Raw genomic sequence first — 534,860 nt, forward strand, 5'->3', positions numbered from 1 at the left:
GTGTCCGGCTGCATAGTCTGTGCCATCCTTGGTACTCACTGTAATTGTGTACAGAGTGTTTTGCCATGCCTTCATAGAGAAATTGTCCCTTTTCCGCACAATGCATGTGTGTAATTCCAGCCAGTACACATATGGTACTTGTTCTGCTGGGTATTTGAACACCTGACTCACAATTGTGGCCATTGTATCTGTGGGAACTTCACCCGATTCCTTCCATGACAGACAACATCTTGGTGGCTAGCCCAGCACCTGAACATTCCTATCAGTCCTGGGATGTGTGTGAAAGTGTGTGTTCTCTTTGGCTCTCTTAGTTTATTAGGCAGTGGCATGACTATACAGTCTTGTAACATGATCTCAGTGTGTGTATTGTGCTGCATCTGCCAAGGGTGGTCATGCATGTGTTATTTGTCCTCACACCCACATGTGGTGTGTCATGCAGTGGGGGAAAGACATAAATCCTCCTGGGAGTGGGACACTGCTGTCAGTGATGTGTTGTTATGGCACTATCATCATTGTCCTAAGTTAGGGATACGTACATTCACCCATGGAGCTGTGGTCATCTGATAATGATGTAGACCCCCCCATGTCTCTGTCCACTGCTGGGAGTCCTCTGCACCCACACCCATGTCTCTGTCCACTGCTGGGAGTCCTTTGCACCCACCCCCATGTCTCTGTCCACTGCTGGGAGTGATGGGCACCCACCCCTCACATGTCCCTGTCCACTGGTGGTATTCCTCTGCACCCACCCCCATGTCTCTGTCCACTGCTGGGAGTCCTCTGCACCCAACCTTCATATGTCTGGGCACTGCTGGGAGTGATAGGCACCCACCCCTCATATGTCTGGGCACTGCTGGGAGTGATAGGCACCCACCTCTCATATGTGTAGGCACTGCTGGGGGTCCTCTGCACTCACCCCTCATATGTCTGGGCACTGCTGGGGGTCCTCTGCACCCACCCCTCATATGTCTGGGCACTGCTGGGGGTCCTCTGCACCCACCCCTCATATGTCTGGGCACTGGTGGGAGTGATAGGCACCCACCCCTCATATGTCTGGGCACTGCTGGGAGTGATAGGCACCCACCCCTCACATGTCACTGTCCACTGGGGGTATTCCTCTGCACCCTTCCCCATGTCTCTGTCCACTGCTGGGAGTCCTCTGCACCCACCCCTCATATGTCTGGGCACTGCTGGGTGTCCTCTGCACCCAACCCTCATATGTCTGGGCACTGCTGGGAGTCATAGGCACCCACCCCTCACATGTCCCTGTCCACTGGTGGTATTCCTCTGCACCCACCCCATGTCTCTGTCCACTGCTGGGAGTCCTCTGCGCCCACCCCTCCTATGTCTGGGCACTGCTGGGAGTCCTCTGCACCCACCCCTTATATGTCTGGGCACTGCTGGGAGTCATAGGCACCCACCCCTCACATGTCCCTGTCCACTGGTGGTATTCCTCTGCACCCACCCCCATGTCTCTGTCCACTGCTGGGAGTCCTCTGCACCCACCCCTCATATGTCTGGGCACTGCTGGGTGTCCTCTGCACCCACCCCTCATATGTCTGGGCACTGCTCGGGGTCCTCTGCACCCACCCCTCATATGTCTGGGCACTGCTGGGGGTCCTCTGCACCCACACCTCATATGTCTGGGCACTGGTGGGAGTTATAGGCACCCACCCCTCATATGTCTGGGCACTGCTGGGAGTGATATGCACCCACCCCTCACATGTCCCTGTCCACTGCTGGTATTCCTCTGCACCCACCCACCCACTTGCACCCTTGCTGTGGTACACTGCTGTCCTGGCCATACACCACCCCCAATTTACAGCTGATGTGCTGCACCAAGCCGTACACCTACATCCGTGGTGTGTGTACGCCTTGTATCCATCATGTAATGGGGCTGTAGGGGTACGCGTGGTACGGCCCGTACCCACGCTCTGGGGCCGTGGGTACGGTCTGTACACGCGTACCCCTACATCACCACTACAATGGTGGTACGGACTGTACCCACGCCCCCAGAGCGTGGGTACGGTCCGTACACGCGTACCCCTACATCACCACTACAATGGTGGTATGGACCGTACCCACGCTCTGGGGGCGTGGGTACGGTCCGTACACGCGTACCCCTACATCACCACTACAATGGTGGTATGGACCGTACACACGCCCCCCAGAGCGTGTGTACGGTCCGTACCACCATTGTAGTGGTGATGTAGGGGTACACATGTACGGCCCGTACCCACGCCCCCAGAGCATGGGTACGGTCCGTACCACCATTGTAGTGGTGATGTAGGGGTACACGTGTACGGCCCGTACCCACGCCCCCAGAGCGTGGGTACGGTCCGTACCACCATTGTAGTGGTGATGTAGGGGTACGCGTGTATGGACCGTACCCACGCTCTGGGGGGCGTGGGTACGTCCCGTACCACCATTGTGGTGGTGACAGGTAAGCGTCCATGTACACTTCCGTTGTGGCGGGACGTGGGATTGGTGGACACGCCCCCCGAAGTGACCAGACCATGGAGGTAAGTAATGTGCAGGTTGTATTAGTATTTTGTGGGGTGTGGGTTATGTTTCCTGCCCCTTGCACCCCTCCCTTTACCCCTGGGGGTTGTTCTGACTTTCTGCGGCGTCTGCGTCGGTTTCTGAACACGAGGTCGTAGGCTATGAGGGCCGGGATGACGCGTAGGTTGGGGTCCATCGCTGTCCGTCGCGTACCGGTGCTCCTTGTTCGCGTCGTCCTCAATTTCCCGGCAGTTTTTGGCTCCCGTAAAAAATGCTACGTGCAGAGTGACGTCGGCACGATTCGTACTTGCTGGTCCGTAAAACGCTGCCTGACTCCGTCCGGACGTCGCGTATGCGCCGTCCAGAATCAGATTTGTATGTATTTTTTTGCCAGTCGGTGTTTTTTACGACCCGTACAGAAATGGTATTTCTGTGCGAATCGTACTTGCGAGTTTGTAAGGTGTTTTTCCCGGGTACGAGTCGGACGGAGAAAACGCTCCTTACGACCATTTGTACCCGGGTTTTACCGGATCGGAATCGGCACCATAATATATAATATATACACTTACTTATTCATATGTTTTAATAATTATTTTAATAACATAAATTATTTTTAAAAAATTATAAATTATAAATACATCTATACTCATAAACCAATATTATAAATAAAAATTAAATACATATATGTAACAAATTTAAAAATATATATTTTTAATCTTTTTAAAATTAATTATATACTACATTAGCTAAAATAATGCAAAAAATATTAGATAGTGGAGGGAATAAAATTACTATTCCAAGTCCAAACAGTGGAACAGTAGGGTAAATGTTGGATAGCGTAGGGTTTAGAAGTACTATTCCCACTCCAATGAGTGCAACAGTCGGGAAAGTGTTGGATAGCGTAGGGGCAAAAATTACTATTCCCACTCCAGAGAGTGCAACAGTAGGTAAAGTGTTGGATAGCATAGGGGTAATAATTACTATTCCCACTCCAGTGAGTGCACCATTCTGGAAAGTGTGGGATAGCGTAGGGGTACAAATTACTATTTCCACTCCAGAGAGTGCAACAGTAGGAGAAGTTGTTGGATAGCGTAGTGGCAAAAATTACTATTCCCACTCCAGAGAGTGCAACAGTAGGTAAAGTGTTGGATAGCGTAGGGGTAATAATTACTATTCCCACTCCAGTGAGTGCACCATTCTGGAAAGTGTGGGATAGCGTAGGGGTACAAATTACTATTTCCACTCCAGAGAGTGCAACAGTAGGAGAAGTGTTGGATTGCGTAGGGGTAAAAATTACTATTGCCACTCCAGTGAGTGCAACAGTAGGGAAAGTGTTGGATAGCGTAGGGGTTAAAAATAACATACTTATAATTAAAATAATTTTTAAAATAAATAATGATTTAATTATTAAATAACAATAAATTAATTATCAATACCAGTAAATAATTAATCAAAAAAATTACCAATTAATAATAAATTAACAATACATTAATGATAAATTCCACTATATAATAATTAATAAAAATTATTTACCAAATAAAAATTAATTAACAAGAAATTAATGTTCAATAGCAAAAAATAATACTTATTAAAAAAGTAATTACTAATCAATAATTAATTACCAATAAATTACTTATAAATACCAATAAATAGTAATTAATAAAAAATAATTACCAATTGATCATTAATGAACAGTAAAATAATTGTCAATACAAAAAATAATAATGATTACAAATAATTACCAATTAATAATATATTAACAATAATTAATTATCAATACCCAACAATAAAATGAATAATTACTTAATTAGAATAAATTACTTCCCACCCTATTCCCCTCTAAACTCACAACCCGCTCCAATAATACTTTGATACACTTAATATGATTACCAATTAATCAATTAATAAAATGAATTACTAATTAATAAAAATTAATTACCAATTAATAATTATTTAACAATACATTAATTATCAATACCAATAAATAAAAATAAACAATTACTTAATTACAAATAAATTACTTCCCACCCTATTCCCCTATAAACCCACAACCCGCTACAGAACTAAAACACATTTAATTAAAAATAATAATTCCTAAAAATTAATAGCTAATGTACTATAATTAAATTACTTCCCACCCTATTCCCCTATAAACCCACAACCTGCTACTGTACTAAAACGCATAATTTACTTAAAAAAACATTACTAACTTCTAAAAATGTTATATATATATTTAAAAATCAGTACAATACTTAACAAAAAATATATAACACATACATATAAAATACATAATAAAACACATAACACTAATATAAATATCGATATTAGTAACATTGATATTTTTGCTATCGATATTACTAACTTAGATATTAACAAAAATGATGTTTCTTACCTTCAGGTCGATATTCTGGTTGTCGATATTCTTGATTTCGATATTCTATCCCTACGATATTTAAAACTCGATCTAACTGTAGGTTGATATTTAAAACTCGATATTTAGACTATGCATCGGACACTATCTATCCTACTACTATAGAGGGGCAAGCCCCATCACAGCTCACCCACGCCGCCAACTCCAGCGAACAATGGTGAGTTCCTGGGGACTTTCGACACAGGGGTCACGATAGAACGTTATGATCTGACGGAGACAGGAACCAGGCCCTCCAAGTGGTGGCTGTACTCATGAATGTGGAGGATAGGGACAAGTCACGCTTTCCCTTGAAGCCCGCCTCGTCCCCGGAGGCCGGACCCTAAGATTCTAATTGCCACAACGAATTTGATATCGGAAGGGGACTGCACCTGGAGAACTGATGCATGAAGACAGCAGATGGCAGCATGCCTTTTACAGCTTAACTCCTTCTTCCAGATCCTTTTGTTAATTGCTCCATGACTTTCTTATTGTTCTCTCTAATGTTCCAATGTTTGCTTAGCATATATTTGATGTATTTCATTGTGATGTGCTCTGTGTGCAACCCCTGCATTCTTCTACCATGGTGTGTACCCACACCATCCTTCCACTTAGGAGAGGTTTGACGAGGTTTGAAGAGGCTCACCACACACAAACGCCCATTCCACTACCCCCTTAACCCCCCTGTGTCTTATCTGACATGTGTATAATCTCTTAAGGGACCTGCATACAAGCGTACCTGAATGCTACCCTTCACTTCCCCTCTGTGCACCCCTCCCAAGGCATTGGCGTCCCAACATCACGCCCTTCCCTGGAGGTGACGGCATCCTGCACCGAATTATCCCGACACCATGTCCTACTGCCGCTATCCCCACACATCCACACATCCATACGCACACCTATGCGCTCCTCAGCATGCCTGGACCCTGAAAGGGGCCCTCCCTGCATGCTCCTGCAAGCCTAAACCCACAGCACAAAGTCTACAGCCCGAGTGCTGTGCTTTTCGCTGCACTTTCTCAACATAACCTACCCACCTACCTCTCCCCTAGTTCCCCCTCTCTATCCTGTGACCCCCCTAGCGTGTTCAGTCCAGACCCAATTACCCTTCCTATCTGAGACGCCTGGCCATGTCTCTCCTGCCTATTCTCGCCCAACTCTCATCTGCCCTCGATCCCCACTTTCCCTCTCTGCACCTCCACCCCACTTTCTTCACTTGGCCACTGCACTACCCCCTCTCCCCTCAATTTGAATCCCCCCTTTGTTGTATACTGTTGGTCTGTAGCCCCCACACCCCCACACCTGTGCCACCCATACAACCCAGTGGGTAACCTTTCTCCCCATTTCCCCATGTCTGACTACTGGCTCCCCACCCTTGTCCCCCCACACCACTGTACTTCCCCCGAGAGACCTTGGCATATCATGCCTGTACCCACACCATACGCCCAGCAGCCCCTGCGTGTCCTTTCTTGGAATTTTCATGGCCTTATGCATCACATTAAAAGGAAAAAGGTGCTAGCATACCTACAGGCCAAAAGAGCGCCTGTGGCCCTCTTACAGAGACACATCTAGACGACCTAGAAGCCAACAAACTGCATCATGCCTGGGTGGGCAAAGTAATATATAGGAGCACATTGCCACCCTCCACGACTGCAAACAGCCCGCAGTGAACATGCGGAGTAGCAATACTCATCCGCAAATCACTGCCCATTACGGTGGCAAAGACTTAGTCTGACCTGGATAGCAGACATGCGTTCGCAAAAGTAAAGGTGGGTCCCTCTAACTGGGTTCTGCATACGTACCTAGAGGGGCTAAACGTGCCTTCTTACTCAAGCTAAACTGTCTGCTAGTGGAGATCCATGCATCTAAATACGTCATCGGCATGGACTGGAACCTTGCCCAAGATGCGGTGCTTGATCGAACAGGCCCCCAAGATAAAGGAAACAATGCAGACAGAGCCCTGTTGGGAGACATCACGTCTGACCATGGACTTGTGGATCACTGGCATCTCTGCCACCCGATGGACAAGGACTATACCTTCCTATCATCGGTACGTGGCACACAATCCAGTCTAGACTTTTTTATCATCTCTCACCTGGTAGTGGCACTTGTTAATGAGTCCTGTATTCCGAAAGCTGCTTTATTTGACCACTCACAAGTCCTACTGACATTGGACGTGGGCTTGGCCTCCCTGGGTCGCAAATTATGGTACCTGAATGTACAAAGATAGTGCTCCCCCCAAGGTAAGGCCCAACTGTGAGCCAATGTCTCTGCATATATGTTGGTTAATAAGTATTCTGTGAACTCTCAAAGGGTGCTCTGGGTGGCCGCAAAGGCAACCCTTCGAGGTCGGCTGATGAGAGATGCCACCGTGGCCAACAAAGAAGCCTCCCTCCATAGCGCGGAGTTATAAATACAGATCACTAACCTCAACCGCCTCTACTTTTCTCACCTCACTATACTCAACCGCCACCAACTGGAATCAATCAATCAATCAAAGCATTTATATAGCGCACTACTCACCCAGAGGGTCTCAAGGCGCTAGGGGAGGGGGGTCCGCTACTGCTCGAACAGCCAGGTCTTGAGTTGCTTCCTGAAGGCGAGGTGGTCCTGGGTCAGGCGGAGGTGGGTCGGGAGGGAGTTCCACGTCCTGGCAGCGAGGAAGGAGAAGGACCGTCCCCCTGTGGTGGCTCTTCGGATGCGGGGGACGGTGGCGAGGGCGTGGCCGGTCGATCGAAGCTGGCGTTTGGAAGCGTAGAAGTTGAGGCGGCTGTTGAGGTATCCTGGGCCTTGGTTGTGTAGGGCTTTGTGTGCGTGGGTGAGGAGACGGAAGGTGATTCTCTTGGTGACCGGGAGCCAGTGCAGGTCTCTCAGGTGTCCGGAGATGTGGCTGCGATGGGGGATGTCCAGGATGAGTCATGCTGAGGCGTTCTGGATCCGCTGAAGTCTTTTCTGGAGTTTGGCGGTGGTTCCGGCGTAGAGGGAGTTGCCTGGTGACGAGGGCCTGGGTGACCGTCTTCCTGGTCTCGGTGGGGATCCACCGGAAGATCTTTCGTAGCATGCGCAGGATGTTGAAGCACGACGAGGAGACGGCGTTGACTTGTCTGGTCATGGAGAGGGTGGAGTCCAGGATGAAGCCCAGGTTGCGTGCGTGGTCTGTTGGTTTGGGTGCGCTGCCTAGGGCGGGGGGCCACCAGGAGCCGTCCCAGGCGGAGGGTGAGGATCCCAGGATGAGGACTTCCGTCTTGTCCGAGTTCAGTTTCAGGCGGCTGTTCTTCATCCATTCGGCTACCTCTTTCATCCCTTCGTGGAGGTTGGCTCTGGCGGTGGCGGGGTCGTTGGTGAGGGAGAGAATCAGCTGGGTGTCGTCGGCGTAGGAGATGATGTTGAGGTTGTGCTGGCGTGCGATGTCTGCGAGGGGGCTCATGTACACGTTGAAGAGGGTTGGACTGAGCGAGGAGCCTTGAGGAACGCCGCAGATGACTTCGGTGGCTTCAGATCTGAACGGGGGGAGGCGGACTCTCTGTGTCCTTCCGGCGAGGAAGGAGATGATCCACTCCAGTGCCTTCTCCTGGATTCCGACGTTGCTGAGTCGCTGCACTAGTGTACGGTGGCAGACAGTGTCGAAGGCCGCGGAGAGGTCTAGGAGGATGAGGGCCACTGTTTCTCCGTTGTCAAGCAGAGCTCGGATGTCATCGGTGGCTGCGATCAGGGCGGTCTCGGTGCTGTGGTTGGCCCGGAAGCCAGACTGCGAGAGGTCGAGGGATCCGTTCGTCTCGAGGAAGGCGGCCAGCTGCTTGTTGACGGTCTTCTCGATGACTTTTGCAGGAAACGGGAGCAGCGAGATGGGGCGGTAGTTCTTGAGGTCGGTGGGGTCGGCTGATGGCTTCTTTAGTAGAGCGCTGAGTTCGGCGTGCTTCCAGCTCTCCGGGAAGGTAGCGGTGTCGAAGGAGGTGTTGATGATGTCCCGCAGGTGGGGTGCGATGACAGCGTCGGCCTTGTTGAAGACGTGGTGAGGGCAGGGGTCGGTAGGAGATCCGGAGTGGATGGAGTTCATCGTGCGGACGGTGTCTTCGGTGCTGATCGGGGTCCAGGCGCGGAGGGTGGTGGTGGGGGGCGGTGGTTCGGTCGTAGCGTGCGTCGGTTGAGTGCTGAAGCTGTTGTGTATGTCCGCGATCTTGTTGTGGAAGTAGGAGGCGAGGGAGTTGCAGAGGTCTTGTGAAGGGGTGATGTCGTTGTTACCGGCGTTGGGGTTGGAGAGCTCTTTGATGATGTTGAAGAGTTCCTTGCTGTTGTGTGCGTTGTTGTCCAGTCGTTCCTTGAATGCGGTTTTCTTGGTGGCGTGGATGAGTTGGTGGTGTTTTTGGGTGGCGAGCTTGAGGGCAGTCATGTTGTCCGGTGTTGGGTCTCTGCGCCAGGTTCTCTCGAGGGCTCGGCAGTTCTTCTTGGAGCTCTTGAGTTCGTCGGTGAACCATGGGGTTTTCTTGCTACCGGGTCTGCTAGTCGGGGTCTTCAGAGGGGCGAGGTCGTCTGCGCAGTCGCTGATCCACTTCGTGAGGTTGGTGGCCGCTTGGCTTTGTTGCGCTGGTGGGTGGGTTCTTGCTCAGAGCGGTCGCGAGCTCGTCGGCTGTGATCTTGTTCCAGCTTCTGCATGCAACCTGTTGCTGGTGGTGGTGGATCGTGGTCCTTCTGAAGCTGAAGTGGACACAGCTGTGGTCCGTCCAGTGGAGTCCGGTGGCGTGGCTGAAGGCGATGTCCTTGCTGGATGAGAAGACGGGGTCGAGTGTGTGTCCGGCGTAGTGGGTGGGGGTGGTGACCAGCTGCTTGAGTCCGAGGTTGGCGAGGTTGTCCAGCAGGGTGGTGGTGTTGCGGTCGTTGTTGTTCTCCAGGTGGAAGTTGAGGTCCCCGAGGAGGATGTAGTCAGCGGAGGGGAGGGCGTGTGGGCTGATGAAGTCGGCGATGTCTTTGCTGAATTGTGTGCGTGGTCCCGGGGGTCTGTAGATGAGGGTGCCTCTGAGGGTGGTCTTGGGGTTGATGTGGACCTAGAAGTGCAGGTGCTCGGCGGGTGCGAGGGTGTCGTCGGTGTTGGTCATGATGCGGATGGTGTTCCTGTGGATGATGGCGATGCCTCCTCCGGTGTGGTTGATGCGGTCCCTTCGGATGATCTTGTAGCCGTCTGGGATGGCGATGGCAATGTCGGGCATTGAGGAGGCGTTCATCCAGGTTTCCGTGAGGAAGGCGACGTCTGGGGCTGTGGTGTCGAGCAGGTTCCAGAGCTCGACGGCGTGTCTGTGGACGGAGCGGGTGTTGAACAGGATGCATTTCAGGTGGCTGCTGCTGTTGCTCGTCTTGGTCTTGGTTGGTGCTGGAGTAGTGCAGGTCCGGATGCAGGTGAACTTGCAGGAGTTGCAGCAGAAGGGTCCGTGGGTGCGTCTCGGGGTGGCTCGGTAGCATCCTGGGCTTCGGCCGGCGTTGAGTGCGTTGAGGGTGGTGGCGTCGTACGTCCGGCGGGTGGGCTGGGGTCTGCGGGGGCCAGGGGTCCTGGTGCTGGGCGCGGTCCAGGCGCGGACGGGCGTAGACGGGCTTACCTTTGGAGCACCTTCGGCGCTCAATCGGTGCTCCCGCTGCGTGCGTCCGCTGCCCGGTCGCTCTGGGGACGTCATAAGAAGGGAGCCGGTCGGGAGGGTCTGCGGGGAGGTGGGAGCGCGAGCCAATCGGCTGGCGGGGGGGCGGGGCCACGGGCTGGGGCGGCGGGAAAGCTGGAGCGGGCTTGGCGGCCCTCAGGTGGCTGGGGCTGCGGGAGGCTGGTGTGGGCTCGGCGGCTCTCGGGTTGCTGGGGCTGCGGGAGCAGGCACAGGAGCGTGGGGGTGACCAGGCCGGAAGGCGCAGTGGTCACTCCTGGATTAAACCTGCATGGCTCTAAACTGCTTCTACACCTCTAAGGCTGAGTATGCCCAACAGCTCATCAAAGGGAGACACTATGAGCCAGGAGAGAAGGCAGGCCGCTTACAAGCAACCCAGCTCAGACAGCGTGAGGCAGCCATTGCCCTACCAGCTATCAGATCAGCGTCCGGAGAGATGCTTGTCGACCCTAGGCTATTGTTAACGAGTTTGCGTTGTTTTATGGAACACTCTATATGCCAGAGGCACCAACTGCATTCCTTGAGAATGTAGACCACCCAACTCTTACAGACAAGGGCAGTGAACTACTAGCAGGGGATATTAGCAAGGAGGAGATAGCTGCAGCCATCTTTCTGCTACCCTACCACAAGACCCTGGGATAGGATGGCTTCCAGGCTGAATTCTACTGATGGGCATGGGAGGAGGTAATCGACTATCTCCATGCAGCCTTCTAGGAAGCAGAGCGTTAGGCCTCCTTGGGATCCCTCTCTAATAAAGCGGTACTCGTGATCCTCCCCAAGCCAGGAAAAGACCTATTGCTGCGTGGCAGCTACTGACCAATTTCTCTCCTAAATAGCGATATTAAAATTCTCACAAGCATACTGGCGTCAATCTTAAAAGCGGTCCTCCCCTCCCTCATCCACAGCTCACAGTTGATTTTGTTCTGGGACGGTCCTCCAGGAACCACTTACGAACCCTGGCACGGACCCTCTGGACCGCCCGAGACCTCCTGGAGGAAGCAGTGGCTCTATCCCTGGATGATGAAAAGGCTTTCGACTGCATTGAGTGGGGGTTCCTTTTTGCTGCCATGAAAAGGTTTGGATTGGGGGATCTGTTCATCGCTAAAGTACGACTGCTATACGATTGTACCACAGCCCAGGTTAACTGTGGAGGGTTTGTCTCTGACCACTTCCAAATTAGGAGGGGGACACACCAAGGCTGCCCACTCTCTCCACTTCTATTCCTATTGATAATGGAGCCTTTGGCCTCTGTTATCCGTCACTCCCCGCTCATAACTGGCATCCCTATCACAGATGGCCTCTCCAAGATATACCTTTATGCTGCTGACATTCTGCTCACCTTACGAGATCTTGGCAGCTCCCTCCCAGCACTGCTGGAAATCATCAATAATTTTGCGACCTTGTCCGACTACAAGGTGCATTGGGATAGGAGTGAAGCCCTCTCACTGTTCCCCTGTACCATGATTGCAGCGCTCCATGGATTCCCGCTCCATTGGAAAGCCTCCCAGCTGAAAAATCTGGGCATCCTGGTTAATAGGGGCCTGGCCGAAGTGGCCACGGACAACTTGACCCCCCTCATCACACAGATGAAGCAGGACAATGGTCCCTATTGGGTTTTTCTATGTGGGGCAGGGGTGCAGGCGGTATGTATGGTTATGCTGCAGAGCTTCACCTACACCTTAGGCATGCTCCCAATCACTGTAACACTGACCACGCTACTTCTCAATGACTCCTGGAAACAAGCCTTCGTGTGGGGGTCTATTGGGCCAGATTAGCCGCAGTCAAACTGATGGCACACCGATCCTGTGGAGATCTGGGTCTACTGTTGGTGGGACACTACTCTCTGACCCTACACCTTTCTCAACTCGGCTATTTAATGCCAGGCATCTCAGACCCCGCACAATGGGTTTGCACTGAACGCTCACTTATCTCTGGCGGCTATGGCCTCGGCCTTCTTTATGGGACCCACGCCCCCAACATTTTCACCCCCACCCAATGCTGCAGGCAATGTCCAGAGCTTGGCTCTATGCCCACCTCCTCTTCATAGTAGATCATATCCAACATAACAGAGTGCCAATATGGAAAAATGACGGCCTCTGCATCGATGGCTGGACCATTTGCTGATCGCAATGGGCTGAAGCGGGTATTCCCACGCTAGACCAGGTATTGCTAGATGGAGACTTGGAACCTTTTAACCACCTGGTGGAGGAATTTGGCCTCCACCCGTGACAGGCCTGGCGCTACCTGCAATTGCAGCACTGTCTGAGGCGTTGCCTGGGGCCTCATCCATGGTCCCTTTCGTCTTCTCCAGTGGTCGACTACTTCCACACGTGGGGCCTACATAGGGGGATGTCAGAGCTATACAATGCACCCACAACCCACCTCTTTTCACAACCCCTCTCTCGTAGCCTCCACACCAAGTGGCAAAAACCGCCTCCAGATCACCATTGAGGAGGAGGACTGGCCTGAAGTCCTGGAACCCCTGAACAGAGGCGCACGGGAAGCCCACTGACATTTTCCTATTCATGAGTGGTACTGGTCACCACAAAAACTGTGGAGGGCGGGTCTCCTGCCTCATTCAAACTGCTGGAGGTTCGCAGCCACCCAATGTGATCTCACCCACATCTTATGTGACTGCCCATAAATCCAATCTTTCATGCTCTATGTGGGGGTACCCTGGCATTTTGTTCTACTGATTTGTGCATTGTCTCAAACTAATTATGGAATTATTGTATTACTGATTTGTCATTTGTTTAATGTGTTGTTTTTCTTTTGTGTTTAATGTATGAAATAGTTTTTCCTGGTTGTCTGATGTATGTTTATTTTTGTGTAATCATGTCATGTGTTGGATCACCAAGTTTAGTGGTCTCTTTTCTGTTTTGAATAATGTGCCATTATTCTACATGTATGTAATTGGTTTTATGTACTTTTGAAAAAAATATTTATAACATTTATTGCATCTATGATTATTTATACATATACATATATGTTTGATAATAATATAATTAAAAAAGTGATAACGTTTATGCTTGTGGAACAGCTTCATATCTGTGTTGGATGAATCACCAACGTTTTGAAACCTTAGGGGGAGAATTTCGTTTTTTCCTTGCGGTACCCTGGGGATGTCCATGCTCTTACAGCTCCCCCTTACTTCCCCGTTATTCTTTTGCATGTTCTCGGAAGCTCACCGGAAGTATCATCGACCACAACGCTGCCTCCTACACACGGCGCTGTCCACAGCCAAGCTCTGCATCCTATGCCAAAGGCACTCACCCCTGCTGCCCTGTCAGGAAGCCTGGATGGTGGCAATGATACAGACGGCATCCTATGATCACATCATCTATGGCCTGAAAGACCAGACCGACATGTTCACCCAGACGTGGGCGCCTTTCCTCCAGGATACTCCATAAAATTGACCCGATTGGCACTGACACTTCCCCTCTTTTTATACACTTCAACTGAACTCAGCGAAAAGCCCCACATCTGGCACAGTGACACTGACCCCCTCCCTGTACCCTATCCCCTGGGCTGGATTTCTGACCTTTGCAACCACTTTCACAGCCCCCCCACCTACCACCCCCTTCTTCCAATCTGACCCCCATTCGTCTTGCCCTATATCTCCCTCTTGTATCTACTCCCCCTTTACCCCATCCTCCCCCAAACCCTCCCTCATGCCTCACCTCCCCTTTTCTCCCCCCACTAGCAACGCAGACTTCTGAACTCCACTCTCACTGATGGAGGCACCAAATGCCACATTTCTTCACATTGGGCACGCCTCTGCCCTGGGGTCACAGAACACACCACTTCCTCTCCACCTCCCAGTCTTCCACCCTGCGTCTCCTTCCCCCCTGGCCCCCTCACTCCCAGCTGCGGCATATTTCCCCATAGCCAGAGACATGTGGCCAACCCCACCTTACCGTAAAGCCGATGATCTTCGCCCCCTCATCTAGGTTTCTACTTTTCACCCCGCACTGGCTCCATGTTCAAACAACAGGAATGTGGCCCCTTTCTCTACCCTTCCCCCTAACCCCTGAAACTATATTTCAAAAGAGCCCCTACACCGATTGTGCTGGTCGATTGTTAAAATCCACCACGCCGCGATCAGCAGCTGAGTTCCAGCACACTGTAACACGGTGAAAGGCCGAATGACCAAAAAAACGGATACCAAATTTTCATCACTGATATGCACCAATCCCCTTGCATCCCAGCCGCTCCCCTTCCATCCCCCATCTGCCCGCCTCTCCCTTCCCCCCTTCCTATGCCTTTCCTTCATACTGTACCAATCAATGTTGTAGTTCACCGCTGTATTACACCTGTATTTGAATTCTTGTTGTATACCTTTATTGCATTAATAAAAAATTACGATAACAAAAAAGAAAACCTAGGTTGGGGCGTGGCCATCTGCCGAACATGGCGGTCACCTATTGAGGGAGCTCCGGACCCGGGCAGTAATCATCCTGCAGAATTGCCGTATCCTGATGTCTCTGCCACTTGCCGAACTCGGGCGCAGCAGAAGCTAGCTGGTGTCGACCCTCATAACGCTCTTTGGCTCCCGGAGAGGTCCGGGACGTGGAGCGAGTGGATTATCTCTATCGGGCGGCTCAGGTGGGCTGGCCTGGAGCACGAGTCCCGGGGCGTGATTATGCTAGCGCCAGGGATTGAGCACGCCCCACACGGGACCACGCAACCGAGGGGGCGAGCCCAAAAAACGGCGGGAGACAACGGGAAGCCGTAGGTGAGTGACACCACAAGAATCCATGGAAGGGGAGAACCCTACGGAGTGCTGCGGGCAGCCCCCCCGAGACAGTACTGCCGCTTTATGCTCACATGGGCACCTGTATCAGTGCACCGAGGTGAACTTGTGGACGGCAGAGAGACTGGCTACTTGGCGCTGTGCACGATTAGTGGAGAGGCCAAAACTAACATTGGTACAGGCCCTGGAGTGCTGCTATGGTGTGGGACACCTGGAGTGCCCCCACCCCCTGACCCCCTGCAGAAGAATCAGAACTGCATGTCTGGATGGCGCAGTGCGGCTGTAGCAGGAGGCTGTCGTTTGGGGCACTGCATACGGAGATGAAGATCGGAGGCCTACAGACCGGTGCTTGGGTGGAGTGCGTGACGGACTGCGCTGCGTGCAGATAGTCGGGATCACGGTGCAGCGGGAGCAGCCAAGCAGTACAGGAGCTCCCCCCATGGAGTTAGGGGGTGCCACGCTGTCACTCCACCTCAACAGCAGGGGGCAGGGCGTCTGCACACTCTGAGATGGGGTGAGTGAAGGGCAAACAACTTGAGGGTGAGGCTGGAACTGACCATGTCCCTGAAACCGCGTTATCGTTGGGCGGCTCCCAGCAGGCCAGCTGCACACCACCCACCAACATAGCGGAGACGGCGGACAAAGCTGGACGTGATTTTACAAGACGTGCGAGACTCTAGGAAAGCCATAGAGGCACAAATAGGCGCTCTAACGTCTGGCCTGTCGTTGCTCCGGGCGGATCACACCAAGCATGCAGATAAGGTAAAAGACCACGCAGTGGAACTAAAGGCCTTGTCCCCTCAGCAAATCCAAAACACCGCTGATATCAAACAACTCCAGTCCTAGGTAGCCACCCTCATGGACCGCGTGGAGGATGCGGAAGGAAGAGCGCGGAGGAACAACATCTGTGTCATAGGTCTGCCGGAGAGAAGCGAGGGGGCTGAAGCAGCCCGATATATGGAGGGTTGGCTCAAGGAGCATGTAACTTCGGTGGGCCTTTCTGACCAATTCTGCATTGAACGGGCGCACAGGATCCCCACGGGCCGTCCGAAACCGTGGGCCCCACCGAGGCCACTCATAATTAAACTGTTAAACTACAGAGACCAGGACACGCTGCTGCAGAAGTCAAGAGAGATACCCCAAATTAATTTTGAGAATACCATGGTCTCGCTGTACCCAGATTACACGCTTCTTGTGCAGAAACAGCACTCTTCCTTTTTGTCGGTCAAGAGGAAGCTACGAGAACTGAACCTGCCATACGCCCTTCTCTTCCCGGCGTGGTTGTGGGTCATTCATGAACGGAAAACATATTTTTTTGAGAGCCCAGGTGACGTGGAGGAATGGTTGGAGGTGATGGAGCTGGAGAGGCAATCGATGGCTAACTCCCAGACCTCAACATCCACTATGCAAAGTGGGTGCGCGGCGGGACGCCGCGTTTCAAAACGATTATGCAAAAGGAACACACATCTCCGGCCGACGACTCAACAGATGCAGTGCGATAAGGTGACGGCGATCCTTGCGGTCTCCTCCGTCCGGACTACGGCGCAGAACGGCGACCAGACTACGTCTGAAGTAGACACCCAGAAATCGGACTCGGATGGGAGTGTGGCCCTGTTTACCTCAGTAACCCCACAGACTGCGGATGGACTGATTCCCTGAACTGGGTGAACAGTGTTACGAACTTGCACCTGGACAATAATGTATATGACTGCGTTATTTTTTACCAGCATATGTGTTAGACAGGCATTGTATTACTTGTAATTATGGCCCAGGGCCGTTTGAATTCCAGGGTAAATCGGAGCAGGAGAAAGCACTGCATGGGTAGGTTTGGCCGCGTACCCCAATATGCGAAAGCTTTGCATAGATGTTACACGAGTTTCTGTGTTTCCTGTTTAGTTGGGAGGTCCGGTATATTCTACGACCGGACCGAGTATTGGGAATTGTTGGGGAGGGTAATGGTCCTGCGAGGTGCACTCTCTTGCGTTGGCATGGCACTACACCAGATTCGCTGCCTTTTCGGTGGCCACATCCAGACACGTGATGCAGATACAGAACATGTTTACCATAATAACGTGGAATGTTAGGGGTCTAGGGTCAGATCAGAAGCGGCATAGAGTGCATGCAGTCATTAAGGCGCAAGGGGCAGATAGCGTACCTGCAAGAGTCCCATTTAATTGAGTTGGAAGTAGGGAAGCTGCGTAAGAAATGGAGAGGGCGTGTGTTCTCAACCACATGTTCGGGGTATGCGCGAGGCGCTATGATCTGGGTCAGGCATGGAGTGCCATTCGTGCTAGCAGAGCAGAGAACAGATCAGCAAGGGCGGTACGTTCTGGCCAGGGGCACCCTGGATGGCCAACCGGTAGTACTGGGCTCAATATATGCGCCAAACTCGGACCAGGACAAGTTCCTATGTAAGTTGTCAACTGCCCTAGTGGGGTGGGAAACCTATCCATGGATCATCGGGGGGGATTGTAATGCTGTGATGAATGTATTGCTGGATAGGTCACACCCTCCTCTGCATGGGACGGGGGTCTGTAAACAAGCAAATGCATTGTGTGAATGGGCGGAGGGCTGGGGGTTATGCTATGTGTGGAGGATGAGGCACCTATCACACAGGGAATATTCCTTCTACTCCCCAGTACACATGTTACACATGCAAATCGATAGGATGTACTTTTCCTATACTATTGCAATGCAGGTTCTGACCACTACATATTTAGCGAAGTCCTTCTCCGACCACAGTCCATTAGAGGTGGTGCTTGGATGGGGCAGGGTGCCCACCCCAGTGCCAACATGGCGGTTGGGGCCTCAAATGCTAGAGGATTCCGTGTTCCACACTACCACGTCGGACACCATCCATCAGTATTTTGCTCACAACAGCAACACAGCGTCCACCAGACTGATCGAGTGGGACGCCTTTAAAACAGTGGTCCGTGGGAAGGCCATGGGGGCAACAGTAGGGACAAGACAAGAAATACATAAGTCTTTGACAGACATAGAGGGGAAGCTCAGTAGATTGGAGCAGGAAGCTGTGCTGGACGAGGACCAATGTGCCCCCTTGCAGGAAGCTAGAATCAGACATACCGTAGTATTGGAGTCCCTCCGAGTCATTGACCATCAAAGATACACTCAATTGACCCACACAGAAGCAGACAAGGCGGGGACATTGTTGGCGAAACAACTGCGGGATGACCCTCCTAATGTTGTGATTAATGAGGTTACGATCATCACGGGAGGTATAGCGGCTACCCAGGGAGAAATTAATGAAGCCTTCAGGCAATATTACGCTAGACTTTACAGTACGCCTGAAGAGGAAGTAGGTACGGCCATAGACAAGTTTTTATCCGCAATTCAATGCCCCCAACTGTCGGCGGATGCTCGGAAAGAATTGCTGGGCCCAATAACTCAGTCGGAAATCAGGGCTGTCATTAAGGGCCTCCCCCGCAACAAAACCCCTGGGTTGGACGGCCTACCAGCTGAATTTTATATCTCTTATGCGGATCTCCTTGTACCCCAATTGGAAATCTTATATAAAGAAGCATTGAAGTAGGGATCTTTGCCCCTCCCCTCAGCGCAGGCGCTAGTGGTATCATTCCCAAAACCGGGCAGGGACCCCACAGATATGGCTAGCTACCGGCCCATATCATTATTGACGACGAAGTACAAAATACTTAGTAAAGTCCTGGCCAACAGTGTTGCAAAGTCACCCACCTGAACTCCGGTTGTTCCTTCTTCGATGTTGCCTGTCCCAGAATCTCCCTGAAGCCGGCCGGCAACGCAAGGAGTTATAATTCTTGCATTTCCTTCTGACCCCGGGAGAAGGGGGGAATGGGAAGAGAGAGAAAAATATAACACTGGAACCTCGGTGGTTGTATCGTTCTGACAATGACAAGGTGAACTTCTGCTTTTTCTAGGGTTCAGGAGCACCTGTCCTAAGAGACATTGAAACACAATTTATAACAAGCTGTGTAATTGTCCTTAGTCTTCTCTATAGAACATTGCTACTCTTTTCAGAACATACTGCAGAAAGAATTTGAACGTAGAAACCACCATCTAGATTGTGTCATCGATTTGTGGATATTCGGTGTTTATCTCTCTAAACAACAACTTAAGTTATGTAATATGCACTGCAGCTTGCTCTAGATATATCTCTTATTGCTCATCTTAAAAATCACAATATACCTGGTAGTCTGTTAGGTATAAACCCTAACCGGGGTTTTTGGAATGGTTCACAAACAAATAAAATAAATAAAAAAGTCTTTCCTCAATATATATATATAAATTCCGTAATACAATATCGTCAACAGTGAAGATCTTTCCTTTTTTTTTAAAGCACCAAAGTTCTTTTGTAAGCACCAGTTTGTCTCTTTCATAAGCACCAAAGTTCCTTCACAACTGTAGTTCGCAAGCTTCTAGATCTTGAAGACTACTATTAAATTGTGTAGTCCTAAAACATTCTTGAATTTACCAATATGCAAAACATCACTACTTGCACTTTTGTTCGTGAAGGGTTAATCGGGTTTCTCTCACGATGAGTCTTTGCGTTGAAATAATACTTGAAACAAGAGCTCTTACCTCCTAAGTTAGTCTGTTTTTTGAGCGTTACCTTCTCTCGAGGGTCGCTAGGCAACTGACTTGTTGATCTTTTTGCAGGAAGTTGCAGGAAGTTCGGTGACGATCTCCAGTAAGCGGAAGACGACACCACTGGAATCCCGAAGGTGAGAATCTCCGGGATGTCAAGGAGTCGGGCGGGTTCCTGGATTCAAGGCGGGAGTCCAAAGCAGACAGGAGACGGAGTCAGGTAAGTGGAGTGCACGGGAAGCGAAACACTGAATCGAGGTGGGTGGGGTTTAAATAGAGCTAAGCGCGCATGGTTCTGGAGAACGGTAAAACGTGCTCTGAGGATGATTTGCATAACTCGTGTACCGACACGGCGGTTTACAAACGTGTTGAAAGAAATTAGCCAAGTGCTTTAGTACAGTCTTATGGAAAGATAGTTTTGGTGATACAAACAAGCATTGGCAAATGTAATACAATATGCTGTTTTCTAGCAACTGTAAAAGAACACAATGACTCCTTGACTTTCATAATCACCGGAACAATATTGTAGAAGACACATTCTTGCATAATGTGACAGATTATAAAGGTAACACATGAAACCCAGTACCAAATATATTTCAGAAGCACTATGATCAGAGCTAGTTCTATGTTTTCGTAACAGTTTCCCCCCCAAAGGTCGTCTTACTGGGCGGGGTTTTCTGGGTGCAAAGCATGGAAGGCCCTTATGAGGCGAGGGGCATGTACATTTTTGTCTGGTTCCCAGGACCGTTCCCACACATCATAACCCTTCCAATCAATCAGATAATACAGCTTACCACAAATTCGCTTTGAATCCATTATGCGGTTAACCTCATATTCGACGTGATCACCAACTATGACTGGTGGTGGTGGGTTATCCTTTCGAGTGGAAGGATCGTGAGGCTTTTATAACGAAACATGGAACACAGGGTGAATACTGAAATCTTTAGGTAGGGTTAGTCTAACTGAAACAGGATTCAGGATTTTCTCGATAGGGTAAGGACCTATAAATCTGGGTTTTAGCTTTCTTGGACCGTCCATTTGAATATTTTTTGTTGACAACCTTACTAGGTCTCCTATTTTATAAGATGGTGTTTGGTTCCTATTTTTGTCAACTGTCAATTTCATTTTTAATTAGTTCTTAGCTAAACTTTGTTTGGCCTTTTCCTGATATTCTTGTAAAATGTGAATTCGATCAGTTACTGCTGGCATGACATCGAAAGTGTCAGGAAGGATGGTTGGTAGGCTTCGTGGATGCATACCGGTAATAAAAAAGAAAGGTGAACAACCTAGTGCAGAGTGATAACTGCTGTTGTAAGAAAATTCTGCCAAAGGCAAAGCTTCGTCCCAACTAGATGTTACTGTAGAAGTCAGACAAGGTAGACTTTGCTCCACATTCTGGTTAACCCTTTCTGTGTGGCCGTCAGTCTGTGGGTGAAAAGCTGAGGAAAGTGCTATTTCAATGCCCAACCTCTTGCACAATTGTCCCCAGAATTTTTAAATGAATTGGGGGCCCCTATCCGAAATAATCTTGCTGGAAAATCCATGTAGTTTTACAATCTGTTGTATAAAAATTTCGCTAAATTCACTTGCAGATGGTAATTTATGTAATGTATTAAAATGTCCCATTTTGGATAGTTGATCTACTACTACTAATTTTATAGTAAAAGTGTGCGAGTCAGGTAAATCAGTAATGAAGTCTAAACTAATCGTGTGCCATGGGGACGGTGGAATAGGTAGTGGTTGCAAAAAACCAGTCGGAGGTTGGTGGGATGCTTTCTGCCTAGCACAGACTGGACATGTTTTAATATATTGTTTTACTTCCTGACTGATGTTATGCCACTAAAAATGTCTCAAACAGAGTTCCAAGGTTTTAATTATTCCAGGGTGTCCTGCAGTACAGGAATCATGATTCCACTTTAGGATTTCTTGTCGTAATTCTCCCTGAGGAATGAACAATTTCTTATTATGGAAAAAATAACCCTCATGTACCGAATTTTGTTTTTGAGAAAGCCACTCCTTTTGCTTTAAGGACTAAGTCTTAGTTTTAACCTGAGTGAGAAAAGTGTCTACTTGTGATGTTGCTATTAGTTTTTCTGGAGATACGATACTGGGTGGTTCAATCTTTTCATTAGGCTTTTTATCACAAACCAACCTTGACAAGGTATCTGACAAAAGTTGTTTTTGTTCAGGACGGTAAGTGATAATGAAGTCAAATTCACTAAAAAATGACAGCCAACGCATTTGTCTGGGAGTTAGCGCTTTGACTGTTGAAAAGAACTGTAAGTTCTTATGATCAGAAAATATAGTCACGGTATGTTTTGCGCCTAATAGATGATGCCTCCATCCAAGAAAAACTGCCTTAATTGCCAACAGTTCTCTTTCAGCAATCGTGTAATTTTGTTCTGCAGGCAAGAGTTTTCGAGAATAGAAAGCAATTGGATGGAGGTGTCCAGTGGTAGTATCTTTTTGCATTAAGACTCCTCCCAAGGCTGTTTGTGAAGCGTCATCTTCAGCAAAGAAAGATCTGCCTGGATCTGGATGGATCAAAATGGGTGCTGAAGTGAAAGCCTTTTTAAATTTGTTAAAGGCCTGTTCTGCATCTGAATTCCATTGGAATTTGATGCCTTTTCGGAGTAGTTGAGTGATCGGCGTTATTATGTCTGAAAAGTTAGATATAAAACGCCGATAGAAATTGGCCAATAACCTACAAATTCAACTTTTTGAGTATTGAAAACGCATTTCTCAAGTTTTACATACAAAGAATTGTCTTTTAATCGTTGTAGGACAGATCGAACATGTTTAGTGTGTTCTTCTTCGGATTTGGAAAAAATCAGAATGTCATATATGTATACTATGGAGCAAACATCTAGTAGATCATGTAAAACTTCATTAATGAAATACTGAAATGCGGCTGGCGCATTGCAGAGTCCAAATGGCATCACAGTATACTCAAACAGACCATACTTAGTACAGAATGTCATCTTCCATTCGTCACCCTCTTTTACGTGGACCAGGTGGTAAGCGCAGTGTAAATCTAGTTTAGTATAAATGCTGGACCCTTTGACTTGATTCAACAAAACTGGAATCAGTGGTAGAGGGTACCGATTTTTTATTGTTGCCTTATTCACTGCGCAATAATCAATACATGCTCTGAAATCGCCCGTTTTTTTAGCTACAAAAAAGTGCGGCGAGGAGACTGGTGAGGTAGAATGTCTTATAAAACCTTTTTCTAGTAATTCTTTCAGGTAACTCTTAAGGTATTGGTTCTCTGGCTCCGTCAGGGCATAAATTCTGCTGCAGGGTAAAACTGCACCAGGGATTATATCTATTCTGCAATCGTAAATCCTGTGGGGCGGTAATTTGGTTGCTTGTACTGGATCAAAGACCTCAGAAAAATCTTGGTATTCTTCAGGAAGTTCGGGAACCGATGAAATCACTGCTGAACAAAACAAAGGGGGTATTGGGTCTTGAATGTTCTGATAACAGTGATTTCTGCAATATGCAGAGTCTAATGTAAACGTTCTTTTAACCAAATCAATTTTGGGGTTGTGCTGTTCAAGCCAGGGAACTCCAAGGATAACTCCAAAAGTTGGAGTATCAATCAGGTCAAAAATTAGTTCCTCAGTGTGTCCATTTTCACTAACAATAATCATTGGTTTGGTGTGAAATGTAATTAATCTTGATGACAAGGCTGATCCGTCTACTGCCCGGACCACTTCTGGTTCTTTTTTTGGGATTCGTGTTACTCCTAGCTTGCTGGCCTGCTCCAGATCAAAAAAAGTGCCTGTAGCCCCAGAATCTATCATAACTGCCAAGCTGTGTCTCTGTTGTATAGTAATAATAAAAGTTAGCCTCACTGTCAAGTGTCTTGGTGTAGGGGTTAAGATGTTTATTGCATAATGAGAGACCTGAGTTGAGAATTTTCCCGAAGAAACGATCTCTTCTTTCTCCGGGAAAACTAGTTTTCCGTTTCCCTAGAACTTGAATCTAAAACTGCAATTCCCTTTTTTTGTTTGGCTTATTTCGACAATCTTTAGCATAGTGTCCTGCTTTACCACAATAAAGGCAAAGATTTCCTTTTCTCCTACGATCCTTTTCTTCTGTTGAAAGAGGGCCTTTCAAAACCCCAATCTGCATTGGTTCAGGGTGAACATTGTTGTCCTCTGCTTCTTTTTTCTCCATTTTAAAATGTAAAGCTCTAAAATCCCCTCTTGGTTTCTCGCTCTTTCGCTCTCCCAATCTATGGTCTAGTTTTACTATTAAATCAAGAAACTCTGTATAGTCATCAGGTAAGTTTACTATGTGTGCTAACAAATCTTTTAAGTCATCTCGGAGGCCTCTGTAAAATAATAAAATTCTTTTATTTTCGGGCCAATGTGTTTCTGACAATAATCTATTAAAATTAGTAATATACGTAATTAGATCTTTTGAGCCTTGACTCAAATTTAAAAGCTCGTTATCTGAAGCATGGATAAATACATGTTTGGCGAATAAACTCGACATGGCTGCCTTGAAATCTGTTAAATTATGTAGTAAGGGGTCATTAGTATCCACTAGGGGCATTGCCCAATTTGCAGCTACTCCTCCAAGGTAAGAAACAATGAAAGCTACCTTAGAAGTATCAGTAGTGAAAATCTGAGGTTTGACAAAAAGTGTAGTTGACACTGGCTCATAAAAATTGAAAACCGACTAGTGTCCCCGGTGAAACGTTCTGGATTGGCCAATGGAATTGGGCTGGGGGAATGTACTGTAACCTGAAGATTTTGTTCTGGGGTTGTACCTGAGGTTGCAGGGGAGTAATTAAAGGAGGGACCAAATTTGGCTGGCGCAATGAGGGGTTTATTTTGTTCAAGACTAGGATCTCTCCAGCTGGTCAATCCGGTTTTGGTTTTCACAAGTTCGTGTCTAAGAGTTTGATTCTCCTGTCTTAACTCCTGCATTTCTTCAGTAAGTTTGCAGACCAATGTAGTTAACTGGGAGGGATCTAACACTTCCTCCTCCAGATCCATGGTGCAGAATTGAAGAAGGAACGTGGGTAGTTTTTTAGGCTTCGCTTTCTGTTGCAAAGTCACCCACCTGAATTCCGGGTGTTCCTTCTTCGATGTTGCCTGTCTCAGAATCTCCCTGAAGCCGGCCGGCAACGCAAGGAGTTATAATTCTTGCGTTTCTGTCTAACCCCCGGGGGAAGGGGGGAATGGGAAGAGAGAGAAAAATATAACACTGGAACCTCGGTGGTTGTATCGTTCTGACAATGACAAGGTGAACTTCTGCTATTTCTGTTTTCTAGGGTTCAGGAGCACCTGTCCTAAGAGACATTGAAACACAATTTATAACAAGCTGTGTAATTGTCCTTAGTCTTCTCTAGAGAACATTGCTACTCTTTTCAGAACATACCGCAGAAAGAATTTGAACGTAGAAACCACCATCTAGATTGTGTCATCGATTTGTGGATATTCGGTGTTTATCTCTCTAAACAAATAAACAACAACTTAAGTTATGTAATATGCACTGCAGCTTGCTCTAGATATATCTCTTATTGGTCATCTTAAAAATCATAATATACCTGGTAGTCTGTTAGGTATAAACTAGGCCTGGGCTAAAATTCTGTTCCGCTCCTGGAAATTGCGATCATTTGACATTTTCGCGTTCCGCGGAGAGCGCGAAAATGTCAAAATTTCCGCAATCCGCATTTTACCGGAAATGTTTTGCTTGCTCGTGCTGTAAAATAATACATTCTCGCGTGCGCGCGATCGCCTTACCTGAATCCCCGCGTTCGCCGACAAGTTTTCCAGATCCGGTCGCGTTCTCCACGAGATGTTGGATTGTTGGTAGCCATTTGCGCTGTCTCGTGACAGTTCGCGCCCGCAGTAACGTCATTCGTCGCGTGATCACGTCTTGATTCTCGCGATCATGCACCGCGAGACAAGTGAAAACCAGATGGACGCGTCCGTGAGCAACCTCCAGGAAGCGGAAGACGACACCACCGGAATCCCGAAGGTGAGAATCTCCGGGATGTCAAGGAGTCGGGGCAGGTTCCTGGATTCAAGGCGGGAGTCCAAAGCCGACAGGAGACGGAGTCAGGTAAGTGGAGCGCACGGGAAGCGAAACACTGAATCGAGGCGGGTGGGGTTTAAATAGGGCTGAGCGCACATGGTTCTGGAGACAGATAAAACGTGCTCTGAGGATGATATGCATAACTCGTGTACCGGCACAGCGGTTTACAAACGTGTTGAAAGCAATTAGCAACGTGCCTTAGTACAGTCTTATGGAAAGATAGTTTTGGTGATTCAAATTCAATACAAACAAGCATTGGCAAATGTAATACAATGCCACATACCACTTATGCTCCCGAACAGTACTTTTAAATTGATGACCACCTTGCTGGTTGGCCTTATTTGGAGGTCGGGCAGGCGGAGGATTAGCCTAAAGAAGTTGCAGCGCAGCACGACTGGAGGGGGTCTAGGGGTACCTGATTTTAGGGCGTATTTTTATGCCTGTCAACTACAGTGGTTATCCTTTTGGATAGCAGGGCGTAACTTGCAGGAGATAGGGATGACTGAGCGAGATATAGGTAAGGGGACGCTACACACCCTTTTATTGCCGCATAGCAAGATACCGCGGGACCTCCCCCCCCACTTCTGCACACGGTGTTGCGATGTTGGAGTGCGGCGCTGCAGTATACAGGGGCCTCCCCGGCCTATGCCGGGAACATCCCTTTGCTTGGTATTCCCTTACAGGGCAGACGACTGTCCGTGCGCAGGCTTACACCCTGGGTGGACGTAGCGGTCACTCCAGTTGCAGACCTCTTCGGTGAGAGGATGTTACTAGACCACGATAATTTTGTTCGGGAAACGGGAGCACCAGATCATCTATACCTCTTACATGCCACACTGCTACAAGATGTCCGAAAGTACTGGGCCCCGCAGAGACAAGAGCCCCCCACTAATGACCTAGTCAAAACATTGTACTACATGAGTAGGGGACGTCATATCATTAGGTGGTTATATGTAGGTCTACGCTCACATGCACAAGTTGATCTGACACCGCTTCGCACCACCTGGGAGGGGGATATGGACAGGGCGCTTGAGGATAAGGAATGGGAGAAAGTGTTGGAACACCCTAAAAGGGTATCACGGAATGCGCGCTCTAAATATATTCAAACTATGATCCTGCACAGGGCGTATCTTACACCACGTAGGCTCGACAGGATGTACCCGACGGCACATCACCACTGCCCTAGATGCCAGTTAGAGGGAGCAGACCTAGCACATATGATATGGTCCTGCCCGCGGATCGGTACATATTGGGCCTTGATCCGGGGACACACGGCAGAAATCACAAAGAGGGAAATAGGTGCTACAGTGGGGAGCTGTATCCTTGGATTACGGAAAGAAACTTCTAAGTATAAAGTGCAATATAGATTTGAAAACCTGGCGCTCCTATTGGCAGTGCGAGCGATCACCATGCGGTGGAAGTCGAAGACGCCACCTACTATCTACGCATGGCACAGCGAACTGACGCGGTGGGGTGTTGCAGAGAGCGCTGCACTGAGGCGGGAGGAGGCCAGGGGATTGCGCAAGACCCCGATTGCGATGGACTGGGACATCATGTTGGAGGCATGTAGATCTTTGGACATACCCTTAGACACTAATCTCAGTAATACCTAAGGTGGCGACTACACCTATAGATTAGAATGGCATGACCCTGGGTATCTGTAGCAGTGAGATGGAAATGCGGAAAATGTTTGAGCCAGTGCCGACGAGCGACTCTGGAGAGAATTTTTATGTACATATGCAGGATCAGAGGGTGGGTGAACTACAGTTGTGGGGTTTTTAAGTATGCTATGTCCAGGTGAGACAGTAATATATGGGTGTACAAAGTTCTGTACTGTTATGGGCGAGTTGGTATACTACCACGATATCCTCAGCTTGGCTTAGTAAAGGTTAAATCATGGAGCAAGTAGAAAGTAACGCTGCCTGTAATGAAAGACGGTGGGCTTTTGTAATGTGTTGCATGAGCACTGTTAGAATATGCTGTTTGGACTATCACATAGTGTACAATACACAGATATGCTATTTTATGTACATATATGCTGCGAAGAAAAATGAAAATTAATAAAATTTTGTTTAAAAAAAAAAATTAAGAAAACCTATAGTACCAAAGATGGAAAGATTGCATGCAATAGATTATACTGGTTTGGATTCTTTTAGAAATGGCTAATTCTTGTATTTGTGTGCGAGTATAGAACTGAATACTATCCCCATGCTCACTTACCCATACCTTTTCCCTGGGCTTTAGATTACATTAGTTAAAATTGATGGTACAATTGAAAATTGTTTTAACGCGTTGGGGTAAAGAAGCATTAGTTCTGCACCACTTATGAGGAAAAGAGGTGGCACACAGTGCACCACCAAAAGTGCCATTTAGAAGAGAATTTCAGAGGCCTCATGACACTCCCAAATATCCCTTCACAGGCAGGAGCATTTATACACAATACCCACCAATGAGGGGATACTTGACCACTCTTTAAAATGTTGTTTGTTCTGTTAGAAATTAAAGATGAAGAAACAGTTTCAGACAGCAGCTAGGTTTTTCTTAGAGATGCTTTCCCCAGCACATATACAATTGGGCACTCATTTCCATGTCTGCTTCAGGTGCACAGAATTGATGGTGAGCCATGGCGCAGATATAAAGAATGTTCTTCCTCCATAATTTTCCGCAAAAGGAGCATGTAAGCAGAAGTGACCTGAGTAAAGATACAATTTGTTTTACTGACTCAGAATGTTTATATTGTAAATGTATTAATTTGCATAAGTTAATTAAAACCATTGCATTACAATAAAATAACATTTACAAAGGAACCATTGTTCGTGAAAGTTAAAAGTTCAGATAAGATGCAATTGTGTAATGACTGACTCAGAATATAACTTGTGAAAGAAAACTGCACAAAGAAGACAAGGGAAGAAATGTTTCGTTGAGGAAGCTTTGGGGTTCTCAAAGACTGATAAGTTGAAAGACCTGTTGATTTCAGCACATTGTAGTTTAGCAATAATTTGTATACATCTTGTGTTGGGGCTGTGAGCTAAGGGTTGAACCCAGGCTCTAAACAAAACGTTATTTACAGTCCAATACCAATAGCACTAGAATAGACTATTTTATAAAGAGAATGTGCCCAAAGAGTACATACATCTGACATAGTCAGTGATCTCTTAATCTCTTATCTCTTGAATCAAGCATTGAATATATAAAAGCAATGTTCTTGCTTTTATATATGCAAAAATACTAATAGCAAGGTCTCCCAGCTGGGGCACAGGAGGAACTTTCACATCAATCAACAGTCATATTAAGGTGTCTGGAGGGGAGAGACAATTGTTTCAAGGTCAGCTTACCTTGTACCCACGTTAGGAAGACAAGATGAAATTTCTCAAGTTAGAGTAATAAAATGAACAAAGCAATGACTTTGTGGACAACAACATTGTTTGAGTATAGCTGGGCACACATCATTGCTTAGATGGACACCAGATTTCATGTTTATAAAGACCCAAGGATGTACTGATAAGTTATGTTACTGGGAATTTACAGATTGTGACACCAATCGACTTGGAGCACCTTGGTGCTCGAATCAACATGCAGGGGCATATGTACAAGGACTGCCGAAAAGTTAGCGACAGTTTTCTTACCGCTGTGTACCGCTGAAAACCATTGCCTTGTTAGCGACGTATGTACAAGACATCGCTACATGACGATAGCATCAGGGATCAGCAGTGAAAACTGCCGCTAACATTAGCGTGATGGCGATAGGAATACCGGCGTTAGCAGGCTAAAACCAACCAAAGGCCCATCAATGGGAAAAAAACGCACGTTAGTCAGCCCAACTTGAGTTTTTTTTGCCTCTAATGGAAAAAATAGCCTATCAGTCGACTTCTATAGAAGATAGGCACAAAAAAATTAAATGCAGAATGGAGCAGCCAGGGCCAAGTGCAGCACACATCAACAACCCCTTCAAGCCACCCAACATCCAGGATGACCAGGATGAGAATCTGGGTGCATCGCTGCACCTGCGTCTGGAGCCTGGATGCCTCGCTGGACCTGCGTCTGGAGCCTGAATGTCTCACTGGACCTTCATCTGGACCCTGGATGCCTTGCTGGACCTGCGTCTGGAGCCTGGAGTGGGATGCGGAGGAGCTGTGAAGTTGATGAGTCGTGGTGGTAGACATTGAGGCACGGCGATCGCCCGTACTTGGTGGTGAAGTCTGGCCGGTCGCATGGAGAAATGTTGCTGACTTGTGTGAGAAGACTGCCTTGCGCCCTTTGGAGCTGTGAATTGTAGAGGCGCTCCTGCGCACCAATGTAGGGAGGTCTGCATCGCATACTACGATCCACCACTACACCGGGGTGCACAGAGAGGATTACCAACGGTGGGCAGCACCTCTCTGCATCACAGGCCGGATGAGGTTGTGCTGGCCGGACGCTGTGGAGGGTGAGGACCCTGAGCTGCGCCAAACTTTTGCTGTGGGAGCACTGCAAGTTCACGCCTAAGGGGGCCCTGCTGCATCAACTGCATCGGGAGGTTCATCAGCGGACTTGGCGGCGACTTCTGTACCCACCTGGCTGAGGCTCCTGCTGGCTGACTCACAGATTTGGAGAGATTTTAGCAGATTGCACCACAATGGCAATGTCCAGGTAAGGAGAAGGTGGGACACGTAGTGGAGGAGGCCCGGGGCTCGAGTTGCCCAGACCTAGCACCAGTAGATGACGCACCCCCAGTGTCGACTCATCCGCTATGGTGGAAGAGCGGTGCCCCCCTGCTTCCAAGCAGTGTAAGAAGAGGAACAATCATCACATGATGATACCTTCCTGATGTTTTCATGCCATGTTTCCTTTGCTAGGGCTGCTCCACTCACGGAGCATGGCAGGGGCGGAGTGGCATGCCCACTCAAGTGCGCAGTGACTGTTTGATCGGCCCGCTCAGGCCGCATAAAGCAGTCATGCGTACTGTCCTGTTTGCAATGCAGGCTGCATTACAGCCTGCATGGAGAACATGGCCCCATTTCCAGCCCCTGGCTGAACACCTCGGCCCGGCGCCAAAGACCAATCCCAACCACGCATTGCAGCATTGTGATTGGCTTAGGGGAGGGAGCCTGGTTGCCTACTTCCTGTCCCTAGAAGCAGACTCAGGAGATCAGGAGCAACAAAGACACAGGACCCAGCCTTGAGGTAAGATTTCTCTCGTTTAAATATTTACAACACCCGTTCACACACAACCCCCCGGGTCCAGGCCCCATCCAGTGTTCTTTCTGGCGTTTCCCACCTCTCAGCTGTCTAGTCCCCCCCGCAGTGCTTCTCAATGGCGGCCGCTGTGTGGACAAGCGCCACGGGCGTACCACTGGTGTGCCAAAGGTATATATGGAGTTGCAATGCATACCATTATATCGCATTCCATTACAATGCTTAATAATACTAGGCATACTGTAGGGAAGGTGTTGGATTACAGAGATGTAAACATTACTATTCCCACTTCAGTGTGTGCAACCCTGAAACTGACCCCTGCATCCCAAAGCAAACCCTGATCCCTAAAATTCATCTTTGAGCCCCCAAAACACACCCTAAAAATCATATTTGACCCAAATGCACACCATGCACACCCTAAAAATAATATTTGACCCAAATGCACACCCCAAATTTCATATTTGACCCACATGCACACCCCAAATTTCTTATTTGACCCAAATGCACACCCTAAATGTTATATTTGGACCAAATGCACACCCCAAATTTCATGACTGACCCCAAAACACACCCCAACTTTCATATTTTACCCCGTAATACACCCCACATTTAATCTCCGACACCCGAAAGCCATACCCTCCCTAAAAATTAAAAATACCTCATTACTGACCTCATAATGCGTTGTAATGGAAGGCGATGTAAAGGCACCTGCATGGTTGGATTTGCGTTCTAAAGGCATTACGATGTAATGCCTGTGTTGTAACGGACGTCTCCCATTCCAACGGCAAGCCATAGGCAATCCCGTCTGCCCCTGGACTGCGCTCAGCACCAAGGACCCTTCCTCTCAGACACTCCACCCCTACAGCGCCAGCACCCTCCTCGCCATCAACCCTGGACGCCACATCGCCTGCCAGGACCAACATCTGCACTGGACCGGACATTGCCATTCCCATCACTGACGGCTACTAAATCACCCACAAGGACCACCCCGACTCTCCAGGAGGAGGCATTGCTATCACCTACAGAAGCACACTCCGACTGACCAGGCACTCTAATGACCCAACAGTGACCATGAAACACCTCACTTCCAGATCCAGACCAACCCCAACCCCTTCCTCTGCGGCACCCTCATCTGCAGGCCCCCCGGACCATGGACACCCATTCTCCGATGCCATTGTAGACCTCATTGCACACCAGGCTCTCCCATCCACAGACGACATCCCACTCTGCGAACTCAAGTTCCACCTGAACAAGCCCAGTTACCAGAACACTACCCCCTCCAGGAGTAGCTCCCCAACATCAGACTCAAGCAGCAAGTCACCACAGCAAGCCACATAGTAGGACACACGGTCGAGCATGTCTCCTCCGCCATCGAGACCTTCAACTACAGCCACACCACCGGACTCTCCTGGACCGACCATCATTGTATACATCACGCCTTCACCATGCTCACCGTACACAATCGCCATCATCGCCCCATTTCCCAGCTGGATCAAGGCCACTGAAGTACGTCTCGTCAACTCCCTCAGCACCACCACTCCGCCAACACTTACAGATGATGACACCGCAGCTCACAACCGCCACCAATGGATCTCCAACTGCGCCAACACCCGGGAACCTTACGTCTGCATGATAGCAGGCATAAGGGTGACGCAGTGCCACAGGGATAGGCTGGCCCCATGCATTGCTGGAATTGCGTCATGGTTGTGACACGACTGCAGCAATGGATGACTTTAGTGCAGACAGGTACATCAGGAATCCAGATGTATCTGTCATTACTTGTGCCATGGAGCGCTGTCCAGTAAATACAGCGCATCCTTGGTGTCTCAAGAAGGTGGTAGTGACAAGTGTTCCAATGCTGTCTTGTCACAGCGCTATTTTCTGATCTTAAAAAACTGCCTCTAACTGCAGTTAGAGGCAGTTTTTTTGGTCCTCCAAACTTAAGGAATCCCCTTGTACATATTGTGAAGTGTGGTTAACGGCTGTTTTTGCACGAGAACGCCTCCCTTGTATGTCATTATTGCTAACAGAAGTGGCGATCTTTAGAATGGACGTTTTTGCCGGAAAACTACCGCTAACAAAGGTTAGTGGCAACTTGTACATATGGCGATAAAAATATCGCCGCAAAACCATCGGAAAAATGCCGCTAATGCGGCGTTAACTCCTTGTACATATGCCCCACAGTGTCTTATTGGCATTGACTCTTGACTACATACATTTAATATATGGTATCTTAATGAAAGGTATTAATAATTTCCTGATATTCAAGTAACATGAAGATATGTCAAGGTTAGTTGGACATTGTACTGAGATGGACACCATAATTGGAGGCTTCACAGCTTCCTTGCCTCACTCTTTTACCTAAGGAACCGGTACCCGAAGATGAACAGTAAATCAGGGATTGAGCCCAGGATGGTACAGTTAGTTGAGAGCGAGCAACACATGACCCAAGTGACTTTAGGAGCAGAGGAATTTGAGGGATACAGTGCGGGTGCATGAAAAACATTATAGTACAGTTGTTCACTTGCTTCCTCTCTATACACATAATAAGAGAGAAATCCAATAAAATGTGTTAGGGGAAGTTCAACTTATAATAATATAGTGATCAGCCTTCATTAAAAAAAGTGGTTAGATGGATTTGGTAGAGTCTGTCATGAAATTCCCACCTTTAAAACCACCTCCACACAGAGATCATTCAAAAAGCTTTGCCTTATTTGGTAGAGCAGCATCGACTTGCTACGGTAAATAAAATGATAAGATTCAACTAATATTATTTAGCTCTATATAAATGTTGTAAATTGTGATTTGATAAAGTGAACTTGCACAGACTACAGGAATACAATTAATGAGTAAATATAAAAAAATTTACACAATTATGTGCCCAGCACATCCCTCTACTATATACACTGTGAAATACCAAAGGAAAAGAGTGGGCGGATAGGTGAAGACACCTGTGGGTAGAGTTTCAGGAATAATGAAGGATTATGCATAACATAGAGAACCATTTGTGATTGACTGCCCTATTTGTAGAGTAAAACATTCACCCACAAATTTCTTGTTAAAATAAATAGCAGATGATGAGTTGACTTTAATAACTCTAAAGACCGCAACCAACACAATCAAGGCAACTTCAAGGTCATAGGTCTTAGGTATAAAACCAGATTTTTCCAAAGCTGCAGAGTGATGACAGAAAAAGGCCTCCCATCAAGACATGCTTGGATAACAGGGGAGCCACAAAACCTAAGCAGTAACCCAAAATGAAGAGACCGTTAGAGCACGTCAAGGGCATCTTGCTGTGATGTACTGCAATGGCAGTACTGTGAAAATAAATGTGGCCCAATAACACGTTATTTAGAGCAACTGTACTAATAAAGCCACTTATGCACATTTATTACTACAGGGTAAATGCCTAAGTTGAGCTTATTACCACAGTACAGCAAAACTCATCTGTGATAATACACTTTTTCCAGCCTCACAGATTGCATGAAATAAGTAATTTAAATAGGAAAAAACTCTTCTAATAGGCATGGAAAGCCCACTGTTGATGCATGCATCAGTAATAAATGTGGTTATTGGTTGGGAGGGGTGGAAGCTCTACTCAGGTAACAACCACAATCCTTGTCAGGGTGAACCACAAAAGTCACTAAATGAACCAGTGCTTAATCCTCGTTTAGCTTGGCACAGAAGCAGGCAGGCTTAACTTAGAGGCAATATGTAACGTATATATGCAGCACACAAAGAGAAATAAAATGAAAACACAACACAAAAAATCACAACCCAATGAATAGAAACAGAGTAAAGTTTAATAAATAAAATGATACCAGAGCGACAAAAATCCAATCAGTAGAACCAGAAATATTAGATGTTAAACCTTTAAGTAAAAATAGCACAAAAAACCACAAAGTGGCACTAGTGGTCATCTGGTTATGCTAGACCAGGGATAAGTCACAAGTCAAATCAATCACAGTGGAGTACAGGTCGGATACAGGGACCATATTGGTACTGCTGAAAGTTACATTCTAAAATCCAGAGCAAAAAGTTCCCTTCTCGTTGAAGGAGGCAGCGAGTAGGAGGCTTTTGGTGCAAAGGGCACGTTGAGTGCCGCGGAAGGTCATTGCTGTAGCGCAAAGATCTGGTTGTCGGTGGAGCTTTGCATTGGCAGTCATCTCAATCTGTCATTGCTGTAGCACAAAATTCAGGTCTTCCATTGCTGGTTGCCGCTGTAAGCGTGAAGAACAGGTTTCACCGGAGAGTCATGCTAGCAGTCACCACTGGCAACAAAGTTTGGACACTAACAGGCCCACTCATGAGGAGCCCAAATTTCAGCATTTTCACCTTTTTTTCTTAGAGGAGCTTCCACTGATGCCGGCCAAGGGTACAGGACCTAAGAGACTCCTCTTAGGGATTAGGACTCACTCCAGCAGAAGCAAGCACAAGGCCTCAGGCAGATCCAGGCAGGTCAAGTTGCAGCTAATCAGCTAGGCTTTTGCAGGGAGGTCTTTGAAGCTTGTTGATTCCCTGTAGTTCACAAAGAAGGTCAGCGGACTGACCCTTGGACTCACTCTGAGTAGCCTGGGATCAAGGGAAAGCACAACCCCTTTGCCAGGAAATTGAGGGACTCCAATTAGAACTAAAATATACACATACAACACACCAACAAGGACACTTATTGGACCCCGTATTTTCAAACTGCCAAGGGCTGACAGTTGAACGTCCAACAGTGGTCCCATGGTCAGACCACTATTCAGTGGCATTCTCCATCCCCCTTACAAGACTGCCATCAGCAAGAGACCCGCCATCTAACAGCAGGCATAGCAAGTGGATGAACTTTAAAGAGAGCAGCTTTACATAGGACCTGCTAGCTAATCCCCCCTCCCAAAATACAGATATCAATAAGGCAGGTCAAGAAGTGAACAACTGGATTACGGAGGCATTGAATGTGATAGCCCCATGGTCTACTAGCACCCCACACAGACGCACCAAGAGTGCGCCATGGTTCAACCAGGATTTAAGGATGGCAAGAATGGCATGCAAATGGTTAGAACGCAAATGGAGGGTGGGCTTCTTTTACTCAAGCAAAGTGGTCTATAAACTGAAGCTAAGACACTACCATGCACTCATAAAGAAAACACGGGCTGCCTACTACACGGAGAGAATTGAGAAAGCAGATAACTCTGCAAGGGAACTTTTTGGTATCTTTCAAGAAATATCCACACTGGAAAGAACAGTTGCACCAGCACCTTGTTCAGAGGAGTTATGCAATCAAATAGCAGACTTCTTCGCAGAAAAAGTATCCAAAATCAATGACACCTTCCCAGATGAGGCACGGAATGGACACATGAGACACAATGAACAAACAAGAGACTGGGGGGAAAACAGTATTTCACAATTTTCTCCTCCTTCTCTAGAAGAGTTGAAAAAGGTGGCATTACGAATAAAATCAGGCTCCCCCGAAGATCCATCAACACCGAAGATGATCTGCACAGGCATAGAGGTGATTCTACCCTATATCCAACAGTTGTTAGAGACCTCCTTGCGGGTAGGGAAGGTCCCTGACATGTGGAAGCGAGCAATTGTTCGCCCACTGAAAAAAAAACCACAGCTGATGGGAATGTAATGGAAAATTTGCGACTGGTCTCATTGCTCCCTTACTTCTTTAAAATTGATGAAAAAGTGGTCTATATGCAGCTGGGGGCACACATAACGAAACATGACCTGTTACATCCCACACAATCAGGTTTCAGAACAACCTACTCAACTGAGACAGCTTTGCTGTATGCTACTGAGGCAGTCCGTAAGAGAGTGGATGAAGACCTGACAACGGCACTGGTCCTTCTGGACCTCAGCGCAGCTTTTGATACGGTGTCACATGAGCTGCTAGTACACCGACTCAGGAGGGGGGGTGTGGACGGGGCTGCCCTGAACTGTCTAGTCCCTTATCTGCTTGGCTGCAGTTTTCAGGTGTCACAGTCTACGTATACTTACAAACACATCAAGTTAGCGCCGGGGGTGCTGGGGGGCTCAATTTTGAGCCCCACTCTGTTTAACCTTTATGTCGCCCCCTTAGCTGAAATTGTAGAAAAACATGGTGTCACAATAGTGTCATACACAGACGACACACAAGTTGTGGTCACCCTAGCCCCGAATTCAACATCAGCTCCTAGTAGATTTGCAGACTGCTTGAAAGATCTAGCCGGGTGGATGACAGATAACTGCTTGAGACCAAATGGCAATAAGACGGAGTTATTGATAGTCGGGAACATGCCATCCATTTGGTCCTCGGCCTGGTGGCCAACAAGTTTAGGACCAGTCCCTACCCTAGGACGGAGGTGAAGAACTTGGGAGTATGGATAGACTCCAAACTTTCCTGCGAAGCTCAGATTAAGAGAGTTGCAGGCAGGTGTTTCGGAATACATAGAATTTTAAGGAAAGCCCTAGACATTTTACCACTAGCGGCGAGAAAAACCCTGACCCATGCACTCATCATAGACAGATTAGACTACGGAATTATGATATACCTAGGTGCAACCAAAAAGGGACTCCAGAAGTTGCAATCCGTTCAGAAAGCAGCAGCCTGCTTGGTTTTAAACCTGCCAAGATGGGTATCCTCAAAGAATGCACTGGATACATTACACTGGCTGCCCAGCCAGAAACAAATTATATTTAAGACATTATGCACCAGTCACCGTATTTTGCAGGGCAGATGTCCTATGTACTTATGTAATATTATAACCCTGTATAATATAGAAAGGCACCTGAGGTCTACGGGGACACATCTGGTGACAGTCCCGAGGATAAGGAAAGCACAAATGGGGGCCCGCTCTTTTGGCTACTTGGCAGCAAAAAGTTGGAACTCCCTACCCTTGTCCCTTCAGGAAGAACCATCAGAGAGACTCTTCCGTAAAAAATTTAAAACGTGGCTCTATACACAATAGGAAATGACTGCTTTAGGTTCCTGAGAGGTACTGATTTCCGGAGTTGCAGGGAGCTATTATAGCGCGGGGACACACCAGTGGGTGTAACCAGGCACTCTACAAATGTAGACATAACATAACATAACATAAGGCTAGCAGGTCTGAAATTATTTCCTCAAACAGCAAGGCAGTCCTTTAAGCAGCAGGGCAGTCTTCTGGCAGCAGGATAGCCCTTCATGTGAATCTTCTAAAGGTCCAGAAGTGTTCTGATGAGAGGCTTTGGAAGTCGAATATTTATAATATAACAAAAGAGAGAGAAAGGGATTTCACAACTAAGTTGTAAGGGGTACTCTCAGTCCCCTAAGGTATACAAAATAAACAAAGAATGGGGTATCCTTAAATGATAGGAGGTAAAAACCTTCTATCTGTTAGAGAGTTCACAGAGAAGTAAAAAGAGAAATTATTTCTTTTTTATGAAACCCCTCACTCACCAACCTAGTTGGTGACGTGCTTCATCATCGGGGTCCACCCGGGCAGCCGAATACCACCCGGGTGTGCTTCAACGCCTGATTACAGCGGAGCAGGTTTGTTATTATGGCAGTACGTGTAAGTGACGTGTGTGAGTGAGTGAAATAAAGTTAAAAGTAATCCTACTGTACTCCCTAATGAATTTAATATGGAGCAGCAGGGTCACAGTTAAAAAAGTGGTGAGGTGTAATACTGATGTAGGTTTGATTTGACCTAAAGTATTATCCAAAAATTGATGGTCTACATGTTTCAACCTTTGAGTGTAGTCACAGGTTTTCGTCAGGACCTATCGACACACTGGGTGGTCTACACACACTAAGGTGCATCCAACCCTGGAGCGTCTGTGTGCCACCTACATATACTTGCGAAGGTGGTAAAAGGGTTCAGGGAGTCCTCTGCGTACAGATGAACCTGAAAAAAGAACATACAGTTCTGGGCAGTGAGAAAATAATCTATTTAAAATTAGAGTGAACAGTGCCCATTTCCGTGTGAACTCTCATTTTTGCGCATATAATCACCACATTCTGAGTTATACGCTCCGGTAATTGCCAGTGATTATTGGAACCGAACATCCGTTCCATATTATGCGAAATTAGCATCAACCCACTAAATCGTTGTGGAAGTCGTGGGTGTCTTACGGCTACACAGCAATGGTGAGCATACTTGATGTGTAATTCTACAGAGCGGCCAGACGCACGTGAAAAAGACTCTATTTGTGACATGCGTACGCTAAGGAAATTATTTAAAAACAGAACACGGTGAAAATAAGGAAAAGACTCAAAACTCACTCGCGATTCTTAATCGAATCGTATCATGGGCTCATAAGGGAGGCAGACGGTGCTGCGTTACTGTTGGACAAAAAGCACAAAACACGGGCGGCACTGGTCAGAACACTCAACTCTAAGTGCCTCACGTGTGTATGGCCACCAGCTCTTCCCTCCACACTCTTACCTCGGCTCACCGACTACCTGCCACAAACCTGCGGTGCTTCCCCCAGGCGCCCGGATGTTACTGAATGGGCAGCAAAGCTTCAACTAAATACTCCTCACTTCCTGGTTAAACGTCACATGACTAGTGGGCGTGGACTGGAGTGAGGAGACAATTCTTAAAGGGACAGGTCGGTTTTACCGGGGAATGGCTAGTCAAAGGTGAGAAGATAAAAAGGAGTCAAGAGTGATTGTTAAAAAATATATTTTTTTTTTACATGGAATAGGACATTCAACACGTAGGAGGAATGCTCCAAAAAGGAAAACAGTAGTTCAACTAAAATTACATGGCACATTGAGGCTACTTGTTCTGCACAGAGTTCCAAGGTGTGCAATCGTTCATACCATGTTTGGTTAGAGATAGTACTGTATGTGGTGACGCAATGAAGAGGCGTGTCCGTCACTTGTTTCAGATTGGGTTCCAACAGTGCCTCACGGTTCTGATTGGCAGCCCGTTTTTTGCAAGTTGCTAATATCTTTTTGGGATATCCTCTGTCTGACAATTTGAGTGACAGGTCATTAGCTTGCGAGCGGAAGTCAGAGCTCTTGCTACAATTTCTCCTAATTCTGAGATATTGTCCGAAGGGGAGGTTTTCCCTGAGGGGCCTGGGGTGGAAGCTATCAAACCTAAGTAGATTGTTTTTCGCAGTCGGTTTGTAGTGTGTGTGAGTTTCATGGGCCCCGTTCTCTATGGTGATCACAACGTCCAGAAAGACTAAGGACTGGGTGTCACTGCAGTGAGTAAATCTGAGATGGTCATCACAGGTATTTATCCATAAGAAAAATTCATTTAGAACATTCTGAGGTCCATTCCATATTAGGAGTACATCATCAATGTACCTGCGCCATAGTGTTATGTTACTAGAGAAGGGGTTGGAAGTGGTCAGGATGAATTTCTTCTCAAAGTCGTAGACATAGAGTCCTGCCACACTTGGGGCAAAGGTACTACCCATAGAAGTTCCGCCCGTTTGTAAATACAGGGTACCCTCGAACTCAAAAAAATTCCGTTTCGGGGCCAGGGTGGCGCAATCGATGATAAACCCCTTGGGGGTTCTATGGGACCATTCTGATTTCTCGAGTGACTGCTCAAGCATGTTTAGAGTCGCATCCTGAGGGATGCTGGTGTAAAGGCTTTCAATATCCAGGCTGACGAGGATGGTGTGCTCGTCAACCTGGATTGTTTTGAGTAATGACAGAAGACTTTTTGTGTCCTGGAGATATGTTTCTGATTGTTGGACCATAGTCTTAAAAAAGAAGTCCCAAAATCGTGATAATGGCTCTAGGAGTGAACCAATCCCAGAAACAATGGGCCTCCCTGGTGGTGGAAACGTATCTTTGTGCATTTTGGGGAGGATGTAAAAGTAAGGAATTTTGCCTTCCGTAGTGGTCAAGTAATCTGCCTCCATTTTGGAGATCTCATTGTTACAGGCTGCTGCATTAACCAATGAACTGATGTCACATTTTAGGTCATAAGATGGATCAGAGGGGAGTGGGAGGTAATTTCTCCTATCAGATAACAGTCTCAGACATTCTGCTTGATACATTGCTTTATCCAGTATAACCACAGGTCGAATATTTATACCTGGTGCCAGCCTTTTGTGTGGGGGGACTCCCTGTCCTAGCCCGATATCAGGTTCTAGAAAGTTCTTTCCCTGTCAGGGCTCCAAACAATCTGGGGGAGCAAAAGGCAGGACAGGCCTGTTGTCAGGTTCCTTTGTGTATGTAGAGATCTCCAGCCAGGAGATGTCATGGACTGTTACCTAGTTACTTGTAGAATGACATGGGGAAGATTCTAAGTGGGGACAGTTGAAGAGAGCCATTGGATGTATGAGAAGTTGCTCTCTGCTGGGATGCTGTACCATTAATAAATCTACAAGAAAACCTTAAAGAAACCTGTGAAGGCTCTTCTTTTCATGGCGACGAGGGTGGGATAGTTTACGAAGAGATACCTGAAATCTCTTTGCAAAAATGTGTCGCACAAAAGGGCTTGTGAGAAACCAGGTTCAAGAGGTGGAGGATATTTGTGAATATGTTGATGATATTCTACTAATGGTCGATGGAGAACAAAGTGTAGTAGAAATAAAAGAAAGCCTTGGGGGACATACGCCCAATATAAAGATGGAAAGTACTGATAAGCTAGAAAAGCCACATTGTAATATTTTGATCAACGAAAAAGAGATAAGAGTGTTGGCTGATTCGGGGAGTTTATATACTCTAATATCAAATAAGTCCTTTGAAAATAATTGGCCTGGGGGCAGTGGTCTTGTCATGCAAAACCCTGATATACGTGCAGTAGGTTATGCGGGGAAAAGGATTGAAATTCTAAGTATGGCTTGGATGACTTTAAAATTTAAGGGTGAGGCAGTTAGGGGCAGAATATATATCACAGATTATGGATCAGATCTTCTAGGATGGCGCCATCAGAAGGATCTAAATATCATCATCAATCCTAATGCCAAAGAACCGGTTATGGTATTGGAAAAATATAATGTCCATAATGTAAATGATTATGTAAAAATTTTTGAAAAATATCCTAATGTTTTTAGTTCTAGGTTAGGATTATTGAAGGGATTTGCACATAAAATTATTTTAAAAGAAAATGCCAAATCTGTTGTCCATAAGGTGAGAAATGTCCCTAACCTCATGCTAGAACCTTTACGTCAGGAAATAGATAATTTGTTGAAGCAAGGCATCATAGAACCAATTGAGGCTTCTGATTGGTTGGCTCCGATTGTGATTGCCCCTAAGGATGGAAACAAAATTCGTCTTTGCATAGACTTACGAGATCTTAACAAAAACATTTGGGTAGACAGAGAACCCTTGCCTAATATATCGGAGATGTTGTCAACAATGGGTGAGGGCAAGATTTTTAGTGTCCTTGATATGTCTGCCGCTTACCATCAGATTAAGCTACATGAATCATCCAGGCATTTGACCTCTTTTGCTACACCTCTTGGTGCGTACAGGTACAAGAGGATGCCTTTTGGTTTGGCGTCGGCTTCAGCCGTCTTTCAGAGGGCAATGAAGAACATTTTTGGTGATATGCAGAAGATTTGGTGTTTCCAAGATGACATCTTGATTGCTGGGAATGATTTATTAGATCATGATAAGTTGTTTGAGGAAGTGATGAAAAGGTTAGAAAAATATAATCTGACTATCAAACGGGAAAAATGTCAATTGAGAAAGGAAAAGGTTGAATATCTGGGGCATGAGGTGAGTTCAGAGGGAATACGACCTAAGAAAAGTATTGTTGATGCTATTACAATGGCTCCTGAACCAACTAATAAGGATGAGCTTAGATCCTTTTTGGGATTAGCGGAGTATTGTTCAAAATACGTAAATAGCTTTACTGAGATTGTTGAACCATTAAGAGAAATTATGAAAAAAAATATTCTCTTTGAATGGTCAAAAAGTTGTAAAGAAAGTTTTGATCTTATAAAAAGGAAAATATCTGAAGCACCTACTTTAGGACGTTTTGATGTGAGTGCTAAAACCTTTTTAACTACAGATGCGAGTGGAGTTGGTGTTGGAGCAGTGTTATCTCAAATTATCGGTGGGGAGGAGCGAATCATTGGTTTTGCTTCAAGGAGATTACAAGGTGCTGAAAAGTCATATTCAGTAATTGAAAGAGAAGCCTTGGCATGTTGTTGGGCGATGTGCCATTTTAAGTTTTACCTATGGGGTCTCCCTTTCAAAGTACGAACTGATCACAAGCCATTGTTGTACATCTTCAAGGGTGGAAGAGGGTTAGAAGGGAGTATAACCCCAAGAATTTCTAGATGGCTATTGTCTGTCTTAGAATTTAATTATGAGATCGAATATGTTAAAGGAGTAAAGAATGTAGTCGCTGATTACTTATCAAGGATGCCTCTTGATGTGAAGTCTGATGAGATTTGTGTGAACACAAATACTGACTTTATTAGTAAGATTGATGTTGTTGCTTTATTGCCTGAAGAATGGAGCAAAGCTATGGAAAATGACCCTGTATTAAGGAAGGTAGGAGGTAAGATCATTAATGGTTGGAATTCTGAAGACTGCAAGGATTTGGAACTTGTGGAATTTTTCAAAATTAGAGAAGAGTTAAGCCTGAGTAACGGAAATGTTATGAGAAGTTGGCAAGTTGTACCTCCTAAAGATGTGAGGAAACATATTCTTAACATAATTCATGAAGGTCATCCTGGGCAAGGAATGTCAAAACGAAGAGTGAGGGAATCTTTTTGGTGGCCTGGTGTAGATTCAGAAGTTGAAGCTTTAGTAAAAAATTGTCAAATTTGTTTAAACAGTGACAAGTCTAAAGTGGTACGTCAACCCCCATTGGAGTGTACGAAATTTCCATCAAGACCGTGGGAGAAGTTAGCCATGGACTTTATAGGGCCAGTGAACAAGTTGGGGTTAAGAGATAAGTTCATTTTAGTCTTAGTAGATTATCACTCTAAATGGTTCACGATAGGGACAATGGGTGAAATCAATACTGGTAACGTAATAAAATTCCTTGAGGGAATCTTTCTGGAGGAAGGTATACCAGGCAGTATAGTGACCGACAATGGTGTGCAATTTGTTTCAAGGGAGATGCAAGAGTATCTTGCAACAATGGGCATTGTTCATGAAAAGGTAGCTCTCTTTAGACCTCAAGCTAACGGTTTGGTGGAAAGGGTTAACCGAATAATAATGGAAAACATTCAGTTATCCCTTGCAAATGGTTTGTCATGGAGGGAGGAGTTGCAAAAAATGATGTGGGCTCATAGGATTACCCCTCATTCTAGTACTGGAATAGCCCCTTTTGTGTCCCTTAAAGGTAGAGAACCAGGGAAAAAGGAATGTCCTGTTTGGTTATATAAGAAGGATAAGATATGGATTGATCGTGAGGAAGTGTTGAAGAAAGTGGAAGTGGGTCAACGGAAGATGAAAGACACTTATAATTTTAGAAAGGGAGTTAAGCATATGACATTGCATGTTGGTGATTGGGTTGTGGTGCGGAAGAATGAATGGGTCCGTAAGGGTGAAAGTAAATATTTGGGACCTTTAAAAATCAAAGGCGTGAAGTCCAATATCGTGATATTGGAAGATGATACGATGTGGAGTTTAGGAAACGTTTGCAAAGTACAAAGACCATAGGATGTTTCCTGGAAACATAAGTTGGGAAATAAGAATATTGATTTATGTTTCCTAATGCCATAAATTGGAAATAGCATTTTTATTTATGTTTGCAATGTACAAAGGTTATAAGATGTTTTCTGGTAATATAATTAGAAAGAAAAAATGTTAATTTTGATTTTGCATTTATATAATGTATTATTAGAGAAACAAATATGTTAAATTTATTGATCCTTCTGTATTTCCATAATAGTGTTTACACTGTATTTGTTGTTGTATAAAAGGGAGATATGTAGAGATCTCCAGCCAGGAGATGTCATGGACTGTTACCTAGTTACTTGTAGAATGACATGGGGAAGATTCTAAGTGGGGACAGTTGAAGAGAGCCATTGGATGTATGAGAAGTTGCTCTCTGCTGGGATGCTGTACCATTAATAAATCTACAAGAAAACCTTAAAGAAACCTGTGAAGGCTCTTCTTTTCAGTGTGCCACTGGCAAAGTCCTTTGAAGTGTAAGTGGGGCAGGGTATAGCTCTGCCTCAGTCATCCCGACAGGAAGGCCCTCTCCTAGCTGCACCCAGATATCTTTGGTCACTGTCTGGGCCCAATATGCATTCTTAATGGGGAGCCATTTGGGGCCCAGGCAGTTGGAAACTCCCAGAAGTCCTCAGAAACCTTTGGTTAGGAAATGACAACTTTCTAAAAATGGCATTTTTCAAATTGTAATCTCAATCCTGAATATACCATTAGAGAGGATTTGAAATTACAATTAATTTGATTGTAAACAATATATCTCTATTTGCTCCCAATCTAAAGTTACCCCATATAATTGAAATTAGGTAATCCAGTATTAAGATATGGTAGAGATATGTCTTACAGTAGTGAAAAAAGAGCTGTTCACAACCAGAACCTAACCCCACATTTACTTTGTAAATAACATGCAGCCTGCCCTATGAGCCTTTAGGAGCTACCCTAGGGTTGACTTACAATTATTCAAAAATAATGTTTTGGCCTGGAAAAAGGTTTATTTTGCCAGGTATAAATGACAGATTAAAACGATACCATAGGCTTCAGTGGCAGACCTGGGATGTTACTTTAGTGTGTAACACAAATTAGTGAGGCAGGGCCTCTACTAGAATTTAATTTCTAGGCCCTTAGTACATCTAATACCATAAAGGAGGGATTTACAGATAAATTAAATGTGCCAACCATGTGTAGGACAAGTTGTACCATGTTTTTAGTAGTGATCGCAAGCTTTTTAGCACTGGTTAGCAGTGGTAAAGGGTGCAAAGTCCTAATTCCAACAAAAACGGGTTCAGAAACAGAAGGCAAACATCTGGGGGTGACTCTACAAAAACAAGGCAGGTCTAACAACATCTACCCCTGAATCCACCCCAGTGTGTGAAAACAAACATTGTAAAATCAGAACCATGTCAGCAAAAATGTAACACTGTCCACGTTGCACTGTATTTCATATATATATATCTCCAACAAAGTCCAAGGTACGTGCGCTCTCAAGGCAAGAGGGATCCGAGACAAAGTAAACTTGCAAAAGCGTTTAATTACACGACGTGTTCCGACTACAGCCGTAGTCTTGGTCACATGTGTCTCAGATCCCTCTTGTCCTGAGAGCGCACGTACCTTGGACTTTGTTGGATATTATTTGCCGGTACACTCTGCCGGCATGTGCGCCACTTCTCGATACCAGAAGGAGCTTGTTTTGAGGAATATATATATATATGTTAACTCTAGGGGCATATTTTTAAGGACATTGTGCCATCGGTACATCACTTTTTTCGATGTTCTGGTGGCGCAATGCCCTGCTACATATTTACAAAGTGGCATTAAGCCACTTTGCACTGCTTAACGCAACTTTGTAAATATCATCACCTTTCAAGCAGGTATCTGCATGAAAAGGGCATGCAATGGGTGGTACTATGGGCCTTCCACCACAACACCCATTGCTTTTTGATAATGACTCAGATTTACAAGAACCTGTAAATCTGAGTCAGTGCCAAAAACTAACAGCACTGAAGCAGGCGTTAGACTGGCGAATCAAGGAGATACTTTTATTTCTCCTTGTTTTTCTCCATGTTAAATAACCCCGCTTATTGAGCCCGCTACTTAGGAAAAGCTTCAAGAGCTTGAGAAATGCCCGAGTGTAAATTTGCTGTCTATACCCTTTGTTAACCCAAGGGCAGGTCCTCCCTGGGCAACCAAAGCCACTTTTTAAGGACTGTAATTAATATCAATTTCAAGAAATCATAAATTTAGTAAGCCCTAACGCACTTTAATCTTTCTCCTGAAATCAGTGAATATAGCATGCACTAGCACTTTATATTACTAGCCAAAAATTATTATTCTGTTCAATGAAATACTCACAATCCCATAATCCATCACCCCCAAATAAAATAGAGCACATATTTGTTAAAGTGGTTGATGCGGAAATCACATGTCGGGATAAATTGTACACATACGTTTGTATGAATTAATTTGCTACTTTTAAAGGTTTTATTTCTTTGTAATGGTTTTAATTAACTGATACAAATAAAGATTCAGAGCTCAAGGATTTGGTTTGGATGTAGCAATGATAAATATTGATCATAGAGTTTTCAAATAAGGCATGTTTAATGTTCTTTAGTCACAGGTTAGAACATTTTCAGGATTGTACCTTCTTCATGAGAGCAAAGTTAATGCTCACTCATTATATGTGATAGAATGAAATTGTATGCGAGGCCTGTATGGTTCTCATCTGACCTTACATAACATTGGTGAGAAACATAGAGGTTATAGGAAGCAAGAAAGTGCTGAAGTTGGATATTTTTTAAAAGTTTCAAAACCAAGTGAATTATCTACAAAGGTTTATAGAAAGATAAATACGAATTAAGTAGAGAATGTAATAGGTTATGCATTTGCCAACGGTAATGTAGTAATCAATGTACTATTCCACCTACAACTGGTGGTTGAAAACATTGAACAAAACAAAGAGAAGCCTTTAAGCCAAACTTTCACAAACCTGCTCAATTAAGTGCAGACTGAAAACATGTGCGGTCTTCAACCAGATTTATATGTTATATTGTTGATCACTGTAATGGTGGTTCAGAGTTCACTTTGAATGTGCAACAGAATGCACAGGACATTTTAATGGTAGTGCTAAATGTGCTAGAAAATGAGGGTATTGCATTTAATAACTTCTTTAGAGCAAGGTATTCATCAAATCATGAATGTGTTAATTGTTCATATGCAGGCAGAACAGCCATTGATTCAGAGTGATTTGTGTACCTTCCATTGCAAGATTGCAAGTCAGTAGCTTTTGAAAAACCATTTGTTAAAGGTTTGCAGAATAACTCTGGTCCAGATTGCAGATCAGAAGTGCTGTTGACATTAGTTGTGACACATAGTTAAAAATACGTTATTCTTATGTTACAGAGGTGTAGAGTAGATGGTAGTAAAATTCACACTGATATCACCAAATTTAAAGCTGCTCAGACATCAATTTACAGGAAAAGATACACTGCTGTTGCCATTATTTTCCTCCATGGACATTCAATCTACTGTGGGCACTATACTGTGTACCTACAAAATTCACCTGACTGGACTGAATGTTCCATGACTTATAGCGAAGCAAACGTTACACTGGAAACTTCCAAACTCTTATCTCATAGTTTTGGAACTAAAGATCTATACAAAATAATATTTACAAAACTCTATGTGCATATAAAAAGACAACAAATGTGTGGAAGTCCATGTTCATTGCCGTTATGTGGCCTACCAAGGATAATGACCATCTAATGCACTAAGTTTTTTTAATAATGATAAAGAAAGTTTCTATAAAAGTACTTAATACTTATGAATGTGCAGCAGACAAATATATTAGGTAGCTTAGCTAGTAGGCTTATTTTAGAACTTAAAGATACAATAATGACTTACAGGCAGTGATGTCCAGTAAGCACTCTTTAGTATTCTATTGTGACATAGATTTAGCATGTGGGTTTTGAAAACAAATCTTAATGATTTATTTTTCCCCATAGCTCAATGATGGTCTGCATTACTAAGATGTGTTCACAGTATACACACTGTTTGCATTCTAATTGAAAAATATTTCAGGATATATTCAAAGCGAATGCAATTTCGGAGAATTAAAAATATATATATATTTTGAAGTTCAGTAATAAATAGAAAATATAGCAGTAACATATACAGAATATACTTAGCGTAACGTTCTTTTTTTCATCACAACAGGATGATCTTAAAGACATATGAGTGCAGAGCAGAGTCACTCACTATTCATCGTTCTGCACAACACTGTGACTCTATTGAGACCCTTTGCCATAAATGTAACTTGCTGCACACTCTCTAGTGTGAATAGCAATCATCCTGAGGAGATATCACTGAAAGTGTATACTTTTGCACACTATATTGAACAAGGTAGTTTCTCCCCACATCTGACTGCATACAACTATTACTGTTTGGTGAATATTCATCAGAGAGTAGTTCTCTATATGCTACAAATAACACTCATCGTCCAAGAGGGAGGTCAGCCTGAAGATCTCAATTCTTCAGTACATTATATTATACGCATCTATCACCCTGAGGAGCGCTATCATTCAAGGGGCGAGTGTGCTCCTATATGCTACTATTTTGAGTTATCAGCCTAGTGCAGAGGTCTTCAAACTTTTTGATGCCGAGACCCCATTTCAAAAACTTTGGTGCGAGGGCCAAATCCTGACAAACAATTTTAGGAACTGGTACTCCTCATCATCGATACCCACAAACACCCCCAATTATAATGAGAAATCATTTTTACAGTGGATAAATAATATTAAACAATGTTAATGTTAATGTTACTGTTATAAGGAACTTATAAAGCGCGCGTACACCAAGAGGTTTCATGGTGCTACTCTGGGACTGGTCAGAACCGGGGGGAAAGTATTAGTCATGTGCTTGCTCAAATAGCCATGTTTTGAGCAACTTTCTAAATCTCAGTAGTTCCGTGCATTACCGGATCTCTAGGGGAAACGAGTTCCACAGTCATGGGGCCAGATATGCGAATCAACAGCCTCCTTGCCATTTCCGTTTGAAAGCAGGAATAGTTAATAACTAGAGATGCTTTGAACTGAGGTTTCGAGAGGGAGTATACTTGGATAACAGGTTGTTAATGAATTTGGGGCTCTGGCTGTGTAACGATTTAAAAACTAGGCAACCTGTCTTGAAGGCAGTCCGTTGAGGAATGGGAAGCCAATGTAATTTTTTTAGAAGAGGTCTAGCAGATTGCCACCTCGGTTGCTGGTGGATCAATCTTGCTGCCTGGTTCTGCGCCATCTGGAGCCGTTTGGTCAAGAAGAGTGGCATCCCCAGGTAGATCGAGTTGGCGTAATCCAGGTGTGATAGTACCATAGCTATCACCACCTGTATCAGTGCTGCATGGGTGAGCAGATGGCTGATCTTTCGGATCTTTCGTAACTGAAAAAAGCAAGTTGATACCACTGCGCCTACCTGGGATTTTAGTGATAAATCGTTATCTGTAATAACCCCAAGGCTTTTTACAGTGTATTACAGTGTATTCTTTAAGTTTATGTCTTACACTGTTAGGTAGCTACACATAATATAACGGGAAACTGAAATGAAAAATAAATGTGAATAGTTGTCACTCAGTGGGAATGGCACAATAGTACATTATGAAACCTCTATTAGTTAATACCCTGAAGAGGTCTGTGTGTAACCAGAGAGCCACATAATTATATCTTGGTTTGTGCAGTGGAAAATAGTGACTTGTATATTTTTAGTGCTACGAGGTCACAGCCTGTGACAGAAAGCACTGTGAATATGTAGGTCATTATTTTATACTTGCATTACACACGGTACAAGCTGGATTGCTACAACATGTGCCAAATGTTTTACGATGAAATGATGCTTCCAAAATATAGTAATACCCAGACTGTACGTAATGCAATTTCTTTTACAAAACTGTCCCTTCATAGTAAACACTATGTAAGTTTCACACTTCACAGCTCAGTTGTTAACTCTTTGAGTACCACTCAAAAATAATAAATCTATTATCACACAACTTCGAGTGATTCGATCAATAAAAGCCAGTTCTGGCTCCCAAGAATCCTCTACTTTTGCAGATTATCCCTTACATTTGCAGATTAATACGTGCAGCACATTTGCATTTCTTTCAGGCAAGCAGGCAACCTGGCAAGAAGGCTTGTTTAGCTGTCTGCCCAGGTTTCACAGCACAGGTCACTCCCTGAAAGGCACTCTTCCTGAAGTATTTAAAGTATCGAAATTAACCATCCTAGAACAGTTGTCTTTTTACTAAAAGTAGAGGAGCATTTTTTCATAAATCAAAAAAAGTCTGGGGAAGCCGTCCCCCTCAAATCCCGACCACTTTGACCTCTGGGTGAAACCCCGAATTATAGGGAAACATGCCTGGGGATGCCCGGTTTCACAGCTCTTGTATTCCACCGCCAAGATGCGGTGCGGTTCAGTCCTCGACATTCATAATAGAAAAATAAACATGACATCAAGCTTGCCCAAACCTCACCACTTGCAAAATGAGTCCACACTTGACATTGCCGAACCCAGAGGATACCAGCCTGACAACACCATCTCGTTGTTTCGACTCACAAGGTACCTTAAGTGTGAAAAAAGCCTCAGGTCACACGTGGCAATATAAGTTCACAAGGGCAAAAATGCCTAACTTACAGACGTGGATGTGCCACCTGTGAGTAGTTTATTCATGTAAACATGAGGGCCAGGGGCAAACGCCCAGGTTCATATACAAGCTCACAGGCACTACACCATGGAATGCACCCTCACGCTTGGTCGGACATCTACACTTCCGTTTCAAGGGCCGGTGAACCTAGTACTCAAGGCATGGGCAGTGTACAGATATTTCACACTGTCACAGGCAGCTTTAGTAAGGAAAGACGTGTAGAAAAATTATTTTTTATGAAGAGATAAAAAGGTCCATTAAAAGAATTTTAGAACTGCTTCCCTGTCCCGTATGCGTGCAGACACAGCAAGATTCAAAGACACTGCTGAAGGTCACAGAGTAGACATACATGGGATGTCCGTGTATGCCGACAATGAAGCTGGGGAATGTGCGCCCTCCCTGGCATGCCTCCAGGGCCCCCCTGGGGGTCGCGCCCCACAGATTGAAGACATCTGTCCTAGTGACAGCTCTCGCTGGACAGACTATTCTCCTCATACAATCTAATACCAACATTTTTTTTTCAGATTATCAATGTTACTTAAGTGGCTAGTCTCTCCCTATACCTTAATATAGGTATTATTCTTGTAAGCAGTCGGAAGAGGAAGGCAAGTATGTTGCCATACCTAACTACATACATCCATAACTCTCAGAAGATATCTTAGGTTAAAGATCATTACCCATACAGATTATACTACACACACTTCTGAGACAAAAGGAAGATCTTAGCAGACAGGTAAATTCCTCTATATAATCTTCTACATAGACTAGTGATTCAAAAGAACAGTGTAAGAAGAGACATGCTACCCTTTCCACACACTTGTACAAACTAGGGGTGGGCGGAATTTGCGTTGTCGCGCTACGCAAAGCTCAGCGAAACCTTACTGTAAAACAGCAGTTCATGTCCATGAAAGATGCTACATATTCATTGTTACACATTGAAAAATTGGAGCCGTTACCTTTCTCTGTGGCGGAATTGAATTCAGCCGTGTGGTTAGTACATGGGTTGATCACGCTCCCTTTCGCGCTTTTTAAGTTTACGTCATGCATGAAACACTATGCTCTGGGTAGATGTGAACAGTTGGGTACCGCGTTCCTACATGAGGTTTGGTCTCTCCCTTTTATGTATAGATGTACAAGAGACGGTACAGAGGTTTACCTGAAAGGTGAGGAGTGTACCTCGACACCTGATCATTCTGTAGTATGTAGGCACATTCAGTTACACGGTGCATGTAATGTTCACGCCCCAAATTTGGCCTGCGTCCTCAAAGGTATCCCAGTGCCAGTGATTACGCCATCTTTCACGCTGCTTGCAAACGGTAGTTATTTAATTTTGAATAATGAAGCTTGCTGCAGGATGTTAGTGGGAATCCCATATATAGTAACTGTATCACAGAGAGTAGTCTGCTGCTATAATGTTATATTTCCACCCCCGCATGGGCGGCTGGATGTTTCCATCTGGCCTTCGATTCCGACCTTGAAAGCAGAGTTCAACAAGATGAGCAGAATAAGAGCTCTATTGTCCCAAAAGGAGGTGCCATTGACTTCCTCCCGAGAAACATTTGTCCTTCACGTGGCAAATACGCGCACTGAGGTACAGGCGCTTTTGAATACTGACCTCCCCCTGCATTTTGGAGCTTTGATCCAAACAATCTTCAATGCCTCGTCAACAACTGGCCTGGCTCATTTTTTTAAACTTATAGGCTCAGGCCTCGTGACCTCCTTCCAAACTATTTTTGGTGTGATTCCGGCATTTTTTCATTCTATTTTTTCGAGCGTCTTTGGCGGTGTCCCGCTGATTCTGGCGCTGGTGGCAGGTGTGCTACTTTTACTTTTCATACTACGAAATGGATGCACTTTCTGTGCCTCACGACAACCGGCCCCGTCTGCATCTTCTTCATGACAGGATGCTTGAATATTATGGTACCCTGCCATTGGCGACTTTGAGCCTAGCATATGGATTATCCTTCCGGTATTCCTACTTTACCTGTGTGCAACCTGTCTTTCACTGCCTAGATTGTCCCTTTGAATGGCCTCTGGATTTGTGCTTAACCAACACGGTGTCTCTGGTCCCGGATTATGATCGACTGATGAGTCCCTTAGTGTCTCACGAGTTTGCCTGTTCTGGTGTTCGGATTATGGCCTGTGGTGCGGCGCATGGAATCCTGGGTAATTGGGACATCGCAAGGGCTGCCTATGACTTCTTGGATATGAGTTTTCTGGAAGAACACGTAGGTTGCCCTCTGATGGTGCTAGAGGCTCCGCTTATTGAAGAACATGTATGTTCCTTTTCTTTAATTAACTGGATGGCTGAAACATTTAGTGGCCGTGCCAACGATTTCCTGTTGGAAGCTGTTGCTACGTATGCTGCATACACGTTCATGGATTGAGGGAACTGTCACCCACTATATTTTTTCTACCATGTCTTAAACATTGCCTGTGACTTTGGATTGCTACCTAAAGCAGCATTTTTTCTTTTTGTTTTGCCTTTTTGAGGTTTTTGCTTTTCTTTTTTCTTTCGAACTTTCTCTGAACCGCTACTTGGTTTCGATTTGAATACGCCTTGTTCTGCTCTGTCGAATTTGAACTCTGCGTTCTCTCATTTCTTCCCTACTGGTTAGTGCTTCGATCAAGGGGGCATGTAGTAAGGAATCCCTTAATACGTACATACATTGTTACGTTAGCATAACCACGTTAGATGTTAGAAAGCCATCTTGCTGCTTTTGCGCACGACACTGCATCTACATGTTATTGTTTAAACAAACTGCTGGCTCGCGCTTTGCCTCACATGAGAGCAATCTGTTGTTACCATCCTGAGCTCTGCGCAGCGACCTTGGTCTGTACATGGTGTAACAAGAACAGTCTGGGTCGTTAGACGATGCATGTTTTCCACTCTAGGTTGATCGACTCACTATTTAGCCATAACATACAGGCAGCTGCGAATACCTGAAAGTTGCTGCTTTTAATATTGCAGACATCATGTTTAATATTCAGACCGAAGACGAGCCTTCCTGCGAGAAGACTTCTGATGCTCCTGTGATGTGATTTCACTAAGCTGATCTTTGAGGTATGGGGTCCCCCATTCAAGCCTAAGAGACCATTCATTAGCATAATAATAATATTTGCTTCTAAGTAAAGGGAACGTGTTAATATCCACTGTCATTTATAACATGATCACTCCCTTTATATTCTATGGTATTGTAACGATGCTGATGGTTTTAATTATAATCATTTGTCTGCTTGTATTAGCCAAAGTACTGCATCTTAGGACACGTGATCTATAAAATAAACTCTTTTTATTTTCACCGTGTCTCCGTTTATTCTTGTTGTGGACTGATATGAGAATAATATACGAACAGGTATTTCCGATTCCCACCATTCCTGAGAGTACACTGAGTCGCTTGTTCTGGGTTGTCTTTTCATTGGGACCGCCGAGCTAAACCTCGGATAACGAATGGGACACTTATGCTAGCCGGATACTGGGTTCTGGGTTCTGAGGTGAGTTTCTGGTACACCACAATTCACTGAGGTCCTGGGGTTCTACGCATAGTTCTGTGTATAAGAAGAATCCCTGCAACACAATCTAATACCAACATTTTTTTTTCAGAGTATCAATGTTACTTAAGTGGCTAGTCTCTCCCTATACCTTAATATAGGTATTATTCTTGTAAGCAGTCGGTAGAGGAAGGCAAGTATGTTGCCATACCTAACTACATACATCCATAACTCTCAGAAGATATCTTAGGTTAAAGATCATTACCCATACAGATTATACTACACACACTTCTGAGACAAAAGAAAGATCTTAGCAGACAGGTAAATTCCTCTATATAATCTTCTACATAGACTAGTGATTCAAAAGAACAGTGTAAGAAGAGACATGCTACCCTTTCCACACACTTGTACAAACTAGGGGTGGGCGGAATTTGCGTTGTCGCGCTACGCAAAGCTCAGCGAAATGGTGAAAATCTCCGCGAGCACGCAGAACTTCCGCGAACAATCGGAATTGCTTGTTCGTGATGCTTTTTTCCTGTTCACGAACGCTCTTTGCATGCTCTGGGGAAATATCTCGCGAACACGCATTTTGAGAACGCGAACAAGCAAGAATTTTGGGCAATTCCGCATTCTCTGCGGAACGCGAAACTACCTAATTTCCGCAAATTCCACGAGCGGAACGGAATTTACCACCCAGGCCTAGTGTAAACATATAGTGTTGAGCACTGGTCTCAGATGAGAGACCACTCTCTGGTCATAGTCTACTACATATTGCTGTGCTCAAAGAGATACCTCTCAATACTGTGGCCAGTTCCTCTTCATACTATTCTACACACAGCTATGATGCAATAAACAATGGTCAGTGAACAGGTTAGTCTCTTTACACTCCCTACTACAAATAGTTGTTACTCTGCAAAGAACTTTTAGTAGAAACCGCACCTTCCCACACCCTGCTTCCCACGGTGATATAACTGGAAAGAGGTGCAAACGAACAGACCAGGCTGTCCCCACACTGTAGTACACAAACCTTTCAGCGTGGGAATAGGTCTCACCAGTGCTTTTACCAGTAGAGAGCTTGTTTTACAGTGGAGAGTACCTTTTCACATTTTATTATATAGATGCTTCATTGAAGACACATATCTAAATGGAGAGAAGAGTGCATCCCCATACTCTACTATTAACATGTATTACCCTGTGTAGAAGTTTCATATGAAAGTCGTAGCATAGATGGCAGTTGATGTCTCCCCCTAATGAACATGTTCATAACTTAATAAAGAGAAGAGCCACCACAGTTATCTGTCTTTCTCCATGATCTGACAAACACACCCATCATACCAGACAAAGTCCTTACTGGTGAGACTTGTGTCTCACTGCAGTCTAGTATTATGTTTGGTCATATAACAAAGACATTTTAGTGGGAAGGTCAGTCCCTTCTCTCACCAAACTATTCACAGATTTCATCATGTGCAGGAATTTCAATAGAAAGTAATTCTCTCCCCATACTCATCTACTATTTACATCCGTGATCCTAGAGGAACTCTCTATAGGTAAGGCATGGTTCAAATTGCTATACTGCAGACATTGTAGTGAAATTGTAACAGAAAATGTCTATTGAAATAATTGAAGAAAAGATTATTATATATTTGCAGCAAGATAATGCTAAATAGCATAATGTGTAATCTGATGACAAAGTTGTGGAACTTGTAAAATACAGAATTGTCATGTTGATTAAGTCTTTCAGCTCCTGCAAGAGTCGCACAGGAGCCATTTTTTTTTTTTTTTAAAAAGGGGAAGTTATAATATAAATGCAGTATACAACGGCATTATAAAATGGCTCTTAAAAGAGGCTTTTTTGTTTCTTTTAGAAAATATTTTGGACTCATTTAGGAATTTTCCAAATATTTTGAAGTTTTTTAGTATGTTTTTTTTATAAGGATAGAAACTGAATTATAAAGGATTTTAAAAATTTGGGAAAATTACACAGAACTTTGCTTTTCTAAAAAGCCAGAAACAATAACTGGGAGAATAATAATACAAACAAAACGAAAGCCTGGGGGGATTCATGTTTCTGTGCAAGCTCATCCTGGGCACTTGTAATAACTTAAAAAATAGTTTTCTTGCACAAGGAGCAAAAGAGAGCCTTGTTTAAATAGGCTTGATTGGTATCAACCTGACTGAACAGTACTTGAAGTGGTACTGTATCCCCAGGTACAATGGATTTAGAAGCTCCAGAGGTGCTGCCATTTCAGCAGAGTGAGCCATCTCAGCATATACAATTTTTGTGCAGATGCATCACTTATAAATGCCGACCCAATTCCAGTGATGCCCATGCTGTACTTCTTCCGTGTCCCTCCACTAAATACTTTTTTGAAAAGTTTGAAAGTAACACACTTGCCAGATGCCTTTTTTCCTCCTGGTGTTGGATCAAACATTTTCCACACAAGAGATTATTTTGCACGTTCTGAGGCTTGAGAAGGTGAAACTGTTGGTGCTTGCTTATCAGGGTTTGAAAAAGCCATTTTGTAATTTCTTCCAAATATTTGGAAGCTGCAAAGATGATGATTTAGGGTAGGACTGCCTTTGCCAAAAGCCAGAACACAAATGAAGCAAAAAAGGTGAATTCCAAATTTTGCAACTAATTACATCAATGTTAACCAATGATAATCTCTTTGATGGGTTTGTCTTTACTCTCCAGTAGTTTGCAGGTGTCTAATTGGATCGAAAAATATTGTAGGTTTTTAATGTTGCCATGTATAGTTATTTTCTGTCTTTTTCCGATAACCTGTAAAATCAGATTACCTTCAGAATTACTATAAGATAGTATTATCAATCAATGAATAAATCATTTCTAAAGCGCAGCACTATCACCCCTAGGTGTATTTGGGCACTGAGGTTGCTGTGCCTGCATCAAAAAGCCAGGCCTTGAGTTGCTTTCTGAAGACTGGCAGGGAGGGTGCCATTTGTAGGTGTAGGGAAGGTCATTCCAGGCTTTGGCAGTGATGTAGGAGAATGCATGGCCCCCACTGTGGGTGTGATGAGTGAGGGGTATGTCTGCATGGGAGAGTGAAGTGGAGCACAAGTGTTTCTTAAGGGAAGATAAAAGTTCAGCCGGTGGTTGATGAAGAAAGGTTCTTGTTTGTGGAAGGCATTTTAAGCATGTGTGAGCGGCTTGAACTGGCATATTTTCAGCACAGTTGACAAGTGGAGATTTCTGAGTTGAGGAGAGATGTGGGCATGCTTCCGGATGTCGAGGGTGAGTCTGGCTGCCATGTTCTGTATCGTCTTGAGTCTTCTAATGAGTTGGGTGGAGATAACAGTGTAGAGCGTGTTGCCATAGTCAAGGTGGCTGGTGATGAGTGCTTGTGCAACAATCTTTCTGGTGTTTGCTGAGATCCATCAGAAAAGTTTGCAGAGCATGTAGAAGCAGGATAAAGTGACTGCAATGACTTGTTGTTTCATAGTCAGTTGGCTGCCCAGAATTATGCTGACATTGAGAGTATAAGACATACAATTGATGGACGGAATGCAGAACAAATGAAAACATTCACCCCTGTGTCTCATGGGAACAGTCCAGCCTGAACTGCCAAGCCAGGTCCTCCCTGGACCGGAAACAAGCATCCTAGGACCGGTTTCAGGGTTTGACCCCTCGTCAGCCAGAATAGCTTGATTCTAGTGGCACAGTGAGCCCAGGACCCACGGCTGGGTATACCTGGCGCACTTAGGGTGAGAAAGCAAAATATACACAATTGATGGACGGAATGCAGAACAAATGAAAACATTCACCCCCAGTCAAGAGACCTGGGTTAAATCCATCATTCTTTTGCTCACTATGCCATCCCAGTTTAGACCTGGCCATATTCAAATCAGTCTTGACCCTGTGCCTCATGGGAACAGTCCAGCCCAAACTGCCGAGCCAGGTCCTCCCTGGACCGGAAACAAGCATCCTAGGACCGGTTTCAGGGTTTCACCCCTCATCAGCCAGGATAGCTTGATTCCAGTGGCACAGTGAGCCCAGGACCCACGTCTTGCCATACCTGAAGCACTTAGGGCAAGAAAGCAAAAGACACACAATTGATGGACAGAATGCAGAACAAATCAAAACATCCACCCCCAGTAAAGAGATCTGGGTTAAATACATCATTCTTTTGCTCACCATGCCACCCCAGTTTCGACCTGGCCATATGTAAATCTGTCTTGACCCTGTGCCTCATGGGAACAGTTCAGCCTGGACTGGAAACAAGCATCCTAGGACCGGTTTCAGGGTTTCAACCCTCATCAGCCAGGATAGCTTGATTCCAGTAGAACAGTGAGCACATGACCCACGTCTGGACATACCTGGCGCACTTAGGGTGAGAAAGCAAAAGCCACACAATTGATGGACAGAATACAGAACAAATCAAAACCTTCACCCCCAGTCAAGAGATCTGGGTTAAATCCATCATTCTTTTGCTCACCATGCCACCCCAGTTAAGACCTGGCCATATCGAGAGCATGGCATTAGTCAGTCAGTATGGATGTGGGTCTGAGTTCTTCTGGTCATCAGCTGTGCTCCCAAGCGGAGGTGTTTTTGCCAAAGATCAGTATCATCAACTCATTGAGCCACAAGAGCATAACATGAAGTCGTGCCCCCTCAGACTGCACACGGGGCTTGTGTTCCTGATTCTCAAAAGCCTCTCATGGGAGACATACATTATAATAAAATAAATATAATATAGACACTTAAATGACACCCTTTCTAAACATATACAACACATGAATGTTGGGTATAGAAGAGCATAAAATGAAATTTGACTGTGCGATCTCACAAACATCTCACGAGACACCCGCATGAGTAGAGACACATCTATAAAAAGAGATTTGATTGGTTATCACTAATGCCATGAATTATTGAAGGGCGTGACCACCCTCACTTTTATAATTTGGAATTGGGTATTTGATGTGCAATCATCTACTGAGCTCAGGAAGTATGTTCTCTGTATTAGTGGACAACTTTGAAGAGATAAAAAGTTGTCTTTATCAAACACGGAGGAAGAGGCACAAGTTCCACTACCCCAACCTGCTAAGCCACCAGAGTAATTTATTGTGTGGCAATTTCTTTTAAATGGCACCTGGTGGGAAGAAAGTCTCAGCAAAGCACAAGAAGTGCAGACTAAACCATAAAGAATTTAGCAGCGGCACCAAAAACAGTTTATTATCTGGGCAACTGGGATGTTGCACCACCTAAGGGCTATGTATCCCCAATGTTTAGCTTGTGCTCAGATGCAGAGGAGTGCAGAGCTAGATTCTTCCGCAGGAGCCTCCAAATCTGTTGATACAGCCTAACCAGCACCATCTGAGGCTGTGGCAAGAATGCCAATAACAACTCAGGCTATTTAAATAAGGCACTATTCGGCTTCCTTTTTAAAACAATAATTTTCTCATCAAAACTAATTGCATCAGTTTCAAGTCTGTCAAGCTGACACAGAAAAATAAACGACCTTCTAGGCATTAGCTTTTTTTGTTATAGTTTTTCTCTCCATTCAGAATTCCAAATTTTTCTGGAATCTCCTTACTTCTGTTTTTCAGTTTAAAAAACAAAAACACCAAAAATTCCACAAAATGGTTACAAAAAAAATGGCTCTTTTGAGAGCCATCTAATTTGGTTGAAAGAAGGACAAACGTTTATGTCATTTGTGTTTTGTGTGACTAGATGTTTCTATTTCCCTTCTTGTCTATACCGTCAAATTACTTTATTCCAATAAAACTTAACTCTAAACTTACTAGTGTTTTTGTAAATTTAGACTTGAATACTATTAGAGCTTTGGAATGTTAGGAGCTCCTTGAGAACAATGAAGTGGTTAATGTCTTATGATAGATATCATAAGCCCTGTACTCCAAAATTCAAATGTTTTTGTTTCTATATGTCTTGTTTGTTTTAGAACATTCTACCCTCCGTTGGTGGAATGTTCTAATAGCCTTAAAGCTGTTCTTCCTCAGGCTATATGATTATTAAAGGCCCTCTGCTTTGTTATAAGTCTTCAGCTGTGGTTCAGGCCTGTAACTCAGGTTCAAGGCTTTAAACATCTGGTATATTCCAAGGTAATGAACTACAAGCTTATGAGAAGACAGATGAGTCTCTTCCTACATCCTACCATGCACACACCCGCCATTCAAGAGAAGGGTCTCTTTGAAGAGGCCAGTCCCTCCTCACACCCTATTATGCACAGCTGTTTTCCTCGAGTGAGCACTGGGTATAGAGACAAGTTCTTTCCTACAGTCTAATATGCACACTCATTTTATAAGACACACATCTCATTAGAGAGGCTGCCCCTTAATCACATTTTACTATGTTTACCTATCATTCTGATGAAGAGAACACGCAGAGAAAGCAGTCCCTCACCACACCCTATTGCGGTCATATATCAGTCAATAGACAGGTTTCTGCAGACAATGTATCCTCCTCCCATACACTACCATGCAAAGACAATTCTCTTGGAAGGGATGTGAGTACACAAGATAGTTCCTCCACACATCCTACCATGTGCACCTTGGAAATAAAATAATATTTAACCTTAAAAAAAAATTACTGAAAAAACAAAGGTTATAGTGACATTATAGTTAGGTGTGATAATTAGTTCTCATTTTGTTTTAAAACAAACCTTAGAAATTGACTGAAAAAAACAAAGGTGAAAGTACTGCTATAGTTAGATGAATATTTCAGTGTCAACACAATGTTTTGAACTAAAAAACTGAAATTCACCAGTTATTACTATAACTGGTGAATTTCAGTTTTTTTAGTTTAAAGCCTCGGCCCCCCTACCTCGGCCAACTTATGTCCTGGGGACCTCATTCTCTGGGCTGAAATGTGTACTAAAGAACAGGGGGCTATTGGACCTGCTCTCCAAATCTTAAAAAGGGACCCCATCCACCTGTGCTGCAACTTAAATTAAAAGGGAGGGGAGTCACCTCCCTGAGCCTTTATTGGCCTGGCCGATAAGGGCCAGCTCACTTACTGTGACCCAGGTAGCCCACCTCCGCGACACAGATGTTTCCCTGCTTGCACTATGGTGGGCATGGAAACATGTGTTTGCTCCCGTCTGGCAAAAGCAAGCACATGGGGAGCAATCATGATGTCTGCTGCCAGCTCGCAGGAGCTTTAAAAATCCTCCAACTGCTAGGAGCAGACTTATGTTCTGTTCTCTGCCAGCACTGATGAGGGCCGGGAAACAGAACCCAGATTACTCCGTTCTCTAGGGAGCATGCAAAAAGCAGTTGTTTCCTCCATGCGGGAGCCACCGCGGCACCCAATGTGTGTTTGGTGGGTGCCCTGGGTGAGTACTGGGACACCCAACTTTTTATCATCCGGGCCACGGTGGATGGGGTCTCCCCTAAAATAGGCTCTGGCCGGATGGGCCCTTCCTCTTCCCCTTTAAAAAAAACACATCCCTGGGTCATGGGTCCCCAGTCCTTAACATGTCTCCGGAGCGGGGCCATGTGGCCCCCATCCTGTTTATAATGTTTTGCAGCCCCAGGAGATTGGGCACCTGGGGCCTAATAAGGCACAGGGACGGAGGCCTCATGCCCCCCTCCCTTTTTTGTTATATGTGGCCTGGGTGATGGGGTTTCTGGGACATATTAAGGCTCGGGGAGGGGACTGCACACCCCCATCCTCTTAGAGTTTGTCCCCAGGGGTGGGGCCCCCAGGACATAAGAAGGCTTAGGGAGAAGGGGTGAGTGGCCGCTTAGGGAAAAGAGGTGAGTGGCCCCTCCTCTTTTTTTTTTGTTGTACCAAGGCTTGGTGAGGGGAACTGCACACCCCTCTCATGTTTAATTATACTTGGCGCTGGGGGATATGATCTCCAGGCCCATTTAAGGTTTGAGGATGGGTGACAACGTGGCCCCCTCCCCATTTTATTGGAACTGGCCATGGAGGATGGAGTCCCAGGGGCCAATTAAGACTCAGAGAGGGGGACTGTACGCCCCCTCTTAATGTGTATGTTTTTGCGCCAGGGGATGTAGTCCCCGGGGACCAAATTTCCATCTTGTGCTGCACACGCCAAATGCTGTGTGTGGCATGGGATTGGCAGCCTGCTGGGGGTTTGTCTACAGGGCATGGTGACAGGCCAGGCCCAGTGGCCAACACCCAGCTGTGCATGGCCGAAGGCTGATGTGCAGCATGGGGTTGACTGCCTTTGGGGTGTTCACCTCAGGGCTTGGCATCAGGCCAGGCCCTGTGGCCAACCTCCAGCGATTCATGGCCAGAAGCCATGCACGGCCAGGGGATTGGCTTTATGTGTGGTAATAAAACATCACTTTATGTGAAAAAAACCCGAAAGTAACCTTATAATTAGGTGTGATAAAAAGATTTGTTTTTGTTTAGTAAAACCCTTAGTAATTCACTGAAAAAAAACGAAGTTTAAAGAGATGTATAGCAAGTCAGTGACAACATTGACATTTTAAATAGGCCTGGGTGGTGAACTCAGCTCCATTCGCTGTGTTGTCTGCACTCTGCTCCCCGCAGATCTCGCGGAGTGCAGAAAACTCCACTCCGCCTAGTGCAGCAGAGTTTATTTCCATGCTCGAGCTCGCGATCAATAAGTTCGCAAGCACAAACTGCAGCTCGGGGACAATTTCTACCCTGTCTTCTATGTCATGTAGAAATTGTCACAGTGAGATGATTCCATCTAATTATTCAAGGCTGCTTACAATACTTAGTGTACAATCTTTCCCCTAGTGGAAACTTTTTCTGCAGCACCAAACAATGCAGTCACTTGCACATAGAGTTACTTTTCAATATAAAGATTTATAACGTATTCATTAGCTCTAAACTCCCCACATCTGCAAAGCAAAACTGGAGGCCACTCCTTTTCCAATATTGCACCCAAGACATGGAATGATCTCCCTTAACACATCAGAGCCTCCTCCTCACACCTTGAGTTCTGTAAGAAGCTGAAGACCTGGCTCTTTTTTTAAGCACCTTGGGACCACACACCTACATACCTTGGCTGGATACTATGTCTGGTTATTAGTGCGCTATAAAAATCAATGAAACATAACATACAAACCTATGATGCATTAGGAGCATGAACATTTTTTAACAATTACACCCATTAGCTGGAAACAGGCAGTACAAAATTAGGTAGAAAAGTAATGTGGTTGTTACCCGCCACCATGTAAACTATAAAATTGTAAACTATAAAACAAACTACCACTTATTGGACGATGTCATCAATGATCTTGGCAATGATGTCATATGAGATGTTATCAGTGATATCATAAATTGTGTCACAGAAAATATCTTGAGTGATTTAATGTGTGAGGTCTTAAGCAGGGCATGGCAGGGGTGCCAATTTTAGGTAGCTCTGCTAACTATAATTGGTAAATGTATGTGTTTTTTTAGTTCAGAATGTTAATGTTGTCCCTGACAGGTTCACCTAACTATAACTTCACTTTAACCATGAGATTTTCAGACCATTTCCCTGAGCCCTAATCTGCCCCAGGGACCTCATCATCCCCCTTCCTGGGCCTTTTCAGGCCCTTGAGACCCAATCCCTGAGGCTATCTGTATTGTATAAAGAGAGGGTGGGCAAGTGGCCCCCTCCCTGAGCCTACTTTGGTCTTGGGGAACCCATTACCTGGGCTGTCCATTTTTAAAAGAGGAGGGGGTGTGGCCAAGATGGCGGCTTGGTGAAACATACTTTTTTGTCTCTCTGCTCTTGCCCGTTTAGGCCTTGGCTAATAGGTGCTGAGAGGGCGTTCCCCAGCTGACCCCCCCTTGAGTGCTGGAGAATTTGGGGGAGCGGTTCCGGCCACCTCAGCGATTGGGCCCAAGAGAGCGGGGCAGGCAGGCTGCCTGAAGCAGCTGTGGTGATGTGGCATCCTGCGGCTGGGAACACTGCAAAGGAGGTGAAGAGAGGCGGCACGCTGAGCGGCTCTCGTGCTGGCTCAAGAGCGCAGGGCGAGGCAGACTGAAGCGGCTGACAGCAAAAGGAGTGGGTGCGGCACTCCAGGGACCTGCCGGCACAGCTGCAGGCGCTGCATGAGGCTGGGGCTTTGGCCGACTGGGAGTGGAGCCGGAGCTGGCAGTCCCAGAGGAGAGAGAGTGCAAGTCAAGGAGCTTGCCTCCACTGCCGCAGACAAAAAACAATGCAGATTTTTCCATGTAGCGGGCCAAGGCTTTGCCCAGAGTGATCTGTGGGGCCTCTGGGGATCTTGTTTCGGTCACAGGTGTTCCCTGTGGAGTCCCCCCTCTTCTGTTGACAGGCAGTGAAGAGTCGGTGAGGTGAGAAGCAGTCGCTGGCGGGGCCCGAGGGTGAATTGCGGGTCCCCAAGGGATCTCGATCCAGCTGCGGGGGTCCCGCCTCCTGTGGAGACCCTACCCAGTTTTTGGCAGGCAACGAGGGGCTAGATAGGTGAGGAGCGCCCGCACTGGGGCACGGGGTGGCTCACAGAGCTGAACTGCACCACCGAGAGGAATCAGCCGTGAAGATTAGAGGGAGACAACTACTCCGCACAACTAGCTGGAGGCTAGGCCGGTCCTCCCGTCCCCCCATCTTCCATAGTGCAATGACCATGGGAGCCAGAGGCGGCGAGCCTCGCTGACCAGCCAGGCTTGGTAAAGCCGAGGGGACCTGGGGCTCCCCCCCACCTAAGACGACTGGGGACCTAATCACTGTGGCATTGGCTAGAGCTTTGGAAGACGGTTTGGAGGTCTGGATCCGGGAATAGGCCAGGGGCCCTGAGGAGAAGACCGGGCTGTTGCAATGCCCCTGGAGCTATAGGGCCAGGGGCCAGAATCGGGCTCCCCCCACATCACATCCCTGAAGGGGAGAGCACACACCAGCCCTGATGTTTGTAGCCGGACCAGAGCCCTATTCGCCATGGGCCAGTCGGGTCTGACCTACCCCTGCTGCTAGAGACCTGGGGTGCAGTGGGGGTGATTCGGGCCCCAGAGGCCTATACTCCCTCTTGGCCCTGTCTCTGGTTGGGCGTTGTGATTTGCGGACAGTACTATCCTCGAAAGGCCACCGGTAAGGGGAGAAAAGACAGGTCGGTGAAAGAGATGCTCCTCAAAATGCTCAACTCGCAGGCCGAGGGCCCCACCTATCAAAAGAAATTGGAAGACTGATCTGAGGGAGGTCCACCAAGACCTGGACTCACTAGGAGAGATGATCAAAACCCTGGAGGACCACGAGTCCAGTAGGGATGAGGAGATAGAGGTCCTCCAACAGGAGGTTATCCGGCTGCGAAAACAAAACCTGGACCTTCAAGCTCACATGGAGGACTTGGACCTGCGCAATAACATACGGATCTGAGGCATTGTTACCGGGACGGGGGCCACAAATATAGAGGCCTTGGTGACCGACCTCTTCCGTGCAATTCTCTGTGAGCCTTTAGACTTCCAAATCAAAGTAGATCGCACACATAGAGTGGGGCCCAGGCGAGCCGCCCCAGCCCCACCGGCTTACATTTTAACATGCGTACATGATTTCCAGCTTAAAGAGCACAAACTCTGTGCCAACCCTGCATTCTAGTTAAAGTGCCAAAAACCTACACTATATCAAGATTGAGCCGCCTCTACGTTGCAGAAACGCAAAGCATTTCGGCTTATTACTATTCAGCTGGCATATCATATTCTTGGGGTCACCCACACCGACTGTTTTTGTCTTTCAATAGGGAGCTCAGACAAATGTGCTCAGTGATTGAGACCTGCAAGCTGCTAGGTATTGAGGCAACTCCTGCAGATGCGGCACAACAAGGCAAGATAAACAGAAACCATTGGAGTGGCCACGGGAGGACAACAATCAAGCCTCTGACGTGGACACCATGGCCAAAGAAAGACAGGCAGTCCTAGCGACATTCACGGAGGACCCCCCTGGAACATTGACACCATGATTAGCAGGGGAGGCTGGCAGACAATCTGATGGTCCCTCTCCTTAATCTCCTTTGACGAATGCATGGGGCCAGGGCAGGAGCAGGGAGATGTTTGTCACTGGTACCTCCCTACCAATTTTTCTAGAAGCGCGCTGCTCCGGACTTCAGTCAATCATAGGATGGTTGCTCATTGGTTCATCGTATTACTTGTAGCTTTTTTTTTATTTACCCCCCTGGGCTTCTCGTATGCTTGGCTCTAGGCTCAGGTATCTGCTCATTATCAGGTACACAGATTTGGTATGCTACGGGCATTTGGTAGTGGGGGTCTCCTGATTTGTAATGGCTCTTTACTAAACTCCCAGTCTAGGTCTTGACCCATATGGTAGCAAACATCAAAAGTCTCATCTGGAATGTGAAGCGATTAAATAGTCTGATTAAAAGGAGGGCCATCCTTTCCTATTTAAAGCAGTCAGGTGCCCAAATTTGTTTGCTACAGGAAACCCACTTTCTTGCAAGGGACACTCACAGACTGCATCCGAGGGCTTTCCCTCACCAATATTACTCCTCACACACAACTAAAACAGCTGAGGTTGCAATGTTCATCTCCCACACCTTTGGAGGGAAAGCAGGCGCAAAACTAGCTGAAATTGAAGGGCGGCTCCTAGCTATATCAGTAACTATTAACACTCGTACCTTTACCCTAGGCTCTATATAAGCGACCAATGAGGGGCTGGAGTCCTTCCTCCGACGAGCAGTAATGGCATTAAAAAACTCTCTGGTTAGGCAAATCCTATTGGGGGGAAGACATAAACATGGCCTTCGACAATCACCTGGACCGCTCAGCCCAACGGCAGGGACAGGCTGGTGCTTTCCCGCGGAGTGGGTGGGAGTGGTGACACGATTTGGGTCTGGTGGATATCTGGCATTCCCTTTACCCCTGTTACAGATTACACCTTTTATTCTCACACACACAAAACTTAAGCTAGAATTGACTACTTCATATGGACCCAATCCTTCCTTCCCTTAGTGCCTACCTCAGATATTGAACCTCGCTCGCTCTCAGATCATGCCTGACACCTCAATTACCACCTTATGGGAAACACTCAAACTGGTCGCGAGAGGGGAGTTTATCGCAACCTCCTTGGCAGATAATAGGCTTCACAGGGACAAGAGAGAGGACCTCACCAAACAAGTACAATAATTGGAGTGTATTCATAAGCAGACGGAGGCACCCAGGGTATGGCGGCAACTAGAGGCCTTGACCTAGATGGAGCAGAACACACCACCCTAAGACTGTGACACTAATTTTACACTGGGGGACAGATGCAGGCGCCTTTTGGCCAATAAATTGTGTGCTCAGCACCAGGCAGCTACTGTCCACACAATACTGGATGTGTCTGGTTCTGAATGCATAAACGATGCAGCCTGTACATTTTGTGACTTCTATGCTGAGCTATACACAGCCCAACACCTCCCGGAGCAGGCATCACTGAATTATTTACAAAAGAGAACCCACTCTAAATTGACCCCGGAAAAGGGATCCAACCTGGACAGCCCGATCCACATTAAGGAAGTGATATACGCCATAGCTCAACTTAAACATCTTAAATCCCCGGGCCAATGGGTTCTCCGCTATTTTTCATAAAACATTTTGCCCAATCCTAGCACCCATTTTAACTAGATTTTTTAATGCGATAGGCAACACCTCCGAAAACCCCCCTACGATGCTTCTGGCCTTGGATGTCGTGCTCACAAAGCCTGGCAAGGACAGCCGACACTGTGCTTCCTACCGACCAATATCACTCCAAATATTGACCTAAAGCTTTTCATTGGGATTCTAGTGGCCAGACTTGGGCCGATGATGCTGGGACTGGTGGATCCAGACCAGTTTGGATTTGTGGCCATTAGACAATGCAGTAACAACACACGGAGGCTACTCCATCTCATTGACAAGGCTCAGCACCAGGAGGTGAAGTGAGTGGTGTTGTTAGTTGATGCTGAAAAAGCTTTTGATCGGGTGCGTTAGACATATTCGGCAGCCACCCTCACAGTTCCAAGTAGGGGACCACTTTTGTAAATGGGTATTCAGCAGCTACAGCCATCCTACAGCCACGGTGCCCACTCACCCTGCTATTCGCTCTCTATTGGAGCCCATGGCTCAGGGAGTGAGGGAGAACCCACTGATCTCAGGGCTTTGGTTAGACAGGGAGCACCATACCATAAGCCTTTATGCGGACGACGTTGTTGCAACATTAGAAGACCCCCAGACCTCCATACCAGCTTTTTTCACTGAGCTCAAGAGCTTCACCGAACCTTCAGGCTTTCAGGTCAATGTTTCTAAATCACAAGCCCTCAGGGCTTCCCTCCAGTCTTCTACTAAGGAGGTCCTTATACAGCAATGCCCGATACAGTGGGCGACAGAATCGATCCCCTACCTCAGCATTAGACTGGCAGTCTCAACTCGGGCTACTGCCTCCTTGAATTACACTCACCTCCTCTCCCAAACCCGATGAGACTTACACTGCTGGTGGCCATTTGGCCTTTCTTGGCTAGGCCGTATGGCAGCGCTCAAAATGAACATGCTACCAAAGAAACTGTACCTCTTTCAGACATTCTTCATGTGGAGCCCCCCGTCAGGTATCCACAAGTCGCTTCAACTGGAATTTCTCTCTTTTGTCTGGGCAGATAAGAGACCTAGGATTAATAAGAAACTAAGCTATAGACCACCTTGGGAGGGTGGTCTTGGAATTCCCAACATAGGCTGTTATTACCAGGCTGCCCAGCTTTGAGTTCTACTGGAATGGTCCTGTAGCGGATCGGAAAAGCATTGGCTTTTCATGTATAGAGCCAATGCTGGCCAGGCTCTGTGGAAGATCTCCTTTCTTCACAGAACTCTGCCACCCACAGGCCTATACAGATCACCGGTCACATGCATAACATTGAAAACCTGGGACTCAACTGCCGTAAGGTGCAGTCTCACTTCCTTCCCATCACCCCTCACACCTACTGTCAACAATCCGGATTTCACACTGGGCTTCAACCTGATGGCTTTTAGACATTGGGACAGAGAGGGGTGTAGATGAATAGGGCATCTCTTTGATGCAGAGGGCCCACTGACCTTCGGGGGCCTTTTTTCTGACCTTGCCCTACCAGAGACTCAACGCTACCATTTTCAGCAGGTGCGCATTGGGTTATGCATCCTTCGATACGCCCGGGGGCCCAGAGAACCCTCACTCTGTATGAAAAATGGCTGCTTACTAAACTGACTAGCACACGCCTCATCACTGAGCTCTACAACCTCCTACACCCTCCTGAACCAGTGGTCAAATCAGCAGGGCAGAGGCGTTGGGAGCCAGAACTGGGGAGTACACTCTCTCAGAAGGAATGGGGTGACATATTCTATCAGGCATGCCATACTGCTTGCAACGATTCTAACATGGAAACGGCGACCAACATCACTACATATTGGTACCTCACACCTCCTAGACTACACAGAGGCAACCCAACCTGCAAATCAGACTGCTGGAGAAACTGCATGCTAGCAAACTGATTATGGGATTGCACCACCCTTACATCATACTGGGGGCTGGTCCTTGACACTATAGACAATCACTTAAACACACAGATACCACGCTTTCCAGCCTACGTCATCCTGGGCCTACCCAATGCGCTCACATTCCCTCTCAAATCACGCAGAGGCAGACAAATGGGTATTGCCTTGGGTGCGGCCTTGCAAAACATGCTATCTCACTGTGGCACAGACTGGACTCCTACTTACCAGGAGTGTGGCATATACTGGGTATGGAGCGTATATCCCTCTCACTTCAGGAAGACTGTTCCTCCTTCTCAGATCTCTGGTGCCCATTCTTCTCCCTACTTAGCACAGAAATGTGGGAACTTGCCTGTCCCAGTTACCTGCACCTCTTTCAACTTACAGCACCCACCATGACAATGCTTAACCTACACTACCAGGTAGAATAACTGGGGAACGTCAACTCTGCTCCATTAGATCCACACCAAGCTTGCCCAGGGGGGAATTGAGTTCAGGACTGGGTTTGGGTGAACCCCGGGGTGGATCCGGGAGGGAGGGGAGGGGGGAAGGGAGTTGTGTTGGGGTTCTTTTGTTGTGTGCCTTGCGGTACATTTATGGTCCATTTGGCTCATCATTGTTTGAAGCATAAACCAAATGATATCAATAAAAAGACTTGAACTTTAAAGAGGAGGGGGTTCCGTAGACCCCATCACTGAGCATTATAAGGCTCTGGAGACCCATCCTCCGGAGCTGCATTACATTATAAAGGTAAGGGGTCCATGTGGCCCCCTATCCCCCAAGCCTAATTAGGCCCAAGGGACCCTATCCCAGAAGGTGGGTAATTAATAAAGTGAGGGGGCATGTGGCCCCCACCCTGAGCCTAATTAGGCCCCATGGACTCCATACCAAGGGTCAACATTTAATTAAAAGCGAGTTGGCTTTGTGGGCTTCCTCCTTGAGCCTTATTAGCCAATGGCAGCACCCATTCCACAGGGCCATATTGTTTTATAAAGGGGAGGGGGCCCACCGGGACACCCACAAACAGCATGTTGCGGGTGCGGAGAACACCCCAGGGCCCAAAGTACTAAGCAACTATTTATGCTGCTTTTTCTGGGCAGGAGCAATCTGTATCAGTGAGGGCAGGGAAACATATCTCAAGTCTGCTCCCACCTGGCAGGAACATTTTTAAAGCTCCTGCCTGCTGGGAGCAGACTTTGTGTTTGCTATCATTTGGCAGGAGATTTGAAAATGCTCCCGCCAGGGGAGTGCAAACACAAGTTTTCCTGCCATTGCCGGCAGGGAATCTACTGTGTCCATGGGGTGGGTTCCCGGGATACAGTATGTGAGCTGGCCCCTAGGGCTAGGGCCCCTGGGGCCATTAAAGGCTCAGGGCGGGGGCTGCACTGTTCACCTCCCTTTCAATTTACTTAGAGACCCTGGGGGATAAGTTCCCCAGGGCCTTTTAAAGAGTTATGTAGGGGATGGTGTGACCACCCTCCCCTTAAAATACATGTGGGACCCCAGGGAATAGGGTCCATGGGACTGAATATGGCTCATTGAGAGGGGGCACACACCCCTGCTTTATATTAATGAATTTGGGTCCTGGGGGATAAGGCTGATAATGGTAGGGAAGAGGAGCTGTCCCCCATTATTATTAAATTGGGGCCTAGTAGAAGGGGTCCAGTGGGACAAAAATTGCTTGGAGAGGGGGGCTGTGCATCGCCCTCCCCATAAGTATTAAATAGAGCCCCGGGGTCGGAGTCCTTGGGGCTGAAAATGACTCATGGAGGGGGTTGTGCACCTATTAATCCGGCCCCAAGGACAATTCCCAATGGACCAAAAATGGTTCAGGGAGGGGGTCCATGCTTCCCTTTCCCTTAATTAAAGAACACCGACCTGGCCACCTTTTTTTTTTTTAACTGCAATCCTGCGAAAGTCCTGTGTGATCGCTCTGAGAACCACAGTTTTATTTATTTTGGCCCATGAGGGGGTCCCCCTCAGTGCCCCCCCCTGGGGTCTAGAGGTGTAGAGTATCCCCTTATATCATTTTTGACTTTCAAGTTCAGGCAAGGGACTAAGGGCCATAAGTATGAATCATTTTTCCCGTCGCAAACGGGCCGATTTGCAGAATCAGCCTCTTTGTTACTGGAAACAAGCTTTTTAGAATGTACAACGCCCAAATTGTGATCGGTATTTTGAAGGGGCATGTTTAAGGTGTCCCTTCCAAATATCAAATAGCATTAGTATGTACGAATGTTTTGCAACCAAAATGTGTTTGCAAAACAGTCGCACTTTACCACTGTCTCAAACTTGGTGGTAATACATTCTCAAATTGGAAGGGGTCCCCATGTCGTGCATTTCAACAGAAAAAGACCTTTATCAAAAGGCAATCACAGACCATTCCTGTGATGGCTGTGATTCCTAATAGGTTGCAAACTGCGACCTACCTCATTAATATTCATGAGGTAGTTCAATTTGTGTCTGACTAGGAATGGCATGTATGAAACAATATGTTTCATACATAGGGAATAGCGATTTCCAAATAGCAATTTGGATGAAATCGCTGCTTGGAAATCACTATTCCTCTTCTTTGTACATATTTCCCTAAGTGCCTGAGACCTGCCATGGTTATCAGCAACATTCTTCTCATGTAGGTGGCAACCAATCAGAGACCACATTCTCACAGCTCCAGCTCCCAGGGCCAATCAGATCACTCCATTTTTTAATTGACACTCCCGCAAGCCTCTTGAAAGCCTCTCACAGTCCCAACTGTCTAGATATTGCAATATTTTGAAACCACAATTTCTCAAAAACTACTTAACAGATTAATACCAGATCACAAAACCACAGTCTGTGAACCAAGATCTAGCTTTCTGTCGAATTTGTTGTAATTCCATTTAGTAGTTTTTGCTGCAGCGCTTCTTAAAAAGTCTATGGAAAATGCATGAGGATTTTGCATTTGGGACCCCCTTTTTTCTTTGTCTCTGCTTGACCGATCACTCCAAAACTTTCCATGCACAAACTACGCAACTAGTTATGTTTTGGAAATGCTGCCACAGTTATTAGTAACACAAAGAACGCATTTCCTATAGTAACGCTGACCTATCTATAACTACCAAATATATATATATATATTCACTGAAAAAAACATAGGTTTCAGGGACGTTATAGTTAGTTGGACATTTCACTCGTACAAAACCAGAGAAATTGAACGTTATAGTTAGTAGACCTAACTATAACTCGCGCCCCCGCAATGCACTGCTGATGACGTCACATATTACATCACTCATGACATGGTCAGTGACATCACTCATGACATCATTGATGACATCTCAAATGACATCACTCATGACAGCACTGATGACATCATCCAGTGAATGTGTGTTTCTGTAAAGTTTAAATATATGTTATATATGTTAATGCCAAGATTTATTGAAGAATGAGTTGGTGTATAAGTGTGTGGGTGGAGGATTTAATAGGTGTGTGACTGACTGTATAAGTTAGTGATTAAATATGTCTTACTGAATGCATGGGTTAGTGACTAAACTGTGTGAATGTCTGTATCAGTCTCTCAGTTGTTGTGTAAGCTGCTGCATGGGTTGATGATTAGGTACATGACTGTCCATATGGGTTACTTATTAGTTGCTTGAGTATCTGTATGGCTGCCTCAGTGTTTGTGGGTGGGTGGGTGGGCGGTGTATGACTTTCTGCCTTCATGTGTGAGTGGATAATTTACTGGGTGTATGGGTTCAATAGTGCATGTGGAAATAGCAGTATAGGTGAGTGAGTGTGTGTATCAGTGTGTTGGTGAGTGAATGTATGTCTCACTGGTATATGTGTGAGTAACTACATATGTGAAAGGCAGTATATGTGAGTGTTGGAGTATATAAATGACTATATGTCAGAGTGAGTAATTGTGAGAGTGGCTGTATAAATGAGTGTGTGCTTGTGTCAGTGATTGTATAAGAGAGTAAGTATATGTTAGTATCTGTATGAATAGGTTAGATGGTAAATGTATAACTATATAGGTGAGTAAATGGCAGTGTTATTGATTATTTACATGACTAGCTAGGTGTGTCAATAACTCTATGGATGAGTGACGGTTAATGAGTGTTTGTATAGGTGTATGAGTACATATAATAGTGCTGTATTGATGAGTGACTGCATGTATGAGTAACTGTATGGGTGAATGAATGAATGTGTATGTATAGCTAGGAATTAGTCAGTGGGTATACAGTAACTGCTATTGATTTGTCTATGGTTTCAAAAATGGTAGTCTGTATTTTAGAGTGGTTGTATCAAAGGTTATATTAGGGTGTGAGGAGGTGCATCAGATTATCACGTGGATGATGTCATCAGTGATGTCATCAGTGATGTCATTTGAGATGTCATCAGTGCTGTCATCAGTGATGTCAATGACCATGTCATTAGTGATGTAATATGTTACGTCATCAGCAGTGCATTGCGGGGGCGCAAGTCATAGTTAGCTCTACTAACTATAACGTTCAAATTTCTCTGGTTTTGTATGAGTGAAAAGTCCAACTAACTATAACGTCCCTGAAACCTATGGTTTTTTCAGTGAATTTCTAAGGTTTTTTAAATGCTAATTTCTAACTATAACGTCCCTAAAACCTATGGTTTTTTCAGTGAATTTCAAAGGTTTTTTAAATGCTAATTTCTAATTGTAATGTTCATTAAACCTAAAGTTTTTTCAGTGATTTTAAATTATCATTCCATTCTCAACCTGGTGAAAACAGCCGATATCGCCAGTTTTCCAGCAATAGCTTCCGCAAAAAGAAATTGCTAGAAATGAGAGCAACAGCTAACCAAAATATTATGCAGAGTAGGCATTCCTTTTGCAAAAATAACACGAAACACCACTTCCCGATATTTTCCAATGAGCAGCCACATCTGCGGTGCGATCCAAAAACTAGCGATAAGCTGCGTTAGCAGTAGGAATGTAACATCTGCCTTTTACTGGTGTAAAGTAGGACGACTACCTACAGTGTGAAAGGGAACCCAGCCCAGAATCACATCTGAAGACCAACACATGTCATAGAGCTACTGATCATGCACCTCCCACACCCAAGAAGGCCACAAAACCCACTTCCACCACCCTCAGGACCTCCCCCATGGACCCTCTCACTACCACCGAGGCAGCGCACAACAGGACAGCAAACCTTCCAAAAACGGCATGGCTCTCAGCCACACAATAGCTGAATGTTGTGAGATGTGGCAGCCAAACATGTGTAAAGGACGCAAGTCACCTACCAATAATAATGCACACAATACCAAGTGTAGCAGTGATGTGTATATATACTGCGGGTGCTTGTAGTGTTGTGGACAGTGGACGCAACCATGTTACCTCAGGCAGTGGGGAAGATCTCGGCCATGTACCTGTGACGTCGTCCCCTGTAAGCAGAAGCGCAGTGGGCTGGTCCAACGTACACCACTCCAGCATAGAAGTGTGAATAAATAGGCCAGGGCTCTGGGTGTGGTTCACTTGTGTGAAGGCCAACGCCTCTGCCAGAGTGGCAGCCCTCACCCTGCCACGTGGCTGTCGCCATGACTGCAGGCCTCCTTGACACAGGCCCCCTGCGAACACACCGGCACAGCACCGCAGACTTATGTCTGTACACACTACTCCCTTCGATCTACACTGTGGAAAACAGGGCTCACAATTCAGATGGAGTCACGATTGCAGATGCCGCAGTCCATTAGGCAAGACACATTGCTCCCTGTGTGACCCGCCCAGACCACGCATCATTGCAGGCTGTGTACATGCTGAGCGCCAGAGGTACCGCTAACTCAGTGCACCACAAGTCAACACCCTGTGGCCTTATGAAGGCAGAATTAATTAGACACAAGACATTGCTACCAGTGCGGCCTGCCCGGACCACACATCATCACAGGGTGCGCACATGCATAGTGATTCAGGTGCCACTACCACAAGTCACTGCCACGTGGCCTTACTGAGGCAGAATTCATTAGACAAAAGACATTGCTACCAGTGCAGCCCACCCAGACCACGCATCATCGCAGGGTGCGCACACACTGGTTGCTTCAGGTGCCACTAACACACTGCACCACAAGTCATCGCCACTTAGCCTTATTAAGGCAGAATTCATTAGACAAAAGACATTGCTACCAGTGCGGCCCGCCTGGACCACGCATCATCGCAGGCTCTGCACACGCTGAATACTTCTGATGCCACTAACTGTGCAGCTCAACTCAACGCCACGTGGCTGTGGGCCCTTGCTGACTGCTGCCTCTGGCCTACACTGCGGTCAGCATGGCTCACAATTAAAATTTAGTCTTGAATAATTAATTACAGAGTCCAATAGGCAACTAACTACAACGACCCTGAAACCTACATAATATCCTTTTAGTATCCTTGCTTCAAGAACTTTTTTGATATCTATTATAGCTTTAGTACAATGACCAAATTCATCTTGCAAGTCCAAAGGAACACTGATAGGCAGTCTACACTACCGCCAGCAGAGCTTACAGTTCAAATTCAGTCTTGATTCATTAATTTCATAGTCCAGTAGGCAACTAACTGTAACGTCCCGGAAACCTACACATTTTGACAATGTATTCCATACATATTTCATCCTTTGTTACCTACACTGCAGTCAGCAGAACTCAAAATTTACATTGAGACATGATTTATTAATTGCAGACAGAATTCTACTTGGATTTTGTCAAGAGGAAGTGACAAAAGCATTCCTCAATGTCTGTACTGACTACTGCCTTCCATCTACATTGCGGACTGCAGGGCTCACAATTCAGATCGAGTTGCGATTGCAGATGAACCAGTCCAGTAGTCAATAGACATTGCTACCAGTACGGCCCTCCCGGACCATGCATCATCGCTAGCTGTGCACACGCGGAATTCTTCTAATGCCCCTACCTCAGTGCACCACAACTCATGGACCATTTATGATAGAATCTTTTGTATATGATTTCGAATCTGCTGCCCCTACCTCAGAGTACCACAAGTCATAAACCCTTTACAATAGAATCTTTTGTGTATTATTTCACATCTGGTGCTCCTAACTTACTATAGCACAAGTCATGGACCCTTTATGATTGAATCTCTGTGTGTGATCCGATGATTACTGTTGTACTTGTTGCCAGCACCAACCATTCCCTGACGGCTGGCTTACACTCACCCCACATGTATCCAGCACAGATGTCACTGGACATGTGAGCCTGTTAATAAAAAGGCGCCGAGCGCACATGCCCCTAACCAGTTCCGCTATCTATCTAACTGTGTCCTTGTGTTCATTATGTATGCATGATGCTGCCCCTGGGCCCTACCACATTACATTCTGCTGTGGACAGCGCTCGCAATCATGTTACCTCTGGCAGTGGGGAAAACTTCGGTTATGTAACTTTGTCTCGGTCATTGTATAAGTACATAGGTAAAGATTGGATCATTAGAGTACTGCAAGGAGAGTGTATAGTGAATTTATAAGTGCTTCGGAATTGGCGGAGTGATTGGATAAGTACATATGTTGGTGGAGCCTAACCCCCGAGCACGAGCTTGGCTCTAATTGGCTGCCCTTCATGTGCCAAAAACGGAAATTTGGGCTTTGCATGGCCCTGTATTGCTACAGCTGCAACACTCCACTGAATGTGTAATAAGCATTCATATCCACATAGATATGTCATGTGCACGATCTTTCATGTGTGGAAATATGGATGAATGTAGGGTCAGTGATTCCCCCTACCTTCCATGTTGGCCATGTTTTAGGACTTAGGTCACAGGGTGACACATTGGCGCTTGCGGCCCGGGTGGTGGCAGCACTACAACAGGAGAAATCAACAAATTGAAATACCACGCACACCTTTTGTGCTGAAATATACCCAATTTGAAAAAGATAATGGCGTGCTGAAGAGGAGGCGTCCTCTAAACCAAGGCGGAAAGATAATGTCAATAGTTGCACTGCCCAGGACTGAGCAGTGTCCCTCTTGTAGCACAGCAATAATGGGCGACGGGGTCGCCAAGGATCCAAAAGATATTTAACCAGGTGATTCTTGAATACTTTATTAAGCGAGAATGTCCATTATTCACTTGTAAATCACAAATCAAATGCTGAACGAATTCCAAAATGTTTTTAGAAGAAACCAAAGGAAAGTCCTCGATGCATTTCGGGTAAATGACCCTTCGTCAGGAGAAATCCTAAACAATAAAGGGTAGGAGTAAATATCACAGCCCCCAATGAACTAAATATGTATAAGTAATGTCTAAATGTATGGCATGCAGTGCTAGCATTGGTGTAAATAAAATAGACAGTGACATTGGAAAACAAAATGTAAGACTTGGTGCACAAGAACGTGAGCAAAACCAAGTGACAAGAAAGAAGGAAGGTGCTCCAATTCGCGACTACCAAATGCAACCACCAATAGTGAAAACTCAGGGTGACGTACTGAGTTACTTTATGCGTGCAGCGGGTAAAAAGGTACAAAGGTACGAAAGCTATCGGCATGATATTGCCGAGTGAACAAGAAAAACAACCACCAGAAACAACCGCCATGGTAGTGAAAACTTGTGGGAATCTTGCAACGTGAAATGGTGTGCAAAGTTATTTAATGCAGGCAACAGATAATAAGCAAGCCGGCGGTCAAGAAGATAGAATCCCAGCCAAGAAGGTGCACAGACAGTCAAAAGACGGAAGCTAACGGTGTGGAATTACCTCGGTTTGATCAAGAGCGAACGTCAGACGAGTGCTCGCGTGGACACAGCAGTGAGCTACTGCCGCATTTGTGCATTATAAACACTAAAGGCGGACACCCAAACGGCAGCCATCTTAAAGAAGGCAATTACGGGATTAACAATGTGTAACGCCGCTATGACATGCGGTAAAATAAACTGCTCATGTCAAGTCCAGTGCAATTGAAATGGTAAAGCAATATGTTGATGTGAATAGTGATAAAAAGAAATAAGGAACAATGATAACGTAAATCTGTACGTTGTCAATAAAGTTAAGAAAAAACATAGAAAAAAGTTGGAAAGAGAATTCAGACAAAAACATATGAGATCGATGAAAACATATAAAGACAATTACGTGTACTCAAGAGTGGAGATCAACATATATAGAAAATGTAAATAAGTGAAGGTGAAATTAGATAAAATACCATAACTGTGTGAAATAAATTGATTAAAAGGAACAGTTAGTGAAGTCATGTAGCAAGGAGGTAGTGAGGTGACAGATATGCTGATGTAATAGGTGGAAAAACAGGAACCAAGAAAAGACAAGTGCAAAGTGCTATGCAATGAAGATATAGGAAAGTTTAAAATGATGAAAACAATGAGACACATATAAAGAGATACTTATACATAGGAACAGGCAACAAAGTACATAGCAAGTTTAAATAAAACAACTAAGTTCAGTCCGAACATTAAGTCCATAAGGTACCAGGTAGTTCATTCTGTAAATCCACGATGTCTCGCGTTGGATCAAGAACTTGCGGTTGTCACGGCCTTCTTTAAATGGAACAATTTCACACACCAAGAAACGTAGCTGGCTAACGTTGTGTTTATGTTCATTGAAATGTGCGGCAACAGTAGATTTTAAATTGTTATTCCGAATGTTACTCTTGTGTTCATTCAAGCGTGTTTTGATTTTTCTTTCAGTTTTACCGATATATGGTAAGCCACACGGACATTTCAACATGTAGACCAGATTTTTTGAATCACAAGTGGCTGATACAAATAATTTGATATTGAAGCCCTTTGTTGGATGCTGGACGACATTACCCTTGATAATACTGTTACAATTGCCACAATTATGGTAGGGCATCGTGCCCTTGGGTATCAGAATGGTCTGAGGTGAATTGACGGGTTTCAATAACTCCATAAGATTTTTGCTCCTTTCATATGCAAATAACAGTTTTTCTGAAAAAATCTGATTAAAGTCGGGCTCAAGTTGTAACAAAGGCCAATGTTTGAGAACAACTTTTTTGATGTTGTAGCTTTCTGTGGAATATTTAGTGACAATGACAGCTCTTGAGGAAGACTTGGTGACTACCCGTTGTTGATCCAGTAGGTGTTTCCTTTGTGTTTTAGAGGATTTCTCAATCGCTTTAATGAGAATGTGTGGAGGATAACCTCTGTCAGAGAAGCGGCGTTCCATAGTGGAAACTTGTTGTTCGAATTGTTCAGGTTCAGAGATGATTCGCTTGATCCTAAGGATTTGAGAAAATGGAAGATGACGTTTAAGGGAAGACTGATGGAAACTAAAAAAATTCCTTCTTGGCTGGGATTCTATCTTCTTGACCGCCGGCTTGCTTATTATCTGTTGCCTGCATTAAATAACTTTGTACGCCATTTCACGTTGCAAGATTCCCACAAGTTTTCACTACCATGGCGGTTGTTTCTGGTGGTTGTTTTTCTTGTTCACTCGGCAATATCATGCCGATAGCTTTCGTACCTTTGTACCTTTTTACCCGCTGCACGCATAAAGTAACTCAGTACGTCACCCTGAGTTTTCACTATTGGTGGTTGCGTTTGGTAGTCGCGAATTGGTGCACCTTCCTTCTTTCTTGTCACTTGGTTTTGCTCACGTTCTTGTGCACCAAGTCTTACATTTTGTTTTCCAATGTCACTGTCTATTTTATTTACACCAATGCTAGCACTGCATGCCATACATTTAGACATTACTTATACATATTTAGTTCATTGGGGGCTGTGATATTTACTCCTACCCTTTATTGTTTAGGATTCCTCCTGACGAAGGGTCATTTACCCGAAATGCATCGGGGACTTTCCTTTGGTTTCTTCTAAAAACATTTTGGAATTCGTTCAGCATTTGATTTGTGATTTACAAGTGAATAATGGACATTCTCGCTTAATAAAGTATTCAAGAATCACCTGGTTAAATATCTTTTGGATCCTTGGCGACCCCGTTGCCCATTATTGCTGTGCTACAAGAGGGACACTGCTCAGTCCTGGGCAGTGCAACTATTGACAGCACTACAACAGGGACACCCGCATCAGTTGATTCCTCATACAGCCCAGGATGGAACCACGCCCAGAGCTCCGGAGTCATTGTTCACAGCCTTACGCAGGACTGGCATACGACAGGCCAGCCCAATCCAGTTATGCATACAGGGAGGGACAACAACGCTACATGGCCCAGATTTTCATTGTAGTGATCTGCTGCTCTCAGGTCTAGTTGTCAGTACACCACAGCCACTCCCTGATGGCTGGTTAACACCCACACCACACCCATCAAGCACAGGCGTCACAGGACACGTGACCCTGCCAATAAAAAGGACCGGGCGCACGTGCTCCACGCCAATTCCATTTCAGACTTGGTGCACCAGATGCACTCCAGCTAGCTCAGGCACACCGCCACAGGACGGTGACTTTCGGTGCACTGAGGTAAGGGCACTGTAAGTGCTGAGCGGGTGTGCAGCCTGTGATGATGTCCCGTCCTGGTGGTCCAGACAGGTCAGGTTTTGTGTGCCCTGCTGGACCGCAGTGTAGGCCTGAGCCATCGACCAGCAGGGGCCTACTGCCACGTGGCATGGCCTCATTGGTCACAGAGTTAGTGGCACCGCAAGGGCTGAGCGGGTGTGCAACCTGCGATGATGGCGGGTCCACTGGTATGTCCTCTGCCATGGTAAAATCAAGACGCAGCACCAAATGTGAGACCTGGTGGCCTGCAGAGCGGGGCTGCATGATGTGGAGGGTGCCCTGTCCGCAGAAAGGTGAGCAGTGAGGTCTGGGTACTCAGGGGCAAGCAGACACCTATGGGCAGAGGGAGTGGAGTCTTCCTCTCACTCTTTCTTTCTTTCTTTCTCTCTCTCTCTCTCTCTCTCTCTCTCTCTCTCTCGCTCTCTCTCGTTTGATGGAAGCATGACGCACAATGTTATCTTGCTTTTTGTCTAGCAGGCCTGCGATGATGTGTTTCCATCCTGGCAATCAACACCCACCCTGAATTGGGAGCTCGGCTTGACCCCGTGTACGCAATGGCTGAGGAGGTTGCTTCGGCACGTGGTGGACCCTCTTACACAAACGCCGGTGGCGGAAGGTAAGCAGAGAGGCTTGTTTCCGCAGCAGTGGGCAGTCACCTCTGGGCGGTGGGAGTGGATAGTGTGCAGCAGCCTGGGTGCACAAGAGCAGGCAGACACCTCCAAGCAGTGGGAGTGGATGAGGTGAAGCAGCCTGGGTGCACAAGAGCGGGCAGCCACCTCTAGGCAGTGTGAGTGGATGGGATGCAGCAGTCTGGGTGTGCAGGAACGGGCAGTCACCTTCGGGCACTGGGAGTGGATGGGGTGCAGCAGCCTGAGTGCGCAGGGTGGACAGACACCTCTGGGTGGAAGGAGTCGATGGGGTGCAGGAGCACAGGTGAGCAGAAGCGAAACAGAGAATTACGCATGTGCATTTGTATGTACTCTGCCATTACTGATTCTATACTGTTTCAGATGACTAAACTTGAGGGCTGCACTATGACCCGGCACGTGGTTGGGGACACACCAGTGGCAGAAAGGTGAGTTGTGAGGATTTTCTCCACAGTGTCAACATTCACTCTCCCTCTCCATTACTTCCTTTCTGTCACTCACACTCTTTCTCTCTTTCACTCTCTATCTCTTCCTTTCTCTCTCACACACTATTTCTCTATTTCTCTGTCTCTTCCTCTCTCTCTCATTCGTTCTTTCTTTTTCTCTTCATCTGTCTCACTCTTTCTCTCTCTCTCTTCCTCTCTATCACCCTGTTTCTCTTTCTCTCTTTCTTCCTTGTATCTCACTCTTTCTCTCTCTCTTCCTCTCTCTCTCTCACACTCGTTCTCTCTTTCTCTGTCTTCCTCTCATTCTTTCTTTCTTTCTCTCTCTCTCTCACTCTTTCTCTTTTTCTCTCTCTCTCCTTTGATGGACGCATGGCGCACAATTTTATCTTTCTTTTTGTCTTGCAGGCTGGATAGCCTCTTTCCAGAAATCTTGTGGTCATTATTTTCTCTTCCTCTTTGAAACGCTCAATTGTGCTGCAGTTCCGTTTTGCCCTTAGTAGTTCTCCTACTGGTTGATAAGTGTGCTTGGATGACAACTTCCAGCATGTAGGAGACTGTTTCCTGCAGTGATTTTTCTAAATAACAAACTTTTTAAATAGTCTCCATCAATTGTGAGTTTAAGATCTAAAAACTCCAATGAATCTCTTGACCAATTACTTGTGAATTGTGAATTGTAACTGTTGTTGTTCAAAATGCTAAGAAAATCATTAGCTTTGCTCTCTGTGCCTTCCCACACACAAAGAAATTTCATCAATATACCGGACCCAAAGAGCTACCTTATCTTTCAAAATACTCGATTCTCTGACTACTTTCTCCTCCCAGTACCCCAGATATATATATATATATATATATATATATATATAGTTATAGTTATAGTTATATATATATATATATATAGTTTTATTATCTACTGGCGGTCGCCAGTAGATAGTTATAGTTAGGACTTAGTTTCCATGGGAAAAGCGTTTTTTCTTTTCCCAATAACTTTAGCGCCGGTTGACGAATCTTCGTAAACTTTTCAAAACTTGTGACCCGCTCCGGTCAGCTGCAATCCTGAAAGTTTCGGGGTGATTCGCCAAGTGGGGGCTGAGAAAAAAGGGGGGTCCTAAAACGTGTTTTCTCCAATTTATTGCCCATAGGAAACTTTAGACACGACTACAGCCCAAACTGCTGAATGGAATTACACCAAATTTGTCAAAAAGGTAGCCTTGGTTCAGAAAGAGACCTTTTTTTTTAAATGGTGTAAATCGGTTCAGTAGTTCCTGAGAAATTCAAAAAATAGGGGTCGAAAAATCAATTTCCCATAGGAAAGTTTAGACACAGTTACAGCTGAAACTGCTGAATGGAATTACACCAAATTTGGCAAAAAGATAGTACTTGGTTAATAAAGCGAACTTTTTTTTAAATGGTGTAAATCCGTTCAGTAGTTTTTGAGATATTAAAGGAAAAAAATCTTTATATATCTGGGCAGGACCTAACTACACAAGCATGAGCTTGGCTCTAATTGGCTCCAGGAAGTGTTGGCAGCCATATTGGTGCTATGTTTTTTAGGTCTCACCTAGCGACGCAGCGTATGCGCTGCTCACTAAACAAACACCACTTCACTGCCCTAAACCCTAAAACACTACCCCAGCATGACCCCTACACTGCAAGAACACCACTGCACTGCCCCCTACACTGCCCAAAAACCACTGCACTGCCCTAAACCCTAAAACCCTATCCCAGCACAACCCCCTACACTGCCCGAAGACCACTGCACTGCCCTAAACCCTGAAACCCCACCCCCCAGCACGACCCCTCCACTGCCCAAACACCACTGCACTGCCCTAAGCCCTGAAACATCACCACCTACACTGCCCGAACACCACTGCACTGCCCTAAACCCTGAAACACCACCCCCGCACAACCCCCTACACTGCCCGAACACCACTGCACTGCCCTAAACCCTGAAACACCACCCCCAGCAAGACCCCCTACACTGCCCGAACACCACCTCACTGCCCTCAACCCTAAAACACCAGCCCTGGCATGACCCCTACACTGCCCAAACACCACTGCACTGCCCTAAACCCTAAACACCACCCCAGCACGAACCCCTACTCTGCCCGAACACCAGTGCTCTGCCCTAAACCCTAAAATGCCACCCCAGCACAACCCCTACACTGCCCGAACACCACTGCTCTGCCCTAAACCCTAAATCACTACCCCCAGCATGACCCCTGCACTACCCAAAGACTATTACACTACCCTAAACCCTAAAACCCGACCCCCTACACTACACAAACACTGCTGCACTTCCATAAACCCTAAAACACTACCCCCAGCACGACCCCCTACACTACACAAACACCGCTGCACTACCCTAAACCCTAAAACACTACCCCCAGCACGACCCCCTACACTACACAAACACCACTGCACTACCCTAAACCCTAACACACTACCCTGTACACTACACAAGCACCACTGCACTACCCTAAACCCTAAAACACTACCCCCAACATGACCCCCTACACCACCCAAACACCACTGCACTACCCTAAACCCTAAAACACTACCACCAGCAGTACCCCCTACACTGCCCAAACACCACTGCACTACCCTAAACCCTAAAACACTACCCCCAGCATGACTCCTTACACTACCCAAACACCACTGCACTACCCTAAACCCTAAATCTACCCCAGCACGACCTCCTACACTACCCAAACACCACTGCACTACCCTAAACCCTAAATCTACCCCCAGCACGACCCCCTACACTACCCAAACACCACTGCACTACCCTAAACCCTAAATCTACCCTCAGCACGACCCCCTACACTACCCAAACACCACTGCCCTACCCTAAAACCTACAACACTACCACCAGCATGACCCCTACACTACACAAACACCACTGCACTATCCTAAACCCTGAAGCGCCAGCCCCAGCACGACTTCCTACACTGCCCGAACACCACTGCACTGCCCTAAACCCTGAAACACCACCCCCAGCAAGACCCCCTAAAGTGCCGAAACACCACTGCACTGCCCTAAACCCTGAAACATCACCCCCAGCACGACCCCCTACGCTGCCCGAACACTACTGCACTGCCCTAAACCCTGAAACACCACCCCCTGCACAACCCCTACACTGCCCGAACACCGCTGCTCTGCCCTAAACCCTGAAATACTACACCCAGCATGTCCCCCTACACTGCTCGAACACCACTGCACTACCCTAAACCCATGAAACACTACCCCCAGCGTGACCCCCTACACTACCCAAACACCACTGCACTACCCTAAACCCTACAACACTACCACCAGCACAACCCCCTACACTACACGAACACCACTGCACTGCCCTAAACCCTGAAACACCACCCCCTGCAAAACCCCTGCACTGCCCGAACACCGCTGCTCTGCCCTAAACCCTGAAACACTACCCCAGCACGTCCCCCTACACTGCCCGAACATGACTGCACTGCCCTAAACCCTGAAACACTAGCCCCAGCATGTCCCCCTACACTGCCCGAACACCCCTTATTTCTCAGCCCCCACTTGGCGAATCACCCCGAAACTTTCAGGATAGGAGCTGACCGGAGCGGGCTACAAGTTTTTAAAATTTCTTGAAGATTCGTCAACTGGCGCCATAGTTATTGGGAAAAGAAAAAATGCTTTTCCAATGGAAACTAGGTCCATATATATGTTATCTACTTTCGGTCGCCTGTAGATAGTTCTAGTTAAGAAAAAATGCTTTTCCAATGGAAACTAGGTCCATATATATATTATCTACTTTCGGTCGCCAGTAGATAGCTATAGTTAGGACCTAGTTTCCATAGGAAAAGCGTTTTTTCTTTTCCCAATAACTTTGGCGCCGAATGACGAATCTTCGCAAATTTTCAAAACTTGTGGCCCGCTCCAGTCAGCTCCTATCCTGAGAGTTTCAGGGTGATTCGCCAAGTGGGGGCTGAGAAAAAAGGGGCGTCCCAAAGCATTTTTTCTCCATGTTATTTCCCATAGGAAACTTTAGACATGACTACAGCCCAAACTGCTGAACGGAATTACACCAAATTTGGCAAAAAGGTAGCCTTTGGTTCAGAAAGAGACCTTTCTTTTAAATGGTGTAAATCTGTTCAGCAGTTCCTGAGAATTAAAAAAATAGAGGTCAAAAAATCCATTTCCCATAGGAAACTTTAGACACGGTTACAGCAGAAACTGCTGAACGGAATTACACCAAATTTGGCAAAAAGGTAGTGCATGGTTAATAAAGCGACCTTTTTTTCAAATGGTGTAAATCAGTTCAGTAGTTGATATTAAAGGAAAAAAATCTTTATATATCTGGACGGGACCTAACTACACAAGTATGAGCTTGGCTCTAATTGGCTGCCAACACTTCAATCCAGGAAGTGTTGGCAGCCATCTTGGTGCAATGCTTTTTAGGTCCCACCTAGCGACACAGCGCATGCGCTGCACACTACACAAACACCACTGCACTGCCCTAAACCTTAAAACACTACCCCAGCACGACCCCTACACTGCCCAAACACCACTGCACTGCCCTAAACCCTGAAACACCACCCCCAGCACGACCCCCTACACTGCCCGAACACAACTGCACTGCCCTAAACCCTGAAACACTACCCCCAGCAAGACCCCCTACACTGCCCGAACACCACTGCACTGCCCTAAACCCTGAAAGATCACCTACAGCAAGACCCCCTACACTACCCAAACACCACTGCACTACCCTAAACCTGAAAAAACTACCCCCAGCACCACCCCCCTACACTACACCAACACCACTGCACTACCCTAAACCCTAAAAGACTACCCCAGCACGACCCCCTACACTACACAAACACCACTGCACTACCCTAAACCCTAAAACACTACCCCCAACACGACCCCCTACACTACCCAGACACCACTGTGCTGCCCTAAACCCTAAAACACTACCCCAGCACGACCCCCTACACTACACAAACACCATTGCACTGCCCTAAACCCTAAAACACTACCCCCAGTATGACCCCCTACACTACACAAACACCACTGCAATACCATAAACCCTAAATCTACCCCAAGCATGACCCCATACACTACACAAACATCACTGCATTACCCTAAACCCTAAAACACTACCCCCAGCACGACTCCCTACACTACACCAACACCACTGCACTACCCTAAACCCTAAAACACTACCCCCAGCAGGACCCCCTACACTACCCAAACACCACTGCACTACCCTAAACCCTAAAACACTACCCCAGCACGACCCCCTACACTACACAAAACACCACTGCAGTACCCTAAAACCTAAATCTACCCCAATCACAACACCCTACTCTACACAAACATCACTGCACTACCCTAAACCCTAAACACTACCCCCAGCACGACCCCCTACACTGCCCAAACACCACTGCCCTACCCTAAACCCTAAACCCTAAAACACTACCCCCAGCACGACCCCCTACACTACACAAACACCACTGCACTATCCTAAACCCTAAAACACTACCCTCAGCACGACCCCCTACACTACCCAAACAACACTGCACTACCCTAAACCCTAGAAAAGTAACCACCACCCCATGCCCAATCCCCCTTACCTCTCATTCCTCGTGGTTCCCCTTTCCTCGTGGTTCCTGCTTCATGTCGTCTCTGAGGGGCGGTGCACATCGTTGTGAGGAAACAGAACAGCCTCTGTTTCCTTACAACGACGTGGATTGTCTAAATTTTTAAGAACTCATGGTTATTTACCATACATACCTTTATATCAACATTCGTTGTAAAGGCATGCTTGGTAAATGACCATGCGTTCTAAAAAAATGCGTAGTAATGACTTTGTGATGTACAACGCATGCGTGGTAATGCATGCGTTGTAATGGTATCGCGAAGTAAAAAAAGTCGTTGTAACAGCTGTTTACCGATCGAAGCTGGCCCCTGTTCTTCAGTGAGTCGTTTATTTGATAAATTAGGAGGAAGGAATGTGTTTTTTTTTACAGAAAGTATTGTTGTATTGTGAAAGTTGTATTGTTGTATTGTGAAAGTGTTCGCGTGGCCTGGTTTCACTTCCGGTGAGAGAGTGGAAGAGTCTGTTTGGATCTAATGGGGTACTACTGTTGGACAGGGTCGGCGCAACACGTCATCAGAAAACACACCTAATGGAAAGCGTTGACCCGAAGTGTGGAGCAGTGCCATGAGAGGTCAACGAGTGTGCTGTCATTTGAGATGTCAGCAGTGATGTCAGCAGTGATGTCACTGACTATGTCATGAATGATGTAATATGTGACGTCATCAGCAGTGCATTTGGGGGGGCGCAAGTTATAGTTAGCTGAACTAACTATAACGCCGGAATTTCTATGGTTTTGTACGACTGAAATGTCCAACTAACTATAATGTTCCTGAAACCTATGGTTTTTTCAGTTTATATATATATATAATTACAAAGAACCAAAGGTTAAAATAAAGTTATAGTTAGCTGTTGAAATGAGTTACAAACTAAGGCTTAAAACACTGAAATTCTCCAGTTATCAATTACTTAGCTAATTAGAACTTGCACCCCCACCATGTGCTGCTTATGACCTAATTTATTACATTATTCATGACATGTTAAATGACATCATTGATGACATCACTGAGCAGCTCAAATGCCATCATTGACAACATCCCTAATGACACCATTGATGCCATCACTGTTGACATAATTAATGACATCATACAAGCCACTGCTCCTTAAATTACTCTATAAACTGCTCAATCATTTTAGGAGTAAGTAGCAAATGGCCAACAAACATATACAATGTACATTGACTGTAAGTACATGTGGACATCTATGAAATACAAATAGTGTTGTCCTGAATACAAGTCCAATTAAGTATGGTAACATTTATATGGTGCACCTTTTAACTACTAGTAGAATTTTCAGTGCCCACAGTAGTACATACCTTTGCAAGTTAAAGTCAACACATAATATCACACAGCAAACCAAAAGTACTGTAACAATTGGTTCTAAACTAACACCTACGTAGCTCTCAATCCCAGCTGAGGGTATTCTTAGGCTCTATGTATCATGGGAGCATATGCAGCTATAAAGTGGCACTCTAATGATGATTGGAACCATATTTTAAACCTTTATTTTAAAAACACTGCTGTGCTAGTCTTCCTTCCATGTGATGTTAGATGGATGCTTCCTGAACATATTGTAAACAACACCCACCTTTTCATAAAAATCTCAGAAAGACTTTTTCAGACCATTGTTTTTTCCGCCCCTTCGTCTGAAATGTTTTGTCCTTGTGACTGACTGAAATAGTCACCCTACAAACCTTGAGTGGACTAACTGGGGGATGCTTTTTGTATGAAGAAATACATTTATTTGCTAAAATAATGCTAAATGGAAACATTAAAGGTCTTTTTCACTATTTCTGGACACAGTGTATCCACAGAGTAAGCAGCCCTTTAACATACTGGCTTCATACAAGGACATCCCTTCTGGAAAAAGGGATAGTACTGTATTGGTGAGAAGGGTGCTTTGTTTAGAAGACAATGGCATATTACTATTAGACAGAAACACTTGAATGTACAGCAAATGGAATGTATCCAAGCACAAAGAAAGAGAAACCTTTAGAAAGTAACAATTAGTATTACAGGAACTGAAGCTTTCTGAGAATTCAAGGTTATGCTTTGTATGTTGCTTAGCAGCATATGTTCCCACTTTAGCATTCTGGGGCACTGCATTTTCTGAGACCATGGTAACCGCTGAACTCTCACCGCTACTAATTTATATGGCAACCAAAATATTTCTGAAATTTAACCAGACGATCCCTGATTCCAATGAAGACACAATGGAATTGTTGACACAAAATCTTTGCATGGAAAACCTGAGCTATCCTCACCTTTGTGTAGAAAGTTGTTTTGTGGCTCTGTCCCTTTGCTGACTTTCTTTGCTGTCATTTGATCGAGCAGCAGTTGTGTTAGCATCCAAATGTATTATTTTTGTAGTCGTTTTATAGAGCTCAAACTTGACCCGAAGGTGTCAGAGTGCTTTAGACGAGCACCAGTTGTGTTACACAAGGACACATTCATTTTTGTTAGGCATGGGGAGATTAGATTATTTGCCCAGAATCACAGGATCTTGAGCATCATTGCTGAGATTTGAACCCAGTTTCCTAGATTTGCAATCAACTGCCCTAGCCGTTAGGCTACATCTTCTATTGTTTATACCTGATAGAAACTCTGTTGATGCGGGCCCTGTATCAAATACAGATGTAAATAATTGTGCATGTGTAGCCCCATGGCTCATACAGAAAGAAGGCAAGGGATTTACATTGTGAACACTGGCCCTCAAAATAGCAAACAGTTCAATATTGTGAACTCCATGACAAACACAACAATGGGGGGCTGCGCATTGTTTGAGAATGATAAAAACTCTCCCACAGATCTTCACTTCAGCAGAGGCTGGATAGGTCTTGTTTAGTGTGCACGGACAATTTTATGTTCAGGATGTAATTGTGTGCAAATTAGGGATGTAGATTGCTTTATGAGGCGAAGGAAGAAAACCCTAACTACACAGAATCCCTGCATGTGGAGGGGGCCAACAGACTCCCAATGACCGCCTCGTAGGGGCGAAGGACTACACTTCCCAGGAGCCCCGTGCAGGAGAATGCGACTGAGCATCACCATGCCCCCTTTCAGTGAGCTCAAAAGCGCTGTTGTATCCAAGCGGCTTGGGATGCACAATGTCTCATGTGACCAAGGAAGAAAGCCCTAACTACACAGGAGCCAGACGAGCAACGCCCATTGGACTCAAGGGGCTTCAGCCCCCCCCCCAATCGTGTGTGTCAGCCCGAGCTGAGACAGTTTCCCAGGCACACACACAGCAGCACCCGAGTACTTCACAGGTCTTTAAAAGAACATTTACTTCATAACGAGGCTTTGTTGTTTTTCACCCCTTCTTAGAGCTCCTGCATCTCCACTCTGCGTATTGCTGGAAGAGTCAGCCCCCCCTGAAATTTTTAGTACCCCCCCCGTAATTTGGCTCTATTTGCGCCTCTGACAGGAGGCATTTCAGCGCGCAAAGACATCGGTTTGATTTATTTATTTACATTACTCCAGTCGGCTGTGAGCAGGAGTTTACTACCCCCCAACCCAGCCCCTCCCCCACCACCCCGTACTCCCTCCACGAGCCGCTACTGCATCCCCTGCTGATCCCTTATCAAGTGAAAAAGTAGATTCACCAGTGTCAACCACCACTAAAGGAGCAAACACACTGATTAGGGTGAAAAGGGCGGGTTCCCAACAGAGTCCTCATTGGATAGTCAAAGTGGAAAGATAATAACAGTTACCCAGATCTATAACTCACAGGCGGAATTTTCAGAGGGGCTTACTGCTCCCGTAGAGTGGAGGATACTAACTACACTGATGGTGAACCTCATTCTAGATTAGCAGAATAAATTGAAGAATGCACAAAAGAATACATTATTTGAGTCTCGTGGCAAGTCCCAGTCAAGCAAAGTGAAAATTGTTTAAGAATGATAAGAACTCTCCCACAGAGCTCCACTTCAGCAGAGGCTAGATAGGTCTAGTTTAGTGTGCACGTATAATTTTATGTTCAGAATGTAATTGTGTGCAAATTTAGGATGTAAATTGCTTTTTGGGACCAAGGCAGAAAGCCCTAACTACACAGAAGCCCTGCATGTGGAGGGGGCCAACAGACCCAGCAAAACCGCCTCATAGGGGAGAGGGACTACACTTCCCAGCAGCCCAGTGAGAGAGGAGGCACCTGAGCATCACCATGCCCCATTTCAGTGCGCTCATAAGCGCTGTTTTATCCCAGCGGTGTGGGATGCAAATTGCCTTATGGGGCCAAGGAAGAAAGCCCTAACTACACAGGAGCCCCTCATGAGGAGGGGGCCAACAGACTCATCACCTGCCGCCCTGTGGGGAAGATGGACTTCACTTCCCAGCTGCCCCATGTGAGAGGAGGTGGCTGAGCATTACCACTCCCCCTTAAGTGCGCTGTTGTATCCCCATGGGAAGGGACGCGCGTGAGCAAAGCCCAGGCCAAGGGCATCCCCGTCTACTCCCACTGGAGCCCAAAGGAGGCTGGGCTTGCCCTTCCTCTTGTGTTTGTCAGGGGGATTTCCCCTCTCATATAAATACTCTTGCACTGGGATGATGGACAAAACCAGCTAGCAGACAAGTAAGTCTGTTGTAATAAGGGAGACATATTGGGGCATATTCTCAAGGATCTTTCGCCGAGTTATCAGCACTTTATCTCAGCCAAAGTTGCTATAAATTTATCGCCCCATTCACAAGGTGGTGCAAACAGCCGATATCACCAGTTTGCCTGCGATACCAGCCACAAAAAAGATCGCCACAGATGAGCCTGGCAACTATCGCTAATGAGATACAGAGTAGGCGTTCCCAAGCAAAAAGCCGCAACAACACCACACCGCACAATTCTCGGCGATAAGACCACAAAACAGGCGATATGGCGCATTAGCAGCAGGTAATCAACACCTGCTCTGACCTGGTGCAAAGTCGGATGACAACCTGCACCAGAAAACGGAGCCCAGCCCACAGCCACACCTGAAGAACAACAGATGACATGGTGCTACTCATCATGCAGATGGGTGCCCCAATAGGGCCACAGCACCCACTGCAACAACCCCCAGGCCCGCCAACCCCCCAGATACCCCCCCGCCCCCACCCACAGACCACCACAGAGGCAGCGCAGACAAAGACAGCGGACCTTCAGGAAACGCACCAGCCTCACAGACTTAACAGCAGAGAATGTCATTGTCCACTAAAGACTCAAAAGGACAACCATCCTCCGCATCCTGAACATCACCGCCCACAGGCTGACGGTACCAACACAGCGGACAACCAACATCCCACCTCAGACAAAGCTGCTGGCTATGCTGCACCTGTTGCCTCTGGGAAATTCCAACCAACAACTTCCAGAATTGGAGGAGTCTCAAAGCCAGCTTTATCCAAGTTCCTCCAACCTGTCCTGGATGCCATCATCAGCTTGGTACCCCAGTACCTATACTTCCCTCACACTGAGTAGGAACAGATGGAGACCATGCAAGGCTTCTACGCCATAGCTGGATTCCCACACATGATAGGAGCAATTGACTGCATACATGTCCTACTTGTGACCCCTGCCGACACTGCACACAATTACCGCAACAAAAAGCACATGCATTCCATCAATGTGCAGGCAATAGTGGACCACCGGGGACTCTTCACCAATGTCGTCGGCAACTACCCAGGCAGTGTGCATGATTTATACATCTTCCGACAGTCCATCATCAACCGGCGCTTCCAGGATGGCACCTACGGTAATGCACTGCTCGTTGGTAAGTACCAAATGAACACACCACACACCTCAACTCCACAATCATGCAACTCACAACTCTGGGAATGCACGTTACAAACTCACATACAACATGCCCACCCTCCATACACGACAGCACAACATACTGCGGTAACCTGGGCTAGCCATGTACATGAACCATCAACGGCATGGCACCTCAGTCACACAATAGCAGAATGTGGGGAGAGGTGGGAACCAGGCATGTGTGAAGGAGGCAAGTGACCCATGAATGAGAATGCACACAATGCCAAGTGTGGCGTGTAAGTGCTGGACAGACTGCAGTATGCAGATTTCAGACATATCCATGTCGACATATACTGCTGGTGGTGGTAGTGTTGTGGACAGTGGACACAACCATGTCACCCCAGCTAGTAGGGAAGATCTCGGAAATGTAGCTTGTTACTTCCCTCCTGTAAGCGCGTGTGGAGTGGGCTTGCCCAGCGTGGCGTATGCCAGGCTAGCGTAGGGGTGTGAATAGAAAGCACGTAGCCCTGGGCGTGGTTCTCCTCCGCAGCACAGGCCGCTGGTCTCTGAACCAGTCTTATCTGCCCCTGCGCATCCAGGCCTCACTGCTCACCTGCCGACACCGGCGTGTCTCCAAGAGGGCTCACCAATGGTCTGGATCTCCTATTTTGAGAGAGTGTAATTATATGTGAGTGCCGCTGCACCTCCGTCAGTAGTAGGAATTTCTAACTTAGCTTTCCTTTTGGATGAGGTACTTGTAACTATCTCTCGGCTCTCAAGAAATAAGGTGCCTAGCCCTGACGATGTTCCTGCTGATTTGTATATGGGTTTTCCTGATGTTTGGACCCCATTGTTGACCCTTGTGTTAAATATTGCTGAGAGAGAGTGCATCCCCTTGCTTTGTGGCTCTTCTATTATCTCTTATCTCTTCTATTATCTTACCAATTTTTAAGAAGGGGAACAGGGCTGCCCCACACTGCTACAAGCCAATCTCGTTGATCAACTCGATAGTTAAGGAGTTGGGTGGAGTTCTACTCAATAGACTCATGACCTGGATCGGGGCGGGGGTAGGGTGTCGCTTAATGCTTAAACCTTTATCTCCAGATTAGTAAATATACAGTAGCCTGTTGTGGGTCTCTCCATCAGGTGTTCGTGAAACTCACCTTCACCTTCAAACAGGTAAATAGAGATAAATGATGGCCTTTGCTATTAACTATGGGGTAAACTCAGACATTATGTTCTTCCTGAGGTACCTGCACACAAATATAAGTGCGGTGGTGCGATATCTCCCAAGTGGTTCTTGCACCCACTGGTTCGAGGGGGAGGGGGGGTGCCAGGGATGTATCCTGGCAACCTTCCATTTCGCCTTTTATATTAACAACCTACAACAGACTCTCCTGAAATGTGTAGCTGATTCACCCAGGGTGGGCTCTTGAGTTGTCCCAGCATTATCATATGCTAATGATACTGTGCTGTTGACCAGGACTATGCTGGATCTGCAGAAGTTTGTGGACTCATTTGTCGCCTTCATGGAGGATTTGGCTTATCTTCCAACTATGCAAAATTGACAGGCCACAAGCATGTTAGATCTTGGCAGTTCTGGGCTAATGGTCATCTGCTTGCAAGGGTGAATTATTTTACCTACTTTGCAGTAGTATTTGACACTGGGGGCCTCTGGAAGCCGCTGTTGGAGGGAAAATTTAACACACAGGCTAGACTTAGCTCTGCAATCATTGGCTTTGCCTTGAGACTGGGAAAGCAGCTTGTGGAAACTATGGTCAAGCTTTATGAATCAAAATGCATATCTTCAGCAAGTTCTGGGAGAGAGGTATGGGGGTATCTGGACATATCTGCACTTGAGAGGATTAATAATAAGTTTTGAAGGAAATTGATTGGTGTCTGCCAGAGTGTCCCCACATGTGTGAAGGAGGCAAGTGACCCATGAATGAGAATGCACACAATGCCAAGTGTGGCGTGTAAGTGCTGGACAGACTGCAGTATGCAGATTTCAGACATATCCATGTCGACATATACTGCTGGTGGTGGTAGTGTTGTGGACAGTGGACACAACCATGTCACCCCAGCTAGTAGGGAAGATCTCGGAAATGTAGCTTGTTACTTCCCTCCTGTAAGCGCGTGTGGAGTGGGCTTGCCCAGCGTGGCGTATGCCAGGCTAGCGTAGGGGTGTGAATAGAAAGCACGTAGCCCTGGGCGTGGTTCTCCTCCGGAATGGCCAACATGTTTGCCAGGGCGGCGCCTCTCAACCCGCCATGAGGCCGACGCTGTGTGCAGCGGTGACTGCGATCCTGTGCACCTGCCGCAGCACAGGCCGCTGGTCTCTGAACCAGTCTTATCTGCCCCTGCGCATCCAGGCCTCACTGCTCACCTGCCGACACCGGCGTGTCTCCAAGAGGGCTCACCACGTGCCGGTGCAAGCTCCAAGCCTGAGGCCCGCAACCTTGGCAGCCTCCTCAGACCATCACGGCCTCCACGAGCAAGGCCTGCAGTGCTCCTTTCTCGTTGACATACTCCACTGGCATACACAGCAGACAAGTAGGTCACATATTTGGAACTGAGTCTTGATTTCTTCATGGCAGAGGTCATATCATTATACATGCCTCATCGCAGACTGCATCCCCTTCCAGTTCTGGTGCCACTGACTCTGTGTCACGGGAGTCATGGACACTCTCTGGTTGAACTTTGGTGGCGTCTGAGTCTATGGCCTGGGGGTTGGCTTCTTCCTTATGTAGCTGATACTGACATTTTGGTAAGAAGGAGACTGTAGCACTCAACTCCGCCATATTGTCTGTTTCTGCTCTTGCTTCTGCCCTCTGCATCAGGTCCTGGATGGACACCTTCCACTGTCCCCCTCTGGTATTGACATTTTGGGCATGAATTGTAATAACACAATCTCACAACAGCCCACAAATGTATATATTTTGACCTTAGAATTATTCTTCAGGAGTCTTGAAGTGTTTGACGGTCAATGTCATTTTATATGCGGATCTCAGTATCCACCTATGTAGAGAGGTTTGTCATGTATTTGATCTAGACCTTACAGGGGATGGAAGTAAGGGTTGTGATTTGGAGCACTCCTCTTTTGGTAATAATTTTAATCCACTTCTTTGTAAATATATTTAATTTGTGCCTACAATGCATTGCTATTTGACACTTGAAGTCCTCTGCTTTATACGTTCACAGTTTTTGGTTATTTATGACTGTTGGCTATATTTTTATTTGTCTGGTTTTCTTTTCACTTTTTTAAATCAATGTGGGTGCACTGTGTGGATAATAGTGACCACAATCTCATTTCATTAACCTTGGTTTGGAATTTTAGTAAAGTGGTGGAACCAAGGCATACCGGGCTGAGCAAGGTACTTTGCCTGGGCCAAGGGAGAAGGTTGAAATGGGCTTCAGAGGTGCCAGAGTTACTTTTTAAAGAACTGTTTGCTAGCTGTGCATCATAGCTGGACATTTGCCTGGTGAAATCTGGGAAGAACGCAAAAGTTTTGGAAGCCTGTATGCAAATTACTAGCACAGTGCACACATTACTATCCCAACCCCCAATTTCTAATAGGGAAGGGTCTGAGGGGTAATTCGACGGGGCGTGCTCATTAGCAAACAGAAATATGAGAAATTCTCCTAAAGTGGTACAGAAAGACAGAGTGCTGATATCATCTTGCATAAAGGCCTATGAATCTGGAGGCATGAGAGGACCTTCTTAAGGCAGACTGCTCTCAAAACTATGCCTTGTTTTGGAAGACAATAAATTCTCCTACACTGAACCATCAGAAGGTTGGCGGGTCAAGGCTTATTAACAGCCAATGGTCTGGATCTCCTATTTTGAGAGAGTGTAATTATATGTGAGTGCCGCTGCACCTCCGTCAGTAGTAGGAATTTCTAACTTAGCTTTCCTTTTGGATGAGGTACTTGTAACTATCTCTCGGCTCTCAAGAAATAAGGTGCCTAGCCCTGACGATGTTCCTGCTGATTTGTATATGGGTTTTCCTGATGTTTGGACCCCATTGTTGACCCTTGTGTTAAATATTGCTGAGAGAGAGTGCATCCCCTTGCTTTGTGGCTCTTCTATTATCTCTTATCTCTTCTATTATCTTACCAATTTTTAAGAAGGGGAACAGGGCTGCCCCACACTGCTACAAGCCAATCTCGTTGATCAACTCGATAGTTAAGGAGTTGGGTGGAGTTCTACTCAATAGACTCATGACCTGGATCGGGGCGGGGGTAGGGTGTCGCTTAATGCTTAAACCTTTATCTCCAGATTAGTAAATATACAGTAGCCTGTTGTGGGTCTCTCCATCAGGTGTTCGTGAAACTCACCTTCACCTTCAAACAGGTAAATAGAGATAAATGATGGCCTTTGCTATTAACTATGGGGTAAACTCAGACATTATGTTCTTCCTGAGGTACCTGCACACAAATATAAGTGCGGTGGTGCGATATCTCCCAAGTGGTTCTTGCACCCACTGGTTCGAGGGGGAGGGGGGGTGCCAGGGATGTATCCTGGCAACCTTCCATTTCGCCTTTTATATTAACAACCTACAACAGACTCTCCTGAAATGTGTAGCTGATTCACCCAGGGTGGGCTCTTGAGTTGTCCCAGCATTATCATATGCTAATGATACTGTGCTGTTGACCAGGACTATGCTGGATCTGCAGAAGTTTGTGGACTCATTTGTCGCCTTCATGGAGGATTTGGCTTATCTTCCAACTATGCAAAATTGACAGGCCACAAGCATGTTAGATCTTGGCAGTTCTGGGCTAATGGTCATCTGCTTGCAAGGGTGAATTATTTTACCTACTTTGCAGTAGTATTTGACACTGGGGGCCTCTGGAAGCCGCTGTTGGAGGGAAAATTTAACACACAGGCTAGACTTAGCTCTGCAATCATTGGCTTTGCCTTGAGACTGGGAAAGCAGCTTGTGGAAACTATGGTCAAGCTTTATGAATCAAAATGCATATCTTCAGCAAGTTCTGGGAGAGAGGTATGGGGGTATCTGGACATATCTGCACTTGAGAGGATTAATAATAAGTTTTGAAGGAAATTGATTGGTGTCTGCCAGAGTGTCCCCACATACATTGTTCATGAAGAATTGGGGATCAGGTTTCTCTTGGATGTTATAGGCATATGGCCCCTCTTGAGGCGGCTCAACATTTGGCTGAGGCCCAGCTGTCTCCTCAATAGAGTAATTCTGAGCGATTAACTGGCTTTGGAAAGGTGGTGTAAAATTGAATGGTTAAAATATGTTCAGGACTGCTTCAACCAGATGGGTAGGGTTGAACTGTTTGATTCCCCCAAGTTAGTGGTCAAGACCAATGTTTAATGGACCTGCAAAAACTACTGTCTGTGTAGGAGTAAAAGGCAGGAGAAAGCACTCCTGATACCTACGGTTAGAAATTATATTACACTGAAAACCACTCAAGGTGTGGAGCGCTATTCAACAACAGTCATAAGGGATTCTCATCATCGATTGCTTATCCGTTTTACGTTGAATTTATTAAGTAATAATTTGGCTGTTGGTAATGTATATAGTTTCTTAGGTCCCTGCGACGGAAAGACTCCTCATGATGACTTACATTTGGTAATGTTTCACAGTTTTTTTAAAGTTCCCTCGAAAGCCTTTTATTCTACCCTTGCTCAGGGAGAAATGTTTTAACCAGGTTTGACCAGCTGTACGATTATTAAAAATGCTTCATGAGGATTTTAATATGTACCAAATTGCTTGTTTCTTGTCTTCTGCACAGAGAATTTGTAGGGCAAGGTTGAATATTGCACATACCTGAAGAATTTTATTACCAGAGTAACTTGGGAGGGGAGGCTTTTGCATAAAGGGAATTTTATCCAGTGTTACTTGCTACACTGACTGTATCCAGGGTGTCATCACTGATGGAATCTGGCATAGACACTGTTTTACTTTGCACGTGGCACATTAGATGCATCTGAACAATAATTGCCCTTATTTAATTAGGAAGGTTGTTAGAATCCGGGTTCTCTGGTTGGCACAGGTAGGTACTTGTGTCAAGCAGGGAACCTTTCCTCTAGGCAGGGTAAGGGGTTACACTCCAACAATAACCCCTGCTCACCCTCTAGGTGGCTTGGCGCGAGCAGACAAGGCGTTATCTCAGGGCGTTTAGGTTAAGCATTTGTGAACACACACACAGTAACTCAGTGACAACCCCACAAATGGACTCCACACTGGAATATATAAAAAAATAGCACTTTATATATATAGATTAGGCTTAGCACAAGACCAGATAACGTTTAAACGGCCCACAATACGAATTACAAAAAGAGTTCTTTACTTTAGCGTAGTGTTAATGTTCTGTGCGCTTCGTTCCTTTCAGTATGCTTCGTACGTGTCAAAAATAGGCTTGGGGAACGGGTCTTACACGCACTGTAGGCGCTTCGGGATGAAGCGTACAGCCTACGGTGCGAACAGGCACATTACCTTTGTCTTTGGTGAGTTCGTCACGAAGGCTGCGCGGGCATCAAGCACGATGTACGGTGCGTTGTCCTCCTGGTGCGGTGCGTACTACGGTATGTTGGACCTTGGGTGTGCAGAGCTTCAGGGAACGGTGCGTAGGTACGGTGCTTTCAGTGTTTGTCGCGGCGTTCGCGCCGTACCATGAGATCGGCAATCTTGAGTGGAAGTGCTGGACACAAGCGAACAGTACGCTCCGCACAGGGGAGACGTACGCGACTAATGTACGCACCATAGCCTTTCCAAAGCAGGGGAAAGGAGCGTACGCTGGGCAGTATGGTTTGTAGAGGATGGAAGCAAGTACGGATCGTAGTCCTTCCGTTACGGTGCGAGCTACGGCTCATAGGGGCCTGTTAGTCGCGTTGCTCAGGCCGGACGATACCTTCCTTTGCGGTGCGAGCTACGGCTCGTAGAGGGACCTTAGTCACTTTGTTCGGGCCGGACAGCTTGGTGCAGGCTTCCAGGGGGGTACGCTTCGATCGTCGAGGCAAACACAGCAGTTCGCTTCAAGATTATGGGGGAAACGGTCCATTTTCCGGTGCGCTCTCACGGCGGTGAAGTCCACTGGTCCTGGGACTTCGTTCAGGCGGCAAGCTCACTCACAAGCCCTTGGAGATCTTCAGCACAAGTCAAATAAAAGTTTCTTGGGTCTTTTCTTCCTCTTCTTCAGCAGCAGGGCAACCACTGCAGGCCAATCCCCCAGGTCAGGGACAGTACTCCTCCATGCAGCTTTCTCAGTTCCTTCTCGACGGACAGAGTTTTCTTCTTGACAGGACAGGATCTAGTTTCTTAGGAGCAGGGTTCCTACATTTATACCACACATCTTTTGTTCTCTCAGCCCAGGGGGGCCCTTGCCTAGTTCAGTCCAGTTCTGGAGCACTTTGTTGATGCGATGCAGGGTTCTTCTTTCAGGGTGCAGAGCAGAGTCATCAGACACTCCACAGGGGGTGGAACCAGCATTGTGGTGGCAGAGCACAGCCCTATTCAGAGTCCAGGTGTACTCCTTCCACCCATCTATATGTCAATCTCTCTATTCACCACCAGGCTACCTAGCCCTGCCCCTCTGGGATTCCCCAGCCCTGTCACTCACACAAACCAGACAGCAGATACACATCAGCGCAGAGGCGGGCTGAAATGGTTAGGTAAGCAAAAGCCATCTTTCTAAAAGTGGCGTTTGCAAACACAGAACATTAAAATAAACCTTGCTAACAGATGTATTTTATTATTCTGAGTTTAGGCATACTAAACTCAATTTTCTACCATGTTCCCTGGGTCTGTTAGGATCATAGGATGTAACAATTCCAACAGCCCATTCTGGCCTATGAGAACAGGGTAGCCTTACAATAGTGAAAAACGAAAATGGCTGTAATTCACTATTAGGACATGCGGTGAGCAGTCTAAATATCGATAATTTAATTTCGACCTGCCATAATATCGAGTCTAGAATATCGTAGGGACAGAATATCGATGTCAAGAATATCGATGGACAGAATATCGACCCTAAGGTAAATAATGTCGATTTTTGTTATATCGATGATAGTAATATCGAAGTTAGTAATATCGATATGAAATATGTCGATGTTACTAATATCCATGTTACTAATATCGATATTTATAATATTGTTATGTATTTTATTATGTATTTAATATGTATGTGTTAATTATTTTTTGTTAAGTGTTCTACTGTTTTTAAAATATATGTATACAATTTATATATGTTAATAATGGGTTTTTTTAAGTTAATTTTGTGTTTTAGTACCGTAGCGGGTTGTGGGTTTATAGGGGAATAGGGTGGGAAGTAATTTAATTATATGAATTTAATTATAAATTTTTGGGAATTATAAATTCATTTTAAATAATGTTTGCGTTTAAATTCTGTAGCGGGTTGTGGGTTTATAGGGGATTAGGGTGAGAAGTAATTTAATAATATGAAATTAATTATAAATTTTTAGGAATTATACATTTTTTTAAAATAATTTTTGCGTTTAAATTCTGTAGCGGGTTGTGGGTTTATAGGGGAAGAGGGTGGGAAGTAATTTAATTGTAATTAAGTAATATTTATATTTATTTATTGGTATTGATAATTATATTATTGTTAATTAAGTATTAATTGGTAATTAATTTTTATTAATTGGTAATTAGTTTTGAATAATTGATTAATTGTTAATTATATTATTGTTAATTAAGTATTAATTGGTAATTAAGTTTTTATTAATTGGTAATTAGTTTTGAATAATTGATTAATTGATAATTATGTTAACTGTATTATTTTATTATTTGAGTGTTTCGTGCGTTTATAGGGGAAGAGTGTTGGAAGTAATTGAAATCTAATTAAGTAATTATTAAATTTGTAGTTGGGTATTGATAATTAATTAATTGTAGATTAATTATTAATTGGTAAATATTTAAAATAATACTTTTTTGGTTATGAAAAATAATTTATTGTTGATTAATAATCAATTGGTAATTAAATATGTTTAAATATTATTTAGTGATATTTCTAATTAATATATTATTAATAAATTATTAATTGGTAATTAATGTATAATAATTATTATTTTGTGTTAAAAAAAGATGTAATTGTTTAAGATTTTTTAATTGGTAATTAATGTTTGATAATTAATTTTTGGTATACAAAATTTAATTGTTAAATAATGTTTAAATTGGTAATTAATATTCCTTAATTATTATTTATTGGTATTTATTAATAATTTTTTGCTAATGAATTATTTATTGGTAGTTATGTTTTTAATAAATATGTATTGGTATTTGTAAGTAATTTTGAGTTATTTAATAATTAAATTATTAATTATTTTAAATAATTATTTTATTTAAAAGTATGTTATTTTTAACTTCTAAGCTATCCAACACTTTCTCTACTGTTGCACTCTCTGGAGTTAGAATAGTAATTTTTACCCCTACGCTATCCAACACTTTCCCTACTGTTGCACTCTCTGGAGTTGGAATAGTCATTGTTAGTCCTACGCTATCCAACACTTTCCCTACTGTTGCACTCTTTGGAGTTGGAGTACTAATTTTTACCCCTACGCTATCCAACACTTTCCCTACTGTTGCACTCTCTGGAGTTGGAATAGTAATTTGTACCCCTACGCTATCCAACACTTTTCCTACTGTTGCACTCTCTGGAGTTGGATTAGTAATTTTTAACCCTACGCTATCCAACACTTTCCCTACTGTTGCATTCTCTGGAGTTGGAATAGTAATTTTTATCCCTATGCTATCCAACACTTTCCCTACTGTTGCACTCTCTGGAGTTAGAATAGTAATGTTTACCCCTACGCTATCCAACACTTTCCCTACTGTTGCACTCTCTGGAGTTGGAGTACTAATTTGTACCCCTACGCTATCCAACACTTTCCCTACAGTTGCACTCTCTGGAGTTGGAATAGTATTTGTTACCCCTACGCTATCCAACACTTTCCCTACTGTTGCACTCTCTGGAGTTGGAATAGTCATTGTTAGTCCTACGCTATCCAACACTTTCCCTACTGTTGCACTCTTTAGAGTTGGAGTACTAATTTTTACCCCTACGCTATCCAACACTTTCCCTACTGTTGCACTCTCTGGAGTTGGAATAGTAATTTGTACCCCTACGCTATCCAACACTTTTCCTACTGTTGCACTCTCTGGAGTTGGATTAGTAATTTTTAACCCTAAGCTATCCAACACTTTCCCTACTGTTGCATTCTCTGGAGTTGGAATAGTAATTTTTATCCCTACGCTATCCAACACTTTCCCTACTGTTGCACTCTCTGGAGTTGGAATAGTAATTTTTACCCCTACGCTATCCAACACTTTCCCTACTGTTGCACTATCTGGAGTTGGAATAGTGATTTTTACCCCTACGCTATCCAACACTTTCCATACTGTTGCACTCTCTGGAGTTGGAATAGTAATTGTTACCCCTACGCTATCCAACACTTTCCCTACTGTTGCACTCTCTGGAGTTGGAATAGTAATTTTTACCCCTACGCTATCCAACACTTTTCCTACTGTTGCACTCTGTGGAGTTGGAATAGTAATTTTTAGCCCTACGCTATCCAACACTTTCCCTACTGTTGCACTCTTTGGAGTTGGAATAGTAATTGTTACCCCTACGCTATCCAACACTTTCCGTACTGTTGCAGTCTCTGGAGTTGGAATATTAATTTTTACCCCTACGCTATCCAACACTTTCCCTACTGTTGCACTGTCTGGAGTGGGAATTTTAATTTTTACCCCTACGCTATCCAACACTTTCCCTACTGTTGCACTCTCTGGAGTTGGAATAGTAATTTTTACACCTACGCTATCCAACACTTTCCCTACTGTTGCACTCTCTGGAGTTGGAATAGTGATTTTTACCCCTACGCTATCCAACACTTTCCCTACTGTTGCACTCTGTGGAGTTGGAATAGTAATTGTTACCCCTACGCTATCCAACAATTTCCCTACTGTTGCACTCTTTGGAGTTGGAATAGTAATTGTTACCCCTACGCTATCCAACACTTTCCCTACTGTTGCACTCTCTGGAGTTGGAATAGTGATTTTTACCCCTACGCTATCCAACACTTTCCCTACTGTTGCACTCTGTGGAGTTGGAATAGTAATTGTTACCCCTACGCTATCCAACAATTTCCCTACTGTTGCACTCTTTGGAGTTGGAATAGTAATTGTTACCCCTACGCTATCCAACACTTTCCCTACTGTTGCACTCTCTGGATTTGGAATAGTAATTTTTACCCCTACGCTATCCAACACTTTCCTTACTGTTGCACTCTCTGGAGTTGGAATAGTAATTGTTACCCCTACGCTATCCAACCATTTCCCTACTGTTGCACTCTCTGGATTTGGAATAGTAATTTTTACCCCTACGCTATCCAGCACTTTCCCTACTGTTGCACTGTCTGGAGTGGTAATCTTAATTTTTACCCCTACGCTATCCAACACTTTCCCTACTGTTGCACTCTCTGGAGTTGGAGTACTAATTTTTACCCCTACGCTATCCAACACTTTCCCTACTGTTGCACTCTCTGGATTTGGAATAGTAATTTTTACCCCTATGCTATCCAACACTTTCCCTACTGTTGCATTCTCTGGAGTTGGAATAGTAATTTTTATCCCTACGCTATCCAACGCTTTCCCTACTGTTGCACTCTCTGGAGTTGGAATAGTAATTTTTAACCCTACGCTATCCAACACTTTCCCTACTGTTGCACTCTCTGGAGTTGGAATAGTAATTTTTACCCCTACGCTATCCAACACTTTCTCTACTGTTGCACTGTCTGGAGTGGGAATCTTAATTTTTACCCGTACGCTATCCAACACTTTCCCTACTGTTGCAGTCTTTGGAGTTGGAGTACTAATTTTTACCCTTACGCTATCCAACACTTTCCCTACTGTTGCACTCTCTGGAGTTGGAATAGTAATTTTTAACCCTACGCTATCCAACACTTTCCCTACTGTTGCATTCTCTGGAGTTGGAATAGTAATTTTTATCCCTACGCTATCCAACACTTTTCCTACTGTTGCACTCTCTGGATTTGGAATAGTTATTTGTACCCCTTCGCTATCCAACACTTTCCTTACTGTTGCACTCCCTGGAGTCGGAATAGTAATTTATACCTCTACGTTATCCAACACTTTCCCTACTGTTACACTATCTGGAGTGGATATAGTCATTTTTTAGCCCTGCGCTATCCAAAATTTTCCTTTATGTTGTTTTTTTGGGAGCTGGAGTAGTAGTTTTATTGTCTCTGCTATTTAATATTTATTTTTATTATTTTAGCTAATGTAGTATATAATTAATTTTAACCATCTTTAAATTAAATGTAATTTTGTAAATTTGTTATACATAATTATTTAATTTGTATTTATGTTTTTATTTATTTTTATTATGTGTGTAATGTGTTTGCAATTTTTAATATTTTTAAATAATTTATAATTTATTACAATAATTATAAAAACATTATTAAGTAAGTATATATATTATATATTATATGTATATGTTTAATTCATTTTTTATTAAATTATATTGATTAATTATTAATTTTTAACATTATTAAATATATTTAATTATGTTTATTTTATTTATAAGTATTATTATGTTTATTTAACATATTTATTGTAAAAAAAAAAAACGATATTTTTAAAAACGATATTTTTGACATCTATATTTTTTTTTCGATATTTTTGCACTTACCATGTTGTAGATAGGATGTCGATATTCTTGACATCGATATTTGTGTTGCGATATTTTTGTAGGTCGATTTCCTGACCTTCGAAATTTTGTCAGATATCCAGGACATGCCACTCACATCAGGGTTTGTCCTACCTTATGCTTACAATGCACCCTGCCTTTGGGCCTACCATAGGTGTGACTAACATGAAGTGGGTGCACTTGCCAATCAGCATGACAGTACCAGACTGCACGCAGGTTCTGTAATGGCAGACCTTAGACATATTTTACCAGGCCGCATCTGTGGGTGGCACAACCAGTGCTGCAATCCCACCAGCAGCATTTGTATTTACAAGCCCTGGGCACTCCTGGTGCACTTTACTGGGGTCTGACAGTAAACCAAATAAGCCAATCATGGAATCCAACCAACATAAATATTTTAAATAGGGAGCACTTGCACTGTGGCACTGGTTTGCAGTGGCACGGTGCTCTGAGCAACCAACACCAGCAAAACACATGAGGCACAGCGACAAAAAGTGGACGAGAGACTCACGCCAAGGTGCCAGGTCTAACAAAGGTTGCTCTCTGCACTCCTCAATTTGTAGTTTTACAATCTAATTGTAGGTTGAATAAAGTTTTTATTAATTGATTGATTGATAGTGCGCTTTTTCTTTTTTTAAATTTAAAAACTGACTGAACAGTTATTTGTTAATTGCCAATGAGTATGTTGCCAGGTTCTTAGGGCCTGATTACAATGACTGCGGTCTTGGGACCGCTGTCATGTTTTTGGCAGTTCCACCACCGCCTCCTCAGCACTTTGACCTCCCATTGGTGCGGAGAGAATGCCACAAGAACGCCACCACCACTGACATTTCAGCTACCACAGTAGAAGAGGCGGCCTATTGAGGTAGTCCCATGCAGCTCACTGGCGACCTGCCTTTCTGTCGACCTGTCCATGACAGGGAAACTACCATGTGAAAGTCAGTAGAAAGGCACGTAATGAGCCAAAGTAATGGCTTGAGGGTGAATGTGCCCATGTGTAATTTAGCTGGTGCTCATTTAGTGCCCTCCAATGCCTCCATGTTGGGTGCGTACAATGTTTCACTTGCATAACAGAATGCAAGGAAACAATGCGTCCAGCTGGCTGGAGGCACTGCAGTATGGCCAGCATTGGATTCCAGATCATTTCCAGAGCTGAATCGTGCCACCGCCATGACTCCGCCACCCACACAAAACAAGCCCTGTGGTAAACTCATAATATGGTGGGTGGAAGACCAACGGCTCAGCAGTCTTCTTGGGTCCACAGCCACGCCTGTATGGGGGAGAGCCCACCAAACACATAATCGGTCCCCTACGTTTCTAACCCACATTATGTCTCTTAGTAAACCTCAGACTGTCTACACTGCCATCCTGAAGATCAAGTAAGGTGACCTCAAACACCAGAGCTGAAATACAACAATTGTTGAAATTAGAGCCCAGTAACCCAGTTGCCGTGAGACCCCATGAACCATATTTGACTTTCTGACATGTACTGCAAAAGAGTTATTGTCTCTGCCCACTGGTCCCAGAAGAAACAAGCCCCATTAATGTCTATCTCTCCCAGAAACCTCTGCTGCGGCATCATAAGCATGAACAATGGCAGTGCTGGTTGATGCCGAAAAAACAGTAATAGTGCAGCATACAGTATGAGTCAGCTACAGCAGGGCAAGTACAAGGCAGCATGATGGGTCATGGATTCTATGCTCCATCCATATGCAATGGTGCAGCACAATAAGGAGGGGTGGCTGGTGCATGTTGTAGTAAACAACTGCATAAGACATGTGTGCTTCCTGCTCCTCCCTCAGCAGTTGATCACACTATCTTTTATTTTGATCACTGCTGAATTTACCCCAGAGTTGCTGCCCCTATATCCCAGTGGAGGGTCACAGTATCTCATCAAATTCATTCTTTAATGGTAGGGGTGGGCGGAATTTGCGAAATTCACTTTCGCAAACTAACGCGAAAATGTTACAAATCTCCGCAAACACACGGAAATATCGCGAAGACGCAGAACTTTTTTTCCCGCCCGTTCACGTTATTTTCTGCGAGATCGCGGCTCGCCAACTTACCCATTCGGTTGCTCAAGGGCGCGAGAACTCAATCATCTCATACTCTCGCGGTACATGATCGCAAGAAGAAAGACGTGATTGCGCGATGAATGACGTGATTTCGTGACAAATTACATTAATGCGGGTGCGAACTGTCGCAAGACAGCGCAAATGGCTACCAACAATCCAACATCTTGTGGAGAACGCGACCGGATTGGGAAAACTTGTCGGCGAACGCAGGCACTCAGGTAAGACGATCGCACGCACGCGAGAATGTATTTTTTTACAGCGCGAGCAAGAAAAATATTTCCGGTAAGATGCGGATTGCGGAAATTTTGACATTTTCGCGCTCTCCGCGGAACGCGAAAATGTCAAATTATCGCAATTTCCGCGAGCGGAACGGAATTTTAGCCCAGGCCTATTTAATGGGCACTTACTCTCTGGGACAAGATAGTATAATGTTGTTAGTATAATGATGCTGCACAGTGGAGAGTCATTTGCTTCCCATCACACTCACTGCACCACACATGCATTCTGCAAATGAAGAGTACTTTGCTGCTTGTGTGCACTATATGCATGTGTATGCAGGGGAGCTGGGGCGGCTTTGCAGGTGCTGCACTGAGGCCGGTGCTAGTAGAGTAGAGCGGGTGCTAGGAACTGCTGTGGTGCTGTTGAAGTTTTAAAGAACGGAATTTGAAAACATTTATGGTCTTGAAAAAGAAGGCATGATTTGACTAGTCCTTCGAAACGCGTCGACGCTCTCAAACAGCCACAAATTTGTTTGTATATGCATGAAGGGTAGACAAAGATGATTTATTCTGACACATAATAAAGGGGGTCTAACCTTCAATTTTGATTGTGGCAAGTAATGACAATTCTATTGTCTATTATTAGTCTATTTTTATGAAAAACTTTTGTTCATAGATCAGTGAAAGGGGTTTGATATATTGTTTTTAATCCTGAGTTGTGATATAAATGTTTTTAATGTGATCTTTTTGGAGGAAAGGGTCTTTTATTGAATTATATTTGATGAAATATACTGTATAAAGGTAAACCTTTTTCGATAATAAACCGATGTCAGTAATTGACTTATGATTAGTTCTTGTGCCAACACACAAACGAGTAAGAGTGGTCCTAGAGTGAGTGGTGGCAATATGATGAATGAAAGTTGAAGTAATATTTGTAAATCTCCCCAGAGGACAATTTCTCATATAGTTCTGTGTATGAGCTGTTGATGTGAGGCCATAGGTAGAGGCCCAAGAAGAGGGTAAGTGTCTCGGCACATTAGGAGGACTGGGTGGAGAGGGTATAGACCCTCTTCACTGCTGTAACTGGTGTTTGGTGACACAAGTAAACAAGTCCAGTTGGACACATAGCAAAGGCGTCAGTGAAACCTAGGGGTGGCTAGTGGGTGGGTGCAGACTTTAAGTGGTCACTGGGGAAGGGTCCTCAAAATTAAATAAATGACAGCCTGGCTCATTAACATTTTCTCCCAATGCTCGAGCAGCCTGGTCACAGAAGGTAGATCATAAAGTATCATAAGCGAAGGCTTTAGCCTTGTTTCAAGAGTAAATACATGTACAATCTTCAGCCATGGCCTTCATGAAAACATGAAGGAAACTGTTGAAGACCTTATGATGAGAAAGTAAAGCATCCTGAATACGAACATCTGTCTTACACCCTTCATTGAGTAGCAGTCAGACATTTCCTGGAAGCACTCTCAAACACCTAACATACTAGCAACAGCAATCCCACACCCATAAAATTAGAAGACAGAGACTACCATACGTTGTGCTACTCCAGGACTAGGAAATGGTTTAGTCTGATGCTCACAGACTACAAAATGTAGTAACTGTGCTTTAATGTCTTTTTTAAGGAAGATGAATAATAAGATACTTGGGTAATACATGGGAAGGTAAACAAGTGATGTGTTTTGAAAAATAACATCCAAAAAGATAAGATTAACTCTGTAAGTAAATGTGTGCTAGTCTTTAAAAAATGAAATTGGACTTTAATAGATGGCATAAAGTTCAACTGGTTATTTGGGCTAGATTAATATTATAAACATTTAGATTTTAGCCAATATCTTATAGAATTTACAAGATAAATAGGTCAAGGGACATTATCTAACAAATGCACAGCTAGTTGTCTCAATGTATCTGGTTTTCATAAAGCGCTACTCTATTTTTTTGGTTAGATAGGTGGATTAAAAATGTTTTCAGAAATGGAATTAGGCTTCCACAATCTGAATGTGTAAAAACAGTACTTCTGAAAAAACAATGTCGGGGGGATATTGAAAAACAAGTTATCAAGGATCTTCCTTTTATTGTATTCTTTTTACCAAATGTCACAGGAAACAGTTTATGTATGTGGAAAGTATGAACTCTGCTACATAATATTTAAATCACTAATAGGAAGCAGGAAAACAACTATCTAATATTGCCAGATGGCTCTGATATGTGACAATCCACTTATAATTTTAAAAGATGATCCACTTTTCTGGGCTAAGTGGATAACTTATGTGACATAAAGTGATGAGAAATATGTTTCCACTATCAGACCTGAGGATTAAATGCAGTGTTCCTAAGGAGGAATTGTGGAGTTATATCTCACTTAAAAAGCGTCTCAAATATTTTCAGCATACCATACCTAGTGAAAACACAAGAAATAGTATCATTTTAAAAGTGATAGGTTTAGAACGATATTGCTTTAAATACTACCTGCTTCAATCCTGTCATCTAGAAACTCCAGGCCCAATTAATCAAAATGTGTAATATAGCCTTAAAGGGAGAGAGCCTTTAACAGCCAGTATAGCCTGAGGCAGAAGGGCTATAAGACTTTTAGAACATTTAATCCACAAAGGGTAGAATGTTCTAAATTAAAAAGAGAGAAACATGAAGACAAACATTGAAATGTTTGAGATGCTGGCTTGTACCAGTCATCATAAGCCTGGAGCTACTCAATTGTCTTTAATGGAGCTCCCAAGATTCCAATGTTCTAATTTAATTTGTTTCCATTAATAAAGTTTTAATTCAAAATTAATTTAATGATGATGTAGTATGAATTTATTTTCCTCTAACTGTAAAGTAAATATATACAATGAATTTACATAAAAAAATTGTGTATTTATTTTTTAATAAAATTTCAAAATAAAAAAATAAATCTGTATACTTTACCATGCGTAGATCAGATTTCTTTTATGCATCAATCATATCTGTGCATGGTAAAGCATAGGGAAAAACTAAAAAATATTTGTGAGCCAAAAATAAATACATAAAAATATTTTTCTTTTAAATTGGAATTGTGTGGAATTTATCATACCCGATAAATTCTGTCGCAGCACAGTCAGATTTTTCAGAAGAAATAAATATCACAGCGATTACTAGGCCACTTCTAATAAAAGCGATAGAGTTTCTCTTCAATTACATCACAAAATGTGATCATTTAGACTATGACAAAAACCCTGCCTTCTATGAGGAATAACAGTGACCAAATGTCATTCTCAGGAACTGGATATGACCATTCAAACTATGTATTGAAATGTGGCTTATGAATATGTCAAACTTAGCACAAGTGAAAAAGATAACTTTTAGGTTGAGGAGTAAAGAGTACATTTTGTTGTTATCTGGAACTATCTAGATTGTTGCAAAATGTCTACGATTGTATTTTTCTGATCAGTGTTTTGATCATTATGATTTTTGCCTTATTTTCTACATATGCATTTTAAAGTTTTTTAGTAATCTCTTATTTAGTAGCATTGATGACTGTTTTAGGATTCTCCTATATGCTAATTTTCTCACAATTTTCTAAATACACTGATTTACTCTCATTGTGTAGCAATCTAGTTATTGCTGAGAAAGGATTTCTGTGATTACTAGATATGTTTCCCATACCTCTGTTGGCCTACATAAACCTCCCAGAAGTAGAAATCATGCAACCACAGATTAGAGCTAACAACCACGAAAATATTTCTAAGGGGACTACCCAGAATTAGTGATGACACAGCTCAAGGGTAACCTTAGAAGTGGTTCGAAGAGGTCCACCTTGAACAGATAATTGTGCAACTCAAGGATTATCACTGATGCTAAAATAGTGAGTCCAGTGGTCTACCCAGAAGAGGTGATCGTGCACCTAAACAGCATTGTAGTGGGTATATATTGAATCCACCCTTTAGAGATAAAATGGGAGTGAGCCTAAGAGCTACACCAAAGAGCAGATATAGCGTGTCCCAAATATAAACTCAGGATATTGATATGATCTTATAAAGCACTTGATTGCCTAAGGCATCTTGGTGCGAACATCTACTTGTTGATACCAAGAAGACAAAGAGGTCAAAGAATTTGATAAAGAGGATGTCAACTAAAGGGGCAGAAAATATTAAAAAATACAGGGTTTGCACTATTTTCTGAATTGCAGTAGAGTGGTTTGGACTTTGATTCACAAAGACAGCTTGTTCCGCAGTTTAGAAGTGGCAACGATAAGACTTCTGCCACCCCAGGAAGCGTTCCTGATTTTGGGTAGTACCACTGACTTGGTGGAAGAAGAGTGAAGAGTTCTTCTGAGGACATACTAAAGGAATTTTTTTCTCAGATAAATTGGACCGTGTTTGTGAAGTGCTTTATCTGCCAGGCAGAGCACCTTAAAGTCTACTCTTTTCTGACTGGTAGCCAGTGTAGCTCCTCACTTATTTGAGAAACAATGTATATTTTGGGATCTTCATGAGAAGGCAGGCCATTGCATTTGAAGTACCGGCAATTTATTAATCTATCTTTGTTCAACGCCCATATATAAGGCATTTGAGTAGTCAATCGTAGAAAGAAGTAGAGTGGTGATTACTGTTTATTGAAGATTAAACAGGATGCAAGAGAGGATCCTTTACAGTGTTCTTAGTGAGAAAAAGCTAAAGGATGTAACTAGATTAATCTGATCTAAGAAAGTGAGATTTCTATAAAACATTACTCGCAGATTGCTGACTTTAGTGGCTTGGGATGGAAGCTGGGAAAGCTCTTGAGGCCACCACGTTAGATTCCAAAAAGAGGTGTCGAATCCAAAAAGAAAAAACTCTGCTTTCTCTGAGTTTAATATGAGGCAATTTTCTCCTAATCATCCTACTACCTCCTGAATGCAACTGCTGAAGCATTCGGCAACCTCACTAGAATCACACAAGATCACGACTACAATGTGTGTGTCATCAGCGTATGCTATTTAAATATAGTAGTAGTAGCCATGTAGAGGGGGCAGGATACCTGTAATTTTTATTTATGGAAAGTATGACCTCCTCATTACTTCTTTTTCTAAGTTAGGAAGAAGCATCCAAACTGCACCTGTTCCATTAGGCATCATGCCACCATCTGTTATTTATCAGGAGTGCTCGGTGGCCCTCCTCAGAGAATTCTCCTCCCTCTCATATCACTGGAGGCCCACCGAACATCTGAGGGCATCATGGCATCCAGGGATTGAGAAAAGGTCCTAACACTGCTTCAATCAATGAGAGGGTTCTTGTAAAGCATGATACCCTGGGTATCTCCAGGCTCTAAGTCCTAGCGTCCTTGATCGAAGAGCCATTTCTTGAGCTTTTTTCTGAATTCCATAAGTGAAGGGCAGGTGCGCAGTTGGAGGTGAGGTTGTGCCAGGACTTGGGGGCAATGTAGGAGAAGGAACGACCTCCGCAACGGTTCCAGTGGATGTGAAGGGTGTGGGCCAGGGCAAGGGGGAGGAGGGGAGCTCCTTTGCGGGACGATGGAAGCATCTTTTCTAGCTAGCGTAGGATTCTGAGGTGGGGTGAGGTTCTGGTTCTACTGCTGGTTGAGTCTTGCTGCAGTGTTCTGGATTACACTTTTGCCGCATTTATTTCGCTATTATGCACAAATCTACTGGCCAATATGAATATACGTGATTATGACTGTGCTTATCAGGCTAAATACTCTACTCTGTATGTCTGTCTGTGCTGTACGTTTTATGTACAGTTATGCTTGGAGAGGGAATCCCCCTACCACATGTATGGCACCTTTAGCACGTGCAACACATTATTGATCAAACACTCACTTTTAGTGTAGATCTCACACTCACATACTTAAAGTACTGAGGAAAGCCAGTTACTAATGAAAGGCCTGGCTGAAACATGTAGACCACCCACCGGATGCTGGAGTCCCTAACTGTTACTCCACTAACATCCACCGCCTTGTATTTATTGCTTCCAGAGGCTCAGATATTAAAGGAAACCCCCTTGGGTACTGGATAGCTTTTAAATTTCACTTTCACTCCACTTTTCACTGCACACTCAGCAAAATACCAGCTCCGCTGTAATACAGGCATTGAAGCACACCCAGGACACATTCGGTGTCACTGGGTGGGCCCGATGATGAAGCATGCCACCAACTAGGTTGGTGGGTGAGGGCTTCTTAAGGAAACGTATAATTTTCCCTGTTCTTCTCCATACAGTCCTAATTCCTGTATCACGCACTAAATAGGCTAGTCCTTTCTTGATTACATATAAATACCCTGGGGATACGGACTAGCTACCTCGTCCTCTCTCTCTCTTTGATATTTGAATATTATAAGCAGTGCAAAGCTTTGAGAGCTTTCTCACACTTTCACAATAGACATGGGAGAAAATCCGGGCTTAACCTACACTGAAGATGACATCAGTGAAATCCTATCAGACCCCTCCTTCCTGGCATATTTTAACATTTCCAACACCATAGCCCAAACCACAGACTGGGACACTCTGACAGAAAAGAAGCACAACCGAATCAGCACCATCCTACATGGACTTATACTAACAGAATATTTACGGACTAACACCGCCCCAAGAGGTCTCCTGCTCACTAATGCCCCCAGGATCTTCCTGGAGGATGCCACCTTCAAGAAAGACTGGGCACCGATCGCCTGGCATAGCACCAGGGACTGGTTTGTGCTCATAATAAAAACGGCCAAACGCCTGTCTGACGCAATGACAATAGATATCCAAGCCACAGAGAGTCATTTCAAAACTACTATCACTTCATACAAGAAAAAACTGGATGAACGGAACAAGGAAATGGCCGCCTACAAGGAGTACCTGACCCAAGCGAAGATAACAAAGTTCCAAAAAGATCTGAAAAAGTTTTGCTTTGTGAAAACATACCCTTACACAGACGACAGTTATGTAGTCCCTAACAAATCAGATAAATCAAGTGATGTGTCGGGAGACAGCAGCTCAATATCCAGCGAATCCAGCACGGGCTCAGCGAAACAACGAAGGAGAGGACGCCAACAATGCTGGCAACAACCATGGAATGGACCACAACAAGGACCCAATTACGGACCAACTCCTTTCGCTCCCCCACAGAACCCCTACTTTGGCTGGCCGAACATAAACCAATTTGGCCCACCCCCATTCTTCCAAAACAATCCAAGACCGCCTTTTTTAAGGCAGGGCCGCAAATTACGCGGCATAAGAAGAAACAGCCAACAGGTACACTGGGCAGAGGAGGAAGAACCAGTGAGTGCGAACACTCGGAACAGAATACGGGAACAACAACCCGGACCAAGCGGGTACCAGAAACCATGAACAAAGAACCACGTACAACACTGATCTTCAACCTTTCCAGCATCCCATTAACACCCAAGGAAGAAATGGTTCTTAACAAAGGCTTATCATTCGTCCCGACCACCAGACTGGACAAATTCCAACTACACGTGGAGCTCGCTGAATTTTTCAGGAAACTCAAACTGAAGGCCTTCTTTGAGAAACTGAGGAGGAACGGTGATGACACCAATGACAACATCAATGAGACGGGTCTGAAATTAAAATCCTCCTTCATACCCCCACCCGCCAATGTCCCACCAGAAATTGCCGCTTTCGAACAAGCTGTCTATCATGACATAGAAGGATTAAACACGATCGGAGCTTACAACAACTTCTCCAAAGAAGACAGACCATCAAAAATCTACAAGACAACCCTGCACTGATCATCAAGCCAGCCAACAAAGGCGGCGGCATAGTGCTACAAGATAAAACGGACTACGACAAGGAATGCCGTAGATTACTTGGGGACCAACGAAATTACAAACGTCTCAGAACTGACCCCACTGTACCTTTACAGATCGCCATTAAAACTCTGGTAGATGAAACAAGTGAGGCACATCACATATCAAAACAAGAAGCAGATTACCTGTGTACCAAGAACATCAAGGTACCATATTTTTATACAGTCCCAAAAGTGAACAAAGGAACAATGCCACCATCAGGATGCCTAAACCCCCTGGTCCAACAAACACCGACCTACATAAAAGATACTAAACACCTGCTCAATATCATCAAAGACCTGAGCTTCGACCCGACCACTCAACTAATGGTGGGACTCGATATGGAAAGCCTCTATACGAGTCTCCCACAGGACGCCACATTACAAGTCCTCCATGATATACTCATGAATACACCATGGGAATACCATACGCCCAGGGACTTCATCCTCAAATGTGCTGAACTGGCTCTCAAAGAAAATTACTTTGAATATGCAGGAGATTTCTACCTGCAGACCAATGGTACATCCATGGGGAGCATTTTTGCCCCAAGCGTAGTAGGTCTTTACGTCCATCATTTTGAACAAAAACATGTATCATACGCGGGAATTGTAGGCAACTCACTGACTACAAACAACAGTCAGCTGCCCTGGCAGCTAAATTACAAGAACGTGGCTATCCTCAAAAAATCATTGAGAGAACCAACAAAAGAGCCTGCAACCAAAACCGGGAGGCCCTACTAGATACCGTCATAAAGGAAACTCCAAACCACCCATGACATGCATCACCACATATAACGTGGCTTCAAATAAAGTCTCCAGGATCATTCGGAAAAATTGGCGCATTATTAACTCCGGCACAAGACAATGGGAGGAACCTCTTTTTGCATATAAACGTGCAAGCAACTTAAAGGACCGACTAGCGTCCACAAGACCTAGAACACCCCAAAGACCAACCACCAATACGGTCCTGAACACATGGGGTCTTCCCAAGGTAATTGGACATTACCCGTGCAACAAATGCAGTGTATGCTACCTAACCCATCAATCCAAAACACTTGACTTGGAAGCTGGCAAGACATGGAAACAACTACAACATACGAACTGTAATTCCACCAATGTTGTTTACCTGATCACATGTCCATGTGGCCTTCGGTAGGTGGGCATGACGACACACAAGGTCCGAACCAGAATAGTAGAGCACCGCAGCACAATTAGATGCAAAAAAAAAACATCTGTCGCCTCACAGACCACTACCTACAACTGAGCCACACACCCAATGACATGACGTGGACAGTCATTGAACAATTCGAACCCAACCAACGGAACAATGAAAAAATCCTTATAACTAAAGAACAGCGCTGGATATACCGCCTGTCAAACCAACACCAGGGACTGAACTACTCCATCCAATGGCTCAGCTTGAGAGTCTGAACGCCCTCACGTATTATGAGCTGACCAACAAGAACCGCTCTACTCAAATGACAATACCGTTTCGCTCCCGTACAATCATAGTGACCTTTGCGCATTTCTGTCTAGTGCGATTTACCCATCCGGGCTCATAAGTTACATGACTCCTGGTACCCTCTAACAATATCAGAGCTCTCCATTACCACGACTCCAACCACAATCCTTAACACCTCAAACACCGTGGGGTTTACATTCATTTATTATTAATGCGCATTTCCCCTACAGAATAGCCTTCACATTGGTAGACAACATAACTCTGTTCACCTTAACTAGTCAGCTGACACACATGAGCCTATCAAGTCTATATATGCCACCATGACACTGGCAGTTAATATGACCCCACCCCCAGCACTGTGGGTTACAGTTACCTTGATAAACAATAGAATACCATCATACGAGCTGACTGACAATGTGGCTTTTTAACCCAATTTAGTGAATTGAGTGAATTGATACCTCCGAGCCTCTCAAGTCTAGATGCACAACCATGACATTGGCAGACATCACGACTTTTACAGATCGGCCAGCGGCTTGGTTTCATGAGTGCACATGGAGACCGGCCGGCACCCGTAGACCATTGCCATGACAGCAGGCGTAAACACGCCCGACCGTCACCGCGCGTAAAGTCTTTTTTCCATTTTTTCTCCTCCATAGACGCTACTCACAGAACCGGAGCAGTGAGGAACACGTGAACGTGCACACATGTATATAACCCACGTAGAAACCCTGGCTCATTACGAATGGAGATCCGCCACATTGCAACAGGTTTCAAGAGGGTTGTGACCAACGGAGTCGTGAGTACACTGCTAAGAGTCACTAACCCAACCGCCGGGTTAGAATTTTTCTTTCGGCTTTTAAAGGGCCAACGGGCCCCTGTTTCTCTTTCAACAGAAGCAGAACCTCTGCCGGAATCTCCAGGGGCAAATTGCAAGCGTAAGGATAATCTAGAGCTTTTCTTCGTTTTGTGTGTGTGATCTTCCCGACATATTCACCACTCTTATAAGCGTATATACCGGTAACTTACCACCGTACCACCAGTGCGATTACACTTTTGCTGCATTTATTCCGCTATTATGCACAAATCTACCGGCCAATATGAATTGACGTGATTATGACTATGCCTATCAGGCTAAATACTCTACCCTGTATGTCTGTCTGTCCTGTATGTTTTATGTATAGTTATGCTTGGAGAGGGAATCCCCCTCCCACATGTCTGGCACATTAGCGCGTGCAACACATTATTGATCAAACACTCACTTTTAGTGTAGATCTCACACTCACATACTTAAGGACCTGAGGAAAGCCAGTTATTAATGAAATGCCCGGCTGAAACATGTAGACCACCCACCGGATGCTGGAGTCCCTAATTGTTACTCCACTAACATCCACCGGCTTGTTTTTATCGCTACCAGAGGCTCAGATATTAAAGGAAACCCCATTGGGTACTGGGACCACGGGATAGCTTTTAAATTTCACTTTCACTCCACTTTTCACTGCACACTCAGCAAACTACCAGCTCTGCTGTAATACAGGCTTTGAAGTACACCCGGGACACATTTGGTGTCACTGGGTGGGCCCGATGATGAAGCATGCCACCATCTAGGTTGGTGGGTGAGGGCTTCTTAAGGAAACCTATCAGTTTCCCTGTTCTTCTCCATACAGTCCTGAGTCCTGTATGACGCACTAAATAGGCTAGTCCTTTCTTGATTACAAACAAAAATCAACATACATCCTAAAGCTACACATCACAATAATCACATAACAGACATCAGAAAACACAAGAGAATAAACATCAAAGGAGATGAAAAAATATTGCTCATTTTGCTAACTTTTCTTATGTAATGAGTATTGTCAGAAATGCGCCAAAACGCGTTTCGGAAGTTAACAATAAATGAGATCAGCCTTCATCAGGGCGCTGACTGTGCGGATTAGTTCTATGGCAGACGCCATCTAATTCAAGGTTAAAATAATGGAGCTGTGCACTAGGTTAGGGGCTCATAGTCTTTGTAACAACTGGTTGTCTGAAAAGGTTCTTCCTTGTTTAATTCATGTAACACTAAGCCCAGAATTTGTAGAAAGTGAGGCACTTCTGCTATTGGTATCACAGGATGGAGGTGGAGAAAAGCACGGTCTAAGTACATCTCACAGTGGAAAAGTATAATTCAGGACGCTCAATGGAGTGAGAGTAAGCAGCATAACTCCAGGGGCTGGCATGGGCAACCCTCCAGATTATAGCCCAAGAATAACAATGGATAGCAGAGGCTAAGCCAATCTTGTGGAGACAAACCAGGGTGGTAGCGTTCCTCCTCCTGGCCTCAATACAGCCAAAATGTATTGTTAACTTCTGAAACGCGTGTCGGCGCATTTCTAACAATACTCATTACATAAGAAAAGTTAGCAAAATTAGCAATATTGTTTCATCTCAACCTCCTCAGGGCCAATTTCTGGAAGATGCTGGACAAGGTGACAGCAGCTGAGATGAGCCTTCAGTCCAAAATGAAGCAACTGGAGGAACAAATATCAAATCTGACCAAAAAGCAGACAGATATCTCAGCCAGACTGGAGGACAAGGAAGGCAGAGCACGCCGCAATAACATTCAAGTGGTGGGTGTGCCTGAGGGAATGGAGGGGCCGTCAGTGGACCTCTTCCTACAAAACCTAATCCTAAACAATCTCAATCCTAAACGCCTATCCACTTTTTTCTCAGTGGAAAGATCATACTGCACACTGGGGCATAGGCCAAGCCCGAGGGCCCCTCCCCGCATGATAATAGCTCATGTACTCAACTATAGGGATAGAGATGTGATCCTGCAGGCTGCACGTCAAAACAGCGACCTACAGTAGGAGAACACCACTATCTGATTCTTCCTCAGCTTCACGCTCCAAGTACAGCAGCAAAGATGTACTTTTGACGCAGTGAAAGGGCCCTTCGAGACCAGAACATCAAGTAAATTATGCTATTTCTAGAGAAGCTAAAGATACTCGCAGAGGGTAAATCCTACTTCTTCAACTCGCCTGACGAGGCAAGTGACTGGCTTGAGGGCTGGAGAACGGTTGGGCAGAAAGGGGGCAAGGCCCAACCACATACCACAAAAGAGCGGGACACAGAGTGGTGAGACGAGGACCACGAGTGCGAGAGCCTTGCCTAGCGTCAAAGACCAGATAAGTGAACAGTCAGAGGTGCTGTAACTACCAGAGACGCATCCTTACAAATGTCTGGTTGGGGGGGGATTCAGGAGTAGAAATGGGACCGAACTGGTACCAAGTGACATTCCAATTTTAATAGACAATAGCAGTGGTTCCAAAGTTGGAAGCCTTGAAATACTTTCAGTTGGGGGCTGCGGGTGCTCTCAGAGGGAAAAAGGGGCATTTGACATTCAATAGCCACATGTCATCATTTCATGCTGGAGGCTGGCTCATGCCCCTCACTAATGGTTACCATTACACAGTTAGGGCGACAGGCACTCTGCAAATTGGGCAGGTGGGAGGCATTCTACTCCCCTAGCAGGGCTGCAGGGAGGGGGGGGAGTTGGGTCAATTGTTGTTTGCTATTGTATTTCTGCTCAAGACAGGCAGAGTCATTCCACAATTCATGTGAAAGCTGGGTTAATTTGGGAGGGGGGCATGCTGTGGCCTCCAATGAACATAGAAAACAACTAGAAAAAGGTACTCAGTCCGACAACATAGAACAAAAGGCCACTCAGAAGCTATAAACAAAATGGGGACCTCATCGAATAGTTAATACAACACTGTGTCAAAAGTTAAGAGTCCATCAGCCCACCCTCATTGGCGGAGCTTCGTCATCTGAGACTCTAAGGGGTTATGGTTTGGGCCCATACTATCGAACCAGCCGGCTCTGCTGAGTGCCCAACCTGTTTATCCCCGCATATAGAGACTCCTGACACAGTGTGTAATTCAACTCATTCAGACTCAAAATTAAAGCTGAAATGTGTGTGCAGTGCTATGTGGTGAAAGTGTAATAAAAATGACTACGTGGGCAAAAAGTATGTTTATTAGAGATTGACCAGGTGTCATGTCTAAAAAAAACAAATAGTCTTAAAAGGATAGACTATTTCCTGATTGGTTTCATAAGGTCGACATGTTTCAGCCGAAACGGTCAACTGACCCGGCTTTCTTCAGGACCTAAGTGGATGGAAAATAGGGCTACTGCAGGACTAACAAATCTAGTGAATAATTAAGTGACAAATGAAAAAATTCATAAAATCTTATGTGGCAACAGCCACCCTACCAGGCAAGCAACCTTTTTGCTTGGTTATAAGAACTTGATCTTCTTTCCTAAAAGATAGGGAAAATCCAACCATAAAAGAGGTATAACATCAAATCGCGTACAGCCTTGGTAACCATTGTTCTACAGTGACTTTTAGACACTGCGTTATTCATCAGAAAAAAAACCAAAACGTGGTAACCATTAAAGGGAAGGCATGTATAATTATAAGTTCAACTCACCCAGCTTTCTGTGGGAGGACAGCCTCACCTCACCCGGCTGACTACTCGGAGAAGGACGCACCGCTCTGTTAACAAGTAAGGAAAACAAGGACAAGTTGTGCATGGATACTTGGCTCTCTATACCCCTTACTCTGCATTTAACAACACCACACCACTAAAAAACCATGACTCTAAGAAAACCGCTCTAAAAGCGAAACTGGCCGCATACACGGGAGAATCACTGTGTTCTAATTCTAGACCAACCAGACAATCTCATCCCGGTATGCCAATGAACGGAGGAATGCATCACTGTGAAGACTATAAACAGTGCAGTCAAACATAGGATCATCCTTCATCGGGTTCTCAAATCACAACCTTTCTCTGCATACTTGCTGCTATCAGTTCAACAGAGGGTTACTACACCTCTGTTAGTTCTTTAATATCAGGTGGTTCCGTTGTACTCACAACTACCCCTGATACATACATCAAAATACAGACATGCACCCAATGCCTATTTTTACTCTTTACACAGTTTCAGATTCCTCCACCCTTACCTGTCCGTCGATACCTCGATCTGGACTCCGCGCAGTCTGGGAGGTGACAGCAGGAGGGGGAGGGTTCTTTAAATACCCGCTCTGATTGGAGCGATCATTAGCTCAAGACGCAGGTGCGGGTAATCGTAGTCTAAGTGGGGCCGCCTATCTGTAACGTACATGTGCCGGTCTCGAAACACATGTCTCTAACGCATGCGCAGTCCTAGGTATAGCGCAAGAGAGAATACAGCGTCTCTTTGCTGCTCATCGTTCCACAAATCTCTAGCACATGCGCAGTCCTTTATCTGGCGCGAGAATGTACACAGCGTATATCTGCTGCTCATGGCTGTGCACTTAAATAGGGAAACCAACAGTCACCAAATAGGAACGTCAGCCGATGTCAGGACACCAGTCTCTCTCGGATACTGCAAAACGATCAATCACAGTCCACACAAACAGATTCAGGTCTGTGAACATAAACACATGAATTGCTCAATTCATGTTAGAGCCAACTGACCAAACAAACTGTGAATACTGTCACGATGTCAGCTCAGAGTCATTTTATGAACAAAACCCTGTTTATCGATGGAGAAGGTTGCATAAGTGCCCCGTGGAAAAAAATCCCATGCACAACTCGTGAGCAGGCTACAACAATCAAACGTCCTTATTAATGGTGTAACTCGCTCTATCAAAAGAGCGTTCATGGGAATGGTGGACACTGAATATATGTTGGGGAAGGGTACCCGGGACCACTAACCCTGTCTATTCACTAACCAGAGAACAAACACTATAGGGGTCTCCAGTCAGAATGGGTTGGAACATGAGAGCGTTCATGGGAATGGTGGACACTGAATATATGTTGGGGAAGGGTACCCGGGACCACTAACCCTGTCTATTCACTAACCAGAGAACAAACACCATAGGGGTCTCCAGTCAGAATGGGTTGGAACATGAGATACCTGTGTTATCTTATCCATATCTCGAGAGAAACAAATGTAGCATGCTCTTACAGTTGAATCTTTTTAAAGATGTAACTTCATGGGGATAAATACTAGTTAGCAAAGCGAAAAAACCTAGAGCTGTCGAAGACCTTGGAGAGTAACTCATGACAGAGTCCTTAACTGCTATATGAATAACAAGGAGTATCACTGAGCAGTTAGAGATGCTAAGGACCGACAAGTTAGATGGAAGTCCATGGAATGTTGTCATTAAGACCATGCATGTCTGTTTTCATTTTGAAAATCCAACGTTGCTCTCGCAGAAACAGAAAACGAGTGATGTCTGTTACATGTTGAGGAATCAAAGGTCGTTCCAAAACGACCCACCTCAAATCATCGGCTCTGTGTTGTTTAGCCAGAAAGTGGTCTGTGAGGCAAGTGGACTGTTTCCTGCATCGAATCGTGCTCTTATGCTCACTGATACGGAGCTTGACTTTGCGTGTAGTATGCCCAATATAGTGTAAGGAGCACGGGCATGTGATCATATATATAACACACTCGGAATTGCAGTTTGTGTGGCTGTTAAGTATCCAAGGACGACTGGTGCCTATGTCGACCGATGTAACCTTAGTTGTCTGAGGACAAGCACTGCACGAGCCACAAGGGTAGTGACCTCGTACAGGGGGTAATGACCACAGAGTATTGTCAGTGCGTACAGGTCGTGTGCGTGGTCGTGTGTGTACCAGGCTATTGCGCAGACTTGGACCCTTTTTAAACGCAAACAAAGGAGATGGAATATTGTCTGAGGCTACATTCAGAATGTGCCAGTGTTTGCGTACGGTTTTCTGTAACCTATTGGATAAAGTTGAAAAAGTGGTTACCAAAGTCATCCTGTCATTGGAGGTCCTAGAGACGCTGTTATCCAACAGCGCATCTCGATTGTTGTTAGAAGCCCTCTTCCACGCCTGACGCACTAGTCGCTTGGGATACCGGCGTGATTGAAGTTGAGATGCCAATTCTTTGGCATGTTTGTCAAAGAGATCCCTAGTGGAACAGTTCCTCCTGATCCGTAGGAACTGGCCCACAGGGAGATTCTCTCTGAGGGCCCTGGGATGGTAACTGTCAAATGAAAGTAACGCATTTCTTGACATAGGTTTCTTAAAGAGTTCACAATGTAAGGTGTTTCCAACAGGAAAGATGGAGATGTCAAGAAAAGATAATCTCTGTTTGCTATGCTCAATAGTGAACTTTAAGAAGGCGTTTTGTTCATTGAGCCAGATGTGAAAAGCCTGGATCTCTTGGATAGTGCCCCGCCAAACCACCAGTACATCGTCGATGTACCTCTTCCACAACACCAGATGTTTAAAAAAAGGGTTGTTGTGGTTCAGTACATGATGTTGTTCGAACAGATGAACATAGAGGTTGGCGAGGCTCGGCGCAAAAACGCTCCCCATGGATGTGCCAGAGATTTGTAAGAAGATCTGATCTTCGAATCTGAAAAAATTCTCAGTCATGGCTATCCTAGCACACTCCATGATGAAAACTACGGGGGTCATACTATTCAAGTTACGTGCTTCTAGAAGTCCTTTGATGGAATCCAGAGTTTCAAATTGCGGAATGCAAGTGTAGAGTGACTCTACATCAAAACTTACCAAAATATCGGTACTGGTGTCAAACTCGATATCTGGTAGCATCCGCAGGACATCAGCAGTATCCTTGAGGTAGGTTGGCATTTCTGAGACCATTGGTCGTAAGAAGACATCTACAAACTTAGATAAGGGCTCCAGCAGTGAACCTATCCCAGAGATGATGGGGCGTCCTGGAGGAGGTCGTTGGCTTTTATGAATCTTAGGGAGGCAGTAAAAATAGGGCATCACCGGGCTATTGGTCACCAGGAAACGGGCTTCCTGCGACGTTATCCACCCTTCTGCCTCCCCTTCTTCCACCAGATGTTTTATCTCCAAAGTTAGGCTTGGAGTAGGATCTGCTTCTAAGATCCGATAGGATTTGGTGTCCATAAGTTGCCGAAGGCATTCAGTTCGATACACGGCAGTGTCTTGTAAGACCGTGGCACCCCCCTTATCCGCTGGCTTGATAATAACAGACGTGTCTTTGGTTAAATTTTGGAGGGCCAGTTTGTCTTTTCTAGAAAAGTTACAAAAATTCATAGGTCGTGTATCGCATAGTGCCATCACATCAGAAATCACCGCCTTTTCAAAAGTGCACACCTGAGAGGGAACCTGATGCGCCAAAGGGGTGAAATTACTTTTAGGGCGTAATCCCGTATTGACAAGGTTAGGATCTTGGGTAGATACGGTGTCATCATTCGGCTCCCTATTCTTGAAGAAAAAATGGAGTCGGACTTTCCGGAAGAATTTTTCCAACTCACATCGCAGAGTGAATGGATCACCCAGATGAGTGGGCACAAAACCCAGCCCTCTATTAAGGACAATGAGTTCATCATCCGTGAGAGTCCTGGAGCTTAGGTTCACTACAAGATCATTCATTCGGTTGCATTGGGGGTTTGTTGAAGGTTGCCCCTCCTGCTCCGGGTGTTCGGGAATGTCGGATCTGGTTGCCAGTGAACAGATGGAGTGCCTCTCCGTTTTCCCCTCGTGCGGCCTTGGCCCTGTTCTAAAAAAGACTGATTGGGATAAAATTGTTGCGATGGTGGCGGAAAAGATGGCAAATGTGGTGGAAAAGGAGAAGGAGGATAACCCCAGGGGGCCGGTGGCCACCATTGTCCTTGGCTGGGGTAAAAGCCTTGTGTTCCACGTCGTTTATTGTATCTCCGGGACTGACCTCTCCCACGTCCTTGAGTTGTTTTCAGTGTTGCCTGGGGAATAAAGGTACTTTAGTCGTTAAACTAGTTCCCTTTGGACCCTTGTATATTGCGTTTTCTTCTTCTTCTCCAATGAACATAGCCACGACCATGGGTGAACCAGCATGAATCCATGCCTGGACCTGGAATGTGAATGGCCTGGGGAATAAGATTAAACATACACTTCTCCTTCAGTACATCAAGAGACACACCTCAGGGGGAGCAAATACAAGGCCTTAGACCGATTTGGATATAGATTAGTGGTGCATTTGGGATATACCACATACGCCAGAGGGGTGGTAATCCTGGTACGGAACACATTGCCATTCACCATCGAGAGTACCTGGTCTGACGAAGCTGGCTGCTCTGTGGCAGTGGCAGGCAGGTGGGCTTGATAATACTATGCTCGTTCTATATGCCTCTGAGGCTCCAGACAATTAAAAGATTAGCGAGATCCTGACACCCTCTTGGTGTGGGAGATGCCAATACATTGGATCCAGAGCTAGACCACTCTAATCCAAAAGCGGGACAGGGGGGAGAAAAACCTCTTGTGTTTCCTGACAGCCATGGGATTGAGGGACATATGGCAGACGCACAACCCTCAGCAACAGCAATTCACATAATATTCGGCGTGACATGATTCACTCTCAAGAATTGACTATTTACTTACACAAAGTGATAAGGTGGGAGAATTCTCAGCACCAACACATATGGCCCGGGCATCTCTGATCATTACCCGGTGGGGGGACTGTCCAAGGCCCATACATCAATAGAGATTCATTCCCGAAGATTGACCCCTGGCGGCTGAGAGACCTATTACTGTGGGACAAACTGAGGGTGGGAACAGACCTCTACTTTCAACAAAACACACTATCGGTGGACTCCCACAAAACTATCTGGGAGGCTTACAAAACCATACTAAGTGGTCAGGATCAGGAGTTTATAGGGGGCAAAAAGAAAGAAGAGGCATTACAAATAAGGTCAGTAGAACAAGAAATACTCCATGAGAGTGAGGTGTCAGCACGGGGAGACGCCGACCTACGGCATGCATTGGGTGTGCGCCAGCAGGAGTTGCGAGCTGTGGCTGAGGGTGGAGCGTGAGAATACACCCTGGCAACGCAACATTGACTGTATGACGTGGGCCACACTGCTGGCCTGGCTGGAGAAATTGGATAGAGAACGATCGTGGGTGGTCAGAATTAGAGACAAAGACGAGACACTCCAAACGTCCAGTATGGGAATTGCAGAGGCATTTGCTTCCTACTATGAAGAGCTGAACTCGCCAGTGAGCACACGATCTGAGAGGGACTGTGATGAGCTGCTGAAGGACTTCTCATTGCCAATATTGTCAGTTGTGACACAAGAGGTCTTAGATGCCGATATAACAGAGGAGGAGCTGTCCGGTGAATTGAGGTACTTAAAACCAGGAAAAACAGTGGGCCCAAATGGCCTCCCAGTTGAGTTATATAAAAGCTAGGCCACCAGAATAACATCACCACTAAGGAGCATGCTGGTGGAGGCTTGGGAAGAGGGCCGATTGCCCGTTGCCCAGCAGGCAGCCATAATTGTGGTCATACAAAAGGCGGGCAGGCCTCCGAACCAGTGTAGCTCATACCGGCCAATTTACCTAGTCAAGGTAACGGTATTGGCCAAGGTCTTGGCCAATAGACTGGCATTCGTCATTACTAGGGTAATCCACAAGGATCAATCGGCGTTCATGCCCAACAGAAGTACTCACCATAACCTATGGAGAATGTATCGTGTGCTCCACATGACAAAAGACTCCCTCCTGTCAGCAAACGGCATTGATGGCGATGGACGCCTTAATGGCCTTTGACAGCATAGAATTGCCCTACCTGTTTGCAGTGCTCACTAGGTTGGGCTTTGGCCCCAACTTTTGTAACTGGGTAAAGCTGCTCTATCAGGGCCTTATGGCCCAAATACTGGTCAATGGAGCAGTGTTGAGACTATTCCATTTGAGTAGGGGCACAAGGCAATGTTGTCCCTTGTCGCCATTACTGTTTGCCTTAGCACTAGAACCACTGGCACAGTGGATCAGGAAAGACCTAATGATCTGGGGTAGAGAAGCGCCGGGGGCTGAGAGGAGCGGATCTTGTTGTATGCGGACGATATATTCCTGTATCTCGCAAGGCCGTACCACTCCATCGCAGGGGTTCTCCATATATCCGAATAGTTTGGGGGCTACTCGGGATGCTCTATAAATTGGACTAAATCAGTGGTATTCCCATTGCCTGGCCCACCACTGAGATTGCCGGTGAGGGGAGATGCGCCCATAGTTACGTGAGGCTGCAAATACCCTGGCATGCATATCGTCCGAGACCACCAGGTATTCCTGGAGAGGAATCTCACCCCTCAGTTAGATAGGCTCCACACAGACATTCTGCATTGGCGCACCTTGCCGTTGTCTCTCAGAGGCAGAGCGGCCCCATTCAAAATGATGGTGCTGCCGCACCTTCTGTATATCCTGCAGAACACCACCTACCCTGTCCCACCAACAGTCTTTAAGAAGGTGGCTCCAGTGACCCGGAAATTGCTGTGGCAGGGTGGTTCACCTAGGATAGCACTGCATAAGTTGCAAAAAGAGGCTGCCTAGCTGTCCCTGACATTAGGCTATATTATTGGTCCTCGCGGTTACTAGTTGTGAATGACGGGGAGAAACAGCGTACAGAGTGGACTGGGATGCCATGCTGGGAGGCAGCTGTGAACCACTACTATACTCCCGAAAGGCAGACCCTAAATGGCCTGTGCATACTGTGGCAGTGGTGGCATGTTGGAGGGAGGCAAATAGATTTCTGGGGTGGCAGGGTAAACTGACTAGCAGGACACCCCTTTGGGCTGGAGACAGACTGAGGGAGGTGGCCACGCTAGGAGGCTTTGGAGGTTGGCAGACTATGGGCATTGAGGGCCCGACTCACAGAACTAACTGAAGACAAAATCCTAAACCTACTACCATTTCGGTATTCACAGAAGGCACTTACTCATTTTGGTATTCACAGAAGGCACTTACTCATTTCGGTATTCACAGAAGTTAGGAGTCCTTACTTTAGGACTCCTAAATGCCTTCTGTGAATACCGAAAGTCTTAAAATTGTGGTTTTTCTCAGTTTAGGAGTAGTAAAGTTAGGACTCCTAACTTTAGGACTCCTAAACTGAGAAAAATCCTAACTTTAAGACTTTCGGTATTCGCAGAAGGCGTTTAGGAGTCCTAAAGTTAGGAGTCCTAACTTTACTACTCCTAAACTGAGAAAAATCCTAACTTTAAGACTTTCGGTATTCACAGAAGGCATTTAGGAGTCCTAAAGTTAGGACTCCTAACTTCTGTGAATACCGAAATAAGTAAGTGCCTTCTGTGAGTACCAAAATGAGTAAGTGCCTTCTGTTAATACCAAAATAGTAGTAAATTTAGGATTTTGTCTAAAGTTAGTTCTGTGAATCGGGCCCACTATGTCTGGGGGACGTGTGGAGGAGCAGTGCTCCCCTCCCCTTTGAGCGCCTACAACAAGAATTTAGCGATACCAAAGGGGATGATGGACGGAGCATTTGAGCAAATCAAACACTCACCCCCAGTCAACTGATCTGGGTTTAATCCATCATCATTCTTTAGCTCACTCCACCACCCCAGTTCAGACATGGCCATATGCAAATCGATCTGACCCTGTGCCTCATGGGAACAGTCCAGCCCAAACTGCCAAGTATCGCTTTGTTCGCCCTAAGTTGGCAGGGTATGCCCAGACGTGGGTCCCTTGCTCACTTTGCCACTGGATTCAAGATAGCCTGGCTGATGAGGGTTATGAACCTGAAACCGGTACCAGGATGCTTGTTACTGGTCCAGGGAAGACATGGCTTGGCAGTTCAGGCTGGACTGTTCCCATGAGGCACAGGGTCAGACTGTTTTGCATATGGCCATGTCTAAACTGGGGTGGTGGAGTGAGCTAAAGAATGATGATGGATTAAACCCAGATCAGTTGACTGGGGGTGAGTGTTTGATTTGCTCAAGCGCTCCGTCCATCATCCCCTTTGGTATCGCTTTACAACAAGAATTTGGCCTAACCCCGGCCCAGAGGTTTCACTATTTGAGAATTACACATACCTTGCAGACACATATACACCAGGGCATGCCCATTCCTGACCATTCCCCCTTGGAGGATAGGCTACTCGTAGATCCCATTCCGGAAATAGCGACCTCAACGATATATCGCAAACTCATAAAAAATACACCTGACCCCCTGGTGGCCCTACGTGCTTCCTGGATCGATGACCTAGGTAGTATAGATGTAGAAGAGTGGGTAGAGGCACTTCAGGGCCTCAGGGAAATCACAATCCATGCAAGATTCCAGCTGGTCTAGCTCAGGATACTACACCGCTCCTATTACCCCTCCACACTCTCACACAAGTTGGGAAGGGCACCAACGGCGCTTTGCATCAGGGGCTGTCAGCGGAAGGGCTCCTTTTTTCATATTATATGGAATGCCCCAAGGTCGCACAATACTGGCAAAAAGTTACACCAATAATGGCCTGCTAGTCTGAAACAGAAGTCTCAATGGACGCTAAGTGGCTTCTGCTCATGATCAGGGGTGGGACGGTTTGGCCACAGTATGTTAGCCTCTGGCTGGCGCTGGTAGCGGGGATTGCAAAATGTAATATTGCCTGGAGCTGGGCTGCCCCATACCCCTCGTCTGTGGTGGGGTGGGAAAGAGACCTAGATTGGTGTCAGCGAGCAGAAGAGACAGTGCACAAAAGTAGATGTGTCAAGAAGTGGGAAAAGGTATGGGCGCCTAGGAGCAAATACAGGGGACTATAAGAAAACCAAGACCGGCTCCTTGGCTTTATTGGGTACGCAATGCATGATAAACCTTCACTGTATGTTCTCCCCCAGTTACAAATGATATTGGCAATTGAGCTAGTGCTCCTCGCATGTTATCGCCCTCCTTCTGTGAGGTATAATTGACACGATGTGACCCAGTGATGTACATGCTTATTTGTCCATGATTGAACGGTCTAATGAGCCTGTATAATAAAAAAGAGTTTAAAAAAAATGAATAATGGACACAGACACAGTGAGTGTAGTGCTGGAACTTGCCCAGGTACGTGCGCCGGCCCCTTTTATTAGCAGGGTCACCAGACCAGTAACTCGTGTGATAGGTGGGTATACAGTGTGGGTGCAACACATGGCTGAACACTAGAACGTGTCCAGTAGGACACTACATGCCCCTGTGATTTTCCCATAGTTATAGATTTGCCGCTTTTGCCACATAATCCATCATCTGCTGCATAATCTGCAGATTCTAACAAAAATATTTTTTGTTTCTAGCCCAAAGTGTTAAAAATGACAAAAAATGCAGCAGCATGTATTACCGTGCCGTGGTAGGTCTTTTGCGAAGGTTGACCGGTAACCTTTCTGATGCTTATTGCTATATTTGGGTACGAAACTGACACTAATGAACTGCACCCAATGCCCAGACAGAGTTAACGAGTATAAAAAGTACAAAATAATAACGTAATACTATCAAAAATATGCCACATCATGCCAAATAATTTGCTTTTTGTCACATAATTTACTCAGCATAATTTGGCCCACTCCCACCACATAATTCCAGTGGCCCAGTGTTAAATGGTAGCGGCAGTTTCAGTCGATAACCTTTCAAGTATTTGCCCGGCGGTAATCGCCTCTCATACCACTCGATAATTTACCAATGAAAGAGGCAGGCGCCGGAGACTGGAAGGCAGGAAACAAAGTTTTATTCCGTCGGAGCAGAACACATCAGATCAGACAGCAAGGTATCGTCACGAGGTGCTCTAACCGCATCTCTGAGACCTGGTCTCTTATACACCGGTTTATTGCTTTATTACACATAGTACATTCTTGAGATTCTCTTGATGCATGAAAGAACATCCCCTGAAGCCCCGGCTCAGATCCGATCCCACACATAGTTATAGTAGAGGTTCCCACCCTACCCGCAGTGGGAGATGGCTATCGCGCAGCAGGGAATTCCGCCAATTCCCGGGGGTGTGTGCGACCGGCCGGGTCTCAGGGGGTAGGGGCTTTGATCCACTGTAATCCCTTTGATGTGGGGTGTTTCCCTTACAGTAGGGGCAATAAACTGCATCCGCAGGGCTAGGTGATGGCCTGGGACCAGTTCGGACAATGGGGCGCAGAGGAAGGGGGTTATCAAAGGTGCGGCATGACCATGTATGGGATGTCGGTCGGATGTGGTTCCGTAGCAGGGTCGCGCTGAAGGAGAGGGTTTATGGCCCGTGTATGAGAGAGCGTGGGTGGCCGGCGCGCGGGGGGATGTTCGCAGCGCCAGGGGGAAGCGCTGGTGATCGAGAATGAGCGGGAAGAGAGTGGGGCGCCTAAAATGGCGGCCGTGCATTCGCTGTGCGTGGCGCTGGGGAGAGGCAAGATGGCGCAGATAATGTTCAGTTTGCAAGCTAAATTTCCACAGTCCTCCCTTTTAACATATCTCGCCAGCTTGCCTGGCCGTCATTTATCTTCGTTAACCTTCAGCTATAATATCGTTAATGTCTTTCGTACATTCCTTAAAGATACAGAGTTTTTAGGGCATGCAGGAGTAATCTGACACATTTGCTTATAGTTACTTACAGGTGATAAAGTAGGCGAGGAGGTAGTACATACAGAGTTACAGTATAGTCGTGTACATGGCTGGTGTTGTATGGATGTTACTATACAAAGTTACATTTTCTTAACTTCTCAGTGTACAGTCGGAAGTGATTGATGCAACATCATGAAAATTTGATAAGAAGATAGTTAGTATAAAAAGGTGGTTGGGAGAGGATTTTCGACTTTGACATGGGTTCTTCTTTCCAGTGTCCTTTTTATAAAGAGCTATCACTGGTAAGCTCTCATTGTTGTTCTTCTTTCGTTGGCACTGTTGAGCACCGGCGGTGGAGCTAATGTCCAGCTCAAATCCAATTTCTCACGGTGCAGGGTGTGATCATTCATTGTTCTCCGATCACAGCCCTGTTCCTTAACACAGTTCACCATAGGTACTTTGAGACAGGGTACCTGCTTTTTGTTCTTCTGTGGGTAGGTCAGATTCATAATCCATATAAAAGATGGTGAGAGAGAGAAGGGTGTGACGTGCTTCGGGACGCCGAGGGAAGAGGGGGTGGAGTGGGATCAGATAAAAAAAATGTGGACCAAGGGGAGCAGAATCTTCCAGCACTGGGCCCATCAATCGGGCCCGACGGGTTGAGACTTCAGGCACGCTGGTCGGTGAGCAGGGGGCCTCGATGTAGCCCTTCGCGCTTATCATCCTGAAAATGGTGTCTCGTCTCACGCCCTTTTTGCTTCGTAGCCTCCCCCTTGGTCGATGTCATAGATGTTCCATGGTCTGCAGCCAGGCTGTGCGTCACGTCCGACCCCTCCCTTCCGATGGCAGCACGTTATCTTTAAATGGGTACAAGAAACAAAAGTCTTAGAGAGTTGGCAGGGAAGACATTTACATACTTCATCCTCTCTCCCAACCACCGAGTAGTTGCGGACATGTTTTTATCGGTTGCTGCATGATTGGTGTCTTTTAACTCTGATGTTAGTGTGTGCGTTACTAATCTATTAATTATTGTTGTTGTGCAAGTTTCTGTGGGTGTCCCTGTCCATCGTCTGGCCCCCTAGGTGCCGATTCCTGTGCCCGATACTGGTTGCAGGAAGCCTGACATCTGTCAACCTTCTAGTCTATTAAAAATTCGAACCGGCTTCTCCGGCAGAGGCTCGTTCATCTCAACACAAGTTTTGTTATTACATATTTCCTTCCGAGGACTGCTAAGTCTATAAAAAGAAAGTGCGAGGTGCTACTGTCACGTGTTCACGAGTATCCATTTCGGGGAGGAACATAAGCTAAGCATTATTTTTGCGGGCGACAATAGATAACCCTTTATCAGTTTAGGCGATGCATTATTAGTGAATGAGGTCATCTGCTGTTTCGTTCGAAATACTCTGAGGCGGCTAGTATAGGGCTGGGGTTATCTTGGGAGAACGGGGTGTTTTAGACATTCTATTCCGGGATAATTGGGCGGGGGTAATGGTGTTGTTAAAGCTCTGAAAGACGGAAACCACTGACATATAGTCCCCGTGATGAGGGCCAAATTGGGAGACATCAGTCGTCTTACCTGTCCTTCCTTTTCTCAGCCAATTAAGCTCAATATTTGTAGAAAGGAGAGGTAGTAACGTGGCAAAGTACGGTCGTTTTGTTTCAGTCAGTTTGTTCGAACACCACCGTGCTCCAAGCCAATTATACACTTACCGAGGAGGTATGTGTCGTTAATTTATTCAAACAGAAAAGAGGGTAAGAAGGCTTTTTAGTGAGGGAGGGAGTGAGAGAGAGAGAGAGAGAGAGAGAGAGAGAGAGAGAGAGAGAGAGAGAGATAGGTGTGCATCAAGTAGGCTATTTGGCATACATATGAAGATAATAGGCCACTTGGTGCACACACAACATGGAGTAGTATGGGTCTGTTCCATGCAAGAAAACACAAGCGGGGAAAAGACATAAATTCGGTGATCACGTACACACAAATGCTAGATTGGGTGTGACAGTACATGCATCAAGCGCAGAAACTTAAGATGGAGACTCAGGGCTACGTTGAGCATCTGGACCTCTCCTTTCCTGTCCTCCTTTCCTATGCATGCTGCGTACTTTCAGTATTTTGTAGTTTGTCCTAGGGGGTGTCGGACCCTTTTATTCTCCTCCCTTTGATCGACGGGCGAGCACTTCAATCATACAGTGACGCCTTCTTCAAGTGACCTAAGCATGAGATGCACACATATTCATACCGTGTAATCATAGCACACACGCACAATCATGCCATACAGTTTCTCATGTTCTCAATGGTGGTCTGCCCTTCACGCACTATCTCACAACGTTTGTCTACATTTTCCCTGATATTGAACTCGGTACGGTCCATGTCCGCTTCATTCTTCAGTCGGATCTTTGCCGTGACCTATAGAGGGGAAAAAGAGGGGAGGGGATGTGCAGCATTAAAAGTACCCCAACGCGCGCAGACACGAAAAAGTTCTACTTACCACGTACCAGGCTAGTCGCAGGAATGGGTGATACCACAGACCTATTATTTTTTTTTATTATATATTTTTTTTTTCGAGACAAAGATGCTCTAATTTATTTCATTTCCTAAATTCGCGTTCCCTTGTCATACATGCATTTCTCAATCAGTCGTGTATTAAGGTGCAAGATACCATACCTTGCGTTCGGCATATACCCTGAGCTATGGTTGACCATTGTTTAACAACTCTTGGAAAAGTTAGATGTGGTGGGTACAAATTCCGTTAATCAAAAAGATTCAGGCAAGTGGGGACTGCATTATCTGTTTTCTATTGCTTGGGAGTAACAATCGTTTATTCAAATGAAGAAATCTTTATCAACCTATGTGATTAGTCATGGCACTGATTCCGTAATTCTTTCAAGAGACCCTTTATTTAAAACAATGTCAGCATACAAGATACGGGCCTACAACCGTTCAGGCCGGCCACGTGGTGGGAGGCGTCGAGTGTCATGAGCAACGCTACTACGGCATAAATTCGGTTCCCTTCCTGCCCCTCCCCGACCATCATGTGTGGAAGCATCGCATATATATATATATCTTTTTAACACAAATGTCACGTGACTGGGACGCCACAAGGGTGTGTAGGCCTCTCCTACATCGGCGCCATCTTGGGGCGAGGTCGGGCCAGAGTACAGTCTAAGTCTTTCCATGAATTAGCTGTTGGACCAGAATCCCTTTCAGTAGTTCGAGAACTTTCGTTAGCGTCAATTTTGCGTCAGCATGGCGTCACTGCGACCCCGTAGAAATGCCATGGTTCATTCTTGGGGCGGGGCAGGAGGCGGGTTCTTCCGCCGACGCTTCGAACCAGTCTTTCTCACTGCACCAAGCGGAGGCAAGGTGGCTGCCGTCCGGGGCAAAGAGCAATGGCGGCGGTTTTGTCCTTACCGGAAGTCCGCGGGAGTCGAGTGTCAAATGACTCCAGCCGATTCTGCAAGGCTGAGGGGAGCATTTTGTCAAGGGTGGGGCCCACGCCCAAGCAGACAAGCTTTCGAGTCCAGAATTGTCTCACGGTGGGCTTTAGGCCTGGATCCGGAGGAGTCGACCGCCGGAGTTCAAGGGCAGCAGTAGCAGCAGCTCTTCGGTACAGTCACCGGAGAGGAGCCAGCAGCAGTAACAGCAGCAGTTCGGATGGTACTGCCACCGGGGTGATTCCAGTAGCAGTGACGACAGCAGTTTGGATGGTATCACCACCGGGGTGGGTCCCCGATTTCTTGGCTGCGGGGGCCCACTCCTCGCGTCGGGAGCTGGTGGCGATCCTGGTGAACCCGTGCTTGGGCGGTTGTCCGGTGGTCGCGTGCAGCGGCAGGGTGCAGCTCAGCTGGCCGGTGAGTCAAAGACGGTTGGGGTGCCCTCATCTGCTGGCGAGCCTCCACCTGGGGAGGTGGGGGAGGCCCGTCCGCGTCGCTTCCCCCCGCCAGGGCACCCTCCGTTATTGAAGGAAGAAGAGAATGGGAAGATCCGCACAGCGTGCCAGGGTGAGATTCAGCAGGCCGATGAAAAAGATGGCTGGGGTGCCCTCATCTGCTGGTGAGCCTCCACTTGGGGAGGTGGGGGAGGCCCGTCCGCGTCGCCTCCCCCCGCCAGGGCATCAGCCCTTATTGAAGAAAGAAGAAAGAAAGCGGGAAGATCCGCACAGCGTGGCGGACTCCGCCTTGGTGTTGCCAGAACTTCGGCGCTTCGTATAGCCTCCGGCCTATTCGCACAGTCGTCCGCCACTGATGTCAATGGATTTTTGCATGGCTTTTATAGCCCAAAGCCGACTAAAAGAACCGCCCAAAACAGGCCAATGTTGCAATTTCGAGGAAGGAGAGGCGAGGACGGTGTCACGTGGACGTTAAGGCTTTGGGATGGAGGTTGCAGCAGACTGTCATGTAAATAGTTGTTTTAAAACGTGTTTTAACCTGGTTACCCTGTTGGTGTGTTCGTTATATCTTATAAGTTATTAAAATGTTATAACTATACTACTTCGTTGGAGTGTTTGTACCTATTTGCAATTTGATGACGAGCACAAGGAGGTTACTGTGCAATCGGAAAAATAACATAGACCAATTGCGCGCGATCTAGCCCTAGTTTGGTGACGTCGATGGTGGGGTGCCAGCAGGCTTCCATTTGTGCAGGATTTTGTCATACTTATTGGGCGGGGTGGGCAGTAGGGCAGACATGTTTAGGTAGGCGAGAGTAATGGAGTCGGGCTACCTCGTGGCCGTTTCGACCGTGAGCTTGGCTCCTTCCCTTGGTTTCATATGTCCCACAAAGGGCTAACTCCTAGCGTTACTTTAGTTTTTGTAAGGTCAAAAAGGATCCTACCAGTGCCTTTACTATCTTGTCGATTCCTGTTCGTTCATCCTTCGCTAGCCGATTCATTCTGGTGGACTCTTTCTTTCTCATCTCTGGGTCGTCTAACGTTATAGCCGACGTTGTGTTCAGCACAGGAGGCTCGGCCGGCGCGGAGGCCGTGAGGACCGAGGCCCCTGTACTGCTTTCGCTCGTGTTCGGGGGTTGTGGGTGTTGCACTACCGACTGGGAGGGTGCATATGGAGGGGGCATGTAAATGATCAGGGGACCTAACAGTAATTCGTCATTCGTTCGCTGCTTGGGGACAACTCAGGGTAGAGCAAAGAAGGGGTCCTAACAGCGTACTGGCCTGATGTTTCGGGCTCCTGTCTTAGTTTAGTTTCCCTTCTCTCCTTTATTTCTTCTTCTAACTTTCTAGCGGCAAGGTGAGCTGCCTTTCGTAATTCCTTTTCTGCTTTTACTTCTTCCCTCTTTTTCCGTTGCGTTGCTTCTTTGCGCCACATGCCAATACTGTCAAGCATAGTAGGCGTGGTCTTATTGCTACGCAGGGCTATTTCTAGCACTTCTATCTTATGGTCGTCGAAGGATCCCATCAGTGGCCACTGACTCTCGGGGTCCTTCTTTGTATATTTATGCCATAGCTTGGTATAAGCTACGGCGACTAGTCCATATTTAGTGAACATGTCCTTATTAGGGGTGCCCTCCAGTGGAGCCGGATGGTTCACCTCTAATAAGCGGTCCGGGCAGAACCAACTACCAATAAGTGGGGAGAAGATAGGCATGACGGGTTTCAACGGGGACAAAAGTCAGCACTACCTATCTTTTCACTGCTTGCAAAGACTAGACAGAATATCTCTATTCTTCGTTATTTGTAAGCAGAGAATACCTCCAAAGAACCAATATCGAACAACTAGTGTTCGGACAATCAATCAATCAATCAATCAATGGGAGATAAAGATAGGCATGACGGGTTTCAACGGGGACAAAAGTCAGCATTACCTACCCTTCACTATTTGCAAAGACTAGACAGAATATTTCTATTCTACGTTATTTGCAAACAGAGAATATCTCAAAGAGCACTATTCTTCAAAACAATCAATGTTCGGACAATCAATCAGTGGGGAGATAAAGATAGGCACGACGGGTTTCAACGGGGACAAAAGTCTGCGTTACCTACCCTTCACTATCTGCAAAGGGAGAGAGAGAGAGTATTTCTACTCCTCCCCATTTGTAGACAGCGAATATCTCAAAGAGAACAATCAATGAGCACAATCAATGAGCAATACTAGTATTCAAAAAGCTTCGGACAATCAATCAATTATTTCGCAATTTGTCGTGTATCACGACCTTACCCGGACCGCGTGGACAGTTTCTCGTCTTCCGCCTCCAGCGCCCGATCGTCCTCTACTCTCCGTATTTGCCGCGGCACTCCTGATGGTTCCCAGTCAGGACCGTAGATCACTCGAGAGAGGTCTGCTCGGAACCAGTGAAGTTCGGATGATCGGCTGCCAGACGAGGGTCTATTGGGCAGGAGCTCTCCCGATCGTTGCAGTCGTTCACTCTGTCGTCGGGACCTCTCCCACTGGATCCACGTGTCGCTGATGGGCCCCACGTTTGGGACGCCAATTGTTAAATGGTAGCGGCAGTTTCAGTCGATAACCTTTCAAGTATTTGCCCGGCGGTAATCGCCTCTCATACCACTCGATAATTTACCAATGAAAGAGGCAGGCGCCGGAGACTGGAAGGCAGGAAACAAAGTTTTATTCCGTCGGAGCAGAACACATCAGATCAGACAGCAAGGTATCGTCACGAGGTGCTCTAACCGCATCTCTGAGACCTGGTCTCTTATACACCGGTTTATTGCTTTATTACACATAGTACATTCTTGAGATTCTCTTGATGCATGAAAGAACATCCCCTGAAGCCCCGGCTCAGATCCGATCCCACACATAGTTATAGTAGAGGTTCCCACCCTACCCGCAGTGGGAGATGGCTATCGCGCAGCAGGGAATTCCGCCAATTCCCGGGGGTGTGTGCGACCGGCCGGGTCTCAGGGGGTAGGGGCTTTGATCCACTGTAATCCCTTTGATGTGGGGTGTTTCCCTTACAGTAGGGGCAATAAACTGCATCCGCAGGGCTAGGTGATGGCCTGGGACCAGTTCGGACAATGGGGCGCAGAGGAAGGGGGTTATCAAAGGTGCGGCATGACCATGTATGGGATGTCGGTCGGATGTGGTTCCGTAGCAGGGTCGCGCTGAAGGAGAGGGTTTATGGCCCGTGTATGAGAGAGCGGGGGTGGCCGGCGCGCGGGGGGATGTTCGCAGCGCCAGGGGGAAGCGCTGGTGATCGAGAATGAGCGGGGAGAGAGTGGGGCACCTAAAATGGCGGCCGTGCATTCGCTGTGCGTGGCGCTGGGGAGAGGCAAGATGGCGCAGATAATGTTCAGTTTGCAAGCTAAATTTCCACACCAGCGTATAGGTATAATTTATGATGATGTCAAGGGACCAGAGTGGCAAAAGGCATGTCTGGAAATGAAAATGAAAATACAGCTCTCCTTGCCGTTATCAAACCTCGTAAGTGTATTGTCCGAAACCAATAACTACAAATGAATAGAGTGGAAAAATATTACCTTTAGCAGAATGCCAAACAGTCCATAAAACACAATGACATATAAATAATAATGGGGTTTCTTCATTACTTATGATCGGTTCATACTTTATTATCCAGCTCTTATTTTAACAATGGCATAAAACATGCCCAAAGGACCCGAGGAGTCAAAAAATAAGAAGAAACCACTGCCAAACAAGCGATTTGTTATAAAGTGAGAGTGCTCAGTAGTTCCAATTTTCACCCGTCAGTTTTGAAAAATGGCCCCAATTAAAAATGTATTCAATTATGGAAATGACATTGGGCATCACTGTAACATTTCATAGGCATGACGACAAAAAATTAATTATTACCATAAATGAAACTGCTAGAAAAAAATACTACTTAATATTTCAAATTAAGTAGAAGTTATTTACAAGAGAGAGTCATAAGACAGATTTAATGACATCCTGTTGCTAGGTATATAATAAGTAGAGCACCGATTTGTAGCTTTAATCTAGGCAGGGTGGCTGCAAGCCATCCCAGGTTGGCGCTGCAGAAATCTAATTAACTGGGCCCGTAAATGATCATGTAGGAAAGGTGCTAATCTCAAAGGCTGAAGCTCATAAGACACCGTCCATAGAAACAGTCCAGTCCTTCTGAAATAGCTCCCTGTTTTCACCCTATGTCTTCAAAGTGCATTCTTGTGTGTTCAGCCATACATAATGCACAGGGAAAATATCTTTCTTTCTTGGGTGAAATTATCGTAGCCGCAGAACTGCTAGGTTGTGAGAGAATTGGGGGTTGCATGATGCGCAGACAGGCATTTGCCACTTTAAATGACATGTTAGATGTCAGGACCCCCCTCGCCCTGTGACAAAGACTCTCTTCGTCCTTGGGATGGAGGTGGTAACGCCGTGTAATGGATAGCCAGGCGACCCGGGGGGAGAGTGGATTAGTCGAGATCCCCAATTAAGCGTTGTCAGTGGCAGGCCAGAGAGTGTAAGGAGTGGGCAAAAGGCGTAGCTCGGAGAGGGACCTACGGATGATAAAAACACACTTGGCCATGACTCAATAAGTTGACATAGCTGCCAGGTATTCATGTGTCTTATGTGTGACATTTCTATGGGTTTCAGCTGGTGTATGAGTGGTGTTCTCATTCCAAAATGCGTGACACTTTGAGTGACACTTTCTTGTGAGTAAATCAAAGCAATGACCAGCATTTGAATGTTTTTCTGTGAGTTCACTGTTACTTCATTCAGACGTACCACACAACAACGGACACCTAAAAAAAGACATATTTATTGGCATTGCCAATGCATGTTAGTTACATGGGCTATGCAATGATTTTTCTTTTTTTTTTTTCCCTCATTTGCCATTACCCTTTAAAGGAAACACCCTCCACCTTGTATGTCCCGAACTGAGAAAACAGCACCATCTTTTAAAGTTAACTCTCGTTCCAAGACACAATTTAGAGAATGGCGGAAGATAAGTCCACGAGGAGGGATGCTAGTTAGCAAGGTTACTCCATCAAGGTATCTTTCAACCTGTTGGGCCGAATCGTTGAACAGGGAGACCGGTGTTCAAGGTCCATAGAGTAAAGTAGGCATAATCATAGGACCCGGGGAAAAAAACAAAAAAAACCCGGCATACCTATTTCCACTTCACCAATAAGACCCAGAAAGCCAAACTTTTTTTGCTAGCAGATCTAGCCAGGTCCACCTTAGATGTATCATATAGGGATGTCAGCCAATCTTCGTGTGATGGAGCAGCGGTGTCAACCCAAAACCTGCATATTTGTCTTCTTGCCAGAGGATAGCATAAAAAAGAAAGGATCTTGCCTGGCCAAGAATGTTTTCATCTATACCAAAAATAACTAGTGACAGGGTGATGGACACGGAGGAGTTAAGTATGGAGTCCAAAGTCACCTTTATTTTCTCCCAAAAAATACAGATAGAAGGGCAGTGCTTGAACATGTGTATATCTGATGCTTCAGGGAGATTGCATTTGTTACACTTCTTTCCTGGCAGAAATGTTGATAGTCGTAGAGGAGAGAGGTATGCACGGTGGACAGTAAACAGGTGGTTGTGCCTTAGCCATGCGGGTTTAACTATTTTATGTAGAAGAGTAAATGAAATTACCCATAATTGCTCACAGTGACGGCCCATCTCCCCCCCCCCATAATTGATCAGGGAGATTAAAGTCTCCATCCACCTCCTCCAGGATACTCCAATACCAAAAGGCCACCTCCTTACCACCCGCCTGCCTTACCACAAGCTGATATTCCAGGTTGCTGAATTTTCCCAGCGGGACACCTTTCCTAACAAGAGCCCGGGCCCAACTATCAAGCTGCATATATTTAAACCTCGATAGCCCGGAGCCTACCTTGTCCCGCAGTTCGTCCCATGTCACCATTGAGCCCTTTACCAACAGCTCTCCCCACCTTGCAATTCCAGCATAGTTCAAGGGAATCGCCAACCAGTCCATCAAACACAATGGTAGGCCCGGGGAGTCCCACACAGGGGCATAATTTGAAAAATAGGACAACCCTATTTTCTTTTTAATCTGTGCCCAGAGTCTGGCCATAGATTGGAGAGTCTTTAGTTTAACTTTCTTGAAGAACTTTTGGTCTCCAAACTTAAAAAAAAATCCTTGAGATGGTAGTTCAGCCCCAGCTAACATGGCCTGAAACATTAATCCTATCGAAGAGCTAGTTGGTGATTTCAAAAGCATTCTGGAGTAGGACAATTGAAAGGCCCAAGCATAATACTGCAGGTCGGGTAAAGCCAACCCACCCTTTTCCCTCCTCCTTCTCAGTTTCTTCCATGCCAATCTAGTGGCTTTATATTTCCAAATAAAAGAGTTAATTTCTCGCTGAGCTTTATCTATTTGTTAAGAGTCAAAAGCCAGGGGAATGGTGTTAAAAATAAATGTGAACTTAGGAAGGATAGACATCTTCACTAAATTTACTCTCCCCAATATGGATAATGGGAGGTAGGATCAAGCGTTTAATTTTTTCTGACAGTCTTTGAAGACCCGATCTAGATTATTTTGCGCAATATTCCCAACTTCTTGGGTGATACGAATACCGAGATATCGCATGGAGGAAGTCACTACAAGTTGTGTATTATTAATATTCCACACCATTATCTCAGTTTTACTTGCATTTATCTCGTATCCGGATACCTGCCCAAATTCCTCTGGGCGCTTAATGACGGTAGGGAACCCTAAGACCGGGTCTGATGTAAAGATAAGAATATCGTCCGCATACAGGGCTACCCTCCTTTCCCACCCCTCATATTTAAAGGGAGGGATATTGACCTCCTCTCGTAGTACCTGAGCAAACGGCTCAATGTACAAATCGAAGAGAAGGGGAGAGAGGGGGCAGCCCTGTCTTGTCCCCCTTGTGATTTTAACGGGTTCTGTCAGAGTATTATTTACTAAAAGTCTAGCAGCTGGGGCCTTATACAAAAGAGAGATCACCTGACAAAAGTTGTCTCCAAACTTAGATTTTTTCAAGACCGCAGCCAAATAGGGCCAACTCACCCTATCGAAGGCCTTGGTTGCATCTAAAGTAAGAGTTGCTAAGGGGAGGGAGAAGTTGGAAGCAATGTCAATGGCCCCGACTAGGTCATACGTGAGGTATGCCAACTGACGACCTTTTATAAATCCTTTCTGATCCTGATGTATAATTGATCCAATGACCTTCCCCAACCTAATGGACATAATGGCCGCAAATATTTTGTAGTCATTATTGAGGAGTGAGATCGGACGGTAGGATCCGCACTCAGTCGGGTCCTTCCCTGGTTTAAGAATCAAAACTATAGTGGCTTCACTCCACGATTTTGGAGGGTCATTGCCTCTTAAAAGAATGCTGTTAAAAAGGATCGTCAGGGTTGGTATGATAGCTTCACTCATCGCACGATATAGTTCTGCTGGTAAGCCGTCGGGGCCAGCCGCCTTCCCTTGCTTAAGTTGCCCAATAACTTCACTGACTTTCGCTTCTGAAATTTCAGATTCCAAGCAGCTACTTTGACCAGGGGTGAGAATTGGCAACGATACTTTATTCAACCAAGAATCTCTTACAGAGTGGTCATCTATGATGTCCTCTTTATAGATGGCCTGAAAAAAATCCTGAAAAGCTCTTCCGATATCAGAATTTGAGATTCGGGGAGATTGTTCGCCTTCCAGCTTTATCTCTCTAATATATTTTTTTGTTTGATCTGATTTTATTTTCCAGGCCAAAACCTTCCCCGCTGCTTCCCCGAACTCGAATTGGGAATTTTTACTTGTCTCCCATCTCCTGGCAACCCTTTCTTGTAAGATACTCTCCAGTTGTCTTTTTAAGTCGGCCAATTTTTCTTGCTCTCTTTTAGACCCTATAGAGGTACCGAGTTGTTGTTCGATAGATTTCATATCCAATTCTAGGTTTGTGATCTTCTCCCTATATATCTTCCGTCTCTGAGAGGCTCTGCTGGTAATACTGCCTCTCCAAAATGCCTTCAGAGCATCCCATACTATGGCAATTTCAGTAGATTCTAGATTTACTTCTAAAAAAAACTTAGATTCGGCTAGTAAAAAACTAATTTCGTCTTCTGCATATAGGATAGACCGATCAAATGACCAAGAAGCGTGTCCTATCTGCTGGCCGGATTTCAAGATGAAGCAGATGGCTGAGTGATCGGAGAGATGAGAAGGGAGATATGATATCTCCACTAATAAGTCTTTAAGACAAAAACTGAACAGAGCATAATCAATTCTTGACTTATGCTTGAATTTAAGATTCCGAAATGAGACTCCCAATTTGTCCCCCGCCTTTTCCCTCCATATGTCGGCTAGGCCCAATTGTGCCATTATGGAAACACCAAAGTTTGCCGTGATTTAGAGGCCACACAAGCTCTCGAGTTTGGAGACTTATCAAGCTTAGGGTTCAGCACGATGTTGAAGTTCCCGCACCAAATAATCGGGTCATTGACTATTACCAAGTGATTCCGAATGATGCCTAAGTACGAGGGATCATCTTGGTTTGGGCCATAATAAGCGACAATTGAGTATATCCTCTCACCTAATGAGGCTCTTAACAGAAGCCATCTCCCGCTCTGGTCCTCTTTATGCTCTAAGATTTGCGCATTAGCACGCTTTTTAAAAATGAGGACGATCCCTCTTATATTAACCGATTGATCTGTGGCTACGAATTTATCAATTCATTTCTGTTTTTTTAGTAAATCCGTAATCTCTACTTTGAGAAGGTGTGTCTCCTGTAAGGCAATGACCTGCGCGGGAGAGTCTCTTAGATATTGAAAAATGCGATCTCTTCTATCTTTACCGCGCAGGCCATTGACGTTCCAGGATAAATAATGAAGGGAGTCCATATCAAATCTTCCCCCACACCGTCCCGCCCGACCAGCAAACCGACCTAGAGTCACACATCCCTGCTTCCAAAAGTAACAAGTTCTGACAGTTTAAGGGAGAAAAATCACCCTTGCCCGACCCTAACAAAAACCTAAAGGGGGTTGGCATGTGAGGATTATTTTTAGTTTTTTCCCCTTTCCCCAGTGCACCCAGTTCCTCAACCCCACCCCTCCCCTCCCCTAGAGAACCCCTCCCCTATTACACTGGCTAGATATATGGCCAGTTTGACGCCTTCGAGCAGTCCTCCCCCCCTTGCACACCTAACGCTGCTGAGAGTGCATGTCAGAGAAGAGAAGAGAAAAGAGTAAGGCATTGGGAAGAGTGGTAAGAGAGAAAACATAAGCTACTTCGGTTTAATTGTAACACCTATGTTATGTGTTAAAAATCCCGTTTAAAGTGTATAAAGCCATTATCCACCGCGAATCACTGAAATGCTCGACGTTCGAACTCTCGGACGTAAAAGGGGCAGAAAGTATGGGATTCTGCTTTCAGATCAATGAGGAGAACACTTTCGTTGGAGCCTTAATCTATCGCCCCCCAGGACCTCAAAACGGCTTCTTCGAAAGCTTCGAAGATGCACTTAGCACCTTAACCCTGAAATATGCCAATTTCACAGTCTTAGGCGATCTAAATTTTCACCTAGACAAGCCCAACGACCCTAATACAATATGGCTTAATGACTTAACTGATATACTGGGGCTGGAAATACTGACTAAAATGCCCACACACAAAGCAGGCCATATATTAGACTGTATTTGTACCAACATCAACACCTTAACTGTCGAAACCCCCCTCATCCAAACATGGACGGATCACTGGTTAATCCCTTTCAAACTTACAACCAAAAAGAAAAGTCCGAACACTGCCAACCTAAAAATCGACTTCTCGACACAGAAAGATTGGAAAAAACTTGCAAACTCACCTAATCTGCACCACATCGCAGAGGAATCTAAACCGTCCATTACAGGATGTACTGAATCCGATTATAATAACTTCTGTAAATGGGTCACAGATTTCTGTGGTCCTGCAAATTCAGGAAAATTACGGAAAAAACAAAATAAAAAATCTGCACCCTGGTTCTCCCCCGTTCTAAAAAACAAACGTACTGAGGTCAGATCCCTTGAAAAGAAATGGCGCCATAACTATGATGTTACGGAAGCTCTCGCCTATAAAACCGCTAGGAAACAATATCATTCTATGATAAAAAATGCCAAAAAAGACCATTTCCTAGAAGCCATCAATTTATCCAATAACAAACAGAAGGAAATTTTCAAAATAGTTGACGAGTTCATGAATCCCAGAATCCTCAGGCAGGAGATACCACCGTCATTAACACTTTGTAATTCCATAGCAAACTACTTTGAAATGAAAATATTAAATATCACCAAAGATTTCCCAGATCTTTCAGAACCCCCCGCTTTTGAAAATCTACAATTATCCAACAGTATACCTCAGCTAAATAACTTTGCCCCCATTAGCCTCGATGAAACTCGACAAGCTATCCTCTCATGTAAATCAGGCTCCCCTTTTGATCCATGCCCCCCACTGCTGCTCCACATGTTAGTAGACATGGTAAACCCAATTATAAATTCCATCATAAATTCCTCTCTAGCCACTGCCGTCATTCCATCTGAATGGAAGTGTGCTGCTGTAAAACCGCTACAGAAAAAGCCCCTAGCTGATCCCACCACACTCTCTAACCTTCGCCCAATCTCGCTGCTTCCACTGCTATTCAAACTGACTGAAGCAGCAGTAAACAAACAGCTGACTAAACACCTGGAAGAAAATCACCTCTTACACCCTAACCAGGCAGGTTTTAGGGCAAAACACTCCACAGAGTCAGCCCTTCTACATACTGTAGAGACACTTAAGATGGCACTGGATCAAGGAAAAAAGGCTGTCCTGATCCTGCTCGATCTATCGGCGGCCTTTGATACGGTTTCACACCCCGTATTAATTGGCCGCCTGGCAGAATCAGGACTAACAGGAACCGCTTTCAAATGGCTGAAAAATTTTCTAAGCCATAGAAAACAAATCACCATATTAGGAAGCTATTGCTCAGAGGAAAAAACTTTAACAACAGGGGTACCACAAGGCTCAAGCTTGAGCCCGGTCCTTTTTAACCTTTATATGTCCCCTTTGATTGAACTGATTACATCATTCAACATCAGTACAATATCTTACGCGGATGATACCCAACTCATCCTTGTATTGGACAACAACTCAACTAAAGCAGAAGAAAATCTGAGAGATTGTCTCACCGCAACCTTTGAATGGATGAGAACTCACCACCTTAAATGCAATTCAGGCAAGACTGAGATCCTCCCTTTTGGTCAGAATAACCTCTTTTCCCCTAACAACTGGTGGCCCCAAGACGCCGAAGTTCCACCTAATACCATCACGTCAACCCGCAACCTCGGGATAAGGTTTGATGAAGCCCTATCCTTCAAAAAACAAGCAGGGACTGTGGCAGGGTCCTGTTTCAACATTATTAGAGGCCTCAGAAGGTTCTTTGACCTCCTCCCCCTGACAGCCAGAAAAACGGTAGCAGTAGCCCTCATTACATCGCGGCTAGATTACTGCAACAGCATCTATGCAGGTTCCAACAAAGCTGTCTTACACAAATTGCAGATGGTTCAGAATGCTGCTGCCCGCTTAGTGCTAAGACTACCCAGGAAATCATCTGCATCCATGGCACTCAAAACCCTGCACTGGTTACCCATTCATAAGAGAGTTTTATTTAAAATCCTACTCATCACTTTCAGAGCTTACCACCAGTCGGGCCCCTCATACCTATCCCAAAGGTTTGGAAGATACACTCCCTCCAGGTCACTCAGATCATCCAACTTAAACCTATTAGCTGTCCCCAAATTCAGACTGACCACAAAAGGTGGAATATCCATCGGAGTGCTAGGAGCTAGAGCCTGGAACAAGCTCCCACCCCAGATGCGTCTGATTCATTCAGAGAATCTGTTCCGAAAAGCCCTTAAAACATGGATTTTTAAGGCCACTGACACACTATGTCTAGCGTTAATTTAATTTATTATCACTCACCCTCTCTGTATTAAGTACTTCTCCACTTTCCTTTATGTTTTCGGACAACTCTCCTTCCCTTCTCACCTATGACACGTAATGTTTTTAGCGCCAAGATGCTCCATGGAGTGTAAGTTGCGCTTTATAAAAGCCAATTCATCATCATCATCATCATAATATTTCTTTTTATATATATATATTTTTTTTTGTTTGTCACTTGTATTTCACCTTTTTTTTTTTAAATCCCCTTTTCTCATTTTCTTTTTCTTTATTTTTTTTTTTTTTGGGTTTGAATCTTTATCATTATTTCACCTTCAAGGAGGAGACCGGGACAAGGGATAAAAGCTATTGAGTATTTCCCCGTCTATAATACCGTTCTTATACCATTCTTTTGTCAAGCCTGTAATGCAGACTAACTAGCTCCACCCGAGGAGCCCTTGATAAACTCAAGCAGTTGATCTGCCTCCAAGGGGGATCTAATATTATACATTTTATTGTTAAACATAATCCGCAAAAATGCGTGGAACCTCATTTGCACCGTTGCACCCAATGATCTAAATTTGTCCATCCTTTGGCCAAGTTCCCATTGCCGCTCCAGAGTGGATTTGGAAAGGTCCGACCGAACTTCAAAAGAAAAATCTGGGCCTTTAATGATTTAGCTTTCAATGCTAAATTTAGGATCATCTCTTTCAGTGTATAAGTATGAAAGTTAACCAGAATTTTTCTAGGTTTACTTCTACCAGGATTTAGTCGAAAAGGGTCCCTGTGTATCCGCTGGATATCCTTCAACAGGACATCGGATGTCTCATCTAGTTTTAAAGATTCTTTTCCCTCCATATGTCGGCTAGGCCCAATTGTGCCATGATTGAAACACCAAAGTTTGCCGTGATTTAGAGGCCACACAAGCTCTCGAGTTTGGAGACTTTTATCAAGCTTAGGGTTCAGCACGATGTTGAAGTCCCCGCACCAAATAATCGGGTCATTGACTATTACCAAGTGATTCCGAATGATGTCTAAGTACGAGGGATCATCTTGGTTTGGGCCATAATAGGCGACAATTGAGTATATCCTCTCGCCTAATGAGGCTCTTAACAGAAGCCATCTCCCGCTCTGGTCCTCTTTATGCTCTAAGATTTGCGCATTAGCACGCTTTTTAAAAATGAGGACGATCCCTCTTATATTCACCGATTGATCTGTGGCTACGAATTTATCAATCCATTTCTGTTTTTATAGTAAATCCGTAATCTCTACTTTGAGAAGGTGTGTCTCCTGTAAGGCAATGACCTGCGCGGGAGAGTCTCTTAGATATTGAAAAATGTGATCTCTTCTATCTTTACCGCGCAGGCCATTGACGTTCCAGGATAAATAATGAAGGGAGTCCATATCAAATCTTCCCCCTCACCGTCAAGCCCGACCAGCAAACCGACCTAGAGTCACACATCCCTGCTTCCAAAAGTAACAAGTTCTGACAGTATAAGGGAGAAAAATCACCCTTGCCCGACCCTAACAAAAACCTAAAGGGGGTTGGCATGTGAGGATTATTTTTAGTTTTTTCCCCTTTCCCCAGTGCACCCAGTGTCCCCGTTCCTCTACCCCACCCCTCCCCTAGAGAAACCCTCCCCTATTACACTGGCTAGATGTATGGCCAGTTTGACGCCCTCGACTAGTCCTCCCCCCTTGCACACCTAACGCTGCTGAGAGTGCATGTCAGAGAAGAGAAGAGAAAAGAGTAAGGTATTGGGAAGAGTGGTAAGAGAGAAAACATAAGCTACTTCGGTTTAATTGTAACACCTATGTTATGTGTTAAAAATCCCGTTTAAAGTGTATAATATTTCTTTTTATATATATATATTGTTTTTTTTGTTTGTCACTTGTATTTCACCTTTTTTTTTTAAATCCCCTTTTCTCATTTTCTTTTTCTTTTCTTTTTTTTTTTTTCGGGTTTGAATCTTTATCATTATTTCACCTTCAAGGACGAGACCGGGGCAAGGGATAAAAGCTATTGCGTATTTCCCCGTCTATAATACCGTCCTTATACCATTCATATGTCAAGCCTGTACTGCAGACTAACTAGCTCCACCCGAGGAGCCCTTGATAAACTCCAGCAGTTGATCTGCCTCCAAGGGGGATCTAATATTATACATTTTATTGTTAAACATAATCCGCAAAAATGCGTGGAACCTCATTTGCACCGTTGCACCCAATGATCTAAATTTGTCCATCCTTTGGCCAAGTTCCCATTGCCGCTCCAGAGTGGATTTGGAAAGGTCCGACCGAACTTCAAAAGAAAAATCTGGGCCCTTTAATGATTTAGCTTTCAATACTAAATTTAGGATCATCTCTTTCAGTGTATAAGTATGAAAGTTAACCAGAATTTTTCTAGGTTTACTTCTACCAGGATTTAGTCGAAAAGGGTCCCTGTGTATCCGCTGGGTATCCTTCAACAGGACATCGGATGTCTCATCTAGTTTTAAAGATTCTTTTAACAACGAAACCACAAAAGACTTTAAGTCACTCCCTTCTGTGCCCTCCGGGACCTTCAAGAGACGAAGATTATTACGTCGAGAGTAGTTTTCCAATGATTCGACTCTTTCCCGCAGAGCATCCCCTTCCATGTGGAGAGTTTGGATCTTTACTTCAGCAGTCTCCAAACTAGTCTTGAGAAAGCCCACCGAACCCTCTAGAGATTCTGTTCTTGCATAAAGACCATCTACTTTCCTCTACAGTATTTCGCATGCAACCCTGATCTCATTCTGATTTCCCTAAGAAACCAAAAAAACGCTCCTTATCTCTTCCCTCATAGAAGTAAGAAGAGCCTCAAGCGAAATTCCACCCCCATTCTCTGTCTCCGCCTCTACCACCTCGATCCCATCCGACACCCCCTGAGTAACCGGGGAGGCAGAACTAGGGACCGTAAAGTTCCCAGCACCCGATATATCCTCCTCAGGACCTTCTGAGACACCTGTTTTGGGCCGGGGACAAGCGAGGTCTTCACCCTGCGCGGACACCCCCCTGTATCAATGACCTCTACAGGTGGGACCGATGGAGCCAGAGGGGCTAAAGAGACCGGGGAGGGTTCAGCCATACTAATATTTTGGGTGATAGAGAGGTCTGTGGAGGACAGAGGGTGTATGTCTAACACCTGAGGTAATACATTGAAAAAGGAGCGCAGTGAGGGGTGATGCGAACTGCATTTCTTATAATGTGGTCTTTTTTCACTCCTCTCTGGGCATCCTCTCTCTGGGATCCCCGACAAAAGTTTGAGCCTCTAACTGCTTCCTCCTTCCTGAGTGCTTGCCAACGGTGTCCACCTCGTCCACCAGCTCCTCGTCTGCCGCTGAGTTAAAGCACGCTACTAGGCCGGTGAGCCCCCCCAATCCCTGTTGGTTATTAGAGCCTCTAATGCCCTTCCCCTGCGTTTTACCCCTTGCTGCCTTCCTTACAGCCTGTTTCCTATTTTGACTATTGTAAAGAGTCGAGGGGGGACTCACCGTTTCTGTAGCTGAACCCCCAGCAGCCCTACTCACGCCATCCACGATGGTAATATTGCAGGAGATAGAACAAGCTCTGCAGCCGGTCAGCGCCCGGCGGTTTACACTTCCTTTTTTGGTATCTCGAAGAGGTCCGAGACGCCGGAGGATGGGGGTGCTGAGACGGAGACCTGCAATAATACCATTGTGGGCTATCCAATGATTATGTTGTGAATAATTAGCACGAAAAAAGTTTCAGTTCTGAGATTATTACACTGTTGATTGAATATTAGGAGGTCTGTGGAAGGGGATGAGGCTCTCAGAGTGCCTAAATCACTCCTGTTCTCCACTCACTTCAAATCCCTTCCATCTGCATTCTGTTTCCGAAATCCTCTGACAACATATCTGTCATATGCTTCATCATCATCACTGTTTTCACTCCCTCTTTCTGCATGTACTTCTCTCTCTCTCTCTCTCTCTCTCTCTCTCCCTCTCCCCCCCCCAACCCTCCCGCCATCATTTCCTTTAATTGGGTTTGATGCAGTCAATATTTTGACAGTGGTGTACCTGCTTCACACAAAATATGACTACAGTGCCATCCTGGCTGATTTAAGTGAAAGCTCTGGAGCATAACATCAATACCCATATTAACCAGAATTGTTAATCCTTCCATCATCTCTATACTAGTTATCTGCTAAATTTATTGGTTTCCCATCATCTTTTTCTGGAAACCATCATTCACATGTATGAATGAATGAGAAAATGTTCCTTTTTTGCATAGGCACCCACATTTTTTGCAGAATTTTATTTATGTTTTTTAGACTTTGGGAGTGGAGCAATGCTGTCTAGTGCCCAGTGTATGGAACCTGACCAACTAAACCTGTGGAAATTGGCTAATCCCTGATTGGTGTATTTAACTCTGGTATAAGGCCATAGTATTCAGTGTAGAAACTGAACCTATTGCATGGGAAGTTAAATGACACTTGTGGACTGCATCATTTATTGTGTGATTTACTAGTATGTCAAAGGAAAATATAGTTTCTGGTTTACTCTTGTAGCCTGACTGCTGCAGCATGGACTGTTAAAATAACCCTTTTAACAGGTAAAATCCTCCCTTTTAAATATTAGTGAGTTCCCACTATGTAAGCCTTAAAGCCCACAAGGAAGGGTGCATGGTATTTAAAAGTGGGTCATGTTGAAAATTATTGTTACCATGTCTCTACAGTGACAAGCCCCTAAAAGCTATCTTTCACCGTGGCAGGCTTCGCTGTCTTATGTCGACAATCAGAGTTCAGATTAAAATACCTATACTGTATCTCTGGGATGTGTCCAGCAAGAAAAATAATGAAACAACTATTTTTAATAGTTATTAAAAATCCAATTCATTGATGCCATTATATTTTTGATAAATGTTAAGGAAATGTAACCTTTAGAATTAGCTGTTACCTGCCTAAACTGTCAGTGGGCTAATTAGTATCAGCCAACTCCCATCTTCTGCTCTGGCTTGAATGAAGTGTGAAAATCCTCCCTGTAGCTACACAATAGGTTGGCCTGAACGGTCAGGGATAACTCCTCATAACTATACAGAACATCCATGGTGGGGACAGGGGGCATCCTTTTTGCCACCAGAGTGTCAAAACCTGCCTGACTGGTCTGTCTGAGCCGCATGTACTTAGAGTTGGTCCACTCTAAAAGAATAAAACTGGAACTACTGCAAAGGTAAGTAGTCTGGTGTATGGGAACAATTACTCTAAAGGTAACAGAGGTACTAGGAGTATCTTAGGATGTCCTCCAACCACAAGCTGCTGAACCCCACAAAGCTGGACCCTCAACCAGCCTTCCCCCAAACACTGCTGAACCTGTTACACTTAGCATCTGTGACCTGTGAGAAGGACCTGAGTAGGTCAAAGCCACTCTCACTTGAAATGCAAGGAAAGAAAGATCTTCAAGGACCATAAGGCTGATCCCCCTGGTTGGCTGCAAGAACATGAAAAAGCTGAAGAGGACACTGCTGTGCAAAAATTCAAGATGACCAGTGGCAAATCCCACCTAAGTTCCTGTCTACAAAGACCATTTACTACAACTGGTGCTTTGAGCTTGTTGCTCTATTTTCATTTATATCTTAAAAAATTATATCTTCAGTTCCCCTTTTTTTTGTTTTGTCATTTTGGTGTCCTTTTGCTTATTATATTATATTTTTCTCTATAGTTGTAAATTGAAGTGGGATTTTTATTGTGTTGTGTTTTCAACTTTTTAGCTGTTTTTGTATTTCTAAATGCTTTACACATTTTTGTTAAGTTAAGCCTGTCTGCTCTGTGCCATAGGTAATAGGGGTTGAGCACAGGTTTAACTTAATGGAACTTTTGACTGGACCTAACTGGAGATTGACTTTATTACTTGTGGTCGACATCAATCTACTCCAACTAATAGATAACTTTCTCTCAATGTGCCAAGAAGCTCCTTTTATCTTGATTTTGTTGGTAAGATGAGCAAGGCAGTGCAATCAAGAGATGATTATGTCTGCTGCCTGTGTTAGGGGAACCAATTCTTCTCTCTTGATTCACTACTTTGTTCTCATCTTGTATCAATCTGATCATCATGCAGATGTTAATGTGCCAGGCACTCTCTCTATAGAACCATTCAGATGCTGGGGGCTGCAAGGAGGAGCACACAGAGGCACACACAAACGGACATCGACCTTGAATCTGGGGAGCTGGGTTCCAGTCTCGGCAATGACGCTGAACATCCTGTGATTCTGGGCAAATCACTTAATCTCCCCGTGCCTAACAAAATGAATGTGTGTCCTAATGTAACGTAACTGGTGCTATGTAAAGTGCTCTGATACCCGTTTCGGGTCAAGTTCGCGCTATAAAAAACTCTGGGGAAGAAAAAAAAAACACACACAGGGCCTGAATCACCGAGGTAAACTTACACATTTATGTAAGCTTACTCTTTTTCATTATTCACAAAACTGCAAATAATAGTAACTTAATGACTGCAGAGACTCCACATTAATGGCAGAGAACTTCGTGCATGAGAAGATAGGCCTATCTTTTAAAGTGCGAAGCTTGATGCCCCGACTGCCTAGCCTCCTCAGTCATAAAGTTACTATTGAATCACAGTTTTGTGCATACCAAAAAGGAGTAAACTTACACAAAGTAGTATGTTTACCTTTGGCAAACAGTCAGGAAAGTGCATGTTATTTAGGCTAAGATAGTGTATTACATCTCTTTATACAAATAAATCACATGATTTGGGTTTAAAAGCCTCAGAATATTTTTTGAGAGAGAGCGAGAAAGAGAGACAACCGACAATGTTTCAAAATACTGGTAGGATATTGAACATGCATTTTCTGAAATTAATGATAAGTACGTAAATTGAGTTTTCCTGCAGTTTAAATGTATGACTTATTCATCATATGGGATGGAATTAAAGTAGAATGTTAAGAGCACTTTAGAATTTTAAATTCTAATGATCTAAACTTTACCTATGCTATCAATATATCAAAAGTCACACTCTTTCATACAGAAACAAACAATGGAGAAAATAAAACACATTACATAGGAAGCATGTGGGGCATTCATCATGCAGAGATAATAAGAACAAAAGGAGACTGTTCAAGTAAGAAAGAATATCAAAAAGATTAAGGTGCCGATCAGGATCCGGTAAAAAATTCCCCCGTGCGACTCGTATCGGGTCTTTTTACCGTACGAATCGTACAAGTGCCGTACGAACTGGCAATCACGATTCGCATGGTAAAAAGTCCATACGAACCGCACTGGGAATCATTCCCCACACGTCCCCGGGTCGGAAAATGTGTCCGACACGTCCTCGGACGATTTACCTTACAAACGTGAAAAACCAAGTCCGACCTAGGAATCACGATCCATCCCGTGCGTCCGAGGTTACAACCGTATGGAAAAAACACCGTCCGCACCGAACTCCTACAGCAACCATGGAGACATGTGCCCGCATACGCGCCCAACACTCCCCCCAGCCCCCGTACGTCCGACACGTACCCCCGTATATGTATACCCCCACCCGTCTAGGTACACCCCAGTACGTTCCAGTCGAACCCCCACCCCAGGACGTGTCATAGCCCCGTCTACCCACACCCCAGTACGTTCCAGTCGTACCCCCACCCCAGTACGTGTCGTACCACCGTCAATGTACACCCCCCCACCCCAGTACGTGTCGTACCACCGTCCATGTACACCCCCCCACCCCTGTACGTGTCATACCCCCCGTGTACCTACACCCCAGTACGTGCGAGCCACACCCCCACCCCAGGACGTGTCATAGCCCCGTCTACCCACACCCCAGTACGTTCCAGTCGTACCCCCACCCCAGTACGTGTCGTACCCCCCGTGTACCTACACCCCAGTACGTGCGAGCCACACCCCCACCCCAGGACGTGTCATAGCCCCGTCCACCCACACCCCAGTACGTTCCAGTCGTACCCCCACCCCAGTACGTGTCGTACCACCGTCAATGTACACCCCCCCACCCCAGTACGTGTCGTACCATCGTCCATGGACACCCCCCCACCCCTATACGTGTCGTACCCCCCGTGTACCTACACCCCAGTACGTTCCAGTCGTACCCCCACCCCAGTACGTGTCGTACCACCGTCAATGTACACCCCCCCACCCCAGTACGTGTCGTACCATCGTCCATGGACACCCCCCCACCCCTGTACGTGTCGTACCCCCCGTGTACCTACACCCCAGTACGTGCGAGCCACACCCCCACCCCAGGACGTGTCATAGCCCCGTCTACCCACACCCCAGTACGTTCCAGTCGTACCCACACCCCAGTACGTTCCAGTCGTACCCCCACCCCAGTACGTTCCTGGCGCACCCCCAACACAACCTCCTAAGTACGGAGCGCACCCCATGCCCCAACATCACAACCGCATGTACGAGTCTTACAAAGCCACACACAAGGACAAAATCGTACAACCAAATGGCCCATGTACACACCGTACACACGCTCAAAACGCACGTACACAACAAGGACAAAACAAAACAACTCAACAATACACCATTCGAAAGGCACACAGCCACTAAACATGGCCAACAACCACTAAAATAACACAATCACTGACCTGCAACTGTCAAAAACAAACAGAGGCCCAATACACCACCACTCCTTATAACACACCCACCCAAAATTCAAACACTGCCACACCCACCCATGGACCAATGAAAAGGGCCCACACACACAAACCATGAGCCTTTGCAACAGACCCACTGCTGCCAGACACCACAGAACCAGACTACAAGCGACACCACATCTTACACTTGCACACCTTCACACGACCACCCTCACAAACACCCTCTCATCACATTCACACACACACACAACCATCCACACCCCCCCCAACATCCACACCCCCCCCACACCCACACCATCCCCACCCACACCCCTCACCATGCCCACTACCAAGAATCCACAGTTCAGTCACCGAGAGTTGGAGGTCCTTGTTGATCAAATCCTCAGAGTCGAGCCACAGATCTTTGGAACATTGGTCAGAAGCACCAGCCAGGCAGCCAAAACAGCCATGTGGCAGACCATCGTCGATGCTGTGAATGCTGTTGCGGACACCAGGAGGACCAAGCAGGATTGCCAGAACAGGTGGTACGATCTGCGGAGGAGGGTCAGAGCCAAGAGACAGGAGGAACACGACCAGGCCAACGCCACCGGAGGAGGGCCCTCCCGCAGAGCCGTACAGTACCATCCCTGGGAGGAGAGGGTGATGGCCATACTGCCGGTGGAGGCAGTTGAAGGAGTAGAAGGACTCCGAGACCCGGGTGAGTACACAAACAACGCACCTCACATGGGGGGAACTGCAACCACAACCAAAATTAATAACAGGCACGCAACCACCACAAGCCATCGCATTACTCAACCACACTCCATGAGCAGGCACATGCCACTGCTGCCACCATGCCCCATGCACCCAGCTGGACAATGTCAAGTCACAGGCCACAGAAGACAACAACACATGACACGGTAACCCGGATGGCGGGAGGCTGGGCACCAAGAATCACATAGTGCGACTCCAAAGCAGACAACAATGCCCTCTGCCCATATGGCCTAGGTCACAGCCAGACAAACACTGTGTCCCAACACAGGAATGACTTGCCAGCAAATGGCGGACGCCTTGCATCAACACATGGGGGTGAAGGCACTGTTTTGCACATGCCAGCAGCTAATGAACAGCCAACAGTGTGAAAGAGTGGCAGCACACACCACCACAGCAGCAGCGCACAGACACACAGCAGACAAAATGGGTGCCTGGAGATCAGAAACAAACTCACATCAACAGGCCAAGGGCCACTCAAAGATCTGCTAACAGTGTGTGCCCAGGAAGCTGGGCCAAGGTGACAGAGGGTGACACACGGAGGGAGGGAGAGGGGGACACAGAGGGAGGGAGAGGGGGACTGAGAGGGAGGGAGACGGACAGAGGGAGGAGGCTGACACACAGAGGGAGGGAGAGGGGGACAGAGAGGGAGGGAGAGGGGGACAGAGAGGGAGGGAGACACAGGAAGATGGACAGAGGGAGGAGGCTGACACACAGAGGGAGGGAGAGGGGGACAGAGAGGGAGGGAGAGGGGGACAGAGAGGGAGGGAGACACAGGAAGATGGACACAGGGAGGAGGCTGACACACAGAGGGAGGGAGAGGGGGACAGAGAGGGAGGGAGAGGGGGACAGAGAGGGAGGGAGACACAGGAAGATGGACACAGGGAGGAGGCTGACACACAGAGGGAGGGAGAGGGGGACAGAGAGGGAGGGAGAGGGGGACAGAGAAGGAGGGAGACACAGGGAGAGCAAATCAGTCCTTTGGTGTGTGGGAATGTCTGCTCGTCAGCAGGTGGACTGCGTGCATGTAGACAAGGGTGGCCAGTGCCAGAACCCCCCCTCTTCATCATGGCAAAACGCAGGGCCATGTCACAACCTGTACACGAGCACAAGGACAGCCACCTGCATCATATAAGTGTGTGGATCCACTCCATGTGCACATGTACAGTGCTACAAGGAAGGCGCAAATGCATAGCTCGGCACACATGCACACTCCACTGCTGACTGCAGTCACACTTGACGCAGCAAGTAAGACTGTGCCACACATAGTTAAAGGGGCCAAATTGGTGCCCAAGGGACACACACATGCACAAGTGCACTGTGAGTGGAATGCAAGACAGATCCTAATTCCAAGAGGAAATGTGCCAACTTTGTAACGGATGAAACATGGATGTTGCATGGATCCAAATTAACATTTTCTCTCTCACACACAGGTCAACGTCGTGCTGCACCCCCCAACACTGGGGGGGAACACTCACAGGACCCGGATCTGCAGGAGACCGATCCCACCGGCAGCGACCACTCTCACCACTCTGCGGACGACCCCGACCGACCTGGCCCCTCTGGTGTCCAACCACCTGCAGCACCTGCGTCAGGTACAACCGTGCCAACCACCACCCCCACTCCTGCCACATCCCAGGAGACACCCAGGATCCCTGCCCCAACACCACAATGCAGCCAGGCTCGCCAGGAGGGACACGGTGTCCCGGGCACCCAGGAGGAGGCAGGCGACAACGCCAATGCCACCCCTCAGGGGTCCCGGAGACCCGATGTGCCCACAAGTGCAGGCCAGACGCAAGTGGGCAGGGGTGGTGGGAGTGGAGGACGGCGGAGGCGCGAGCCTGACCAGTTGGCTGGGGATCCGGTATTTTCCCATGTCCGTAACATCCTGGACTGATACCGGCAGGACACCACGGGCATGGCCCAGGTTGTGTCCGTCCTCGAGGGGATCAAGGTCCAGCAGGCCCAGCAACATGCGGAGCTAATAGCCTGTCTACAGCTACACCAACGGAGGATGGAGGACAGACAGGCTGAGCAAGTGACGGCGTCCCAGGGGATTCACGCTGAACTCCGTCGGATGGCCGACACCATGGCCGACCCTCCCTGTGCCAGAAGGCGGAGAACATCACCACCCACAGGGAGGGATCATGAGGAGGAGGAGGAAACATCCGATGGAGCATCCCAGACGCCGTCACGGCCTGCTGCTGAGGTTCCCCGCAGGAAGCCGGGTCGTCCACGGAAAGGACCGTGAGGGTGGCTGCTACATCACCATCTCCCAGGACACCTGGCCTGGCACCTGGCCCACTGGAGCAACAGCATCACAGCATCAAGAGACATTCTCTGCCACATGGCCCTGCTGGTCACTGGCTGACCAATGTTGACAAAGACTGTGGCGTGGACTCTGAGGATTTCCAATGGCAAGGACACCAACTCCCCTACTGAACTTTGGATTCCCTAATCCCGGAAAGCCCCTCACTTTGCCCCCCCCCCCAATAATAAATCACACTATTAAGAGTAGATGCCTGCTGGTAGCATTATTACCTAACATGTGTCTCGTACAGTCTAAACATGCCTGAGTCATCTGTTCACTTCAACCATCCACACCCTGGGGCCTGAGTCTGGCACAGGACACATGGGTCACAGTTTTTTAGGCAAGACAGACATGGAGCACCATACACACCCGTGATGGTCAGAACCAGCTGAGGGGGTGGCCGAACAACCGTGCTGACAGACACATTGAGTACAGCAACAGTCATGCGCAGAGGTCAGGGATCCTGGCCCGTGTCCTGGGGGGCACCCAGGTACGTGTAGACAGGTGGCAGAACCATGTCCTGCAAGCTTGAGTCCGGTGGATGCAGAGAATGGGGTCATGGACAACGTTGGATGCATGGGGATGGCACATGTCACAATACCCACACAGTCATGGACATCATGCCCAATACACAGTCTCAGCACACACACACAGCTTGCATCTTGCCACTCGACACATTGACACATAGCCACAATCAGGGAATACCATGCCAGACATGCAGGATGCACCGTGCCAACACACCAGCATTGACTGAGAAGAGGCACCTTGGAGGCATAGGGACACCTTTAATAGTTATGTTTTTGGGATTGCAGAGGCAACTTGAAGTACACATGAACACATCATGTGGAGTAACATGTGGCTCCAACACTGGCACCCCCCTTCTGCAGCACAAATGCGTGATAGCCATGGAACTGGCACACAAGTGTCGGCTAACAGCTAAATACCCACAGCTGCTCACGGAGAGACTGCCATACACCATACATCCGCTGATGTGGAAGTCCCACGCCATGTCAAGACAATGTTAACCGTATGTGTCCGAGGGCAGTGTCACACACATTGATGCCTTCATCACAATCCACTATCCCATCACTGATGACTGACAACCAGGCAGCCCATCTATTCAGGTGTACCCAGCTGCATGTCGTGTCACATGGGGATGCCACATGTCTGCAGAGGAACCAAACCCCGACCGGGGCAGTGTGCACACATCGTGAACAACTGCCACACCCAATACACCCCAGATGCATCCCTTACCCCATGGAGACTTCCAAACGTGTCCGTGCCTGTAACGCCGAGTCAGCCCACGATGCCATGTCCATGAGTAATAGCAGTGCCACAACAATGCAACCAGAAGACGGCATGCGCAGGTACCTGGGGAAGAGAGACACACAAGAAGTCAGCCACAAAAAGCACAGCCACTTGCATGTGCATTGACTCGACACATGTATGGATGACAACATGCTAGGTCACAATTATGAGTGGGGAAATACTACCATCACTGCCACCATCACTCCAGTGACACACCCACACACACCTCTGACTCACGTGCCATACATGCAGGTGGAGACACGCATCACAACACATGCCACACGGGGACCAAGGCGTGCACACTCAGACACTGGTACTCACCACTAAGCAAAGAAGTCGCGTATGAGCCGAGTCCGGATGTCCTCTTGCGGCTCCACATCCTCCACATCACTAGCCCCATTGCCAAGCCCTTCGTCCTCCACGGGTGGATGGTCCTCGTCATGTTGATTCAGGATGAGTGGCACAGCTCTTTCAACTGCCATGTTGTGCAGCATGCAGCAGACCATGAAGATCTTGCAAACCTTTGCCGGGGCATATGGGAGTGCGCCGCCGGTCTTGTGGAGGCACCGGAATCGGCTCTTCAGCATGCCAAACGTCCTCTCTATCACTCGCCTTGTCCGGCCATGGGCGGTGTTGTAGCGGAGCTGGGCCGGCGTGATGGGGTTGCGGAGAGGTGTCAGCAGCCAAGGCATGTTGGGATAGCCAGCGTCCCCTAAATGGAAAGCACATGGATATCGTTAGAACTGGCGAAGCGGTAGTGCTGCTCGGCCAAACAGAATACAGGACAGACAGACTGTACCCACCAACAACACATGCCCGTTCGTTGCGCAGCTGCATCATCATATCAGGCATCCCGCTACGCCTCATGATGTAGGCATCGTGTGCTGATCCTGGGAAACGAGCACAGACATGTGAAATCACCATGTTGGACAGACACACCACAAGGGCATTGATGGAGTGGTAGTGCTTCCGATTGCGGTACGCCACCTCCCGTGCGTGTGGTGGTACCAAACCTACATGTGTCCCATCTATGGACCCAATGACATGGGGCATCCCTCCCAGGGCATAGAAACCACGCTTGACCTCAGTCATCTGTTCAGGGGTTGGGAACTTGATGAAGTCATCCAGGTGAATCAACATGGCCTCCAAGAAATCATGCAGCACACCGCTGAACATGCTCTGGGACATGCCACCAACATGAGCTATGGTATTTTGGAAGGTACCCGTGGCAAGGAAATGTAGGGCAGCCATTACCTTCAGCTGGGGTGTCAGTGCCGTAGGATACCTGTGCTGCGGTTGCAGGTGTGGTGCCAGTCTCGCCGTCAGCTCCAGAATCAACGGTTGGGTGAAGCGGTAGAGCCGGATCCTGTCATTCTCCTGCATGGTGGCCAAGTCTGGAATTCTTCGGGCAACAGGAGGCGCTCTGCAGTAATTTGGAAGTGACAAGGAAGAGTGAGTGCACTACGAGAACAACTCATGTCTACTGAGCACATGTAAATCTGGCAATACACACATGCCACATAGGGAGTCAGGCATGTGCTACATGCCCAGGACACGTATGGATGCAAGGTGACACTCCTTCCAAAACCCAGCTACACACGGTGATTGAGAACCTCCCCATGCCACGCCATGGAAATAGCTGTGTCCCAGTGCAAGTGCACTGCCCGACGCAAGACAGGAGTGACATACACCCACACATCAGCAGAAGTGTGATGCCGATTGCAGAGACTGGCAGCGGAACACTTGAGCCACAGGTCACATGACATTACACTAGTCCAGCCCACACACCTTGCCATGAAGGTGCACATGTCATGACTCACCACACATTCCTTGTGAGTTTGCTGACATGGCCTTGTCACGCTACTCCGTGTCCCTTGCATACATGTGCACCTCACATCCGATAACACATGTGGCATGGTGTTGGGAACAGTGTGCAATGACAATCTACACACAGCCACATGTTGGTTGCTGCAACGGCTGCAGCTTTTGAGGGTGCTACAACATCAACCTGATGTAAATCCCGGACACATATATGGCATAGTCACATTGTGCACTGTGGGTAGTGATAAGTCATGTGTCATGACCCCTGTACCGGGCATCATGGGACACTTCCGTATGTTGGTGTCCGTGCCATGCCAGTGACGCTCACCCCAAGTGCGCAGTCCCACATGCACATATGTCAAAGGAGTCAAGGGCATGCCTGGCACACATTGCACCCTCACACAGTACACATGTACACATCTCATCATACATCTGGTGCCTTCTCCACTCAGGAGGCATGTTCCACATCACAGCCTGTGACACCTGTGCCCCACACATGTGGTAATGCACAGACGATGCCTTGATGTCCATTCCTGGACAAGTATGTCCATCCATGGACAAGTATGTCCGCCCTATTCCTACATGTGTGTCGCCTATCACCACAGTGATGTGTAAAATCCGCCGTACTGCTGCTGAGAGGGCCTGTGCATGTTCCCAAATCACTGTGGGAGTGCTGCCGTATGTGTACCCATCGTGATGGCGAGCGTAGATGCGAGTGTACGGTCCGTGCCACTACGGGTACGCATACGCGTGCAGACCCATAGTGATGGAGAGCGTAGATGTGAGTGTACGGTCCGTACCACTACGAGTACGCATACGCGTGCAGACCCATAGTGATGGAGAGCGTAGATGTGAGTGTACGGTCCGTACCACTACGAGTACGCATACGCGTGCAGACCCATAGTGATAGAGAGCGTAGATGCGAGTGTACGGCCCTATCACTATGGGTCTGCACGCGTATGCGTACCCGTAGTGGTACGGACCGTACACTCACATCTACGCTCTCTATCACTATGGGTCTGCACGCGTGTGCGTACCCGTAGTGGTACGGACCGTACACTCACATCTACGCTCTCTATCACTATGGGTCTGCACGCGTATGCGTACCCGTAGTGGTACGGACCGTACACTCACATCTACGCTCTCTATCACTATGGGTCTGCACGCGTATGCGTACCCGTAGTGGTACGGACCGTACACTCACATCTACGCTCACTATCACTACGAGTACGCATACGCGTGCAGACCCATAGTGATAGAGAGCGTAGATGTGAGTGTACGGTCCGTACCACTACGGGTACGCATACGCGTGCAGACCCATAGTGATAGTGAGCGTAGATGCGAGTGTACGGTCCGTACCACTACGGGTACGCATACGCGTGCAGACCCATAGTGATAGAGAGCGTAGATGCGAGTGTACGGTCCGTACCACTACGGGTACGCATACGCGTGCAGACCCATAGTGATAGTGAGCGTAGATGCGAGTGTACGGTCCGTACCACTACAGGTACGCATACGCGTGCAGACCCATAGTGATAGAGAGCGTAGATGTGAGTGTACGGTCCGTACCACTACGGGTACGCATACGCGTGCAGACCCATAGTGATAGTGAGCGTAGATGCGAGTGTACGGTCCGTACCACTACGGGTACGCATACGCGTGCAGACCAATAGTGATAGTGAGCGTAGATGTGAGTGTACGGTCCGTACCACTACGAGTACGCATACGCGTGCAGACCCATAGTGATAGTGAGCGTAGATGCGAGTGTACGGTCCGTACCACTACGGGTACGCATACGCGTGCAGACCCATAGTGATGGAGAGCGTAGGCATGCATGTACGGGCCGTTGCCATGCATTTGGGGTGCCCTAGGGCCCCCACACGCACCGTACCTGTGTGTGATGCTCCAAATTACATAGGGGACAAGTATTAAGGCCTACATGCATGCTGGTTGTCATGGAGACCAAGTTCAAAATTCGAAACTGTTCTGGAAGGTGCACAGCAGAAGTCAGTTGGAATTTGTCTACTTTGTTGCAATGTGTTTGTGGGGCTGACATCATGCAGGAGAATGAAACCGATAGAGAACCCACAGACTGCTAGGTTTGAAGGGACACATTCCTTGTGAGTTTGCTGACATGGCCTTGTCACGCTACTCCGTGTCCCTTGCATACATGTGCACCTCACATCCGATAACACATGTGGCATGGTGTTGGGAACAGTGTGCAATGACAATCTACACACAGCCACATGTTGGTTGCTGCAACGGCTGCAGCTTTTGAGGGTGCTACAACATCAACCTGATGTAAATCCCGGACACATATATGGCATAGTCACATTGTGCACTGTGGGTAGTGATAAGTCATGTGTCATGACCCCTGTACCGGGCATCATGGGACACTTCCGTATGTTGGTGTCCGTGCCATGCCAGTGACGCTCACCCCAAGTGCGCAGTCCCACATGCACACATGTCAAAGGAGTCAAGGGCATGCCTGGCACACATTGCACCCTCACACAGTACACATGTACACATCTCATCATACATCTGGTGCCTTCTCCACTCAGGAGGCATGTTCCACATCACAGCCTGTGACACCTGTGCCCCACACATGTGGTAATGCACAGACGATGCCTTGATGTCCATTCCTGGACAAGTATGTCCATCCATGGACAAGTATGTCCGCCCTATTCCTACATGTGTGTCGCCTATCACCACAGTGATGTGTAAAATCCGCCGTACTGCTGCTGAGAGGGCCTGTGCATGTTCCCAAATCACTGTGGGAGTGCTGCCGTATGTGTACCCATCGTGATGGCGAGCGTAGATGCGAGTGTACGGTCCGTGCCACTACGGGTACGCATACGCGTGCAGACCCATAGTGATGGAGAGCGTAGATGTGAGTGTACGGTCCGTACCACTACGAGTACGCATACGCGTGCAGACCCATAGTGATGGAGAGCGTAGATGTGAGTGTACGGTCCGTACCACTACGAGTACGCATACGCGTGCAGACCCATAGTGATAGAGAGCGTAGATGCGAGTGTACGGCCCTATCACTATGGGTCTGCACGCGTATGCGTACCCGTAGTGGTACACTCACATCTACGCTCTCTATCACTATGGGTCTGCACGCGTATGCGTACCCGTAGTGGTACAGACCGTACACTCACATCTACGCTCTCTATCACTATGGGTCTGCACGCGTATGCGTACCCGTAGTGGTACGGACCGTACACTCACATCTACGCTCTCTATCACTATGGGTCTGCACGCGTATGCGTACCCGTAGTGGTACGGACCGTACACTCACATCTACGCTCACTATCACTACGAGTACGCATACGCGTGCAGACCCATAGTGATAGAGAGCGTAGATGTGAGTGTACGGTCCGTACCACTACGGGTACGCATACGCGTGCAGACCCATAGTGATAGTGAGCGTAGATGCGAGTGTACGGTCCGTACCACTACGGGTACGCATACGCGTGCAGACCCATAGTGATAGAGAGCGTAGATGTGAGTGTACGGTCCGTACCACTACGGGTACGCATACGCGTGCAGACCCATAGTGATAGTGAGCGTAGATGCGAGTGTACGGTCCGTACCACTACAGGTACGCATACGCGTGCAGACCCATAGTGATAGAGAGCGTAGATGTGAGTGTACGGTCCGTACCACTACGGGTACGCATACGCGTGCAGACCCATAGTGATAGTGAGCGTAGATGCGAGTGTACGGTCCGTACCACTACGGGTATGCATACGCGTGCAGACCAATAGTGATAGTGAGCGTAGATGTGAGTGTACGGTCCGTACCACTACGAGTACGCATACGCGTGCAGACCCATAGTGATAGTGAGCGTAGATGCGAGTGTACGGTCCGTACCACTACGGGTACGCATACGCGTGCAGACCCATAGTGATGGAGAGCGTAGGCATGCATGTACGGGCCGTTGCCATGCATTTGGGGTGCCCTAGGGCCCCCACACGCACCGTACCTGTGTGTGATGCTCCAAATTACATAGGGGACAAGTATTAAGGCCTACATGCATGCTGGTTGTCATGGAGACCAAGTTCAAAATTCGAAACTGTTCTGGAAGGTGCACAGCAGAAGTCAGTTGGAATTTGTCTACTTTGTTGCAATGTGTTTGTGGGGCTGACATCATGCAGGAGAATGAAACCGATAGAGAACCCACAGACTGCTAGGTTTGAAGGGATTGGTGCAAACATAGGATGCAAATGTGAGTGACCAATCTCTCTGTACTCCTGTGCATGAGACTGGGCAGAAGGGCACATATAAGGCAGCCAGGTCCCATGAGGGAGCACTTGCCTGCACATCTTTGCATTCGTCGACCCAGCTGCTGCTACTGATTCCCTGGAACCATGTCAAGGGCTGTGGAGAGGACACAGCCATTCACCCTGGAGGAGAACATGGCTCTGCTGGATGTGATCCTCCCACAGTACTCCATGCTGTATGGGCGACCAGGGTATCAGGTGAGTGCATAGGCCACTGCCACAGACTGTCCCTATGTGGTGACTGTGACTTCTGCCATTGCGTCCAGGTGTAACACACATGCCATGTACTGTCGGGGGGGTCCCAGGGGGGGGGGTGCCTGATGTCTCCCAGCAGTGCCCTGAGACAGGAGGGGTGGGGGACTATCACTCACAGCAGTGCCCTGAGACAGGAGGGGTGGGGGCCTATAACTCACAGCAGTGCCCTGAGCCAGGAGGGGTGGGGGCCTATCACTCACAGCAGTGCCCTGAGACAGGAGGGGTGGGGGCCTATCACTCACAGCAGTGCCCTGAGACAGGAGGGGTGGGGGCCTATCACTCACAGCAGTGCCCTGAGACAGGAGGGGTGGGGGCCTATCACTCACAGCAGTGCCCTGAGCCAGGAGGGGTGTGTGCAGAGTCCTCCCAGCAGTGCCCTGAGACAGGAGGGGTGGGGGCCTATCACTCACAGCAGTGCCCTGAGACAGGAGGGGTGGGGGCCTATCACTCACAGCAGTGCCCTGAGACAGGAGGGGTGGGGGCCTATCACTCACAGCAGTGCCCTGAGACAGGAGGGGTGGGTGTGATGCACAGTGTGAGCCTTGATCATTGATTGTGACATTGCCATCATTCCACCTGTGTACCCACTGTGGCACGTAGTGCTTTTTCCCTCACCAGGGGATGATGTCCCTATGACAAAGGTGCAATGCATTGGCTGCATGACATGCCTTGTTGTAACCAGCTAATTTGTACCCATATGTCTCTCTGTGACATGTGGCTGGTGTATTGATGTGGTGTCACTTGTTCCTCCTCACAGGTAGGCGCCACTGCCAAGGAGCAGATCTGGCTGACCGCCGTCAGTGCCGTGAGGGGTGTGGATGGTCGGAGGCGGAGCCTGCCCCAGGTGAGGAAACGCTGGCAGGATATCCGGTGCTGGACGCGGAGGATTGCACGGCTCCTGCTGGGGGACTCACCTGAGAGCCACGAGAACCGCGGCCGCCGCCGTCTGAGCCACCTCCACAGGCGTGTGCTGCCGGTGGTCTTTCCAGACCTGGAGAGGCGCTTACAGGCGATGCAGCAGCCGGAAGGGGGTAGGTACATGTGTGTTTGTTGTGTGTCACCGGCATTTGTAAGGGCACAGTAGCATGAATTCACTGGCAGGGTTTAAAGGTGCTGTGCAGATCCTGTTTGCCCCAGTATAGCGCTGTGCCCCTGCCACCCTTCCCCTCCTTGCAATGTGTTCCCTGGTCTGTGTGTAGTCACTCCTTCACAGGGTAATGTAGGCTGGCGCTTTGTCCACGGGAACAATGTCTGTAGCATCATGTGTGGGGGTGGTGTGTAACAGGTTGTGGGACCTTGCCTGTGCACTGTCAAGTTCACTGCATGTGGGTTCCATGTCAGTTGGCACTGATGCTGACTCCAGACATGGGAGTTGGTCTCTCATGTGTCATGCCTTACAGCGCGCATGTCCCATGTAGTGGCCTGTGACATGATGTGCATGAGTGTGCGATACACATAGTGCAGGGATGGTGACGTGTGTTGCAGTCATTACCATTCAGTAGCATGTAGTTGCGTGCCCACTACTGTCCCCTGGGGCACCTTTTCCTCAGTGGTGTATGTGTCATCATAAACGTGGCCACTGTCAGTGTCTACAGCGTAAGTTGTGCTCTGTGCCATTGTCCCCTGTCACCATGTATATAGACGTGCTATTTTGTACAGGTGTCCACTGTGCAGCCTGACCTGATTGTCCTTCTTCATACTCACAGTTGCCAGTGCCTGTGTGTCTTGTTATACTCATCTGAGGATGGGCACTGGTACCTCATTATTTGTACAGGCGCACCTTGGCTGTTTGGCGTCCAATCTTGCTTTTTGCCTGCCCCTGTGTGTATCACCCAGACTATGAGATGTTGGTGCCACCTGTGTCTCAACAATTTGCCTCGTGTAGGGTCTTGTTGGGGCGGGCAATGCCTATGTGTTAAATCCTGATTACCACTTGCTGGGTCTGGGCAGTGTGTGATGTGTCTGGACACACACGCAATGTGCAGTGACCGAGTCATGTTGTGCATGTTTTCAGCATTACCTATGCAGCATGTGTCTCAAGTTCATGGATATGGTCCCTGGTCATCGGTATTTTCGCCAACGCTGTGTGGTGCAGATGCAGTGCTGGTTTGTCCCCAGGGCCTGGGTGCTATGTCAGACTCCTTTTCCTGTGTTTAGCTATTGCCTCATGCTCTCCATGGTATTTCAGTGGCATGGTGGCTCAACCAACTGTGTGTTTCATGCCCTACATCGGTACCCTGTTCAGTAGATGTTAGGGATCTTCCTTTTCAGGCCATGCAATGTTACCTATGTAGATTGGACTCATGTGACAGATGTGTACAGGTGTCTGATTAATTTCTGTCTCTCCACCCTGCCCACAGCATCGTCGGGGGACACAGAGGGAGACATGGACACAGACCAGGCGGAGGGACCGAGCACCAGTGCCAGCCGTGACATCGGGTCTGGCACATCGAGTGGGACAGAGGCGGAGGAGAGTGTGGCCGAGGACCTGTCGACTGGCACATCAGACTACGAAGCTGACAGGTCCGGGGACGATGTCTCCGAGTGGGCGGAGGCTGCACCAGCAGCTGACAGCGGAACAACACCTCGCACCGCCCCCTCAGTTTCCACCAGCCGCCTCCCACTTGCTCGTGTCCCTTCCCAGCGTGCCCGGTCACAGCATGTCTCCTTCCTGCCAGGCACCGCACCCCCTGCCCCTGTCTCCACTGCTGCCGCCAATGCAGAGTCTGTGGACATCCAGCGGCAACTGCAGGTTGGTCAGGCTGCGATCCTTAATGTCCTCCATGCCCACGGCAAAACCCTCACCAACATCGAGGCTTTCTTGGAGGGCATTCATTCATCGCAGGCTGACCAACGCAACTTGCTGAGGTCCATCGACTCCACACTGACTGCAGCAGTGGGTCTCCTGCAGCGCGACCTCCCCCCACCTACCCCTGCCCCATCCACACTTCCCACTCCCATGCCTGTCACACGTACACCCAGACGTCGGCATGCACCCACATCAACGGACACGGGCACCACACCAGCAGGGAAGGTCCACCGCACTCCTCCTGACACGCACACACAGGGTGAGGTAGGCACACCCACTGGGTCGGGGGGCAAACGTGTGACACGCAGCCATAGTGGGAGTCCGCATTCCACCCAGTCCACTCCCTCCAAATCCCCTCCCCTCAGCTCTCCTGGCCACATCTCCCCCAAGGACTCCTTCATGGCCGCTCTGTCCCTGAGCCCCACAGTTACACCACCACGCAAGCGGTCAAGGAGGTCCCCGGTCAGGGTGGTTGAGTCTCCCCCCCTGTCTCCACCCTCCCCCGGTGGCGCTGCGACCCATCCCTCTGACCCCCCCCCCTCCTTGGGGCCTGAGGTCCCTTCGGGTGCAGGGGACTCCCTGGATGACCTTGCAAAGGTGTGTAGTGCCATCCTGGCCTCCGCCTTTGGCACTGACCCACCCCCTGTGGTGGAGTCCTCCATCCCTGCACCCACAACGCCGCCCCTTTGCCCTGATGTCCCTGCGGTGCCTGTTGCTCCCCCCCCCTGATGCCCTCACCAGTGTGGAAGACGATGCCATTTGACTGTGCAGGCAAGGTAGGGGACACGCATCCCACTGTGTCCCCCATCCAGCTGAGAATCATTGACTGCCCTATGGGCTTTGTGAAGATTGAACTGCCTGCGATCCACGGACATTGTGCTCATGCTGAATAAAGCTTAATTTTGTTTTCATTATCACACTACTGCTATGCTGGTATTGGTGTTGGTGGGGCTGCTACATGGTTTTGGGTGGTGTGTAAGGGTTTGGGTGTGTGGGATATGTAGTAGTGTACTGCTCATTGGTGGGACCCTGTGATCTGTGTGCCATCACAAGGTGTTGGCTAACTTTCTTTGTTCATGTAAGCAGTTACTGCATGGTGCACTTGTCCCAGGGTGTATTCCTTCCTCTGTGTACCCAGCTTTCTTCCCTGCAGGGTGTTCCCAATGTTTAGCGCAGAGCTGTGTCTACATGAGCTGTGTGTGTGATGGAGCCCTTCTACTTTGGCCATGCATGCAGGGCCATGTCTCCACCTGCGACAATCGTGGCATCCTTGGTGATCACTGTACTTGTGTGTGGAGTCTGTTGACATGAGTTCATGGGGACATGTTCCCTTGTAGCCAGTATGCATGTGGATAATTCTGGCCTCACACACATGTGTTACACCCCTCCTGTCTCAGGGCACTGCTGGGAGTGATGGGCACCCACCCCTCCTGTCTCAGGGCACTGCTGGGAGGACTCTGCACACACCCCTCCTGTCTCAGGGCACTGCTGGGAGGACTCCACACCCACCCCTCCTGTCTCAGGGCACTGCTGGGAGGACTCTGCACCCACCCCTCCTGTCTCAGGGCACTGCTGGGAGGACTCCACACCCACCCCTCCTGTGTCAGGGCACTGCTGGGAGGACTCCACACCCACCCCTCCTGTCTCAGGGCACTGCTGGGAGGACTCTGCACCCACCCCTCCTGTGTCAGGGCACTGCTGGGAGGACTCCACACCCACCCCTCCTGTCTCAGGGCACTGCTGGGAGTGATAGGCACCCACCCCTCCTGTCTCAGGGCACTGCTGGGAGGACTCTGCACCCACCCCTCCTGTCTCAGGGCACTGCTGGGAGGACTCCACACCCACCCCTCCTGTGTCAGGGCACTGCTGGGAGGACTCCACACCCACCCCTCCTGTCTCAGGGCACTGCTGGGAGGACTCTGCACCCACCCCTCCTGTGTCAGGGCACTGCTGGGAGGACTCCACACCCACCCCTCCTGTCTCAGGGCACTGCTGGGAGTGATAGGCACCCACCCCTCCTGTCTCAGGGCACTGCTGGGAGGACTCCACACCCACCCCTCCTGTCTCAGGGCACTGCTGGGTGGACTCTGCACACACACCTCCGATTTCAGGATATGTGAGCTTGGCACATACACGGTGGGGGTACGCACAATGCATTCGAGGTGAGGGTACGAGTCTACTGACACTGGTGTGGTGGGGGTACGCTCCGTACGTCCGCGGGTGTGGGTACGGGTCGTACTTACACTGTTGGCATGGGGGGTACGTTCCTTGCATTCGCGGGTGGGGGTACGGGTCGTACTTACACTGTTGGGCTGGGGGGTACGCTCCTTGCATTCGCGGGTGGGGGTACAGGTCGTTCTTACACTGTTGGCATGGGGGGTACGCTCCTTGCATACGCGGGTGGGGGTATGGGTCGTACTTGCACTGTTGGGCTGGGGGGTACGCTCCTTGCATTCGCGGGTGGGGGTACGGGTCGTACTTACACTGTTGGGCGGGGGGGTACGCTCCTTGCATTCGCGGGTGGGGGTACGGGTCGTACTTACACTGTTGGGCTGGGGGGTACGCTCCTTGCATTCGCGGGTGGGGGTACGGGTCGTACTTACACTGTTGGGCTGGGGGGTACGCTCCTTGCATTCGCGGGTGGGGGTACGGGTCGTTCTTACACTGTTGGCATGGGGGGTACGCTCCTTGCATACGCGGGTGGGGGTACGGGTCGTACTTGCACTGTTGGGCTGGGGGGTACGCTCCTTGCATTCGCGGGTGGGGGTACGGGTCGTACTTACACTGTTGGGCTGGGGGGTACGCTCCTTGCATTCGCGGGTGGGGGTACGGGTCGTACTTACACTGTTGGGCTGGGGGGTACGCTCCTTGCATTTGCGGGTGGGGGTACGGGTCGTACTTACACTGTTGGGCTGGGGGGTACGCTCCTTGCATTTGCGGGTGGGGGTACGGGTCGTACTTACACTGTTGGGCTGGGGGGTACGCTCCTTGCATTCGCGGGTGGGGGTACGGGTCGTACTTAGACTGTTGGGCTGGGGGGTACGCTCCTTGCATTTGCGGGTGGGGGTACGGGTCGTACTTACACTGTTGGGCTGGGGGGTACGCTCCTTGCATTCGTGGGTGGGGGTTCGAGTCGTACTTACACTGTTGGCATGGGGGGTACGCTCCATGCATACGCGGGTGAGGGTACGGGTCGAACTTACACTGTTGGGGTGGGGGTACGCTCCGTACGTCCGCGGGTGGGGGTACGGGTCGTACTGACACTGTTGGCATGGGGGGTACGCTCCTTGCATACGCGGGTGGGGGTACGGGTCGTACTTACACTGTTGGGCTGGGGGGTACGCTCCTTGCATTCGTGGGTGGGGGTTCGAGTCGTACTTACACTGTTGGCATGGGGGGTACGCTGCATGCATACGCGGGTGAGGGTACGGGTCGAACTTACACTGTTGGGGTGGGGGTACGCTCCATGCATACGCGGGTGGGGGTACTGTGGAAATATGGATTTTTCTGATCAGTTATGTCCCCTATCTTGGACCCCAACGGTTCCATGTATGAATCACAAGTACATGTATGTTCCCTCCAGCTCCAGTTATGAAGACGCAAACACATGTGCGTCCACCGTCAACATGTCCTCTGTCAGATCCGCCATGAATAGGCCGGATATTCCATTCCTAAGTATGAAAGGCCACCGGCTTTATATGGTTCACTTATGCCATTTTACAGTCCAGGCAAGTAGGCCCTGATTCTGTCATCAAACTCTTCTTGCCTTCTGCCTCTGAAAGCTCCAGTCTGAGCCTGCATCTGTGACCATGAACTTTGTTTCATTTCCTGCGCGGCTCACGAAGCCTGACATCAGCCTGCTGCCTGCCAAAAACTGTATTTCACCTTCGAAGTTATCTGCTCCGTTCCCTGCCCGATGCATTCCTGTCTAGTAGTTTAAGTAAACATTCTTCCAGCTACCGAGCAAAGGCCCGGCTTCTCTGTCTTTATGCAAGTAATTCATAGCTCTATTTCTATGGAAGATTTCCACCCACGCATCTAGTGTAGACACTTAGACGCTTGTACACGCACTAACAGACAGTATAGTCAGTATAGAATAAGATTCTACTCTAAGAAGACCTCTCTTTTGGATAACATAGTTCTTTAAACATGGGATGTTAGATATGATTTGGGATTAGGTTGACTTGACCCTCCAGACTTCTGTCGCCACAGTTAGAGCTAAATGTCAAGTCCCCTTCACCCCCTAGTTGCACGTCAATTACACGTCATGCTGCTGCGCGCGCATTTCTGTCAAGTATTTCTGCTGACATTGCGAAATTCTTTCATAAGAACCACCCTATTATGACATCACATCTAATGACGTTCTTTCATCACACCCAGTTACGCCTATTTCTACTACGCACGAATATATTATCCACACTATCAATTGTTACGCCTCTTGTATTTGCTTCACTGTAATGCCTATTGTATAAAAGTAATTGATTGTCAATAACGTATGTACTTCACTTCCTGAACCTTCGTGGTGATGGAACTTGGAGCAACCGATTATAATCGACCATTGGAATAAAGCCCATTCCGAACCTCTAATACCACGGATTCTGCCTCTTATTTACTGAGCTATTTTATTATGTTTCTGTATCAAATTAAGTCCCGGTAATTAAATTATTTACCACATGAATGGCGCCCGAATAGGGACACTTTCTCATCTCACGCGCCGGCGGTGCGTTGCAGGCCCGGTCTCCTGCCACAGCTGGACGGACAACAACGCGTACCAGCAGGATTTCCTGTATCTCCCTCCGGTCAAGCGGGGGCGACTGAGGCTGCGATCAACACCCAGACGAGGCGGTGAGAAGTGCGAAGTATCCCGACCAGAGCCTAGCTGAGAGAGCAAGATCCGAGGTATACAGAGGCCCACCAGTTTCCGAAGCCCCGAGTCGAGTCCAGTTTCCGAAGTGTTCGAGTCGAGTCCAGTCCGGTTCAAGTTCAGTTCAGTTTCCGAGGCCTTCCGTTTCCGAGCTACCCGGTGAGTACCATTACTGGGGAGGCGTTCTGACGTGCACATAGGTTGTGCCGGTCAAGACGGGTTTGGGTACACAAATCCGGTCTGCACTGTTTCAGCAGTGTATCTGTACTGTTTAGCAGTATATCTAGTATATCAAGTATATAAATTCAGAATAATTCAGTTAAAGTCGAGTATTATGTTTAGTGATTAAGTTTTCCTTAGATCGTCATCATCATCGTTGCTCAGTTAAATGTTAAATGTTAAATGTTTTAAATACGTTCTGCATATTGTGGTATGAATGACTGTTCATTATCGTGTTTACTGTATTAAGTTTGTTCAAAATCAAGTATCAGATCAGTTCTCAATATGCCGCTCTTTTCGAAATTAAGACAGATCACAACAAGAAAAGGGGTACTTGAAGAAGCCGTTCCTATCCCTCCTAGGGACACTCCAGGGTACTTCATGTATCATAAACATGGCTTAGACGCTATATTATTTCTTGATTTATGGGTAGACTACACCAAGGAATTACCAGAAAGTCAGAGGTGGCCCGCAGCTGGGACCTGGGATGCAGAGTGCATCATGAAAGTAGAGGAAGAGTTATGGAAAAGGAAAGTCAGACAGTCACAGAAAGACGCCATTGAGTTATGGCGTAAAGAATCTCATAGACGTACAGAAAAAGCACTCCGACAGGAAGAGAAGAATAAAGAGAGTTCAAATAAAGTCCGAGAAAATCTATTAATTGAAGAAGGTACCCGAGTGAAATCAGAACAAGTAGACAGACAAAGAAATGCCCTTATGAATGGTATGTATCCCCTTCTGGCCGAAGGATTACCTAAGGCTACTCCGGAGATACCAAAAGACTTGCCAACCCCATTATTTCCAATAAAGGTACATCCTAAGGGGCATCCTAGAACCGCAGAAGATGTTTTTCTTTCCTCATATTTAGATGACGCAGCTCCCGAGTATGCTAATCCCGCCCCACATAGACCGCCTGCCAGGGAGGTTCAACGCCAAGATCCAGTATCTGTATCTCTACAGCAACAAGTCCTGACACAAGTTCCGGCAAGCACATCCGTTTCTACATCTGTCCCTACAGCTACTTCTATAGCTGTGTCCACACCTATAGTTGCTGTATCGCGTTCAACGAATCCTTTCACGCCCGATACCCCAGATGGGGCTACGGGAGGTGCTACCAATATTTTTTCTACGCCACCCAGAATAAATAAACTTACCTTTCAAGAGTCAGCACATTCACGTACCCCCAAACTCATAAATGCCCGTACGCTTAAGGAACTTCTTATAGATTGTAGATATGACCCTGTGCCCGGCAAAGAGGACGAAATGATCATGGCGTCATTACGTATCAGACGAGCCGCGGTGTATTTAGGGAAATTACCAGGAATGACTGCGCATCTAGATAATATATACCATTTTGTCCAAACAGGGCGAGATTCTGAATGTATTAACAGAGCTATGGAATACCAGAAAGTGGAGATACAGGGGGAACTGTTACGTTTCCTTATAAATTGTGTGATCAGAAATCAAGACCGACCGGGGGTAGACCCGGAAGCAATGCAAATTCTTTCCAGATGGAGCCAGAATATATCAGAAGGGAGACATGATAAGCAAAATTGTATAATAGCCATGTGCCGAAAGATCCGTAAAGAAATAGAACGCCTACACGAAGAAAGATTAGCGGTAGACCAGTTCGAACAAGACGAGGAGGAAGGATCAGGACTGCCCACAGGACAGTCAGACACCATAGCCTATGTAGGTAGAGGAAGATCTTGTAATAGTACTAGATGTCTTATTGACCCGATACGTCCGATATGTCCAGATAATAACAGGAATTTCCAAACACCAATAATAAATATAAGGTCTAACGAGCATTCATTCCAAGCAGCTGACAAATTACTCCGAGAACGAAGGGGTTATCATTTTCTCGATTCTATGGATGAACAAGAATTAGCCAGGTCAGCCGTCCATTGGGTTGCCAGTCCCGGAAAGTATGGTGATGATACAGTAACACACACATTTTTGAATCTCACCCCAGATGAACAGCGTTTAGCTGGGATTTATATGATTCAACAACTCCTTATACTATATCAGAGTCAGCATTCGGATCCTGGTCCCTTACCTGATATATTGACTGAATTACTCATGAATAGATGGAGAGGTTCAGGTACTAAATTAATTAAAGAAATACTAGAATCAAGAAAACAGTACATTCTTTTTGTATGCCCAGAACATGTCTCATTGCCTATCAAGGAAAGAACCACGTATTACATGGACAGACAGAATCCCTTACGAGAAGTGCACCCAATAAAAGGCGAGGACAATGAGTTTAAACGTGTATTTGTATATACGCCCATATCGAAAATAGAATTGTTAGAAATGAAGAAAGTGGTACCCAGTCATGACAAAGACCCAGCGGGTTTTCACAGAGAAATTAAAGACATGTTACTCATGGGAGAGTATACCTATCCCGACATTATGACAATATTAAAGGTATTAATGCCTGCTGGCATTTATGAAAAACTCAGGGAAAAAGAGTGGGAGGTAGGAGACCAAAAGATAGAATGGTCAGCATTAGAAGCAGAAGAAAAGGCCCGAACTGCAGGAGCAGGACTTGGGGATAAAACTAAAGCACTACCAGGTTTACTAGTACAGGTACTGCCACGTTTATTAACTACGAAAAAGGAAGATTGGGGTACAATTTCAGCCTGTAAACAGAAGCAAGATGAAGACACTAGTGATTTCTATGCCAGATTTGAAAAATGTTTTGGTATAAATAGTGGCATAAAAGCAAGTAGCGAATCATACCCACATCTGTTTGTGACAAAATTAGTAGAAAATGCCTTGCCTCAAGTGAAGAACAGAGTATTAAAATTTGAGAGTACCTGGCAAGGTAACACTCCATCACAGATGTTACAAATGCTACAGTACCATCACAATAGAATTAGAGAGGAACAAGAACATGAACAAAGACGCATGAAAGACACGAAAATGAAAATGCTAGTCTCCCAGACAGTTCCAGCTGAGGGACATAAAAAGGGTATGACACATTCGGGTGATTCAACAGGACCTGTAAAAGGGACATGCAACTATTGTAAAAAGCCAGGTCATTACGTACACGATTGTCCAGTTTTGAAACATAATATCGCCATAGGTAATACAAAAGAAAGACCACGGCCACCCAGACAGGATCAGAATGAACAAGGAGCCTCGCAGCATGCACAGTCCATGCCAGCTCCACCACAGTCTATACAGTTTGTGCCGGCTGCACCAGCGCTGCCTGTTGCTGCCACCCAAACCACGACACGACAGCTGTACCAGACCGCACAGTACGACTATCCTGATTATCAACGATACGCATGAACCAGCCTAGAGAGGGAAGTTGACTTACCCCTTATTGAGGTCCCTGTAGATCAAGAAGGACCTTATGTACATAGTGAATTATTAGGCCAAGACAGAAAATTTTTACTCGATACAGGGGCAAGTCGAACAACTATAAAACGTAGTGAAGTTCCAGGGGCACCCCTCTCAGGCTCACAGAATATTTCCCTTGGTTTTTCAGGAAAACCTATTGTTAATGAAGTGTCACAACCTCTTCCACTTACGATAGGACCTTTGACCCAAACTACAGATTTATTGCTTACTAAATCATGTCCAGAAAACTTGTTAGGTATAAAAACACTGAAAGCTCTAGGAGCTATAATATGTTGTTCTCCCGAAGGAGTAAGATTGTTTTTACGTGATTTTAAAGGTCACTATGTGTCCAGAGACATGGATTCCCGATTACAGACTTTACCTACACATCTATGGGCACAAGGCCCTACTGATGTTGGTTGCATGAATATTACACCATATCGAGTCACACTAAAGGCAGGAGTGGTACTACCACGAATGAGACAATACAAGTTACCACCAGATGCTGTAGTGGCCTTACTGCAAATCATTGACGAACTCATTGCCCAAGGAGTGGTTGTGGAAACAGACTCCAATGTATGTAATTCACCGATAATTCCGATCCTTAAACGAACAGATCCGAAGGCCCCGCCAGTATATCGATTGGTTATTGATCTGCGCGAATTAAACAAATGCATTGTGCCACAATTCCCTGTGGTCCCAGATATCTCATCATTACTGACAGCTATTGATTCCAAAGCAACATTCTTTACTGTAATTGATCTCAAGAATGCTTTTTTCAGCGTCCCAATAGATCCGGAAAGCCAATATTTGTTCGGATTTAGTTTAAATGGACGTAGCTTTAAATTCTCACGCGCACCTCAAGGATTTACGGAAAGCCCCAGCATCTATAGTCAAGCACTGAAACGAGAACTCGACAGTATCCACATGCCAGTTAACACTGCCTTGCTTCAATATGTCGATGATCTACTGATCACCGCGAGAAGCGAACCCGAATGTGAGAAAGCATCACTGACAGTTTTACAATTTCTAGCCGAAAAGGGGCACAAGGTGTCCCCTTCTAAGCTGCAATTCTGTGTCCAGCGAGTTGTTTATCTTGGACACTCGCTGTCCAAGGAGGGAAGGCAGCTTACACCTGACCGCATCCAGTTAATAGCTAACATGCTAATACCCAAGACACAAAAGGAGGTACGGGCTTTCATAGGCCTCACTTCATATTGTAGGCAGTGGATCCCTCAGTATGCATTTCTAGCAAAACCACTCATTCAGTTGACAACACAGGAGGCAGCCACATCGACTGTTCTCCCTTGGACTCAGGAACATACACAAGCTTTTGAAAGCTTAAAGAAAGCTTTATGTCAAGCACCTGTTTTAGCAACACCATGTTACAGTAAACAGTTTACACTCTTTGTTACAGAGCGCGAAGGTACTGCCTTGTCAGTACTCACACAGGAACAAGCAGGAGCACACAAACCATGTGCTTATTTTTCTAGTACATTAGATCCCGTAGCTCAGGCTTTGCCTGCGTGTCTGAAATCAGTAGCAGCAACAGCTTTGGCAATCAGACAAAGCGATGCCATAGTGTTAGGACATCCATTGACAGTGCAAGTGCCACATGCAGTAGAGGTTCTTGTGAATAGAACGCAAACACAACACTTGACTATAGCGCGACTTACAGGATACGAATTAACATTGTTTCAGCCACATATAGAAATTAGACGTTGTAACACATTGAATCCTGCCACACTTTTACCTGTGATCGGAACAGACCCACTAGCCCATGACTGTAATGAAGTTATTACAATCACGACGAAACCCAGACAAGACTTAACCGATGTCCCATTGTCAGACTCAGACCTGACGTTGTATGTAGATGGTTCATGTATGAGAACAAGTACAGGAGAGTTAGTGGCCGCTTACGCAGTCACAACAGACACTGAAGTCATTGAAACAAATTGCATAAATACCTTGTCAGCTCAAGCCGCAGAGCTCATCGCTCTGACACAAGCCTGTATTCAAGCCACAAATAAAAAAGTCAACATATACACTGATTCACGTTATGCATTCGGAGTTGTACATGACTTCGGCGTGCTGTGGCGAGAGAGAGGTTATTTAACTTCCCACGGTGCCCACATTCAGCACGGACCCCTCATTCATGACTTATTAAATGCAATACATCTACCCACTGCAATATCAATTATGAAATGTAAAGCTCATACGAAAGTTACTGATATCATTTCTCAAGGCAATGATCTAGCTGACAGAACAGCTAAACAAACTGCTCAAACTCAAACATCCGACATGACAAAGACAATAGTCCCGACGCCAACACATTGTATGACGGTTAAAGATCCTACTCTTGACGTAATTGACATACAGACACATGCTACACCAGACGAAATAAAGAAATGGACTGAATTAGGAGGGATCCAAACGGATCAAGGATGGATGATGAAGGAAAAGTCTGTGTGGTTCCTTCCTGATTCAATGGTCCAGGTTATAATTAACACTGTACATAGTCCCGCACATCTAGGAGAAAAAGCTATGCTAGATAGCATTCAACACATTTGGTTCAATAAACATTTACGAGCAGCAGCCAAACAAAAAGTTCGTACCTGTATGATCTGTTGCCAGTTCAACCCAGGAAAAAGCGTTCCCGTAGAACAGGGTGGATTTCAGCCTCCTGATCACCCTTTTGAAGTCCTCCAGATGGATTATATCCAGATGGAACGATGTCGAGGATTCAAATATGTTCTCGTAGTCGTTTGTGCTCTTTCCCGTTGGACGGAGGCATACCCGGTTTCAGATTACACTGCCCCGACTACTGCCAAACAGTTGGTTCGAGAATTCTTCCCACGATACGGTTTACCACGTGTTGTTCACTCAGATAACGGCCAGCCGTTCTCATCCGAATTAATGAAACACGTTTCACTTTTGTTAGGCTATCAGTGGAAATTCCACTGTGTCCGACACCCCGAGGCAGCAGGTCTCGTAGAAAGACATAATCAGACCCTGAAAATTAGATTGTCCAAAATATGCAGAGAGAAAGGTGTCGACTGGGTAGTAGCATTACCAGTTGCACTCTTTTACACAAGAATGGTAGCACACTCTCGAACAGGGCTATCCCCGTATGAAGTGATCTTCGGCAGACCACCAAATATGTGGGGGACGCCCATTCCACGCAAAATAACTGATATTGACTGTAATATGCTGACAGATTACTTGGCTTCCTTGATGTCTGCACTACAATCTTGTCGTTCACAGGTAGCTGCAGCTTTTCCTGACAACACTGAGGTGAAACCCCATGACGTAGTTCCAGGAGACTTGGTCCTTGTGAGGAACTTTGATCGAAAGACTCAGCTGGATCCTAGGTGGAAGTCGCCTCAGCTGGTTTTGCTCACGACAAGGACAGCCGTGAAGGTCGAGGGCAGAAAAGGCTGGATTCATTCAAGTCATATCAAGAAATTTCATGGACTACAATCAGATGTGAATACCACACCTTGTGCGTCTTCACCCATTGACTCAAAACTTCCTTTTGTTGAAAAGAGTAATTCCGAACATTATAAACTAAAGCTCAGGTCCAATCAGTCAAGCAATTTGATTGTTTAAGTCCTCTCCAAGGTGAAGCGGTTGAATTGTCTCTGACATGTATCCCTTGGACCTGAATAGAAACCATACCCGAAAAATGTTGAAACGACAGGCGTACTGTAAATCACTGCGTAGTCATTGCATAGTGACGTTATTAATTTTGTTTGTCTTAAGTCTTTTAATAATTACTGCAAGTATATTGTTGCACATATATTATCCTATTTCTAGGCATGTTTACAATGTTACTGCTGAACATTCTTTTAGTGAATTACCTCCGCTTGAGTTGTCTTATAGATTTGCGCTGCGCAATAACACGTTTATCAGTATGTTACATCATTCCCATCAGGTTAACAATGCTACAAATTGTTGGATATGTGGCAGACTCCCTCCCTATCAGAATTATAAAGGGATTCTACCTCTCTTTCCATACCCGTTCACACACAACGGCTCCTGTGGAGCATGGTTCAGTTTAATTAATTCTCTAGATTCGAATTCTGCAGTTTATCAAGATAACTGGGTATGGGGAAACTTGAACTTAGTTTTGCTTACAATCTGCTATCCTAACAAGGAGGGACTACCCCAGAGAACAGGAACTGATCTAGAAAATGAAGTGTATGGATTAGGTAATTTTACGCTTAATCTTATGATCCTAAATGTCGAATCCGAAGCTACTCCGATTTTGCCCGCTATGTCAATATTTCCAGTAAAGGGTGAACTATGTGTAAGGAAAAATGGTTCCATACATATGGGCCATAGTAGATGCACCACTGCAGTAGAATTTAGTGATCAAGGTAAGTCTACATTTAGAGCTTCCCGCCATTCTTATTTCATATGTGGTCAGACGGCATATGTACGTTTGCCTCTAGATTGGGATGGTACTTGCTATATTGGATTCCTTTTACCACCTGTTTTCCTAGCTCCTCCTGATTATCACAGAAATACTCATTTAGTATATAATAGAGTAAGGAGAGATCTCCCAATAGTCGATTACACTGAAACAGCATGGGAAAAATACACAGATTTCAATAAAGGTCTCTTTCCCTATATAGGTACCGTTACTAATAGTAAGCTGATACGTAGATTAACTAGAACCCTTGAAGCAGTAGTGAACGAAACTATTTCCGCCTTAGGCAATTTAACAGAAGAGCAGTCTGCCATGCGGATTGTTGTGCTTCAAAATCGTCTTGTCCTTGACGTCATCCTGGCCGATAGGGGCGGAGCTTGTAGGGTCATCGGATCAAGCTGTTGCATTTTCATACCAGAAAATTCGCCATCTGTATATAAAGCCATAACTCGCCTTCATAAGATTGTAAGCCAGATACACCAGAATCCAGGCACCTGGACTTGGTCCGGTTGGTTCTGGAGTGTATTATCTACCTTTGGATGGAAGGTCCTATCTTTCCTAGGTATTGGCCTTCTCATACTATTCAGTTGCTGTCTATGTTTACAATGTGGACCAGCGATCTGTGGTCTGTGTGCCACGTCGTGTATTCCACCACCAGGATTTCATTCATCCCGGAAGAAGAAAGAAGAACAAATGATGTTATATGAACAGATCAACGGATTGATGAAGATTGATATCTCTTAACGGGCAAGTAGGGGACAAGGAGGGAATGTGGAAATATGGATTTTTCTGATCAGTTATGTCCCCTATCTTGGACCCCAACGGTTCCATGTATGAATCACAAGTACATGTATGTTCCCTCCAGCTCCAGTTATGAAGACGCAAACACATGTGCGTCCACCGTCAACATGTCCTCTGTCAGATCCGCCATGAATAGGCCGGATATTCCATTCCTAAGTATGAAAGGCCACCGGCTTTATATGGTTCACTTATGCCATTTTACAGTCCAGGCAAGTAGGCCCTGATTCTGTCATCAAACTCTTCTTGCCTTCTGCCTCTGAAAGCTCCAGTCTGAGCCTGCATCTGTGACCATGAACTTTGTTTCATTTCCTGCGCGGCTCACGAAGCCTGACATCAGCCTGCTGCCTGCCAAAAACTGTATTTCACCTTCGAAGTTATCTGCTCCGTTCCCTGCCCGATGCATTCCTGTCTAGTAGTTTAAGTAAACATTCTTCCAGCTACCGAGCAAAGGCCCGGCTTCTCTGTCTTTATGCAAGTAATTCATAGCTCTATTTCTATGGAAGATTTCCACCCACGCATCTAGTGTAGACACTTAGACGCTTGTACACGCACTAACAGACAGTATAGTCAGTATAGAATAAGATTCTACTCTAAGAAGACCTCTCTTTTGGATAACATAGTTCTTTAAACATGGGATGTTAGATATGATTTGGGATTAGGTTGACTTGACCCTCCAGACTTCTGTCGCCACAGTTAGAGCTAAATGTCAAGTCCCCTTCACCCCCTAGTTGCACGTCAATTACACGTCATGCTGCTGCGCGCGCATTTCTGTCAAGTATTTCTGCTGACATTGCGAAATTCTTTCATAAGAACCACCCTATTATGACATCACATCTAATGACGTTCTTTCATCACACCCAGTTACGCCTATTTCTACTACGCACGAATATATTATCCACACTATCAATTGTTACGCCTCTTGTATTTGCTTCACTGTAATGCCTATTGTATAAAAGTAATTGATTGTCAATAACGTATGTACTTCACTTCCTGAACCTTCGTGGTGATGGAACTTGGAGCAACCGATTATAATCGACCATTGGAATAAAGCCCATTCCGAACCTCTAATACCACGGATTCTGCCTCTTATTTACTGAGCTATTTTATTATGTTTCTGTATCAAATTAAGTCCCGGTAATTAAATTATTTACCACAGGGGGTACGGGTCGTACTTGCACTGTTGGGCTGGGGGGTACGCTCCTTGCATACGGGGTGGGGGTAGGGTCCGTACATATCCGTCCCCACGCTATGTGATGTTTGTGCGGCCCGTACCCAGGCCTTTGCCACGTGGGTGCGATCCGTCCCGCCATTGTTGGGGTGACGTGTGTGGGCGTGGTCCGACTCGTACCCACGCTCTTCAGGCGTGGGTACGGGACGTACCTGTCTGGTTGTGTTGCCGGTTCGCGTGGTGACGGACTTCCGTTGTGGCGGTCGCTGGCTTATCAGGACACGCCCCCACCCCCTCGTGGTGACCAGGGCATGGGAGTCAGGTATGTCCAGGCCATGTGTGGTGTGTGACTTATGTGGTTGTTTTGTGGCCTGCCCTGGTCGTGCCACCCCCACCCCACCCCACTTTCCCCCCTCCCTTAGTTATTCTGACCTTCTGCGGCGTCTGCGTCGTAACCTGTAGAGGAGGTGTACTGCTATGAGGGCAGGGATGACTCGTAGGTTCGGGTCCATGTCTGTCCGTCGCGTACTGGTCCTCCTTGTTCGCGGCGTCGTCTGTCCGTCGCGTACTGGTGGTCCTTGTTCGCGTCGTCCTGATTTCCCGGCAGTTTTTGGCTGCCGCAAAATATTCACCGTGCGGGGTGACGTCGGTGCGAATCGTGATTCCTGGGTCGTGAATGGCTGGCTGCGAGCGTCCCGACGTCAGGTCGGCGCTTTCCCGGATCGCATTGGTAGGTGTTTTTTGTTCGGTCGGGCTTTTTTACGAATCGTACGGTAATGGTGTACCCGTGCGAATCGTAATTCCTTGTTTGTAAAAATTGACGACCGGGTACGCGTCGGGCGGAGATTATGCTCCGTCCGACGGTTCGTACCCGGTTTTTGCCGGATCGTGATAGGCACCTAAATGTATTACATTGAACATTTTATAAAAAGGGGATATCCTTTACTAACAAATGTGAAAGACTGCGCTAATAAAATAGCTTGATCAGAGTTGCTAATTTCAAAGCAAACAAGAAAATTATGATACAAAGATGTTGGAAAATTCATAACAAAAATCAGTGCAGGTTGTAGAGAGCTAAGGAAAACTCAGCACAAAAAATGGAAAGATTCTGAGGAGTAATGACACTTTGCACACAGTTGTGGAGACAAATCCATCAATTACATATAAATGGGCGCCACCCCACTAATTGTCATATCAGCTCTGTGGTATGGGGTCCCTGTGAACTCAAACATCCTTGGGGATTGGGGGCACCTCCCCCTCCCCTAGTAGCATAACCTGACTGAGCCAACCCCTGCATGGGCTCTGGCTCAGGGGGGGGGGGGTTAATGCATAGGAGCCCACACTTAAAAAAAATAGTTTTACTGCAAATTCACAGATCTAACTCAAATTTGCTGAATTGTTTTTTTTTTTGTTTTTTAAACCATTTTGACCCAATGGGCTAGGTGGGCTGGTTATCTTTACCGTTCCCTCTTATATCCTTTTAAATGTGTTCATCAGGACTGGGGACTCAGTCTCTGAGTCCTAATATTGCTGCTGCCACATCTTTGTTGAATCAGATACATAAATAACCAGTGGTCGTCACCACTGGGTAGTTATAGTTGGGACCACATTTTCCATAGGAAAAGTATTTTAGGATTACTAATGATCTTGGCACCATTGGAAAATCTTCATAAAACGTTGCAAAAATTTTTTTAATTTTCCTTACCTCCTGCCTCGGAAGTTTTGAAATGATCGGTCAAGCAGGGCCGAGAAAAAGAGGGAGTCCAAAACTGCATTTTCCCCATACAATAGGAAAATTAGAATCAGGTACAGCAGAATATAATTACACCAAACTTGTCAGAAAGCTAGATTTTGGTCCCGAAGCTGTGCTTTTTATCATTTGGTATGAATCGATTCAGTAGTTTTTGAGAAATGAAAGTAAAAAAATTATGTATATATCACATAGCAGAAGATCCCCGGAAACAACAGATCTAATGCTTAGATCTCATTGGCTGCTATCACATCAACAATGATATGCTGGTAGTCATTGCAGGACTTGGGGACTAAATCCCCTGACCTGAAAAAATAAGTTAAAAAACATATAGGGATACCCTGCTCCCCTAGGGCTTGTGGTCCAAACTTTAAAATGTTGTTTCTCCATACAGCACTTTTCAAACTTTTACCCCTGGGATTATGTTTTTAGCCTTACACAGGCCCCAGGGACGCCATCCCACGGGGTCTGATTGGTTTATTGACAGTAGGGGACATGCTGCCCCCTCCCTAAGCTGCAGTAAAGACCCAGCGGGCCCATCCCCAGGAATGTAAGTTGGCTTCTGGCTCTGGTAGGAACAGTAATCCTCTTGTCAGGCTATAGCAATCATTTGCTTTTTTCCCCTGACTGTAAGCGAGTAATACGGTGGAGGGCTATTCATTACGTTTAACAGATTATTCCATCAACCAAACTCTAAATAAGGCCCTTATTTTCCTGCAATGTTGTCATACACATCAGTTGGGAAAGCCTTTTTTCATAGAACTGACTGATAAGGAGGCTTCCACACATAGCTGAGTAATTGAGTGATTGAGAGGCTTGCAAATTACTCATTACTGAAGTCTTCCACAATAGATGATATTCCCATGTTGGAAATATGTCATTCTGTTAAAGCATATATGTGGCTTCCACAAGTGCTTGTTAGTCAGAATAATCTTTCCGAGAAGTTTTTTCAGGAATACCTCATTTGAAATGACAGTTAGCAAGCTATATATTCTGGATATAAGCAACCTAACACAGTGGTTCTTAACTTTTTGACTTCTGTGGACCACCACATAATCGTTACTGGAACCGACTGACCCCCAACGAATCACTATTGGAATCTGGGGACCTCGAATGAATCATTTCTGGAAACCAGGCACCCTGCCTAAGCATTTACCATTATTTGAATCGCAAAGCATGCACCAACAATACAGAAACAAGCATTCAACAAACAATTAGATAAATGATGAAATATTCACAAACAAATATAAACATTTTAACATTTTAATTTCAATGAGAAGGTTGGAGCTTTTCTAAATTCGATTAAGGCTACTTATCAGTCATGCTACATTCTGTTTAATGTACTTGTGGTGCTCCTACAAATCCATTAGAGGACACAAACTTACGCTTTAGCCTCCAATTTCTAATTCCTTCAAATTTACAGAATGTTTTTACTGTTTCACTTTTATATTTTACTTCTGTATCTATATAACTTTATTAATCTGTCAATATTATTAAATTTTCTAAGCAGTCGCTGACCCTTAAGTAGGCTTCGTGGACCCTTAGAGGTCCCCAAGATATAGTTTAAGAACCACAGATCTAACATACTCATAGGTCAGGGCCAGATATTGTGACAGGCCAGACAGATTTAAAATATGAAAATTTTACTTCGTTTTCAAGTTATACGTTTCTAGTCTGCCTTCCAGACACAGAAATATGAAAACAATGTATGTAAGGAGTTGAATCTCAAATAAAATTTTATAAAAATACATTGTTATAGACAAAACTGATTTGGGGCATCCAAATAACCCCATAAAACAAGGAGTGAATTGATAGATAAATGTAATGTCTATACACAATGAGTGGCTAAAGGCATTGTTGAAGACTGGTCTATTAATTTTTATCGAGTCCTTGTTGTGTTTGCCAGATCTGGTTATTCATTCCCCTGAGTGTATGGATGCGGCTTCCACAAGGGCTTGTTAGTCAGAATAATCTTACCGAGAAGTTTTTTCAGGCATACCTCATTTGAAATGACAGTTAGCAAGCTATATATTCTGGTTATAAGCAACCTAACACAGTGGTTCTTAACTTTTTGACTTCTGTGGACCACCACATAATCGTTACTGGAACCGACTGACCCCCAACGAATCACTATTGGAATCTGGGGACCTCGAATGAATCATTACTGGAAGCCAGGCACCCTGCCTAAGCATTTACTATTATTTGAATCGCAAAGCATGCACTAACAATACAGGAACAAGCATTCAACAAACAATTAGATAAATGATGAAATATTCACAAACAAATATAAAAATGTAAACATTTAAATTTTAATGAGAAGGATGGAGCTTTTCTAAATTCCATTAAGGATACTTATTGGTCATGCTACATTCTGTTTACTGTACCTGTGGTGCTCCTACAAATCCATCTGAGGATACAAACTTACGCTTTAGCCTCCAATTTCTAATTCTTTCAAATTTACAGAATGTTTTTAATGTTTCACTTTTATATTTTGCTTCTGTATCTATATAACTTTATTAATCTGTCAATATTATTTCATTTTCTAAGCAGTCGCTGACCCTTAAGTAGGCTTTGTGGACCCTTAGAGGTCCCCAAGATATAGTTTAAGAACCACAGACCTAACATACTCATAGGTCAGGGCCAGATATTGTGACTGGCCATACAGATTTAAAATATTAAAATGTTACTTAGTTTTCAAGGTATACGTTTCTAGTCTGCCTTCCAGACACAGAAATATGAAACCAATGTATGTAAGGAGTTGATTCTCAAATAAAATGTAATAAAAATACATTGTCATAGACAAAACTGATTTGGGGCATCCAAATAACCCCATACAGCAAGGAGTGAATTGATAGGTAAATGTAATGTCTATACACAATAAGTGGTAGAAGGCATTGTTGAAAACTGGTCCATACATTTTTATCGAGTCCTTTTTGTGTTTGCCAGATTTGGTTATTTATTCCCCTGAGTGTATGAGTGTGAATATATTAGACTTGTGTATTGGATAACCTCTTCAGGTATCACATGTAATAAAGCAGGAGTAAAGAATCTCAAAGCTTTTGTACAAGCTCTTGCAGATCTACTAGAATTGTTAAACCTTTCTTGGCTGAAACAATTATTGCACAGTCTGTAATCACAACTACTGGAAATATCCAATGATGTATTTCTATGATCTCTTAGGCATAGACACCTTATAGTAGTAGGACCACCATGCAATGGAATATCTAAAATAGTACATGATTACAGAGAGGAGCATATGTACAAAGAAATGATGCTGCACAGCGCTGCAAGCAATTCAGCTGCACCCCGCTGCGTCATTTAAAAACTGTAGATATGCACCGTATTTACAAAAATATGGTGCACCCCTGTGTTGTCCTTGTGCAGGTGCTAAAAAAGCTGCCTAGCACTAGTGCAGGCATCTTGCACCATGCTGCAAGGATGCCAGCGTTGCAGAGTTGATTGTTTATGCACTGGAAGGGACACCTAAATGGCGATTTGCTCCTTCTATGTGTGTTGCAGTATGCAGGACTCATAGAAGAAGCAGAAAATGAGAATAAATAAAAGTATTTCTCCTTGTTGCACATTTTAATGCCACCCTTTCAATGGTGTTAGTTTTTGTCGCTGCCTCAGATTTACCATTCCTTGTAAATCTGGGAAGGTGTCAAAAAAGCAATTGGTGTTGCAGGGGTACGCCCACAGCAACACCTATTTCACGCCCCTATGATGCAAAAAATGGCATCAAAACGTACAATATTTACAAGGTGCCATTAAGCCACGCAAAGTAATGTAAATATGAAGAAGGCCTTTGAGAAACCAGGGCGTCGTAAAAAGGGATGCTCCGATGGTGTAATTCCCTTGTAAATATGCCCCAGAGTTTCTCCAGTTGGTTGGTAAAACATGTGGAGCATATGCTAGATATTTTAGAAATAAGTCTCATACAGGTTTCCTCACCTGGAGAAAGAAAACAATCACCGAGGCTGCACTTGAGATATTGCACCCTTTGAGCAAATGCCACTCTTTTCTCTTTGTGGATCAAGGGAACTGTGGTGCTAAAGAAGGGATACCAAGCCTCCTTTTTTAATACCAAATATTAGCCACTGTTCTAGCAGCCAGGCATTTGGAAAGCCACACATTGGAAAGTGGGTGTTCTCTCACTTTCTTCAGCTCAAGCACATGTTCTCATTACCAAAGATTGTGGAGGCATTAGGCACACTAAACAGCCAGTGAGCCTGCCACTTCATGAACGTATGTTGCTCACTCTCACACACAGGAGCACATTGTAGAAATGTGTACCTGTGGGGCTCTGGAGCTTGTGACTTGTATTTGCTGCTGATTTGAGCACATGCACATGGAAGTAGGCCCCATGTTCCATGTAGCACAATCTAACCTCAGGGGTGTTACCACATGATGCCTTTTAGCTCCCCATTGAATTTAAGCAGTTGCGGAGCAAGTCAGCATCTTTAGTACAATAATACCTATGATACCCTCTCATATTATTGAATGCAGGTAGCCGTGGTACTACACTGAAATATTTCCAAGGAAAGTGTTGCTGATTCATTGTATATACATGTACATTTTATGAGGATCACTCAGCAATTTTCACACGATAAACTGTGACTAGCTGAGCAATTTGTATTAACAGTGCTACTTCTGAAAACCTTATGTAACACATTCTAAATTATGTGTTTTGAAATCTATTTAAAGTGTGATGTGCGTCAGAAAAAAATAAAGAAATTATCACTATAACCCAACAAGTACGTTTTTATCTGTTTATTCGTTACTATAAACGATATTTATAAAAGTGCGTCTATGCGCCTGCCTGATGTCTGGTTGTGTAGATTTGGGCCTTTGATGCATGTGCATTTATATTTGCAGATGAACATGGGTGCTTGCATGCAGTTCTGGAAGAAATACAGTGCATGGATTGATTGCATTATATTCTGTGGCCCTCATTACAAGTTATCCCACACCCCGTGTTGTGCTATGTTATGAATATTTGTAGAGCATGTTGCACCTGGGAGGGTATCAAGAAGCTAGATAAGCAGGAGACTGTGCTGCCCGTGTCTGAGGTTAAGGTAAACAGCCATGTCTTCAATTTCTTGTGGAATTCAAGGCCTGAGAAGGTGGCTATATAGGCTGGTCTTTCCAGGTTTAGGACGGCAGTACAACAAAGAGCTGCTACCAGCACTGTGGATGTGGCGAATGTGTGCAATCAGAAGGCCGATCAAGCAGAGGTTTATTATCGGGTGTAGAAATTGATGTGGCTGCTGAGGTAATAGGGACCTAGATTGTGCAAAGCATTGTCTATGTGAGAAGTATGAAGAAAGTGCATTTGCAGAGAGGGTGCCAGTGGTGAGAGGTGATGTGTATACAAGAGATTGGCTGAGTGGGAGACTGGCTTTGGCATTTTGTATGACCTGAAGTCTTCTGGTCAGTAGGATGTTGATGACGACACAGAGGGCATTGCTGTAGTCGAGTTTGCTGGTGATGAGGGCGTCTGTGACAGTTCTAATTGTACTGATTGGGAGCCATTTAAAGATTTTTGTGAGGATATTTAGGTTGTAGAAACAGAAGGAAATGACCAAGTTTCTTGGCTTGATTGGCCGGGCAGAGTGTTGCCCCAAGATCTGCTACCCACCAGATAGAGTTCCATAGGGAAGTGTTCTTGTCAAAGAGTACCACCAGTAAATCAACATCCAATAATAAAAAAATTATGCACCTTAAATCTGGACCTGGAGGATGCTATTGTGCATTTTTGCTCAGACCATGTTATTGAATTTACCGGGTGTGCAACCACACCCAGAAAATCACATGCAATTTTTCCTCACCGGAATGTGTGGGTGCAGTAGGAAATATGTAGATTTACCATGTATGCACAAAGTATTGCAAGCCTGTAATATCACGTGATACACAGGAAATACATCACTGCTGTGAGGCAAACACAGGAAGTTGTCTCATTAGGCATCGGTGAACGGTTATTGAGAGGGCTAAGATTCACCTCTTACAAAGTCCATAAATAACCGGCAGCCATTTTCTCATTGCTTTTCCACTGGAAACGTGAGTATGCAATCCATAGCCACCCTCTTACTAGGAGGTAATCAAAATGTTTGCAGCAACCTCACATCAAGGCTTTGGAATAAAAAAAGTCATGATTTTTTAGAGAGGTTGCTTGGCAGAAAATATGGTCAAAGAGAGGCCATGCCTTCTGTGTAGCCTTCTGGTCAAAACAACGCCAAAAGTAAGGACATTAGCATAGCAGAATTTTACCAACAAGGTGAATGTTGTTGGCATCCAGTAAAGGTAACAGGAGGCTTGCAAGAAGACATTTAATGATTTCAAAAGAAGAGTGGGAGATTTCCTTGCAAAACATGCAAAGGAATTTTTTGCCACAGGAAGAGGGCTACCATTTGAAAATGGAGCCTTGGAAGAGGCAGTAAGTACATTGACAACCTCTGCATTAGTGAGGGCTTTGCTGGAGCCACAATGGTTGGTGGAGCAGAGAAGCAAGGAAAGGCATTGTAGAAGTGAATTATTATTTGGGGTGGATTGAAGTTCAGTATAAGGAACACGGCCACAAACATATTAAGGTAAAACACAGTTCAATATTTGAAACCTAGGCTCAATACCCTTGTAGCTATTGCACATAGCAGATAGGCTTAACTTAGGAAAATGTGTAAATTGCAGTACAACAAAAAATCCATAACCAATTTAGAAAAATAGAGAAAGGATTGAAGGCTGAAAAAGACACCAAACAAGAAAAATCCAGGAGGGGGAACTGGAGATGAAAATTTTTATAGATTTGAAGTAAATAGCTCCAAGAAAAATGTAAGTGTCTATTAGTAGTCACTGTTTACAGCTGATTGGGACCTAGGTGTGATTTAAGGTGAACCATGAATGAGAGTATGTTGATACTCCAAGCAGGTTAGTCTTGGTCTAAGATGTTACCTTCTGACTTAGGGTCTGATTTAGAGTAAGACGGATCGAGTACAAGTAGTCAGGAGGGAGGAGGACTTTATGTTCTACACCCTACTCTACCCACCAAATTTAAGGCCAAATCCACAAAGGTAAACTTAGACATTTGGCCTAAACTTAGACCAAATGTCTAAGTTTATGACTTTGGGAATCCACAAAGGGCATTTACGAGTACTATCTTTATGTATGCACTCAGAGACATGAAGATAGTACTCGTAATTGCAAACTCTGCAGTGAACTCTATAGACTTGCATACTCGATTCACAGTGGTTCATACAAAGCCGTTTAAAAGAATGCTGTTTGTCCGTCATCGTTGATGGAGGCTTACACCAAGGTTTTAAAAGTATTTACTTTTAAATAAAACACCCAAAGTGGGAATTTGTTTTCAGAACTGTGAAAATAAATGACCCCAACTTCATGGAAGTGTTCTCCTATGGAGTGGGCAGGATGTTTTTAATTTTTACTGTCCCTCACCACTAGGTATTTACTTGACGGTAATGTACAGTAAACAAAAGTCACCTGACCACCCACTCTAAATAGGGTGGATTTCGGATAGCTTACCACTAATAGCCCATACTCCCCTAGACCATTGGAGGAAGGTTTACAGGAAGATGGTCCAACTCAAAATTGTGCGGGTGAACTGAGAGGTTGGTCGAAAAGGGTACTTTATTGCGATACAGCAACCTGTTCGCTAAACTTTAAATTGTCCCTCAGTCTCTGAAATACAACTCAAAATCCTACAACAGGGGAAGGTTGCAGGCTGAACCCACTGAGTTCCTCTTGAAGCAGGATACTCTTTGCACCTTTACCAGTGGCGTAACAAAGGACCCCGCAGCCCCAGCACCAGAGGGCCCCCTCAGCAGAGTACTCTGGCCTGAGCGCTCCTGATTGAGTCCACAGGGGGGCCCTCCATGTACTTTGCAGGGGTCCTCTCCAGTTTTGTTACGCCACTGACCTTTACCTATTCAAGATTTCTACATTCGGACTTAGGCCCGGCTTTACAAAAAGTCAAGCAGTGATGTGTTGCAATAAAAAAAAGCTGTGTTACACAACTTTGTTTTTCAGCAGCACAGTATTTACTATGTGGCCTACTACAGAGGAAAGCTTTGGATACTCGCGAGTGTGCACAACAAGATGGCGGCTCGGAATTAGGCTCCGACTCACCCGTCTATCCGACGAGGTTAATTAAGCCTGTTTTGCAGTAATTAAGCATTTACTGCTATTAGCACATCTTTCCTGCTCTAAGGATAGCATTTCTTTTGCGTTTTTCGGTGATTTTGATGACTTCTGGTCACCTCCAGCTGCAGGCTCTTCCCCACCGAGGCTCCCTTCAGCTTGCTCTGAGGTCCCTGTCAGGAAGGGGGAGTTCTACACCAAGAGAGGGCGCAGCTTTTGCCTTGGTTTCCTCCCACATCCAGTTTTAGCTGCTGCACCAGTTTGAATTATTTATCTTTATTTCTACTTCAATTTTGACATCTTTTGCCTGTGTTTCTTTATTTTTTGTAAATGGAAAATAAGGTTACAGCAAATAAGCGTAAACAAACAGTTTCTCCTCCACCTTTGAAGTAGAAAATGGTTGACTCGTCGGAACCTCCTCTTATTACCATTCTGGAGGAATTAAAGGCAGTTAGATCAAACACTGACAGTATTGCCATGTAAATTAAAAATGTACGCAAAGACATGGCCAGTCTTTCAATGAAGGTTGCAGATAAGGAAATTATGCTGCATGACGTTATAGTCAAAACAGATCAGATTTTGCCAGTGGTTACAAAAATCCCCTTGGTATGGGATTGCTTCAATTAAAGAACAGGAATAGGCAATATAACTTAAGTATTTTTAATTTGCCTGAAGATATTGGAGGAAATGTTTGCAAGCAATATTTAGAGAATCTGCTATCTAATTTATTGAATACGAAGTTCTCAGAAAAGTTGAGATAGATAAAGCACATCGTATTCCATCTCACCGTAAACCTGGTCAAACTAAACCCAGGCAAGTCATCTTCGAGGTTCTACGCCATCATTATCTCATCATTATCAGGAAGGCAGCTTGTGAGATTCCTTCTATTCTAGTTAATGGATCTAAGATTTTCATCCATCAGGACTTCTCCAAGGAAATGGTTGCGATGCGAATCGATTTTGCAGCGTTGAGACCACGACTGAGAGACTCTGGATTCAAATATGGACTCTTCGATCCATCCACAATGCGTATTTGGAAAGGCGACATCTCCAAATCCTTTTATTGACCAGAAGACCTTCAGACTTTTCTTGACAACCACTCTACCCTATTAATGAATACACATGTCTCTCCTACTTGAAGTTATTCTATTAGTGCTACTACTTATGATTTATTATTACTGTGATAACTCATAGATATATTTGATATCCAACTAGTAATGCTTCTGTTATTATTATGGTAGTCCTTTAAGTACAAGTGTACCACTCTCCTCCTTTATCTCCTCTTGGATGCACTTGTGTGTCTCTTCTTTCTATATGTATGTTTTCCTACTGTGTATATATATTTGACTTTTTGTTTTTATGTCCTCCATGTCCATTGGCTACTTTTCTGGCCTCTTATACCACTCCTGTTGTATATTGTCATTTTTCCTCTCTTTCTCTATTCTTTTTTTACCTCATAATCTATGAATAGTTCTCCTAAAGTTAAAGTTGTTTCACTGAATGTCAAAGGTTTACGTCATCCAGTTAAAAGATTAAAGATTTTAGACTAATTACGTAGGCAAAAAGCTGATATTTTGTTTCTACAAGAAACTCACAACGATGACACCATTTTAACATACATGCAAAAGAAGTGGGTTGGCCCGATTATCTCCTCCCCTGCGCGAGGTAAAAAAGAATGGAGTGGCTATTCTTTTTTCAAAAGCTCTTCAGCTGCAAGTTCTTGAAAACAACATCTGATTCAGATGATAGATTCAAAGTTAAAATTGGGTTTATGATTTTACATCTAATTAATATCTATGGACCAAAAGCAGATGACCCTAATTTTTTGTACGTATTACTTCTGAGGTTTTTAAACTTAGGAAAGTTTTCTTTATTTTGGGGGGCAATTTTAATTTGATCAGTGACCCCCTTTTAGATAATCTATCTTCCACCAAATATACTCCTCCTAAAGCATTTCATTCCCTCAGAACGTTATTTAAAAACACTAAATTGGTTGACGATTACATTTTCCACCTCTTAAGAATTCACTTTTTTTCCCAATCCACCTTAGTTCTCACTCACGTTTAGATTATTTGTTGGTTTCTAGAGACTTAGTGAAAACTATAACTTTACCTACTATTGGTAGTATTGAAGTCTCAGACAATGCTATAATTTTGCTTCACTTACAAACAGGTAATTTTTCAGTCTCTCATTCTCGATGGCGCATGAATGTTGATGTTGTTCTTCACGATGCTCATAAAGATACCATTTTAAACGCTATTCATGAATATTATTTACATAACCATGATGATGTAACCCCCCCTATTGTAAAAAATGGGATGCTTTTAAAGCTTACTTAAGAGGAATTGTTATTTCTATAATAGCACATGAAAATAAATTGTTTAATACCAAATTGTTACACCTAGAAAAACAGATTACAAAATTTGAACAACTTCACAGAATCTTGATTTTAAAACCAAACTTCAAAAATCTAGATATTAGTATATTCAATGTTGAGTTGAATCAATTTCCAATCAGAAAGCAAAATTTTCTTTTACTGACAACAAATCAGGAAAAGTATTAGCTAATTATCTCCGTATCAAGAAAGATATAAATCAAATTCATGCTATTCACAGGCACAATGGTACCGTTGCTGTATCTTCACCTGACATTATAGATGAATTTCATATATTTTACTCTACATTATATAGTAACCCGAACCTTATAGATTCTCAACATATTGATAATGTTTTAAAATCTGCCAATCGACCTCAACTTTCCCAGCCTGACAAAATCAAATTAGACAATCATATCATGACAGATGAACTTTTATTTGCTATTCAATTGCTTAAACCTCAAAAATCTCCTGGCCCTGATGGTATTCCTGTTGAATTTTATAAAACCTTTGCTTACACTCTCATCCCTCACCTATATCATCTGTTCACTACATTTGCTCAAACTGGTTTGCTTGGTGGATCCTTTACGAAGGCGTTAGTTATAATTTTAACTAAACCAGATAAAGACAATACCAAAGTTTCAAATTATTGTCCTATCTCACTGATCAACCAGGATTGTAAACATTTTACAAAAATTCTTGCAACCAGATTAGCTCGAGTTTTGCTGTCCCCTATTCATATAGCTCAATCTGGATTTATGTCAAACCGTTTCTCTGTCAATAACACAAGACTAATTTTTCATATTATTGACAAGGCCTCTACCCTCACTCCTCCTGCTGGCTTACTAGCTTTAGACGCGGAGAAAGCATTCGATAAGGTTCACTGGCAATTTCTCTCGTTCGATCACTTTTTTCTTTTAATTTTGGTAATAACTTTACAAAAATTATATCAACTTTATATGGCTCCCCTTCTGCCCGTCTCTTTATTAATGGTCAATTTTAAAATCCCTTTTCTCTTTATAGAGGAACCCGGCAAGGCTGCCCATTGTCACCTCTTCTTTTTTTATTGGCAATCAAACCTTTTCTTTCCCAAATTCTTTTGATATTGAAGGAATTATGTTAGTTTATGTCAATCTTAAAGCATCTGCCTATGCAGATGATGTCCTAATATATCTTAGCAATCCAGCCACATCTCTACCGGCTGTTTTTGATGTCATACTCGAATATTCTACTGTTTCTGGTTATACCTTGAATACTCATAAAAGAGAATTATTTCCCCTGAACATGTACGTGCACTGTAAATCCCTCGATACTGGACAATACTGAAATTATTTGGCAAAAAGAGACCATTAACTATTTAGGTATATCCTTTTCACTTCCTTTAAAGCACTCCGTTAACCTGAACTGTGACTCTTTATTTACCAAAATTAGAGAAAACATTCATCAATGGTCCACCTTACACTTATCATGGTGGGGGAAAGTTGAAACTGTTAAAATGGTATTAGCCCCAATTATTTTCTACACCTTGTCCATGATCCCTATTCAATTGCCCCACTCAGTCTACAAAAAATTTGATAAACTTATTTCTAAATTAATATGGAATCGCAAACCTCCTCGTATTGCTTACACTAAACTTAAACTGTCTAAACTGAATGGAGGGTTTGGTGTGCCTGATTTTTTCAAATATCATAAAGCATTTATTTTAAAGCAAGGTTCACTTTGGTTCTTGTGCCTGGACTCTAACTATTCCCCTAAATAGTTAATGATTGAGCGCAATATAGTATCACCATTACCTCTTCCATCACTTTTGTCCATGTCTAATTCAAATACATTTGTTACATTCTCCGCCATTATTGCATCCACTAAACTGATTATTAATGATTTTGTCACATCCTTTTCATCACATATTTCAGGTTCTACTATGATCTTCCTTTGGCATAATCCTGCATTAAAATGTAATCGTACAATAACATTCTGTAAATTATGGATTTCGGCTGGCATTTTCTTTCTCCAGGATATCTATGAAGATACAGCTTTATTATCCTTTTGTGAACAACAGGCCAGATTCATGTTACCCCACACGGAAGCCATTAAAAATGAACTTCTTTGTCATACACTGCTTAACACCTTTCCAAATGTGCTTCCCTAAATCAAGACTCCATACTGTCTCTAAATTTTATAAACAATTTCATTGTACAAATGCTACTAACTTTATCGTTTTATCCACTTTTTGGAATGCAGAACTTTTCCTGAATCTTTCATTAAAAGAGTGTAGACAAATATGGGCCTTCAATATCTCAGGATGGTTTCCTGTATCATTATCCCAAACCAATGCCTTTATTTTGTTCAATTGCCTGTGGACTCCCTATAAATTATTTAAAGATAAACTTATAGACTCACCACTTTGTTTGAACTGCAAATGTTATGATGGTACTTAGAATTAAATTGACAAGGATTGTCAAGGCTGCAATGCAAACTGGGAGGTTCAGATTTCCATGAGAAATTAATGCAAGACGAGGACCAGGTGGCAGCAGTTATAGGACCTGAGGTGGGTATTGAAAGTGAGTGCAGTGATACTGCCAAAATCAAGGACTTAGATAAATTTCAAGGTATGTTCAGACTACACAAATAATGTATACTTATATTCCTTTGTATATTGTTAAAAAAAGTATGTTAATTGTTTATCTCATCATTTAAAAATAAATGTTTATGTTTGATGGAGAGAAAAGTTTTTTTTAAAGACACCAAAAATCAAAAAGATAATAATCTGTCAACAGAATAATTATTAATTGTTTCTAACATAGTGGAAAAAACAAATTGCTTGGCTGCATTTTGTAAACATATATAAAAAAGATTATGAAAAATATATGGAATATTTGCAAACCACGTGGAGCAATGAATGGGAAAAGTCATTTTGCCTTCAGACCTCCTGTTTTACCTGACTTCGTTTTTGCTGGACCTAGGATTCTGTTCAGCTAAATTGCTTGTGCTCTTACCCTAAAATATGGTAACTTTGGCTTACCAACAATTAGCACATTTACTTTATTTATAAGTCCCTAGTAAAGTTCACTTCAGGTATCCAGGGCCTGTAAATTAAATGCTGCTAGTGGGCCTGCAGCACTGATTGTGCCACCCACTTAAAGTAGCTTTTTAAACATGTATCAGGCCGGGCCATTGTGGAATCTGTGTGTGTGGTATCTTGCTCAATTGTGTGTTGTTAATGTAAGTTAATGTAAGTTCTATGGAATGTGGAACTCAGAATGTAGGGCTAGGCTCAACGACCTGATGGATGAGGTGCTTTCATTAAGTCATGGGTGTGGAAAAAGGGGACACTTTCTAAGATTTTGTAGAAATAAACAGAGGAAATTTCAAAACAAGGAAGTGAAAGAGATTGTATATCAGGTCAAAGAGACTGAGAGACAGGATCATCCTGTTGGTACTGTGCAAATTAAAGGTGTTGATTTGGACATGCAATTTGATTCATGCTCTCATCTTACCATTATCTCAAAAGAAACGTACAGCAACTGGTTTCAAGATAAGCAAAAATTCCATAACATGGATGTGCGTCCTGGTGGTATGAAGGTCAACCTATAAGTATGTTAGCTTATTTCGATTCATGTATAGAGTTGGGAAAGAAATTCATGGTTGGTAAGATTTATGTCTCAAAGAAAAATGGTTTGCTTGGGTGGCCACACCAACGTTTATTGGGTGTTACATTGAATCCTAATGCCGAACCACAGGTGCAGATTCAGAAGATTGAAACTAAGCCTAATGATTTTGTATCTGAATTTCCTTCTCTATTCAAAGAAGGCTTAGGATGTTTAAAAGGTTATAAGCATTGTATAAAGCTAAAAAAAAGTGGCAGTACCAGCTGTAGCCAAAGTAAGTAGAATTCCAGTTGCACTGCTGGAAAGAGTGGAACAAGAATTGGACTAACTTTTTAATCTACAAATTATAACACCAGTGAAGGCTACCGAGTGGTTGACACCAGTTCTTGTTGCCAACAAAGCAAATGGTGATATCAAGTTATGTGTAGACCTCAGGACATTAAATTAGGAGGTGGTGGTGGATATATTCCCACTCCTGAATAGAGATAACATTGTGTCATCTCTGGCTGGAGCAAAGTTTTTAATAACTCTTGATCTCACACAGGCTTATCATCAGGTGGAACTTACTGAGAGTTCTCAACACTTGACAGCATTTATAACACCCAGGGGTGTATTTAAGTTCCGAAGAATGCCATTTAGCCTGGTGTCAGCGGCCTCTGTTTTTCAGAGAGTGATGACTTCTATTTTAAAGGAGATGAAAGGTGTCAAATGTTATCAAGATGATTGGTTGATGTTTGGTGTGACTCAAGAAGAACATGACACCAGAGTGAGAGTGGGTCCAGAAAGATAAAAAAATGCTGGTCTTACATTAAAGAATGAGAATTTAAATTTTCTGTTCAAGAGGTTAAATATTAGGGACATCTTATCATGGGTGCAGGTGTTGCACCAAAGAAAGAGCTGGTAGATACTATTGCAAAATTAGCGTCACCAAGTTCTAAGAAGGAACTCGTTTTTAGGAATGGTAGAATATTATGGAAAAGTTTGCCAGTAAATCCTGTAACATGAGGCAACTACCTGGAAAGAACAAGGAGTTTAGGTAGATCCAAGAATGTCAAAAAGACTTTGTGCAATTAAAGGATAATTCGAAGGATGCTCCCAATCTTCAAGCATTTGTTCCAGGATGTGAAACTACTGTGGTAACTGATGTGAGTTCAAAAGGTTTCGGAGCAATTCTAAAAACAAATGAGGGATGGCAAAGAACAACTCATTGCATGTGCATCGGGAAGTTAAAGAGAAGCAGAGCTAAATTACTCTGTAGTAGAAAGTGAGGCCTCAGTTATATATTGGGCCTTAAATAAGTTTCAACATTTTATTTGGGGAAATTATTTTGAGGTGTGTTCAGACCCCAAACCTCTCAAAGACATTTTCCAAAAGAAAGGTGTTGAAATTTATTTCCTCTTGGATGGCGTTGGGTGATTGGTTTACAGGATTTAAATTATTCTGTTACACATTTACCAGGAGTTGATAATGTAACACCATATTGCCTATCTAAGTTGGTATCTGGTGATGAAGAAGACATTTTAGTGGAAGACATACCAGAGGAAGAAGTTAAGGTCTGCAAAGTTACTTTGGGTGTTGTAATGGAAGAAGAATGGAAGGAGGAGATGTTGATGAAGGTTTTAAATAAAATACATGCTGGCTCGTCTGTAGACAAGACTTTGTTCAAGAATTGGCAGCTGATTTAAGATGAGTTTGCTGTAGATAGTGGCATTTTGTTGAGGTGTACAAAATTGGTGCAGGCGGTCAGCTTTCTCATTGCGAGGTGTCGCATAGGCTCGCATTGAGAAACTGTCTGTTCGCATTGCGAAAGCTGCAGCTTGAGTAAAAAATCTACTCGAGCGGCAGAAAGGAAGTAGCGCCTGCTTGCGCTGTGCATGGTGCAGTTAGAGATGATTGCCCAGTGTAGACAAGCACCTGGCCCTGATAATCACTGTGAACAGCATTCATCCAACACACTCCACCACTTGCGGAACTCCGTGTAGTGTGGCAGAGTATTTTTGCACTTCGCGGAGTTCCACGTAGCAGAACTCCTCGAACTCTGCCCAGGCTTACTACAGACCCTTCCCCGACCTCCAGACCATGAAAGAAAGTGATTGCATCTGTAGATAACGCTTAACCAGGCCACTTATTGTTGAGCTGGCTGACCAGTTGGCACGGTGTGGTAAAACAACAAGAGAGGGAGGGTAGAGACCCACTCTTAGTCCCCCTGGGCAATAGATGTTAAACAACGAAAGAGTGTATGGATACAAAGAAAAAACAATAATATATATACATAAAAGTAGATACATGTATATATCTGTGCACATGTGACATATCACCCAGATTTAGTATATTAACCCCTACTCACCAACCTGGTTGGTGACATGCTTCATGCTTCATCATAGGGTTCCACCAAGGATGCCTACTGCACCCCTGGTGTGCTTCTACGCTTAGTTACAGCGGAGCTAGAAGTTAGTCATGTACCAAACAAAAAAGTTTTTGTGATAGGTGCAAAAAAGTGCTGATTTAAAAAGTGCACAGGGTTTACCCAAAACACTTTTAATGGTGGAAAACCTGACACTGTATAAAAACAAGTGTAGATTGGATGTTTGTCACTGGTTTTAATTTACCAGATACATCCTATTCATTGGTCGACATGTTTTAGCTTCTGGACGTGCTTACATGAAGCTTTCTTCCGGACCCACAAAAAAGCACCACGGCGGTATAAGCACGCTAAGGCTTATCCTAACCAGTGGTGCAATAAACCGAATAAACTCACGGTTTTGAAGAGGCCTTCAAGCATTTCCCAGAAGCCATAAATGTCTTCAAAAAAACATATATATGAAAAAACAAGTGATGTATGTATTGCACAACATTATGAAGGTAAACAAAAATAATCTTTTACTTCATCAAAATAATTTTGTCAAAAGGCAGTTGTTCGTATTTCTACTTAAAGCTTATTATTATAGCATACAGAACTAACAATATTAAGTATTTGTCCAATCTTAACAAAATCAGAAGAGAGCCTAAACTCTATAAGCTATCCTCCTGATTATTCATAGAGAACGAATCGATTCACTCGATACCACAGCTTATCTTTTTTTAAACTGTTGGACACGATTCAGTGAACATGACAATGCCAATTCGAAAATACTGGTTTAGCAGGGCAAAAACCAACATAGATAAAAACCATCACAATATCTAAAAGAAGAGAAAACAGGGCTTACGTTCAGTAAAGGTTCATACGGCTCCTTAGGCAGGCGTTGGGTGGCGGGACTCCAAAAAACTGAAATGAAAGGTGAACGGAGGAGACTGACTTAGAAAAAAACCTCCAGACAACCAAACACCCAGCTAGTACCGCTAAAATGACCGATGTCGCTCAAAAACGGTACTTACTCCATGAGAGTCAACTGCCAAATAAAACACCTAGTGAATCCAACGGGCCCAGAGACAAAGGTATCTTCCACGCCTGAGAATATATAGAGAAAGTCAGCATGGCGGGAAATCTCGCTCGCGTTGAACAGAAACCTCCGCTTATCACATGACCCACACTGGTCACGTGAGTATCATTGCGGACGAAAGGAACTGGAAACAGAGGAGAAGAACTAGACTGCCAACCTCTTCACTGAAATGGTGAGAGGAAAACTTTATTGAAAAAGAAAGCAGACACCTTACAATAGCGCGGACACAATTAAGATATCTTTACGCAAAAAGACTCACAAATTGAATTTAAGTGAGAAACTATCACCAATACCGGAATCAAGCTCAATACATAAAGAGTCTGTAAAGAGAGCTGTATTGATGACTCAAGTTACGAACAGTAACAATCATGAAATATGAAAATATTTTTCAACAGGTGTATATTATCCTATAATGAGTATTGTGCTCAATGACATGAAACTATAGTCCTAATTAGTTGGCACCTCATTTGCAGCCTGGACGCCCATATCTCACTGCGCTGACCCCCAAGGTGAAGGGGGGTCAGCGCATTGACCTCCCTTCACCTTGGGGGTCATTTCTTCACCACAGATTAATTTCAGTATACTCTGGTAACATCAGGTGGCATGTCACAGACCATGTTTGGCCATGTTCTTCATGATGTTTTGGAGGCATTGCTACATTTCCTGGAACAATACATAAAGAGCCCAACACCTACACAGTTCACAGACATCAAGGGGGAGTCCTCTGCATTGTGGGGCATGCCACATGTCGTCGGCTCAATTGATGGGACACATGTAGCTTTGATCCCACCATAAGCCAATGAGCTGACCTAAAGGAATAGCAAACATTACCACTCAATCAATGTCCTGACGGTACGTCTGGCTGTCATGGTGATCCCCATGTGTGTGCACATTTCCCTGGATCAGCACATGACGTGCACATCATGAGGAGTAGTGCCATTCCCAAGTTGATGTCTCAGCTGCAACCTGACCATACCTGTCTTGTTGGTAGGTTAAGTTGTATGTTTATATTGTGTGTGGCTTACATGTCAGATTGGGCTCTGTTTTCAGACAACTGAAGTATCTTCTGTATTGAATGTAGGAGACTTGGGATACCCCAATATGCCTTGGTTGCTCCCACCGTACCGGAACCCTGTCAACCCAGCTGAGATTCATTACAATGTGGCACACGGGAGGGCCAGGCGGGTGATTGGGCATACATTTGGGCTACTGAAGACAAGTTTCTGGTGCCTGGATCAGACACTACAATATGGCCTCCTGAAGGTGTGCAAGATTATCCCAGCAGCATGCATTCTCCACAACCTGGCTATCTGGAAGGAAATACCACTTATACTGGATGACGGAGACCAGCAGCCACCAGACTTGGGAAATGATGCCAGTGATGATGAGGATGATGATGGGGATTTGCAACAACAACTTATCCGCAACTTGTTCACGTAAATGTGAGTATTGAATGAGAGGAGTCAGCCCATAAATGTTCATGTGTGTGTTGCAGTTGTCCAATGTGTATGCATGCTGCTGAGTGTCTGTTATTCTTCAGTGGTTTTGGACAGATTTGCCTAATCCATTTTGGAATATGACAAGGACAATGCTACACTCAGTAACAGCTTGTGTTCACACTGACATTGGCATGTTTTAGCTGAGACAGTTTGCGATATCAAGCTAAATCGTTCCTGAGTTCCTGACTGAATTATGTTTTTCTCCTTCCCAGGATCATTCACCATGTCAACTGCTGAGTTGTGACCACACCTGAGCCATGATCCTGTGTCATACTCTAACAGTGAAAAGTGGTGGAACTCCCTGGGCCACAACACCTTTTAAACAGATGGTAATTTGTTTGGACTTGTGAAACTTTGGAACTGTGTGATGTGATTGCAGTTTGTGTCAAGGTGCAGGGTTGTATCATTTAAATAAACCTGTACTCCACACTGAGGTGTGCCTTGTCTGTTTGCACACATCCACAGGTTATCCTGATACAAAACATGTTCCCTGGAGATCAGTTTTGGTAACAATGAATGTTTTAGGGCTTGCAGATGGGGACATGTGTGGTGACAGTAGACTAAGATGACATCATTACCATGTAAGATGGGTTGTGTGATGACCTGGTTGTGTCTGTGTCTCATTCTGTGACTGCCAAGCCAGTAGGTGACATTAGTGAATTGATTGCTTGTCCAAATTTGTGGACACCCCAATCTTTGCTCTTCAGTGTAACATTTCAACGTATACATTTGTGTTTCAAAGTCACAACATGAGCAAGTATTTGGTACAAAATGATTTATTTTAGTGCATAGTTTGTTAATGACAAATGAGTTGATGGGGGAGTGATCAAACAAGACAAGGACAACAAAGTGCAGAAAGGAGTTGGTAGTGTTTGAAGATGAAGTTGTCAGAAGCAAATCCACAGTTCTTTGAGTCCAAAGTCCAACTAGGACCCTCCAGCCAATGTGGGAGAGTTCAGTGAGAGTCAACAAAGTGAACGCTTGGCACACAATGGAGTGTGTCAGGAGCAGCTTTTCACTTCCTAGGAGTGATGCGTAGCCATCGGTCTCTTATTCGGCGGACAACCCTTTTTCTTTTTCTCAGGGGGACCCTCAGTTGCAGGCAGCGGCGACGGTGCAGGGGGTGCTCCACCAGTGTCCGCATTACTCCCAGTGACAGGTGCAGATGTTGATACACCTGATGTTGTGGGTACAGAGGGAGGTGTGGACATGTTGGTAGCAATCTGTCAGAGGCAGGTGAGAATGTCCCTGTGCATCGCAGTCAGATCTTCATTTTTTGACATGTAGTTGTCCACTTTTGCACAATGGGCTGCCTGCTGTTCTTGCATGGTCCTGAGGATCCCAACTACCTAGCCAAAATCCCCAGTGCAACCCTCACATACATTGAGGATTCTGGATAGGTGTGGGTCATCTCTAGCATCAGCACCAGCTGCATGTTGGCGCATTTCACTATGGCCCCTCCCACCACACCTACCCACCTGAGAAGGACCAGTTGGTACTGGCACTGTCACCACAGAGCCTCCTTCCTTATTGATAGTGGTGGCTTTGTAAGTTAACTCCATAGTGCCCCATGTTGCTCTGCTTTCAGTGTTGGCTCAGGCTGGTGTGTCCGAGAGGTTATGGATCAGCTGTGTGTTGGCTGCTGAGGCGGGAGGGGTCGCAGAGGATGCCGGTGTTACCTGATGGGTGTGGTAGTTCATCGTCGACTGAAAGATATGGAGAGACCTCAACGCGGGAGAGCTCAGGGTTGACTTCAGTCTGGGAGTGTCTGTCCTGGTTTGTTGCTGAGGTGTTCCTAGCTTGCCCTGTGGGTACATGAAAGACAAAATGATTATTATCAATGTCCGCAGCCCCTCAGATCATTACCATGATATTGTCTACTGAAGCTAAGGATGACTTGATGTCCAGAGTTTGTCCTCTCGTAGCAAGGTGGCGGAGTGTTGTCAATTGTCACATCTCCCATCATGCCATGTCCTCCAAACACCTTCCCAGCCAGCCCAAACAACACACCTAGGACCATGCTGTCCCAGATGTTGAGTGAAAAAGTACTGTCAAGAGGTCTGAGACTGTGGACTGGTGTGAGGAGCACAAGGCCTTGGTGGGAGTTGTGGCCAATAGCAAACACCAGGTAACAGTGTCAGACATCTTGCCAGTATATTTCGATTCACTTTCAGGGACAGCATAGTCACAGGTGTGCTGTTCTGGCTGGATGGGAGGAGTGTGTGTGGGACAGGACCTGATGGGATCTGTAGCCAGTGCAAAAACTCCTCCTCCTATGTCCCAACAAGGCCACCTTGAACTGTGCTTACCTAACAGTGAGTGGAAAAGTACTGGGAAGATGGTTGACACTGGGGTCTGGTGTGGTGAGCACAAGGCCCCAATGGGAGTTGTATTCAAAACAAACACCAGGCACCACTGTCAGACATCTCAAATGTAAAGTTGTACTCACTGTCAGGCAAGCATGGTTATGGTGGCCTATTTGGTCTGGGTGGGAGAAGGAGTGTTAGCCCTAACTATATGTACCAGCTGGCACTGTCCCACACACACTCCTTTCACCCAGCCCAAACAGCACACATGTGACTATGCGGTCCCTAAGAATAAATGGAAATGTAATGGCAAGATGTCTGACACTGGGACCTGCTGTTTGCTGCTGCCCACAACTCCCAGCAAGGCCTTGTTTTACCCATACCAGTCCCCAGTGTGTGTAGCAGGGAGCAGTGGTTCATTGGCTCTTTTGGTGTCTTCTGGTCAGTTCATTGGTTGCAAAGGATCATGGTAATCTGTTTTTCCCTTTATATAGCTGGATTGGTGGGTGTGGCTAATGATTTTTTTTTTATGACGTGGCCAATGCATGTTTTCCTAAGAGTTGACATTTCTCAGTTGCATTTTCAGTCACAAACCAACACATTTCGAAGACCGCATCATACGCATCGTCATATGTTTGTGGGTTGAACCGTGTCTAATTCATGCCCGCAGTGCTGTGTTTTAGCATTCCTAAACTATTCAGTTGAATTTTCTGCCACAAACCAACACGTTTTAAAGACCGCGCCGTACGCATCGTCATCTGTTCGCGGGTTGAACTATGTCTGATTCATGCCTGCAATGCTGTGTTTGAGCGTGCCTAAGCAATTCGGTTGCATCCTCTGTCACAAGGCGACACGTTTCAAAGACTGCGTTGTATGCATCGTCATCTGTTTGCGAGTTGAACCGTTCTGATTCATGCCTGCAATGCTAGGTTTCAGTGTTCCCAAATGATTCGGTCAGATCGGTCTTGTTTCTGGACAAATTGGTTGCACGAATTGGACTCCGATTGTGTTGGTTGTAGTTTTCATCCATTGCATCGTGCTCCGTCATTCGGACAGCTCGCAGTTGACTCGTTTGGAAAGCATTCCGGAATAGAGTCGGTAGGAATGCTTATGAACAAGATTGGAATTGGGCCCACAGTTGTTATGTACTGCTCTACCTGGCATTTTGTTTTTTTCTAATTTGTTATAACAGTATTTACAAAAAACTTGATCGCTAGTCGACTGAAATTGACCTTCTACCAACAAACACCTAATTGTTGCCACTTATCATTTTTTCCTTTTTACTTTTTAAGCATAAATCAACCTTCCTATTTTGACTTCCATAGTGAGTACGTCAACAACAAATACAAATACAGTTTGGATTTTAAGACAAAACTGTGTTACACTTTGTAATTTCTTCTGCAAATTCATCAATACTAATCTCTTTCTCGTGTTCCTGAACACCTACTCTTATCAAACTCTCAGTTTCTATACTCGTCTTCTGAACCGAAATAACACGAAACTGTATATCATCACAAACTTTTAGTACATCTGATACAGAGCCGTGCAAAAGAGCAATATTCATCTCACTTAAATATAATTCAGGAGTTTTTACATAGTAAAGTCTCCTTACTAACTTCAGCATTTCGGAGTGGTGTACAGCTAACATTCTTAAATGAGGAAAAGACCTTTCTTGAAAGCCAAGCCAGAGAATGACCATGCAACTTAGTATATTTTCTTGTCAGGAGCAGCTTTTCACTGCCTGGGGGTGATGCGTAGCCATTGGTCTCTTATTCGGCAGGCAACACTTTTTCTTTTTCTTGGGGGGACCCTCAGGTGCAGGCAGCAGTGGCAGTGCAGGGGGCACTCCACCAGCATCTACATCACTCCCAGTGGCAGGTGCAGATGTTGATACACCTAATGTTGTGGGCACACAGGGAGGTATGGACATGTTGGTGGCAATCTGGCAGAGGCAAGTGAGAATGTCCCTGTGCATCGCCGTCAGATCTTTTTTTGACATGTAGTTGTCCAATTTTGCATAATGGGCTGCCTGCTGTTCTTGCATTGTCCAGAGGATCCCAATTACCTGGCCAAAATCCCCAGTGCATTGAGGATTCTGGATAGGTGTGGGTCATCTGCAGCATCAGAACCAGCTGCATGTTGGTGCATGGCCCCTCCCACCACCCCTACCTACCTGAACAGGACCAGTTGGTGCTGGCACAGTCACCACAGAGCCTCCTTCCTCGTTGACAGTGGTGGTGTTCTCCGCCAACTCCAGAGTGCCCCGTGTTGCTCTGCTTTTGGTGTTAGCTCGGGCTGGTGTGTCCGTGAGGTTAGGGATCAGCTGTGTGTTGGCTGCTGCGGCGGGAGGGGTTGCAGGGATGCCAGTGTTACTGCTACTGGTGCTGTGGTCTGAGCCAAACCTGATGGGCGAAGTAGTTCATCGTCGTCTGAAAGATATGGAGAGACCTCAACGCCGGAGAGCTCAGGGTTGACCAGAGTCTGGGACTGGCTGTTCTCGTTTGTTGCTGAGGTGTTCCTAACTTGTCCTGTGAGTACATGAAGGACACAATAATTGTCGTCAATGTCCACAGCCCCTCAGATCATTACCATGACATTGTCTACTGAAGCCAAGGATGACTTGATGTCCAGAGTTTGTCCTCTCCCAGCAAGGTGGAGGATTGTTGTCAATGGCCACGTCTCCCATCATGCCCTGTCCTCCCACACAGCCAGCCCAGACAACACACCTGGGACCGTGCTGTCCCAGATGTTGAGTGCAAAACTACTGTCAAGATTTCTGACACTGTGGTCTGGTGTGAGGAACACAAGGCCTTGGTGGGAGTTGTGGTCAATAGCAAACACCAGGTACCAGTTTCAGACATCTTGCCAGTATATTTCTATTCACTTTCAGGGACATGGATGGGACATGGTTGGGAAGAGTGTGTGTGGGACAGGATCTGAGTTGTAACCAGTGCAAAGACTCCTCCTCCCATATGGCCCAACGAATGTAAAGTTGTACTCACTGTCAGGGAAGCATGGTTCATGGTGGCCTACTTGGTCTGGAAGGGAGAAGGAGTGTTAGCCCTAACTATATCTACCAGCAGGCCCTGTCCCACACACACTCCTCCTACCCAGCCCAAACAGCAAACATGTGACTATCAGTCCTTGAGAATGAATGGAAATGTAATGGCAAGAGGGTTGACACTGGGACCTGCTGTTTGCTGCTGCCCATAACTCCCAGCAAGGCCTTGTTTTCCCCATACCAGTCCCCAGTGTGTGTAGCAGGGAGCAGTGGTTAAGTGGCTCTTTTGGTGTCTTTTGATCAGTTCTGTGGTTGCAAAAGATCATGGTAATCTGTTTTGCCCTTTATATAGGTGGATTGAGGGGTGTGGCTAATGATTTTTTTTTACATGGCCAATGCTTGTTTTCCTAAGATTTGACATTTCTCAGTTGTATTTTCGGTCACAAACCAACACATTTTGAAGACCCTGTTGTACGCATCGTAATCTGTTCGCGGGTTGAACCGTGTCTGATTCATGCCCGCAATGCTAGGTTTAACTCCCAGTTTCACTCCACTAGTCTTCTGAACCGAAAAAAACAAAATTGTATATCATCACAAACTTTCAGTACATCTAATACAGAACCGTGCAAAAGAGCAGTATTCATCTCACTTAAATATAATGCAGGAGTTTTTAAATAGTAAAGTCTCCTTACTAACTTCCACATTTCGGAGTGGGGTTTAGCTAACATTCTTAAATGATGAAAAGACCTTTCTTGAAAAACAAGCCAGAGAATGACCTTGCAACTTAGTATATTTTCTTATTTTGCATGGATCTAGTCCTTGTAACATCTTAATCTTCTGTTTAACTCTTTTTTTGGCTTATTCTCGTTAAACAAATCGATATATGTCAATAGATTCCTGTTGAATAATGCAAATATTGCTATAATCCCAGTTACATACAGGAGCTAGTGTACACCTCCCTTGAATTTCTTCAGCTATTATTTCTTCCACATTCCTAGAAACCATTTTTTGTTTTGGAATGGAAGAACCACCTTTGATCTCATAGCATCGACCACTAGTATCAACTGCATGTAATAATGTGTTCTCTTGAAAATAGATTTTTTCATTAAAGAAAGGCTCAGTACTGGAAATATGCTTCCATTTACCATTAAACATTTTACAAATGTTACTTTTATTAACCAGTCTTTTTCTTTTGCTTTTCTCCTTCATAAACACCATTGTTTTATCCAATGTTCTCATTCTCTTCAAAAATAATATAAGTAATTGTAGTTTCAATTCAAAAAGCACTATCTACCACACTTTCAATATTTTGCTATATCTTCCACGCTGATGATTTTTGTAATAAATTATGAATTGCTCTACCTTTAAACATTCTTGTACGTATATCCTTATGTTCTTTTTGCCTTCTTGTATTATGTGTTGTATTCTTATAAACAAATTTTGTTTTACCATGACAATTCTTCTTTTCCTTTTGATTTGTTGTGAACCTTTTCTTTTTCTTTTCATCATTATTGACTTTTTTAAATCTCTCTACAACTGTTTTAGCAAACTGTTTAGTTGTCTTACCAGAAGAGTTTTATCCTGTATAAAGTTTTGCTCACTTTTATTTAAGTAGTGCTGCTTTAGTTGTTCCCTTCTCTTTTCATGTTTTCTTGCAATCTTCAATCTGTGTTCCCCAAAAAATAAATATCTAAAAATCAAAGATCAGTTTCAATAGTTTGTGACATCAATTAAGAATTTTAAATTAATTACTTATTAATATTCATAACAACCAATGAGCAATTACTTACAATTCCATTGCTATTCTCTTCATAACAAATAAAAATGTACGATACCTAAGTATGCACTTTTGCAAAGCTCTAAATGCTTCAATGTCTGAGGAAAAACCTTTATAAATGATTGTACACTTTCATTTTCTAAATTTGAATACAAGAAAAAGTATGCATTACTTTTTCCTATTATATAGGACAGTCAGATTTTTAACGTTAAATTATTGTGGTTCTCTGTTTGCTACCTAGGTAAATGATCTGATTTTAACTACTAAATACTGTAGTATGACTTCTGTGAACACTACACAGGTAACCTGTACAAGTAGATATATGTCATTCAAAAGAGCACACACAACTTTAAACTTGACAGAAAGTACTCACCATGCAGCCGACTTTGTCTGCACCGTTTTAAAAACGTATACAAAGTAGCCTAATTACTAATCCCTCTGCCAACCTGTCTTAAACCTCACTTTTGTCTTGCAGCTTCACTATTCACCGTGTGCTCAGAATGTTGGGCCTAGCCAAATTTAAAACAGCAATCCTTCCCATGTCACTGTTTTAAGTCTTACCGTGTTTCTGAAAGCACAAATGTGTGTATCTGGGCCTTTTGCTAGTGACATGATAGATAAAAAGAAACATACAAATAGTTGGATACCTGTGTTTCACACCAAATGCTAACTAAATCTGTGCACAAGAAGCGTATGCATTCCTTTCTGCTCATAAAACAATGCACATGGGTATTGAATAGTCTATTTCAAAGGCTCTATAACACCTACTTACTTAAGACATGTCTGCCTGTGTAAGCGAATGACAGAGCAGAACTGAAAAGATTTGTTCAGCAGTAGGAAAAGCTACAAGCTTTTCAAGCTAGCATCTTCCGATACATAACACATGTGAGAATACATGTACAAGTAGACACATACCTTAGTCACGAGAGCACACAGACCTTTGAACTTGAGAGACTGCACTTCCCATTTCAAGCAGACACCTACATTTATACAACCTACTTCAAGTGTACCTTTCCACAGAGTCATACGAAGTAGCCTCATCACTAATCCCTCTGTCAACATGTCTAAACCTCACTTTTCTCTTGCAGCTTCACTTTTCACTGACTGATCAGAATTTTCAGCCTGCCAAATATAACAATCAATCCTACCCATGTCACCGCTGTAAGTCTCACCATGTTTCCGAAGGCATGGATGCGTACGTCTGTACCTTTTTCCAAGTGATATGATACATAAAAAGGAACATACAAACAGTTCAATATCTGTGTTTCAGACTGCATGCTCTCTACATTTGTGTACAAGAAGGTGTGTGTATTCCTTTCTGCTCATAATACAGGGCACATGGGTATTGAATAGTCTATTTGAGGAGCTCTATACCACCTACATAGGTAAGACATGTCTGCCTGTGTGAGCAAATGACAGAGCAGAACTGAGAAAATGAGTCTACCTGAAAGAGAAGCTACCAGCTTTTTAATCTAGCATCTTCAGATGGGTAACACATGTGAGAATACATGTACAAGACAACACATACCTCACTCACTAGAGCACACAGACCTTTAAGCTTGACAGACTGCACTTCCCATTTCAAGCAGACACCCACATTTATATGGCCTACTTCAACTGTACATTTCCAAAGACTCATACAAAGTAGCCTAATCACTAATCCTTCTGCTAAGATGTCTTAAACCTCACTTTTGTTTTGCAGCTTCACTATTCACCAACTGCTCAGAATGTTAGGCCAACCAAATTTAAAACAGCAATACTATCCATGTCACTGTTGTAAGTCTCACCATGTTTCCGAAGGCATGCATGCATGCATCTGTTCCTTTAGCTAGTGACATGATACATAAAAATAAACATACAAATAGTTGAATACCTGTATTTCAAACCGCATGCTCTCTAAATTTGTGTACAAGAAGGTGTATGTATTCCTTTCTGCTCGTAATACAGGGCACATGAGTGTTGAATGGTCTATCGGGCGGGCTCTATAACACCTACATAAGTAAGACATTTCTGCCTGTGCAACAAATGACAGAGCAGAACTGAGAAGATTTCTCCACCTATAGGAGAAGCTACCAGCTTTTGAAGCTAGAATCTTTAGATACATAATACATGTGAGAATACATGTACAAGTAGACACATACCTCACTCAAGAGAGCATGCTGACCTGTAAACTTGACAGATGTCACTTCCAATTTGAGTACAGAAAGAGGCAAGAGAAGTTCAGAAAGAGGCAATAGAAGTGCATAAAGAAACAAGAAAGGTGCAGAAAGAGTAAGAAATGTGCAGAAAGAGGCAAGAGAGGTGCAGAAAGAGACAAAAAAGTACAGAAAGAGGCAAGAGAAGTGCAGAAAGAAGCAAGAGAGGTACAGAAAGAAGCAAGAGAGGTGCAGAAAGAGGAAAAAAGGTGCAGAAAGAGGAAGAAAGGTACAGAAAGGCAAGAAAAGTACAGAAAGAGGAAAGAGAAGTGCAGAAAGAGGCAAGCAAGGTACTGAAAAAGGCAACAGAAGTGCAGACAGAAGCAACAGGAGTAGACAAAGAAGCAAGAGAAGTTCAGAAAGAGGAAGAAAGGTGCCTGAGTAGTTAGACGAGTGCGTGGGTAGTGGTTTAGTGATTGTATGAGTGCATGGGTAGTGCTTGGGTGACTGAAAGAGTGCATGGGTATTGCCAGAGAGAATGCATGAGTGCATGGGTAGTACCTCAATGAAAGAATGATACCATGTGTAGTGCCTGAGGGAATGGTTGAGTGCAAGGATAGTCCTTGAATGATTGGATGAATGCATGGGTAGTGCCTGGAGGACTCGATGAGTGCAAGTGTAGTATCTGCATCATTGGATAAGTACATGGATAGTACATGACAGCATGCAGGAGTGTATGCATAGTCCCTGAGTGAAAGGATAAGTGCAAGGATAGTGCCTGGGTGACTGGATAAGTGCATGTATAGTGTCTGAATGATTATATGAGTGTATGGGTTGTGCCTGAGTGATTGAATGATAGCATGGGAAGTACCCGAGTGACTGAATAAGTTCATGGGCAGTACCTGAGAGAATGCAGGAGTGTATGCATTGGGCCTGAGTGAATGTTGAGTGCAAGGATAGTGCTTGAATGATTGCATTAGTGCATGGGTAGTACCTAAGTGAATGATTGAGTGCAAGAGTAGTACCTGAGTGATTGGATGAGTGTAATAGTAGAACCTTTTCTCTGGCAGACTCACTATTCACCAACTGCTCAGAATGTTGGGCCTACCCAAATTTTAAAAAGCAATCCTTCCCATGTCACCGTTGTAAGTCTCACCATGTTCATGAACGGCATGAATGTGTGTGTCTTTGCCTTTCTCCAAGTGACATGAGACATCAAAATAAACACACAAATAGTTGAATACCTGTGTTTCAGACCTCTAAATGTATGTACTAGAAGGTGTATGGATTCCTTTCTGCTCATAAAACAGGGCATATTGGTGTTGAATAGTCTATTTGAGGGGCTCTATAACACCTACATACGTAAGATATGTCTGCCTGTGCAACCGAATGACAAAGCAAAATTGAGATTTGTCCACCTGTAGTAAAAGCTGCCAGAGTTTTAAGCTAGCATCATCAGATGCATAACACATGTCAGAATCCATGTACAAGTAGACACATACCTCAGTCAGGAGAGCACGCAGACCTTTAAACTTGACAGACTGCAGTTCCTGTTTAAAACATTAATTTATTCATTATTAAAAATGTATACAGCCTACTTTCTTGTGCACCTTTCCATAGACTCATACGAAGTACCCTAATTACTAATCCTTCTGCCAACATGTCTTAAACCTCACTTTTCTGTTGCAGCTTCACTTTTCACCGACTGCTCAGAATGTTGAGCCTACCAAATTTAAAACAGCAATCCTTCCCATGTCACTGTTGTAAGTCTCACCATGTTTCTAAAGGCATGCATGCGTGTGTCTGTGCCTTTTGCTAGTGACATGATACATAAATAGAAACATACAGATAGTAGAATACCTGTAATTCAGACTGCATACTATCTACATTTTTGTAGAAGAAAGTGTACCTATTCCATCCTGATCATAATACAGGGCACGTGGGTACTGAGGTATATAGTCTAGGATATAGTTTAATACATCTGCCAACAAGGTTAAAACATAACTTTTCACTACTACTTTCATTAGACACTCAGGAAGCAAGCATATTACTATGGACAACCTATTTCAATCTTCATTTCAGCACACTAAAGCAAACTACAATACACATTTGTACATTTGGTAACATATTTCAAACATCACATTTCTCTAATGCTTTGCAAGCTTTACAAATAATGCATTACAAACGTAAAAATATCACTACAATAACTAATAAATGTGGTGCACCACTCTCATCAAGGTAAAACCAGTAACGGCAAATGTTCCCTCTCTTTTTGCACACAAATGGATGTAAGTAAAAAATCAAAATGCTCCCTTCGGTGTTTCAAATTCTAAAACCCATTTCTATTTGTTACAAATTTTAACCCTTTATTACTCTCTTCCAAAAGTACCCAATATGCTTATGTAATTTATTGGAGTCGTGACTCCACAGCTATGCCCAAGTTCAGCATTGCGATGGAGCCACGAATCCTTACGAGAGATCAAAAACCTATTTCCAATAACACTAGTATTATTTTTTAAGAACACACCACTTCTTAAACATAGTACTGATTTGGGAAATATTACTTTAGTGGCATATCGCTTATATATAACTTAGCATTTCATATTTTAAAACCACAGTTAAATTTCAACTCTTCCCCCATTCTGTTTAATCATAGTTTCCAAAGTAACACTTTCTGCAACATTTAACTGTACCAAAAGGTCACAAGTTCACCATATTTACAAATTCAGCACACTAGCTTACAAATGCAAATAGCACGTGTGGTTGACTTTTGAAAAATATTAGATTATCCTATGTACTGTACCTTCCAAGCATTCTACTGTACCTTCCAAACATTTTTCTATAACCAATCATAAAGATGCTTGTTCAGGAAAGTAACATGCATCCTATTGTTTGCGTACAAAATGTTTTTGCACAACCAATCAGTTATCTGCTTTGCCAAAACAACATCTTCTCCACAATTTTAGGTACCTCTCGTTCTACCAACTGACTTACTCGGCTACAGGCGGCTTTTGATTGCTTCCACACATCCCTTAAAAATGCTTACAGTATGGATTGGAGGGCACAGCTAAGTTTTCTGGGGCAAAAGGTATGCTGAACACAGAGGTATTGACAAAGAACTAGGTTTGCAAAGTGTGAATATTAAATGGTTTTCACAGAGAGTATTAAAGTGGCACCAAATAATGCCTTTGGTTAAAAACTGTTTGCATCTGCAACCCCCTGACCTCATGATTGTACACTGTGGTGGCAATGACCTAGGATCATTGACTGGGGTATGGCTGAAAATCCTAATGAAGGCTACCTTTTCACGGCTGATGTTGCTTTTCCATAAAACTGTCTTTGTATACACTAATTAATGCCAAAGACAGAAATGGAAGTGGTCAAATCAATTCTGCCCACAGTTTGAGAAAGCTATGTCAATAAAGCTGTTTCTGCTTACCTCAGAGCCCATAGGATGGGCTCCATCTACAACAACAATCTATGTTGTAACATGCATGACATTTTACAGAAGTGATGGAGTTCACTTCACACATGAAGGGAACAGGGTGTTTCTCAACACGCTTAAGCTGTGCATCCGCACTTACATGTAGCTGCAACAAAGCCAACAAAGGCATAATAAGCACAACGGCTCTTCTTAGAGCCACCCTATAACCCATCAGTGTAATTTAAATATTTTTAAACATATTTTGTATTGTTAATTTTCTGGGATTCGCCACCCCATCGCGAATAAGCAAAACAAAAGCACAAATTCAATGTACTAACACATATAACCTTTCAACTTTAACTTTGAACTTGCATTTTCAATATTATATCAAACGCTGACAATTTTAATGTGCTTATGAAGTTCAATATCACTACCTCTATAAAAAAAATTCACAATGCAACAATACCTTCTGAATTGTAATCTATTTAATTATTTATTTGAGGCAATATGCAAATCCACCGTGATGTTACACTGGGGGTGCTGTGCTGAGAGCAGCGATAGGATCGCGACTGCAACCACAAGAGAAAAAAAAATTAATGCCCCCCAGTACCATAGGGCCATTTTGGCTCCAGGGACACCAACTGCCGGGGACACACCATTATATTCATCAATTATATTTATAAGAAGGAGGGCCCACCTCCCCAGGCCAATTACAGCCCCGGGGACCCCATCCCCTGGGACCCGACCATTCCTTTTTTTTTTTTTAAGGAAGGGGGCCGAGTGGCCCCCCCTCCTGGCCATTTTCTGACTTGGGGACGCCATCCCCCAGGTCATGGCCTTCTCTTTAGGGACCGCAGTCCCGGCTGGATTCCGCCTCCTGTGGGAGCCGGCATTGCTTTCTAACACCTGGGAGTTGCTGACATGCAGCTCCCTTAAGGTAAAAAGCAAAGTGCTCCACTGTGAACAAGCAGGATACTCTCACTTGTTCACAGTGGAGCACTAGTTTTCTATGGGATGGCGGTACCAGTGCTCCCGCCACCCCATAGCAAACTGCAATGTCCCAAGGTGGGCACTCTGGGACATTGCTGGAGCCGGCCCTGGGGGTTGGTGGTCCCCAAGGACATGGAGGGCTTCAGGAGGAGGGCCACTCAGCCCACCTCTAAAATCTTTAAAGCCCCAGGGAGGTGGTGGTCCTCGGGCTGGGGTTCAGCAACGGACACCCGCATTTAATTAATTTGTGCCCCGGGCAGCTGGTGGTTCCCCGGGCAGTGTTGAACCTATTTTTTTAAAGTTAGCCCTGGGGAGGTTGTGGTCCCCGGGGCTGTGAGGTGGGCGCATGGCCCAGGATTTTCATGAGTATAGCCCCGGGGCGGTGGCAGTCCCTGGGGCTGCGTGGGGGGTAGGACCCCCAACACCATTTTTTAACAAATAAACCCCAGGGGAGGTGGCGGTTCCTGGGGCTGTGGGGGCTGCATGCCCCCTGCATTTAATAAAATTAGCCCTGGGGAGGTGGCAGTCCCCAGGGCTTTGGAGGGACAGGAGCCCCCACCACTTTCTTTTAAATCAATAAAGCCCTGGGGAGGTGGCGGTCTCCGCATCATATTAGGCATTGCCCGTGGGACCTGACCTACCAGGGGGCTTAAAGGAACAAAGCGTGGGAGACCGCCCTTCCTTTTAAAAAAAAAAATTGGCAGGATTTGCAGATCTTACAGGACTCCCAATGCATTTATTTTTTTTAAAAAAAAGCTTTTTTGGCCCACGGGGTCCCAGTGGGACCCCTGAGCAGGCTTCGGGGGTCAGGGTGTTTCTACCTTTCCCTATTTTCTTGTTTTTCAAAGTACTTTTTTTGTGACTCTGCTCAACCGAGTCACACAATGGCTGCTTGCACTTCCTGGTTGGAAGTGTTGCCAACCAATCAAATTGCAGGCACGAGATCAGGAGGGTTTGCGTATCCTTTGCGTCCCTAGACATGCAATTAGAAATTTCTTTAAATTTCTCAGCAACTACTGAATGGATTTACACCGGATGGTAATTAGTTTGGACTTGTGAGACTTTTGTAACTGTGTGATGTTTTTGCAGTTTGTGTCAAGGAACAGGGTTGTATCATTTAAATAAACCTGTGCTCCACATTAAGGTGTGCCTTGCCTGTTTGCACACATCCACAGGTTATCCTGATACAAAACTTGTTCCACGGAGATCAGTTTTGGTAACAATGAATGTTTTAGGGCTTGCAGATGGGGACATTTGTGCTGACAGTAGACTACAATGACATCATTACCATGTAAGATGGGTTGTGTGATGACCTGGTTGTGTCTGTCTCTCATTCTGTGGCTTCCAAGCCAGTAGATGACATTACTGAATTGATTGCTTGTCCAAATTTGTGGACACCTTCATCTTTGATCTCCAGTGTGTCATTTCAATGTATACATTTGTGTTTCAAAGTCACAACATGAGCAAGTATTTGGTACAAAGTGATTTTTTTTTAGTGCATGATTGGTTGATGACAAATGAGTTGATGGGAGAGTGATCAAACAAGACAGGGACAACAAAGTGCAGAAAGGAGTTGGTAGTGTTTGAAGATGAAGTTGTCAGAAGCAAATCCACAGTTCTTTGAGTCCAAAGTCCAACTAGGACCCTCCAGCCAATGTGGGAGAGTTCAGTGAGAGTCAACAAAGTGAACACTTGGCACACAATGGAGGGTGTCAGGAGCAGCTTTTCACTTCCTGGGAGTGATGCGTAGCCATCGGTCTCTTATTCGGCGGACAACCCTTTTCCTTTTTCTCGGGGGGACCCTCAGGTTCAGGCAGTGGTGGTGGTGCAGGGGGTGCTCCACCAGTGTGCACATTACTCCCAGTGACAAGTGCAGATGTTGATACACCTGATGTTGTGGGCACAGAAGGAGGTGTGGACATGTTGGTGGCATTCTGGCACAGGCAGGTGAGAATGTCCCTGTGCCTCGCAGTCAGATCTTCATTTTTTGACATGTAGTTGTCCACTTTTGCACAATGGGCTGCCTGCTGTTCTTGCATGGTCCTGAGGATCCCAACTACCTAGCCAAAATCCCCAGTGCAACCCTGACATACATTGAGGATTCTGGATAGGTGTGGGTCATCTCTAGCATCAGCACCGGCTGCATGTTGGCGCATTTCACTATGGCCCCTCCCACCACACCTACCCACCCGAGCAGGACTAGTTGGTACTGGCACAGTCACCACAGAGACTCCTTCCTTATTGATAGTGGTGGTGTTGTATGTTTATTCCAGAGTGCCCCGTGTTGCTCTGCTTTCGGTGTTGGCTCAGGCTGGTGTGAAAGACACAATGATTATTATCAATGTCCGCAGCCCCTCAGATCATTACCATGATATTGTCTACTGAAGCTAAGGATGACTTGATGTCCAGAGTTTGTCCTCTTCTAGCAAGGTGGCGGAGTGTTGTCAATGGCCACATCTCCCATCATGCCATGTCCTCCAAACACCTTCCCAGCCAGCCCAAACCACACACCTGGGACCATGCTGTCCCAGATGTTGAGTGAAAAAGTACTGTCAAGAGGTCTGAGACTGTGGACTGGTGTGAGGAGCACAAGGCCTTGGTGGGAGTTGTGGCCAATAGCAAACACCAGGTACCAGTGTCAGACATCTTGCCAGTATATTTTGATTCACTTTCAGGGACAGCATAGTCACAGGTGTGCTGTTCTGGCTGGATGGGAGGAGTGTGTGTGGGACAGGACCTGATGGGAGCTGTAGCCAGTGCAAAAACACCTCCTCCTATTTCCCAACAAGGCCACCTTGAACTGTGCTTACCTAACAGTGTGTGGAAAAGTACTGGAAAGATGGCTGACACTGGGGTCTGGTGTGATGAGCACAAGGCCTCAATGGGAGTTGTATTCAAAACAAACACCAGGCACCACTGTCAGACATCTCGAATGTAAAGTTGTACTCACTGTCAGGGAAGCATGGTTATGGTGGCCTATTTGGTCTGGGTGCGAGAAGGAGTGTTAGCCCTAACTATATGTACCAGCTGGCACTGTCCCACACACACTCCTTTCACCCAGCCCAAACAGCACACATGTGACTATGCGGTCCCTGAGAATGAATGGAAATGTAATGGCAAGATAGCTGACACTGGGACCTGCTGTTTGCTGCTGCCCACAACTCCCAGCAATGCCTTGTTTTACCAATACCAGTCCCCAGTGTGTGTAGCAGGGAGCAGTGGTTCAGAGGCTCTTTTGGTGTCTTCTGGTCAGTTCTGTGGTTGCAAAGGATCATGGTAATCTGTTTTGCCCTTTATATAGCTGGATTGGTGGGTGTGGCTAATGATTTTTTTTTGTGACGTGGCCAATGCATGTTTTCCTAAGAGTTGACATTTCTCAGTTGCATTTTCAGTCACAAACCAACACATTTCGAAGACCGCATCATACGCATCGTCATATGTTTGCGAGTTGAACCGTGTCTAATTCATGCCCGCAGTGCTGTGTTTTAGCATTCCTAAACTATTCAGTTGCATTTTCTGTCACAAACCAACACGTTTTAAAGACCGCGCCGTACGCATCGTAATCTGTTCGCGGGTTGAACCACGTCTGAATCATGCCTGCAATGCTGTGTTTGAGTGTGCCTAAGCAATTCGGTTGCATTCGCTGTCACAGGGCGACACGTTTCAAAGACCGCGTTGTATGCATCGTCATCTGTTCGTGAGTTGAACCGTGTCTGATTCATGCCTGCAATGCTAGGTTTCAGTGTTCCCAAATGATTCGGTCAGATCGGTCTTTTTTCTGGACAAATTGGTTGGACGAATTGGACTCCGATCGTGTTGGTTGTAGTTTTCATCCATTGCATCGTGCTCCGTCATTCGGACAGTTTGCAGTTGACTCGTTTGGAAAGCATTCCGGAATGGAGTCGGTAGGAATGCTTATGAACAAGATTGGAATTGGGCCCAAAGTTGTTATGTACTGCTCTACCTGGCATTTTGTTTTTTTCTAATTTGTTGTAACAGTATTTACAAAAAACGTGATCACTAGTCGACTGAAACTGACCTTCTACCAACAAACACCTAATTGTTGCCACTTTTCATTTTTTCCTTTTTACTATTTAAGCATAAATCAACCTTCCTATTTTGACTTCTATAGTGAGTACGTAAACAACAAATACAAATACAGTTTGGATTTTCAGACAAAACTGTGTTACACTTTGTAATTTCTTCTGCAAATTCATCAATACTAATCTCTTTCTCGTGTTCCTGAACACCTACTCTTATCAAACTCTCAGTTTTTCTATAGTCGTCTTCTGAACCGAAAAAACACGAAACTGTATATCATCACAAACTTTCAGTACATCTGATACAGAGCCATGCAAAAGAGCAGTATTCATCTCACTTACATATAATTCAGGTGTTTTTACATAGTAAAGTCTCCTTACTAACTTCAGCATTTCGGAGTGGTGTACAGCTAACATTCTTCAAAGAGTAAAAGACCTTTCTTGAAAGACAAGCCAGAGAATGACCATGCAAATTAGTATATTTTCTTATTTTACATGGATCTAGTCCTTGTAACATCTTAATCTTCTGTTTAAGACTTTTTTGGCATATTCTCGTTAAACAAATCATAATATGTTAATAGATTCCTGTTGAATACTGCAAATACTGCTACAATCCCAGTTACATACAGGAGCTTGGGTACACCTCCCTTGAATTTCTTCAGCTATTACTCTTTAAAATCGTTTTTTTAATTAAAAAAGGCTCAGTACTGGACATATGCTTCCTTTTCCTTTTGATTTGTTGTGAAACTTTTCTTTTTCTTTTCATCATTATTGACTTTTTTAAATCTCTCTACAACTGTTTAACAAACTGGTTAGTTGTCTTACCAGAAGAGTTTTAGCCTGTATAAAGTTTTGCTCTTCTCACTTTTATTTAAGCAGTACTGCTTTCTTTGTTCTCTTCTCTTTTCATGTTTTCTTGCCATCTTCAATTTGTGTTCCAAAACAAATAAATATCTAAAAAACAAAGATCAGTTTCAATAGTTTATTACATCAGTTAAGAATTTAAAATTAATTATATATTAATGTTCATAATAACCAATGAGCAGATACTCACAATTACATTTCTTTTCTCTTCATTACAGATAAAAATGTACAATACCTTAGTATGCACTTTTGCAAAGCTCTAAATGCTTGAAAGTCTGAGGAAAAACATTTATAAATTACTGTACACTTTCATTTTCCAAATTTGAATACAAGAAAAAGTATGCATTACTTTTTCTTATTATATAGGACAGACACATTTTTTACGTTAAATTATAGGGGATTCTGTGTTTGCTACCTAGGTAAATGATCTGACTTTAACTACTAAATAATTTATTGGACTCCACAGCTATGCCTAAATTCAGTATCGCGATGGAGCCACGAATCCTTACGAGAGATCAAAATCCTATTTCCAAGAACACTAGTATTATTTTTTAAGAACACACCACTTCTTAAACATAGTACTGATTTGGGAAATATTACTTTAGTAGCATATCACTTATATATAACTTAGCATTTCATATTTTAAAACCACAGTTAAATTTCAACCCTTCCTTCATTCTGTTTAATCATAGTTTCCAAAGTAACACTTTCTGCAACATTTAACTGCACCAAAAGGTCACAAGTTCACCATATTTACAAATTCAGCACACTAGCTTACAAATGCAAATTTCAGGTGTGGTTGACTTTTGCAAAATATTATATTATCCTATCTACTGTACCTTTCAAACATTTTTCTGTAACCAATCAGAAAGATGCTTGTTCAGGAAAGTAACATGCATCCTATGTTTTGTGTACACAATGTTTTTGTACAACCAATCAGTTATCTGCTTTTCCTAAACAACATCTTCTCCACCATTTTAGAAACCTCTCGTTCTACCAACTGACTAACTCAGCTACAGACGTCTTTGATTCCTTCCCTTGAAAATGCTTACAGTATGCATTGTAGGACACAGCTATGTTTTCTGGGGTAAAAGGCATGCTGAACACAGAGGTATTGACAAAGACCTAGGTTTGCAAAGTGTGAATATTAAATGGTTGGCACAGAGAGGATTGATGCCTTTGGTTAAAACCTTTTTGCATCTCCAACCCCCTGACCTCATGATTGTACACTGTGGTGGCAATGACCTAGGAACATTGACTGGGGTATCGCTGGAAATCCTAATGAAGGATACCTTTGCACAACTGATGTTGCTTTTCCCTCAAACTGTCTTTGTATACTCTAATACATGCCAAAGACAGAAATGGAAGTGGTCAAAGCAATTCTGTCCACAGATTGAGAAGGCTAGGAAGAATGTCAATAAAGCGGTTTCTGCTTACCTCAGAGACCGTAGGATGGGCTCCATCTATAACAACAATATACGTTTTGACATGCATGACATTTTACAGAAGTGATGGAGTTCACTTCACACATGAAGGGAACAGAGTGTTTCTCAACAAACTTAAGCTGCGCATCCACACTTACATGTAGCTGCAACAAATCCAACAAAGGCATAATAAGCACAACGGTTCTTCTTAGAGCCACCCTATAGCCCAACAGTGTAATTGATATATTTTTAAATATATTTAGTATTGTTAATTTTTTTGGATTCGCAAACAGATCGCGAATACGCAAACCAAAAGCCCATATTCAATGTACTAACACATATAACCTTTCAAGTTTAACTTTTAACTTGCATTTTGAATATTATATCAAACTCTGACAATTTTAATGTGCTTATGAAGTTCAATATCAGTTCTTCTATAAAAAAAAGTTCAAAATGCAACAATACCTTCTGAATTGTAATCATTTAAATGATTTATTTTAGGTCAATCTGCAAATCCACCGTGATGTTACACTGGGGGGGGAGGGGCTGCACTGAGAGCAACAATAGGAACGCGACTCCAACCACAAGAGAAAAAAATATGAATGCCCCCCAGTACCATAGAGCCATTTTGGCCCCAAGGACCCCAACCACCAGGGCCACATCATTATATTCATTATTTATATTTATAAGGAGGGGGGTCCCCTCCCGGCCATTTTCTGCCCCGGGGACCCCATCCCCCAGGGCATGGCCTTCTCTTTAGGGAACGCAGTCCCGACTGGCTTCCACCTCCTGTGGAAGCCGGCATTGCTTTCTAACCCTAGGGAGCTACTGAGATGCAGCTCCCTGAAGGTAAAAAGCAAAGTGCTCCAATGTGAACAAGCAAAATGCTCTCACTTGTTCACAGTGGAGCACTAGTTTTCTATGGGATGGCGGTAGCAGTGCTCTCGCCATCCCATAGCAAACTGCAGTGTCCCAAGGTGGGCACTCCAGGACATTACTGGAGCCGGCCCTGGGGGGTGTCGGTCCCCAGGGCAATGGAGGGCTCCACGAGGAGGGCCACTCAGCGCACCTCCAACATATTTAAAGCCCCAGGGAGGTGGTGGTCTTTGGGGCTGGGGGTCAGCAACGTACACCTGCATTTAATTAATCTGTGCCCCGGGCAGGTGGTGGTCCCTGGGGCAGTGTGGGGGCTCGAGCCCTCAAACCTATATATTTAAAGTTAGCCCTGGGAAGGTTGTGGTCCCTGGGGCTGCGGGGTGACTGTGTGGCCCCCACTTATAATGAGTATAGCCACGGGGAGGTGGCGGTCCCTGGGGCTGCGTGGGGGGTAGCACCCAACACCATTTTTTAACAAATAAAGTCTCGGGGAGGTGGCGGTTCCTGGGGCTGGGGAGGCTGCATGCCCCCCGCATTTAATAAAATTAGCCCCGGGGAGGTGGAAGTCTCCGGGGCTTTGAGGGGGTAGGATCCCCCCATGGCTTTTTTAAAATCAATAAAGTCCCAGGAAGGTGGCGGTCCCCGCATCATATTAGGCATTGCCTGTGGGACCTAGCCCACCTGGGGGCTTAAAGTAACAAAGTGTGGGAGACTACCCTTTCTTTTTTTTTACTTTTGGCAGGATTTGCAAACTCTTAATGTATTTAAAAAAAAAAATGTTTTTTAGGCCCTCGGGGTCCCAGTGGGACCCCCTGAGCAGGCCTCGGGGTCAGGGTGTTTCTACCCTGCCCTCTTTTCTTGTTTTTTTTATCACTTTTTTTTGTGACTCGGCTCAACCGTGTCACAAGATGGCTGCCAACACTTCCTGTTTGAAGTGTTGGCAACCAATTAAATTGCAGGCACGAGATCAGGAGGGTTTGCGGATCCTTTGCGCCCCGAGATGTACAATTTGAAATTTCTTTACATTTCTCAGCAACTACTGAACGGATTTATACCATTTAACAAAAAGTGTGCACTGTGGACCAACAGCTACCTTTGTGCCAAATTTGGTGTAATTTGGTTCAGCAGTTCGGACTGTAGCTGCGTCAACAGTTTCCTATGGAAACTAACATGGAGAAAAAGTGTTTTGGGACCCACCTTTTTTCTCAGCCCCCACTTGATGAATCACCCTGAAACTGTCAAGACAGGAGCTGACCTGAGCGCCCCATTAGTTTTGGAGATTTTGTGAAGATTCATCAAACGGCACCAAAGTTGTTGGCAAATCAAAAAATGCTTTTCCTATGGAAACTAGGTCCCAACTATAACAACCTGCTGGCAATCGCCAGCTTTTACAGTGAGAGAGCCTCATAAGCTGGGACTCACCCACAGTGAACTCATGATGAAACAGACTACACGTGGATTTCACTGGTGTCCGCTTTGTGAAAGAAGGCCGCTACACTGCAGCCAGGGTAAGGAACACTGGAGTGGTTACATGTGTAAGTGCTGCGTGGGGGAAATTCCCGTCGTGCACAGCCCAGGAAAAGGTGCAGATAGAATGGTGTAGCAGGAATTATGCAGAGTTGAGTGGTGACATGGAATAGGCTTTATCATGTAGGGAGACACATGTAAGGGAAAGTCAGTGTGCTTTACTGTTTTCACTGTAGGAACACTCCATTACTCTCCCATGAAGACAGGGACTACATGGGGTAGTTTCACTTCCTTAGGGCCTACAAATTCCAGACACACACTGTAAGTTGTGTAAAAAGAAGTATTCTGCTGAGTCCAAAGCCATTTCTGTACTGCTTATGGGTCACCCAGAAATGTAATATTCCTCTGACTAAGCTCATAACCAGAGCCTGGCTGGGTGTGACCCTGCCAGGCTGGATTAATTACCTTCCTCCCCAAGCTATAGCATCAGAGGCCTAGCCCTTCACTGCAAGCATTCCAAGGATGAAGGTCTTCTCTCCAGGAGGGAGAGATGGGGGTTATCCATCAACAGCTGTCACCCAGTGCCAGGCACCAGGCCTGCTCCGGGCCCAGGCCATGATGCCAGAAAGGGGGGAAGGGGGCTTTTCAGAGACCATGTGGCAGGAGACCCCTGGACGATGTAATTTTGAAGTATCCCACATGCCTGGCAGGAAGGAGAGAGCAGGAGGAGAGAGGTGATGTGTCGCTGCAGGATAGGGCAGAAGGGCCTTTCTGCCAGCCTACTCGAAATTCCTTTAAAAGGTTTTGCAGAGGAAGAAGAGCTCTCTCTGGGGTTTGGTCTTGCTGAGGAAGACTAGGGCTGGAGCCTGGAACTATGGGCAATTGGAAGGATGAACCCGCTGACTGTCCCCGGACTCTGGACTGTGCCTTTGAGGCAGCCAAGGAATAGTGAGGAGAAGCCTGTGCCTCTGTGCAAGGAAGAGAGAGGCCCAGAAAGAGAGCCAGGTGAAAGGCTGGCACAGGGAGCCAGCTCCCTGCTGAACCCCCCTCCTGGAGGCCAGGAGGGTGGTAAAGAGTGCTCCAGGTGGCAGGGCTGGCTACCAGGAGCAAGAAGAGGCCATGATTGTCCAAATCGGTTGCATGGGGGCCAAGATATGCCCCCCAGAAGGTAGGTGACCATGACCTTTTGCTGCGACCGACGACGAATTACGTGGGGCTTCACCGCCAGTCTTGGATGTGCCCTCAGGGTGGGTTAGGTCCCGGGGGCTGCCCCCCAGAATAAGGAGAGCCCAGGGAGTGCCGTCGCGCCCCTGGGAAGGTGCTGATGGGGCCCAGGCTTTCCCTGGGCCCCCAGGAGGTAAAGCCAGACAGCACTCCCTTTGAATGTGCCCCAGAGGGGTGCCAGGAGCCTACCCTGTCCCCTGATGAAGAGAAAGCCCGGGAGTGCCGTCGCACTCCCAGTGAAGTAATTCTATGGGCCCAGGACCCCAACTCCAGGTCCCCACCAAAGATGAAGTCGGGGAGCACCATCACGCTTCCTGTGAAGAATCTTGGGGCCTGTGACCCCAAACGCAGGGCACCGGTGCCTGTGGTAGGGAGGGGGGGTGCTGTTGCACTCCCCCACAGCAAGAGGAGATGAAGTCGGGGTGCACCATTGTGATCCTCGTGAAGACCTCCTTGGGGCCCGGGACCCCCAACTCTTTGCCCCAGTGACTTCCAAGAGGAGGGGGAGCACCGCCGCACTCCCCCAAGGCAGGTGAAAAGAGGGGGGAGTTCCGTCACACTCCCCTGAGGCCCTGCCGCACCAGAGGCTGTCTCTGTGTCTGCCTGCCGGAGCCGGCAGGCCAGATTGGAAGTGCCAGGTCCCGCGGCAGCGCGCAAGGGTGCCGGCTAGTTGGGGAGAGGCAGGAGCAGCCGGGGATGGGCTCCCCGAGTTGCTCTCCTGAGGAAAAGGGGTCCAGGTGGGACCTGGCCCCCCAACAAAGTGCAGATGCGACACGAGGCCACCAGCAACAGCATCACGGCTCTCCCCAGAGCAGCGGTAGAGCCGCTGTTCAAATATGCACGAGCTGAGCGGGAAGCACCCCATAATGCCTTGCAAGGCATGGGGAATGCTCCTTGTTTTGGTACGTAGTGGCCCCTGGAGGAGGTGGTGATCCCCTTTTGTTGGAAAAGGTACAGGGGGAGCTGCAGCATGAAAATGGAAAGGCCCCACCTTGTCTCTGGGGGACTTGAAGGAAAGAACCCCTCAAGGGTTATTCATGTTTTCTGAATCCTACCTCATGCTGGAACTTTTGTTCTACAGCCAGGAGCTGACGCTTAGGGCTGCACTGAAGTGTGCAATGTTAAATATAGATTGTCACTGAGGTGATACCCCATAGAGGTGGAAGGGGGTAATTGCACAAGTGGTGCATTTATGAGTAGTGTTCCTTTTGGGGACTGGAAGTCACATGTGATATGTGAACAGATAAGTGAAGTGGGGTTATGTTGCTAGGCATTCCTGCTAGGGTGCCTGGTTGTAAATGCTTAATCCTATGATTAGAACTGTGATGTCTTTTAGGGGTTTTAATTGCATTGCAATATAATTGTTATTATATATGATAAGTACCTGTCATTCTAAGGGATGCTTAGACATGCAGTCTTCATACTTTCTTAGTTAAACAACAACCCAGACTGTCCGCCACTGTGATTCAAGGGTGGATACTGTATGGTCAGTGTGAGATGCTCAGTCAGGGTTATGTGTCACTGTGGCAGGTGTTTCCATTATAAATACGTGGTGATATAATGGGGTGGGCCACCACTGGGATGGTGCTAGTGGGAGAGGTCCTCACTCCAGGGTATGGTCAACCCACTGTATTTGGGGGCAAGATGATGTGCATACATGGGAGTGGTGGTTAGACCCCCCTGTGGGAGGGGTGGAAATGCCATGCAAAATCACGAAGTAATTCCAACAGCTTATGTATATTTGTAAATGTATGCATGGTATTGAGTAGTGTGAGTGTAATAAATATACTCTTCCTTTTTATAACGTAAAGTATAGACTGGACAATCAATTATTGAGTGTTATTTCTGCTTACTTGTAAATGGTGGTTACCTCCCTTGAGGAAGCCTTAGACTGCTCTTCAACGCTACCCTCTGACAGTCAGGCACTACTATAGGGTGTTTGGTTCCAGTGAAGGACAACTGTAGTCATATTGTTTGTGCAGGCCTCAAAAACAATGCCTCGTTTTCCAACATATATATGTGTATATATATATATATATATATATATATATATATATATATATAAAATTCACTGAAAAAACCATAGGTTTCACACACGTTATAGTTAGGAATTAGCATTTAAAAAACCTTGCAAATTCACTTAAAAAACCATAGGTTTCACACATGTTATAGTTAGCTGTACATTTCACTCGTAAAAAACCAATGAAATTCCACGTTATAGTTAGATCAGGTAACTATAACTTGCGCGCCCACAATAAACTGCTGATGACGTCACATATTACATCACTCATGACATGGTCAGTGACATCACTCTTCACATCAATGATGACATCTGAAATGACACATTGTGGATTGCGGTCGCACAAGTTATAGTTACCTGATCTAACTATAACGTGGAATTTCATTGGTTTTTTACGAGTGAAATGTACAGCTAACTATAACATGGTTTTTTAAGTGAATTTGCAAGGTTTTTTAAATGCTAATTCCTAACTATAACGTGTGTGAAACCTATGGTTTTTTCAGTGAATTTGTACGTTTTTTTAAATGCTAAGTTATGTATTTATTTTTTATTTTTTTTTCTGGTTTTTCACCGTGCGCACACCCTGCGCGCACTGTGCGCTTCGTGCGCCATGCGCGCGCTGTGGGCACTCGGTGCGCTTTGCGCACCGAGCGCCCACATTACGCAGTCCATACCGTGCGCGCCTCGCCTTTTTTTTACACAGTAACAATTTTTTTTTCTCCCTTGCGGGTCCTTCAATTTATTTAATAAATGTGATTGTTATTTCTTTTTTTTTTTTCTTTTTTTTTTTTGCCGTGCGCGTACGGTAAGCTTACCGTACGCGCACTCGGCGATTTTTTTTTTAAATTAATAAATGTATTTTTCGTACTTTTGTGTCCTTCTTTGACCCCCTTTCAAATGTTATGGGGTCTATAACTCTCTTCCTTGCCCCCTTTTCACGTTATCTCCCTTTTTTTTTCTGTGTGAAACACACAAAATGGCGGCCGACACTTCCTGATTTCGTCCGATTCGAATGTTTACAGTCATGTGACAACCAATCAGATTTGAGCTTGCGCACGGCACCGTACGCGTACGGTAAGCTTACCGTAAGCGCACGGAGCGCGCTTACAGATATATATATTGCTTTAAATGCTTTTTTCTCAGGAACTACTGAACAAATTTACACCAGACCTACAAAAGGCACTTCCTTGACCTTATGGCTACCTCTCTGCCAAATTTCAAGTAATTCTGTTCAGCCGTTCGGGCTGTAGCTGTGTCTAAAGGTCCTATGGAAAAATGCATGGGGAAAACGCGTTTTGGGACCCCCCTTTTTTCTCTGCCCCCGCTTGACGAATCACCCCGAGACTTTCAGGGTAGGAGCTGAACGGAGCGCCCCATTAGTTTTGAAAATTTCGCGAGGATTCGTCAACCGGCGCCAAAGTTATTCAAAATAGAATTTTGAGATTTCCTATGGAAACACGGTCCTAACTATAACTATCTACTGGCGACCGCCAGTAGATAATATATATATATATATATATATATATATATATATATATATATATATATATTCACTTAAAAAACCATAGGTTTCACGCAGGTTATAGTTAGGTGGACATTTCACTCGTAAAAAACCAATGAAATTCCCCGTTATAGTTAGTTCAGATAACTATAACTCGCACGCCCGCAATCCACTGCTCATGACGTCACACATTACATCACTCATGACATGGTCAATGGCATCACTCATGACATCACTGATGACATCATCCTTATGATAGAGTGGTGGTCGCGCGAGTTATAGTTATCTGAACTAACTATAACGGGGGAATTTCATTGGTTTTTTACGAGTGAAATGTCCACCTAACTATAACCTGTGTGAAACCTATGGTTTTTTAAGTGAATTTGCAGGGTTTTTCAAATGCTAATTCCTAACTATAACGTGTGTGAAACCTATGGTTTTTTACGTGAATTTGTGCGGTTTTTTAAATGCTAAGTTATGTATTTATATATATTTTATTTTTCAAGGTTTTTCACCATGCGCGCACCATGCGCGCACCCCGCGATTTTTTTCAAAAATAATTTTTTCAAAAATTCACCATTGGGGGTCCTTCTGTGACCCCCTGACAAACGCTAGGGGGTCAGGAACTCTCTTCCCTGCCCCCTTTTCACGTTTTCCACCTTTTTTCCACCTTTCCTTTTCAGTGCGACAGACAAAATGGCGGCCGACACATCCTGATTTCGACCGATTCGAATGTTTACTGACATCTATCAACCAATCAGAATTTCGCTCGTGCACGGCACCGTGCGCACACCGTGCGCGCACGGTGCGCGCGTATAGATATTTATATGCTTTTAAATGCTATTTTCTCAGGAAATACTCAACATATTGACACCAGACCTGCAAAAGGCACTTCCCTGACCTGAGGACTACCTCTCTGCCAAATTTCAAGTAATTCTGTTCAGCCGTTCAGGCTGTACCTTCGACTAAAGGTCCTATGGAAAAATGCATGGGGAAAACGCGTTTTGGGACCCCCCTTTTTTCTCGGCCCCCCCTTAACGAATCACCCTGAGACTTTCAGGGTAGGAGCTGAGGGGAGCGCCCCATTAGTTTTGAAAGTTTCGCGAGGATTCGTCAACCGGCGCCAAAGTTATTCAAAATAGAATTTTCAGATTTCCTATGGAAACACGGTCCTAACTATAACTATCTACTGGCGACCACCAGTAGATAATATATATATGTACACACACACACACGTAGACATGTTTAGAGCGCAATATATAATTTGTTCAAAATAATGCTGCAAAGAATTGTACATTCTACTTTACATTTATTACAGAAGTTGTACACAGCTGTGATCAAATTTCCTTCACATGAGCTGGAATTCTGAATGCATTTCCTATTGATTAAAGTTATTAAAAAGAAGTGTTAAAATGTTGACAGGTGAAAACTATAGGACTCATTTGGAGTATTGTGGATGGTCCACCATTCGGCAGGTCAACAAGAGAGAGAGCTCTGCGGACCTCATGGAAAATAGCCAACATACTTAAAGAACTCCACCCAGCGGGGACAGATTTATTTATCTTCAACTGAGCTTCTGCTGCAGAGACAATGCTATAGGCACTGAAGCTTGGGTCAGAGGCTATCAAGCTTTTTGTTAAACATAAAAAAAACTAAGTGGGTATTGATTGTTAGCAAGCAAAATTAAATGTTCCTCACATGCTGGGAGTTTTCTCCCAGTATGTGGGGGGTATTCGTTTGGTTTCTTATTTGGAAATGTTAGCCTTTCCCTTGTGGCTGCAAGCAGGAAAACCTTATAATAGGACTGGATTTTATCCATTTGCCCAGTGGCAGTTGGGCCATTAATCACAGAACTCTATTGGTAGAGCAAACAGAGGCACCCTGTAGGATACATGACATTAAATTGAATGTTGGAAGTTTGGCAAATAACATATATAATGAAAAATGAAGAGAGTTGATGCAGAATAAATAAATATCTATAAACATAGTCATGTAGTGAGAAAAAGCAAGAGATTAAAATGAGACCTAAAAAGAGCGCCCAGAAACAAAAATAACCAGCTTAATAAAAACAAAACATAGAGAAGTCTGGAGAGCATGGGATGCAATACAGTCCCATAAAACAGTTTAAAGAAAAGATCATTCAAGAGGAAACTACTGTTAAAAAGGTTTCAATACAACAGAAGGAAAGGGAAGAAACAGATGGTGGTCAGTGGGGTGAAAATGGAGGGGTATATTTATCTAACTGTCATGCAATGCAGCGCAATAACTCAGTGCACTGAGCTACGCAACAGAGAAAGGGTAGGAATGCTCCCTATTTAACATCATATGGCACATTCCTGTTTTCTCCTTGCACAAGCGTACTAATTGGCATATTTACAAGCCCCTAATGCCACCAGAACATCACATTTTTCCGACATTCTAGTGGTGTTAACTCCTTCGTCTTATTTACAAGGCAGCTTTTTGCCACTTTATCTGGCTTAACCCCGCCATGTAAATAATGCCCCTATTCAGCCACCACTTAGCGTGGAAGGGGCGTGCAATGGGTGTTGCAGTGGGGGTTCCACCGCAACACCCATTGCTTTTTTGATGCTGCCCCATATTTACAAGGTACAGCGCTAAACATAAGATCAGAAAACACTTAGGGGCTGATTACGATGGCGGGCGGATCGCCATCAAAAAGTGATTTACCCACCGCCATATTAGGATGGCAGTGGGAATCACTATTGTTCCACGGCGGTCAAAGACTAAATGCCACGGTTCCGTAAGGCGGTCCTTTTCTGCCCGCCTTGCGGAACCCAGAACCAGGCCATCATTGCAGCGGTGACATGCAGGCACTGCCGTCGTGATTACAATGGGTGTCTACGCCTGTCTTTTTGCGGCGGAGAATAAGGCAGGCGAAGACTGGCTTTGAGGACCTGTTTAGAGCCCCTGGGGGGGTCAGCTGTGTACTGGGGTTGTACCCATAGTACCTCTCCATTTCCCCTGCACAACGTGGCAGGCACCACGCGGTGGAGTCAAGATAGCCTGGCTGATGAGGGTTATGAACCCGAAACCGGTCCCAGGATGCTTGTTTCCGGTCCAGGGAAGACATGGCTTGGCAGTTCGGGCTGGACTGTTCCCATGAGGCACAGGGTCAGACTGATTTGCATATGGCCATGTCTGAACTGGGTGGTGGAGTGAGCTAAAGAATGATGATGGATTAAACCCAGATCAGTTGACTGGGGGTGAGTGTTTGATTTGCTCAAACGCTCCATCCATCATCCCCTTTGGTATCGCTTTGTTCGCCCTAAGTTGGCAGGGTATGCCCAGACGTCGGTCCCTTGCTCACTTTGCCACTGGATTCAAGATAGCCTGGCTGATGAGGGTTATAAACCTGAAACCGATCCCAGGATGCTTGTTTCCGGTCCGGGGAAGACATGGCTTGGCAGTTCTGGCTGGACTGTTCCCATGAGGCACAGGGTCACACTGATCTGCATATGGCCATGTCTGAACTGGGGTGGTGGAGTGAGCTAAAGAATGATGATGGATTGAACCCAGATCAGTTGACTGGGGGTGAGTGTTTGATTTGCTCAAACGCTCCACCCATCATCCCCTTTGGTATTGCTTTGTTCGCCCTAAGTTGGCAGGGTATGTGCAAACCCGAAACCGGTCCTAGGATGCGTGTTTCTGGTCCAGGAAGACATGGCTTGGCAGTTCGGGCTGGACTGTTCCCATGAGGCACAGGGTCAGACTGATTTGCATATGGCCATGTCTGAACTGGGGTGGTGGAGTGAGCTAAAGAATGATGATGGATTAAACCCAGATGAGTTGATATGGAGTGAGTGGTGATTTGCTCAAACGCTCCGTCCATCATCCCCTTTGGTATCGCTTTGTTCGCCCTAAGTTGGCAGGGTATGCCTAGGCGTGGGTCCCTTGCTCACTTTGCCACTGGATTTAAGATAGCCTGGCTGATGAGGGTTATGAACCCGAAACCGGTCCCAGGATGCTTGTTTCCGGTCCAGGGAAGACATGGCTTAGCAGTTCGGGCTGGACTGTTCCCATGAGGCACAGGGTCAGACTGATTTGCCTATGGCCATGTCTGAACTGGGGTGGTGGAGTGAGTTAAAGAATGATGATGGATTAAACCCAGAGCAGTTGACAAGGGGTGAGTGTTTGATTTGCTCAAACGCTCCTTCCATCATCCCCTTTGGTATCGCTTCATTCAAAAATTTTGACAGAAGTCCTCCCGGATAAGAAAACATATGGCTAATTCGTGCCTTATATCAAATCATAAACTCTATACAAAAGCAATTCTAAGCAATTAATCATATTCTCTCGGATAGAGGGCAAACAGTGGTAAGCGCTCATGATTAGGAGAGGCCAAACATCATACATTGCCCCCGTTTTGGACTTAAAGGTTTGATATGAATTCAATCCTAAATGTCTTTTTTTTTGTTTTAGAAGGATATGGCAGATTTGTCTTGCGATTTGAACGAAATTGATATTTTAATATTCTAGGGACTAAAAATCCCAAAGCCAAAAGGAGCGACTTTAATGTCCGTCTGTTTGTAAGCACAGGGATGTAAAAAAAAACACACCAATTATTTGTGAGTTATTTTTGTGCAACCTACCTCTTTCTGTGCCTTATGTATCTCTGTCCTGAGTTATATTCCTCAACATGGCAGCGCCATGCAGCACGTCACACATGACACCAATTTTCCTGAGGCATTTGAGAAAGCCTATGTCGACATGTATTAACGCTTTAAAGTAAGACCTGCTGGATTTGCTAATGGTTGTTTTCCATAATATCAGGCCACTGACATATTGGATACATACGCAAGGGCGGGATGGGTCTGACGCTAATATGCTGCACGTCCTACAATAAGAGGCAGCACCTCCCCTAATAGCAGATCAACATTACTTATTAAGTGTTACTCACAAACACTAGAACACCATTCATCTTTACACTTTTAGGTAACATATTTTTACTTTGACTCGAATTCAATTATTCTCAGAGAATAGCAGTTTTGGAGGCATTCTTTCCAAAGAAGTTCATTTGTGGAAACAAAGGAAGGAGATTTTTAATTCTCCCCGTTCCCCCTATTACTTTCGCACCTTTTTTGCGGTTTATAATTATTCATGAACAGAAGACCTGTAGCCTCATTATTGATGACCTGTTTGATGATGAAAAAACTTGTTCTTTCAGGGAAAACGCTTGGCTGACAGCTCTGACTGTGCCCCGCTGCTTAGCAGAAGCTGTGAAGAGCATGGTTTAATGAAAGAAAGGGGGGAGGTGAGAGACACTAATGAGGGTGTTCCTCTCCATCGAAAGATCACTGCAGAGTAGACGTGATTTCCCCTGCTTAGGGAGAATGCACCGACATCCCAGCGAAGTTGTTTATCCAAGTTTAAAAACGCAATCTTATTTGTTGTGACAGAAAAGCTAAAAGTAAAAAAAATCGGTACGTTTTCTTTAAATAGTTGTCAGATCTTGAAGAGCACTTAGTCCCCCAACAATATAATGTTGTCTTCTATTTATAATAGGCAAGGCACAAGTCCTAAAAAAAGAAGTGGGCGGGGCTAACTTAGGCTGTATGCATGTAACAACATCACAGCTTGTGACATCACGGTGCGTTACATTGCACGTGGCATCACAGGAATTGACATCACAGGAAGTGGCATCATGATGGATTAAACCCAGATCTGTGACTGTGGGTGAATGTTTGACTTGTTTAGCTTTCCGTCCATCAATCTTTCGTATTGTTTTTGTTGCCCTAAGTGGGAAGGGTATGCCCCAGCGTGGGTCCTGTCTGTGGTGGCTTCTCTGCAGACCATAATCCAAGGCAAGATAGAAAAACAGAACGGGAAGAAGGGAGAAAGAGAGATAAGAAAACAGTAATTAAGGCAGAAAAGGAGATGAAAAAAGAACCTGCACGAATAAGCGATTGTAGGGTAGTGAAAGAAAGAGGATATGGTAACCTTAGCACTTAGCAAAAGGACCATAAGAAAAAGTTTGGGGCTCAGCATTTATGTTTTTACAAATTACACACTGACCCCATGAAATATCACTTCCACATTTAGCAACAAACATCTAATGTTCTTATTATTGGCATAAATATATCTAAACCACCCTCATATTCACCAGCGCAACCTGACAACTCACCCTGGAATCAGTTCTAACAGAATGCTCACTCACAGAATGGACCATAAATTTCAAATAAGTATACGCTGCACAGTATCCAATGATGAAAAGGGAATAGTGACAAAGGTAAAACTCACAAGAAAAGGGCACATGCAATTCCAGTCCTAACTAGCACTTTCAAGAAAATATTGGCCTTCTGAAGAAATTATTACTAGTTTCAATGGAAAAACTATCCAAGGGGGAGATGTAGGAACAGAGAGATGCCACAAACTATGGACAGTAATCAGAATCTACACTAGAAAGTGCTCGCTTATAAGACCTTTGCATATCATAGACATGTTACACTGCCAACATGATGTACCAGAGGTGGCCTGCTTGTTTACAGTAACACTGACCTGTGGACTCTCCTGTTCACTGTAGCCTTATCCCGTAGGAGTTTGCTCTTGGTAAGCACACATGAGATTTCATGCATAGCATAACTCTGAATTACACAATTCTCCCAGACCCAAGAGCATCACAACAACAAAGCTATCCTGTGTTATTTTGCAGTAGGTAGGTGTGAGAAGGACAAAAAAACAAAACCACCAGGGCCTGACTGTCTGTAGTGGGCACCAGGTGTTTTTTTCCAGGTGGGCCGGAAGGGTGGGGACAGTTTTGGACCAGTGGGGGCTGTTTTTGTTACTGGGGGCTGGTTTTGAAGCAGTGCTGCAATATTGGCCCCCTGTAATAAAAGCGCAGTAGCAGTGTTTCCCACCAGCCGGGGCCTCTCCGAAGTAATTGCCAGGGCTGGTTTGCATTCCCAGTCCGGCCCTAAAAAACACCCGTACAGGGTGACAACTTTGAAAAGTTTAAAAACAGCCGTATCCAGCGCTCTCAAACTTCCAGAGCTACAAAAAAGCAACTTGTCTTCCTTTCAAGGAAAACAGGTCATTAACGTTTAGAGACTGGAACTGGTAAATAAATCACATAATTTATAATGTTTGGAAATCATTTTGTTTTGTTGTGGTGTGACATATTGATATACTTCTGCAAAAAGTTGAAATATTTGGGTCATGGAGAAGCAAGTAGGATTATGCAGTCCTTATTTAAAGTGAAAAGTGCACAGTTGGGGCATCTGCTTGCCACCCACGCTTCAACCTCATGTGCCAAGAATTAAAGACTAAGCACTAGCCTTTGATGTAAACAGGAGAAATAAAGAGCTGTCCATCTAATGCCTGAAAGGATCAATGAAAGAGCAGAAAACATGGGATAAATCCCAGCTTTCCAACTTGACCAAATTCTTTGATCCTAAGCAAATCTCCCACTCGTGCTTGATTTAATAGGCTGTAATGTTGCACCATGTATAATAAGAATCTAGGATGCAGGTGAAGGAGAAGCCAAAAAGGTTCAAGGCTGGGAAAAATCGTTTGATGAAAGTTTGACTATAAGGTTCACCTGCCTCCTTACCCTCATGGAGCTCTAAATAAGACACTACTAAATAAATGCGAACATAGGGACCATATGTATGGCATTTATGAGTATGGTGAATGACATTTTCACAATTGAGGGGCATATTTATCAATGAGTTGTGTCGCCCTTGCGTCACGCAATAGGCGTGAGGGCAACGCAACTACTAAGTTATATTCATCAAGCCACACACGGTCACATTGTAGTGCCCTGAGTGGCTTGATAAACACAACACAGCGCAAATTGCTGTGTGGCGTTACTCTGCCCCAGGGAAGCATTCCATGGGTAGAGCATGGGTGTTCCCATGTACCCACCCATGGATTTTGGTGCATCCCCAGATTTACCATTACAGGTAGACCTGGGAATGCATCAAAATGCTAAACCTCCCCAGGTGAGGCGTAACAAGGAGAAATATCTATATTTATCCTCGTTTTTTCCTCTTTTTATGTGTGCTGCATTCTGCAGTACCCATAGAAAGAGAAAAATGCCTCAGATTATTGTTTGGTGCAGGGAGGTGTCCCTTACTGCACAAAAACAATCCTGTCTGCAAAGCAGGCACCCTTACACCATGGTGCAAGGGTGCCTGCATTGGTGCGAGGCAGCACATGTTGCACCAGTACAAGGAAAGTACAGGAATGCATAATGTTAAACACAGTGCATTCCTGCCCTTTACATTTCATGCAGCACACCAAAGCAAGGTGGCTTGCTTGATTCTTTTACAGGGAAGCGGAATTCTAGAGCTGATCCAAGGAAAGCTAGTGTGCCTGCCTTTTATAAGACTGTGTATATTATTTGTACACCAAATACATGGGTGAATGTACGGAAACGCCAATGCATCACCCATGTAATGCCTACCTAATGCAAGGTAACACAAAGTAGCACAACGATCCGCCTTGCGTATTATTTTTTATAGCTTTTTTTTTTACAAAGCCACACAAAAACTATCCCAGGAGGCTATTTCCTCCTTTTATATGTGTTGCAAATGCAGCATAAATGCAAAGTGGAATTAAAGAGAAGAAATAAAGATATTTCTCCTTGTTATGCCAGCTTCAGGGAGACTCACCAGTTTGGCGTACACTCATGTTAACAAGGCCTTGTAAATATGGATTTGAGTAAAAAAAAAACAGGTGGATGCACGGGAATGCCCAAGCACCACCCATGCAATGCTTACCTAACATAAGGTAATGAAAGTCAGGGCAATGTACTGCCATGCGTAAGGTTTTTTGTTATGTTTTTTGTTTTACTTATGGGATTTGTGTGGCACTGTAAATCCCAAAATAGATTTTGCATTAGGGTTTTGTCAGAAATTTAACTCACCCAGAAAACTGACAGTAAATCTGTTCTGCTTAATTGGTTACAAAATCTGAATTTTAAAATATGTTATGGGGTTAAGGCACCTACTGAAGAGGTCTGTGTGTTTCTAGTACATCTAAGTTAATAATAACAGTAAGATAACTCTGGAGGTTAATGCACTGGCTGGAAAGGTCTTTATTTTGTCTAGCCCCAGTTTTGATTCAAAGTAGCATAGAGGATTAATGTATCTCTTGCAAAGCACATCATGTAAGATGCAGATTTTATATTATCATCTGGAGAGCTGTGGAGTGGAAGGATGGACACGTGGTCTGTTCCTTCAGGTGTGATTTGCCTGCCCACATTTGATCCGAATATTCCTGGGTGGGAATTTGTACCCTAGCATTCCCTGTGGCGCAAGAGGGGTCAGACACACCTAGGAAGCACTGATAAGGGCTCGTCAGTTTCCATGGTGCAAGATGCCTTCAGCTTCGGGTTGCCTGCCCCCCTTTGCTCAGAGTATTCCTGGGGCTCTGCTGAGGTTGGACTTCATCCCCCAGCATTCCTCTGAGATGCAGGAGCAGCTGGACACACCTGAGAAGCGCTGATAAGTGCTCATCAGTTCCTGAAAGACAAGATGTTGTCATCTGCAGTTTGCCTGGCCACATTTGCTCAAATTATTCCTGAGGCCCTGCTGGGGTGGGACTTCATCCCCCAGCATTCCTCTGTGGTACATGAGGGGCTGGACTCACCTGGGAAGTGCTTATAAGCACTCGTCTGTTCCCACGGTGTGGGATGCCTTCAGCTGTGGTTTGTGTGCCTGCATTTGCTCAGAGTATTCCTGAGGTCCTGCTGGGGTGGGACTTCATCCCCCACCATTCCCCAAAGGTGCAGGAGGGGCTGATAAGCACTGATAAATGCTCGTCAGTTCCCATAGTGTGGGAAGTGCCTGGGCACATGCCCGGACCAAGAGCGGGTATGTCTCCATCCATCAGAGTCGGAAGAGGCTGGGCTAAGCCACCCCCTCATGATTTATCTTTCCTGGATCCTAAAGGTACTGTGTTATTTGATGCTGTAACATCTAAGCCTAAGACTCTTTCTTTTCTGGGACTGCCATTGATTGACAACCACCTAAATCTAAAAGTAGTTGTTAAGCAAGGCAAAACCTTGAGAGAGACATAATAGATTTCCTGTGATTCTATCCATTGGTTTCTATCTGTTTGCTGTATGTTAACCACAGTTGTCATTGCTAACACTGAAAAGGTAGTTGTATTGCAACAAATCATTTAACTGTTTATTGACAGTGAGGAAACGGAAGGCCAGTGAGGTAGTTCAAGGCACCACCAAGCACATGAGGGGCCTTCCAAGTCAGAAAACAGTACCCTCTAAGAAATCGACCTCTTAATAGAAGAGATGGAAACCATCATAGGTTGAGATTCCTCTTCATTCTAAGGAGCCCCTGGTGTCATTTCTAAAAAGAAGAAAGGAGCTCCCCCTATTACTAGTCCTAAAGGGCAGGCAATTAGAAAACACACCAATAAGGTACCTAGCCCCCCAGTTATTAAAGAGCAGACTCAGAGAAGAGAACACAAACCGGCCGTTCACAAATTGGTCAGAAGGGGCAAGTCCCCCGGCCTGTCTCCATCGATCTTTGTCATACCATGTAGTAACCGTTTCTCTCCCTTAGAGGACTTGACTGGGGAGTACAATAACATGGAGAGGACATCCATGCCCATAAGTGCTAAACCCACATTACATGTTTTGCAGAATGATATTGCACACCTCACACAACAAATCTTCCTACAACACCAGAACAACTCTTTTTTGTTTTCCCCCCCTACCCCAAACCACCCCCCACACCCCCCCTACTCCCCAGACCCCCCCTCACCCTCCCCTGCACCCCCCCCCTTGAACGAGGCGCTCAGACCTAGTCTGTGCATGTGATGTAAGCAATGGTCGCAAGTGAGGGACAAATGAGATAACATCCTGAAAACCTAAAAGCCTGGAAGCCGAAAAAGGCAAAAAGGGAAAAAGGAAAAAAGAACAAGAGAAAAGAACAAGGAAAACGGCGCTATATAGCCATATATGGACTTCCTGACACACAAAAGGCCCAAACCGAATCTCTTTTACACAAGGATGCCTAGATTCCCAGAGAATCAAGAAACTCTTTCGCCTTTATCTCAGAAGCAAAATAAAAAGTCTTCCCTTCCTTAATAACTTTTAGCTGAGCAGGGTTTATCAAAAACACTTGTAGTTTCTTTTCCTGGAAGGGTTTGATAAGCTGTCGCAATCTCCATCTCCTTTCTACCGTAGCATGGCAGAAATCTGGGCGAACGAAGAAAGACAACCCTTCACAAGACCTCCTTGCGTCAGGTCTAGCTTTCTCCGCAATTAACTGCCTCAATAAAAAATTGCCAAAAAATATCAAGATTGCCCTTGGCTTATCCCCTTCTCTCGCATTTCTATGGACTTTAAAGGGAGTACGGTGCACCCTCTGAATCTCACAGCACCAATTCCAGCTAGCAAGCTCCGGAAATGCTTGATCAAAAAGTTTAATGATAAACTCTCTAATATCCAACCCTTCGGCCCCTTTCGGGATCCCCAGGACCCTAAGATTGTTCCGTCTCAGTCTGTTTTCCATATCCTCAAGTTTCCATTGGATATCAGACACCTGTGAGCAGTGGGCATCTACTTTATTTACTGCATCTGCAGCCTGGGCCTCCGTTGACACAATCCTCTCCTCCAAATTTGAGACTCTGTCACCCAGTGTCGCGCTGGCCTTTGACAGCCTCCTCACGGCCCCCTGCATTTTCCTCAGAGCAGCTTGTGACTTCCTGCTATCTTGGCGTGCCTCCTCTCGATGAGAAATAATTTCCTGGTGTATAGACTCCAGTAGCGCCACCTGAGAAGCTTCCGCTGAGGAGTTCCCTTGCAGTGGCGTGGCCAGTGGGTGATCCCAGCTGAGTTCATAATTAGTCTGGCCCTTGGAGGCTACCGCTGGCCTAACCGATGTTATAGGAGGTTCTTGCTCTATATCACTATCCGTGCCTTGCATGCTGCCCTCCAAAAAAGAGCTGTGTTCCTCATCCGACCACTCCGCATTCTCAGACACCGAAAAAAAAGCATTCACTAGGGACCTTTTCGACCATGTCCCGCAATAAGCCCCCTGGGGCAGTCTCGACCATGACTGGAGGGCAGCTACCAATCCCCTGAACCTCGTCCTTCCCAGGCTGTGTGCCCCCCTTATCACCTCTGCTGAACTGTTGGCCCGAGTTAGGAATGACTCCAGCCTTAACGACCATAGCTTCACCATCCTCAAATATTCTCCCTGCCGGGGGTACAGTGACCGCAACGGGAATAGCCGCTAGCCCACTCCTACTATCAAGTAGGGGGATTTCCAGAGCCTGCTCCCCAATAGCTTCTATACAATCTTCAATAGTAATAGGCCCATGTACTTCCCCACGGGGCTCCAACGGATAACTTTTTACCCCTTTCTCCTTGCCGCAATTCATAAACATTTCGGCAATTGTGGCAGTGGCAGCGGTAGCAACGGTAGCCTGACGAGTCTTACCAGCGAGGTGCTTCTTCCTAGCAGAAAGAGATTGGGGCTGCTCCGGTAGATTTGTTTCCTCCTGCGCCGCCATTCCTGTTTCCACTCCAGCTTTCTTTCTAAATGCGGCCGTCTTAGAGTTGCTTGATTTTGGGGGCATGACAGCTGAATTCGTCAGGCGGGCTCTTCTTCTTGTCATAGGGGAGCTCAAGATGCCAGAACGCCAGTCCCGATCGCGGTTGCGGTCCCTCGCTCCGTTTTTAATCGACAGCTCCTCACGAAGGACTGCTCTGCTCCGCTGCCTCCGCGACCTCCGCCCACAAATTGCCGATGCACGCCAGCAGCGGAAGACACGAACAGCCGCAGCAACCAATGCACGGATGAAAGAACCGTCTGAGCCCCGACAGGAAACCGAAAGGATCATCGCTTCATTATCGATGTTCTAGACTTGTTCAGGCTGCAGATACAGACATCCTTGCTTCCCACACCGATTTCAGACTTCGTTCTTCACCCTTCTTGCGACCTACTGCTACCGACCGCAACTATGCAGCCGCCATCTTGCCTCCTCTCATGACTTTACATTGTAATGCCTCAATGATCTTAATGAATCCCAGAATTTTTAATGTACTATTTTATTGTATATGTTTTTTATAAATTATTGCATACTTTTAATACAGTGTTGCTGAAATCAAGTTGTTACAGCAACAAGATTTTATTTTATGTAGATCGGTAAGTGAGTTACTGTTTTGAACACAGAGATCCTTATGTTACTTGCAGTTGCATGGTAATCTTGCTAATATAGCACAGTGAGCTATGAAGGATGATATGTGACTTCTACACCTTGTAACACCCACTGTCTTATGTAACATATGCTGTACACTGATTTACAAACATATATGATTTATTGTGTATGTAATGTGTACGTGTGAGGTAAAACGCTCTGACACCATGAATTGGGATGAGTAGTGCTATAAAAGAAAAGATGGTGGAATTTGATTGGTAGTTCAATGCTGCGTCAGGGGTAGTAAGCGCTATATAAATGCAATTTATTTTGTGTAAAACCGGGAAAGACCAGCACATCTGGCATTTTCACAGTGCATACATATTTGGCATACAGGGACTGAACAAAGTCAAAAGCATGCCTCACTTATTTATGTGTGAAGAGCTAACAAGGTGTGTACCTGTGTTTCCCCTCTACTGCATTTGTCTAGGTGTGAGGCTCCAGACAGCTCTCAGCCAAGAGAATCGAACAAAAGGAGGCCTGATGACCCCTTAAATTCGGCCTTTGTTATGGGCCCAGCTGGAGCCAGAAATAAGAAAGTCCTCTCCACGCCTGCATGTTGTTGCGGATTGAAAGCAGACAACGTGCAGGCACTGCTGAATGTGTCTCAGTGTTTGAAAATTACACCAGGACCAGTTCAGTACATTTTTTAGTGGGGCCCAACTTCTTGGCCTGGTAGACGGCTGTCCAGCCGAGTGCACCCCCACGACTTGTGCCCTGATAATAGGATGATATTTGTATTTTTCATTTTCTTTTTGCAGTTCTTCAATAGCGTGGAATAGACTCAGGAATGGAGAGATAAATAAAATGTAACATAGTGTGATCTCATTATATATGCTTGTCCAGTTTTTAGACAGGCGAGTGGTGTCACTAAGCAGAGATATTAAGACTTTATAGAGGTACACCTATTCCATGGAGTGACATAACTTAAAATACTCTCTCTGTATATAATTTCCCTCATTTATTAATTGGTATTAAGAGAGGATGCAATTTTCACTTTGGTTAATAGGGCCTCTCTGGCCAGGGCTGGATTTCTCATCAATTGAGCAAAGAATATTTTCCTCCGTTGAAAATTATTATAGCACTTAAAAGCCTAAGGTGATTATTTAAACCCTGGCAAGCAGTCTGCTGGCCCTCCGCTACCCTTGTGAAGGCCCACCTGCCATATTTAGAGGTCTCCACCAGGATAGAAAGGATCTCTGTGACTTCAAGGAGACAATGATGAGGCTGCTTGGATGCAGTCACTGAATCTTCACTGAGTAGGTGCCATGCTTGATGTTCTCACTCAGCAAAACATTTTTATTTTCAAGACATAAAGCAGGAAATAGTTCTTGAACCAGGAAAAAACAATAACCCTGACACACTGGGAATTTTCTCCCTGGACCTAGGGGATCTATAAAGCATTTTTCCTAGTCGGAACCGTCATGCATGTCACTGCCATTCTGGGTATGTTTGTCTGGCCCTAAATAGGTGAACATCACTTTCACATGATGGCCCTGTAACAGATGGGGTGTCAGGTCAAAGGTTTATGCTGGTGGACCCAGCTGAGGTTTAAACATAGTGCTCCAGGGATTCTAATTATAGTGGCCCTGACTCTAAATCATGGGTAGTCGCACACATTTTCTCAAGGGCCACAAAGTTTGGTCTGAGTTGTGACTGCTGGTATCCTTACTGCTAGAGGCACACAGGGCAGTGTGTTGCTGACCAGAGGGGCAGGGACAGAAGTGAAGGATTTTGGAAAATGCTCTCTGGCAAAGGAATCCACTGTATGAACACAAGTAAGACTGCCTACCCTTGAGCTGTCCGCGTGAATGTTTTATGTACTTCCTCGCTCCCAAGAGTGAAAATGAACCATAAAGTATTAGACTTGCATTTCTGCGTGGAGTTTCAGCCGAAGATTTTGAGAGATTTCAGCAGCCTGACAAATGCATTCTGGGAGGTCTGTGTAAAACCCTACCTGAAATGTTGATGATGTGCACTGTTTCGCAAATCAGTCAGATTGCCTGATTCACCCTGGGGGACTGAACAGGAAGGAAATGAGTTACAGAATAAAAAAATTTCTCCAGGGTAAGGATACTGGACAGATACTTGCAGGGGGAAAAAAGCCAATTGCCATGTTTCACTGCGAGCAAACATTTCATTGAGGAAGAGGAGGGTAGAGAAGCCAGCATGTGAGAGATGAGACAGGAGACAGAGACAATCAGCTCCTAATCATCCATGTGACACAAAATGGGATCAACCCTTTAAATGCTAAAGAGAGGCAGCTCTCTGTAGTGCTGATATTGTGGTAGAGAACCACCTGGAACTCACGGGTCAAGGTTTGAGCCTGGACAGGGATGACTCTGTCTATCATCCTCAGAAAGTAGGCAAATTTTATACCATTCCATTTCGTAAAATGGCTCCTATTGTAAACGTACCAAGTCATAAGTGTTGCTTTATTCGTGTTGATAAAATCAGCATTTTACTAAAGTGGTGGATATCATTTGCTTGTGGTGGTTTGTGTCTGGCTGTGTCTGCATCAGTAGAGTGCATGCTCCTGTGGTCCCTTGTGCAGTGATGGCTTGTGTGTACAGTACATAATATTCCATAAGTGTCACCAGAATAACCTTCATACTTGCAAAACATACTTATCGTATTACTATGCCGCTCGGAGCCTGGCCTGGTCTATGAACTCTGTTACCCTTTACAACTCACCGGAGGCATCTGCTGGGCGGAGAAGTGCGGGAGCGGTGATTTACTTCTACATCAATCCCCGGGACTGCGAGTACCAGCGGCCCTTGCTGATCATTTGCTGCAGCTGCTGGCTCTTCCCGGCCCCTCCCTCCAACTATAAAGCGCCTCGCGGCCCCCGCTTCGCGGGTGCCGCTTGGAGCCTGGCCTGGTCTACGAACTCTGTTACCCTTTACAACTCACCGGAGGCATCTGCTGGGCGGAGAAGTGCGGGAGCGGTGATTCACTTCTACATCAATCCCCGGGACTGCGAGTACCAGCGGCCCTTGCTGATCATTTGCTGCAGCTGCTGGCTCTTCCCGGCCCCTCCCTCCAACTATAAAGCGCCTCGCGGCCCCCGCTTCGCGGGTGCCGCTTGGAGCCTGGCCTGGCCTGGTCTACGAACTCTGTTACCCTTTACAACTCACCGGAGGCATCTGCTGGGCGGAGAAGTGCGGGAGCGGTGATTCACTTCTACATCAATCCCCGGGACTGCGAGTACCAGCGGCCCTTGCTGATCATTTCCTGCAGCTGCTGGCTCTTCCCGGCCCCTCCCTCCAACTATAAAGCACCTCACGGCCCCCGCTTCGCGGGTGCCGCTCGGAGCCTGGCCTGGTCTACGAACTCCGTTACCCTTTACAACTCACCGGAGGCATCTGCTGGGCGGAGAAGTGTGGGAGCGGTGATTCACTTCTACATCAATCCCCGGGACTGCGAGTACCAGCGGCCCTTGCTGATCATTTGCTGCAGCTGCTGGCTCTTCCCGGCCCCTCCCTCCTTGACTACTATAACTGTTTCTCCACTCACGCGTAAGCGGGATGCGTCCGGGGCGGCGTCCCGGGCGAAACCCGGGCCAAGGGCGGGCCTGTTTTTGCCCGTTCGTGCCCGAGCGTGACCGGACCGGGCCCACTCTCTTACTTCGATGAACCTCGTGAGTACCCTTGTTGTTGTTTAACGGCCTGTCGAACAATGGTGAACAAAAGGGGTATGAAATCCACTACTACAGACCATATTGCGGGTTCACTCGATACGTTTATTGTAAGGGCTTCCTCTATACTTGAACACGAAATTGCTATGACTGAGCGACGGCTGTCTATGGAGCCGGTCTCCTCTAAGCGCTCCTCTTTGGGCTCAATTGCGCTTAGTCGCTCTCCCGTCGTCCCTCATTTTACCCCTCAAATAATGAGCCCACACAATGGCCATTCTCCCCCAACAAATTTAACTACAGCCCCCGTCAAAGGCCTTATTGACACTGCTTCTAGTGTTCCAGTCTCCGAACATGACCATCCCATTTTGATAGCACCTCCAGAACGGGAAGTGGGCACTATTCCCAAAAGGAAACGAACTGTGAACTCGCCAAGAGGTAGAAAAAAAAAAAGTCCAGAAATTAAATCCTGAGACGTTGGATTCTTCTCCACCTGCAGTCATAGTTCCTTTCCAGCCAATTTGCACAGATCGTTCCCCCTAGTCCCAGTGCCCCAGTTATTTGATATGGAGCTGCTACTTGGGAAAATGTCTTCAGTTCTAGCTCTAGCCATTCAACCGCTCGAGCTTAGATTAGATGCAATAGAGAAAAGGTTGGCTGCATTGGAGGTTGCAACGGTCAATAATGTTAATTGCGCACAGACCGTCAAACCCTGCTCACATTCATGCCCAAGTAAAGATAAAATATCTGGTGACCCTATTATTTCTCAAACACCATCTGACACCCGACAGATTCAACAACTGGGAGTCTCTTGTAATCCCCACTCCAATCTACGAGAGGGGATACCACTGCCCAACACCACAAATCTGCACGATAGTATATCACCAACCAATAATCACTGCCCAGAGCCTCCTGATGTGCCCCATCTTCACACCGACCTACGTCGTATCGACCTCCCTCCAGAAAGTGCCCCTTATGTGGTCGTTTTGACTGATGTTCCCAAACTGGCTACTAAGAGACTTGAATCATTCCAGGAACTCAAAAACAAAGTAACATTTTGGTTGAATACTAACAGACCATTGCCTAGGAATGTATGTTTATCTATTCTGTTTGTCAGGAGAGTTGCTTGGGTGGGCCACAAACCAAAGGATGTGGGAGGTGATTGCGTTATTGTCAACTTAAAAAACCCTGAGGTAGTTGATCATGTTTGTAATCCTTTCTTTGATAACGCAACCTTCAACATCAAAACATTTAATCTAGGACATTTTTATCCTCCCCCCACTAAACCCTGTTTTTCTCGTCTTAGGCCTCCTGTACCGATTCGTAATAATTACGAACAAGGGCAATCAGTTGATAATATGTGGAGTAGGATGTCTGATAATGTAGTCTTGGGTTTTCCAGTCAACAACAGTTTTAGCTCTTTGGATGAGGTGGAATGACTAAAGTTGTGCGTCAATTATCATCCATCTTTCACCTCTCCTGTTGTTGAGAATGACGACAAAGATGGCTTTGGTACCGTAACGGTGATTCCGCCTATGGCGTTAGTATCTTCAAACGCCATGGCCATTACATACACTGGCCCAAGTAATATGGGGGATATACCTTCTCAATCTGTGGTTCGGGTGGATTCATCTAACAACTTTCCAGCATCTGTTAACACCTTAGTCTCTGAGACCATCTCTATAAACTATTCATCTTCTCCTAACAGAACGCTTAAAATACTTAGCTGGAACATTGCGGGCTTGGCCTCCAACATTGATAACCCAGATTGGTGTTCATTTATCGACCCCTTTGGGATTTGCCTACTACAGGAAACGTGGTCTATAGAACCCTTACACAAACTGGGATATATTACTTTTATGCAACCTGCTTTGAAAGGTCCAAAGGGTAGACCATCCGGGGGTTTGTGTGTCTGGGTGGGTACCCACCTTGGTTTTAAGATCAAAAGGGTAGAAACCAACAGCAGAGACATAATATGTATCCTTATGTCTCACAGGAAGACCCCTAAAATCGCACTTATTAACGTTTACTCGCGCCCAACTTGTCGGGGAGGTATATCATCAACTCTAGAGGCCTTGTCATCTCTTCTAGAATCTCTTCCGGATGACGTGGTTTTGATGGTTGGAGGTGACTTCAACTGTCATTTCGAGCCCTTGTGTGGAGAAACCCCCTTTACTTCCGAGGAAGATGATGCTAGATCTATTCCACCCACTAGTATGTACGCAGTTAAACGTTGGACCCCCTTGGTTCTCCAACTTACCTCCCTTACTTATTCATTCTCTTTGAGAGCGTGTAACGGTCGTTTCAAAGGGGATATGCCGGGGCAGTCAACCTATAGGGGAATGGGACACAAATCTGTGATTGATTATTTTCTGATCAGTCTAGATTTGTGGCACAAAGTGCAGGATTTTAAAATAATTAGGCGTATGGAGAGTGACCATGATCCTCTGTCAGTTGATCTGAACTACCAACTGTTGACCATAGGGCCAGATAAGGATACCCCTTCAGCAGGGATTCTAAGAGTCATCCAAGGGGGGAAGAGGATACGCTGGCGTACCGTAAAACAGTCTGATGCGGTTATTACCAGTATGTATCAAAAGATTCTTCCCCTTCTTGAAACAGCGTTCAAAACAGAAGTCAACAATCCTGTAGCTGGTGAAACTATGGATTTGGCTAAAATTCATAATGACCTAGTTGATATTTTGGGTGGTTTTTTCTATAAAGTAGGTACAGTTAACACAAAGAAATCTGGGAATTTAAACACCTGGTTTACCAAGGGCTGTAGGATAGCCAAACAGGAATTATTAGAGGCTTTAAAGGAAGGTAATCGACCACATATTTTGGAAGCAAGACGGGCTTATAGGAAGATAATCCTTAGTGCTAAAATTGAATGGGAAGAAGGAATATGGCTCGACATTAGATCAGCACTTATGGCAAAAGATTCTAGGACCTTCTGGAACCTTGTTCACTCTGGGAAATCGGAGGGTAAAACCACTATTGACCCTAATGTTTCCGAAGACGCATGGGCCTTACACTACAAAAAACTCTATTCTATTAACCTAACCAGAAGAGTTGATCCCCCTGTCATTCTTATGACTATGGATCCATCCTGGGATGCTCCTCCTTGGACGTTAACAGAAGTGTGCTTGGCATTGGATAATCTCCAACCAAACAAGGCACCTGGGTTAGACAGGATCCCCGGGGACCTTTACAAGGACGAACAGTTAGTCTGGGCGCCCTATCTCCTAATCCTTTTTAATGCTATCTTGCAAGGCTTACCGGTTCCATCTACCTGGATGGGTGCGGAAATTATCCCTATCTTTAAAAAGGGATCCCCCCTTGATCCAGGTAATTATAGGCCTATAAGCCTTATAGATGTGAGCCAAAAAATCTACTCTAGACTTCTCTTGCAACGGTTGCAGAACTGGATTGAGGAGAATAATATTCTTACCCCACTTCAAGCGGGATTCAGGTCCAAAATTTCAACTATGGACCAACTATTTAGGCTCCAGCTTCTTTACTGGAAACACGTCACATTGGATGGGGGCAGTTTATATGTGACCTTCGTGGATTTGAAATCTGCATTTGATATGGTGGACCGTAACCAGCTCTGGAACTTATTGCTTGATATGGGGGTTCCACCTTATCTATGCTATCAATTGAAGATTCTCCATGACGGGACATATGCTAGAGTCCGCTATGGTAAACTTGGCCAGCTAACCGGCCCTTTCCCAGTGGAGAAGGGTGTGCGCCAGGGCTGTGTCCTTGCCCCAACCCTGTTCTCACTTTTCATTAATGGCCTTATTGACGACCTTTTGGAAACTACAGACATTGATGCTCCAAAACTGGCTTCTCAAAGATATTGTGCACTTATGTTTGCAGACGACACACTGCTGTTGTCAAAATCACCGATGAGCATGCAGCGGGTGTTGAACCAGTTTTCTAACTTCTGTAACAAAAAAAATTTGGTGGTCAATATAGATAAAACAAAATATATGGCCTTTAACGTAAAACCTTCTAACTACCCTCATCCTAAGATGGAAGGTATTCCTTTGGATCGGGTGTCTACCTTTGAATACCTAGGTCTGACCCTGAATGACAAAATGGGATGGTCCCCACAAAAGATCAAAGCAAATCTAAAACTTAATCAGGCTATAGGGGGCATCCTTAAAGTCTACAAAAAATGCCGCCTAAAAATCATAAGTGCCCCTCTTGAAATCTATTCTGTGCAATCCAGGTCCTCGACACTCTATGGAGCTGAATTATGGGGCCACACTTCTGTAAATGATTTGGTTAGTACTGAAAATCACTTTCTTAGTAAACTCTTAACTCTCCCAAACAGCACGCCGCTTACACCTCTGAGGCTGGATTTAAACATTCGCCCGTTATCAGAGGTTGTTGCTACTAGGCCTGTGATGTTTTGGAGGAGGATTTGGAGTACAACTGAGTTGGCATGCTACAGAGATGAACTGAAAGTAATCTTGGGTACCCTTGGAGCCGATAAGATTCCTTGGCTCCAGTATGTTCGGCAGACACTCAATCAGATCGGTCTTGCTCACCTCTAGGATAACCCTGAGGACTCAATTTTAGGCATCACCAAGAAATCTCTTGCCATAACATTCAAAGATTACTTTTTATTGAAAACTTATAGCTCGGCTAAACCGTCAAGCCTGACGGACGCTTTCCTTGATGTCAAATGTTTTTATGCCTTTGTGCCTGATCTTGACGTCATACAGCCTATCTTAGCAAAGAAGCTATATTTACAGTTCCGATATGGCACCCTGCCCCTATATTCATTTACTGATCGATGGGTGGGTGGGATACAGCATGTGTGCCCGGGTTGTTTAACCGAATTGGAAACCATGATTCATGTCATGCTTTTTTGCCCTGCGTATGCTGGCATCCGGAAAAAATGGATTATACAGCTATGTCTAAATTTGGGCATTAGGAGCTATCTTGATTTCTTTAGGATTTTGAGAAGCGACACAAACCCACTTATTGTGGTCTCAGTTTCAAAGTTCCTGTTTGCAATGTGGCTAATCTGTAGGAAATTATTATCAAAAATTACCCATTGATATATTGTACCACTTTGGCTAGATTTTTGTTAGACCACCTTGAATACTGATTTACTATTTTATTGCTTCTTTGTATCTTTTTAAATTCCTAATTAATTGGAAATTATATTGTATGAAAACTGTGATTTTATATTGTGCTTTTATGATTTCAACGAATCGCAATAAAGCTTTCTTGATTGATTGATTGATTGATTACTATTTCCTTGTGACGACAAAAAAATATTTTTCATGTGAACTACTTTGCTTCAGTCTTTTCTTTTTTTATTTATGTTTATTTTAATGAGTATACAACCAAGTAGGCTGCAGTCATTATAACATAACAGCCAAGTATTTCCACAGTCAAGTAACAATACCGTTCGCCTCAATCAACATTAAGCTTAATTCGTCCCTACTGTCTCATCATCGAGATGATCCATGAGATTTCTTCCCATGATGGCCCCGTCAGCAGCGGAGCACCCTGCGCGCCAAGAGCATAAGTGTGGACGTTGGCGCTTCGAGATCCCAATCTACCTGGGGGGCCCCTCCCCCCCCCGGGCCGCTGCTTCCCGCGTGCACCGCGCAGACCCGCTGTGCCCCACCCGATAACTGCTGGCCCCCCGCTCACACGCAGGATGATCTCCACTCCCCCCCTCTCCCCCTTGATCCCGCCTGAATTTATGACCCTAACCCCTACTCCCCCTATCGCCGCATATGCGTAGGGAACAGTTTGTTTACTGGTCACGTTCCCTGACCGGATTTCTACCTAATCACAGATAGCAGACGATGGATGCGCCGTCCGGCGCCCCCGAAGCGCTACCCTAATTAGCGTACCCTGTTCACTGGCAGCGGAGCAGCGATGACATGCGTACCCTACCAGGGACGGGTACGTCCAGAACGTGCAGAAAGGCCTTGCCAGGGGCACATTGTGTTGAATACTGGACGTACCCCGACAAACAGCGGCTCTAAGGACGTTGCGCTGGGGAGTCGGATGCGCGCCGAGTAGCCCACACATGGACTCGAATTGCGAAGCTGCAGATTGGATCCGCCGGACTTAAGCGTTAGCTTCTATGTCTCAGTGAGCTATACCAAAACACTGTTGTCGCGCTCCGGCCCGCATTGCGAGAATGACGCTAACGCTGAGCTGACCAGAGGCCCTTCCGCTTGAGGTTAACCGCGATGACCTGCACAACTCTAGATAGGGGCCTGGGTGGCGACCGCGGTGGCCGCGGTGCGGGCTGGTATATAGCGCCATCTTTGTTGCTGACACTACGAATAAGGAACACCACAACAAAACACCAAAAAAAAAACAACATAGACCTGCCGATTACTCAAAATACACACCTAATGACTGTAATAATGCCAACGTGTATAACGCCGCCGGACCCCCGGGTTGCCGGCTGAATGGCTGTGTCATACTGTCTGGATGCATATACCTATTGTCTAATTGACTCGACACTTTGGATGGTGAATGTACGCTATAGGATGATGACACTGTGAACAATAAAGGTTTTTTTTAAAAAAATGATGGCCCCGTCAGGTCGCACAGAGAAGCCAGTGCAGATTCCACCCTTATGAACTTTCCATTTACCTCAGACCTGTTTCCATTTCCTGTGGCAACCCCTACCTTGGTATACCGCCCTCTCGGTGATCGTGCACCAATCCATATCTCTTTCCCAATCCTCAAGGGTTGGTATGTTGGTGTGTCGAGCCATATTTAGTTTAGCTATTTTCATACGTAACGTTACCCATAATTGGTCTTTACGACCCAGATTAGTCGCCTACCATATGTTAAAGAGGCACCGTTTTGGCTCGGGCTGTAGGTCCATCCCACACACTTGCGTTATTATGCGCATAAAGGCTTCCCAGTATAGTCTGATCCTCAGACAGTCCCATAAGATATGGTAGATAGTGGCTTCTTGCCCACTTAGTCGCTAACATGTCGAGGTAAACTTCCTGCCCAGTTTGACCAACGTGTCCCTAGAGAGGTAGGGTCTGTGAAGTATTTTGAGTTGAAACAGTTGTAGTTTCAAGGATATGGCCACTTCTTTGGGGGAACCAAGGGCTTCCTGCCAGTCCTCGTCCTCCAGCTCCCCCACATCCCTATGCCAGTGCTCGTGGTGCCGTAGGAGGGGGTCAGAGAAATTTTGTACTATTTTTGGGAATGTCAAGGAGATCCTCCGGTGATCCATGAGATCAGTGAGGAGTCTGCCCTCCAACTGAAGGCTTCAGGGAGGGAACTCCCTCATGCTACGACTGCAATTTAGGTATGTCTAACCTGTAGATATCTGAAGGTTTTGGTCATGGCGAGATTCTATTCCTGCTGCAGGTCTGCAAATGGGACCACCCCTCCCCTAGCCCACAGGTCTCCGACTTTCGAGATTCCTAAGAGGTTCCACTTGTCGAATCCAGGGCAGTTAGACAACCTGCCCAGTCTTTCAGTCTCCCAAAGTGACTTGTGTTATTTTATTATGCCATCCAGCCTCTATTTTACTATGTACCAGAGTTTGAGTGTTTGCACCGTGGGACCTGTGAGTTTATTGCCCCTAGGGTTAGTGTATAATGCCCATGTGTAGCCCCCTGTGCCCAGGAGGAGTCTGTCCATTCTATAGGCCAGCTCATCGTGTGCCCGGTGCGCCCATTGAATAACGATCACCAGTTGGGCTGCCCAGTAGTATGTCTAACAGTTCAGTAATGCAATTCCCCTATCTTACCACCCCCTCACCAACTTCTGCATAGATATTCACAGGGTTTTCCCATCCCAGAACAGAGTTCGCATTTAAAAATCAATAGCGTGAAAGTAGGTTTGCAGAATCGCATATGATGTGTTCTGTGAAGCATAGAGGAAGTGGGGAAGCTCCATAATTTTGAATAGTGCTGCGAATCCTAGTAGCGATAGCGGTCATGTTCTCCAGTGGTGGTCATCACTGCGGAGGGGCATCAAAGGGGCTTGTAGATTATGGGCACAAACAGGTGTGGGTCTGCCGTAAGCAATATCCCAAAATAGCGGAAGCTCTCCGCCGCCACTGCTGCTTTACACTCCACTGGCAAAGCAGGGGGTAGGCCATATAGTATGAAGAGTGTGGATTTGGACCAATTTATAGAGTAGCCTGAACATTTACCAAAATTTGTGAAGATATTTATAATCCTAGTTATCGAGCTGCATGGTGTGGTGACTTTACAATAAAATATCGTCAGCATCTATGTTTCCTCTTAGGTGCGCGCTTGTGCGCCCGCGAACATGCTGCCTTCCCGCTGTGCACAAAGAGCCTGAAACACCGCATTTAAGTCAAACTGAACAGAAAGCAATTATCACTCTCAAATGGGCCATTAATTCCTCTAAACTACAGAGCTCAAGCACTGGATTCAACATTAGGTGAACAGTTCTCTGCTGGTTTATGACCGTCTCCCACCCCTTATCAGGCCTCATCAAAGATAAACAAATGTTTAAGTTGTGTGCCTTTGTGATGCAGGTACTGACCCTGCTTTGCAAAATTCAACTTTCCTGTAAATGCACCCAAAATCACCCTCTGTCTCAGACAGTAAGGCCTGTACAGTTTCAATTCCACAAATTACTCAAAAAGACATTTTGTCTTCAACAAAATAACTTTCAAGGGCCCTGTACCATTTGTCGTTTCTCTCAGCTCTCTCTATCATTGGGTTTATGAACAAGGTAAAATCAGGTGCTATTTCTAAATGGGGTATTTTACATTTTATAGATTTAAAAAATGTTATGCCATTTCATTAACAGTCTTAACACAAACCCCTAGCAGGAATGCTGATTGACTCAGAAAACAATAAGCAAATTATTTTAAAAAGACAAGAAAACCCAAAAGTCTATTGGTTCTGGCCTTGGTGAGCTTCTGCAATGGTCAATTAAAAAATATATTTATATATTACACGCAAATCCAATTGCATGTGCTACAAAAATAAGCAGAAGAGAAGAGACACCACCCAAGCGTGGCAACCATATGATTGGAATACAAATTATATAATAAAAAAAATGATCATTGCACATAATTTTAACTAAACAGTAGCAGTATTTTCTAGCTTGTGATCGGAGACCCTTTTTAGTTATGTACATAATGTGAAAATATGATTCTTATTTGCACAAAGAAAGGGACTATTGGCTTTGAATGTCAGCAACCCGGATATCTATTTAAAACACATAAGGATTTAAAAAATCAAGATAATGAATGGAAAATAAAAAGTATTGGCGAAGGAAAATATATTGGTGCACCAGCCCGGTCAATGAAACACCATTCTTTTGAAGTAGATGTGCACACACGAACAGGCAAAATGATGCCATTGAGGGAGAGCTAGTGGTTGCAATGGGCTGACACGTTGCCCTTTGCTGAATGCTGTGATGGGTGAAAATAACATGAATGAGAGCCGAACAGACCAAATGATTAAGAGGTATGACTTAATGTCAAAGTATTTTATGCTATGTAAAGCTTACTTATACAGCACCAGTACACCAATTTTTCTTGGTACTATAATAACATAACCGTAATGAGTTAATTTAAGACATAAGTATGTTTTCAAGTGTAACAAGTGAAGATTTCGAATTAATGGATAAGGGTTAGAGAAGTATTGTTCCTACTGTCTGCAAATGAGAAGGGCACTGTTGCCAAAGGTGACAGTTCTAGGGATTGTGAGAAAAACTTATCATTCTACCTTCAACTCAGGTCCCAGCAGTATTTAAATGCAATAAAATGTGGGAAGTGTTGGAAAACAGCTCTATGCACTATGAACTTGATAACAATTCTTTAATGGACCAGAAGCCTATGTAATTGTTTAAAGAAAGGTGAAATATTTTGGTATTTTGGAACCCTGAAATCAAACGGGCAGCCGCATTGTTTCAGTGATTTTTCACCATCTGATAAGAGTCGCATTGTCATATACGAGGCGAGACTGAACATATGCGTTGATCAGAGAAACATGGAATCTATGGCCAAGGAATAGGGATCCTGACGCTCGCCAACGTAGTGGGTCTGGATCGACCTGGTTACCCCGCTGCCCCACTGTTCGAGACGACTCGGTCGGACCTCTGGACCGCCATTTTCCCTTGCCTGGCGTGGCTTTCTGACTGATGGTCTCTGGCTGCTGAGCCCCAGGAGTTCTGCTGGCCTCCATCCCTGCACAGTAAGTCCGCTGCGGGCCTGGCATTGACCCCAGTGCTCCTCTTGCCACCAGAGCTCCGCCCACTATCACCACCTGATGCGCCTGACCACACTATAGCTTCCCCGTCCCCCTGATGGTTTACGCCCCTGCGAAGCCGTGCTCCAAATCGCTCCTCCATGAACCGGGAGCTCCGACCTTTCCCCCGCTGGGGAATCTGAACCAACTGACCCTTCTTCTACCCACCGCTCCGCCACAATCTTCGGGTTGGCTCCCTCCCGCCCGGGCCTTAGCTGCCCTTGTGCTGCAGCAGTGTTGGTTTTCGCCCCGTGACTCTGAATGTTTCTGTGCACCTGGTCCTCTACTCAGTTTTTGCCCTGCGACCTCTCCCCCCCCCCCCTGGGAGGACCCGTGGTGCTTTGCATGCTCCGCCGCTCGCCGAGAAAGTCCTGGAATGACCAGATGTAGACTCTCTTTTTGCTTCTTCATCTCCGTTGTGGGACTCCCGTGATCATCCGTTTCCTCTGAAACCATTCCGCCTTCATGCCCCAAAATGGCGGCGGCTCCCCCTTAACCTCCAACACAAGATGGGGAGTGGCGGCACACTCTTACCCTCATGCTTTTAAATGGTGGCGGTCCCCTGTAACCTGCTCCATAAGATGGCGAGTGGCGACTCACTCCACATTAGCCCATAGCGAGACTCTCATGCTCCTCCATTTGGACTTCCCCCTGGTTTTCTTTTGCTGTTAGCCCCTTCTCCCCATTCTGGGCCTCCTGGGTGGAGTTGTTGCATGCTCCCCCCCTTACGCTAACCTCCACTTAACTCCTGCCACTTCACTCCATGACGCAGGCTGTGCTCTTTCCTGCCCTCCCACATGGGCGACCCAGGGATTTCTCCTGCTGAATGTTCCTTTTCCCCATTTTCGGCCTTCTGACTCATATATTTACGCCCCCCCACTCAATCGCCACTTTACGCCTGCCCCTCACCCCGCAACTCAAGCTAGTTCCATCTCCCCATTCTATGCCTCCGAGCTCAAATAGTTACGCCACCACCACTCAACCTCCACTTTACACCTGCATCTGACCCCGCGACTCAAGCTGGTATCGCTGACCCTTAGCTTTGCACCTCCGCTTACCTCTCCATCCTTTTTAGGCCTCCTGACTCATATATTGTCACCCCCCACTCAATCCCCTCTTTACGCCTGCACTTACATCTCCGTCCTGGCTACCGTAGGGACATAATCCACACCATGAGGCCCTACAGCCTGTAGCCATCCTGATGCCTCCCTAACATTTTCTCCTAAAGTACTTCCCTCGCGTCCTACCCCCCTCTGCATACCTCACCGGACCGTCCAGTCTCCCGCCACTCAGAATATGTTCAATTTCCATCCCTCACCCTAACTCCACTGCACCAATAATGACCCGCCCTGGATCTCCATCATTCTCGCCCTGGATCTCCATCATTCTTCTTCTCGCCTGGATCTCCATCTTTCTCTTCTCTTTTTGCCACTGGGCTCGCCTCCGCAACTGATATCTTTCACCAACAAGGTTGGTAGTCCCATTCGAGACCACAGACACATTTTTAATCCTTAACAATCGACCGCAATCCTACAGCAACTACTCTTGCATAAACCCTCCATCATTCTTCAACCTCCGACCCCTCACTCCTCATTTTCCCTTTATTTGCTCTTCTCTCACTCAACCCCCACCCTCACCTCTCTTTTCGCCCTCTTCAACAATTCTCTCTTCCCCCTCTTGCATAAATCCGCCTTCCTACTTCATCCTCCTACCCCTCACTCCTCGTTTTCACTCATCCCTTTCTCAGTTTCTCCCCCCTCCTCCAACATCTCGACCCCCATGTCCCAACTTAAACCCTCTCCGGCGTCCCTCTCCAATCCTGCTCTCTCCTCCCTAATCCCCACACTCATTAGACATGGCCCCAACTCTTGGTCCATTCCTTACCCTCCCAACCTTTCAAAAAACACCAAGACATTTTTTAAATGCAAAATCCTTATCCTGCATCCCGATACCTTAATTGTGGATAACTACTACAGCCTCACGTCCCCCATAAAAACCAACTACATTTTCTACTCTAAACGCCCCTCCAAATGGAAGAGCACCTTCCTACGTCACCTCCCAGTTACTAAATCTAACAACACCACTTACGGCTTCAAAAATATCTACTACTCCTTCCCCCATTTTTCCCGGTAAAGTTGACATCTCCATCCACAAAACTGTGAATATCCTCATACAAGCCTCTGAACACCACCTCGAAATCTTTGAACACCATTTCAGCACTCTATCCCTCCAATTGTCCTTAACCACCCCCCTCCCTTCTACTCCCCAACCCTCAAACATATCCCTGTGCTCCCCTGCCCCCGACAAATTCCCTTCTACCCCCAGACATCTCTAACCTTAAAGATGCATCCCATTCTATGTCTCCCTACCCAACACCCAACCCTCAACCCCCCAAAACATCTCTAATTCACTCTCCATCTCCTCCCATTCTCTCCAACAACCATTACCTTCAAGCCCCAAGCCCCACCTCCAACCCCTCTCCTTATACCCAAGCTACTCCACTGCCCACCCCACTACACCCCCCGCCCACACTCCCCCTCTCCAAATTTCCCCTCCTCCCCCAACTCTGATGCTGCCTCTCCCCCACCCCTACACCCTCTCTTCTCCTCCTATCCCTTCCCCTACCCCTATAACCGTCCCATCCCTCTCAATACCTGCCCCTCCCTCACACTGTCAGTTCACCTCTCTCCCCCCTCAGACCTCCCCCTTTCCCACAGCTTCTGTACCCCACATACAACCACCCATGCCGCTCACCCTCTTCGAACACCAGACACTTACCCCCGACCCTCCCCGATCATACCCCCTTCCCCCTTCTGCCCCAACTACCTCCATAACCATCCCGTCCTTAATCACCCCACTCCCCCCACCATCGGCCGGAACTCCCCTCTCCCTCCCACAAGCCCTCTCCACACCCTCAGCTTCAACACCTCACTCGCCCCCACTCCTCACCACCTGCACACTCCGAACACTAGACCTCCATCCCCACCGAACTCTGAACATACCTCCACCCCCCCTTGCCTCAACTGAGCCCCAACTCACTCTTCTAACCCAGACACTTGTCAGCATTGACTGCAATATTTACTCCTTGGTATCCAAACTTGCCCGACTTAGAGTGGATTTCAAAGACTTCAAATCCTAGAACCTCAGAACCCCCCTCCCTAGGTCCATCACACCATGCACTGGCTTTCCTAAACTCACTAATCCCAAACTCTGGAAAACCATACCGCTTCTCAACAGTACATAAAGACCCATACGCACCATGAATGACTGCTACACCGTTGTCCTCTCTGACATTTGCAACTCCTACACACCAAAAACCTCACATAAGTCCTGCTTCACTCCAACATACCTGTCATTATTGGGACCAGCAGAATCATCCTCTCCCCATGCTCTCCCAGACCACCTCCCCACCTTACCGCCATCCACTCTTGTTCCCCCCCCAAAACCAAACCTAAACCCCTGGCCTGCATGCTTGTGAACTGCCGCTCAGCTGTTCGACATGCGACCGAAATCTCAGAAACTATCCTCAATGAAGACATAGACATCGTCTTCCTCACGGAAACCTGGCTCAATGATCATTCATCATTCGTCCTTGACCTACTCTCCCCTCCCGGTTACTATATCATGAGAAAAGACAGACCAATGAGAATAGGAGGTGGATTAGCAATAATCTTTCAAAACGAGCTTCAGCTCTCCCAAGTCAAAAACACAGACTTCGAAACCTTCGAATTCCTTCGGGCTGAACTTAAGATTCAAGGAGCTCCTCCAATCTGACTACACAACATCTATCACCCTCCGGGCGAACCTCTTCCCTTCGCTGAGGAACTATCTGACCTTCTCACCCAATCTTCATTGTCTAGCTCTCAAAATCTCTTCCTCGGTGACCTAAACCTTCACTGGAATGTGCCCGAGGACCCCACTATCGAACTTCTCAATAACCTTCTTGAGATCAGCGATCTCATTCAACTCTGCCATTCTCCAACCCACTCTAAAGGGGCTACCCTTGACGGTATCATTGCAAACAATGACTTGGCACCACTATCCAACATCCTCCCTATTGACTGGTCTGACCACCACCTCATACTGTTCACGATCTCTCCCTCAGCCCCGCCAGCCCCACCTAAGAACAACAAAAACAAAATACTAACCAGAAAACTCAATCTTATTCCCCCCGGTGTATTGGAGACCAAACTGCAAGCCCAACTTCGTTGCACCCCCCTCTCTTAATGCAAACAAACTCACCGAGCACTATAATAAAACTATCACCGAGGTCCTAGATCAACGTGCTCCTCCCAAACTAAAAACGCTAAAAAATATCCCTTCCAAATCTTGGTTTAACTCGGACCTCAACAATGAAAGACGAGTACTTAGACTGGCTGAAAGAACTTGGAGACAGCACCCTTCCCCCTCAAATCTCGCCCACCTCCGAACTGCCCGATCTACTTACAAGAAGCACATTTTCTCTGAAAAGGCTTCCTTCTTTCGTGCACAACTCGCCCTGGCAAAAAACAGACCCAGAGAACTATTCAAAATTGTCACAAACGAAACCTCCCTCGCCCCCACAACCTGACGGCCACTACTAACAAATGAGAAGAAATTGCTAAATTTTTCTCCACCAAAATCGCCAAAATTGACCACTCCTTCACTCTGACTATGTCCCCTCCAAACCCCCAATACACCCTTGACTCCACTTCAACATCCCCACTGATCCTACCCCCTACCTCCTCCCCACACCATTCTTCCACAAACCCTTCTGAAACCTACCCCAACAACACACTGCTCAAGAACAACGCCTCGTGGCAGAATTTCCAATCAGTTTCATAACTCGAAGTTTTTAACATCTTGTCCAAATTAAAACAGTCCTCGCACACTAAAGACCCTCTCCCATCTTCTCTCGTCCAAGACCTTAAGCACGTCATTGTCCCTTACTGGAAAAACATCATCAACTCCTCCCTTTCCTCGGGTTGCGTCCCCGTCTCCCTCCAACTCGGACAAATCACGCCCATCCCCAAAAACCCTATGGCTGACCCTAACGACCCTAATAACCTCCGCCCCATCTCTAACCTCCCCATTCTCTCAAAATCCCATGAAAAATGTGCACTTTCTCAATTGAACAAACACATCGACATCTACAACCTACTTGACCCTCTACAATCCGGCTTCCGTAAAGGCTGCAGCACTGAAACTGCATTACTAAATATAGTTGATGACATCCACCACACCCTAGAAAATGACGAGGCCTGCTTACTCATTCTCCTTGACCTGTCTGCGGCCTTTGACACCGTCAACCATTCAACCTTACTCAACACACTTAAACTTCGCTTTGGGCTACATGGCACTGTCCTCAACTGGTTCACCTCATATTTCCAACACAGAAACCAGCAAATCAAAATCTAAAACTGCCTCTCTAATCCCACCCCTGTCTCCCTCGGCATCCCCTAAGGATCTATCCTCTCCCCTGCTCTCTTCAACCTATTTATGGAACCCCTTACCCTCATACTTAAACAAGCCAGTATTAACTATCACCTTTATGCTGATGATACCCAACTGTACTATAAAATCAAATCCCATGCAGATATACTACACCTTAACACCGCCCTGAATTATATTCAAACCTGGTTCTACTCTAATTATCTCAAACTCAATCCAAGCAAAACTGAAATCATCCTTTTCTCCCCCAAAAATAACCCACTTCCCATCTAAACATGGATGACTGACCTCAACGCCCTTAACTGCCAACACTCCTCGTCCAAATCAATAAAATCACTCACATCACCATTGACAATAAGTTAATGCTCAATGCCCATATAAAAAACTCAGCTAAAGGAGCACTTTCAACGCTCCACCATTCCAAAATAATCAAGCCTTTCATTCCAGCCAAAGATTTCAAATCTGTGGCCCAATCGCTAGTCCTCTCGAAAATTGATTATGGCAATGCCCTACTCGCCGGAGCTCCCAAAATTCACCTTGCCCCCCTCAAATCGGTACTCAACCTAGCGGCCAGGTTTACTACTGACTACAAATGATCTGATCACATCTCGCCTGCACTTAAGACTCTAAAATGGCTTTCTATCGAAGGCAGATCCTCCTATAAAATTGTGTGCATTATGAACAAAGTCCTTCATCATAAGACCCCGCTTCATCTCTCAAACAAACTCAATAAAGCAGGCAGTGCCCGACTGATGAGAAGCACCAACTCCCTCCTCCTCGTCCCCCCTCTGTTAAAAAAGAAAGCTGCGCAATCTCGCTCCTTCTCTGGTAAAGCCCCCAGCATATGGAATGCCCTCTCTAAAGATCTCCAAATTAACTCTTCATACGTCAGTTTAAAAAAAGACCTTAAAATACACATGCTCAACAAATTCTGGGGTCCGTAATCCTACCTTTTCAGATTGGCTATACTCTACCCGTGAAACTCCAGCCCTCCCACCCTCTATTAACCCATCCTGTACTGTTCAAGTTGTTTTATTTATTGTTTTCTCTAAGTCAAATTTGTCTGTATGTTGCATTTGATACCAATGTCCTGTATTTCATGTACTATCGTCATTCCTATGTAAAGCGCTCTGATACCCCAGGGTGGAGCCAGCGCTATATAAAACATTTTAAATAAATAAATAAATGAATTATGTGTGACTGGCAGAGTATTTCATGTAGTTTTCAAATGGAAAAAGCAGATGCTTGAAATCTTGGAAGCATGAGGGCCAAATATAAGTTAGCATCATGATAGGTTCCTAAATAATGGATTGTTGGGTAGAAGGAGGAAAGGGGCCCATTATTGAAGGCCAGGTCAGACAAATACAGGGCACCCATGCCCTCAGAAATAATAGGCAGCTCAGATGGATTTCATTTCAAGCATTTCTGTGGCATCCATGAGCATACCAAAAGACTCTGCGCTATGAAATAAGTATTATATTGGTTCATAACAACCCCAAAGATCAATTCTGTGTCTTCTGTGTACATATAAAATTTTGCACCCCCTTTCTTCAACAGTTAGGCCAGAGGGTGCATGTATATATTAAATAAAAGAGGAGAAAGTATCCAGCCATAAGGGACACCTTAATTGAGAACTTTGAGTTTTTACACATTGACAATTGCCATGATTTGATAACTATTTATTTTTATTTATGATTTTTTTACATAAGGCTTGCGAGGCAGCGAAAGCGGTCCCTGGGCCAGACCTAAAATGTACTTGATGCATGCATTGACACCTACATGCCTTATTAATTTTTCAACCACTGCTTAGCCTCTTTTGCACACCAATGTTATAACTGTTTGTGGTGTCTTTGAACATTATATTTCTAGGAGTTGTTGCTAGGTTCTCTAGGTACATGATTTGCCAATGTGAATGGAGTCTGTTAGGATTTTGAAAGAGAAAGAAAACAAATACAATGACCTGGTGCAAATGCCATGAAGTTCCCACTCTCTCTTATCAGTACGGTCAGTTTTACACAGTAATAGGATTAGATTTACACAGTAATAAGCAGGGCTATTGGAATTATGAGATTGTGTGGCTTCTGCGATTTTTACATAATTATAGGTTTGCTGCATTTGCCACATAATCCATCATCTGCCGCATAATCTTCAGATTTTAACAAAAAAAAATGTGTGGTTCTAGCTCAAATGGCTCAACGGTTACTAAAAATGCAGTGACACATGTTGCAGCACACTGGAAGGCTCTTTCCAAAGCTGGACCGGTCACCTTTGTGTTGCTTATTGCTATATTTAGATATTAAAATGGACCTAAGGAGGTGCAACCAAGCCCAGACAGTGTTACCAAGTTTAAAATTGACTAAATAATGAAGTAATACTATTAAAAAATGTGCCGCATTTTGCTGCATGACTTGCCTTTTCTTGCCTCAAAATGTACTTATCCCGCGTAAATTGGCCCTCTCCAGTCAGATAATTCCAGTTGCACTGGTAATAAGTGAAGACTTCTCTTTCAGAACTTACCCTTTCACACACCATACTATTTCATTTGAGTGTAGCTTTACAATGATAACTTGCTTGTGACATAGTGCTATATACCATATTCCAACCATTTATTAGTGCTGTACCTAAAAGATTAGGGGCCTGATTTAAAGTCTGGTGGACAGGTTACTCCATTATACAAATGTGATGGATATCCTGCCCGCCATATTACAAGTACCATAGGTAAAGATGCACTTGTAATATGACAGACGGGATATCCGTCATGTTTGTGATGGACTAACCCACCTGCTGAGCTCTACTCGGGCCCTGAATCAGCCTACCTAGGCTCAAGCACTGCTGATCAGCATTTATGTCAGTGGTAACCATTTAACTCACTGAGACATCCTCCCAGTTATTGAAAACCAGCATGCTTCTGCAGCAGTTTTTATCTTAATTGCAAGTAAATGGTGTTACTATTGTTATTTGACAGAGTAAAGTGTTCTTTAGCCTTTTGTGTGGCCTTGTACTGCTGTAACTTCCATGAGGCATAACAGAACACTGCCTATGATCACTCCACAGTGGTTCATTACAACTGTCAATTGCGCACACAGTCAGGAAATGTGTGCACAAAAACCTGCTATTACCACACACAGAGAAAAAGGAACATTGGTCAGAATATATAGATATATTCGGTCTTCCCATCCCTCTGTCCAACAAAATCCCTGTATTAGTGGGCCACCTCTGACCCAAGTTGCCAGTGGCTCTAGAACTAGGGCAAAGAACAGAAGCGACAGGGGGCAACCCTGCTGCTTCCCCGCCCAAGAGGAAAGGCGCTCGAGGGCCGATCTTTCGTCATGACCTGTGCCATGGGTCCCGTGTACAGGAGCTGAACCCACGCCAGAAGGTTGCTCTAGGAATGCAAATAAATATGGCCACTTGACTGTGTTGAAGGCCGTGAGGGTGTCCAGGTACAGCAACACTGCGTCTTCTCGTATAGTATCCTTTCTGCCCATCACCCCATTAAGCCGGGCAAATTAAGGGCTGTGTTTCTCCCTGGCATAAAACCGGGTTGGTCCAGGTGCACTAATCTGGAGAAATGCTTGATCAGTCTGTAGCTAGTAATTTGGCTAATATTTTGGTCTCCGCATTAAGCAGGGAGACGGGTCGGTACGAAGCGCAATGCTCTTCCGGTTCACCCAGTTTATGGATAAGTACGATTGAGGCTAGTCATTGGTCATCTAGCAGTTTGCCTGCTCTTCTACTCTCCAAGTAAATTTTGAGCAGGTGAGGTGCCAAATGTGAGGGAGTTAATTTATAGAGGTCTATTGGGAGGCCATTTGGCCCCTTAGCCTTTCCCGACTGGATACTACGAATACCCGAGATTATTGCCTCGATAGTGGGATCGCTTTCTGTGAATGCCGAGTCCTCAAAGGAGAGCACAGAGAGTGGGAGATCTATCAAAAAGTCTCTTGAGTCTTCAGCTGTGGCCGTATTCGCTGGAGTGTAGAGGCGAGTGCAGTGCTTTGATAATGCCTCAGCAATACCTTGCGGGTCACTCCACTTGGCTTCAGTCTTGCTTCATCCATGCTACTCCTTTCATTACAATGGTGACATACTGAAAAGGAAGGAGGCAGGGAGAGAGGAAGGGCAGATGAAGGGAGAGGATGTGGTGTACCTGTCAGAGCTGCCGATCTTGGATCTGGGGAACCAGGTTCGAGTCTCGGCGTTGGCTCAACGTCCAGTGATTTTGTGTAAATCATTGAATCTTCCCGTGCCTACCAAAAATGAATGTGTCCTTATGTAATGTAACTGGTGCTCATGTAAAGCACTCCAATACCTTTGGGTCGAGTTCCCACTATATCAAACTGCATTAAAAAAAAATGATGAAATGTGCTGGTTTTGAAATCAACAGCAGCTGTGCCAGTAAACAGCAACTTTTTCCAAATCCACCATTGGAAGTCAGTCATGGGATGCTGAGCAGGGGTCAAATGAGTAAAAGAGAGGTTAATAGTTGCAGTAAGCTGGTCATTATGGAAAAAAATCACCATACAGAAGCTTTGAAAACCTATTGAGCCAAATAAGTGTTAACTGGTGGACCACATTTATAACCATTTCAAGGAACCTTAATTATTAATAGCTAGATGGGAATGAACTCTAAAGTTTACAATGAGGATCCTGGAGCTTCGCTAGTACCAAATAGAGGACCCATTCTATAGGAAAGGACTTAAACCTTGGGCGAGACAAAGAAAAAAAAAATCCCCTATGTTGAAGCAAAACCCTTGGGGGCAGATTTACAAGGAACTGATGCAGCTGTCAGTTTCCTTGCGTCAGCGCCAAATGTCCTTGCACCACCATGGATGGCTGTATTTACAATACAGTGCTCCATGGCGCAAGGATTAACAGATGCATCAGAAATTCTGACGAATCTGTTGGCACAAAAGTGACGCATTGCTGGAGTTCCTCATAAAAGTGACACAACTCCAGCAATGCACCACAACAGATGGGTGAGTCCCACTCAAAAAGCCCTGCATCATTCCTTATGCCTGGTCTGAGCAGGCGTAAGTATTTTGACGCAGTGAAGGTGTAGAGTGACACAGTGAAATCTACTAGATTTCACTGCGTCAGTTCTACATGGCTTTGGGTTGTTATAGTTCACAGACTCTTCCGCTGTAATTCTGCTTATGGGTTACCACATTGAGCTGGTGTACAGCCCAATGTTTTCTGAATGTTGAATTTTAGCTGAACTTCCTATGACGATGTGTTGCTGAGGCTGCTCGTTATTTAGTTAGAAATGGGTTAGTCTTAGCACTATTTGTATGCCATTTAAGATTCTGATTTGCCAAATATTGATTGTGCCATGTCAAATCTGTACCATTGGATTTTTTCTTATGTGAACATTTCTATAAGGACCTTTGTTTCTGGGAGTGAGCCAGAGGTTTTTTAGCTTTCTTTCAAGCTACTGGGGATGCTGACTGATTTTGCTGCTCACTTGAGACTTTATTGATTTATTGGTGTTTTTTGATTATTCTGTATAACTCTGCAATTTGAGCCTTTATGGCATTTATTCTTGACTGTTTGATTTACGGAATTTGTAATAAAACCTTTTAACTTTTCTCTCAATCTAGAACCCAGTTATTAAGTGGTCTTCATGACTTATTGTGTTATTTGCTAAACTGATGTGAGATTTAAAATGTTGGGGTGTCACGATTATTGGGGTTTAGTCCTGATTATTGCGGTACTGGGTTCCTCTCCCAGAAACAATTGTAGCACAGGATGGTTGTTTAAGAGCACCTCCTCTTTTGTGAGGGACCCTAGAGTTGCATTGAGTTACTCAAAAGATTTTTCTTGATTTTGACTCTGCTTTGACTCTGCTTTCCTGCAGAAGCTGTCTTGCCATATGTTCCTGAGTGATTTGGAGTATAAATATGGATAGGGCAGATTGATTGATGTGTTTTGTATGTTTGTGTTGAGTAACGCTTGTGTAGTGTATTGTTGTTTGATTTGTGAGTCGTTTGGATATTTTTGTTGGTTTTATTAGCAGATTAATCACAGTTTTTTAGATGTACTATTCATATTTGTGATTTTCTTGTTGTTTAAGAGTTGTTGATTATTGGTTGTTTTGGTTATTGGATCCCAAGAAACTGTGGTTTTACTTGTGTGCATAAATGGTGTGTAGAGCAGGCGCCGTCTACATACAGTTAGAAATATTATTTGCTTCTGAACTAATACATTTATTTTCTAGGTTGTGTGTATCTAATTAAGTTGCTGTTTCTTCTGCATTGGGGTCTGCTTAGCATGAATTGTGCTTTTAGGACAGTGCAGTTTTCAGAGGTTTCCGTTTCTCTCTTTCTAGGCTGTTTTTTGTAAAAATGTAACTGCATTACTATACCATGTTAACTTCTTTCCTATTTAGGTTGAGCAGGCAACAGGTTTATGAGTTTAAATTGTTTTAAAAGGTTCTGCAATTGCTTTCCATGTTCACAGAGGAGTTGTGCTGTTATTGGTTAGTCAGCCAGGGAGCTTTTCTGAAATTGGTGAAATATCACCACAAAGCAGAGATTTGATTGATTGGTTGCTGATAGAGCCACTTAGTGATAGGTTGACCTCTGACAGAGCCGCACTGGGATTGGTTGTTGTGCGCTAGCTTGTTTATTGTGATTTTGAGCTGATTTTTTTGTCTGTTTTAAGCAGAAATAATGAACAATGCGTTGAAAAAGCCTGCAGTTACTGTTGTACCTATGTAAGGGTCAGAAATTACCTGCCGGAGGGATGACTACATATGAAATGATGATGGACATCGGGTACTATACATGCACCTGGATGTCTGAATAGCATGATTGCATGGTTTCTAAAAAGATTTACAGTTTTCTTTACAGAGTACATTTAACATGAGAAAGTTAGATTTATGAGACAGACTATTTATGACATGAAGCCAATGCTTAGATCCACAGAGTTTGAGGCGGTAAATAAATTGGGTTGAATGGCGACAGAGAAAGCGAGAAAGAAAATGTCAAAGCTGGTCAAAGGCTCATCTAGACAGTGGCTTGAGAATAAGTTGGATCAACAGGAAAGATGTTGGAAGGATAATATATGATTGATTGTGTAAAAACCTTTCCTGTCATAGAGACAAATGACCGAGACAAAACAAATAAGGGAGAGAAATCAAATAATTATTCTAATGAGGAGAATAATTTCTTTAATGAACTTTGGAATTGTGGACCTCCTCCATATTCTACTGCAACAGCATGTGACAGGAACTAGTGGTTCTAATTCTGGTACTAGTGCTGGTTCTGGTTCAAGACCTGACATGGGAGTGGGGGGAGATGGTACAACTGTACAAGCGCCCTTGTCTGTTGTACCAAGTGCTCCAACTGAGGCCAAGATAATGGTAAAGCCCAATACTCACAGAGATGTTACACCTGTTATTCAGGCTTAGGCTGGCTCACCTGAAAGAATGGTGATAGTTGAGGAGGCTTCTAAAGTCATAGATATTGGTATTTTGAAAATCGCATTTGGTGAAATGCTAGAGGAAAATATTGACTTCAATAGGCTGTTAAAATACAATGTTGATTAAATGAGATATGTACCTAAAGAAACAGCCGTATAGACGAATTAAATGCATGGAACGCTATAAGGACTAGCTGATGAATTAGAAGTTGATAATAGCAAAATAAAAAATGTTAAATGGAATTGAGAAATAGGCTTGATTGTTTTAAGGACTTTAAGATTTAATTGAGACGACAAGGGATAGGTGTGACCTAAAGAAATACAAAGAGAGATGGAACAAAGGGACAGTGCGTAAAAGGAAAACATAGGGAGCAGAGACAATGAAACAGCAAGTATCTCTGAAGTTGGAACAGTGACAGTAATGGAGTTTCCTTAAAGAGAGATACATGGAGGGAATCTTATGCAAGTCCTGTGGACAAGAGATGATCATTATGCTTTTACTCAGAATTTTCCAAATTTGTGAGAGGAGCCAAGGGGATGGGACAAAGAGGTACACAAATTGGCACACATTTTACAGGTGCTGTCAACTGATTTGAATTCATTATTTGAAATTGAAGTTCCTAGTGACTTGTGGGCAGAGAGTAAAGCTTTAGTTATTGGGCCAAATATAGAACCTAATAATGCTCCCACAAAGGATATAGCTGACAGATATAAGGCTGTGGTTGAACATTTTAGAAAACTAGTTTCTGAGAAGGATGTTAATTGGGCAAAGATTTGAGAACGACACATGAGCCAAAAGAGCCATTACAAGTTTTTTTATGAGAGGCTTATGCAGATTTCCAAGTAGCATAATGGTGTCGATGACCCCAAGAAAAATGGCATTAGTGGTTTTGTGACTGCTTTTGTGAATGGTTTAAAACCAGAGAATAATAATTATATTCAGTCAAATGAATTGTGTTGGCAGACAATGAGCATGGATGACATTTTGAAGCAGGTGAACTATAGTAGTGATTATTTTGTTTCAAAACAAAAATGTATTAAGGAGAAGTTGATGATTTCTCAGACTAAGTAGTTTGAGAGAATTCAAATGTGTGCTTTGTTCAGTCTGCAATGAACCAAATAAATGGGACAGCAATAGGAGATGGTCTAGTACAAATGCAAGAACGTAGAAGAGGAATGGTGAACAGTGATGGAATAAATGTTAATGTTGAGATGATGAAGAAGAATACAGATTGTCATTTGTGTGGGAAAACTGGGGATTGGAAATGGGAATGTGGACAGAACCCTAATACAGTTCAAGGTAATGGTGTTCCACAAATACAAATGCAAATAGAAATGATAGTCCCAATGGTTCAAAATTCTGAACAGTGTATGTCAGAATTCATTTAGAAAACCAACTCCTTCAGCTCCAGTGATGTAACAGAATATCAAATATAAAATATCATACAGTGCAGGGTACCAATACAATCCATTGACACTAAATAATGAATTAGCAGGGAGCCGTTCACCACGATGGAATCTGAGGTGGGTTGTTTACTTGGAGCAGTCCTAGAAGTAGACCAAATAGGACCATATGTTGACAGTGAAGTCAATGGCCACCCCATTTCATTTTTGATTGATACAGGGGCTACCCATAGTATTGCAATTCGAACCGAAGATCACAACTCCGTTTTCAAAATAATATAATAGGAGTCTAAAGTACAGTTGTTTCTAGGTTTAACAAAAGATGACTTTCCTTCAGATTCAAATTATACTGTCAAAGATAAAGTATGGGACTACTCTGGAAAAGAGGTTGGTCTGATTACAAGTGCCAAGCCAGTTGAAATAAAAGTGAGACGAGATGCAGTTTTCCCTATGACTAAGCAAGATAGTCTTACTAAAGAAGCAGGAGATGGAATGAAGCCTGTGATTGAAACGATGATTAAACAAGGAATCATCCGGGAGGTACTTGGTAGTTCTTGTAACTCTTCCATTATGGAAATTAAAAAGCCGAATCGCAAGTGGAAAATCATGCAAGATCTCCCCAAGATTATCAAGATAGTGATTCCATGTTACCCAGTAGTACTGAAGCTAGCAGTAATTTTGTTCCAAATTCCTTCAGTTACAGAGTGGTATACAGTCATTGACTTATATCAAGTGTTTTATATTGTTTCCCCTTCACGAGTGGTGGCAATTTCTCTTTGTATTTCATTTTTGAATAAAGTGTGGAGTAGGTACTCACAAGGGTATACCAAAAGTAAAACAATTTTTAGTCAAATCTTTAAGAAAGATCTAGAAAGTTTGAGGTTGCCTGGTAATTCAGTCTTGGCTCAGTATATAGATGACCTACTGATTGCATCAAAGACAAACATTTGCAATGCAATCGGTCTCACCTTTGGTACCTTATGTGTATTTATCTATGCAGAACATTAGCCTGGGTGCTGAAACATCTACTGTTCTTTAACATGGAGGGAAAGTAAGCACCAAACTGTGTGACACGCCAGGTATGGGAACACATGGAGAGAAATATTGCCTTAAAGCGGAAAATGGAATAGTCCAAAACTCTGTTCTTAATATAAAATCAGGGCCTTCGGTGGTCATATCACTGAAGATACAAGATTTGAAAAACATATTATTACCTATGGGTGGTTGTGGAAGGCAATTTCTATGGACTGGAATCTAGAGAATGCTAAAGAGATTCTGGTATTTTACTGACCTCTGCTGGTTGTTTTCTATCAAGAAAGTTAAATAGAGGCAGTTGCCAGAAAAGTTTAAAAAAGAAAGTCCCTCAGCAGAAAGCAATTCTGGTATTTTACTGACCTCTGCTGCTTGTTTTTTATCAAGACAGTTGAATAGAGGCAGTTGAACAGAAGAAAAAGTCCCTAAGCAGAAGCAGACAAGTCCTAGGGCTGATCTCCAGAGCCCACAAAGTACATACACATATAAGTATATAATAATAAGTATATACTAAAAGTATATACAAGAGGTCTCGAATGCTCAACCTAATATAGGAGGACAATAAGTTTGATGTGATTGCCTTGTTAAATCATGTAGCTGATTGTGGATAAGGTCTCCCCAACTAAAAGGCAGTATTGTTAAAATAAGTGACCTATCTCTAACATCAGATTGAAAAAGGTGAGAGGACCGTCTCAACAGAGTGGGCTTCTGCAATTCTGAAAATGGGTCCACCAACCACCCAGAAGCAGGTGCAGATATTTCTTGGAAAAGCTGGCTACTGTCGTCAGTGGATCCCAAACATTTCCTTTCTTGGCAAAACCTTTAGTAAGGTTGGGTTTACCCACAGTGATGTAAAATATTCAGTACGATGTGACGATGAATGTAGAAATACATTTACATTTTTGAAAGAGAGTCTGTGCTGTGCACCAGTTCTGGGAATGCTTAACTGCAATTTTACTTTTACCTTTTACTGCCATGAGAGAAATTGAAGTTCTGTATCAATTCTAGCACAAAGACATGATGGTTTGAGGCGTCCAATTGCACACTCCTCAGCTGTCTTCAATGCAGTAGCTGTGAGTCTTCCACGATGTTGAAATTGTTTGCAGCTGTTTGTGCTGCTATTAAACTAAATGGAGGAATTGTGATATGACATACATTAATTTTATATGTTCCTCAATCTTGACCTGTTATTGACAAGAACAAGAACACAACATATGACGAACAGCAGACTGACTCATTTTAAGCAAGTAATTCTTGCTGCTGAGAATATTTCGATGAAAAGATACAACACATTAAACCCACCAACATTGTTTCCTATTTCAGAAAAACAGTGGGAAGACAGGGAAAAGGGTGAAATTGATGATGCAGCTTATGACTTTATTGCAGTTACTGAGTTATGCACAAAACCAAGACCTGACATAAAAGGGAGGTCCTTAAGAAGTGGCTGATCTGACATTGTTTGTTGATTGTTCCTGTCTAGGAGACTAACATGGAGCATTAAAATCTGCCTATACAGTATGATCCATTTCTGAGACCCTTGAAGCATCTTATCTGCCAAATGTCACTTCAACACACGTGGCAGAGAGACTAGCCTTAACAAGAGCTTGTTAATTGTCAATTGGTTTGAAAGTGACAATCTATACAAAAAGCCAATATGAATTTAGAGTTGTGCATGACTATGAACAGCTGTGGCTGCAAAGAGGTCTTATTACATCCTTTGGAACTGCAATAAAAAGCAGTGCTTACGTTTTGGATTTGTTGGGAGTAATACAGCAGCCAGAAGAAATTGCCGTAGTCAAGTGTAATTCCTATAAGGCTAGAAATAATTTAGTCATTCTTGGCAATCAATGTGTGGATCAAGTGGCCAAATACTGTGGAATCCATAAAGACACAGTGACACCAGAGAAACGCAATGATGAGAGATCAAGAGTTAATTTAGTATAAAATGCTGACAATTTAACATGTTTCTTTGTGAACTCAATTCAAACTTCTTTGAATGAGTTGAGAGATTTTCAGGAAGAGGACAAAAAGAAATGGGAAAGGCTAGGTTGCAAGAAAAATTACCAAGATTTAAATGTGATTGCAGAAAATAAATGCATTCTTCCAGATTCTATGTTGTATTCAATGCGGAAATATTTGCATTAACAGAGCTATGCAGGCAGAGACAGTTTATTGCTAGCCTTCAGAAAATACTGGGAAAATTCTAAATTCAGGAATGCTGCTGATGATATGTGTTCTAGATGTCTTCATTGTCAATGTAACAATCAGGGTAGAAGGACCATGACTATAATGAATCATATTGGCAAATCAGAAGGCCCACTTATGAGACTTCAAGTAGATTTTATATACATACCAAATTTAAATGGTCTAAAGTATGCCTTGGTTATTGTCTGTTTGTTCTCAAAATGGGTGGAACCTTATCCCACTAAGAGATCAGATAGTCTTACAGTCACCAAACTTTTGTTGAGGGATTAAATACCCCGATACGTTTAGTTGAAACAGATCATGACACTCATTTAAAAAATGAGGTTTTGCAGATCATTTGTACAGTGGTTAAGATGAAACAGATGTTTCACTGTAGCTACAGACCTAAATCTCCAGTAGTAGTTGAAAGAGTAAATGGCACTCTCAATAATAAACTAACAAACATGTGTATTTCAACTGGCTTAAAGAGGCACATTCTCCTTGTTTTTATGAGCATGAGAAGTACTCCTGATAAAAAGACTGGTTTATCTCCCCATTAAGTGATCACAGGAAGGGCACTGCTTGCATACATTCCTAGGGTTTTTCTAGTTTAAATAACTGATTATATTGTATTGTATTACTGCAAAGGCAGCCGCGGCCCGTGCAGGTGAAAGTTGTGGGGCAGAGGGCCAGGTGAGGGGTATTTCAACAGATGACGACGAGGGGAAATTAATTATTTATTTAATTTCCCCTTGTGGTTGTCTGTCGATTTCCACCCAACCTGCCCCACTTCTCCACCACTCTTACCTGCACAGGCCACGCCTGTGCAAAGACCTGGGTGATATGGTGAAATCTGTCTCTCATTAGGTGAATTTTGCAACAGAAGAAATCAAAGACATTGCTTACCACAATTTAAGCCCCTGGGGACTGGATTGCCATCTGAAGACATGTCAGGAAAAATAGTTTGGACAAGCAATGGAAGGGTCATTTCCAAGTAATCCTGAGATCAACACTGCGGTTAAACTTGTGGGAGTGCCGCAGATGCATATGAAAAAAGTATGAATGAAAGAAATGACAGAGTCAAAGGCTGAAACTGTGGCAACATCACAGAGTTAAGAAGCAAAAGGAGTTAAGAAGCAAAAGGTGGTGTTCAAACTTCAGTCCAAAGTCACAGTGTGGATCCGGGGGCACAAATGTTTTGGAAGTGATGAACAGAAACATTAAAAAATAAAGGTGCAGGTTAGTGAAACCTCTGAAGAAGATTCTACAACTTCTAAAGTACAGTTTCTAAATAAGGATCAGATTGAAGGCTGGTTAAAGTGCAACAGTCAAATGCATGAGGCAACAACTAGAAGTAGTCTATGATCCTGATAAGTTGCAGCTGAAAATCAAAGTTACTCAAACTCTCAGAGAAAGAAAGAAATTTACAGTTGATCAATGAGAAAAGACTGCTCAATATTCAAGTCAGAAGCAGGTCTTAAATGTAAGCTTTGAAAGTGAAAGCTCAAGTTTGATTGAAAGTTAAAGATCAAGCTCTACAGAGAGTGAAGAGACTTTGATTAATACTGTTGCTGAACAACATAAAGATGAAGAAGATGTTCCGAGACAAAGAACAGGCAAAAGAAAGGACGATGAACCTGAAAAGTTTGAGAGATCATTTGAATTTGAAAATAGTGGTAGTGAATCACTAGTGACCAGGATATTAACAAGAAAGAGAATTCCAAATCGAAATTATGCATCACCTGAATGGGTCTATATAGCTACAGTCTCAGAAGAAGATGCTGCTAAATTGGGAAATGAAAAATGTATGAATAATTCTTTTGAATTTTAAATTTGATTATTTTGGACCAAAGTTTCTTGTTTGATTATTGTTTAAATTAAATAGGAAGAAAAGAAGAACACTTATTTTTGTTGTAAAGAAAATGTTTGCTCCGTTTAGATTTTTGAAGTGCTACAATAGTTTTTCTGTCTCAAATGAAGATGGAGTACATCAGATGCTGTAGAACTATAGTGTTTATGATGATATCAACAATTTTAGTAGATTTCATTGAGACAGTTGGCGTTCTTACTCGTTCTTGTGGGATATGTTTCAAAAATTGCTGAAGTTACTGCAGTAAAGAGAGGTTTAACATAGAATGATCCAATGCTTAGAAATAATCTAGCTAGTGGTTTCTGAGAGAATATATATGCTAAAATGATTCTCGAATACATTAGCATAATGACAATTAGTGACGGGTATGTATGTGCATTTTGCGTACCTGTGCTGGGGAGAGATCAATGTACATACAGCTTCTTATCTCTTATGCTTTGTCATGTAAAGTGTGTGGGACTATATTTTAATCAAAATGAATTTCTTTATCCTTACTTTACTTATTTTAATATACCCATCAATTTAGATAATTTTAATGTTAAATATAATATATTTTTGAAGGTGATTGCACACATATGAGACTAACTTGACAAATCAAAGTAGTGTGTATTTAGCACAGAAGAACATATTTTCATTAGTGAATATAATATAAGAGGAGTAAACATTGTGGTAAATATGGAAGAAGGGAGCAGATTGTTGATAAACAGACAGAGAAAGAGGAAGAATTTCAATTGTCAGGTTTACATCCTAGGTTAAGGATGGCACGAAAAGGGAGAGGTGAATTCTTTATGATGTGACAAAGTCCTAGTTTGTTGAAAGGGAAAAAGGCTACATTTGTAGGGGAAAGTGTTTGTGATAGAACTTATAAAGTGAGTGGAGAATTCTTAGTGGGAGGCAAGCCAATATTGAGGGGGATTTTTTATGTTTGTTGAAAGATTGCTTACTTTAACTTGCCAAGAAATTGGTTTCAGTCTTGTTACTTAGCTTTAGTGTTTCCTAGAGTTTATCCTGCTAATGATACAGATAGTAGGCTCATAGGAGAAGAACAAAGCAAACCTTTGGAGAGGTTATGCAAAATATATTAGGTGCTATAATTCCACCAGTAGGTGTAGCAATAAATGATGTAAAAATTAGGTTTCTATCAACAGCTGTAGTTTAACTTGCAACAAAAACAGCAGGTTCTTTTACATGATTAAATGCTGAAGTGGCATCTAGTGGAGCTATGGTAAAGCAAAATCTTAAAATATTATCCTGGTAAAGGTAATTAAATCTAAGAGATGATGTACTTACATACCAGATAACAGTAGATCTATTGATTTATTTTTGATTAATATGACTAATCATTTGCATGAGATGTAATCTTTTGAAGAGCAGGGTTTATGGGAAAGGTTTAATGACTTTAGGAAGAATTTGGCTGACATTAGTGAATGGATAGATAGTGCAGGTGGAAGTATGTTGTATTATTTACTAACACTTGTGATATTCATAATGATTTGTGCAATTGTTTTATTTCTTTTTCTGAAATGATCCGGAGGTTAATTTAGCAAATGTTCGAAAGAAAGAAGTGGTTCAAAATACAACAGAAAGTTGAAAGAACAAGCAATGGATATTGTTAAAGATATTGCCTATACCAGCTACAGATGTCTCTGGGGAGTTCCACAAAAAAGCAGAGATTCATGTTGACTGGATAATTTTTTCTGATTAATAAACATATTAGTGGGATTTAGTGATTATAAATATTCATTAGCGGAATTGTAGAAATTATTTTTGAGTTTATAATTTCCAGTTGCAATTAATTGTGAGTTTTAATTATTTGTATAATAAAATGTAGTCGGAAATAATGAATTAATACATTTGCAGTTGAAACAAGTTTTATACACAGCTAAGTTCGTTCATTAACATATTTTAGTTAGGCTACTTTTTGTGAAAATCATCATAATGGTAAAATGGATGTTGTTTCTCTCTCTTTGTCTTCGTTCTTGCAGCTACTTCTTCCATCAGGGTTTTCTGTGTGTCTCTTCTCTCTTCAGAGGCCTTGTAAAATAGGAAACAAAATGAGATCGTCGAGTGTATTTCAAAAATGTGCATGTAACATGAATTAACTCTCTGGTGTTTGAATAACTGGTGTAAAATGTTGCTATAGCCTAGTAACTGTTCCGTTCTAATTTCGCTGCTTGGTCAGCACATTGAGCTGGTCTGATGCCCATTGTTTGATGTTTTGCAGAGGCTGCTTGAAGCTTACTTAGAAATTGGTTAGTGTTAAAACTATTTGTGTGACATTTAAGAATCTTATTTGCCAAAAAGTGAAGCTGTGCCTTTAGCTAATTTGTTATGCAAAAAATGTGTTAAAGAACCCCTTGAGTTTGCAGTGAACCAGAAGTTTTTGAGCTTTCCTTTGTGCTACTAGGGATGCTGATTGAGTTTTATTGATTTTGCTGCTCACTTGAGACTTTAATGATTTCTTGACTTTCTGATTATTCTGCTCAACTCTGCAATCTGAGCCCGTTTGACAATTATTCTGTTCTGTTTGATTTTGAGAATTTGTAGTAAAACCCTTTAACTTTTCTCTTGATTTAGAACTCAGTTATTGAGTGATCTTCATGACTTATTATGTTATTTGTTAAACTGATGTTGTTGGGGTGTTCTCTTACACCAGATCAGATTGAAAGCAGTAATTTCTGAGGTAAATGGTGAGATTTTGAAATGTTGGGGTGCCATGATTATTGAGGTTCAATCCTTATTATTGGGGTATAGAGTTCTGTTCCCAGAGAGGGTTCCTGAGTCCCTCTCCCCTTTCTCCAGCAACAGTGGTTATTCCTCATTCACTATAGTCAACATTTATGTTAGGCCCCCTAACTACAAACAGTCTAGAATGTTTCATCACTTTAGAGACTTAGAGGATGATGCCAATGCAGCAATACAGCATATGTATATTCCTCTACCTTTTTGCAGGTAGATGAGTGCCCAGAAATACATCTATTTAGTTGAAAACAGGATTACAGACCAAGGTGTAATGGGCTCCTTAAGTGAGACAGGCTGGCTAAGGAGGTAAAATCATTTATGTTGTGTAACAAATCACCTTCACAAAATAATACACCCAAATGTGGAACTGTTTGAATTTAAGTTTAAAGCACTCTTCATCTTGAAGACCTTCAAAATAGTTTGTTTGACATCAAGCCTGAGGGACAGAGTGGCTTTTAAATTGAGTTTTGCTTACTATGGCTTGAGTCATGCATACATTCTCTAGGCCTCTTGACATATTAGTATCCCTTTATACAATCACCCAGCTTCTTCATTATGTCGGAGGAGTGTCGCCCCACTGCCTCAGCAGCATAAAAATATGTCAAATAAAATGATTGTGAAGCAGTTTTATTGTTTCATTTTTCATGACCTGAGCCAGTCCTGAGCCAAGTCTTGGGGGTGGTACAACAAACAAATGATGGACGGAATGCTGACAATGCAGACATTCTCCCCCAGTCAATAGATCTGGGTTAAATCCATCGTTCTTTTGCCCACTACGCCACCCCAGTTCAGACATGGCCATATGCAAATCAGTCTTGACCCTGTGCCTCATGGGAACAGTCCAGCCCGAACTGCCAAGCCATGTCTTCCCTGGACCGGAATCAAGCATCCTAGGACCGGTTTCTGGCTATCAGCCGTCATCAGCCAGGATAGCTTGACTCCAGTGGCGTAGTGAGCACGGGACCCACGTCTGGGCATACCCATCCCACTTAGGGCGAAAAGCGTTACAACAAACAAATGATGGACGGAATGCTGACAATGCAGACATTCTCCCCCAGTCAATAGATCTGGGTTAAATCCATCGTTCTTTTGCCCACTACGCCACCCCAGTTCAGACATGGCCATATGCAAATCAGTCTTGACCCTGTGCCTCATGGGAACAGTCCAGCCCGAACTGCCAAGCCATGTCTTCCCTGGACCGGAATCAAGCATCCTAGGACCGGTTTCTGGCTATCAGCCGTCATCAGCCAGGATAGCTTGACTCCAGTGGCGTAGTGAGCACGGGACCCACGTCTGGGCATACCCATCCCACTTAGGGCGAAAAGCGTTACAACAAACAAATGAAGGACGGAATGCTGACAATGCAGACATTCTCCCCCAGTCAATAGATCTGGGTTAAATCCATCGTTCTTTTGCCCACTACGCCACCCCAGTTCAGACATGGCCATATGCAAATCAGTCTTGACCCTGTGCCTCAGGGGAACAGTCCAGCCCGAACTGCCAAGCCATGTCTTCCCTGGACCGGAATCAAGCATCCTAGGACCGGTTTCTGGCTATCAGCCGTCATCAGCCAGGATAGCTTGACTCCAGTGGCGTAGTGAGCACGGGACCCACGTCTGGGCATACCCATCCCACTTAGGGCGAAAAGTGTTACAACAAACAAATGATGGACGGAATGCTGACAATGCAGACATTCTCCCCCAGTCAATAGATCTGGGTTAAATCCATCGTTCTTTTGCCCGCTACACCACCCCAGTTCAGACATGGCCATATGCAAATCAGTCTTGACCCTGTGCCTCATGGGAACAGTCCAGCCCGAACTGCCAAGCCATGTCTTCTCTGGACCGGACTCAAGCATCCTAGGACTTGTTTCTGGCTATCAGCCGTCATCAGCCAGGATAGCTTGACTCCAGTGGCGTAGTGCGCACGGGACCCACATCTGGGCGTACCCATCCCACTTAGGGCGAAAAGCGTTACAACAAACAAATGATAGACGGAATGCTGACAATGCAGACATTCTCCCCCAGTCAATAGATCTGAGTTAAATCCATTGTTCTTTTGCCCACAACGCCACCCCAGTTCAGACATGGCCATATGCAAATCAGTCTTGACCCTGTGCCTCATGGGAACAGTCCAGCCCGAACTGCCAAGCCATGTCTTACTGGGTGAATGTATGACATTGTTCTGCATTCTGTCCATCAATTGTTGTTTTTGCATTTGTCACCCCGAGTGGGACGGGTATGCTCAGACGTGAGTCCCGTGCTCTCCATGCCACTGGAATCAAGCTATCCTGGCTGAAGAGGGGTGAAACCCCGAAACCGGTCCTAGGATGCTTGTTTCCAGTCCAGGGAGGACCTGGCTTGGCAGTTCGGGCTGGACTGTTCCCATGAGGCACTGGGTCAAGACTGATTTGCATATGGCTGGGTTCAAACTGGAATGGCATGGTGAGCAAAAAAACGATGGATTTAGGCCCAGATCTCTGTACTGGGGTGAATGTATGACATTGTTCTGCATTCTGTCCATCAATTGTTGTTTTTGCATTAGTCTTGGGGGTGGGGCAAGGCAAGAATAGAGGACACCTGCAGTGGTGGGCACTGAAAGTGTGCATGACAGTTTGGCCGGCTGTCTTAGGCCAGCCAAACCATCATGCACACTTAGATTTCTCCAGCTATAGCACTTAGATGTCTTCTGGCTGTTGCTGGAGAACAGCTGACACAGGCTTCTAGTCCTTCTGGAAGCATAAAACCAGCCCGCTCTGCCCAATCCCAGCGCTGCTGTCATGCTGAGTAATTTCAATTTCATGACATTTGTAAAGTGTATAGCTACCCACACAGAGGTGTCTCGATGCTGACAGACAGCACATAAGAGATAAAGATAATAATAGTATTAACAGCATGAGAGCATTGTCTGGATTAGCGCAGGGTAGTCTGGGAGCCTGTAATCGGGAGAAGAGCATCGAGGCTGCGAGGTGGTAGGTAAGATTTAATTTCAATGTATTTATCCCCTGCACTGCCCACCCCTTTTCCCTCCGGGCAGCCACCACTGTAATCCCCTAGTACTGATGGCAAGCCGATATCAATATGGGTTTCCCGTTTCAAAACAATACTGCTGCTATAATCGGAGCAAGTAAAGTGCACTACGTGTAACCCCTGTGGAGCCCTTAATTTTCAGGGAAGTACCTAGGCCCTCGCTTGGGCTATCCTGACAGAAAACCTGTTTTTTCTACACTCATTAATAGCGTTTCAGTGAACGAGCCTTCTTCAGTTCTGAGGACTGCAGGTTAAGAGGAGGACTTTGACACACATGAGGCTCAATTCACAGAGGTAAACTTCGACCAAAAGTCTAACTTTACTATTTTTGGGTATTCTTAAAGGTAAACTTAGACCAAAAGTATAACTTTACTACTTTTCGGTATTCAGCAATTACTACGAGCAAAGTTAGACTTTTGATTTAAGTTTACCTTTGTGAATACCGAAAGTACTAAACTTACACAACAGTATAAATTTACCTTTGTGAATCGGGCCCATGGTGCCTAGGTGGACAATCAGATATACATATAACACAGCATTAAGGTAACAGAAGTATTTCGTTTTTCTGACTGTGATAGATGACAGACAGGCAGGACAGAGCGAGAGCGAAGAGTGAGCGCACTGTTTGGAAGGAGGTTGACAGTAGCCAAAGAAATGTGCAATTTTCATTATAGATAAGAATCACAAAACCTTAAATGTAAAACTGGCACCCAAAACTAGACACTGCAGTCACTACAAACGAGTTACTAAAACTGTATGATAAAACAACAGAATAAATAGGAGTGAGCGATACACTGAATTATTCAAATACAGATTTGATGGTAACTAGTAGGGCATTACCAATGCACTGCAAATTGTGTTTATTTTTCACTGTATGGATGTAGGCACTATCTCAACTAAGGTGGTTTCAATAACTGTCAGAATATGATCCTGAAAAGTACATAAGCCTATGCCAGGCTTAGGTGAAATTACAAGTAAAAGAATGTAATAAAGTTACAGGTCAAGATGACTTTGACCTTTGTATGATACAGCTTGTCTTTTGCAGAGGTAAAATAAACAATAAACTACTTTACACACACTTGAGAGGTATTGTATTACTAACGAAAAGTGCAGGGTATATGTGATGCAAGAATGCTTTGCTGGTGTAACAGGAAGATATACTAAAGTATGCTTTCTTAACAGGAGAGTGGAGACACTATAATGTAATGTGTATTTCCTCAAATAAATTATATTTTATATTTTACATTTTGGAGTTCAAGAGTTCAAGGTCAATTTAGCCTCAGGGTGCCCTATCTCTTGTTTTTACCTCTCAGTGCCAATAATTGAAATGCAAAATGTTTTTCCATCCCAAGTGTTTGGTGGTATAAATGGTATTTGTATACCCCATATTAGTTATGATATATTTTTTTTAATGAGTGCTGCACAGATATGGAACATTATTCGTTCCAATATTCTTTTTACAATAATTTTATAAACTTCGTTTTCAACACTACTGTAGGCAGCCTAATGCTTGACTTCGGCTATTGTTCAAAGTAGAAATGCATCATAAGATGTAGACTTGAATGCATCTTTGAGTATATCCGGTTTTGAGGAGCGTGCGTCAGTTAGGAATGGGCGGTGACCCGATTGTGTGCAACGTATTGCCAATAGAAGTATGACAGATTTCGGGAGGGGCGGGGGGAGGTGTTTGTAAAACCAAAGTGCTTTGAAGGTATGGCCAAGATGGAGAAAATGAAAGACAGGGTCAGAGTGCCAGTGGGCTACTTTTACTTAGAGTGTGGTAGGGTAGTCTTGACGATCTGAGAGACATTTTTGTGGTCAAGTTTCCTTCAATTTTGTGAACTCCTAAATATAATTATAACACTGTACCAGCACAGTGACTTTAGGTGGTGGCACATCAACCAATGGTAAGTGAATGGAGCATTAGAACGTCATTATGTCAGGGGCATGCATGGGTAATTAAATCAGAAATCAATCAAATGGCAGCCCCCATGCTTGCTGCTATTGTACCTCCTCTACTCTCCAGCCCCACCCTACCCCACTCACACTCCAGTGCACCAAGCAGCAGCAGCACCACCACCAGGAGCTAATCAGCAGCATGTGGGTGGCAGGCCCAGTGGAGAAACGGGCTTCTGTTTCTTGGCCTGCTCAGACGTGGAATGGAGTTACATGGGGAGGATATGGTGTTGACCTGGAGGTGGATGGAAGAAACTGGCAAAGTGCTATGTGAACATCTCTGGACAGCGACCCCTACATTGTGAGTAGTCTGCTAAGTTACAGGTCTCTCACAGTCATAGGCAGCCCAAAAGGAGCAAGATGACCAATTCAATGGAGCACATGGACTCAGTTCTTGACAGGGACTGTGAGTAGTTAGTCAGTCCAGAGTCTGGTGCAAGTGGAAACAGCCCAAAGATGTTATTTAAAAAAGCATAGTAGGTACTAAGACTCTCTCCCCAACTGCTTCAATCTGCTTCCATAGTGTTGTTATTATTTAAATTAAATTGTAGTAGAGTCTAAGCGAAATTGGAGAAAGAATGCACTGCCTGACCTTAACCGTTAACTATGTGCTCGGCCTTCATTAAAATGGTGGCTGTAGCTCACACCATTTATTAGAAGCTGAACTGAACTCTATCATCTGAATATATGTAGAATGGGGATCCATCAATTGGGGTGTTATCTGTGGAGTGGGGTGGTGAGACTCACTACTGTTGCAACAAATATTGGGCCCTTTTTTCCTTATTTTTTGTATTATGACTTAATTCTTCTGACACCTACTTGATCCTCCAAAGCGTCTTGCAATGTGCCTCTGAGCAGTTGTAAATAGGAGATTTACCATCCGAATATCCAACAAGGATCAGAAATTGGATATCTGATTCACAAATTAATAATTCAGTTCATGTATATGACCCTCAATACCAGACTATATAAATAAAAATCATTACTGCTAGTCAGAATCATCTAAATAAATTTAACCTGACCAAAATCAAGTAAACAAGAAGGTCTGTTAAGGCAATACAAAAAAATACCTGATAATTTGGATTTCTCTATATTTAACTTCCACTGTCTTTAACAAATCAATTTGGAATGTACAATCAACTTAAAGAGACATGTCATGATAAAGATAGACTCTGGTTTAGTTCAAAGTACATTTTATCAAAGATATTCAAAAGGTAGTATATCATTAATAAACATTCAATGTCTAAAGATTACAGGGCAATCTAATTAATCTAGGCTTGCCATAGGTGAAAATGCAGTTTTGGAAAGCTCAGCAAGAACATGAGCCACGACAGCTCATGGGCAGTGTCCCATCGAGGAAAGAGTCCACGAATGGTGCACAAAGGGTTTGCATCAGACTGAAAGTTAGCACATAGAGCCCGCCAAGGCTCCCAAAAGGCAGTCTCTGGGATCAGGTCTGGCTCGATTCTCCAGATCAAGCAGTAAATTCTCTGTCCTTCCGATTAATGTATAATATCATCCTTTAGATCAGGTGGTGACATCTCCTTGGTCCACTCATTGTCTCAGACCACTCAGTCCATTGGTCAGTTCGTAAAGGGCGAATGTCATACGGCATAAAGGCAGAAGCATATTATAGGAAGAGGTGGTAAAAGGCACATATGTTGTCAGATCATCCAGTATACATAACCATCCAAACAATGATCCTTTAACTACAGGTACATGAGCGAGTGCAAGAGGACAGTTTCCCATAGCAGATATTCTCAAAGCAACAACTTTTGTTGCAAATTGTCATGGTACGCAGGTGAGAACTCTTCTAGTAAGACACGGTTATGGTTCACCTAGAAGGTTTATAGAAACTTCCTACGAATAAAAAATAAAGCAAAATAGGAAAATGCAGGCCTACAGTGAAGTTTTGTTAAAATATGCAGAATATGAAGTAATGGAAATAAATATTTCATAAGAGAAAATCAATATTCTAGAATCATTTCAACTTATAAGTATTCCGAATATGTTATTTGTTGAATAATAAAGATCACGTATAACTATGGTATATTACTGCATTTTCAAAGTACCAACCTTCAAAATTATTTCAAATCTTAAGATATTAATATTGTTTTTGGTGGGTTACATTAGTACATACATGAAGATCCTAATCTGAAGGTTTCAGAACAATTGCGCTAACTATGGCTATGAAGCGCACTTTTTCTCTTGTCATACGGTGCACAATTTCACATATGCACTGATGAAATTCAGAATTAAACCGTTCCATATCACACGTAAAAATAACTAGATCACGTTAGATTTCATTAAGTCTTCACACACATTAATATTTCAATAAGTAGGATTAAGAGTTTCATAGCATGTGATTCTTCGTTTTAGCACTCTAAAGCACACTAAATTAGCATATTAAGGCTTGTTTATAAATCTAAAACCCTATATTATTGCATGAATACAATTTTGTCTATTCTACATCTATCTGCTTGTTTTTTTGATACAGTAACTAAGTTCTCTCATGTGTATTTTCAATGTTTCTTCAATGTGTAATTGGTACACGTTCAGTCATAGATTACTCAAAATATTTCATAATAGGTTTAGATATGCATCAAAGGATTTAGCTGCCTCATCACCTGCATCACTACAAACCGTGAATATGCTTGCAAGTGTTCCTTGCTCACTTCCTTCTTGTTTCCCTGTCTTTCTGTATACTCCATGTTCCATATCATAGCAACAAAATTATTTCAATAGGTTAGTGTATGTTTTGTATATTACACTTGCAAAATGACTTGCAGCAGAAACACACTCTCGCCTGGCAGCTCTTTCCAAAGAGAGCAGCCGAGAGTGGTCCAGTTTTTCTCGCATTACAATGACTATTTGTGGCACTGTAACATAGCTGTGGACTCCGGGTGTGACTATCATCCAGGTTTTCTTCTATGCATAGTGGTTTATGTAGGCGTATTTTTTAGACTACGGCCCAGATTCTCAAAGGTGTCACGGAACGTAAATCAGCAACCAAAAATGCTGCACTGTATTTGCATGACAGAGAGAGAGCATGAGAGCACCATATTCACAGAGATATGGCTCTCTTCTCCCCTCTACCCAGAGCCAGCATTGATTTCAGCTGCTGTGCAACATGCACACACCTTAGCACTATAGTACTAGGTTGCGTGCCTGAGTCTACCATTTTGTACAGGACGGGTATCCTTCCTGTACAAAATACTATGGTTAGACAAGTGAAAAACCTTTTCCTACTTTGTATTTGTGCTGTACAGTGCAGCACACACGCAAAGTCAAAACAGCAAGGAGAAATTAAAACAGTTTTCCTTTAATGCCTGCATTTCAGCTGCGTTAATTTGTTTTCGGCACTAAGCCGTGTCTACTAATGTTAGTAGATAGGGTTTAGTGTAAAAAACCATTGGTGGTTGCATGGGAACACCCATGTATCACCCATGTAATGCCTTGCTATCGCAAAGTAATGCAAAGCAGCGTTTCGCGCTGCTTTGCGTTACTTCTGGCTACTCTCCAGCGCAAAACATGTTTTGTACTGGAAAGTGAATCATTAAAAAAAAAATGTGTTGCTGGTTAGTGTCACCTTTGTGAGGCTAACCTAGCGCAAAAAAAATGAGAATCTCCCCCTACATCTATAAGACTGTGCTGAAAATATTTTGACTGGATGCGCTGCTCATGTATGGAGTCGACACTCTAGAGCTCTGCTCAAATACTCCACAAGCTAATAGCTTTACCTGTGCTTAGCCAGTTCCACGTTTCACCACTACCTGTCTCAGTCCTTTTTAAATTCCTTCAGCATTTTAGGCACTACCATTTCTGCTGAGTGCTTTTTCTATGCATTCATTGCCATAACAAATATGTTTTAGGTACCACAATTTCTTCTGGGAGATTGTTCCATGCATTCACTGTCCTAACAAATATGTTAATTTTTAGGTACCACACTTTCTGCTGAGAGCTTGTTCTCTGCATTCACCGTCTTAACAAATATGTTGTAATGGTGGTGGTTCTGCTGAGCCTCTTGCACCTCATTGAGTCTCACTGTGATGTCTGGTTCTAGATACTTAAAATGCTTGTTACAGCAACACAAATTAATTTTTTCAGCTAGAACGTCTCTTTCATATGCCTACTTATCTGTTTCATCCTCTATTTATACGCTATATGTTCTATTCATGTTATATGAAAATGAACACAACATTCAAATCTGGCATGTGTAGCTGCACCCTGACTCTATAAATGGAATATTGTTTGCTCTTCTGCTTAGTTAGTAAAAACATTAAGACTGTACTGATGAACGTTTATGGGCTATGGTCTCAAACAGCAACCAAAACCTCCACCATGTTACGGGTTTTTCTTGATCTTGTTCTATGCCTTTTCAACCAAGTTTGTTAGTGAAACTGACCCATGTAAAAGGAGCTTGAGGAAAAATGGCAGACATTGAAAATCAGGCCTTGTTCTGTCCACAATTGCCACAATGAGGGCTATTTTCTTTAAAAATCCAAAGCAACTTTTCCGCTATTGATAGTAGTGCAGTGAGATGAGGAGGAAAACGTGAAGAAAGGTCCTGTCTTCTTCAAGACACTCTCTTCTAGGTACAGGCAGGTATCAGGTGGCCACTAGTCATGTGATATGCAACTAATCCTAGCTTTCTAGGTAAGAGCACTATCCAAGATGTGATTTCTGACCCTAGTTAACAATAGGAAATCTAAAAGTACAGGTTCCAGAATAGCAAGTGGTGTTTACTTAATAGTGAAGACTGACAGTGTGTTACTACTTACTTTTTGCATGCTTAAAGTTCTCAGCAAACTGTATTCTGCTAGTCAGTTTGTCCAGTCTGGACTAAGGAAATTCTCTCTACTTCATTCTCACTGACGATTACCTACCTAGTGAACAAAGTGACCATGACTCCATCTCTGACAACTTTAGCAAATTGCATTGCTTATAAGTGGCTGAGAATGCCCATGAGCATCACTTTACAAGTAGCTCAAGGAACAGGCCCGTCCTTCTTTAACATAAATTCAAGTGCTATTTGCTCCCCTAATATCTATTTTCCCAAATCAAAGAAAATAAATGTTTTGGAAAATTTTGCTTTAAGGTTTATGCCACTCATGACTTAGGCCCTCTGAAGGTGGGGAGGAGGATAAGTGAGATGGAAAAGTGGGGCCACTATAGAGGAAAGCATGTATACAAGAATGAAGGAAGAATAAGGAAAGGGAGCTGTGTACACAAGTATCTAATCGAAAGTAGAAACAACTGAGCAAGAGAAGGTTGTGGATGGATGAGCAGGAATTTTAATATTTTTCTCTTTTTGAAGAGTAGGGGGCATGGGTGCCAGTTTTCTCAGAGAAAAATATCAGCCATGTCTTCCATGTTTTGAGATTTTGGATAGGTCAAAGTCTGTAGCTTGAATACAATTTTTGGTCCAATGACACAATATCATTGACAGAAATATTGTGTCAAGAATATTTTTTTCTGAGGGGCTTGGCTTAGATACCAATGAAGATGGCTGCCTTCTGGTGAAGCTCCACAGCGGACCGGGGCAGCTGAGACTCCTCCAGATGGCAGCTTGCTTTTGCATCACCTTCAACAGAGTCCCAGCCGTTGACGGGCTTCTCTCCCAGCATATATCAACAAATGTGCCCTTGGTAAGAGGAATGCCGGGATTTTTCTGTATTTTTCGACTGGCTCGTTTCCCTCATGGGGCTCGCGCCCGCCATTTTGTTTACTGCTTTGCTGTCTCAGCTGTTTCCTCCCTTCAGCAAAAGGAACACAGGGAATATATTGCTGGTTTAGAATTTTATCATGTATTTTCAAGCTGTCAAAATGGTCGACAGGATAATATTATTAAAGAATGAGTGCCTATATTGTTAATATTTTACCTACATCTCATTTTTATTCTAACATGCTGCAAAGTATGGCTTGCTGGTGACTGCTCAGCTTTATTCCAATAATTCCCCTACTTTGGCTGCATAATTTCATGTTTCTATTGCTGTCACTTCAAATATAATTTTTACTTAATATGTGGATTTTTTTTCTGGTTTTGTGAGGAACCTTTTCTTTAATTAACATTTTGGAAACTTGACTATTGCAAGGCTAATCAGATGTTCTGGTTTCCCTTTCTATTATTATTCTTTTTTCTCTAGCTATTTTAAAGTTTGACTTATTGATTACTCCAATTTCAAATTGCATTTCTGCAATTCACGACACCTGCAGCTTTTACTACTTTGTTTATGGGAAAAACAAGTTCTGTTTAATGTATTGTTAATACTTCTCCTACATTTAACTCTTTGGCAGACTATAAGCCTTTTACTATTCTCCTAGACAATATGGAGGAGTCAAAGCAAGGTGCATCATCTCTCCCGTTAGGAGTAACATAATCAAATATTCCGCTTCCTACTTCCAAGCATACATCTAAGTTGGTTGCCCCCTCGTCTATTTCATCAGGAAAACGTGGTTAAAAAAGATCCACCTTCGCCTGCTATATCTCCACCGCCAACATGTATGGAATTAATTCTCGAGGAAATACGTGCTCTTAAACCAAATATGGAAGAAATAAATATACGCTTTGTTAGACCTGTCAGCCCTTTGGGTGGTCCCTCCTCATCATTATTTATTTTGTCCCACTTGTGCCTCAAACCCTGTTTGAATTTTTCCTTTTTGGGAACCACCAGACTTTTTAGTGTTGCTACAGATTCAGGGAGCCATTTTAGCTACCCCTGAAACTTCTGTCTGAGGGCCTGAAGCACAAAATGGTGGCCTCCTGTGACATCACCAGCATCCACTGGAACCTACCAGCACCTTCCAGAACCTTCCAGGAGATTCCAGAACTGTGTGACAGTTGGAAACCGTTTAGAATGTTGGGAGGATAAGAGAGGCAGTTGGCAGTTGGAGCTGGCAGTTGGCACCTGACTGGTGAAGAGAGAGGAGCACAGCAGTGAAGGAGGAAGGAGTGAAGCAGCAGGGGTGGAAACTTGTGCCTGGAGTGGGGTCCATAAACCCACCCTTGATACTTGTCCCTACTGATGGATCCCAGCCTATAGCCCTGTGTGGGAAGAAGTCAGAAGAAAACCATCCTAAGGACCTGGACAGCAGGAACAGGCCTTAGAAATAAGAAGACAGCAAGATTCTGACCTGAGAACTGGTTTCCCTGGAGCCTGGCGTCGAGTAGCCGAAGACCTGGAGCCCGAGGTGGAGAAGCGGCGCTGACTGAGGTAGCAGACGTCGTACCCGGAGCCGCCTGAGGTCGTAAGAGGGCGCCGGCGGAGGTCGAGAGGAATACCAAGGGTCGAGAAGGAGGTGAACCGAGGTCGAGCGAGCGGCGTCATCGGAGGAGTGAAGTCCGCCCTCCGGAGTCGTCGGAGACCGAGGTCGAGGAGCACCGGAGGTCGGGAGTGAGGATCGCACTCCGGAGTCGCCCGGAACCTGTAAGGAGGAACACCGGAGGTCGGGGGTGAGGATCGCACCCCGGAGTCGCCGGAAGTCGACAGCGAGGCCAGGCCGGCCGACGTCATCGGAGCCGAGTGCGCCATCGGACCGGAGCCGCCCGAAGTCGACATCGTGAAGAGACTGCCCGACGCCGTCGAATCGGAGGTCGAGTTCGAACCGAGGCCACCGACATCGGACCGGAACCGCCTACCGGCGTCGACAAAGAACTGACACTGTGCCGAGGCCGCCGAGACCGAACCGGAACCGCCTCACGGCGTCGACACGACTCCAGCGGCGTCGGAACATCAGAAAAGGGCAGTAAGTGGAGTAGAGGGCGCCTAAGGCCCTGTGGAGACCTGAGAGACTACTCTGAGGGGCTAGGGAGGTGCTGAAACCCACCTGACTGTGCCTGGGGTGAACTGGGACTGACCTAGAGAGGTTGTGTGGAGAGGGAAGCCAGGGCATTGGAATTCCCCCCTTTTGATCTACCTCAGTTTAGGCCTCAGCCTTTGCCTCAGCCAGGGAGTAGCCCCCCTCAAGCCTTCCACACCCTACAAGCTGTACCTGGGCCAAATCAGCCCTTAAGAGTTGAAGTGCCATCTGATTCACAAAGTGTACTGTATACTTCTAATTATTTATTGGGGATACTGTATTTATTAAGTTCTTATCTATTTATTGCTGCACTGAATTCATAGGTCCACGGGACTTGTTGGTGTACAGTATTTATTGGTACAGTATTTATTGGTACAGTATTTATTACCTCAAAGTATTTAATTGTCTGTATATATTGCACTTGTATTTATGCCCTGTTATTTATGATCACCCCTATTTATTTCAGCAAACAGCAAATATTTATTTGACCTGCTCTATTTAAAATGTATATACTGTGATTGTTATTTATTTTCCCAATCAGCAACTAAGAGAAGAAAGATAAAGAAGAATATTTTCATAATTTTTACGGTGTAGAGTCGTTTTTGGAACGGATGCACGCATGGTTATTGTATGGGTATATTGTATGCTTAGCACTGCGCCTGTTTCCTGACCACTCGAGCCAAGCTACCCCGTTGTGTCGGGAAGGTCCACCACCACCCTGCGGAGTGGGAGTGGGCTGTTTCCAACATAAATTGGTGTTCAGCGGTGGGATAGAGCTGTCCCTACGTATACTCAACAATAACTGTGGGTAGTCCATAGGCCTACACCGGGAGTTTTCTCAAAGCGGCCTTCCTAATTGTGGGTTTTTGTTTTTTCCAAATTTACTCTGGTGGTGGGAGGAGGTATTACTAAAGGTACCCCCCTGCATTGTTACTGCACAAAACCTGTCCTCTAACCTGAGTGGGCAAGATGGAGTTTGTTCTTGAAAATCTAGACACGTACACTGTGGCCCAACTCAGGGAGTTTTGCCAGCGAGAGGGGGTGTACTGTCCCCCAGGAGCAAAGAAGGGTGCACTTCAAACCAGCTTAAGGGCTTGGGGGGAGGCACGCAGGGAAAGCAAGGCTGAGGAAGAGGACAGGGATGGAGAGCCTGACCCCGAGGGGGCTGAGATGTACCAACCTGAGGTGGGGAACCTGTCAGCAGGGCCCAGGACACTTTCTAGGAAGGGCAGCACTGTCTCTAGTGGGGGCTTATCCGAAGTGGAGTTAGCAGACCGGAGAGAGAAGAGACAGCTCACATGGGACTTAGCAAGGCTGGAAAAGGAGAAAGAGGAGCAGAGGATGGCCCATGAATTGCGACTGAAAGAAATAGATCTTCAGATTTTGAGAATCGGGGCACAACCTGTTCCTAATGGTGGCAGCCAAAACCAAGAGTCCACCAGGGAATCCAAACCTTACCTGCCAAAGGACATTGTAGCGAGCTATGGGGCGGGTGACGACATCGCCAAGTGGCTAGCAGCCTATGAGGTCTCATTGAGGGCCCATGGGGTTCCAGCGAAGTATTGGGGAGGGGGATTGTATAAGTACATGCCTCCAGCTGGTAGGGATGCTTTATTGGCCCTCGAAGAGGATGAGCAAACCCACTACCCCACCATGAAACTGGCGCTCATCAGGAAGTTTGGACTTACTCCGGAAAAGTACAGACAGAAGTTCAGGGGTAGTCACAAACTGGGCACACAGAATTGGGTGGACTTCCTGGACTATGCAAAGAAGGCACTGGAAGGTTGGATTCAGGGCAGTGAAGTAAGGAACTACGAGGAGCTGTTTGACCTAGTACTGAAGGAACACCTACTCGAGAAATGTTTCCCTGAACTGCGGCAACACCTGGTGGATAGCAAGCTGACCAGCCCCCGGAAGCTTGCTGAGGAGGCGGACATTTGGGCTAGTACCCGGGTGTCCACAAGGGGGACTGGAGGGGATACTCAAAAGGCCGGACAGGGCGCCCCCCAGAAGAAAGAAGGAGGGGAAAAGAAAAAGGAGTTCTCCAAAGGCCCCCAAAATAACTTCCAAGGGAAGGGAACAGGATTCACCTCTAAGGCTAACCCACCCAGAAACCCTAATCCTGGCCAGAGTCAGCAGCCAAGGGTTGTCCATTGCTATGAGTGCGGTGGCGTTGGACACTATAAAGGAGATCCGAAGTGTCAGAAACGATCACCCCCTCCCACTGGAGGAAAGCCCCCCGGAGTAGCTAGTGTAGTGCTCGGGGAGGAGATGCCCTTAACTAAGGGAAGGGAGTGGGCGGGTGTCACTTTAGTGTCCCTGGGAGAACGGGAGATGGTTCCTAAGATCCAGGTGCCCGCAAATACTGCAAAGTATGGGCAGTGGATCACCATCAACGGCCAAAGAGGGGAGGCTCTGAGAGACACAGGAGCCAGTATGACTATGGTACGTAGCCAACTGGTGTCTCCAGAGCAAGTCATTCCCGATGTACTCCACCCAGCCGCGATGGCTGACGGCAGAACCGGCCACTATCCCGTGGCTGAGGTTCCCTTTGAATGGGGGGGGGTTGCAGGTTCACTTCGAGTTGCCGTAAGCCCTGCCGTGCCAGTCGATTGTCTGCTGGGCAATGACATGGAGCACAACGCTTGGAAGGAGGTGGAATACCGGACTCATACCGAGATGCTGGGTACACCTGACTGGGCCTGTGTTAGCACAAGGTCCGTGACTACCCGAAGAGGGAGTTCATTCCGGCTGGAGCCTGGAACAAAGGCCCAGCCAGCTGCCAGTCAAGGGAAGAACCGAGGACAGGAGGAGCCTGCCTCGGCGTCTCCACCCCGTAGGACGGATAGGCCACCGGAGGTGGTGGACCAGGAGTCTGCGGAGGGGGACGTTACCAACCTGGAGAACCTGCCCATCCCGGCCGAGTGGCACGTGGAGGGAGGCCCGTCCAGGGAGGAATTCTGCCAGGGCCAGAGGGAGTGCCCTACCCTTGAGGGGCTTAGGCGACAGGCCGAAGCCCAGGCAGCAGGGAACGTTGAAGGGAACTACAGTGTTTACTGGGAGGATGGCCTCCTCTACAGTGAACCCAAGGCACCCCTACATGGATCCTCACGAGCCTTGGTAGTCCCTCAACGTTATCGAGCCTTCCTTTTAGAGTTGGCTCATGAGATACCATTGGCAGGACACCTGGGGCAAGACAAGACCTTCGCCCGTCTTGTCCCACACTTTTATTGGCCTCAGATGAAAGTGTCGTCCGATACCTACTGCCGGACCTGTGTGTCTTGCCAAGCCAGTGGGAAAACAGGGGTGAAGCTGAAAGCTCCCCTGGAACCACTTCCTGTCGTTAGCACCCCCTTTGAAAGGGTGGGCATCGACATTGTGGGTCCGTTAGATCCGCCAACATCAGCTGGTCACAGGTTTATCCTGGTTCTGGTGGATCATGCCACACGGTACCCAGAGGCAATCCCTCTGAGGACCATAACAGCACCTGTTGTGGCTAGGGCCCTGATGGGAATCTTTACCCGAGTGGGTTTTCCCAAGGAAGTTGTGTCCGACAGGGGGACCAACTTCATGTCAGCATATATGCGGGCAATGTGGAAGGAGTGTGGAGTGACCTACCGGTTCACAACTCCTTACCACCCCCAGACCAATGGTCTGGTGGAGAGGTTTAATAAAACCTTAAAAGGCATGATCAGAAGTCTGCCTGAAAGCCTGCGGAGGAAATGGGACGTCCTCCTACCCTGTTTACTTTTTTCTTACAGGGAAGTGCCACAGAAGGGAGTGGGCTTCAGCCCCTTCGAGCTTCTGTATGGGCACCCTGTACGCGGACCTCTTAACCTGGTGAGAGACGGATGGGAAAGAACTCCCAGAAAGCTCCCCCAGGATGTGGTGAGCTACATGCTGGCCTTCCGGAGCCAAATGGCTAAGTTGTGGAAGCAAGCTTCTGACAACTTGGAAGCCAGCCAAGCAGTAATGAAGGCGTGGTATGACCACAACGCTCACCCGGTGGAGTTGGAGCCTGGCCAGAAGGTGTGGGTGATCGAACCTGGAGAGCTTAGTGCCCTCCAGGATCGCTGGTCAGGACCCTTTGAGGTGTTGGAGAAGAAGGGTAAGGCTACCTACTTGGTGGACCTGAAGACCCCTCGTCAGCCCCTGCGGGTGCTGCATGCCAACCGCCTCAAACCCCACCACGAGAGGCCCGAAGTCATCTTGATGATGGTGACTGACGGAGGAGAGGACGTGGAAAGCGAGCCTCTCCCTGATCTGTTTGCGTCTCAGGAAAAGGATGGGTCGGTGGAGGGAGTGATTCTCTCCCCATCTCTAACTCCTGAACAGCAGGAGGACTGTCGCCAGGTCCTGGGGCAGTACTCTTCGTTGTTCTCCCTTGTCCCGGGTAGGACTCACCTGTGCGTCCATGACGTGGACACAGGAGACAGCCCACCTGTGAAGTCCAAGATCTACCGGATGTCCGACAAGGTGAAGGCCAGCATTCATAGTGAAGTCACTAAGATGCTGGAGCTAGGAGTGGTTGAACCTTCTAGCAGCCCCTGGTCCAGTCCGGTGGTGTTAGTACCAAAAGCTGCACCACCGGGTGCCCAACCAGAACTGAGGTTCTGTGTGGACTACCGGGGACTGAATTCAGTGACAAAGACTGATGCTCATCCGATCCCTAGGGCGGATGAATTAATTGACCGGCTGGGAGCTGCCCAATATCTAAGTACCTTTGACCTTACTTCAGGGTACTGGCAGATCTCTTTGACTAATGGAGCAAGGGAAAGGTCAGCCTTCTCCACGCCCAATGGCCACTACCAGTTCTGTGTGATGCCCTTTGGGCTCAAGAACGCACTTGCCACGTTTCAGCGCCTGGTAAACCAGATCCTCACCGGGATGGAGAGTTTCTCTGCTGCTTACCTGGATGACATAGCCGTCTTCAGTAACAGCTGGGAGGATCACTTGCGTCACCTGCAAGCTGTTCTCCAGGCCCTGAGACAAGCTGGATTGACGATCAAGGCCAGCAAGTGCCAGATCGGGCAGGGGTCGGTAGTGTACCTTGGACACTTGGTGGGTAGGGGAACGGTGCAACCCCTCCAGGCGAAGATCGAGGCCATCATGGCCTGGGAACCCCCCAAGACACAGACTGAGGTCCGAGCATTTTTGGGCCTCACGGGATACTATCGCCGCTTCGTGAAGGGGTACGGTACCATCGTAGCCCCTCTCACGGAGCTCACGTCCAAGAAACAACCTCGACGGGTAGTCTGGACGGAGGCTTGTCAGCAAGCCTTTGAGAAATTGAAGAAAGCCATGTGCGAGGCCCCGGTCTTAAGGGCCCCAGACTTTTCCAAGAAGTTCATTGTCCAGACAGATGCATCAGAACATGGCATTGGGGCAGTGTTATCGCAACTCAACGAAGAGGGTCTGGATCAACCCGTGGTCTTCCTATCCAGGAGACTACTTCCCAGGGAACAGAAGTGGAGTGCAATAGAGCGTGAAGCCTTTGCAGTGGTATGGGCTCTGAAGAAGTTGCGGCCATACCTGTTTGGCTCGCACTTCCTGGTTCAGACCGACCACCGACCCCTTCGTTGGCTGATGCAAATGAAGGGGGAGAATCCCAAGTTGTTGAGGTGGTCTATTTCCCTACAGGGGATGGACTTTCAGGTGGAACATCGGCCTGGAGTGGACCACGCCAATGCAGACGGTCTCTCAAGGTATTTCCGCCTTAGTGATGAGAACTCCCAAGGGGTTGGGTAGCTCTCCCCACTTTCAGCTGGGGGGGACGCGTGTTAGACCTGTCAGCCCTTTGGGTGGTCCCTCCTCATCATTATTTATTTTGTCCCACTTGTGCCTCAAACCCTGTTTGAATTTTTCCTTTTTGGGAACCACCAGACTTTTTAGTGTTGCTACAGATTCAGGGAGCCATTTTAGCTACCCCTGAAACTTCTGTCTGAGGGCCTGAAGCACAAAATGGTGGCCTCCTGTGACATCACCAGCATCCACTGGAACCTACCAGCACCTTCCAGAACCTTCCAGGAGATTCCAGAACTGTGTGACAGTTGGAAACCGTTTAGAATGTTGGGAGGATAAGAGAGGCAGTTGGCAGTTGGAGCTGGCAGTTGGCACCTGACTGGTGAAGAGAGAGGAGCACAGCAGTGAAGGAGGAAGGAGTGAAGCAGCAGGGGTGGAAACTTGTGCCTGGAGTGGGGTCCATAAACCCACCCTTGATACTTGTCCCTACTGATGGATCCCAGCCTATAGCCCTGTGTGGGAAGAAGTCAGAAGAAAACCATCCTAAGGACCTGGACAGCAGGAACAGGCCTTAGAAATAAGAAGACAGCAAGATTCTGACCTGAGAACTGGTTTCCCTGGAGCCTGGCGTCGAGTAGCCGAAGACCTGGAGCCCGAGGTGGAGAAGCGGCGCTGACTGAGGTAGCAGACGTCGTACCCGGAGCCGCCTGAGGTCGTAAGAGGGCGCCGGCGGAGGTCGAGAGGAATACCAAGGGTCGAGAAGGAGGTGAACCGAGGTCGAGCGAGCGGCGTCATCGGAGGAGTGAAGTCCGCCCTCCGGAGTCGTCGGAGACCGAGGTCGAGGAGCACCGGAGGTCGGGAGTGAGGATCGCACTCCGGAGTCGCCCGGAACCTGTAAGGAGGAACACCGGAGGTCGGGGGTGAGGATCGCACCCCGGAGTCGCCGGAAGTCGACAGCGAGGCCAGGCCGGCCGACGTCATCGGAGCCGAGTGCGCCATCGGACCGGAGCCGCCCGAAGTCGACATCGTGAAGAGACTGCCCAACGCCGTCGAATCGGAGGTCGAGTTCGAACCGAGGCCACCGACATCGGACCGGAACCGCCTACCGGCGTCGACAAAGAACTGACACTGTGCCGAGGCCGCCGAGACCGAACCGGAACCGCCTCACGGCGTCGACACGACTCCAGCGGCGTCGGAACATCAGAAAAGGGCAGTAAGTGGAGTAGAGGGCGCCTAAGGCCCTGTGGAGACCTGAGAGACTACTCTGAGGGGCTAGGGAGGTGCTGAAACCCACCTGACTGTGCCTGGGGTGAACTGGGACTGACCTAGAGAGGTTGTGTGGAGAGGGAAGCCAGGGCATTGGAATTCCCCCCTTTTGATCTACCTCAGTTTAGGCCTCAGCCTTTGCCTCAGCCAGGGAGTAGCCCCCCTCAAGCCTTCCACACCCTACAAGCTGTACCTGGGCCAAATCAGCCCTTAAGAGTTGAAGTGCCATCTGATTCACAAAGTGTACTGTATACTTCTAATTATTTATTGGGGATACTGTATTTATTAAGTTCTTATCTATTTATTGCTGCACTGAATTCATAGGTCCACGGGACTTGTTGGTGTACAGTATTTATTGGTACAGTATTTATTGGTACAGTATTTATTACTTCAAAGTATTTAATTGTCTGTATATATTGCACTTGTATTTATGCCCTGTTATTTATGATCACCCCTATTTATTTCAGCAAACAGCAAATATTTATTTGACCTGCTCTATTTAAAATGTATATACTGTGATTGTTATTTATTTTCCCAATCAGCAACTAAGAGAAGAAAGATAAAGAAGAATATTTTCATAATTTTTACGGTGTAGAGTCGTTTTTGGAACGGATGCACGCATGGTTATTGTATGGGTATATTGTATGCTTAGCACTGCGCCTGTTTCCTGACCACTCGAGCCAAGCTACCCCGTTGTGTCGGGAAGGTCCACCACCACCCTGCGGAGTGGGAGTGGGCTGTTTCCAACATAAATTGGTGTTCAGCGGTGGGATAGAGCTGTGCCTACGTATACTCAACAATAACTGTGGGTAGTCCATAGGCCTACACCGGGAGTTTTCTCAAAGCGGCCTTCCTAATTGTGGGTTTTTGTTTTTTCCAAATTTACTCTGGTGGTGGGAGGAGGTATTACTAAAGGTACCCCCCTGCATTGTTACTGCACAAAACCTGTCCTCTAACCTGAGTGGGCAAGATGGAGTTTGTTCTTGAAAATCTAGACACGTACACTGTGGCCCAACTCAGGGAGTTTTGCCAGCGAGAGGGGGTGTACTGTCCCCCAGGAGCAAAGAAGGGTGCACTTCAAACCAGCTTAAGGGCTTGGGGGGAGGCACGCAGGGAAAGCAAGGCTGAGGAAGAGGACAGGGATGGAGAGCCTGACCCCGAGGGGGCTGAGATGTACCAACCTGAGGTGGGGAACCTGTCAGCAGGGCCCAGGACACTTTCTAGGAAGGGCAGCACTGTCTCTAGTGGGGGCTTATCCGAAGTGGAGTTAGCAGACCGGAGAGAGAAGAGACAGCTCACATGGGACTTAGCAAGGCTGGAAAAGGAGAAAGAGGAGCAGAGGATGGCCCATGAATTGCGACTGAAAGAAATAGATCTTCAGATTTTGAGAATCGGGGCACAACCTGTTCCTAATGGTGGCAGCCAAAACCAAGAGTCCACCAGGGAATCCAAACCTTACCTGCCAAAGGACATTGTAGCGAGCTATGGGGCGGGTGACGACATCGCCAAGTGGCTAGCAGCCTATGAGGTCTCATTGAGGGCCCATGGGGTTCCAGCGAAGTATTGGGGAGGGGGATTGTATAAGTACATGCCTCCAGCTGGTAGGGATGCTTTATTGGCCCTCGAAGAGGATGAGCAAACCCACTACCCCACCATGAAACTGGCGCTCATCAGGAAGTTTGGACTTACTCCGGAAAAGTACAGACAGAAGTTCAGGGGTAGTCACAAACTGGGCACACAGAATTGGGTGGACTTCCTGGACTATGCAAAGAAGGCACTGGAAGGTTGGATTCAGGGCAGTGAAGTAAGGAACTACAAGGAGCTGTTTGACCTAGTACTGAAGGAACACCTACTCGAGAAATGTTTCCCTGAACTGCGGCAACACCTGGTGGATAGCAAGCTGACCAGCCCCCGGAAGCTTGCTGAGGAGGCGGACATTTGGGCTAGTACCCGGGTGTCCACAAGGGGGACTGGAGGGGATACTCAAAAGGCCGGACAGGGCGCCCCCCAGAAGAAAGAAGGAGGGGAAAAGAAAAAGGAGTTCTCCAAAGGCCCCCAAAATAACTTCCAAGGGAAGGGAACAGGATTCACCTCTAAGGCTAACCCACCCAGAAACCCTAATCCTGGCCAGAGTCAGCAGCCAAGGGTTGTCCATTGCTATGAGTGCGGTGGCGTTGGACACTATAAAGGAGATCCGAAGTGTCAGAAACGATCACCCCCTCCCACTGGAGGAAAGCCCCCCGGAGTAGCTAGTGTAGTGCTCGGGGAGGAGATGCCCTTAACTAAGGGAAGGGAGTGGGCGGGTGTCACTTTAGTGTCCCTGGGAGAACGGGAGATGGTTCCTAAGATCCAGGTGCCCGCAAATACTGCAAAGTATGGGCAGTGGATCACCATCAACGGCCAAAGAGGGGAGGCTCTGAGAGACACAGGAGCCAGTATGACTATGGTACGTAGCCAACTGGTGTCTCCAGAGCAAGTCATTCCCGATGTACTCCACCCAGCCGCGATGGCTGACGGCAGAACCGGCCACTATCCCGTGGCTGAGGTTCCCTTTGAATGGGGGGGGGTTGCAGGTTCACTTCGAGTTGCCGTAAGCCCTGCCGTGCCAGTCGATTGTCTGCTGGGCAATGACATGGAGCACAACGCTTGGAAGGAGGTGGAATACCGGACTCATACCGAGATGCTGGGTACACCTGACTGGGCCTGTGTTAGCACAAGGTCCGTGACTACCCGAAGAGGGAGTTCATTCCGGCTGGAGCCTGGAACAAAGGCCCAGCCAGCTGCCAGTCAAGGGAAGAACCGAGGACAGGAGGAGCCTGCCTCGGCGTCTCCACCCCGTAGGACGGATAGGCCACCGGAGGTGGTGGACCAGGAGTCTGCGGAGGGGGACGTTACCAACCTGGAGAACCTGCCCATCCCGGCCGAGTGGCACGTGGAGGGAGGCCCGTCCAGGGAGGAATTCTGCCAGGGCCAGAGGGAGTGCCCTACCCTTGAGGGGCTTAGGCGACAGGCCGAAGCCCAGGCAGCAGGGAACGTTGAAGGGAACTACAGTGTTTACTGGGAGGATGGCCTCCTCTACAGTGAACCCAAGGCACCCCTACATGGATCCTCACGAGCCTTGGTAGTCCCTCAACGTTATCGAGCCTTCCTTTTAGAGTTGGCTCATGAGATACCATTGGCAGGACACCTGGGGCAAGACAAGACCTTCGCCCGTCTTGTCCCACACTTTTATTGGCCTCAGATGAAAGTGTCGTCCGATACCTACTGCCGGACCTGTGTGTCTTGCCAAGCCAGTGGGAAAACAGGGGTGAAGCTGAAAGCTCCCCTGGAACCACTTCCTGTCGTTAGCACCCCCTTTGAAAGGGTGGGCATCGACATTGTGGGTCCGTTAGATCCGCCAACATCAGCTGGTCACAGGTTTATCCTGGTTCTGGTGGATCATGCCACACGGTACCCAGAGGCAATCCCTCTGAGGACCATAACAGCACCTGTTGTGGCTAGGGCCCTGATGGGAATCTTTACCCGAGTGGGTTTTCCCAAGGAAGTTGTGTCCGACAGGGGGACCAACTTCATGTCAGCATATATGCGGGCAATGTGGAAGGAGTGTGGAGTGACCTACCGGTTCACAACTCCTTACCACCCCCAGACCAATGGTCTGGTGGAGAGGTTTAATAAAACCTTAAAAGGCATGATCAGAAGTCTGCCTGAAAGCCTGCGGAGGAAATGGGACGTCCTCCTACCCTGTTTACTTTTTTCTTACAGGGAAGTGCCACAGAAGGGAGTGGGCTTCAGCCCCTTCGAGCTTCTGTATGGGCACCCTGTACGCGGACCTCTTAACCTGGTGAGAGATGGATGGGAAAGAACTCCCAGAAAGCTCCCCCAGGATGTGGTGAGCTACATGCTGGCCTTCCGGAGCCAAATGGCTAAGTTGTGGAAGCAAGCTTCTGACAACTTGGAAGCCAGCCAAGCAGTAATGAAGGCGTGGTATGACCACAACGCTCACCCGGTGGAGTTGGAGCCTGGCCAGAAGGTGTGGGTGATCGAACCTGGAGAGCTTAGTGCCCTCCAGGATCGCTGGTCAGGACCCTTTGAGGTGTTGGAGAAGAAGGGTAAGGCTACCTACTTGGTGGACCTGAAGACCCCTCGTCAGCCCCTGCGGGTGCTGCATGCCAACCGCCTCAAACCCCACCACGAGAGGCCCGAAGTCATCTTGATGATGGTGACTGACGGAGGAGAGGACGTGGAAAGCGAGCCTCTCCCTGATCTGTTTGCGTCTCAGGAAAAGGATGGGTCGGTGGAGGGAGTGATTCTCTCCCCATCTCTAACTCCTGAACAGCAGGAGGACTGTCGCCAGGTCCTGGGGCAGTACTCTTCGTTGTTCTCCCTTGTCCCGGGTAGGACTCACCTGTGCGTCCATGACGTGGACACAGGAGACAGCCCACCTGTGAAGTCCAAGATCTACCGGATGTCCGACAAGGTGAAGGCCAGCATTCATAGTGAAGTCACTAAGATGCTGGAGCTAGGAGTGGTTGAACCTTCTAGCAGCCCCTGGTCCAGTCCGGTGGTGTTAGTACCAAAAGCTGCACCACCGGGTGCCCAACCAGAACTGAGGTTCTGTGTGGACTACCGGGGACTGAATTCAGTGACAAAGACTGATGCTCATCCGATCCCTAGGGCAGATGAATTAATTGACCGGCTGGGAGCTGCCCAATATCTAAGTACCTTTGACCTTACTTCAGGGTACTGGCAGATCTCTTTGACTAATGGAGCAAGGGAAAGGTCAGCCTTCTCCACGCCCAATGGCCACTACCAGTTCTGTGTGATGCCCTTTGGGCTCAAGAACGCACCTGCCACGTTTCAGCGCCTGGTAAACCAGATCCTCACCGGGATGGAGAGTTTCTCTGCTGCTTACCTGGATGACATAGCCGTCTTCAGTAACAGCTGGGAGGATCACTTGCGTCACCTGCAAGCTGTTCTCCAGGCCCTGAGACAAGCTGGATTGACGATCAAGGCCAGCAAGTGCCAGATCGGGCAGGGGTCGGTAGTGTACCTTGGACACTTGGTGGGTAGGGGAACGGTGCAACCCCTCCAGGCGAAGATCGAGGCCATCATGGCCTGGGAACCCCCCAAGACACAGACTGAGGTCCGAGCATTTTTGGGCCTCACGGGATACTATCGCCGCTTCGTGAAGGGGTACGGTACCATCGTAGCCCCTCTCACGGAGCTCACGTCCAAGAAACAACCTCGACGGGTAGTCTGGACGGAGGCTTGTCAGCAAGCCTTTGAGAAATTGAAGAAAGCCATGTGCGAGGCCCCGGTCTTAAGGGCCCCAGACTTTTCCAAGAAGTTCATTGTCCAGACAGATGCATCAGAACATGGCATTGGGGCAGTGTTATCGCAACTCAACGAAGAGGGTCTGGATCAACCCGTGGTCTTCCTATCCAGGAGACTACTTCCCAGGGAACAGAAGTGGAGTGCAATAGAGCGTGAAGCCTTTGCAGTGGTATGGGCTCTGAAGAAGTTGCGGCCATACCTGTTTGGCTCGCACTTCCTGGTTCAGACCGACCACCGACCCCTTCGTTGGCTGATGCAAATGAAGGGGGAGAATCCCAAGTTGTTGAGGTGGTCTATTTCCCTACAGGGGATGGACTTTCAGGTGGAACATCGGCCTGGAGTGGACCACGCCAATGCAGACGGTCTCTCAAGGTATTTCCGCCTTAGTGATGAGAACTCCCAAGGGGTTGGGTAGCTCTCCCCACTTTCAGCTGGGGGGGACGCGTGTTAGACCTGTCAGCCCTTTGGGTGGTCCCTCCTCATCATTATTTATTTTGTCCCACTTGTGCCTCAAACCCTGTTTGAATTTTTCCTTTTTGGGAACCACCAGACTTTTTAGTGTTGCTACAGATTCAGGGAGCCATTTTAGCTACCCCTGAAACTTCTGTCTGAGGGCCTGAAGCACAAAATGGTGGCCTCCTGTGACATCACCAGCATCCACTGGAACCTACCAGCACCTTCCAGAACCTTCCAGGAGATTCCAGAACTGTGTGACAGTTGGAAACCGTTTAGAATGTTGGGAGGATAAGAGAGGCAGTTGGCAGTTGGAGCTGGCAGTTGGCACCTGACTGGTGAAGAGAGAGGAGCACAGCAGTGAAGGAGGAAGGAGTGAAGCAGCAGGGGTGGAAACTTGTGCCTGGAGTGGGGTCCATAAACCCACCCTTGATACTTGTCCCTACTGATGGATCCCAGCCTATAGCCCTGTGTGGGAAGAAGTCAGAAGAAAACCATCCTAAGGACCTGGACAGCAGGAACAGGCCTTAGAAATAAGAAGACAGCAAGATTCTGACCTGAGAACTGGTTTCCCTGGAGCCTGGCGTCGAGTAGCCGAAGACCTGGAGCCCGAGGTGGAGAAGCGGCGCTGACTGAGGTAGCAGACGTCGTACCCGGAGCCGCCTGAGGTCGTAAGAGGGCGCCGGCGGAGGTCGAGAGGAATACCAAGGGTCGAGAAGGAGGTGAACCGAGGTCGAGCGAGCGGCGTCATCGGAGGAGTGAAGTCCGCCCTCCGGAGTCGTCGGAGACCGAGGTCGAGGAGCACCGGAGGTCGGGAGTGAGGATCGCACTCCGGAGTCGCCCGGAACCTGTAAGGAGGAACACCGGAGGTCGGGGGTGAGGATCGCACCCCGGAGTCGCCGGAAGTCGACAGCGAGGCCAGGCCGGCCGAGGTCATCGGAGCCGAGTGCGCCATCGGACCGGAGCCGCCCGAAGTCGACATCGTGAAGAGACTGCCCGACGCCGTCGAATCGGAGGTCGAGTTCGAACCGAGGCCACCGACATCGGACCGGAACCGCCTACCGGCGTCGACAAAGAACTGACACTGTGCCGAGGCCGCCGAGACCGAACCGGAACCGCCTCACGGCGTCGACACGACTCCAGCGGCGTCGGAACATCAGAAAAGGGCAGTAAGTGGAGTAGAGGGCGCCTAAGGCCCTGTGGAGACCTGAGAGACTACTCTGAGGGGCTAGGGAGGTGCTGAAACCCACCTGACTGTGCCTGGGGTGAACTGGGACTGACCTAGAGAGGTTGTGTGGAGAGGGAAGCCAGGGCATTGGAATTCCCCCCTTTTGATCTACCTCAGTTTAGGCCTCAGCCTTTGCCTCAGCCAGGGAGTAGCCCCCCTCAAGCCTTCCACACCCTACAAGCTGTACCTGGGCCAAATCAGCCCTTAAGAGTTGAAGTGCCATCTGATTCACAAAGTGTACTGTATACTTCTAATTATTTATTGGGGATACTGTATTTATTAAGTTCTTATCTATTTATTGCTGCACTGAATTCATAGGTCCACGGGACTTGTTGGTGTACAGTATTTATTGGTACAGTATTTATTGGTACAGTATTTATTACCTCAAAGTATTTAATTGTCTGTATATATTGCACTTGTATTTATGCCCTGTTATTTATGATCACCCCTATTTATTTCAGCAAACAGCAAATATTTATTTGACCTGCTCTATTTAAAATGTATATACTGTGATTGTTATTTATTTTCCCAATCAGCAACTAAGAGAAGAAAGATAAAGAAGAATATTTTCATAATTTTTACGGTGTAGAGTCGTTTTTGGAACGGATGCACGCATGGTTATTGTATGGGTATATTGTATGCTTAGCACTGCGCCTGTTTCCTGACCACTCGAGCCAAGCTACCCCGTTGTGTCGGGAAGGTCCACCACCACCCTGCGGAGTGGGAGTGGGCTGTTTCCAACACGCTTACAAAGCCTTGACGACTAATGGTGGAATATGGATCATAAAGTTACTCAAATTGAGCACAGAGTGGTCTTTCACAGGATTTTGTGAATCAGGTTCCTTCTATCTATATGGGAATTTTGCATCTCAAAAATCAAGTTGAGAACCTTGAAAATCGCAAGAGATGCAACAATCTGCATATTTATGGACTGGTGGAGGGGCTTGAAGGCTCCAATCCTCTCTCCTTTTTTCAATCTTTTCTTCCAAAGATTCTTGATTTTTTTGAAACACCAGCATTAAAAATCCAAAGAGCACATCGTCTGGGTCATAATACACAAACTGCACCTAGAAGCGTCTTTCTTTATTTTTTGGAGTATACTGATTTGCTAAAGGTTTTACAAGCAGTCAAATTGAAAGGCAAATTCTCATGGCAGGGATCCATTCTTTACTTCTCTCAAGATTATGCTAAAGCAAAGGAAGATAGAAGAAAGACCTTTTTGGACATGAAACCTGTACTTTGGATTCTGAATGACAGATATGGCCTTTTTCATACTTGTCTTTTTAAGGTGACCTAAAAAAACAGAACAAAGAACTATGAGGATCACAATTTATTAAAGCAGTCCTTTGATAATTGTAAAGAAGAAGAAATTGAAGTTGCCAGATTATCTGCTACTTGATTCTTTGTAACACATTATTTAAATTTATTGCGTTTTTGTATAAAATGTTTTTCTTTTTTGTTATGTGCTGTTTTCGTGGTTGTTCATTGTGACTTCTAGTCCATCTGGATGGTGTCTTCTGTTTCCCTTTTTCCGTCCTTGGGCTCTCGGTTGGTTGTGTTGTTTTTCTTATGTGGCTTTACCACCCTCGATTTCTGTGTATGATTTTGGTATGTACTTCTGTTTACTCTTTACATGGTTTCTGTCACTTCTTTTTCTATCTTTTCTCTCATCCTTCTTTTCATAAGGCTTTTTTCCTGGCTCTTATTTACTTGTATTATGTACTCCTTTTTTCTTCTTTTCTTTCTTTTTATTTCCCCTTCTTCTTTTCTCTACTTATTTGTTATTTCCCTTTGCTTCAGAAGCATATCTTATCTCTCATATGCTATCCATTTTTACTGGTATATTGCTGTATATTCTTAGCTGAATTGTATTATGTATATTATATTATTGCATTTTGCCAATTGTTATCTGTTTAAAGCTTTAGATTTATTATTATAGTATAGATGGCTTTAAGAATTATATCTTGGAAGGTTAAAGGTTTAGGCTCATCTATAAAATGCCAAAGGGTCTTGTCACATGTCTCTCGTCCAAAAGGTGACATTGTCTTATTGCAAGGAATCCCTGTAATTCAAAAGGAAATATCTAAACTTAAACATCAATGGGTTGGCCATATTTTTGCTTCTTCAGGTTCAGGGAAACACAATGGCGTGGCTGTTTTATGTCACAAACATTGTATCATTGGTCAAGATGCTGATGCTGAAGGCAGATGGGTCTCTGTTTCCTTAAAAGTGTACAAAATACCTCTGCCTATTTTTAACCTATTTACTCCCACTATTTCGGATAAGTCATTTTGGCCGCAGATATTATCTAAACCGATGACCTACAACGATGATTTTTTATCAGTAGGTGGAGATTGTAATATGATTCATGATCTAATTATTGATAGACATTCTAAAACTAAATTCATTCCTTCATATATGCATTCTTAATTGTGATCCACTATACATCAGAGGTCCCTTGTTGAAGCTTGCAGACTATGAAATCCTACACTCTAAGAGTATAATATTTTCTCTCTTGTACGTTCTTCTCAATTTCAAATTAATTATCTGTTCATTTCTAAGTCACTTGCTCAACATGTGTCTCACTCTGGCATAGGATCCATATTAATTTCAGATCATACTCCTGTCACGCTAGATTTAGATTTACTTCAGGGAATTAGGAGATGAAGATTCAATCATTCTCTTCTTTTAGATCCCAATTTTACTCAAGGCTTTCAGAAATTTGCCAATACATTTTTTTCTGGAAAATGAAAGTCCAGGTATTTCCCCTCAGACTATTTAGGAAACTTATAAAGCTGCCTCTAGGGATTTCATTATTTCTTTCATAGCTCATGAAAAGAAAACTTATTTGACTAGTTTACAATCACTTAATTTACATATGAAACAACTAAAATATTATTTTTTACACTAGACATTCTAAAACTTATCTTGAGGAATTAATTAATGCTACATTTACATTTAATGAACTTTCCACAGAAATTTCTAACTCATATTTACTTAAATCTAGTGTTAATTATTATGGTGGTCAGAATACAGCAGGGAAACTTCTTGCTAACTATCTTAAAATTAAAAAAGAACATACTAAGATTGATTCTCTTCTGACTTCTACTAATCGCACTGTTCATAAAAATGAGGATATACTTTCATAATTTACTCAATTATTTCAATCTATTTATACTCCAGAATCTCATTCTAATCAAGGAGACATGGATTTTTCTGCTTTAGATGTGGATATTCAGATATATGATATTCTTACTGTTTTGCATGCTATTAAACGAGGGAGAGCTCCAGGACCTATGGTTTCACTAGAGAGTTTTATGTCCATTTCTCTAAAATGTTTACTCCTAAATTACATAAAATGTTTCTTCACTTTATATCTTCCCAGAAGTCTTGCGGGTCTTTACAAGATGCTTTATTATGTTTTCTTCCCAAAGAAAAGAAAGGCCATACATTGTGCAAAAATTATAGGCCCATTTCTTTAATAAGTTTGTTTATAAAATATTTACGAAAATACTTGCTCTGTGTTTAGATACTTTATTACCTCAAATGATCGGTAAGAAACAACGTAGGCATATCTGAGACAAGAAAAGATAAGATAAAATAATATTTGTAAAGCGCACTATACCCGAGGGTGTCAAGGCGCTAGGCAGACACAATAAGGGAGAGAAGCGCAGCAGCAGATTGAGGGGAATGACCATGTTTTCAAAGGTTTCCTGAAAGCAGGAAGAGAGCTTGCATTGGCAATAGCTGGGGGGAGTGAGTTCCAGAGCTTGGCAGCGGCCACCGAAAAGAAGCGGCCGCCCCATTTTGATCTGCAAAATCTAGACAAGACCAGTTTGTATTGTATGGATGATCTCAAAGTCCTCCCTGCAGTATACTGTTGAAACAAGGATTTGATTTGGGGCGGGCCATTGCTATGCATGGCCTTATATACTGTGCTAAGGACCTTGAATGAAAACGATCCCTGATAGGGAGCCAATGTAAAGAATGGATCCCTTTTCTAACAGACTGATGTTTGGGAATGATATCTTGGAAGGTTAAAGGTTTAGGCTCATCTATAAAATGCCAAAGGGTCTTGTCACATGTCTCTCGTCCAAAAGGTGACATTGTCTTATTGCAAGGAATCCCTGTAATTCAAAAGGAAATATCTAAACTTAAACATCAATGGGTTGGCCATATTTTTGCTTCTTCAGGTTCAGGGAAACACAATGGCGTGGCTATTTTATGTCACAAACATTGTATCATTGGTCAAGATGCTGATGCTGAAGGCAGATGGGTCTCTGTTTCCTTAAAAGTGTACAAAATACCTCTGCCTATTTTTAACCTATTTACTCCCACTATTTCGGATAAGTCATTTTGGCCGCAGATATTATCTAAACTGATGACCTACAACGATGATTTTTTATCAGTAGGTGGAGATTGTAATATGATTCATGATCTAATTATTGATAGACATTCTAAAACTAAATTCATTCCTTCATATATGCATTCTTAATTGTGATCCACTATACATCAGAGGTCCCCTGTTGAAGCTTGCAGACTATGAAATCCTACACTCTAAGAGTATAATATTTTCTCTCTTGTACGTTCTTCTCAATTTCAAATTAATTATCTGTTCATTTCTAAGTCACTTGCTCAACATGTGTCTCACTCTGACATAGGATCCATATTAATTTCAGATCATACTCCTGTCACGCTAGATTTAGATTTACTTCAGGGAATTAGGAGATGAAGATTCAATCATTCTCTTCTTTTAGATCCCAATTTTACTCAAGGCTTTCAGAAATTTGCCAATACATTTTTTTCTGGAAAATGAAAGTCCAGGTATTTCCCCTCAGACTATTTAGGAAACTTATAAAGCTGCCTCTAGGGATTTCATTATTTCTTTCATAGCTCATGAAAAGAAAGCCCAGCTCGTCATGAGCACAGCACCACTGTGACTCATGCTGAGCTGGGCTCGTCATGAGCATGGAAGGGGTTAACACAGCTGTTAAATAAACTGTCATCTTAAATTTGAAAGAACTCCAATTGGCATTAAGCATTGCAAGCCTCTCTGTTATGCTAGTGTTGCTCCCCCTTCTTTCTCTGTATTGAGTGCTGCATCTTCAGCCTAAATCATATGACAAGTTCCCTCCTCCAATGTGGTAACCGTTTTGCTCTGCACAATTTCCATTGCATGGAGTGTGTCTCTTAACCAGTGTCAACACCAATCTGGCAAACATTTGTTCAACTTTGTTGTTGTTGGTACAGAACAAGAATCCCAGTAAGCATATCTTAGGTGACTTAACTATCATCTTGGTGGTCAGTCGGAATATCTCCTGAACTACTGCCTTACAATATTGTGTTATGCCGCCAAGGTTACATATCAGATGCATTATGTCAGGATTTCCTTTGCTGCATGCAGGGCATTGATCTGGCCACTTGGGGAACATTCTATTACGTTTTTCAGGAGTTAAGTACTGTGCAATATATTAAACTGTATTACCTTAAACCAAGCATTCCTTGATACCACCTTAGGGTCACCCCTGTCTCTCTGTCATTCTTTTCTCTTTGATCTTGCCCCAGGCTCCAAGACAATGCCTTTCCCATTAGTTGTAAGGTCACCCCGTCATATCTTTTGGGGGTGTATAGAGTTGAGATATTGCTGTCCTGCCCACGCCCAATTCAAGAATTGGTAAATATTACTATGCGTGTCTCTGGTTTCTCTGTTTACTCATGTTGACTACTGCACCATAGGCCTGTACCTCTCCTTTTGGCATGGAACACAGCTGTGCAACCTGTGAAAGCTTTGAAACCTTTGTAGGGATCACCTATGGTCTGCACTCCTGCTCCTCCCACCCAACCCTGCTGACTCTGCCTGACAGTTCCGCAACTCTCTGTAGGCCCCAAAAAGTTAGGCTAGATAGACAAGTATTTATGATAGTCACTCGTAGGCCTAACTTGCTGCCAAAAACCTCCAGTTGAGTTGATGAGGACTGCATTCCCATCATTGTGTCCCTAAGAAATTGTAGCACATCATTTGTGTATAATGATATGACGTAAGATATGTTCCAGCCTAATCCCCATTTCTTCATTTCCCAATGGATTGTTGCTCCATGCCTCTTTGTACATAAAATGACTTAGAATTCAATTTCTGGGTCCTAACTCAATCAATCAATTTATTGTACGGTTAATAAAAACCTTAACAAACAAACATGCAAGTTAAAACGTCCCAAAAGGACAAGCAGATCTGAATTCGGCACAAAGAAGATTAAGCTGAGCCATTGTTGAAACAAAAGAAACGGGATTTGAAGCATATTGATTGCTAAAAAGCAATGTGCAAATTCCAATATCAGCATAGACCCTACCAAGCCGTTTGAAGCATGCGGTGCTGGCAAGAGCTGCAACACTTGGCATCAGGTGTTTGGCAGCACAGATAGAATTAATTCTGCTATGTTTTTATTGTACTATGATGCTTTCTTTTATGGTCGTAATGATCGAAATAAAGATATTTGATGATGATGATGATGATGATGATGATAGAATTAAGGTCCAGTCCTAACTCTGGGCATTGGGTTGGTATACAGTAGTTTAATCCACGTTGTTATCTCAGGGCTTAAGTCCATCTTATGGAGAACTGCAAACAGATAGCTCCCGCAATGGGACTCAAATGCCTTCTCCTTATTGACTGCCTTAACCGCTGGTTCAATGTTCTCCCTCATGGCTTGAATGAGTCATCTGAATGTATCCCCGTGTTTCTTTGTAAATTAAGCCTATCTGGTCCACATTCACCAGCTCTGGCAATATTGAGTTATCCTGATCAACAACCCATTAGTTTAAGCCATTCAAACGGATTAGGTTTGCATTTCATCAAGATTTTCACAGCGTGTGTAATACTGAAATGACTGATATAGCAATAACAGCACAATGACAAATGCTAAAAATGGTTCAGTCTCTTTTCCTGTCAACAAGAAGTCATGAAGATAACTAGCAGTTAACAAAATGTGGGTCTGTAACCTTCTTTTATCGAGGGGACCTTCTGTGGCAATTAGTTCCTCCTTTGGAGCAAGGGCCCTGGGGGCCAGGTTGAGGTGCAGCTACCCATTTTATGATTTGCTTAAACCCTAGTGGAGGTTTTGAGGCACCATGCCTAGCAGCTTTAGCCTAAGGTCTGTGCTCCTTTAGACCTTTGATGTTGCAAAGTTATTTTGAACTAAACCTCATGAAAAACTACAGTCTCTGTTGCATCGCTCGATTCTTTATTGTGGGACAAGGGCTTCTGGTGATTCTCCTTGGGATTAAGACCCACGCCAGTGGGATAAGTAAAAAAACATTCAGGTATACAATGCGGTCTTTCAAGCTTGGATGGGATATAAAAATAGTGTATATCTTTATCTCCCAAAAACGTGTTATTTTTAATTGCAGCTTGTACAAAACATCACTTATCAGGAGTGGCAGTAATTCCGGGGTTTAGAAAAATCTAGCCTACTATGAGTTGAACCCTGAAAGTTATCTAAGGAATGACAATAACGGAATTTGTAATTCTGGGTCCAAGTCCTCTGGCAATTCCTCATTTTGGACCAAACTTTCACCTGGACCACAGCTGTTTTTAACTCTGGATGACAGTAAAAATGTGTTATTCCGATTGAGCCAGTAATTGCTGTCACTGGCACCATCGGAATTAAGGGCCTCATTTTTTAGGTTTTGCCATACAGCAGCACCGCAGGCCTTCCTGCTGCGCTGCCCTACGGCAAAAAAAAGGGCAGGAATTAATTGTTTCTATCAGATATGGCGCATTCCTGTCCTTTTCCCCTGTGCCTGTGCACAATGAGCTGCAGTGCGCCAAGGCAGGCACCTGTGTCTGCGTTTCGGGGATGAATATTTTTGTGCAGGAAGGGAAGCCTTCCAGCACCTAAAAACAATTACAAGAGGCGTTTTACTCTTTCTATGTATGCTGCAGAATGCAGCACACACAGAAAAAGGTAAAGCGAGAAGAAATAAATATATTTCTCCTTGTTGTGCTTTCTTTAGGGGAGGAGTACGTTTTTGATGCTGCCTCCAATCTAGGATTTCTCATAAATCTGGGGCAGTGTCAAAAAGCCATGGATGCTGCTGGGAACGCCCCCAGCAACACCCATTGCACACCCCTTTAACGCAGAAAACTGCATGAAAGGGAGCAATATTTACCAGGCAGCATTAAGCCAAAAAAAGAGGCTTAGTGCTGCCTCGTAAATATGGAGCGGGCTCCTGCACCACAGAACGCCACAAAAAGTGATGTTCCGGTGGCACAAGGGGCCTCTTAAATAAGGCCCTAAGAGATCCCTTGTAACGCGGGCCGTAAGCGCTTGCTGGGCCTTGACAAATATCATCATTTGAGATATCACATGAGACACAGACAATGTACATTGTCTACTTGTGGCAAAAGGAGTTACGTCACAGTTTCTATCAAATCCAAATGCATAAAGTTGCCAATAATCTATACGTTGTCTTTTCTGGTGCATAACTTCAAATTTCTATTGGTTTTCCAATCTTCTCTCTCACTGTTCCATTTTACCATACTGGTTACCAAAACCAACAAGATTAGAACAAGTGTTAAGACTTTTAGAGAGGTCGCCACTGAATTTATGAGGCCCAGCTTTAGAATGTAGGCAATCCAAAGGCTCTAAGGCCTAGGAAATGTCAGCAAACTGCTACTCATAAGTTGATTCCCTAAGAAGGCGGCAACTGAACATGCTTGTTAATACTGCCAAGAAACCTCAGTGAATGTGTGATAATTAAATATCAGTTTGGAATGGATTGGAAGCAGCTTTGGATGGGCCTAGAGGGCAATCACTCTGTGCCAGAACTTCATGTGCAGCAGGTTAGTGAGTGGGCCTTTTTTGGCTATTTTGGGCCTGCTTTATGGTCTGGTGGACTGTCTTTTACTTTTGATTTCCATTATATACCACAAACATTGCCTGTGGCAAGCAAAAGATGCATGCAGCAGCCTATACATTGCAAAATACCAACACACCCTGTCTGTACAAGTTGCGCCAATGTACAAATGTGAGTCACTTTTTCGGCTATCCGATTGTCAAACTGGGGGCCACTGTTATATTAGTGCCGAGGCTTAATTTCTTTTCTACTGCACCCAAACTGGATAGAGCAAGAACACGCTACAGAACTTAGAGCTAGAAATAAAACAGAGAGTTAGGACAAGGATGTAGAAAGAAGAGGTTGCACGGGTTAATGGTGATGGAAAATTAGGGGCATACCAATATCAGAGAAATGACAGAGAGAAATGGACACAGAAAGAGGCACCCATAACAGATACATTTAATGGGAGGAGTTGGCAGACCAAACCAACAAATGGACTTTAAATACTTGCGTCAGCAGCAATTGTGATGTCACTATCATCATCACTTCTCTGGGAAAGAGGACATACCTCATTACCTCTTGTTTCTCTCACTCACTGTTCATCATTGGTGTCACTTTGCGCTGCCTATTGGGGTGTACATTGCTAATGAATGCGAAGATTGATGCATAAGGGACTGAGTTATTGTCAGAATTAACAAGCATTGGAAATTCACTAGGTCTCACATTTGTTTAAGTTAGAGCTATTGGAATTATAAATGGCAATGTCTCTTACCTATGTGTTATGGAGTGTATGTATGTGGTGTGCAGTGGAATTATGTGGGTTGAATTGGATTAGCTAGTTGTGTAAATGTGTGGAGTGGATTTGTGTAGTGGAATTAAGTGGCATGGTGTGCTGTGAAATTATGTGGATAGTAATTATGTGGTATTGAGTGTAATGGAATCATGCGGAGTGGGATTGTGTGTTATTAGGTGGAATGGTATTTTGTGTTGTGGAGTGGTATGTAGTGGAGTTTAATTACATGGTGTGATGTTGAATTTTGTGGCATGATTTGGTTATAAACAAAGTCCGTCACAAGCCACATATTAGCAGCAGCACCAAAGGGGCAGGTCTTTTAGGGGACATAGTCAATAGGTGTTGGCAATGTGAGAACTATTGGTTTTGCCAATGGCAATTCCTTTAAGCATTATTATGGTAGGATCCTATACAAGATATGCCAAAAAGCAATGAAATTCACACTTAAGAATATTTCTTTTTCTCCAACTCCTCCTGCTTATTCTCCTCTTCCACATTAATCTGTTACTCCTCTTCTGCTACTTTCACTTTCTGTTATTCCACCACTTCTTATCTTCTACCCTAAGTCCACTTCCTCTCCCAATACTGAAAGTCTATTGTATACAAAAGAAGGCTGTGATCGATCCAACATTATATGGGAGTGTGTTTCACCGTCTTAGAACCAAAACTGCATCTATGATTTCGCTTGAGAGAAAAATGGGTTGGGATGCCTGAATGACAGCACCAGTGAATGCCAGCAAACGTGTTGGTGCATAGGTGTGTACAAGTGTTTGTGGGTATTTAAATGTAAGACGCAGCAGCTTAAAAACACACTTTTGTAATAGGGAACTACTGCAGGTGGTGGATCCTTTGAGGTATACGGCCAACTGTGTTAACTGTAAGGCTCAGAAGAGTGGGGTATTATGTTTCTTCTGTAGCTTGACCACTTAGTAGGTTGGAAAACATACAAGGACTTGGTTGGTAAATCACGGTTTGATGTAGATGGTAAAAAGCAGCCTGAACCATAGCTCCAATATGGGCATCAAGTTGCTTTTAGTGCCCCCGATTTCCCGCAAAACTATGCACCTTTTAGGTAATAGGCATATGGCATTCACAGCGCACAGGAGATAGCAGGTTTTCTTGCAAGCGAATCCTGCACAAACTTAATAGGAGCACCTCAATTCGTTTTGCCATTCTGTGTGACACTTTATAACTCATCCATACTAAAACGTGTCCATTCTACTACCTCGACCAGCTCCTTCTGATACACTGATCCACAAATAACATTTATTTATCACCATAATAGGAAAGGAAACCAAGGAACTGATTATGTTATAATGTAGTCAGTGGGGCAGTGAAACCCCACTGTCAACAGGGAAATGAGAAAAAAAAACTTGCCAATTGCTTTTTCTTTCTGCCGACCAAAAATAAAAAATTGTAAGAGTGAAAGTACTTAAAAGTTTGAGCAGGTACTAGTAACACTGACTTCAGGTACTGCAGCAGTAGTTCAAAGTCTAGAGGATGAAAAGCTGTGCACAAGAGTAGGAGCCACTCTTCATTCTCCAAACCGGAAATCAGTTTTATGGCTCTTTGGGATTCATGCCCTCAATATAGGGATAAATAATCCTCAACTCTGTTGCTGGGCATAATGAATCACCAAAATGAATATTACATGTTATTGTAAATATCTGCATGCTACCTTCTGACACAATTATTCTGCAGTTCAAAAAATATTTAAAAGGTTGTCATGTTTTATACAGCATACAAAGAAATATATTTGCTCAAAAGACGCTTTTGATATCGTTTCATTCGTTCAGCAGGAATTAGTAACAGAGACGTCTTTGCAGGAACGGACATATTACAAACTGTGCAAGGATCAAATTACAACAACAACAAGAAACTGAAATATGAATATATTGTAAACCAAGTGAACTCACTGAACTGCTCTGGTACCTCATTAGGAGTAGTGAAGGGGCATATTATCAAGCCAGGCAATAAAATTATCGCCGCTTTAGCGGCAGAAAACTGCAGCTCAAACGGCGATAATGGGCTTGATAATATGCTCTACGGAATTCCAATTGAAGCCCATGTTAGATGTGAAGGACATCTAACATGGACTTCAATTGGAATTCTATAGAGCATATCATCAAGCCCATTATCGCCGTTTTAGCGGCAGTTTTTCTGCAGCTAAAGCGGCGATAATTTTATCGCCTGGCTTGATAATATGCCCCCATGGGGCATATCAGCAACAACCGGCGATAATTATCGGTAAGCGCACTTAGCGCTAGGATAATTATCGCCGGCTAGCGTGGACTTTTATCGCTGAGCTAGCGTGCTATTAGCAACGCTTATCTCAAAAGCGATACAAATCCTAGCTCTAACTGCCACATTTCATGAGATTATCGCTGGGTTTCCAGCGATAATCTCACGAAATGTGGCGTTAGCTTGTTGATACACAAACTTTGCCATGATATCCTCCTTCCATAGGATATCATGGCTAAGTCAGTCCTAAAGCAGGCGTAAGGAAAGTAGCGATAACAGGGGTTATCGCTACTTTTCCTGCCGCTATGCTTCATAGCGTGGGGCTTGATGATAGGAGAAATGTCGCTTAGCGACATTTCTCCTGTCATGTCAGGTCAGGAACGCCCACTTTGCATCTCATTAGAGATGCAAAGCTGGGCGTTAAGAATAGGTGCGCTAATGCAAGGTTTCACGCATTAGCGTGACCTTGCTAATTAGGCGATAACATTATCGCCGCTTTTCAGCTGAAAACGGCCGCAAAAGCGGCGATAATTTACTATCGCCGCCTTGTAAATATGCCCCCTGGTTTCTTAGCAGTTTTAGTCATCATTCTGCGTGCAAGCTATAGAAACAACTTTATATACACTATGGGGCATATTATCAAGAAACGGCGTTAACATTATCGCCGCTTTAGCGGCAGAAAACTGCCGCAAAAGTGGCGATAATGGGCTGGATAATATGCCCTTGAGTATTCCCATAGAAGCCCATGTTCTGGTGTCAAAAAGGGATGCTATGGGAATTCTCTGCGGCGTACAATCAAGCCCATTATCGCCGCTTTAGCGGCAGTTTTCTGCCGCTAATGCGGCGATAATGTTAATGCCGTGCTTGATAATATGCCCCTAGGTTCTAATTATGGAATTTGTGCACTTACACATGCTGCCTGTTGGCTCTGCGACACAGCCAAATGTGCATGACCCCTTTGTATCCTATGTTCCACTTCTACCAGTAACTTCTGCAAATACCGAAGAAACATTACTTTTATAGCCTATTTTCAAGTAACGAGTATGTGTTAAAACGTACCATTTTCCACGCTTCTCATACATTTTCCCTCCAAGCGATCTTTTGACTTTTGAGCCATGTTAATTCCCCATAATGTACTCAAAAATCTTTTGGCGGCGACAGTGCTTCTCTGCCCCCGCCCCGCCCCGCACCGTACCTCCGCAACTAGACAACTACGGGGCATATTATCAAGACAGGCGTTAAAATTATCGCTGCTTTAGCGGCATAAAACAGCGATAATGGGCTTGATAATATGCTCTATGGAATTCCAATTGAAACCCATGTTAGATGTGAAGGACGTTTAACATGGGCTTCAATTGGAATTCCATAGAGCATATTATCAAGCCCATTATCGCCGTTTTAGCGGCAGTTTTCTGCCGCTAAAGCGGCGATAATTTTATCGCCTGGCTTGATAATATGCCCCTTAAGCCCTTGATTTGGTCATCAAAAGTTCACAGGTTTGTCATTTTCACATATAAGGTAATATTATGCTCGAATGGGAAGAAAGCGCGCATTGTCATGGCTGTTGGGTGTGCTGGGATTATTCATATTTTAAAACGTAAAGTTAAAAGTAAAACTTAAAAAATAGCCGACACATAACGACTCCCAGCATAAGGATCACTTTAACTTCTTCTGCCCTCCATCCAGCCTCACGTGAGGGAGGACACCGGAAGTCAATTTCTTACACCGTGACCCACAGGAAGGGTCTGAATATTTTCACAGTGTCACCAGAAATGTACCATATTTACTCTGAAGTTATCCATAACAACCTTGTTGTTTCTATCACTCCGGAAGTGTTTCCAAATCCTAATGCAATCGCCGAACATACCTTCTACAAATGTCGTTATATAAGTAATTAAAAACTGGGCGCAAACATGTCCTTAAAGATTACCAACCTTGCATTAGAAAATGTAATTAAGTGATTACGGATGGAGATTTGCCCAGAATCAGAGGATGGTTGAGCCTCCCACCAGACTCGAACCTATCCCCAGCTTCAGAGTCAGCCGCCCTGGCTGTTAAGCCACAATCTACATGTGTACATGGCCCGTGCAATATTAGGAGTCAGCCAATATTATAGTGCTCCTCTTTTTCACAGAAGATTCTCGTAAACAATGTGCTTAGTCAGGGCATGGCACATCGTCTTTAATAAATTGGCTTACCAAGCAGCCATATAATCGAGCAGTGAGAGCAGCGCGCAGCTGCAGCTATGTGGATAGAAGCACTTAAAACAAGCATTTGCAATGCAATAGGACTCGCATTTATGCGAGACGTATTGCATTGCATCACGGACAACAGGAGGGAGACACGGACAACGGGAGTGTGGGCAGGGGGAGGGGAAGAAGGCACCCACAGCGGGAGTGCGGGTGGGGGGAGAAGGGGGCGAGAAGGCACGCACAACGAGTGCGGGTGGGGGGAGAAGGGGGCGAGAAGGTACGCACAACGAGAGGGAGGGGGCAGTAAGAGTAAATCATTAAGGAAAATAGGGGCATATCAACAACAACCAGCGATAATTATCGCTAAGCGCACTTAGCGCTAGGATAATTATCGCCGGCTAGCATGGATTTTTATCGCTGAGATAGCGTGCTATTAGCAACGCTTATCTCAATAGCGATAAAAATCCTCACGCTAAGTGGCTAACGTGAGATTATCGCTGGAAACCCAGCGATAATCTCACGTTAGATTGTTGATAGGGACAGACAAACTTAGCCATGATATCCTCCTTCCATAGGATATCATGGCTAAGTCAGAAAAATACCAGATGTAAAAAAGCAGCGTTAACCGAGGTTAGCGCTGCTTTTTTTGTCTCTAACAGGGTTAGCGATATTCTTGATAATAGGAGAAATGTCGCTTAGCGACATTTCTCCTAATATTTTACTCAGGAACGCCCCCTTTGCATCTCATTAGAGATGCAAGGGGAAGCGTAGAGTAAAAGGGTGCTAACATGCTAATTTGCATGTTAGCACCCTGTAGTTGATAGGGTGCCAGTTTTATCTCTGCTTTTTTGGCTTTTAAAGCCAAAAAAGCAGAGATAAAGCCCTTGTTGATATGCCCCATAGTGCTCACAGTCTAAATAACACATACTGTGTACCCCTCCAAGTAAAGGGGCCAGTAGCCATGGGAGGGTACAAATGACGACATGGCTGTAATGAGGAGGGACTAACAAACCTCATAATCAATGAGAAGACAGCATTTACAAAGGACAAAGACACAAGCCAATGAAAAATATAGGCGGGCTTTCCTCACCTACTGAACTACAGCAGATCTTCACCAGAGCAGCACTTGCGCGCTGACTCTAGGCTCCACCTAAACTTGGAACTCTGCTTAGCTCCATTGCAGGACACAGGGATCCTGGATAAATAAGATGGGCCCAATCCACAAAGGTGTTTTAGGTCATAAGCATATGTTTATGGTAAATAAAGATGCCTACTTTTATGCTTTCCGTGAACTCACAGGAGGAATATAGTATAATATAATATAGTAAATAGTTTTACTTCTGTCGGTTTCTTCGCTATGAGTGCAGAGAAATCTGCATTTGTAAATCCCATGCAAGGGGTCAAGAGTGAATTGAACGCAAGAAAGGGGTTGCCTTGTACCTTTGTGGGCATTCACAAACTCTGATCTCAACCTTTCCCACCCTGTAAATAGCCAGGAATTGCTCCTGTCAGGATCGGAAGTAGCTCCGCTTCCCATCCTAAAAGAGGAACAGATCAACCCCTGATTTGAAGGAAGCGAAGGGGGACAGCATTTTCTTTGGGGGGGAAACTGTTTCTCCCACTGAGAAAAAACTAAATAGAAAAACATTAATTGCACCATGGGCTCTATTCCATCTAGAATTACTCACGAGGGACATGGAAGCCTAGTGGAAATGTCACCTGGCATTACTCTCAACACAAATATCCTTAAAATAAATGCGATTTTAAATCATTCCAGTTTATATCCCATAATATCACCAATGCAATTATTATCGTGAATTATTGATTGTTTGCTTGATAGTAAAAAAGTAGAAAGCAAAAAATTAACACTATGACTATGAAACTGATGTGTTGTATTTTCTTTTAGCGCGGGTGCGTTAGATATATATTGAGTGCAAGGATTTTAGACCCTGCGTTATTTTGTGTGTGCAATCCTTCCCAGGTTTTGCATTCATGCAATTAAATGCATGGGTTGCCATACCACAGCAGCCCACAGACCACATTGCACTTGGAGGGAACTAGTCACCTGACTTGGACCCAATCAATAACAATGAGCAAAGGTCTGCCCCGTCAATGGCCACCTTTCTGAATACACTCAGATATCTGCAGCAGGTATTGCGACCCACTGAGCTACATCACGACATAGCTTGCAGGTATCACAATGTAAGCCCTGGTACAGATTCCTGCCTTGTGATGTAGTAAGCAATCTTCAGAAGTCGGTCTCAAAGACCTGACAACTTTTAAAAGCTGAGCCTTGATGTTTCATTAATGATGAAGATTAAAGATTAGCATTTCTTGTGAGGTGGCTCATCAACTATGCTATCTTGATTTGGTCAGGTCTGAAGATGAACTGAATATTGCATTGATTGAGGAACATCTGATATTCATACAGACTGCGCTTCATTTCTCAAAAGCAGCCAAGGAGCCATTAGATCACAGTGGCAGGCTGTGGCGAGCTGTGGCTGCGACTACTGACATCACCTTGGCTCTAGAGGTAGTCAAAGAAGCCTTTTCATGTGCAGCCTCAACTATGCATTCATTTTCTTGTAAATGCATATTTATTGAGGATTATTCATTCCTCGAAAGGAAAAGTACATTTATAGAGTCATGTTCATAAAAGATTGACATATATGTACATAATATAACTTTATCAGTCTAAGTGCTCAATGTGAAGCTTACGTTTCCTTCCTCTTGGACCTCAAAGCCCACAGCCAGTAGCTAGCCTTTGTGCCATGTGCCCTAGTACAAGGCAGGAAGTGGCCCCCTGACTGCTGTTATAATTATGAAATGCAACAATAATCAGGATTCAGTGGGCTTCTGAAACTTCTGGGCCTGGGGCCACTGCACCTTCTGCACCAATGGAAGCTATACCCATGCCAGCAACCTGTTACACCTGTCAGCCTTAGGGTGGTCTCCCACCCAACTTTTTGCCTCACTCCTCTACTTTTTCTGACATTGTTTCTGCTGGTGTTAGAACTCTGAGCTAACCAGTGCTAAAGTGCATGTGCTCTCTCCTCTAAACAAGAGAATGCTAGCTCATAACTAATTGGCATAATAATTCACTTATAAGACCCTAGTAAAGTGTACTACTTGTGCCCAGGGCCTGTAAATTAAATGCTACTAGTGCACCTGCAGCACTGATTGTGCCAACCACTTTATTTATTTATTTATTTATTTATTTCTAAAGTTTTATATAGCGCGAACAAGATCCCTAGGGATATCAGAGCGCTTTACACTCAAACTAGATCTGGAAGCTAATAAAGTAACAACCACAGGATGAAAACACAAATGAATCATAAAGTGAATACAAGATCACATATAAGTTATGTTGAACAGAAGACAGTGTACACACTATGTCAATAAAAAAAATTAAAAAAAAGTATAGTAGTAAATGTAGAAACAATGGAAGTAGGAACAATGTCAATGGGTCAAGGGGTTAGCTCAATTACTGAAGGAGTTTATTCATCAGGAATCTTTTGGCTTCCAGTTTGAACACCATTGTTCTGATGATTCTGCGTATTTCTGGAGGAAGAGAGTTCCAGATCTTTGGAGCCGCACCGGAGAAGGTAGCCCTTTAAACACAGTTCAGGCCGGCTACTGCAGAGCCTGTGTGGCCAGTTCTAATCTGCCAAATAAACGTTTTGCCAAGCCCAATCTTTCCTTTTTAATACTGTACAGCTCAGAGGACATGGTGCAATGTATTTAAAAAGTGGGACATGTGCTTTTAAGTTTTACATGCCTTTTGTGTGAATAGCATCTTAAATTCATCTTTCTCTACTGCAAGGCCTAAATCTTCCTTTGGATAATATTTGTATTACCTCATTACATTTTATAAGTGTAATTTGCTAATGGAATACACTGATTTGCTTAAAGTCCTTACAGCAGTTAAGTCAACTAAACGCATCTCATGGCCCGGCAGCAATCAATATTTTTCTCAGGACTACACTTAGAGCACAGCAGACAGACGCAGAGAATTTCTTAATTTAAGGTTGGATATTAGATCTCTTGGTGCACGTTATGGTTTTTTCCACCCCTACCTATTTAAAGTTACTTACAAGAACAAAACTACAACCTATGAAGTTGTGGTTCGACTGAAAAGCTTCATTAACTCTTGCAAGATAGAGGAAATGGAATTTTCTGGAGCGTCCACATCCCAGACCAGTCAGAGTCACAAGAACTTCCTATTGATTTTTCTGAATTGATAGATATGTCTTAACCTTTGATGTGGCATCGGCTATTATGGTATTGTACTATTTTTTGCACTTAGTTTGGTTGTTCTTCATGATTAATTGCCTTTTTCTTCCCTTACAGGAACATCTATGTTTGTGCCTGTTATTCCTTGTCCTTGTCCTGCGAGCTGCAGTCCTTCCTCACCCTCCCATCTGTCATGCTTGGACGTACCATTTGTTCCATGTGGTTTCACCCTCCTCCGTATTTATTTGGATCTTTAGGCATGTTTTGCTTCTAGGTTTCTGTTCTTCTATCACTGTTTGTCTTATCTCCATCTCTTTATTCACCTTCTACCTTTTGTGTTTATCTTTGTTTTTTCTCTTCTCCCTTTCACCCCCTTCTTTTTCTTTCTTCGCATCTTTTCTTTATACTCTCTGTGCATGATTATAACATTTTGCTGTTTAATTGGTAGTTTATATTTTGTTTTTTACAAGGTCTTCCTAAAATACTGTGTCTCTTTTCTTTCTAATTGCTGCATGTCTTTGAGAATTGTATCCTGGAATGTCAGAGATTTAAATTCTCCCATTAAGAGACAACATGAATTATCGCATTTGTCTAAATTTGGGTTTTGATTTAGTACTTTTACAAGAATCGCACCTAACTAGAAACGCATCTTAAAATTGAAAAGAGGATGGGTTGGTGAGGTCTTTTTTTCACCAGGAGATAGCAAGCGAAATGTTGTAGTAACATTATGTAATAAATCACTTTCTGCTAAATTGTTGTCTCAGGATTCAGATGAGTAAGGTAGATGGTTATATACCAGCTTTATGATTAGTGGTGCTCCAATTTCTTTGTTTAATATTCATGCTCCTACTATTGGGGATTCCTCTTTTTGGACCCATGTTACTCACCAATATACAAAAGACATGGAAGAGAACTTTATCGTAGCAAGTGATTGCAATCAAGCTGTTGACCCTTTCATAGATAGAAATTCTTCGGTCTCCTTCATACCACATAAAGCTCATAAAGCCTTTGTTCAGACTATCCAACTGTGTAAGGTAGTTGATGCTTGGATACTTTGTAACCCAACCCTAAGGGAATACACTTACTTCTCTCCGTCACATCAAAACTAATCTTGGATTGGCTATCTCTTCATTTCCCATAACATCTCCCAATCCTTAAAGGCTGTGTAAATAGGCTCCATTTTAATATCTAACCAAGCTCCCATTTCCATTCAACTGGACATTCTACAGAAACCAACCTCCTTAGGCGTTGGTGTTTTAATAACTCACTCTTCGTAGATCTTATATTCACCTCGTCTTTTACCTCTTTCTTTAATGAATACTTCTCATTCAATTAGACAGACTGCTTAACTTTTTTGATTTTTGGGATGCTAATAAGGCAGCTGCCCCGTGACTTTATTATTGGCTATGTTTAAAAAAAACGCAGGGATTCACGCAAGCATGCCACAGAGCTCTTAGCAAAGATAAAGAGGTTGAAGCATACCTATTATTCTTTTAGATCAAAGGAATTTTCTGTCTGAGCTTGTTGAAGCTAAATTTCAATTTAACACAAAGAATCAACGGATAATGCCTCACTTTATTTTCTCAAGTCTTGTGCTAAGTTTTATGGAGGCAAAAATGAAGCAGTAAAATTGTTAGCAAATTACCTTAAGGTCAAACAGAATAAAGTTAACATTGAATCAATTATGTATGGAAATCAAAACTTAAGGTTCAAAGATTCTGATATTTTAGATGAATTCCTAAGATTTTATAAATTATTATAAACACCTGAAGTTTCTCCATTAAAGGAGCATATTTCTCAATATCTTTTCACTATTCAAAACTCCCCGGAAATTCACATTGACCTTAAGCCATTAGATTCTGATATATCACTAACAGAACTCCACATGGCACTACACACACTTAAAAAAGAAAAAGCTCCAGGACCAGGTGACTTTACAGTGGATTTGTTTTAGACATTTCTCACATTTGCTCGTACGTCTAGTCTTAAGAGAGCTGGCACTCCATCGCCATACTGCATGCGCGTGCAGTATGGCGATGGAGTACCAGCTCTCTTAAGACTAGACGTACGATCCGGAAAATAGCGATGACCTAAAAGCTATTAAAAGATACATCTTCCTACATATAGGACATTCATCAATTTTAATACAGACTTAATAATACCATCGAACATGGCTTAAGAAAGAAAAGCGAGGTAAAACCAGCGTATTGAAAATCATTCAAATACTGATAAGAAAATCATCTGCTGAGCCCTGAAGAAGTCCTTAAACAGGACGAAACGCGTTGGCTACTAGAAGAAAGCATATGAAAATAAAGAACAATCTAAAAACACACAAATTGGATGGACTTGTATTTTGCATATGAGTGCGGATCAAAATTCCTTATATTGCTTTGAGTGAAAGTTTTCTTCCACTTTTTGGGAAGCGGAGGGGTCTTGCTTCTCTGATCCTTGCACCATACATTTACTGATATTCCCGAGACAGGGATAAGTGCTGTACCTATATCCTAGACCTCTTTTGTAAATCTTTTACTTAAATGGTTTGGTTTTGGTAAAAAAATGATTTCCTTGATTTCTATTCTATATTCTCAAGCTTGCGCAGCAGTTTATATCGGCCTCACCTCTTCTTACTTCAACCTGTGTAGAGATGTACGTCAGGGTTGTCCTCTTTCTCCATTCCTTTTTAACTTAGCCTTAGAACCCTTTTTATCTAGAATATGCCAAAATAAAAAACTTGCATGGCTTTAATTTAGCAATCAATGAATGTAATTAGCAGCTTATGCAGATGATGTGTTTTTATTTATGACACAACCACAGACCTTTCTTCCCATTTTCTTACAAGAGGTAACCTCTTATGCTTCAGTTTCAGGGTATAAACTGAATAATGATAAATGTGAGATCTTACCTTTAACCACTTGTACGTTTAGAGCAGATTTTACAATTTCGAACTTTACATGGAGTCTCCACTGTATAAATATATAGGTGTCCATTTTACCTCATCAATTCAAACATCGCTCTCTCTTTGTATGGATTAATGGATACAGAAAGGTTTTACTTTAACAAATAAATGCATCCTCTATATTTAACTTGGTGGGACCGTTTAGATACTATCAAAATGATGTTAGTTCCTTTTATACTTTTTGTCACGTCTCAGCGCACATAGCAAGGGAGACACACTGACTACACTCACCAGGCATGGAATGGGGGAGAATGAAGTGTGCATGCCTAGGGACCTCAACTCCCATAATGCCACAGAAGAGGTGTAGTCCTACCTCTATCCCCTTAATTAAGCACCTCCCGCAGACAGACAGATGCTTGTCAATTGAGCTCAGTTACGACTCGACGAACCTACATCCGTTATCTTCGTTCCTGCTGTGCTCAAGTCTCAACCGCTCTGAGGACATTGAACTGAGTTTACCAGACGCGCTGGAGCTCAAGAGAAGAAATCTGTTGCCGGAGTTTACGTCGGAGCGCTCTGCTGCTACGTAGGCGAGTGACCACTTCCTGGTTCATCGTGCTGAAGCACGGATGGTGATAGCATCACGCTCCGGGCTTTCTTCTCCGGTGTCACTTTCGAACACTTCGTGAGCTGCGCGCGTGCATGACACCTTCCTGGCCCACCGTAGCTCTACTGGGTAACCAGCGCTGGAGCGCCTGGGTATCTTGTACTGCGAGTAGAAGTTCACGTTTGCCACTTGTGTGGCCAGTAGGTCGGATTTCTGTGTCACAGAGCCGGTGAGAGGCTCAGAGAGGAATTTTCCATTGGGCGTCCAGGAGGTTGTATTTCATTGCGTCGCAGAGCAGGCTCAAGGAGTTAGCTGGACTTAAAATATACCCGTTGATCCCTGCAAGCAGAAAGGGATTATTCGCTGTGGCTTGGGACGAACTACACCAAGCTAAGTACTACTAAGTTCACAAATATTATTGTTTGGCATTGCCTTTCTTAAACATAGGATGAATGCAGCATGATCAGCTATAAGTACCTTCACATAGTTTTACGGTTCTTGGTGATGACTGCACATTATATTCTTATATGCATGCTATGCTTGTGTCTCACTCAGGTACAAGAGGCTAGTCAGCAAGAGTGACGTCTTCAACTCCAGGGGAAGGTTCCATTGAGGGCTCAGCAGCTGCATCTTTTTTGTTTCCTTTGTCCCTTTTTTCCCTTTCCCCTAATGTGGTGTTTCCTGTTGGAGCGGTTGTTATATCCCCACAGGTGATACCATTGGGGGGATAGGGTTATATGGCATCTTCCAACTCTCCCGCTGTATCCGGCTTTTAAGGTTAGTGGGTACCTTAACCGTACGTGACACTTTTTCCTATTTCTAACAACCCAATAACTATTTCTCAGCGATTTAAAAAAAAGATTAATTCTATATTAACTCTGTTTATATGGAATAATAAGAAATCTTGCATGTCGTTATCAAGGTTAATACGCCCAAAAGGGGAGGGTAGAGTGAATTTTCCGGACTTTCCTACTTACCATAAGATGTTTTTGCTTCACCAATCCTCCCTTTGGCTCTCTGAATCATTTGCATAATATCCACTTTGGGCTGAGTTAGAACTTTCTTTTTTTCTACCTTTTCCTTTAAAGAGTACTTATCTTTTTTGGGCAAACCACAATTATTATCTACCCCTATTCTCAAGCCTTTATGTAAAATCCTAGATTCTGTCTTCTTCTGTGCCCACAGATCTTGACTCTTTTCTCAACTCCACGATTAGCATAATAAATGTGTGTTGATACGCCGCAAGCCCTTTTACTGGAAATCCTGGAGACGTAAACGTTTAATTTGGATATATCAATTATTTGAACTAAATGAGGTCAAACCATTTTTACAAGCTAGCCATCTCTTTAATCTCTGTCCCTCTTTCTATCTTAAATATAGACTCCTGTAACACGCTCTCCTTATGGCACATACACAATTTCTCCCCCTCATGCCTCATACATCTCTTCATATAAACCGTTTGCATGCTCTCCTTCTCACGCATATTAAAGCATCCACATTGTACTCTCACTTACTTGTGTCTCATTCAGATAGAGAGAAAACTAAGGTAGAACTATCCAGAGAATATGACCTAGAGATTGAGTGGTCTACCTCATTCTGGAGTAAGATATGGATTAGGATTAGAGCGATAAATACCATAAAAACTTTATTTTTCATTTACAATAGACTTCTTATCTCTCTCATGGCCTTACATAAAATGAATGTTGATCTTCCAGATATTTGTTGGACTTGTTCATCTGAACACGCAGTTCTCAAACATTTACTTTTTTCTTGTCCTTATGTACACAATTTTTGGAAAGATGTTTGGAGTCAGATCAATTAAAAAATGTTGTTCCACAGTTCCCTTTTCTTTTGTTAACATATTTCTTGGAATTTTATCTAAGGACTGGATTACTTGTTCCTCTAACGTCAACATTTTAGATTTATTGTTAAAAGCTGCTTTTCAGCACATCACCAAAAATTGGAAACGTTTGACCAAACTATCATTTCAGGCCTGGTGGTATGCGGTCATAACTGTAGGTTAGATACAGCACGTTTTTCCTGTCTCCCATGTTATGAAACAATTAACCATATGGTTGCTTGTTACTAGGTTCCTAGATGCTAATTCAAGTCTTCTTTAGTTGCTCTTCTATTCGACATCAAGTTTATAAACCTCCATAACTTCCTCTTATTGATATTATAATTGTTTAATTCTGTTTATCACTACTATTTTGTTTTATATGCATTGTCTTATCTTTTTTCGACCTTTCAAATCTCCTCTTTTAAACCATGTGCAACCCATGTATTTACCTAGACCTTCCTTTTAAATTCCCTACTTATATGTATGCAACTCTTTATGATTTTACTATACTATGTATTCACATTTTCAATTGCCTTAATAAACTTACTTTTGAAACTTGAAAAAAGTAATGGAGGTGGTGTACTTGAATCCAATGATGACCATACACAGCCTTGCTTAAATATTTTGAGATGTGCAAATTTGATTTGTACTTTTACGCCTCTGTAGGTAATTAGTTTTGGAATAAACTTTCTTTAACCCTCAATTAATCTTGAATTATTTGTATAGTGTTCGATACTGGATGTCTCCTATTTCTATGCAATGAAAATAGCAGGTGATATTATTCAACTCAATGGTAATCAAATTATCAGGGTCAGAAAAAAGGAAGCCTCAGAAGGTCTTGGAGTATTTGAACTGATGACCTGCAGATCATTACGTGGTTCAGTAACAAGCATACGATTCACTCCAAATGAACTGATTTATAACCTGATTTTAAAATGACCTGGAATAATGGATTGGAGCAATCTCTGTAAAACATAGGCAGTGGTCCTTTCTCAAAGATGATATGTCTCCTTTCAGAGATGGCTTTCAAAATTAAGCATGCCAGCTTCTAGCTAAATCCATCCATAATCTGGAATCAGTGGAAACCGCAATATATATTACACATATGTTATCTGTACCTTAAAACACCCTCATCAGCCTGGCTTCATCTTTGTAAGTAGGCTGCAAACTTGACATTGGATATTTCAGTAAGTATTTAAATACAATGCTGCAAAATGTTGGCCTAAAGTTTACCATGACATATATGAGTTGTTACATCAGACCGTATTGCATCGGGAGACATTATATCACATTTTTTACACCGGAAGTGACATTATATTGCATGTCATTACATCGGGAGTAGTGGTATCTTGATATTAACTTGTAAAATATGTATATGCCTTCTTTTACTTTTCTATCTATATCATTTTTATATTTATAGATATATTTTTCACTTATATACATAGATTCAACACTAATGTATTTAATGTTTTAATTGAATTTGCTTTATTACATATATTTTTAATATCATTTTAATTAACATATTCAATTTTTAAATGATAAAATAATGATATTTATCATCAGTTAAATAATTTATATTAATTTAAAATACTGCTGCCTATACATTTAAATTCTTAGGCAGACTTTTCTCTAACTATTTTTAGTAGCTCCTTTAAAAATGCATTATGCCTCAAATTATTAAAAACCCATACCTCCCTTCATATATTTAACTCTTGGGTTTACACCTTCATTAATATCACCATGCTCATTTGCTTCAGGTTGCTCTTCATGAAAGGCTTTAAACTGAACAGCTCCTGTTCCAAGAAAATGGCATTCAGGAGTGCCTCAGTTGAATGCAAAATGCTAGTGCTCTAGTTGTTCATTGTTGACACTGCAGTAGAACACTGGGGAATTAACTGACAGACTTATACTGGTGTTGATATATACGTTTTACTTCTCAGTTTTATATTTCTGTTTTTCAGCCTCCTGAAAGACTGACAGGGTAATTTAGGATTTTGCAGGGAGAATTTCTACCAGTCATTGTAGAAAAAGCATGTTTACTGCTACACTCACAATGAAAATGTTGTCCTTTTTTAGGTTTCACATTCACAGTGCTTGCGCTGTGCTTGAGAAATCTATTGTTTTTAATATAAAATTAAAAGGGACTTACATCCAGCCTCCTCTTTTGCCTGGCTTCTCATTGGATTCCCTGCGTTCCACTTACCTTTCCTCCGTTTATATTGGCTGTAGCATATTTCCCTACATTTACCAATGCTTGTTCCACGTCTGCTTCTCTTATCAGTTTCCCACCGCCGAAATACTGTTAACATCCACTTTGGTTGGTATTTTCATAAAGTTTTGCCTTTCACTCTTGCAGCATATTTATATAACAATTTATCACCCGGAGAGATTAAATGATTTGCATAGAATCACAGGATGCTGCGCTGCGCTGACTCGACTCGACTGGGAACCCCAGCTCTTGAGTCAGCAGCTCTGGTCACTGTGCCACATCCTCTCCACTCCCGTGCTCTTTGTCAGGGAACTCTTTCGTTCTCCCGGACCATGATTGATGAAAACAGCTTTTTATTCATTGCATAGGTGAAACTGATTCATTAACAATGCTTATTTATTTTTATATCACAGTAGTAGATAATTTTCAATCAAAGTAGATGTTTTTCACACTTGGGAAGTGCCATTTTTGTGGTAAAATTCTACCTGTCCTGCTTGCAGAAGATTGAAATTCCATTTAAAACTCCTGTCTGGGTGATGGACAAGCCATTCCCATCGTGTGACAGCCAATTTAGTGACCTTATGATGAAAGTCTATCAGTGATGGTGGAGACAGAAGTGTGTCCACATATGAGACATTGGTAAGGAGGAAACTGCAAACAGAGTGTTAGACCTGGCATCCTTGGTGTGGTTTTCCCCCTAGCTTTTTGTCTTCAACTCTCCTGTTTGCTGCCTTTGTTTTTGCTGGCTATAGGACTCTTCACACTTTACCACTACAAACCAATGCTACAGTACTTGTGCTCTCTCCTTAAAGGATGGTAGAATTTGCTTGTACCCAATTGGTATATTTAATTTACTTGTAGGTCCCTAATAAAGTGGCACTACCTGTTCCCAAGGCCTGTAAATGAAATGTGATTAGTCGACCTGCTGCACAGATTGTGCCACCCACTTAGGTAGACCTTTAAATATGTCTCAGGTCTGCCACTGCAGCCTATGTGTGCAGTTTTTAATTTCCATGCCAACCTCGCAAAATAAACCTTTTGCCAGGCCCAAACCTTGTAGTTAAGAACTCTTAAATTTGTTTTCCACTACTGCAAGGCCTATCTCTCACATAGTCTAACATTGGAGTTACCTTATTACTTCTAATAAGTGATCATTTCCAAATGGGACCAGGTAATCAGGTCATGTTTGGTGTCTTTAGAATTACAATAAAAAAATCCTCTCTTGTGGATTTTAATTAGATTTTAAATTACAATTCCGAAAATGCAATTTTTAGATAATTGGCATTCTCCTGTCTCAGCTATTTAATGCCTTTAGCTTGACTCTGGGTCACATGACAGGGTGTAGCTTACAGTTGGTCTTTTTGTATTCCTCCTAGATAGCTACAAACAATAGAGAACTTAGGTGTGTGGGTGGGCCATCACTGGCAGGATGAGAGGGTGGAGCTGGCCACCGCCCTACTTGCACTTGATTAGGCTGTGTCCTGCCTCCACACAAAGGGCTACATACACCCTGTAATTAATCTGGTGCCAGGGCAATAAAGGCAATATACCTAGGGACTTCAAAGGGAAACCTCTAGGAGTTTCCGCCACTTCAAAGGAAGTCCCAGGTATAAATGTTGGACCTCAGACACCATCTGTTCAATACACGTCTGACCCTGTGGATATACTGTCAGGAAGAAGGACTGCTGTGTTGCTGAAAGGCTGGCCACTCTCCTGGACTGCTGATATGAAGAACTGCTGCTCTGAAGGACTGCTACCCTGCTAACCTGCTGCCTGCTGCTCTGTTATCTTGGTGAGAAGGACTGGACCTGCGTCTGTTGAACCTAGAACCCCAAAGTGACTGCAAGGGCTAGTTGGATGGCCTCCTGGCTAGAGCCTCAGGGACAGAAGACTCCAAGAACCTTGAGCCTAGCACCTGGACTCTGCCATCTGTGAGACCTAACCTGCCCTGTGGTGCCATCTCAGTCCTGGACCTTTGGAAGTGGGCCTGAAGGTGATCTTCCTGTCCATTTGTGGACTCAGAAGAGTCAACCAGTCCCAAGTAGAGCCAACACATTGCCTCAAGTAGAGCCAACACATTGCCTCTCCTCTGAGGGTTCTCCCAATGCAAGGACTCTGCATCGACCCCGCAGCCTTCATCGATACCGCTGCTTGTGCAAAGTTATCCTGACACAGGCCCTCACATCATCAATACCTCATCGACAGCAACCTCGACAATGACAAAGCTTCTTGCAGTGCAGTCTCCCAGATCTTCAGCATCAATGCATAGGTTTCACTGCGCGACACATCCTCAATGCTGGACATCACACCCCAAGCATTCATGGACAGGATCCTCAATGATGGAGCAAGACCTCGCACTGCAGTTTCACCACTCCTCTGAACCAATGCATCGACTTGGCTATGCAATGCATCCTCGGCACGGGACCTCACAGCACTCTACAAACCAACGTTTAAGGGATTATTCTTCAGCTGGCTTCACTGGGTCCCAGTAGCCAGCCCGTGCCTGAAACCTTTGAGATGGAGACTATCAAGGGAAATGATCGTAGAATAATCAGAGAAGGGACATGTTAGATTGTTTTGGAGGTTTATGTTTTATGCATTATTAAAAACAGTTAATACACCTTTTCTTAATTGATTCTGCATATATTGGCTGAATTAACATGATAAAAGTTGAAAGAAATTGTATATGATGTATAGAAATGTGTTCTACACTTATGTATTTAGTTATGCTACATTTTTCATGTTAAACGCCATTTTAGACAAGATGGGGGACATCTTTGTCTCTCACTCCTGTTTCTCCCCCTGCGTACATCTTGTCCACATAGGCTCTGCAGGGCACAGTCAAGATTACTTGTATTAGTTTATTTCCACTGTGGCATTGTGGCAGGTACACTGCACTGCTTATTTTTTTTAAATTTTGTAATAAAACTGTTAACTTTTTAATGCTCTAGAACTCAAATATTGAGTGGGTCTATTACTTTTTAACAGTTTTACTCTGGTAATCAATGTTTAAGGGGTGTCTTAACATGCATTTCCACATATGGGAGAACCAGATGAGGTAAAAGGTTGGAGTGTCAAAATGTTGGGGTGTCCAAATACTAGAGTAGTTTTGCTCCCACAGTAGCCAAAGGAAGACAACTATGCAATTCTTTCAAATGTTAACTTGCCCTTTTCCAACCTGTCTAAAAGTAATATGTTTTCATAATTCTGGAGTAAGATGCCCAAAGATTCAGCTTTTGTAGTCGAAAAAGAACGGGAATACCTGTTTGTTTTCTCGTTCTAACCAGCCGTCCTCTTCATGGATCTGCTTCTAGAGGCAGATTGATCCACATGGTAATAAAGCCAGTTGGGCTGTGACAGGGCAAGCCACATGTCAAGGGTGCAAATTCTTTTTTAACATATTTGACATTCCTGCTGGACACAAAAACTCTGTGTAAGTGATTGGCCTAGGATTGACGTAGAAATTCAGCAAACCTCTCTCTGATTCCTTAAAAGTGAAAAAGAATCATTATGAAAGCTATATTTTTATTTGTAAACACTTAGAGACCGATTCTGATGCGGGCAGGCTCCAACGGCCGGTCGGAGCCCTCCTGCCTGCAATGTACTCTGCTGTTCTGATTCCCTTCTGACTGAGCTATTTCGATGGGCTCGGTCCGAAGGGAATCCAATTTGGTTTACCGAATGGCTTCCGATGGGCTCAGAGAGCCCGTACATCATCCAGAAACCCTGCAGTAATCCCCGGCCGGCTCTTTCCGGCTGAGGGATTACAAAGGCAGTTTCCCACAGCCTTTTTGTGCCAGCCTTTCAGGAACAGAAAAGCTTTGGGGCGCCCAGCAGGGCCCCCATGGGTGCAAGGCTGCCAAATGGCAGCCTAGAGGGCACCCTTGGTGCCCCTCTATTGATCCCAGCACCCGATGGGAGGCATCTTGTGGTGCCCGACATGGGGTGCAGGGATGAACTGCCATTCTGCTCTTTTCCATGACAGCATGCACTCCGTTCGGAATGCATGCTCCCATTGAAAAGAATAGGCTTGTTCCAGGGCTGGAACCGACGACAGGAGGTAATTCGGTTCCAGTTCTTGACTGATGTCAGATGGACTCCGATCCGTCCGACATTGGAATTGGGCCCTTAGATTATTTTATTTTATTTGTATTCTGAGGATTATAAGAAGATTTAAAAAAGACATGAAGTCAGCTACAATATTGGTGGCATATGTCGTACTGGAAGAATTCACCCAAAACCTGCCACCCCAGTAACCGAAGGTCTTGCTCCTTATTTCTGATGAGTGAAAATGCATTTCTGGGTCTGTTGCCTTCAAACCCTATTGTCCTCAACCAATACACTAAACGGGCTTTAGGTCGTCTCCATTCAGGCATTGGCTTGTTTGGATCAGTCCCCCTCAGACATTTCTTGAAATACACATCTTTCACAAAGAGGAATAGGCACAGACATTTTGCAGAGGTTTATATTAATAAAGTGGATATTGTAAAAGTAGTTTGTGTAATTGTGAGATTTCCCAGGCACAATATAATCCATTTAAAAATATGGCCACAAACACAAACCTGGTATTGGGGCAAATAATTTCAGTTTAAAAGTAGCAACCTTGTGCTGCAAGCTCCCTAGGGTTATAGAAATAAATGGCGGCCATGTTAGACAGAGGGTTTCCATTGAACTTAATGAAAATCCCATTTTAGGATGACCATCATTAATTCTAATTTCTATAGAAAGTGTGCATAACCAGAATACATGGAGAAAGTAGCTGCAGGCACTCGGGAACATGACGTTCCTGGGCACATTTCCTGCTGGGTCACTTCTGATGCAAATTTGGCCAAGCAGCCCAGCTCACCTACTTCTGGTACACTTGTGAAATAGTGACCATGAGCAGCTTCCCTGCCTTTACTACTTGGCTGCACAGGGCAAGTTTAAAACATTTGCATCTTCCCAGAAGATCGTGCAAGGTAGCTCATGTTAAATTCAGAAAACTGCTCCCACTAAGCCAACAAGTGGCAGATATGTGGATCTACAATAGGCTGCATTTGATGTCTGTACCTTTCTCTAGGTGCAGGAAGTGCTCTGTGCTACTTATTTACTCAAGATACTGTTGCTGGTCTAGCAATTCATGGTCTGTACCTGGTTTGTTAAAATGCCTAGTACTGCTTGTTTAGAAGGATGTTGTCAGTAGATTTAAAATCAGTAGAAATATCAGGAATCTTGTTAGCCTAATGCTCAGAGCAATTTCTACTGTTCAGATAGTAATGGTGCAGTGCAAAGATTGCCCACATTTTATACGTCATACATGTCACAGACCCATAAGAAACACATGTATGAAAGTGCAAGTAGCATATGATTCATGTATGGTTTATTGAAATGATGAAAGTGTTACACTTGACATATATTAAAGATTAGGGAACTTGCTTCCATAAATGTCTTGCCTCAATTAAGTGTGATCAATAAAGAATCATCCTCATCCTCATTTAGTAGAAAATTTACTCACCATAGAGATGAAATGGAACTTTCTAAACGTGTGTGCTACTTCACATGGAAAACATTGCAATTGCGGTTAAACACTTTTGCGTATATGTAGAATGTAATCCCGCTAGAAATGATAGTTGATTTATGTAATGTGTGCATTGTTATTCCATGTATTTGATTTATTATATTTTTATACCGTTCCCTTTGGACTGTAACTCAGATTCCTTGCAGATCACTTTCCAACTTTGCTCACATCTGATCAGATTCTTTGCAGACCCCGTCCCTGATTCCGTCCATCATTGAGTCATTGCTAGTTTAACAGACTTTGAGAGGTTTCATAATCCAATGCTCTTTCTGATTTTCCATCAAGTGTTGCTTAGGCTGACACTTATTCTTGACCCATAGAAGACTCTTGACTAAGCTTCTGAGATGCAATGCTTTCCTATTTGGTTTCTTTTGTCCTGACCTGAATTCCTTTATTTAGTTTCCCTGATTTGCTTGAGCAAATCTGAGCCCATCGGAAGCCATTTGGTAAACCGAATTGGATTCCCTTCGGACCGAGCCCATCGAAATAGCTCAGTCAGAAGGGAATCGGAACAGCAGAGTACATTGCAGGCAGCAGGGCTCCTACCGGCCGTTGGAGCCTGCCCGCATCAAAATCGGTCTCTAAGTGTTTACAAATAGAAATATAGCTTTCATAATGATTTTTTTTCACTTTTAAGGAATCAGAGAGAGGTTTTCTGAATTTCTACGTCAATCCTAGGCCAATCACTTACACAGGGTTTTTGTGTCCAGCAGGAATGTCAAATGTGTTAAAAAAGAATTTTCACCCTTGACATGGGGCTTGCCGTGTCACAGCCCAACTGGCTTTATTTCCATGTGGATCAATCTGCCTCTAGAAGCAGATCCATGAAGAGGACGGCTGGTAAGAATGAGAAAACAAATAGGTATTCCCGTTCTTTTTCTACTACAAAAGATGAATCTTTGGGCATCTTACTCCAGAATTATGAAAACATATTACTTTTAGACAGGTTGGAAAAGGGCAAGTTAACATTTGAAAGAATTGCATAGTTCTCTTCCTTTGGCTACTGTGGGAGCAAAACTACTCTAGTATTTGGACACCCCAACATTTTGACACTCCAACCTTTTACCTCATCTGGTTCTCCCATATGTGGAAATGCATGTTAAGACACCCCTTAAACATTGATTACCAGAGTAAAACTGTTAAAAAGTAATAGACCCACTCAATATTTGAGTTCTAGAGCATTAAAAAACTAACAGTTTTATTACAAAATTAAAAAAAATAAGCAGTGAAGTGTAACTGCCGCAATGCCTCTCAGAAGCAAAATTCAACAAAGTATTCAAATAAGAGATTTTTCTAAGTCCCAAATGAGCAGAAAAATCAAAAAGACGTCAGACAGCATCATTAGTAGAACAGGAAAGTCTTCTGGGTCACCCCTAAAATCATGGGGTTTAAATACACAATTTGTGAATAACAAATGAGGAAAACTGGAATCATTGTGGAATGAGCACAAATATTGTCTCTTTAACAAACAGAACACAAGTAAAGTAACATGTCATTACCTTAACACATAGGCATTATCCCATTTCAAACCTCTATTCATCATCCATTATGCTAATACCATCTAAGCATGTTATAACAGATATGAAACATTTAAATAATAAAACTTTCAGCAAATGAATGGAGCAGTATTCACAGGGGAAGGCAGTGGAAGTGAACTTGAAAATGTTTCAAGTCATAGAGAATAGGGAAAAGTCTTTTGAAAGCTATGTAATCATAACAGTGGAAATAAACTAATACAAGCAATCTTGACTGTGCCCTGCAGAGCCTATGTGGACAAGATGTACGCAGGGGGAGAAACAGGAGTGAGAGACAAAGATGGCCCCCATCTTGTCTAAAATGGCGTTTAACATGAAAAATGTAGCATAACTAAATACATAAGTGTAGAACACATTACGATACATCATATACAATTTCTTTCAACTTTTATCATGTTAATTTAGTCAATATATGCAGAATCAATTAAGAAAAGGTGTATTAACTGTTTTTAATAATGCATAAAACATAAACCCCCAAAACAATCTAACATGTCCCTTCTCTGTTTATTCTACGACCATTTCCCTTGATAGTCTCCATCTCAAAGGTTTCAGGCACGGGCCGGCTACTGGGACCCAGTGAAGCCAGCTGAATAATAATCCCTTAAATGTTGGTTTGTAGAATGCTGTGAGGTCCCGTGCCGAGGATGCATTGCATAGCCAAGTCGATGCATTGGTTCAGAGGAGTGGTGAAACTGCAGTGCGAGGTCTTGCTCCATCATTGAGGATCCTGTCCACGAAGGCTTGGGGTGTGATATCCAGCACTGAGGATGTGTCGCGCAGTGAAACCTATGCGTTGATGCAGAAGATCTGGGAGACTGCGCTGCAAGAAGCTTCGTCGTTGTTGAGGTTGCTGTCGATGAGGTATGGGTGATGTGAGGGCCTGTGTCAGGAAAACTTTGCACAAGCAGCGGTATCGATGAAGGCTGCGGGGTCGATGCGGAGTCCTTGCATTGGGAGAACTCTCAGAGGAGAGGCAATGTGTTGGCTCTACTTGAGGCAATGTGTTGGCTCTACTTGGGATTGGTTGACTCTGCTGAGTCCACAAATGGACAGGAAGATCACCTTCAGGCCCACTTCCAAAGGTCCAGGACTGAGATGGCACCACAGGGCAGGTTAGCTCTCACAGATGGCAGAGTCCAGGTGCTAGGCTCAAGGTTCTTGGAGTTTTCTGTCCCTGAGGCTCTAGCCAGGAGGCCATCCAACTAGCCCTTGCAGTCACTTTGGGGTTTTAGGTTCAACAGACGCAGGTCCAGTCCTTCTCACCAAGATAACAGAGCAGCAGGCAGCAGGTCAGCAGGGTAGCAGTCCTTCAGAGCAGCAGTTCTTCATATCAGCAGTCCAGGAGAGTGGACAGCCTTTCAGCAACACAGCAGTCCTTCTGCCTGACAGTATATCCACAGGGTCAGACGTGTATTGAACAGTTGGTGTCTGAGGTCCAACATTTATACCTGGGACTTCCTTTGAAGTGGAGGAAACTCCTAGAGGTTATTCATGTGAAGCAGCACACACATTTAGAAAGTTCCATTTCATCTCTATGGTGAGTACATTTTCTACTAAATAAGGATGGGGATGATTCTTTATTGATCACACTTAATTGAAGCAAGACATTTATGGAAGCAAGTTCTCTAATCTTTAAAATATATCAAGTGTAACACTTTTATCATTTCAATAAACCATACATGAATCATGTGCTACTTGCACTTTCATACCATGTGTTTCTTAAGGGTCTGTGACATGTATGACGTATAAAATGTGGGCAATCTTTGCACTGCTCCATTACTATCTGAACAGTAGAAATTGCTCTGAGCATTAGGCTAACAAGATTCCTGATATTTCCATTAATTTTAAATCTACTGGCAACATTCTTCTAAACAAGCAGTACTAGGCATTATAACAAACCAGGTACAGACCAGGAATTGTTAGACCAGCAACAGTTTCTTGAGTAAATAAGCAGCTCAGAGCACTTCCTGCACCTAGAGAAAGGAACAGACATCAAATGCAGCCTATTGTAGATCCACATATCTGCCCATTGGTGGCTTAGTGGGAGCAGTTTTCTGAATGTAACATGATCCACCTTGCACGATCTTCTGGGAAGATGCAGATGTTTTAAACTTGACCTGTGCAGCCTAGTAGCAAAGGCAGGGAAGCTGCTCATGGTCACAATTTAACAAGTGTACCAGAAGCAGGTGAGCTGGGCTGCTTGGCCAAATTTGCGTCAGAAGTGACCCCCGCAGGAAATGTGCCCAAGAACTTCATGTTCCCGAGTGCCTGCAGCTACCTTCTCCATGTATTCTGGTTATGTGCACGTTCTATAGAAATTAGAATTAATGATGGTCATCCTAAAATGGGATTTCCATTAAGTTCAATGGAAACCCTCTGTCTAACATGGCCGCCATTTATTTCTATAACCCCAGGGAGCTTGCAGAACAAGGTTGCTACTTTTAAACTGAAATTAGTTGGCCCTATACCAGGTTTGTGTTTGTAGCCATATTTTAAAATGGATTATATTGTGCCTGGGAAATCTCACAATTACACAAACTACTTTTACAATACCCACTTTATTAATATAAACCTCTGCAAAATGCCTGTGCCTATTCCTCTTTGTGAAAGATGTGTATTTCAAGAAATGGCTGAGGGGGACTGATTCAAACAAGCCAATGCCTGAATGGAGACGACCTAAAGCCCGTTTAGTGTATTTGTTGAGGACAATAGGGTTTGACGGCAACAGACCCAGAAATGCATTTTTACTCATCAGAAATAAGGAGCAAGACCTTCGGTTACTGGGGTGGCAGGTTTTGGGTGAATTCTTCCAGTAAGACATATGCCTCCAATATTGTAGCTGACTTCATGTCTTTTTAAAATCTTCTTATAATCATCAGAATACAAATTAAATAAAATAATCTAAGGGCCCAATTCCAATGTCGGACGGATCGGAGTCCATCTGACATCAGTCAAGAACTGGAACCGAATGACTTCCTGTCGTTGGTTCCAGCCCTGGAACAAGCCTATTCATTTCAATGGGAGCATGCATTCCGAACGGAATGCATGCTGTCATGGAAAAGAGCAGAGTTGCAGTTCATTCCTGCACCCCGTTTCGGGCACCTCAAGGTGCCTCCCATCGGGTGCAGGGATCAATAGAGGCAGCCTTGCACCAATGGGGGCCCTGCTGGGCGCACCAATAGCTTTTCTGTTCCCAAAATGCCGGCACAAGAAGGCTGTGGGGAACTGCCTTTGTAATCCCTCAGCCGGAAAGAGCCAACCGGGGATAACTGCAGGGTGTCTGGTTGGTGTACGGGCTCTCTGAGCCCATCGGAAGCCATTCGGTAAACCGAATTGGATTCCCTTTGGACCGAGCCCATCGAAATAGCTCAGTCAGAAGGGAATCAGAAAGCAGAGTACATTGCAGGAAAGAGGTCTCCGGCCTGCCGTCGGAGCCTGCCCGCATCGGAATCGATCTGTAAGTGTTTACAAATAGAAATATAGCTTTCATAATGATTTTTTTCACTTTTAAGGAATCAGAGAGAGGTTTGCTGAATTTCTACGTCAATCCAAGGCCAATCACTTACACAGGGTTTTTGTGTCCAGCAGCTATGTCAAATGTGTTAAAAAAGAAATTGCACCCTTGACATGTGGCTTGCCCTGTCACAGCCCAACTGGCTTTATTTGCATGTGGATCAATCTGCCTCTAGAAGCAGATCCATGAAGAGGACGACTGGTAAGAAACAGAAAACAAATAGGTTTTCCAGTTCTTTTTTTACTACAAAAGCTGAATCTTTGGGCAGCTTACTCCAGAATTATGAAAACATATTACTTTCAGACAGGTTGGAAAAAGGCAAGTTAACATTTGAAAGAATTGCATAGTTCTCTTCCTTTGGCTACTGGGGGAGCAAAACTACTCTAGTATTTGGACACCCCAACATTTTGGCACTCCAACCTTTTACCTCATCTGATTCTCCCATATGTGGAAATGCATGTTAAGACACCCCTTAAACATTGATTACCAGAGTAAAACTGTTAAAAGGTAATAGACCCACTCAATAATTGAGTTCTAGAGCAATAAAAAGTTAACGGTTTTATTACAAAATTAAAAAAAAAAAGTGTAACTGCCACAATGCCTCTCAGAAGCAAGGTTCAACAAAGTATGCAAATAAGAAATTTTTCTAAGTCCCAAATGAGCAGAAAAATCAAAAAGACGTCAGACAGCATCCTTAATAGAACAGGAAAGTCTTCTGGGTCACCCCTAAAATCATGGGGTATCCATACACAATTTGTGAATAGCAAATGAGGAAAACTGGAATCATTGTGGAGTGAGCACAAGTATTGTCTCTTTAACAAACAAAACAAAAGAAAAATAACACGTCATTACCTTAACACATAGGCATTATCCCATTTCAAACCTCTATTCATCATCCATTATGCTAATACCATCTAAGCATGTTATAACAGATATGAAACATTTAAATAATAAAACTTTCAGCAAATGAATGGACCGGAATTCACAGCGGAAGGCAGCGGAAGGGAACTTGAAAATGTTTCAAGTCATAGAGAATAGGGAAAAGTCTTTCGAAAGCTATGTAACCATAACAGTGGAAATAAACTAATACAAGTAATCTTGACTGTGCCCTGCAGAGTCTATGTGGACAAGATATAGGCAGGGGGAGAAACAGGAGTGAGAGACAAAGATGGCCCCCATCTTGTCTAAAATGGCGTTTAACATGAAAAATTTAGCATAACTAAATACATAAGTGTAGAACCCATTTCTATACATCATATAAAATTTCTTTCAACTTTTATCATGTTAATTCAGCCAATATATGCAGAAACGATTGAGAAAAGGTGTATTAACTGTTTTTAATAATGCATAAAACATAAACCTCCAAAACAATCTAACAACTCCCTCCTCTGATTATTCTATAATCATTTCCCTTGATAGTCTCCATCTCAAAGGTTTCAGGCCTTTTTGTCTTTAATTATTTTCTTTGTCTTCATATTCGCAACTTTGAATCAAACATCCAGAAAAGTTTAACAAAAGAAACAAAGTAATTACACAAATCATTATAATTATTGGGTTTAGCATTAGGCGAAGAGCCCCACCTCCCAAACCACCAATTTGTTCACTAACCATACTAAAACCCTTCCCTGTCACAGTAACCCATGATCCTGCAGTTTCCCATATGTCATGGTCTTTAAAAGATGGAAGCTCGCAAGAGATAATGGTTAGATTCATGATATAAGGACTAATAGGACCGTTATCCATGAAAGTACAGCACCTTTTTAATTTTAGTACTTTGCAAACACCGCCTTCCTTTGCAAGAAGGATATCTAATGCTAAGAGGTTCTGCATAACTAAAGCCCTAAAAGCCATTAATTCAGAATATATTTGAGTTATTGCTCCCTCTGTACTCAAGGCAAGTCTATCCACTAAAATTGATACATATCTAATTTTCACATCATTCATTGCCACACCTATAGGAGGCATAATGGCACCTAATATATCCAAAACCATTTGCCTAAAACCTAGTTTCAGTCTCTCCAAACAACTATATCATCAATTTCACTTATATGATATATTCTAGGAAACACCAGAGCAAGATAACAAGATCCAACAAAGATTTGTGGCAAATTAAAATAGGAAGTCTTACTACACACATAGTAAATCCCTCTCAGAATCAGTTCATTGCTAATTAAATATTTATCACTTATAAAATAACTTCTTTCACACATGCTCTCTCCCACATATTCAGCCTTGCCAAGATGTTCATGATGGGAAATCGCAATTTAAAATGTATGAATCTATTTAGAGTTTCAGCCAGTAAGTCGCAAATAGACCTACCTTGTTAACATCCATGAGGTAGGTCGCAATTTGCGACCCACTGGGAATTGCTAAAAACACAGGGATGGTGTCCTGCTGGGGACAGCAGACCTTCATGTCTGTCTTTGCTTTTAAATAAAGCAACTTTTAAAAAAAATGCAGCCTGTTTTCCTTAGAGGAAAATGGCATGCATTTCAAAAAGACAAATGAAACGTTTCAGTTTCATTTTCTGAGAGTAGGCAGTGGTCCCTGGGACCGCTGCCTTCTTATAAACACATTATCGTGCCCCTTCAATAAGGAGAAGGGGTCCACTGGAGACCCCTTCCCATTTACGAATGGGTTGAAAAGCGAATGGTTTGCAAAACATTTGTACATACCTCTGCGATTTGGTATTATGGAGGGATGCCCTTAACACACCCCTCCCTAATACTGAATCTCAAAACCCAAGTTGCGATTCAGTAACAAGTTACCAAATCGCAATTTGGGCTTTGTAATCCGAAAACGCATTTTCCTGTCACAAACACCCCTTCTCCACAAATCGTGCTATTTGTGAGAGGCAAATTGCTTCGTAAATGTGACTCCAAGTTTCATGCTTAATTTCTGCAAACACTCTCAAAGTATTCCTATATTAAAGACCATGACTGCCTCTCCATTCTCGGAAATATGCAAATTCTCCAGCTACACATTGAAATCCAACAGGTAAGGAGACAAAAATTCACTATTATTAAATATGCTAACAAACTCTGTCCATGGCAGCTCACATGAGTTTGGAAGCTGTGAATATGTGACACTTTCACCAGGAGAAGACGACAGAAAAGTACAAACAATATAGTTTTTAACACTCATTATGTGGCAATATTCGTGTACCATTTGTAATTGTTATCTTGAAATCCACCAAATAAACTTCCCCTATGTTTAATCATGTTATGTTTCACTCACCAATACACCCATATACATTTGAACAAGGCAGGAGGTAGGGTTTTCTTTTATGTGGCAGGCTATACCTGGAACAACCTCCCCCAGCACATCAGGACAGCTGAGTCAAATATGGATTTGTGATAGAAACTGTACACATGGCTCTTCCTGTTAACTTACTTGCAGAGCATGCACTTATCGAGCACCTGGATGCTCTCTTTGGTGACAATTTGACCCTCTATAATGAAACATTAACTAAATTTACATAATGGTACACTTTTGGCTGCCTGGCCACATCACAAGCACTCTTGCGTCGTGGTGGAAAGGGACCTGCATTTGCACTGGCATATCTGCCAAGTTTCCAAGGTCCATGCATGATGTGCTGCTCCAGGTTTTTTACTTTGTATTCTGTGACTTGTAGTCCTTATCTATAATGGAATAAATTACACTACAAGTCCCAGTATTCTAAGAAAATACCTTGACTGAGACAGCACATCACACATGGACCTTGGAAACTTGGCAGGGCTGGACTGGGCATGAAAAATTGGACCTGCCCAAAGAAAGGACACTTATGTAAAGGATGAATTAATGTGTGGGGTGTTCCTGCACTTTCACTTTCACACAGCGTAGGCAAGTGTCTTGCTGCATTGTGCTGCATGACAATTTAATAATATATAGTCACTTGTTTTTACTCACCCTGTAGTACTTGACGGTCCTCTAATTCAGCACTTTCCTGACATTCCACTCCAGTTACCAATGTTGTGAGCACTCATGTGTGACGCAATGCTGATTTGCGGCACATAACGATGCTTAATGACACTCAAATCAATTTGCGTCACTTAGGTAGTTCTTGCATCGTTGCACTTTGCTCAATTTTCTCAACCGCTGCATCGCAATTCGTGACGCATCTCAAGACCTTGCACCATGGTAGTGTCGTCCCATAAATACAACACATCCATGACACAGATGAATTCCGCAGCGCAGAAACGTCTGACACAACACTGCAGAAAGCTGCACAGTGCTCTGTTACATCAGTAATGATAAATGTGCCCTGAATGCATTCTTGGCCTGCCCTTATTTCAACATGTTGGAATTCATCAATAACGTGTAGCTTTCATTCTTTTAGCACAGCAAGCAACGGGATCCACATACGTAACTAAGCAAACTTTCACACACAAATAAAAAATATGATTAGCGGAAATGCTTGAGTTAATCTTTAATACTGGTAGTTAAACTGGAAGGCATTTCATGTTGTTTTTTGATCATTGGTCATTACAGACAAGGACCAATTATTTGGAAATCAGGCTAGCTCTTGTCTCTGAGGGTATAACCCACCCAGATTAAGGACACATGCTTTAGAGAAATAAATAGGGAGTAATGTCAGATAGCCAGACTCACAATAGACAATTATATGAACACTAATGCCTTATTAATTACACTTCTGCTTTGTTCTTCAAAGAACAAAGTGGTGGATTGTTGGGATATAACAATCAATTTGCTATGCCGACATTTAATGGCTCATTTACAAAGAAGTTACGCAGTGCAGCGGAGCAAGTAACATTGCTGCACTGCACTGGCGCCCTTTGGGCAGCCTAGCCCCAATCCAGACACCATTGTACTATGGTGCAAACGGACCTGTGGCGCATGCAGGATTGTTTTTGTGCAGGAAGGGGGACCATCCTGTGCAAAAACAACCCCGAGAGGCATATTCCTCTTCCTATGTGTTCTGAAGAATGCAGCACACATAGAGGAAGAAACAAGGAGACATAGTAATATTTCTCCTCGTTACACCTCCCCTGGGAAGGTTTAAGATTTTAGGGTATTCCCAGGTTTACAAGTTCTTTGTAAATCTGGGAATGCGTCAAAATCCATGGGAGTTGCATGGGAACACCCATGCAATGCCCATGGAATGCCTTCCCAGGGCACAGTAACACAATGCAGCAATTTGAGCTATGTTGCATAACTCCAGATCTTCCCAGCCACTCAGAGCCACGCAAAGTGACTTTGCATGGCTTTAAAAATCTGACTTAGATGTTGTGTCACATATGCACCACGTCGCATGGTGCAAACGGGAGGCAAGCCTCTCACTAATATGCCCCTCAGTGTCAAAAGGGGACTGTTCAATTCCATGACTTAAGGCATATTAAAAAGGAACCTCTGGCCTAATTTTAATCTAACATATAAATTCCGTAGAAAAGTGTATAAGTATATTGCCACTATGTCATCAATTCCTCACAAAAATATTATGCAACTTCTGTCAAAGTAAAGGCATTCTACATGGTTGGCTTAAACTTTTTTCCAGGTTCACTATACAAGGAAAGACCAAGCTATGGCCTTTTTGATAAATCCATTAATAATATCATCTCAATAGGAGTTGGCAATAATGTCCAACCTAGCAACTGGATAGCCCACAAAGAGTCTGTCTTTATGGACCAGGCCTCTTTAGTACAACTATTGTATTCCTTCTTCAATTTTTAGCTGTATGTCTCTGTAGTATTACCATGGATTCAGCTTTAGTAATTTGTGAAGAAGAAAGGCTTGTGAAAAGCTTAGTTCCTTCATTGAACTGTAAGTGCACCAGGTCAAAATGAAAGACGGTCAAGCTGTTTATATTGTATCACAATTACTGGGTCCCTGGGTCTCTTGCCTCTTCACATCTTCTTGGAGGGTCACTATGATGAACCCACTATTCAAGAAGAGGGATCCACAAGGGCCAGGTAAGGCATATGTTTGAAGAACTGGAGGCTTAGAATCAAGACAGCCAACTCTTGTCACTATAGCAGATAAGATTTTTCTGATAGGGCACAACTGTTTATAACATCATGACAGTTTCCATGCTAGCGCCTCCCTCTGCTCACATTGTTTGTTTGTTTTATTGATTATAAGACCAAACTATTTGACAGCACCAGGCATGGTTTGAGGGCTGCCAATGCCTTTAGTCTAAAATGTGGGTAAGAATAAAACCTTGATTCTATCATGTGGTCTCAGACCTCATTTATACTAAAAGCATACCATAAAAGGATTAAAGCATGGCAGTGTCTTAGCACCCTTGCTTTTTGACACATCACTTGGCGGGCCTGTGGCATTCCCTGGCAGCTTTAAGGTTATTTCCACCTAAACTGGGTATGTTGTTCATCCAAGTTCTTCTGTATTTTGATGATATTGGTGCACTCAATCTAATTTTATCTTGTTCCTGGCCCTAATGGGGTTATCACTATATAATGAAGAAATAAGCTGCTGTTAACATCTGCTAAATGAAAATCATGATTGGAAGAAATCATAACTTGAATCAGAAGACATTGGACAAGTGTCTGTTTTATCGTAATTTTTAGTTCCAGATATCAGTTGACAAAAATGTCAAGGGTTCTTCACTCACTTGTATTCAGGCAATTTAATGCCAAAAATGTTAACATCATTGTCATGTGGAGGTTTTCCCTGAGAAGATGGGTAAATGATTCAACCTGATTCAATATGCAGCTTTCAGAAGCATTTTTGGTAACCCTCATCAAATAGTCAGCTGCAAATTGTAATTCGCCTGATTGTAAAGCTTGCATAAACAGCTTCGGTAATGGTCACATCAAGAATGAATCATATCAAGCAGATCTCAAATTTTCAACCCATAAATTTTCATCTCATAAATTTTATGTCAGTAACACTGATAGTACCAACATAGTTCAAAGATATTTATCAGCAGCTTTAGATCACAATATTAGGTGTATGATCACTGGAACACATATTTTATTTCCCCCTTTGGAAATGAAGAATAGTTGTAAATCCATTTACAATGAAGAGAATATTTGGAGGCTCTGGGCCTGATTCACAAAGTTAAACTGACACTTTTTGTGTAAGTTTACGACTGTTTGCCATTTCCAAAGATATTTTACTACTTTTTTGGTTGCCGCCCAGACGCAAATTGCATTTTGGGAATTACTAAGCGATGGAAAGACCTATCTGATTGACTGTGTGTGGCTCAGTAAAAAAGTAACTCCTTGCGACTGTGGAATCTTCCACGTAAAAAGAAAGGACAGCCCTATCTTTTTACGTGCAGAGACTCTGCAGCCGTAAAGTTACTACTAGTAAAATACCATTGTGAATAGCAAATAATCGTAAACTTTACGAATGTGAATCTGGCTCTCTGCTCCTACATTTAGGAATTGTTGCTGCATACACTATGTTTTTGTAGCATTTTGGATGGGGAAAGGAAATGCTTTGACAGTCTTCTGTTTTGCAACATTTCTTATGAATTCAACCCTTTTATATTTTTCGGAAACAGAAAAAAGATTCAGTAACTATAACAACAAGAGAAGGAGCTGTTTGTCAGTCCCTTTACATGGTTAGAAGTATAACCTATTTTACTTAGCTATGATTTGAAAATATCTTTTGAAATGTACAGAAAATGTCTCAGCTATCGGTATTCAGGAAATAATACTCATAAGCAGAACATAAAAATATTGTAGACTCCTCAAACATTCGCAGCAGAAGGTCACAACATGTTTGCAATAGCGTACCCACATTGGAGAAGTTCTGTTGAACTACGAAGTACATAAAGACTCTTTTTCTATAAATTTTGTTTAGCACATTTTTTACTTTTTTCATAACTGGCATTTTTTGCGTTACATTTGTCATATTGTTCGCCTGTGCTATAAGACTATTGTTTATCATGAGTAGACTAAAGCAAACAATGTGTTAAAGCCATGTTACTATCCATAATTGTGATTTTTTTAAACTGTTTTTATTAGGTTTTTGCTGTGCCATACATTTAGGGAATCATGAACGAACTGACAATCCATTCTACTGGAACTGACATCACATCTTCTAACAGTGCTAGCATATATGATGTTATTCTTTTATGCTCAATTACACATTTGTAATTCAATGCATGTTGAAAGCATTGACCGGAGCCATGCATTCCCATTCAGTGCTCCCACTTCCAGGCAATGAGCATGTATAGACATATGACCTGTATGTGCCTCAAGGGTTTTAGGCATGTTAAAGGGAGCAAGAAAAAAGGAAAAAGGTTGGAAGGGGCAAAATTCCAAAATAAATCTGGACGTCATGAGCAGGACCTGGATGGACGGTGCGATGTCTCATGAGTAAATGTGTGAGTTTGAGAGGGCTCATTTAGGATTTCAAGAGGTAGTATGGTAGGGGTGAAGGCTGTGGATTTCTCTAGTATTGTTCTGTCTTTCTTGCTCACAGTGTCATGTGAATTTCCAAGAGACTCCTGTCTTCTCCTTCTTGCTCCCCTTTGGTTATTTTATGGTGGGTTCTACTGGTTCCATCAGATTCTCTTCACAAGTTGAAAGATGTCTCCCATCTAGAACCTCTGTATCACTTGGTGCAATACTGTGTCCCTTGATATCCTACTCTGCAAACACTTCTGCAAGTGTTCTTTTCCTGGATTCCACTCCTGGATTGATGCCTGGAAATAAACGGATTGGAGAATATTTAATCTGCAGGTTTCTTAAAGATGACTGTCATCTCATCTCACAGTCTTGGTCCGTGACTTGCTCCACTGTGCCTCTTTGGACCAGGAAGTAGTGAGGGAAAAGGGCATTGGCATGCCATGCAATGTGGATCAAGCTACAAAATGAATTTGCACTCACAGCTGATTCGCTAGGTGGAGGTAGCTCTTCAGGTCCAGAGCCCTGCCTTAGATTGCAGCCCTCTGTACTTTGGTCTGAGCATTGTGTAACAGGAATTGAAAGGGTCATTCTACTGTTATACATCAACATTCATCACCACCCATAAACATGTTTGACAAATGCAGCACTTCCAGAGCACCTCTTGATAGCTTCCAAACATCTGGCATCCACTGTACATGTCCATTCGGATTACCACCCCACTCCTTTGGGCAATCAGAAAATAAGATATAATATAGCCTTATAGACTGCTGCCGAGGGCTATACCCGTTGTTAAAGGCCCTAACCTGATTTATAGGAATGAGCTGCAGGCAATGTCCTACAACAAGGGAGAGGGCCTTTAACATCCAGTATAGTCTGAGGTAAAAGGGTTAAAAGACTATTAGGACATTCCACCCATCTGCGGGTAAAATGTAAATTAAAAAGGTAGCAATAGAAACATAGTCTTTGGAACGTTGGTGCTCCATGCTTATACCAGTCAGAGCCACTTCATTGGCTTCAATGGAGCTCCCAACATATCAATGTACTAATTGTGATTAGAACATTGCTCCTTGGGTTCTTAAATTCTTTTTTAGACTGTGGACATAATTGAGAGAACATTTATCGAAAGGAGCCTGGCGTTAAACTGTGCATGTAAATAGGAATTGAAGCTGGACTTGACTGAGCGGGAAATATGTACTCAGCTGAAATAATTAGCTTCAGGACCAAAACAAAAAAAAATGACAAAGAACAGATTGCCATACAGTTGTTTACAAGTGGCAGCTGCATGGAAGATCACCTCCAAAACTTGGCAGAGTACATGGAAGGCTAATTTGTGCAAACGTGAACTGACAGAATTGCCGTGAAATTCAGTGCTTTTCAAGGGATTGCTCAAAACACTTTGAGCAGCTGTATTTAGGTTTCACAAAAATTTAATTTAGAGAAAATTAATACAGCTATCTAACACGTCTAGAGATTCATAATACTTTTTAATTTAACATGTCCTTCTAAGACTTGCAAAAAAGCACAAAACAGTTCAATCGGAGGATGCTAGAAGAACACACCTGGCCTTCAGGAATATTACCCTGTTCAAAATCATTTTGATGCGTACAAAACTCTCTTTTATTGTGTAAATTCAAGTAAAACTTGGATTGTTGCTTTATGTATTTATTTAGTTAGCATTTTAGATAATCAGCTACATTACACCTTAGCAAACATCAAAGTCTGAAGTTTAACATTTGGGTCTTCGAGCAGAGGTGCTTGCATATTCGACTATACCACTTTGTGAACTGTCCATTTGACATGACTGGATATTCCATTCTGAGAGCACTGGGGGATTAGATCGGTTTGGCCCACGCATGTCATCTAGGGACAACGTCTCTTTGAAGAGGGGCATTTCCCAATTCTTAAGGCTTCATTATACTCTGCCATAGCATTATGTAGACAAACCTGTTGTTGAAAATGCTAGAACATATATAAGGAATGCAGCTCTATACATTATCACTGGCTACATGGCATTTCCTCTTCCCTGCCAACAAGAAAAATAATGAGGTCATTACTCTAATATCTGAAAAAACGAATCTAGAAATTGTGGACAACATCAACTATATCAATGGTAGATGGCTAATCACCAAAGTAAAGAACAACATCACTTCTTTTAATATAATCAACATATATGCCCCCCACAGCCGACGATCTATGATTACCCTGAACAAACTCTGCAAACTACAAAATGATTCGGGCATTCACTTGACAGGTGATTTTAACCTTCCCATTGACACCTTATTAGTTAGGAGCTCCTCATGTAAATATAGACCCAATAAATCACACAAACAGATCAGAAACTTTATGTATAAAACACAATATAAATGACATTTGAGACATCAACAACCCTGCCAGTAATACATTTGCATTCTGCCCTCATCCTCATAGTACACTTTCAAGAATAGACTACATACTTACAAAAACATCCTGACCCCGGCTGCCTTCACCCCAACTATCAAACCAATACTAATTTCAGACCACACAAGCATTACAGTAGGTAATACAAATCCCCTGCAACCTCCCTAAGTTGAAACAATTGAGATTCAATGAAGAAATTCTCCCAAGACCATACGCTCATTGAGAAAATAAAACTATCCATTAATAATTTCTATCATGAAAATGACACTAAAGAGATCTAAAGAAACTCAATGGGATGCCATAAAGACCTCTATTAGAGGAGAAATTATTAATATAATGACTAACATAAACAAACACACAAGCAAAAAACCTAGTGATTTAGAGCACTTAATCAAACAAATTGAAAAGAAATTCACTGAAACTAAAACCCAGGAATTCTTACACTAACTAAAAACATTAAAAAACGAATGCCACAAAATAATGAGTAGTAGGGCCCATACCTGTGTTCAGCATAACAACATGAAAAAATTCAAAGAATTGATTGTTTGAAAAGCTTTATTTTTGATCTCTAGGATCATAAAAGAAACATTCAGTACACAACACAACTATAAATAAGTATGTACACAGACTGTAAAAAATGCTTCAGAAAAACGTAAGATTAAAAAAAGGAATATGATAAAATGCATGCATAAAATTATGATTAATAAAAACTGTTGACAGCCCAATTTATTAAAGTGCTGGGTGCAAAAGCAGATGTTTCTCCACTTACAGACTAAAGTGCACTTAGCCAGTAGCTACTAGACACTTGGAACGCCATAACCATACGGACATTAAATATTTGGAAATCACAAACACTATGACTTGCTTTGTGTCGGTTCTCAGAATTCTGAGAGCCTCAGTGTGCTTTCTAATGCCCAACGACCTACAAATGGGCACCAACCATTTGTTTTGTTGAGAGGTGTATGCCGAACAAAAGAATAGCAAATGAGTTACCGTCTCTGAAGCACTCCTATACGCTGAGCACATATCATCTATATCAGCTGCATAGTGCACTCTCTACAAAAGACTTTGTATATACAGTTTTCATGCTATCATCGGCACTATTTCATCTACAGTAGACTCATAATGGGGAGGGGTTTATAATCCAAAGAGTCACCTGGCAAACTGCCTGTGTTTCCAGTAACCCTCAAAGAATCACAGAAAGCAGGTAAAACATTGGCAAATTACTTAAAATTTTAAAATAACAATAACTTTAGTGGTTGTCTTCAACAGTGGTTGTCTACACCAAGAAGGAAGCAGGAGGAGGGAGAACATGGCGGCCTCTGCTTCAGTCAGTTGCTTGCTCACCAGAGATACCTGCGACGCATCACCATGCAATAGCCACTGCAGGCAAAACTACAGACTGCCAATCTCCCCCCTACTGTAATTATAACATACCTTTGCTCTTTCTCCTCATCTTTCCCCGGATATGTGCCAAGTCGAGTAGGCTGCCTCAGCTGTTCCCGGCTGCCTCTACCGTTGGCAGCCGCTGGGAGGCGGCCACCCTGGAGCTGAGGAGGAGCTGCAGGGCAACAGTAAGCAGTCTCTTTCGGAGCAATGGGGGCAGTGGCAGCACACATTCAGTCTCCTTTGCCCTGGAGGAAGGGGGTCTGAGCAGCCAAGACGGGAAGCTCAGAGGAAACTCCCGAGTTTGATTCAGCAGGATCCTGACAACCCTTCAGACCCGGTCTCAGGGTAGGATGGTTAAGGAAGGAGGGTGGGTTTCTTAAAGCCATCTAAATCCTGAGCCTGGGGGAGAAAGCAGACATTCATGAGGGAGAAGGTAGCCAGTGTTGTGAGGGGTAAGGATTTTCACCTCTTACCCAAGTATCTACGCAGGACCTCGAGGAAGGACTTGCCTCACACACCTTTCTGCAGTGTGAGGTAAAAAGCTGCAGTATAAAAACAGGAAGGGGGAGAAAAAAATCTGATGACCATAAACTTAGAATTACCCCCTCCATAAGATCTTACTTTAAGGTGCAACCCATTGTGGTGGATATCACAAAACAGGCAGAGGCACTCAGAAAGGGGTCAGCGGAACAACCTAATATAAAGCAAATGGCTGCCATGGGGGGCTCTCTCATACTACACCTTTCAAGTAGTTAGGAGCAGGCTCCCACAGATGCGAAGGGAAAAGTTGCTGTACCAGTGATTCCAATACCGCTCATCCAAAAAGGTGAGAGCACGCCGGACACAGTTGGCGTAGTCTCTGGAAACTCCATAGGGAATTCACCAGCGCTCATGGAAGCTATGTTCCATACCCTCTCTGAAGAAATTAAAAAGGGGTTCGCAGTTTCTGAATCAAACCAGAAGATATCAGGAGTTTTTGTGAGTCATTGGAAAAGAAAAAAGATCTCTTAAATATGAGAACTGAGACTTTTGAGAACTCTGTAGAAGAGTTGAAAGATGAGTTGAGTACTGCAAAAGCTGATATACTGGCTCATAAAAAAGAGCAGGAGGTCCGAGACAAGTTGGAACAACTAGAACATAACTCTAGGAGGATTAACCTTTGCATTTTGAATGTCCGAGAGGGAAAGGAAGGAGAGGACCTCAAGTCTTTCATCGTTGCATTAATTAAGGTAATGGTACAGATCGAGGAGACTGAGGAAGAATTAAGTAAAGATATCCAAAGGGTACACAGGGACCCCTTCAGAAGAAACCCCAACAAAACCAAGCCCTGAAAGATTCTTCTGAATTTTCATACCTATTCTTTAAAATAATAAATCCTGACCATGGCTTTGAAAGCAAAATCATTGAGGGGGAAAGACTTTTCATTTGAAATTAGATCCGACCTTTCTCGAGCTACTTCATATAGACAATGGGAGCTGGGGAACAAAACTTGACAAGTTTAAAAAGCTAGGGGCTGTGGCCCAACTCAAATTTCCTGCTTCCTTAAAAGTTATGCACAAAAACAAAATGCATAATGTAAGGTCTATGCAAGAGGCAGACGAGCTTTTAGACAGTATTAAAAAGGGTGACAGTTAACATCTCAGGGTCCCCTCAGGGTCACCTCAGGGTCACTCCCCAATGCCTCTCCAGTCCCTCTGGAATCCACCAAAAGGTCTACCTCCAATGTGAGTTCCCTGGGGTCAGAGAACTCACACTCCAACAGGTGTTGGCATAGCTCTGGAAAACAGGGACTTACAATATGCTCTCCCACAACTGGATCACACAGCCCCCTACAAGGGTTAACCAAACTATCCTTCACCTCTCCATCCAGTGCCTCACACACGTACTCCACACCACTCTCTTGAGATTAGCAAGACAGTATCTGACTGTCTCTGCCACTCAACCCACACTCTTCTGGGCGGTCTTCACACTCACATACCAGGACTCCAACCTTGGGGGAACCCCACTTCCTGCACCTCTCCTCTAGGGTCAGTAGAGTGTCCCTCCCACCACTAGGACCATGAACCCCTGGGCCAGTTCCCCAATCTATCTCAGGGACACTGTGCACCACTGGAGCTACCTCATGTTCTTGAACCTCCTGGCATAAATCAACCCCCTCCAAGCCAGGCATCACATCTCTGGGTGTGTGTACTACTCCCTCAGCACTAGAGAATTCAATAAATTTTGCTGCCTCCATCTGAGCTGGATTACACCTCCAACTCAGCAAAGCTCACTTCCTGAGCTACACACATTTCTTTTTTCTGGGCTGAGACACTCATGGCCTCAAGCCTCTCGAGCTCCAAATCAAGCTCCCTCATTCTCAACTCATACTCAAACTGCATTCTCCTTTCCTCTAGGGCCAATTTCCTAATCTCTAACTCCCCATTCATTTTGGCTAGCTCTAACTCATGCATCCTATTCCTCTCCCTGTCCTCCACCTCCTCTGGGGACAGGCCTTTGGCAGAAACACTGCTACCCACTGGGGAAATTGCTCTCCTTCCCCCTGGACCCAATGGCCCTTCCAGCTGCCTATATGCATTCTCATCCTCTTCCTCATTCTCAGGGGTATTCTTTGCTTCGATCCAGGCCCTCAGCGCCTTTTGGAACTCATTCTTCTTGGTGAGACCGGTCATAGCAACTTTAATTTTCCTGCAGAAATGCTTTAGCTGTTTTATATTGTAGCATTCCAGTTTCTCCTCTTTCCACTCATAATCAAAAGAAGCTATGGATGCTGCTTTCTCCATGGTGGTTAAACTTGGCAGTTCTTTGCAAAAATAGAAAATCCCAGGAAAAACAATCTACCAAAAGTATATGGTCGCGTTTTGGTCTGCACTCACTAGTAGTGTTCACCAATGACTCTATATGAGTCACAAATGCAAGCCCAGAATCCTCACCGCTGCCCACCAATGTTAGAACTGGGGGTCTCTAGATGGCAGAGGTAGGTACCTTTGACCAAATAGGGACCCTGTCTTCTAGTCAGGGTAAGGGGGTACACTCCTAAAATAACCCATGCTCACCCCCTTGGTAGCTTGGCACGAGCAGACAGGCTTATCTCAGAGGCAGTGAGTAAAGCATTTGTGAACACATACAGTAGCCCAGTGACAACACTACAGATGGACACCACACAGGTTTTATATCAAAAATAAGTATTCTTTATATAGACTTATCACAAGACCACAAACGACAAAATTCCACAATACTGTACTTTAAAAATGGCTGAAATAGCTTAATTCTCTTAAATGTGACACTGAGTTCAATGTACCTTAGGATGCATAACGCTATACAACGAAAGTGTTGCAGGGAAGGTGATGCGTTGGTTCCATATACGGAAGAACTGTGCTGCGTTGGGTCCCTGCTGATGCGTAGGGGATGCGTCGGTTCTTCTCTGAGAGGGGAGGTGATGCATCGGTTTCTTACTGCGCTTTCGTGGCGATGCGACCCGCAAAGCCGTGATGCGAAGAAAGATCCGGTGCAATGCAACAAAGATGGCATCTTCTTTTTGATGCGACACGGTGCGTGCATGCCTGACGGCCGTGTGGTGACTCAATGATTCTTCTGAGCTGCGACAGGCACTGCACATGCTTCCCGGTGATGCAACGGCATCTGATGCGACGGCGACACTCTTCTCCGGCGATGCGAGGCGCTTCGGCGATGATGCAACAGCTGCAGCGACACGCTTCTCCGTTGAAGCGGCGGTGTCTGATGCGACGTCAATCCTCTTCTCCGGCAATGCGACGACAGCGGTTGCGGCGGCGACACGCTTCTTCTTCGTGAGTCACGCTTCCAACTCCTTGCGACACGCAGTCCCTCAGAAAGCCCAGCACAGCAGCAGGCAGTTCCAAAAGACTCTTGGGGAGCTGGTTGGTGACGTCTGTTGTCCCTGAGACTTCAGCAGGGGGCAAGCTCTATCTCAAGCCCTTGGAGATCCTTCACAAGTTGTTGAAAGTACACACAAAGTTCCTCTCTCCTTTCTTTGGCAGTCAGGCAACCACTGCAGGCCAATCCCCCAAACAGCACTCAGCTTAGGAATAGTCTCTTCCTCAGTTTCTCTGGTTCCTCTCCTCAGCAAAGGTTTCTTCTTGTTTCCCAAAAGTGATCTAAAGTTCTGGGGTCTGGGTCCCCCTTTTTATACACTGTTTCTCTTTGTTCTCTGAAGGCAGAGAGGCCTTTGCCTAGTCCAAACCAGTTCTGGCCAGTCCTGGAGCACTCTTTTTACATGACTCCTTCTTTCCTTTCACAGTGCAGGGCAGGGACATCAGACACACCACAGAAGGTGGAGCCATCATTGTGGAGGGAAGGCACAGCCCTATTCAGGTCCCAGGTGCAACTCCTCCCACCCATCTACATGGAGATCTCTCTATTCAGCCCTGTGCTGACTCACCCTGTCTCCTGGAATCCCCCAGCCCCTGTCACTCAAACTCCAGACAAGTAATATACGACCTAGCAGAGGCAGGCTTGGATAGTTAGACAAGAAATTACCCACTTTCTAAAAGTGGTATTTTCCAACACAGAATGTTAAAACCAGCTTCACTAAAAGATGCATTTTATCATTCTGAGTTCAGGCATACTAAACTCGAATTTCTACCTAGTTCCCTGAGTCAGTTAGGAGTATAAGATGTAATAATCAAACTGCCCATTCAGGCCTATGGTGAACAGGTAGCCTTGCAATAGTGAAAAACGAAAATGGCTGTAATTCGCTATTAGGACATGCCACACACATCAGGGCTTGTCCTACCTTTTACCTACAATGCACCCTGCCCTTGAGTCTACCATAGGGGTGACTAATATGTAAAAAAGGGAAGGTTTAGGGACTGGCAAGTGGGTGCACTTGCCCAGTCAACATGGCAGTACCAGACTGCCCACAGGCTCTGCAATGGCAGACCTGAGACACACTTTACATGTTTACAGGCTGCTTCTGTGGTTGGCACAACCAGTGCTGCAAGCCCACCAGCAGCATTTGGTTTACAAGCCCTGGGCACACTCAGTGCACTGTACTAGGGTCTGACAAGTAAACCAAACCAGCCAATCATGGAGTCACTAATCCATACATCAATTTACAATCGGGAGCATATGCACTTTAGCACTGATCAGCAGTGGTAAAGTGCCCAGAGTCATAAATCAGCCAACAACAGGTAAGAACAAGCATTGGCATAGCCAATAGGTCTCGCCTTTGGGACCTTGTAAGTGTTTAGCAATGCAACAGTTGTTGTTGCACCAAAGAAATTGTGCTGCATAAATAAATACTTATAAGGTTCCAAAAGCGAGACCTATTGGCTATGCCAATGCTTGTTCTTTGTAAAGAAATAGATGCTTGTTTCTATTTCTTTACTTTTGCTATAATCGCGGCACCGGCGCTTTATTTTTAACATTAAAAGTAAAGCGCCGGTGCCGCGATTATACCAAAGGTAAAGAAATAGAAACAAGCATCTATTTCTTTACATTTGCTATAATCGCGGCACCGGCGCTTTATTTTTAACATTAAAAGTAAAGCGCTGGTGCTGTGATTATACCAAAGGTAAAGTAACATAGATCTATTTCTTTGCTTTTGCTATAATCGCGGCACCGGCGCTTTATTTTTAACATTAAAAGTAAAGCGCCGGTGCCCGATTATAGCAAAAGTAAAGAAATAGAAACAAGCATCTATTTCTTTACAAAGAAAAAAGCTGGGGGGAAAAATGCTACCACCGGCCACTGCCTGCAGTGCTTGCGCGCGCCCGCGCCCGCGCACATGCACTGCATGCTGTAGCCGGCGGTAGCATTTTTTGAAGCCCTCCTTACATAAGGTCTCCGCCAGATCAGCGCAAGCGCTGGGTCAGGCTCGAACTATAAAATACAGGAGGGAGGCAAAAAGTTCAGGGATGACCCTGCAAAAAGGGCCAAGTCCAACAGATACATAAAGAGATTCAGTGTAAGGGAGCAAACGCTCGCGAATTAGGGAATTGGGATGAGAAGATGGACGAGGAGGCATCATTTTAACATACCACATGTAGCCTTGATGGCTGAGTGCAGTGGCTTGTTCTGGAGTGGTGGTGTGATGCTCTCAACAGTGTCATCTTAAGGATTTTGGGGGCCGCTGGGCAAGAAATAGTTTGGGGGGCCCAATTTGGGTCAACTTTGAATATTTATTGCCCATGTTTTGTTATTTAAACCCTAAATTGCCTAACTATTGAATCACGTCCAAGGTTAAGATACAGAAAAACACAGAAGTGAGATAGAGAGAAAGTTATTTTTCCGGGGGGGGGGGGGGGGAGGGGGGGGGATAGTAGGGGTTGGAGGTGGCCTTGAATGGTGGGGGACTGGGCAATTGCACATTTTGCCCGTGCTTTAAAACGTCTGTCTCTCAAGGTAATGCGGCGCAGAAAGAAGCATTGCTCAGTGGATGGCGAGCCTTGCTCTCTGAGGAGAGAGAGGCGGCTGATAAGTGTTATCTGGCAGAAGCAAGGAGCCACGCTGACAGGTGGAGAACAGCACAAATGAGTGCGCTCTAAACCAGAATGAGCCCAGCAAGCATAATCAACGACTAGAAAGATGTAGCTCGTATTTTAGAATCTTGGCAAGGCGGACTCCTCTTAGACCTAAAAGTACCCAGGGGTAACCTTCCTCTCATTTGTTCGTCTTGCGGTTTTTACCGCAGGTTTTCCTTATAAACTCTTGACTTGCAGCTGAGCATCACTACTCGTTTCTAGTTCTCTCTAGCGAATTATATAAAAAAAATTCTCTGTAGTATTTTCTTTTCCCTCCTCACTCCCTTTCCTATTCTCATAATCGTAACAACATGGAGGGCCTAAAAACGTTTGGTTTCTCTGATGATGACTTTGCCACCATGATCGGACAAATATCAGGTAGTAGTAGTACAAACATAAGTACTTTTGACAACAGTAATGGTGAATGGACCAAATTACTGAATCTGAGAAAGAAGGCTAAAAGGATGGAGTCCCATGCCTTTTTTATGTTGGAATATCTCAAGGCAGGAACGATACCATCAGGTCTTAGAGTGAGAAATGTACCAGCACTCTTTGTAGAAGTACGCAAATTTCTGGAGCGTTGGTCTCACATCGCTAATCGATGTTCCAGAGATTGGATGTTACTTATTGTGGAGACGGTACGAGAAATGATTCTAATTCTCAACCAGGAAATTACTGACTTAGAAAACAAACTAAAGACAAGCACAGCGTTAGATGATGCTAAGGCTAAGCTGCTGAACATAAATCAGGAAATACAGGAGTTTGAAGAATATCTAAATAAGAAAAAAACAGACAAGCTCAAGAAAGATATCAGGTGGTTTTCGCAGGAAAAAATATACCCCTATTTAGTCAGTAATTACTATCAAGAAGGACCGTCAGAACAAGACCAATACAACCCACTACCAGCAAGACGAGGCAAAAGAGTAACTTTCTCAGATACTACTTCATCTGACTCAGACCCTGAAATACAAGGGTCAGGAGATGGATACAATTATGACGATAGGAATCAACGAGGACGATTTCCCAACCAGTACCCTAGGTCTCAGTCGAACTCTCCTTTTTTATCCAGGGGCAGAGGGAGAGCCAGGATGAGATATTCGAGGCCAGATCGGAATTTTTATCAACCGATGGAGCCTCAACATCCACAGCCGTACTTACGTACGAGAAATCAACAGTACTGGAGATCATAGAATTACCATCTAAAAACAACGAACAGATACCTATCTTTAACCTATCGGAACATATACTGTCCCAAGATGAAATCAAACTTCTAAGCAGGGGACTCTCCTTTGTCCCGAGTACGCAGCTCAATCGGTTCAGACTCAATCATGACATGTTCTCTTTCTTTCGCAAGATAAGACTAGCGAAGTTTTTTGCCTCTACCACCACGATGGAACCAGAACTTAATTATTCTGGTTGTAAATTGCCATCCACTTTTACACCGACCTTAGATATGGTAGGACCTGAAGTAAATATCTTTGAGAAAACTGTTATCAAAGAACTGCAGAAGATAACTAAATTCATCCCGAAACCCATTCCTAATCTGACTGCTAACGAAAGGGAGGCTTTAAAGAACCTGCAGAATAACTCTAATATCACAATAAAACCGTGTGATAAAGCAGGAGGCATTGTAGTATTGGATACAACAAAGTATGTTGATAAAATCAACAACATGCTAGGAAAACCGGAACACTACAAACAATCCAGTATGAGGTCTCTAGATCAACTCAAGACCCTGATAAACACTGTCACAACTAAAGCATTTGCAGATGGATATATTTGCCAGAAGGAATTAGCATTTCTTAATAGACCCAATACTGTGACACCAGCAATCTATGGAGTCCCGAAAACTCATAAAGACATCCTGGACCCACCATTAAGACCCATCATTTCCTCTATAAACTCCTGTACGGAACCACTGTCTAAATACGTAGACATCTTTCTTTGCCCCCTTACCACCCAGTATACTTCGTATATTAAAGATACAGGACATATGATCGCCACACTGGAACATAAACCTTTCAATTGTAAGACACAACTACTTGTCACCTTAGACATCGAGTCTTTATACACCAACATTCCCCAGGACCTGGCTATAGAGGCGGTGGCAGCCCTCTTGGCCAGGACACCTGGGGATAGACCCGATGTCTTCATTCTGGAATGTCTCAAAATTGTGTTACAACACAATTATTTTGAGTTCAGACAAGACCTTTACCAACAAATTAAAGGTACAAGTATGGGGGCTTCTTGTGCCCCAAGTGTAGCCAATATCTTTATGGGTGAATTCGAGCGCAAACATATTTTCAATGAGATTGCACCTTTTTTTTTAAAATATTACACAGTGGCACCGTTTTATAGACGATATCTTTTTTATTTGGACAGGCACAGAATCTGACCTTTTGGACTTCATATCTTGGCTAAATTTAAATGATCACAACTTGAAATTCACTGGCAAATTTTCCTCAGACAGAGTTGAATTTCTTGATATTTGGATTATAGGCAACCAAGGGCACTTAGAAGTTAGCCTATACAGGAAACCAACAGCCAAAAATACAATTCTTGAGCACACGAGCTACCATCCACCATGTCAGAAAGACTCTATCCCCTTTGGTGAGTTTCTTAGAATCAGGAGAAACTGTACCAACATCACAGAATTCATGGTGCATGCTAAATCTCTCCAAGAACGTCTGCTGCTTAGAGGCTACCCGAGAAGACTGATACGTCAGTCACTTAAGCGGGCGAAATATTACAACAGAGATGCCCTCATCAGCAATGAACCCAAAGAGAAAATAGACAAACTAGTATGCGTGGTAGATCATTCAAATATCAATTACAAAATTAAACAGATCTTGGACAAAAACTGGAAAATCTTGAATACCAACGAAGATACTAGCACTATACTCAAACCCATAGTAGCTTTCAGGAGGAATGCTAACCTCAAAGATAAATTGGTCCATAGCAGGTTTCAACCATATAATAAGACAAGACAAACCACTCTGGACGGCAAACCTTTACCAGCAGGCAACCACCGTTGTGGCAATTGCCATGCATGTGAACACGCCATAGTTTCACAAACCTGGACATATGGCGAAAAATCAGGTAATTTACAACAAATGACCAACTGTAGGAGCTCAAATGTCATTTATTTGATACTATGCCCATGTGGGCTTGGCTATATAGGGGAAACATCTAGAGAGTTTCGGCTGAGGCTCTCGGAACACAAATCAGCAATAAGAACAAAAAAGCTACAAGCCCCCTTGGTCAAACACTACCTTGATCACAACCATAAGGAAACAGAAATTACATGGACCATCATAGAAAAGGTCAAGACAGTACCAGGAAAGGATCCAGCAAAACACAGAAAACAGCGTGAAACATTCTGGACCTTCCATTTGGATACTGTACATAAAGGCCTGAATGAAGAGATAATATGGCTAGTTACTGAATGATTGAGATACCGACTATAACACTCAGATTTCTGTAATATGTCTGCTAATTTGTTTTTTGGCACCAGTAATACAACTATTGTTACAACAGCACATCGTACTGTGAGGACCTGCCCTTTAATTCAGATCTTCAAAAACTATTCCAAGATGGCACTTATACTAGCTCTTGAAAAATGGCATACTGTTTTGTGAGTATCCGCCCTGCAACCCAGATCCTGTGAAACCAGTCCAAGATGGCGCTCAGATTAGCTCCCGGAAAATGATTTATTGGTTTTGATCACGTTGTAATGTAGAGGCAGTTCCACCATAATGTCGGGGCACTAATTGATTGTCCCGTTTTTTCAGACATAGAATTCCCTGTGCAGTCCCCTCCATCCAGCTCTGGCATAAAGTAACATATGTCCTACACGAGTATGTGTCTGGCGGTACACGCCCCTACACGAGTATGTGTCTGGCGGTACACGCCTCTTCATCAAACCGCAAAAACATATATCTGTATATACACATTTAGAATATATCAGATTTGGCATTTATTTAGTCAAAAGGACACATACCATTCGCTCGCATCATTTTAAATACCACTCAAAGATGGCGCCGATGTAAATACTCGGGCGGTTTCCAATTAATGAACGTGCACGCAACTCTAATTTTACGTTGTCAACACGTGATCGCTGGGTTTACCAAACAAATACACGGATTTCATCACATTACGATTCTACAAACTCGGGGATGAAGAACACGACAAGCGACGCTAGTTGGGAGGTAAGGACAGGATTAGGTCCTACATTTTTACCCTTAGAAGCTACAGAAAGCAGATACTCTAATGTCGTGAGTCTCGTCTTAAGCACTTTGGATAGTTCATACTCTGTGACCATCATGTGCGGTTTTTGTTAACATGTGACTGCTGACTTTAAATTGTTTCTCTTGGCAATAATCAACCTCTTTGGATATGACTAGGAAGGAGGAACAGTATCAATATCAGCTTAGAGTTAAGCGATATGCGTGTTTAAATAGACGACTGCAGCATGTCATTTTCAATATTGTTTCAAAGTATATGATTTGACCACATGCGTGATATATAATTACTACCCTTTGATGTGGCTCCTAGCCTAGCCTAGCATATGACGTACGCTATGTTTAGTATTAACATTAGCAAACATATTTAGAACTAGCCATATGCTTAGCAGTCATTTCAGTACCACAATACGGTACGAGATGCCGAGCAGCACGCCGCTGATATACACTCAGTTCGAGTCTTCGTGACACTCAAAGATACTATCCTGTTTTTAATGCACCAAACGGTCGTCCGACCGAAATGATTGTGTTAGCGACACTATGGGTTCTTTCTTTATCTTTTTAGATCGAATAATGGATTATTACGAGCCAAACTGCACACGGAGACAGGTTTGACATACAGCACACCAGGTCTACTGCAGTGTAATAATTTTGGGTAAGCAGTATCGAATACTCTAGCTCAAACCCCTGGCAGCCGAATTTTGTGGGTTGGCACGCTTGAGACACATATACCTTCACTTCTCTTTCCTAGATGAAGTTGCAACAAACCACCAGACGCGGTGGAATTAATCGCTGTAGTTGCATTCTTGAATAACCGATCTGTACGAATAAGTAATGGCCCCACGTACTTAGACAGACGCAACATAGCCTTTAAGGGTGAGACAACCATAAACATGTGTTCTGTTATCTTACTGTGATGAATTCGAGTTTAGTACCAGAGAGCATAATTTTACCATTCTTGCATCTTTTAGACCTTGGGAACACCACAGTCCCATTAGAACAGTAGAAGCCCGGAACAGGCGTCGGGAGAACAGAGCTAATTCGACCGATACATGTATGAGAATATCACGTTAAATGCCCTCTCTTAGATTTTTTTTTTTTCTCTCTTTCCTCTACCCAGCTCATGGTGTTTCTAAAATTCTCTATGACACAAAAGATTTTTCTTGTATTTTGAAGCACTAACGGGTTATTCATAACTTGGGTACTATCCCTTTCTTATTTTGACTTAAAAGATTGCTTGAAACGCTATAGTGATGCCTCCAATAACTATTTTTAGCTGTTTTTGACTCTAACTAAACTAGAGCAATAACTCAGTTACAGAACCCTATGTAATTTAATCCCCCTAGTGGCAGTCTTACACTCACAAAATTCTTTCTCTACAGAGAGAACCCCAATCCTTCACCACACAGTATCTCTGTGAGTTCTGGAAGAACACTTTGGTCCTGAAGAAGGAGACACGATACTTACAGTTAGTCTCCGAAACGTACGTCGACCGACCAGTAACAACAACCACACTCTGAAGAGATCCTCAGAAGAATTCGATTGGATAAATTTAGGACCTCCGAATTCTAGGGCATATCAATAAATGTTTAAACCTTATGGATAGAGATTAATTCTGCCTACAGTATTATTGAAGTAGGATCCTTAGAGAAGGGTTGTTGGTTTTTAATGAAAAATGATTTGTGGAGAATGTCTGTTAGTATGCAGGAGTGAATGAGAAGTGAGGATGTGTATGTGATGGTTTTTCTAAAAACCCTTTTTCCTTTTGGGGTCTCTATAAAAAATTTTTTTTTCTCTGTTTCTGTACAAATACGTTGTTTAATTTGTGAGCAAACTAAGTGTATGTTTTACATGTGAATCAGATGCCTATGTGATAATTGTGAATATAATGCTATGTATTATTTTGTCTCTATTTTTATATATAAAAAAAAGTAAATAAAATGACATATAAAGAAATTAAAATGGTTTTTGAGTAGCTGTGCACAAGTGGGGGTTTGTGTAGTATATTAGAGATTAATTCCCACAGGAATAAGACAGGTCAGATAAGAGGTTTTTCCTTATTTAAGGCGGACGCCTCCCTCCTCTCCTCCGAGCGCCATGCAGCTGGCAACGCGGAGTAAGCGACACAAACGTGCATTAGTGCGCTCCGAATTTTACATTTTAGGCAAGAAGTAAATGTCGGATTAGAAACTTGTTTTAGAAATAAAGCAGTTTAGCTGTGATGCCATTTCTCGGACAGTAGGTGCGCATGCGCGAGAGGGGTAGGGCCCAAATGACGCAGAAGCAACGGAACACTCAAGCAATGCTCAGTTAGTCTAATCCGAAGCAAGGATGCATCCGAGGTGCGTGTTGGACAGCTCGTAGTTGTTTTCCAGTGGTGCTCTCAAGCAATGTTAATGCTAGAGAAAGAGAGTCTGCTATTACTTAATATTCCCCTTAAAAAATCATCTTTCTGAACGAATATGCCTCTCAATGGCATTTGAGCGATTGCAGTGTCATGGTGGACTCCCTTCAGTTGCTACCTGGCCTACAATTCCCTCTCGTGAAATTCTTTATGTTTAGCGACCCTGTTTGTGGTTGTAAAGGACACTTTAAAGACGCCTTTGAAGTTTCTATTGCAGTCAAGCCCATACATTAACACCGGAACGGTTGAAAGTGGGTTATGTGTGTGTGCGCGTGTCTATGTTTGTCTCCCATGTATACGTGTGTGGAAAAAGGGAGGATTATGCAAGAAGGATTGTTGTGCTTATGTTACACTGTGTTGATACTGATACATTTATCACCAATGAACAAACCAGTCAATGCTACAGTAAACACGAGTTTCCCTAGATTCTGGTATGCTTAGTAACTCGGATGTAGGACATCCAGTGGTGTTATCTTCCTCTCTTTCTCTCCTAAGTGTAGCACCATCAAATTCAATAACTTGCAAGCCATTTTGCCATGTTTATTATTATTTTTTTGTTTCAAATATTTGAAAGAGTATGCATTAAGGTAACTGTCCATCTGACAAGCAGTTTCTTAGATTTTCAGTGGTGTACATTCATTTAGGGAAATGCCAGGTAGCCATTCTTGACGTTATTCTGTTTTTGTATCGTAATTCAATTTGAAAAAAAATATTTTTGCAAGAGATAACCCTGGTTTCTAACAACCGAGCAAGGTAACTTGATCTACGTCTGACACTTATTTTGTTGATAATTATTTTCTTTCATGATGATGTCTTTGGCCACCACTGCTAGAGCAAATCTGTGAGTTTTTTTTCTTTCATTCAACAATTCATAAAAGATTCCTCTCTGCTCAGGAGTTTTCTCTAAACTTTGAGTTTGAGGCCAGTCAAGGAAAGCCAGGATGATCATGGGAGAGTTGACTAGGAGAGCCAGACAATAAGAGGGTTGAATTCTCGGCTTCTGTGCTGATTACTTGGTCAGAACTTACGAGCGCCTCCCACTGTTTGCATCCTTCTCCCGTTAAGCTCCCTTTACTGTCCATAATCCCCTGCTGGCCAGTCACCTCCACACTACCGCCTTTGCTGTTTCCTGAGTGTTGTTGTTTAAAACAAATTGCTGTTTAGTTATTGTTTTGCAGTCCATATTTTCAATGTCTCCTTTGGATGGCGTAGGTTGCAAACCAGTAGGCATTAGGTGGTTGTATGGGATATCAGAAAAAAATATTGTGATACACGAATGTTGTGAAAATAAATTGGGATCGGAAACAATATGTTACATACGTTGCATGTGAACTACAAGAGATGTTGTAGACCATAATATCATAAATATATTGATTTAACTATACATAGCATTTTATTAGTAAAATGTTGATATTAAAGTTTTAAAAAATACAATTAGAAATAAATAAATATATTGAAATATAATATAGAGTCAAGTAACAAAATAAAAATATATACTTAAAAAAAGGCACAAAGAATCAGACATATACTCTCAAAACATTGGAGTATTTTGAAATCTGATAGTATTTTGGGCAACACATTACCTGACCGTCCTACCATCACATATAGAAGAGACAAAAATATCCGTGACATGGTAGTCAAGCATGACATTACTCAGTATCCCACAGATGAAGGACATGGCTTGGTAGGATTTTATCTTTGTGGGCACTGCAAGGCATGTCGACACAGTAAATTCAAGAGTATTTAGAATACAATGGGATCAGTAAAAAACTAACGCAAATTCTGACGTGTAGCTCTAATTTTGTAATATATGTGATTGAATGCACATGCAAACTGTGGTACATAGGGAGTACGATCTGTCCAGCTAAAAAGAGGATATTAGAACATCTTAGAGCAATTTCTCACAATGATCCTAAATATCCTGTGACCCGGCATTTTAATGAACGGCATTTTGCCAATGTCACAGATTTGAGCTACATGATTTTGGAACAGATTCCCGGAAACCCTCGAGGGGGCGATAGAGTTCTGACCTTGAGACAACGTGAATCTAGATACATCATTGAATTTCTGACCAAAAGTCCGGGGGGGCTGAACTTAGATGAAGAACTGTCCATTCATCTTAAGACATGATTCATTTCCTACTGAGAATGAGGTCTCTGCCCTATACTCTAAACTGTATTGTATTATTTGCTTATTTTGATCAGTGATCATGAACTTACTACTGAATAATTTGAATTGCCTGCATTTTGTTATGACAAATATACTAACAGTAACCTTTTTTCCTCCTTTTGCGCTGTTGTATGTCCGTACACTAGATTCTAATGTGAATATTTTGTATGTTTTTACACAGGAGTGAAGGAAGGAGCCCTTACACTAGCACACACCGACACGGGCATCCTACCCTTTCCTCCGTTCCTGTTCTACACTCACACCTCCTCGCACTGGGATGTTGGTATTTCTTTTTGTGGTATTCATGTTAGGTTAAGATGAGACCTTGATATAGGTCATTGTTTAGTGTCATTTGACTTTTATCTTAATTCTTTTACTAGCAGCATTATGTTTGAATCATAGAACTTTAGTCCATTGAGACTGATGCTACACCTGTGACACCTAGTGGGGCTATGTTAATGGTTCTGGTATTTGACCTGTTCTCCCACTTCAGTGAATTTTTTCAGTTCCAGTGTCATTACCTTTGTGACGAATTTAGAGTAATGACGTTCTATTTGCACTATGTATTATAGAATTTTGTGTTCTTTATGATCAACACTCTTTTTGGCATATCTGCTGCAGAATCTTTGATTTACGATTACTGTGCTGCTCATTCGATTTGACCTTTTTCAGATGGCGAACCCGACTAGGGATGATTGGTTCTATAGTAGATTCACTACTTTGTAGATGAAATGTGCATATGTTGCAATACTTATCTGTTTATATCATTGGCACAAACTTAACTCTGATTTTCAATGTATGATGTATGTTAATGTTGCCTTTGAAACAGTTTGCCCTTTCAAGATGGCAACCATGCTAGGGAAATATCTGAGCCATCGCTAAGTCCCTTCTTGATTTCCATGATACTTGTTTCTCACACGCAACTTTATTTAATCTTGGGTGTTTGTGTTTTTGGTTACACGTGATCAAGGCTCTTGCCGAAACGCGTTGTGTAATAAATATTTGGACCTGCACTACGGAGTTGCCGTGCCTTTATTACTGAGAGCATACTGTACTACTTGGATTTTGGGACTTAAAAAAAGTAATACATATAGTAAATACTTAATAAAAAATACATTAAATTAAAATTGTTCTGAACAACAGTAAGAATTAATAAACTTAAATGTAATAAAAGCATATTGCAAATTGTATATGTAAAAAAGAAAGAACCCCAAACAAATAAAAAATAAAATATATAAATTATTTCATTTTTATAAATAATAAAAAAAAAACATACAATAGAAAAAATTATAATAAATCGTACGTACTACTCCAATCCAAGCAACAGTATGAAAGCATTGACGTAATAGTGGTCAGATTTACTTTTCCCAGTTCAATAGTAGCAAACTATAGGGAAAGTGTTGGGCTTAGGAAGGGTTACATTTACTACTTTCATTCTAAGGGGCCGATTCCGATCCGGGTCGGAAAGCACTGCGACCGAGCCGGATCCAGAGTGTTTTCCGACCGAGCCGGAATCCTGCAGTCCGACCGAGCGAGTACGATGCGGCCGTATGCTGTCGGACTCGGTTCGGTCGGACTCCCATAGAAGTCAATAGGAGCCGGTCGTAAGACGCGTATATGGGCTCCCATTGACTGAATGGGTACGTTGCAGACAAGTGCACCCCCTACAGTGGGTATGCGTCGGTGCCATCCGCACCGTACATGCCTGTGTTGGGGAGACCCATGGGTCTCCCCCTGTGTCCGAGTCGTAGGGCTGCGGGTGACAGGGGGTCCGACACGGACCCCCAAAGGCAACCACCCAGACAATTTGTGAGCCGGACACTCCGGCTCGCACAGGCTGTCCGACGCGTGCATCGTACTGGCTCGGTCCTGAATCGCATCCATTGCACGCCACAGTTAGCTTACGACCGAGACGTACGGAGCGGTTCGCAGGGCCGGACTGACTACCGGGCTTTTTGGAAGGCTGCTGAGATGGGGGCTGATTTTGTTGATGGGGACCTGCGTGTACTGAATGAAATTCATTTCGCTTTAATTATCTCGAAGTACACGCAGGTCTCCTTGAAGGAAATCAGCCCCCACCGCAGTGAAATCAGCCCCCTGCTCTGTAGAATTCCAAAACGCCCGGTAGTCAGTCCGGCCCTGGCAGTTCGGACCCGGAAACAACTCGGTCTGTGAATTTCATGTAGCTTGCATCGTACTTGCTCGCTCGTACAGCTGTACGAGTCGGCCGGAAAACACACTTATGGCTCGTAGTTTTTCTGGCCGGATCACGTTCGGTGCCCTTCCGACCCGGATCGGAATTGGCCCCTAAATATTTTAACTAGCATTTAAATATAAACCAAATAAACTAAAATATCTTTGAAATAATAAACATATTCATTAAATAAAAAACTAATTAAATTACATTTCACAAATACAATAGATAAATTACAACTGAATACATTTCTTTAAAGAAATGTAAAATATTTTCAACCAAAATACTTCTTGCCCTATTACCCTAAAAGATGTACACCGACAAACAGCTGAAATAAAGAAAAAATATGTAATATAAAAAATGATAAATTATTAATGTGACATTTAAAATAAAAAAACTATTCAAAATAATGTCATTTATAAATATGAAACTAATTACCCCTATTTAATAAATGCATTGATCAATCAATAAAATATTATCCAAAATCAATTGATATTTAATACTATTATGAAACAGTTAATAGCTTACAATAACTAATTATCAATTAAATAATTAAGTTACATACAATAAATTATAATTGTATTTAGAAATCTTCCCATCCTAATCCCCTGGAAATCTAACAACCTGTTACTCTATAATCAATTTCTAATTAAAGTTTTTTAAAATGGCAATTTATCATAAAATTATAAAATGTACTAAAACAAATCAAACACATGCAAAAGTACAATACTAATAACGTGTATAAGTAAATTACTAAAATGTATCACAATATAATTACAAATAATATATCAAAATATATTAAATAAAACAATGTTATATAATTTAAAAAACAGTATCAAATAACTAAATAGTTATATTAAGCTCTATGATATCCTTGACATCATGACATTCTGGCCATGATAGCTGTGCCTCACAATATTTTTGATTTATATTTTTGTCAAACACTCAACAGGCAACACTGTTATTATATTCATAATCAGAGTTATGTTAATTATACAGTCCTGTGTATGTTTTTCTTGTTAGATATGCTGGTGGTACTCATTTCATTCAGTTTTGGACTTTTACGTGTGCTGATAATACAAATCGTTTGCAAGGGACGAATAGCAACATCCTAAAGTACTGTAGTCTGCATCAGAATAGTGCAAATTGCAGCTTTTCAAGGGCCTATGAATGTGCTCTTGTAAAAAAAAAGCGAGACTTCTTTGTTTTGCCAATGCTTGGTTTGAAGATTGAAATAGTTGGCAGAGCTCAATTGTATGATCATTGTGTGTGTGAGCTGCAAGTCATTAATTCAGCTCTAAGAAGAGCTTTCTCATCTGTTTACCTATCTAAAGTTAAAAAATGAGTACCATCAAGTTTTCCAAAAACAATTGTTTTCTAAAGAGCTTTAAAAAGCTTTAAAATGTTTTGTAGCTAGAACAATAGAAAAATCTTAATTAATATTATTATATTATGGCTGTGACCTGAGCTGAGAATTTTGAGAGTGCGATTGTTAATTTAGGTACTTAATTGTTCACTATAGGCACAACTTGCCTCCACCCTTCTGTTGAAAGAGTTTGTATAGGGGTAAGGAAATTAAACATTTGGAACCTGAGAGAATAAAGCCATACCCTTTGCCATAAAAGATATATTTCTTCCTTCTCTTCCTCTAACAAAAGTTTCAAGTGCTTTTAAAAAATGAACATGATTAATTAGTGTTCAACCCCAAAATGTTGCAAGCAAGGCAGACATCAAACAGGAAGATGAGGTGGTGGAATAGTTGCTAGCATTTAAACTTTGTTCATTTGGTGTGGTAAGCTCGCAGAGCCAGACCCCATTTTGAGCATGTTAAGTTATCCTGTCTGCCTTAGCTCCACATTCTGCAGGTTATCTTTTGCTAAATTCTTGAAAGTGTCAATTCATCTAAACAATGACTTTGCTAAAAGGGCAACATAAGTCTACTACAAGCAACATGATATATATTTTTGGTGGCCTGACATTGGATGTGTAAAATAAACATGTAGTCCGAGTTGACACATTTTTATCATGCTGGTTCATACCAGTTATGTCTTGGATTAATGAAAATTCCCCCAATGTAGGGTAAAAGTTAGTGGTCGACCCTATATAAACACCATGAATTGACCACTGAATTAGAGAGGCCTTCACCCCAAGTTATCATGAGAGGTCCTGCAAGACTTCCACAGCATCCACTCTAATGCTGAGAATCGATACAGGGAGGAGAGGAGCTGAGCCTAGCTGATCGTATGTTTTCCGAAGGAACACACTCTCCAATTGAAGTCTGATAACCACATCTGATCCGCTGTGAACAGATATGCAGTGCACTGAGCCCCAAGAAACTCCAGAGGCAAGTTCGCTGATCCACACATCCATAGTTGAATGCATAGAAGTAGTCTTTAGGATTTTAAGCTGCTAAGAACAGTCTAATTATGATAGAATTATCCATTTTATTCTCGTTGATCGCATCATACATAAGTGCTGTTTTGATTATATTCTGTATGGTTATTACTCATGTACCTAGCAAGAGGGTGAGACTTTTAAAATAAAACCCTTTTACACATGTATTGTGGCTTTTCTTAGTGCAGTACTTGAGTGTGCTCTTCAAAAGAATGAAATTGGATTTGACTCCCTTTACTGAACTGCTAGTAACTCAGAAGAACTGACATCACGCCAGCAGGTATGCTCAGTGGAATTGTGTGGCCCTGTAATAACCTGGCCTCACCTGCTCCAGGGATGGTGAACGGAGCTCAGTCTAGGCACACGTGGGCCAGGTAACCAAACGTTGTAGAGCTAGGCCAGAGCCCTTGGATATGGAACACAGTGCCCAACCTAGAGCATTCAAATGTTTAGACCTTTGAATACTCTTTGAATATAAACACTCTAAATAACCATCATTACACGCAGGGGTAGATGATAACTCCACTCCTCCGGCATAGTTCACAGGGTTTTGCTGACTCACACTTCGCTTGGATCACAGAGTTTCAGAAAAACTCTGCCAACTACTGTGTGGTGGAGATTTTTCTCACGTGCGACTCGCAAGTGCAAGTGAGAAAATCAAGTGCTAGACGACCTTCCGCCAAGATTTCTTAGCATGGAAGGTCATGGCAGGTTGCTACCTCTCACGTTGAGAAAGCTGCTGCTCGGGTGTGAAGCTGCTACTCGAGTAGAAGATCTACATGAGTGGCAGAAAGATGCAGTGCCCTCTGGCGTGCCAGAGGGTGCCATCCGTGCTGATTTTAAAGAGCGGTACAAGCTCCTGGTACTAAAAATCAGCACAACATACCACAACTCCACCGCTCGTGGAACTACATGAAATCTTCTAATTCTGCCAAGGCCTGATTACAAGTATAGGAGACACATGTAGTACTCATTGTTGCCTCCTACAGTAAATAACGAAGCATCCATTTGTCATAGTTTAGTCAAGCTTGACTATTAAAACGTTATTACCCATCTGTGTTTTTTTATTCTATGCTTTTGAATCTCATGTTTTATTGAATCTGTTCAAGTTAAAATTGAGGCTCCTCTGATTGCAATAGGAGTTAATTATGGAGAGGCAGTTACAGAACATCTCATGAATAGAAATATCCCTGATGGGGGGGGTGAGGTTACATTAATAGCTGCAGATGCAGCGCATGCCTTTAAAACATTTTACTCATGGATGGAGTTTGAGGCTACAGATGCTGCCTTAAAGCAATTTCATGCTTATAGTGCAGAACTGCCTGCACAATATAGAGTAAACCAGTACCTGAAAATCCTATTAACTTGCCAATGACACCAGAATTGGTTTGCTAGTGACTAACTACACACACACACAGAAACACACACACACACACTCACACACATTCACATGCAGGCATGCGTACACACGCACATATGCACACAGAACAGGAATAGTTAAGTTAGGTCCCCGGAGTAACGAAGGGGCTACATGGCCAGTACTATCTGGCTATACACTGTTTCCACATCCTGAGAACCTACCAATCACTGATGTTGTAGAAGTTGTAAACTATACAGTCTCCTTGTACAGGAAACTAACACAATATGTGCTATGAACCAGCGAATATTAGACCAGCTCTGCAGGACCAGTGGTGCAGGACAGGTTGCTGTACAAGCAACCACTCCAAAGACAATAAACCTCATCATAAGAAAAATGCTCACAAGGAATGATGACATTTCCTTCTAGATTGCTCACAAGACCAACTAGTTGAAAACAGTTTGCCCTCACACAACACCTAATGACAAACATAATATTCTGACTACTGGCCTAATTTAGAGTTTGGCAGATCGGATACTCCATCACAAACATGAGGGATATCCTGTCCACCATATTACAAATGCATTATATCCTGTTGCACTTATAATATAGTGGGCGGGAAATCTATCACATTTGTCACGGAGTATCCCATCCGCCAAACTCCAAATCAGACCCTATGTTTCTTCCCCTTAGAATGGTGCCACATGAAGAAAAGTGCAGCACCAAGGGAAGTATATTTGCTGCATCTACACTAACACATATGACACACCCTAACTAGCCATTCTCCTAGAAGTATTAAAATAAGTACAAAATGAGAACTCGGCTCCACCGGCTCTGGACTTAGTGATGAAATTAATGGAAATCTGGCAATATGGCAAAGACTTGCAGCAGGTCCTGTTCAAGATTGTGAAAATGAATTACAGAGAATAATATTAAAAGTTTATACCACTGTGTGCCATGATACTTAGGTACACGAGCCGTTAAATCACACCTCAAATCTAAAAGTGACATTGAGAGTTCCATTAAGGAAAAGCCAGTAACTGAAGCTAAAAAGAGACAGGTGAAGAGAGAAAAGACGGACTGGATCTCCAGTAAACCAGGAGTCTGGTCACAGTAGTTATAAGTTGAAGGACCATGATAAACTTTAAAAAACAGAACAGTATCTGTATTCTGGTAGCTGCTCTCTCCATTTATTTTAGGACTCTGATGGGTAATGATCAGAGAGAGGGGCTTGGATGAATTACGGAAGAAGAGAAGACTATAGCAAGGAGAAAGGTAAACAGGTCAAGAGACTGAGGTCAGTGTAAAGAGAGAAAAGAAAGGTTAGTGCTCTAAAACTCAATAAAAAAAAAAGAAAGTGTCTGGACTTTCTGAAAAACATTTCATCCGGCTACAGATATATCTTTCGGACAGCGCAGCAGAAGTAACAATAGTGCATCACATTCTCCAGGGGTTTCTGGTGGAAGCCCAACTGATGATTTCATACGACTCCAGATAGTCATTAAAATCCTCCCAATATGGTTTATATTTTGGATATGCAATTTGAGGGGGTTGCATTTCACACAATTTAAGCAATCTTCAGGCTACATTTATCTGAAATTTATGTCATAACTTTAGCAGAGGATAATATGTGCCTGGTCTTCATTAGGGAAGCATCCAAAGGAGATGAGGTGATACGTGTAGCCTTTTTCTCCATAGTACTCAAGGATATCAAGAGAATTTATGGAAATGAATGGGCTGTCAAACAAGCCCAGCTGTGTTCAGAAACCAAGCAGGGTGGAATAAACACTGTTTCACATGTTATTCATTCCCTTTCACTGTGAGCCCCAAGAACAAGCTCAATATCTCTTCAAGCAAGAAGAAAAGCACTAGTCAAAAGCAACATTAAATCAACTATAATATCAATCTGTCATTCACCAATGAACAATCCTTTTTTCAAAGTCTGGAAACTAATCTGATTCTATAGAATGGTTTTAGATTATAGAAATTTAAACCGCACATATATGAACATATGCAGTTTGTTAGAAATTTAGCTTTCTGGTTGGCAGAGTATAAACTGTGTCCAAGCAGGAGCCTCAATCCTAGTCAGGGAAAGTCAGATACACATTCTATATTACCTGTGCTCACCCTCTGGTAGCTCGTCACAGAACAGCCACGCTTAATTTAAGAGGTATATGTGTAAAGTATTTGTGCACTCTTTAATTACAGTAGCACAGTAAAAACATCAGCACTCCACACCAGTTTAGAATCATAGAGGATATTTATTTGAGTAAAACAAAACCAAAATGACAAACATCCAATAAGTAGAACTTGAGATATGAATTTTTATATATTAAATGCAAAAACAGTGCTTAGAAGTCACTAGCAGTCAAAGGTTACTTGAGGTCGTGAGGGACTGGTACAAATCCAAAGTTCAGTCTGACCGCGATTGAGGGAAGGCCGGCTACAGAACCCACAAAGGGCTCGCTAAGACAATTCCTTGTAAGAGCAAATCATTGATGTCAAGCACATGATGCGCCCAAATTTTCTGAGCAGTCGGGTCACTGCATCGGAGAAAATCCTCGCAGACGACTTTGAAAATTCAGCGCTGCATCATCGTAGAGCCTCACAGTCGGGACACGCATTGTTGATCAGCACTGCATGGTTTACAGTATGGAGATTTGTATTTTATATTTTGAATTTCGTTTTTATTTAATATTAACTATTGGCTTACAACAGGTTGTATTAAGTATAAAACTGCTTTAAATTGTGTAGTCAGCGTTGTTAATGTTTGGTTCTCATTTTCTCCAGAGTACCCCTGAGGAAGGGCAATTGGTAGCCCGAAATGCATTAGGAATTACATCTTCACTTTAAATTATAACTGATTATGCATTTCCAAGTGTCTTGGAACAAACCCTTATCGGAACTCGTGGAACTTGTTGAAATTGAACAAAAAAATGTTAACTACATGGAGTACTATGGATTACTGTTGGAATAAAAACTTTCAAAACGTAAGAATTCTGGTTGGACATGTTTTGTATGATATACACGTCGGTTGTGTATCCTGGATTGGGAAACCTGATGAGGCTCCAGCTGCAACTTTAAGTAGGTTAACTTGCCAGGTCAAACTGTCAGTTTACACTGCACATACAGGCCCTACTGTGGCAGGCCTGAACCATGCCTAAAGGGGTTGTTGAAGTGGGTGGCACAAGGAGTGCTGCAGGCCCACTAGTTGCATTTAATTTGCAGGCCTCGGGCACAGATAATGCACTTTACTAGGGACATATAAGTAAATTAAATATGGTAATAGTGGATAGCCAATGTTACCATGTATTAAGTATAGAGCACATGCACTTTAGCACTGTTTAGCAGTGCTAAAGGGCCCAAAGTAATAACGTCAACAAAAAAGAGGTCAGAAAAAGGGAGGAGGAAGGCAAAAGGTTTGGGTGTGACCCTGCAGAAAGTATATCAAAAAAGAAGAGGGGGGGGACCTAGGAGCTAATAAAGGTCCAGTGTCCATGCTCCTAATGCCTATATAAACAACAAGAGGACACTGTTCCTATAGCAGGGTGCAAAAAGTCACCCATGCTTTAGGGTGCAAAAGTCACCCATATAAAATTAGAGGAAAAAAAAAGGGGAAAGAGAAAAGATAGTCCTAGGAATGGAGAACCCATAGAAAGGGAGAAAGGAAGATCAATCTTTGTCCTTTAGTGCCCTCACACACCCCAAGGGGTGTCATGCTTCATCATCGGGCAATTGCTCCTCGTAGGGCCGGCGCTGCAATTCCCTATGGGTCCCCCGAAGGGTCACTTTATCGGAGATCTTTTCAGGACTGCCGGATGGTGCATGGGGGTGTGTGAAGGGAGGGTAAACTGAGGGTAAAGAGGTGCGTGCAAAGTGATACGAAAAGTATATAAATTCAAGGGTAAACTCGCAGCGTAGTTGTAAATATTTTACCCTTTATAATAAAAACAACGCCCCAAAGGCACACTATGTCTGGATGTCGGAGGTCATAGGTCAACATGTTTCACGCCTAAATCGCCATAAAGGTCGGTGGCGCTTCTTCAGGACCAAAGTCATCAACAAAGTGTAGTGCACGTGAACCAATATACATTACATTAAAATACCCTCTTTGTTCTTCGGTCAGGGCAGTGCAAAATTCTGTATACCCTCATTGTGGCTACAGCTGTGTAGTCGAGACTGCTCATGACCGTGCCTAGGAAAAAGAAAACGATATCAACCACAGATGTGGGCATCAATGAAACTAGATGTTTCATAATGTGTTAACACTGTGTACACATCGATTAGACAATAGAAACAGAACAGGCACACGAAGCAATTTAATTGTTGATGCTGCATTGAGCCCAAATCATGTATGGTATCATAAGCGATATGTCGAGACCTTACTAGCGTGCATAAGCTAAATTAGCCAATATGTACCATGTTCGGGTAGCGGTCCCGCCAAAATAATGTTACTAAACTGATAACACACAAACCTCTCTATTGAAAAAGGGGGGTGCTTACCTAGCAAATGTGAGAATGTAACTCCTCTTGGCAAGCGCAATGGATGCCCGCATATAACCGGGCTGTAAAGACAGACAAATAACATTTTGTCATAAAACCCAAAGTATTAAATGCACTGAGCAACTTGCTCAGAATATTACAACATATATAAAGCGCTTTTAAAAGTACTCCACTTACAATTTCGTACGAGTGTTCCCTCCTCTGAACCTACCCTGTCCATGCGTATGCCGACAATGAACTGATCATGGCCAGACGTGATACTAATAAAGTCGCGGGATCAGAAGTCTGGGAGGATTCCCCTTCCAGGGTGTGCTCAGGGCTTCCAAACTAGAGGGAGCGCATGCGCGAGTGCACAGATGTAATGCGCATGTGCATATAGGGAGAACCACTCCCCAGTATCTGGATCCCGACTCTCAAATTAAAAATGCGTTAATAGGGAAATGCTTGAGCGACAGGTACTGACGACAAGAATTCCCGCAATATTGGCCGGTGATACATTGTAAAGCTGCCTCACGCTAAACGAACCCTTCTAAGGATATTATTACTGGGCAAAAATCCCATCCCGTATGGGATTCAGTGTGCATCTATATTGTAATTAGTTGGTCTATTCGTCAATACTTTTTGGGAGGTATTTTCTGTCGAATGGGACTTGTGGGGCTGAATCTGGGGCCAAAAGGTCTCTGCATACACAGTTGCCCCCCACCCCAAAATTCACCATAACAGTCAAGTAAAGTGGTGGGCTGAAACTTTAGCCATAACAAATGTTTTGAGGTGAAGTCCGACCACCTTATAATTTAAATAGACCTAGGAGCTAATTATTTATTTATTAGCTCCTAGGTCTCCCCCCCCCTCTTCTTTTTTGATATAGTTAATGCACGGCGGCTCAGCCGAGGGACCAGACTAGTGCTTCTTTTTCTCTTTTCACCTCTCTCAGACACACGAGACACTATCATATTTAGATTATAAGGTGGTCGGACTTCGCCTCAAAACATTTGTTATGGCTAAAGTTCCAGCCCACCACTTTACTTGACTGTTATGGTGAATTTTGGGGTGGGGGGCACCTGTGTATGCAGAGACCTTTTGGCCCCAGATTCAGCCCCACAAGTCCCATTCGACAGAAAATACCTCCCAAAAAGTATTGACTAATAGACCAACTAATTACAATATAGATGCACACTGAATCCCATACGGGATGGGATTTTTGCCCAGTAATAATATCCTTAGAAGGGTTCGTTTAGCGTGAGGCAGCTTTACAATGTATCACCGGCCAATATTGCGGGAATTCTTGTCGTCAGTACCTGTCGCTCAAGCATTTCCCTATTAACGCATTGTTAATTTGAGAGTCGGGATCCAGATACTGGGGAGTAGTTCTCCCCATATGCACATGCGCATTACATCTGTGCACTCGCGCATGCGCTCCCTCTAGTTTGGAAGCCCTGAGCACACCCCGGAACTGGAATCCTCCCAGACTTCTGATCCCGCGACTTTATTAGTATCACGTCTGGCCATGATCAGTTCATTGTCGGCATACGCATGGACATGGTAGGTTCAGAGGAGGGAATACTCGTACGAAATTGTAAGTGGAGTACTTTTAAAAGCGCTTTATATATGTTGTAATATTCTGAGCAAGTTGCTCAGTGCATTTAATACTTTGGGTTTTATGACAAAATGTTATTTGTCTGTCTTTACAGCCCGGTTATATGCGGGCATCCATTGCGCTTGCCAAGAGGAGTTACATTCTCACATTTGCTAGGTAAGCACCCCCCTTTTTCAATAGAGAGGTTTGTGTGTTATCAGTTTAGTAACATTATTTTGGCGGGACCGCTACCCGAGCATGGTACATTTTGGCTAATTTAGCTTATGCACGGTAGTAAGGTCTCGACATATCGCTTATGATGCCATACATGATTTGGGCTCAATGCAGCATCAACAATTAAATTGCTTCGTGTGCCTGTTCTGTTTCTATTGTCTAATCGATGTGTACACAGTGTTAACACATTATGAAACATCTAGTTTCATTGATGCCCACATCTGTGGTTGATATCGTTTTCTTTTTCCTAGGCACGGTCATGAGCAGTCTCGACTACACAGCTGTAGCCACAATGAGGGTATACAGAATTTTGCACTGCCCTGACCGAAGAACAAAGAGGGTATTTTAATGTAATGTATATTGGTTCACGTGCACTACACTTTGTTGATGACTTTGGTCCTGAAGAAGCGCCACCGACCTTTATGGCGATTTAGGCACGAAACATGTTGACCTATGACCTCCGACATCCAGGCATAGTGTGCCTTTGGGGCGTTGTTTTTATTATAAAGGGTAAAATATTTACAACTACGCTGCGAGTTTACCCTTGAATTTATATACTTTTCGTATCACTTTGCACGCACCTCTTTACCCTCAGTTTACCCTCCCTTCACACACCCCCATGCACCATCCGGCAGTCCTGAAAAGATCTCCGATAAAGTGACCCTTCGGGGGACCCGTAGGGAATTGCAGCGCCGGCCCTACGAGGAGCAATTGCCCGATGATGAAGCATGACACCCCTTGGGGTGTGTGAGGGCACTAAAGGACAAAGATTGATCTTCCTTTCTCCCTTTCTATGGGTTCTCCATTCCTAGGACTATCTTTTCTCTTTGCCCTTTTTTTTCCTCTAATTTTATATGGGTGACTTTTGTACCCTAAATCATGGGTGACTTTTTGCACCCTGCTATAGGAACAGTGTCCTCTTGTTGTTTATACCCTGCAGAAAGTGCCATGTCCAACACAGTTGAAATGTCACAGCACAGGTTAAATGACAAACCTAGTACAGATAAAATATAAAACAACCCTGGATATTTCCAATGGATTTTCAGTCAAAACATAGTGCTTGAGAGTGAGTATCTAACCACCTTCATCTTTGATGGAGAGCAATATTCCTTTAAAAGGATTACCTATTGGTTATAAGAATAGCCCTGCCCTTTTCACAGCACGTATTTTGGAGCTCTTGGAACCACATCCAGAGTTGCTATCATACAATGATGAAATGTACCTCACAGACCCTAAATACAGTGGGCCGAATAGTGAAAATACTAACATCACAAGATTACAAAATTCACTTTAATTAGTCTAAAATTGAGCATTAGTTAGTGAATTTTCTCGGATATGAATTATCCAATGAGGGCATGGGACTGGTACCTGATTTCCTTCGGGAATTTCCTACCTTTCAGCCTCCTGACACACTGAAGAAGTTAAAATATCTGTTGGGGTTTCTTAATTTAGGATAGACTTACCTGATAGATTATGCTGAGCAAGTAAAGCCCTGTACAACTTACTTTCTTCCACATTTTCTGCAAAACAGTGGACAAGAAAATCAGTGATATCTTCCGTGAGCATCAAGCAGACATGCTAGAGACTAAATATTTACAAAGTTTGGGAAAATAAGATGAGCCTAGTGAAAAAAATTGTACCAAGCCGTCAGTTTACACATGTGTAATCTACAATGAGAGGCAGTGAGTTCGCATAGCGTAAATACCACACTTGTATTCGTCAGTCGAAGTACATTTTGCTTACATTGAGAAAATCCTTGCAGCTGTGTAGACAGCTATTTAAAAGTAGTTCCCATTGGTGCAGGGAAAAATAAGGATTTTGGTTTCTCCCGTTCCTGCACTAGAAACAGCCTCTAAGGTAAGAGTTCCCAATGCTCGATCTCTACACCTGAATTAGGTACAGTGGGCCTCTTTGTTCAGTGCAGTTGACGTAAAGCTTGCATATGATCCCACTCTTCAAACATATGTTTCTCTCCAATAAGAGCAGAATATACTTTAGATAATGTAAGCCTTACCCACTTAGTCATATCAGATTGTGTTTTATATAGATTGCTATGCACAACCTGCTGTTGGGACTAAACAGAAGTACTTTGCCACCTGTGCAGCCATGCAGAGTAAAGTTAAAGATGGTGAATTTTGTCCACAGCACACCTGTTGGAAATTGCGTTATTGGTTGAGGGGGTAAAACCCTACTCAAACAGCAGAACACATTTCTGTCCTGGTGAAGTCACAAGCAAACCCCAAATTAACCTTTGCTTAACCCTCTAGTAGTTTGGCACAAAAGCAGTCAGGCTTAACTTAGAGGCAATGTGTAAAATATGTATGCAGCATTTCAAACAGTCCACTACATTACTTAAATTGGACCTGTCCTACTCCCCAGCTCCCATTCTCACTGGGCTGTAGCCTGTCCAACCTCAGACCTAATCTGGTAAGAAAAAAACATGTTGGATATCCTTCCTTTTTAAGGCTGTACTGAGTATTCTTTCTTCAAGGGTGTGTGCATATAGATTGACCAATATCATCCCAGGGACAGTACACTTGGTATTGCATCTAAAGGGATCATTATATATCCTTTGGATGTTGTCCTCCAAGTTGAAGTCACTAACCTCCTTCCTAAAGTCTTCATTCCAAATTTTGACAACGAACCCTTTTAAGTCTGTACCTTCCGCAAACTCTAGGAAAATTCAACTGTTTTAAATGACTTCTTCTTCAACGATTCTCTAACCTTTCAAGATCTCCGTGCAGTTAACGATTTTATTCTTTGAAGGATTTTATATCCTGTGTGTTCAATTTCAGCACAATGTTTTAGCCGTCATATCACCCTCCAGGACCCTAGTGTGCTATGCCTGTGTTTCAAGCTTACCCTCCAATGTCTTGCAGGCTTGCTGGATCTCCTTCTAAGTATGCTCTGTGGTGCTGAACTCCTCCATTATCTGAGATTTAGTTGAAGCAACATATCTTGGATGAAGAGGTTATCCATGACCCTCTCTTTTCCATGCTTCTCATGGAGGGGGGATCCACCAGCTCAGGGGCGTATGAATATCTACCCCCTCCTATCTGCCAACCTCTTGATGCCACAGGTGCATACTTATTTGCCACCTTCACTATAGGAGTCTCCATAGAAACCATACTCTGATTAGAAGGTGGGACAAAACAAGTGGGTGCCATATCTCCCAAGGGTAGGACCTCTTTGGAGCAAAACTGTCAAGTGGTGCTGGCCCAGCAATACGTCAATGTTTTATAAGGGGCACGGCTAATTGCCCCCCGCCTGGCCTTGTATTTTTCTCCATAAATTTAATGTATGAGGAAAAAGATAGGGTGATTATCCTATAAGAGCCTTTTGGCAGTGGGGGGGTCACTCTACCCTGTTTTGCTGATGTTTCTGCCCCCTCGGCTTTGCTTAAGTAAGTTTCAAGAAAGTTTACGAGATGAGGAGCTCCTGCAAAGGTGACTTTCCCCTGCTCATCCTATTCCGCCCACAGGCCCTTGCTTGGAATGAACTGTACACCTTAGAGCACATCTGCTCAGAGGGAGAGCATAATTGTCAGATTTCAGGGACATCAATGCCATAGGGTTACTCTCCTGAGCATATTTTCTCTGTGTGCCATCTATGAGAGGTAATGTATGGTGTGGGGCCAATTTTACATTTGCTTCATAATACTCACCTCCTGACTTCTTGCCATACATCCTGTGTTGAGGTGGAGGTAGACAATGTACTTTCACTGCCCTGTGCTGCGACATGCATATGTGCCTGTGGCCCTCGATGGATTGAGTATCTGATTGGAGTGACTCACCAGTGTTTGTGAGATCTCCATATGTTCTGCCACTTCCCCCCATGTCCTGGAAGCCAAAGCGGGATACAGCGTCTCTGCAGCGGTGCAAGGAAGCAGCTCCACAAATCCAAGGAAAGTTTGTGATCATGCATGCGGCCGACTGTAACAGAACTTGCTGCAGCCTTGAAGATGTTGCCCCCCCACCGGGTGAATGCCTTAATGCGCTAGAGCAGCCTGACTGAGGACCTTCCCTCCTGGTCCAGTCTGCTCCAATTGAAGCCAAGGTAAGCTCTTTAATTAAGCCCCCGTGAAGACATTAGAAAGTTAATGCTGTATTGATAACTGACTCGATGCAGCAATGTTTCCATTTCGGCTCTGCTATCAAACCATACTCAATTTGTTCAGACTCCACCACTTTTCTTCCACCCTGTGATCGGCTTCAGCCTGCCGCCACATTCTTCATTGTTAGATGCACAACATAGAATGAGTAGGGGAGGTGGATGAGATAATAAGGAAGATTAAGTCAAACCTATAAAATAAAACAATAAGAGAACCTAGAGAAGTACTAGCATATTGCTTCTCATTTGCCTACTCTTACTATCCCCTGCTTGACCCTGGACACTTTCTCACCTCCCGAGGTATGATTGCTAACTGGATAATTTAACACTTCTAATATATAGATTGGACTGTGTACTGAATAATCTAACATTCCTAACAGAGTTTTTGTTGCACCTAGCTCTCCAAGCTGACTTATTATTTCGTGTCCACTCTGTTATTTGATTTCCTTTTTTCTTTTCTACGCTGTTTTATTTTTATAACTCTTCACTCTACTGCCCTAATGGCGAGAAGATATCGGCAAACGAGAAAAATCAGGTTATTCAGGGAGGGAGCTCATAGGTGGGAAGCATGGGGAAAAAAAGGAAAAAATAATCCTTGTATCAGTGAGCTACACCAAGTGCTACATAAAGGCACAGTAGGAGTCCCAAGGATACGCCCCAGTAGATGTAGACAAAGGTGACATGGATACTACAATAAAAATTCTATCTTGGAATATAAATGGGATGCAGGACAGGAGAAAGCAGATGAGTATAGTACAGTATATCAGGGACATGAATGCTCAGATAGTTATTTTACAGGAGAGAGTGCAGAGCCTGTTTTACTAAACTTTCCTAGGTCCAAGAGGTGATTAGTTCAGAACAGTTCGGAGCAACAAAGGGGGTGGCAATAATTCTAAAAAAAAAAACAGACTTGAAATTATTACAGTGTTGGACAGATTCTTCAGGTAGATGGTTACTGGCAAAACCGGCGGATGGCCAGATCGAGTTTGTGTGCTGCGGGTATTATGGCACAAACACAGACGATCCCTCTTACTTAAACATCATCAAACTAAAAATATTGAAGATCAACCTTCCATTTGTAATCAGGGTGACTTCAACATAGTCCTCAATGAGGCAATGAACATGAGGTCAAAATACAAAGAGAGTTCCATGAAGAAAATGAGATAAAATATCATAGACATGAAGAAGAACTTGGTCTCATGGCTGTATGTCGGAGGGAACTTGACAACCGCAACACTTTCACCTTTTATAGCAAAAAGAATGGCTCCCACTCTCACATCAACAACTTTTTTCTGGACAGCACTATTCTAGATAAGGGTCAAGTGGTGGTCCACCACCCGGCTTTGGTATCAGATCACTTAGCAGTCACCATAACTATCTCTTTCCGATACATAGATCAAGACCTAGCTGGACCTTGGACAAAACACTATTGAAGAATCAAGGGGTAGTCCATGATCTATCTATCCAGACCCAATAATACTTCAAAGAAAATTTGGCCTAACTAAAGCTGCAGCAATAAAACATTGGAAGACATGAATACGCGAAGAGAAGTTGTCGTGGAAAGTGTCTGTAAAATCTAGAAAATTACAAGAAAATGCTGTCTCTTCTACTGGTGATTCAGATACATTAAACTACGAGCTAGAACAGGCTGAAAATTAACATAAGGCATATCTAAATGTGAAATGGCAGGATAAGTCAAAAGTCAGCAAGCTACAACATTTTGACTATAGGAGGGACAGAGGGAAACTCTTAGCATGTAAAACCAGATCTAACAATGCTTGGAACAACATAGATTTAATTGAGCAACCAGGTACAACTGCAATGCTTTCTACAACTGCAGAGGTTAAGGAGGAACTAGCTATAAGTCTCTCTGGTACATCAGGAAAATCTAACACTCATTCAGGAATATATGGAAAGATGGCTTGCTGAAAAAGAACTACCCCAATTTACATAATCCAAGAAATGGCTCGCGAGATCACGTAAGAAGAGATCATCGTCAAATTAAGACCTTAAATAAGTTGAAAGCTGCAGGCCCAGACAGTATATCTGCAGAGTATTACTAACTATTGACACAAGAACATTCCACCTGGTTGTGCCTATCATTCAATCACATCTTTCTAAATAATCGGCCGACGCCATCCTGGGCAGAAGTAAAAGTTGTAATGATCCTAAAACCAGATAAACCACCTAGTGGGGTAGACTGATAAATACCTATAGCGTTAATGAACAATGACTATAAGATCTTTGCATAAATAGTGGCTGGAAGGATAGCAAATCATATACATTCATTCATACTCATTGACCAAAAGAGGTTTATTCTGGGTAGGCAATTGAATGTACTTGCCCACCTTTTAATATGAGCCATAGACATGGCCACTACTATGAGAATCCATTAACTATTGCTAATTTAGATGCTGCCAAAGCTTTCGACCGGATCAATTGGTCCTATTAGTAGGAGGTGCTGAGAATCTTTAAATTCCCTGGAATTATGATTTAAGTGATCAAAAAGCTATACCTAGCACCCTACGCTATAGCTCTAGTTAAAAGAGAGGTATCCTGACTAATCACCATAAATAGGGCAACAAGGCAGTACTGCCAACTTTAACCTCTTTTGTTTGCCTTAAATATTGAGCCATTTGCACACACAATGCGCTCAGATCAAATAATCCTCCTCTTTACTCAACAGTCCTTTACTATAAAGCTCACTTTTTATGCAGATGACATCTTTATATATACACTGCAACTCCACATCTCGCCATCGCCAGGTTGCATGTCCTAGCTCAGGAGTTTGGTCAGTTCTCAGGATGTCAAATTACCATTAACAAGGACAAAACCGAGATGATGTCATGGTCCAAAGGTTGTTATACACATACCTTAAAGCACCAAATTAGATATTTAAGTGCTAAAATAACCGAAAAGTTGAAAGACATAACCACATCAAACACATCCAGGGTAGTTAAGGAAATTAACCTATTGCTGCAGTAGTGGAGAAACCTGCAATGAAACATAAGTGGTAGAACAAACCTGAAAGAAATTAGGATTCTTCCAAAACTGACCTTCTTGTTTAACTGCATACCATTAAAAAAGAATAAGAGGCTTCATGGGGAAGTGGGTTCCTTTATGTGGGGGTACAATTTACCTAGACTTGCATAGAGAAAGCGTAGGAACAAGCTGAAACGTGGCCCCTTAGCACTACCAGATTTCCAAATATATACCTATGCTTTTCAGGATTTCCAAATATATACCTATGCTTTTCAATTACAAAACTTTCGTATGCTAGGCTCAGCCCCTAACCAATCTACCAAAGGACATCTCTTTTCAGAGGTTTGGAAATCCAAAGTTCTTAAAAAACGGTAGACTAAAGACACTCAAAGCTGCCCTCCGAATATGGAGTGCTGCAAGGACAATCTTTTGAATACCCTACTTTTCTAACGCTTCATCTATCTGGAACTCCCCGGAACACCTGAATGTATGAGGGATAGACTCATCTTCCCTCTTACAGAGTTGGGATTCCGAACATAGGGAAACTTCAGAACAGGATCCCAGTTAATATCAGGGCATCCCCTTTGGGGAGAGGATGTAGCCTTATGGCTAAAACGGTCGACCTTGAAGCTGGGAAACCGGGTTCGAGTCTCAGCAACGACGCTGAACATCCTGTGATAATGGGCAAATCACTTGATCTCCCCGAGCCTAACAAAAATTAACGTGCCCCTCTGTAACAAAACTTGTGCTCATGTAAAACGCTCTGATACCCGATGTCTCGGGTCTAGTTTGCGTTAAATAAAGCTAAAAAAAAACACAACAACAACAAAAAAGACACACTTTCCAGGTCAAGTACTTACAATTAGCTTCTTGATTGTTAAGCTCAACCATGGGGGGGATCAAAAGAGTAATGCAATCGAGGACTTGATTGTCACATTCTGGTACTGGGAAATAATCAAAGTTGAGACTGCAAAAGGCAGGCAGCTCTACTAAATGTGGGCGGACACTGTACCATCACCACCTTGCCTGTCCCTGAGTGGCTTGATAAATCTAGAGTAATGCAACGTGGTGCAAATCGCTGCATTTGGTTACTCTGCCCCAGAGAGGCATTCCATGGGTGGAGCGTGGGTGGTCCCACACATCCACCCATGAATTTTGGCACATTCCCAGATTTACCATTACTGGAATGTGTAAAAATGCCGGCGTAACACAGAGAAATATCTTTATGTCTCCTTGTATTTTATTCTTTCTTTGTGTGCTGCATTCTGCAGCACACATAAAAAGAGGAATATGCCTCAGAGGATTGTTTTTGGGCCGAAAGGTGTCCCTTTCTGCCTAAAACAAATCCAGCTTACCATGCAGGCACCGCTGCACCATGGTACAAGGTTGCCTACGTTGGTGCTAGGCAGCACATTGTGCGCCAGCACAGGAAATAGACAGGAAAGTGCCATATTATGTTAAATATGGCGCATTCTGCCCTTCTCCTATCACGCAGCAAGGTAAGATGACATGCTGTGCTGTGTGATTTTTCCATAAGTATGCCCCTCAATGTGCTTATAAAATCATAATGCTGATCACATAAACTTATTTCTTTCCCATAACTTCTCCCACGGTGAGTCTTGCGTAGCTGACTGCCTTACTTTCATTCAGCTCCAATCTGTCATTTAGTTTTCTCTAAAGTCATCCCTCATCTCTGCGCCTGGTCTGGTCCAGTTTCTTCCCACTTGCTATCACCATCCCTTAGCACCAGAAATTTGGGAGTAATTTTCATCAGCGTTATTGTGCTAAAAGCCTCCACTACCTTCACTGTGATCAGATTCCAGCTCCTTCACACTTGCTAAATGATTCCTCACCCCCATTCCTTTCACACAGCAAGATGACTCATCAGCAACCTTCTTATCAGCACACAATAATCACTTGGTTGCCTTTTCACACTACGCTAGTCCCTCATGAAAAAGTCAAATTTTCGATCTCTTCAGCCATACACACACACATCCCAATACCGATTTCAGGCAGGATGGTCATCAGTAGTATTCTAAGTTCCATATGGAACCCTCACTCACCTCCTTCTCGCAAACGTTTACCCAATTCCCCCATCCAATATGAGGAGATCCACAACCAACCAATCGTTTTATTGTATCTTGACCTTATCCACTGTATCCTGCTTTTGAGGATAACTCTTGCTAGGTCCCCTACTTTGAAATGCCCTGATCCATAGCCTGCCTGCCCTTCCCTGCAACCACCCTCTACCTACCAACTCTAGTATCCAAAACAGTCCTCAAAACAGACCTCTTCGCTCGGTAGCAAATTTAACATCTACCCAAAGAAGTAAGTCTTCCCATGTGCTCCTGAAAACTGTAAATATGAAACAAATGTTCGTTTTAAGTTTCTTCTCTATAATACCTCTATTATGTCCCATGGTTCATCAGTGATACTCAGCCATTACCTCTTAAATGCAATCCATCCACGCATTTTATGCCTTCATGGTATTAACCTAAACAGCATTTAATATAGAAACGCATTGAATATAAATAAACAGGCAGTCATGCTATTTCTATGAAAGGCCTATCATAAAATAGATTCAAAAGGTTGCTGTCAATCATCCAAGAAACACCGTGGAAAAAATCCAATAAAGTGAAGCTTCAAAATAAATATAATTTGATGTTTATATCACTTTCCAAATGAAACCCTCCATTTATTGTACTCATCCACCCCCTCTCGTATTAACGGATGGTTGTCAATCACTGTGCATGTCAAAACACAGATTTGTTTGCAAATAGAGGCAGCCAGGCACTTCCAGCCTGGCAATTTCACTAACTCCTTGAGAGAAAGACGCACAAGTCTACTCCTTTGACTTTGCACTGGAGCTAAATAGCTAAATGTTTTTTGTGTGTGTATTTCAGACTTACTGTTTTCCAATTTGTCTTTGCTCTGCTTTTGTTTAAAGTGTTAACTGTTTTCCTTGTGTACTGCTGATTACAAAGCACCACCAGCAGATGGTGCTATATTGCCCCAAAATGCAGAACTCCAGGATTTGTGAAGAGAGTCAGCACAATGTCCTGATTGTGAAACCATTGGATTTCTCCATGTAAATGAATCTACTGATGGATAACTGACCTGAGATAGTGACATCAGGGATTTACCTGGATCATATTCCATCAATGGTCCTGTTGACAATTACGTTGTTTCCATCCTTTTTACTTAATTATATGGAGCCAATCTTTTTATGCAGCCTATTCCTTATGATAACCTGTTATATCAACCGCATGGGGGTTGAACCATTTTCTGACATTTCATGGCCTGAGTCAAACTGGTCTATAACATCCCCTGAGTTATAGTCAATAGCAATCAAGTAATCAAGTATTTGTTATCATTTTACCTGATATGTAGTCTTTATGTATTCTCTTAGTCATATCTAGCTGACATTGATTAACTTTATTAATTCTGGTAGGCCATTTTGGGAAGCAATACAGTAAAAATGTCTTGAGGTAATTACACCAAATTTGCTAAAAGGTAAGACCTTTACTCAGAAAGCATGCTTTTTCTATTTGGCATAAATTCGTTCAGCCGTCTTTGAGAAATTTGCTTTCGAAGAGGTAAGTGGGGTTGTTTAAAATGTAGGTATCTTTGAACGGTTGGTCCCGTGGGAGTCCCACGAGACTATAATTTAAAAAAGTAGCACCTTCAATTGGCTTTGGGAGCTTTTTAAATCCTTGGGCCATTTCAGTACCACATGACCAGGACTGGCCTGCAGTCCTAAATTATATGATTGGCCGCTCTTAACAGAATGTTGCGGCAGCCATCACAGGACTTGAGGGCTCGGTCCCTGAGTCCTAAATGTTGTTTATAAATAGGCAACACGGGAGCACGATGGGCAGTCCCTGACCCGAAGGGCCAAATAGCACTGAGGTCCATGGTGGTATTACAGCTGGTACAGGCACAACAGTACCAGCTGCGGTACCCTGGCACCATCCTGCATAGAACAATCAAAAGAACTCCATAAAGTTGGGTAGGCATTTGGGGGCATATTTATCATAGGGTTGTGTCATTTTTGAGCCACGCAAAGGGGTGCAAAATCAAAGCAACACTTAAGTGTAATTTGTAAGAGAGACGCAAGGCCACCTTGCATGGTCCTGAGTGGCTTGATAAATCGAGAGTAATACAACGCAGCACAAATTGCTGCGTTGCATTATTCTGCCCTGGGAAGTCACTCCATTGATGGAATGTACGTGTTCTCACGCATCCACCCATGGATGGATCCTGAAGCATTCCTAGATTTTTGAATACTGGTAGACCTGGAAATGCTTCAGAATGCTGCACCTTCCCAGGGGAGGCGTAACAAGGAGTAATATATGTATTTCTCCTCGTTAATTCCTCTTTCTATGTGTTCTGCATTCTGCTGCACACATAGAAAGGGGAAAATGCCTCAGGGGATGCACCTTCTTGCACAAAAAGAATCCTGCTTACAGTGCAGGAACTCCTACACCAAGGTGCAAGAGTGCCTGTACTGGCGCTAGGCCGCGCATTGTGCGTCAGCGCTGGCAAAAGACAGGAATGTGCGTTATTATGTTAAATACAGCACATTCCTGCAGTTTCTCTGTCACACAGAGCTAATCCCTCGCTGCGGAAGGTAAACACCGGCAATACATAACACAAGCGCCTTCATATTTACTTTTATCTTTGCCTACTGGTATTTTATTGCGCCATATTTTATTCTTACTGTTAAACCTCACCTGATTTCACCTTCCAGTCACTGTCCCCATTCCGCCACGGCTGGTGCCACTTGAGTGGAGGGATGTACTCGGCAGTACCTACTCGCCATACCGCAGGGGAATGAAACTTCACTCACAGGGCCATTCTCTAGACGCCACTCATTTCCTCCCACCTCCCTCCTACATAAACTCAGAAGGGATGTGGCCGTGTAGCTATTCCGGCGCTGCGAAAGGCAAAACACGGTAATACATAACATGAGTGCCTTCATATTTACTTTGATCTTTGCCTACTGGTATTTTATTGCGCCGTATTTCATTCGAACTGTTAAACCTCACCAGATTCCACTTTTCCACATGCGCAACGGCTGGTGCCACTTGAGCGGAGAGACGTACTCGGCAGTACCTACTCGCCATACCGGAAGGGAGTGAAACCTCACTCACATGGCGGTGCTCTAGACGCCGCTCATTTCCTCTTGCCTCCCTCCTACATAAACTCAGATGGGACGTGGCCGCATAGCTAATCCCCTGCTGTGGAAGGCAAAACACGGCAATACATAACACAAGCGCCTACATATTTACTTGATCTTTGCCTACTGGTATTTTATTGCGCCGTATTTTATCCTAACTGTTAAACCTCACCTGATTTCACCTTCCTGCCACTATCCCCATTCCACCACGGCTGGTGCCACTTGAGCGGAGGGACGTACTCGGCAGTACCTACTCGCCATACTGGAAGTGAGTGAAACTTCATTCACGGGGCCGCGCTCTAGATGCCGCTCAATTTCCTCCCGCCTCCCTCCTACATAAACTCAGGAGGGACGTGGCTGCGCAGCTAATCCCTCGCTGTGGAAGGTAAAACGCGGCAATACATAACACAAGCACCTTCATATTTACTTTGATCTGTGCCGACTGGTATTTTATTGCGCCGTATTTTATTCTAACTGTTAAACCTCATCTGATTTTACCTTCCTGCCACTGTCCCCTTTCCGGCACAGCTGGTGCCGCTTGTGTAAAGGGACGTACTCTACTCGGCAGTACCTACTTGCCATACTGGAAGTGAGTGAAACTTGACTCACAGGGCCGCGCTCTAAAAGCTGCTCATTTCCTCCAGCCTCCCTGATACATAAACTCAAAAGGGATGCGGTCAGGTAGCTAATCCCGCGCTGCAGAAGGCAAAATGCGGCAATACATAACACAAGCACCTTCATATTTACTTTGATCTTTGCCTACTGGTATTTTATTGTGCCATATTTTATTCTAATTGTTAAACCTCATCTGATTTTACCTTCCTGCCACTGTCCCAGTTCTGCAATGGCTGGTGCCACTTGAGTGGAGGGACGTACTCGGCGGTACCTACTAGCCATACCAGAAGTGAGTAAAACTTCACTCACAGGGCCGTGCTCTAGACGCCGCTCATTTTCTCCCGGCTCCCTCCTACATAAACTTAGAAGGGACGTGGGTGCGCAGCAGACGCGCACAGTGGTGTGCTGAAGACACGCCAAAGACAAGCTCGTCTGCGCCCGTTGATGCCTGGATGCCATCGGCCACCGGAACCCCTGCCCATTTTCTTCCCTGCCTCCTTTTAATTTGTTTACCGCTAGTCTCTGACTCGCCTATAGTTTTATCTACTACAGTGGCAGTCCATCGCTATTCGAGTTCAGAACTCAAGGCATTAAATAAACAATTTTTGGTCACTCCCCATACTAACCCTATGCCAACCCCTTTATTATCTTTCTCTTGTAATTTAGACACAGAACCTGGCGCGCCGATGGTTGGTGATATAGAACATGCCACCACTGAATCTGCCCATCATTCCAATACGAGGTTGACAAACACAGCAGGGATCAAAGGGGCTGAGAATTTTAAACAACTAACAGGGCATTATTCTAATGCCCGATCAATTCCTAAACATACTCTTAAGATATGGAGTCTACTCGATTCTGAAAAACCGGACATATGTTTTGTTGCCGAAACTGGGCTTAGTGAAGCCACCCTCCCAGATGCTGCAATTGCTTTCCCCTCAAGGTATACATTGAACAGACTTGATAGGAAAAATAAGAGAGAAGACGGCCTAGCAATTGCTGCCAAAGCTGACATCAAGATCAACATACTTAATACCTTTCTCTCCAAATGTGTTGAACTGTGCATCTTTAAAATAGGAAATTATACTAGGGGAACCTGGAGAGGTGCCTTAGTTTATAGGCCACCCGGAACACAAAAACTAATTTCACAAATCACCTGATAGAGATCATAGCTTCACATGTGCTAGCAGCCGACAACTTTCTCCCTGTAGGCGACTTCAACTTTCATGCAGAACTTTTAGTTGAAACCGATACTATTCAACTGATCTCTAATCTTGAAACATTGGGTCTACGGCAATTGATGATAGGGCCCATGCACGCAGCAGTTCATACTTTAGACCTCCTATTCACAAATTCAGCTAACATTAAAGTTTACCCACCTATCCCGTGCCCTGGTCAGAACACTGTTTACAAAAACTTTGTCTACAGACTGCTCCAACTTATAGTAACTATCAGTGAACAGAAAATGAGTAGACCCTGGAAAAAAGTTACTATAGCTACCTTTTTACCCCACCTCAGTCTTCCATCCTATATAGACACTGATAACCTAAACCATGTAGCAGTAGCCTTTGAGAAGGCAAGCACTTGACAGTGTCACACCCCTAACTAAAGTCAAACTCAAGCATAAAGTATCACCATGGTTTAATGAAGATTTAAAACCTGATAAAATGGCTAGCAGGAAAGCCAAGCAAAAATGGAGGAGTACTAAAAATATAGAGGATAGGCAGGAGTACAGAAAGCACGGCTGCAACGGGTACAGAACTCAGCGGCAAGGGCCGTGGTGGGCCTCCCCCGTAGGTGCTCCGTCAGAGCTACTATCCAAAGATTACACTGGCTTCCTATCGAATCTAGAATTCAATTCAAGACCCTCACTATTGCTTTTAAAATTCTTAAATCAGAATGTCCTGAACTTCTACGCCCGCTCTTAGTACCTTACATCCCTCAACGCAATTTGCGTTCTTTAGGTCAACACCTTGTGACTGTTCCTCGAACGAAACTCTGTCGTGTTGGGGGCCGCTCCTTCAGAGTTCTGGGGGCTAAACTTTGGAACTCCCTGCCACCGAACATTCGCTCCCTGAATAACTTGTCCGCCTTCCGGAAGGCAATTAAAACTCATCTGTTCCCACTGTCTTAGGCCTTCTGTCTCTCCCTCCCCATTTCCCTCAGCAGGTATTTTATGGTTTTTAGCGCCGGGATGCCTCGTTGCTGGGGCAGCTGTTCGCGCTTAATCAAATTCATAACATAACATAACAGACATTATCTTGATAACATAAAATTTGCTAAAAAAAGATATATTAGCAATGTAATCGACAAAGCCACAAATCCTAACAAAGAACTGTATAAAATATTAAAGGAATTTATCAGTCCACCCTCCTGCCAGTCTGAAAGCCCTGCATCAACTGAATGGGCCAATGAACTCTCCGTATTTTTTGAGGAAAAAATTAATATCATTTATAACCTTTTTCCTAATTCAACCACTGAATACCATGAGATTGCACCAGTCAGCGATCCAGAACCTGTCCCAAATTATCTAAATGAATTCACGGAACTAACAGAGCAGGACGTGAGACTTACCCTCTTCAAAATAAAATTGGGCTCCCCGACTGACCCTGTCTCACCCATTATCATGCCCAGCATTGCCTCAGCTTTCCCTAAAAGTCTAACTGACTTTTTTAACTGTCTCTAAATAGTGCCACCTTTCCCATAATCTGGAAGGCAGCCAGGGTCAAACCCATCCCGAAAAAGGCTTCTATTGCTCCTAAAGAACCTGGCAATTATCGACCAATCTCTCTCCTTCCCTATTATGGAAAGGTTTTAGAGTCCTTGGTCAAGAAGCAAATTACAACCTTTCTGGAGAATAATAAACTGCTGGACCCCTCTCATTCAGGCTTTAGGGCTGCCCACAGCACCACAACCTCACTGATAGTGGTAGTAGACAATATGAGACTGGCCCAGGACAACGGCCAGTCAGCTATGCTTGTCCTGCTTGATCTGTCTGCGGCATTTTTTACCATATCCCACAGAACTCGAATACACCGACTGTGGGAGGAAGGAATTAGGAGAAATGCCCTAAATTGGTTCAGGGACTACCTAACGGACCAAACTTTGTTGGTCCAAACTGGTACCTTCATCTCCCAAAGTCGGACGGTAGATAAAGGAGTCCCCTAGGGATCTCTCCTTAGCCCCACCCTTTTTAATCTTTGTGTGGCACTCCTGGCAAGGGTGATCAGATCCCATGGATTTGACACAGTGTCGTATGTGGACGACAAGCAACTACTGATCACCCTGGACGTTGATCAATCTGACAATATACTCAGATTCACAAACTGTATGGTCCATATCAGCTCCTGGATGCAAACTAACCACCTCCAACTTAATGTGAGTAAAACTGAGATCATCCACTTCGGGAAGGCCAGCGAATACCATTGACTGGTGGCCTCAGAATCTTGGCCCGTGTCTGTCTCTAAACTTGTAGCTTGCAACCTAGGAATGATGATCGACAACAAACTGTCCGTGAAAGACCATGTTAACCATGTAGCAAGCATTTGCTATGGATTAATGCGGAGCTTACGCAACGTTTTTCAATGGATTCCAATTGAGTCAAGAAAACCGCTTGTGCAGGTCCTAATAATCAGCCAGCTCGCTTACGGAAATGCTCTTATGGCTTCTATTAATGAAGAGCTTCTCACTAAACTTCAGGTGCTACAAAATACTGCCGCCAGACTAGTACTTAATCTACTGTCCCGGTCCCCCGTCAGCTCCAAGCCTGAGAGCCCTCTACTGGCTTCCCATCAGGAAACAAATCTGTTTTAAGATCATCAGTCTGGTACATAAAACCATCCTCGGGAATGGGCCTAGCTATTTGGCAAAAAAACTCAACTGGTACACGCCCAACAGAACCCTTAGATCAGGTACCAAGTTCCTCCTTACTCCTCTTAGGATACGCACCACCAGAAACGTGGGAGATCGTTCTCACATCTTGCTCCCACTCTGTGGAACGCACTCCCCTTGCAGTTACGCGTGGTCACTGATCATCACCTATTTCGAATAAGGCTAAAAACCTGGCTCTTTTTATCACCTTTCCCTCTTCTGCTGTAGTTTCTGCCTTCCATCCATGGTTTTAGCTAGTGTTTTGAGACCCCTGGGTGATATGTGCGCTTAATAAAATCTTGTAACATAACATAGGTAAATATGCCACTTGACCCAAAACTGTGAACTCTTCTTGGATTAATATACAGACAGGTTTCCATTCTGGTAGAGATGCTCAATTCATAGATGTTAAAACTGAACTGGAGGGGGCGTGGCCAAGCTGTCGACCAAAATGGCCACACGGCGCTGAAGCTCCAGCGCCCAATGCCCTAATAATGTATGAAACGGCATGATTTAGATACCGCCACACGCTGGGATCGCTACAGAGGTCCTCCGAAATGCAGCAGTGACCATTCAGAAGCCGAAATGTGTGGCAAGGAAGCCTGCATAACACGAGCGGCATCATTGAGAGAAGCAGAGTGGAGGCATGGCCCGCCTTGGAGGCCCCGTGGAGACAGGGTCTGTTAGATCAGGCTCCAGTCTCTCCGGAGGCGTGGGTTCGAATCCCACCGCTGCCACCAATGTTAGATCTGGGGGTCTCTAGTTGGCAGGGTAGGTACCACTGTCCAAGTAGGGACCCTTGCTTCTAGTCAGGGAAAGGGGGATACACTGTTAAGATAACCCCTGCTCACCCTCTAGGTAGCTTGGCCTGAGCAGTCTAGGCTATCAAAGGCAATGTGTAAAGTATTTGTACCAACGCTCACAGTAACACAGTGAAAACACCACAGATTTACTCCACACCAGTTTTAGAAAAATAAGGTATCTTTACTAAAAACTTCACAAGACCAAATACTACAGACAAACCAACATATAATTCAAAAAGGTTACTTTAAAGATAGTTCAAGAGTTTGCAGAAAGTACTCCAGGATGTAAAAGTCAGTGTCCTGCACAATGCTACTCTCAGTGCACAAAATGCGACACTTTCGTGCCCAACAGTACCTGTAGTTGCGATAAGGTTCCCAAAAGCTATAACAAGGAAGATGGCAAAGGCGATGCAATACTCCTGAGATCCTGGGGAGGCTTTGCAGCAGCCCTGCTTCACGCAGCAGAGGTGGATGCGCCGGCTCCGATCTGTAGGGGGAGGATGCGATGACTTTGGCTTTCGTTGCGTAGGTTTCTTAGGGGGAAGCTTCACGCACAGGTTCGATGCGACACGCTTCGATGTGGCACGATGCGCGGCGCAGCGTTGACTTCCGGCGCCGCAACTCTCGATGCACCACGGAACGGGACTCTGCGTCGACGCACACGATGACTGGAGACTTTCACGCACCGGCAGTGGTGCGGCTCGCAAACTGGTTCTGCGACGACCCTCGCAATGTCAGGAATCTTCACACTTCGGGACGATGCTCGACGCACTCGGCGATGCGGGGACCCTGCGTGTTGCGATGGTGCCGCGATGAAATTTTCCTCGCACTCTCGTTCTTGCGACACGCAATTGGATGATGCGTTGGGTACCAGTTACTCTTTTCACGCTTCTGCTTCCCAGCTCCCAAAACACAGCAAAACGACCTCCTGAGGCCCCAAGACTGGGCAAGCACTCCAAGGCAGGTCAGAACTCCTTCAGCAGAGTTCCAGGGGAGCTGGTGGTGAAGTCCTTTTGTTCCTGGGACTTCTTAACAGGGAGCCAGCTCTTCTCAGGCCCTTGGAGATCAGAATCAAAAGAAGGGGACACAGCAAAGTCCTTCCCCTCTCCTTGGCAGCAAAGCAAAACAGCAAGCAGGCAGTCTTCTCCTCTTCAGTCCTTTTCAGCTTTCTCCTTGGCAGAGGTTTCTTCTTAGTTCCAAAGTGATCTAAAGTTTAGGTGTCTGGGGTCCTCTTCTTATACCCCTCCCAGCCTTTGTCTCTCTTTGTTCCAGTGGGGGGATTCCCCTGCTCAAACCGGTTCCTGGGTGTGCTCTGCTCTGGAGCACCTGGTTCCTTTCAGAGTGAGGGGCAGGGTTGTTAGACGCTCAGCAGGAGGTGGAGCCTTCTTTGTGCCAGCAGAGGCAGAGTCCTCAGCCTGGCCAGCAGGGGGTAGAGCCAGCTTTGTGCTGGCAGGGGCAGCCCTATTCAAACCCAGGGACTACTCCTCCCACCCATCTAAAGCAGATCTCCCTATTCACCCTGCTGCCGACTCATCCAGGCTCCTGGAGCCACCTGGCCCATCACATGACACCAGTCAGCCAACCAGCACACAGGCACACAGGAAGGTTAAAAAGGAGAATAGCTACTTTCTAAAAAGTGCTATTCTCACACAGTGAATTTAAAAACCATCTTGCTAAAAAGATGTATAATTAAATTCTGAACACAGAGATACCAAACTTGGATTTTCTATCTTGCCCTTATGGGAAGATAGGCATGTAAACAGCCTTCCCCATTCTATCCTATGGGCAAGATAGCCTCTCAGCAGTGAAAAACGAAAATGGCTGTAATTCACTACCAGGGCATGTTACACACCTCAGTACATGCCCTACCTTTCAGATACACTGCACCCAGCCCAGGGGGGTACCTAGGGCCACCATAGGGATGCCTGACATGTACAGAAAGGGAAGGATAAGGCCTGGTCAGTGGGTACACTGGCCAGGTCGACATGGCAGTCCTGGACTGCACATAGGCACTGCAAGCAGGCCTAAGACATCCTTTTAGCGCTACTCCTGTGGGTGGCACAATCAGTGCTGCAGCCCACTAGTAGCATTTGAATCACCAGCCCTGGCACACGCAGTGCACTTTACTAGGGGCTAACAGGTGAAACAAATATACCAATCATGGATAACCAATCAATATGACAATTTACCAAGGGAGCACTTGCACTTTGACACTGATCAGCAGTGGCAAAGTGCCCAAAGCATCTAAACCAGCAAAAACAAAATCCAGCATAGCATCAAAAATACAGGAGGTAGAGGCAAAAAGTCAGGGGTAACCACGCCAAAGATGCCAGGTCTAATAGGGTCCATGGGTGAGCCTGAGGCAGGAGTGGCGGAACTCCGTCGGGTCCCACCGCTTCACCGAGAGGCCTAAATTGCAGAAAGGGCTGGATCGCCCCTACACGCACGGCGGCCTGCCTGCAACGTGCAGATTACGCTGGAGGACGGGTGAGTGCGGGGGAGGGAGCGCGGCGAACCAGGCCCATTCACCACATATCCTGTTGAGGGTTGGCATCACTGACTGCGATGGGCCACCACCGTTTCCTTGACCCATCCACCACCCTCGCACATCGCTGAACGCTGGTGGCACTGCCGGGGAGTTTTGGAGTCGGAAGTTGGCATCAACGACCAGGAGGGACGCCCGTGCCTTTGCCCCTTATGGCCCTTAGGGCATCAGAGAGGGTCCATCCTTCCTCCCCTCCCCTCGGTATCATTCTTTCTCCGTATAGTTATCTCCGTATAGCTGTCTCCTGACATATACAGGACCGCTAAGGAGGGCTGCCACCTTCGCCCTCATTGAACTGCGCCACAGGCCTTACAATTTGAGAGGCGCATGAGGAGAAGAGCGGCCCTCCCTTCAAAAGGGCCGGTGACATCTTTGAGGAGAGGGGTGAGGGCTTGCGAGTCTTCATGCCCCAGTGCGAGGCATATATGAGCTTTATTTGAAGGCGCACCTTTGCAGGAAACTTGGGACACTTGTTCTTCTGCTTGCAGCTCTGGGGCTGGGACCTGGGCGAAGGCTGTGGCGGGGTGTGGTCTCCGGCCTTCTGCAGGGGTATTTACGTTGGTTCTGCACTGCGAGTCACCTGCAGTCTGCCATTCCCGTTTCAACGAGCCATGAAGATGGGTCGGGGAGACCCTAAACAACGCAGAATCACCTTTGACAAACTGGGCACCTCTGAATGGCCCGACCATAGCCCTAAGAGGGCCGATGGACCAGAGCACGCCGAACCTCCACAATCCTTGGATGGTGCTGCTGTGATAATGGCGGAACTCCGGGCGGGGTTCTACGGCATAGACGCAAGGTTAGACGCGCTGAACTCCAGGCTGGACAGGATGGGAGAACGACTGGATGGACACAACACCAGGCTTGACGAGGCGGAAAGGAGAATATCTACCCAGGAAGATAAGACTCGAGACATGACACGAAGGCTGGAATTGATGGAATGGTTGCTAAAAAACAGTGGCAATAAAGAACGAGGACCTTGAGGCCTCATTGCCCAGAACTAATATCCGCATTATGGGCTTGTGGAGTCCGCGAACATGGGTCACCCAGAACCCTTCATTGAGACCCTGTTGAGTGAGCTGTTTGGCGCTGAGAACCTCTCTAGGAACTTCGTGGTTAAGTGGGCGCATCGATCCCTTGGTCTGCAGACTCCTCCTGGGGGCCCCCCACGCTCCATTATAGCTTGCCTGCTCAACTACAAGGACCGTGATACTATTTTCTGACTAGCTCGGGAGAAATCCCCTGTACAGTACCAGGTGATGGTGCTCTCTTTTTACTCTGATCATACCATCGCGGTTCATGAGGCCCGACGCAAATTCTTAGAAGTGAAGCGCTAACTTTGTGCAATGGGACTCAAGTATGCTATGCACTATCCAGCAAAACTGAGAGCGATAGTGGATGGTAAACCCCATTTCCTTAAAAGTGCTACTGATACCCTGTCCTTCTGCAAGGAATGTCAAGGTGCGGCTCGGAGGAGCCCTGCGCAGTCTCCTGGACATTTTTCCCCAGACAGACAGCTGACCGCTAGTGCCGAGCTTTTTACCACGGATTTAGAGTTTGGCTTTCATGATCGTTTATTAGCTAAGTTGTCAAAACATGATGCCGAAATTTGACTTTGGAACTGTGGCGGTTTATACTTAGAAGTTCAATAATGTTTTGTTATCTCTAATTTTCAATGTTCACATAGTTTAAAGTATGGGCATTGGACGTCTGAGGTGTTGCCCGCCTCCTTTGGGTGATTCTGATTAAAATTCTATTGGGGTTTCTCTTTTTCCACTTTTTTCAGGTTGACTGGGTAGGCACAAAACTTCTTGGGGGGACCTAAACCTCTGATCATATTCATGAGTCCTCTAATCCACTTGCTACCAACATATCACATTCCCTTAGAATGATACAGGACCTCAAACATTCTTTGGATTTGCATAATCTCTGGTGCACACACCATCCAGAGTACCCTGGATTCACCTTCCACTCAGTTCCATACCCCACACAAACATCCATAGAACAGACTGACCGTCACGCTAACATCGCGCTGGTCCTTGCAATTTATCGCTTTGCTGCAATTGCTCAGAATTTGTTTTTAAAATTATATACTCACTGTTTATTTGTATTAAATTGTTCTGATTGTCCCCCACTGACCGCATTGCCTGCACCTTAAAACATTGAGAGCACCATTCACCACTTGGGTGTTTGTATCCCTGCACGAGCGCCATCTTGGGAGTAGGGCTCAGACGCCACCAAGACGTTTTACGGGGTTGCGCTCTAGTTCGAGCGAGCACCGCCTGGCAAATGGTATTTAGGGGCCATTTGGTCGGCGCGCGGTCAACAGACTGACCGTCACGCTAACATCGCGCTGGTCCTTGCAATTTATCGCTTTGCTGCAATTGCTCAGAATTTGTTTTTAAAATTATATACTCACTGTTTATTTGTATTAAATTGTTCTGATTGTCCCCCACTGACCGCATTGCCTGCACCTTAAAACATTGAGAGCACCATTCACCACTTGGGTGTTTGTATCCCTGCACGAGCGCCATCTTGGGAGTAGGGCTCAGACGCCATCAAGACGTTTTACGGGGCTGCGCTCTAGTTCGAGTGAGCACCACCTGGCAAATGGTATTTAGGGGCCATTTGGTCGGCGCGCGGTCAACAGACTGACCGTCACGCTAACATCGCGCTGGTCCTGTCAATTTATCGCTTTGCTGCAATTGCTCAGAATTTGTTTTTAAAATTATATACTCACTGTTTATTTGTATTAAATTGTTCTGATTGTCCCCCACTGACCGCATTGCCTGCACCTTAAAACATTGAGAGCACCATTCACCACTTGGGTGTTTGTATCCCTGCACGAGCGCCATCTTGGGAGTAGGGCTCAGACGCCACCAAGACGTTTTACGGGGCTGCGCTCTAGTTCGAGCGAGCACCGCCTGCCACACGCTATTTAGAGGCCATTATGGTCGCGCGCAGCGTCGCGCCGGAGGAGCGCCAGAGGAAAGCCCGTCTGTGCCCGTCCGGGCCAGGACGGGCCATAGGGCCTCCCTCCCTGGTCGGCCGAGGGTCTATACCCATGCTACCCTTAGATCTCTTCATCAAGGGAGAACTACGCCAGATGAGATAACACTTGCCAGTCTTCGGTCGGAAGACCTATTACAGGTAGAGGTTAAATCAGTCATCACAAGGTCACAGGGCCTGATAATTGCCTCACTTAACACACGATCCCTACAGAAACACCATTTAGAGGTGTTCACACTACTGGACGAGGGTGAGATTGACATCCTTGCGCTCTCAGAAACCTGGCTAGGGACTGCCTCAACACCTGACATTATAGCTGCCTTACCGCCCAACTTCGACGCTCGGTGGTATAACCGCCCTAAGGATAGCAGAGGGGGCGGGGTGGCTATCATGTTCAAAAGGAATCTCAAGGTAACACAAATCATCGCAGAAAGCTGTGCTGGAGCAGAAGTCCTAGGGATTAAAATATCACTGAAATCCTCATGTATATTGCTTCTTGTAGTATATCATCCTCCGCAGAGCTCGCCGGAATTTAATGATTCCTTTTTTAAGCTGTTGACCGATCTGGCATCCAGATATAAGTCCCTGGTAGTAGTTGGGGACTTTAACTATCATTGGGAGGAGATCCCCAGGGGGCCCACTGCGGCCGAGTTTGGATCCAATCTTGCGACCCTCTATCTAAACCAGCTTGTAAAAGGGCCCACCCATGAGAAGGGACATACCCTCGATCTTGTCTGGTCCTCCCTGCCTCGAATGGAAATCCTGGATGTCAGACCTTGCATCTGGTCAGATCACTATCTGATTAAATGCTGGGTCCCAGGGGAGCCTTTAACAGCGGCCCCTCCACAAACAAGGAGGAAGGTCCGCCCATGGAAGAAGATCGAGGCCGACTCCTTAGTCACAACTCTTCTCTCCTCCCCCCCTCTGAAGAGGAAGCAGGGGAACCTGGACGCAGAGACCACGACCATTATGACCTGGATCCGCTCTGCCTTAGACAAACTAGCTCCAGAACGATTAGAGCTCACTCGGAAAAAAGGGAAAGGAGCTCCTTGGTTTGATGCATCCCTCAGGGAAAAGAAGCAAGCTCTCAGGAAGGTGGAGCGAAGCTGGAGACGGGATTAGGGACTTACAGAGTCATTAACATACAAAACTCTTCTGGCCAGTTATAAACGGGCCATCCTGGCTAGGAAATCCACCTTCTATGAGGGCCGGATCAGGGAGGCAATGAATAAACAAAGGGAAACCTTTATTATTCTAAGGGAACTCACGCAGCTGAATGACATAAGCGGCGGTCTGGCCCAGCCCGACTGTGACACCTTTCAAGGATTTTTCCTCCAGAAGGTGCAGGATATCCTGATGGATATTTCTACGCTCTCTGATAGCTTACCAACGCAACTCGGTACAGACAGCTTGCAGTCTGCCGGAGTTTTGCTTAACTTCCCAGCCATCGATGGAGAGCATCTGACAGAACTGGTCAGCCATATTAAATCAGGATCCTCCAGTGAACCCTGCCCTCCGAAAATTTTCAAACTAGGTTTGCAATGTATTCAACCCCAGTTGCTGCATTTACTAAATGCTTCATTGGAAGCGGGTTACCTCCCAGCATACCTGAAGGAAGCCAGAGTCTCCCCACTGCTGAAGAAAGCGGGTACTGACCCTAAAGCACTAAAAAACTACAGGCCTATTTCTCAACTGCCTTTCCTAAGCAAGATCTTGGAAAAACATGTCCTGAACGCAGTTGCAAACTATCTTGAGGAACACCATCTCCTGCATGCCAGGCAGGCAGGTTTCCGACCACAACACAGTACGGAACTGGTTATGGCCACGGTCACCGACGAGTTAAGAATAAGAGCAGATAATAAACAACCCTGCGCTCTGATTCTGTTAGATCTTTCGGCAGCTTTCGATACGGTCAGCCATTCCATCTTGCTGAGCCGTATCGCGAAGCTGGGGATTGCTGGCCAGGCATACAAGTGGTTGGAGTCCTTCCTGTCGGGTCGCACTCAGAGGGTCCAGATGGGGGACCAGTTATCTGGGATTAGGGATGTGACCTGGGGGGTGCCTCAAGGGTCCGCACTCTCCCCTCTACTGTTTAATATCTATCTGCAACCCCTGATTGATGAACTCACGCGCAAGAACTGTGAGGTCTTTAACTACGCAGATGACACGCAGTTACTGGTTCAGCTGGGAGATACACCAGAGGCCCATGAATCAGTCAGAAATCTTCTGAGATTCACGGTCAACTGGATGACTAACAACCTCCTCACAGTTAATGCAGAGAAAACGGAGGTGTTGGTGGTGACCAACATAGCCAATCCCTGGGATGATTTGTACTGGCCCCCAGAACTCGGCAAAACCCCTATCCCCGGGACGGTAGTGAAGAGTCTTGGCCTAAAGATCGATGCGGATCTTACTATGGCCCCTCAAGTGTCGGCTGTGGTAGGTTCCTGCACAGCCGTGATGCGGCAGCTACGTAAGCTTACTACCATTCTCTCTGCCTCCACGCTGCAAACTATCGTCTCAGCGACTGTCATCTCGAGGCTAGATTATGGTAATGCTTTGTATCTGGGCCTATCACAGAAGCTTATGAGGAAACTGCAAGTTGTGCAAAACGACGCGGCCAGACTGGTTTTCTCTCTTCCTAGAAGTTCGCATGCATCTACTCTCCTTCGCAAACTGCATTGGCTTCCCGTGAAGCTTAGGGTCCATTTCAAAGGTCTTTGCATGGCCCACAAAGCACTCTTTGGCAATGCCCCGGAATATGTCAAACAGCGCCTGAGGAAGTATGTTCCCGGTAGGCCCTTACGCTCTGGGTCTGTCCCTAATCTGGTTCAACCCAGATTCAATTTAAAAACTAAAGGAGGTTGTGCTCTCTCAGTACTCATTCCTCAACTTTGGAATGATCTTCCACCCAGCCTGAAGGAAGACTTTAACCTTCTCTCCTTCAGGAAAAAACTGAAGACATTTCTGTTTGGAAAGGTAACATCTTCGGTCTAATTGGAGCTGGCAGATGGTTGTGGAGGCGTTATTATGTTGTTGGTCGTCTGTCTAGCGCTTAGAGACCAGTGGTGATAGGCGCTTTATAAGAACCATATAACATAACATAACTTACTAACGGATCCGCTAGGGTGCCAATGGACCCAGGGCATTGATACATTGCCACACACTCTGTCGCAGATGGTCCTTTCCAGCTACTGCGTTGCTGGATGAGGTGTTTCGGTCTGATTTACAAGAGGCCATCACTGAATATTTTACCCTGAATACAGTTACAGTAGCTAAGTACTAAACGCTGTGGGGCGCCTTTAAGGCATATATCCGGGGAGTTATTATATCCAAGCAGGCGGGTGTCCTGCAATCGATCTGCGGGAGTCAAGCCGAATTAGCCCTACTAGATACTACACCGCCCGTGCCACAAACTCCAAACAAACGTAGCACTCTCATCTTAGAATTTAATGAGCATGCTGATAGGGAGGCGTCATTGCTTGGCAAGTTTTATAGGGTGCGCCGGTATGGTAAGGGACAACACCCTGATAGAACTTTGGCACATTTGGTGCGACCTCCCAGGGGATCCGGGCATATAGCAGCGATAAAACGTGCAGATGACTCCGTAGCTACAGAAGATTCAGACATAATAGCGGAGCTGGTCGCATATTATCGATCCCTCTACACAACCACTCTCCCTAGAGACTTCTCTGAGCACTTGGCTTATTTAAAGGAGGTCGCAAGGGTTTGAATTACTACTGGACAGGTAGAATTTCTGCCAGATCCCTTTACAGTTGAGGAAATTACACTTGCTATAGATGCCTTGGCCAGTTCTAAGTCGATGGACTATCAGGGAATTTTTATACGACCTTCAAAAACAGTCTAGTGCCACAGAGTCTAGAGGTATATGCGGAGGCCCTGTAGGCTGGCACACTCCCCCCTTCCATGAGAGAGGCGGCCATCTCCTTGCTACTAAAACCAGGTATGGAACCCACTAACTGCTCCTCCTACCGCCCCATCTCCCTAATAAACTTTGACAATAAAATCCTGGCCGAAATGTTATCCTCTAGGTTATCATTGTTATTGGAACAATCATCTCCCCGGTACAGTCGGGTTTTATTCCACACAGGTCCACGGCCTTAAACTTAACAACTGTCTTCTCTGTTATTAATCGCATAGACCCTAATAGTCCTGCAGCAATAGCCCTCCTGGATGGAGAGAAGGCCTTCGATTTTCTCGAATGGCCTTGTCAGAGCTCACCTTCAGCTTCTTGCTGGTTTCTGTTGTCTTGCACAGGAACAGAAGTCGCTAGCTTCCCAACTCCCACTTCCAACCACTCAGCCCCAAGTAATACCTTGGCGCTAACTGATTAGTGAGGGGGAAGGGGGAAAGTGGATAAAATAATAAACTTTAAGAAGAGACTGGTTCTGGACCTTCTGGTCTTCTATCTGGATATCTTCTTCAGCTTTCGCACTGCCTACCGAAGACTCCTAAGGAAAACTAAACACACAACAATTTTATTTTTTCCCTTCCTCTACACTATCCTATCTCTTTTCTACATTTCCCTTGAGATATGCTATCTACCCAAAATCCTGAACTCCGTGCCTCTCTTCCTGACCAACTCTGTTTTCTTCTTTCCTTGTTATGGATGTCTTTTAATTATCTGTAAAACAGTTACCTTTTGATTATAACCTATTTATTCCTTGAGCGTTTATCTAATAACCTTTTTTATATATAACCTACCAGCAGTTGGTTTACTGGGGGCTTTCTCTTTTATCACGTCGTCTTTTCTTTTTCTGTTCTTTAAATTCTATACTCTTGTCTTCTAGATTATTTCTTCCTGAGTTTTTAACCCTTTTTTCTCTGTTCTCTTTCTCTCCTCAGGTTTATGCTGTGCTGGAATAACTCTGGAAAGTCTTTCTCCTCACATCTCTTTCCCCTCCTAGTTTACAGTTTTTTAATTGTTTGTGATTCTGCACCACTCTAACTCTCTTCACAAAAAATCGTTAATGTTCTTTTTTTTTCTTTTACAGTACCCAGTATACTTATAAAAGCAGTCAACGGTAAGTTTTAATTACTCTCAGCGATATTGCGTCTTTTGGCATTACTTGACATTATTTATATGCCTGAAAACCTTTCCTGTAATTCACTTAGCTTTCTACTTGTTCTCTGTCAGGTGTAGCTAAATCTTCACTCGGAACTGAAGAGACGAGACGACTCCTATCTCTACTCCGGTAAGTCTATCACCGCTCCAAGCGTCTTCTTTTTTCTTCAAGTAAGTATCGGTTCTATGACTAAGAGACAGGTCACGAAGGGGTGGCTCTCTGAAAACTTCGTACTCAAGGGTAATACACTTCAAACTGGGAACACTCGCAAAACAGTCTTCTCTGAGGAAAAGTCTTTAGTGAAGTGCGCAATACTTCAGGCGTGCGCGCGTCACATCAGCCTCTCCGGATTTGCAAACAACTAGACCGCAGACCCCAGAGCCTTAGCGGCCATCTTGGAATTGCAGACATGCCACCAACTCGACCATTGATGCCTGTTCAACCCTGTAGCACCACTTGAGTTTAACCCCTTGCGCATCGCTTTGAAACTCGCATCAGGGATCCTGACAGGCCTTTCCTAACCGCTACGCTTCGCAAGTTGGGCATCCCGGGCAACTTCATCGCTTTGATTGCGTTGCTGTTTACGTCACCAACTGCGCGGCTCAGGGTGAACGGATCCCTATCCTCTCTGATTCCAATTTCACGGGGTCACGGCAGGGTTGTCCGCCGTTCCCGTTGCTTTTTATAATAGCATTGGACCCATTGGTTCGACACCTGCAAGAAAAACATATGTTTCGTGGCCTGCAATTTCTCTCGGGACCGCTGCTAATGTCCATTTCTACGGACGACATTCTGCTTTTTATAAAACACCCAAATGCCAACTTGCAGCCTCTCATAGAGGAGATTGGTCGCTTCAGAACCATGTCCGGGTTGCTAATAAACTGGGGCAAATCAGTATTGTTTCCCATCACTGCTGCAGCCATGGCGGATGAGACAGGTTCCCTTGCGATCGGCAGGTGACACCACTAAGTATCTTGGCATACACTTGCACAGGGATAAGGAACTGGTTATACGCTTAAATTATGGGCCTGCAATTGAGCATCTTACTATGCAAGTTGAAAGATGGATCCAATGCCGCCTCCGACCCCGACATCGCCCCGGCCATCCCCGACGGCTACAAGATCCAGAGAAAAGACCGCCTACACCGCCCAGGAGGAGGACTCGCCATCGCACACAAGACCCCCCTCCGACTCTCCACATCCAGCACGAGTGACCGCCACTCCAACACAGAACACCTCCACTTCCAGATCCAGACAAGCCCCAGAACCACGCTATGCAGCACCCTCATCAATAGAACGCCAGGACCTCGTACCCAGCCCGCAACTACCATCGCCGAGCTCGATGCAACCCACGCCATCACCTCTATGGATTACATTCTACTGGGGGACCTGAACTTCCACCTCGACAACCGCAACAACCCCGATTCCACCACTCTCCTTGACAACCTCGCCAACCTATGACTGAAGCAGCTCGTCAACACGCCCACCCACAGAGCGGGTCACACCCTCGACCCCATCTTTACGGGAGAAACATTCATCCGCTTCAGCTACACTTCCAGCCCCTCCGGACAGACCACCACTGCGTCCATTTCACCGTCAACACAACCATCACACCCAAGCCCGTCCCGCGCCCGCCATGACAGAACTGGAGCAAGGTTACAGAGGATCACCTCAACCCCACCCTCCATCAAAACCCCCCAGGGCCACGACCAACACCAACTCCACAGCCAAGGAATTTCCCCACTGGGTCACCTGCTGCGCCAACAAACTCGCACCCCTCTGCCACCCCGCCAAACAACGCCCTCTGAAGGCCGCCTGGTTCACCGCAAAACTTCAAGAAGCCAGACGCGCCTGCAGACGCCTAGAGAAAACCAGGCGAAACCAGAAAACCACGGAAGCACGGAACAACCACAAGAGCGCCCTGAAGGAATACCACCAGAGCATAAGAGACACCAAACGGGCCTTCATAAGAGACAAAGTCCAGACCAATGCGACCAACGCCAAGGAACTGTTCAATGTCATACAGCAGTTCGCAAAACCCACCTGCAAAGCCACGGACGTCACACCTTCCCAGGAACTCTGCGACAACTCTGCTCCTTCTTCCATCTGAAGATCAAGGTCCTCTACGACAACTTCAGTGAACCAGCGCCGGACACCACCCCCCTAACCACCACCACTGCCGCCGACAAGCCGACCATCACGTCCTCGGACCCCGCTACTGTCAAACTCATCACTACGACCATGAAGAAAACTCACTCAAGAGCCCCAACGGACCCCTGCCTAAGGCACATCTTTCACAGGGCCGCCGCCGTCATCGCACCCGAACTAGGACGGACCATCAACGCCTCCCTCAGATCTGGCATCTGCCCAGATGACTGGAAATGGGCCGAGGTGAAACCCCTTCTCAAGAAACCAACGACCGACCCAACGAACCTGAAAAACTACCGGCCCATCTCTCTTCTCCCCTTCGCGGCTAAAGTCACAGAGAGACTCGTAAATGCCCAGCTGACCACCTTCATCAAAGAGAGCTTCATCCTAGACGCCTCCCGGTCTGGATTCCACTGCAACCACAGCACTGAGACCGCCCTCCTCGCCGCCACTGACTACATCCACATGCTACTAGACCAGGGTCACACTTCAGCCCTCATCCTTCTAGACCTCTCCGCAGCCTTCAACACCGTTTCACATCGCACGCTCAGAGCCAGACTTCACGACGTGGGGCTACAAGGAGCCGCCCTCAACTGGATCCAATCCTTCCTCTCCGGCAGAACCCAAAGGATTCGACTCCCTCCCTTCCTCTCGGAAACCACAGAAATCAACTGCGGAGTACCCCAGGGATCATCACTCAGCCCCAAGCTCTTCAACATCTACATATCTACATGGCCCCCGTCGCCGACATCGCCAGACAGAATGGGCTCAGCATCGTATCCTATGCTGATGACACCCAGCTCATCCTCTCACTCACGAAGAATCCCGAAGACACCAGACTCTGCTTCCAGGAAGGAATGAAGAACGTGGCAGCCTGGATGAAAGACAGCTGCTTGAAGCTCAACTCAGAGAAGATGGAGGTCTTCATCCTCAGACCCTTCACCTCCGCCTGGGACAACACCTGGTCGCCCACGGCCCTCGGAGCCCACCCACCCCTACAGACCATGCTCAGAACCTCGGCATCATCCTTGACTCCTCCCTCTCCATGAACCGCCAGATCAACGCTGTCGCTTCCACTAGCTTCAACTGCCTTCGCATCCTCCGTAAGACCTTCAAATGGATGCCCCCCGACTGCAGAAGGTCTGTCACCCACGCACTCATAACCAGCAGACTGAACTATTGCAACGCCCTCTACACCGGAATCAACAGAACTCTTCTACAAAAACTCCAAACCATCCAGAACGCCGCAGCCAGACTCGTCCTCGGGACACCGCGTCACGAGTACATGATCCAACATCTACGAGGCCTCCACTGGCTCCCCGTCGAGAAGAGGGTCACCTTCAAACTCCTCACCCATATCTACAAATCCCTCAACAACATCAGAGCTAAATAACTCAACGAGAGAGTATCCTTCCACGTACCCAAGAGAAACCTCCTCTCTGCTGACCTCGCCCTGGCAGAGGTCCCCCGCATCCACAGACACAGAACCGGCGTGAGAGCTTTCTCCTACATTACAGCCAAGACCTGGAACAAGCTCCTGGTGAACATCAGATGCTCCCCGACCCTGCACATGTTCAGGAAGGACCTCAAGACCTGACTCTTAAGCTGATCCAGAGCTGCTCCCTCCCCCCCCCAGCGCATTGAGACCCTCACTGGTAAGTAACGCACTATATAAACCCCCTGATTGATTGATTTAAAAAGTAATATTTACTACATTCATTCAAACAAGAGAAGGAAAGCATTTGGACCCGATGGTGCGCACTAATGGTGTGTGGCACACACAGTGATATTTCCAAAGCTGTGTGATGCACAGCCAGGTGTAACCTGCTTGAACCTGTGATGTCATGTGGTGCTTTAGAAGGCCCAACAAGAAAGTATAAAGTCCCATATACACAAAAGGGGTAAAACCGCTTAGTAAGTTAGGCACTTAAAGTACTGAATCATCATAGATTTTACAAGCTGGAGTGAAGAGCACGGAATAACACTGAGAAGTGCTGTCTTCTGCTGCTTGCTGACATCCATAAGATTGTGCTTAAAATGGTCACACAGATCAATGGTGTGCAGTGACGTTTTAAGGCATGGACAAAGTGGGCTCTGTCCCATGGCCACAGCCATTCAGGGGACCCTGATAGAGCCGGCACTGTCCTGCACAGAGTCTCTCGTCCTGATGACCTTGAATAATTCTTTAAAAGATATTTTTAACTACTGTTTTCCTGAGAAAATGTGTTCAAGTTTCATGCAGCATCCATAAAAAAGTTTATTTTAGATGTTACAATATTGAAAACACATCACTATCCGTGGATATTAGATGTCAACACATTCAGAGATTCAAAATTGTCCCGAAGAGGGGCCCCCAAAATACGTTTGGCCCAGGCGCCACAAAATCCTTAGGATGTCCCTGACGGTGCGACCTCACATGGCACAACGCATGCATTAAGTTACAATGCTGGTGTTTGGATGGGCATGTGAATGTCAAATTGAAGGGAATTACTGTAGTTTAGACACCTTTCTTTCGAGTTATATGACATTTGAAGGAAAGTATGATTAAAAAACACAAACATGATCGCTTGTTCAGTGCGCTGTGCAGAAAGAAAGAAGCAGTGCTATTCCATTTTAACTCTGGTAAGCTTTTAATTGACTAGTTAAGTCCTTGCAACACAGAGCCATATGTGCCCCTGGAGTCCACAATAATAAAACTTCCTCACAAATTTCGGATTTCAGCTGGGCTGAGGTATCATGACCGGCTAGTTAAGAGGGTGTGGGGATGAAAGGATAATGTCTACCTGGACTAATTCCCACCACTGCAGAAAACGTGACCAATGTCCTCATGTATTTGCTATTTGTGACATACTGGAGGCTCTGTGTCCAACCTCTGCTGTGAACAGCTGAAATCTGTGTGCAGTGGGGCTTCGGCACCCATGGTGGGTTGGGCTCAGGGCTTGGCCACAGGCCAGGCCCAGCGTACAACTGTAATTGAACAGGGCCTAAGATCTCCACCCACAGTGGTTTGGAGCAGGGCCTGGTTGCATACCAGGCCCTGTACCATTCACCGTTGCACCAAACACTGTGCCCTGTACTCACAACCAGAGGCCATGCACAGAGGCGGTTGGTGCCTAACAACCGCTGCACATGTCCAAAGTCTGTTAACAGTGGGACTTGCCCCCGACAGCGGGTTGGGCACAGGTCCGCTGATAAACCACATCTACACACAGCCAAAAAAGCCCCACAATAGCCCCACAAAGTGAAGGTTGGGCACAGACCATGAGCATACAGGGTTGGGTGCAGGATCTTTGCTAAATCTGCAATAGGCAGCAACCTTGCTGTGGACAGCATTTGGTCAGAATATGCCTCCTTTTCACGCATGCCGTCACCCCGCATACAATTACTATGTGATTGTTACAACTACCAAGTTGTAATGGCATGCGGGGTGACGGCTTCATTGTGAGGGCTGTTTACCATTTGGTCATGCACAGCAGTGGTTGGGCTTCTGTAGTGGCCTTGTGGCCATCTTCTGCTATGGTTCAGTGAGTGTTGAGTGTCCATAGCGACCAGGGTGCAAGGCCTGGCTACAGTCTATGCACGATGGGGTTGTCACTCATAGTGGGTTGGGCGCAGGCACTCCATCCTGTCCTGACTATGCACAGCAGAAAGCTATGAACATCCAGGGTTGACTACTCAGGATAGTATGGAGACGGGGCTGAGTCACTGGCCAGGTCCTGCACCCAACATCCACCATGCGCAAAGGTGGTTGGGCGTCCATAAGTAAGCTCACCACCCAGAGCAGGATAGGCATAGGACCTGTCAACTCCACATGGTAGAGATCGGTTACTCAAAATGAGTAAGAGTCTCCAACTCGCAATGCATCACTGATCACCAATGTCATTCTGATGTCATCCTAGGAGACAGTAGCCGGAAGAGGCAGACAGGGAGCAACTGTGAGGTGTGGGTTCCCTTCACATCACTGCCTGACAAAAGGGTAATTGTCGGCTTTCACTCACCAGTAACACATGTATCCATGGTTCTAGTCAGGCTACCTTTGGGATACCCTACGTCTGGAATTGATTTGGCTCTAAGGGGATCGTAACACCACAGATTATCATTGCAATTTGGGGTGCCTTGTCGACCGGGGAACTCCATAAATACTGTATGTAGTTAACTTATGCTATGTTTCAAGACAAATCAAACAGTAATAAAAACAAAATTTTCAGCGAGCACTGGAAAAACATTGGTGTAATGATTTTTTGGGGGATAAAAAATGAAATCACTGATACACACTGATTTGTACAAGTACTGAAAACATTGAAAACAGTTACAAAACCCCTCAAGTAGAGGGGAAGAGAGTATGGGGTCAGTCTAGCACACTACCACTCTAATATTATAGTGCCATACTTGTACTGGGATAGGCTATCACTGAGTTGTCCTAATCCTTAGAAGAACCATTGACAGTCTTTTTTTGGAATTTCACTATGACGGAATCAGAGGGACTTAGTTATGATGACGATATGGTTTGTTCTGATACCACCCTAAGTAATGGGGAATATTGGAAGTGCTCCTTCTAATAGTCTGTAAGAAGATTGGGACGCCTTATCCCTTATCCCTCTTAAAAAAGAATCGGATCAAGACTGCCCTATATGGACCTATGATGACGGAATGCAGCCTTAATGGACTATTGACTACTAACAAGAGGTTATTTTATTAGGGAATGGCTAGTTGTATTCATAATTATAGTCAAGGGGCCCTCTAATGCTGTACTAATCAAGATCCAGGTTGCAAAGAACACACTAAAAAGTACCATTCAAGTCCCCCTTTTAAGACATGTCTTGCTGAAATAAATTCTGAGAAGAATCAACACAAGGAATTTCTCACACAACAGAAAATCACAAAATGACAGACAGTTTGGAAAAGGTTCAGTCAGCGAGAAGAGTACCCTTACAATAAGGAAGATTATGAACAGAATCCACAACCAATAGGGAATCATGGATCCACTAGTCAGAAGTAGTAGGGAAAATCCTTTGACTGTTCATCCAGCTCGGGGGACTCAAGTAGGTATGTAGAGTATGGTTGATTACCAATATTTGGTTTTAGGATGGACCCTTTACCTTACCAATATCAAACATCAATGTGGCGCCAGGGAGCACCCTTCTACCTCCCTGGAGCATTGGCACCCTTTACTCAGCCTTTTCAGGAGGAAACTTGGGCAGAGGAAGAGGAAGGTGGAGCAGGCAAGAGAGGACCATAAAATAAAATTCAGAGGAACCACATATGGTAACCCGGAGCAGAGGGAAGGAAGGAATGAGACAACCTTATATTGAATTTATCACATAGGCCACTAACAACCACAGAAGAAAGAGTATTCAACAAGGGGCTGAAATTCACTTCCACACCTAGAAAAGACTACTTCAAACTTCAATTTGAATCGTCAAACTTCTTTCGGAAGATCAAATTCCATGCATTTTTTAAGGACAAGCCACCAAAAGAGGATGACAGGAACACAGACCTCAGTAGTGGGTCACCTTTCAAAGGCCCTGTTTCCTCAATACCTGTTGAGATTTTTGCTTTTGAGAAAGCAATTATAAATGATATTCAAAAGTTGATACCTAGAAAATCCTTCATGAACATCATGTGGGCAGAGAGGAAAGCTATACAGAGCATCTCTGCAGATACATCCATCATTATTTAACTCGTGGACAAGGAAGGAGCAATTATTATTCTGTCCACTGATGACTACAGGAATGAATGCATCTGTTTGCTAAGCGACACTAGGAATTACAGAATACTCGATCATGATCCAACTGAAAATCTAGCTGTCACACGCACAGTCTAGTCAATGAAGCAGAATACAATGAATGGATCACTAGGAAGGAAGCCAGATTTCTGGTGAATGCACACCCTAAGGTTCCCTTTATTTAGAAATTGCAAACAATTCATAAAAAGAAATTGCCGCCTCCAGGCAGTCCAGTTGTGTCTGGGAGTGATTCAGTTCTGGAACCTCTGTCCAAATTTTGTGATCACTAGTACAGAACACAACTACATATCTGGAGGATACAGAAGATGTCCTGAATTTGACCAATGACATCAACGAACATGGCAGAACAGAACTACTCATGACACTCAATGTTGAGGCTCTTTACATAAGCATTTCATAGCAAGCAACCCTGCGAGTGATTGAAGAATCACTAAAAGAAAGTGAATGGAACTCCATCACACCAATCTAGTTCATAATGGAATGTGCAAACCTGGCCCACAAGGAGACTTATTTTCAATTTGAAAATACCTGTATCTTCAGACCCAAGCAAATTCCTTTTTTGGACCTATTGATTAAGATTGATGATGGCATGCTTACAACAGAGACAGATCGTAACAGTCTTCTTCCCTACAGGAGTCATTATCTAAAAGCTCTACGGATGAACAGATGAACCTACCATATGTCCAGTTTTTACGCCTCCGTCATAATTTCAGCAACATCACAGACTTTGAGACACAGTTTTCAGACCTTGCAGAAAAACTGGAGAATCATGAATATCTCCATTCCATCACCCCAAGAGCAAGAAAATTGGGAAGAAATAATATTGGGAATGCTCCTCTAAAGGATATAACCAAAAGTGAATATTCAAAATTGATCTGTGCTACCACGTTCACGCTTTGTCATACAATATCCAGAAAATTATCAAGAACAAATAGACTTGTTGAAGACAGGTAATTTATCACTTGAAGAACAACCCATTTTAAGAGCTATGCTAGTCCACATGAGACCCAACAAAGTAAATATATATACAAGCATTACACAACTTTGGGGTCTTCCCTCCATCACAGGCCTTTACCACTGTGGACATTGCAGTGTATGTAATCTCACAACTCAGGCAAAGGAAATCGATCTGGCGTTACAGAAAAATGGCGTTTAATAAACACACCAATTGTTACACAAGAGACTGTGTTTATTTTATTATGTGCCATTGTGGCTTACATTATGTAGTCATGACGACGAGACCTTTTCAAAACACAGCTCAATAAACACAGGTGCAATATCAGGTGTGGCCGGATGACAATGAAATTAAACACTCACTTTGTTGAATCTAACCACCCTCCAAAAAATATGAGCTAGGTCCCTTTGGAAGCAGCTGATAACATCACCAAGAAAAAACTATTTGAAAAGGAACAGAGATTGGTCTTCAAATTACAAACCCACCTCAAAGGCCTTAACGACGACATACCCTGGATTTCTCTTTCTAAATAAACTAAACTAATGAGAATCAGTCCTAGAGGAAGGTGTTTTCTTTCTTTAATTCCACCATTAGGCTATAGGAGGGCTCTAAATTTTATATATCAAAATGCTTTCATCGAGTGTATACAAATATGTATTCTTTCACAGCTTCCCCTTATTTTGCCACAAGACAGCCCCCATAATCTATTAAGTATACAGGATACTCCGAATTTGTTGCCCTGATGATTTTAAATTCTCCTTGGTTTGAGGGTTCTTGTTTCCTCCAAGTGCAGGATACTAACACATTTTCAACAAAGTACTTGCTCACACATGATAGCAATTTATATTATATGATTTCTAAGCTATTTTTGTGGTCTCCTAATATCCTTCTGCCCATTTTCACATGGCTGCCTCCATCATGACTCATACTGCAAAATCACTACAATATATGGTCATATCAGGATAATCTAAGATTGATTTTCTCACGTGAGGTAATGGGAACTACAAAGCTGAAAAGGAATCACTATATCGCACATTGTTTTTTATTTTAAAAGACTTCTTCAAAATAAAATACATTTTAAGTCTCTTGTGTGGCCCCTGATGAACCTTTTTTGACGGTGGAACGGCCACCCCCACTTCACTAAAGGCACGCCCCACATTGTGATGATACCTCACCATTAGGCACTATGGAGTGCAAAAGCAACGCATATGCGGTGGCATTGTGCGTGATGATGCGGCGTGTGTGCATAGTGCCCTAACAACACCCTTGCCAGTTCAAAATGGCCTCCCCATCTCAGTGTGAGTATCTATTCGAGATACATGTAGACAGGTAGGCAAAAGACAGGGACCTTTTTGGCAGACAAGTAAGTGCTTTAACACATACCTATATTTCAGCCAATGCCTTGCCTGTGACAGATACTCTACACGGTAAAAGCGTTTTTATTCAGGTTGTTTGCACAGCAGTTGTCTCTCGGTACATATCGATGGGACAAGACTCCCTTTAGGACACAGGCGAGTTTGAAAAAGATTACTACACTCACAAATTAAGGCATGATTGTTTGCATTTATAACATGCTTCTAAGTGAATAGCGCAAACCAGCAGGGGCATGATATGTCTAAACAAAAGATCTGCAATTGATTTAGGAAAAATATTGTAATTCTTGTGCTTTTCTCTCTCTCTACATTCTAAATTCTACAACTTTGCTCCATTTGCAACCTCAAGACTATGAGTAATTGTAGTGTTCCAAAAACAGTTTTTGGATGGCACTAGGTGTGGGTCTACCACTTGGACTCTTTACACGTATCACCTGAGTCAGCCCCCACGTAGAGTAGACACATAGTATAGGTCCTGACAAATTGCTACTTTTCCTTTTAGGGACTACAAAAGGCAAGAAACATTTTGACCTAGATTAAATCCTAGGGAACATTGTTTCCTCAAGACCACACTTGTTTTTAACCTTAACAAAGGCCCCCAAGGATTAAAACACTTTATGGAGGTTCTTTAGTTCATTTTAAGCCAGTCTCACTCATCATTTTGGCTAATCTACTCTACACATGGAGTCCTTTAACATGGACTGTCAGGTTAAATATGAAAGATCTCTGGCAAGAGCCTTCTTGAGGGATCCGTAGGGCATTGCAGTGCCATCTCTATGAGGAGCGTATGTCCAATGAGGAAGCATGCCACCAATTTGGTGAATAAAATGTAATGTTGTGTCTGACCCTGGTGAGGTCTGCTTATCACAAGAGATAATTTGGACTATATTTCAGAAATGCACACCATACGTTTTGGCCAATTCTAAATGGGCCGGAAATGCCATGGTAGTACTACCCCTCTCAACTGAATTATCAATACCATGTAATTGTGTGTTTTAGGGAAACAACATGCAGTAATCAGTTTTTCAGCACAGATTCAATTGAATTTTCTTTCTTTTTATCTCAGAGAGTCACCCTTTCAGAAGGTGAAATGTCCAGATGAAACACTCCTGACCCAAGGTGTTCCCATGTTTCTTTTAATCCAGATGGGGCCATTAACTTTCAAAACTAGCCCTACTGAGATAACCAGGGCATGCATAGTCTTCTGTGAATCTGTCTGGTAGGTATATGATAATGAATTTATGATCTTATTTAGAGTTTGAGAGGAAGTGAAAATTGTCTAATTTCTGGAGTAAGCTCTAATAAAGGGATAACATTCAGAGGCTGAATTTCGATCACCATAGAGATATTGTGCAGGAAATTCATACAGTAGATTCTACTTCATATTTAAAGTTTCCTCCAGAAAAGTGGAAGATTTTCAGTTGGCTTCAAACTCTAAATGAAGCCCCTAGTGTTTGATGTGCATTTTTAATCATTTAAGAGTCATTTCAATTGTGAAGGTATTTGACAACTAAGGGTCCCAGATCCCATCTTCACCTCATTCTTACTGTAATATAAATCAGTAGGAATCATGCTTAGCCACTGCGGTTTGCCTAAACATGGGGTCTGGGGTTTCAATAACCTTTTCTAAATACCCGATAACAATTGGGCAGTAGCATTGCTAGAACTTTTGCCGCCCATGGCGGCCCCTGCTTTTGCTGCCCGGAGGCTGCAGGTTAAGAGCAGGGGGTGCTGATTCCTGCGTTGGCATGCTGTCATGCGACAGCTGTAGGTAAGAGCGAAGGGTGAGGTCGCACCCCCCTCTTGCTACGCCACTGCAAATGGATTGAAATCGACCACGCACTCATGTGCAGGCTACATCTTAATACTATGCTCTTGGGAACTACAGAGTTCACTAAAATGTTTGACTCAAACTTGACCTGAAATATGTGACTCAGCAGTGTTTACATGAAACTATTGAAATGTGTGATCAACTTTCTGAATAATATGGAGTCCCCTAAGGCAGGATTAGATTTGAATGAATGCAAAATAAACTCCCTGAAGTACGCTGTTGATTTGTTGATCACCGCCTCACAGGCACCGCTCAGCATACAAAGAGTTTAATTATCAACACCTACTCCAAGGGAATTAAACAGTGTATTTTGTACCACAACAGCCAGTAAACCAATGGAATTTGGGTCTACCTGGTAAGCCTTCCAGATTTGCCTTACTTTCACACTTAATAATGTGTGTTGTATACTTGGCAGGTAATTCTTTATAAATGGTCAGATAAATTGTTGATTCTACCATCTCATGATAACACAAACTACAAGATGAGAATGTTTTGTCTATCAAGGACATCCGAATGAGTCTCTCTCCTATTATTGGAAAGCATCATTAGCACCCGTCCGCCTACCCAAATGGTACCTATATGTTCTAAGGATTAAAGGCAAGACAAAAAGGATAATAATCACTCTCCGAGTGATATAGTCAAACTCCATGACCTGATTACAGGCATTAGCAAGCAATAATAAACATATAATCAATATGACTGAATCTAGACCCTGCTCTAAATGTTGGTATAGGAAAAACATTGTTTTGAAGCAACAGCTGCATTTCCATAGGCCTATTCAAACCCTTCTATGAACAGTTTATTACAGAAGTAGAGAGTCGGCATCAAATGTAGTCAGCAGTGTTGCCAGGGACTGGCTAACTGTCTTTAACTTGAGCCAGGTAATTGAAAGGTCCTCCAGTGATTAACACTTAGTCACCACAGTATCACTCCTAACAAACAAGTAGGAAATGCCTTATTGACTAACATTTTACATAACTTACATCTTCCATTCACTCATTATCCTTGTGGCACCCCTCATAACCACCACAAAGTCATAATTCGACTTGTATTTATAATGTTCTGTCTGTTACTGCTACCAAGCCATCTCTGTTGCCTATTGGGACCATTACTCATTGAACTATTTAATGTATTAGTCAATGGTAATTTCCTTAGCATGACTGGCCTCTAAATTAAATGAACTGCAGTAGCATTCTGCAGGGCATGGTGGGGATCCAGTGACAGTATTCCTTTGCTTGATGGATTACCCTCTGCAAAAGGATGTGGAAGATGTGAAGTTGCTTTGCAATATTGATGGTTTTGAGGCCCCTTTCTCACAAGTGCTATTCCAAGGTTTTGAGCAATGAAAGTTTACTACTTAAAGTAGACACCCTTAAAGATAGGCCTTCAATACATGATGCGAACATCTTGCTTTTATTGACGTTCCTCACGGAGCATAGCATTTAGGTAAGCCCTTGTATTTAAGATAGTTACACTATCGAGTGCTCCAAATCCAAGTTTCTGTGGGCCTAGTCTTTCATGTATTAGAAAGTGGATTTATGCTGTTCCTCTGTAATAGGTTTTGACAGAGTCCCGATTAACTCGGTCCCACTATTTCCCTGGGTGGGTCATAGGTGGGAATCCATATATTGGATTCAAATGCCCTCACACACCCTTTCAGGTGTCATGCTTCATCATATGGGCTGCTCCTCGTGGGGTCGGCGGTGCAATACCCCATGGGCTCCCTATAATAGGGGCACTTTGTCAGAGATCTTTCATCCAACAGCCGTATGGTGAAGTGCGGGTGTGGGGACAGACCTGTGTAGACGTGGTGTAGTGATTAAAATAGGATTGGGAGTACCTAGAAGGAAGAATTTTATTCTGGGGGTCTCCTATTCTAAGTAAAAACAGTGAACAAGGCACTCGCCTGAGTATTATGTCTCGCGTGGTGTTGTCCTTGTTAGAGCGTGTGGGTCAACATGTTTCTCGCTGTGAGTTCAATCAACTTGCGATTCTTCAGGACCAAGGTAAGTGAACTATCTACATCTAAGGTTTGTGGCATAAAGTATTGCTCACGACATTAGTGCCTATTGCTAAATGTACCTGTTTACAACCTGGAACTACCTGTTGTGGGAGACAAAAAGTGTAGAGGTATCATTCACGATGATTTAGTGCATCACAAGCATAGACATAGTTACATCGTGACTAAAAAACCTAATGTTATTCGTGAGGTGAATACAAAAGCGTTTAGAGGACATCTAAAAGACAGTAGGTATAAAAACATTGTTATAGCAGAAACACATAATCCTGGACTCACCCAATTAGTATGGTCCCCAGGCATCAACAGTACCCGATGGCTTTGCTCCTGTGTGTGACGGACTGGTAAGGGGAAAGAAAACAATGTATGTACTGCATAAACAATTATCTCTGTGTTACTGTGATCAACATCTCATCCATTAAACATCATTAGGCATCTGACCTACAATGGACCCGTCATCCTTTTAGCACGGTGTAAGAGTTGAGGTGGAGTCCTAGGCTTACCAGTAACTATGTGGTGGTTTATCCGATGTATTCCACATCGCATGAATTGTCAATTAAATACGGAGTAGTTTGCCATGTATTCTCAAATAAATACGGAGTAGTTTGCCATAATGTAATGATGGTTTGCTCAATGTTGTTGGGTAAAGGAGTGGGTTGATCACTCAAGCTTCCCTTATATAACCGTTGTTGTTAATATTAGAAACTGTGCTGAAACGAGTAAAGTTGGTCACAAACCATTGTAAAGCACCAGAGTCATTTTGGTGTGTGGCTATTCACCAACTAAGTTGCTAAAACAGAAGGGATGTGATCATTGCGGGGTCCCGTCGGGGTGGGTAGAGAACTTCTGCGGAGGCGCTTATATACAGGGCTTGTGGGATGCCTGTAAGAAGAGACTAAGAACCTCAATAGGGTTGATAATGGTGGTGCTGTTGATAATTTTTTATGCAGTACAGACATTGTTTTCTTTCCCCTTACCAGTCCGTCACACACAGGAGCAAAGCCTTGTGTGTGAATCCATCGGGTACTGTTGATGCCTGGGGACCATACTAATTGGGTGAGTCCAGGATTATGTGTTTCTGCTATAACAATATTTTTCCACAGGGGCCAACAGTCACTATAGCTCACTCTGGAGACTCACCACTTGTTTTTTTATACCTACTGTCTTTTAGATGTCCTCTAAACGCGTTTGCGTTCACCTCACGTATAACATTAGGTTTTTTAGTCACGGACTAACTATGTCTATGCTTGTGATGCACTACATCATCGTGAATGATACCTCTACACTTTTTGTGTCCCACAACAGGTAGTTCCAGGTTGTAAACAGGTACATTTAGCAATAGACACTAATGTCGAGAGCAATACTTTATGTCACAAACCTTAGATGCAGATAGTTCACTTACCTTGGTCCTGAAGAATCGCAAGTTGATTGAACTCACAGCGAGAAACATGTTGACCCACACGCTCTAACAAGGACACCACCACGCGAGACATAATACTCGGGCGAGTGCCTTTTTCATTGTTTTTACTTAGAATAGGAGACCCCAGAATAAAATGTGTCCTTCTAGGTACTCCCAATGTTATTTTAATCACTACACCACATCTACACAGGTCTGCCCCCACACCCGCACTTCACCATACGGCTGTTGGATAAAAGATCTCCGACAAAGTGCCCCTATTATAGGGAGCCTGTGGGGTATTGCACCGCTGACCCCACAAGGAGCAGCCCATATGATGAAGCATGACATCTGAAAGGGTGTGTGAGGGCATTTGAATCCAACATATGGATTCCCACCTATGACCCACCCAGGGAAATAGTGGGACCGAGTTAAAACCTATTACAGAGGAACAGCATAAATCCACTTTCTAATACAGTCCTTGGGCCTCCCTTTTATGCTGGACCTCCCCACTCCTAGTTGAGTGGAAAAAGGCTCTCTCTGTCCCCCCTTGTTGTATACAATTCTCTGCATGGCTTCACACCGTGGGACTTATCTTTGGTGGGTAAGATCTGTTCTATCCCCCTACCCCAACCTAATCCACTACTTTTTGAGTGGCTATCTCGAGTTGAGTCTTCAATTTTTACTATATCCAACTTGACCCGACCAAACCAAACTATGGAAGGACTCGGTCTAAGTTATGGAGAGGAACAGGCAGCAGAAATACTTAGGACACCCTCAATTCTTACGGTCAACAGCAATGGCGCTACAGGTAGCCAATCAGAGGATTGGCAGTCATTATCCGCTCTTAAAAGGGAATGGGTCAAGATCACCTTGCACGGTGCCCTTATGACCGAGTACTTAAGAGCCAACATCTCACCCAACGGGCTCGTAATTAAGAACTTTCCCAGGATCTTCTGGGAAGATGGGCAATTCAAAATCGAATGGTCTCAAATCTCATGGAAATGTACTAGGGATTTGTTGATTTTGATTATTAACACAGCCAAGAGATTGGCTGATGAGTTGCTGGCCCGCATCCAGATAGCCGAGAGTGCATTGAAGAACGCGGCTCCTGGCCCGAGCTTCAAAACCAAACTCACTGAATTAAATAATGAGATCGCAGAACATAAGGAGTATCTAATGAAGCAGAAGGTCACAAAACTCCAAAAAGATATCAAATGCTTTGACAAAGAGAAAGTCTACCCTTACCGCAAGGCGGACTTTGTACCACTTGGGACGGGCTACCTATCTGACTCTAGCTCTAACTCCACCAGGAGAGGTTCCTCCACCAGCAGCGATTCCAGTGTTGAAAACTGGAAGCCCAGCCAACACAGGGGAAGGGGAGGTAGACAAGGCTACAAAACCTACCCACCACTCCACTATCAGGGACCTGCCTTTTGGCAGTACCCCATGTTCCCACCAGGCCCACCTCATTTTGCAGTCCAAGGCATGAGCCAGCCATTTTTAGGCAGAGGTTGGGGCAGAGGGCGAGGGCGAAGAAGAGGGAATCAGCAGGAAAAGAGGGTACAATGGGAGGAGCCCCAACAGCGGGTCTATGAAACCAGGAGCCACACCACCAACACCGAGAAATAAACATAGTAGTCAATCTGGCACCCAGGACGCTGACCGAAACGGAAGAGGAGGTCCTCCAGAAAGGTCTGGGCTTTGTCCCCCACCCAAGGTGGATAACTTCAGACAAACATGTGAACTACATCAGTTCTTCCGTAAGGTACGACTGAAAGCATTCTTTGACGGCAAAGATAGCAAGGAGGAAATTGATTCTGGACTACACAACCAGTCCACCTTCACTCCCCACAATGGGATGATACCAAATGAGGTATTAACCTACGAACAGGCTGTTCTCAAAGATGTAAAAGCATTGACTACCACTAGACTCTTTAACAACCTGTCTAAAAAAGAGACACAGGCTATAGAATCATTAGCCAATGACCCATCAATTACAATAAAACAGGCCGACAAGGGCGGGGCCACAATGATAATGGCAACATCTGACTATGACACAGAGTGCCTCAGACAATTGAGTGACTGGAAATATTACACCCCGATCAGCAAGAACCCCACTGAGAGACTCACTACAACCATCACGGGTATAGTGGACTCGGCAGAAAGCCAAGGTTGGCTGAGTAAGAAGGAGGCCTCCTTCCTCATTAAGAAAGACCCCAAGACCCCCTATTTCTACAATTTACCCAAAATCCACAAGGGAGTGAGCTCCGTGCCGGGTAGACCAATTGTTCTCGATTCTGTTCTGGAACCACTATCACAATTTTGTGATCACTTTTTACAACCGTTGGTAAAACTGGTACCCTCCTACCTCCAGGACACAACAGATGTATTACGATTATTTGCCCAGTTCCCACAATCTGATGAGATCGACTTCCTCATCACTCTAGACGTGGAAGCCCTTTACACCAACATCCCACAAAGAGCCACTCTAGATGTGATTGAGGAGGATCTCAATGCAATAACTTGGGAGTCACCCACACCCCCAAGCTTCATTGTGGAGTGAGCAACATTGGCCCTGATGGAAAACTTTTTTGAGTTTAAGGGCCAACTCTACCACCAGACACAGGGTACTTCCATGGGAAGTACCTTTGCACCTAGTCTGGCCTGCCTCTACATGGCAGCTTTTGAACAACGATATATCCATCATGAGTCTAACCCATATCGAAATAACATACTGTTATGGAAGCGCTTCATTGATGACATCTTGATCTTCTGGAAGGGGAATAGTGAGATGTACAACAATTTTTTCAGGTGGATTAACAACCTTAATCCTTACTTGAACTTCACCATCTCAGCATCTTCCACCCAGATACCATTTCTAGACCTCACTATCAAAATTGAGGGGGGTCAGCTGACTACAACTATGTACAAAAAAAGCACCAACCGCAACAGCCTTCTACTCTTAGTAGTCATCATCGCAAATCACTGAAGGAAAACTTACCTTTGGTCGGTTTTTAAGAGTACGGAGAAATTGTAGTTTAGTGGATGATTACAAAGCTGAATCAGCGGCCCTTGCAAAGAACCTCACTGCAAGAAATTATCCCCCTAGGAACATTGCGCTTTCCAGAAAAAGAGTGCGCAACAACAACAGGGAAAGCCTGTTAGAGCACAAAGAGAAAAATGAGACAATAAAACTCACCTGTGTCACGACCTTTACTCCAGCTTCAAACCAGCTAACCAGAGTGCTAAAAAAACATTGGAACATACTTAACACAGGGTCCCTGAACCTCAGCCAACCACGCTTTGCATTTAAGCGTTCAAGAAATCTTAAAGACATGCTCATCCACACTAGACCCAAATCTAAAGACGCCAACAAACAGGGCACACTTTGGCAATGGCCAGCAGTCACTGGCCATTACCCCTGTGGCTCATGCACTGCGTGCACTTTCACCTCTGTCCACAAGACCATCACACTCAATGAAACCTTCGTATGGGAAATGCGTTCCCACACGAATTGCAATACTGCCAATTACATATACTTACTCACATGCCCATGTGATCTTAACTATGTGGGCATGACAACTCGCCCTATCAAATTGCCAGTTTCAGAACATCGTAGCAACTTTCGCTGCCACAAAAACAACACGAAGATGTGTGCACACTACCTCGAAAAGTCACACTCACCATACTCCATAAGATGGGTAATCCTAGAAGCATCCCCCAACATATCTAAGAGCAATCTATTTGCCAAAGAACAAAGATGGATACACCGTTTGTCTACACATGACAAAGGGCTCAATGAAGATATACCATGGAGCGCTATACAAACCTAAACGCTAATATGTGCACACATGAGTTACTACATCGGATGATATCCAACGCTCCACCAAACACTGAGTGCATTTATGCATCCCCCTGAACAACACTTACCACCCTATGTACATATCAGGATTTATTGCCTGCGCCTTTTAATCCACCTGTCCCACAATGAGGCTCACACTACATCTGACAATGTCCGCCTACTACTTTTTCCTAAAACATTTTTTTTCCTTTAATGTGCATCTAACTGTTATATAGTGCAATATTGCATTAAAACATATTTGAATGGGTGACAACATAGAAGTAACCCATCACATACACACCGTTTTTGTAACACTTACTTGATACGAACGGATGTCAAATTCGTTTAATAATTAATCTTCTTCCCCCATTTGTGAGCCACTCGCGTACACCACTTAGAAATGGCCGCCGTCCCCGGACCGGAAATACACGCAGGGAATCTCTCGATTAGGTCACGTGATCAGGGACTCACTCGATTGGCTACGTGACAGCAATGATGGGTTGAAACCCCGAGTGAATGGTGGTCTAGCCACCTCCTGGACCCGGTGGATTGGGCAGGTCGAGAGATATGCGCACAATGCCATAACCGTGAGTATTGATTAGCGATGAGGCTGGGGGTTTCACTGTTATTAATCACGCGATTTATTCACGTTAAGCGGACAGCACAGTTTGGATTACTCTGTGAATAATCTTAAGCACTTCTTCCTGGCAATCGGCTGTGTAAGCAGGGCATAATCTTCCCATCCGGCAGCAACTTACTCTACACAGAGTTATTAGAAGCTTTTTCCTGACACCTATGTCAACGAGTGACGCTTTCATACACCCCACAAACAAACCGAGCGCATTGTAACCCCCCAGAACCGAGCATGGGCATAAGATCAATATCTGTCTTTTTTCTTTTTCTTTTACTAAACGCACTACCTTGGGCATGGATGTTATGAATCTCATAATTACTACACCTATATACAAGACAGAGGTGGCTCAGCACACAACTTAAGTACACAAGCCCTGTATAGAAGCGGCTCCACAGAAGTTCTCTACCCACCCTGACGGGACCCCGCGATGATTACATCCCTTCTGTTTGAGCAACTTAGTTGGTGAATAGCCACACACCATTATGACTCTGGCACTTTACAATGGTTCATGACCAACTATACTCGTTTCAGTACAGTTTCTAATATTAACCACAACGGTTATATAAGGGAAGCTTGAGTGATCAACCCATTCCTCTACCCAACAACATTGAGCACACCATCATTACATCATGGCAAACTACTCCGTATTTAATTGAGAATACATGTCAAACTATTCCGTATTTAATTGAGAATTCATGCGATGTGGAATACATCGGATAGACCTCCACATAGTTACTGGTAGGCCTAGGACTCCACCTCAACTCTTACACCGTGCTAAAAGGATGACGGGTCCGTTGTAGGTCAGATGCCTAATGATATTTAATGGATGAGATGTTGATTACAGTAACACTGAGATAATTGTTTATGCAGTACATACATTGTTTTCTTTCCCCTTACGAGTCCACCACACACAGGAGCAAAGCCTTGTGCGTGAATCCATCGGGTACTGTTGATGCCTGGGGACCATACTAATTGGGTGAGTCCAGGATTATGTGTTTCTGCTATAACAATGTTTTTCCACAGGGGCCAACAGTCACTATAGCTCACTGTGGAGACTCACCACTTGTTTTTTTATACCTACTGTCTTTTAGATGTCCTCTAAACGCTTTTGTGTTCACCTCACGTATAACATTAGGTTTTTAAGTCACGATGTAACTATGTCTATGCTTGTGATGCACTACATCATCGTGAATGATACCTCTACACTTTTTGTCTCCCACAACAGGTAGTTCCAGGTTGTAAACAGGTACATTTAGCAATAGACACTAATGTTGTGAGCAATACTTTATGCCACAAACCTTAGATGTAGATAGTTCACTTACCTTGATCCTGAAGAATCGCAAGTTGATTGAACTCACAGCGAGAAACATGTTGACCCACACGCTCTAACAAGGACAACACCACGCGAGACATAATACTCGGGTGAGTGCCTTGTTCACTGTTTTTACTTAGGATAGGAGATCCCAGAATAAAATGTGTCCTTCTAGGTACTCCCAATCCTATTTTAATCACTACACCACATGTACACAGGTCTGCCCCCACACTCGCACTTCACCATATGGCTGTTGGATAAAAGATCTCCGACAAAGTGCCCCTATTATAGGGAGCCCGTGGGGTATTGCACCGCCGACCCCTTGAGGAGCAGCCCATATGATGAAGCATGTCATCTGAAAGGGTGTGTGAGGGCATTTGAATCCAACATATGGATTCCCACCTATGACCCACCCAGGGAAATAGTGGGACCGAGTTAATCGGGACTCTGTCAAAACCTATTACAGAGGAACAGCATAAATCCACTTTCTAATACATGAAAGACTAGGCCCACAGAAACTTGGATTTGGAGCACTCGATAATGTAACTATCTTAAAGACAAGGACTTGCCTAAATGCTATGCTCCAGTTGAGTGGAAAAAGGCCCTCCGTCCCCCCTTGTTGTATACAACTTAGTCTTTCATGGTCAGTTTGAATAAAGGACAATATTTTCTTCTTTAGTGCCTGTTTCTATTGGAAAATATGATAACAGATGAAAGTGATTTTAACAGGGGAACATAGGGCACATTGTACTGCTTCCTGTGCTAATGGAGAGCATAATTTGAAGTGTCTAATACCCTACCACAAGCATTTGGTTGTTGTACTTTATTAGAATATTTCAGGAATAGATCAGTCATATGTGAAATAATCACTTTTCTTCTGCATCATATCAAAGATTCATGTTTGAACAGGCTTTAAAGCCCCTGAAGAAGCTATGATCAATGTGGCTCATCATCTTTCAAGAGAGAACACAATTGAAGGCCATTAGCCCTCTGTAGTTTCCCCACCTGTTTCTAATGAGTGGTTGAAATGCTGAGAAGTTCTGGTGCATGTCAGAGGTCCAACATTTGGGCCTTTTTCAGGACCTTCTGCACAATGATGTGCTGGTAATGTGCGCAATGACCATATGTAAGAATCTAACATTTGCCATGACACTTTGGGCCAGATTTACCAACATATCACGGAACACAGTGCAGCAGCCAAAAATGCAAATATACAAGGGGGGAGCACACTGCATCCCAGGTGAGCTCATCAATGTGTTGGCTCAAAGGAGCCTTTTAAACACATGAAGGGGAGGGAGCACACTGCCTCTCTTCCCAGCACAGTTCACCCAATCGCATTCTGGTAAATAAAGTACGCTTACTTCAAAGTTGCTGTAGTTTTTTTACCAATGTTATATTTAGACATGTTTTTCTGGGTTTAGCCTTTCATCAGTAGAGAGCAGAAGTAGTAGAGAGCAGGTAGAAGTCATCTGGGATTGCTGAAATGCTTCCCAAGTCCTCACAGGTCACAGTAACACCCCACAGGCTCACAGGTGCATCCCAGGTGAGCTTGTCAGCTCGTTGGCTCAAGGGAGGCTTTTAAACACAAGGAGGAAGGGAGCTCACTGCCTCTCACCCCAGCACAATCCACCCCATTGCAATCTGGTAAATGCAGTACGCTTACTTCAAAGTTTCTGCATTTACCATGATGCACTGGGGCAATTTGAGTGCTGGGATGTGAGGTAGTGTGCTCCCACCTTCCTTCAATTTGAAAAGGCTCCCTTGAGTTACTGAGCTGTGAGCTTGTGTTGATGCACCTTTACCCAGTGAGTGGTAGAGAAACCTGGGAAGACTAGGGGCAGCATTTCCAGCACTCCCAAAATGACTTGTGGAATTAATCCAGAACAACGGGTCTAGAGTTACACCTCACAAGCTGCACCAACAAAGGTGAAAAGTTAAAGACAACTACTGAAGGAAATGTTATCATGCACTGCATTTACCATGATTTATTGGGGCAAATTGAGTGCTGGGATGTGAGGCAGTGTGCACCCACCTTCCTTCTGTTTGAAAAGGATCCCTTGAGCTACCGAGCTGATGAGCTTGTGTTGATGCACTTGTGCCCAGTGAGTGGAATAGAGACCTGAGAAGACTTTGAGCAGCATTTCCAGAAACCCCAGAATGACTTGTGGCTCTCTACTGAAGAAGGAATGAATCAGAAACACATGTCTAGAGTTACAAAGCACAAGCTGCACCAACAAGCGTGAAAAATGAAAGACTACTTCTGAAGTAAGTGTTAGCATGCACTCCATTTGTCATGATGCATTGGGGCAAATTTAGTGCTGGTGTGTGAGGCAGTGTGCTCACACCCTTCTTCTGTTATAAAATGAAACACATGTTGCTGCTGTGCCATGCACACACGTTTGCTCCATCTCGTAGGGGTGTGTATGTGAGTCTACCATAGGTTTCGTGCTGGAAGTGTTCCCTTCCCGTACAAAATACTATGCTTAGACAAGTTTTAAAATGTGTCCTACTTTGTATGTGTGTTGTAGAGTGCAGCACACAAGCAAAGTTGTAAAAGAAAGGAGAAATGAAAACATTTTTCATGTTATCGCCTGATATTAAATGGCGTTTATTTCTGACGCAAAACCCTGTCTCAGATTTTTGATAGATAGGGTTGGTTGCTTGGGAACGCCCAGGTAATGCCCCCTTGATGCTATGTAACGTAAAGTTAGGACTCCTAACTTTACTACTACTAAATGCCTTTTGTAAATACCGAAAGTCGTAAAGTTAGGATTTTGTCTCAGATTAGTAGTAGTAAAGTTAGGAGTCCGAACTTTACTACTACTAAATGCCTTCTGTGAATACCAAAAGTAGTAAGTTTAGGATTTTATCTCATATTAGTTCTGTAAAATCGGCCCCTCGGCTAGTAGGATATCTTTTTGCTAACAAACACAACAAGATGATGGACGGAGTGATTAAACTTTTTAACCACTCACCCCCAGTCAAGAGATCTGGGTTTAATCCTTCATTCTTTTGCTCACTATGCCACCACAATTTGATCCCAGCCATATACAAATCAGTCTTGAGACTTCTTGATATATCTGAACTTTTTTTGCAGTTTACGAAAGAGTCATTATGTCATCTGGCAGGGAACATTGAGGATGCTGAGAGTTATTTATTTTGCTAGTTAGTGCTTCTCCTTGTCCCGCCATGACCTGTTACTGTTCACTCCACTTCCAGTTTACCACACTTCTTATCAATTGCAGACATGTGTTATGCTTGTGGTGCCTTCATCTTCCTCATTCTCTGTAATCAGATGTTCACTGATAAAATTAACATCATTGTCACTAGTGGCAACTTACATTTCTCAAAATGGCATTTTTTCATCCCAAGCTACTCAGACAGTCAAATCCTCTTCACCTCCATTATCTGAAAAATGTCTTGACAAAGCTGGGGTGGTGAATATGCAGTAGATGGGTGCGTGTTTCACGATCAGCACTCTAACCTTGTCAGAATCAAGCAATTGTGGGTGTCATTTCTTTGTTTCTGACTATACTGTTTCTGGGGCTTCCCTTAATCATTGCCTAGAACAAGCACTGCCAAAAAAGGAAGTGAGTTTTCCCGGAGAGATGATAATGGTACAGAAGGGAAACCAATCACTTTATTTTTCTTTGCTACTGGTACAGGGTGCCCCAGATACTCCATGCTGCTTTCCTCTCTCGAAGTAGGCAAAGACCATGACCTCAATCCCTGACATATTTACTCACTTCTCAGAGGTGGTGGCATTAGTCACTTTTTTGGTTATTTAAGCTTTTTAGATGTCCTCCTAAGTTCACCTAATTTCTCTCTTGTCATGCGACTCTATGTCACGTCCCATCATTAAGGAATCAGGTCCAGGAAACCTGATATCCACATTAAGCCATAAGCACTCTCCTAAAAACAGACATATTCTAAAATCACCCAAACTGCCTCTGGCTAAAGTAATGAGCAAGAAAAGGAAAATGCCCTAGACTCTCAGTACCCACCTACCAGAATATCAAGGATGATCCTTAAGGCATCACATACCCTTTCCCCGAAGCCCTATACCCAGATTCTTAAAACATAAAGCATACTTCTTCAACCATCCAACGCAAATCCAGAGACCTCAGACTCAAAACAATTACAGCTAAAAATCCACAAAAAGCAATGATGTAATAGGTATCATGCATAACTTTCCAGAACACTTTAGTAGAATATGCCTGGTAAGTTAAGGGTACCTCTGGTAGCATCTCACTTCCTTTCATAGGCCATCAGATAACCTCATACATGGAAATAATTCCCAGGAAATTCTGATAAATCTGGGAGTATCCAGCATGCTTCGAAAGTCCTCCACATCGAGGTGTTTGGACAAACTATTGGATAAAGAATTATGCTAAATATAAATTATTGTATACATTATTTAAAGTTTGGAAACCATTTAGAGTTTTTTTAAGTGTTTAAGATTATACAATTTATTTAGAAAATGTGATAGTCTGTGATATTTGAAATTGTATTTTTGTTTAAGTTTTTGAATGGTAGATAATGTTATTTACAAAACTGAAAAAAATATTATTAAATAACATATACATATATATTTTGTTTGCAAATGTAGAAGGTGGAAATAGGGGTTTATGATATTAATATATTTTAATGTAAACATTTAGTAACATTGGATACTAAGTACTATATTGTATTGTGCATTAAATATTTTTGTTTTTTAATAATTACGTTATGTTGGTTTGCATTGGAGTGTGAATAGTAAAGGTCCCCTGTTAGTGTCCATCACCTTCTGTCAATTGGTTGGGATTGGATTGGTAATAGTAAATGTCACCCCTTTAGGGTCCAACACCTTCCCCAATATGGCTTAGATTGGATTGGGAATAGTAAATGTCACCCCTTTAGCGTGTAACACCTTCTATGAGTTAGTTCAGATTAGATTTGGAACAGTAAATATCACCCCTTTAGCATCCAATACCATCCCAAATATGGTTAGGCTGGAGTTGAATAGTAAATGTCACCCTTTTACTGTCCAGCCCCTTCCAGAACATGGTTAGATTGGAGTGGGAATAGTTAATGTCACCCCACTAGTGTCCAGCACCTTCCCCAAGTTGGTTTAGTTTGGAGTGGGAATAGTAAATGTCACCTTTTTAGTGCCCAACACTTTTTATAAGTTGGTTAAGATTGGAGTGGGAATAGTAAATGTCAACCCTTTAGTGCCCAGCACCTTCCCCACGTTGGTTTAGATTGGAGTGGGAATAATAAATGTCACCCCTTACTGTCCAACACCTTCCTCAATATGGTTAGATTGGAGTGGGAATAGTTAATGTCACCCCACTAGTGTCCAACACCTTCCCCAAGTTGGTTTAGTTTGGAGTGGGAATAGTAAATGTCACCTTTTTAGTGCCCAACACTTTTTATAAGTTGATTAAGATTGGAGTGGGAATAGTAAATGTCACCTTTTTAGTGCCCAACACTTTTTATAAATTGATTAAGATTGGAGTGGGAATAGTAAATGTCACCCCTTTAGTGTCCAACACCTTCCCCAAGTTGGTTTAGATTGGAGTGGTAATAGTAAATGTCACCTCTTTAGTGTCCTTCCCAAATATGGCTAGGCTAGAGTGGAAAGAGTAAATGTCCAATACAATCTATGAGTTGGTTTAGAGTGGAATGAGAATAGTAAATGTAAACTGTTTATTATCCAGAACCTATGTCAAGTTTTTTTGCATTGGAGTACGAATTGTAAATGTCACCCTTTAAAGTGTGCAACACCTCCCCCAAATTGGAGTAGGAATAGTAAATGTCAATCTAAATGTCAGTCTTTTAGTTATAAAATGATCACAACATTTAGTATAATAAAAGGATGTCTTGCATATTTTTCAAATTTTATTTTTATACAATTTTTATACATTGCTCAGTTTAACATTTTGTTAAATATATTTTTTCATAAAAAATTATAGTCATTATAAAATCAAGTAAATGAAATAATTTATTTTTACTTTAGAAAATACAAAACTCATATTTTATGCATTTGGTTGTTGTACTTTATTAGAATATTTCAGGAATAGATCAGTCATATGTGAAATAATCACTTTTCTTCTGCATCATATCAAAGATTCATGTTTGAACAGGTTTTAAAGCCCCTGAAGAAGCTATGATCAATGTGGCTCATCATCTTTCAAGAGAGAACACAATTGAAGGCCATTAGCCCTCTGTAGTTTCCCCACCTGTTTCTAATGAGTGGTTGAAATGCTGAGAAGTTCTGGTGCATGTCAGAGGTCCAACATTTGGGCCTTTTTCAGGACCTTCTGCACAATGATGTGCTGGTAATGTGCGCAATGACCATATGTAAGAATCTAACATTTGCCATGACACTTTGGGCCAGATTTACCAACATATCACGGAACACAGTGCAGCAGCCAAAAATGCAAATATACAAGGGGGGAGCACACTGCATCCCAGGTGAGCTCATCAATGTGTTGGCTCAAAGGAGCCTTTTAAACACATGAAGGGGAGGGAGCACACTGCCTCTCTTCCCAGCACAGTTCACCCAATCGCATTCTGGTAAATAAAGTACGCTTACTTCAAAGTTGCTGTAGTTTTTTTACCAATGTTATATTTAGACATGTTTTTCTGGGTTTAGCCTTTCATCAGTAGAGAGCAGAAGTAGTAGAGAGCAGGTAGAAGTCATCTGGGATTGCTGAAATGCTTCCCAAGTCCTCACAGGTCACAGTAACACCCCACAGGCTCACAGGTGCATCCCAGGTGAGCTTGTCAGCTCGTTGGCTCAAGGGAGGCTTTTAAACACAAGGAGGAAGGGAGCTCACTGCCTCTCACCCCAGCACAATCCACCCCATTGCAATCTGGTAAATGCAGTACGCTTACTTCAAAGTTTCTGCATTTACCATGATGCACTGGGGCAATTTGAGTGCTGGGATGTGAGGTAGTGTGCTCCCACCTTCCTTCAATTTGAAAAGGCTCCCTTGAGTTACTGAGCTGTGAGCTTGTGTTGATGCACCTTTACCCAGTGAGTGGTAGAGAAACCTGGGAAGACTAGGGGCAGCATTTCCAGCACTCCCAAAACGACTTGTGGAATTAATCCAGAACAACGGGTCTAGAGTTACACCTCACAAGCTGCACCAACAAAGGTGAAAAGTTAAAGACAACTACTGAAGGAAATGTTATCATGCACTGCATTTACCATGATTTATTGGGGCAAATTGAGTGCTGGGATGTGAGGCAGTGTGCACCCACCTTCCTTCTGTTTGAAAAGGATCCCTTGAGCTACCGAGCTGATGAGCTTGTGTTGATGCACTTGTGCCCAGTGAGTGGAATAGAGACCTGAGAAGACTTTGAGCAGCATTTCCAGAAACCCCAGAATGACTTGTGGCTCTCTACTGAAGAAGGAATGAATCAGAAACACATGTCTAGAGTTACAAAGCACAAGCTGCACCAACAAGCGTGAAAAATGAAAGACTACTTCTGAAGTAAGTGTTAGCATGCACTCCATTTGTCATGATGCATTGGGGCAAATTTAGTGCTGGTGTGTGAGGCAGTGTGCTCACACCCTTCTTCTGTTATAAAATGAAACACATTTTGCTGCTGTGCCATGCACACACGTTTGCTCCATCTCGTAGGGGTGTGTATGTGAGTCTACCATAGGTTTCGTGCTGGAAGTGTTCCCTTCCCGTACAAAATACTATGCTTAGACAAGTTTTAAAATGTGTCCTACTTTGTATGTGTGTTGTAGAGTGCAGCACACAAGCAAAGTTGTAAAAGAAAGGAGAAATGAAAACATTTTTCATGTTATCGCCTGATATTAAATGGCGTTTATTTCTGACGCAAAACCCTGTCTCAGATTTTTGATAGATAGGGTTGGTTGCTTGGGAACGCCCAGGTAATGCCCCCTTGATGCTATGTTACGTAAAGTTAGGACTCCTAACTTTACTACTACTAAATGCCTTTTGTAAATACCGAAAGTCGTAAAGTTAGGATTTTGTCTCAGATTAGTAGTAGTAAAGTTAGGAGTCCGAACTTTACTACTACTAAATGCCTTCTGTGAATACCAAAAGTAGTAAGTTTAGGATTTTATCTTATTAGTTCTGTAAAATCGGCCCCTCGGCTAGTAGGATATCTTTTTGCTAACAAACACAACAAGATGATGGACGGAGTGATTAAACTTTTTAACCACTCACCCCCAGTCAAGAGATCTGGGTTTAATCCTTCATTCTTTTGCTCACGATGCCACCACAATTTGATCCCAGCCATATACAAATCAGTCTTGAGACTTCTTGATATATCTGAACTTTTTTTGCAGTTTACGAAAGAGTCATTATGTCATCTGGCAGGGAACATTGAGGATGCTGAGAGTTATTTATTTTGCTAGTTAGTGCTTCTCCTTGTCCCGCCATGACCTGTTACTGTTCACTCCACTTCCAGTTTACCACACTTCTTATCAATTGCAGACATGTGTTATGCTTGTGGTGCCTTCATCTTCCTCATTCTCTGTAATCAGATGTTCACTGATAAAATTAACATCATTGTCACTAGTGGCAACTTACATTTCTCAAAATGGCATTTTTTCATCCCAAGCTACTCAGACAGTCAAATCCTCTTCACCTCCATTATCTGAAAAATGTCTTGACAAAGCTGGGGTGGTGAATATGCAGTAGATGGGTGCGTGTTTCACGATCAGCACTCTAACCTTGTCAGAATCAAGCAATTGTGGGTGTCATTTCTTTGTTTCTGACTATACTGTTTCTGGGGCTTGCCTTAATCATTGCCTAGAACAAGCACTGCCAAAAAAGGAAGTGAGTTTTCCCGGAGAGATGATAATGGTACAGAAGGGAAACCAATCACTTTATTTTTCTTTGCTACTGGTACAGGGTGCCCCAGATACTCCATGCTGCTTTCCTCTCTCGAAGTAGGCAAAGACCATGACCTCAATCCCTGACATATTTACTCACTTCTCAGAGGTGGTGGCATTAGTCACTTTTTTGGTTATTTAAGCTTTTTAGATGTCCTCCTAAGTTCACCTAATTTCTCTCTTGTCATGCGACTCTATGTCACGTCCCATCATTAAGGAATCAGGTCCAGGAAACCTGATATCCACATTAAGCCATAAGCACTCTCCTAAAAACAGACATATTCTAAAATCACCCAAACTGCCTCTGGCTAAAGTAATGAGCAAGAAAAGGAAAATGCCCTAGACTCTCAGTACCCACCTACCAGAATATCAAGGATGATCCTTAAGGCATCACATACCCTTCCCCGAAGCCCTATACCCAGATTCTTAAAACATAAAGCATACTTCTTCAACCATCCAACGCAAATCCAGAGACCTCAGACTCAAAACAATTACAGCTAAAAATCCACAAAAAGCAATGATGTAATAGGTATCATGCATAACTTTCCAGAACACTTTAGTAGAATATGCCTGGTAAGTTAAGGGTACCTCTGGTAGCATCTCACTTCCTTTCGTAGGCCATCAGATAACCTCATACATGGAAATAATTCCCAGGAAATTCTGATAAATCTGGGAGTATCCAGCATGCTTCGAAAGTCCTCCACATCGAGGTGTTTGGACAAACTATTGGATAAAGAATTATGCTAAATATAAATTATTGTATACATTATTTAAAGTTTGGAAACCATTTAGAGTTTTTTTAAGTGTTTAAGATTATACAATTTATTTAGAAAATGTGATAGTCTGTGATATTTGAAATTGTATTTTTGTTTAAGTTTTTGAATGGTAGATAATGTTATTTACAAAACTGAAAAAAATATTATTAAATAACATATACATATATATTTTGTTTGCAAATGTAGAAGGTGGAAATAGGGGTTTATGATATTAATATATTTTAATGTAAACATTTAGTAACATTGGATACTAAGTACTATAGTGTATTGTGCATTAAATATTTTTGTTTTTTAATAATTACGTTATGTTGGTTTGCATTGGAGTGTGAATAGTAAAGGTCCCCTGTTAGTGTCTATCACCTTCTGTCAATTGGTTGGGATTGGATTGGTAATAGTAAATGTCACCCCTTTAGGGTCCAACACCTTCCCCAATATGGCTTAGATTGGATTGGGAATAGTAAATGTCACCCCTTTAGCGTGTAACACCTTCTATGAGTTAGTTCAGATTAGATTTGGAACAGTAAATATCACCCCTTTAGCATCCAATACCATCCCAAATATGGTTAGGCTGGAGTTGAATAGTAAATGTCACCCTTTTACTGTCCAGCCCCTTCCAGAACATGGTTAGATTGGAGTGGGAATAGTAAATGTCACCTTTTTAGTGCCCAACACTTTTTATAAGTTGGTTAAGATTGGAGTGGGAATAGTAAATGTCAACCCTTTAGTGCCCAGCACCTTCCCCACGTTGGTTTAGATTGGAGTGGGAATAATAAATGTCACCCCTTACTGTCCAACACCTTCCCCAATATGGCTTAGATTGGATTGGGAATAGTAAATGTCACCCCTTTAGCGTGTAACACCTTCTATGAGTTAGTTCAGATTAGATTTGGAACAGTAAATATCACCCCTTTAGCATCCAATACCATCCCAAATATGGTTAGGCTGGAGTTGAATAGTAAATGTCACCCTTTTACTGTCCAGCCCCTTCCAGAACATGGTTAGATTGGAGTGGGAATAGTTAATGTCACCCCACTAGTGTCCAACACCTTCCCCAAGTTGGTTTAGTTTGGAGTGGGAATAGTAAATGTCACCTTTTTAGTCCCCAACACTTTTTATAAGTTGATTAAGATTGGAGTGGGAATAGTAAATGTCACCTTTTTAGTGCCCAACACTTTTTATAAATTGATTAAGATTGGAGTGGGAATAGTAAATGTCACCCCTTTAGTGTCCAACACCTTCCCCAAGTTGGTTTAGATTGGAGTGGTAATAGTAAATGTCACCTCTTTAGTGTCCTTCCCAAATATGGCTAGGCTAGAGTGGAAAGAGTAAATGTCCAATACAATCTATGAGTTGGTTTAGAGTGGAAGGAGAATAGTAAATGTAAACTGTTTATTATCCAGAACCTATGTCAAGCTTTTTTGCATTGGAGTACGAATTGTAAATGTCACCCTTTAAAGTGTGCAACACCTCCCCCAAATTGGAGTAGGAATAGTAAATGTCAATCTAAATGTCAGTCTTTTAGTTATAAAATGATCACAACATTTAGTATAATAAAAAGATGTCTTGCATATTTTTCAAATTTTATTTTTATACAATTTTTATACATTGCTCAGTTTAACATTTTGTTTTTCATAAAAAATTATAGTCATTATAAAATCAAGTAAATGAAATAATTTATTTTTACTTTAGAAAATACAAAACTCATATTTTATGCATATTTGTATAATGTATATTTTTCTATGTAATTTGACATTGATTATAATTTTTATATATTTTAACACTTTAAAAAATAACTATTTTGCATATTTCTAATTAGTATATATTAAATAAGGATGTATATCTTACGCAAAAATGTAATATATACTTATTAAACATTTTCAATATATTTCTCATTGATTTATATGGAGAGATAGTCTTTTTTTAGTTTCATTTGTCAGTAAAAAAAATGTAATGCTGTCTTGTATTCTGCAGTCTATTGGTGTTGTTTTGGGTCTTTTTCCAGGAACCAAGTCATGGGTAGGTGCTGCTGTTCACTGGATTTTGTTAGGGTTTTTAGGGTAGTGAGGATCTAGAATGGATATTTAAAAGTTGGGTAAAGTGTTGTTTGGGACTTAAAAGTATATTTAGATGTGTTTTTATAAGTGTGCTTCACTATTTTGTTGTGTTGTGTTTTTTTTTACAATGTATTACTAATGTATGATTATGTTCTGTTAAAATATCTAATGATAGTTATGTTTTGGTGATTAAAGGCCTCATTATGATGCGGTTCAGACCACAACCGACAGCTTGTCAGTTGCGTTCCGAATCACATCTACTTCTGCGGTACAACTGACGCATTACGATGCGTGCAGTCGGAGACAGCAGTCAAAGTCCAACGCCTTCCAACGGGCTCATGGTTGGTCAGAAACTCCTCACAATCCCGTAATGATGACGTTTCTGCTGTCTGGATTATGATGTTAGTTTCCGATTGCCTTTCCATTTCGGCCTTCATGACATGGAAGGGATGTCAGGAAGCAACATCGGGGACCCCTAGCAGGGCCCCCTTTATCCCTGGCCCTTCGCATCTGGGCCCCCCGAACATCCCTTCACCATGTGGCAGGCACCGTGAGAGATGCTCACAAACTCCCATTTCTTAATTGGAACTTGTGCTGCGGGTGGTTTCTGCCCGTCGCACAATTTCCCATTGAGAGATGGGAGTTTACCACCGCACTCTGGGCCTCATTACGATTTTGGGCAGGAAGTCTCCACCCAACACTGACTTGGAATCAGGACCAACCAACTTGCGGTCGGAGGGTCCTACCGCCGGATTACGATGTGACTGAACTCTATTCGGTAGGAGTCCCATTGTTCCCTAAGGGAGCTTGTGCTCTACCCAACAACCAACCGTAATACTGGCTCATATGGGGAATTGGAGTATTTGTGGAAAACCCTGTACCCTGTTGCAGGCACCGCACGGTGTCTGCCACACAGTGCAAGGTTTTACAGGGGGGTCCCTTAGGTACCTCCTCGGTCATCAACCATAGGCCGCGGGGCCCTGCCAGGGGCCCCCAAAGTCACTTTCTGATAACCTTTCCGTGTCGGACAGGTCAATGCGGAAAGGCTTTTGGAAATCAACATTGTAATCCCGAGGGCAGAAACGCTGTCCATAGGGGTGTACAATGCGGTTCTGACTGACACGGATACTGTGCGGGTTGCTTGGAACCGATTAGAAATAACCGCACGGTTTATATTCCGACCACAAACGTCGTAATCAGGTAGTCGGAATGTACATCGACCGAGGAGAATCCGACTGTTGGATGAGGCTTTTCGCCCGACATCGAAATGAGGCCCTTAGTGAGGTCAGATTGTAATTCGGTGTGTGGAACTGCTGACCTATGGTCGGGCAGTTCTTCCACCAAAACGGTGTCAGTCAGAGGCAACTCCAACCGACATAGTAATAAGTGCTATAGTGTAATGTATATGTATATTTGGGAATGTAATATATTGTACGGTTGGGTGTTTAATGTTTTTTACAGGTTTTTATCTACGATTAAATTTAATGGGAAGGTGGAATTTATTTTGAAGGAAATCTTTTTTGGTTTATAATCAACCGATTGTTTTTACTTAGATTTTCTTTTTTTCGGGGTTCTTTTTTTAAAACACTTTTTTGGGTTTTTATGGAGCCTAGACACTTCTATTTTTATCGGATTGTTATTATTTGTTACATGGAGGTGGAGAAAGATCTACAACTACAAAATAATATGTTTTATATTGATTGGATGGATTATGTATTGTATTTATTTAATGTAGTGGTTTTAATTTGTTTTTAAGTTGATTAGATTCTTAGTAAATCTTTTTTGTAATTATTAACATGTATATTTTATTATATCAGTGTTTATTTTTTGATAGTATATAATTATTTCGCTGATGTAATAAAATATTCATATGATTATTATTTACAAATATTTGGTTTATTGGCTTATGGTATGTTGTAGTCTGTGAGGTTTTGGGTGGGTTTATATGTGTTTTAAATGATGGATTTGACTATTGCTTTTAAGTAGTCTACTCCTTTGTTATTTACAAAGAATAGAACTTTGCATTGTAGCATTTCATACAGTGTTTTAGTGTTTTGTTAAGTTTAAGGCAAATTTCAGTAACAGTGTTCTATTCTTAGATCTTGGTAGCTTTGCTCCTTTTGTATTGCTTCAATACATTTGTATATTATAGTCTGAATTCTGCTTAGTGTGGATTGGAAGGCATTTTGCCATCCTTCCTCCATGTTGTTTGTTTTAGTTTCCTGTGCCAGGGTGCTGTCATAGGCATTCCACCATGGTATTTGATTTTTTAGCATGGCGTTTGTGTCCTGGCCGATGCAGCCTGCCCACCATGTGTCTTCGAAATAATCCATTAGGGGACTAAGTTTGTCTTCATGTTGGCAGAAAGGGCTTTCTTTTAGTAGGTCATAGTGGTTGACTACCTCTGTGGCAGGGATGTAAGCAAGTGCTATCATTTTTTTTTATTTCTAAGGCAATTTTGCTGTTAGTGGAATATTTTATGCTTAGTGTAGCTCTTTGTATGTGGTGCCATATACTCTAATTAAAGTGGTAGCAACAGCCTTGTATGGCTGAGTTTTGATGTATTTTAGGAATTGTTTGACTCATAGCTTGTTCAAAGTCAAGGATTATGTTTTGGAGGTAGAAGTTATTTGTTTGCTGTTTGATATAATTTCCGAGTTCAGAATAGGTACTGTTTTGTTTATTTGGGAGTAAAGCACATTAGAAAAGGATGTTGGTATGCTGATATTCACCATGTGTGGTGTATATTTGAATGAATGATTTAAGACACATTTTAAAGGTTACATCCATCATTCAGGGTTGGCATTGGGTAATTTCATTGAGTTGTTTGCAGAAGATATTAAGGGCCTCATTACGAGTCTGGCAGAATTGTGGGGGTGCAGCAGTGGCGGTCTTCAGACCACCCTATTATGATCAGGGCAGTCGGGCCACCCTGGGACCAAGGCAAACCCCAGGGATAAGATATCCCTGGCAGTGGCACGGGGATCTAGAGGCCGCAATATACTTGGTGGGGATGCTGCAGCTCTCTAAGCATATTATGAGTTTCCTCACAGCCTCACTTTTCAAGGTAGTGCAACTGCCATGAAAAGTGTGCCGTGAGGAAACAAAGGGGGCCCTACAGGACCCCTTGTGCCTCTGCACTATGGGGCACATGCAGGGGTCACATGTTGTGCCCCCCTTTGCGCATGGACCCCAGTACCTGCCCTACATGCACTGCAGCAGTCCTTGCTGTCCAGTTACTGATTTTGTTGTTCCCATTGCTGTGCCTGTTTCATAGGCACTGCCGTGGTAATGCCAAAGAACAGTTCGCCAGACAGGAGAAAACTCCTAATCTGGTGGCTAGTTTAAACATGGGTTTGGCAGAAGCGGCGTGGTTCCACTCCTGCACCACCAAACTCATAATAAGGCCAAAGGATTTGTTTTTTGTTCTTTAGATTGACAAATAAAAGGAAGGGTTCCTCGTTATGAGTACCTGTTAAATCAGACTCTCATGGACATTGTGGCATAGATTTGCCAATTTTGGAAATTTTGTATCATTCCTTTACAGCCTTAAATCAAAGGAAAATGTTTTAGCAGAGTATTTCACTTTGAAAAAGCATGTTTAAAGTGTCTGAGATTGTTTGTTTGCTATATTTTTCTTTGTAGTAACATTCTGGATCATAGGCTGCTAATCATCCTGTATTCTGTGGCATTGTGCTGACTGGGGGCTAGTGTTTCCAAGCCCCAGAGTCATCTGCTGTAGGACACCACATTTTGAAATGTAACCAGATTGGTTAAGGAAAATTGTAAATGCTTAGTGAGACAGTCTTTGACAGAGTGAATAGGTTTGGCTCTTGTATTAAACATGCATGAAGAGGTACACAACAAACAGGTACAAATGCACAGATAGATCATAACAAATGCCAACGCCATCCATTTTAATAAAGCCCATCTAAAATAAAAGCACACAGTTAATCAGATGGCACAATTCTTTTGCAGTCTGTCGGAGACCTTTTTTTGTAGCCAAAAAGATAAATATTATGGTCATCGCGCTCCTCAGCTGATTTCGTGATTATTTCGCGAATTCCAAAATCGCGAAATGCTTGAGGCTCCGGTTATTACCATGAAAGTTCAAAGACACAAGATGAGATCTATCAAGGTCTGTGAGTGGGTACATATACAAAGGGCTAATGTAATTATGCGATTGTGCGGCCACTGCAATGCTTGCCTAATTATGGATTTGCCGTATTTGCTACATAATCCAAATCTGCTGCATAATCTGCAGACTAAAAAAATTGTTTCCAACTCAAACAGTTCTAAAGTTACTAAAAATGCAAAGACATGTTTTGCGGCGTAGTGGAAGGCCCTTTGCAAAGCTGAACTGGTCTCCTTTCTGTTGCTTATTGCTATATTTGGATGTTAAACTGATCCTAATGTGGTGAAACCAATGCCCACAAAATGTTAAGTTTAAAAGTGATGACATAATGAAGCAATACTATTTCAAAATGTGTTGCATTATGCCGCATAATTAGCTTTTTTCTTTCTGCATAATTTATTCATCCCTGCCGTGTAACTTGTCCCTCTCCCAGGAGTGATAATACTCATTATCCCTTAGACACATCTCAGTTTAGTAAACTGATACAAATCAGCATTACATCCTCCTGGTAATTTACCAATCACATGGTATGCTCCCAAAGGGATAGTAAGGAAGGTCATTTCCATTATTTTCTTAAGAATCCTGATTAAGTATAACTATTATGGCAGAAAGCAGCATGCAATATACGTCACTAAAACATGAAAGACTGATGGTGTGGAAAACTGTATTAAAATCACTGCTTTCATCACACCTAGAACTGATGACTGTATTTTATATCACTGCCACACTTGCAATTGGTCATAATGCCTTTTTTCTTTTACTTATGTCCCACTCTCCATCCCAGAGAGGATGTTGGAAGATGTTTCTGGGGCTCAAGAGAGCGAGGCTTGCTATCTGCTCATTTACGCTGGTGCCACTCATCTATTCTCTCTGTTGCAGTCCCTTTCTCCTTGGAGGGCTGCCCATTGCCACATGTGAGAGTATGACCAATTCCAAGTGTGCTGCCTCTGTTGTCCATTCTCTGAATGACCCCTTGCTACTCTGCAGAGTCATCCTTCATCTCTGAGCACCCATGGGACAGCTGACATTCAGTCTGAGTCCTTTCATGTGCCTTTCACAACTGTTCTTAATAGCCTGCTGTTTTTTAAGAGCTTCGTAATTGCCTCCACAAACAGTCCACAAATCTGCAGCCAGTATGAACTACACTGAAAACCTCTGTCTCAGCACGATAGCTGTACACAGACAAACAATCATAGGCCTATCGGTCTGTGAGCACAAACACCAATTTACAGAGTTTGCCAGTGAAGTGCTACTTATGTTTTCTCATCTTGCTTTCATCAGCATTGTTTCCCCTTTGTTCTGTGATGGGCGCCCACCTTAGAATACAAGCTCTGAACAGATGTCCCGCAGGGCCCATTGACAAGATTCCTAAAGTGGCTTGAGGAAGAAGCCAGCTATTAAGGCTGTAAAGTGCCACATAGTGACGTGTGTGATGGTACCATTTTTTGTGCTGTGTTCCCCTGACTTTTTTTAGTGGCCATAAAGATAAATGTTGCAGTCATCACGCTCCTCAACTGATTTTGCAATTATTTTGCAAATCGCGAAATCACAAACTTCTTGTGGATCTGTCAAAATGGTCTGGTAATTGTATGTCTTGGTATCTTCCAGCAGCAGGTGGGGTATCTCTAGTGGCCCTTTTAGTGCATGCAAATATATGTTTTGAAGTGGAGATAGATGTTAGTTGGCCTTTTATGTGTTCAGGGACTTTCACTGGTATGTCTGTAAGTATTTTGCATGTGGGTTCCTGAGAACTTGTGCTTGCCTCTCTAATATCTTGCAAAATTTCTGTTACATTTAGGGGGTGGTTATGCTCTTTTACATTAATTACAACATTATCTTTTGTAGTTGCCAGTCCATAACATGCATTAGAGTTATATTTAGTACATTCCAGTTTATAGTGTCTGTCGATGCACTTTCTTGGCTGTAGGAGTAGCCCACTTGACTTAATAATTGTTTTCCTTAACTGTGAGGGGATAATTTTGACACATTCTGTCATTGTATCTATAAATAGATTGATAATATAAAAATATATTATAGTTTAACTTTTGCATGTTGCGTATTTAAATATTTAAAACGGCGGGTTGCCCCGAACTTTTTGAAAAGATTTGGGGTAAATGGTTCAACCTATTGTCCTAAGGGGCATGTGTGTTTCATGATTAGCGATAATCGTATGCAAGTTTTTACCCTAAAGAATGATTTACAAGTCTCTGTCGTCTCCCCTACGGCTGTATATTATCCAAATATTGTGCTTGATTTCGCTGCCAATAAAAATTTGATTATCAAAAAAAATATTCAAAATGGCAGTTACATTTATTTTGATATTTACTTGTATGTTTTGTGGAGATGTTTTGCACGGTTTTGCAGCCTTTTTTAAATTTTGCTTTAACATGGAGCAGGTGTTCATTTTCTATTATAGGAGTCAAAAAATAGTATTAATTAAAATTGTGTAGTTATTGCTAGTTTGTTGGGGTTTAGGGAATGTATATGCTCTTGCTGCTCTATTATTATTGATATGTTCTGGCAGTTTGTTGACTTTGAAGTTTTTGTTTCTTTTATGTAGTCTTTGAAAAACAATAAAAGTTACAGAGTGCGTTACTTTATAATTGTTTAATAATGTCATGCACTCACCTGGTACCAACCACGGAGACGATACTGGAGCCGATGCTGGATCTCCTATCCCTCACGAGAACAGCCCATGTCAAGGAACCAAAACCTTAGAGCACACACTGTCCACCAGGGGGAAGGGGGTTGGTAAAAATACCGAAAGAGAGACTTTTGGTACTGTATCTGCTTGGCAGATGGGCAAGACTGTGTAACAGAATGTTGTCGCTCCAGAGATCTTTTGTGTCTGCGAAGTAGATACACACTAGACCAGAACCTCTGGTTTTGTGATGACACCACATACTGGAAATAAGAAGAGGAGTCAATTGCCTACAGTACACTAACAGGCCTCAATATACAATGGCCATGCATTGATCTCAGTTACATACACTTACAAGGTTTTGCAGCAGCCCAGCATGAGAGCAGAATAGCCCAAAATCACAGATTGGAGTGAGGAACTCCTAAGGAGAACACACAGAACAGAGGTTTGGAGTTAATGACACTCCAAATATAACCCCGGAACACAGGTGGGAATTATTAGCACTCCCAAGGTAAAATAATTGCAATTAAGGGCCATAATGTGACTTTGGCAGTCTGGCAGCTGGCCGCCATGACAGAGCCCCACTGCTAGACTGCCAAGGCCATCTGCACACATTGGTGGTCCCATGGTGGTGTCTTTCCTAAGGCTCATATCTGAGCCTTAGAAAGGCACATCAATGGACGCGCCAAGGCACATTCCTGCACTGTATGGACTGTGCAGTCTATTCCGTGCAGGAACAGAGGTGCATACAGACAGGGGGCCACACCATTTCCCCCCCCTAAATACACACCATGGCCCAGAGGCAACAAGGGGCCATGTAGGGCCCCCTTAGATTCCTCATGCCACATTTTTCATGACAGGCTCACCACCATGAAAACTGGTTGTGAGGAAACTCGTAATGTGCTTGGCGGTGCTGCAGCGGCACCACCTGCATCTTTGCGGCCTCAGACCACTGCAAGACCGCTGTGGGATCATGGATCAGCAGCAGTTGCAGTGGTCCTTTGGCAGTCCAACCAACCAAATAATAATAGGGATGGTGGGCCGCCAGACTGGCATAACACGGACCGACACCGTGACTGCTGCGGACCGCCTCAGTCGTAATAAAGCCATAAGGGGCACATGCATCAAGCTAATTACTGGTCGCAAACGAGCCGATTCACAGAATCGGCCCCTTTGTGATGGGTAATTAGCCTTTTGGGATGTATCAAGCCCAAAGCCATTCGCAAAATAGGTCATCGCACATTTTGCGATTACCTATTTTGTGAATACAGTTAGGGAATTACTACTTGCGATCTAAATGCAATGCTAGAAGCATTCTCAGAATGCGACTTTGCATTAAAGAATTGCAAATTACCACCAACTTCAAGTTGATGGTAATTTGCAATTCCTTAGAAAAATGCACTAAATTGCATTTTTCTAAGTGCCATGTGCTACGCACACATGCCCTTGGGGCATGTGTGTTCGCCACATGTACACACATGCCAATTTTGGGGGTGCATCAGGGTGGCCTTTTGGCCCCCTAGCACCTTTGAAATTGCATGCGCAATTTGCGATTACCTTTTTTGGTCATCGCAAATTGCAAATAGTTTCCTATTCATTACTATGGGCCTCTAGACCCATAGGAATAAATGGGACGCCTTCCCTATTAGTGAATCACAATTTGCGATTCGCTAATAGGGAATGTGTAGGAATTGCAATTTATTTAGCGATTCCTATGTGCAGAGGGAATTGCGATTCGTAAATAGCGATTCCTTAATAATCGCTCTTAAGGAATCACAATTCCTTATGTTGATGCATGTGCCCCTAAGTCTTTAGTCTCTGAGCAATCAGTTCAAGTGCCAAGGTTGATCGGAGGTGTCTGGACTCGAGTAGTAATAAACAAGATGTGCTGGAGGAAATCACAGAAAGGACGTGGAGGAAAAGTCTATAGTCTTTCACGACACTGGAGCTTGGTCCTCCTAACTACTATAGGAGGATTAGTGCACACTAACCTGATATCAAGTACTTAGCCTAGTTCTTCCTCCTGACTGATGTTCAAAGAAGATTTCAGAGTTTTGACCCTGGGAGTTCCAGGGGGGTCTGGAGTAGCTGTACAGGAGAGAGATGCCGAGGGATCTGGAGCTACGGAACCACCGGTTCACCTTGGACTTGAATGAGCCTGGAGCTAATCTGGGTTCCAGCATGATTCTTCAGGTGTGTGAAAAGTGTAAAGCTTGTTCTGCAACGAGTGTAGGCCAAGCAAAGATTCAGAGGTCGGGCGGGGGTTTATACACCCTTTCAAAGGTTCCAAGGAAACAGCTAGGGTATGTGTAGAAAGTGGGGCACATGGGGTGCATGGCCTTCTGGAAAGTTCTTGAACTTTGGAGATAAAGACGTGTTAGTGCACTCGCTTTGACCTTACAGGAAGGGCAGGTACAACGTGAACATCGGAACCAACAACACAAAATGAATGTACTGTTCTTGGTCGAACATGCATGATGGAAAATTACACCAGGCCCTAGTAACAGTGAGTGCAAGGCATTCTATTGGCTCACAGGATACTGAGAGAAGTTTGCAAAGACGCAAAGGGAAAACACACCAAGGCCCTAGCAACCAACGAGTGCAAGGAGCTCTGTGGGTTCACAGGTCTTGGAGTGGGGGATCAAGTGCATGGGAATTACAGGGTTATGGGGGGCAGATGAATGCAGAGGTACAAATGCAATGGAATCACAGTCTCTAAGGGACATTGGTAGGGACATCATAGCGTGTCATACAATGCCACAGGAATAATACAGCATGAACCTAGGCCCATTACACAGAGGGCACATATGGGGGTCATGACAGTGGAGGTCGTGACAGAGAGGGAGCAGGAGGGGTTTGTGATAATTAGGATTTTTTAATTTAGAATCAGTTACTTTATTGTTTGAGTATTACTTACTTGGTTATTTAGTTGTAGAGATTTATATTTTTTTTAAAAGTTTTTGGTGCGAGAAATCAACAGAGTTTCCTCCTCTTGGAGCATTTGCCATTTTTTGAGTATTTATTTGCTTTAATTAGTATGCCTTTTATATTGTTTGGATAATTCTTTGTGTGATTTTATTTGTTAAACTTGTTTATAGTGTTATTTTGTTGGCTGGTTTAGATCTGTTTGAGTTTTTTTTATCAATTTAGGGTCTGATTATGAGTTTGGCTAAGCGGAGCCGGCACAATGTCGCCTTCGCTGAGCCAAACATCTGCAAGGCCGCCGACTGTATTACATCTTGGAAATGCACAACTTCTAATCCGGTTTGCGGTCCTATGGCCTTTCACATGGAGGTGCCTTGAAAACAGGCACCCGAATGGGAATGGCCATAAAGTTCCAGAAGGCATGGACGGTGATGTCCATGCCGTGCTGGAAATTATGGGGGTATAGCCAGGGGGGCACATGCTGTGCCCCCCTGAATGTATCCCCATGGCAGGCGGCCATGGGCCCTGCAGGACCCCTTTTGTTCCTCCACCGCCAGACTTTTCATGGCGGGGCTCCTGACATGAAATGCTGGCGGTGGACAAACTATTTGCTGAGCAGGACTGCACCAGTCCCCTCCTAGCAAAACGTGTTGCGGCGCAGCAGCGCCACTGCCAGGTAACGGTAGTTCACTGGTGCAGCCCATAGCCCACCGCTGTCATGACTTTGCAAGTCGTGATACGGCGGATCGCCACTGCTGCGCCACCGTGAGTCCGGCAGTCTTGCGAAAGCCAGACTCAGAATCAGCATCTTAGTCTTTGTTTAGCAAAAGCTAATTTATATTTTATTTATGGAGCATAATTTTGAGTTGTTTTAAATAAATATGTAGTTATTTATTTTCATATTTCACAATATATATTTTTGTTTGTGTATTAATGTTTAAAGTTAATAATAATGTTTTTAGTGTATTTATTGTATGTTAATCAGTTATATGATTTTGGAGTGAATGTTTAATTATTTGTTGGTGTAATATATTATAATTTAATATTTGATGTTAGCAATAAGGGGCCTAATGCAATGTCGGTTGGAGGACACGGTGGCGGAAACGGGACCAACTGACTTCCGGTCGGCGGTCCTGACTGCCTATTTTATGATGCGACCTCACATGGTGCGTTGAATTCCCACATTTACTTATGGGAGCATGTGTTACAGCCGTAAGCTCCCATAGGGAAATGGGAAGTTGTGTTAATCCCTGCACCCCGTGGCAGGCACCTAAAGGTGCAGGGATCAACCACAGCCCCCAACCGGAGGACGAAAACAGAAAAAGGGTACTTCTAGAGGGCCCCCAAATACTTTTTCCGACAGGCTTTCCATGTTGGAAAGCCCGGCATGGAGAGCCTGCTGGAAACCGTGCATCATAATTCGGACAGTGTAAAACCGTCCTTGAGCCCGTCGGAAGCCAGTCGGAAGGACTGGCCAGTTTCAATTCTAACCGGCTGTAATCAGCCGGTCAGAATTGAAACCTACAATCTCGGTCGTAAAGCCTCTGACCTAAGGTTGGAGGCTTTACGACCGAGATCGTAATAGGCCCATGTGTGTAGGGTTTATTGGAAGTAAATAGTTTGTGTTAAAATCATTACTTTGGTGTTTATTTTTTGTTTTTTTAGGGATTTTTATGATAATTTGGTAGTCGATATTGTGGAAATATATATTTGCAACATGATATATGTTTATTTATTGGTGACGATATTGGTGTTGCTAGTGTTTTTGTTATCGACATTTGAAAACATCGTTTTTAACATTGAAATTTGTTTGCTCTATATTATTAGTTAATTAGTTATGTATACGGAGGCTATATTTTTGTTTTCAATATTACATTTCTGATATCTGAACTTCTCGATATTTGTTGGATCGATAATATATCAGTGATCCCCAAATCAGTATGCCCCACAGCCACAAACTTGACAAATTAAAAAAAAAAGATTGAGGAATGCTGACACTCCTCATTTGCTTACAACTGTTCACAAAATAATGGTAAAGCCAAACACCTACAATATTCAAACACAGTCCAACACAAAATGCCAATTAATCATCCAGCATCACCAAAATTCGGCCTACAATACATAGACAAAGCACCCAACAATAAAATATATAAAAAAGGCACAAGTGCCATTCACAGCTTCCTGCCCCTAATGAGCAGCTCATTTAACAGAAATATCTAAAATGCTACAAACGTACCCGAGTTTTCAAAAATAAATGGGAGAGGAGCTGCCAACAAAGCATGGAGTATTATTCTGAAAGCCCTAATCAATAATTCACAACATGAAGAATGGCAGAAAAAGGAGATTGTTACTGTGTACAGTAATGGCAGTGCTTTTTTTCTCAATTATCCTGTCGAATGAAATCTAGGTAGAAGAGTTTTTAAAATATCAATGTATCATTTGCCAAAATGTTTGTTGACAAATAGTATTTTGTAATATAGTTCGTCTTAAAAATGTAGCCTCACATCTTTCCAAAAATCAAAAGTTTGAGAAACATTTCACACGACTATCTAAATTCTGTAAGGTTCTTTTTTGCAAGAATGCTTGTGAGAGAAATGTTAGTAAATCTCGTTTCTGTAGGAAACTGTTTCTACTATTATAAAATCGATAGAAAAAAATCTTTTTTCAGCTGTAGATTCTTTCTTCCAGTTTCAGCTAGCAGTTTGCAGGAAAATGTGCCCATTAAACTGATAAACCAGGCAAAGTGAGTGAAAAGAGTTAACTTCTCAAGGTTTGTAAACAGCGGCAAATCAAAATCTTTGTAGCCATGTTTCAAGTGCAATAAATTACTCCTACCCTCGATTACAGGCAGGTCAAGCGCTGCCTCTTTCTGTTGTAAATAATGGCTCTTATGTCAAGCCTGACCCACCGGTGGAAAACATTGGCTGAACCTTTTTAAAGCATTTAAAAGAGTGCCTTTGTGAATGTGTACCCTTCTCTAGCCCACCACACAAGGATGTAATTATGTAAAAAAAAGATTCTCTTGTCGTTTTAACCTGTGAACAGTACTGGAAAGTGTTTGTTTATAGTGTAGAAAGCTATCCAGTAATTAGCATATGAGCAATGTTGTATTTATAATGAATGATACGAGTTCAATGGATTACCCAATATATTTAAAGTGCATTAAAAGGATATGGCATATTAGGCTGAGCTAGCAAAGGCACAAAAGTGCGCCCTTTGAAGTATTTTCAAGTGTGTCCTTTGTAAAACGCAGCTACAGGCCTTTCTCAAACCATAGCAAACGTGGCTCCGCGTTCGATGAATCATGCAGTCTCTTAAAGACTGAGAGAACTTTGCCCATTAAATAGCAAAATAGCAAAAACACTTTGAATTCCAGACTGTTGTCCGCTGCTTCACTGTGTTGTTACAGCTCATTTTAAAACAGCTCAGGTTTGCAGACATTCTACATTAATAAAAAGGACTTTGAATAGGAACAGATGCGCGAGCCGTCAGGTACGTGGCTACGTAGCAAAACATCTGAGAGACGGGGCATGCGGATTCGAGGGGTGAAATGATATTTTTACCTTCTTCCTGCACTAGTTTTCATGTCACCTGTTTCCGGTGATTCATTACTCAACCCTCTGCCAATAAAAATAGCAGTATTACAGAGGTGTAACAAACTCAACTTCTAGTTAAGCCACATAATTTCAGCCTCCTTTGGGTATTAATCTTTTAGAGATTAAATAGCTATTTGCATGATAAGGTGAGCACGGCATTGGCAGCGAGATACTGGAACAACCCATGACATACACGGTGATAATATAGTAAACCACGTTATCTGTAGCAGGCCTAAAGCCTGAGGTCGTCACCTTGGATTGAGGGCCTTCAGGCTGGCAGAGTGCTTTATAGCGTGCTGGCATGAGACATAAACATACAAAGAAGGCAAATACAGTGGCATAGGCTCAACAGGTTTAGGATTTATTGGATGGGTATGAGTTCTAGTATTGAAATTGAGGTATTTTATACTTCTCGTTTATTAATATATGGTTGCGGATATTTGTCGTAGAATACAGAGATTAGGTATATCAGTTGCACAAAAATATTCTCTGGGGTTCATTGGAAAACATCTCGAGGTGTGGTATGACCAGATGTTCCAAGCTGATGGGATTTTACTTTATAGGCTTGCCTTTAATACTTTTTGGAGAGCAGCCGAAAAGAGACTGTAAAAAAAAAACGCTGCGTCTCTCCTCAGTGTCAGGACTCCCTGGCGCCGAACAGGAACCAGGAAGCACCCAGGCTCCCCTGACCAATCACAACGCTGCAATGCTTCCTTTATTTACACTGCTTAAAAGCTGTGGAGCGCTGCTCCTCTGCCTTAGGGGTACTGTGGTGTTCTTGCATGTATGTCTTAAATACGGGCAGGGCGTGTAATGTTATCTACATGAAAAAATACACAGCCTAAGTGAAAGACACTATTTTATGTTTTTTAAGAATATATTTTTAGGAACAATTCAAAATTCTCAAAATGCTATTGGATGCTTTCTTTCGTGGATTTCCAATTCCTGACACTTTAAAACAATCAATTTCTTAATTCCTACGGAATGACCTGAAATGCACTTAGTGACTGTGTTTACCTGTTAGCAACCTAAGATGCCAATTAGTGATATGTTTGTGGCGTCATATAGATTCACTGCTCCAGAAGTCTGGGAAGCGATTTAAATTTGGTAGGTCATGATACGGTTCTAAAGCAGAGACATAAAATAAACAATCTGGTCCTCATTTTTGACGCCGCAGCTGCACTTTTGCACCACCGGGATGTCAATTTCTTTGACAATCTGGTGGCGCAATGTGCCACTGGCATATTTATGAGGCAACAGAAAGCCACATTAAATGGCTTTTCATGTCCTTATAAATATATGCCTCTTTCACGCAGAAAACTGCGTGAAAGGGGCATTCCATCGGTGTTGCTGGGGGCATTTCCAGCAACATTCATGGCTTTTTGACACAGCTCCAGATTAAAGAGAAACCGTAAGTCTGCAGCAGCGCCAAAAACTTACGCCAGCCCAATGTTTTTGTGCAGGAAGGTTTCCCTTCCTGCACAAAAATAATTATCCCTGCAACGCAGGCACCCTTGCACCATGGTGCAAAGGTACCTGTGTTGGCGCACGGCATCCAATTGTGCACCGGCGCAGGGGAAAAGGACAGGAATGAGCCGTATCTAAGAGATAGAGCCGATTCCTGCCCTTTTTTTTGCCGTAGGGCAGCACAGCAGCAAGGTCTTATGGCACAAAACCCACACATGAGGACCTCTATTGTTAAGAAATCCCACACAAGAGTAGCACATCCTTTTTCATGTACGTGATCCCCCTTTCTTACCTTCTTTTTCGGTGTGGCTTACACCTAAAATATTCACTGCTACGATATATCTCTCACCTTTGTAATATCACCTCATAAATCAATCAGGCGCCCAAAAAATGTGCCCCCTTGAATGAACTAAGTCCCTCCCTGAAGGGATGGTCTCTATGTTGGAGTACAGGCTGCTGTGCAATACAGCAAGACAACTTGCTCCACTGCATCAAATGGAGAGGGCAGGAATGCGCCATATTTACTATATTATGGTGCATTCGTGCTCTCTCATTACGCTGGCACAGTGTGTGCTGCCTAACACCAACACAGGCACCCTTGCGTCATGGTGCAAGGGTCCCTGCATTGCAGGCAGGATTGTTTTTGTCCAGGAAGAGACACCTTTCTGTACACAAACAATTCTTAGAGACTTTTTCCTCTTTCTAAGTGTGCTGCTGAACTCAGCACACTTAGAACAAGCATTTGCAATGCAATAGGTCTCGCATTTACGCGAGTTTGAGCTATTGACTTTGCAAATAACAATGCCTTTCATTTTTGTTTTCATTTTTAAAACATAAAAAAACCATTGTCATTCACAATGCCAATAGCTTAAACTTGCGTAAATGCGAGACCTATTGTATTGCAAATGCTTGTTGTTTCCTTGTTTTTGTTTCTTCTTTATTCTTCATTGTGCGCTAAAGTTGTGGGGCTTTTGGAGAAGTTGAATATTCAATTTTTACACACTGCAATGTGAATTTTAAATAAAAGTTTCTTTTACTAACCACAATCTTATAAAAACCACTTGGATTAGTAGATGTATGGGCAGAATTTAGCAAACCAGAACACAGGCGTATTTGCCTGTATGCAGCTCTGTCCAGTACCCAATAATCATACTTTCCATTCTTTCTCACTGCCCAGCAATTGTACACCCTAAGCCCTCTAGTGGGTTAACAGTAGTAGTGCTGGAAAGTAGGTGGATCCCATCAGATCTCAGTTCCGGCAGCTATTTCTAACCCATTGACACAGCTAATTCTGACCCAGGGTAACATGCAGAATATTTGACAACTGTATATAATTCAGCTGCGCATGCATGCTGGTTTTCTATATACCTTTTGAAGCAGAAAGGTGCAGGCAGTGATGCTTTATTCTAACATACTGCCAGGCACAAACAAAGGCCTTATTTACAGGAGCATAAGCCCTCCTCTTGCGCTTGCCGTGAAAGCAAAAGTGATCGTGATCGTGGGTACGCACTTTGTGGTGGGGGAGGGGCGGAGCGATGTGCACTGTAAGGGTGCCGCGAGGAAAGCCAGATGGTGGCTGTGCGTGTGCTTGGGCGCCTAACCGCAAGCTTGAGGCCAGCAAAAGCGTGTGGTAAGACTTTTAAAAGCCCTTACTAAATGTCTTGCCAAAGCAGCGCATGCGCTGGCTTAGGCGAGACCTTAAAATGAAACAGTGAGGAGATAATTCTTGTTGTTGCACCTCCCCTGCGAAGACCTAGGGGCTTATTTACAAGGAGGTAACGCGTCCAGAACGTCACTTTTTCGGATGCTCTGGTGGCGTTAAGTCCTTCGCCTTATTTACAAGGCGACATTACGCCACCTAACGTAGTTTTGCACCGCTTTGTAAATAATACCCCTATTCAAGCAGCACTTAGCGTGAGTAGGGCGTGCAAATGGTGTTACAGTGGGCATTCGTCTGCAACACCCATTGCTTTTTTGACGCTGCCCCATATTTACAAGGTATGGGGCAGCGACAAAAATATCGCCAGGGAATACCTGGTCTTAAGCAGGCGATACGATTAATTTCTCCTCGTATTTTGCTCTTTCCATATGCGCTGCATTCTGCAGAACACATAGAAACAGCAAATCGCCTTTAAAAATTGTTTATGTGCAGGAAGGTGTCCCTTCCTGCACATAAAAAATCACCTTTGCAGCGTAGGCACCCTTACACCATGGCGCAAGGGTGCCTGCGCTGGCACTAGGCAGTTTCTTTAGCACCAGCACTTGGGGAAATGCAGGGTGACCTGCATTCTTGATAATACGGTTCATCCCTGAAACTGATAGAGCATGGTGTTACTAATTTTAACATAACACTGCACTACTCCAGTTTCTAGAAAATATGCCTCCAAATATTCTGACGCAATCCTAGTATTACCCATCTTGGTATTTCTGGGACTGTGCCAAAATCCAAGTATCCCCTCTCACCTTTCTGCAACTCTTCCAGCCCATTCTCTGAGAACATCCTCCTTGCCAGTTCCTCAAATGAAAATGCTATCCTAGACAAAGTATATCTGTCGCTTCCATTTTAATCTGTTAAATATGTTTTTCAGAAATATGTTACTAGCCAACACCAGAAAAGAAATCACAACTCCATCTCTAGGGTGGTTAGAATCTCGGAAATGTTGTGTTGCCAGTGCATGCATTTCTAGTTGTTCCATTTCACGCCCTACAACTTGGCACACTTACTATATGCTCATTAGCGTCACTTTGGTCAAACTCCGACATAATTAAATATTATCTAAGAACCGATTAGGCTCCTTGCAAATAATGTCCTTATTATGTTGTTTCCCCAGATTGGTGTTGCTTTTATTAGACTGCTCCCATTACCTGCTCCCATACTTTGGTTACTCGGAAATTGCTAACCTGTTCCAGGTGCTTGTCCACTGACATCTTAGCATGGCAACAGATTGACCAACCCTAATTAGTGCATGTCACTTTCAAAACAGCAGAACTATGGTGAAGAGGCAGCATTAAAGGTTAGCTGCAACAAGTGGGCTGCAGTGAAGTGTTACACCACCAACAGGAGTATGTCTTTATGGTCCTCCACTGCTGTGATTAATGCCACAGGAGATATGTGTCAGAGAAGAGAAGACTATTTGTCACATGCCTAAAAGCCTGCATTGGACATTACCTAAAGCACCTAAAAATAAACCATAAGGTATATGTTCAACATGTTTCAGCCTACTTGCACCAATTGAGGTCAGTGACTTTCATCGGGACCGTTGCCTTTTTGGATCCTTTCGTAATCCAGATGGGACACTATCCCCTGGTCACTGTTATGTTCTCTCCATGGAGAACTCGGATAATACAATGGCCTCTCCTTCAAGATTCTTGAGTGAGGCCCCATAGGTGCTGGGGGGAGACGGAAAGTTACACTCAGTGGTGCTGACTCTGCATGCAAATGGCAGTCCCTTCCGTCCTGCATGTAGGTCAAGAATCTTTCTTTCACTTTGTCTCACTCTTGTTTTATAATTTTCCCCCAAGGTGGTTGCCGCTAATGCAAGTTTCAAATGAGTAGTGCCTTGACAGCCTCATGTAAAAAGCACTTCGCAAATCTAACTAGTTAATTAGCTAATTTGTCTTAGAGACTACATTAGCTGGGATACTGTAAGCTGTTCTTCTTACCATTACTTTATATCCCATGTAGGATAACACATGATTTTAAAATTCAATAGATTCGTGGTTCATCCCTCATTTTACTTCTCATTTCTTCCGTAATATTAAATATGCTATATTGTGCTGGGCATTTAAAGAGAACATTTCCTTTTCTGCATTGGGGTTTACTCAAAATGAGTGAAATCTTTATTCTTACTGCATTCTCTATACTACTGTGCAGGGTACAAAGAGCATGGGATGAATATAGAAAGTTTGCAAATCAGGAGGTGGTGAAAACTTACTGTGCCCTCTAAGATTTGGAGACCCAGATTGGCCCAATGACCCTTCATCCCCATGGTACATACAGCCATAGCATACATCATTCCACAGCAAGGCCATTAATACATGGGGAGGCCAGGGTGTGGATGTATACAGACAATGTTTTTTGAACTTGACCCTGTCTGCAGGGTCATCCCCAAACCTTTCGACTTATCCCTCTTGTTTTCTGAACCTGTTTCTGTTGGCTTTTAGAACTCTGTGCACTTTACCACAGCTAACCAGTGATAACATGTTTGTGCTTTCTCCATAAAACATGGTAGAATTGGCGTACACCCAATTGGCATTTAATTTTCTTATAAGTTCCTAGTAAAGTGGTGCTACATGTGCGCAGGGCCTGACAATTAAAGGCTATTAGAGTTCCTGCTTCACTGACTGTGAAACCCACTTAAGCAGCCCTTTAATTATGTCTCAGGCCTGCCATTGCAGCCTGTGTCTGCAGTTTTAAACTGCCAGTTCAACCTGGTAAGATACACCTCTTGCGAGGCCCAAAACCTCCTTTTTAATACATAAAGTATGGCATGTACTTTTTAGGTTTACTTGTCCTGGTAGTGAAAAACTCCTAATGTATTTTATAACTAGTGCCATGCCTACCTCTCCCATAAGATATCATTGGAGTTACTTTGTTAAATTTAATAAGCTGTAACTCCCAATTGGGAGCAGGTTTACAAGCAGGTTTTGGTTTCCAAAGAATTATAATTATTCGCCATCTTTAATAGTAATGTCAGATTTCTAGTCATAATTCTGAAAATGCCTGCAGCCTGTTCCTGAATCACAAGACTAGGTGCAGCTGCCAGTTCGTTTTTGTGTATTGCTTTTGCTGGAGCGGGTAGTACAAAAAATGTTATACCCCCCCATTCTGCATGTTTATATTAAAATGAATAATCAATTAATTGTAATATTATTAATTTGTTTGAAGTGATAACTCACCAACTATATTAACAAAAGAATTACATGTGGGAATTGCACCTTGCATGGCTATATTAATCGTAAACTAACTTGAGTACACATATTAATAGTAGAAAACTAGAATATTGCATGTTATATGTTGCTTTGGTGATGTATTTGTGATTTGTGCTTTATTCAGTGAGTATAAACCGCTCTGAGTGTTGCTTCTGCTAGAAAAATACACACACATATGGGTATTAGCAAGAATATAACATTTTATTAGCCATTTCTATGTTTTAATTACGTTTTTGAGTTTCTTTTGCTTAAGTTGACCATTTCGGCCTAAACAAGATGGTTGAATGAGATGTTAAACGTGACTGCCCTGACAACACGAGGTTCTGGGTGAAGTGCGCAGGCGTCACCGCCAGCAGCAGTGGCCTGGACCTGACCCCGGGAGAACATGTACCCTTCAAGGACGCTCCGGGAACCCATCCAAGACCAAAGACAAAGCTCAGTTTTAAAAGCCGGAACAAGCAAGTTTGATGACTTCATCATTCAACACCCTGAGAACTGTACCCCGCCACCCCAAGCTGACCAATCAGGACTCTCTAAACCCCGATCTTGATACTTTTTGACATTATTTTCATTATAAAAGTAGGTAGGGAATTAGGCTAAATCTATCGCTGATCGCTTGCTCTTCTTTGACGAACTCGATTTCCTGACGTTATGCTGACGGAGAGGACGGTGACTCTGCTGGACAGCTGTTATCCTGAATGTTTGAGAGACTGTATTGCGACCTAACTTTGCTGAATAAATTCTTCTTTGACTGATTGACTTAGAGGACGACTTTAGCCAGAATAGGTAAATATGATGCTCTGAAATGCTGATGATGTCTTCTAACTTTTCTTGCAATATTTTTAGATAAAGAATATTTGATTAATTGACAAATGTGTTTTGTCGATTATTTGAATAAGAGAATAGTGGTAAAGAAGTAATGTGTAGATAGACGAGTTTTATTCATTAAAATCATAGATAACAACTAAATGATCTATCTCCTTATGAGAGGGATATCTTAGAGTCTGAGGGCAATGTGTTTAAGGGTAAGGTAAAGGTATTCCTCTCATGTCAGCGTTTGGAAGCGTATTTTCCCGCAGAAAAACAGATCAACGGAGTGTAAGTATATTGGTGTTATGGGCCCCACCAATGAATGTATTTGAGTGAATTGGATGCCGAGGTAGTTGGTCTGTACCGAAGGGGGAATTTGACGTTCCGCGCTGCAACACTTCAGTGAGACAAAAGGTAGATAGGTGTTGGTAAGAATAGAAACTCTGGGATAATGAGGGGGAGGAGCTGTCACCTTCCACACTTGCACATCACAAATGCTCTGCCTGAGAACTCTCGCAAAGGGTTTGACTCTGATCTTTTGTGACCACAGGTAAGCTGGGGCCGGACAGGGAGGAAGGTGATGCCTCGGGCGGACCTCTAGAAGCTTTCCGCACTTCAAAGAGGCCACCAGGTATAAATATTGGACCCTTAGACCCAACTCTTTTGTACATTTCAGGACCTGTGGACTCTGCCAGGAAAGGGACTGCTGTGCTTCTGGAAGAAGTTCTACTCTGTTGAACTGCTGCTCTTAAGGACTGCTACCCTGCTGTGTTGACCTGCTTCCCTGCTGCCCTCTTGCTTAGATGAGAAGGACAGGACCTGTATTTCTAAACCCAGGGCCCCACAGTAACTCTAAGGCTAGTTGACTGGCCTCCTGATCAGAAGCCTCAGGGACATAACAGGCTTCCAACAACTAGGCCTGGACAGAGCTTGCGGAGATACTGAAAACATCTGCGAGATTCCGCAGAGTTCTATGAGTGGGTGGAGTATTTTTTGTACCACATTATACGTTCTGCAATGATGAGTAGACATGTATTACCCCATAGCCTGTTCCTGTAGACTTATATGGCTGTGATAGCTCCATTTCCAGGACCCAGAGATGTGTGAAGGGGAGAGGGTATCAGATTCCATTCACGGTATGGCTCTTTTACTGCTCTCAATGCCCTCCATGAAACTGCAGCCCACCTGTCTAGTGTGTGTGACTTTATAGGCGGGCTGCGGCTGCCGAGCTAGCCCTCTCTCTCTCTCTCTCTCTCTCTCTCTCTCTCTCTCTCTCTCACTCTCTCACTAACCCACACACACATTCCACTTTCATGTATCCAGGTTCACTTGACTTTCTTATTGAAACTGTTATATTAGTAATAAGGTGCAATATCTCAAATAAATAAAACATTAAATAGCAATGTACGACCTCACAATGCTATACAACACCAAAATAAAGAAACACAACACTTGCAACAAAAGACAACCAACCGTACAACACATTGTGTCATATATAAAATAACCTATCCAAAGCTCGAGGCTTACAGAGGCGCAGGTAACTCTTTTTCAAATCACCAGAGGAGCAATGAATTAAAAACTATAGGATATTGTGTCACAGAAACAGAGGTAACTTGAGCCAGCAGATTCCCAAACACCTGGAATACCTCCTGAAATTAAAGTATTCGTATCTTATTTCAAAAAGATTTACAATTTACACAGCAGAAGGGATGCCTCCCTAAACATTTGAATTGAGTCTGCTCTTCTACCTTAATAATTTATATAATAAAATACATAAAAGCAAATACGGAACTTGTGAATTGTACGTTTACTCTGGGTTTATATGTGTATCAATTAAAAACTTTTACTGTGATATTTCTTGCCTAGTGCAATTATCATTATTATTGCAATAACAACTGCAGCAACAAAAAATAAAAATAATGTCAATAATATTAAAAATAACATAAACAATGATACACAATTTATATTTAGCGCGAAATTCTGTATTTCTTCAGAGTCTAAGCTCTAGAAACAACCAATGTTACCGCAACCGATTTAATTATATTCATTTTCTGAACACGAAGAGAAATCAAACGCTGAGCTGACCTTGCCGAGTTCCACCTCAGCTAGCAGCACGTGAACCAAAATGTCAGCAGCAGGCACTAAACACGCTAAGCCATCCTTCTGAAACACAGGTGTTTGTACAATCAGTGTAACTGTCACCAGAACAAACTCCAGCCTTTATGCAGGTCCTGCCAGGCCCCGCAGCTTTGAGTCGTGTGTTGTGCATGCATGCCGGGAAGCAGGTTTTGGAGTAGTTTGTGAATTTCTTTCTGTGAATGGCGCAAAACAGAGTGATGTCTCACCATCATCTTGAGGATCTGAAAAACTGCTAAGCCACCCGTCCAGCTTTGTAGGAAGAGTGTGCGAAAGTGCTGCAAATTAAAAGGTGGTGTAGCCCTCTGTTGCTCTCATCAGACCAGTGTCACTCATCAAGCAAAAACAAGCATTGGCATAACCAACAGGTCTCGCCTTTGGGACCTTATAAGTGTTTAGCCATGCGACAGTTGATGTTGTTGCACCAAGGATATTGTGCTGGATAACTAAACACTTATGAGGTTCCAAAGGCGAGACCTGTTGGCTATGCCAATGCTTGTTTTAAGGGGCTGTACTAATAGCTAATACTTATAAGGTCCCCGAGGCGAGACCTATTGGCTATGCCAAGGCTAGTTTAGAACTGCCGGTGCTGAGCTCAAGCACAACCCGACCCACTCGAAGCCCTGGGGTTAACCAATGCTACCAAGTCTCAGTCCGTCTCTGATGGACAAAGACTCCCTCTCACACCAGGCATTGTAAGCGAGACATTCTTTAATAGCTTGCTCAGCGCTGAAAGTTTACATTTCTATTTCAGCATGAATACCGTTGGTAATCTCTTCCCGTATCTTCAGAACTAGCACCCATGTGATGTCGTTGTTTTTAGCCTCTTCACATGATCTCTGTCGAAATCATACACATCTGTGTCTCGAGTGTGTGTGGACAGCTTCATGTACTCTGGGCTGCTGGAGGATCTTGCTTATGCCACGTGTAGATGGGGTCAAAGTGCTGCATCTGAAGGGAAGAGGTACACAGAAGTGACGAGGGGAGGATGTCACTGTATATAATGTATTTGCTTGTATAGTGCCTATTCCGTTTAAGACATCTTTAAAGCGCTGCAACGCAACTGAAGAGGGAATGACAGGGCATGGGGAGAAGGAATACTCTAGGAAATTGGAGTGAGGGAAAGAGGGAACATGATGCTTCGTCACACTGCTTACTTGGCTAGTGTTTAACCCTAAGCTGCTCCAGAGCATCTAGAGGGACAACAAGTGAAAGGAGGGGACCCTAGAGAAAGGAAGGCAAGGACGGAGGATTATGCCTTGTTATACTGCGTCCTGGTAAGTGCAGCGCTTATGTCAACCTTATGTGGCTTCGCGGCTCAGACCGGAACAGGGGAAGTAAGGCAGGGACATTAAATACAAGAAAGTGGGCATTAGTTACAGAAAGATCTCGGAAACAGGAACTGTAACCTGCGGAGTAGTTTTACAAGACTACAGGATTGGGTGAAAGGCGGAGTCCGCTATGTCTGTGAACTGGAAATTCCACACTTATGTTGGCAGTGTACTCGGCTTCAAAGCACTACAGTCTGGAAGAAGTAACATAGCAGCAGCTTTGCATGGTCGAGGAGAGGGTAAAGAACGTGCACTGCTGCAGGTTTGGGGGTGCACAACTTGTTAGCGCCCCCGCCCCCTAGTGTCCAGTGCTCTCCTGCCTGCAGTCATTCATTCTCCTGGCGGTATATTAGAGAGCGTTTAGTCACGAAGAGTGAAGCTACAGAATAAAATTCCAATCACTGAGAGGAGAAAACGTGTACTGGCTAATAACGGATTCAGCTGCCAATAGTGTAAAGTGTTTCGTCCAGGAATTACAGCTCCATTTTCTAGTACTTTAAGCGCTACGGGCAGTAGATGGTGTAGAGACGGCGAGCTAGCTGAAAGAAAACAACAAGCCCGGGAGTGGTGCGTGTGATCGTGCAATCGGTCTGCTCCTTTTCAAGCACACTCGTGCTTGTGCTGGCCTCCACCTTGCGGGAGCTAGCAGCGGCGGCACGAGAGCCATATGTTTTCAATTAGCACATGCGCCTCTTGCTCCCGCAAGGTGGATGCCAGCACAAGCACAAGTGTGCTTGAAAAGGAGCAGACCGATTTCTAAAGGTCATCTCCTGGAGCAGCGCATGCGCGCTGCCTAGACGAGACCTAAAAAGGTACACAACAGCAGAATCGTCACCTTGTGTTTGAACTACCAGTGTTGTCCGGAGAGAGTTGTCTACATGCAGCAGTCTTTGCACAGAATCTGTTTGCAACTCTGCAGAGTTTCATACCTGTGTGAGACGCTGCACCCACAAGGACCTGTCACCCCAAGGGATTGCATGAAGCTGCAGGATCTCCCTACTTTGCTATCATCGCTCAGGTTCTGCAGCATTTCCTTCCCTGCTGAGGTCCTCCTAATCTTGATGCCAGCGCTGGTGTTGGCTATGGCCAACTAAGGGTCTGGGTGCCCCAGGTCCACTTGCCTGTTCTCCTGTGGCACCTCGACCTTGGTGGGGCTGTGGGGGCTCTTCTTGGCCCCCTTCTTCCCCACAACCAAGGAGCCGAAGTCCAGGGTCCTGGACTCGAAGGTCCCCCCCACATTGCTGAAGATGCCACCGTTCTTCACCCTGGGCATTGCAGTGGTGCCCATCCAGGCCAGGTAGGAGGGTAGCTCCTCCTCCATTTCCTCATCCCGGGTTAGCCGGTTTCCCGATGCCATGCTTGGCGGGTGAAGGTGTAGGTCTCATGGGACTAGAAGACAGGTGAGAAGGGGAGAGAGTAGCAGGGGATGGAGGGTTGGGGCTGAATGAGGGGAGAACTGTGAGGGAGGGGCAGGGTCTGTGAACAGAAAATAGGGTAGCGGGACTGCTTGGGCGAGAATACCCAAAGCTGCCCATAGAGCTTGAAGAGCTTGGAGAAGTTCATTGCTCCAGGCACTCCTGGGAATTTTTCAAACCAGTCACTGTCTTTACCACTGCTGCACAACTGACAGCCTCACACGCCAGAAGCATAATACCAACACACACTTCTGCTGCTGAGCATAATATCCTCATGTAACCAGTCAGAAACAACAGTAAACTGCAAGGTCGCAGAAGAAATTCAAGACAGATTTAAGACTACAATTCTCATGAGGCTCCTCCTAGTTTCTCATGTGTCTGTTCATTGGATTTGTAATCTAACTATTTGATGACTGGTTGCTGTTTACCTAGGGTGCAGGTAAACACGGCTATGTGGAGGTTAACTGAGTTTTTACTGAACTCCGCGCTCAGCGGAGTGCGATGTCGCAAAACTCTGCAAACTGCCGGTGAAGTGGAGTTTTCCACCCATCCATATCAACAACCTTGGACCCAGCACATGGAGTCTGCCAGCTGTGAGTCCTGGCCCCCAAGTGGTGCCATCCTTGTCTTTGATTCATGATAGTAGGGCTTAAGGTGCTCTGCCAGCCCATCTGTAGATCCAGCAGAACCGACGCATCTCATCTGTGGCGCATCTCCCACAGAACCGGTGCATCGCCTTGCTGCTTGACGCATACCCTCAGAACCTATTCATCACCTCAGCTGCACAGTCTTCCCCAATGCAAGCACTTTGCATTGTCCATCACAGTCCATCGAATCAGACACATTTCCATGCAAGGACATCGCCTACCCGCAACGCAGCCCATCAGAACACCACTGTGAGACGCATGTTCACGCATTGATGTAACCTCACACTTTGCAGGTCCCAGGAATTACTGCTGTGCTACTCATCTCCTAGACCTCGCATTGCCTCTGCTCTGCAATGCATCCTCAATACGGGACTCTGCATCTCTTTGAAACCATGATTAAGGTACTGTGTTCAGGGAACCTAAGTTGGCCCCTGTAGCCGGCCCAAGCTCCACTGTGGTCGGTCTGAACTTGTGACTTTGTTCCAGTCTGGGGCAACCAGATAACCACAGTTGGTACTTTGTGATTTTTGGCACTATTTTCACTTTCTTTAAAATTGCATATCTCAGGTGAGATTTGGATTTGTGTGTGTGCATTGCCATACAGTGATTTTGTGTTACACTGAAAGTCCCAGGTAAAAAATATAAGACCAATATGAGTTGACATTTTTCTTGATTGGCCTTTTTGCCTTTTTCCACATTCACCATTACTCCACCTGACTGTGTCTGTAGCTTAAACTGCAAGAATAGAATTTGAGCTCCTCAATATGGAGATCTACACTGTGGCTGAGCTCAAGGAATTTTGAATGGAGAGAGGGCTGGCCACCAAATGGAGCACCAGGAAGGCGGAGCTCTTAAAGGCTCTGAGGGCATGAATGGAGGCCTACCAGTTGACTGTCACAACAGAAGACCAGGATGGACAAGATGGTGCGGAGGGGCCAGAGCAGGGCCCAGATGAGGGTCCTTAGATGCAGCTGTCAGCTGAGGGGCATTACTTGTCTCCCGAGTTGGAGTATCCTGCCAGAGGAAAGGAGGACAGGAAGGCCTGAAGGTAGTTTAGGCTGCAGATGACCAAATTAAAAATGGAGAAAAAGAAACTGACTGCAGAGGAAAGGAAACTGGCCATGAAGGTATAACCCCTTCGCTGCTGCGGACATTCCGCTGCAGCGCTGGGGGGGGCAGGGGGGCAGCGCGGTGGGCCTGTGCTCATGACGGAGCCGCTCCGTCATGAGCCACAGTTGAGCTGTGCTCATGACGGAACGGTTCCGTCATGACTCCGCCCATTTGCGTTGTCCCCCCGCACAGGCGGGGAAACAGCGCCGCGCAGGCGGAGCGGCCGCCAACGGGCGTGTCATGACGGAACCGTTCCGTCATGAGCACAGCTCAACCGTGGCTCATGACGGAACGGTTCCGTCATGAGCGGGGAAGGGGTTAAAAAAAGAAGGCTGAGGCAGAGACTAAAATGTTGTTGGCTCATGTACTGAGTCTTAAGGAGCTAGACATTAAGGCTAGACAGGCAGGGTCCAGCTGTGAAAGTGGCATAATACCTACATTGCCCTCAGGAGACAGGAGGTTCCACATTCTTAATAGTCTAGTGCCTGACTTTGCTGTAGGAGATGACATTGTGAAATGGTTTTAAGCGTATTAGGTAGCTTTGCAGATGCATCGGATCCATGAGAAGGATTGGGTGGCTAGCTTCTGGAGTGAGGGGAGGAACACACTACTGGCCCTAGCGAAAGGGGTAGGATGAGATATTCCCCTGTGAAGGAACCTTTTGTCAGGATATATGGTCTCACCGCTGAAAGGTGCAGGCAAATGTTTAGGGACAGTCAAAAGTTGACCATCAGTTCTAGGTCAATTTGGTTGATTCTTTTTGCAAGGCACTGGATGGCTGAGTGAAGGGTAGTAATGTGAAGGATTATCAAGGGCTGTATAACTTGTAAATGTAATGTCATGTAAATTGATACTTGTATAGCGCACTACTCACCCGCAAGGGTCTCAAGGCGCTTGTACGAATACCGCTGTGGAACCCATCCTGGCTTTTCCCTGTGAGGCGTCCACTCCTGGGCACCCCCAAGGTGGAGGCCAGGCATCCTTAGCGTTGTGGGGGCCGTTGTGGAGATTAAGCAAGCTATTGCCCAGAGTTGCAGAGTGGGACTCCATGATTGGAATGGCACCGAGGCGAGAATTATCAGGTCCGTGGAATTTTTGAGCCCAAGACCCGCCGAGGCGGGGAATTGAACCCTGGTCCCGGGCTAGATCTCTGCATCAGGGTCTGCCGCTCTAATCATTGAGCTACACTTCTCCACACTTGCTGGCAAGAGAGCTCGTGTTCAGTATTTGTTTTGCAGATCTCTGCCAACACCTGAACCATAGTAAGCTCACTGGTCCCAGGGATCTTGCTAAGGAGACATACCACTGGTTTAGCACCAAGGTCTATAAGAAGGTACCTGGGGGTGACCCCAAGAAGGGTGGCTCCCGTTCCCACCAGCAGAATGAGTGGGAGGGCAAAAGTGACACAGACTAGTCCCAGAGTATTGTCTGGGAAAGTGTTCCCAAGCCCTTTCTGAGAAACCGGGAGGAAGTTTTGGTGGGCAGTGGGTCAGGGCGACTCATTTCCAGCCCCATTGTTTTGAGTGTACCTAGCTAGAACACAAGCACCAGGATTCTGTCTGTTTTAAGAAGTCACCCACTGATGGGACCTCAATGTGGCCTTGGATGTAATGTGGCCTAACGGCAAGAGTAGTCAACCTCGAAGCTAGGAAACTGGGTTCGAGTCTCAGCAGGGACGCTGAACATCCTGTGATTCTGGGCAAATCACTTAATGAATGTGTCGGCTGTAACACAACTGGTGCTTATGTAAAGTGCTCTGATACCTTCAGGTCGGGTTTGAGGTATATAAAACAAAAACAAAAAAAGTAGTCCCCAGGGGCATGATCACGCCAGGCCACGATCTCCTATGTTATGTTATGTTACTGGATTTTGTAGAGCGCTTGTATGCCAGGTCAGTTTCTTGGTGCTGGGCAACTTAAACAATGCACTGCCTACAGAGATTAATCATAGGGTGATTGAAGAGCCATGTCTTCAGGTGTTTCTGAAATTTCATATAGTTAGGTGTGAATCTAATCACTGGGGGGAGGGAGTTCCAGATGCGGGGGTCGAGAACAGAAAATCTGGAACCCCCAGTCTCTTATTTTTAAATGAGGGGACTGTGAGGAGATTCATGTGGGTAGAACATAGACTATGATTGTTGGTGTATTTTTTTTATTCTAGATGACAAAAAAGCTGGGGTTTTGCTTGAAGGGGTTTTAAAATGAAACAGCCAGTCTTACAGATGGTTCGTTGTTCTACTGGTAGCCAATGTATCTTTCTCATCAGGGGGTGATGTGGCAGCGTCTTGCCTGTTGAAAGGTAAGCCTGGCTGCTTGGTTTTTATCCAGTTGAAGCTACTGGTTGAGGTTTTTTTGGAAGGCCAAGATAAAGGGAGTTAGCGTAGTCTATCCTAGAAATGACTAAAGCCATAATGACCTGAATCAAGTCTTCAAATGTGAGGAATTTAAAATTCTTCTTGATTTTACGCAGTTGTACAAAATAGGAGGAAGTTACCACCCCTAATTGGGGTTTCCTAGACAAATGCTTGTCGATGAGTGTTCCAAGACCCTTTACAGAGCTCTTGGGCTGTGGGGTGTACTCATCATTGGCAGCCAGAAAGAGGAATTCCACAGATCGGGCTTATGGTGAGTGATGACAATCTCTTTCTTGTCAGAATTTAGTTTTAGTTGGTTGCTGTTCATCCAGTCTCGGATGAACAACATAGTGTTTGGAAAGATTTCCTTGGATTTGAGGGAGTTATCGATGGTGAATAGCAGATGCAGCTCGTCCACATGGTTATAGATTCTGACTTGCATTTCCTTCAAGGATAATTTCCTTTAAAAAGAATATGACCCTGGCAAGGACTGAGTCCTGCAGGCCCGCGGCATCGACACAGCCAATCAGAAGCTCAAGGTAGAGCATGTTGAATGCCGCAGACAAGTCAAGAAGGACCAGTGCCTGGTTGGTGCTTCTGACTGCTTCTTCCCACCTGTCATTTATAACCGAAAGGATGACTGCTTCAGTTGAGTGGGCTGGCCAAAATCCTGCCTGATGGGGATCATGGAAATTAGATCCCTCTAACAAAGAACAGAGGTGCCTGGCAACATCTGCCTCTAGCACATTAGCTAGGAAAGGAAGCAGTGAAACTGGTTGTTGGTTTTTTAAGGTGAGTGGATCCTCGCTGACTTTCTTTTGGAGCGGGATCACCATAGCCTCCTTGAAGGTGTTAGGTAGAATGCCTTGGCTGAGGGATTGGTTGAGAAGGGCAATGGCTAAGCCAGGGTAATGTGAGAAGACCATTTTTAAGACTCTTGGATGACTGGGATCCCCTAAAAGTTTTAACAGCAGGTCCATGAGGCCCTCTTTGCTGATGGCAGGATATTCGTATAGTTTGACTGGGTTACCATCTTCGGTAAGTATCACCTTGGAAGGGGAACTAGCAAGAATTCTATTCTTTATTGTCTTAGGGCCCTATTTAGAATTCTGCAGATGGAATATTCCATCACAATCATGACGGATAACCCATCTGAAGTATTACGATAGCCATAGGATATAATGGGATCGTAATACAGCAGAGGGGATCCCCGTCACATTTGTGATTGAGTGTTTCCCTCCGTCAAGATCTAAGTTAATCCCTGAATCTTGTCAATGTAAGAAGAGTTAAGAGTATCGCATAGGTTCTGTGTCGGTTGAATAGGGGTGGTCACCCAGTCAGGATTGGACAATTCAGAAACTATACTAAAGATATCCTTGAACTTATTCACAGAGTCTATAATTCTGTTGGAGAAGAAGGTAGTCTGGCTTGTCTAGTTATTTTTTTTTGTTATTTGAGGTGTGAAGAGTAGACTTCCTCATTATATGCCGAGTAAGTGATTCACTGTTTTCGTTCTGCATGGTGGAGTGCAATTTTAGCATTTTTTTAAATCTTCAGAGAACCATTCGGATGCGTCATGACACCTAGCCTGTTTGGATTTTCAGAGGGGCGCTTGTATGTTACTGACTGCTGTTAGCCTGTTGGTGATTTCTTCCACATGGTAGGCTATACTGTCATATGGGATGGGTGGGGTGGTGGTTAGTGATTCACAGAAGGAGCCGAGATCTACTTGGGACCAATTTCTTCAAAGGAGTTCAGGACAAGGGCGAGGTTTTGAAGGGATTAGACTGAGTATTGAAATGTAATTAAGTGGTGATCAGACCATGCACACGGGGAGACTGATGTTGGCCAAAGATAGGTTAATGGACCTTACCTGGTCTAGCGTGTGGCCTTTAACATGAGTGGGTAAGAATGTATGCTGTACTAGATTTAGGCTGATTAGCAGGTTGTTAAGTTCTGCTGGGAGGTAGACTCAGAGGGTGAGCTTCTGATCCCTGAGAGTAGGAGTCGTCACTTCCACCTGGTTGAAGAGGATAGGTCCCTATCAATGCTCTGAGAGGACACCAGGGCTAGCCAGTCCATCGTGGTGGAAAGGCTGGCTTACCCCAGAGCAATACACTGGCCAGGTGTGCAGGGTAATTCAATTACAGGGGCAGGACATTTCCACCCCAGGGCCCTGGTATCCCGGGAGTGAGGTGGAGAGGTGACCCTGAGAAGGGACATAGCTAGTCCCCAGATGCCCATAAACTGCATTCTGGAGATTGAGCTACACCCTCTGTCAGGAAAACTGGGCGGGCCGCCGCCCAGGGCGCCCTGCTAGTTCAGGGTTCTGGGAGTGCCACTCTCAAAGGGAAGGTACAGAGGCCCGGGTGAAAGGGACTGCCCACAATCTAGAGTGGAGTGGGAGGACCAGTAGATCAGGGGTTGGCAGCTCTAAGAACAGAGTACCCCAAGACTGACCATTGTGAGGCCACTTCTGACCACGGGTGATCCCTGCACTGTCATAGACACAGAGGGCAGACAATCTTCACCAAGTCCATCCTTGCATCACACAGACAGAGTGTGCCATCCTTGAGGGAGCTGGTGGTACCCTCCTGGAATTCCAGGCTCACCAGACACCTGTTCAGCCTCAGGGTACAAACCCTGGGTTGAGTGGCCAGTCTTAGGCTACCACCCCCGGTGGTCGGAAGGAGAGCAGACGAAGGGTACTTAACACCTGGGACTGTTGCTCCACTCTCTGAGAAACCTCAGAGATCAGTGAACCCTTGATGGCCTGGCTCTTGACACTGACAGCTGTCACCAGCTTCTGTTCGTTGCTGTCATTTTGAGCAGACCTTTCCTTGGGTTGGAAAGTCTGATCCATGGGGTGGAGTGGGTCACATCACTTTGTTGGCCATGGGGGTTCTGCCTGCATAGTGGAATGCATCTGTGAGCAAGTTAAGGTTAGGAGCTGCACAGATTGCATCCACATAGGAGGAGATGGGTTCCCCATGGGTCAATCTATTGACTCAGGAACGTGTAGACAGAGGGATCCAACTGAGTTCAGAGAGGCATGGAACTGACAAGTGCATCTGCATATCGGGGTTCTATCACCGAAGCAGGGAAGCCCATTAAGGTATTGATTATTCTATCCAGGCTTTTGACTGGAGGGGAGTTATGTTGGGCTTGGACCTATCAGCAAGATCATCCCCAAATTGTTGCTTTCATCCTTCCATTTTCTGAACCCTTTTTAGTTGATTTTTAGGACTCTGAGCATGTTACTACTGCTATCCAGTGCTAAAGTGCTTGTGCACTCTCCGTACAATATGGTACATTTAATTTACTAGTGGTACCACATGTGCCCAGGGCCGGTAAAGTAAATGCTGGTAGCTGGCCTGCAGCACTGATTGTGCCACCCGCTTAAGCAGTCCTTTGAACATGTCTCAGGTCTGCCATAGCAGGATGTGTGTGCAGTTTTAAACTGCAAGTTTAACCTTGCCAGATAAACATATTGACAAGCCCCAATAATACATCTGTCATGAACTTAAGGTTTTATATGTCTTGTTACTGAAAAACAAATTTTTCACCACTGCAAGACGTACCTTTCCAATTAACGGTGGAGTTACCTTATTACATTTAATAAGCTGTAAGTTTCAATTGGGAGTACGTAAACAGGTCGAGTTTGGTGTCTAAAGAATTTTAATTAAAATATGCTTTAATGGTAAAGTCTGATTTTTTTGTCACAGTTCCTAAATCACACTTTTAAAAAGTTAGCAAACACAAGGAGATGATGGGTGGAGCGCTGAAACTTTTCAGACACTTACCCCCAGTCACAGATCGGGGTTGAATCCATCATCATTCTTTAGCTCACTTCGCCACCTCAGTTCAGACCCGGCTGTATGCAAATCAGTCTTGACCCTGTGCTACATGGGAACAGTCCAGCCCGAACTGCCAAGCCAGGTCTTCCCTGAACCGGAAACAAGCATCCTGAGACCGGTTTCTGGGAGATCCACTCCCTCCATGGATCTTATAAAAACTCCAAGATTCAAAAGATGTAGATACAACAAAAGCATTAGAACGGCGAAAGCCAAACTTCCTCCAATACCAGCTTGACAAAGCCAAAAATCGCCCAAAACAACTTTTTGAGCTCATTAAATCACAATCCAACAACACCTCTACCCAATCTCAGCAACCCGCTCGCCCGCAGCCAAACCGCGATGCGGTTGCTGAATTCTGCCTCGAAAAGACGAAAAAAATCGAATCAGATCTAAGGTGTCCTGCACTCACTCTCTCGCCCTCTCCTGACTCCTCAGTTTCCGTACCCCTGCTCTTGCCACTTGGTCTCTCACTCAAAAACAATGGTTCATGGAGTCAATTCACTCCCCTCAATGACATTACCATCCTCAATATTCTCTCGACCCTTAAACCCTCAAATCACTTCAATAACCCCCCTCCCCCCAACTTTTTTAAAGAAATGATAGGCTCACTAGCACCACTCTGGTCTAAGATCATCAATGCCTCTCTTCTTCAAGGTGAGATCCCGGACTGCTTGAAGGCGGGCCTAGTACTCCCTATTGTCAAAAACCCTTGACTGACCCAGTTGACTTGAACAACTACTGCCCAATCACACATATACCCACCCAGGCAAAACTTCTGGAGAAATGTGTTCATGAACAACTACACAAACACATTGAGCAATTCCAGCTTCTCAACCTATTGCAATCGGGCTTCCGCACTGGACACAGGATTGAAACGGCCATCACTCACATTGTGGACGACGCTCTCACTTTGCTCAACCAAAATGAAGCCTGCCTTTTAATTCTGCTCGATCTCTCATCGGCATTTGACATTGTCAAGCATGACAATCTACTCTTCCTCTTGGAACGCAGGATGGGGCTCTCAGGCACGGTCCTTAAATGGTTTTCCTCTTTCCTCAGCAACAGAACACAAAGAGTCAAATCTATCCAGTCTCTCTCCAACCCGAGTCCCTGCACACCTGGTGTTCCCCAAGGATCCTCACTCTCCCCCACACTCTCCAACCTTTTTCTGGAACCACTGACTGTAATTCTTAATGCCTCCAACATCCAATATCACATGTATGCGGATGACACCCAACTCTACATGAAAATCTCCTCACCCGATGACATCAAATCTCTCAACGGAACCCTCTCAAAACCCTCAACTGGCTATCCTCCAACCATCTCAAATTAAGCGCCCTCAAGACGGAAATCCTCCTCATTGCACCCGCTAGGCAAACCCGCACTGTAATGAAATGTATCTGTAACCTCACCGCCCTTAACTGCACACCTCACATCGTGGACTCCACTAAATCACTGGGAGTTGTGCTAAACAAAAACCTAAACAAGCAAGACCACATCCGATCATCGACCAAAGGAGCGAACTTCCAACTTAGCATCCTAAGTAAACTCAAACCCTTCCTTCCCCAAGATGACTTTAAATTGGTGGTGCAAGCACTTGTCATCTCCAGAGTAGAATACGGCAGTGCAACTCTTTGCGGTCTGCCAAAACTCAGTTTAGCACCTATCAGAGCATCTCGAAATGCTGCTACTAAACCCATCACGGGTTCCAAGAAGACCAACCACATTTCGCCGGACCTGAAATCGGTTAATTGGCTTCCCTTTGAAGCAAGGATACAATTAAAGATTGCTTGTATGACCCATAGAGCACTATACTTCAACACCCCACTCTACCTGACAAACAAGCTGGAACTCTCGGGTGGTTCCAAGTCCACAGGGAGCACCGGCACACTGCTGCTCAAGCCCAAGAAATTTAATACGCTTAAAACATACAATCGTACATTCTCTGGCATCGCCCCGTGAATCTGGAACTCCCTTCCAGTGGAAACAAGACAGATTCCCTCTACACTTGCCTTCAAAAGGGAAGTCAAAACCCTACTAATGAACAATGCGTTGATCTAGATGCTGTGCTCCTATTGCCCCTAAGTTACTGTATACTGTCTTGTTTGCTCTTGATGTATATTGCCCTACTTGTTGATCTCACCCAACCTGCTTCCTATGTCCGCCTCAATTTCCTCTTGCACCTGCTGTATATTGTCCCACTGTTTCCCTGATTTCTCTCCCCTAGCTATTTTCCTTTGTCTACCTAAACCGTATGTAAAGTGCTCTGATACCCACCTGGGTCATATTTGCGCTATACAAAACTTTAAATAAATGAATAAACACCCTTCATCAGCCAGGCTAGCTTGAGTCCAGTGGCAAAGTGAGCAAGGGACCCACGTCTGGGCATACCCTGCCAACTTAGGGCGAACAAAGCAAACACTAGGAGATGGTGGATGGAGTGCTGAAACTTTTCAGACACTCACCCCAGTCAAAGATCTGGGTTGAATCCATCATCATTCTTTAGCTCACTTCGCCACCTCAGTTCAGACCCAGCTGTATGCAAATCAGTCTTGACCCTGTGCCTCGTGGGAACAGTCCAGCTCGAACTGTCAAGCCAGGTCGCCCCTGAACCGGAAATAAGCATCCTGAGACCAGTTTCTAGGTAACACCCTTCATCAGCCAGGCTGGCTTGAATCCAGTGGCAAAGTGAGCAATGGACCCACATCTGTGCATACCCTGCTAACTTAGGGCGAGCAAAGCAACCACAAGGAGATGATGGATGGAGCGCTGAAACTTTCCAGACACTCACCCCCAGTCACAGATCTAGGTTGAATCCAGCATCATTCTTTAGCTCACTTTTTCACCACCTCAGTTCAGACCCCGCTGTATGCAAATCAGTCTTGACCCTGTGCCTCATGGGGACAGTCCAGCCCGAACTGCCAGGGCAGGTCTTCCCTGAACCGGAAACAAGCATCCTGAGACTGGTTTCTGGGTAACACTCCTCATCAGCCTGTCTGGCTTGAATCCAGTGGCAAAGTGAGCAAGGGACCCACATCTGGGCATACCCTGCTAACTTAGGGCGAGCAAAGCAACCACAAGGAGATGATGGATGGAGCGCTGAAACTTTTCAGACACTCACCCCCAGTCACAGATCTAGGTTGAATCCATCATCATTCTTTAGCTCACTTAGCCACCTCAGTTCAGACCCAGCTGTATGCAAATCAGTCTTGACCCTGTGCCTCATGGGAACAGTCCAGCCCGAACTGCCAAGGCAGATCTTCCCTAAACCGGAAACAAGCATCCTTTTTTTTTTTTTTTTTAGTTTTGGGGCAAAAACGTTTATTAAGTGCTTAAAAGTTGCGATACATAGTTTGTAAGGAAGTGGTACCTCACCCCTTAGGGAGGACAGTCCACTTTAACTTTTCAGTCTGGGATTCAGAAATGTTTGCAGATAGCGTTTATGGTTTTAATGGGGCTGCCACTTTAAAGAGTACAATGGGAAAGGAGGGTTTTGTTACAGTTCTTCCTCTTCCTCACTTTCCCTCTTGTCCATGGCTGCATAGTCTCTAAGCAGGCTGAGCACCATCCTACGGCACCCTTCTCTGTTTACCACCTCTCCATTGGTCACCAGGCGGGTTCTGGCAAACAGGAGAATGTCCTTAATACAGAAGAGGAGCCTCCAGCACCCCTGGATAGCTTCCTCTGTGTGTGTCCCTGGAAACAGCCCGTGCAGCATGGACTGGTCCGTAATGTTCTCGTAGGGTATGAAGGCTACCAGTTCTTGTCGTAAGGCAGCCCTTAGTCTCTGGGCAAAGGGGCAGGCCCAGAAGAGATGGTGTGCAGATTCCTCTGCGGGGCATCCCCTCGGGCAGTTCCTGTGTGGGCACAGGCCGCTGCGGTGCATGAAGGACCTCACTGGCAGGCCCCCCTTCACAGTCATCCATTCTATGTTCTTGTGTCTGTTGGTCAGAATTGGGGAGGATACATTCCCCCACACATGCGTTACCGTTGCTGGTGGCAGGTCGCTCATTGGTTCAGTGGTGTCCCTGGTCCTGATCAGTTTGCGGATTGTCTTGGGCTTCCAAAGGCAAGGATTAACACAGTTCAGCCCAAATTTACCCACAAACTTTTCTACCTTCCTGTAGTACCATGGGAGGTCCCAGTTGAAAGTCACAGCATTCTCCCACTTATCCCATCCCAGCCGTCTCCACACCGGGAGGAGGAAAAAGCGGAACACCTTGTAGGCAGAGTGGTCCTTGTTCACATGTAACAGAGTTATTCGGATGCAGCCACACACAAAGAAGGCCCTGAGGATCGTTGAGATGTCAGGGACTGCCTTGCGGTGCTCCTTGTGCATGACTGACCGTTTCACCCTGTCCATCTTGGAGTGCCAGACAAAGTGGAACATCATGCTGTTGATGGCCCGTGCTACGTTGGCCAGGAGTGGCCAGGCCTGTGTCACATACTGCAGTGCGTTGTTCCTGAGCACCAGAGCCTTCCCTTCAATGCTCAGGTTTCTCAGGCTCCAGAGGTCCAGTTTTTGCTTCACCTTGGCCAAGCATTCGTTCCAGCTCTTCGCTGCTGCCTCTGGTCCTCCAAACCAGACGCCGAGGATCTTCATCAGTCCTGCCTCGATGGGTAAGGTGAGAGGCTCGTTGCAGAGGTCCCATCGCCCGAAGAGTTTGGCCTGTGACTTGTCCACGTTGATTTTCACCCCTGATGCCTTGCCGAAGTCTGTGCACGCCTCCAGCAGGGATTGGACTGATTCCGCATCCGCGCAGAGGAGGGTGACATCATCCATGTACAGTGAACACTTGACTTCCTTCTTCGCGTCGCTGGGTGTCTGGATCCCTCTGATGTTTGGGCTTTTCCTGATGTACTCAGAGAGTTGCTGTATAACCAAAACAAACAGAGGTGGCGAGAGCGGGCAGCCTTGTCTTACCCCAGACCTGATAGGAAAGGGGTCTGTTTTACAACCATTTACAATGACTGAACTGAAGATGTCTTTATACATTACTTTAACGTAACCGCAGAAGCGCTCCCCCAGCCCAAAACCATGAAGTACCCTCTCCATGAACTCATGGGAGACGCGATCGAATGCCTTCTCCTGATCTAGACAGACCAGGGCAGCCCGGATCTTGCGGTCCGTGATGTACTGGATCATGTCCCTTATCAGTGCCAGGCTATCTGCGACTCTGCGCCCCGGGATCCCGCAGGTTTGGTCTGGGTGAACTAACTCTCCCATGACGCCCTTCAGTCTGTTTACTAGTGTCTTTGCAAGGATCTTGTAGTGTACATTCAGGAGAAAGATGGGGCGCCAGTTCTTTAGGTCACATCTCTCCCCCTTATGTTTATACAAGAGAGCAATCATTCCTTCCCTCAGAATGTGGGGCATGATTCCCTCCCTCTCCATCTCCTCATATACCTGCAGGAGATCTGGTCCCACTAGGTCCCACAGTGAGGCATAGAACTCGACAGGGAGACTGTCACTACCTGGTGTCTTTCCTGACTTGAAGGATTTAACTGCAAGGTGCAGCTCGTGCAAAGTCAGGGGGGCATTAAGGGTTTCTCTCACTGTTGGGGAAACAGTTTTTGGGATACCAGACAGAAACTTTTCTGCTTTATCTCCCTCTGACCTCTTCTCTGAGTAGAGGTCCCCATAGAAGTCTGTTACTACCTTCCTAATGTCCTCCCTTATGTCACAGAGGATTCCCTCCTTATTGCGCAGTTGAACCAGAGGGGTGTGCGCAGAGTGGATTTTCTTAAAGAAGAAGGAGTTGCATTTCTCCCCCTTCTCCAAGTTCTCCACCTTGGAACGGAAAATAATCCTCCTGGATTCGTCATGAAAGTGCTCGCTCAGCTCTTTCTTGACTTCTTCCAGAGGGCTCATGAGTCATGATGTCCCATCCCCGGAGTTGGAGGTTGTGCAGTTCTTGCAGCACTTGCTGTAGTCTACTGAACTCCCTCTTTCTCCCCCTTGCAGCCTGCATGCCCACACTCTTGAAGAAATCCTGGAGCCTGCCTTTGACCCATTCCCACCATTCCCCTGTGGACTCGAATGTGTCTTTCATGGCCTGCCACTGGGTGTATGTCTCCCTCAACTCCTTCTTCACCCCCTCTTTTTCCAGCAGAGAGCTATTCAGTTTCCAAGTGCCTGGACCTGTCAGGAACTTGCCCATCAGTTCCCCTTGGAAGTGGATAGCTCTGTGGTTAGAGAAATGTACTGTCACCATTTAATGTTGCTTTAGTTTCACTGATTGAGAGGTAAAGATGAAGTCTATCCTGGAGCGCAAAGAGCCATCAGGGCGACTCCAGGTGAAGTTCCTGGCGTTCGCCCCCATGGACCCCATGACATCTGTCAGGGAGGCCTCACCAACCATCTCTACCAGTAGTTTCGCAGCATAATCCATCCATCCTTCCCCCGCCCTGGCCCCGCATCTACCACCTGCTTCTAGAATACAGTTGAAGTCCCCACCCATCAAAATTGTTCTTGAGGTGACCAACTGTGGCCTGAGGCGCTGAAACAGCTCCCATCGCTCGCCTACGTCAGAAGGGGCGTACACATTGATAAGTCTAACTGGCTCTCCTGCCCACGAACCGTCGACGACAAGAGCCCTGCCGCCCTCCAGTTCGGTGACTGAGTCCATTGTGAAACGTCTTCCTCTGACTAAGGTAGCCACTTCTACAGACCTACTGCTGTTCCCTCCAGACCAAAAGGAAGGCCCTAGGGTCCACTGCTGTTATAGGTGCGTGTATGATGTTGCAAAGGGGATGGAGCATTCCTGAATCATGTACACATCACACTCCTGACTGGCAAGGAAACTCAAAGTACTAGCACATCTGCGCCTGTCTCTAATACTTCTGACATTTATGGAAAATAATGAAATAGCCATCATTAATTAGTTTTTAAGAGTAAACTTAATACTTAAAGACTAATTATCAAGTCAAAGCAATCGGTTACAAATATAGTTGACAAGGCTACTTCCAGGGCTGGGACAGCCTCCTGTTGGGACTCCGACGCTTGGCCTTCCTGCTCGGCAGCTGCTGCTTGCTGTTGCACGATGGCCGCTCCACGCTCTTGGCTGGGCTTGGGGTCTACCTCCTCCAGGGTGACGGGCAGGTCTTGCTCTTGGGCCTCGATGAAGGTCTCCACTTCTTCTACTCTTGCTGGCGATGGGGGTGGGGACATTTCCATGGAGTTTACCAGTGCCCTCATCTCCTTCAGCACTTTTGACACTTGCTCGAGTTACTCATCCGGGCTGTCTTATACGAGCTGCTCATCTGGGCTGTCTGCTACGAGCTGCTCCTCCACTTCTGGATTCTCGAGCCCGGAGTAGGGGTTGTGGGTGCTCGCGGGTCTCTTGCTTGCTTCTTCGGAGTCTGTTGAGTGCCTCCGTTTCCTGCGTTCCTGTGTTGTCCAGGGCCCTTTCCCCTGGTCCTCTGTGGCATCTTAGGCGGGAGTCTCCATTGACTCACTGTGCTCACCGGGCTCAGGGAGGGCAGGTGGGGTATCGGCAGGTGTCTGTAGCTCCTGGACCTTGGCGATGTCCTGGTTGGGCTTGGGCTTGTCCTGTTTAGGGCCCTTCCCTCTACCAGTCCCCCTCTCCTGCTGCGGGGCTGGGACTGGAGGCCTGGTCTCGTCTGCCGCCTCCGGTTGGTCACTCCACGGAGGTTTGGCGGCTTGGGCGTAGGATTTGGCTCTTTTTGGGCAGTCCTTAAAGAGGTGACCTACACCCCCACAGAGGTTGCATGGGGTTTTCTCTTTGCAGCTCTTTGCCGTGTGGCCTTCTTGTTTGCAGTTCCTGCATACTTGTGCCGTGCAGTCCTTGACGGTGTGGCCTGGTTTGCTGCACCTGTTGCATAGTTTGACCTGCCCAGAGTAGTACAGGTATCCTGAGTCGCGCCCTAGGGAGAAGCTGGAAGGGGGGTGGTGGATTCCATCTGGGGCCGACGGGTCCTCTTTCAGCTTCACCATCACTGTCCATTTTCCATCCCAGATGCCGTCGCTGTCCAGGTTGCGGGAGGGTTCTTTCATCACTGTGCAGTGGCGGCGTAGGAAGGTTGTCAGGTCTTGCATATTGACGAGTGCGTTATAGACGTCACGGTCATTCTCTTAACCTCCAGCATGAGCTGGCATTCCAGGTGGAAGTCAGAGAAAGGTTTCTCCTCCCGTCGTGACCAGCACATCTGCCAATACCTCCTGCAGATTTGTTCAGACATGAACGTAAGCAGGTAGGTGCCTTTGGGTGCATCCGACATGATGCACCAGATTTCTGCTGCTGTGAACCCCATCTTGGTTACCAGCAGCTCAGTGAATATCTTCCTGCTTAGGTGCGGTGTGGAGCCGACTGACTCCACCTTCCTCTGCAGCTTTACGGTGTTGTGGCACCATGGATTCAGAGGCCTGCTCATCCTGCTGCTCTGCTGTGCTGTGCCCTGGAGAAGAAGAGGGATTCCTCAGGGACCTGGTGGCAGGTAGGTAATCCTCAGGTCAGTAGACAGAGTCCCCTTCAGGTGGGCGGAGGACACAGGCAGACCCGCAGCTCCAGCAGGGTGGGTGTCCCAGCGGGGGCTGGCAGGGGTCTCCTTCAGGCTGGCAAGGGATACCCAGCTGGCAGGCAGCTCCTTCAGGTAGTCCACAGCAGGCAGGAAGGGAGTCCACAGCAGGTAGGCAGCTCCAGCAGTCAAAGCATCCACAGCAAGGCAGGCAGCTCCAGCAGGTCAGGCAGATTTCAGCAGGCAGGCAGCTCCAGGCAGCGGGTGGCTTCAGCAGGCAGGAGTCCCCAGCAGGCAGTGGTCCCAAGCAGGCAGTAGTCCTCAGCAGTCAGGAAGGCAGGTCCAGAAGGCAGGTATCCTCAGCAGGCAAAGCTCCAGCAGTAGCACTTAAAAGGGCATTTGTGTGCTTATAAACACCAAGTAGCTCTTTTGCAAAACAGTGACCTCCAGTGGCGTCTAGAGGTACTGCAGTCAGGTGATCATGGTGTCTCACCTGCTGAGACTGGTTTCTGGGTAACATCCTTCATCACCCAGGCTAGCTTGAATCCAGTGGCAAAGTGAGCAAGGGACCCACGTCTGGGAATACCCTGCCAACTTAGGGCGAACAAAGCAAACACAAGGAGATGATGGATGGAGCGCTGAAACTTTTCAGACACTCATCCCCAGTCACAGATCTGGGTTGAATCCATCTTCATTCTTTAGCTCACTTCGCCACCTCAGTTCAGACCCGGATGTATGCAAATCAATCTTGACCCTGTGCATCCTGGGAACAGTCCAGCCCGAACTGCCAAGCCAGGTCTTCCCTGAACCGGAAACAAGCATCCTGAGATCGGTTTCTGGGTAACACCCTTCATCAGCCAGGCTAGCTTGAACCCAGTGGCAAAGTGAGCAAGGGACCCACGTCTGGGCATACCCTGCCAACATGGCGCGAACAAAGCAAACACAAGGAGATGATGGACGGAGCGCTGAAACTTTTCAGACACTTACACCCAGTCACAGATCTGGGTTGAATCCATCATCGTTCTTTAGGTCAATTCGCCACCTCAGTTCAGACCTGGCTGTATGCAAATCAGTCTTGACTCTGTGCCTCATTGGAACAGTCCAGCCCGAACTGCCAAGCCCGGTTTTCCCTGAACCAGAAACAAGCATCTTGAGACCGGTTTCTGGGTAACACACGTCATCATCTGACAGGTTCTGCTGTGATATTCTTAGCGTGTTTTTAGTTTAAAATTGAGGAATTTGCACATTAATTCTACTGTCTCACTTTCTGAAATTGTGCTGTTTTTTACTTGAACATTGCTATTTTGCACATTTACTTCTAAATCTCCTGAGCGTCCTTATGTGATTTTTTCGAGCGGCTGCCATTTTGAAGGTGCCACGCGCTTTCCCTGGTCAGCGCACTAGCTTTTGCATGCCGCACTGCCTCATTTTCTATTTAAGGAGCAGTAAGCGGTCGCGCAGCGCCTGACAGGTTCTACTGTGATATTCTTAGCGTGTTTCTAGTTTAAAATTGAGGAATTTGCACATTAATTGTACTGTCTCACTTTCTGAAATTGATGCTGTTTTTTACTTGAACATTGCTATTTTGCACATTCACTTTTAAAACTCCTGAGCGTTCTTATGTGGTTTTTTCGAGAGGCAGCCATTTTGAAGGTGCCACGCGCTTTCCCTGGTCAGCGCAGTAGCTTTTGCACGGCGCACTGCCTCATTTTCTATTTAATGAGCAGCAAGCGGTCACACAGCGGACGTGCGCAGCGGGCGCGCCAATGGCGCGCCAAAGTCAAGCCCATCTGCGCCCGTACGCGCTCTTCCGGTACCTGAGGCCATGAACCCTGGTCAATTCCTTTCTGATATGACTGCTCCTTTGAGGTACTCATCTGAACAATTATTGCAATATCGCCCTTGCACAGGCTTGAATTGTACCATTAGCTCTGATTTTAACAATGTTTTCTGTTGTCCTTGTTGCAATTTCTCATCTTGCACGACATTCCCTAAAGATATAAGCGACGAAATTCAGATTAGCTCCTCTTCCCCGTTTTTAAGAAGGACTGCTTTGCTGTTAGGAATAAATGCTGTTATTAAAGTTTTTACATTTTGGAACGTGAATTGTCGGTCACTGCCCAAGCATAAGTTGGATATTTTTGACCTTCTAGATAGTGAACATCCTGATGCAATCTTTCTTACCGAAACCTGGTTACATTCCAGTTCAGGCACTGATGTTGCGCTGTCTCTCCCATCTGACTATGCCATAGCCAGAAGGGATAGGGCCAACGGAAAAGGTGGAGGAATCGCTATAATTTATGATAAGTCCTACCAATGCAAATTGGAAGATTTAGCTATTTTAAACTCTGAAGCAGCGCTATTTAAAATTACACTGACACCTCATATTACCTTTTCAGGTATTCTTGATTTATCGACCCCTGCACCTTCTAATTCTTGGGCTCTGCTATTACCAGAACTAGTTGCACCTTTTCTTCTTAAAGCATCTAATTTCACCATATTGGGTGATTTTAATTTACATCTTGAAAATTTGGATTGCATGACTAGTAGTACACTAATTGCGGATCTTGCTGTCTTAAATCTTTTACTTAGTAATAGTGGTCCCACCCATGTAGCAGGGCATTTGTTGGATCCTATTTTTTCGAATTTAACTTGTCTTCACTGTGATCCCGCTCTCCCCTTACGTTGGTCTGATCATTTTGCTACCAAATTTCATTGTACTTTTTCACGGACTCCAACTGTAGCCCCTGTGAGTAGCCCTCATAGAACTCGGAATTGGAGTAAATTGGGCCTTGAATTTTTTAATAGGACTCTTAAAGATAATGCTCCCACTATTGCACATATATCAACCCACTCTTCTAGTATAATACATGAATGGATTTCAGATACGGTTGATTGCTGTCTTCCTTTAACCACAAAAAAGAAATATAACCACCACTTACCTGCCCCCTGGTTTACAGAGCTATTAAAAGTTGAGAAAACCAAATGCAAAGCTTTGGAAAGGAGCTGGAGGAGGAATTATTCTCAGGACTCTAAATCTAACTATAAGTTAGCCTTAAAGCAATATCAAGCTCTCTGTAAACTAGCCAGAAAGGAATATGTATTGTCTACTATCTCCAATGCCCAGAACTGCTCACGCACTCTGTTTAGTATGGTAAAAAAAACTTGCTGGCTCAGACACACAGTCAATGCCACCTATTCTTAACGAACAACAGTGCGATAATCTCGCAAGCTATTTTGTAGACAAAGTTGAACAAATTTATTCTGCACTACAAACTACTCAGACAGAAGCATCTGGTACGGCACTACCCATGTTTGAGCCTGATCATAGGGCAAGTAACCCTATGAGTCTTGAAGCCTGGTCATTATTTTATCTTAATTCCTTTAAAAAAATCTTAAATAGTATTAAATCTGGCTCTCCCCGCGATCTTATCCCTGCTTTTGTGCTGCAGCAGTTAGATTCTTCCTCTTTGTTGCTTATTATGCAGCTACTAAATGCCTCGATCTGAGAAGCCGTTGTTCCTTCTGATTAGAAGAATGCGATGGTTCTTCCTCTCTTGAAAAAGGCCAACGCGGACCCCTCTCAGTTGTCTAATTTTAGGCCTATCTCCTTGCTTCCTATCTATTCCAAAGTTTTAGAAAAAAATATCAATCAGCAACTTACTCACTTTGTGGACTCTACTAGCCTTTTACATCCCTCTCAGTCCGGTTTTCGGGCTGATTTTTCTACTGAGACAACTTTGCTTGGAGTCTCAGAGATGTTACGACACCGTAGCTCTTATATTGCTTGATTTGAGCGCTGCATTTGATACGGTGACCCACACTTTGTTACTAGAATCCTTGCAGTCCTCTGGCATCACTGGCACAGCACTTGGCTGGCTCGCGTCTTTTCTTGCCAAGCGGACTTTTCAAGTTTTTTCTTCTAGAGCAACCTCTAAAATGTACCCCTCTTCATATGGGGTGCCACAGGGCTCCATCTTGAGTCCTATTTTATTTAATTTGTACATTAAACCCCTGGCAACAATAGTAGAGGAATCAGGACTGAGCCTGTTTTCTTACGCCGATGACACCCAGATCATTTTTTTCCCTTTCTTCGGGACAGCTGTACGGACCTTCGGTGCTCCAGACTGGCTTAAGTAATATTGCATCGTGGATGCAAGCTAATCTCCTTAAGCTTAACGGCGATAAGACCGAAGTCCTCATTTTGAGGAAGAACAAGGATTTCTGGTGCCCTCAGCACTGGCCATGTGAGATGGGTGCTCTCCCTCAGCCTTCTGCTTGTGTCCGCAACTTGGGAGTTTTGATTGATGTTAATCTATCTATGAAGCAGCAGGCTGTAAAAGTGGCTGCCACTTGCTTTACCATCTTAAAATGGTTGAAAAAAAATCATTTGGATGCCCCCTGCTTCCACCCAGAAAACCGTAGTCCAGGCACTTGTGACCTCGAGAATGGACTATGGAAACATCCTCTATCTGGGCTCCAATAAGGATGTTCTTTGGAAATTACAAGTGGCGCAAAATTCTGCTGCCAGGTTGTTATGCCAGCTCCCCAAAAACTCCTCAACTTCCAGTGCTTTGCATAAACTTCACTGGCTTAGGATTGAAAATCGAGTGAAGTTCAAAGCCATGTGTTATATGCACAAAATTAAAATTGGCTCTTCTCCAAAGTACTTACAAACTTTGGTCCATCTCTACTTACCCTCTCGTGTGCTTCGCTCAGCCACCCAAGGTAAATTTGTGGTGCCTAATGTCAAACTAAAAAGAATGGGTGCTCGCTCCTTTGCCTTCCTTGGTCCTGTACTTTGTAACTCTCTCCCCATGGCAATCCGTAATGAAACTTCATTTCCGGTTTTTCGAAAACTGTTAAAAACCTGGCTATTTAATCAATCATTTTTACTTTTGACCTTCTTATTGTTTTGGTCCCCTGTCGGTTTTAGCGCTGGGAAACCCTAGTAGGGTAGCTGTGCGCTCTATAAAATTACTTTAACATAACATACATCATCAAGGCTAGCTTGAATCCAGTGGCAAAGTGAGCAAGGGACCCACTTCTGGGCATACCGTCAACTTAGGGCGAACAAAGCAAACACAAGGAGATGATGGACGGAGCGCTGAAACTTTTCTGACACTCACACTAAGTCAAAGATCTGTGTTGAATCCATCATCATTCTTTAGCTCACTTCGCCACCTCAGATCATACCCGGCTGTATGCAAATCAGTCTTGACCCTGTGCCTCATGGGAGCAGTCCAGCCCGAACTGTCAAGCCAGGTCTTCCCTGAACCGGAAACAAGCATCCTGAGACCGGTTTCTGGGTAACACCCTTCATCAGCCAAGCTAGCTTGAATCCAGTGGCAAAGTGAGCAAGGGACCCATGTCTGGGCATACCCTGCCAAATTAGGACAAATAAAGCAAACACAAGGAGATGATGGACGGTGCACTGGAACTTTTCAGACACTCACCCCCAATCACAGATCTGAGTTGAATCCATCATCATTCTTTAGCTCACTTCGCCACCTCAGTTCAGACCCGGCTGTATGCAAATCAGTCTTGACCCTGTGCCTCATGGGAACAGTCCAGCCCGAACTGCCAAGCCAGGTCTTCCCTGAACCAGAAACAAGCATCCTGTTACCGCTTCTGGGTAACACCCTTCATCAGCCAGGCTAGCTTGAATCCAGTGTCAAAGTGAGCAAGGGACCCACGTCTGGGCATACCCAGCATTCCGCCCATCATTTGTTTGCGTAGCACTTTTTACCCTAAGTGGGGTGGGTATGCCCAGACGTGGGTCGCTTGCTCACTGTGCCACAGTTGGTTCTTTGTGCTTTTTGGAGCTATTTTCTCCTTATTCTTTTAAATTGCATGTATCCGGTTCTAGTGATTGGATTTCTGTTGTTTTCATTGTGATCTATTTATTAAAAGTTACTCTCTTTTTCTAAATTGGTGTGGGATTTTTCTTGTGTTTTTTCTTCACTTTATTACTGTTTGAAGTGCTGCATAAATGTTTTACTCGATGTCTCTAACTTAAGTCTGACTGCTCTGTGTCAATCTACCAGAGGGTTGAGCACAAGTTGATTTGGGTTCACCCTGACAAGGATTGTGGTTGCTGCTTGAGTTGGGTTACATCTTCCTCAACCAGTAACCCAATTTATTACAATGATAATGTGCAAAGAAGTGAGTGTTCTTAATATCTGTGTAAGAGCACCACAGTGGGTAAAGTCTGGGGCTGCATTCAACCTCCTGGGGGAATTCATATTGCACCCATCCTCAGAAGCATTTTCTGCCTCCATGTAAGTGTTGGGGCCCTTATAAAGAACTCCATGCCAGAGGGCAACACACTCTTCTGTGCATTTCATTTTCACGTTTTGGGTACATAGGGAATTGCACTTTATGTTTTAGGCCTGGCTCATGACAGCTATTGCTTAATTCTGCCAGATCTCATCTAATTACAAAATATAGAATTACTGTGGATATTGGTCTATTATGTGTTATTTTGTGATTTGGGGAGTCCTGAATTTCTACCCCACACCACCAGTCTAAGTGAACCTTGAACTGCTCTGCTCACTACCCTGAGAGTCAGGTGTGAAAGGGGAGTATTTGGAGCTCGGCTTTGGCCCAATTGAATGATGGCCCAGAACTTTGGTTCACTCCTTTGCTGATCTTCTTTGTTACATGCATTGTATTGGGCAGTAGTTGTGTTAGCACACCTATGAAGTTGGTCCATTGCTTATAACTGATAGAGATATTATTAATGCAGATCCTGTGTCCAATACTGTATCACAGGGCCCTACATGATGAAGTGTCTAGCAAATACAATAGGAATTGGTTTTACAGTGTGAACTCTGACAAATACAAGAAGGCAGGCTTTTGCATTGTGCACTTTAGGACCAATACATTAGGCAAGGGTTTTATAGGGTAACCTTCTTTACAAATACCTTAGGAAGAAGCTTTCTATTCTTTAGCAATTAAATACTCATATCTCTGGTACTGGTGGATCATTGTTGTATTAAGTTCTATTGTGTGCTTTGCAGCGTTTTCAGGTTCTACCGAAGCACCTCCCTGCGTAAGCCTAAGACTGCTCTGCCTTGCTATCCTGAGGGTTACGTGCTATAGAGGTGCACTTGCTGCTCTGATAACATTCAATAGTGAGGCGGCCTTAGAGCACAAGAGTTAGAAGCCCCCAATTGTCACGATTAGATCTCAATACCCATTGATTTCCCTAACCCCCAAAACCCAGTTCCCACATTCCCATCTGAACAGCAATGGGAGGGGTTGTCAAGAAGACTTGCATGTCACTAGAAAACAGAGGCGTCTCCTCCATTTAAGCGGAGGAGCGTCGTCCCACAAGCCCCAGAGCTGAAAAATAAAATAGTAATAAAGATTATTTATTACCGTTGTATTTTTCAGCAACTCATCCTGACCTAAGTGTCAGGACGGGGCAGTGCCAGCGCTGCAGAGAGGCAGCAGCAGGGAGCTGTGTGATTTTAAATATGCATGTCTCTTTGGCCGGCCGTCTTGGGCCTGCCAGCCAGACATGCGCATTTTAAAGATCTCTAACCCAGCTGTTCTAGACAGCTGGGTTAGAGAAAGCACAGGTCTCCAGTGCTTTTAGGAGCACTTGGAAAGCCAACTCTAGCCAATCCTGGCGCTGTTGTCATACTGTGAAAGCAGTACCAGGATTGGGTTGTGCAGTTTCCTGCATCGGGAGCTACCTGGAAGACAGCCGAGGGAGGAGGACGTTGCACCGTGAATGTAAGTGAATTCATTTATCCTTTTTTTTTTCCCCCGCCCACCACCCTCGGTACAAGCCAGCCGCAATTGCTTGAAAATAAGTAGTGCACTTCACTTATGTTCAATCAATAGATGTAACTAGTTGGGCGTCTGATCCTCTGGGTTTGACTCTGCATTACAGATAGATATAGATAATAAAGTTTTATCCAGCACACCATAGGAGTTATATTAAGGATCTACGTTGATGGGGATTCAAAAGAGGTCCTTTATTTCATTCTTGGTTCATGTTCGATTTGAAAAATATCTGACTTGTTTATAAATGCTTAGGCATAGTCCAAATTGCTTTTACATCGCCCAAAATCAATAAGCAGCATTCAGCCAGCCAATCCAAAAGAAATCTGTAAAACAATACTCTGCTTCTAAATGTTAAACTCGTGAGTTTTCCAAGGTTGTTGAAAACCTAAGAATGCATTTAAAAAATATGAGTTGTGCTTGTGACATATAAAATGGAGCATTCAGTGCCTCATTAACGGGGATGACCATTAGATTGAAGAAAATGTGGTGGGTGATTGGTTTTAAGATGCAGAGAAAACATCTAGGGAGGCCGGGAGTCCACAACAACAGTTTTAATAGAAAATCTCCAAGACGTGTTGGGAGATAGGGTAGGCTGAAAAATGCTTCGAGAGAAGCCGAATCAGGATCACAAAGTGGGAGGCAGCAGCGTGTGGTGAATGACCCGTATCATGCAATAAATCTTGGGCCTCATTTATGAGAAGTGACACATCGCTGCGTAAAAGCAGCGATGCGCCACTTCTCAGTGCGCCCTCCTTGCGACACCAATGATGCGTCATATTTATAATATGACGCATCATGTCGCAAGGAAGGACAGATACGTCAGTATAACTGACGTATCTGTCGGCGCAAAATGTGGTGCATTGCTGGAGTTGGGTCGTAACTCCAGGAATGTTCCTTTCACATGGGGCAAGCACCATGAGAAAGGGCCTGCGTCACCCTTACGCCTGCCATGAGGCAAGCGTAAGGTTGTGACGCATTGGCGTCCTAGAAGTGGCGCAGCAAAATCTCATAGATTTCGCTGTGCCACTCCTACGACCCTTTTTTGCGGGGGAACGCCCACTCTGCATACATTATACCTGGCGCAGGTATGATGTAGCGCAGGGTTTTACGAAGTGACGCATCTACCTAGATGCGTCACTTTGTAAATGTGGCGCAACATGGCGCATTTTTTAAGCCACTGGTGCGTCACAAAAAGTGACGCACCAGCAGCGCAAAAGTGACGCAGGGGCTCGTAAATAAGCCCCCTTGTGTCTGGCGTACATGTACCCTGTGGTATTAGTCACTGCACAGTCAAAGATAAAATTACGCACGAGCAAAGAAACCGTATGCTTGTTAGTTGCAGAATTGAGGGTGAAACCGGTTTCTTGCTATTTTATGCTCCACTTGTGTGTGATAACAATGCAGGGCCTGGTGCGACAAACTTTTTGCGCATACCCCCACCCCCATGACCTCCTCCTCAGATTCCCTCACTACCACCCAGCAAAAGTGCCCCTCATTTCTCCAAAGCCCTTCTCTCCCATACATTTCATTTGTTTTAAAGTGCTGGCAAAGGCTGACTTAACAAATCCACTCAGATAACTGCGTATAATACAAATCTGTTCTTTGCAGCAGGCGTATTAACCTTCTGCACTACTTTATGGCCAGTCAATACTGCCACTAAACAAAACTTTGATCTCTCTCTCCAGCAGGAACATTAATCACAATAGATATCTTGACATTTGTATTGCTGCTTGAAAGCTGGGCGCCCAAGGAACTCTGCATCAGGCGCTTTTTGCTAAGCACAGCGCTCCCGGAGGTCAGTGTCCCACCTCCAGGCCAGCGCCCAGTGCGGCCGCACTGGTCAAACTGCCCTAAGGCCAGTCCTGTACCAATGCATTGGCTGGCTATGGGGTGGTTAACCTGATAGAAACGATTCTTGCATCTGTACTTTGTGTGGGCTAACGTGATGACAAGCTGACCATTTGTTACCACTGTTCAATGAGATGAAAAATCGTGTACAAATATGCTTGGCTAATCAGCGTGGGCTTTAAGAACCCATAACTATTAAATGAGACATATTAAACAAGCGCTGGCCCATAATGGATTCAATCTAGGTGTAATTGCCTAATACTTTAATTGTTCATTTGAATTTCACGTAATACAACATAGTGATTAATCTCCAGTTGAGGAATTAGACAAAAGGTCAAGCTCCCAGCAAATGTCAATAGAGTCACAATGCTGTGTCTGTATTTATAAGCGAGAAAACAAATTACTACCATCATAATGAAGCACTGCGTGAGTTTCCGCATCATGCCGAACCAAACTCACCAGTTACAAGCATAGTTGGGCGAGCCAACAAAATAACAGGGAGAACCGAGCCAGGGCTGAACCAACAGTATGCATTGCGAGCCAAGCCCTGTAAATCATGCAACAAACATCACATAAAATACGTTAAAATTGCTCCAGAGATGGGAAAAATAATATTAGGGTCCAAGTCTTAAAAGAAGTGGGGGTAATAACCAGGTCAGGCAGGATGCAAGTGAAATCATGACGAGTGGCATCACAGCGCATGATGTCACGACGTGTGACATTTCACGTGACATAACAGGAAGTGACCTCACTGGTTGTGACATCACCAGAAGTGACAACAGGTATTGAGACCTCATACATGTTTATCAGGTATATCATGAGTACATTTAAGCACATTATGAGATTTAACAAATGAGATTTGGCGTCAGGGTTGTGCCAAAAATGTGGCTCAATACCGACGCAAAATGTGGACCTCAATTAATATATTAATTAATATATTAATTTTTTTAAACCCTGTCACAAGGAAATTGGCAACAAAGAGAACCATGGCAGTAGATTTGTTCTGCTAATTGGTTACAAAGTCTGCATATTTTATGGGTTAAGGAATCTGCTGTAAAAGGTGCCCAGTAAAGCACAGGGAATAATAATAATGCTGAGATAACTCTGCAGGTGAACGCGTTTGTTGGAGAGATCTGTGTTTTGTGAAGTCCCAGATTTTAATCAAAGTAGCATAAGGGTAATGTGTCTCCTGCACAGCTCATCACATAACATACAGATGAAAGATTTTTATCTTATTTAGATAATAAAGTGGGTTGCTGCTTTTAACATAGAGATCCTTTTGTTACCTGCAGCTCATGAATTGAAATGTGTGTAATAAAGCACAGTGAGCTATGAAGGACCTGTGACTCCTACGCCTTGTAACCCTGTCTCATGTAACTCATCTTGTACATTGATTTACACATGTACATGATTTTTTGTCAATTTATAATCTGTATGTTACATAAAGACCTCTGACACCCTGCATGGGGTTGCCTATTGCTATAAAATGAATAAAATAGTGCTATTGAAATTGTTGTGTAAATACTGGGACAGACCAACATACCTGACATTCTTGCTGTGCATGCGTCTCTTATATTCAAGGACTGAACAGAGGCAAAAGCACACTTCTCTCAGTACCTGTGAAGAGATAACAAGCTGTGTGCCTTTGTTTCCCATCCATGGCATTTACATTTAAGTGTAAGGTTCCGGGCTGCCTCTAATCGGGCAATTCAAACAAAAGGAGGTCTGATGGCCCCTTAACTTCAGCCCAGATGGAGGTGAAAAAAAGCTCCCTCGCTGCCTGCGCGCTGCTGCTGGGAATGGAAAGCACACACCGTACAGGCGCTGCTGAACGTGTCCCGTTGTCTGCAAATTACACTGGGACAAGTTCAACAAATTTCTTTGGGGCCAAAGTTCTTGGCAGGGGGGGGCGGCGTCCACTCTGTGAAAATAGTAGGTGGACGCCTTGTACCTGCGTGTATCCCCGAATTGTGCCCTGAATAAAATATTAATAAAAGTTCATTTATTACCATTTCATTCTTCACAGCACCGAGCCGAGCGTCAGGACGTGTGACGGGGCCTTCTGATTTCTTCTGTTGCCAGTCAGGCAGCAGTAGAACGCAGTGATGGGCAGGGCACTTTATGTTTGAAGTGAGCATGTCTTTTTGGCTGGCCCTCTTGCGACGGCCAGCTAGACATGCGCATTTTAAACTTCTCTATCCCAGCTGGGTTATAGACAGCATAGGGCTCCAGTGCCCTCGGGAGTTGCGAAAGAGGATGCTCCCTCCAATTCTGGCGCTTCTTGCATGCATCATGTTTGCAACACACTAGCTGGATATAGTGTCTAGTAAAACCATACTTATTATGTGAGCAATTACTCAAATAAAGATGAGGAATATGTAGTTATAGTATGTTGTCAATCTGATAAGTAAAAGAAAGTATGTACAGAGGCATCCGTTTCTATAGCGATATATGTCCTGAATCTATCCTTGCTGAAGCAGAGAAGGGAGGGACAATTCTATCATGGGAGGAGATGCAAGGGTCACTTCAGTGGTGTAACAATAGCCCCTGAAGCCCCTGCGCTGCAGGGGGTTGAACTTTAGGGGCCCCGTCCAGCACTGTGCACTGGCAGTGAGGCCCTTGGCCTTAAAGCTCCTGACTGTGTCTGAAGCATGGGGGTCTCCCTTCATGATCTTTTCAAGTTTTATTAGGCCACTGGGTCTCTTAAAAAGGTGTAAGGCAGTATGCAGTTCGGCATCCTGATTGATCAAATGCTCAATATTTTTGCAACATCAGGACCCATTATGTGTTTCATTTTATGAGCAAATGTCCTCTATCTCCACCATGTTTTGCCCTCTTAATGTAGTCAAATCCCCAAAAATGTGAAAGTGTTGCAGTTATGTGTGCTTGTCCCTAATGTTCAGAGAGTGGATGTTCTTAATGCCCTTGAATATTCTTGTATTTGTAGTTTTAGATTTCTTTTGTTATTCCCTGCATATGGTTGGTTTTGACCAACAGCAATTGTCAGAGAATGGACACAACGTAGCTCTGTTAAGTGTCCTTCAAGATTGCCTGAGGAAAGGGTGACTCCTCACGACCATGATGAATCCTGCACAGAATATTGTAAGTAAAAGGCAGCAAGTGTCTCCGTTAGAGGGTAACAGCTAGGAGGAAACCCCACAAATGTGAAAAGCCTCCTCTGGCAATCTATATCGCCCTTGTTTGAAGATGTAAGCTGGGCTGGTGAAAGCAGCATTGCACCAAACTCTCCCTGACATCAGGAAGAGAAAAGAGTGGAGCAAGATAGAGGTCTGGGCTCTGAAGATCCATGAGGAAGTTAATCCAAACTTCTTTAGGAACAATTACAACAACAGCAAAATAGCTAAGCAAGACAACAGATGAAAGTGTATGATTCCAAAGGAAGAATCCAATCAACTGAGAAAAATCAGGAACAATAATGTATAGTGAGGGTGGAAAAGGGTCACAAAAAAACAGGAAATGGAATTTGTTGCTCTGCACCTTGCCTTTTCGAGTGCTGCCGTTTGTACGCCTAAATAGGAACCAACCTCATAGGAATAGACTCCCCCACATCTTGGATTGGAAGGTTTCAATAACTCCCAATGGAGAGACCACCATCTTGGTTCGACCAATGTATGCATTCAAACTCTGAACTCAACTAGGAATTCTTGGTGACTGTGATCTCCAAGTGAAACGGCTCAAATTTGACACTCCATGTGATGTGTTTCTCTGGAGGCTCGTTACCGCAGTGTGCACTCTGCACCATCCACTCCCCTTCAGACCTCTCTAGGTCCCCACAGATGTGGAAACACCAGAGCGACTCCAACAATCGAAAGGCCATGCCCTTAACTTAATGTGGCATGTAAGAAGCTTATTACCCCTTCCAAAGCTACATAGTATTGAGTAAGTTCTGATCCTTCATTCACTCCTGGGCATGAATGTGAGAGAATGGCTCCCAACAGATACTCCGGACTTATGCAGATGTTTTCTGGAAAAAAATGACAGACCATCACAAGAGCCTTTTTTTCAGCCATGCTCAATCATGGAGTAGGCCTTTCACTGGATAAAAAAAATGTGTTTTCCTCTGGACTTTCAAGACTCAAAAATCTGTTGGCCTTCATATTAAGTTTGTCATTGTATCATTCATAGTTAAGGTTCAGGTGCAGTTTGATTATCAAAAGCAGGTACATATTGCATCAGCTATGAAGAATTAAACACAGGATGAATCTTCTAAGTATGAAGTAACTTCAGCCAAAACAACACACAATTAACTTGATGAGTAATTTAAAATTACCTAAAAATCATATTAAAATCTTTACAGAAAGAGAATGAATTGGGAGAAAATGAGTAGACAATTAAACCTTCTTTGGAGACCAAAAAGAAGAAGGAATTGATCTTGATTTGTCAACATACTCCGTCATCATGATTGGAGAATTATGTAAACTTTCTGAAACAAGTCTCCCATGCCCCTTAATTCGATTCTGAAAGTCTCTGGCTGCTGGATCAAGGATCAACTTGAGGAGGAAATGAAAAACTCTTTGATGGAAACCTTGCGTACAAAAATAAAGCATGATACCCTTCCAGAAGTATGAGATGAATTATAGTAAGACAATTCTGCAAGTAGAAGAAAACAAATCAAGTCATTTTGAGAAGAATTACACTAACACTGAAAATATTCTTCCAAACTCTGAATAGTTTCCTCCTTCTTTTGGACTGGGGATGATAACCAAAAGGCATCATCTGTTCAATTCCTGTTGCTTTACATATAGGTGCCGATTACGATCCTGTAAAAAAATTCCCCGTATGACTCCTATCCGGTCTTTTTACCGTACCGTACAAACTGCCAACTACGATTCGCATGGGAAAAAGACCATATGAATCGCATTGGGAATTATTCCCCACACGTCCTCGGGTCGGAAAATGTGTCCGACACATCCTCGGACGATTTACCGTACAAATGTGAAAAGTGAAGTCCGACCGCGCTAGTACGATCCATCCCGTGCGTCCGATGTTACAACCGGATGGGAAAAACACCGTCCGCACCGAACTCCCATAGCAACCATGGAGACATGTGCCCGCATACGCGCCCAACACTCCCCCCAGCCCTCCTATGTACGAGTCGAATCCCCACCCGTGTATGTACACCCGTGTATGTACGAGACGCACCCCCACCCGTGAATGTACACCCGTGTATGTACACCCATGTATGTACACCCGTGTATGTACGAGACGTACCCCCACCCGTGTATGTACACCCTCGTACGTATGGCCCGTACCCCCACCCGCGTATGTATGGAGCGTACCCCCACCCCAACCGTGTATGTATGACCCGTACCCTCACCCGCGTACATATGGAGCGTACCCCCACCCCAACAGTGTATGTACGGCCCGTACCCTCACCCGCGTATATATGGAGCGTACCCCCACCTCAACCGTTTATGTACGACCCATACGCTCATCCGCGTACGTATGGAGCGTACCCCCACCCCAACAGTGTATGTACGGCCCGTACCCTCACCCGCGTATGTATAGAGCGTACCCCCACCCCAACCGTGTATGTACGGACCGTACCCCCACCCCAACCGTGTATGTACGACCCGTACCCTCACCCGCGTATGTATGGAGCGTACCCCCACCCCAACCATGTATGTACGGCCCGTACCCTCACCCGCGTATGCATGGAGCGTACCCCCACCCCAACCGTGTATGTACGACCCGTACCCCCACCCCAACCGTGTATGTACGACCCGTACCCTCACCCGCGTATGTATGGAGCGTACCCCCACCCCAACCGCGTATGTACGACCCATACCCTCACCCGCGTATGTATGGAGCGTACCCCCACCGTGTATGTACCACCCATACCCCCACCCCAACTGTGTATGTATGACCCGTACCCTCACCCGCGTATGTATGGGGCGTACCCCCACCCCAACTGTGTATGTACGACCCGTACCCCCACCCCAACCGTGTATGTACGACCCGTACCCTCACCCGCGTATGTATGGAGTGTACCCCCACCCCAACTGTGTATGTACGGACTGTACCCCCACCCCAACCGTGTATGTACGACCCATACCCTCACCCGCGTATGTATGGAGCGTACCCCCACCCCAACATCCTAAGTACGGAGCGCACCCCAGGCCCCATCACCAGCACCTTCACCCAACATCGCGCATGTACGAGTCGTACCAAGCCAGACACAAGGACAGCACTGTACAACAAAATTGCCGAAGTACACACCGTACACACGCTAAAAACGCACGTACACAACCAGGACAAAGCACAACAACACAAGAATACACTATTTGAATGGCACAAAGCCACAAAACATGTCCAACAAGCACAAATACAACACATTCACTGACCTGCAACTGCCAAAATCCCAAACAGAGGCCCAAAACACAACCACTCCTTATAACACACCCACCCAAAGTTCAAACACAGCCACACCCACCAATGGACCAATAAAAAGGGCCCACAGACGCAAACCATGAGCCTTTGCAACAGACTCACTGCTGCCAGACCCCACAGACAACCTACAGCACCATACTTGAACCTTTACTACACCTTACACTTGCACACCTTCACACACACACCTTCACAAACACCCCCTCATCACATTCACACACACCTGCACAACCACACCCACACACCCACAACCATTCACACCCACACCCCCCACAACCATCCACACCCACACCCCTCACCATGTCCACTAACAAGAATCCAAAGTTCACTAGCCAAGAGTTGGAGGTCCTTGTCGACAAAATCCTCAGAGTCGAGCCACACCTCTTTGGAACATTGGTCAGACAGACCAGCATTTCCGAAAAAACAGCCATGTGGCAGAGGATTGTCGATGCTGTGAATGCTGTCGCGTCCACCAGAAGGACCAGGCATGAATGCCAAGCCAGGTGGTACGATCTGCGGAGGAGGGTCCGAGCCAAAATGACCGACGACCACAACCAGGCCAACATCACTGGAGGAGGGCCGCCCCGCAGACCCGTACAATACCATCCCTGGGAGGAGAGGGTGATGGCCATACTGCCGGTGGTGGCAGTGGACAGATTAGAACATGGGTCTCCAACCGGTCGATCGCGAGCTACCGGTAGCTCGCCGACCCTCTGGGAGTAGCTCGCGCTGCTGTATAATTATTGAGACGTGATATAAGCTTTTAATTTTGTAGCCCTTCATTCTCTTTGATAGCTATCAGCCCTTGCCCGCCCTCACACGAACCAGCTGTTCTGATTGGCTGAAGGGAGTTTAGCTGGGGCAGGGCGGGCTGGAGAACGTGACGTTTTTCCTCTTAGTCAGGCGCCACCTGTCTTTTCCAGGCTTTGCCCGCGCTTCGCATTTCTTTTCCATTTGGGCCTCCCGGAGCAGCTGCTGTTGTGAGGTAAGTGGGCCCCTGACCGAGCAGTAGCAGAGTTGGTAAAATGGACTCACTGCATGCAAGGCCCTTTCATTTTAACTTTGGCTGCCACTGCACTTTAGATCTGCCTTCGGTTATAAAGCGCAGTGGCAGGAAACGTTAAAATTAGAAGTCCTTTCAGGCACTGGGCCGGTACCGCGGTGGCAGCATATGTTACAATTCAAGGTTCTTGCCTGCACTAATCCGCTCTCACTGACTTTACCACGCTTTAATTTGCCTTCGCGTAGTAGTCAATGAAAGCGGCTCAGTGCATGCAAGTATCTTTGATTTTAACATAGGCTGCCACCGTACTTTACATCTGCATTAAGCAGGAATAAAGCGTGATAGCCAGTGTTAAATTGAAAGTGCTTGCCTGCACTGAACTGCTTTCGCAGTCATGCACAGGCAAATATATAGCGCAGTGTAGTAATCGGTGAACGACTTTCACTGATTATTACACCACGTTGTATATTTGCCTTTGCATGACTGTGAAAGCTGTTCAGAGCATGCAAGGACCTTTGATTTTAACATCGGCTGCCACCGTGCTTTACATCTGCCTTAACAGTAATAAAGCAAAGTGGCACCCGAGGTTCAAATTAAAAGTACTTGCATAGGGTTTGTGCAGGTGGGGATTAAGGAGTCTACTATCGTTGCAGGTGTGTTGGCCTTTCTATAATGTTCTGTTCAAACAAGACTTCAGGCAAGATGGTTGTCCGGTGCAGGCCTGATCCAGCAGTAGAGTTGAGCTGGTATTTGTATTGAGTCTGACTCTCGTCTTTGCAGACAAAACAAACATATGTTTCCTGGAAATCAGTCTTGGAATAACCAGCTCTTAACCATTCTTCTGATTTCTAGATGAGTCTGAATGGCTCGAACTTTTGCCTGGAATGCATTTCCTAATTTGAAGGCCTGTATGGAGAAAGTATTGCCAACACATGTTATTGTATGCTGGAATTAATATACCCTGTGCTAGCCTGCAACATAAGTTTCTAGGTTGAAAGTATTTGATCAGTTTTGCCTGTAGTGATTTTGTAGGACCTTTACTACTTTATCTTGTCACTACGTGAGTGATGCCGAATAGCTTGGATAAAAACTTATTGTGACTGGTAACCAGTGAGGAGCTTTCAGCAGAGGAGTGTTGTGGGTGTGTATCTTTGTATTGTGCTGCTAACGACAGGGCCGGCTTTAGGGCAGCGCGACCGATGCCACTGGGTGCTGACTTTGTGTGGAGGCGCTAATATTATGGAAAAGCACTTTCTGCTGCATTCCTGGCCTCCAGCAAATTTCAGACATTAATCAAATTAAGTAGGTGATGAATGTAATTCCTGGAAAGAAAGAGATAGGAGGTTTGTGTAATAATCTGCAAAGGAAGTTTTTACTCATCGTAAGGTAGCACAGAGGGTTAATATGTCTGCTGTAAAGAACTTGCAGATCACAAAGTGCATATATAACCTGATGCAAACAGGTCAGTGGGTTACTACTTTTGTCAGAGAGAATATATTGTTGCTAGCTCTTTATGAGTTAAAATCCTAATGTAGAGCAGTGAGCAAGTAACTTATCAAAGAGCTGCTTGAAAACTGCAAAGTACTGGCTGGCTGGACCGTTTTGATTTCCCCCAGTTATTCATTTCCCTAATATTGCAAAAATAGGTTAATTTGGGTAGAAATCAATTATTATTATTAAAGAGAAACCCCCAACCATGCATGGTGTTAAGTTTTAAATTCTTTGTTTCTGCCTCTCCTGACTAAGCACTTTTAAACTATCCTGCCTACCAGTATGGATGACCTGTGACTCCTATACCTTCTTGTCGTCTGTCTTATTTAACATTTGATTGATTGTCTCTGTGTGATGTAGTGTTTTGACACCTTATAGGATTGGCGCGATAAAACTAATTAAATGCATCACAGAGAGAGTGGTTATTAAGTATTTTGTTGAAGAAATTAGGCTTAAAGTTAATGAAACGGGGCGTGGGGGGTCTCTTGGAAAAATGCGTGAGTTACTTGGGGTTTAGTAGCTCACGATGATTTTCACTGACCAGAAGTAGCTCTTACTACACAAAAGGTTGGAGACCCCTGGATTAGAAGGACTCCGAGACCCGGGTGAGTACACAAACAACTCACCTCACATGGAGGGAACGTCATCCACAACCAAACTCACAATCAGTCACGCAACCACCCCAAGCTATCGCATGATTCAACCACACTCCATGAACATGCACATGCCACTAGCGCCACCATGCCCCATGCACCCAGCTGGAAAATGCCAAGTCACAGGCCACAGAAAACACCAACACAAGACACGGTAAGCCGGAAGGCGGGAGTGTGGGCCCTCACATAGTGCAACTCAGAAGCAGACAACAATGCCCTCTGCCCATATGGCCTAGGTCACAGCCAGACAAACAGTGTGTCCCCACACAGGAAAGACTTGCCAGCAAATGGCGGACGCCTTGCATTAAGACATGGGGGTGAAGGCACGTTTTTGCACATGACAGCAGCTAATGAACAGCCAACACTGTGAAAGAGTGGCAGCACACACCACCACAGCAGCAGCGCAGACACAGACACTACACCAAATGGGTGCCTGGAGATCAGAAACAAACTCACATCAACAAGCCAAGGGCCATTCAAAGATCTGCTAAAAGTGTGAGCCTAGGAAGCTGGGCTGAGGTGACAGAGGGTGACACACAGAGGGAGGGAGAGGGGGAGAGAGAGGGAGGGAGACACAGGGAGACGGACAGAGGGAGGAGGCTGACACAGGGAGGGAGGGAGAGGGGGACAGAGAGGGAGTGAGAAAGGGACACACAGGGAGACCAATTCAGCCTTGTGGGGTGTGGGAATGTCTGCTCGTCAGCAGGTGGACTGCGTGCATGTAGACAAGGGTGGCCAGTGCCTCAATCCCCCTCTCTTCTCCGTGGCCAAACACAGGGCCATGTCACAACCTGTGCACGAGCACAACGCCAGCTACCTGCATTATATAAGTGTGTGGAACAACTCCATGTGCCCACGTACAGTGCAACATGGAAGGCGCCAATGCATGGCTCGCCACACCTGCTCACTCCACTGCTGACTGCAGTCACAATTGACAAAACAAGTAAGACTGTGCCACACATAGGTAAAGTCTCAAAAGCTGTGGCCAAGGGACATACCCATGCACAAGTGCACTGTGAATGGAATGCAAGACATATCCAAATTCCCAGAGGAAATGTGCCAACTTTGAAACGAATGAAACATGGATGTTGCATGGAACATAAATAACATTGTCTCTCTCACACACAGGTCAACGTCGTGGATCACCCCCCAACACTGGGGGGGAAGACTCACACGACCCGGCTCTGTGGGATGCCGATCCCACCGGCAGCGACGACTCTCACCACTCTGTGGACGACCCCGACCAACCTGGCCACTCTGGTGTCCAACCACCTGCAGCACCTGCGTCAGGTACAACTGGGCCAACCACCAACCCCACTCCTGCCACATCCGAGGAGACACCCAGGATCCCTGCCCCACCACCACAATACAGCCAGGCTCACCAGGAGGGACACGGTGTACCGGGCACCCAGGAGGAGGCAGGCAACAACGCTAATGCCACCCCTCAGGGGTCCCGGAGACCCGATGTGCCCACAAGGGCAGGCCAGGTGCAAGTGGGCAGGGGTGGTGGGAGTGGAGGACGGCGGAGGCGCGAGCCTGACCAGTTGGCTGCGGAACCGGTATATGCCCATGTCAGAAACATCCTGGACACATACCGGCAGGACACCACGGGCATGGCCCAGGTTGTGTCCATCCTCGAGGAGATCAAGACCCAGCAGGCCCAGCAACATGCGGAGCAACATGCCTGTCTACTGCGACACCAAGGGCGGATGGAGGACAGACAGGCTGAGCTCGTGACGGTGTTCACGGGAATTCACAGTACACTCCGTCGGATAGCCGACAACATGGGCAACCCTCCCTGTGCCGCCAGGCGTAGAACATCACCACCCACAGGGAGGGATCAGGAGGAGGAGGAGACATCCGACGGAGCATCCCAAACATCGTCACGGCCTGCTTCTGAGGGTTCCTGCAGGAGGGCGGGTCGTCCACGGAAAAGACCGTGAGGGTCGGCGCAACAGCACCATCTCCCAGGACACCTGGCCTGGCACCTGGCCCACTGGACCAACAGCAGCACATCAGCAAAAGACATTCTCTGCCACATGGACTTGCTGGTCACTGTCTGACCAATGTTGACAAAGACTGTGGCATGGACTCTGAGGATTTCCAATGGCAAGGACACCAACTCCCCTAGTGAACTTTGGATTCCACACACCCGGAAAGCCCCTCATGTCATACCCCCCCCCACGTACCCCAAAAAAAATAAAAGTTACACGATAAAGAGATGATGCCTACATTTTGCATTATTACCTTACATGTGTCTTGTTAAGTCTAACCATGCCTGAGTTCTCATATGACTCCAACCATCCACACCCTGGGGCCTGAGTCTGGCACAGGACACACATGGGTCACAACGTATTAGGCAAGACACACATGGAGCACCATACACACTCGTGATGGGCCCAACCAGCTGAGGGGGTGGCCGCACAACCGTGCCGACAGACATATTGAGTACAGCGACAGCCATGCGCAGAGGTCAGGGATCATGTGGAGTGTCCAGGGGGGCACCCAGGTACGTGTGGACAGGTGGCAGAACCATGTCCTGCAAGCTTGAGTCAGGTGGATGCAGAGAATGGTGGCCTGGCCAACGTTGTATGCATGGGGATGGCACATGTCACAATACCCACACATTAAATAAATGAATTTGGATGACGGTCGCACTCCTTGTTACTCTTGTAATTCAAAAAAACTAGTCCGTTTTGTTCACTTTGGGTGCTGTGGGATCTTATCCCCTGTCCAAAGGGATGTGACTTATGTAAATAACTGAATTCCCTCTGCAGTAGAAGGTATATCCCAATATGCACTCCTTTAAATTTCACACTTTAAAAACACATAATCCAATTTGTCTCTGTAGTTGTAACTGTTTTAATTTCACAGTACAGTGTTTAATGTTTTTCTTCAACGAATAATTTTCATTTTGCACAGATTCTTCTGGTCAATGTTGAAAACATCAGTATTCGGGTCATAAATTTCAATCCCAGGTACTCGGGTCACAGGGTATTAATCCCAATGCATTTCGGGGTCCACCCTTCCTCAGGGGTTACTCCCTATGAAAAATAGTGTAGTCTTTTAGTGGTATTGATGCCAGAACGTGCATTAAGAACAAGATAACAGAAATGCGAACAAAGTGTGTATTAGTCATGTTTTCGGTATGTGTAAATTGGACCCGATGGTCAGCTTGGTTCAATTTTTGTATTGCGTTCAGTAGTTCCACTTCTGCTCCTTTCCAAATAAGAAAGATGTCATCAATGTATCGGGTGAATAAGACAGTGTTGTCCATCCATTGACCTTGCGATAAAATGTGATTGATTTCAAAATGATGCATGAACAAATTTGCATACGCAGGAGCTGCGCAATTACCCATTGAGGTACCGTTCAATTGTGTGTAGTATTTGTCTTTCCATGTGAAATAGCTATGGTATAGCGTAAAGTGCATTAACTCCATTAAGAAAACACTGAGATTGTCGTCTTTGCCACTTCTTAAAAGGAAGTATTCAAGTGCCTCCAGTCCTAAGTTGTGTGGGATAGAAGTATATAATGCCTGTACATCCATGGTGAAAAGTGTGTAATCAATGTTTTCTGCCAGTTCAATTTTGTCTAATTTCATTAGGAAATCGGTGGTGTCCTGAATGTATGTTGTCATTTGCCGTGCAATAGGTTGCAGATGACGATCTATGTATTTACCAATTGGTTCGTGAATAGAGTTCCGAGTGCTCACAATTGGTCTGAATGGGGGGTGTCGTAAGTTTTTATGAATTTTCGGTATCATATATAGATACGGTATGCTAGGATTTTGTTTGATGAGAAATTTTTTGTCTCTCTCGTTGATTGTTCCTAGTTGTAGGGCTTTATCTATGATACATAGCAAAACTTGTTTGAAACAGGTATGCACTCCAGTTTAGATTCAATTGAGCACAGCGTTTTAAGTTAGGGCGAACAATTTTTATCACGATCTTTAAACCAACACAGTCACTACCGCATTCAGAATTACTTTCACGAGTGAGTTAATCACAACGGTAAATCGAGCACGACTTTTTTCTCCTCGAAACTTAAGCACAGTTCACGTACGTTCGTGAAGCCAATACCGTATTCAGCACAACTTTCACGAGTGAGTTAGTCACAACGGTAAACCGAGCACCGTTCACTTACTTCACATCCTTATTGAGTTATTCACGAATCACGCACAGTCGAGCTAATATTAGAAACTTTAAACACGCCGTATGGAGTATTCTACTGGAATTCTACCGAAAACATGACTAATACACACTTTGTTCGCATTTCTGTTATCTTGTTCTTAATGCACGTTCTGGCATCAATACCACTAAAAGACTACACTATTTTTCATAGGGAGTATCCCCTGAGGAAGGGTGGACCCCGAAATGCATTGGGATTAATACCCTGTGACCCGAGTACCTGGGATTGAAATTTATGACCCGAATACTGATGTTTTCAACATTGACCAGAAGAATTTGTGCAAAATGAAAATTATTTGTTGAAGAAAAACATTAAACACTGTACTGTGAAATTAAAACAGTTACAACTACAGAGACAAATTGGATTATGTGTTTTTAAAGTGTGAAATTTAAAGGAGTGCATATTGGGATATACCTTCTACTGCAGAGGGAATTCAGTTATTTACAATACCCACACAGTCATGGACATCATGCACAATACACAGTCTAATCCCACACAAACAGCTTGCATCTTGCTACTCGACACATAGACACATAGCCACTATCACGGAAAACCATGCCAGACATGCTGTATGCACCGTGGCAACACACCAGCATTGACTGAGAATAGGCACCTTACAGGCGTGTGTACGGTCCGTATCACTATGGGTGTGCTCGCGTATGCGTACCCATAGTGATACGGACCGTACACACGCCTGTACGCTCACTATCACTATGGGTACGCATACGCGAGCACACCCATAGTGATACGGACCGTACACACGCCTGTACGCTCACTATCACTATGGGTACGCATACGTGAGCACACCCATAGTGATACGGACCGTACACAAGCTTGTACGCTCATTATCACTATGGGTACGCATACGCGAGCACACCCATAGTGATACGGACCGTACACACGCCTGTACGGGCCGTTGCTATGCATTTGGGGTGCCCTAGGGCCCCGGTACGCACCGTACCTGTGTGTGAAACTCCAAATTACATAGGGGACACATGAGGGACAAGTATAAAGGCCTACATGCATGCTGGTTGTCATGGAGACCAAGTTTAAAGTTTTAATTTTTTTCAGCAGGTGCACAGCAGAAGTCAGTTTGAATGAATCTACTTTGTTGCAATGTGGTTCTGGAGTTGACATCATGCTCAAGAAAAAAACACAATAAGAACCCACTGACTGTGCTAGGTTTGAAGGGATTGGAGGAAACATAGGATGCACATGTGAGTGACCAATCACTCTGTACTCCTGTGCATGAAACAGGCCAGCAAGGCAGATATAAGGCAGCCAGGTCCCATGAGGGAGCACTTGCCTGCACATCTTTGGATTCTACGACCCAGCTGCTGCTACTGATTCCCTGGAACCATGGCAAGGTCTGTGGAGAGGGCACAGCCTTTCACCCTGGAGGAGAACCTGGCATTGCTGGATGTGATCCTCCCACAGTACCCCCTGCTGTATGGGCGACCAGGGTATCAGGTGAGTGCAGAGTCTACTAGCACAGACTGTGTCCCTTGTTTGTGACTGTGACTTCTGGCATTGTGTCCAGGTGTGACACACATGCTATGTACTGTAGGGGGGGTCCCAGGGGGGGGAATGCCTGATGTCTCCCAGCCACAGCATGCTGTGGTGCATGTCTGCCGTCCTCACTTGCATTGTGTTTACTGTGACAATCACTGCATGGTGCATGCCACATTCTGCCTGTCTTGTCCTCCTGGGAATGTAGCCTCTACAGTCCTCATTTGATTATGTGGTCAGCCCAGTGTGACAGGTGACTGTACCCACAGATGTGTGTTAGTTCTGTGTACCTGTGCTGAGAGTGTCCACATGATGTGTTCGTACCCTGGACATCGGTGTGTGTGTAAGTCCCCTGTCATGTGGGTGGGTGCATATGTGGAGTGTGGCACCCGGGATGCATGAGGGATGAATACACCCTGCCCATGTGATGTGAGCAGGGAGCAGTGCTGTGTGTCTGATGTGCAGAGCCAGCCCCACACCTGTGAGCCCCCCCCGTCTAGTGGCACATGTGCAGAGTGAGGTTTGTCCCTGCATTTGGCAATGGCAGGTGAATGTCCTGTGCCTGTGTGTGTCTGTGTACTCTGCTGAGGTAGCGTCAGTGGCTTGTGGCATGTGACTGCTTAGAGGTGCTGCACATTATCCTGGTGTAGCTTGTGATGCACAGTGTGAGCCTGGATCATTGATTGTGTTGTTGCCCTCATTCCACCTGTGTACTTTCAATGGCACGTACTGCTTTTGCCCTTCCCCAGAGGATCATGTCCCTATGACAAAGGTGCAATGCATTGGATGCATACTATGCCTTGTTGTAAACAGCAAATTTGTTCTAATATGTGTCTCTGTGACATGTGCCAGGTGTATTGATGTAGTGTCACTTGTTCATCCTCACAGGTAGGCGCCTCTGCCAAGAAGCAGATCTGGATGAACGTCGTCAGTGCCGTGAGGAGGACGGACGGTCGCAAGCGGCGCCTGGCCCAGGTGAGGAAACGCTGGCAGGCTATCCGGTGCTGGACGCGGAGGATAGCACGGGTCCTGCTGATGGACTCACCTGAGACCCATAAGAACCGCGGGTGCCGCCGTCTGACCCACATCCACAAGCGTGTGCTGGCGGTGGTATTTCCAGACTTGGACAGGCGCTTACAGGAGAAGCAGCAGCAGGAAGGGGGTGGGTACATGTGTGTTTGTTGTGTGTCACCAGCATTTGTAAGTGCACAGTTGCATGGATACACTGCCAGGGTTTAAAGGTGCTGTGCAGATCCTGTTACCCACAGTATAGCGGTGCTCTCCTGCCTCCCTTCCCCTCCTTGCAATGTGTTCCCTGGTCTGTGTGTAGTCACTCCTTCACAAGGTTATGTAGGCTGGCACTTTCTCCACGTGAACTATGCCTGTAGCATCATGTGTGGGGGTGGTGTGTAACAGGTTTTGGGACCTTGCCTGTGCCCTGTCCAGTTCAGTACTTGTGGGTTCCATGTCAGTTGGCACTGATGCTGAGTCCAGACATGGGAGTTAGTCTCTCAAGTGTCATGCCTTACAGCACGCATGTCCTATGTTGTGGCCTGTGACATGATGTGCATGAGTGTGCGATACGCATAGTGCAGGGATGGTGGCGTGTGTTGCAGTCATTCCCATTCAGGACCATGGAGTTGTGTGGCCACTACTGTCCCCTGGGGCATATTTTCCTAGGTGTCATGTGTGTCATCACAAAATGTGGACACTCTCAGTGTCTACAGCATAGGTTGTGCTCTGTGCCATTGTCCCCTGGCACCATGTATATTGACGTAAAATGTAGTACAAGTGTCCACTGTACAGCCTGACCTGATTTTCCTTGTTCATACTCACGGTGGCCAGTGCCTGTGTGTCTTGTTACAATCATCTGATGATGACCATTTGTACATGATTATTTGGACAGGCGCACCTTGGGTATTTTGTGTCCAATCTTGCATTTATCCAGCCCATGTGTATTTCACCCAGACTAAGAGATGTAAGTGCTTCCTGTGTCTCAACAAATTGTCTCATGTAGGGGGTGGTTGGTGTGGGCAAAGCCTACATGTCAAAACCTGATATCTCCTTGCTAGGTCTGGCCAGTGTGTGATGTTTGTCTGCACATACACTCAAGGTGCAGTGAGCCAGTCATGGTGGGCATGTTTTCAGTATTACCTATGCAGCATGTGCCTCAAGTTCATGGATATGGTCCCTGCTCATCCCTATTTTCGGCAACGCTGTGTGGTGCAGATGCAGTGCTGGATTGTCCCCAGGGCCTGGCTCCTCTGTCAAACTCCATTTCATGTCATTTGCTATTGTGTCATGCTCTCCATAGTTTTTCAGTGGCATGGTGGATCAACCAACTGTGTGTTGCATGCCCTACATCTGTACCTTGTTTTGTAGATGTTACCGATCTTTCTTTTCAGGCTATGCACTGTAACCTATGTAGATTGGACTCATGTGACATATGTATACAGGTGTATGATTAATTGCTGTCTCTTCACCTTGCCCACAGCATCGCCGGGGGACACGGAGGGAGACATGAGCACAGACGGAGCGGAGGGACCGAGCACCAGTGCCAGCGGTGACATCGTGGCTGGCACATCGAGTGGAACTGAGGCGGAGGAGAGTGAGGCCGAGGACCTGTCCACTGGCACGACAGAATATGAAGCTGACGGGTCCGAGGATGATCTCTCCGAGTGGGCGGAGGCTGCACCAGCAGCTGACAGTGGCACAACATCTCTCCCCGCCCCTCCATTGCCATCAGCCGCCTCCCACTTGCTCGTGTCCCTTCCCAGCGTGCCCAGTCACCACATGTCTCCTTCCTGCCAGGCACTGCACCCCCTGCCCCTGTCTCCACTGCTGCCGCCAATGCCGAGTCTGTGGACATCCAGCGGCAGTTGCAGGTTGGTCAGGCTGCGATGCTTAATGTACTCCATGGCCACAGCCAAGTGCAGAACAACATGGAGGCATACTTGGAGGGCATTTTTCTCATTGCAGGCTGACCAACGCAACTTGCTGAGGTCCATTGACTCGACACTGACTGCAGCAGTGGGTCTCCTGCAGCGCTACATCCAACCCCCTACTCCTGACCCATCCACACTTCCCACTCCCATGCCTGTCCCACGTACACCCAGACATCAGCATGCACCCACCACAACAGACACAGGCACCACACCAGCAGGGAAGGTCAAACGCACACCTCCTGGCACGCACACACAGGGTGAAGTAGGCACACCCACTGGGTCGGGGGGCAAACGTAAGACACGCAGCCAGAGTGGGAGTCCGCATTCCACCAAATCCACTCCCTCCAAATCCCCTCCCCTCAGCTCTCCTGGCCACATATCCGGCAAAGACTCCTTCATGGCCGCTCTGTCCCTGAGCCCCACAGTGACAGCACACCGCAAGCGGTCAAGGGAGTCCCCGGTCAGGGTGGTTGAGTCCCCCCCCTGTCCACACCCTCCCCCAGTGGCGCTGCGACCCATCCCTCCGCCCCCCCCTCCTTGGGGCCTGTGGTTCCTTCGGGTGCAGGGGAGTCGCTGGAGGACCTTGCTAAGGTGTGCAGCGCCATCCTGGCCTCCGCCTTTGGCCCTGCCCCACCCCCTGTGGCGGAGTCCTCCATCCCTGCACCCACGACGCCTACCCTTCGCCCTCATGTCCCTGCGGTGCCTGGTCCTTCCCCCCCACATGATGCCCTCCCCGCTCTGGAAGACGAAGGAGTCTGACTGCGCAGGCAAGCTAGGGGACACGCGTCCCACTGTGTCCCCCACCTGGATTTGAACTTTGGATTGCCCTATGGGCATTGTACATTTTGAACTTTCAAGGGACAAACAGATTTTTGGATGCTGAATAAAGCAATTTATTTTTCCTTAGTACACTACTGTCTGTCTGGTATTGCTGTTGGTCGACCTGCCCCATTATTTTGGGTGGTGATTATGTGTTGGGTGTGTGGGAATTGTAGTCTTGTGCTGGTCATAGGGTGGATCCTGGTATCTGTGTGCCATCACAAGCTGTTGGCTCCATAACTTTGTTCATGTAAGCAGTTACTGCATGGTGACATCGTCCCAAGGTGTGTTCCTTCCTCTGTGTAACCTGACATCTTCCCTGCAGGGTCTTTCCAATATGTGGTGCTGAGCTGTGTCTACATTGGCTGGGTGTGTGACGGACTCGTTAGACTTGGGCCATGCATGCTGAGCGATGTCTCCACCTGCATCATTCGTGGCGTCCTTGGTGGTCACTGTACTTGTGTATGTAGACTGTCATGACTTCATGTGTACATGTTTTCTTTTTGGCGCTATGCATGTGTATACTCCCAGCCTCGCACACATGTGGTACATGTACTGCAGGATCTTTGTGCACCTGACTGACATTTTTGGGCATTGGATCTGTGGGTACTCCACCCTTTTCTTCGCAGGGGCACTGCTGTGAGTGTTAGGCACCCACCCCTCCTGTGTCTGGGCACTGCTGGGAGGACTCTGCACACACCCCTCTTATGACTGGGCACTGCTGGGAGGACTCTGCACCCACCCCTCCTGTGTCTGGGCACTGCTGGGAGGACTCTGCACACACCCCTCTTGTGACTGGGCACTGCTGGGAGGACTCTGCACACACCCCTCCTATGACTGGGCACTGCTGGGAGGACTCTGCACCCACCCCACCTGTGTCTGGGCACTGCTGTGAGGACTCTGCACCCACCCCTCCTGTGTCTGGGCACTGCTGGGAGGACTCTGCAAACACCCCTCCTGTGACTGGGCACTGCTGGGAGTGTTAGGCACCCACCCCTCCTGTGTCTGGGCACTGCTGGGAGGCCTCTGCACACACCCCTCTTGTGACTGGGCACTGCTGGGAGGACTCTGCACACACCCCTCTTGTGACTGGGCACTGCTGGAAGGACTCTGCACACACCCCTCTTATGACTGGGCACTGCTGGGAGGACTCTGAACCCACCCCTCCTGTGTCTGGGCACTGCTGGGAGGACTCTGCACCCACCCCTCCTGTGTCTGGGCACTGCTGGGAGGACTCTGCACACACCCCTCCTGTGACTGGGCACTGCTGGGAGGACTCTGCACCCACCCCTCCTGTGTCTGGGCACTGCTGGGAGGACTCTGCACACACCCCTCCTGTGACTGGGCACTGCTGGGAGTGTTACGCACCCACCCCTCCTGTTTCTGGGCACTGCTGGGAGGACTCTGCACCCAACCCTCCTATTTCAGGATATGTACGCTTAGAACATACACAGGTGTGGGTTCGCTCCATGCATACGAGGTGGGGGTACGGTCCGTACGTACACTGTTGGCATGGGGGGTACGCTCCATGCATACGCGGGTGAGGGTACGGGTCGTACATACACGGTTGGGGTGGGGGTACGCTCCATGCATATGCGGGTGAGGGTATGGGTCGTACATACACGGTTGGGGTGGGGGTACGCTCCATGCATACGCGGGTGAGGGTATGGGTCGTACTTACACTGTTGGGGTGGGGGGTACGCTCCATACGTATGCGGGTGAGGGTACGGGTCGTACATACACGGTTGGGGTGGAGGTACGCTCCATGCATACGCGGGTGATGGTACGGGTCGTACTTACACTGTTGGGGTGGGGGGTACGCTCCATACATACGCGGGTGAGGGTACGGGTCGTACATACACGGTTGGGGTGGGGGTACGCTCCATGCTTACACGGGTGAGGGTACGGGTCGTACTTACACTGTTGGGATGGGGGTACGCTCCATACGTATGCGGGTGAGGGTACGGGTCGTACATACACGGTTGGGGTGGAGGTACGCTCCATGCATACGCGGGTGAGGGTACGGGTCGTACTTACACTGTTGGGGTGGGGGGTACGCTCCATACGTACGCGGGTGAGGGTACGGGTCGTACATACACGGTTGGGGTGGAGGTACGCTCCATGCATACGTGGGTGAGGGTACGGGTCGTACATACACTGTTGGGGTGGGGGTACGCTCCATGCATACGTGGGTGAGGGTACGGGTCGTACTTACACTGTTGGGGTGGGGGGTACGCTCCATACGTACGCGGGTGAGGGTACGGGTCGTACATACACAGTTGGGGTGGAGGTATGCTCCATGCATACGCGGGTGAGGGTACGGGTCGTACTTACACTGTTGGGGTGGGGGGTACGCTCCATACGTATGTGGGTGAGGGTACGGGTCGTACTTACACTGTTGGGGTGGGGGGTACGCTCCATACGTACGCGGGTGAGGGTACGGGTTGTACTTACACTGTTGGGGTGGGGGGTATGCTCCATACGTACGCCGGTGAGGGTACGGGTCGTACTTACACTGTTGGGGTGGGGGGTACGCTCCATACGTACGCGGGTGAGGGTACGGCTTGTACTTACACTGTTGGGGTGGGGGGTACGCTCCATACGTACGCGGGTGAGGGTACGGGTCGTACATACACGGTTGGGGTGGGGGTACGCTCCATGCATACGCGGGTGAGGGTACGGGTCATACTTACACTGTTGGGGTGGGGGTACGCTCCATACGTACGCGGGTGAGGGTACGGGCCGTACATACACGGTTGGGGTGGAGGTACGCTCCATGCATACGCGGGTGAGGGTACGGGTCGTACATACACGGTTGGGGTGGGGGTACGCTCCATGCATACGCGGGTGAGGGTACGGGTCGTACTTACACTGTTGGGGTGGGGGGTACACTCCATACGTACGCGGGTGAGGGTACGGGTCGTACATACACGGTTGGGGTGGAGGTACGCTCCATGCATACGCGGGTGAGGGTACGGGTCGTACTTACACTGTTGGGGTGGGGGGTACACTCCATACGTATGCGGGTGAGGGTACGGGTCGTACTTACACTGTTGGGGTGGGGGGTACGCTCCATACGTACGCGGGTGAGGGTACGGGTCGTACTTACACTGTTGGGGTGGGGGGTACGCTCCATACGTACGCGGGTGAGGGTACGGGTCGTACTTACACTGTTGGGGTGGGGGGTACGCTCCATACGTACGCTGGTGAGGGTACGGGTCGTACTTACACTGTTGGGGTGGGGGGTACGCTCCATGCATATGGGGTGGGGGTACGGTCCGTACATATCTGTACCCACGCTATGGAATGCTTGTGCGGGCCGTACCCAGGCCTTTGCCACGTGGGTACAGCCGTCCCGCCATTGTTGGGGTGACGTAGGTGTGGGCGTGGTACGACTCGTACCCACGCTCTTAAGGCGTGGGTACGGGACGTACCTGTATTGTTGTGTTGCCGGTTCGCGTCGTCAAGCACTTCCGTTGTGGCGGACGCTGGCTTTGCTGGACACGCCCCCACCCCCTCGTAGTGACCAGGGCCTGGGGGTCAGGTATGTCCACTTTGGTGGGGGTTTTGTGGCCTGCCCCTGCTCCTGCCCCCCCCCCTTTCCCCCCTCCCTTTGTTGTTCTGACCTTCTGCGGCGTCTGCGTCGTAACCTGTAGAGGAGGTCGACTGCTATGAGGGCCGGGATGACACGTAGGTTCGGGTCCATGTCTGTCCGTCGCGTGCAGGTACTCCTTGTTTGCGTCGTCCTGATTTCCCGGCAGTTTTTGGCTGCCGGAAAACATTGTCCGTGCGGGATGACGTCGGTGCGAATCGTACTTCCTGGTTCGTGAATGGCAGGCTGCGTGCGTCCCGACGTCACATCGGCGCTTTCCCGGATCACATTTGTATGTTTATTTTCGTCGGTCGGGGTTTTGTACGATTCGTACGGAAATAGTATTTCCGTGCGAATCGTACTTCCATGTTTGTATATTGTTACGACCGGGTACGTGTTGGACGGAGAATATGCTCCGTCCGACGGCTCATACCCGGTTTTTACAGGATCGTGATCGGCACCTTTGTCTTCCAAATATGTGACAGATACTGGGTACCTCTATCAGAGATCATAGAACGAGACAATCCATGAGGACAAAATAAATCTGTCAAATGAGAAAAATGGCCAATTTTTGACAATTGTATTTTGTAACCATTATCACATGATAACATTCAGAAGCTGGAAGATCAATAATAAAGTTTGTTGAAATCATAAATTTAAAATGAAAGGTTTTGTGTGGAGAGTAATGAGACAGGCAAGACATTCTTAGGCAACAGAATTAATCGTTTATTCCCAAAAAGTTTATAGAATGGAATCCCAATTATTGTTTTTTTCCCTATCACCAGAAACAACAGGGTCATGACAAGTCTTCATTAATTCAACTTGTAGTTCCTTAGTTGGATTGCTGATAGCTCATTGACTATTATAGAGCTCATTGTATTGAACTGGGAAAGCCTTTAAATGAAGATCTTTGAAATCTTTTGGATTCAATTGATCATTTGTAAGTTTTCCTTTTTTTCCAAAAAAGACCAACCTATTCTAAGAATTAATTTTGAAGAAATTACAGACTGTTCATACCTGAGTGCGGAGTCTTGATACCAGAGTGACAAAGCATTTGCCACCACATCCTTTGAACCAGAAATGTAAGTGAAGACAACATCATTTTGTGAAAGAAAAATATCCATCCTTCCTGATGACTATTCTGGCATCAAAAGTTTCTCAAACATTGCAACTTCCGATGGTTGGTTTGACCATCGACTCTCTCAGAAATACCAAATCATTTTGTTCAGATTCTGACAAAATATGGGATACAAAATACTAGGTGTTCTTTTCATCATTTTCTGGTTTCTGAAGTAAAATTGCTCCACCTGCTTTGTTAGAAACATCAGTCTCTATAGTAAAATTATTTGAATTATCTAGATGGCCTAATATCAGGGTGGTACAAAATCCTTTTAGATACATTGAAGGCTTTTTGAGCCTGGTCATCCCAATAGAAACCTTTCTTCAAATCCAATTTCGGTAGCATCTCTGTAACATGACCAGTAATTTCTGAAAGTTCTTTAATAAACTGTCAATAGAAATTGTGAATTCAAGGAAACTTTGGGTTTCTCTGTTGGACATGATATGTCCAAATGGCAGTTGCATTCTTCGAATCCATGGATAATTTAGAACATGGGTACTCGCAAACATTTTCCCTGGGGCCGAAAATGTTAGTCTTTGGTGTGACCGAGGGCCGCACTAATGCCAGCAGGGTGGTGGAAGAGGGGGTGAGTGTAGGGGAAGCAAAGCAAGTACATCTAGTGGGTGAATTGAATTGTACAATGTGGAGCTGGACAACCTGGGATGCAGTACACCCTAGATACTTCCTTTATTTAATTGAAATGAAACTTTAAGAAAATGCTTGCTGTTTATTTCATATTTTGTTTATGTTAGTGCTGAGTCCAGTAAACAGCAGCCTTGGGGCTACTGTTGCGTAGGGGGCCACATGTAAAGGTCAGGATGGTCGCATGCTGCCCCCGGACCGTACTTTGAATATCACTGATTTAGAGGCCCTTCTAAAACCCATGCTATGCAATGTATTCTTTTTCAAAAGAACATATGTCTGGCATTCAATGTAAAAGATGTTGCCGAAGACAAGACAAATGTTCTTGGTGTTCTATGAAGGTCTTAAAATACACAAACATATCAACCCTATACAGCAGGACAAACGAATTCAGCAAAGAGTAAATGCACCCAAAATGAACAAAAGTCCAAGGTTCATTTAAAATAGTCCATCGTCCTCCCTTAAAAAGGAAGATACTCAGGCTTCAGGGTTAGTTAAAAATATAGTAAAGGCATGGTACTCCAGTGACAGAGAAGACAAGATAGCTGCTGTCATCTCAGAAGAAGAGTCCCCCAATTCTCCTGTCAGTGACCACATTCTCCAGAAGAATAACAATGGTCATGACAGAACTATGATGACGAAGCTGTGGTGTGAGTTGACCAATTGACATAAGGATTATGCATCTTCAACCAATGAATTCCAAAAGGAACAGAGTAATTCGGGGAGGCAGGAAGGTCAAAGACACTCAAACTTGTGATCAAAGAATGATGGTGTGGTATTGCACTTGCATCTTCGGAGTTCATTGGTCAACCCCGTGGGTTGTTCAGGTTTTTGTGCCTCCTATAAGAACTAGAACTGCACTGAACTGCGAGCACTAGCACTATTTTGTGCGTTACACAAAATAGTTGTGCATTAATTATATTGTTGTTTGTAAGAGGTGAGTGGCATACTCACTAACACGGGGCTACATGAAGAGTTGAACTGGAACACGGTGCTAATAATTGTTTTTCTGTTAATCATCACGCTTAAATGCAGTGTGGTTGGCAAGTCTAGGCATGTAATATATTTGTCGTGATTTTATTATTATGGCATTATAATTGAACAGAATACAGTACACTGCATCTGTTAGATTGGACTGAAACTTTTAATAAAGAAAGATGTACAAAAAGTAAATAAATACTTCTGGGTGGAAAATCCAATCTGCTGAGACAAGCAAGGCACGAAAATACAGAAAGGTGCACAAAAGCATGCGGTGCTGGAACAATTTTCAGAGTGAGGGTGATGGCGGAGAAACCCTCGATAGTAAACCAATTGACACCTGCCAGGATTCCTTTTATCAATTCCTGGGGGTTGTAAGGGGAGACATGTTCAGCTGTACACCTATGTTTTGGGCTGAATATGAAAATGCCTTTGATTTGACCCCAGCAAATTTAGTTTTTGTGGCTTCAATTTTAAAATATTAATAGGACAAAATGAATATGATCAAATAACAAAAGCAAATTTAGCATAGTATTCCTCACACAAAGTAAACTCGAACATAATATTATTTTGTCTTTTTTTCCAATCTCCCTTCATAATTATGCATCGTACCCTTAGCCTGCTGCTGGGACATTTGAAAATATCTCCCAAATGTAGTTGACTTGCATCCCAGGGACATTTTAACCTGTTGTTGAAAACACAACAAATGCAGCTGAAGAATCAATATTCATGGCCTATTTCGTGGGGCTCTTCGTTGTTTTCTTCATCTGAAGTTCTCCAAGGTGATTGGGGGTGCTGCAGCGCCTCTATGGGTTTAGTTCTAGCGCTACTACAAAGAGTGCAGCAAAATATCAGGGAAGGAATGCGTTGTGATGCATTTTGCCTTTTCAGGTGCCGCCTCTTATATGCCTGAACAGAAATAGACCTCATAGGAGAAGACTCTGCCCCATCTTGGATTGGGAAGCTCCAGTAACTCCCAATGGAGCTACCAAAGTATTGGATGGGGCACTTTATATGGTTAAGCACTGCTCTTGAATTTCTTCTGGATCATGGTGCCCATGATATAGAAGAAAGATCCCAAGATTGACAATTCACATGCCTCCACTTGTATTCTGCACATTTGCTACCCATCCATGACAAAGGCATCAAAGTGACTCCAAGGATCAGAAAGCCCTTCTCTCATCATGGTGTGGCATGCAGCAATGCACTGAACAATACTGGAAAGGTGACTTCGTCCCCTCCCAGAGCTGCATGAACTCAGGAAAGCTCTGTTCCTCCACTTACTTCTGGGCATGAACATGACAGCGGGTGCACACACAAAGCGGGCCTGGAGGAGATTTAAGGACCTGCGTGGGCACACTCCCCATTTATCAACAACTAAACACAACGAGCCCACGGGTCCAGGCTGAGTGGCTGAGCAGAAGGTGGATTTAAGAAAACCAAGCTTTACGTCGGGGGCATCCCTTATTAGGACGGTTCCCCTCACACACCATCAGTGTCATGCTTCCTCATAGGGGTGCCTCCTCGCATCAGAACCTGGTTCTGACGTGGGCTACAATCCCCTCTCTACGAGGGAGTAGCTCAGGGATGTTTTGAATGGGCAACTGGGTTGTACGAAAACCCTATGTGAGCTAGGTGTATGAACAAAAACTGAAAAAATATGCAGTGCTGAAATAAGGTGATGGTGAGTTTAAAACTGCCTGCGAGGCTAGCTGACAGCAAACTTTATTGCGCTACCTAGTGACAGGATTAAAAAGAAATGAGCTGGGGTACGAAGCTGACCACCATTAGAGACAACCACATATACTAGATCAACATGTTTCAGCCATCAGGCTTTCATCAGGATTGGTTAGTGAACAGCTACTGCAACTCATATGAAAGTGCACAACAAAAGAATATGTGTGAAGGTGCCTCGGTATCCTGTACTGAACCAGGGTGGTTGTGTCCAGTAGACCTCAGCGATGGAACCAAACTAGGGTAAAATTGTAACCTCTTCTGTCCGGGGCTAATTTAGCTGTAGGTACACGCGCCAACCAACGTGGTTTGGAGATCGTTGTCTCCCGAGGCGTGTGTGGGGACCGGCGGGTACCATGACAGCAACAAGGGATGCTGATGACATAAGTAGTTAAGCAGATGAAGAATTGCTGATGGGATATGTTTTTGATGTGATGGTCACCGAAATATTTACTTTTACAATCTGAACAGTGAAGGCAAATATGGGATTCTGCTGCTTTTGATTCAAGTGTAAATGGCGGCCTCATTCCAACTGCGTCGCATTTATGGGGATTGTGGGATTCTTTAAGTTTGTGGCCTTTCTGAAGATAAGGACTCTTTGTCAGTCAGTTTGTTGAAGAATGGGTTTTGTTTTTAATAGATCCCAGTGTTTTGGGGGGATTCCCTGAATTTTATTATGGGCTTTGGTAAGTGTAGTGATGGGTCTAATTTCAGTTCTTGTCTTGTCAGAATCTTGCAGTTTGGGGCTTAGTCGGGTTATCCTGTCAGTTTCTTCAGTTGGTCTTACTGCTTCTAAGGGGGAGTATTCTGGATGTCTTCGTCTCTGGAATCTATCTTGTGATTCTTGTACATTTTCTTTGGGGATGCTGTCCTCTGAACATTTCCTTTTGATGCTAAAGAATTTTCCATCAGGTACACTTTTTATTTAGTATAACAAATGTCCACTATTGGCATATAATCCTTGTTTTGACAGTTGTGCCTTTGCAGAAGGTTTGGAGCATTGGTGTAGCTGTTCTGGAACTGCAGACTCTCCAGAGGCCTCAATGGGCTTATGAGGAGGAAGCTCTGATACCTTAGATGGGTGATGCATTTCCAAGTTGTAAAGCACTTAGGCCACCTCAGCTGCCCCAACATCTCCATGCTCAAGGCTGCCTGGAGGGGTTTTACCCGAGTCTGTTTGAGCCCCAGACTGTGGAGTCATGGAACTGTGAACTGCACTAGCTGAAAGATGTAAAGCTTGGAATTCTCATTCAGCTATATGGTGAAGGTCATGGAGTCCTGAAAAGGGCAGTGACAAGCTTTATATATTAGCCCCATCCAAGATGGTGGTCAGCCCATGAATGTTAAGACAGGTCCCCAATCCAAGATGAAGCAGAATTCGTTGAGTAGTGTCACATCCTACCACTGTCATATATAAGGAGCCGTTTCCAGGTACTGGATGTGTCACAATGCATGAGTTCTCTATTTTGTACCACGTTCTTCACCCTATTGCTTCTATTTTTGTCACAGGTGTTTGATCCTGGCTTTTTGATGATCTTCTGGAACTCGTAACTAAATTTGTTCCTTGGCACTTTCCTCCTCCCTGATGTTAGGAGTAGTTTGGTGTTCTGCCATTGCTCTTCTATCCAATCCTCCTCTTCAATAAAAAGCGACAAGACTGCCCAGGAGGATTTTACCCTTTGTGGATTTTCTCCTACTGTGACCTCCTTAAGGAGACACAACGTCTTTCACACATACTGTACTGTGCAGAGTGGCACTGTGGCTACTGTGAACAGTCACCCTTTCCTCAGACAATAAAGAAAATGACATAACATGCCTTTATTTATTCAATTGTTCCAAAGATAAACTAACAGACAACAAAAGAAAACATTGTAGCATGTCAACCATCTATTTCAAGCTCAGCTCAGCTTAGATGCACTTTTCCCCCCAAGTCTGTTGATCCGGCCTGGTTCATGTGGTAAGAGTGTGGGCTCTGTGATCAGTCCCCTCTTCTCCCACTATCAGCAGCGGTCCCCAAAAGGGTGCCCATATATCATGTAGGTGGGAAGTTGCCAGCTAAAGTTCTGCGTAGATTTCCAGCTGTTCACTAAAAGTAAGTTCAGCCAGTGTTTTTGCATTAGGGTGCGTTCTATACCACAATGCTTCTCCATAAGGCGCTTGGTCAGCAGTAATGCCAGAGCAATACTTTTCCTGTTGACATTGGTATGTCTTTTACCTAACCCGTAAGTGCCATTTGCTGTGCTATTTCAATGGGCAGATCTAAGATCTGTTGTATAGTGTGCGCCACTTCTGACCAGAACCTTTGCATGCCTCTATATTCCTAGGCTAAATGGAACATTCCCACCTCAGGCACCCCACATCTCTCACAGTTGCTGTCCTCCCTCAGTCCCCATTTGCACAAAGTCACCAGGGTAATATATACACAGCGTAGAACTTGAAAGTGTATAAGTCTATGGCGGATATAGTGTAAGAGCACTCCTGTTTGGGAACGGCAGCATTCTCATCAGAGATAGGGGCTTTGAGGTCTTCCCCCCACCCTGAATTGAGTGGGGACCGCCCATGCAGGCATCACCTCCTGCAACTCCCTGTAGACCTTGGTTAGGGGGTGTGAGCGTTCATGATTAGCTGCAATGGCAGAAATTGTGCTCCATGACCATTGCCACAGCAGTGATTGTGTTATTCATTGTTTTGACCACTACCAAGCTCTCCCAGGAGCTGCAGCCTCTCCATCATGAAGGGTGATGACGGCGGGGGATGTGGGGTCTAAACTATGCTATGTTGATTTACTTATTTCTTGAGTGTGCAGCTTTTTTGGTGCACGTGTGAACATGTGCTCTTCTGCACATGCACAGAATTGTGATTCTGCCTGTTGGCAAACCAGCAGCTCCCATCAAGCTTCCTGTAGTGCACATGCACCCAGCGTGTGAAGGATACATCGCTGCATATGAGGACTATCTGGGTACACATGCAGAGGAGATAGAGTGGCTTCAGGTTGGTGCACTGAGACCAGTGGCGGCTTGCATGACTCGCGGGTGGGGGGTGGGTGGAGCTGTGGTAAATTTAAATTACCTAGACTTAATTTATGCGGTAAAATTAAATAAGAATAACTCAGTAAAAATAAGAGGCAGAATCCGTGGTATTTGAGGTTATAAAAGGGAATTTATTCCTTACAAAGGAATGATGATGGTTCGAACCAGGCAATCGAGTTCCGTCACCACGAAGGTTCAGGAAGGGATCAGCAATACATTATTGACAGGTTATCATATTTATATGAAAATGTATTACAGTAAAGACATATGTAGAAGGCGTTACAGTTGAGAAGAGAGATAAGAATACACATACGTAATGAAAAAGGCGTTACAATAGGCGTGCATAAAGGCGTATACTAGAAACGTCATTATGATGATGACACAAGTGGGAGGATCCATAAGAGAATCCTGCAAAGTCAGCAAAAATACATGGCAGAGATGCGCGCGCAGCCGCATGACGTGTGATTGACGTATAACTAGAGGGTGAAGGGAACTCGACATTTAGCCCTACATGAGGAGACAGAAGTCTGGGATGTCAGGACAACCTAATCCCAAATCATATCTAATATCTTGTGTTTAAGGAACTATATTATCTGGAAGGAAAGGTCTTTTCGGACAGAGCCTATTCTATACTGACTGCTAGTGCGTGTACAAGCGTCTAAGTGTCTACATGAGATGCGAGGGGGCATGGGCCTACCATGGTAACGAAAGTCATGAATTACTTGCACGGAGACAGTAAGGCCGGGCCCTTTGCTCTGCAGCTGGAGGGATGTTTACCTAAGCTACTAGACAGGAATGCATTTCTCGAGGAGCGGAGCAGATAACTTGAAGGCTGAATACAGTTTTGGCAGGCAACAGGCCGGGCTAGGCACCGTTAACCGCGCAGGAAGTAAGACAAAGTTCATGGATACAGATGCAGGTCCAGGCTGGAGCATTCAGAGGCAGAAGCAGGAAAAGGCTCGATGGCAGAATTCAGGGCCTACCTTGCCAGAGCTGGAAAACGTGAAAAGTATACCATATAAAGACGGTGGCAAGGCATACTTAGGAACGGAATATCTGACCCATTCATGGCAGATCTGAAAGAGGACATGTTGACGTTGGACACAATTGTATTTGCGTCTTCATAGCTTGAAGTGGAGGGAACATACATGTACTTGTAGCATGTACATGGAGCCGTTGGGGTCTAAGATAGGGGACACAATTGATCATAAAAATTCATATTTCCTCATTCCCTCCTTGTCCCCTACGGACCCTTCATGAAATATCGATCTTCAGGAATCCATCAATCTGTTCATGTAACATCATTTGCTCTTCTTTCTTCTTCCGTGATTTTGAATGAAAACTTGAACGTGGAATACACGATGTGGCACACAGGCCGCAAATCGCTGGTCCACATTGTAGACACAGACAACAACTGAATACTATGAGAAGGCCAATACCCAGGAAGGATAGGACTTTCCATCCCCAGGCTGACAACACGCTCCAGAACCAACCGGACCATGTCCAGGTGCCTGGATTCTGATGTATCTGGTTTGCAATCTTGTGAAGACGAGTTATGGCTTTATATACGGATGGCGCGTTTTCTGGGATGAAAACACAGCAACTTGATCCGATGACCCTCCAGGCTCCGCCCCTATCGGCTAGGATGACGTCAAGGACAAGACGATTTTGGAGAACAACAATCCGCATCGCAGACTGCTCCTCTGTTAAGTTGCCGAGGGCAGAGGTAGTTTCATTCACTACTGCTTCAAGGGTTCTGGTTAATCTACGTATCAGTTTACTATTTGAGACAACACCTATGTAAGGAAAGAGACCTTTATTGAAGTCTGTATATTGTTCCCATGCTGTTTCAGTGTAGTCAACAATCGGGATATCTCTCTGGGGTCTATGGTGTACTAGATTGGTATTTCTATGATAATCAGGAGGGGCTAGGAAAACAGGTGGCAGAAGGAATGCAATGTAACAGGTACCATCCCAATCTAGAGGTAGGCGTATATATGCGGTATGACCACATATGAAGTAGGAATGACGGGAAGCTCTAAATGTAGACTTGCCTTTATCACTGAATTCGATCACAGTAGTACATTTACTATGACCCAGGTGTACTGAACCATTCTTTCTTACACAGAATTCACCTTTGACTGGTAATACTGACATAGCAGGCAAGACTAGTGCAGCTTCAGATTCAACATTCAGAATCATGAGGTTAAGTGTAAAATTACCTAATCCATATACTTCATTTTCTAGATCAGTTCCTGTTCTTTTGGGAAGTCCCTCCTTGTTAGGATAACAGGCTTTAAGCAAAACTAAGTTCAGGTTTCCCCATACCCAGTTGCTCTGGTAAACTACAGTGTTTGAATCTACAGAGTTAATCAAACTAAACCATGCTCCACAGGAACCATTATGTGTAAACGGGTACGGAAAGAGAGGCAGAACTCCTTTATATTTCTGATAGGGAGGGAGTCGGCCACATATCCAACAATTTGTAGCATTGCTGGTCTGATGGGAATGATGTAACATACTAATGAATGTGTTGTTGCGCAGCGCAAATCTATAGGACAACTCATGTGGAGGTAGTTCACTAAAAGAATGTTCGGCAGTAACATTGTAAGCAGAATGAGCACGCTTGAAAATAGGATAGTACATGTGCAACAGTATACTTGCAGCAAAAATAAAAAGACTTAGAAAAAACATAATCAACAATGTCACTATACAGTGACTATGAAGTGATTTACAGTATGCATGTTTCTTGAGCTGTTTCTGTCTATTTCTCTCTCTAATTCGGTCTAGAGGGTACATGTCAGAGACTTAATTCAACCGATTCACCTTGGAGAGGACTTAAACAATCGAATTGTCTGACTTGCTAGACCTTAGTTTCAGTTTATAGTTTTGAGATTCGGTCTTTTCAACCAGGGGGAGTTTTGAATCAGTCTGTGGAAGGGGGCAGGGCTGAGAGTTCAGATCAGACGGTAGTCCATGAAATTTTTTGATATGGCTCGAGTGTAACCAACCCTTGCGACCCTCGACCTTCACTGCTGTCCTCGTCGTTAGAAGTACCAGCTTTGGTGTTTGCCAGCGAGGCTCCAACGGGCTCCTCCTGTCGAAGTTTCGTATGAAAACAAGGTCTCCAGGAACCACTTCATGGGGCTTTACCTCGGTGTTGTCGGGAAAGGCTGCAGCTACCTGTGAACGGCAAGATTGTAGTGCAGACATCAAGGAAGCAAGGTAATCTGTCAGCATATTACAATCAACATCAGTGATTTTACGAGGTATAGGCGTCCCCCACATATTTGGCGGCCTACCGAAGACCACCTCGTACGGGGATAGTCCTGTGCGAGAATGTGCTACCATTCTCATGTAGAAGAGTGCAACTGGTAAGGCTACTATCCAGTCGACACCTTTCTCTCTACAGATTTTTGAAAGTCGTATTTTCAGTGTCTGATTATGACGTTCCACGAGACCTGCTGCCTCGGGATGTCGGACACAGTGGAATTTCCATTGATAGCCTAACAAGAGTGAAATGTGTTTCATTAGCTCGGATGAGAACGGCTGGCCATTATCTGAGTACACGATACGGGGCAAACCATACCGTGGGAAGAATTCACGAACTAATTGTTTGGCAGTAGTCGGGGCAGTGTAATCTGAGACAGGATATGCCTCTGTCCAACGGGAAAGAGCGCATACAACTACGAGGACATATTTGAATCCTCGACATCGTTCCATCTGGATATAATCCATCTGGAGGACTTCAAAAGGGTGATCGGGAGGTTGAAATCCACCCTGCTCTACAGGTACGCCTTTACCTGGATTGAACTGACAACAAATCATACAAGTTCAGACTTTCTGTTTGGCTGCAGCTCGTAAGTGTTTGTTGAACCAAATGTGTTGAATACTATCTAACATAGCTTTCTCTCCTAGATGTGCTGGACTATGTATTGTGTTAATGATAACTTGAACCATTGAGTCGGGGAGAAACCATATAGATTTTCCCTTCGTCATCCATCCCTGATCTGTTTGGATCCCTCCTAATTCAGTCCATTTCTTTATTTCCTCTGGTGTAGCATGTGTCTGTATGTCAATTACATCAAGGGCGGGATCCCTAACTGTCATGCAGTGTGTCGGCGTCGGAACTATTGTCTTTGTCAAGTCAGTTGCATGATTCCGATTCTGAGCTGTCTGTTTAGCTGTTCGGTCTGCTAGATCGTTACCCTGAGAAATGATATTGGTGACTTTTGTATGGGCCTTGCACTTCATGATAGATATTGAAGTAGGTAGATGTATTGCATCTAACAGAGCTTGAATGAGGGGACCGTGTTGAATGTTGGCACCGTGAGAAGTCAAATAACCTCTCTCTCGCCAAAGGACTCCGAAGTTGTGTACGACTCCGAAAGCATAACGTGAATCTGTGTATATGTTAACTTTTCTATTCTTGGCTTGAATACAGGCTTGTGTCAGAGCGATGAGCTCTGCTGCTTGAGCTGATAACGTGTTAATACAATTCGTTTCAATGACTTCGGTGTCTGTCGTGACTGCATAAGCGGCCACTAACTCTCCTGTACTTGTTCTCATACATGAACCATCCACATAAAGTGTCAGGTCTGGGTCTGGTAATGGGACGTCTGTCAAGTCTTGTCTGGGTTTTGTCGTAATAGTAATGACTTCGATGCAATCATGTGCCAGTGGGTCTGTTCCACTTAATGGCAAAAGTGTGGCAGGATTTAATGTACTACAACGTCTGATTTCTATGTGTGGCTGAAACAATGTTAGTTCGTAACCTGTCAGTTGTGCTATAGTCAAGTGTTGTGTTTGTGTTCGGTTCAAGAGAACCTCTACTGCGTGTGGTACTTGTACTGTCAATTGATGTCCTAATACTATGGAATCGCTTTGTCTGATCGCTAGAGCTGTTGCTGCAACTGATTTCAGGCACGCAGGAAGAGCTTGAGCTACGGGATCTAATGTGCTAGAAAAGTAAGCACATGGCTTGTGTGATCCTGCTTGTTCCTGAGTGAGTACTGACAAAGCAGTACCTTCACGTTCTGTAACAAAGAGTGTAAAAGGCTTACTGTAACATGGTGTCGCTAAAACAGGTGCTTGGCATAAAGCTTTCTTTAAGTCTTCAAATGCTTGTGTATGTTCTGGAGTCCAAGGGAGGACAGTCGATGTCGCTGCCTCCTGGGTTGTCAACTGAATGAGTGGTTTTGCTAGAAATGCATATTGGGGAATCCACTGCCTACAGTACGAAGTGAGGCCTATGAAGGCCCGTACCTCCTTTTGTGTCTTGGGTGGTGGCATGTTTACAATTAACTGAATGCGGTCAGGTGTGAGCTGTCTCCCCCATTTGGACAGCAAGTGCCCTAGGTACACAACTTGCTGGGCACAGAATTGCAGCTTCGAAGGGGACACCTTGTGCCCCTTGTCGGCCAGAAAATGTAAAACCGTCAGTGAGGCTTTTTCACATTCGGGTTCGCTTCGTGCGGTGATCAGCAGATCATCGACATACTGAAGCAGTGCAGTGTTAACTGGCATGTGGATACTGTCAAGTTGTCTTTTCAGTGCTTGGCTGTAGATGCTAGGACTTTCTGTAAATCCTTGAGGTGCGCGTGCGAATTTAAAACTTCGTCCATTTAAACTAAATCCAAACAAATATTGGCTTTCCGGATCGATTGGGACGCTAAAGAAGGCGTTCTTGAGG

The 534,860-nt window shown here is 44.6% G+C and overlaps 1 protein-coding gene, 1 long non-coding RNA gene and 1 pseudogene across 3 annotated transcripts; all 3 read right to left on the reverse strand.

Annotated features, from left to right (window-relative positions):
- Positions 1-28,488: 28,488 nt before the first annotated feature.
- LOC146817724 (uncharacterized) lies at positions 28,489-399,037 on the reverse strand. 2 transcript variants are annotated; one of them, XR_014962571.1, is made up of 3 exons: positions 398,875-399,037; positions 225,765-225,893; positions 28,489-28,625 (listed from the first exon to the last, which is right to left on the reverse strand). It is a non-coding gene; the product is annotated as an uncharacterized LOC146817724 (long non-coding RNA). The 2 variants fall into 2 exon arrangements; XR_014962572.1 differs by lacking the exon at positions 398,875-399,037 and adding an exon at positions 398,257-398,570.
- An 85,390-nt stretch (positions 399,038-484,427) lies between these two features.
- Positions 484,428-485,714, reverse strand: LOC146817725 (uncharacterized). The gene has a single exon (XM_085609228.1). It carries the CDS (start codon positions 485,712-485,714, stop codon positions 484,428-484,430), a length of 1,287 nt encoding a protein of 428 aa, XP_085465354.1.
- A 2,124-nt stretch (positions 485,715-487,838) lies between these two features.
- LOC146817726 (uncharacterized) lies at positions 487,839-489,325 on the reverse strand (annotated as a pseudogene).
- Positions 489,326-534,860: the final 45,535 nt, after the last annotated feature.

The sequence above is a fragment of the Triturus cristatus genome, chromosome 6, assembly GCF_964204655.1.
Source record: "Triturus cristatus chromosome 6, aTriCri1.1, whole genome shotgun sequence".
In the NCBI taxonomy this organism is placed as follows: Eukaryota; Metazoa; Chordata; class Amphibia; order Caudata; family Salamandridae; genus Triturus; species Triturus cristatus.

What these genes read in the sequence shown, in the direction of transcription:
- LOC146817725 (XM_085609228.1), bottom strand. Translation starts at nt 485,714, where the DNA reads ATGGATGATGTCACCCTCCTCTGCGCGGATGCGGAATCAGTCCAATCC.